This window comes from Globicephala melas, chromosome 2 (genome assembly GCF_963455315.2).
Source record: "Globicephala melas chromosome 2, mGloMel1.2, whole genome shotgun sequence".
In the NCBI taxonomy this organism is placed as follows: Eukaryota; Metazoa; Chordata; class Mammalia; order Artiodactyla; family Delphinidae; genus Globicephala; species Globicephala melas.
Window position 1 is genome coordinate 48,852,621 of NC_083315.2, and position 566,289 is coordinate 49,418,909.

General features: G+C 44.1%; 3 protein-coding genes and 1 non-coding gene across 6 annotated transcripts; 2 read left to right on the plus strand and 2 right to left on the minus strand.

Annotated features, from left to right (window-relative positions):
* The first annotated feature begins 19,406 nt into the window (after positions 1-19,406).
* Positions 19,407-68,785, plus strand: PGPEP1L (pyroglutamyl-peptidase I like). The gene is made up of 5 exons (XM_030873155.2): positions 19,407-19,462; positions 26,592-26,644; positions 56,187-56,309; positions 57,315-57,541; positions 68,007-68,785. The coding sequence occupies exons 1-5, from the start codon at positions 19,429-19,431 to the stop codon at positions 68,245-68,247; spliced, it is 678 nt and encodes a 225-aa protein (XP_030729015.1). The 5' UTR covers positions 19,407-19,428; the 3' UTR covers positions 68,248-68,785.
* A 3,063-nt stretch (positions 68,786-71,848) lies between these two features.
* On the minus strand, positions 71,849-379,798 carry IGF1R (insulin like growth factor 1 receptor). 2 transcript variants are annotated; one of them, XM_060293894.2, is made up of 22 exons: positions 379,761-379,798; positions 378,030-378,152; positions 318,775-319,320; positions 138,268-138,580; positions 134,365-134,513; positions 131,493-131,637; positions 122,195-122,409; positions 120,165-120,291; positions 118,431-118,669; positions 115,866-116,033; positions 115,474-115,678; positions 111,788-112,071; positions 110,350-110,486; positions 109,716-109,875; positions 105,969-106,071; positions 105,359-105,429; positions 101,258-101,487; positions 100,882-100,992; positions 96,765-96,924; positions 93,788-93,917; positions 87,366-87,500; positions 71,849-79,114 (listed from the first exon to the last, which is right to left on the minus strand). In XM_060293894.2, exons 2-22 carry the CDS (start codon positions 378,121-378,123, stop codon positions 78,733-78,735), a joined length of 4,104 nt encoding a protein of 1,367 aa, XP_060149877.1. In that variant the 5' UTR covers positions 378,124-378,152; positions 379,761-379,798; the 3' UTR covers positions 71,849-78,732. The 2 variants fall into 2 exon arrangements, with proteins under 2 accessions (XP_060149877.1, XP_030729011.1); XM_030873151.2 differs by lacking the exon at positions 379,761-379,798 and having other exon boundaries at positions 378,030-378,769.
* LOC115861967 (U6 spliceosomal RNA) lies at positions 225,873-225,979 on the minus strand. The gene has a single exon (XR_004042951.1). It is a non-coding gene; the product is annotated as a U6 spliceosomal RNA (small nuclear RNA).
* Positions 379,799-538,028: 158,230 nt separating the features above from the next.
* SYNM (synemin) lies at positions 538,029-564,970 on the plus strand. Of its 2 annotated transcripts, XM_030873141.2 has the most exons (5): positions 538,029-538,961; positions 546,872-546,996; positions 556,648-556,718; positions 558,663-561,076; positions 561,995-564,970. In XM_030873141.2, the coding sequence occupies exons 1-5, from the start codon at positions 538,161-538,163 to the stop codon at positions 562,331-562,333; spliced, it is 3,750 nt and encodes a 1,249-aa protein (XP_030729001.1). In that variant the 5' UTR covers positions 538,029-538,160; the 3' UTR covers positions 562,334-564,970. The 2 variants fall into 2 exon arrangements, with proteins under 2 accessions (XP_030729001.1, XP_030729000.1); XM_030873140.2 differs by having other exon boundaries at positions 558,663-564,970.
* The last annotated feature ends 1,319 nt before the right edge of the window (positions 564,971-566,289 follow it).

Sequence of the window (566,289 nt, forward strand, 5' to 3'; positions counted from 1 at the left end):
TGCTTGAATTGTGTCCTAAAATTGCTTTCTATACCACACAACACAAAAGAAAACACAGCTCTTTTCTATAATCCTCTGTTTGGAATTTCCCAGAGCTGAGCTACAAATAAGAATGTCATCAGAGGAGCCAGGAGCCAGCTGCTGTCAGGAACCCAGCTAAGGCCAGTCAGCCGGTCACCAGACTAGGGTTTCAAAGGTCAGGAAGACAACACTTCAGTGCCCACTGCCTTCCCACTGCCCAGCCCAAGTCCTGGACGCCTGGTCATTCACTCCATCCTGCCAGGCCACGGCAGAAGCCAGAGGTCAGGACAGCAGCCATCTCTGGCCTGGCCTAGTATAGCAGAGATCCCTGTTTAATACAGACATAATACACCCCTTGATGTCTAGAGATGGGGGTGAACAACGACCATCTATAGGATGGATTCCATTATACGGCAAAGAATCACAACCAACAGACAGGGGACATACAAAATGTCCAGGCCATTAGGAGGACTCACTGCGGACCAGGCCTTCCCAAGAAGAGTGGGACCCCTAGAAAGACATTTCCCAGGGGATGGGCTGACCAGGGGCACTCAACCCCAGGGGTGGCAGGCCAGCTTGAATCACCCCACATCCTAAAACACACAATCTGTAAAATCCTCCCAGCAACCCTTCCTGTAGCCAGGGAACCAACAAAGGTCTTCACCAGCACCTGAAAGGAAATGATTCCTCCATCCAAAGCTCACAGGGCTCTGACCATGTGCCAGCGGCAAGCAGGGCACTAGGACAGAAACATCAGTAAGGGTCCTGCCCTCAGTAGGATTACAGTCTGGTTACAGTGACAGGAAGTAACTGACAAACTTCATGGCCGAGTGGAGTTTTAGAGACCATCTTATCCTTTCCCCCCCCTCCTGATGAAGGAATGGAGACTCACCTAGGGCACAAAAGCACTTAGTGACAGGAGTCCCAGTGCCCAGCCCAGCCCTCTGTCATAACCCCAGTGAGGCCCTGCCCCTCAGGAACTGAGATTCCTCCAAGTTGCCAGGTCCCTGTTCCTCTAAAAGGACACTTCTACACCTTGAACTAGAGAAGATGCAAAATGACTGATGAATATTTGATTTTTTTTTTTTTGAAGTGTTATGTTAACATGAGGTCATCTCTGAGGAGCTAGCTCATGGATTATCACGTTCCTGAGCCTCCATTTCAGTTTGGGGCAGGGGGAAGTGGGGCAGACATCACCCTCATTTTAAGTCCCTTTCTCTGGGGAGTCAGACCACCACCACCAATCACCCCCCAATTGAAATCCCAGCACTACCACTTACTAGCCAGGTGACCTTAGGCAAGTGACTATATCTCTGTGCCTCAGCTTCCTCACCAGTAAAATGGGATAATAATAGTATCTACATTTACTATTTACTATGAGGATCAATTAAGGTAACGCTTAGAAAGGGTTTAGAGCAATACTCGGCAGGCAGAAAAGTGCTCCTAAGGGTTAGTTTACTAAAAGTGTCTTCAAGTCTCCTCCACCAAAAACGCAAGGGAAAAGCCACCTCCCCACACTCATATCACCACCTCAAGCTCAGCCTTCTCCCTCTTCTTGTCCCTGAAACATCAGCTATGCTTGACCCCCTTCAGGGTCATGTGACATGCCGACCCCCTTCCCTGCTGGCCTCTCCCTCTCCCTGACCCTCCTTCTGAGCCCATGCAGTCAGCACCTGCCTAGGCCTCCCTCAGCCCCAGGCCCTGCCCCCATGGGCTTTTTTCTTTTCAGTCTCTCCTCCTTGGGTCTCAACATCAGGTTCTCAGAGCTTCTCCCTCCCTGAGCCTTCGGGCTGTGCCCTCAGCTCCTCCCCACCTCCCATCTCCTAGGAGATGCCCGTGCCACGCCTCCAACTGCTGTGCTCCTCCCACTTGGCAACAGGGGTCCCCAACAGGGCCCCAAAAGGGCCAGCACTGGCCTTTCTAGATTCCTCCTCTGCTCCAGCGTCAGTGTTTCTGACTAACTCTTCAGTGTCTCCAACGGGAAGCTACTGAAACATTCTGAAGTCACCGTGTTTAGACTGCATCATGTATTCCCCCTCCCAGAATCAGTTTCTTTAGTGGCATCACCACTGTCCCAGCCCAAGCTTTGGAGTCATCCGGATTTTCCTCCTTGCTTGCTAGCTTTCCTGTCTATAAAGCTCTGCTTGTATTACCACTGCAAACTGTCTGGCACCTAACTTTTCAAAACTGGAACACTAAACTGACTGCCTAAATGGAGATCATAAAACAGGTAATTCTCACAGACGCTTTCATTTGCTGTGTAAACAGAAGGGAGGGTGCAAAATAAAGGGCCTTCTCTGAGTCTACTCAAAATTTCACAAGGGGCCCAGCAGTCCGCTCTGATGAACACAAGGTCTCATCTAATCCTTATGCGGCAGGTCAAGACCTTATTTTATAGATGAGGGAACTTCAAGGTAAAGGATGAGAGGAGTAACAGAACTGGGTCGTGTCTGACTTTCTTCTTCCTTTCTACTATACTCCAAGCTGAAATGACAGCAACTGATGGTCTGGTGGAACCTAAGATGGTCTTCAGTATCAGGGAAATTAAAAATACATACAGACTCAGAGAGAGAGAGAGAGAGAGAGAGAGAGAGAGAGAATGTGTGTGTGGCCCTGGGGTATGTTTTGAATTATTGAGGGTACCCCTGCCCAGACACACCAATATTGAGGAACCTCATCTAGATACAGAGGCAACTCCCACGGGAATGTCATGTGCCCTTTCCCTACCTTTTAGTGCTAGAACTAAGTGGGGACCGGGACACAGCCTTACCTGAAAGCACAATTCTCAGTTTCATGCTTCCTTGCTCAAAGAAAAAGGATTCCCACGTATGCATGGTTGGCTGAAGCCCTTTTTGGAAATGGGCTATCAAAGCTCAGGCATCGATTCAGCTATGTAAAACTCCCATCCATTAGGATCTAGCACATGTGGAAATGATTAATGTGCAACTGCTGTGTGTCATCTGGGCCATCAGCAACCATGAAAGCCACAGCAAACGCCGACATAAATACAGGAAAATCCTGAAACCGTTTAGGCCAACTACACTTTTCCAGAAGATGAAATTACCATTACTTTTCCCATTAAAACAGTAAAGCTGGGTAGAATAAGCACAGCTCTAAGGCACTAGCTGGGAGGAACTTTCTGACTCATGGTACCACTCGGAGGGGGAGGGGAAGGGAGAAAGCTAAACTGAGCAGCTTTGTGTGCAGACCAGCTAAGTGTTTAAAATATATGAGATATTTCTGTACAGTAAGTCCCGAAGTGGGCAAAGTCTTCTCCGTTTTGCAGGTGAGGAAGGTGATAGCAAAAGAGCAGGTCACTTTTTCTTCTTGCCCAAGTTCTCAAACAATAAACTGGCAACAGCACTCACTATTAACCAACTTTCCAGAAAGGACCACAGAAAAATAAAAAACGAAATAGTACTTCTCCCTCTAAAACTAGAGACAAAACCCTTTCTCAATCTCTAGACCAATGAAAACTTTGACAAGGAATGTAAGTAATTCATACAAGTGACAGTGGCCACCTTCTCTCCTTAACTCCCTCACTTGAAATCGGGAAAAACAACTAAAAGTCACAGTTTTTGAATGCAGGTCACAATAACAAGTAATCCACCGCCGTTGGCTTCTAATAAAAGGCAGAGGAGCCTCTGTAAGATTGAGTTTTTCCTTAGAGATGAGTGGTGGGAGAAAGTGGCCAATCTGCGGTTTGACTGCACGTGGGCGCAGGGCTCTAGCGAGGGTCGGACTGGACATGAGCACCCAGCCAAGGGGCCCTACGTGCCGCGGGTCCCCGGGGGAACAAAGGAAAGATGCAGGAGAGAAAGAGTCACTTCTCGGCATCAAACTCCCCTATGCTTGCTCCCATCCAAATACTCCTTCCTTTGCAGGACTGCTGGAAACTCTTTCGGGGATCTGTTCCACGTGCTTTCAAATTCAGAAGTCTCACGGTTTCGCCCGGTTCTCCGGAGAGGGGGCAGGCATGGGACGCGAGGGAGGAGGCGGGCTCCCGGGCGCGCCCGCAAATCCAGGCTCCCCTGCTGGCCTGCAGGGCCCGGGGCGGCACGCCCGCCGCGCACCAGGCCGGGGGCCAGAACTGGCAGTCCCCGAACAGGGGCAACAGGGGCACCCGCCGTCCCCCGAGCTGCTTTACCGAACCCTCCCCACCGTGCGCTTCCCATTTCACAGACAAGACCACCAAGGCTAAGGGAAGGCAAGGAGTTCGCCAGGCCAGGCCATCGGGTCCCGGCTGCTGGGGGTCCTAGGGACGGCCGGGAGGGCAGTGACGGAGACCCCTCGGGGGTTGCCCCTCCCGGGGGTGGTCTCGCCCCTGACATCCAGGGCCGCCCACTATCTCGTTCCCTGGCGGCAACAGGTGCGCGGCTCGCGGCGCCCTGGCGCCAATTCCGGGGAAAGTTTCCCTGGCCGCGGCGCGCTGTTTACAGTCTCGTTTTGCAGCGCGGGGGCCCGGAGCGTTCAGGCCAGCCCAGCCATTGAAACCCGACACGTGGGGTGGGGCCCGCGCGGCAGACCGCGAGGGAAGCGGGCAGGCTCCGGGCCGGCCTGGCCGCAGCTACCCTTACCTGCTGCCCTGCCCGCGGCCTCCGCCTCCATGCTCCCGCTTTCTGGGCGCCCCGCCCCGCCCCGCCCCCTCTGCCCCGCCCGCTGCCCCGCCCCGCCCCGGCCCCTCCTCCAGGAATGCCCCCGCTCCAGCACCGCGGCTGCCCGGCCTGCGCCCCGATGTTTTCCCTACCCCGCCTCCCCCGCCCCCAGCGCCGGGGCCACCGCCCTGCGGTCGTAGCTAGCGACCCCTGCTCCCTGCAGACAGTTTCCAAAGCGAGCTCATCACTTCCGATGAGTAGTTAGTGAGTAGTTAGTATTTCTCTTACTACTCCTGTTGGAAGAGAAGCCGTTCGCAGCCCCACGCCCTCGCCAGCGCCCCTCGGCCTGGCACCCCACTCTCTACGCCCCTTCCCACTTCCTGTTATTTCTGTTTCTATGGGCAAGAATCGCTTGTATTATCCCTTTTCGAAAACGTATACAGTTGAAAACTAGCTCAAAGACAACGAATGGCCCCCATAACGCAGGGCCCCCAGTAATCTTTTCTGCCCATGTTTTCAGTCTTTTCAGTTTTTTTCCTAACAACTGCAAAGTGCTTTTTCTGATAACTAATACCTTTTTTTAATTAAATGTTCAAGCTTTTACTCACTTGAAGTAGCAAAATTCAATGAGAAGCAATTGTTTCTCTACCATTTCTTTTGGGCCTGTTTGAAGGTGTTTTTTACAGGGGAGAGGGGGAGCAGGGGTAGTTTTAAAATGCCAATGGCCTTGGAACCCAAAGGCCTGTCAGCTGGCACCTACCCTCTTTGGTTGGCAGCTCTGAAGTTTGCCCTTCTGGACCGGCTCCCTCAGAGCTGCATCCTCAGCCCTTCTGACCCTCTGCCCCCAGGATGGGTGTAGAATTCATTTGCCTGCTTTCTCCCTGTACCCCAGCAAACCGTGGCTCAGGGGGGCCTCTCAGCTACTCCCCACCATGCAACCTCACCTTTGAAGCAACCCACCTGAGGAAGACCAGGGCACCCCCAAGCAGAGGAAGAAAAATGGTCCCAGTTTCACTTCCATGGCACATTGCTGCAGTATTTACTGTGTCCGGAGCTGGAGGCTCCCCTTAGAGCTGAAACAGGAGGGAAGGGGGCAGGGCACAGCATTTGAACGAATGACATAGCCCGAGGACATGACATAAACTGATTAAAACCAAATGGGCCCAAGATGGCAGACAGGTCCACTTCCACTAGAACCTGAGGCTCAGTATACGCTCACTGTAACACATCTGCAAGCTAAATGACACATCCACAGGTGCCATGACAGTTCCAAGGCCTACCATAAGGATCAAAAAGTGGGCGATGGCTCAATTTCTGGATATCCCCACCCCTTCCTGAGATAGCTGGAATACTCCTCCCACTCAGCCTATGAAATTACCCACTCCTATAAAAATTGACAATCCAATACCCTGGTGCCTTTCTCACCTTCTGAGATGGCCAACACTCTGCCTATGGAGTGTGTTTCTCTCTAAATAAGTCCACTTCTTACCTATCACTTTGTCTCTCACTGAATTCTTTCCACGATGAGACATTAAGAACCTGAGCTTCATTAAGTCCTGAAGCCAGGGGTGTGATCTCAGTTGGAAGACCGTGGGTTTTGGCCGGTTTGAGTCCCGGCCACGTGGGTTCAAGTTCCAATCTGAGGTGCGTGTTTTCAGAGCCACCCTGAGTCATCTCTTGGAAGTGTGAGATTTCATTTTCTACAGTGATAAAAACACAGAGCTCCTTGGGTGATAGCATTCCAGACACTTAACTCCTCCAAACACCTTATTTTCATTCAACACATATTTGTTAGCTTCCTACTATGTGCCCTATATGGTCTAGATTCTAGGGATTCCGCAGTGAACAAAATGGACAAAACCTTGCCTTCATGGAGGTTACTTTCTGGGCAGAAGTGGGCAGGAGATAAAGAGAACATAATAGTATGTTAAAGAACAGCTAAGGAAAAAAATAAAACAGAGAAATGGGATGGGAGGAGGCTTTTATAATTTTAAATAAAGTGTTAATTGTAAGCCTTGTTGAAAGGATGACATTTGAGGAAAAACATGAAGAAAATGAAGAGGCTAAACATGTGGGAAGGGAAAATGGCCAAGGCTACAGCAAGTACAAATGTCCTGAGGTGGAAGGAAATCTCTTTTTTGGCCCCTGTGCCTTTTTTGAGCCCCTGATAATCGAGGGTGCTACTTAAGCTGTTGGCACATAGGGCTAAAGATTTATTAATCTCTGGTGCAAAACATAATTGTTCAAAGGCCTTGACATATTTTTTTTTTAATTACTCACATGGTACCTGAATACATGTTCCTTTTAAAAACAGAAAGAAACAGCAATAGACTGAAAAGTTCCTTGCTTCTCAGCTGCTTATTCAACTCCTGTCTCAAAGTCAGAACTTAGTCAAATACTTCCTCTTTTCCTTTATAGTTTCTGGGTTTTCTGTCTTGCTTGGGTAGGCTGAAACCACCCCCAAATTAGAAATAAACCCTTCTACTTTTGCTTTCAGTGTTTGTACTGTTTTGGTCTTTAGATTTGGATTTAAATCCAACTAGATGGACTTCCCTGGGGGTCCAGTGATTAAGACTCTGCGTTTCCATTGCAGGGGGTGCGGGCTTGATCCCTGGCTGGGGAACAAAAATCCCACATGCCACACAGCATGGCCAACAAATAAAAATAAATCCAAATAGAATTTATTTATATATACTGCATAATAGATCTCACTATAGCCAATTATCCCCACACCATCAAATGGTCCATTCTTTCCTCCACTAATTTGAGTTACTTCCTTAACCATATTTTAAATCCTTATATACATTATGGCTCTTGTTTTATTGCCCTGTTCCTACAATACCACACTATTTGAATTACGACAGCTTCATAATATATTTGGAAATATAGGAGGACAAACCACCCTCATCAAATATTGGAACAAACAAATTAAGGATATTGAGGTTTCACTGAGATTGTTTCTAGTTTTAAACATTAATTTGCAGAATATTAACATCTTTAAAGTTTTGAGTCCTCCCATCAAAGAACATAGCACACCTTGGTTTAGTCAGGTCTTTTCTTTTTTCTTTTTTTTTAAACATCTTTATTGGAGTGTAATTGCTTTACAATGTTGTGTTAGTTTCTGCTGTATAACAAAGTGAATCAGCTATACGTATACATATATCCCCATATCACCTCCCTCTTGCATCACCCTCCCACCCTCCCTATCCCACTCCTCTAGTGGTCACAAAGCACCGAGCTGATCTCCTTGTGCTATGCAGGTGCCTCCCAGTAGCTATTTTACATTTGGTAGTGTATATTTGTCAATGCTGCTCTCTCACTTCGTCCCAGCTTACCCTTCCCCCTGCCACCATGTCCTCAATTCCGTTTTGTACATCTGCATCTTTATTCCTGTTCTAACCCTAGGTTCATCAGAACCATTTTTTTCAGATTCCATATATATGTGTTAGCATACGGTATTTGTTTTCCTCTTTCTGAATTACTTCACTCTGTATGACAGAGTCTAGGTCCATTCACCTCACTACAAATAACTCAATTTCGTTTCTTTTTATGGCTGAGTAATATTCCACTGCATATATGTGCCATCTCTTCTTTATCCATTCATCTGTCGATGGACATTTAGGTTGTGTCCATGTCCTGGCTATTGTAAATAGAGCTGCAATGAACATTGTGGTACATGCCTCTTTTTGAATTATGGTTTTGTCAGGGTATATGCACAGCAGTAGGATTGCTAGGTCATATGGTAGTTCTATTTTTAGTTTTTTAAGGAACCTCCATACTGTTCTCCATCGTGGCTGTATCAGTTTACGTTCCCACCACAGTGCAAGAGTGTTCCCTTTTCTCCACACCCTCTTCAGCAATTATTGTTTGTAGGTTTTTTTTTTCAGGTGTCCACCTTTTATTTTATTTTATTTTTTTAACATATTTATTGGAGTATAATTGCTTTACCATGGTGTGTTAGTTGCTGCTTTATAGCATAGTGAATCAGCTATACATATACATATATCCCCATATCTCCTCCCACCCTCCCTATCCCACCCCTCTAGGTGGTCACAAAGCACCGAGCTGATCTCCCTGTACCATGCGGCTGCTTCCCACTAGCTATCTATTTTACATTTGGTAGTGTATGTATGTCCATGCCACTCTCTCACTTCGTCCCAGCTTACCCTTCCCACTCCCCATGTCCTCAAGTCCATTCTCTACATCTGCATATTTATTCCTGTCTGCCCCTAGGTTCTTCAGAACAATTTTTTTTTAGATTCCATATATATGTGTTAGCATACAGTATTTGTTTTTCTATTTCTGACTTACTTCACACTGTATGACAGAATCTAGGTCCATCCACCTCACTACAAATAACTCAATTTCGTTTCTTTTTATGGCTGAGTAATATCCCACTGTATATATGTGCCACATCTTTTCTTTCTTTTTTTTTTTTTTTAATGGCTGCATTGGGTCTTTGCTGCTGCTTGCGGGCTTTCTCTAATTGCAGGAACTGGGGGCTACTCTTTGTTGTGGTGCACGGGCTTCTCATTGCAGTGGCTTTTCTTGTTGTGGAGCATGGGCGCTAGGTGTGTGGGCTTCAGTAGCTGTGGCTCATGGGCTCTAGAGCGCAGGCTCAGGAGTTGTGGTGCATGGGCTTAGTTGCTCTGCAGCATGTGGTATCTTCCCGGACCAGGGCTCGAACCTGTGTCCCCTGCATTGGCAGATGGATTCTTAACCATTGTGCCACATCTTCTTTATCAATTCATCTGTTGATGGACACTTTACAGATTTTTCTATGATGGCCACTCTGACCAGTGTGAGGTGATACCTCGTTGTGGTTTTGATTTGCATTTCTCTAATGATTAGTGATGTTGAGCATCCTTTCATCTGTTTGTTGGCAATCTCTATATATTCTTTGGAGAAATGTCTATTTAGGTCTTCCACCCATTTTTGGATTGGGTTGCTTGTTTTTCTGATATTGAGCTCCATGAGCTGCTTGTATATTTTAGAGATTAATCCGTTGTCCATTGTTTCATTTGCAAATATTTTCTCCCACTCTGAGGGTTGTCTTTTCATCTTGTTTATGGTTTCCTTTGCTGTGCAAAAGCTTTGAAGTTTCATTAGGTCCCATTTCTTTCCTTTTGTTTTTATTTCCATTTCTCTAGGAGGTGGGTCAAAAAGGCTCTTGAAGTGATTTATGTCACAGAGTGTTCTGCCTATGTTTTCCTCTAAGAGCTTTATAGTGTCTGGCCTTATATTTAGATCTTTAATCCATTTTGAGTTTATTTTTGTGTATGGTGTTAGGGAGTGTCCTAATTTCATACTTTTACATGTACCTGTCCAGTTTTCCCAAAACCACTTATTGAAGAGGCTATCTTTTCTCCATTGTATATTCTTGCCTCCTTCATCAAAGATAAGGTGACCATACGTGCGTGGGTTTATCTCTGGGCTTTCTATCCTGTTCCATTGATCTATATTTCTGTTTTTGTGCCAGTACCATACTGCCTTGATTACTGTAGTTTTGTAATATAGTCTGAAGTCTGGGAGCCTGATTCCTCCTGCTCCGTTTTTCTTCTCAAGATTGCTTTGGCTCTTCAGGGTCTTTTGTGTTTCCATACAAATTGTGCAATTTTTTGTTCTAGTTCTGTGAAAAATGCTATTGGTAATTTGATAAGGATTGTATTGAATCTGTAGATTGCTTTGGGTAGTATAGTCATTTTCACAATGTTGATTCTTCCAATCCAAGAACATGGTATATCTCTCCATCTGTTTGTATCATCTTTAATTTCTTTCATCAGGGTCTTATAGTTTTCTGCATTCAGGTCTTTTGTCTCCTTAGGTAGGTTTATTCCTAGGTATTTTATTCTTTCTCTTGCAAAGGTAAATGGGAGTGTTCCCTTAATTTATCTTTCAGATTATTCATCATTACTGTATAGGAATGCAAGAGATTTCTGTGCATTAATTTTGTAACCTGAAACTTTACCAAATTCATTGATTAGCTCTAGTAGTTTTCTGGTAGTATCTTTAGGATTCTCTATGTATAGTATCATGTCACCTGCAAACAGTGACAATTTTACTTCTTCTTTTCTGATTTGGATTCTTTTTATTTCTTTTTCTTCTCTGATTGCCATGGCTTAAAACTTTCAAAACTATGTTGAATAATAGTAGTGAGAGTGGGCAACCCTGTCTTGTTCCTGATCTTAATGGAAATGGTTTCAGTTTTTCACCATTGAGAGAGATGTTGACTGTGGGTTTGTCACATATGGCCTTTATTACGTTGAGGTAGGTCCCCTCTAAGCCCACTTTCTGGAGAGTTTTTATCATAAATGGGTGTTGAATTTTGTTGAAAGCTTTTCTGCATCTATTGAGATGATCATATGGTTTTTAACCTTCAATTTATTAATATGGTGCATCACATTGATTGATTTGCATATATTGAAGAATCCTCGCATTCCTGGGATAAACCCCACTTGATCATGGTGTATGATCCTTTTAATGTGCTGTTGGATTCTGTTTGCTAGTATTTTGTTGAGGACTTTTGCATCTATGTTCATCAGTGATATTGGCCTGTAGTTTTCTTTTGTTGTGATATCTTTATCTGGTTTTGGCATCAGGGTGATGGTGGCCTTGTAGAATGAGTTTGGGAGTATTCCTCCCTCTCTATATTTTGGAAGAGTTTGAGAAGGATAGGTGTTAGCTCTTCTCTAAATGTTTGATAGAATTCAACTGTGAAGCCATCTGGTCCTGGGTTTTTATTTGTTGGAAGATTTTTAATCACAGTCTCAATTTCAGTGCTTGTGATTGTTCTGTTTATATTTTCCATTTCTCCCTGGTTCAGTCTTGGAAGGTTGTACTTTTCTAAGAATTTGTCCATTTCTTCCAGGTTGTCCATTTTATTGGCATATAGTTGCCTGTAGTAGTCTCTCATGATCCTCTGTGTCTCTCTAGTGTCAGCTGTTACTTCTCCTTTTTCATTTCTAATTCTGTTGATTTGAGTCTTCTTCCTTTTTTTCTTGATGAGGCTAGCTAATGGTTTAGCAATTTGTTTATCTTCTCAAAGAACCAGCTCTTAGTTTTATTGATCTTTGCTATTGTTTCCTTCATTTATTTTTCATTTATTTCTGATATGATCTTATGATTTCCTTCTTTCTGCTAACTTTGGGTGTTTTTTTATTCTTCTTTCTTCAATTGCTTTACATGTAAGGTTAAGTGGTTTGTTTGTGAGTTTTCTTATTTCTTGAGGTAGGGTTGTATTGCTATAAACTTCCTTCTTAGAAGAGCTTTTGCTGCATCCCATAGGTTTTGGGTCATTGTGTTTTCATTGTCATTTGTTTCTAGGTATTTTTTTATTTCATCTTTGATTTCTTCAGTTCTCTCCTGGTTATTTAGTAGCGTATTGTTTAGCCTCCATGTATTTGTGTTTTTTACAGTTTTTTTTTTTGTAATTGATATCTAGTTGCATAGCGTTGTGGTCAGAAAAGATACCTGATATAATTTAAATATTCTTAAATTTACCGAGGCTTGACCCAAGATATGATCTATCCTGGAGACTGTTCCCTGAGCACTTGAGAAGAAAGTGTATTCTGTTGTTTTTGGATGGAATGTCTTATAAATATCAATTAAGTCCATCTTGCTTAATGTATCATTTAAAGCTTGTGTTTCCTTATTTATTTTCATTTGGATGATCTGTCCATTGGTGAAAGTGGGGTGTTAAAGTCCCCTACTACTTTTGTGTTACTGTCAATTTCCCCTTTTATGGTTGTTAGCATTTGCCTAATGTATTAAGGTGCTCCTATGTGGCGTGCATAAATATTTATAATTGTTATATCTTCTTCTTGGATTGATCCTTTGATCATTATGTAGTGTCCCTCTTTGTCTCTTGTAACAGTCTTTATTATAAAGTCTAGTCTGATATGAGTATTCCTACTCCAGGTTTCTTTTGATTTCCATTTGCATGGAATATCTTTTTCCATCCCCTCACTTTCAGTCTGTATGTGTCCCTAGGTCTGAAGTGGGTCTCTTGTAGACAGCATATATACGGGTCTTGTTTTTGTTCCCATTTACCCAGTCTGTGTCTTTTGGTTGGAGCATTTAATCCATTTACATTTAAGGTAATTATCGATATTTATGTTCCTATTACCATTTTCTTAATTGTTGTGGGTTTGTTTTTGTATGTTTTTTCATCTTTTGTGTTTCCTGCCTAGAGAAGTTCCTTTAGCATTTGTTGTAAAGCTGGTTTGTTGGTGCTGAATTCTCCTAATGTTTGCTTGTCTGTAAAGGTTTTAATTTCTCTGTTGAATCTGAATGAGATCCTTGCTGGGTAGAGTAATCTTGGTTGTAGGTTTTTCCCTTTCATCACTGTATTTATTTATTTATTTATTTAACATCTTTATTGGAGTATAATTGCTTTACAATGGTGTGTTAGTTTCTGCTTTATAACAAAGTGAATCAGCTAGCCTTTCATCACTTTAAATATGCCCTGCCACTCCCTCTGGCTTGTAGAGTTTCTGATGAAAGATCAGCTGTTAACCTTATGGGGATTTCCTTGTATGTTATTTGTTTCTTTTCCCTTGCTGCTTTTCATACCTCTTTCTTCATTTTTAATTTTTTATAGTTTGATTAATGTGTGTCGTGGCGTGTTTCTCCTTGGATTTATCCTGTATGGGACTCTCTGTGCCCTCTGGACTCGATTGACTATTTCCTTTCCCATGTTAGGGAAGTTTTTGACTATAATCTCTTCAAATGTTTTCTCAGACCCTTTCTTTTTGTCTTTTTATTCTGGGACCCCTATAATTCGAATATTGGTACCTTTAATGTTGTCCCAGAGGTCTCTGAGACTGTCCTCAATTCTTTTCATTCTTTTTTCTTTATTCTGTTCTGCAGTAATTATTTCCACTATTTTATCTTCCAGGTCACTTATCCGTTCTTCTGCCTCTGTTATTCTGCTATTGATTCCTTCTAGAGAATTTTTAATTTCGTTTATTGTGTTGTTCATCATTGCTTGTTTGCTCTTTTGTTCCTCTAGATCCTTGTTAAACGTTTCTTTTATTTTCTCCATTCTATTTCCAAGATTTGGGATCATCTTTACTATAATTACTCTGAATTCTTTTTCAGGTAGACTGCCTATTTCCTCTTCATTTGTTTGGTCTGATGGATTTTTACCTTGCTCCTTCATCGGCTGCATATTTCTCTATCTTCTCATTTTAACTTACTTAGTGTGTTTGGGGTCTCCTTTTCACAGGCTTCAAGTTCTTAGTTCTTGTTATTTTTGGTGTCTGACCCCAGTGGGTGAGATTTGTTCAGTGGCTTGTGTAGGCTTCCTGGTAGTGGGGACTGGTGCCTATGTTCTGGTGGGTGGGGCTGGATCTTGTTCTTCTGGTGGGCAAGTCCATGTCTGGTGGTGTGTTTTAGGGTGTCTGTGAACTTAATATGACTTTAGGCAGCTTCTCTGCTAATGGGTGTGGCTGTGTTCTTGTCTTGCTAGTTGTTTGGCAGGGGGTGTCCAGCGCTGGTTCTTGCTGGCCGTTGGGTGGAGCTGGGTCTTAGTGTTGAGACGGAGATTTCTGGGAGAGCTCCCACTGATTGATATTACGTGGGAATGGGAGGTCTCTGGTGTCCAATGTCCTGGACTCAGCTCTCCCACCTCGGAGGCTCAGGTCTGACAGCCAGCCAGAGCAGCAAGAACCCCTTTTAAGTAGAGATGAATTGGAGTCTTTCTTTGATAATAGGTAGTCTTCCCTTGCGGTCTCATCAGTGCAGCTTTTTTTTCACTTTTCCTTCCTGCTTCGTCTAGTTTCATAGGGTGTAACATAGAGGCTTCTTACCTGGCGCTTCAGACCAGAGTTCCTAGTGCAAAATGGCTGCACCTGGCACCTCAGGTCAGCAGATATGTGAGTTACTTTTATCTTTTTTTTTTTTTTGGCCAAAGTTCTACAGTTCTTACAAATGGATCTCATATATTCCTTGCTAGGTTTATTCCTATATATTTCTGGTATTTGCCAGCTATTTTGAATGGCTCTTTCTTTTCTTCAATTAGATTTACCAATCAGTTATTGCTGGTATATAAGAAAACCGTTAGCTTGGGTCAATGCCAGTCTTACATTCAGCCACTTTTATGAGGTCCAGTAATTTCTAAAGTCAATTATCACAGAATTTCTAGGTAGACTATCAGATGGTCTGTAAATCAGTTGTTGGATTTCTAAATCTTGCTCAAACTTACTCAGGCACATGGCACTCATTTTTGACACCAAAATTGCCCTTAACTCTAACAAAGAAAAAATGAAAAATATTGTTTATATATATAAACCGGAAAATAGGGGCTTGGAGCATGTTTTCAGTATGGTCCTCCCTTCATTCCAGGAGGTTAAGTGCTCTGATGCGTCCTCCATCTGGCCTCATTTATCTACACAGGAATTTCCTCAGTGTTAAGAACACAACTGTTCTAGCCATTCCCAAGATATTTGTGAAATTCAAAAGAAAAATACAGTATTTAAACAATAGGGCTAGCAAGCTACTGGATTTCAATAAACAAACCAATTCCTGTAGCTGCAGTTGTTACTTTTCAGTCAAGGAAATGTAGTCCTTAGGAAAAAAAAAAAAAATCAAGACAGCAAAAGTCAAAGGGAAAAATACAAGACAGAAGAAAAATATAGGCAAAACTTTCTCCTATAAAATGTAAGGAAACTATTACCTATGATGTATCACAGCAGACTGTCAGAAATTTTAAAACACTAATTTTTCAAGCTATTAATTCATATTGCGTAGGTGAAGTTATAAAAACTTGTATCTTCTATACCAGTTTCCCATGGAATGCTAAAGATAATCCCAGCATTATTATATGATCTCTCACATAGCAATTCCCTCATTGTTTTAAACCAGTTTTAAATGGTTGTTTCAGAATGTTATAAAAGTCTCAAATTTTTTATATTTAAATAAGTAAATGTCATAAGCATTTGAGAGCGAGGCTTTAGTAGGAAGATGAATATATGGCATGAATAAGGCATGAATATATGGCACCTGAATCCTCCAAAAAAATGAAGTACAGCTTCAGGATCCTTCCTTACCTGGGTGTTGAAGCCTAATCTCGCCTAGGACAACTAGCAATTACACATAGATGGGTGAGAAAAAATATTAATTGATAACTGCTTCAATGAGCTAATTCCACAGTGGTAAAAATCATAAATACTATCATTTTGAACACAAAACTGTCTACCACATTTATTCAGAATGCTCTTCTAATTTAACACCGGGTGAACCTAACAAAAAAAGGAAAGCAATGAGGTTTTTGATGGAACATTCTGAATTACTTAATCCTTGGTTTTATTTTAATTAAAATCTACTCATTTAATTGAAAATTTGTTCATGTATACCACAAGGTCACTTTATCACCAGCTCTATCATGTTCCATACCAGAGAAAAATTATATTCTAGGGCAGGGTTTGTCAAACTACAACCCACAGCCCCAACCCAGCCCACTGCCTATTTTTGTGCAGCCTGTGGACTAGAATAATTTTCACATTTGTAGATAGTTGAAAAAAATTAGAAGAATAATAGTTTATGACACATGGACATTCAAATTTCAGCATCCATAGATAATTATTGGTACACTGGCACGCCTGCTTATTTGCATATTATCTATGGCTGCTGGAAAATCCATATGGCCCACAAAGCTTAAAATATTTACCATCTACTTCTTTACGGAAACTGTGTATCCACCCCTGTTGGACTATTAAGCTGAAAAGGCAAAGTAATAGGAGAGGGCGATTCCCAAAGTCTACCTTAGAAGACTGACATTTTTGGAGAACTGGTTAGTGCTTTGACAAGAGGCAGTTTGGCTAGGAGTTCTGTGTTTTATGGTAGAGTAAGTAGCTGATTTGGAAGCAGTGATGTTTGACAGAGGAGTGTTGCTGTTGTTGTTATTATTATCATTTTAACCACCAGTACTTCTTGCTGATTTATATTCTCCACCTCCCAAGAGGAATTTGACCAGTTTGATTACATCTCATTTATGTGAAGTGTACAAAATATGTTGCAAGAATTGTTTGTGTCAAAGACAATAAACAAACTTTTTAATCCTTCTTCCTTAAGCAGGAAGTCACAACTTGCCAGTAAGCAATTTAAAACAAACCCCACAACGTTATATGTTTGGTTCAAAACAAGAAATATTTTAGGCCTTGGGATACTGTCATCTTGGCAACCCCATTTGTCCTCCCTGGTGAGAACACGTGCATACCGCTGCTTGCTTTCCGGTTCAGTGAGAGAGGGTCACACCTTGCCCTCTTAATCCCAGAGTCAAATATGATTACAAATTTTTCCTCCCAGGAATCTAACTTGTAAGGAAGATCACTGTGCTTTTTGTTAAACAAGACATCTCTCTTTAGTTGCCCTATTCATTCTCAGGCTTACTATATTTCATCGGCCTAAAGATTATGTTTGACATTGGCAATTGTTAGAGACCATTTGTTTTTACAGTGGAAAAAGAAATAAAAGTGCCAATGTCAGACCTCAAAATCCATACTTCTCTGAATTGTTCTCATTTTCGAGAATGAGAATGTGTGTGTGTCTTTCCCTCAAGTGGGGAAAATGTCACTGTGGCTAAGTCGAAATAGTTTATGTCTCTCATTTTCTTTTTCATTAACTGCAAAATTAGAGGAAATTTTAGGACATAATAAGTGAATTATGGGAAAGTGAAAATTCTAGGACACATCCCAGTTGCAGTTAAAATAGGAATGGCTCATGTCAAATCCTGAAAAACATAGAAAAGTAAAAATTGAAGCTTCATTATCAGAAAAGTAGCACTGTTAAAAACGGACAGTCTTAGCAGTTGAGGAGTCTGTTTTGAGGTTTGATAAGTTAACATTAGTAAACTAGTAAGTAACATTAGTAAACAAGTTAGATACTCAGACCGCGTTAGTTATGTTGATATCAGAATTTGACCTTAGCAGCAACCAACTTAACAAATGTGGGCATTTCTAATGATCTAATCGCCTCGTTTATAACTGTGATGAACAAGCAAAGCCCTCTTGATAGAAGGACTAGGTGAGTGACATGAACTAGGGGAGCCATTTACCAGAGGTGGTGGTGGGGAACATCAACCGTGAGAATATGAGAAACCGGTTAATTGCTCTCAAACTTGTAATTTTGTATTGTCTAATCTCAAAATAGGGTGACATGCAAAGCTCTCTATATCCTCTGCAAAACAAGCTGGCCCCATCTTCCCACAGCAGGCACGGGAAGGCCACTGGGGGCAAATGCCTCTTCCCACCTGTTCTCTGCTGTAAATAAGCCTGCAGCCCACACCAGGGGCCAATTAAAAGGAATGGCTGGGGCTTCCCTGGTGGCGCAGTGGTCGAGAGTCCTCCTGCCGATGCAGGGGATACGGGTTCGTGCCCCGGTCCGGGAAGATCCCACATGCCGCGGAGCGGCTGGGCCCGTGAGTCATGGCCGCTAAGCCTGCGCGTCCGGAGCCTGTTCTCCGCAATGGGATAGGCCACAACAGCGAGAAGCCCGCGTACCGCAAAAAAAAAAGGAATGGCTGTTTGTTCAGTGGCCCAGGAAGGCATCAGGTGGACTCTAGTTCCTTGGAAGCAATCCCAATTAAGGTGTGTTGTTTATCAGGGGGCCAATTAAGAAGATGGAATTAAGAAGAGGTCACGCCCTCTATTAAGGAGTAGTCTGAACCTGGGGAAGCAGTATGATGCCGGGGTTGGTGGGGTTCTCCTGGCCGCCCCTGGATGGAGCCTCTCATGGCCATGCCCAGATGGGGAAAGAGAATGATGGTTTTTGTACCTCTTATTAGACAGCTTTTGTAAAAAGTATTTTTAATTTTAAAAAAGGTGTTTGTTTGTTTTAAGTAGTATAGTCTGAAAGGTCAAGATGTCGCATAACTAGCCCCAAATGTTAGCTCTTTTGGTTACTGTGACACAAAAAGGAGGAGGAATGGGCTACAGAGCCAGGTGACATGCGAAAGCATTTAGTGGTGCTTGTAGCTAGCCAAGCGCCCTATTCAGCACTGATGCAGGCAGAATTGGGGACGGTGAGAGCACAGCCAGGGAAGCCCAAGCAGACACCGCTGGCCGAGTGATCCTCTGCCCCCAGGGCTGTGGGAGGTACGGGGACAGTGGGCAGGGGTAAGACTCCACCCAGGAAGCGGTGCTGCGATCATCCCCATTTCGCTGCAAGGAGAAGCGGATGGGGCACAGGTTAACTTGCCTACGGAGCCACAGCTTACAGGCAGCAGGTGCTTTCAACCATCACTTTTAACTATAAGCTTCATCTGTGGTTTTGGTTTCTTTTTCCTTTTTTTTTTTAAACATATTTTGCAAAATCGGTTTCAAGAGCTACCAAATTTCATCAAGCCAAGGTCTAAACAAAACAACTTGTAAGGTCCCCACCATCCTGACTCACTGGGGCTGTACGGGTTTCAGCACCTTTTAACCCCGTCCTATCCCAGTCCCAGGCAAACTGAGACAGTTGGTCGCCAGACTCGTGGCTCACGTTCGAACACACCGACCAACAAAATGACCCCGCCCCCAAGTGGCCAGAAAGACCCTGATGGCGCTCCGACCTTCTACTTTTCTGTTGCCGCAGCCTGTGCGTCCTGAGCTGGCTATTTCTGCTTTCGGAGGGGGGTTGTCTTACACCCTCCCCCCCCCACCCCAGAGTCTTCAGTCTTTCAGGGCCCCCAAAACGCTGCGGGGCGGGGTGGTTGGTCCCCACCCCAGCGGGAGGCCCGCGACCAGCCGGGAGGGGCGCGCGGCGCTCGGAGCGCCCAGGGTCGGGCCTCTGACCCGCGCAGGCGCAGAAGCGCCCTCCCAACTCCGGTTTCATGGATTCCCAGTCCAGCTGCGTGGTGGTGACCGGTAAGACGACTTTTCTGCTTTTCCACTTGCTGCTGCTTTTAACCTGACCATGGAATGCGCACTTGCCTGATCCTGGACATAAAGTTCCCTCATGGGGAAAAAAGAGTGGCAACTGGTGGTTCCAATAATTCCAGATGGAGCTAACTTCCTGCTATGCCCTATTAAAAAAAAAAAAAAAAAAAAACAGGGGACAGAGAGGCTTTTCTGTTTCTGTCCTGTCATTCACTTCAAATAACCCTTGAGTGGCATACACAGTAGGTTCCCACATGTGGCTTAGGCTCAGACCTTGTCCTTCAGCCCATCAGGGGGGAGGCAGAGGCTGGCGCCGTCTGTCCGAGTCTGGGGCCCATGTGGCATCCACTGGGGTACAGCTGCATAGCAAGGAAGGGGGAGCAGGGGACTCAGAAAGAACAGAGCCTAATAAGGCTGAGACAGTCCATCTACAGTGCCCACCCCGACAGGGGCACATAGCTCCCCTACAAAACTAGAGGGCTTTTAGCCACCCAGGGAACTCTAAGCACCCTCTGAGAGCCACCAGTTAGAGACTTTGAACACCAGAAGGTCAACTCAGAAGGAATGGTAGCCACCCACTCCTGCCTTTCACCAGCACATTCAAAATCAACCCCAGACACCCCCAGTCGTTGTCACAGCTGGTCCCTGGAGGGCTTGATTTCTTCACAAAGCTCTTTCTTTTTAGACACATTTGGCATATTTTAAGTTTTTTGAATTGTGTTGGATGAAGGAAACATTGAAGAGAGAAGGGTTCCTGTGTGTGTGGAAAATTGAAAGTTACCTATCTTAATATTTTCAGACTATAATCAAACTCCTGTTAACCTTCTGAGAAAAAGAAAGTTCTTTCGAAAACCTTTTATCTCCCTTGTTCTCATTTGTGTTATTTTGGGTATTAGAGATTGGTTCAGATTACCCTTGAATTCCTAAGGAAACTGTACCCCTGATAAATGTGACACTTGTCACAAATGAAATATGAATATTGAAGCACCAGGGCAAGCCTTAGACTCACATCAACCCCTGCCTCTGTCCTGTCAACTTGTGGTTTGCTGGCAAACTCTGGATTGTTTGATGAAGTACCTGATAATCAGCTGCGATCTGGGAATACTCACTGACTTCCAGAGTGTGGCCTTCCTTTATTAAAAATGCTCTGAGCTGCTAAGGGCAGTCTTTTCGTTTAATTGGTTTTGCTTCACGTGTAAATCTCACTAAGACAATTGGCACGTAGACAGATGGTGGGGGAACAAGGGCTCTGACAAACTGCCTTAAGATCAAGACATTCGGACTGGCACCAAATGATGACAATGGGAGAGTGAGAAAACCTGCCTCCCTCCAGAGGGCCTCTCTTGATTCCAAGAGATTTCTCCAGCCCCTTTTCACAAGTTCCACTCGAGGGCCTGCCAAGTTTAAAGTGTAAGGTTTGACCCTGCAAAACAAGAGCCTCAAACCTTCATTTGCTGAGTTGTTTTGCCTAATTGAAAACAGATAAGAAATGATCTGCATACACTGATCTGAATATGATTCTAAAGCAGCATGTGATTTTTTCTGGTGTCACTGCATTTTTAGTATTCCTACAGTCATCCCAGGAGGTACCTGATTTCTCAGTGATTTTTCCTTAATCTCAGTATTTTCCTTTTTTTTCTTTTTTGCTTGGCAACTCCAGTCTTATTTATTCTGTAAGATTCAGTCAAAGTCAGAAAACACCACTAGCTTCCTGGGACATCGTGTCCCAAACTTTTCTATTCCCTGAGAAAGTTTCACCCTTTGTGAGTCAAACTTGCTAGTGCTCTAGACCCAGAGGTTCCAGAATTTCAGAGGCACAGCCCTCTCCAGAACTGACTTCTGCTCTAAAGACCTGAGGTCCGGGGTTTGGGGTGGAGGTGAGGTTTCAGAGGTAGGTATTTAATTGTAGCTCCTCACCATCTCAGAATCTGATGATTTGAGAAATACATCACGGGAATCAGATAGATGGAACTCAAAACGTCAGCTGGGTTCCAGGTAAAGCTGAGCTGGAGAAAGTCACCTCTAGCTGCAGCCCAGTGCCCACCCTGAAGTGAGCCCACCAGTCACAGGCCCACTTGATAGCGGCTGGCCTCCCCTACAGGGGCCAGGCAGGAACTGTTGAGCTCTGCGCATGGGCCACACTGAAGGAGAGATGAAGCAAGAGGCCCCCAGGGTCCTGGTCCCTCCTCCTAGCCACACCATCCTAAAAGGCTTGTGATGGTTAATTTCATGTGTCAACTTGACTGGGCCACGGAGTGCCCAGATATCTGGTTAAACGTTATATGGATGTGTCTGTGATGGTGTTTTTGGAAGAGCTTAGCATTTGAATCGGTGGGCTCAGTAAAGCAGTGCTCTCTCCAGTGTGACTGGGCCTCATCTAATCCATTAAGGGTCTGAATAGGGTCTGAATAGAATAAAAAAGCAGAGGAGGGTTGAATTCTCTGTCTGAAGGCATGATCCGGCACATTAGTCTTCTCCTGCTCTCAAACTGGTGCTCCTGGGTCTCGGGCCTTCAGCCTTGGACTGGAATTTACTCCACTGGCTTTCCTGGGTCTCCAGCCTGTGGCTCATAATCACATGAGCCAATACCTTATAATAAATCTCTTTCTATATATATGCAGATATATATATATATATATACACACATACATACCAGTACAGACCTCTCAATTTCTGGAGAGAGAAATAGAGGCCTAAAGTACACATGAAATCTCAACATGGAAAAGTAAGGACAGGGCCTCTGACTGATAGGCACGGTGCCCAGGCAGGGGGGTTGGGGCTGAGAAATGGTGGCATCAAATGATCAGAGAGAATCAGGGCAGAGTGAGGGTCTAGCTGGAGCCCATCCCACGCTGCCCAGAGAGACAGTATAAAAGGATTTAGCATTTGTTTAGCATCTACCAGCTTCTGGAAACAATACGTGCTGTACATGGCATTGTTTAATCTGTCCAGAGGTCCCAGGAGGTATGTAACTATAACAACTATGAAGGAGAACGCTGACACTGCTTCCTGTGTTTGAGGCAGTATTGCAAATGCTCCGTTTTATTCATTTAATCTGCACAACAACCCTTTTAGATTATTATAATTAGTGTGCATTTTACAGATGAGAAAATCAAGGCACTGAAGCTAAGTAACTTGCTCAACGTCACCCAGCTGCTAAGTGGTGGGGCTGAGATGCAACAACAGAAGCCTGAACCCAGACACTGAGGTCTCTGACCACTCTTGGCTGCTGTTGCGCCACGGCCTGAGCTTTGGCGGGGTCACTGCATGGTGTGGGTGCCGTAAAAATAAGCAGCTGCAACACTGAGAGGGTGATGGTGTCCTTCTCCCCAGGCAGCAGGAAACATTTCCTAAGCTAGTCTCAGAGGAGGTTTACTGTCCTCCCCAAAGCAAAATTCTGTTTAACTGCGTTTTATTAGAAATCTTCATTGCAATTAAATTACATAATAGTACACAGTGTAAATAAGTGTTCCCAGTTCTAGGAACAAGCCCTTCCGTCCACACACCTCATCCAGAAGCTCCTTCCCAGAGTGAGGCCTCTCCTGGGTCTCACCTTGCCCAGGCTCAGCCCCTCCAACCTCTCTGCCTCCTCCTCCCCCATGAAGTCCTGGGTCACCGCCACCTCCTCCAGGAGACTTCCCTAACCACCTCCACCCATCTTCTCTCCCCGCTCTGTATTCTGATCCTAGTTGTTGTTCAAAGCCTTGCTATTCCAAGTGTGGTCCAAGGGCCAGTAGCATCAGTACCACTGGGGAGCTTGTTAGGAATTCAGAATCTCCAGCATCACCCCAGACCTGCCCAATCAGATTCTACATTTTAATAAGATATACATGTGTATTAGCATTTGAGAAACGCTGGACCAAATCTCACACTTTTTTAAACTTTTAATTTTGAAATAATTATAGATTCACAAGAATTTGCAAAGAAAATGTATAGACTGGTCCTCTGCATCTTTCACCCAGCCTCCTCCAATGTTAACATCTTCAATATCAAAGCTAAGATACTGATATTGGTATAACTCAGTGTGTATGTGTGTGTGTGTGTGTGTGTGCGTGCACATGCATGCATAACTCTATGTGGTATTATCACGTGTGTAGCTTTGTGTAACCACCACCGTCAAGATAAATAACTGTACCAATATCACAAGGCTCCTTCGAACTACCCCTTTATAGCCACACCTACCCTTTTCCCCCAGCTCTAACTCCTGGTAACCATTAATCTGTTCTTCATCTCTATAATTATGTTTATAGATGTAAATTATAATTTACAAATATTATATTGGGTTGGCCAAAAAATCCGTTCAGGTTTTCCCATAAGAGCTTATGGAAAAACTCGAATGAACTTTTTGGCCAGCCCAAGGTAAATGGAATCATGCAGTATGTATCCTTTTGAGATTGGCTTTTTTTCACTCAGCATAATTCCCTTGAGCTTCTTATAAGTTGTTTATACCAATAATTCCTTCACTTTTTTTTTTTTTTTTGTGGTACATGGGCCTCTCACTGTTGTGGCCTCTCCTGTTGCGGAGCACAGGCTCCGGATGCACAGGCTCAGCGGCCATGGCTTACGGGCCCAGCTGCTCCATGGCATGTGGGATCTTCCCGGACGGGGGCACGAACCCGTGTCCCCTGCATCGGCAGGCGGACTCTCAACCACTGCGCCACCAGGGAAGCCCTCCTTCACTTTTAAAGCAATTTTTTAACAGCTTTATTGAGATATAATTCTCATGCTATACAATTCACTCATTTAAAGCATACAGTTCAATGGCTTTTAGTAGTCACAGAGTTATGCGTTTCTCAACACAGTCAATTGAGAATATTTTCATTACCCCCAAAAGAAACTCGACTCCCTAATCCTCATCCCCACTCCCCCACTACATACACACACACACACACACACACACACACACACACACACACACACACACACACACAGAGTCAAGCTCTAGGCAACCACTAATCTACTTTCTGTCTTTATAGGTTGCCACTTCTGGACATTTCACATAAATGGAATCATACAGTTTTGTGACTGGCCTCGTTCACTGAGCATGTTTTCAAGGTTCATCCATGTTGTAACATAACACTTCTTTTTATTGCCAAATAATATGCCATTGTATGGGTAATACCATATTTTGTTTATTCATCAGTTGATGGACACTTGGGTTGTTTCTACTTTTTTCTTTTCACTGCTGAGTAGTATTCTGTGATCTAGATGAACCACAGTTTATTTAACCTTTCACTCATTGAAGGACATTGAGTTGGTTTCTAGCTATGAGCTATTACAAATAAAGCTGCAGTGAACATTTGTGTACAAGTTTCTGCGTGAAAATAAGTTTTCATTTCTCTGGGGTAAATGTCCAGCAGTGCAAGTGCTTGGAAGTCCACTTTCAATTTTAAAAGAAACTGTCAAACCATTTCCCAGAGTGGCAGTACCATTACATTCCCACCAACAATGTATGTGTGACCTAGTTCCTCTTCATCCTTGTCAGCTTTGGGTGTTACCAGTATTTCTATTTTAGCCACCCTGAGAGAAGTGTAGTGACATCTCATTGTGATTTTATGGCTTTTTTTTTAATTAATTAATTTATTTTTGGCTGTGTTGGGTCTTCATTTCTGGCAAGAGCTTTCTCGAGTTGTGGTGAGTGGGGGCCACCCTTCATCACTGTGCGCGGACCTCTCACTATCGCGGCCTCTCGTTGCGGAGCACAGGCTCCAGACGCGCAGGCTCAATAGTTGTGGCTCACAGGCCCAGTTGCTCTGTGGCATGTGGGATCCTCCCAGACCAGGGCTCGAACCCATGTCCCCTGCATTGGCAGGCAGACTCTTAACCACTGCACCACCAGGGAAGCCCTCATTGTGATTTTAATTTGCATTTCCCTGATGGCTAATGATGTTGAAACGTTTTTCATGTGCTTATTTGCCACCTGTATATCCTCTTCAGTGAAATGTTTCTTCATGTCTTTTGCCCGTTTTCTAACTGGACTGTCTTTTTTTTTCTTTTTAATTAATTAATTTTTTATTTTTGGCTGTGTTGGGTCTTCATTGCTGCATGTGGGCTTTCTCTAGTTGTGGCAAGCGGGGGCTACTCTTCGTTGTGGTGCACAGGCTTCTCACTGCAGTGGCTTCTCTTGTTGCGGAGCACAGGCTCTAGGTGCGCGGGCTTCAGAAGTTGTGGCATGCGGGCTCAGTAGTTGTGGCTCGTGGGCTCTAGAGTGCAGGCTTAGTAGTTGTGGTGCATGGGCTTAATTGCTCTGTGACATGTGGGATCTTCCCGGACCAGGGCTCGAACCCGTGTCTCCTGCATTGGCAGGTGGATTCTTAACCACTGCGCCACCAGAAAAGTCCCTAGACCGTCTTTTAAAGTTGAGTTTTGAGAGTTTTCTTATACGATTTACATACAATGCCTTTGTCAGATATGTGATTTACAACTGTCTGCAGAGTATCTTTTCATCCTCTCAGCAGGGTCTTTTGCAGAACAAAAGGTTTTCATTCTGATGAGGTCCACTTTATCAGTTTTTACTTTGATGGATCGCGCACTTGGTGTCAAGTCTATGGACTCTTTGCCTAACACTAGGTCCCAAGATTTTCTCCCTTTTTTTTCCCCAAAAAGTTTTATAAGTTTAGTTTTTACATTTAAGTCCATGATCAATTTTGAATTAATTTTTGTATACAGTGCAGGCTGAGGGATCCATTTTTTTTGCCTATAGGTGTCTGATTTATCCAGCCCCATTTGTTAAAAGGCTGTCCCTCTCCATTGAATTGCTTTTGCACCTTTGTTAACAGACAGCTGGGCATATTCACATGGGTGTGTTTCTGGTCCCTCTACACAGCATGCATTTTAACTGGACATGTGTGCTCACACCTTCTCGAGCCCTCCTACTTGGTGGTGGATCAGCCCCACATTCCTTTAGGGCCCCCCTACAATGCCTCACACAAGAGGACTTGGAAAATGCTTCCAGACGGGCAAGGTTGCAAGCCTCCACAAGAAAGGGGGTGTGTGGAGTCCTTGATGGCCCAGGGAATCACAAGAGGTCCCCAAGGAGGTGCGGGGAGCAGCACAGAAGCAGAGACACCTCGGCCCAAGGCACGGACTGAGGAAACCAGGCTTTCTTTGGTTTCAGGTTTCGGGCCCTTCCGGCAGCACCTGGTGAATTCCAGCTGGGAAGCAGTAAAGGTAAAAACCCTCTAAGCCCAGACCCAGGAGCGCACGACCCAGCTGGTTCCTTCTGTGGTTCTGAGAAAATCCAGCACGTAGGCTCCTTGGTGACCAGATCCACACGGGAGGGGAGAAAACACACACTGGGTGCCCTGGGACACGAGCTAGCTTTTTGTCCTTGGGTTGTGACTCACCTGCCCATAGGGGGCCCATCTGGCTCAGTGGTAAAGAAAACAGGCTGAAGGGACACCCCTGGGAAGGATGGGGAGTGGCCCAGGAAGGCTCTGCTGCCCTGAGAGCTGGGAACCCCTTCTGGCTGTGGAGTGTCAGGAAAGTCACTGCCCCCAGCCGTGGTGTTCTCATTCATGACATGGAAGGATAATAGTGCTGATGTTACAGGGTCGTTCTGAGGAGTAAAAGAGGTATGTGTGTGAAGCAAGTAAGTCTGTAAAAGCAGCTTTTTTAAAGCATAGTGCCTGGCACAGGGTAAGAGCTTAATACATGGTTATAATTATAAACAACATGGCTTCATTTTTAAGAAAGCAGCCAGGAGAGAGCATGTCCTCAGACAGGGCGTGAAGAGGGGTCTCATCCGTAGAACAGAGCTCTCCTCCCTGAAGCAATTGCCCCGCTCCTACCAGTCCCCACGCGGTGTCATTTAGAGGCTCAGAGCACAGCTTCATTGTTAAGAAAGCAGTCAGGAGAGAGCATGTCCTCAGACAGGGCGTGAAGAGGGGTCTCATCCATAGAACAGAGCTCTCCTCCCTGAAGCAATTGCCCCACTCCTACCAGTCCCCACACGGTGTCATTTAGAGGCTCAGAGCACAGCTGGCTACTTATTCACACTTGACCATCAATTTCATGCTTCTGTTGGATCAAGCCAAAGGTAGGATCTTGAGTCTGTTCTCAGAGTTACCCAGTCAAGCTGAAAATGCAGCAAAACCACTTGAATCATGCGTTTGCAGCCACTGTAGCATTCATTTTTTAGCCTGTCCACACAGACGCGGTCAAGGAAACTCTCCACTCTTGAGTTAGAACTTGGGTTTTTTTCAACCAGGAAAAAAACTCAGAGAACCCCAGACTCACTGCCAAGACTCACTGCTGCACACAACATGCCAGAAAGGCAAGGTCAGGGCTTTATGAGTTCCTGGGTGTTTGCAGCCAGTTCCTCGAAAAACAGGACTTTTTCTGCTGAATCCCAAATGGTCCCTGAGTCCTTCTTTTTGTGTCTCAGTTTTCTTATCTGTAAAATGGGAAGGTTGTGATGACTACAGGTATTAACACCCATAAAGCCCTCAGAGCATGGCAGGGCAACTGCTGGTTCTCACAAATTTCATTCTTATTACTAAGAAGCTATTCTACCAGTCAGTTTTCTCAGTTGCAGGCAAATAGAATTGGACTTTGGAGATCCACACAGGAAATGGAATGAGGGAGGGGATTATTTTGTAGACTCAAGATTCACCAATAAAGCTGGAGAATCAGGGCAGCAGGGCAGAAACAGAAGCAGACTGGGGGTTTCCAGGAAGAGGTAGTAGAATGGCAAACTAGGTGCTCTGAGCGGCCCTTCCCCTGTAGATAAACTAGATAAGGTAGAACTTCTGTGCATTGCTGGACACGTAGTAGTAAAGGAAAGCCCATATATGTCATGCCATGCACAGAAATACATCACACATACCCAGGGCTGCAGCCTGAAGGGGTGAGGGTCAGCACCCCCACCCTAACACACAAAAGGCAGGGGGGCACGTGCCATTATCAACATTGTTTTTAGCAAAGGGGATACAATGAAACCAAGGCTCTTACTGTAAGCCAGACCCTTGAAAGGAGATCCTGTGGTCTCTAGCACCCCTGACTCCCAGCAAAGCATATGCAATTTCTCTTGAGGATTTAAAACCTTAGATTTTCCACAAACTAAGATAAACTAAACATTTATTTCCAATCAAAGATCACCAAATATTCAAAGAAACAAACTACCCTCAGTAAGAATGAGCAGAAGCAGATTTAGAACCTCAAAAACTTGAGGTTCTAAATCATTCTGCTAGATATTATCAGAAAGTAACATAATTATATATGGAATGCTTGAAGAAGTAATGATAGAATCACAAAAACTATCAAAAGATTAGGCAAATTGAAAAAGGGAGTAATAGAGCTTATAGAAATTTAAAACACAATTGTTGAAGTGAAGAATTTAACAGATGACTTAAAAGACAGTTTAGAATTATGCTAAGTGAAAGATGCCACTCACCAAAGACCACATATTATATGATTACATTTAGATGACTGTCCAGATGAAGCAAATCTATTGAGACATAAAGTAGATTAGTGGTTGCCTAGGGCAGGTGAGTGGGGGATTGGGGGAAATAGGGAATGACTGTTAATGGGTATGGGTTTTTTTTAGGGTTGATGAAAATGTTCTAAAATTGACTGTGGTGATGGTTGCACAACCCTGTGAATATACTAGAAGGCAATGAATTATAGACTTTAAATGGGTAAATTGTATGGTATGTGAAATACATGTAAATGGCAGTTTAGAAACAGATAAGAAAAATTAATGAACTAGAAGATAGCTCTGATGATATTGTTTAAAGGGCAGCATAAAGAGATGGACAAGGAAATGAAAAAAGAAATTAAGAAATATGGATAATAAAATGAGATATTTGAACATATGTTTATTTGGAGTTCCATAAGGAGAGAATGAATGAAATAAAGCACTAGCCAAAGAGGTAATGGTTGAGACTATTGCAGAATTGGATGAAAGACATAAATCCACAGAGATAAGAAGTATAAAATATACCAAGCAAAAACAAATAAAATCAATACATATACACATCATGGGAAAACTGCAGAAAACCAAAGACAAGGAGATTTGAAAGTAGTCGGGGGAAAAGACAGGTCACCTACAAAAGACAATACAATTAGACTGAGAGTAAATTTTTCAAAAACAACAATAAAAGCTAGAAAACAGTGGAGTAACATCATCAAAATGCTGGAAAAATATTGTCAACCTGAAATTGCATACCCAGCAAAATTATTTTTCAAAACAAGGATGAAATGAAGACATTTTCATTAAAGCAAGCATCAAGAGTTTACTACCAGCAGGCACAACCCTAAAGGAACATGTAAAGGATATCATTCAGAAGGAAGGAAAATTATCCCAGAAAGATGGTGTGAGATGCAAAGAGGAATTGTGAGCCCAAAGGTAAAATCTAAACTAGCATTATTTGTTAACAATGATAATAATAATAAATGGCTAATTGTAAGTTTAAAAATAAAAGATTGAACTAAAATATAGGACAATGAAGGCATAGAAGTTAAGAGGAGTGATTGAAGTTTAAGTCTTCTGAGGCCCTTGTATAGACAGGCATCCTGATATCAAATTCAGACTTTGTTAAATTATATATATTTATATTTATATATAATATATATATTAATTGAAGTATAGTTGATTTACAATGTTGTATTAGTTTCAGGTGTACGGCAAAGTGATTCGATTGTATATATGTATATATATAGCTGAATATATATATATATTCTTTTTCAGATTCTTTTCCATTATAGGTTATTACAAGGTATTGAATATAGTTCCCTTTGCTATATACAGTAGGCCATTGTTGTTTATATATTTTATATATATAGTGATGTGTATCTTAATCCCAAACTCCTAATTTATCCCTCCCCACCTTTCCCCTTTAGTAACTGTAAATTTGTTTTCTATGTCTATGAGTCCATTTCTATTTTATAAATAAGTTCATTTGTATCATTTTTTTAGATTCCACATACAAGTGATATCATATGATATTTGTCTTTCTCTGTCTGACTTACTTCACTTAGTATGATAATCTCTAGGTCCATCCGTGTTGCTGCAAATGGCATTATTTTATTCTTTTTTATGGCTGAGTAATATTCCATGTGTATATGTACCATATCTTCTTTAACCATTGATCTGTTGGTGGACACTTATGTTGTTTCCATGTCTTGGCAATTGTGAATAGTGCTGCTATGAACGTTAGGGTGCATGTATCTTTTTGAATTAGAGTTTTCGTCTCTTCTGGATATAGGCCCAGGAGTGGGATTGCTGGCTTATATGGTAACTCTATTTTTAGTTTTTTAAGAAACCTCTGTACTGTTCTCCATAGTGACTGCACCAATTTATTCCCACCAACAGTGTAAGAAGCTTCCCTTTCTCTACACCCTCCCCAGCATTTATTATTTGTAGACTTTCTGATGATGGCCATTCTGACTGGTGTGAGGTGGTACCTCATTTTAGTTTTGATCTGCATTTCTCTAATAATTAGTGATGTTGAGCATCTTTTCATGTTCCTGTTGGGCATTTGTATGTCTTCTTTGGAGAAATGTCTATTTAGGTCTTCTGCCCATTTTTTGATTGGGTTGTTTGTTTTTTTGATATTGAGCTGTATGAGCTGTTTGTATATTTTGGAAATTAATCCCTGTGGGTTGCATCATTTGCAAATATTTTCCTCTAGTCTGTAGGTTGTCTTTTCATTTTGTTTATGGTTTCCTTTTCTGTGCAAAAGCTTTTAAGTTTAATTAGCCATTTGTTTCTTTTTGCTTTTATTAACATTAGGAGATGGATTCAAAAAATATATTGCTGCAATTTATGTCAGAGAGCAATCTGCCTATGCTTTCCTCTAGGAGTTTTATCGTATCTGGTCTTACAATTTTATAGTGTCTGGTCTTTTATGGTCTTTAATGCATTTTCAGTTTATTTTTTTATATGGTATTAGAGAATGTTCTTTTTTTCTTTTCTTTGTTTTTTCAGCCACACCACACAGGCGGCATGTGGAACTTCCCCAGCCAGAGATCAAACCCACGCCCCCTACAGTGGAAGCATGGAGTCTTAACCCCTGGACCACCAGGGAAGTCCCAGGAGAATGTTTTAATTTCATTATTTTACATGGAGCTGTCAGGTTTTCCCAGCACCACTTATTGAAGAGACTGTCTTTTCTCCATTGTATATTTTTGCCTCCTTTGTTGTAGATTAATTGACCATAAGTGCAGGGGTTTATTTCTGGGCTTTCTATCCTGTTCCATTGATCTATATGTCTGTTTTTGTGCCAGTACCATACAGTTTTGATTAATGTAGCTTTATAGTATAGTGTGAAGTCAGAGAATATGATTCTTCCAGCTCCATTCTTCTTTCTCAAGATTGTCTTGGCTATTCAGGGTCTTTTGTGTTTCCATACAAATTTTTTAAAATTTTTTGGTTCTAGTTCTGTGAAAAATACCATTGGTAATTTGATAGGGATTGCATTGAATCTAGATTGCCTTGGGTAGTATGGTCATTTTAACAATATTGTTTCTTCCAATTCAAGAACATGTTATATCTGTCCATCTGTTTGTGTCATCTTCCATTTCTTTCATCAGTGTCTTATAGTTTTCTGAGTACAGGTTTTGTTTCCTTAGGTAGGTTTATTCCTAGATATTTTATTCTTTTTGATGAAATGGTAAATGGAATTGTTTCCTTAATTTCTCTTTCTGATGTTTCCTTGTTAGTGTATAGAAATGCAACAGATTTCTGTATATTAATTTTGTATCCTGCAACTTTACTGAATTCATTGATGAGCTCTAGTAGTTTTCTGGTGGTATCTTTAGGATTTTCAATGTATAGTCATTGCAAACAGTGAAGTTTCACTTCTTCCTTTCCAGTTTGGATTCCTTTTATTTGTTTTGCTTCTCTGATTGCTGTGGCTGGGAATTCCAAAACAATATTGAATAAAAGTGGGAAAGAGGGACATCCTTATCTTGTTCCTGATCTTAGAGGGAATGCTTTTAGATTTGCACCATTGAGTATGATGTTTGCTGTGGGTTTGTCATGTATGGCCTTTATTATGCTGAGGTATGTTCCCTCTACGCCCACATTCTGGAGAGTTTTATCATAAATGGATGTTGAATTTTATCAAAAACTTTTTCTGCATCTATTGAGATGATCATATGGTTTTTATTCTTCAGTTTGTTAATGTGGTGTATCACATTGATTGATTTGCAGATATTGAAAAAATCCTTCCATCCCTGGGATAAATCCCAATTATATATGTGTGGCAAAATTTCAAGAGTAACTATGAAAGAGTAGAAATAGAGTATATGGTTTCCAAGGGAGCAGGGAAACAAAACAGAATAAGGAAAAAATGAACAAAACTTTAATCAAAGGGACCAAAAAATTACCCCATAGGAAACAAGGTAGATGAATACACTGTTGTTGTCCAGCTGAATACTAGTTATTGTAGCTTGTCCCAATGGCACTGGCTGCTGCATACTCCCAGTGGCATTACTGTTACCCTGGGAAGATGGATGTTTCTTCTATCAGAGAGATTTGCTCCTGATTCAGAGTCAAAGATGAGTGTGCCTGATTGGTTGATCCTGACCTGGCCACAGTGAGACTGACCTTTTCAGCATTTGTGGGGGGAGCCAGGCTCTATCTGCCACCAAGACCCCAATATTAGGGGTTGCCCCAAATCAGAGGAAGGCCAAAGAAATAACAATGTTGCTATGGATATAAAATATTAAGTCAACTCTTCTTAGTTCAACCTATATTTATTCAGTTCCTGATTTGGAAGACAGTCTACTAACACATGAATCTCTTCCTGTTCCTATTCCACCCCAGCCAGGTATACTGCAGTACAATTCTGACACTAACCCCCTGGAGTACACACAAATTTCACAGATTAAGGGCAAAGTTCTCCGCAAGACTGCCCCTGCTTCAGACACCAGCTGCATTTCAGGGGTCCTCAGGTCACCTGTGCTTTGGGAAAATTCAGGAATTTTCATGACCCCCACAGTTTTGATAATTTGCTAGAATGACACACAGAGCTCAGAAAAGCACTAAACTTACAATTTTTTAAAATAAAGGATACATATGGGTTGAATTCTGGATGGGTCCCAAATGCAGAAGTTTCATGCCCTCTCCCCATGGAGTCAGGGTGCATCACCCTTCTGGCACATCAATGCATTCATCAACCAGGAAGCGCCATGGAACCTCCACATGCAGAGTTTTTATTGGAGCTTCATTGTGTAGGCAAGGTTGGTTAAATCACTGGCCATGTGATTGAACTCAGTCTACTTCAGTCTACTTCCCCTCCCTGAAGGTCAGGCAGCTGAAAGTCCCCACCCTCTAGTCATGTGGCTGGCTTTTCTGGTGACCAGATCCCATCCTGCAGCTTTCAAGGGACCACCATGAGGCACCCCAGCAGCATAACAAAGATACTCCTGTTGCTCTGGAAATGCCAAGAATTTTGAAGCTCTCTGCCTGGAACTGGAGACAAAGACCAGATATACTCTTTCTCATATCACAGTTCCCTAGAGGGGTTCCTGTGTAGGGGGAGGAGATGGCTCATGAATAAGATAATTATAACCCAGAGCAGATTCTGAGAAGTGCTACATTATGAGACTCTGAAGAGGAAAAGATTAATTTCATTCTGGAGAACGTATGAAAGAAAGGAACCTAAAGCAAAGTGAGAAAAAGCTGCACCCCTGGGAGGTCACTGGGAAGGCCATCTGGAAGCAGCAGTGAAGGACAGGGTAAAGGCAAGAGGGAATAAATTCTCTAAACCACCATGCGCTGGGTGCTCCAGACACTTCATGCAGAGTGGCTTGCTGAATTCTTCCTACAGTCCAAAGAGGTTGATACTGTTATTCCCATTTTGCAGGTGAGGAAATGTGTGCTCAGAGGTTGGCTATCTGGCCTGGGGACACGTGCCATGAAATGGCCATGCCTAGATTCCAGTCTCAGGTGGTCCTGCTGAGTGAAGTCCAGGTTCAGCCCACTTGCCTCGCTCTTCCCTTGGGGGAAATTAACACTTGGTTCAGAAGAAGAGGACCTCTTCCAGCACAAGAATGGCTTTTAGGGAATTCCCTGGCTGTCCAGTGGTTAAGACTTGGTGCTTTCACTGCCGGGGCCCAGGTTCAATCCCTGGTTGGGAAACAGATCCTGCAAGCCGTGTGGCATGGCCAGAAAAAAAAAAAAAGGAATGGCTTTTAAACTTCTTAGAACGCAAGAAATATCAAGACCCACTACCCAGTGACCCAGGGGTGAACAAAGTGAGGCTATTCACCCAAATGCCTCAGCCCTACATCCACGTCATCATGGCTGGCTTTCTGTCATGAGTTCATCTTTACCGTCTTTGAAGCTCTCCCGCCAGTGCCTGAGACACAGACAAGATGATCTGCTGCTTGGTCTTCTTGCTCACAATGTGACCAGAACAGAAACCTTCTTACCAGCTGTTGAGGAAGCAAACCCAAGCCCAGCTTCGGTGCCCTCTGCCACCCATTTGCCTTCTCCACGGGTCCCTGCTATCCATCAATAGCTTCTTCTTTCTCCTTCTTTCTGGTGTTGTGCTCCAGGGCAGAGGCACTGGCAGTCTCTTTAAAGGCTACTTCACTCTCAGTCCTCAGACCAGGCTCTCTTCCTGCACCATCTATGGTTATTCAGTGACCTCCACTAATGTGTGTGTAGACTCCGCTCAGTGTTAGACCTTCTGATCCTGGTTTGGGACCTCCCTGGGAGTATCCACTGAAAGTGCCAGCATATGGCCAACAGAGCATCCGTCGTAAGGCTAATCATCTAAGTGGGGTATTAAGACAAAGGTCCAAGCTAGTTCAGATATATACATTGGACCCATTATACAGATACAGAAACAGGCTTAGATGGACTAAATAATGCACAAGAGGGCACACAGCTCCCAGAGTCAGTATAAGCAGCACACTGTGGGGACCAGCATCAACATACCCCCATCCCCACAGAGGGCCTGGCCTGAAGCAAGCCTTCCAGTGGCTATGTGTTGACTGGATACGTGAATGATTGTCATTCTTTTCTATCCTCCTGCATCCTCCCACTGGAAGTCAACCTTGTGAATACCAACGTCTCATGAGTGCCTACTCCATGCCAGGCATTGTAAGTGGGGATGTATGAAATGATAGAGAGGGAAAAGAGTGCAGTTCTACACTCAACAGCATTTCACCTCTGAGATTATTTCACCTCTAAATAATAACTTGAATGCATTTTTGTTGTGGTTGCTCTTAAATGGAAGATTGTTTTAAAAGAAGGAAAATACAGAAAAATAATATAAATGCTGAAAGTTCCCAATGAACAAAGGCATCTCCTATAAACTCCCAGAAGGGTGACTTAACGCTGTTTACCAACAGCATGTACCAAAGACTTTAACACTAGGCTGGCCTGTGCTGGGCACCCTGCCCTCCCCAGTCGTAAGCCTCATCCCCCGACTGATGCAATAGCTGAGCATTATCTCCTGGTTTCTGAACACTTTCATTTTGGAGCCAGTACCACCTCATATTCTTTCGAAAGAAATTATGTCCTGAACTCTTTTAGAAGCGCCTGAGCCTGGAAAGGCAGCAAATAAAACAAGCGTTTTGTAAAACACACCCTGGGTCAGTTGGGCTAGGATATTATATAACTGCACTTAAAATAAACCCAGCCTGGGGGGCCAAGAGATCAGAGCTCTTGCCAGATTTGATCAACTTGATATGCAGAATAGCTTCTCTATACTCCAGAGATGAGGTGGCTTTGTGCCTTTCTTACATGTTGCTTTAAAAAAGCATAATAATAAAGAACAAAAGGCAGTGAATCAGAAGAGAAAAAGAAGCACCAAGCTGAAGAATGCTTTAGAATGAAGGATGAGTTGTGCAGACCACACTCAGGGACAGGCAGGTAACTGCTTGCCTTTCCAAGTAGAAGTAAATTGTTTCTTTTGATTCTGCTTTATTTTCTTTCCTAAAATCCCATGATAAAACTTTTTCCAACCTAGGGGAAAACGGACCATACGTATGACAGACAGTTTTGGACATTTTTCAAATCTGGCCCGCAGTGGGGTTTGTTTTGTTTTCTTGATTAATACAGGAAGATCTGGGATAAAAGTCACCAGCATGAGGATACAAGGAGACCCCAACATCTCCCTGTAATGTGCAGGGACCTCACCTGTGATAGCAACCAGCTCAGTGCCAATCATTTCCAGGGCAACCACTTGGATGGGTTGTGTGGAATTTGACCTCGAAGGCTGGATAACCCCAACTCACTTGAACCCTTTTTCATGATTTCTTACACCTTATTTCTTTAATCCGGTGACTGTGTAGTGTGAACCCATCTTATGGGTTGGAAGAGAAGTAGCCATATTACTGTCCCCAGTTCATGCTGGCCCCTGTACAGCCTGAAGTAAGACTGTCCTTGTATCCTCATTTTGAAATGGCACAAGGATATGGAGAATATGTGAGCCCATGATGAAGAGCCTGGCCCTGGGCAGAAGGCTTGCTCCCATAGCAGTGGGAGCCCACACAAGCAGCCTGGCCGCAAGGGCCACCCCCCGAGGATGAAGAGGAAACCCACACCTCGGTGGAGGAAGCCCCTCCCAGTCCGTGCTCATGAGGAGTGTCTGCTGTAGCTTCACAGCCCTCCCTGTAAACCGTGCTTTTATTAAGCACTCAGGCAAATGCATTTAGTCTGCTTATCTGGAGGAAAACCTGACATTTACAGACAAGTGAGTCAAATGTTTACTTCTCATTACACCCTAAATCCATCCCCACATTGACAGGACGACAAATCAGAAAAAGCAGAGTAAGATCTTTTAAAATGACACCAGCACCTTTCCAGTGTCTTACTGGCGGTCCCCCACCCCCACCCCTGCCCCCAGCAAACGTGGAGTCCTCAACTCCCTCCTGGTGCCAAAGTAGAGCAAACTCTCTGACTGGTGTTCTGTGTGTTTGTTTGTTTGTTTGTTTTTTGCGGTACGCGGGCCTCTCACTGTTGTGGCCTCTCCCATTGCGGAGCACAGGCTCTGGACGAGCAGGCTCAGCGGCCATGGCTCACGGGCCCAGCCGCTCCGCGGCATGTGGGATCTTCCCGGACCGGGGCACGAACCCGTGTCCCCTGCATCGGCAGGCAGACTCTCAACCACTGCGCCACCAGGGAAGCCCTGTGTTCGTTTTAAATTATGTTTTTATTTAAAAATACATTGAGATGTACAGAAAAGTTGTGAAGATAGTACAGAGAGTTCCCATATACACACTCCCCCACCACCAGTTTCCCCTATCATTAACATCTTACACATCATACATTAGTATGGTACATTTGTCACAATGAATGAACCAGTATTAATATATTATTATTAACTGAAGTCCATAGTTTATTCCGATTTCCTTAGTTTTCACCCAGCATCCTTTTCCTGTGCCAGGGTCCCCTCCAGGTGGCACATTACACTTAGTCCTCATGTGTCCTTAGGCTCCTCTGATCTTTGACAGTTTCTTAGAGTTTCCTTGTTTTTGGTGGCTTTGACAGTTTTGAGGAGTACTGGTCCAGTATTTTATAGACTGTCCTTCAATTGGGATCTGTCTGATGCTTTTCTCATGATTAGACAAGTAGGCTTGGGGAGGAGGAACAGAGGTCAAGTACCATTCTTATCCCATAATATCAGGGGCACATACTGTTGACGTGACTGATCACCGTTGACGCTGACCTTGATCACCTGGCTGAGGGAGTCCTTCCCAGTTTCTCACTGTAAAGTTGCTTTCTCCCCCTCTTTATACTTCACTCTTTGGAAGGAGATCACTCGGTGCCGCTCACACTCAAGGAGGGAGGAATTATGCCCCCTTGAGGACAGAGTGTCTCCATAAATTGTTTGGGATGCGTCTGCGTGGAAGATTTGGCTCTTCCTGCCTCACCTGTTGATGTATTTATGTAATCATTTCTTTATGTCAGTATGGACTCATGGATAATTTTTTATACTTTGGGTTATGGCTTACTTCCTTATCAAAGTCCATCTTCTCCTGAAACCTTTCCCACCTCCTATACTATCCCTGCTTACTAACACACCTCTTCCAAGGGAAACACAAGATCCCACATTTCATTTTCCACCATTGAAAGTTAGACTAAGGTGGGCACTTTTTTAAATTAACTGCATTCCTTTTATATATAAATCTGCTTGGGACTTCCCTGGTGGCGCAGTGGTTAAGAATCTGCCTGCCAATGCAGGGGAGATGGCTTCAATCCCTGGTCCGGGAAGATCCCACATACCGCGGAGCAACTAAGCCTGTGCACTACAACGACTGAACCTGCACTCTAGAGCCCGCGTGCCACAGCTACTGAGCCCACGTGCTGCAACTCCTGAAGCCCACGTACCTAGAGCCTATGATCCATAACAAGAGAAGCCACTGCAATGAGAAGCCCATGCACCGCAACAAAGAGTAGTCCCCATTCGCCACAACTAGAGAAAGCCCGTGCACAGCAACGAAGACCTGGTGTAGTCAAAAAAAAAAACTGCTTGTACTCCTGTCCTTATCACATCACTTATCATATTTCATTGATGCAAAGAGCCATTTCCTTTTTTTTTTTTTTTTTTTTGTGTGTGTGTTACGCAGGCCTCTCACTGTTGTGGCCTCTCCTGTTGTGGAGCACAGGCTCCGGATGCACAGGCTCAGCGGCCATGGCTCACGGGCCCAGCCACTCCGTGGCATGTGGGATCTTCCCGGACCAGGGCATGAACCCATGCCCCCTGCATCGGCAGGCGGACTCTCAACTGACACTGACACCAGCACCTTTCCAGTGTCTTACTGGCGGTCCCCCACCCCCACCCCTGCCCCCAGCAAACGTGGAGTCCTCAACTCCCTCCTGGTGCCAAAGTAGAGCAAACTCTCTGACTGGTGTCAGAGAGTTTTCCCTGCGCCACCAGGGAAGCCCCACTTCCATTTTTTTAAACATTTTGGCATCCTGAAATCAGACGAATCTTACAGTCAATTCTATCTTACACTTTGTTACAGTTGAGCAGAGCTTTTGCTTTCTTGGTGGTTTATACAATAATGCTTTGCGTTCGCTCTCTGGGCTCAGATTTGATGAAATACATCATGTCTTTTCTGGATTACACACTCTGTCAGCATAGGAAACACTCTGGCCTATTTATCTTGTTCTGTGGAATCCACACCAGAATCTTGAGGGCTTTAGGGTTGTATTTGTGTTGCCATAAATATGATGAAAATATATCCTGCAACACTCACAGTCTAACACCAGAGAAAAGTTCACAAACAAGTGTGACCCTGGAGATCAGGCAGCAGAATGTCAGTTTGAACTGGGATTCAAAGACAACCCTTAGCTTCTCTGGGGAGGGACAGAGCTTTTGGAGAAACAAACAAACAAACAAATGAAAGAGGCTATAAGCAATGGTTTTTCTCATCTTCATCCTCACATCCACATTAGAAGCACGTTTCACATTTTGAAAAAACGTTGGCATTACATTAGGGATGCTACACCTGGGATTCCAAAACCCATGGAGGTCCTGGTGGGCCTGAAGGTTGTGAGCCAATTTGAGACACCATTGATGGGTCCCAGGCCTCTGAACTAACATCTAAGCACAGGTAATCACGCTGCACCCTCGACCAGCCTTGGTAAGGTTGCACTTCTCTGGGATGCTCCTGACTCTCCCAGCTTTTGGTCCCACCCCCCTCACAAGCTGCACCTTCTCTCTGGGCAGGAAGATATGCTGATGCAGTGTTTCCTCTCTCACAGGCATTTGCAAAAATATCTAGACAGGGACTGTTGAACCCAAAGCATCTATGGAGGTGAGATTTCAGGCCCTGGGTTCTCCAGAGATGGGGATGTGGCTGGGGAGCCGTAAGATGCGTTCGGGGTAGCAGTCCTCAGGCAGCATCCTGGCTGGGGTCATCCTCTCTTTTGCCCATTGTAAGATCATTCCTATCCTTTATCCGTCTTGGTAACTATGTTCTAAGAGCTCATGATTTGGAGACAATTACATAGTAAGCAGCCAGTTAATCAAGACGACATAGCCCTAAACATTTTTGTTGTTGTTGTTGTTGTTGTTGTATCTATTTATTTATTTATTTTGGCTGCATTGGGTCTTCATTGCCACACCTGGGCTTTCTCTAGTTGGGGCAAGCGGGGTCTACTCTTCGTTGCAGTGCACGGGCTACTCATTGCGGTAGCTTCTCTTGTTGCGGAGCACAGTCTCTAGCTGCGCAGGCTTCAGTAGTTGTGGCACAAGGGCTCAGTAGTTGTGGCTCATGGGCTTAGTTGCTCCACGGCATGTGGGATCTTCCTGGACCAGAGCTCGAACCCGTGTCCCCTGCATTGGCAGGCGGATTCTTTTTTTTTTTTTTAATTATTTATTTATTTATGGCTGTGTTGGGTCTTCGTTTCTGTGCGAGGGCTTTCTCCAGTTGTGGCAAGCGGGGGCCAGTCTTCATCGCCGTGCACAGGCCTCTCACTATCGCGGCCTCTCTTGTTGCGGAGCACAGGCTCCAGACGTGCAGGCTCAGTAGTTGTGGCTCACGGGCCTAGCTGCTCCGCAGCATGTGGGATCTTCCCAGACCAGGGCTCGAACCTGTGTCCCCTCCATTGGCAGGCAGATTCTCAACCACTGCGCCACCAGGGAAGCCCAACCCTAAACGTTTATGCCAATAATAACAGTGCCTCCAAAATACCCAAAGCAAAAACTAATATAACTGTAAGTCCTATTATTCCACAGTTATAGAGATTTTAATATTCCCCTTTCAATAATGGATAGAACACATAGATGGAAAAATCAGCAAAGATACAGAAGACTTAAACAAACTATCAACCAACTTGACCTAATTGACATTACAGAACTCTCCACCCCAAGCAGAATACAACTCTTAAGTGCATGTAGAACATTTACCAAGATCAACCATATCCTGAGTCATACGACAAGTCTGAATAAATTCAAAAGAATTGAAGATACACAAAGTATGTTCTCTGACTGCAGTGGATTTAAATTAGAAATCAAATACAGAAAGATATCTGAAAAATCTGCATATATTTGGAAATTAAATAATACCCTTCTAAATAAGCAATGGATCAAAGAAAAAATCAGAAGCAATATTATAAAGTCTTGAAATAAGTGAAAGTGAAAACACAGCATATTAAAATTTGTGGCATATTGCTAATGCAGAACTTAGGGGGACATTTGTAGCACTGAATGACAATATTAGAAAAGAAGAAAGGTCCCAAGTCAGTGAACTCAGTTTCTACCTTAAGAAACTGGAAAAAGAGCAAATTAAATCCAAACCAAGGAGAAAAAATGAAATAATAAAGATCAAAGCAGAAATCAGTGAGCTAGAGAACAGAAAGATAATAATGAGAATCAAAGAAACCAAGAGCTGGTTCTTTGAGAAAAATCAATAAAATTGATAAACCTCTAGCCAGAGGATCAAGAAGAGAGAGAGAGAGAGAGAGAGAACATAATTCCTGTTAATTTTTAAATTCATTTACCACTGCCTGGCTTCTAGCCCTGGTTCCACACTCAAGCTACTCCCATCAAAGTCACTAAAGACCTCTTTTTCTTTGCCATTTTACTTGACCTCCCTGGGGTCCTAATAATCTTTATGGTAGACACAGTATTGTTATTGTTCCCATCATACAGGTAAGGAGACTGAGGCCCAAGCTGACCAGATCCTCCTTTCTTCTCCCCTTCTTGGTTCGAAAGGTTGCTGTTAGGATTTAATCAAATAAAATAATAACCTGTAAAGTTTTAGCTCAGCTCGTATCCTTACTAGTTCCTCAAAGATACATCAAATAAACACCAGTTAATCACAAGCTTCCCTTTTCAAGACCATACCCTCTTCCAAACAGCTGATATCCTCAGACCCTGGCCACCGGAAAAGTCTGTACTCACCACTGTCCCTGCCTCTTCCCTAGTTCCTGGTAAAATAACCACATTTAGATTGTTCTGGATTTGCAATACAGAATTTTTGTGGGAATAATTGCCATCCAAAATTCTTCTCTTTAGAAGAAAAGAACTTCTCAAATCCTGAGACTCCTTCAGTAGGCCAGAAGCTCAGACACTGTCACCTTTCAGATTCCCTTGCTGTCGTCTCAAAGACAACTTCTAGATCTTGATGCCACAGAACTCCAGAAGGCTTTTGGATATGGAAAATGGGAGGGACTTCCCTGGTGGCGCAGTGGTTAAGAATCCGCCTGCCAGTGCCCGGGACACAGGTTCAATCCCTGGTCTGGGAAGATCCCACATGCCGTGGAGCAACTAAGCCCGTGCACCACAATTACTGAGCCTGCGCTCTAGAGCCCGTGTACCACAGCTACTGAACACACGTGCTGCAACTACTGAAGCCCATGCACCTAGAGCCCGTGCTCCACAGCAAGAGAAGCCACTGCAGTGAGAAGCCCACACACTGCAACGAAGAGTAGCCCCCGCTCACCACAACTAGAGAAAGCCCGCGCACAGCAACAAAGACCCAATGCAGCCAAAAATAAATAAAATTTAAAAAAAAAAGAACATGGGAGACTGTTAAAATCCCTACCTAGTTATTAACCCTGTCTGAAAGATGGAGATGGCAGCCTGACCTAAGTGATTTACTGTGAATTTAGTCTTTCTTCAGACTGTACTTTTTAGTCAGGTTAAAAAATATTGGTGGAAAAGAGTGACGGGGAATCAACACATATTTTTTAACTGTGGTAAAATACACGTAACATATAACTTAACCATTTTAAACATACAATTCAGTGGCATTTAACACATTCACATTCTTTTTTTTTTTTTTTGAAGAAGGACATCAGCTCAGCTTTCATTTATTTATTTATTTTTGGCTGTGTTGGGTCTTCATTTCTGTGCGAGGGCTTTCTCTAGTTGCGGCAAGTGGGGGCCACTCTTCATTGCGGTGCGCGGGCCTCTCACTGTCGCAGCCTCTCTTGTTGCAGAGCACAGGCTCCAGACGCGCAGGCTAAGTAGTAACACATTCACATTCTTGTGCAACCATCACCACCATTCATCTCCAGAACTTTCCACCATCCCAAACAGAAACTCTGTACCCATTAAACTCTAACTCCCCATTCCCTCCTCCCTGGTAATCACCATTATACTTCCTTTCTCTATGGATTTGACTCTTCTAGCAACCTCATGTAAGTGGAATCATACAATATTTGTCCATCGTGTCTTGCTTATTTCACCATAAATCTTTATTTCTGCCCACATTTGCCACTGAGCCTGGCCACCTTCCCTCCCCCATTACATTCTTCTCTGTATCTGTTGCTTCTCTCTTTTCTGTCCTGGTCTCCAGTTTGTCTCCAGCACCCAGCACAGGCCTAGAACTTGGCAGGGGCAATTAACATTCATGAAGGAATATCACTGTTAATGAAACTACATTCCCGAGGAAGCAAAAAAACATACATCTCACTTTTAACAATGTGCTTTGTTCTGTTTTCCAGTTACTGAGGAGCAATTACATAAGACCTCCAAAGATCACAAAGAAACACAGAAAAATAGATTGTAATTCCCCATCTAAAAAGAACCCCAAGTATAGTGCATGTCCTCTCAGTCTTCACTGTCATGTTCTGGGTTGGGTATCTGTTGCTGGCAATCAAGCCAGCCCAGAACTTAATGGCGTCAAACAACCACCATTTTATTATCCTTCCTGGCTGTGTGGGTCAGCTAGGCTCAGCTGGGCAGCTCTTCTGCTGGTCTTATTTGGGTCTCTCTTGTGGTTGTAGTAGGAAGGAGGCTGGGACAGGATCACGGAGCTTGGCTTGGGTGCTAGGACAGCAGACCTTGCCACAGGAGGTCTCAGCATGGGGTAGCCTAGGGGAGAAGCTGCTAAGCCCTCCTATGGCTTAGGCCCTGAACTGGCTGAATTATGGTGGTAAAATGAGTTCAGGCCAGCTCGGGCACACTGTGGGAGGAGATGACAGCAGGCTGTGAATACCAGAGGCATGCTCCACTGGGGACTGCCTTAGCTCCAGCTGCTATAACAGAATACCATAGACTGGTGGCGTAAACAATAAATATCTATTTTTCACAGTTCTGGAGGCTGAAAGTCTGAGATCAGGGTGCCAACATGGTTGGGTTCTTCATGAGGGCCCACTTCCTGGTTATGACCTCACAGAGTCTTTCCTGGGTGCATGTATGCAGCATGCAGACAGAGTTCTAGTCTCATCATGCCCTTATAAGGATGCTAATCGCATTGTGGTGGCCCCACCTTCATGACCTTATCTAGACCTAATTATCTCCCAAAGGCCCTATCTCTAAATACTATCACGCTGGGAATAAGGGCTTCAACATGAATTTTCGGGGGACACAAACATTCATTCCGTAACTGAAGCCACTGAAATCGAGTAGGACCCTGCTGGGCCCTCTCCAGTACAAAAGCCCCTCCATGTTCCGTGTTTCTTGTTTGTAGAAAAAGGCTTTCATCTCCTAGGCCTTCCCAGAGTTCCAAAGAGCAGATTCAAGCAGTTACTAATTAGGAAAGTGAGGGAATGCAGAAACATAGGAAAAGCAGTCAAGAACAAAAATTAATAATAGCTTAAACAATAGTTCAGCCATAACACAGAGTCCTAGTTCCTCCTCAAAGGGTATACGTAACAATCTGACGCAAATCTTTGTGCTGTTCTGCAGAAACTGAGACTCCCTACCCAGGTGGAGGATGGTGACTACACATTGACCACAAGCCCGTAGACCCAGATTGGTTGGAACCAGAAAGTTAATAATTAAGATTCCTGAAACACCACCCTGTTACCTCACCACCAAGCAATCAGAAGAAATTCATGCCCCCTGCACCCCTCACCCCAAATGTTGCCTTTAAAAATCCTTCCCTGAAAGCCATCAGGGAGTTTGGGTCTTTTTTTTCTTTTTTTGAAGGAATCATATAAAGATCTTGTTTATTTTTTTTAATAAATTTATTTATTTATTTTTGGCTATGATGAGTCTCTGTTGCTGCGCGTGGGCTTTCTCTATTTGTGGCAAGTGGGGGCTACTGTTTGTTGCAGTGTGCGGGCTTCTCATTGTGGTGGCTTCTCTGTTTTTTTACATTTATTTTATTATTGTTGGCTGCATTGGGTCTTCGTTGCTGCGCATGGGCTTTCTCTAGTTGTGGTGGCTTCTCTTGTTGTGGAGCATGGGCTCTGGGCACACGGGCTTCAGTAGTTGTGGCATGAGGGCTCAGTAGTTGTGGCTCATGGGCTCTAGAGTGCAGGCTCAGTAGTTGTGGCACAGGCCTAGTTGCTCCGTGGCATGTGGGATATTCCTGGGCTGAAACCTGTGTGCCCTGCATTGGCAGGCCGATTCTTAACCATTGCACCACAAGGGAAGTCCAAGTTTGGATCTTTTGAGCATGAGCTGCCCATTCTTCTTGCTTGGCCCTGCAGTAAATGCTGTACTTCTCATCACTACAACCTCATGTCAGTAGCAAACTGCCAAGTTCGGTTTGGTAACACCATCTTGGAGATATGTTACCACATATCCACATAACCCTTCTGAAGGGTTATACCAATTCCCCTTTGCAGTAGCAGTGAATGAGAGTACATGTTGCTTCATTACACACCCCAACACTAGGGTGTTATGGTTTCTAAAATCTTTGCCAGTTTGATTAGTACCACAGTGTTAATATAAATCCTATTAAACCAGTACCCTTAAATCAAGACAAAGGTCATTGAAAGGAGTGGAGAGGTATCATTAACTCAATTCCTTTGAATTTCCTGACTGGTCATTTTTTTTTAGGAACTGAAAATAACCTTCATAATAATATATTGTATCTGTATATTTGAACTTTTTTTCCCAAGATTTTTGCAGATGTCAATCAAGTGGTCTGGCTTGACTAGAATTAATGACCAATATAACACACAGGAAAAAATATCTCCCACATTCGATTTTGAAAAATAAACTGAAAATGAAATTAAACACCCCACTCCCTCATTTGGACAACAAAGACTCCTGCTTCTCTATTTAGTACATGCCCCAGAGGGCACTTTTTTTGTCAGTCAAATATTCAAATCTAGGTGATTGGAAAATTTGTTTGATAAAATTCCAGAAGTCTAAGTAGACAGAGTTATTATTATGTTTTGTTTGGGATAATCCTGGAATCCCAGTGAAGAATGCAATCATGTAGGATTTGTGGGACAGATCATTCCATGTCATTCCACAACATCTGGAGCACACCACTCCGGTGGTGCTGGTGCTCCATGGTGGCAAAACTGACAAGAAACGAAAAACTAAGCAAGAGAATGTCAGCAAGTCCTACGGGCCACGAAGATCATAGGGAACAGTGATGTGTTGGATGGTGACTTGGGAACTCCTCTAGCAGATGTGGGCCAGGAAGGCCTCTCTGAGGACGTGACATTTTGACTGGGACCTGAGTGACCAGGACCAGCCTCCCTGGGAAGTGGTCCAGGCGGAGGGAGTAGCCACTGTAAAGGCCATGGGTAGCATCACAGGACCATGGGTATCAGAGCTGGAAGAGGCAGAGAGGAAATTGGAGGCGACAGGCTTGTACCTCGACTTTCCAGACCCAAGTTCCTTTGACTACATGCCTCTGGGTAATTAGAAACCAGACCAGCAGGAGGAATGTTCTTTTGGACTGAGATAATTTTGGTTAATAGTTCCATCTGTAGTTCACTGGGAAAAAGTCAGATGTGCTAAATGGTTGAGGGTGCATTTCCACCCAGTTGCAGAGACAGGGTAAGCTGAACAGACCTGAGGTTGAGGTCCTCTATGGCTCGTAAAGTCTGGGGGGATTGACACTCAGAGAACACTTTATTTTGTAAAACGTCTCCCTTGCAAGAAAGATCATGTGACTAATGATTGCAGTCCTCAGGTACCCAGCCCCTATCAAAAGCATGAACTGCTGATCTTATAGCCTGAACAGTACCTCCCCTCCAACACCCTTGATTTTGCTTGTTATGGATCAGGTAGCTGTTCTGGTTAAGCTTCTGCTCCTGGCTGCATAGAAGACCTGGGGCCTCCTTAGGTCTGGGAGCCACAAGCAGAAGCCTGAATCTGCCCAGGCTCCCAGACGGGGACCCACTGGAGCCGAGAGCACCGTTGACAGACAATGAAAGTGTAGTGTTATCCTTGGGACAAAAACCACTGGAGATCAATTCAGAGATGAATAACATCCAACCGTGTCCCTCTGAAAAGCAAACTCCAGTGGCAATCTCTACCTACCTTCCTTTCTAGCCAGGTCTCTGGACATGGCAGACTCCCTATTGCTATTCCATAGCTAGGCGGGTGATTCCTTTCTGTCTTTTCTCTTCCCCACTCAGTCCTGTCCAGTCCTCTCAGGGCAAATACAGCTGATAAACTTCTAAGCTGAAAGGCAGTATCCCTGATATATAAAGAGCTTCTATAAATGAAAAAAAAAAAAAAAAAAAGTGACTGACCCTAAAGAAAAGTATGCCTAAGATACAGAGAGTCACTTTATAGAGAAAGGAATGCAAATGACTCTTACCCATGTGAAAATATGCCCAAACTTGCTCATAAGAGGAAAGCAAATTAAAGCCATGCTAAGATCAGATTGGCAAAAGTCCAAAAGTTTGACAACTAGTGTGCAAGGCTGTGAGGCTGATGGGCACTGTCATACTTTGCTGGAGGGTGTGCAATGTGGTACAGCCCCAATGGAGAGGAATTTGGCAATCCCAGCAAGATAATATATGTGTTGCTCCAGCAATCCAGAAAATTTCTAGAAGCTCCCCCAAAGATATACTGGCAATAATAAGGAAAGACAGATGCACAAAGGTGGGGAAAGTGTATATAAGAAGGGAGGGGTGCCTAAATATATGTCACATATTTGTTTATGGAAATTAAAAATGAAGGATAAATCATACAGCTAAAAAATAGTTTCTTATGGAGGGGAAAAACAAAGGAACTAGACTTCTTTGAATAAAGCTTGTTCTGTAGATTTAACTGTGGAACCATGTAGCATATTTTACATACTAATAAAGCAACGTTAAAATTTTTAAAAAGGAATCCATAGAAATTACGTGTAAATTGAGTTAATGAGCCTAACAGTGTGTCCAGTTAGTGACACAATCACACAGAGAGGAACTATGATGAGTAGTTTTGAAACCCAGCAATTTACTTTAAGGACAGAAAACCAAATAGAAAACAAAAATATCTCAAACTTTTCAGTCATCATATTGTTAAAAGTGGAGTTAGTATTGTTATTCTGAGACTATTGTGTGTTGAGTGTGGGATAAAGTGAGATGTGCATTGAAGGATATTTAGCATCTCAGCCTCTGAGGCACTGTCAGTAGCTTTCCCTTAAACACTAAGAGCACTCCACATATGTTCAGACACCCTCTGTGGGGACAGTATCCCCATGGAGAGCCACTGCAAGGGCTCTCAGTTTTACAGATGAGACATCAAAGCTCTTAAAAGTCTAAGTCATTTTCCCAAAGTCAAATGCCTGAGGTGGTGCCCAAGGGGCAAATCTGGAATTGAACTGCACCCACTAGACTCCAAACCTGCTCTCCTGACTCCTACAATGAGTTGTGACCTCCAAGGTGACCCTAGTAGTACCATCTCTCCTGCCTGCCCTCTGCCTGCTCTGAGGATGTTTACTTTCCACAGGCATTTCCCACCCATGGTAGGAACAGGGCAGCACAGCGCTTGGACAAAGGAAGGACTTGAAAAATGTTGGAAAAAAATGAATGAATGAATGAATGAAAACAGAGAAAATTGCCTTCTTTTCTGCTTGGAAAAAAAGCTAGTAGGAGAAAATAAAGAAGAAATGATTCTTAAGGAGAGGCCAGGATTCAAGAGCCATTGAGATACCTCTGTGTCAGGGGGTTTCCAAGACCCCCCTCAGACTTCAAGATTCACCTGAATCAGGACTCAGAAAAGCTGTTATACTCACGGTTGCAGTGTACTGCAGCAAAAGGATCCATATTGAAATCACCAAAGGGAAAGGTGCATGGAGCAAAGACCAGGAGAGACCAGGTACAAGCTTCCAAGTGTCCTCTTCCAGTGGAGTTGCATGGATACATGTAACTCTCCCAGCAATGCCATGTGACAGCAGGTGTGAAGTGTTGTCAACCTGGGAAGCTCATCTGAGCTTTGGTGTCCAGGGTTTTTATTGGGGTCAGTCACTTAGGTATGCAGTGCCTGCCTGCCTGCCCTCAGCTACTCAGACTCCAGAGCAAAACAGGCATCCACCATAAATCACACTGTTGGCATAAACTCTCATCAAACTAGCACAATGTGACCCAAGGCCACAGGCATACAAAACTGTTCTAATCAAGCAGAACATCCCAAGGGCTCAGAGCTCTTTCTCCCAGGAGCCAGCCAAGGGCCAGTCCTGAAGACAGGTGTTTCTTGGAAATGTGCAGAGTTTGAGCAGCCACAGACTCCTGGGTTAACCCTTTCCTGCCCAACCTCCTAAGCAGAGGTGAGAGGTGTGCAGGCCCACCCACCCCTTGTCCTCCAATACTTCCTACATCAGCACCTTCTTGAGGATCCAAAATCATTTCCAAAATGGGGTTTGCAAGTTGATCCATTGGAAGACAGGATGAAAATATCAGGATTTCCATTTCTATGGTTTTAAAAGAAAATTGTGATTAAAATCACATAAAATTTACCATCTCAACCATTTTTAGGTGTACATTTCTGTAGTGTTAAGTATATTCACGTTGTTGTGCAGCAGATATTCAGAACTTTTTAGCTTGCAAAACTAAAACTCTGTATCTGTTGAACAACAACTCCCCATTTCCCCCTCCCCCAAACTCCTGATGACTATTATTCTACTTTCTGTCTCTATGAATTTGACCACTTTAGATCCATCATATAGGTGGAATCATACAGTATTTGTCTTTTTGTGACTGGCTTATTTCACTTAGTATAGAATGTCTTCCAGGCTCATCTATATTGTAGCATGTGCCAGAATTTTCTTCCTTTTAAGGCTGAATAATATTTCATTGATTGTATAGATCACATTTTGTTTATTCATCCATCAGTGGACATTTGGGTTGCTTCCATCTCTTGGCTATTGTGAATAATGTTGCAATGAACATGAATGTGCAAATATCTCTTTGAGCTCTTGCTTTCAATTCTTTTGGATATGTACCCAGACATAGGATTGCGAGATCACATGATGATTCTATTTTTAATATTTTGAGGAGTGTCCATACTGTTTTCCATAGCAGCTGCACCATTTTACATTCCCACCAACAGTGCACAAGGGTTGCAGTTTCTCCATATCTTTGCCAACACTTGCTATCTTTTTTTTTTTTCATAGTGGCCATCCTAATGGGTGTGAATCTCTATGTTTTTAGTCTATAAAACTAAATTTCATAGCTGGACCAAAGCTGACCTGGCTTTGTACATCTGCAGGTCCTTGGACAGGCTTGGTTTCCTGAGGGAAGAGGGAACGTGTCACCCTTGGAGCAAGGGACACCATGGTGATAGGCCCTCCATCTTTGAATAATTTTTATTTTATTACAGAGTATTTCAGCCCAGTTAATGGGTTTCAGAATTATATTATCCAGTTTTAATTAAACTAAGCCTCAAATTATGATCAAGGAATCCTTACAAAAATGATCTTCAAAAACCCCACAGATATAACCTGATGCAAACCTGAACAAACATGTGAAAACAGCCAAGTGACCCTTTCCTAACCTCATCTGAGTTCTCTCCCAGACACATTTTGATGTAAAAACAAGAACAATCTAATAAGAAATTGGCCAAAAAAGGGGAAGAATTAAGAAAACCACTGAAAATATATACATCGACTTATTAACAGTGAAGCCCACATGCAGTGTGTATCATGCCTTAAGACATGAAGACATCAGCTAATGATTGTGTGTGTGTGTGTGTGTGTGTGCACGTGCATGCCCACATGCATGTGTGCACACTAAAATCTTTTATCAATAGGGGCATACAATCAGAAATATTTGGAGACAACTGCTCTAGTTAGAGGATTAGGAATTACGGGGTCACTGTTTTTCATACTGGATTTTTCAGGCAAGAGACCCACTAGTTTGGAGGAATAACCAAAAGATATTGGGCGCAGGCTGGGACAGTCATCACATATAGAGAACAGAACTTGGCTTTGTTAAGGAAAGGAGAGTGACCTGGGAACTCTCCCAAGCCTTAAACAGCTGACCCCAATGTTGTGGTAACATCTCCTTTGTGACTACTCCCTGGAACTCCTCCCTTCTTTTAAACTTATCCTCGGTTTTGTCATCTGTAAAATGGTGACATCATCGGGGGGCTGGGGTGAGGTGCTGGGCATAGTGCCTGCACACAGCGAGGATGCTCCAGGGGCAGCTAGTCTGATTACTGGACTCTTTGTTAAGCTTTCAGAGCCAGAAAAATATTACATACAAAAATATTCCATTGTGAAAATGTTATGCCGAGTATGGAAAGAAATAGGAATCTCCCCTAATTCTCCCCTTAAGGGATGACCATTTTCAGTATGTTTCCATTTCCATAAATGGCTGCAGGAAACAGTCTGAGATCCTGATTTTTAAACTTACTTCTTTTCATGGGTTTTCCTATGTCAATAAATTCTTTGTAAAATCATTTTGAATGGCTACATTATGCTCCACTGGTGGCTGTCCTATACTTAGTATGCTAGGCCTCCTGTCACCTCTATAGGCTTCTTCCTGTGCCTGGTGAGCCCCTCCCCAGTTCTGGCCTTAGTTTCTCTCTCCCCGGAGCGCCTCCAGCCTGATGGGGTCGGAGGGAGCCCAGGCCTGGGTCTCAGCACCCGATGGTTCCCAGGTCCCTTCCAGCCCTGCAGGTCAAGAAGAAGTAGCTGTCATTTCCTCTTCCATGGTCAGCCCCCGGACATGCACACACAGGCACTCCTAGACCCTTAGCCAGAGCCTATTACAGAGGCTGCACGCAGGAGTGCCTAGTCCGATGACTGATGGATAAGTGAACGAGAGAAGAATGGAAGGAAGAGGGAAGGAGGGAGAGAGGGAGGGAGGAAGGGCAGAAGGAAGGAAGGAAGGGAGGGAGGGAGGGTGTTTGCACATACCTCCAAGCTCCCACTATTCCTTTCCCTGGAACACTCTTTTAATCCTCCAAGTGCCAGTCAAAGCCCCCTCTGTGCAGCCCTCTTAGGCTGCAACTCCATGTGCACAGCCTTGCTTGACCTTCACAGCAACCCTTGAGAGGGAGGTCCTGTTATTACTATGTTTTGCAGATCAAGAAACTGAGGCTCAGCAAGTTTTAATAATTTGCCCAAACCCACGCAGTAGGGAGAGGAAAAAGCGGGGTCTGGGCTCCTTCCTAATGCCCTAGTCAGGGGTCCTCACCCTCAGGCTTCCGCAGCTGGGGGCGGCCAAACACAGCCCTTGGAACCGGAACCAGGACTCTTGTGATCACGTCCCGTTCCTGGTCTGCGTCTCCTCTGAGAACGTGACCCTCCAGGACACGCCAAGCCCTAGCAGAGGACTGCATTGCAAGCACTTGGGGAGTTTTTCTTGAATGCCTGAGTGAAGAAATGCTTTCCTGTTTCCTGGTACTAGCCCCAGACTCTCATTTGATAAGGGAAGAATTAGATTTTGGAAAAACAGCAACCGCTTTGGAACACCAGTTGGTGCCACAGTCTCGGTGGATTTTTAAAAAAATTCCGAGAGCAACTGGTGTCTTTTCTCCTTCTTTCGGTTCCCTTTGTTAAACTGCCATGTGTTCCTGGTGACCAGATCTCGGATGACATGGAGGCAAGAAGAAGTGGGAGAAAGGCAGAAGGCGGGACTCTCTGATTCCCGAGGACCTTTGTGACTGGTGGGGTTCAGGCTTTTTGCGGGATTATGGGCCTGGCATGGGTACTCAGTTCCCTGCAGAGCCTGGTGGTTCCTGTGGCTAGAACAGTACCCTGGATTCCACTTTGGTAACGGTTATACCAGGCTTTGTCCCTGCCCCCTTGAGCACAAAACACTCTGCAGTTCTAGCTGAGAAAGTGTGCCAGTCTGGAAAGCACAAACCCCTGGCTCGCTCTGGTCTGCACAGAACGGATACTCTCTTTGCTAAAACAACCAACCCTCCTTGGCAGAAAGGGTGGTGGCAGCCAGTGGCCTGCCGACTGCTTTTGCAGAATGTTCTACTCACTGCTTCTGACAGGCCCAAGCTCATCAAATTCTAATAAATATCACTTTCAATAAATCCCTCTTAAACGACTTTCTCAAATTAATATGGATTAATTATAACCATCAATCCTTCATATAAAGTCCCGATTGTGCCAGATGCTGTGCTGGGCACTTTTTGTGAATCATTTAACATTTGTGAAAATCCCTCTGGCTTTTCATTATGTCCATTTCACAGATGAGAAAACTGAGATGCACCAAGCCTAAATAACATGCCCAAGTTTGCCCAGTGAAAGGTGGCAGAGCCAGATCTCAAACCTTTGTCTTTCTGACTCCAAAGCCCATGCCTTTCCCTGCATCACTATAGTTGGGGTCTCGCTTTGTATGTGCACCCTTCTGCCCTGTTCCCTCCTCATTCCAGGCTTAGGCTGCTGATGACCACCAGCTTGGCCTATTTTTTGTAAAATGCTATTGTCTGCCATGGGTCACAGTGTAGATGGCCCAGGACACCAAGTGTGTGTCTGTGAGACAGACAGAGAGAGAGAGAGAGAGAGAGAGAGAGCGGGAGAACACATGCTTGAGGGAGCAGAATGTCCACATAAGTCAGTGCCTGGAGACTCTTTCCATGATTGCAGGTTGGAAGGAGTTCCTCAATATCCCAAATCAGATTCTGACTTCAGTCCCACATTGGCTGTGTCACTTTCAAGAGTTATAATGAGTTGGGTGGATGAACTGGCATGTATCTGAAACTCAACCAGGCCAAATCTCATTACCAACTGGAAGGTCACCTGTATTAGTCAGGTTGGGCTGCTATAACAAAATACCATAGGCTGAGTGGCTTAAACAACACACATGTATTTCTCACAGTTCTGGAGGCTGGGAAGTCCAAGATCAAGGTGCCCGCAGATTTGGTTCCTGGTGAGAACTTTCTTTCTGGCTTGCAGATGACTGCCTTCTGGTTATGTCCTCCCTCACATTGCAGAGATAGAAAGGCTCTGGTCTCTCTTCCTCTTCTTATAAGGGCCCTAATCTCATCATGGGGGCCTCACCCTCATGACCTCATCTAAACCTAATTACCTCCCAAAGACTTCATCTCCAAACACCATCACATTGGGGGTTAGGGTTTCAACATATGAATTTGGAGGGGGGAAGGCATATTTTCAGTCCATAGCTCCCCCTCCCAACACCAGTACAGCTTACCACACATACTGGTGACCTCAGGATGGCTGCAGACTTCCCGTAGCCATCCAGGCAGCTTGGCCAAGGCCCTGGGAGACCTGTAGCCAGTGGAGGTGCAGTTACCCTCCTGTCTGCCTTCTGTCCTCAGTGGTGGATGTCTATTGGCTCCAATTGTTCCTCCCCTTGCTCCAAGTACTCCAGGGGAATCAGCAGGCCCCAGGACTTCCAGCCCCACAGTGTGGGCGACAGTGGTCACCTCTTTCCAGGGGAGGCTGACTGCCCCTTAGCAGAGTCCCTAGAGCTGGTGACAGGGCAGATCTCCCTAGCTGCCAGCTCTCCCTGTAGGGACAACTGGGAGAGAAAGAGGAAGAGGGAGACATTCTAGTTAGGGAGAGAAAATATGCCAGGAAGATACTGGAGAATAATTCCATGGTAATACTTGAACAAGTTCAAGTTTATACTGGTCCACAATCCCTTATCTGCAATTCTGACATCCAAAGATTTCTAAATATTAAAAGTTTTCCTTAATCTATTTGATGGCAAAACATGACCTGAGCTGATGTGAGGCAATGTGTGACATCTGTATTTATTCCACCTAGAGTGCCTATTCCTATTTCCTGCACTGAAATGTCAAGGTGGCTGGTTGTGGAGGGCAGCCCTAGACCAGGAGTTCCACTAGAACCCAACAGTGGAGGGATTCTAATGCCAACCACTAGTCAAGGATGTTTGAGCATCAGATTAGAGGCTTGAAAGGAAACAGCTGATAAGCCGAAGCAGGGCCTTTCAGTCTCCTGGGCATTGTCTTTCAGATAAGTAAAATACACAGAGGTGTCAAGTCCAATGTCAAATGCACTCCATTCCACACCTATAGCTCTATAAAGGCCACAGAGAACTACAGTTTGGCTTCCTTGCACTTTCTACTTTGGCAAGAGTAATGCCATCAACCTTCTGGAAAGCACCGCCTTATAGAGTGTAATGGGTGAAGTGTTCTTATAAAGCGGGGAATCTGGACACAAAAACAAGCATGCACAAACGGGAGGTGATGTGAAGACTGCAGTTATGCTGCCGCAAGCCAAGGACTATTGGGGGCTACCAGAAGCTGGAAGAGGCAAGGTAGGATCCTTCTCCTACCAGGTACAGAGGGAGGATGACCCTGCTGACACCTTGATTTTGGACTTCTGTCCTGCAAGACTGTGAGATGATAAATTCCTGTTCTAAGCTCCCTGTGCCTCTGCAACTCCCTCTGCCCGGCACACTCTTCTCCAGCTTCTTCATCCAACTCACCCCCATCTGTCCCCTAGAACTCCTCTGCATCCCCTCTGTGAGCTACTTCCTAACCTGCAGACTGGGTCAGGCATGCCTTTGGGGTACGTGCACCTTGACAGAAGCAGCTCTGTGGGGCCTTGTGTGTAGGGCAGGAACCATGGCCCCCCTGTTGGCCCCTTGCCACTCCTTGAGGGCAGGGTCCAGGCCCACAGAAGGCCCTGAGAATGGACTGGATGACCCCGATGTTGGCTTTTCAGGAACTCCCCTTGACCCTCCATAAGGAAAGGTGAGTCCACCTGTTTCTTTCTGCAGGAACTCTCCAAGCTGGGTCTGGGGCGTGACATGGAGGTGGAGTTGCGGATTCTTCAACTGCCAGTGGATTACAGAGAGGTGAAGCAGAGGGTCACCAGAATCTGGGAGGATCTTCAACCGCAAGTAAATGACAGCTGGGGAGGCAGCTGGGCTGGGGGACAGAGGGCTGATTATGTGGTGGAGACCCAGAACCTGTGAACCCCAGGACGCTGTTTCTAGGGTTAATGGCTGAAGTGTACCCTGCCCCCTCATCCCACCAGTAAGGGCCCAGATGATTTCATAAGGGTCTATTTGTAAAAGTTTAAGATGAAAGACAGAGTAGATCTTGGAATAAGACTCTGGAGAGAAAGAAGGAGGAAAAGAAATGGAAGCTTTATTCCCAGCCCGGACCCAAAGGTAGTTTCCACCTAACAGAGAGGCCCTTGGGTTAGGTCCCAGCCAGGCCCTTGCAGGGCAGGTGGGTTGTGAGGTGGGCTGAGAGGCAAGGACCTCTTGGACCTAGGAGAGCAGTTTGAGGGCAGCCCCCACTGGGAGACGGGAGAGTGGCCCACCTGGGGAGGCCCATCTTCATCACTCCCAGCCTATCTTACCACAACAGAGTTACTATATAGGAAGCTGGTACAAATATCCCCCAAACACGACGACCAGATAATATTAATAAAACACAGACCACCAAACCATTAAGACAACACCCCAAATATTTTGATAAAACAATCAGCTATTTTTTCAAAGAGGAAAAATAATCAGCTCAAAAAATTCTAACAATATTTTATTAGACTGTTACTAACTTCCTTTATTAAAGAGTTTCATAAAAGAGATGGAAGCCTCCACAGAAAGGCTAAACTTCTCCTGGGACACACTTAGATACCAGCTGGATCCCCCAGGGAAAAAGGGAATACACTACCCTGTAAGAATATTTTAAAATATAAAAGATGCCACATGGGTTTCTATCCAGCTGTTTTTCATTCCAGCACATTCATCAGGGGAAGCAGGCAGGGGATGGGGGTGATGCTGGCACATTTGGGATGTTGAGGTGTCTTGCACCCCAGAGCTCTCCCTCTGTGTGGTCTGGGGGGCAGAGCAGACCTCAGTTTCCCTAATCTCCTGCCGCCACGTGTGTTCACACAGCTCGTTGTGCATGTGGGCATGGACCCCACCGCCAAGGCCATCTTTCTGGAACAGTGCGGCAAGAACTGGGGCTACAGGGATGCCGACATCCGAGGCTTCCACCCTGAGCGTGGCGTGTGCCTTCCAGATGGCCCGGAAGTGATTGCTTCGGGAGTCAGCATGAGGGCCGTCAGCAGGCGCGCGGTGGTCGAGGGCGTGGAGGTGGCCTTTTCCCGAGACGCAGGCAGGTGCGTTTTGTTCCTGGGCACGTAGGGGAGGAGGAAGGGCTGAAGTGGCCTCTGACCAGCCTTTCTCCTGGGATGTACCATCCTGTGCCATCCAGCTGGGTGCTTGGCGGCGGGGAACAGCCCAGTCACCCTGCACACTGGCCCATTGCTCACTCACGCCCAGGCCTGGTTCCGAGTCCCCCTCCCACTCACCGGCCTGGTGGCTGGCAGAGGAGAAGGGGTAGGATGGAGAAGTTGAGAGCCACTAACATTTTATGGATGTTTTATTTTTTTTTATTGCTGGCAAAGTTGTGAATTAACTTCTGGTTTAGCCCAGATGAAGATTAATTTACCTTTTTTCCTCCAGACTCTGACCCCCTAGGAGATAGTTACTCCTCCCTGCAAAGAATGAATGAACAAATTGGTACCAAATTAAGTCCTATGAACCCTGCTCAGGTCCTAGCCTGGCCTCTGAGTGTTCTTTTTCCCTTTGGGTTCGAGCTTTATTCAGTGGCCAAAGAATGGCGAAGTGGGAACTAAGTTCACAGATCAACTTCTCACCTACTTGGTGAGAGAGATTTAATTTTAAAAATAAAGACAAAGGGAGGCAGAGTGAGGCTGATGATGGGGAGGCATATGCGTTAGTCTGCCTGGGAAGGGGCAGGGCTTTTTTGAGGGAGTGAGGTGCCACCCCCTTTTTATCCTTTTTATGGTCCTTAATCGCTGGTCCTGGACACCAGTAGGTGTGTCTTATTAAGCATATTAAGCTAGTTTAGTAAAATCAACATATAATGAGACTCAGGGTCTGTTGGAGGTCAGGTTCCTGGCCATCTTGGTCCCAGCTAGTACCACCTGTTTTTGTTTGTTTGTTTGTAGCTTTCTTTCTTATCTCTGGATCCTTTAACTTAAAGATTTATGTTAACTCCTGCTAAAGGTGGGGGTTGGCAGGTTTTGAGCAAAGACCTGGAGCAGCTCTGGCAATAAAATCCCCCTTTCCTTGTTATTGCTCCTCATTCTTGACGGGCGTTGAAGGGCAAAGGTCTGACTTCTGAACTGCTTCCTGCTGAATATGAGCATAATTTTTGCCTGGATTAGAGGAGCAGAACTGTTCCTGACTAGGCTAAAATAAGTCTGATTTTCGCCAAGCTGCAGTCCCAGTTGCTTGTACCCTTGTGTTAGTATCATCTAAAGTTTGATGGCTTCAAGCTGTTTACTAAGGAAGTTAACAAGGCAGTTAAGGAGGCAAGGCCCAGAGATAAGCAGGAGGATAATAGCAATTAGGCCTGGGTGAGATTTTGTAGAGTGATTTCATGGTATGCGAAGCCTCCCCAGGGAGCTGCTAGTCTGGAGCAGTCCCTATTCCTGCCAGAATGAGTCCTATTGCTCTTTTATCTCAGGGCAGGGTGATATTATGAATGGTTATGCGTAGGTTCTGAGAATTTAGCTGGTCTAGCATGCAATGTTCCCCCAACTGGGCATTATCTAAACAAGGAAGGGCTAGAGCCCACCCCAGAGAAGGGAAGGAGGAGTTGGGGTTGGTCTGATGGGGCAGTTGGTTTATTCTTGGGCCACAAAGGAACAGGTACCCAGGGGGAGCTTACGTTCTGGGGAGTTGAACCACCTCCATAAGTGGCTAGCCCAAGAGGGGGTGCCCTTGCAGTGTGGGGAGAAAGGCCCACCTGCACAGCAGGGGTTACTGAGGGATTCTTCACTAGTGGCTTTTCCATAGGCCTTAGGAGGGCCATATACTAAATGCCAGACAACTGGCATTTTCCCTCTCCAATAAGTACATCTCCCTTCCGGTCCCTGTGTGTATTCATCAGGTTGGTTCAGAGGGCACCAAGAGGTGAGATTTCCACAGGAGTCAATCCCGGGGTACTTAAATTGTGGGATAATGGAAGAAGCATTGATCAGAGTCCAGAGCAGCCCTAAGGTGTTATTGCAAGTTCCTCCCTTTGGTGGGGGCGTTTGATAGGGGCAGTGGCAGCAGGACGATCAGAGCAATGGCACTTTAGAGTGAGTGCTTTGTATTCGTTAGAGGGAATCCAAGCAGGGAAGCTGCGTTAGGGATGGGATATGAACTTCAAGAGGGGTAGGTTTAGCCAAGGTGAGAGTGAGGTTATCATTCTTAGAGGTAAAATGTAATACCTTTAATCCATAGGTGTCACTTGGAGAGTGGGGGTGACAGATCCAGCACTGGGATAGATTTTCTCCACAGGCTATAATTCTCGAGAAATTTACTATTGCATTGAATTCCCATTCTGTGTGGACGGTCGTAAGAGATAGATAGAGCAGAGAAGAAACAATAGACAATAATGGCCACTCATCCTGCTTCCAATGTTAGTATCCCATATGTCCAGCATGTTCAGAGGAGGCGTTTGCCAGAGGGAGGGGGGTTGGCAGAACAGCAGAAGCCAAGCAAGGCAATAGTAATGATGAGGCCAACTAATAAGCCTGTCCACCACATTACTTATCTATCGGTAAGTTAGTCCTTTTCAAAAGTAACTTAAGGTGTGTGACAGGTTCACAGGTGTATTGGGTGCATGGCTCAGTAACTTCTTCCTCAGGTGTAGGTGCCGTCTTCACTCTGGTATGGTGGGCCCATGGAGTTATGCCCTGCAATTGTCAGGCTGAATGAGTGGTCAAGATGAGAAGATAAGGTCCTGTCCACTTGGGGTCTAACTGGTCTTGTGGATTTCCAGCCTTCCAGGTTTTCAAATAAACCCAATTCCCAGGGTACAAAGAATGTAAAACCATGTCAGAAGGGGAAGGCAATTCCTGATTCCCTTAGGCGTGTAAAGCTTTGATGAATTCCCCTCTCTGTAAGGCATATTTCATTTGGTCCATATCCCTAAGGCTGGCTTTGTAGCCAGGTCCTTCAGGAATGGGCCTCCTGTACATGATCTCTTATGGACTTAACCTGAGCTTTCCTTTAGGGGCTAATTGCATTCTCCAAAGTGCTGTGGGGTGAAGGGAGATCCAAGGTTGATGAGTCTCTTGACATAGTTTGGCTAAATTTCTTTTGAGAGACTCATTCGTTCTTTTTACTTTTCCTAAAGATTGTGGTCTCCAAGAAGAGTGTAAGCTCCATTTAATTCCTAGGGCTCTAGAGACTTCCTTAGTAATTTGAGAAACAAAGGCGGGCCCACTGTCGCTTTGAATGGGTTTAGGGAGCCCAAACTGATGGATTACTTTTTTGAGCAGGGCCTTAGAGGTCTCCGAGCTAGTCTTGGTTTGGGTCGGGAATGTCTCCATCCAGCCAGAGGTGTCAGTCAAAACCAGCAAATATATAAAAATTTCCTTGTGCCTGGGGCATTACTGTAAAATCAGTTTACCAGTCGTGACCTGGATGTGTGCCTCTGTACTGGGTGGGGGTCACTCCCTTGACCTTGGTGGGCGGTAAGTGTTGGGGTTATTCTGGAGACAGGGCAAGCTTCAACCACCTGTTTAAGGAGACTTCAGAAGTTGGGATTAGTCATGGATTTGGTGAGCCATTGACACAGGGCCTCCTGCCCATAACGTGTGCTCTGGTGAGCTTCCCGGATGGCTTGGAGTGCAGTAGCTGATGGGAAGAACAGCTGCCCATGATTGTTAACCCTCCATTCCTGATATTCTGGGCTTTTAAAATAGCCCCATCTCAAAGGCTTTTCTCTTTCTTCTGGGGTGTATATGGGAGTGTAAGAGTTAGGATCTGGGGGTACCAGTAGGAGTGACGTTTGAAGTCTGTCCCCACCCTCTGCTGCTTGTTTAGCTGCCATATCTGCTCTGTTATTTCCTCTTATTATTTCTGCTTCTCCCTTTTGATGGCCTCTACAGTGAATACAGGCTATACTCTTTGGCAGGAGTATAGCCTCCAGCAGCCTCATAATTCACCTCCCCCCCAGTTTATAATCTGTTTATTCCCTGAGGTCAGCATTCCCCTCTCCTTCCAGATGGCCCCATGGGCGTGCAGGATTGAACAGGCATATTTAGAGTCAGTGTAGATATTGACAACTTTCCCTTTCCCCAGTTCTAGTGCTCTGATCAGGGTAATTAACTCAGCCCTCTGAGCAGAGCAGCCAGGGGGCAAGGCTTTAGCTTCTACCACTTCAGTGACAGAAACCACTGTGTAGCCTGCCTTTTGTTTTCCATCTTTCATAAAGCAACTCCCACCAGTGGACCATTCCAATCCTGCCTTCTCTCTAGGGAAGCTCTTTAAGTCAGCCCTGCTGGAATAAACCTGTTCCATAACTTCCTCACAATCATGAGTTAATTTTGGACCTGTCTGATGTAGCAAGGAGGCAGGGTTAAGGACATTACAGTGCCTCAGAGTCACAGACAGGTTGTCTAGAAGCATGGCTTGGACTTGCAGGGTTTGACCAGGGGATAACCAGTCTGCCCCCCTTACCTTTATGAGGTGGTGTGGGGTCCAGATGGTCAGGGGCTGTCCAAAAGTTAATTTGTTCGCTTCTTTGAGAAGTAGCAGCTACAGCCTGTAAACATGGGGGCTATCCTTTAGCAGTTTGGTCCAATTGTTTAGAAAAACAGGCTACAACCTGAGTCAGTGGTCCAAGTTTTTGTTTAAGCAAGCCCAGGACAGTTTCTCCTCTCTCATGTACATGTAGATGGAAGGGTAGACTCAGGTAACATGGGGATTCTCATGAGATGGTTTTTGAGTTCTAGGAATGCCCAGTCACAATTGGGGGTCTGCTCAAAACGGTCAAGTTCCTTCCTTTTTAATTGTTCATACTAGAGCTTAGCAATTAAGGCAGAATTGGGGATCCATATATGGCAGAACTCAGGCATTCCCAGGAAACCCTGGAGCTGTTTTCTCGTACTAGGAGTGCCATCTTGCAAATATGTTCTTTCCTCTCAGAAAGTGCTCTGTGCCCCTTTTCTATTATTAAACCCTAAGTGTTCTACCTGCTGGAGGGATATTTGGGCTTTTTCCTTTGAAACTTTATATCCTCTCTCGGCCAGATGATTTAAGGCATTAACTGTGTTATGGTCGAAAAGCTCTTTGGTGGGGTGGTGATTAGAATGTCATCCACATATTGAAGTATAGTACCCTGTTCTTTTTTTAAAAAATTAATTAATTTATTTATATTTTATTTTTGGCTGCGGTGGGTCTTCGTTACTGTGTGTGGACTTTCTCTAGTTGCAGCGAGCAAGGTCTACTCTTCATTGCTGTGCGCGGGCTGCTCATTGCAGTGGCTTCTCTTGTTGTGGAGCATGGGCTCTAGGTGCATGGGCTCAGCACTTGTGGCATGCGGGCTCACACTTGCTCAGCGGCATGTGGGATCTTCCCGGACCAGGGCTCGAACTGGTGTCCCCTGCATTGGCAGGCAGATTCTAAACCACTGTGCCACCAGGGAAGTCCTACTCCCTTGTTCTAACTCAAGGTCACTAAGAGCCTCAGCTAAAACCTTTCGGAAAAGGGTGGGAGAGTTTTTAAATCCCTGGAGCAGAACCATCCAGCAAAAATGTTGTTTTCTCATGCTGCCACCTGCCATTCAAATGCAAAAATGTACTGAGATTACAGGGCTAAGGGCACACAAAAGAAGGTGTCTTTTAAATCTAGCACTGAATACCAAATCCTTTCGCAGTTTAGGGTAGAGAGTAAGGTGTAGGGATTTGGCAACCCTGGGTGAATTTCCTCCATAGCTTCATTTACAGCTTGGAGGTACTGAACTAGCCAGTATCTCTTGGGCTTTTTTTTTTTTTTTACTGGCAGATTAGGAGTGCTGCAAGGAAAATGGCAGGGTCTAAGAAGCCCTTGTTTGAGTAGACTTTCTACTTAATACCTGCTAGGGCTTCTCTGCTTAATGGGTATTGTTTTTTATTTGGGTGATTGTAGGCGGGTCGCAGCTTGACCATGACTGGTGCCCTTCTGGCTCTGCCCACGGTGTCGTGGGCCCATACTGAGGGATTAATCCGAAGAGGGTGGTAGCATGAGTGCTATGGAATGGAAGGGAGTCTTAGGTATTTTGATGTTAAGTTTTGTGTCTCTGAGATAAATTGTTGCTCCCAATTTATATAGTAAATCTCTTCCTATTAGAGGAATTAGGCATTCTGGGACATACAGGAAAGAGTGAGATAACTTTTTTCCTTCCAAACTGCACTCAAGGTGCTCTATAATATTGCGTTCCTGCAGCTTCCCTTTCACTCCCATTATCTTACATTTATCTTTGGTCATTTTGCCTTGTTGGGTGTTCAAGACCCAGTAGGTGGCTCCTGTGTTGACTAAAAAGTCAGCCTTTTTACCACCTATAGTCAGGGTCAGCCAAGGCTTCTTGGGGGTAATTTCCGGGGCACTCCTAGGAGACCCTGGGCCCCTTCGGTCCTCTTCTTTTATGTGTGTGACCAATGAGGGTGGGCCAGGACATGGTGGTCCACTTAGTCTCCTTCTGAGACATTTGGGGCAGTCCCCCTTCCAGTGGCCCTCCTCTATGCAGTTAGCACACTGATTGGCTTTAAGCCCTTCTCTCCACTGTGGGCATGGTCTTCGAAATCCCAGGCGACTCATTGATGTTACAGGGTCCCTTGTGTGTGTGTGTTTGCGGGGGGGTGTCATCCCTTGGAGGTCGATTAACCCTGAATTGCTAAAGCCAGAGAACTGACAGTTTGTTCTGCTCGTTTATCTTCCTTTGTATCGACTTCCAGATCCCGGTTGTTAAACACCCGAAATGCTGATTCCACCAGCCCGGAAGTAGGTGTGGTGGGCCCTGTCTCCAACTTTTGTAATTTTCTCCTAATGTCTGGGGCACTCTGGGAAATAAAATGGTACTTAATAATGACCTGCCCTTCCAATGACACCAGGTTTATGTTTGTATATACTCGGAGGCACTCCCTCAGGTGCTCAAGGAAGGCTGAGGGATTTTCCTTCAGTCCTTGGATGACTCCTTGAACATACTCCAATTTATGAGTTTCTTCCCCGCTAATTGAATGCCCTTCAGAATCAAATTCCTGAAATGTGTGAGGTGCTGCTGACCATTTTCCTCTAGATGGCCCCACCCAGGGTCTGTGTTGGGAACAGCCTGGACTCCAGGCTGGTATACAGCACGCCCCGTGTTATTTTGATTGGTCTTAGAAGCTTCCTCCCTTGCATTAATTATAATCAGTACCTTTTCTTCCCCAGACAATAAGATGTTTAGGAGGGTTTGTGTATCCACTCAAATGAGTATGCAGTATTCCCCAGACTAAATTAAGGACTTCCTCGGGGTCTTCCCTTAAACCCTTGGATCGATCCTTCCAGTTATAGAGATCCAAGAAAGAGAAGGGTACCTAACACAGTGGTCAGTTTGCCCTTTGCATTGGGAACCGCCTGAAGGGGGAATAGCTTATTGATTCCAGAGGGCTGGTACTGAATGCTGCTACAGGTGTGCATTGGACTAGTCCCCAAGGAAGGTGTACTGAGAGTTGGAGGTGAAAGAGTCGGGGAGGGGGACCACCCATTGGGCGGAAGAGGGGGCACCAGGTAGGGAGGTGGTGAATTTGAGGGAGTAGAGAGCATCAGGGATTCAGGAGAGGTAGGGGTAGATGTCAATGACTCAGGAGTCTCAGGTGAACTGTTGGAAGCGAGGGCAGCTACCCTTAGCAGAGGGGGGAAGTCAAGAGGATCCTCAGGCTGAGATTCCAATTCCAGGAAAGAGAAATTTGAACTAGCCTCACATTTTTTCCAGAAGCCCTTTATTTGGCTAAGGGCCATGAAAAATTGGACATAGGAGATCTCATCCCATTTTTTTTTTTTAACGCTGGCAATAGAGGTCAAATTAAAAAATAGTATTAGAATTTAGAGGGTCGTTAGTTGGCCGACTTTCTCCATCTGCCAGTTTATATTGGGGGCATGCGGTGTTACAGCAGAAAATAAGCTGTCTCCCTGTTAGTGGGCGCTACTCAAAGAATTTCCAGTTATGGAGAATGCACCTTGACAGCGTACACTGGGATAGAGGCTTGATTACCCATACTGGGGAGTCCTTATTTAGTCTGTTTCCAACTTCCCAGTGGCCTCTTCTTAGGGTTGGTGGCTATGCAGATCCCACAAGATTGACCCACACCAAGCGGTTTAGGAGCTCTAACTGAAACCTGAACCAATCTTCGCAGGGGCTGGTAGGGGAGACACTGTCCAAGAGGGCCTTAGTTATAAAGTTCCCCCCTTTTATTTTAACGTTTATTTATTTTATTTATTTGGTTGTGTAGGGTCTTAGTTACGGCAGGCAGTCCCCTTAGTTGCGGTTCACCGGCTTCTTAGTTTTGGCTTGTGGCCTGCTTAGTGGTGGCTTGTAAACTCTTAGTTGCAGCATGCATGTGGGATCTAGTTCCCTGAGTAGGGATCAAACCCGGGCCCCCAACGTTGGGAGTACGGAGTCTTAACCACTGCGCCACCAGGGAAGTCCCTATAAAGCCCCTCTTAAGTCAGTGACTAGATGTTCCCAGACCCGCTGTGGGGCTGTAGGAGATATCTTTCAGCAAACAGTCCCCAGAGACAGGGTGAAGGGGGAGTGGGAAATAAGGGTTCTCTAATCAGATAAATTGCTCAGATAAAGAGCCTCTCCGGGAGTCAGGGAGGCTTGTTCACAAAAGGTGTGTCCCTGCTCCGTTACAGGTAATCAGACAGGGAGGCCGAATGCCCATTTGGCACGTGTCCATTTTTCTATACTCTCAGCCACGAGGACCCAAGGACTTTGGACAGTTTGGGGTCCTCTTCTTCCTTCCCCAACTAGACAACGTGATTTTCCTGAAATCTGATGAAAACGAGATTTTTAAAGGGTTCATGTCTCAGAGGAGGGATCCCTAGGGATCTGTGGTAGAGGGTAGTAGGGAGGGACGTACCCAACAGAGACGTATACCTTGCCCCAGGATGGCAAGTTAGGGCAAGAGGAACCAACACAAAAGGTGTGCTCTTGCATTTTTGACTATACCCTAGAGGTGGGAGCGCGGTAGACGTTGGGGCTGTGAACGTTTTACAGTGTGCCTGCTTACACGGACATTTGCTTCTGGTTGGCAGGGTACCCAGTGCTCATCTACGCTGGTGCATGACCAACTTATCCTTTTTGGTGGCAAACGCCATAGTGGCCTTCAAGTGCTCAACCCGTGCCCACAGTTGTGGCATGTATTTCCAAGAGCATTAGGACAAACGAAACCACATAGAACAGAGATTGAAGCTTCACTCATATCAAGAACAGAGACTAGGGCTCACGTCACACACATGAAACAAAGAGATGTTCTTTTTTTTTTTGCGGTACGTGGGCCACTCACTGTCGTGGCCTCTCCCGTTGCAGAGCACAGGCTCCAGACGCGCAGGCTCAGCGGCCACGGCTCACGGGCCCAGCCGCTCTGCGGCATGTGGGATCTTCCCGGACCGGGGCACGAACCCGCGTCCCCTGCATCGGCAGGCGGACTCTCAACCACTGCGCCACCAGGGACCCCCAAAGAGATGTTCTTTACCTGAGGAGCGCTCCACTTGATCCTTGGCTGCTTTTCAATCTCAGGCTTAATTTAGTAGCCCTCACTGGCCCAGCGGTTGAGAACTGGGGCAAACAGCTCAGTTATTTAGCCAGCTTTGTTGGCCCTGGGTCAGTGAGTAACCCTGAGTTAACAGACAGAATGAGCCCCTTGTTGGATGCCAGAATTTGTTACCAAATGAAGTTGTATGGACGCTGCTCAGGCCCTAGCCGAGCCGATGCGCCCTGCCTCAGCGGGAGAGGGTTCTTTTTCCTGCTTGGGTTAAGCCTTATTCAGCAGTCAGAGATTGGAGAAGCAGGGACTAAGTTTACAGGTCAACTTATCACCCACTTGGTGAGAGGGATTTAATTTGAAAGATAGGAGTGAGGCTAATGATGGGGTGGCATAGGCATTAGTCTGCCTGGGAAGGGGCAGGGCTTTTTCAGGGGAGTGGAGTGCCACCCCCTTTTTAATGCTTTTTTGGTCCTTAATGTCCAGCTATGGCAGCCGGTAGATGTGTCATTTAATATGCTAATTTAGAAAAATCAACATATAATGAGACCCAGGGTCTGTTGGAGGTCAGGTTTGCGGCCATCTCTTCCCAGCTAGTTCCATCTAGTTTTTTTTTGTTTCTTATCTTCTTTTTTTTGTTTCTTCCTGTCTCATCTCTGGATCCGTTAACGTAAAGATTTATGTTAACTCCTACTAAAGGTGGAGGTTGCAGGGTTGTGAGCAAAGACCTGGAGCAGCTGTGACAACAAAATGACTCAATGCAGACATGAATGAGAAAGGTTCACGGGGTTGGGGGGAGAACGTTTTGGATTAGTTGGTTGAAAATCTGGTCCCTTCCAGGGTTCAGTCACTTGCTGGACATGAGGCCAAGAGCCGGTCTCTCCATGGCTCATTCCCAGCAGCATGTTCTTTGGCAGAAGAACAAAACCTGGGTCTCCCTGGTGGCAGTCTTCCCTCATGCTTTGCGGATGCTGCATTGCCACTTCTGCTTACATTTCACTGAGGTTAGAGGCTGGTCCAAGGAGTAACTTGGCATTTTGTGTGGTTGTAGGTACGTCTGCGATTACACCTACTACCTGTCTTTGCATCATGGAAATGGATGCGCGGCGCTCGTCCATGTCCCTCCATTATCTCCTTCGCTTCTGGCTAGCCTGCTGGGAAAAGCCCTGCAAGTTATCATCCAGGAAATGCTGGAGGAGACTGAGAAAGCCAGGTCTCAACGCCTGGTTCACAGGAAACTCAGCCTTTGCGATTCCAGACAGGGGGAACCAACTGGGAGACTGCTCCTTTAGAGAAAATTAAATGTTTCAGTCCTGTATGCAGCGTTCAACTGTGCTTTGAGAGGCTTTTAAAAATTTGCTTGTAAAACAGTTTACACAGAGGAAAAAAGTTCTGAATTAGCCCAATGAAATCACAAAGGGTTATTTTATTGTCAGAAGAAAGAACACTCTGAAAGGCAGACATTTCACAAGGGCTTAACTAGCTTCAGTTATGGTTTTCCGGACAATAAAATGAAATGCTAGTAATTTTTTTTCCTCTTAAAAGTCTATGCAGCAGGCCTGTGTGATCCTGCCCAGATTTCTGGGACCCCAGACCTGTTCTGCGAGCCCCGTGTGGTGGGATGACCTGCGACTGGCCGACCATGGGAAACGCAGGTGCAGCTGCTACTCGGGCGCCCCACTCTGGGCCTCCAAGCTTGTGCATCCAGGTGCTGTGGGCAACTTCTGAGCCACTGAGTCTTTAGTGTTTGGTTTTTTCTTTTTTAACTTAATTGAAAAATTATTGTAAAATACACATAACATAAAATTTGCCATTTTAACCATCTTTAAGTGTTCAGTGGCATTATGTACATTCACTTGTGCAACCATCACCACCATTCCATCTCCAGGATTTTCTCATCATCCCAAACGGAAACTCTGTCCCCATTAAACAGTGTCTCCACCCTTCTCCCCAACCCCGGCCCTTGGCGTCTATTATTCTACCCTCCATCTCTGAATTTAACTTCTCTAGGGACCTCATATAAATGGAATCCTTGTCCTTTTGTGACTGGCTTATTTCACTTAGCATAATGTCTTCAGGGTTCATCCATGTTGTGGCATGCATCAGAATTTCCTTCCTTTGAGGCTGAATAATATTCCATTGTATGTAGAGACCACATTTTGTTTATCCATTCATCTTTTTGTTTTGTTTTGTTTTTGTGGTACGCGGGCCTCTCACTGTTGTGGCCTCTCCCATTGCGGAGCACAGGCTCCAGATGCGCAGGCTCAGCGGCCATGGCTCACGGGCCCAGCCGCTCCGCGGCATGTGGGATCTTCCCAGACCGGGGCGCGAACCTGCGTCCCCTGCATCGGCAGGCGGACTCTCAACCACTGCGCCACCAGGGAAGCCCCATTCATCTTTTGATGGACACTGGGTTGCTTTTACCTTTTGGTTATTTTGAATACTACTACTATGAACACTGGTGTGCAAATATCTGTTAGAATCCTGGTGTGTGTGTATATGTGTGTATACTGCTGGATCATAAGGTAATTCTATGTTTACTTTTTTGGAGGAGCTGCTATACTGCTTTCCATGGCAGCTGTATCACTTTACATTCCCCCAGTAGTGTTTGGTCCTAAAGCAAAGGTTAATAGCTGGGTTTAGCTTCTCTGCCATGGTCAGTGTTATCCCTACATTTTAAGAAACAGAACCTCCCCTTTTCATCTTTCATTTTGCCTTTATGACACGGTTCTAAGCTGTTCACAACAAGGTTTTACTTGTCCCGTGTTTTCTGGGGGCAAATTTCCATTGGGAACCCCATTAGCAACACTGTATTTTGGAGAAAGAGCTTGAAGGTGGCTAAGCTCTGGGAAATTTCTTCTTATGTTGGTATGCTCACAGCTATCATTTTCCACTTAATTCCATTAAAAAAAATCGTTACTTAGTACCCAGGTTTATTCACTGTAAGAAAAAGCAGCTGCACCTTAATAACAAAGGAACTGGGCAAAGGAACTCACTTTACCATTAGCCCTCCAGCACACTTGTGCATTTGTAATAGTCTTTACAGGACCCCTTTGCAAATGAAACTGGCTCACTTGCCATAAAAATCAAAGTCCTACTGTATCAGATCAAAGGCAGCAAGTGGGGTGGGATGGTCTGGCCAGCAAGCATAGGTCCTGCTGCACGGCTGTTAATGTGGAGAGCCTTCTGTAGTTGTAGGCAAACACCTGCTACCCAGAGCCCTGGACACCCCCTTATTTTAGCTTCTGTCTCAGGACGGTGGCAAGCAGGCGTCCTCTGGGACCCGGCTCCAGTGTTATTTCAGATTGTAAAATGCGTATGGCTTGGCGCCAAGCAAACTCTTAGATGTCATCCAGTTGGAGGCCCAGAGCTCCCTCTTGATGAACGTCCCTGTCATCTCCCCTCTGTGGCCTCCAAGGTTTTTTAGGGAGAACCCCAGAGGCCCAGTTCACATCCTGGGCTAAGTGGCCTGCCATCCCCCGTTGATACACACTGGGGTCTGTTTAGTTATGGCTGATACGCAGCAGTTCTGAGACAGTTTGAAAGCTGACACAGCTTCAAAAGGCTGAGCCCTCGGTTGGTCATTTAATAGCTGGGGGTCTTGGACATATCTGCGTGTTTGCTCATCTGTAAAACAGAGTAATAAAAAATCCTTCCTTTGCAGAGTTGTTGTGAAGATCTGGTGAGAGAATGGATGTGAAAGTCCATCAGTGATGAGAGGAAACTTTACTGAATGTGGGCTTGTTGCTGGACCTGTGAGGGTAAATATGGAAATAGCCCTGCTGGATTGTGGCCTTAAGCAGTGGCATGGTAGGGAGAGGGTCTAACACTTCTAAAGACCCAGCACCTTCATCCTCAGAAGAAACTGCAGCTCCTCTGGCTGAGGACAGGTGCAGACTGCGCCTCCACAGCCTGGAAGCATGGCATCACCCACCGGGGAAGGTGGGAATCCTGCTGGGCTCCTGTGTCCTCCCCACTAGAGCCCAGACACCCACCCAAGCCTCAGAAATGAGCCTGTTAGTCATTGGTCATCTAGTAAGGGTCCCCCGAGTGCCAGGCACTCCGTGACAATGGTAAGCAAAACCCTGGGGCAATGCCAAGCTTGAGAGTCCCCTCTTTTTTGTTTTTAGATCCAAGTATTTGAGACTCACCAGGTCTTTAGTAAGCATGGCCTTTCATTTACTTCTGCTGCCTACACCTTGCTAATTAGCGCTTTGTCCAGTAGCCTGATTTTATTACTGGAGTATAATTTCCCATGATCAAAGTTTAATGAATGATGAGCTTGTCTTCCTGATGTGTCTCAGGTTTGATTCTAGAACATGTACAGCTTGTTTCCTTAGAACATGTATTCACACTTCCTACCATAACCATTTCCCCTGGCAAAGATAACGATGCCCAGATTGTAGAGTCCCTGGGGCAGGCCAAGTTCGCTGGCTGGAAAGTAACTAACATTTCTGAGCAGCACCAGGGAGCTGCACCCTGTGTGCGTGTCTATGGCCTCACCTGCACCCTCTGAGGAGGTGACCGACAAGGACATGAAAATGTGCAGAAAGTCCTTTGCCCCAGAGTCACCCAGATCAAACCTGCCCTGACTTATGTCGGCAGAAAAGTCTACACATCATTCAAAAATCAAGTACAGATTTCTATATTTTATGTATTCAAATGTTCTTCTGGCTGATTTAATGGAGTGAGAAACAGAATAGCTTCCCTGTTCACCAGCAATTTGCATGCTGAGAAGGTTCAGCTGTCAGAAATAGAGCGAAGCCTTCATGCAGAACACCTCCCAGCGATATGTGTGAACACACATGCCACACGTAGCTCAGCTTCCCTGCTCAGAAGTGTGGTGATTCTTCCAGAAGGGGTGGAGGGTGGGGCAAAATCAGAGACCAAAAATGCATACGGAATTCTTTTATTTAACTTAAACCATGTAGTACTTTAACTACTAGAAAAAAGCAGAGTAAGAGAAACTAAAGTTGCCTTAGCTTCAGCCATTCAAAATAGACAGTTTCTTTTTTTTCCATAAAGAATCCAGAGTATATCGCAGTAACAGGAATAAATTCTTACAACAGAATATACAAAAAAACCTTTTGAAATTTTTTTCATCTACTGATTTTTTATATAAACAGAGGAATTTTTTTAGGAATAATTTATACACAGAAAGTCATTTTATGTAACAAATTGGCCATGTTATTATTACCTTTTTTTTTTTTTACTTTTTTTTAAAAACTTTTTTTTTTATTTAAACAAGAAAACTCAGAAAATGCATTATTTGCGATGCATCCATTCCATCGCGCCTTCTGGTTTGATTTTTTTTTTTTTTTTTTTTTTTGTCCCAGAGGTAGACAAACTCTGGCAAACCTCTCACCTCAACCTCACTGGCTTAGAAAGCAGACAGGTGTTTTTGCCAAGCATCTACTCCACCTGTGGATGTGTCTGTGCAACGCCAAACATCCAAATGAAAAGTTGCAAACAAAACCCAAATTGTTTCTGGATCTTTCTCCCATGTAGAGCAAAACACCCAAATGTTGCCAATGATGGGGATTTTGTGGGGTTGTGTTGACATGGCCAATAACCCATTGGGAGCTAGAGGAAATGGAGTCAAACTTAAAAAAATCTGGTGTGTGTATAGTTTTTATTAAAAAGAATTTGTTTTGTACTGAAAAAAAATCTATGTTCGGTGTTCTGCCTTAAATAAAAATAAATAGGGTCTCTTCCTTATTATAGCAAAGCATTAATCATGATATGAGGCATGTAAGCAAATGGCCTGCGTGCACCAGAATTACCATCTTTTGTGTGATAAGTCTGTATGCTGTGCTCACTGTGAAAACCATTAGCTACGCAACGGAGTCCTTCCATCTCAAGGCATTGTATAACAGTACAACTACCAAACCGACCCAACCAGGTGCCGAAGGTGCCATGGCACCACTGGGCTGCAACACCTCTGCTCTTTCCTTGGCCAGTGAGGTTCTTTCAGTCGGTTAAAGTAGCTACACTCCAAAGGGAAATGACCAGTAAAAGATGATCCCCTGCCCAACCAGAGGGTTCTGGAAGACCAAGATACTGAAGATACAGAACTACTTCTTAAATCATCATCATTCCTTTGTTATAAACTAGGGCACAAAACATGGGGGGAAAGAGGGTGAACTACGGCTTGGGTCAGGGAAAAATCCTTTTTTGGCATATTGTAAAGCTAGCTAGTAAACAGGTGTCCTAAAAAAATGGATCACAAACACACATTTGCACACACAGAGAAAAAAAGTGTCTTTAAATTATTCTCAGCAATTATAAACTACAAACATTTTATAAAATTATTCTATGTTCTTACAAAAATGCAATGAAACATTTAATTAGTTCTTGTAAACCAGATCTTCGTCAACTGACTACCCGTAATCTACTGGACTTAAGAGCCCTATTGAAAACGCTAATGAGTGACTAATTACAACGATGTTTACCAGAAAGATGTGGACACACACAAACATGGACATACAGATGAGTGATCATTATGTTCTTGCAGAAACAAAATAAAACAAAACCCTAAAGTCATGCCCCAGAACTGACACCTGACGGGTGAGATGCAGTTTGCGTTCTTGGAACAATTTGACTGAACTCCGCAGTAACAGTTTCCAAAGTAGGATGTTAGGTTTATCTGTTGAAACCAAATGCCCATGGATGACTGTTGAGCCTTGATGTGGTCTGATACCTTCAGAAACCATCAAGTTCCAAGCACAGCCCACACTTCTTCCAAGCCCTGTACCTTCTGCTCGTGCTTCCTCTCTCCACGTCATTCATGATCCCTGTTAGAATGGTTTCCTGCTGCCTTATCGTTCCACCATCAAGGAGTGTTCATCTGCTTTTTCTCTAAATGACCAACTAGTCATCTAAGCTGCAGGCCAAAAACGAAACCCTCTGGCCTGTCCAAGGTCTGTATCTTCAGCATCTCTGGCAACAGAGGTTCAATCTAAACAACATCCTCTCTTGAAGTTCTCATTGGTACCACCAACTATGTCAGAGTGGAGTAAGAAAGTTTGATTTTCATCACTGGTTCTTAAAGAGTGGATCTCTGGTCCATATCTCCCAATGCTGCTTAGCCCAGGAAATGAAAAGACAGCCAACAAACACAAAAGTACCATTAACAAAAGAACAAACCCCAAACCTTAAATGCATTACTGGGACTGCTGGAATGGGCCAAGGCATACCATGGAGCTTTACTGTCAACTGGAGGGCGCCTGTGTTTTCAAAAGGAGTTGCCTTTGACACTGTCTGGCTGGAGGACCCAACAGTGACAGCTGAGGACCTTGGACCAAGCATCCTAGCCTTCTCACTGATCTAAGTGTGACCTTGCCATAACAGCGGCCTGCATCCCGTGCAGCCACCTGCCAGCAGAGGTGGGCTGCTGAGAAAGAGGTTTTGGTGGAACAAACTGGCCTAGAATTTGGCGTCATACTTGGCTCTTACATCTGTTATCCCAACTGAAACACACCACTTCATGCCAAGCATTTTGCCATTTAGTTCCACAATAACCATTTTTTCTATCATTGAAATGTTGTTCCAAGTCATAAGAAACAGGCTGGAAGGAAAGGCCAGTGTCGGCCATGAACACGGTCTTCTATCTTCCAAGGGGGAAGCACATTCCAACTGTGTCAAAAGTCAGGACATCCTCTAAGGGAGTCCTGGGGTGGTCTGGGTCTCACCCAGCTGAAGTTCAACAACGTCTCCAGAATACACCAGCTCCTGCTGCCTCAGGGAAGGGCTGTGTGTGATCATGTTTTAATGCTCACATCAGTTCAATGATGTGCCTCAGTGGTTCACGTCACTTCAAGCAGTGTGAGCTGCTGTCAGGAGGCTGCATGGAGAATGCCACAACTCAGCTTAAGTTATTTGGAGCATACAAAGGAGGAAACCAAGAAGAGGTGGGAAAATCAGCATAAAATTAGGCTAGAACTGTGGATAGATGATGCCTTGGTATAGTTAAGGTGGGTGGTTTGGTCCAGTAAAATGACTGCACCATCACACAAGCAAAATTTTCTTTTATTTAAGTGTTTCTGAAGCATTTGTTATGATGGGCACTATACTGTTAGTGTTTTCTTTCTACTTAAAAGGAAAACCACTTACATAAAACAAAAAGTGACACCAACAACTCGGACAGTTTAAACAAAACCCTTATAACCAGCTGAATGATCTGTAGAAATCCAGTTGTGGAAACCGGTAGGTATGTGCAAAAGAGAGGAGAGGCCACTATTCCAAGGGGTCACCTACAGTGTGGAAGCGGGAAACCCTGATCAAACATTATTTCTCAATGACCTTAAGATCCCAGGGGACTTGGGAAAGAGGAGGGGTGCTCTAGCAGGAGGGAAGAGCTCCTGAGTGTAACTGCAGTCCTGGGACTGTAAAGGAGCCACCACACTTTGGGAGACGCCCACTGCGTTTCCCAGAAAAAACGCTAGTGCCTGTGAGAGCAGCTGCTGGAGGGGGTGCGCCGTCCACCCCGTGAACTGCGGGATGAGGGGGTGAGGCACAGCCCCAGCGGGGGCACGGCGCCCACCGCTGGCCCCTTCCAGCCCGAAGGTTTGGTACGTCTTTGTTTGCCCCTGGGGAGGAGGTGAGGGTGAGGTTGAGAGAACTGCCCGGAGAGGGAGAAGGGGGCTCTTCTCCGTACATTCCACATGAGACTGGCCGTCAGGTCAGGAACCCGGAGCGGGCTTTTGGCGCCCAAACGGCTGCACGAGGGGCTGAGCCGGCCTAGCCGGAAGCCCAGCACCCACCCTACGGCCACAGGGACAACGGGGGCCCTAAGGAGACACCACCTGACCCCGGCCCCAGCACTGCCTGTCCTCAAGACCTGGAAACCACTGCTGTTCCCTGTCCGCCACCCAATCTGCACCAAGTAGCTGGTTTCCAAGACAACTGGGCCGGGCCCCTCTCCACCTCTTGGGATACCGAGTCAGGAGAACAACAGAAGCGACGCAAAATGAGACGTCGCAGAAAAAGGAGAGCTGTTCGAAATGAGTGGAGAGGTGAGCTAGTGTTGCTTTGACCCCGGAATACAGCCTGGCCTCTCCCTGCGTCACCTGGTGTGTACGGCCTGTGGTGTGGATGAGGTTACCAGTATCAACGGCATATTGTCAGGTGCTGAGAAATGTGAGATGTATTCTTTTTATATATACACATATAAAAAATAAGAGTGAGGTAGATAAATGTTTGGAAAAAAACCCAACAAAAACCCAAAAACTGTCCCGTCTTACACACACACACACACACACACACACACAAAAACCCTTTTCTCAGTATTTAAATTCATAAGGGGGCTTCTCTACAGTGATTGAAACTGGTATCACAAAATAAATTAAAAGAAAACTACATATAATACCTTCTTAATTAATTTTTTCTTTTTTTCATTTTTTTTTTAAGGGAAAAACTATGGGACAGAGGCTAGAGAAAATAGTGGGACTGAAACTACTGACAAGCAAAAAAGCACTACAAACTTTCTTTTTTGTGTTTAATCTCCAGTCACAACTAGCAATCATTATGTTGTAGCTTTGTTCTTACTCATAATTTAAACATTTCCATCCCAGAAGCAACTCTTGTGCTGTCATCACTCTGGTGAGAAGTGCTAAAAACTAAACAAAACAAGACCCCCCGGCCCCGAGGACGCGGCTTCCTGGCCGAGGAACAGCGCGCCTGCGCCAGGGCTCCTGTCCCCTGGAGGGGAGCGCCGGGCTTTGGCCCCGCGGCGCCTGCGCTTTCCCGTGCTGGCAGCGGGCTGGCCGGCACCCCGAGGATACTGCCCCTGCGCCCTACTCCCCGCTGGTGCCAGGGGGTCTCTGGGGAGTCCCTAGCTCTAAGGACAGGGAGGTCGGTCTGGAGGGTGGTGGCGGGAAGCCGCAGACGGGCCCACTGGAGCGCGCTCGGCTGCACCCCTGGCCTCAGCAGCTGTTTTCCATGGGATGGAAGGGTTAAATATCCATTAAAAACAAAATAGTAATCCAAATGCCTAGTGTCTGCAGTTAAAACTGCTGTTGTACCCAAGAATTAAAAAAATAGATATATGTGTGTCACAACCAAAACAAAGGCAAGGGAAAGAGAAGGTGAGACTTTTCGACAATGATGAATATAAACACTGAACAAGGATGTGCGAAATATTTAACCTTTTTTTTCTGACCTGAGTTTGTATCATGTCTTGCACTGTAACAGACTCAAATGCTCTGTGAGAGCAGGCTGGGGAGAGAGGGTCCAGGGCAGGCGCCCGCCTTCTCTCCACCTGCTCCCCTCACCAGCCTCGTGCCCACAGAGCCTATGGGGTAGAATAGAACTAACGGGGCAGGGGGAGTGGGGAGGGGTATGTATTTATAAAAAGGCATCAAACAGTTCATGGCAAATTATGTTATATAAGTATCAATTACTGGGAAAAGAGGAAGAAAGTCACGCACTCTAGTACAAAGCATAAGAAGTTTCTTGGAGTGAGCAGAGAGGGAAGAGGGTAGACCTGAAGGTTTTCATAGATTAAATCCACAAAGATAAAGAACAAAAAAAATAGCAGCTTTTTTTTTTTTTCTGTACAGACGTATAGATGAATATCTGAACCGTAAAAAAGTTATAAAAGTGACATTAAAGACGATGTGTATGCAAATGTTTCATGGTCTAACATAGAACTGTAAGACCCATGAAGAAGTCCTAGTAACAGAGAAAATGTCAACAAAGCTTAGAATGCTTGAATCCATTTACTGCTTTTCTTCGTACTGTTGTTGTGGTATTTGAATTTCTTTCCTTGCAAACTTGCATAAACAGTTGGGCTGAGTCCCTGGATACCCCTTCCCATCTGTGTTCTTGGGGGCCAGGTGGGTAGCTGGGGCGGGGACAGGAGACTGGCACGTGGACGACCTTTACTCAAAGCCTGTCTTCCAGGCTCCCGACAGGACCTGTTTCCTCCAGAATTCCTGGGGGCTAGAAGGTGTGGGTGCAGAAGGGGGAGCGGGGAAGCCATCTTCACTGAGAGGAAGTCTCATTCTGTCCAGTTCCCCCAAATAATAACCTCGTCAAAAGCAATCAGACCTGTGTGAATGTGAGACTTGAAAAGAACACCAGGGGATGATCGGATGGAGAGCATCACCAGCGTGGCTCTTAACGAGTGACTAGCTACCATGCTCGCTCAGGCCTCTGGAAACAAAAGAACAGTGCGGGGACGGTGAGGGAGAAAGTTCGGGGTTTTGGCAGAATTTGGCAGCGTTAACATGGTAACAACCTTGGATGAACGATGGCCCTTTGTAAATTTCGTATGTCCCTAAAAATGTTAAAGATACGGTTAAAAAATCCTGTCTCAACGTGTTTTATAAAGACCTATGGTGACCGGCAGGTGTGTTCAGGGGGGCCATGGAGGGACAGACGTTGCCTCAATCCAATACAAAGGGCGTCGGGCTTGCAGCAAATGTGTTTCCATCATGAAGCAGAAAGAAAGAGAAAGGTGAGAGAGAGGGAGAGAGAGACAGGGAGAGAGAGGAGACTTGATTCTCAAGTGTTCTGTTGCTATTAAGTGTTGTCATTAAGGTTCTTGAAGGCCCATGTCAGTTAAGGGTTTGGGTAGGGAAATAAAAAGCTGCTTGCATATTGAAAAAAGGAACATCCCAAATGTGTTTACTGCAGAGAAGCCGTCTCCCGTGGGCAGCAATGGCAGTTCTGAAGATCCACTGAGGTACAGGAGGCTGTGAATAGATTGTTAAAACTCTCCCCCCCACCCGCCGCCGTGTGCGCACGTTACTGTTTGCACGGATCGGGATCCAGGATCAGCAGGTCGAGGACTGGGGCAGAGGCAAGGCCCGCTCCTTCTTGCGGCCCCCGTTCATGTGCGCATAAGGCTGTCTCTCGTCGAAGCTGGCTCGAAGGACCAGCACACCAGGGCCCGGACCGTTCTCGGCCTTGTGTCCTGAGTGTCTGTCGGGCAGTGGCAGGGAGGACGAGGATGCCGAGGGGTCCAAGGGGACACTCTCCATGTTCTCCGGCTCTAGGTCCAGCTCCTCTGGCTCAGGTGGCTTGTTCTCCTCGCTGTAGTAGAAGGAGACCTCCCGGAAGCTGGGCTCCATCTCGTCCTTGATGCTGCTGATGATTTCCAGGAAGGAAGGCCTCATCTTGGGGTTGTACTGCCAGCACATGCGCATCAGTTCAAACCTGAGGGGAAGATAGACAGAGATGGGCCCAGCCTAGAAGGGGGCCGCGGCCGAGCAGCCCTGTGGCTACTTGCTGTGGCTTCCCCACCTACATGTGTACAGCAAGTGTGCCAAAGCAGTTCTGCTGCCTGTCTGGGCCTCTGGCTTTCTATCTTGATGGCGCAAGTAGCCTCCAGCTTCTCCTGACTTAACGTCCACCAGTGCAGTCACTTCATCCAGACCCAGGACCCTCCACAATACAAAACCCAAACTCTCACTTCCTGAGAAGGACAAATACAGGTTCCACACAAGTCTGCTATTACAGGTATTATTTACATTAAAAACAAACCAGCTTTCTATTTGAAGCATCTCTTGCAGCCACTGATGAAACATTATTTCCAGAATTAGAATGCAAGAAACCTCTGGTTTCTCACTAATAAGGCTGAGCAGTGATCACAGCTTTCCCCACAGTGATCTCGCCTTCAGTTCCACCCATGCTACTTCTACTCTTCCTCCTGGTGGCAGGGGACCACTGGCAGAGAACTGAGGACAGGCAGTGCCAGGCAGCATGGCTGCAAGACAGAAGGGGCGCACGACCCATGTCTGGCGCCAGGGCTCAGGCTGCTCACTGCATGCCCTGGGGTGGCAGAGCCGGCCTGGGAGCCCGGCTGCCCTGAACCCAGTGAGAGGCCCAGGGGGTCCCTGAGCCAGATGCCAACAAGCCAGCAGGGACAGCCTGGTGGCAGAGTCCCTGCACAGGCCTGGGGCAGGCAGAGAGGGCACCTGGGCTGCAGCCCCTGGGAAGCCCTCAGAGTCACGTGGCCACAGGGAGGAACCCGGCGTTGGGCCTGAGCCCCCAGGGCAGGAGGCTGCACCGGAAAAGCAGGGTGCTGCCAGGACAGCCAGGGAAGGCCCAGGCTCTGACGAGGCTCAGAATGGCCGCAGGAGGAGAGGTGCTTCTTATTAACCTGGAATGCAGAGTGGTCCAGCCAAGTAGACCGCTGGCGCACAAAGGAGGTGGCTGAACAAAGGTCCAGGCTGGCCAGAGTGTGGAGAAGGTTCCGAGAAGGGACTGGCCAGCAGTCCTTTCTCAGGAAGACCAAAGTGCCTTCCCTTCCACTTCTGTTCTCGCTAGAAAATTCTATTCTATGTTTTGTTTTAAAACTTCTGGCTAATGAGATCGTTTTCAATAAAAATGGCCAATGGAACTACCCACATCTAGGAAGCTCAAAGCACCCCAAACTGGCTTCTGGCCCCTGTCAGGCTGACACTTGACAGACAGAGCAACTGCCTAAGTCTGGCCCCAGGGAAAGTTCAAGTTCCAAGGAGAGAAAGCCTGTGGGGACAGGAAAACTCCCATGTCGATCCGCCAGCTACCTTGAAAGATGTGGGAAAACGGTGTCGGGTCAAGTCAGAGGGAAGAGGATGTGACCTTGAGGGAGGGTGGGAATGGGAGAGAGGCCTGCTGCCTGCTTTTGTAAATCAAGTTTTATTGGAACAGAAACACTGTTTGTTTACATATGATCTATGGCTGCTTTCAAACCACAACTACGAGTTGAACAGTTGAGATGGTTTGGCCTACAAGCCCGAAATATTTACCGTGTGGGCCTTTACAGAAAAAGCTTGTCACTCCTGCTCTAGCGGAAAAAGAATTAGACAAAACACGAAGACTGACTAGTTCTTTCCCCTCCCAACTGAATCACCTACACTAGGTCACAGCACTAACCACACGGTAGTTAATTAATGCTCTCGGTAGTGTTATGGGTGTAAATGGCTTTGCTCTTCACGAGCCTGGGAAGGTGTGTATCATAATATAGCCCCATTTTATAGATGAGGAAGTGGAAGTACCAAGAGATTAAATAATTTGTCCAAGGTTCCCAAACGAGTGAGGGTGGTGCAGGGATGGAGTTCTCGTGAATGGTGTTTTTACACTTTGAACGCCACCGACCTCGAAAGAGGAATTTTCTCTCAACCTAAACAAGAGAAACCACAGTCCTGCCTGGAGGCTCTCCCTCTCCTGGCCGTCCACCGACAGTCACAGGTGTCGTGCGGGCTTTGCAGATAAACTGGCAGCTTGTCCTTGGGTCACATGGCAAACAAGCCTCCTTCCATAACCGCCCCCGCCCCCCGCAAAGAAAAAAGGGCCATAAATACATGAAATCCCTCTCCATGGCTCGGCTGCAATTTCCTCTCTGGCCGACTGACTTATCCCTGAATAGAAGCACAGCCAGGGCCAAGGACACGTGATGTGCCCTGGCTCCGTGCCCCTTGGCCTGGGGCTGAGAAGGTGCCACCAGCAGGGGAGGCATGTGAGTGACATCAGCACAAACAAACCACGTGACACCACTTTTAAACCATTCCAGAGTCACGGCCCTTCCACTGCTGCCCATAAAAGGAAGTCTTTTTACTCTGTGGGATTCAAGACCTTGTTTACACTATCTCCACAAGAAAACTTTCCAGTAGACTTTAGAAGGATTTATGAGCTGATAAAACTCCTCTTTAAAAAAGCATGTTTTTTACAACTGGTCAGCTCCGGGGAGCTGGAGTCGTCCTTTACTGAATGCCTGCATCAGAGGCGTGCGTGCACGCAGCCTTCACCTGGGGCAGGGGCAGGGGCAGGACCAGACGGAGCTGCTGCCCTGGTGTGACCCCGGAGGCCGGGTGATGGTCCCATCCGGCTCACTGTCCCCTCCCCATCCCCGGCCCTGCTGTGTGCGGGCAGGCTGCAAGCACGGGCCAAGCGGCCTAGGGCAGCCCAGCACCTAAGCGCTGGCACAGCCTCAGTCCAGGTGAGGACTCACGACAGAGAGCCCGCATTCCAGAGAGGACCTGCAGGGCTCATTTGCGCCCGTTCCTCCCCTCCTGGCAGCCCTGAACAGCCAGGACTGTCTTATGACCACTTCTCAGCCAGTAGGGGCAGTGGGACAGGGGCCTGCCTGACCGCTCACCCCAGGCTACTCTGTTTTGGGGCAGAGATCTAAGGCAGGGCCCGTGCACCAGGGAAAAGCCCACTGCAGGCTAACTGGGCATGAGTGCCATTCCTGACTGTTTGGATCCCACGCAAGCACTGGATTCCCACAAAACTGGCCCAGAATTCCCGACAATGTGGGGGCTTTAATCAGCAACGGGGAAAACCATGTTTGAAAACTGCAAAACCACCAAAGTCTACTGAGTTTTTTCAGACTCAGCCGTGAGCTGATGACTCTCTGGGCTAAAAAGTTCAAATTCCTTTCTGAACATTGCACACTGAAGGCCTCCCTGGCAGAGGCTCTTGATGTGTCACACTGTCAAAGTCCCACCCGCAGAGAACATGGTCCATGCTCAGCGCGCACCTCTGCTCCAGCCCGTGTCCCAGCATCAGAGTCCAGTCCTTCCAGTCACCGGACTTGCTGAGGGTGCAGACCACTCCCCACAGTCCCAGCTCTGGGCTGGAGCAGTCAGCACTCACTCAGAGGGGCTCAAGGACATTGGTGGTGTGAGTATGGAGACCTGTGTGCAAGAGAAGGTTAAGGACAAGCTTTGTTGTCAATTTAAAATACGGATCCACCATTGAACCACAAGCCGAATCTGTCTCATGCCACTTGCTGATCGATTCACACTGAATCTCAGGGTTGAGACCCATGGGCCTAGACACTCTGCAGCCTGGACCATGGTACCTTTCCTCTAAAGCTGTGCACCCTGTTCCATTGAGGGGATCAGGACTGTTGGCTACTTGGGAAGAGCCAGTTTCATCTGCTCCCGGGCATCGCCGGGAAATGATGCTGAGCTGAGGTCCACCAGCAGCCACTGCATATCCGCCCCCTGTTACCCTATGGGTGCCATTCACACCTCTGGAACTGAAGCACACGACCTTTCTCCCACATGGCGGCCCACGATGGCTTTCAGGCAACTCCCGAGGGCTCAGTGACTCTCCTCTCCTCTGAGAGAAACAACAGTCCATTCTTTCATTTTTTGTAATAAAATAACCCCTCTCCCAGAACACGTCTTCCTTACCTAAGCTCATCAATAAATTCACAAGGACAATACAGACACTCCTTATAAAACTGACTTGCCTCCTTTCACTTTGTTCTTTTCTTAGAAGGGAAAAAAATTTGCTAAGGGGGTTCTAGATGGCGAGGCAGAAATGCCTCCTGAATCATACACTTAATATGCCAGAGTAACCTCTCCATGTAAATTTCCTTGTCACTCTAGGCTGGGAACAGGAAGTATGCTGCCTTTCCCATGGCAGGGGGGTTGCTTCCCAGGCATATTAAATTAATATTAAAACTCCAGTCACCTGGGTGCAGATCAAGTTCAAGAGTCCCACAAATTTCTCAGAAACAATGTTTATTCAAGTCAACGAGAAAGCTCAAAAACAGTACCTCTCCTCCCACCACCCCCAAACCACACGAACAAAGCTCACACCTGCTTTCTTGGACTGTTTCTACGCTTGCTAAAACACCACCACTTCTAGTGTTAGACTCTCTTCTGGCACCGGACACGCTCAGGCCAATTCAGTGGGCATCACTCCTCAAACTCTGTTACTTATATTTTTGCTCAGAAGGAAGGCTGTTCTTCTAATGGGCTGACAATGAATACAGTGGCTGCACTGTTCAAAGTGGAGGGCAGTCACCTGTGAGGGGGGCAGTCATCAGTAGGGTGTGGTGACTGGCCTCTGACACCCCAGTGGTCCTCATTTCCTGGTGTCCACGCCTCACATAATCTCCTTTCACATCAAATAAGGCTGCCCGTGTAGCCCATATGAGGTTGTGGACACCGTGGAGCGTAACTTCCAGGCCACAAAGAACACTGTGGCTTCTGCTCTGCTGTGGGAGCAATTGCTCTGGGGTAGGGAAGGCAAGCTCTAGGCCCGCGGGCCAAATCTGGCCAGCTGTCTAATTTTGTAAGGCCTATGAGCTAAGGATGGCTTTTATATTTGTAAATCGTTTAAAAAAAATCAAAGAAGAATAATACTTTGTGACAAAATGAAAGCTATGTGAAATTCAAATTTCAGTATCCAGAAATAAAGTTTTCTTGGAGCACGGCCACACTTGTTCCTGTGATGTCTCTGGCTGCTCTTGTACAACAGCAGAGTTGAGTAGCTGCAGTTGAGATCGTAGGGGCCCACAGAGCTGAAAATATTTACTATCTGTCCTTTTGGAGAAAAGGTTTTCTGAGCCCTGCTCTAGAAGAAGCCAGCTGCATGTCACGACGACACTCAAGCAGCATCACAGAGGAACTAAGGCCTCACGTGGCAACTGGTGGCATGAGTTCTGCATCTTGGAAGTGGATCCCAGCCCTGGTCAAGCCTTCAGATGACTGCAGCCCTGGCTGCCAGCCAGACTGTGACCTCAGGAGACCCCCGGGCAGAGCCAGCCAGCTAAGCTGCTCCTGGATCCCTGACCTCCAGAAACTCTGTGAGATAATAAATGCTTATTGTTGTCTTAAACTGTTAGGTTTCGGGTAATGTTATACTGCAATAAAAAAAAGCTGACACAGGTGGAGAGAGGGAGAGTTTCCACCAGGGGCAAGAAAATGCACTAAGTGGCCATGTGCATCTCTTCCATTTTTGGGTCCTGAAGTCTGAAGAGGCTGTACTAGGGAGTCTGTTGGTGAGGGATCCAGGATGCCCACTGCCCCCTTATGCACAGCCCTCTGAGGAGTGGAGCTTCCTGTCATGCGTGGGTGTATCCTGTGCCCCCCGTCCAGGACACATGTACATTTCCTAGTCTGGGCCCATGCTCAGATGATCAGTGGGTACCCCCCCAACACACACACACAAACACACACACACACTCACACACACACACACTCACACTCACACACACAGACTCACACTCTCTCATACACTCACAGACACACACACACACACATGCACACATACACTCTCACACAGACTCACACTCCTACACCCACACAGACACACACACACTCGCACACATACACACACACCCTCATACACACATACACATTCTCATACACACACATACACTCACACAGACACACTCTCACATTCAGACATACACTCTCACTCACACACACTCTCATGCACTCACACACACATACATTCTCACACACTCTCACTCACACACACTCTCACAGACGCTCTCACACTCACACACACACAGACTCACACTCTTATACACTCACACACTCTCACACTCACACATACACACACACTCTGAGGCAAAGATGTTCCCTTTCCTGCAGCATTCTCTGGCCTCTTTCCTAATTCCACGCAAGCTGTCCCTGGGATAGAACAGGCTTTGGCTGAGCAAATGCTCAGAGGCAGCAGTTAAAGAGCAGGATACCCAGCTGCCGTACCCCTGAAAAAGCAGCGCAGTCAGAGTCAGGAGAACAAGTTCCACCCCCACTCCCCACCCCGCCCTCTACCTGGAGCTTAGGGATTCAGTCTTGGAAGCTACACTAAAAATGCTTTAAAAAAACCCCCAAAACCTTGGTTTATTGACAGGACAATGGTTTCTGCTTCCCAGGCTAAGGCAGTCAGATTCTAAGACAGTCCCCAAGATTCCCACCCCTGGTGTAAACGCCCTGTATGATCCCCTCACTTGAGTGGGAGGGACTTGTGAATGTGATGAGATTTCACTCCTCCATTTAGGTTTCTAATAATTGACTCTAAGTTAATCAGAAGGGAGATTATCCTGGGTGGCTGTGACTTAATCAGGTAAAAAAAAAAAAAAAAAAGTCAAAAAGCAGCAGAGAGATTCTCTTGCTGGCCCTGAAGAAGAAAGCTGCTTTGGAGGCTTCCCTGGTGGTGCAGCAGTTGAGAGTCCGCCTGCCGATGCAGGGGACACGGGTTCATGCCCTGGTCCGGAAAGATCCCACATGCCGTGGAGCGGCTGGGCCCGTGAGCCATGGCCGCTGGGCCTGCGCTCCACGATGGGAGAGGCCACAGCAGTGAGAGGCCCGCGTACCGCAAAAAAAAAAAAAGAAAGCTGCTTTGTTGTGAGAAGGCCAATGGAGGGGAAGTGTGGCAAGGGCTGGGAGCTGAGAGCTAGCAAGACCCTGGGACCGCAGTCCTACAGCCACAAGGGGCTGACTCCTGCCAACAACCTGCAGGGGCCTGGGAGAGGGAGCCTCCTGAGCCTCAGATGTTCGCAGCTCGGGCTGACATCTTGATCTCAACCTCATCAGACTGAGCAGAGGAGCCAGCACTCCCATTTCCTGATCCATGGAAACCTTGGGAGACCAAATGAACAGAGCTTTCTTGGCTGTTGGGGCCGATTTCCCTGGTACCCACTCGACGTGGCATCTGACTCACATCTGTAAATCACCCCACCATGACGGGGCCCTGCCCAAGTCAGCGCTCACTCAAGGCTGGTGCACGGGTAGGTGGCAGATCTGGGTAGAGCCTTCCACACAGACATGGAGACAGCCCAACAGCTCCTCTGGGGCCCTTTCCAATGTGAGGCCAAATCTGTCCTGAAAAGCACTTCTGGAAAATTCCTGCATTGGTCTTGAAGTATTAGTGGTAGCCTACCTTCTACCTATTGGGATCCAGAAGAATCTTGAGCCCTGCCTTAATGTGCATGTCGAAAGCAAGTCCACTGCTTTCTGTACCTGTCTGCACCTGACGACCCAACCACAGCACACCTGCACATCCTCACACCTGCACACCCTCACACTTTCAGCAGCTCTGACCTCCACTGACAGAGGGGCTTCTCCTAAGAACACTGAGCAGGGAGGACCACGAGGCATCACGGACTGTTTCCTATTATCTGACAGATCTTAGGAACAGAAAGCTACATGCCAGGGCTGTGCCTGCCGGGAGGCCCCCTGACCGCCTCTAGGTCAGCACAGCCGCTGGAGGAGGCTGCTGAGAGCCTGCCACTCACAGGCCTTTTATGACTTTTGTAAACACTTAACAGGAAAGAAACATGGGGGGACCACAGGTGGTGGCAGCATCCTGGAACCGCCTGCAAAAGGAGGTCTGAGGTCACCCCCACAGGCCTGGAGGAGCCCTGCTGATGGCTGGGGAGCAGCCTGGGACTGTGGCTTAAGAGTAATCAGTGTCATGTTGCTGCATTTTTTAAAAAAAACTCTGCCTGGAGCAGACCAGCAGGGATTGCTTTGGTCAAGTATTTCACAAAGACGTTTGGCCTGAGAAACCACAATGTAAACTGCAAATCCGAACCCCAGGATTAAGGAAGATGGGGAAGGATTAAGGCACTTGCCCAAAGGGACAGGTTCTTTCCATTAGGATAAACCCTCTTCTTAACTGCTCTGGTCATCCCAGCACCCGCCGGGGCCAGAGGGACCCAGCATATACATACAGCATGTCAGGACAGTTGTCCGGCTTGTCCAGAAGGCCGCCCTCCATGACGAAGCGAAGGACTTGCTCATTGGACAGGCCCTGGTATGGCTGCTCGGCCAGCGTGGCGATCTCCCAGAGGACGACCCCGAAGGACCTACAGGGAGAAAAGAAACGTGAGGTGCTCGGAAACGGGTGGACAGAGCCAGCCCTCTCCCTTTGGGCGACTGAGCGCATGTCGGGCAGCGAGCCAGGCCCCGGGCTAAGTGTGGAACATCCATCCTCGTGTCGTTGAGTCAATGCAGCCCTGGTGGCACAGCTCTGCCAGCTGAGGGGAAGGAGTGTTCAGGGCCCTTGTACAGCCAGCGAGCACGTGATCTCCAATGGGAGCCCCAGGCAAGCTGGGTTCAGGGCCCAGCCCCAGACAGGACCCTGCAGGGCAGCGTCTCCCTAATGTGCTTTTATACCACCAGTAATCGAATGCTGGTCCCCAGGCCCGGCTGGGACAGTGATTTAGTGCAAATCCCTGGGACTAAATGCAGCCTGGGACAAGCAAGCTGTTCAACAAGCTCCCCGTTTTAGAAACTTCTACCTAAGTGGTTCTCTACGCAGGAATCCCTGGTTGAGTTTTTAACTCTTAAGGATGCCTGGGCCCCCGACTGATTTCACTGGTCTGGGGTGGGGGCCTGGGCCTTGGGGTGTTGAAAAGCTCAGTGGGGATCTTACAGGTCCAGGAGGGCCCGGGGAGACGAGGGGCTCAGCCTCACAGGTGGGGGACAGAGAAGGGCGGCACTGGCTGGGGTGGGGCTCGCGCACTAGGAAGAATCCTTAGGCCCAGAGTTTAGCCAAGGTGGGGGGAAGCGGGTGGCTGAGGAACCAAGTCAGCAAGGGGAGCAGGGAGCGATTCCGCCTCGCATGCACTTCTGCCTGTAGGTTAGAAGATCCTACTACTGGAAAAGAAACTAAAATAGGTATACACATACACAGAAATTTCAGACTGAGGATGTTAAAAAAGGCAGTGCTGTAATCTGCAAAATAAAGGTGCCTTCCCAGCATACATCAGCGTCTTTCACAAATTCTCCACGGTCTATTTGCCTTTCCATTCGGTTCATTTCCGCAGATTAAAGCCTGCCGCTTGGCCAACCCGAGGGGCTTCCTGGACCTTCCAAAGGCCAGGGGTGTGGGCAAAGCCGCACTGAAAATTCTGGGGCGGCGCTTCCCGCCCAGAGCTCTGCGGATCCTGGCCAAGCCGAGCCAGGAGGGCCGCGGACTTTGTATCAGAATGTTTTACTCGATGCTTCAGCTCCTTTCCATGAACAAAAGGGTTTTGTACAAATTGATGCTGAGAGCAGATGTCAGACATAAATATTTAGAATCTTAGCCCTCAGAGGACAGACCCACCCAAGATCCTTTTGAAACTCAGTGACCAAGAAATAGTCTTGGTATTGCACGAGAGCCCTAGGAAAGTTGAAAGCCTGGAGGCCCAAATGCGGTGTTCGCAGGCCCAGCCAAGGGCAGTGGGCTCCCTCCGTCGACCTGGGCTGGGGGATCTCTGCAGACTGAATTGGCCCGGTCACCTAGGTCTCTGGCTCAGAGGCCATGGCTCCCAACTCCACCTCTGAAATGTGGTACCCAACTGACGGCAGGCCTGGCCTGAGAAATAACCTGAAAATGCGGTTTCTCCCAGCCCCACGTCCCCCTCCTGCCCCACACGTTCCTCGGCTGTGCCAGCTACTGTCAGGCGGCCAGCGCCCACCGAACGGCGCCCATGCTGACCTCTCAGCACCTACCGCCCCACTCCAAGCTCTGGGTTACTGTGGACCCTTGACCTTAATGTGTCTCAACTCTGTCTCGCCACGCTGATATTGCCAAATGTCTCCTAGGAGATGCCATCAACCCTGTGGAGAACCACTGCTAGTGTAACATCACTGAAACGAGAACCACAACTCTAGTATAAAGTCAGAAGCTCATGCGTTTAGCTTCTCTCCTAAGTGAATCAAAGAAATTCTTCAGAAATTAGAAAGTGTTTCCCAACGGGTTTGGGGCAGTCGAGGAAAAAAATATTCACTTTCTTAGAGAATGCCACTTTCCTTTGTAAAGAAGGGGAAAAAAAATCCTTTTCTTCTGTCCTGCTCAGTTCTCGGCGGGGGCTCTGTATCAAAAGACAGATTAACAAGAGAAAGGGTACAGATTTTTTTAATATAAGTTTTACACGACACAGGAGCCTTCATAAGGAAATGAAGACCCAACAAAGTAGTAAAACCTAAGCATTTTTTATATTAGTTTTGATGAAGAGCACAAAGTCATGGAAAAAGGGGGACAGGACAGAAGGATATGAGCAAAGGGTACAGTGAACTGGGGAAACCCAGCAAGACTTGTTAGTTCAGATTCCTCTTGGTGTCTTAGGAAATAAGGATGCTTCTTTCCTCCAGGGCATATAAGGGTCATAAGCCTGCTTCAGGGGAAGGTCAGAGTCCTTCCTGCAAATTCCACTTCTCGACTCCTTCAGCTTAGAAGAGTCCACATGCCAACAACAAACTCCTACAGTATAGCACGGGGAACTATATTCAATAGCACCCTGAGGTCATCCTTCCCACACCTCCTCAGATAACCCCCACAGCTTGCCCGTGCAGGCTCAGACCTGCCCAAAGGTCTGCTCCTCTCCTTTCGTCCCCCCAGCACATCCTCAGTGCAGATGGTCCCCCTTGCCTGGCCTGCAGGACACCTCCTTTTTGGCACCAACATCTCACTCAGAGGAGCTTCACACTCTAGCTAACGTGAACTTCTTAAAACACGGCTCTAAGTCACTCTCCGGCTCAGAAGCCTCTCCTCACAGAAACTGCAGAATTAGTCCCAAACCCCTAACAAAACAGCCAAGGCCTCACTTGAGCTCTCTTCAGCCTAACTCCCTTGAGGAAGTCCCACCATCCTCTACACGAACTAAGCACTTCCCACCACCGTGGTTTCCCCCAGTGTTCCCACCGCCAAGAGCCCACTTCCTCACTGTTCGGAAGGTGAAAGTCCATACTTCAGGGTGCCCCACGACTTCCGCTCTTCGGGGAAGGGGTCTGTGATCCCAGCCTGTCAGGGTCGCTTCCTGTTCTCTATAAGACTTCATCCCTCAGGGACAAGGACCATGTCTGTAGGCACCCTGGTTCTTGCACACGCTGAGCACTGTGCCGGGGCCACGCCAGGTCCTCACGATCACACACATGAAAGAACACAGAAGGTGACAGAGCCGGCTCTCCACAAAGGCTTTCCCTGGAGTGACTCTGGTTTGATGTCAGTGTCACCTGTCTGTGAGGGCCACTTAGTGCTGGCATCCGGGCATCCTTCCCAGGACACGACTAGCTGAGTTCAACCATTTTTCTGCCCCAAGGTATGGAGGCTAAAGCATCTCTAACCAACACCAACGTGCCTCCCTGTCATCAGGAGTTGTCACAGGGGCCATTTAAACATCTACTGAGGGGCTTCCCTGGTGGCGCAGTGGCCTGCCGATGCAGGGGACACGGGTTCATGCCCCGGTCCGGGAAGATCCCACACATGCCGCGGAGCGGCTGGGCCCGTGAGCCATGGCTGCTGAGCCTGCACATCCGGAGCCTGTGCTCTACAACGGGAGAGGCCACAACAGTGAAAGGCCCGCGTACCACAAAAAAACAAAACAAAACAAAACAAAAACATCTACTGAGGTTCTGCAGACATCCCCAAACAGACCTTACCTCACAGATGGAGCAGCTGAAGTCCACAGATACCCCATGGTTTGACCAAGGCCACACAGCCAGAGACGCTGAGAAAGATGCAACACCTGCATGCTTTTCCGAGCAGGTCATTTACAAGGTGGCACTGGCATTTAATGCCTCATGCAAAACCAAGCTTTGAATTTTATGGATTTAATCTTTAAACATTAGATAAATGCCTTTGTGTGAAGTCTTTTCTAATTTCGAGCATTGGGGCTGTTTTCCCAAGTAAGGGACAACTTGGTGTGAGACTCACTTCAATTCCAGTGCTGGTTAAAGTCAGCATTCAATAATTATACCTCCTCATACAAGGACGGGATCTGTCAATGTCCCACCCACCAGCAAATCGAAACCTACAGAGATATCCACATTACCAGCTGATGTGAATTCACCACTGAAGAACCAAATAACTCTAGGAGGGAGCAACCAGCCCTGGATATTTGTGGCCATTTGGAAAGCTTCTCAGTAAGTCAAGAAATGAAGACTGTTGTAGGGTGATTCAGTTGCCCAGGAAGGAAACACACCTTCAAGCCATGGATTTCCCCCTCCCCAGTCCTGTGCCTGGTTCCCTCCATGCCTGGAGGGCACACCTGTGTCTTCTAACCCAAAGGAACCATTTGCAGGGACACAGTGCTACAAGAGAGCTATAGGAGGTACCAGGACAGTGCCCAAGGGCCTGGGAATAATGTCTCCAAGGATATCTCCAAGGATATAGGAATAATGTCTCCAAGGAAAACCTAAAGATGTTCCACCTAGAGAAAAGAGACCATTTCCTTGTGACTCCAAGGCCCGTCTTATCAAAAACAGCAGGTTGTGCAACCGTGCTACAGAGAAGGGCCAGCGGGGTGTCAGCAAGAGGCCGACTTAAGCATACCATGAGAAAGACCTGCAAAACCCAAGGATGTCTTAAGGATTAGGGCTGTCTGTCTTTATGAGAGAGGAATTAGCAGTCCCTGGAAATATGTGAGCAGAAGCTCAAAAACCAGCTGTCAAAGACGCTGTAGATGGGGTGTGGGGACGGGTCCTGACCTCAGAATATCTTCTGATCCTAAAATTCTAGGGTATCTTCTGCAAAGTCAAATACAATTCTTTGTATTTCTTTCTAGACTTTAACTATTTAGGGGTGACTGTTTTGTACCATTGAATATACTCAAAAATGATTTTCATTCCTTCAAGAGGGAGCACTTTAGATCCTGGGGACCTAAGAAGCCTTCCATATTCTCCATTGTCCTAGACTACCCACCTTACCAGTGTTATCCTCAAAGGCTATGTTAAAAAAAAAAACAAAAACTAAAGCACTGTCAAAGCCTGAACATGGAATGGAATGAATATGAAATCCCTACTCTTGTTTATATATATTTTTTCTTACTGGTTCATAATGTCTATGTCATCAAATGGGAGAAAAATGGCAATGAACACCCTTTACTGCTGCTTGTTGCAACTGCTGCTAACCAGAATTTGGTAAACTTAGCCTGTGAGATATTAACAACTCTAGTTTTATCTTCCTGCCCTGCCTCTGTTTTCCCTGGCTCTCGTGGTTTTCTATTTTACTGCACTGTAAGCTGACCTCAAAGTTGTTGGAAGCATGGATCCTAGAATAAACAGATGCGGGTGTGGGCCCAGGCCTGTCCTCTCCCCATCATCTTGATATCTAAAAATGGTGTCGAACACTTTGATTTGACTGTGAAGAGGGAACCATCTTGAATAGGCTGATTGAAAAACAGATCTCACACTTGAGCTCAAGAAGAAATCATGCTTTGCTGGGTCATATTCAAATGCTATTTCCAATTCGCACCTGTCTTCAAAATAGGATCCAAGGCCCTTGATCCCAAGGTTCACGAGGTTAAAAAAAAAATGATGTCGGTCACTATTTAAATAGCTCCTCTATGTGCTCATCCCTACAGCTGGAGTAAACAACTACCATTTCTGTAACCCACCAGCAACGGGATCTCCTGAGAGGACAGCCAAGAAACTAGCTGACGTTCTAGAAGGTAGACGTGCCAGGGCCTTCGCCTGCCAAGAACCTCAATCGTATTTCAGAAACTGACCACCTCTCCACAATGTTGCTGAGGAGCCGCAATAAACAATACTATCAAAAGGCCTCTGCATCCGCAGCTGATGCATCTTCTACCCCAAGATACGTCCATGACTAAGGGAGACATTTTGCTTTCCACACCATCCCTGGGTCAACAACGATAGGTGCCCATTGGAAGAGGACAGACAGCTGATGGAAACAATAGGAAAACACATCAAGACTCATAAGCATTGGGTCTAAAATAAGCAGCATCTGCAATCTGAAGGTTTAATTAGGTGAAGCAACCACCTCCCCAAACACACACATACGCACACATGTGCGCACACACACGTCGCATCTATTTATTGCGAAAGAAAATGAGAGAAGGCAGGTGGGGAAGAAGCAGAAAGAAGTAAAACTTTCTGGCTTGTCCCCATACCCTAGCCCCTGGTGGTGTGTCTCCAGGCCTCCCAACCACTCGGTGAGCAGCTAAGCATTGAAAGAAATGTTGGTCCCACAAATTCTTTGAATCCCACAAGTGCCCACTGACAACAGGAACACGTCAGTGATGAGGGGGTGGCCCCCATCACACTTAGTCAAAGCCGGAAACGGGTAACAATGAACAGAAAACAGGAGGAAAGGAAAGGACTCGTGGGGGCCGGGGGCTGGCGTTACAGGAAAGGTCTCTCGTACCAGACGTCAGAGTGCGTGGTGAAGACTCCATCCTTGAGGGACTCGGGGGACATCCAGCGCACGGGCAGCAGCCCCTTCCCTCCCTTCCGGTAATAGTCGGTCTCATAGATGTCTCTCGTCATCCCAAAATCTGTGAGGAGGAGAGAAGGCATGAGAGTTACCCCATGTGAGTAATGTTGGGGGAGAAGCGAAGAGGCACAGTGACGTCTCAGAGGGTCCTGTGCCCACAGCCAAGTCCAAGGGGAAACCGGCTTTAGGTAGGCCGATATCCATGCTGCCACCTGATGAGGCAGAAACCGTAGGGGAGGACCGATGAGTCACATGACAAGCAAATGCCCAGAAATCTCTGCCTTTAAATATATTTACAATGTGATTCTTTTAAGAAGGTAGTTCCCTCATTGCATTTAAAATGAGAGGCATCTTACAAATTATCAGGACCCATAGTTTATCAGGAAAATATGTACTGAGTAGAGCAAAGGTCATTTGTATGTGGTTTAAAAACATGATCAAATAGCCAGGAGCATGTTGACTTTTATTTACTTAGTAACACTGCCTCATTATCAGAGGAAAGAAAGTAGTTTCACCATCTAATAAGGGGGAAAATATTGAGAGGACCAATTCACGATGAAAAAAGTACACAGTAAGATGCCTAAGAGACGGTATTTACTAGGCCCCTGAAGCTATTACTCAATAATGTTTTTCAACATAATACTCCCACTCATTTTTGAAAATGTCTTCCATTTTCCATGTCTCTAGAAGATGTCACATAATTATGTTTGATGGCAGGCTTGCTTTATAATCCTAAATTATTGCTTCTTTGTCAGATTTTGATTTTCCACTCAATCATGTAAGCTTTTCTTACAGGGACTCTTCCGTTCTCCTTCCCAGGAGAAAGGGCTGCTCTCCTTTTTAAAATGTTCATTTATGTCTCTAACTCTGCCACAAAGAGGTAAGGCTACAAAGCAAACACAGAGAACAAAGTTCCTTGGACGTTAATCAACATAATTTCCTTGTACTATGCTAACGGCCATCGAATTGCCTCTGGTAAAACTGCTTGTCATATTTGTAATCCATGGGACACTGGGCATTAGAAAAACATTTTTGAATCCTAGCGAAGAATAAAAACGAAGTGCTAAAGTTTTATCTCTGAATTATCCAGTGACGTGCAAATAGAGGATCTGCTTTTCCTTGCACAAAAAGGAAAGACAGAAATCCCAGAAAAAAAGCACAGATTATTTCCTCCTTAACCCAAAAGAAAAATTTCAAATTTCAGGAAGAAAAAACACAGTACAAAGAAAACATCACTATAAATATGCCACATGGTTAAACAGCAAATAGAGTCCTTGCTGATTTGGACTTCCAATGGCAAGTGGCACAAAAACAGCTCTCCCGCAGTGAGGGCGAGCAGGGAAGTAAAGGAGAAGGAACTGAGTTAGGCCACAGACACTAACGTCTCCATTTCCGAGGACCTGCCCCACACCCAGCACGTACGTGCCTGGTGCTTTCCTGCACCGAGTCTTTCCCAGCATCTCATGGCTCTCTTACAGCATCATCCCCATTTCAGAGGTCAAGAAATTGGGGCTCACAGAACTTAAAGACACTTGCCGCAAGCCTCACGTCTGTTAGTGGCAGAACCGGGATTTAGTTTAGTTAGTGCCTGCCTGGCTCTGCAGCTGGGGAAGGGGAGCTGGTTGGCATCTCTGTGGGAGCAATCTGGGTCCTCGCTGAGAAGGGAAGGGGAAGGAGCAGGGTACACAGAGGAAGCCCAGGCAGCAGCCATAGGGGCTCTTCCCTGAGAGCCCCAGGGCAAGACAGCCTCAGACTTGCAGGGGTGTCAAATGTGTGGATGCCTCAAAGGGCCAATCCAAGGACACACGGAATAACTGATGGCCAAGGATATTTGCTATACGATATGGCTCCATCCATTACCTCTAGCTCCTACAAAGGAAAGAGAAAGATGCCTATCCCCACTTGGGAAACCATTCTAGAGGGGATACTCATTGCTCACCAAAGGGCCAAAATATTCATTCAAATTCATTGTTAAAAAAACCCCAAAAACACTGCTAAAGGAAGGCGAGCACTTCCAGAACAGACAGTTCAAGAGCTAAACAAAGAGGTTTAAATAGTTTTTGGATGTAAAGTCTTCCCGTAGCTTCTCAGGATAAATATTCAGCATTTTCCTGAAACATCATCATCTCACAGTGGGAAGAGCAGGTGGTTCCCGTGCAGCCCTGATGTTTTATGTGTTTTATCAGGCAGATTCAAGGACCAAAGTAAAAACCAAACCTAAAGTCCAAAGTAAATTCCTAACAAGTGACCACCCCCCTTTTTTGGTGTTACAGTGGGTGGTGGCAACAAGGGGTCTAAGGAGGAGTTTAGTTAGCTAATAAGTAAGGCTTGCAACAAAGATCAAGAGCTCCGAGGTTGACCAGCTCGGGTGTGAACCCCAGAAAGCAGCGGTCTTCCCTCATCCTGTAACCACTTCTGCTCTGTGCACGGGCTTCACCATCGGGGACCTCACCTCTTAGAAAACGCCATGGACCCCCGGTTGTTGTGAGGCAGACAATGTTCCTTGTAAGCTGGAAAACTGGAAGACATACTGGTAGTATGGAGGGCAACTTTTAGGCACAAGTCAAAATCACCTGAGGACACTGTCTCAACCATTTTTGGAAACAATGCTTAGAACTGTTCTGCCAAGAAACGCCTCAAGTGCCAGTAGAGGCAACCTCACGGACCGTGGCCTCAGCTCACCCTTGGCCACTGCCTGGACCACTGCGCCCATGAACTATCAGGATTACAGCCAGGCTGGCTGGGTTTGTGACTATTGACTGGACACAATCACATTATTCCAGAGAGTAAGACTCTGCAGTCACGGGACGCATTGGAAAACCTCTCCACAGGCAGGCTAATGCCCACTTGGTCCCTAAAACATGTGCGAGTTTAGTTCTTGCTCAGATCTGGAAAGCTAAGGACACACCTCCGATTTTGACTGTGAAATCTTCGGCCACCATGCAGTTCCGGGCAGCGAGGTCTCTGTGGACAAACTTATTGGCGTTGAGGTATGCCATGCCATCTGCAATCTCTCCAGCCATCTGGATCATTTTGCTTAGGCTGGGAGGTGCTAGGACTGGATTATTCTGTTGGAGATTAAAAAAAAAAAAATCCACGTGAGAATTTAGGAATTTTTCCCTCCCCGTGTTCTTTCACGGTTTGCAAATCCACCTTTGTTCAATCTGAGCACCACAGGTCATTCTGCTAAGAAACCAGGAGTGGCTCAGAAGGAGGCCATGGCACTTGCCCTCTGACCACATCACAAAGCTGCAGAGAGAAGCACCTATTAGCACAACTTGGGAGGACCAGCATCTTCGATTTTGGGTGGGGCCAACATCATTTAAAGTGAAACCAGCAATTTTTGATATTAAAAATTCTGGATACTCAAATTCCAATTAGTGTATGTGTTCCTTTTATTTCCACAATCCAACTCCATACAGGGAAAAGGAGGGAGAGGACATTACAAAGGCCATGTGGAAATAAGCAAACGGGTTTCTTGAATGGACACTGGATGTGTTATTTCCTACATTAAGTTATTTAATCCTTTTCTCTCCCTTCAACTTTCTTCTAAAGTACAAAACCATCAAGATGAATTTGTTCACCTTACAGAGTGGCATTCCTTGGATTATTATCTTCTGTGGGTGCTGAGGAAAGCAAGCCCTTGACAGTTCATTTAAGTCCAGCAGAAGCTTATTCTGGAGGGGACCAATGTCCAACAGTGACAGGTAACACGGATAAACGTTTCCTCTTTGCAGAGAAGGGCAACATACCGACTTCAGAATTGAGAAGAAATACCCCCAAATAATAAATCCATTTAGAAAAGTTTTACATAAAATGTGTGTCCAAGCCTCTTTATCCTAAAAGAAAGTGTAGAAACCAATCAGCACCCCCAGTTTAGATGCTGACCACCTCTTGTTTGTGTGAGTTCAACAGACTTTACCTCAGTTTCCCTGACTACAGAGCATCTGTCACAACACAGCAAAGCCATCCTGCTCTGACAGGTCCCACACGTCCCCTTCCCAGCTCAAACCCTGCGCCACAGGAAGAACATGCCTGGGCTTTAGGATCAGACAGTCTGGCCTCCTGCCTGGGCTCTTTCACATGGGGTCGAGGCGGGGTCACTGCTGGGAGGATGACCTGGGACCAGGCATGGCAAGTGTCCGCCAGTGCCTGGCCAAGGTCCACACCCAGGGAATGCTGGTTTCGCCCAGTGAGGTGCTAGTTTCTGCCCCAAAGCTGGCTTCTAGGAGCAGTATAACAACTCTCCAAGTACTTGGGGGTTGGTTCCCTCCACTTGAATTCTGAAGCTACTATCAGGACTGTCTGTGGTGATTTAAAATCCTCATTACTGAGTTGCCTGGGGAAGTGATGTGATGACCCAAAGGGTAAGCCAAAACTACTCCCTTCCTTTACAAAGGGGCCTTGCTTAGAGGAACCTTTTTCCCTCAGGACCTAACATTCTCTTTAACCTTTTCAGGGCTTTAGGTATGCACGGTACACCAGGAAATTGGCAGGTAAAATGTTAACTTTATGCTCATAATACTTAAGTTGTGGAATATTAAGTTAGGCGCTTATTAGAAGTGGCGCTTCATAATATTAATATGAAAAACAGAATCAAAAAAAGGAACCTGATTTTAAGTATTGAAGGAGAGGGCTGACATTCTGTCAGTTCATGGTGCTAATACTGCCATTCTTTCAGACGTCTTAGAAAACAGAAATATTTAACTTGCTTAGAACTACTTAAGACGCGTATACACAAGCATCCGCATTTAGTGAGGGAAATGAATGAATCTTCACTGGGGGAAGATGCCAAGTAGAATATAATGAAACCACAGGATAAGCATACGTATTTTTATACTTGACATGGGTTAGAAAGAACAACTTTAAATCTGACAAATCTAAAAGTGAATTTTTTGGGGGGCTTCCCTGGTGGCACAGTGGTTAAGAATCCGCCTGCCAATGCAGGGGACACGGGTTTGAGCCCTGGTCCGGGAGGATCCCACATGCCGCGGAGCAACTAAGCCCGTGCGCCACAACTACTGAGCATGTGCTCTAGAGCCTGTATGCCACAACTCCTGAAGCCCGGGCGCCTAGAGCCTGTGCTCTGCAACAAGAGAAGCCATTGCAATGAGAAGCCCACGCACCGCAACGAAGAGTAGCCCCTGCTCACCGCAACTAGAGAAAGCCTGTGCACAGCAACAAAGACCCAATGCAGCCAAAAATAAATAAATTTTTTTTTAAAGTTAATTTTTCATCTGAAAAGGACTTTAGTAGTCATCTTGCCCAACCCTCTTATTTTACACATAAGGAAACCAAGGCCCAGAGCCTGAAGCAGCCACCTGAGGACGCAGACAGGTAGTGGCAGAGCCAGGACTAGGGCTATGTGTTGCAAATTTTTATTCTGTGCCTGAAACTGGGTACGAAGGAAGTAAGTGCTTCAGACTTTTCAGAGGTGCCTTACATGAATCTGATAAGAAACATACTACCACATCTCCAGTTACCCAGCTGATGAAGCTTTTCTCCTTTGTGCTGGCTTGTGTATTACAAAGTGAGCTGGGAAAAGGCACTAAGATCCAGGGGAGTTGGGGACCCACGCTGGGCAGAGCAGAGGGTGGATGTGTTGCAAACTGCCCTGCTCAGGGCCTCAGTCCACACTGGGCCTCGCAGACCTTGCAGAACCACATGCATCATCTGCTGTGAGTAAAGGAAGCAACGTGTAATAAACAAGTGCTTGGAACAAAAATTAAGGAACTACTACTTGGGAGATGATTAAGTTGCCAATTAAAAGAAGAAAACAAAAGATTAAGCTCAAACAGAGAAAGGCTACAGACATTCAAGAGGGGTCGAGAAAGGGGAGGATCCAAGGCACAAAAGCAGACCCAAAGCTTCCTCAACAGGCAGCAAAGTCAGGGTCCAAGTGAGGACTTGAGACCCACCAAGGCAGCCAAGTGAAAGGCAGATGTTGCTGGTATCACTTCTAAGTGTTTATCTCCCAGTATACTCTTAAAAGTCGTTCCTCCAGGGCTTCCCTGGTGGCGCAGTGGTTGAGGGTCCGCCTGCCAATGCAGGGGACACGGGTTCGTGCCCCGGTCTGGGAAGATCCCACATGCCGTGGAGCAGCTGGGCCTGTGAGCCATGGCCCCTGAGCCTGCGCGTCCGGAGCCTGTGCTCCGCAACGGGAGAGGCCACAACAGTGAGAGGCCTGCGTACCGCAAAAAAAAAAAAAAAAAAAAGTCACTCCTCCAAATGTTACAAAGCTGGGTTCATGGGGAGACACCATGGTAACACAAATTGATATTTTTTCGATACTAAGTAGAAATCACTGTGCAGCTGAGGTGATGATCATTCAGAAGCTCAAGCAAGACACTGATTCCGGATAAAGCCTGAAATGTGGATGCAGGGCTTGAGAAATGGGGCTCCCTCGGCTCAAAGGCTCAGATTGCCCACAGGAGGGGAAGGGGCACACGTCAGGTGGGGGCCTGTGAGTGAGTGGGTGTCTGCGCACAGAGCTGGGAGGGAAACCACCCGGCACAAGAATCAAGTCAACCTGACAGTGAACTCTGACAAGCACGACACTGAGCTACACTGGGTCTGGGATGGACAGGAAACATAATGGGCTAGATGGGGATCCACCAAGAACCAAACAAGAGAAAGCCGGTCCAGGAGAGAAGGCAGTGGAGGAGACAGGCACTCCTGGCTGGGGTGGGGGGCAGGAAAGGCTCCAGGGAGGGAGCAGTGCAGACATGGTCTGTGGGTGGGAGTCAGAGAGAAACGGTGGTAGAGGAGGTGACTGGGGGTGGAGGGAATGATGTAGCAGCAAAAGCACACAGGGGTTTGAGTAATAGGGTACCTGCGGACTGGCAAGTGCCTCTCACAAAAGATCCAGGTATCTCTCTAGTCAGGGAACTCCTTCATATACAGGACCAAGAACCAAGCACGGGGCAAGAAAAGTGAAAGGATTTAAGGACGCAGTATTTTCTGGGGGAAGGTTCTAAAGGAAAGGGAACAGTTAACATGGGATGTCAGTGAAAATCAAAACTGACCTCCATTTCTGGCCTCAGAGACCGGAGATAACTTTTGAGGTCCCCCCGGGTCATCAGTTCCATGATGACCAGCGTCGGCTGGCCCTGGGATACCACGCCCAGCAAGCGCACCTGTGAGGAAGGACAGAGAGAAGGGCTCAGAGGGTGAGGGCTGCCCACGATTGCGGCTCTCCCACCGCTGGGACCGTCTGGCCCAGAGCAGAGCCCATACGATGGGCCACTGGGGCTCACGGGCCAGCCCTGCATCACATCCAGAACCTTCGTGTGCACAGTGTCTAAAGGAACAGTGGGGTGATGGGGGGGATCCCTACAGAAGACAGGGCGAGACAGCAAACCCACAAGTGTGCTCCCCAACACATGGGGGCCCTTCTCTTACCACGTGGTGACAGTTGAACTCCTTCATCACCGAGGCCTCGTTGAGAAACTCAATCCTCTCGCGCATGCTGGCAGCCTCGTTCACCGTCTTAATGGCCACCCTGGTCTCAGGCTCATCCTTGACCACGCCCTTGGCGACACCTTCGTAAACCATCCCGAACGAGCCCTGTCCCAGCTCCCGGCTCATGGTGATCTTCTCCCGGGCGACCTCCCACTCGTCAGGCACGTACACTGGGGAAGAAGAGGCCAGAACTGAAACAACGTGCTTTGGGCAAACTCCAGGTCAAAGAGGGCAAGATGCCACTTCCTAGAACCCACGGAGGAGAACATCAGGAGACAAGGATATGGCTTGTTCTGGAATCTCCCACAGGCTGTGGATTTCAGCAAGGCCACTGTACAGTCAAACACTAAAATTTCAAGTCCTCAAGGAGTTCTAGATAATTCAAAGATACCAACAGCATATAAGAACCAGAAAGTCGTCCAATTTGAGATGTTGCTATAAGTATAAAATTCATGCTGGATTTCAAAAAATAATGTAAATATTTCAGTAACTTTTTTACTGACTGCATATTAAAACATAATATTTTGGATACACTGAGTTAAAGAAAACCTTATCAACATGTATTTCACCTGTTTCTTTTTCCTATTTTATAGGTGGCTACTAGAAAAATTTCAGGTTTCTTATGGGACTGGCCCTATATTTCCATTGGTAGCTCTGCTCTAGTCTGGACAGTTTCTCTGGCCTTGCCAGAGACCCTGGAGGGATGAACGAGGTACGGAAGCAACTGAGCTCTGGCACCGAGGGGCATTCAGTGGTGACCAGCATGGAGGGACAGCTGATGAGAAGGACCTCCCCAGGGCTTAGGCCTGGGGCCTGTGAACTCAGGGACCTCCCACCACTGGGGTGAGGGGCTGGGGGGGTGGGGCTTGGTAATGACTAAGCCTGAATATGATTTCCTGTCCAGCCTATGCTTCTGGTCAGATTCAATTTGGTTTAAGTAAATAAATAAATAATTCTAGGCAGGAGGAAGGAGAAAGAAAGAGGGAAAGGAAGAAGGGAGGAAAGAAAGAAAACAAAACAGAGGATTCATCCTACCACTCTGATGGGCAGGCGAGAACTAAAATAAAATCAACCTGTTCTACAGCTCCATAAGAAATTTCAATTATTATCATATTCTTCTAATGCTGTGTGCTTACATCCTTGCCTGAGAGGGGAACCCTTGGCATGCTCCACTGGTAGGAAAGAGGTGGTCCTGGCTTAGAAATGCAGAAGGACTGAGAACCTGGAATGGCTTCTGTTTGCCTTTAGGCTTTCAGATGTTAACCGTGGGCCTGTAGCTGGATGTAAGAGAAGCAGTGGATTGACAGCTATATTCCGACACCCCCAAGTCCCAGGTATCTACCTTTAAGTGATATCTTAAAGCAAAGATGCCTATAAATTAGGCCCAGGAGATACCACCAATTTACACCTCTAAGGAATTTCCAATATGGACTATGTTAATCAATCTAGAATTTTCTTTCACATACATTTTTGTATTTCATAGTACGTATGTATGTGTTCAGGAATTTCACAAATGGAATTACAACCTCCATATGGCTTAGACAGTTTATAGCCCTGAAGAAGGGGCTGATGCTCACTTAGGAGAGTCAGTATGCAAGACAACCCAGTAGATAAGACTCTTCCTGATACCCCTCAGAAAGTATAAAGAGACACTGTATATATCCATTTATCTCTGAAAATCCAGGCTTGCTTTTAATCAGAATTAACGATGTAACACACCATGAAACATGGAGTTAAAACCAATCACATTCATTCCCTGGGAGGTAGCTGATTCAACCCAATAGCTCTGACTTTAGCCAGCAGTCCTAAGCCCTGCCAGGCAGGAGAGGTTTACGTGCACAATGTTATCAGCGTTTCCCTGGAGGGGATTTTCAGTGTACTCTGGAGAATGGTGACATGCAGATTAGCTTTTGGAGAGAGAAGTTTTTAAAGCATTTTTGAACTGCAATGTCATTTTGTTGCCCCTTGAGGAAACTAGCTATAAGATGCTTGTCAAAAGGCTGAATAAATTAAGTTCAAATAAGGTGACAGTCTTCCTACCTGTTGGCCTCGGTGACAATAAGTTTTGTTTGTTTGTTTTGTTTTTAAAGAATCAAGAAATATTATGAAGGCACTCTGGAAAGACACAAAATTTGAATTCAAATCGCCCTTAGAGTCTGATATGATTGTATTTGTGCTCTCTCTAAACTTCCTGGATCCTTCACAGTCAAAGCTACAAATGCCAATCTTCTTGCTTTATTTCAAAACTGAGCAGATTTTTGCAGTAGCCTTACTCCACACTGATAGAGTGGGAAGTGGACTTGCATTTTCCTTATAAATTCCATTAAGTGTGTAATGACTCCTCACCTTACTTGATTAAAAAAAAACCTATTATTTATTCAAACAATGCATAAAAATCGTCTTGCCTTTTTATTTTAAAGAAAAAGAACCTCTCCACAAGTAACTACTCTTTTAAGTTTGGTGTGTATCCTTCCAGAACATTCTCTGAGCCTTATATGTACACACACACACACATACATACAGACATGTAGGTGTGTGTGTACATATATATGTCTTTTAAAAGTACAACTTTGTGGGCTTCCCTGGTGGCGCGGTGGTTGAGAGTTCGCCTGCCGATGCAGGGGACACGGGTTCGTGCCCCGATCCGGGAGGATCCCACATGCCGCGGAGCGGCTGGGACAGTGAGCCATGGCCGTTGAGCCTGGGCGTCCGGAGCCTGTGCTCCGCAACGGGAGGGACCACAGCGGTGAGAGGCCCGCGTACCACACACACACACACACACAAAAATACAACTTTGTGAGACCTTTATATAAAGAAGAAGAATGTCCTCATTATTCTACACTTGATTCACATTCAGAGGAGTCTGCTTTTGATTGGCTTTATTGTAAACACAATTTGAATTAGAAATTATTAAAGAAATCACATTAATAAAACTTTACACACTTATATAGTGCTTTTAAATTGTTTTCTCATTTGAGGATGAGCAATTAGAATAATCATGACTCTTTATTTCACGTCTCCTGCACACACACTTCCACTTCTGAAGCATGAGCGAGGCAAATGTGTTTTCTAAATACATCCAGCTGATTCCATGCACTTATTTATTCACTTGACAAACCCTGGCCAGCTGCTCCTGTGGGCCAGCTTGCCGGTCTCCCCAGCCCCCAGGACTTCACAGTCCTTCCCCACAGTGACTGCATCACATGTCAGCAAGATGCCAGGGGCTGCCTCATCCTGATTTCTCAACTGCCTAGTTCTGTGACCAGGGTGAGTTTCCCCTCTGAGCCTCGTTACCCCACTGACAGACAGATGAGCATCAGACAACCCATCCTATAGGGATGCAGGGATCAAATGGGATGGCATTTGTGAACGTCTCTAGCAAACTGCCAGTTAGTGGTACCCAGTGACCAATGTCTCACGCTGACTTACTTTGAAAAGTTAGGATTTTGGCAAACTTGGAAGACAAGACAGCAAATAAGGGAAAAAACCTTCCAAGTCAGACCATCTCAGACGTTTAACTAAATGGCTCTCATGAGTTACTACCAGAGGGAATGTGAACAGGCCATGAGGGTAAGAATCGTGAAGACCCCAGTCAGGAGGGAATGAACAGAAAATTTCCAAGATACAAAAATCAGAGAAGCCGTAGTGATCAAAGACAATTATAATGACATGAAACTCAAGCTCAAACTAGTTTAAAAGGACTGTTTTGTCAGCTGCAGCATATCTTCCAACTAGATGTTGACAATTATACAGATTTTTTCATTCTAGCATAAAATTTCAAGCAATTAAATAAATGGATTACTGTGCTGGCCACATTCATCTCTGAAGCCCATTTTTCCTTGGGGCAGCCCAGACAGTCCCAGAATTTTTGACATATTCAGTGAACTGCTCAAAACATTGGTTTAAAAAAAAGTGTTAATGAAGATGGATCTGAGGCCAAAGGTCCCTCAAAATAATGGAAGCCACCTCCCCTGAATTCGTAACACTCCCCAAAGCTCCTGAGCTGGGACCCCAGACAGTGACTGTAGTTTAGAAGCTTACCATCGGCTGCACTGAAGTACTCCGGGTTCACAGAGGCATACAGCACTCCGTTCCCCAGCCTGCTGTTATTTCTGTCAAAAAGGATGAAATTCAGGTTAGAAAATAAAATCCCCACATACTTTTATATATATTTTCATCTTTGTTACTTCAGTTTTATTTGTTCTGATTCATTAAGGACCGGGAAGGGGTAGTGGAGGTACTGTCAGGACAGCTCCACCACACTTGCTAACGCCTCTTTTGGCTTCTTCAACGGCCTCAAATTAGAGCTTTTTAAGAAACATTTGTTTCTTTACTTTGTTGGAAATTACTTTGTTGGCTTATTTGATGTACAGGGTTAAAATACCATGTTTGAAAAAGCTTTGCACAAGCAGCGTTATCTGTGATGGGACAACCAGTGTGGGGATGATCCAGACTCCAAAGAAAAAGTCTTTTTCTGTTGTTGAATCATTAGAAAATATTCTCTTTTTTCTGTACATTTGATTGGAAAATCAGGTTTTCTGATCCATAAGATAATTCCTCAAACTTCTCAAAAAGTTCATCTTAACTTGGGTTCAAATCATCAAACCAGTCAGACACAGAAAGTATCTGAACTTTTCACCAAGTCACTCACCTTTTTCTATGGAAGACGTACAGCATTATAACCAACCCTCCTACTATCAACAGAACGGCAATGGGCAGAGCAATGATCAGATGGATGAAGTTTTCATACGTTGCTGCAGAAACAAATGGGAAACAAGAAAATGTCATGAGGTGAACAAACTGCTCGTGTCCTTTGTTTATATTTAGCTGGAAGTATGGGGAAAAAAATCCTTGAGAATTCCTTTATTGCCTATCATGAACTAGGAGTTCTGAAGGTAAACAGTATTGTACATAAAAGAGAAAAAAAACAAACCCTGAATTATTTGTAAAAAGATTAAATAAGTGCCGATGGAGGAGTAAAGTCATTTTTATTTTCGAAGTACAGTGTATTCTGAAATAATAGTTCAAATGATGGATTCAAGTAAAATAATCTTTGTATACAGTTTGATAACTATTGGTGGAATTGCATACATTTGCTAAAAAAGAGAATAGATTCTTATGTATTATAGTGCTCAAGCTGTACTGACTTTTATCTGTCTTAGGACAGTTCCACAGACAATTAAAAAAACCAAAAAGTAACTGGATGGCACCCCTTGCCAAAGCTGCTCTGAATACGCCCCAAACATCAGAGTCTATAGTTCCAAGCCTGAGATCACAGAGCTCCTGCCTGCTCATCACCATCCGCAGCTCTTACATGACAGATGGCAGGCTGGATGCTGATCTACACACTTGAAAATTCTGTCAGATGCTGGTGATCGGCATGTCCATAGGTAGCATAACAACCAGACAAGTGGACCACACATGCTGCAAGGATGCAGGGAGGAAGGGAGAGGGGAAGGGAGTCGGGGGAAGCTCGCCAAGCACAGAGGATGGTTGGAAATGATACTGGAGAGAAACCAGGGCCAGCTCCTAAGGGGCCTTGTCCAAGCTTAGCACTCTGAACTTCATTCTGCAGATTAAGCGGAACCAGTGAGAGCTCTCCAGCCCCACAGTGAGCTGGTGGGATTTGTGTGGGAGAGATGGCTGTGCCTGAGGATAGCCTGGAAGGGCTGGCAGCGGGGAGGAGACCCTGCCCTGTCTGGGGCAGCGGGTGGGGGGGGTGCCCTGGGCATGTTCTGCATCACCCAGCTCAGACCTCACCAAGGAATCACTGCTCCTTGTCTATGAATGAGAAAGCCTCACAGAGATAAACTGTCCTCCCCAGGGTCACACATGCAGCTGGCTGGCCATGACCTAGGGATTGGAACCCAGGCTTCCGGCGCCTCTGGCTCATATTTTCCCTACGAAGCAAGCGCCCTGGAGGCTCTGAGCTGAGGCGGTGGTCGTGGCTACAGAGGCTGGATTCCAGAGGTATTTCAGAGGCAGAATCAATGAGATGTGGGTTTGAATAAGAAATGGGTGGCAGGAGTGAAGGAAAGGGGAGGGGTGGCTGTGAGGTTCCTGGCTTGGGTGGTGGGTGGATTACGGGGTCACGGACTGAGCTGAGGAACAAAGGATGGAGAGAGATTTTGAAGGTAGCAACTGTGATTCTGGTTTTGTGCACGAGGCGTCTGAATTGCCTGTGGGACACCCACGTATGTGGAAATGAAGTTGGAACTCACTGGGGACCAAGTTACATCTATTGTAGATCACCCATCAATGATTATTCTGCCACTAAACACTACTATTATTATTACTCTGTGAGGACTATTAAAGCTATTTTAATTTTTTAAATTAAAGATATTTTTATCAAATAGCTCTAAAAATGGATACAGGCTCCTGCATTTCCTAATTCTTAAAAATACTTGCAAATTAACAGGGACTTTGGGAAGCTAGTGGAGTTTCTTTTTTGCCCCCGAGGATTATTTCTTCTATCTCTATCACTTATACTACTGGTCAAGTTGTATCCTATTCTTTTTGAGTTTCACATTTCAACGGGGACATGGAAAAAGTGGAACACATCCAGAGAAGAAAAAAATGACCGAATGGCTAGAAAATTGTTCTGTGAGACTGGGCTACAAGAAAAGGCCCCAAACCTGAGATTATTTAGTCTGGAGAAGAAAAGCCTAAGGAGTAATTTAATAGTATTCAAGCACATGAAGGGTTCCTAAAAGGAGAGCAGTTGCCAGAAAGCTTCCAAAGCTTCCATCTCCTCTGAGGATTGAACAGGAGGAAGGGAGACTCAACCACAGCAGGAGAGAATCTTGTCTGACACAAGGAAAAACTGCCCAACGGTAAAGCAGGCACGCAGATTTAATTTCCCCATGGTGTATGCCAACTCCTGCTGGAAAGATGCCATCAGAGCGGCTCTTGGGTTTCCCACTGGCTCCCGGCACTCACAGGGTTAAAAACGCGGGAGCAACGGCAGAGAGGAACCTGTCATCTCTGCAGATAAGCCAAGGTCACTGAACCCCAGAAGCCAATGCTGCTGTTTCAAAGAACACAGCATCACGCTAGACCTCGAAACCTAGGCTCTGTTCCTAAGGGATGGATGTGGAGAGGGGAGGAGAGGAGAAGAGAGAAAACAAGCCACTTCTTTGGGGAGGGCTCTGGGAATATTGTGAAAGTTCCAGCGCTGGAGTGTGTGGCACTAGCCAACTGGAAGAGTAGGTAAAATGGACCACATGGAGAATTCAGACTATTTTAGATGATGGAATTATCTTCTCAAGCATCTGTTTACCCCTCACACAGCGCCAGGCTCATCAAATGCTACCTCAAGGTCTGCAATTCTATCCCCGCACATCCTTCTTTTGGTATCTGTCACTGTGTAGACTTCCAAATACCATGCATGTCTTTGACTAGGCGCTAACCAGGTGGACTGCTGGATTGACTGAATCCTGAATTTAAAAACTCAGACTCCAGACCAGAGTAGCACAGATGTGGACACCAGGAGAAACCAGGGCAGTGGGAATTGCCCACCTGACCCCAAAGTAGCACCACTGAGCAAGGCGGGACTGCTTTTTCTCGCGGAAGCAGTCAGGAATAGTGCTATGCCAGATTTGATCCCATTATCTGAACATGAAATAATCTTAAAAGTTTGGTTTCTAATACAAAATAACAGAAACTCAAAATGTAAATAAGGGATATTTATGTCACCAAACGAAAATACTGAATTTTCTTGGCCAAGCAAGTATAGTGCCCTTGTGCTCATACATTTTACAAAACTCACTTTTAAAATCTAAAATCCTCGCCTAGAATGGCCTTCTAAGAATTCTGTCTTGTCGATGGTTTGAGCATAAACTCACCACATGGCCCAGTCTCTGTGCCAAACAGGGACCACTGTGTGCTTTCAAAGTGTGTTGCTGCTTTAAAAGTGCATCTGTTATTTTACCGCTGAGGAGAGACAGGGGTGATGCCTCAGCCTGGGATGCTGTCACGGCGACTCCTGCCCTGGAGCAGGCTGGAGCAGAAGGCCCCCAGGTTTCTGTCACCCCTTAGGATTCTAAGCCCTGAGTCGGAGCCCCAGTCAGCATCCCTGACGAGGCAGGAGGCAGAATGGTCAATTCAATGCTTTGTAAAATGCTTTGGACATAAACCAAGTTGAGAGCACGGGCCCCTTGCTGTCTCCCTCAAAAGAGGGCCTCAGACCATCTCCCTGCCCATCAGAAGAGGTAGGGACTCCAGGTGTGGCAGCTCCCCAGCCTGAGCTCCTAGATTAAGTGCTGGCAAACGTGTGACTCTTCTGAAAGGTGGCTGACAGAAATCAGAAAACCAGAGAGCCAGGATGACGACCCAGGTTTCCCCAGTCCCAGCACCACCTGCTTTCTGTTTTCCCAGCGACTCCCTCCACAAGCCTTACTTTTGGCCTGGACATAGAAGAACACAGGATCAGTCCACGACCCGTTCCCAGAGAGAGAGGTGGCCTGGATCCGGGCCGTGTAGTTCCCCGGGTTGAGCCGGTTTAGCTTGGCCCCTCCATACTTCCTGTACTCCTGTCTGGACACACATTCCCGCTGATCCTGGAGGAAATAAAACATATGTGTCAATTTCCCACAAACACACTGCCTCGCCTCTCGCCTCCCGCCTCCCACCTAACACTGACCCCAATTTGCAATAAAAGGGAAAACACCCAGGCTTACATTATGGCAGTCCTGCAGTAACTCTAAGCACGCCCGACCTTTAACCAAACCTTCTTTCTTTAACCAAAAAGAGTTCCAGAAGGATTAAGTTATTAAGCCCAATCTCTAGGCTGAAAGATCGTTTTCTGCAAAGAAACAGTTTCTTGAGGGTGAGGATAAGCCAGCTCCTCGCACACTGTGAGAATTCCCCAAAGAGCATAGAGTTGGTAAAAAGACCTGAATCCTCACTGACTTACCTCCTTATTTTACTGTTCAAAGTCTTCAGCTAACCAGCAGGTGCCCTGTGTTGAAGTGTAACACACGCTACACCGGCAACAGAAACGCACCCACACACGGCCGGTGCCCCAGTCTTACCTCGACTTGTGATCCATATTTTATTTCATACATTAAAATCAATCCATTGGGATTCTCAGGTTCTGGCCATTTTAAAAAGATGGAGTTCTCAGGCCTTGGCTCCCAGGTCACTGGCCCAGGAATGTCATCTGCTCCTTCTGCACAACAATTGAAATAGGCGATAAAGTTAGATTCGAGTCCTCAGGGAGGGAGAAAAACACTGGACTAGCCTAAGAACACCCTCCCCAACCCCTCGTGCAGGACTGCGGACAGCGGTCGCAGCAAATCCTCCTGACCTGGCCTTGCACACACAGCAGGGGTTTTGGAACTGGAGCAACCTAATGACCTGTAAGTCTCAAGATGCCACCATACCCTCCCTTCCCCTCAGTCTCCCAACAAAAAAGCCTACTCTCAAGTGCAGGAGGAAAATCTTGGCAAATTGAGTCACTTAGGTCTGCTACTCGGCTTCTATGCGATGCCATCAAACACAAGCATCATCGAAAAGGTGCTGAGTGAGCAGAAGCAGCGGCATCCAGCCTCCAAGCCGGGACCCAGATCCTTCATGCTCTGCATCTGCATGTGGCAGATGCAATTTCTGCGCAGGTGTAAAGGATGGTCCCCGAGCCCGCCTGGGAGGGAGCCGCCAGGAAGCTGGTGCTGAGCGCAAGCTTGCTGCCCTCATCAGCGATTCCTGAAGCTGCCGGGTGAGGCTGGGGTGCCTGTTCTCCTGCTTCTGCTTCTTAAAGCAGTAAGCCAAGTGGTGAGCAATGTCACTGCAAGTTCCAGCTGGGAAACACTGAGAAATCAGCTGGGCTTTCTCTCCTGGGAGGGTGAGGAGACTAAGGCCGGGTAGGCTGGCAGCAGCACGTCGGTGCCAGAACTGCGCCCAGGAGGCCCCGCCCCCAGACTGCAGACACTGTGCTCTGTGCTACCTGCCAGCTCTGCAAGGAGGTGAACCGGGCAGTTCACCCATCCTGAAAGATGGATGTATGGCTGTCTAAGCCACAGGCAGCTTCTAACTTACAAGGGGAAGGTGAAGACCAAACAAGCAGGACAAAAGGCTGCTTGGGAGCGGACCTTGAGGAGCAAAACTCAGTCTGAATCAAGGCAGCTAAATGGGGATTTCACTGAAACTTAAGAACTCAGGAGGGACCTGGCAAGAAAGGGCCATGGGAATGCACAATGCAAACCAAGGAGAAGGAAAAGAGCGGACCCTGCATCGAGCTCCCTGCTCTCGAGTACTTTGTATGGAGAGACCGGGGTGGGAGTGGGGTCACGATGTGTGAACTCCATTCCCTGGGCTGCTGGGCTACCAAGCTGCCTGCAAATGACCACCCGTTCTTTAATAAGCAGGACTGAGACTAAGGGTCATCGCCCTGGGTGTCGGCCTCCGTGTCTACAAATCACAGTCTCCGCTAGGCTGTGAGTCGGGCGTGGGGTGAGCTGGATGACACCGTACCTGCAGGCATGGTTCTTGCAAAGACAAAGTTGGAAGCGCTGCAGCCAAGCTTCTCAGCTTCGTGGTTACAGCTGTGGATATCGATTCGGTACAGAGTAAAAGGCCGGAGGTTGGAGATGACAGTTTTCTCCTTGTTATCCACTCTGCTCTCGAAGAAAGGGTACTCGGTCTCGAGCTCTTCCGGGTCTGTGATGTTGTAGGTATCCACCACCGTGGTGTTCCTGTTCCGGCTGGACATGGTGGTGTTGGCGACCTGCATGACCTCCCTCCGCTTCCGTTCAGGTCTGCAAGGAAGAGAGAGAGAAATGTGGCTTGTGAGTGAGGGCTTCCACCTCTTTTGTCTTTTCTGTGACTCGAGTCAGAGAAAGAAAAGAAAAATCTTCACCTTGGAATAAAAGGAGCTACTCAACCCCCTTGCATAAGAACCAACAAATAATAATACAGGGATTTCCTTCCTCATTATTTATTTTGCTTTCTCTATGCTGCAAACCTCAGCCTCAACGTGCAACCTGCCCCCTGGCTCCCTGAGTGGTTACTCAATGGTATCTAGAGGCAAACTAACACCTCAGCCCCTCCAGTGGGGAGGCTCAGTAGCACCTGGGCTGTTTCCTCAGAGCTGTTACAGTGGACAGGGCCTGGGGAAGGGAGGCCACCCGGACGCTGTCGGGAAGGCAGGGGGCCAGCAGAATGGCACGTCCCGATTCTCTGTAAACAGCCGCACGTCCACACCGTGTGACCAGCAGCTAATGTCATGGCCAGCTTTTCCCACACCCACCGATGGGACAAATTACTCCTGTCAGAAAACCTTGTTTACTCTTCAACATCTGTTGATATTTCAGTCACTTAAACCAAACTTTGTGACTTAAACTATAAAGGCAGGGATCAATGAAAGGCACTTGGCACCAGATACTGACTCCAGAAAGGAACTCATGACCTCAGGCTGCCATCCTACTTCAAGACACATGGACGTGGACGGCGAATAGCGTCATACTCAACCTGACTTGACTGGTTTTAAGCTCTAAATAAACTGTTCTTAGAATGAATTGAAAGAAATAAAAATCGTCTTTGGAGAATTTAGTTGTAAAACAGAAAAGCTTCCTTTATGATTTATTCAGCCGTTCTGTTACCCAGACACTCCTTTTACCCAAATTCTGTGGGAAATTGTGTGGACATCAGATGTACGCCTCAGTAGGAGGCGTGAAAAATCCCAAACGTGAGGTTCTTATCAACTGTGGCCCCTCACCATGGGCAAACTAGGATATTATGTCTGTCCTGTGAAATGAAAGGACAGCAAGTGCGACTAGACTTCAGACAGCGGCCATCAAGACCGCAGGTGGACACACACATTCATCAGGGGAATGTGGTGGAGAGGAAACTTATTTTGAACTCAACAATGCAAACACAAGGCATTCGTGAAATCTGTGTCACCCACAGCTCTGCCTTCCTATCACCTGATCCTGTGTTCTTGGACTGATGAGGAAAACAGGCACTGTCTTGTAACTATCAACAGAAAGCTAGGGGCTCTTCAGTGAAACCTTTCCAAAGCCTGGACTCACAGCCTGAACCTCGGACAGGTCTTTGGGAAAAGACGGCAACGTAGCCGGCAGCCTCTGCTGGAGAATAAACAGATGGCTCCTGCTGGCCTGTCTGGGATGCTCTAAATCCATCCTCTTCTGTGTCCAAAGGAAGTAACACCGGCCAAGCCCCTGCTAGCACGGGGGGCGATGGACTGTGTTGAGAAGCAATGCCATGAAGGGAAAGAGCCCCGGTGTGTGGGGAAGAAGGGCTAAGCCCCAAATCCATAGTTAGTGAATCAGGGTGGTGGAGAAGCCACTGAACCCAGGTTCTAGTTTTAAAACATCTTTGAGCTCTTTTCCATCCTCAAACTTTCTGATTCTCGAGACCACACGTGATATACAGGATATCTGGACCAACACATGAACTGCAGCCATATCAATCACCCGTGAACAGGAGATGTCAACGGCGGGGCAGGTCGGGAGGTTCCATGGTTTTAAGGGCAGGAGAGGAGGGGGCAGAAAGCTGCTAAGTGACCGATAGCTTCATTCTGAAAAGGAAATAGTGCCTCCACTTCCAAAAGGTCTTGATTTCCTGTTTTAATGATTTTTCAAAGTAAGATATCTATCTTTGACTAGTATACAAATATCAGGAAGGTCACGTGACAGAAAATAAAAGTCTCTTTCAAAACCATTTGTTGCTACAACCTAAGAGAGCTTTTAAGGGCAAAGCAACTGCAGGATAAACAGAAGCTCGGGACTGCTGGTGCCCCTCTGGGTCGGGAGCTGGAAGAAGAGTGATCCCCAGGACAACGTACTGACAGTGGGCTGGCAGCTGGGGTGCCATGGGGGTCAGGAAACGGGCTCGTAGGTATAATGCTGGCCTGAATCTTGCTCCTTTGCCCAGATTTCAGGCATGAGGTTGTTTCTAAACTCTGTGCTACAATTTTTCAGGAAGACAAAGGAGCCATCAGTCACCACTCTGTTTCCATCTCCTTCCCCAGACATCACGAGGCTGCCCTGCTAAATGTCCCTCCACTTTTCTTTTCTTTCTTTCTTTCTTTTTTTTTTCTTGTGGTAAAACAAACTTTTAAAGTTAAAAAAAAAAAAACTAACAAAATTTTGTCATTTTAACCACTTTTAGGTGCACATTTCAGTGTCATTAATTACATTCATAATTCTGTGTAACCATCACCACTATTTCCAAAATCTTTCATTACCCCAAACAGAAGTTCTATACGCATTAAGGAATAACACCCTATTTCCCCTCCGCACAGCCCCTGGTAACTTCTAATCTACTTTCTTTTGCCATGAATTTATCTGAATTTATCTGTTCAAGATATGGAATCATACAATATCTCCTTCTGCGTCTGGATGCTTTCACTCAGCATAATGTTTTCAAGGTTCATGCATGTGGTAGCCCATGCTTCAGAATCTCATTCCTTTACAGGGTTGAATAATATTCCATTGGAGGGCAAGACCACATTGGTTCATCCATTCATCTCCTGGTGGACACATGGGATGTTCTCAGCTTTTGGCTATTTGAATAATTCTGCTCTAAACATTTATCTTCCTCCGCTTTTGTCCCCACTAGGCAGAAGCAGAGGCTGGAGCAGCGGAGCAGACAGATGCCCTGGCGTCGGTCGGGCTGCTTGGCATGGAAAGGCTGTCTTTTGCGCAGCTTCACAAACTGCTTGTCAAGGGTGCCAGTGGCTCTCGGTTATGCTTTGAAGTTGGGCCCCTTTCAAAACTGACTCTGAGTCTCTCCCTCTCCCTTCGCTCCGCCTTGGCCAGGCTGGGAGGCCGCAGGGAGGCGTGGGAAGGGCAACCGAGGGCCCAAACCCGGCTCCTCTGCTTGCTGGCGTGTGCTTGGCCAAGTGATTGCCGCTCTCTGCGCCCACGTGCCCCCCACAGGGGCTGGGCGGCCACAGGGCAGCTGCACCTGTCACCTGTCACGCTGACAGCCCCCCACAGCTCAGGCCGTGAGCTCCGGCCCGTTCCATGAGGGCTGAGTGGCTTGGGTAGTAACCCCACTCGCCAAGCTGGCCGCCTACACTGTTGTCCCTCCTCGACGGCCGCTGGGTCTCACCTTTGAGGCTGTTGACCTACACACCACAGGGTGCAGAGAAAGCACCAGGACCTGCCCAAGGACCCTCTCAGAGGACACGGTACCTGGGCACGAAGATGGCGTTGTGCAGGAAATTCTCGAAGACCTTGCGGTACTCGGCCTCCTCCTTCTCGGCCTGCTTCTCGGCTTCGGTTTTGGGGCAAGCGCAGCACGGCCCTTTCTCCCCACCACACACTTCGGTCTTGGGATTCTCCGTCACCTCCTCAACGTCGATGGTGCCATCGGCGTACTTCCTGATGGGGATTTTGTCTGCTTGGAAAAGAATAGCCCAACGAGAGCCAAGTTACACAGGCTGGTGAGGAAAGGAAGAGCCATCAGCACCTGGGCTCACGACCACAGCTGCTTCCCGACAGACAGCTGATGCTGGCCCCGGTGTATGCGGCCTCGGGGTTTGGGAGTCACAGCCACAGGTGTCTCCTGCCCCTCCCACCCTCACCTTTGGAGCAGTAATTGTGCCGGTAAAGGTAGCTGTCCTGGGGCTGGCGCTGCCACCTTACGATGTAGTAGCTCAGGTTGCCGTTGGGCAGGGAAGGAGGGTTCCACTTCACGATCAGCTGAGAGGAGGAGTTTGATGCTGAGAGTACATCCAGGGGGATGGAAGGAACTGGAAAGGGGGACAAAGGACATTTCAGAAAATGGAACGAACCCAAGATCCTGGCTGTCAGATACCCAGAGCAAACCCACAAGAAGCCAAAAGTCTGATCTCCACAGGAAAATGGCGGTGAACACTGAAACACAAAATGAAAACCGAACCTTGTTTTGAAATTGTATTACTTTCCCTTTATAATATCTGTTCTCTGTGATAACAAACATTACTGAGCTGCAGGTGGAAAAGGGTGGTGGGAGCACAGCCAGGGTTGGAATGGATGACTTAAAACCCACAGTTAATGCAAACACTGGACTTTCCTCATTTACTATAGCTGCCATCCTCCAAAACATTTAATGCCAGCAGTTTCAGCAAATGGTAAAACTGACTGACTTGCATTTCATCTGAGATTTTGAATCTCTGATAAAAATGGCAAAAAGCCAAAATGAAAGGGGGAAGTAAAAAGGGTGCTGGGGAGAGAGAGTGTGGGGGGGGGAGGGAGAGGGAGAGGGAGAGGGAGAGGGAGAGGGAGAAGGAGAGGGAGAGGGAGAGGGAGAGGGAGAGGGAGAGGGAGAGGGAGAGGGAGAGGGAGAGGGAGAGGGAGAGGGAGAGAGTGAGTGTATGGGGGGCTTGGAGGAAAAAGTAGTGCAAAGGGCCAGTAAATCTACTGATTGTATAATCATGATTCAATGGAACTATGGAGTCATAACTATGAGAAGCAGTCTAAAAACACCTCGAACACACATAAAGCCCCGATTTCAAGTAACGGACTCTGTTACCAGCAAAAGAACATTGATTTACAGGCAAAGCATAAGAATCTGGTCAATATTTACTTACTATTGCCCCTAAACCCAAACCTGGAGCTGAACTGTGTATAAAGGGCAAATGCATCCAGGGACCACTGAAATCTTATTCTCTTTGGGTTCAGAAAAAAGCATCAATTTTGGTAGATTTTCCAAAGTGCAAAAGACACCTTCGTTGTATGTCACTTAAGCATAATGGCCATGTAAGCTGCTTTTAAAATTTAAAAGCTTAAGGTACAAAATCTTATACACAAGGGTCTGAACACTTGTAAGGAAGGAAACTTTAGGAAAAAGTTAGGACTAATACTAACTTTTTCTCGGAAAACATTTTACTGAATGCTAGGCCACTTTAGTGCTTCCTAGAATAAGTACTTCAGAAACACACAGCTCACCCCTAGATGTTTCAATAACAGTTGTCACAAAAAAGCCTAGGCCATGGACCAAGTCAGTCTCTGTCCCTACCACTTGTGAGGACAGACACCAAAATAGAGCAAACTGACTCAATTTGTACAGTGCTTTGTTTTCCATTTTTGGTGAAAGGAAACAAGTTTCTTAAGAATTGGTCTTAACAAAGAAAGACTTTTATTTTCCCCAAATTAGCTACAATGAATTACTTGCAAATTTTTAGGCTGAACAACTTGTTGTGTTGCCTTTGAGCCTCTGCTACAACATCCCAGGCCTAGAATCAGAAGCCTGTGTCACATTTATTGATATAAACATTGTGCCATCAGTGACATGATAGTAGCCACTTAGAGGATCATAGAGATGGAACAGGGGAGGGGAGGGGAAAGGAGGAGGGGGCAGGAGAACATGAGCAAAAGGATTTCCCCACCAACATTTTTTCCTCACCCTCTTTGCCATTTAAATTCATTTCGTGCCAGTTTATGCGTATTTTACAGCAGCCTATGTATTGTAACAATGGCCTTCATCAAAGAATGTTTATCAGTGCCTTTTAAAATGATGTGCATTTCCCTACGTCTAACCTGGTTTTTATATACTTGGAAAATATACACAAATGTTTGCTCTCCTTAGTTCCAGATTCTGGAGCTGAGAAATGAGTTGGTTTAGAAAACGGAGATCGGGGAGAAGGAGGCACATTTTCATCAGTGAACACTTGGAATGTCCACAACATGGTTCATCTCATGTTTTTCAACTTTTGTCTGCTTTCTTGGAACCCTAGCCACTACAGGACGAAGGTGAGAAACCAGGGAGCCACCTGAGGTAACTGGAACAACAACCAGGGTTTCAGTTCCCAGAGGTCCAACTGTCCAAATAAACAAGAAGGGCAGCCTTAGAGGACCGTATCCAGTCTGGGTCTCCCAATGAAACCAACCCAGCACCCTGGAGGACCTGAGCTCACTGGTCCAGGACAGTCAGAATGATAATGGAAGATGGTACCAAGTCCAGAAGATGGCCTGGAAGAGGCTAGGGAGTGGGAAAGAAATATGATACAGTATTATATATTGACAAGACAGACAAATAAAAGACAGACTGGCCCAGGACAGGGAGAGACAACAGGCACAGCTCAGTGTCAGCCCTCTGACTACATCTTGTCATGAGTGAGGACCCTGAGCTGACGAGGCGTGGGATGGCAGGGATGGTGCGTGAATACCTGAAGCGTTGGTGCGAATGTACAAGATCTCGCTCTTGGCTCCACGGATGTGGTCATTCTCCACCATGGTGAGGGTCACAGCCTTGACGTAAACGGCATACTGTGTCCAGGGCTTCAGTCCATGCAGTAAAATGCCGGGCTCCGCGTCCTTGTTGGGTGGGAGGTCCACATCTACCATGTTCCAGCTGTTGGAGCCACAGGCATCCTGCCCGTCATACTCTGTGACGTTTTTAAAGGGTCTAAAACACAATCGATGAAGCTCAGAGAATGTTTTAGGCCGCTGACATCAAAGCTCTCAGAAACCTCCCCCCAGGGCCTCCCACATCATACTTTCTATAATGGGAATTCTAGATAAAAACGAATCATCAATTAGATCTTTGTAGAAGAATAAAATTAAGCCACCGGACTCCAGGTTTCACAGTTCTGTACACACGATAGAGTCGAACCCTCTGCCTCAGGAAGAGGAAGTTCCATAATTACTGGGATTGGAAATGCTGCTCCTTAAGAATATACGCAAATGCTCTTTCCCTCTCTTCCCCATTTTTTCACCATTAAGAAAAAACAAGAGTAGTCATTTAATGCAAACATCATTATTGATAAAGAATAACTTCTGGAGAAAAATGCCTTTGCTACAGAAAAACAACTTCTCAAATACAGCTTCTAAAATCTAATATGCTCACAAACAATTCTGATTGCTTAAGTATCTGATAACATTCAAATATTTAGTTTCCAGATTATCTCAGACACTAACGTCACTGTCAGGGCACTGGTAGACCGTTAAAGAGGATGATGATTCTGCACAGATGCGGAGTTGGGCAGGGATTCCACGCCTCTCAGATGAAAGGGCCAGACAGACACTGGCTTCTGAAACAGACATTCACACACCCCTCCCTGTCGCTGTGATGGAAGATGAGTGACTCCCACGTGCAGGGACAGTGAATGCCTGATAATCTCGCATCCTGCTTTTCTCATGGCAAGGGCACTCCCAGGGCCCCGGCTCCAGCAAGGGCAAAGGGTACCAGATGCTGCCACTGGTGGCTCTGGTTCCAGCTCCGGGGAAGCCAAGCACCTGGGAAAGGGACCTATGGCATCAAGGTGGGACCTGGGTGAGGAGGGTGACTAAGAGGCCTGGGGGAACCACCTGGATACAGGAGGCACAGGAAGGAAGGGGGAGACCAAGAAGAGCTGCCATCTGGAGGGATGTCCTGGCTGCCCAGGCAGGCAAACGCCCTCTGAAGGCACAAGAAAAGCCCCCAGTAGATTTTGGGAGAAATTCTGAAAGGTTTGAGACATGAAGGTCAGTCTCTCTCCATTCTCCGTCCCTTGTTTGGAGGGCTTATGACCTAGAGCAGAAGGCCACACCTTGGGAGGGGCCACAGATAGAGTGACCAGAATAGATGATGGACCCACCGGGAGGTCACCTCAAGGGGAGCTGAGCATCCTGAGGGGTGTTCCCAGACTATGGATCAGGGGGACCAAGACTGCAATGATATTGCAACCAGACCCTCCAACCCCGTTCATGAACGTCTGGACTGACCTAATTCTCCACAAAACAAGTTTCCCCTTTGGACTTATTTTATTCAAGCACCTCTAATCACCCACTGAAGAAGGAAAGGCCTCAAGCTAACACTGTTTTGTTTGTAGCTGTCACTGGCGGTGATGGATGTCACGTGACAGACAGGAGGGTGGCGAGGATGAAGCCCTGCCAACACGTCACCAAGCACAGACACTCACGCTTCCTTGTAGTAGACGGTGAAGCTGATGAGGTCCCTGTAGTCAGGGGGCCGGTACCGGTGCCAGGTGATGATGATGCGGTTCTTCCACGTGGTGGTGGAGGTGAAGTGCAGGACGTCACTTTCACCTGGGGCAGAGGCACATCCATGAGTGACACCCATCTATGTCCTTTCCCTCCACGTGTCTGAGAGGTCACCTGCCCTGTACTATGGCCCTCTCCCCCAAAGCTGTCTGTACTTGCAAAGCCCCTTTTTGGACTTCTCAGTGGCTTTCTTGTTTCTACTAAGGACCCAAACATTGTGCTACGTGGCCTCCAAGGGGCTCGGTCCTTTGTTTTAGTACACTTGGTGGCTCTGGACGTGAACCTGTGAGTGATTCCTAACCTGAAGAGAAGGACCTCTGGATGGAGCAAGGTGGCCTTGTCTCTGCTCTTCCCTAAGATGCGGGCCACCCAAGGGGCTGGGGAAGGTGAGAGTGGACCTTGATGCTGGGTGGACTCTTCTTAGACATGACGACACCTGTCTTGCAGTTGTGGATATCTGCCCGCTTGTGTCAAATTACCAAAGACAGGTAACAGAACAGCTGTGCCACAGAGGGGAACTTTTCTTAGTCCGCACACGGTATCGACACCTTCCTGTGCAAGGACACAAGAACGCCTTGGCGGCTCCAGCTAGCGCTGACGCGCAGCGGGGAATGGATTGAGCGCTGATCGGACCCATTTCACTTGGAACAGCCTTCTGCGCTCTGTGGGAAGGAAGCCTCTGCTGGTGAGGCATGATGGGGATGCTGCCCCGAGCCCCCTCGTGCTCCCGGACCTGATTCAAACTGTGATGAGAACCCGGGAAGAACTGATGATTGCCTCCCTCGTGGAGACACGAAGCTCTCCTATGAATTGTCCTTCCCCCCGTGTCTGCCCGACTCCCATTGCACCCTCAGCAGGTGAAACAGAGGCTAAAGGCAGTTAAAAACTGAGAAGTCTCTGGGGCAAAACGTGATGGATTGAGATGGGAAAAACGTTGCAGTTCCTGCTAAAGTGTTATTTAGAGAGGAAACATGATTTCATTTTCAAGGGAAAATAAATGGCTACTGCATTCATGACCTGACAGGTCAGACTGGCCCACTCTAAGGAAAACACTTTGACAGCACTCTGTTGCATCCGCTTCTGCTATGGTCTGAACGGGGAATGTGGTGAGGGCTGTGGCGCGGCATGTGAGGGAGAAGGCCCTTCAGCTCTGCGTCTGGTTTCTCGACTCTAAAAACTCTTCCTGAGCAACTCGAGTGTCTACCAGGTAAATCCAGAGCCAGCAAAACGAAGTCCAATGCTGCCGGTTTCGCAGATTCTCTTGCGCCGTGAGCGCACGTGCAAATCACCCTGGATCACGTAGATTACTCTTTTCTAATACCTGTCCCTTATCAAAAGCCGATGGTGGAGAGACTACTTTTATAACTTGATCCAGCCACACAGAACCACACCATTTTTAAAAGCAGTTTTACATACAGGGTTAGGTGAGAAACTCACCGCTCAGAGGCAAAACCTTAAAGCAGAAGTCGCATAACCAGTGTAAGATTATAATTATATTGTTCTAAATTTAAAAAGCAGTATCAATCCAGGGAGGCAGGTTCCCTCCACCTTTCATGTTGTGGTAGGAACCAGGTGGAGGCCAGGTCAGGGACGGGGGCCCCTGGCCTCCCCTCCGCTCCAGAGACGGAGGGCCGGGTTTGCTCCCTCCCGGGGCTGGACAGGACCAGCTCTCCCCTAGAAAATAATCCAACCGTGTGCCTGAGCATAAAAGACACTTAACTCTGTGTATTCTGTAAGCACCTCTTTAAAATCTGAGTGAGAACACATTTACAAATGTTTAGCACACACAAATAGATGCTACGGAAAATTTACAAATATGAATCTGCCCCACTACTGCCTTTGAAGATATCCACGTGTGAGCAAAGTGCTCATTAAGGAGGCCCCATATGAAACAAGGAGGGGGCCACGAACGGAAGCTGCTGTGTAGATAGGAGGAGGGTCCACTCACAGGAGGCTCTCTCTCCGTTGTTCCTGGTGTTTATGTCCCCTTTGCTCTGGCGCCCTTTAGTCCCCGTCACTTCCTCCATGCGGTAAATCTCGGAGACACACAATTTGGGATTGAAAGCAAAGTACATTTTCCCGGCTTTGATGGTCAGGTTGCGGTGGTCCCAGTCCCACAGCTGCTGCAAGTTCTGGTTGTCGAGGACGTAGAAGGAGTAATTCCTAGAAGCACAGAAATCAGCATCAGCACCCTTGCCCTTTGCCACCAGATACCCCATGCTGTGCCTCTTCGCCACAAGGCTCCAGAAAACACTGCCTTTGCGGGTAAGAGATGTAGTTATTAATGGTATCTAAGAAAGAATAGTCACTGTTAACAATAACAACAATATGATTCAAGGACAATATCAAATAGATAAAACACTAATTAATTTGATGACCCCTATTACCAACAATAATGCCTCTCACACTGGAGGATGCTACTGAAATCATTCCCTAGAAATGCCTCTGGTTATTTCTCTGAAGCAGAGTACGTACAATGAGCTTGAAATCAGTCCATGGGAGAACAGATATGCTCTGCTACTCAACCGGAACAGCTTACAAATTTGCTGTAGAAAGTCTGCCATTATCCTTGGGGGTAAATCCCATCCCATCCGTGCTGTCAGCAGCATATGACGGTGTAGAAGAGAGAATGGGACAGGGAGACAGACTCGGGGGTGAACCCACCCTGGGTCAGCTCCCTCCTCCAGATTCATCCCACCCTGAAAAGCCTCAGCCGAAGTCCTCGGGGAAGGTGGGGGAAGATAAATGGCTCCCGATGGGCATTCCCCCAGGCCACCCATCCAGGCAACAGCAACTCAATGTCCAACAAGTTTAGGGTGCACAAAGCTTATTTTCAGAGGGCTGGGCCCCACCCCGGGAGTTTCTCATTAGGAAGTCTGGGTGGGCTGAGAATCTGCATTTTTAACTAGCGCCCAGGTGATGCTGGGACCACACTTGGAGAACCACTGCTCTAACAGACCCTGGGCACCACCGAGGGGCTGGGGGTCCAAAGCCGACCAAGTCAGACATCGGTCCTGCTCCCAGTGGGTGGACGCAGAAGCAGTAGACCCAGCTGCTTCTGAAGGAGAGGTGGGGGGACAGCCAGCATCGGCAACCACTAACACTGGCCACCCAGAGACAAACCCATACCCGGGGAGGCAAGAGAGCAGACAGCTCCGGCTTGGGGTCTGGAGAAAGAGCCTTGCAGGTCCTTTCTGTCTGGGTCCGTTGGTAAACCAGGCAGGCAGGGTCACAGATGTCATCTGAGTCCTCTGTGCTGACAGGTCTGCTCCCCACAGAACTCAGACCCTTCTCCCCCTCCTATCCCCCAGCCTGTTTCCTTCTGGGGCTCACTCAAGCACCTTCTACAAAACTGAGTCTAAGTACTGGTGCCACATTTTGAGTTATGTCTAGGACCCACTCAGGGATCCAACACATAAACAGTAGAGAAGGAAAGGATCCCAACCTTCTTTCCAGAGCCGGGACAGCTCAGACAGAAGCCCAGAGACCTCCTCTGCCCCGGGTGGTGTCCACTGGGCACCTCTGTGCATCCGGTGAGGTTCACTTACACCCGGACCAGGACCTCTACCAGGACTCTACCCGCCGGTCAGTCCACAGCCTGAGTCTCACTCATTGAGAGCAAAGCAAAAGCCATGGTTCCAGTGCTGTGAAGCCCACCTGTACATTTCCCCGGGAATTCATGAGGCATTCAGAGACAGGGGTCCAGGACTATCAATGCCATTTATGAGCTGCACAGCCACAGGCAGGTCACTCAGTGCTTTCTGTAGCTCCGTTTACTCACTTATTGGACAACAAGGGGCACAAACGGTGTCATATGAGCTCCCTGTCGGTTTTAAGGGCCCAGGAGGAGTTACTGAGCTGAGGTGGGATCTGCTCCCCCAGCCTGAAGCCCAGCCCCTCCACGAGCACCAGGTCACGTCGGTGCAGGTGCTGGGGGTGGGGATCCTGCCCACACAGGGGTGCAATGAGCCAATAAGTCCAGAGGCAGCACCTCAGAAACTAAGCCAGGCTCCTCACAAACCCACCTGAGGCCTCGACACATTCACGGCCACCAAACCAGGTGACAAAAACTGGCAAGTCAACAAATCCTTTCCTTTCAGCAAGAGCTCACTCCCCAACATCTGCTGGAAAAGGAATGTAAGACATTGTCCAAAGGAATCTAGACTTGGGCTACGTACCACAAGGCCATGTGTGCAGGAGGGTGGTGGGGCAGGTGGAAGGTGGGGTCCACAGTGCCCCCCCCCACCATCTGCTCCCTCACTGCCAGGCTGCAGGTGATGCTGCTGGGAGAAGGGGTGTCTGCAGAGTTATACAACCGGAGGAGGGGTTCACAGGTGGAGGCAGATGTCTCCTATCATAGGCCATTCTTGCCCTCAGAATACTCCCAGCTCTGAAGGACACTCTGCGGCATCAACACGAACCCCGTGGGTCTGGCTGCTCCCAGGTTCCCAAGTAGGCCACATGGGACAAAATCTCCTTGTTGGTGCAGAAAGCTCTGGGCCGGGAGTAAAGGCCAATTACCCAGGTCAAATTGCTGACTCAACCTAGGACGAAGCTTTTATTTTAGTAAACTAATTTCACTAGCAGAGAACATAACCGCACCGAAAATACCTTCTGAACAAAACATGCTTCTCCCCAGGGGAGGGAGCATGAATTATAAATCAGGAATTTGACAAATGAATGGCAGGCACACTGAAATTCTGTGTATGTGACTAATCACTTTGAAAAGCAAGATTATCTTTTTACAGTAAACATAAACATTTTTTTACAACACTGAGAAGGCCTGGAGCCAGGATACCAATATCAATAAAACCGGGGCGTTATGGAGCTTGTGTAAGCGACAGAAAAATAAAAGTGAAACCCTCAACACAATGATAATCAAGCCATTCACGAGCTGCCTGTCAATACTGCTCTTGTTTGCCCAACCCCAGCTGGAGGCCCGGCTGCCCACACATTCCTTCCACGATCAGGTAAGGATTAAAAGACGGTAAAAGGCAGAAACTTGTCTGCATATCTTCAACACACACATATACACACTTAGATTTTATTGTTCCCTAAAGGAAATGCCTGTTTAAGTCAATTATTCTGTAAATGTGATTTCCTAATTGTTTCTAGGCTGCTGCCTTTACATTCAAAACATATTTAAAAAAATTATCTGTTTATTCTTCTGTCCCTTACACAGGCTCCGTGGTGCCTGGGTTTTATCTATATTGGTATCCTGGCCCCAGCTCTCTTCAAGGTTGCAAAAAATGTTTGTTTCTATGCTTGGGTGGGCCCCATCTGCCAAAATGTAGACCAATGTGGGAGGTTATCTCCTTGAGGACATCTATATATTATCTGCATCAATATTCTAAACGCCCAGCACATACTATACACCTAACTGTTTTATTTATGGCTCCAATCTCAGGGTTGTCCTACTTCTGAGTTGTCAACACCACCAGCTCCCCGCCTGCTCGAATGAAGGGCAGGAAGGATGGGGAAGCAAAGGAAGGCAAAGTGCTGAGGATTCAAGTGGTACTTAGAAGACAGCCCCGGGTCCAGGGCTCGGACCACTGCACGTGGGAATCCAAAGATCGGGGTGGAGCGTCATCTCCACTCTCACTAAGCAATAACTCTAGGCAAGGTATTTCTTTGGTTTCTCCCCACCTGGGACAGATGGGGCTGAGGGTGGGGTCTCCAGAACATGGGGGCAGGAAGGGACATTCCCCCCTTTCCAAACTTTGCTGACAAATTGGAAAAAAAAAAAAATCATTAGTCCCTTTCATTTCTCAGAGAAAAAACTATGGCCTCTTTTGGGCGGTCCCTCAGTGGCATCAGAACCCAGCACATGGGGGGCTTGTCTCTAGCAGTCGAGCCATCTGCAACTGATGCAGGATTTGGTCTTTTCACATATGCTGCCTCCAACCTGTCTGCAACGGATTGCTTTATACCACATCCAGTCTCCCCCAAAGTTCAATATTTACACCAGCCTCGGAGGTTCAGCAAGGGTGGGAATTTATATTCAAGTGGCACTAGGCACCAAACAGATACTCTGAAAACGTTTCCTCTTTGAGGGTTTTAAAAACAGCTTTACTGAGGTATAACTTATCTACCCAAAAAATTCACTCATTATAAGTGTACAGTTCCAGAAGCTTCAGTAAATTCACACAGGTGTCTAACCATCACCACGCTGCATTTTCAGAACATTTCCGTCACGCCGAAGTTCTTCATTCCCGATGGTGGTCAAGCTCCAATTCCATCCCCAGCTCTTCACTGATCTGCTTTCTGCCTCCATAGTTTTGCCTTTTCTACAAAGCACATATTAATGGAATCACAAAATGTATAGCCTTTTGTGTCTGGCTTTTTTCACTTAGCCTAATGTTTTTGAGGTTCACTCATGTTGTTACATTATTGTTGGGCAGTAATTGTGCCACATTTTATTTATCCATTTATCTGCTGATGGACATTTGGATTGTTTCCAGTGGGGTATTTTGGTGGTGGGGGGGGTTGGTATCATGAATAACACTGCTATGAGCAATCACATACAAGTCTCGTGTGGACATGTTTTCATTTCTCTTGGGGAGATACCGGGGTAGAGCCTGGAACTGCTGAGTCACATGTCTGAGTGTATATTTTTTGGAAGTCTGGAAGAAGTGTTAAAGTATAGCCATGTTGCAACCTAATCTTAGAGTTGCAAGAAGGCAGAATAAAGCACAAAGTGTTGCAAAGTCAAGTGGTGGGAACATGAGCAGAGATGCCTAACTGCATCCAAGAATTCCAATTCTTATAACCCACCACCTCCATCTACTCTTATTCTTTTCAGGGCAACAATCCTTGGTGACACCAACAAATGTGAAATTTTAATTCATTTATCTGATGTATCACAAAATACGGTTGTTCAAATAAGGGAATTTTTTCAGAGAACAGAAATATTCTCTTTCTTATTCAAGGGCTTAAAAATTAGCCATTTCATAGGAATCTTGTACATGTGTATTCCAAAATCCATTTCTTTCCAAAATAGCACAACCTTGATCTTTTTTTTTTTTTTTTTGTGGTACGCGGGCCTCTCACTATTGTGGCCTCTCCCGTTGCAGAGCACAGGCTCCAGACGCGCAGGCTCAGCAGCCATGGCTCACGGGCCTAGCCGCTCCACGGCATGTGGGATCTTCCCAGACCGGGACACGAAGCCGTGTCCCGTGCATCGGCAGGTGGACTCTCAACCACTGTACCACCAGGGAAGCCCAACCTTGATCTTCTTAATGTCTAAGGTTATTACTCCAGAAACACATCACCTTACACAGAGTAATGTCCTCAAAGAAGCCTTGGCCATCCGAATTCTTCTGGACAAACTGAAGACTGCCTATGTTGTCCGGCCCCTTTCTCCAGAGACCAGCAGCCCTGCTGTCTGTTCCGATGTGATTTTGCCTATGTCTGTCACCAGCCTGGACATCAAATTCCAGAATCAGCTCACTGTGAGTGAGGACTAAGAGGTCTACTCCAGGTAACGTTCTTGAATTTCATACTCTGGACTTGACTGCGTGGTCTGGGCTACTCAGGAGACATTTGGAGATGGGTCTCAGTTCCAGTTTGGAAAGCTAAGGGTAACACATACAAAGGATCTCTGTACTACAAATTTGTCTGTTCTCCATCAAAACAAAAGGCTACAAAACTTTCTTCCCACTGAACCAAATGGAAGCACTTACTTATATTCTCATTGGTTATGAGAGGTACAAGAAAAATCATACTTTAAGGAACAGTGTGACGAAAATATTTAGGCAAAAAAATCAAAGGGCTTTGGGAATATGCTTCTGAGAAGGAATAAAGGGGTAAAATAGTGGTTTCCAATCTTTGCTGCACATTGAAATTACCTGGGAATCTTTTGAAAAGCAATGGTGCTTGGATCCCACCCCCAAACATTTTGATTGAATTGGGACAGAGTGCAACTTGGGCATCAGGATTTCTTAAAAGCCCCCAGATGATTCTAATGTATAGCAAAGTGTGGGAACCCGTGGGGTAAAAGTCATCTTGGCTTACACCAAAAGCACACTCAAGTGAAATGTTCTACTGACACTCTGGTAACTCAAAAGCCCTGAAAAGGTTCCACTGCCTATCCAAATTATAACCTCCATACCTGGGTGCATAACAGCTTACATAATTCTCATACCACCTACCTCTCCAGTATTATTTGCCAAACAGGTCCCAGGATGCCCCAACTCGTTGCCTTTGCTGCTGCCGCCTGTCCTGAAATGCCTTTCTTTACCCTCTGCTTTTTGCTGTTTCTGGAAACCCTCCAAGGCCCATCACAAAGCCACCTCTTCTCAGAAGCCTGTCTGATCTTCTTCTTCTTTTGTTTTTGTTTTTTTCTTTTTTAATGTTTTTTGATGTGGACCATTTTTAAAGTCTTTATTGAATCTGTTACAATATTGCTTCTGTTTTATGTTTTGGTTTCTTGGCCAGGAGGCATGTGGGATCTTGGCTCCCCGACAAGGGATCGAAGCCGCGCCCCCTGCGTTGGAAGGCAAAGTCTTAACCACTGGACTGCCAGGGAAGTCCCCTGTCTGATCTTCTTAATCAGATACCTGACTCTTTTTCATGCCCATGGCATGTGTCTTTTCTTTCCCTGTAGCACTCTGCAAGTTCTGCTCGGCACTGCTGGCATTTACCTATTTATCATCTACCTTTCTTCTCTTCCTCCCTCTGACTCTTCCCTTTTTTTTCTTTTTTTTTCAGGTTTGAGCAGAAGACTGTCTCTTTTTATAGCTCATTTTGCATTCTTTTAAAAAATTTATTTATTTTTATTGAAGTATAGTTGACGTACAATATTATATAAGTTTCATGTGTACACATAATGATTCACAATTTTTAAAGGTTATATTCCATTTATAGTTATAAAATATCAGCTATGTTCCCTGTGTTGTACAATATATCCTTGTAGCTTATTTATTTTATATGTAATAGTTTGTACCTCTTAATCCCCTACTCCTAAATTGCCCCTCCCTCCTTCCCTCTCCCCACTGGTAATCACTAGTTTGTTCTCTGTATCTGTGTGACTCTTCCCTTCTTACAGGAATGAGGGGAGTAGGCAAAGGGGCTGCACCTAACCCTCTTCCTAAATCTGAGAAATACAGAATTGAGTTGTTGCTACTGGTCACACCTGATACAAAGCCAGTAGGGGTCTTCATCACAAGCAAGGATGACCCATACATTTTTGGTCATGGGTGAGGAAGGCAGCTCAGAGAACACAGCTCCCATCAAGAGAGGCAAGGTTCTCAAGCTCTATCTAAAGAGAGAGCCTCCAAACAATGGCAGGCAGGAATCCAAGGCTAGAAGCCCAGAATCCTCAGAGCTACAAGGGCTACTAACCAGCAGCAGGTTCACCATTGCCCTTCCCTGACATCTAAAGTACTATCAGCAGGGCAGGGGCCTGAAGCTTAGCTGAGCTTGGAAGTGGCCCAAACACCTAAGCAATGACATACATCTATAAGAAGACCCCACTGGGACTTTGGGTTTTACACATGATTCAGGTAATGAGAAATACATCATAAATATTCTTGCAAATAAAAATCACACTTTGGGCTTCCCTGGTGGCGCAGTGGTTGGGAGTCCGCCTGCCGATGCAGGGGACACGGGTTCGTGCCCCGGTTTGGGACGATCCCACATGCCGCGGAGCGGCTGGGCCCGTGAGCTGTGGCCGCTGGGCCTGCGCGTCCGGAGCCTGTGCTCCGCAATGGGAGAGGCCACAACAGTGAGAGGCCCGCATAACGCAAAAAAAAAAAGTAAAAAAAAAAAAAAAAAAATCACACTTTAATTTTCAGCTACACTCAAGTGCCTAATACTTTTAGTTAACACGCAACTGAAAGGTAATCACATCATGTAATAATTCCTAATAAAAATGAATTAAACTCTCCTGTTAGCTTTCCCCTCTATGTATATCACTTGCTCAGCCTGGGAAAAAAAAAAAAGAATGTGTATCCTCAAGCAGCAGGAAAACTTGCAGGTATCAATACGCCAAAGCAAAAGTGCTTACCAACACCAGGGTTTCCAGAAACACAAACCTACTTGGAGGAAAAAAAATAAAAGAACTGTGCTAAAATTCACTTTAAAATTTAATACAACCAACAGTAACACCATCACCTCAGATTGGCAGAGCCTTGGTTTGCCATGTCGGTGACCTGGGACACTTGGGCTGGGCACAGTGGCAGCCTCCTTGGATTTGCCAAAAGAAAGACATTTTTCTAAAGAATCAGTGTTCCCAGCAGGGAGGACAGTGTGCTTTTCAAGGATGGAATGAAGAGCTGCCCTCTCTCTTTAGCTATATCAGATGATGGAATTTTAAGAATTTAAGACTGACCAAGAGTGAGTCTGAGAAAAAGCAGGAAGGCTGTAAGGAAACCCTTATGCGGTAACTTTATCCAGTCGGGGCACATAAATCAGCAAGGACAACCTTTCTCATGACCTTCCCACCTCTTGCTTTCCTAAATTATTTCCCCAAATTCTCTTTAGAAGGAATTAACTCATTAATGGATGTCTCCTTTTATTTCAAAGCATTAGCTTAAAGCCAGGCAAGAGCTGTATTTAAAGGGGGGGCGGGTCGGTGAAGAGAAGCACGTACGCAAAGGAACACCTGGGCTAAGTGCTGGAGAGAAATTGCGCGTGCAGGAAGCACCCGCTTTTATTCCTCCTCTGGTGAAAGGCCTCCGGCTAGTTTAAAACCCTTATCACAAAGCACGTCTCTGCAGAAGGCAAAGATTCTATGAGTAGCACAAATCCTACAAGCTGATCAATAGAAACAATTCTGTGAATCAAGATTTCTTTGTAACAAAATGAACTGTTCACATGCCTCCAAATCTCTGATGTTCTAATACATCTGAAAAGATGGAATGGCTTTTACGTAGTGGACTACAGCACCCTGAGGCAGATAAGGGACCCATAAATGATGATTTCATGGAGAGGTAAGCACTTCAGACCCACTCCCAGTGCTTTTGGCAGAAACAGCCCCTACTGCAGCCCCATCTGCTGCTTTGCTGGCCACAGTCAGACACGTAACCCTGGATGGGTCACAACCCAGTCCTGAGGACGGAGAATTGTGACTACACGAGACCCCATGTGAGCAGGTGGGTCCTCACTCAGGGCGCCCGCACTGCTGTCATTTTCACTTCTTCTTTTTAATGAGAAAGGGCTCTTCCCTTAGAAACACAGAACTTTAAAATGCAGGCTGCTTACTCTGTGGTGGGAGAATGTCAGCTTGTGAAATTTGGAGCACTTACCCCTCTAGTTGCTCCTCTCCTAGGATCTGGCGAAGGTTCTTCAGGAAGGACAAGGAGACCAAGGCATGGGAGTGGCGGATCTTCACGTAGCCCGTCACGACCTCAATGAGTCCCATGAAGTTCTCCAGTTCCGAAGCGATGTTGTCTACGGTAAGGGGGGTCGTGTTACTGAGCATTCACTAAGCGTGAGCGGGGCGGACACACTTGGTTTCTCGCAAACGCGTGTGGAGAGCAATTCAGTGCAGGTCTTGTTTTCATGGTGCCACTGAGGTGCTCGGGCTTCACAGGACCCTTGTCCCTTATCAAAAGTGCGTTTCCCTAAGCTTGGCTTTCAACACCCTCGCCTGGGATGGGGCCCCCAAGGCCAGGGGAGGGGAGTTTCTAGAAGGCTGGGTACTGCAGCTCCCAGGCTGATTAACAGAATGTAATATCATAAACACCAGACTGCCAATTAGCAAATGCGGGCACATCTAGGGAACTTCTTTAATATGCTCTGTCAACAGACAGTGCTGCCTCCAAAGTACAAGGGCATGACTAAATAAACAACATTTCCTCGGTCTCATTAGGAACTGCCTTTGCCACATTTCTAGTTCCTAAGATACAGGGATCTATATTTAAAGCTTCCATCTTACTAAGACTGGAAGAAAATGCACCAAAACGTTAACAATGGTTATCGGCAGGTAATTTTAAAAAATTCATTTCTATGCTTCTACGTTTTCTACAATGCACATTGATAACTCTCACACATATAAAATAGTTGGGAACATCGTTGCTAATAGATGTGTAAAAATGACAAGATGTATAAACTGTATTTCCTTTAATTTTGTAGCCTATTTTTTTCTCATAGTAAATAAAAAACATAAACTTCAACTTATGCCAAAATTATAACACATACTATAATGAATTGGGTGTGGTTCAACTAACAGAATTTTACTGTGTATGATTTGTGAAGGCTTACTTAAGAAAAGGTTCTCTTTTGCTTTCAATTGATAAACTTCAAAGAATAAGTGTACTGTCCTCCAGGGTAACACCCTACATTTATGGACAGCTTGATGGTTTTCCAAGAGAAATGAAGGAGAAATTCAAGTTGTAAAGACTAGCGGTTGCCTGCAGTTGATGTTTCAAGGAAAAGATCATGAATTTTAAATGTGGGGTGGGGGACTTCCCTGGTGGTGCAGTGGTTAAGAATCCACCTGCCAATGCAGGGGACATGGATTCAAGCCCTGGTCCGGGAAGATCCCACGTGCCACAGAGCAACTAAGCCCGTGCACCACAACTACTGAGCCTGCACTCTAGAGCCCGTGAGCCACAACTACTGAGGCTGTGTGCCATGACTACTGAAGCCCATGTGCCTAGAGCCCACACTCCACAACAAGAGAAGCCACTGCAATGAGAAAAGCCTGCGCACCACAACAAAGACCCAACGCAGCCAATAAATAAATAAAATTAAAATAAAATTTAAAAAAATCCTCACGGTCAAAATCTGAAAGATTTATTTTAAAAATAAATAAATAAATAAATGCGGGGCAGGACTCATGCCTTCTAGTAAGGCTGAGGAAGGACCTTTCCAATGAGATGTCTAACCAATTTCCTGTGATGGCTATAAACTGGAAGACACATTTCATCATCATGCACAAATATGTACCATTGCCTTCTCAAATTATACTTCTCCATGGATTTAATTCGTGGATTAAATTTTTATCTTGAGGATAGGAATATAAGAAAAAAAGAAGGGTTAGCCATTTAAAGGATATGTTCTAGGGAATGAGGAAAACTTTTTTAAAAATTAAGAAATCTAGTAAGTGCAAAAAGAATAAAACTGCAGAATACCATGAAAGCAAGAAAATTCTAGCTGTGTGGAAACAAAGTTATCTCTGTTGTAGAGGAGTGAAAGGTGTTGTGAAAATCAAGGGCTATCCAAAAATTCAAAAGAACTAAGCAGAAAACTTGTTGCTGCCATCTCTAAACCGTAAGAATAGAGCTCACGTATTGTACAAATAGTATTAAGGAAAAGTAAATGTGCAGAATAAATAGGACATTTTTGCCCCTCAGACTATAAAAAAAAAGAAAAAAACTTCTTCACAAAAGGATTTAGAAAAAAATTCCTTTCAGCCTCAACTCCTTCTTATATTTCTCCTAGCTTACAAAATTATCAGTACCTTCACCAAGTGGTTCCAGTGGTGGAGAACTTAAGGCACCGTTACTAGAAGCCCTTGTCAATTACAGATCAGAACTGAAAGTATCACCAAATAAGTCAACAGGAAATGCTTCACACAAATGCAATTACCAGGAACGCCAGCCATCTACTGCAAATAATGGGGATCCTGTAGAGGGTGAGATCGAAGCTTTAAATGCATGATGACATACATATACTTTTATCTCTTTTGGTTCTCAGAAATAAATTTGGAGATTGGCCACTTTTGGACTGAATAAAATTTTAAAATGATATCATTAAACTCTTCCCTTGCTCAGTATCTTCAATATATCCAAGTAACCAAGACTCTGGACTTAAAGCTCTGTGGACTTGGCTCCGGCTGGAGACTGCTGAGTCACACCTTTGATCCATCGGTCTCTTCTGGGGTTTGTACGTGTTGGGATGTGTGTATCCTGCGTAAGATGTGACTTAAGAAAGATGAGGGATGACCCTCTGAAGAAACAAATGCTGTGCCAATGGCTGAAAATCAGACGGCCTTTCAATCTGTTTTTTATCTTTAAGGGAAACTCAAAGGAGGGGCATTGAGCATGAGGCTTACGCACCATGTTGTTTTTCTAGGCCCATATTTTAGTTGTGAGTCATGGATGAGTAGGAAAAGCATCAACAAAAGAAAACCAAGAGATCTGGCCCTCTCTTCCAGGGAGATGGAATACTTACTGCCGCGTCGGATATTAATGAGTAGATTGCCCTTGAAGATGGTGCATCCTTGGAGCATCTGAGCAGAAGTGACAGAATCAATGGTCTTTGTCTTTTTCTCTTCCTCACACACTTTGGGACAAGGGCCTTCGCAAGGGATGCAGTACATGCTGTTGAAAATAAACCAACCCAAAACACAGAGAGCTGAGTCTGTCTTCTTGCATTAAAAAAAATCATAAAGATATGCTTTTATTCTAGGTGTCTTTACAGTCCACATTACAAAAAGCAACTGGTGGAAGCATTCAAGTGGTCACACTGTTTCTTATCCCCAAGCCTACCCAGGATAAACCACTCAAATTGCAACCAAAAGGAGAAACTGCCTACAAAGGAAAAGCATGCTGCCTGTTTCCAGACAAAACACATGATACACCCTTGAGGCATGTGTGTATCATAGGCTGGGACTGGTGAGCCAGCTGGTCCCATGTGGGAGAAACAGCTTTGCAGAAAGAAAGCACCTGGGGTTCCCAAGAAGAACAGAACTGTTCTCTGATGTTGTGGCCCCTGCTGGCACACCCTGGAGGAGCCACGGGGAGAGTGGACAGGGACAGCAAAGGGACGGCAGAGTCTCTGCCACTAACGGGAATCTAACTCCTGCAGCCAGCGGTCCAGCAAAGTCCAATGAGGGATTCCAAAAGGCATGTGCTATAGCACAGATCCATTATTTTCTTGCTAAAGCACAACTGAAATAATTTCTTGACAGTGTTTGGCAGAAACTTGTAAATTGATCCAAGCGTTGTTTTCGCTGCATACACAATAAAAACAAGGAACTTCCATTACTTTGTAATAAGCTCCTATTTCACATGCAATCTTGAACATGCCACAAACCACCAACAGTCAGGGACCAGTGAGTGACGCTGGCACTTTTCCTGCTTACCTACCCTTATTTAGGAAACAGTGGACAAAACACTAATCCAGCTGCTGAACCACAGAAAGTTCGGTCAATTTCCAAACAAATAAATGATACAACATTATGGGATGTGTGTGTAATAGGACGGTGAATTGGAGAGCCACTATATTTACATGATGGTTCTTGAATGATCGTTCAAACTTCATGAAGTGAAAAACAGTCAAGGAAACAGTGTAAGTTATAGCTCTTAGCATTAAGTACCCCTACCCCGAACCTTACTGCATATTTAAGGCAAAGATGAAGGGTTTTGTTTAAAAGCTTATAGATAAATAAAATTTTCCTACTGTTTTCTTATTTCATATTGGGAGAACAGGAGGCAAGGTTTCCAAAGGAACTGGGCCAACCATAGCAACGGAGGTTTCTCCCTTCTCTAACATCACACTCAACATGCTCACTTCTAGAGTAGGTAGCAGCTTTTCTTCAGTACTCTTTGTTGGTCTTTTATTGCTTCTAATTTACCTACAAACCAGATAATGCCCCACCTCCCTTTTTAAACACTTTTTATTTTGAAATAATTACAGACACACAGAAAGTTGCAAAAATAGTACAGAAAGGTTCTGCGTACCCTTCACCTGGTTCCCCCAATGGTTGCATCTTACATAATGATAAAGCAATATCAACACCAGGAAACTAACACAGGTACAATGCCTGCATATACTTACATGTCATCTTATCACCTGTGTAATCACCATAACCAGCTAGCCCATCACCACAAACATCTCCCTTGTGCTACCCGTACAGTCACCCTGCCCCCACACTTCTAACTCACGGCAACCACTGATCTATTCTCCATCTCTATTATGTTGTTATTTTGAGAATGTTATATAAATGCAATCATATGGTGTGTGACCTTGTGAGACTGGCTTTTTTCACACAGCATAATGTCCTTGAGATCCATCCATGCTGTGTGTGTTTGAATGGTTTGTTTCTTTATATTGTTGATTGATATTCCATGGTGTGATGGATCACGGTTTGCTTAGCCGTTTACCTATTGTGGAGCATCTGTGCTGTTTCCAGTTTTTGGCTGTTACAAATGAAGCTGCTACAAATAACTGTGTACCTGTTTTTGTGGGAACCTAAGTTTTCATTTCTCTGTGGTAAATGTTCAGGAGTGTAACTTCTGGGTTGCAGGTTAAGTGTATGTTTAGTTCCCCCTGACATTTTATTCAAATAGCAATTTCTGAACCAAACACCTTTCTTAAAATGTCTAGCAATCATCCAGCACTTAAAAAAAAATGTTTTTCTAAGAAAGTGCTCTGATTACATGTTGATAGTTTAAGCGTCCTCAAATCCATTCTGGTATACACAGTATTAAAAAATAAATATTTTAAAGTAAGGGTCAAATAGCCCTTAAAGGCTGAGAGGGGGATTTATTAGTTCTTGACGGCATTTTATTTTAAAGTGTAAAAGGGAGATCTGTAGCTTTGAACAGACTGTAAGCACTGGTAGGAAAAATAACAGCTCAATTCTTTGAAAAATGAATTACAGTAGAAGAAACTGTCACAGTACACAGCACATCCCACTTTGCCCGCTACTCTGGCAGCTGCAGATGACTGAATGCCTCCAGACACCACAGGAAACACACCCGAAAGGCAAAGAAGTTATGACCCAAGGCCATGCACCAGCTGCCTCATCTTGGCCCCCACCCCTGGGGAGGAACTGTGGCTGAGCCTTAACTGGGTTCCAGGCACTGCCCAGGGTACTGGCAAAGCCTTTTTAAGTTCTAGGGCTGCCAATAAAATGTGAGTAAAATGTGGCATACTTATTTTGGGTGGAATATGTATACTCTCCAGTTCACTGGCATCCCTGGCACATTTACCATTTTAAAGTATTTAAAGTAACTTTTACTATAATAACCGTTACAGAAATGATGACAGGTAGAAAGCTCTACACTTCATTTTATGAAATAATGTGAGCTTTACCTTTGATTTGAAGTTAAGCCTATGGAAGGAGCAACATCTCCAAATATTACACCAGAAACAGATTCCCCTTTACCAAGACTTGCTTGATGAGGTTTGCAGAAACAGAAGGCAGCAAACAGAAGGGAAGTTACACGTTATACTCAAAATGAATGTTTCCTTTTCCAATGGTATTTTATATTTGTAGAATAGTTTTATTTTGAAGAACCTCGAAACGTAAGGATCCTCTGGTGCTAATCACGAAGTAGGCATTTAGTCCATTACAACAGAATTACTCTCTCCTAAGAGTTCTCTGCTCTGCTCCAGAGGAGGAAACAGCATCCGCAAATCTCTAGTCTTCTCTTGCTTCCAGGGTTATAGTCCTGTATTTTGTAACAATTCTGGCATTGCTTTTTCAAAAACTTAAAACCAATTCACAGAAGTCCAGTTGGCATGCACGAGAGGGATGCTGTTTGCCGTAAGGAACTTCTTTGCTTCCCAAGAGAAGTCTCAATGTTCAGGAAGCAAAATGAGAGAGACAGAGAAAACTGAGGGACGGTGAAGGGTTCGTGTGTGTGTAGGAGGTGCTGATGGAACAAACTGCTTGCTCTTAGTGGCAGCTAGTTCAGGCAGGACAGGAGACAGTGCTAAGAGACTTTGAGGCCTGCTCACTGCCTTAAGGATGCTGGTGGGCTGGCCGTGTCTTCCTTCCCGCACTCCCAAAGCCTTCACTGGTCTAGTGTTGAGTAGCATCGAGGGTGAGAAAACCTCAACCTACAGTCTCCCCCACCGGCCTGCTGCTGAGGGTGGCAGCCCTGCATGTGCACAGGGGGTCAGTGACCTCCGGGGACCTGAGCCCACAAATCAGGTACTTAATTCCAAACGGCCAGGCAGTAGGCTTTCAAACCAAAAAGACTCCCCATTGCTCTTACAGTCATCATAAACTGAAGTTATACCAGCCCTCTGCGGTGGCCCCCCTCCCTTAACCTCCCCAGGGTCCCACCCGGATGGAGCCACTGGCAGCATCAACCTTTCTGCCCCCCGGGCCCCAACACTGACCTCTGGCTGCCGTTGCGGATGAAGCCCGACGGGCACTCCTGCATGCACTCGCCGTCGTGGATCACGAAGCCCTCGGAATCGCTGCTCTCAGCGTTGGGGATGTTGGCGCAGAAGTCACGGTCCACACAACGCCAGCCCTCGAAGCGGTAGGTGTTGGGCGGGCAGCTGGGCACACAGACACCGGCATAGTAGTAGTGGCGGCAGGCCACGCAGGCCGTGTCGTTGTCGGGCGCGCTGCAGCTGCCCAGGCACTCGGGGTGGCAGCACTCGTGGTTCTCCGTGCACGCCCGCTTCCCGCACGTGCTCGGGCACACTGTGGGTGACAGGCAGGGTGTGAGGCTGGCTGAGAGCCAGATCGCTCCACCTGGCACAATCCAACCCATCAACCACAACGCGATCCCCAAATGGAACGTCACTGGGCATTGGACGTGAATCAACAGTATTACGTATTGAGAATTTCATTAAGGCAGGGAGCAAATACTCTGCGTTTGGAGTCAGGTGAGCAGGGTTTAATATCTAGCCTCTCCTACTTGACTATGTTTGGTCTTGGAGGAGTCCTTACCATCTTTGACCTTGATCCTCTCTTCTCATCTACAGAATGGGGTAATAATACCCATCTTGAAAGGTTACCTGTGGCATGCGTGACACCGTGGAAGCCCTATGTGGACAATACAGTTTATTATTACCTTAGAAGGCATTATATGTGCTACTTAATCTGCATTTTTGCATATGTTCCGTATTGAAATATCTTGAAAAGCCTTAGTGTGCAGAAATGCTCATTTATTTTTGAAATGGTTAAACTAGGATATGCTAAAGATGATACCATTCAGGCTGACAAAATAGCTTTATAAAAGTTTGTGCATGCCTGTATCATATCAAAGGTCTTACCCCAAATAAGCAATGATATCTCAACCTAATATATCACAGAGAAGTCCCCATGTCTGATGGTAATTCTCAAATATAAGAAAGTGGGTGGGTGGGCAGTGTCTCGATCCCAGAGGACCATAGGATATTATAAACTATCTACCCTGACTCCCTCTATGCTAAAGTTAAGTGAAAGCAGTGTCCAAAAACAAGAGATCCACAGTTTTTGTCCCAAATAGATGAGCTGGCATTTATTTCCATAACAATGCTGTAAGGATCACACTCTAGGGGCTGTTCGCCTTACTAGCCAGTAAAGTGTAAGTCAACAAAATATGAAATCTGGTTTGCATTATATGCTTCCTACTTTTTCCTTGAGTTGGAAAACAACAGAAAATTATTTAAATATGTATATTATTGACTCTGACATGCATTATTTAGTGAAGATTCTATTATTTTCTTTATAATAAAAAAAGATGTAAAAATCAGAGATCATAGATAAGAAAATACATAGAATATCTAGTCCGCTTGATCACAATGTCATCTTATCAGTACCTCCATGGAGACCCTCCCAGATCATTTCCTACGCATGTGCATGCACATATAAATATCTATAAAAAAGGATCAAGTCATTTTGAAAGCATTTTTTGGCATAACATACTGTGAATTCGACAATAATTTAACAGCTGCGTTGCATGCCATAACACAGTGCATCGTAAGTTATAATCAGTCTCCTACTATTAGACATTTCATTTATTGCCAACATTTTATTAGTACAATGAGCACTCAATCTTCATGAGAATTCTTAATTATTTCAGTAGAATCAATTTCCAGAGTTAGCCTTGCTGGGTCAAACTGTCCTCTGGGAAGTTGGTACCAATTTACACATCCACTAGCTGCATAGAGGAGTACCTTATTTTACTGCCAAGAGGTGCATTTAAAAACAGGTATCAGAACCTGGACATTCAAATGAATACTATCACCTCAGAAGAAACAGACAAATTCTCATGATACTGTCAGGCTTAAAATAATTTTGCAAGTTTCTTATCTGATCATCATTTTTGGCTGAGACAAATAGGTGGCCTTCCATTATTTATTCTTACCTATTTTGGTAATAAAACCTTGATTTTTAATTGGGCATTTGCCACCCAGTTACATATTATATCTCCCAGCCTCTCTTGTAGCTAGAAGTGACCTAAGTTCTAGGCAGTGAGACGCTAGAAAACTTTTGGGGTGGAACTTCCCAGAAGAGTCCTTAAAGCAGAGGGGGTACATCTTTCCTCCTCATTGCTGGCTGGAATGCAGGTGTAATGCCTGAAGCTCAAGCAGCCATCTTGGGCCATGAGGTGACACATAAAGAACAGTGGAGGGTCTTCCCTGGTGGTGCAGTGGTTAAGAATCTGCCTGCCAATGCAGGGGACGCGGGTTCGAGCCCTGGTCCAGGAAGATCCCACATGCCGTGGAGCAACTAAGCCCGTGCGCCACAACTACTGAGCCCGCGAGCCACAACGACTGAGCCCACGTACCACAACTACTGAAGCCCATGCGCCTAGAGCCCATGCTCTGCAACAAGAGAAGCCACCACAATGAGAAGCCCACGCACCACAACAAAGAGTAGCCCCCACTTGCCGCAACTAGAGAAAGCCTGCACGTAGCAATGAAGACCCAAAGCAGCCATAAATAAATAAATAAATAAAACAACTCATTAAAATCTATTAAAAAAAAAAAAAAAAAGAACAGTGGAGCATGATAAAAGGAACTTGGTCCTTCATGACTGTGTAGCCAGTAGGCTAACCCTGGACTGCTTACCTCTAGATTTCTTTACATGAATAAGAAATAAACTTGTGTCTTGTTTAAGCACCTGCTATTCGTTAGATGCAACTGAATGAATCCCAACTAAGTGTCTTCAGAGCCAACTATAATATAAGCAAAGAAGAAGACTGTTCCTGTTGGTCTATGTCATTTTTGTTTACCAGAACTGCCTCTCAATGACTTCTGTCTGTTTCCACAAACTAATCTACCCAACAGATTACAAGGAGTAAAGATCTCTAGTCACGCCAAAAAGGTACATTGTTGGAGGAGCTCCTAAAATGTTGGGATACATATACAGTCTACCAAGGGGATCATCCTGAAGTTGATAACACCAATTTGAATGTACAAGCTTAGTGTATTTGCAGTAAATGCACGCACACACCACACACACTTTACTCTCAAATCTCACACTTAATCTAATAATCACATAGATTAAATGACTATTTAAGTTCAAATATATCCATTACAGAAGTAACTTCAATGTCCAAGATCTAAAGAAGCAATAAAATTGCAAACCCTTAAGTTCAAGTTTTTAAACTAAAAACAAGAGAACTTAAGTCCGCCTATCCTTCATTTACTCATCCACTTAGCAACTATTTATTGAATGTGCACTGCACCTGTGTGCCAGGCCCTGTTCTTAAGAGATGGACAATACACCAGGTAAGAACAGGAGTGTGTAGTGGTATACAGCCTGCCCAGGGCACCTGGGTTCCCGGGAAGGCTTCACAGAGGCGTGGAGGCTGGAACTGAAAGCTGAAAGCTGAGGAGGATAAGAATAACACAGATGAAATCACATGTAAATATGTGTAAAAGCAACTGAGTTTCTGTGGTGGGAGAACTGGGTGCTCGTGAAGATGGCAGGGGTCCCGTAACAGTTGATGCTGGGAGAGAGGAGGGGGGCAGCTCAAAGAAGCATTGTAGGCCTGTCTGAGGGGTTTAGGCTCTTTGGTGGATAATGGGCACCACAAAGCTTTTGGGCAGGAGAGTGATGTGGTCTAATTTTCATATTTGAAAGGTCATCTGGCAGCAACACAGAGGGTTATGATGACCAGAGGGGGCAGAGCTAAAAGAAGAGGGATGAAGCCAGAGGAGAAATGTTATGCTGTCCCTACAAAGTTCATGTTATATAATACATCTGTGAGGTTCACATAGTTAAAGTGAAACTAGCTGTAGAAACCATGCTCACGGTGTCACAGCACAAACCTGCCGATTGAGCACACACCCCATTCAGAGCACTGAAGTCCCCGGAGCTGCTCATCAGCCATCAGCCACCACCAGGCTTTGTGTTTGGAGGAAGGAAAATTAAGAATCTTACGATCATCATCAGAGACTAACCGGGGACAATATTTACTTGTAAAACCCTTCTTTCCTTGCTTACAATTTAAATAAAATGCTATATAAAATGACGAGTAGCAGACATCAATATTAAAAAGCTATTAATGTAGTATTAAAAACTAAGAGCATTTAAAAGAATAGAAAAATGCCCCTGTGCACTTGCTTAGATTCAAACATAAATGTTGGGCATTTCCAGTAGAAAGAAAAAAAAAAAAAAAACCTGACAAAGTATCTGTAGATATGTTTTGCATTCCATTCCCCATTCCACTGAAACAGCATCTCTGGGCAGTGGTCCATTGCAAACCGCCCCCCCCCACCGCCCCCTCCCGAGGTGCATTACTAGAATTGCACCGTCAGTCAGTTCTTGCAACAAGCAGCACACAGGCTAGGGAATTAGGGTTTTGTTTCAGTAATGGGAGCTACTTCAGAAGGAATTTCAGTTAAGCTTAAATTAGGTAAAATCCTATTCTTTAAAGATGGAACAATTCCTCTTAAAGGGATCACAAATCAAGATCACAAATCTTCTACATCACATGATGCAACTGTACACAAACATGTATCAAATGCTTTTGGGGAATAAAAAAAGGGGTGTGATAGGGAGAGGGAGAGAAAGGTGACTATTTGCTGGAGGACAAACCCCAGGGATGGAAGCCAGTGTTCCCCTGGCTGCAGCACCACCTGAGAGGACTCTGGGAGGGAGGCAGGGGAGCCGGTGGAAGTTCAGGATTAGAGAGTCCTGGAGCCAGCCCCAGAAGCCCGCTGTAAATTTTGCCTCATCTCAATGTATATAAATATTATTAGTGTTCAGGACTATTAAGGGATTTCTTGAAAAGCCCCGGGCAGTGTGTCTCGCCAGCAGACGGATGGCTGCTTCACACGAGAGCCAAAACTTAAAATTTAGTACAGTTACCAAATTTCCAATTACAGAGCTAAGGGAGAAAGGAAGGGAACTTCTTCCCTGGCTTCCATGAATAAGGAGCACACCTAGCATGATGAAAGGCATTTCTACTTTTTAAAAATAAAAGGAAAATGGAAGGTGCTATAAATTAACAAATACACAGCGGGGAAAGCAAATTGATTTTGCCCATGAGATCTTTCTATTCATTGGAATTTTTACAATGACCAACAATAACAAGCGCCTATGTAAACTGTTGGAAAAGCTAACACAGGTCCCACATCTACACTAAAAGGATTCGTTCAGGGTCACAATCCCATAAAAATGAGGCACTGCATTTAAAAGCTCATTTTCTTCATTTTGGGGGACAGCAAAAAAAGTCACATACATCAACCTTTAACTCTCTTCCTCCTTCCCTGAGTCCTTATATTTATTAAATTCTTTCTAGGGATTTTAAAAACCTTTCTTTCTGTACTTGCCAATAAGCCCTTTAACAATCTTTACCTCAGAGAAACTATTTTTAAAAGCATATTTTGGAAGAGAAGATGGAGAACTCATCCTCTTCACAGGGAACAAAAATGGAAAAGGGGCCACTTAGCCATACAACTTCAAAAAACACAAACATTCTATACCAAATAATTTCTTTTTTATTTTTAAACATCTTTATTGGAGTACAATTGCTTTACATTGTTGTGTTAGTTTCTGCTGTATAACAAAGTGAATCAGCTATACGTATACATATATCCCCATATCTCCACCCTCTTGAGTCTCCCTCCCCCCCCCACCCCTCTAGGTGGTCACAAAGCACCAAGCTGACCTCCCTGTGCTATGCGGCTGCTTCCCACTAGCTATGTATTTTACACATCCCAAATAATTTCTAAAGGATAGAACCAGTTCATGGATGTTGAAATAAGGTCAAGTTTCTGAATCAAAATACAGACTGGTATAGGGTCCTCTCAGGTATTTCCGGGTACCCTAAGGGACACACCACTGTTCCATATAAAAAGAGGGTGACTTTCCTAAGAGACAGGCATCACTATGCATTAAGGTGAACTGCTGCTAACTCCAGGAAAGCACACTTTGACTTCCCAAGTACATCAGAGAGACATGTGGTCCAGAGAGATTTTGTGGTTTTCTTGCCCAGCCAGGAGAGAAACTGATTCCATCAGACACTGTGGGGTGTGGGGGAGGAGAGGGGAGGGAAACCCCAGCTGGGTCAACTGAACTCACAGCAGCCCCCCACCCCCCAAGCACAGCCAGAAATCTACCCAAAGCTGTCGGCATTCTCCTCCAGAGAGCACTGAGCCACAGCTAAGGATGAGAAAGGCTCCTTTGACTATTAAATACATCAGCCAGGTCCTAGGCCCAGTTCTGCAGGCTCAGCAGGTGAGACAGCCCAGCCCCTGAGGACGAGCAGTGGGAATGTGAGGGGCAAGCAAAGGGCCAGTAAGGAGGGCTTCCCAGGGGAAGGGAGCACCAGAACCCGGCTTGAAAGGCCAGTAGGAGCTAGCAGGTGCATGGGGGTGATGGCAGGGCTGATGGGGAGCGAGGGTCAGAGAACCAGACTCAGCATGACTGCAGGACCCAGGCTTTGGGACCTGGGTGGGTGGGGGAGATTGGGAGGAAAGATGGGTAGACGGAGGCAGAGAGCCACAAGATAGGAGTTTGGCACATTCTTAAGAGAAAAGAGATGCTGTCTGAGGATTTTAAACAGGGAGTCACATGAGTAGATATGCATTTTAGAAGGCTCGCTCTGGCTGCTAAGTGGAAAAGAGAATGGAACGATGACCCGCAGGGCCACGGTCGCCATCTCTGCGAGCACCGACAGCGGCCCAGACTAAGGGGGCAGCAGCACAGATGGGGAAAAGCAGGCAGATTAATGTGGCGAATTACGTTCCCCCCCCCCCCCAGCAGGGGTAGAGAGAGATTGGTTCTGTTCGGGATGTGCTGTTTTCTGCACACGTCCAGATGGAAATGCCTGGCATGCGGCTGCATGGAGGTAACATCATGGGGCGCGGTCAGCAGACAGATGCAGAGGAGTCCGGGTGGGAGGGACATCTGAGGAGTGCCAACAGGACCCAGGACAGAATCCCCAGGCTACCGCCACCCATGGGGGCCCCGCAGCACCCACTAGAGTCCCTGCTCCTTTCATATACCTCCACTCTTTTAAAATAACCCACACAAGTGGATTTCCATATATTCACCTATGAATTCTGGGTCCCACGTTGCTACCCCTCTCTGCCACCCTCCTTGACAAAGTTCAGGTTTAAGTAATGATAATAATATATTTATGGAATTCTTCTTATAAGCCACACAAACATCAGAGCAAGGACTTAAAGAGGAGGTTGGGCCCCACTGCTTTCTCTTTGATCATCAAATCAAACCAGTGCTGAAAGAGACCCTCGCCTTCAGGGCTGCTTCTGAAGCCTGCAGGCCCTGCTGCTTTTGGAGCTCCACGCTGGTCCTTTCTGCAAAGAAGGTGGGTGAACCACCTTGGTTGGATGTTCCAGTTGGACAGAAAGGGTATCCCATCTCCAGGAGCCATGATGGACTGCAGAGAGGTCAGGGAAAACCCACCTCAGGCCAGGGAGCCCATGGCCTTTCATCCTGTGAAATAATCTTCGCTCTCTCCTGCCTTTTGACCTCATGCACACACATTCCTCCCGACCCATCACTCCAAGCGGAGACACCCATCAAAGGGGCAGACAGGTGAGGAGCAGCAAGGCTTCTCAGGCTCAGGGAGAAGCTACATTTCACCCCAGTGTATTATTCTGTAGTTCTCTAAATACGTCAGCTAGGATGGAAAAGCAAGCTTACACGAAAATGCTTAGACCCATGAAATAAATCGAAAATAAACCTGGCACAACTGTGTGTGAGCTCCACTCACACACATACGTATGAATGTGTATATACATTTATAAAACGTACATATATATAATGAGTAAAGCACAATTTTCTCAAAAAGGAGACAAGAAGAATCTTTCAAGTTTCTTGACATCTTGAGAAACTGCTACTGTAAAACTCCAGAGGACCACTGCCTAGAAATCCCAGGTGGAGTTTCCAACAACTTCAACTGGCTTCTGCCTGGAAAACTATAGCCATTAAGTTGAATTTAGTGGTAACCCTGGTGTCTTAAACATTCAGAAAGGAAAGTTGCATCTGCAACAACATTTCTCTTTTCAAAGTCAAAAGAAACCACCTCCTGTGTAGGAGAAAACATTCTATTAATACCACAGTAGTGGCCAGACTAAGAGACAATGTAATGGTTAGAACCTGAAGATACTTCAGTTTCTCTGTTTGAAGCAGAAAGGGTTAGCGCCAGCAACAGAGTTTGGGGAAGGCACCTGGGGCACACAGAAAGGTCCCAGAACAGAGCTCTCGGTGAGCCTGGAGAGGCTGGTTAGCAAAAGGGGGGCCACGGTTCCTGAACCTATTAATGTAGTGAGCCTGAAAGCGCTCATTTTCTCCCAAGACTAGAGTGTACGGACGAGTTCCTCCTTGTGATCTTTGAAGGTGTTTCCAAGACTCAGTTTTGAGTCAGCTTCCTTCCTAAGAGGAAGGGTCCTGACACAAGAATGTGTCAGCAGATGGACTTTCTGCAATACTGGGTACGGAGAGGGGGCAAGAGTGACATACTTTCCCTCCGCATCACTCGCCTCCCATCACCTGTCTTCTCCAACCTTCACATTCTTTCGAGGGGCTGTGGGGTGGCAGAGACACTTCAGAACTTGCAGGAGCAGAGACCCTCTTGCAAGAAGCTCCCAGGGCCCTTAGATCTGCCCCGGTTCAAATGCAACCAGGACTTCTGCAGCCATGTTCTGCCTTTCGTCGAACCCTGGATCCTCAGAGTTGAAAGGAAGTTAAGAGGTCATCATCCCATGCCTGTCTGAGGTGCTGCTCTTCAAAAACCTAGGTAAGCCTTAAAGCAATGCTGAAGGGAGCTCTTTCTCTTAGAGAAAGTGCTACTGCCGCATGGCACCCATCTTGACCAAGTTCCTCCTTACCCCCACCCAGAATGGTGCTCTCCCCTGGCCTCGTTCAGGTGTCTGATACTCAGGGGAGGTGGATGGTTTCTTGCACATGTCAGACTTCCAACTGCTCAGACTCAAAATTCCAAGACGGTGATCCCTGCCTCCTTCTGAAGGCAATACTCAAGCCACAGCTCATGCAACATATATGAACATCACTGCTCCCTACCTGTCCCCAATCTACCCTAACACTGCAGAAGCAGTCTCCACAGTGTGGAATACGAGGACACTGAGACCAGTGGCGGTCTTCCATGACCAAGGCAGCACACTCAGGGGCTCTCTGTATGACCTTCGAGATAACTCCCACTGTCACACTGAGCTAGCTCATTCAGACCTTCTAATCACCTAACATTCCTGTCCTCCTTTCACAATAACTGCTGGAGTCTCTCCTTGAATGCAATTTGAGTCTAAATACAGGACTCAATCTTATACCTATTGTTTAACTTAATGTTAACAATTATATGGGGTCAGTATCATTATCCTCATTTGTAGATGCCTACATGGAGGCACAGAGATTTAGTAACTGTCCAGGGCTATTAATTGTTCAAGTGAATAACTGTTAAGCTATAAACCTGGGCTTCAAACCCAGCTCTATCTGACTGGGTCACAGGCTCTTCCCCTGCTCTGCTCCATGGTGGCATGATGTTTTAGCCAGGCTCTGCTGCCCAAAAGCAAAGGGCTAGGGAGTTCTTCTCATGCCACTTTTCTCTGTAAGCCTGCATCCATCAGGAAAAAATAACATCCTTTTCTTCTCTCTGAGGTGAACCACTTAGTCTGGAGGAAGGACAAAACTCACAAAACATGCTCTTGAAAAGGGTAAAGCGTCAAGGTGATATTAAGGAGATCGCATGTGCCCACTAAACTTTCTTTATTTATTGAGTTACAGCAAACCGAACCCTCAAGGACATTCTTCCAGCAACGCTGGGCCCTGTCGAGTTTATCAGCAACGGTCACCGCTTAGTTGCAATAGTGAAGCAGCAGCTCGTGTCGTGAAAGACACTTAGGGTGCATTCTGTGGGGCAAAGGCAACTATATATAAGTGACTGTGCTATCAGGAGCCAGAACAGCCAGACCCAGGGAGACTCAATGACCCACAGAACCCTTTTCACCCAAACAAGTCTTACTCATGAGATTAGATAAACCAGAGTTCATTCTCTTCACCAATTCCTATGTCTCAGCAAGACTGCAACCTTGGTCATGAAGGAGAAGAAAAAACAGTTCTGTGCCTTCCCCTTGGTTCGGCACATAAACAAATATAATCTAGGCTCACAGAAATAGCCAAGTTCCAAGTAGATCCCTACTGACTTGTATACAAGGTGCACGACATAAGCTACGACGTTTGGGAAAACGTTTCATACTGGCTACTAAAGGCATCTGTGAAGATTTCATTAATGAGCAAAAGAAATGATCGCCTACAGAAAGTACCCATTGGGTCACTGAAGTCTCCAGGATCTAATAAGCAGTGCTGGGCAGACTATTGAGAAAACAGAAGAAAAAGAGAAAAGGCACCTAGGAAACCAGGAGGAAAGTTATACAGGACACCATTATTAAATTAAAACGTCAATAGCTAATTAGTAAGAGTAAAGAAAGAGCAGCCATCAATGCAAAGACTCAATGCAGGATTACAATTAACACCAAAAACGAAGTGAAAAGCAGAGGGCAGTCCGGGAAACTTCCTTTGGCTAAGCTGCTGGTTTTGGCTACTGTGGGTGTTGTGATTTTTTTCTTCCTTCACAATTTTTATAGCAGCTTTACTGAGATATAACTCATACACAATTTCACCCATTTAAAGTGTACAAATTGAAGGCTTTTAACATATTCACCAAGTTGTGCGAACATCACCCCAAAGAGAAACTGTTTACCCATTAGCCACTTCCCTCACGCCCCTTCCCCTCTCAGCCCCAGGCAATCAGTAATCTACTTTCTGTCTCTACAGATTTGCCTCTTCTGGACACTTCATACAAATCGAATCATACACAACGTGCCCCTTTATACCTGGCTTCTTTCACTTGGCATAACGTTTTCAAGGTTCATCCATGTTGTGGCATGTGTCAGTACTTCATTCCCCTGTATTTTCTTCCATAAATTTAGACTTTCATGTTCCACAAGTGGCCACATTAGCCCTGAAGTCCTTCTATTCACGTGTAGTGACAAAATCACAGGCACATCAGTCAGAAGTTGATGCAAAGGCCCATTTGGACTCCCAAATCTATTCACGGTCTGGATTTATTTTAAAGGAAGAAAGCCTTGAACCCGTCAAACTGACTAAATTGTGTCATCCTCTGGTACTAGGCAAAAAGAGGAAAAGCCACCTAGTCTGTGGAGGAAGGTTCCCCAAGTCGGTGACCCTCCTACCTGCTATGCCTGATGGAGTATGAAATATTCTAATGATCTTAAGCTCTATAGAAAGGCCTGGCAAATGAAGTTGATGCTGCATCACAGAAGGGCCTCCGTAGATGGGGGTGAGGGAAAAGGAAAGGAATAAAGTCAGATATTAAGAGGGGAGGGAGGACTTGACTTCCCACTCCTTTTATGTTTATAAAACAGAATATTCTTTTTAGAAAATCAAACCACCCTAATGTACTTTAAAATCAATGAGTTTCTTTCTTTTAATCTCATATTCAAAGCCTATACAAAATTTTTAGAAATACAGACTTCTAATGGGAGGAAAATCAAAGAAAGAGGGTGGGGGGCACTCTAGGTGTCCAGGCAGGACCTACCCCTGCTCTGGGAGCTGTGCTCGCTTCTCCACGTAGGAGCACACAGAGTGTCTCTCACACAAAACTCACATCCCCTCCTTCACCTTTTTTTGAGTCTTTCTCAAAAAAGAAGAAGAGAGACATCACCGCACAATGGATGATTCTTCTGAAACTCTTCCCCAGTTCTGTGACCACTGGGCATGAGCACATAAGGACAGCAATCACTTACTACTGGCTGTCAAAGATGCTTAAATGGACAGGGTGGAAAAAATATTCTTTTCACACACTTAAAAATTACTCCAAGTTATTTTAAATTTGGAACTGTTTGTATATTCCTTATAAGTTTATAAAACTCACACTGTCCCTTCATGACTAACTGAAGAGGAATTGAGAGAGTATTCTATATTTATAACTTGTCTGCTTGTTCATGCTCACAGCCCTATTTCCACTCTCTGTTACTGTACACAGAGTTATGAGAGGTATTGTGGGCTCCTAAACTTTGCTGATTTCCAAACAAGGCAGGACTGTGTCCCGTAGGGACAAATTGGGGGCTGTTTCGTCCAAGTGGAGACCAAGCTCAGAGGGAGAGGCCTCCAGCTTTGTGGTTTTGGCTGCATCTCTTAAAACCGGTGTTAGGGCCCATTTCTGGGCAATTACACGCCTTGCTGGTGTTGACCAGTATCATTGCTACTGATAGTCTGCCAGTATACCACACACGGCCGTGAGGAGCTCCATGCTATATGGCTGTGGCTACACACTTCCCTTCTGCCTATTTATTTTGGTAGATATTGTTAGTCCAAAAGGTGCAATGCTTCAACAACACATGCAAAAAGCCCCTTTCCACATACATAAATATTTATGTCAACATAACATAATTTAAATGAATCAAATGAAGGCAGCCACTCGCAGGGAAACTATTATTTAGAAACCAGCAATGTTACGGATAAAATTTTGTCGAAAACAACAGAACCATTTACCAGGAGACAGTGATAAAAGAATGAGCTCTCTACAGTGGCGGATTTTTACAGTATGTGCGGAATCTAGATTTGTACATGCACACCTGTACACGGAGATGAACTGTGGTGCAGCCTCTTCATAAGTGTTGAACAAACTCCTCCAAAGCTGCCTCCTTGGGAGGATACACACCTGGCCAATGACCTCACAATTTTGCAAAGCCCCTTCAGAAACCTCTTTAAAAAAAAAAGCTTCTGGAGACCATAGTACTTTCTTTGCTACAGCCTCTATCGGGGTACACCTTCGTAAAAAGAGGAGAAAATGGCCCCGATCGCATTTTTTTCTTTCTTTCTTAATGTCAGAAGGGGAAATAGGTATCTCATCTCAGTTCTGTGGCTGCTAGTAAAGTTGGGTCCCTTGGGTCACCTGGATTCCCGCCCCCCGGCTGCCATTTCCCTGCCATTGCAGTACCTCTTGAATGAACTGTCTCTTAATGTCTTTGGTCCATTTTCTTCTTGGGAGCTTAAGTTTTGACCATATATTTAAATTTGTTTGAGCCCTTAAAGATGTCTATGCTTTTTAAACATAGCATTGTGCCTTGCAAAATTTTTTTAGGTGACTAGAGAGAAAAATGCCTGCCCAGCCCTCCCCCACCTCCTTCTGTAATTAAATCTACCCAAGGAGCATGAATAGCAACCACTACAGATCACAACCTTCGAGTGATTTATTACCCTCCAGCCTCTCTGGTTGTTTTTCCTTTGATCTTGTTACTTCCTGATGGCACACTTTTGGACTTGTAAACATATATTTCAGAGTATATGCTATGCTAGAATGCCACATTATTCTTTTCCGTTATCTAATCTGATTGCTGGCCCCATTTCCTGAAGTTAAATTATTTTTACTACTGTGGAGAAACCACAAAAGATCCACTAGACTTTCAAAGTATAGTAGACTCTGTCATAGGGAGAGAAGGGGGAACAGGGTATCCCAGATAATCGTACATTCTGGTTTACAGAATTACCACACGAACCTTATGAGAATCAGTTTTTGGATAACTGGACCACAGAACACCTACACCCCCAAATTCACGGAACTTACATTTAATCTATTTCAGGATTCCAAAGTGCCTCGGAAAAGCACACAAATGTAAAATGTTGCAATGTCCTTGCAAAGATTACTATTAAATAGAACAAAACAAAACTTGCTGTTCTCACAGAATTCTGTTGGTTTGTATTTATATTTTGTTTAGTTTTTATTTTGTGGGTGGTGGAGGCAGTGGTGGGGCAGCACATTTGATAAATATGTTATGAACCTTGCCAGAGTGCATGTAAAGTGCTAAAATTCCATCTTGACAATCAATCATGTTGGAATCTATCGTTTCCTCCATTTCAACCAAGAAAAACCTGGATTCAATACTTCAGAAAGGGTGACTGAAGGAGTCCAAAGTTTAAGACTCCTCCCCAGTTTTTAAACCCTAAGAGTTGAATTTTTTGGTTTTTGGTCTTTTTTGTAAATAACAGGTAAAACTGAGTTCAACTTAAGTGCCAGCACAGGTATCTCCTGCGTAAAATGCTAGTTGAAAGAGTATTTCAGTATTTCAGCCCACTAGAGTTGGGCTCACAGGTAGGTACCTTCTGCCTCTTCCAATTAATGAAAAAACATCTGAGAGTGAATTTTTATTTGCTCTCTGAACCATTAAATATCTAGTATCAAAGACAACCCTCAGAATGAGAGAAAATATTTGCAAATGAAGCAACTGACAAAGGATTAATCTCCAAAATATACAAGGCAGCTCATGCAGCTCAATATCAAAAAAACAAACAGCCCAATCCAAAAATGGGCAGAAGACCTAAATAGATATTTCTCCAAAGAAGACACACAGATTGCCAACAAACACATGAAAGGATGCTCAACATCACTAATCATTAGAGAAATGCAAATCAAAACTACAATTAGGTATCAGCTCACAGCAGTCAGAATGGTCATCATCAAAAAATCTACAAACAATAAATGCGGGAGAGGGTGTGGAGAAAAGGGAACCCTCTTGCACTGCTGGTGAGAATGTAAATTGATATAGCCACTATGGAGAACAGTATGGAGGTTCCTTAAAAAACTACAAATAGAACCACCATATGACCCAGAAATCCCACTACTGGGCATATACCCTAAGAAAACCATAATTCAAAAAGAGTCATGTGCCACAACGTTCATTGCAGCACTATTTACAGTCGCCAGGACATGGAAGCAACCTAAGTGTCCATCGACAGATGGATGGATAAAGAAGATGTGGCACATATTTACAATGGAATATTACTCAGCCATAAAAAGAAACGAAATTGAGTTATTTGTAGTGAGGTGGATGGACCTAGAGTCTGTCATACAGAGTGAAGTAAGTCAGAAAGAGAAAAACAAATACCGTATGCTAACACATATGTATGGAATCTAAAAAAAAAAAGTTCTGAAGAACCTAGGGGCGGGACAGGAATAAAGATGCAGACGTAGAGAATGGACTTGAGGACACAAGGAGGGGGAAGGGTAAGCTGGACGAAGTGAGAGAGTGGCATGGACTTATATATACTACCAAATGTAAAACAGATAGCTAGTGGGAAGCAGCCGCATAGCACAGGGGGATCAGCTTGGTGCTTTGTGACCATCTAGAGGGGTGGGATGCGGGGGGTGGGAGGGAGACGTAGGAGGGAGGGGATATGGGGATATATGTATACATATTGCTGATTCACTTTGTTGTACAGCAGAAACTAACACAACATTGTAAAGCAATTATACTCCAATAAAGATGTTAAAAAATATATATCTAGTATCATTTCTGATCTTAGGTATTTGTTTTTTTCCAGAGCATTAACCAGATTATAAAGTGAATTGTATTGCTGTAGGCCCAGCCAACATCACTCAGGGCTCTAAGAAAGCTGAAACGTGAAGCAAAATATGACAGAGCTTACTGTGAGCTCTGAAACGCTGTGTGGAAATTTCAGGGCTTTCCCTTCAGACACTGCCACTCATTCGCCCTGAAGTCATGGCAAGCGACCTGACCACCAAGGGCCGGGCTGAAGGAGATGATGTACAGCAAGCCTGGCTTGTGCTGGGAGGTGGGTGGCTCTGTCTCCCCTTCCTGCTTGAGCAACATTTCCCCCATCCCACATCTTCATCTTTTAATTGCCTCCTGAACATTATCTGTTGTATCCTATAGGCTGATTTTCAGGGTTCAAAAGAATCTGCTTTGAAAGATAAAAGAACTTAACACTCAGGGCTAACTTTATTTTAAAAAAACAAGCAGGGCAGCTCTACAATGCAAAACATAAATGAGGCCCAAAACTTGGAAACTACGTCTGAGGATCATTCTTTCATTCTGCCCTTGGCTTGAAGACTGAAGCAATTTGCACAAAACGTCCATAAACATAAAGGGGTCCAACTGCACCAAGCTCCAATGAGTGTGCCTGTGACGCACATGCTTGGCACACCACCGGAGTGTGCAAGGTTTGCCTGTTGTCGGAGGGGTCAGCAGGCAGCAACTTTCAGAACACAGGACTCTGCTTCCCCAAGAAAACTTCTTAACCCTTTCTCTAAATACTGTAAAACCCCAAACTGGCCAAGTCACTTTTAAAAAAAAAGGAAGGATCTCAAGCATAAATCTCTTCTTCCAAAATCTTACCCAAAATCCTGGACTTGAAAAAACTGAAAACAGATCTGAAAATGTTAAAGAGTTATCTGTTATTTCCGTCAGAGGAATAAGCTCTGTAGCAACTTCTTCGAACTTCATGTCAAAACAACCGTTGGCTCCCGAGTTCCCGGTGCATCCTCATCCCCAAACAGAGGGCCTGGCACGCCAGGGTGCGGAAGCCGCGCGGCCCTGGCTGCAAACTGGCGCACGACATCCCTCAGGACGCTTGTGTTTTACTCACAGAGAGAACAAGTGCTGGCAAGTGACAAAAAAAGAACATGTTTTGCAAACAATCGGAGTGACCTGAAACCCAGGGTAAAGACTGAAGTCAGCGTTTGTTCATCGAGGCCTGAGCCAGGCTCTGTGCACTGCTTATTAAGTGGATGGCTTGGAGGAAGGCAAAGACCTCTCAGTTTCCCATTCACCCAGGAGGACCCCTCACTTAAGGCTCACACCCCACTCCCAGTCTGTGCCTCAGGACTTTGTTTTGCTTCCCAACTGAGCTGGGAGCATCTTTGAAAAGAGACGAATGCCCAAAGGAAGGAGTCATCATCGTTTGCTGGAGCTGAAAGCAGCCCAAGAATTTGGAGCACATATCAATGTCTCAGGCTTCATTTGGCTTCAGCCCAAAGAACTGATGCCAGTACCTGGGTCCCAGAACTCCAAACCCAGGGCTCCAGTCTCCCTGTGATGTGATATTCCCCTCCCCCCGCCCCACAACCGAACACACACACTCCGCAGAAAAGAGGAGCATCCCTCAACCTTAAAAGCACAGGATCCCTTGCCATAATCTACCCACAAATCCCCTTCGATACTACCAGAAATGTTGAAGTGGATTTGTTCCTCATTTTCCAGTTCTGAAACTGCCTATTCAGGTACTTTCCTCCTAATTGCACATGTCTCCCACTGCACAAACATACCTCTCCCAGTCTAAGTAAAGCCTATTAAATGTATTTTCACTCCACCCTGCACTCCCCCCACCCCCACCTAAACAAAAACATCTAAACTTTCCCCCAAATCCACTTTCTCTTGCTCCACAGATGGTAAGACCTTATCTTCCTGAATTCCCAACCTCAGCCCACGCCAGAGCCCTGCAGGAGCACAGAAGATAAATTTTGAACCTGTTGCTTCCATCCTCCTGCCAGCTCTACATCACATGCTCATAACTCCTCTCTCCCCAACCCCCATCCTTTGAAATTTCTAAACCCCTGGTAAAGGAAGTGCCTCAGGCTCTTAATAAGCTCAGTCATGCTCGAAATATCCGTTTCACCCACGAGGTACTGTAGACAGCAATTCCAACCGGAGCACACATTCAGGGGGGAAAGACGATCTTTCTTCAAGACTCAGTATTTGGAATTCCTAAAAAGGCCATTCCAAAAATTTTCATTAACATACCTGTGAACTTGCAACAGTCTAGGGGTTGAAAGGACGCCTTCTGCAATAGCCCATATCCACCTACGCCCGCGGTAATGACAGTGGATTAAGAAATCCCCTTCATGTCACTGTGACCACAGAGGGCACACATGCAACTCTCCTCCCCTGGAACTTACAAAACTTAACAGGAAATCTTCCACCACCTACATAGAAAACCCACTGCCAGAAAAGTGAAGTGTAAACACTTCATATTAAATTAGCCAGGTGTTTTTTTAAAAATAACATTATCCCAATCCAATACTTTCAAATCCTGGCTGGCTTTCAAGTCTCACGGCACATATGGGAGCAGAGGTGCAGCGGCCACGTGGCTCTGCCCCTTCCTAAGGGGCATGTTTTGCTTTTTGATTAATACAAACAATCTGCAAATTAGCATACATCTAAAGCAGCCAGGAGAAAGCAGCCAGTGATCCTATTTCCTTTACCTGGGGCTTCTTTCCTATATCTTTATACTGGACAATGATAGACATCAAGAATATAAATCTGCCTAAGATAAATCTTTAACTTGGTCCTAAACTTACTGGAGATATTTTGATACTTGAAAGAAGTATCAATGAAAATGAAGAAACAGAAAGAACAGGAAAAAGTGAGAAAACTTCAATGTGCCTCAGTTTATAGATTAACACATGTCACTACATGTTTGTGAGAGATTCTGTGTATAAAGTCCACCAGCCCTTGAACATTGTCATTTACCCCAATCCCTGCCAGTGGGCAGTTTCCAGGTCTGGGCGCATATCCCCTGATGTGGCCCCAGGACACCCTCGGTTTGCCCTCAAGGTGGAGCAACACGATGGCATGTGGTAGCATTTCTCTGTACATAAATCGTGTCAAAAATATATTACAAAGCAAACAAAACTACCAGCCAAGAAGCTATGCTGACAAAATTTAAAGCAAAAATTTAGCAACAGCCTATGCCCATTCATTGCCAGGTTGGCCACATTTTTAAGGGCCGAAGGCATGTCTGTCTGTCTACCTCCTTTTTCAACACACTGGTTTTAGGGAGAGCCAGTGTTTAAAACTGTGAGATGCAGATTGTGAGATGTTCACCCTGTTTTGGAGACATGGCACGGAGAGCAAGTGGTGTTCAGATTAGAGAAGAACGTGGACGATGGGGTTAGAAGTCAGTTTATATCCCAGCTTTGTCATTTATTGGCTGCTGCATGACAAAGGGAGTTTCCTCAGTATACATCTAAGACAAATAATACCACCTTGTGCGATGGGTGCAAGATTAAATGTGGTAAACCACACAACTGTATTGAGTATTTTTCTTAGTACGTCATAGGTCCTCTGTAAATATTAGCCACAACTATTTGATCCCTAGACTAGATTTTAAGGTCCTAGGGTTCTAGCTCTGGCTCTGCCAACCATCTGCCTGCTCAGCTCATGTGTGCATGGGGTACGAGAGATAAATGGTCTCACGCTGTGACTGACCCACTGGTCTCTATCTAATCTCCTGGAGGTGACTTATGGACTGTGATACACCGGCAAGGGCAGAGAGAGAGACCAAGAGCCATGTCTCTGATCAGTTTCAGATATTAGGGATAACACAAGATTTTGTTTCAGAGGGAGAGTTATGTGGCTAAGAAAGAAAAAGAAAAGAAAACCAAGAGACAGGATTCTAAAATACTTCAAATTTCATCTCTGCTCAAACAAATTAAAATATTATAAATTTCAGATTATCTTATTAGCATTCCAATTTAGTGCTGTTCTTAAATCCGTTTGCTCCAAAATAATCTTCATCCAGCACAAGGTAGATAGTGACTTACCCAAGACAACATTGTTTGAGGGTTCACTGTAGCTTCAGTTACTGTTTTAAAGGGTCCTCAAGATGCAGGTCGGCGAGGGGTGGGTAGGGTGAGGAGGTTTGCTGAGAGCCATGGGCAGATAAAAATTTCTTAAATCTGCCAAGAAGGCTTTCACAAGCATGGAAGTTAAACCTTCAACTTTTATCAAGCGGGGGCTTCCCTGGTGGCGCAGTGGTTGAGAATCCGCCTGCCAATGCAGGGGACACAGGTTTGAGCCCTGGTCTGGGAAGATCCCACATGCCACGGAGCAACTAAGCCCGTGCACCACAACTACTGAGCCTGTGCTCTAGAGCCCGTGCGCCACAACTACTGAGCCCATGTGCCACAACTACAGAAGCCCACGCGCCTACAGCCCATGCTCCACAACGAGAGAAGCCACTGCAATGAGAAGCCCACGCACTGCAACGGAGGGTAGTCCCGCTCTCCGCAACTAGAGAAAGCCCGCGTGCTGCAACAAACACCCAACACAGCCCAAAATAAATAAATTTATAAAAAAAAGGGGCTTCCCTGGTGGCGCAGTGGTTGGGAGTCCGCCTGCCGATGCAGGGGACACGGGTTTGTGCCCCAGTCCGGGAGGATCCTACATGCCGCGGAGTGGCTGGGCCCGTGAGCTATGGCCGCTGAGCCTGCTCGTTCATAGCCTGTGCTCCGCAACGGGAGAGGCCACAACAGTGAGAGGCCCGCATACCGCAAAAAAAAAAAACACCAAAAAACTTTTATCAAGCAGTGAGCTCTGTTTAGACAAGAAAAAGAAATTTTCTATTTTCCAAAAGACTTCATTTGACTCTTCAAAAAGAAAAAAACTCCCAACACAAACTGCTCCTAAAATAACTTAATTTGACTTTACTCCAGGTTAGATGAAGACTCTCGGGGAGTAGCAAAGAGATATATCAATACAAGCTCCTTCCTCTGTGGGAAGGAAAAAACTCCGATCAAGCACTAAAGAAAGAGGTGAGGAAGCATCTCCCTTGTTAATTGCTGGGCTAAGGTGGAGGAGGGAGAGGAAGAGAGAAATAATTTGAGATAGGGCACCACCAAGCATCATCAATGCTCAAATAAACGGGCAGTGCTAAATAATACTATTCAAAAGGGCTCTGCAACTAGTTTCTGCTGTCAGTTATTGAGGTTCCTCAAATTTATGGGTTCTACAGGAACCATTTGGAGGCTTGCTTGAAAGCTGAGTAAAAATATCTGCCGCTGCGATTTTCCAGGTCAAAGGAATCTCTTCCAGGATCTTCAGGCTAGACCTCTGAGTTGCAACTGAGAACATGTGCAGGCTGTTTGAAAAAAAAAAAATCACTGGCTTTGTGCACAGGCATCCCAGGCTGGCTCATCCATGTAGAGGTGGGAAGGACAGCCAGCTGGCCAGAGCACCAGTCAGACTGTCCAGTTCTCACGCCACCTGCACCTCCCTATCTAGAACCCACTGTTCCTACTTCACACAAATAATCCAGGGTGCCAGTGCCACGGGGATATTCCTGCATCCTGACCCCATCACTCCAGGCCACTGTGCTGGAAAGGGGGAAGCCAGGAGTACGACAACCACCTGCTCCTCTCAGATCTCCCTGTTCTGGCCTGTATCAAGGAAGATGCACTCATTCGTACATTCAGTAAGGATTTCTGTGATTTCCTGGTGCAGGTGCTGCCTGGAGTTCTGGGATGCAGCTGGGAGTTTGGGCTCCAGGTTACAGAAAAGCTGCACACGGCTCATTTTAGTTTCGTGCCAAGGTAGGGGTGATTTTACTAAATCATGACAGAGATACACCAAAACACACAGACACACTAAACTGAAACCTTTCACCCTCCTGGACCCTGCTCTAAACACACTGCCTCCTTTCTCTTTCTTGGAAAAGGCAGACCCTTTGGTGACTCTGGGCCTTCATACAGGCTGTTCCTTCTCCCTGCTTCTGCTCTTCCTACTCTCAACCTGCCTCCCCAGCCTGCAGTGCTGGGCCTGGCTGTCTTCACCCCAAAAAGCGTCTCGTGGGTGGGTACCATTCCTGCTGCCCCATCATGTTATGTCACAGCACCCTATTCATCTCCTTCAAAGCACTGACCACATTTATAATCAAAGACTCTTTTTTTTTGGTTAGGGGCTACAGGGAAGCAGAAATGGGGACTTATTGTTTAATGGATACAGAGCTTTAGTTGTGCAAGATGAAAAGAGTTCTGCAGATAGGTACTGGCCATGGGTGCACAACAATGTGAATGTACTTCATGCTGCTGAACTGTACACTTAAAAATGGTTAAGGTGGTAAATTTTGTTATATGTATTTTACCACAGTTCAAAAAACGAGCTTAAGTTTTTGTTTAATGCCACTCTCTCTTTCTTCCACCAGTATACACTGCACCAGGGTGGGAATCCTTTTTTTTTAAATTTAATTTTTATTTTGTATTGGAATATAGTTGATTTAAAATGTTGTGTTAGTTTCGGGGGTACAGCAAAGTGATTCAGTTATACATATATCCATTCTTTTTCAGATTCTTTTCCCATATAGTTTATTACCGAATACTGAGTTCCCTGTGCTATACAGTAGGTCCTTGTTGATTATCTATTTTATATATAGTAGTGTGTATACATTAATCTCAAACTCCCAATTTATCCCTCCCAGCCACCCCCACCCCCAGGGTGGGAATTCTGTTTTTGCATCACTGTGTTCCCAGGGCCATGCCTAGAACCTGGCTCACAGCAGATGCTCAGGGTACACTAGTTGGATGACTCATGACATACTCACACATTTCCTACTCAACTACAAGCTCCCTGAGGGCAGGGATGCCATTCCTTAACTTTATTTGCCTCACAGCTCTTTCCAGAGGGCCTCACACACAGGTAGAGTCAGGTGCTAATTTAAACCTGGACTGTTACTTATGCAAACTTTCCAAAAGCAAAGCCCTTGGATTTTATACACAATATGTGTACTGGGTGGGGTATATGTGTATACATACACAGATTTTATTGTATTTCCTCTCTTGCCTTGGTTGCCAAGAATCCCAGAGGAACCAGATTCCAGGAAGACGAACTGTCCTTCTGGTGTGTTATGGGTAGCTTGCTGACTGAGCCACTCAGGTCTCCCCAGATTTTCTTTTTCTTTAATTGAAATCTGCCCCAAATTCTAATTCTCTTGGGCATTAGACAAAATACAAATTGAAAGCAAATAAGTAACAGAAGAGAGTTTCCTGCAGGGTAAGTACTCTTCTAAGTTTTGATAGTGAATTGTTATTAAATAAATAACAATAATGACAAGAGTAATATGAAAAACTACTCTCCTTGCACCCACCTAAAAAGGGAAAAAAATGACAAAAATCAGAGAAGCCATTTTTTGGTAATGAGGAATAAAATGAACCATAGTCCCCTGGTTTATTTCTCGGCTGGTTTTCCCCTGAGAATGACCAAAGAAATCATCTGCTGTAACACCAAGCCTTCTTTCAGGTCACACTTGCTTCTGGGCAGATTAAAAAATTTTTAATGAAAACAATTCTCTCTCTCTCTCTCAAAGGCTTGATGTAAGTAAAAGCTGAAGGTACCAGGTGGGGAGGGAAGAAATGAATGTTTCTTATCATTACAGTGAGGCAACTTCCATTTATGGGGCACTCACTGCTCAATGTGCTAAGAGCCTGGCATACACTGCTTATTTAATCTCCACAACTTCGAAAGGGACAGCCTGCTACTTCCCTATCCGCGGAAACAGAGCCTGAGGCACGTAGAGAGCAGCTTGCCTAGAGTCACACAGCCTGAAAGAGGCAGAGGTAGAAATTCCAACCCAGGCGACCTGACTGCACGGTCCCTACTTTCTACCAGTATCTACAGCACACCTTCCAGTATAATTCTCATAACCCATTCTCGTAACTCATAGAAAGGAAGCAGCATTATTTCACTGATGAGGAGACTGAGGACCAAAGAGGCTGTGACTTGACAGGGAGCCAATGCTGATAAGCAGAAAAGTACTCAATGCCAGCAGCTCAGCACAAAGACCACACGAAGCTCAGTTTTGTGCCTTAAAGATTTATTTTTTAATTTATTTTTATTTTTTTTTACATCTTTATTGGAGTATAATTGCTTTACAATGGTGTGTTACTTTCTGCTTTATAACAAAGTGAATCAGTTATACATATACATATGTTCCCATATCTCTTCCCTCTTGCGTCTCCCTCCCTCCCACCCTCCCTATCCCACCCCTCCAGGCAGTCACAAACACTGAGCTGATCTCCCTGTGCTATGCGGCTGCTTCCCACTAGCTACCTTACGTTTGGTATATATGTCCATGCCTCTCTCGCACTTTGTCACAGCTTACCCTTCCCCCTCCCCATATCCTCAAGTCCATTCTCTAGTAGGTCTGTGTCTTTATTCTCGTCTTACCCCTAGGTTCTTCATGACATTTTTTTTTCTTAGATTCCATATATATCTGTTAGCATACGGTATCTGTCTTTCTCTTTCTGACTTACTTCACTCTGTATGACAGACTCTAGGTCCATCCAACTCACTACAAATAACTCAATTTTGTTTCTTTTTATGGCTGAGTAATATTCCATTGTATATATGTGCCACATCTTCTCTATCCATTCATCCGATGATGGACACTTAGGTTGCTTCCATGTCCTGGCTATTGTAAATAGAGCTGCAACAAACATTTTGGTACATGACTCTTCTTGAATTATGGTTTTCTCAGGGTATATGCCCAGTAGTGGGATTGCTGGGTCATATGGTAGTTCTATTTGTAGTTTTTTAAGGAACCTCCATACTGTTCTCCACAGTGGCTGTACCAATTCACATTCCCACCAGCAGTACAAGAGTGTTCCCTTTTCTCCACACCCTCTCCAGTATTTATTGTTTCTAGATTTTTTGATGATGGCCATTCTGACTGGTGTGAGATGATATCTCGTTGTAGTTTTGATTTGCATTTCTCTAATGATTAATGATGTTGAGCATTCTTTCATGTGTTTGTTGGCAATCTGTATATCTTCTTTAGGTCTTCTGCCTATTTTTGGATTGGGTTGTTTGTTTTTTTGTTATTGAGCTGCATGAGCTACCTGTAAATTTTGGAGATTAATCCTTTGTCAGTTGCTTCATTTGCAAATATTTTCTCCCATTCTGAGGGTGTTTCCATACAAATTGTGAAATTTTTTGTTCTAGTTCTGTGAAAAATGCCAGTGGTAGTTTGATAGGGATTGCATTGAATCTATAGATTGCTTTGGGTAGTAGTGTCATTTCCACAACGTTGATTCTTCCAATCCAAGAACATGGTATATCTCTCCATCTATTTGTATCATCTTTAATTTCTTTTTGTTTTTTTGCAGTACGCGGGCCTCTCACTGTTGTGGCCTCTCCCGTTGTGAAGCACAGGCTCCGGACGTGCAGGCTCAGCGGCCATGGCTCACAGGCCTAGCCGCTCCGCAGCATGTGGGATCTTCCCGGACCGGGGCACGAACCCGTGTTCCCTGCATCGGCAGGCGGACTCTCAACCACTGCGCCACCAGGGAAGCCCTCATCTTTAATTTCTTTCATCAGTGTCTTATAATTTTCTGCATACAGGTCTTTTGTCTCCTTAGGTAGGTTTATTCCTGGATATTTTATTCTTTTTGTTGCAATGGTAAATGGGAGTGTTTTCTTAATTTCACTTTCAGATTTTTCATCATTAGTGTATAGGAATGCCAGAGATTTCTGTGCATTAATTTTGTATCCTGCTACTTTACCAAATTCACTGATTAGCTCTAGTAGTTTTCTGGTAGCATCTTTAGGATTCTCCATGTATAGTATTATGTCATCTGCAAACAGTGACGCTTTACTTCTTCTTTTCCGATTTGGATTCCTTTTATTTCCTTTTCTTCTCTGATTGCTGTGGCTAAAACTTCCAAAACTATGTTGAATAAGAGTGGTGAGAGTGGGCAACCTTATCTCCTTTCTGATCTTAGTGGAAATGGTTTCAGTTTTTCACCATTGAGGACGATGTTGGCTGTGGGTTTGTCATATATGGCCTTTATTATGTTGAGGAAAGTTCCCTCTATGCCTACTGCCTTAAAGATTTGTCAGAGCCATTTTGGGCCATCCCAAAGGACCAAAAAGCAATGAATTTGACTATCTAAAAAACTGACAACTTTACTGCCGTGCTTAACTTAACTTCAAAATTTTTCTCAGTTATTTCTACTTTACATGCTGTAATTCACACAAATTGATAGAGCACAGAATTAGTACCACTCCAAACACAGTGTTTAGTAACAGTGGCTTTTTAAAAAAGATACACAGAGCTCTTCTTCTGTAAGTTCTTATGGATTAAATATTTGTTTATTTAACACCTGAGTGCACCTGTCTGGAAGACACACTAGGAGCTGTGAGGGCTGATAGAAATGCACAAAGCCTTCTGTAGCCAGGCTCTAAAGATGAGATGTACACACAGATAATAATTTCAAGGTAAACATTCATGTCATAAAAATACACATCAGAAGGACAAGCATACTTCCAGGTGTGAGGACCATGGAATGGAAGGCAGAAGCACCTGAGCAGGAACTCTTAAAGTAGGCAAGGGAGCCTTGGGGTTTCAGGGACTGGGGGTAGGGGCAGGGGCAGGGTTTCTCATATCTGTTGTAATTTTCAACAGAAAATTACAAATTGCCATCTTTACTAATATATAACTTAAAGTTCTTAAAAATGACTTCGGTGCATTTTTGCCTTTATGAAAAATTTCAATTAACAAATCAAATTTGTTTAACACATCACAGGATGAGGCCCAGAAAGAAGCTTCTGTTGCTTTCCCAAGTTAATGCCTATGGATCATCTATTGCTGAAGTTGTTTAGAATAGACTAATTATGCCTTTTATCACCCCCTCCTCTTTCTCTGTCCTGGCACAAGGAAATTTTAAGCTATCTACAATCCCTCCATTAAATTAAAAAATAAACAAACAAACCTCCATTGTGAGAGGCGCCATTGGTGTCTGCCTCCTTGTCTTCCCATCACAAAAGGAGAGGAGGGCTAAAGAACAGGCTCATTGGTCAGTATTTCATGAATTTAAAAAAGTGTAGCAATGCTGCCTGGCCAGACAGAGCAGAAAAACAAAAACCTCAGTCATTTGTTTAAACAAACTCACAAAAACAAAACCACTTCCTCAATATACCCAGTGAATTCTAAAAAGCATCAAACATTTAACATGACTTTTAAAACTTCAAATTTCACAAATTAAAAGCAGGATGATGGGACCAAACCAACGGACATCACCCCTCTTCTCTGCTTATCTGTTTCTGTTTTCATTCAGCTGCCAAAACCATCGACAGCACTTCCTGTCATCCCAACAGGAGAATTTCACGGCTCCTGAAGGTCTGAGACAGACCAGAAAGCTCATGAATATTCTGATTTTCTGGAGCTGATGCAAGGAAATCACGGTAATTGATGATCAGACATAGAGTTACCTACCAAATGTTTGGTCCCCAGAACTACTACTATGAAATAATTCATCAAAAGTTGTATTTCCATTTTCAAAGTTATTAATTACGAGTCTGTTTCCGATTTTTAAGATGAGGTTTACTCTTTCGAGCCTTTCCTTCTCTCACTAAATTGTCTCTATACACTGGATCTCCATTAATAAACTCTTTTGCTTTATTGCATTTTAATGAAGGTTAATAGAAAGCAAACTGAAGAAAACCTTAAATTCCCACGCGAAATGGGAAGAAATGAGTGTGCCGAGAATATTTAAATTAGGATCTGCATTTACTGGATGCCAGGAAATTAAGAGGGTACGTGTGTGTCTGTGGTGGCGGCGGGGGATGGAGGCACCAGCGTCTTCCTGTGGAAGGAATGAGCATCTCACGCCCTTCGGACGTGGTTCCGTACCTGGCAGGAGCGCATGAGTAATTAACTGGGCGCTAACGCAGAACAGTAAGACTTCAGTTTAATTTGAGAACGAATACTCTTCTTCCGCATTAATTTTTCTCTTCTGCAATCACATTTACATCTTTTGTTTTCATTTAAAATTTTCCCCTGCTTGGAAGTACTGTGGCAACGAACCTGGGCGACCTCGGCAAGTTATCTACCCTGCGAGGCTTGTCCCGCAGGAAAGCGGCTTCACTGCTGCCAGAGCTGCAGATCAGAGCACCATCTTCTTAAAACTTTAGGACAGCTGGTTTTCTATGAAAACTCAATTATCCTTAAGAAGAAACTAGGGTTTGTAGTTAAATTCTTCAGAACGATTTACTTTTCCACCGTAACATGGATCACCAACACTGGGCAAACCCCAGCCATCCCCCTTCGTACACGTTCGCGGGGAGGCAATGTGGCTCCGCTTGAGCCAGCGACCCCCACGACTCAAACCATGTTTTCGTGGAGAAACTTGAACCAGCAAGGGGTTTAGATGACGTGATCAGAGATAAATGAGAACCCTTTTATGTGTTTTCAGCTATTGGGATTTAAAAATTAGAAAACATCAACAGGGAGCTGATGAAGTCTTCTAAAATCCCAACGCCACACCGGACCACTCGCTTTTCCATGCACTCTCTGCACGCGGTGTCCGGAAACCACGTGAGGTGGTGGTGGGCGTGGCGGGAGCATAGTCACCTGGTCCAGCCCACCTTCTGGGCCTGGCATGCACTCGCTGAGTCCTGCCTCCGGCCAGCCCCGGCAGAGGCTGGCGCAACTGGCATGCACGGCAGCAGTCTGCACGTCTGCAATAATTTAACTGATTCATTGGGATTTATTCCAACATCCGGATTGGGGTCTAGAAATAACAAATGTTAAGCTATCTCCTTCTGCTCTGAGGCCAAGTTTAAAACATTCAACAAGAAATTGCAAACACAGAAGAATCTTAGTACCAGGTATTCTGAATTCTGTGCAGCCACACCTTTAAAAGACATGCCTTTAGCATCCAAACTAATTCAGAATCATCAGTTCTACTGTCAAAATTCCTACTTGGTGCTGCAAATGTGAGCCTATCCCATTGAGCATCTAAGGTTTAGGATGGGTAAGGTTCTTCTTTCTTTTCCTACTATAACCGTTACATTTCAAACTCCTAAAATTTAATTTGCGAGAAGTTACAAACATCAGTGAGGAGAAATGAGGGCCACAGGAAGCTCCGTGTACCTAGTATGATCTTGTCTGAGTGTGATAATAAAATTACAAACTGGTGTGGATTGCAGGATATGAAAAAACGTAGCCATTCACAGTTCTTTCAAGTAGATGCATGAGCTTTAATAAAATATTACAGTTGAGTATGGATACTTTTTTATTATTTTAAGGCATAAGTAAAAAGAATATAAAAGATCATATAGGTAGGATTAAAATCAAAGAATAAAATAGCCCAATATATTTTTTAGACCCTCTCTTTGAGATTAAAGAGTAATTTTAATCTCTTAGTGATGGAGAACTCAAAATAATGATTTCCTCATACGAATTTGATGTTGGGCCGCTGAAATTTAATTAAATGCGGGGGCTCCTCCAAATTGTTCGCCATGTCAGTCATAGTGTATATTTTAAAAGAAGAAAACAGTATCTGGAGCACCCCTTTCAATTACAGCTTAAAAAGCTCAGAGATAAAAATTCATACTATTAATTAAACTTCTTATGGTGGCGTAAGCCTTCCTAACCCATCCAAAACATTCAGGGCTGTGCTTCAGAGTCAGCCCTCTAATTGTGTCCTCTCTTTGAGTCCTCAAAAGCAACAGACACTTGCAGCCAGGACCAAAATTAATGGGACCTTTTTTTTTGGCAGTTGAGATCTCCTCCCTTCTCCTTCACCTCCTCTGAAGGGAAAGATGGCAACGATGTTTCAAATAACATTCATATTTGAGATTGCTTAGCCTTCTGCATATTTTTCTGCTTCATGTCATTCATAATTACCCTTCCAGAAAAAGGGGAGCTGCTACTGCTATTTAAAAAGTTTTATGTCCCTCATTTTAAAAATACATAACGTCCTCTGAGTAAAATTCCAATTACTAAGTGAAATAGAAATAGAAAAATAGAAAACAGGAATAGAAAACAGAAATAGAAAAATCAACATTTGACAAACACCACAGTAATGGATGTTAAAATTAGTGGGTGAAATAATGAGGAATAGTATGAACAGGATAGTCTCAATTATCTACCCCTAAAAGATGCCTCTTAATTACAAAGGGAGAAATAGTAATGATAACGGAGGAACCTGCAGAGACCACTTTAACCAAGTGATCAAAGTTATCATCGTCAGAAATGATACACGTGCGCATGATGTGTCTCCTAAAAATGTATAACCTGAGTTTAATCAGGAGGAAACACATTCAGATTGAAGGAGATTCTACAAAATAACTGGTCCCTGTATGTATACGTATAGATGATTCACTTTGCTATACAGCAGAAACTAACACAACATTGTAAAGCAACTATACTCCAATAAAAATTGAAAAACAAAAACTGGTCCATGCTCTTCAAATGTGTGAAGAGAGTGAGTGTCTAAGGAAGACTGATGAAAATGTCCCAGATTCAATGAAACTGAAGAGATATGACACATGTGAGGTGGGATCCTCTACTAGATCTAGGACCAGAAAAAGGACATCAGTGGAAAACTGTATAAATCTGAATCCAATCTAGAGGTTCGTGGTACTGCATCAGTGTTAAAAGTCCTGGTTTTGATAACTGACAATATTACAGTCATATAAGATGTTAGTATATGGACAAGTTGGGTGAAGGGTGTTTGGGAACTCTTGGTACTTTTTGTAACTCTTTTGCAAGTCTGAAATTATTTTAAATTTACAAGTTACAAAATGATCTTATTAAAAAGTTCATAATGGAAAAGAAAGCAACTTATAATGTTATCATCAGCTAAACTGAGGGACTCTTGAGCTGTCAGGATACATGCCAATTGATCATTGGTAAACTCCAAAATTTCACAGTGTGTGCTTTCCACTTGAACCGGTTACTAACAACCCCACCCTCCAAGACAGAGTTTCTTAAGTAAGGTAAACACCTAATTTGGAGATAAGGCAAATCTCGACTCCCAGAGAAATACTGTTGCTAGAGGCCGACAAGGCTGGTGGAGAACTGGGCATGCATGTTGCGGGCCCTTTCCATCCTGCCATATTGCAGAACATTTAATTCCTCCAAGTAGGAAGTAAATGGTTGAGGGATGCAAAGAAAAACAATCAAAAAACGGCTGGGAGAAAACTGCGTGACTCTCCTGGATCCTTATAACAACTCTTTGTCTTTTTGTTTTAAATGTAGTGAGAATTTTTCTGATTTGAACATATACTCTGTTCTGTCATCTGCTACAGATGATATAGGCTTCTGCTCTTTTCGTGTTATGCAGAAAAGAGACCAAATTCTTTCAACAGCAAAAATCTCCACTGCATTAGCAGCAATTTCCTAGCATCGTAGTCCTACAGTTTCCTGATCCACCACTATGTGGTAGCGAAGGCAATAGAAAGAGTTTGTTAGGGTTGCACTAAAATCTCACTGGAAAAGCTTGATCTACTTTTTTTTCCCCAGGTACTGGCCTCAAATGAAATGATCTTCATTGGGGAATAATAGAAGATTGAGGCCAAAAATGAATGTGCAAAAGCTATCATTTTTTACTTTGGCGATCCCAGCATTTATGGGGTGTGCAAGAAAAGGTGAGAATTCTGTTGTCAAGAAATGCACGACCCTTTTAAGTACACGAGCCACATCTATGCAAGGTAATTGAAAGGCAGGAGTGAGGTGCACTCCTGCAGGCATACTTATCTGACAGTGAGGGACACGGGGACCCTCCTAAAACACTGTGTCATTAAACATGGTACGAGGGCTGGTCTAGGATCCAACAGTGGGGACAGCATGCCTTTCGAAGATGGTTTTTGATCACTGTGTTAGGCTTCAACGTGGATTAATGTGTCCCAGTCATCTTAATTATTCCAGCAATTGTCACATTGTGAGAGAGACAGAGACAGAGATGGAAGGAAGAAGGGAAGTAAAAGAAGAAAATTATCACGTGAAGGAAAAAACTGCTCACAGACTAACACCTCACCTTTCCGGAACTCAGCTATCCAGCAAATCCACATTTGCAGGATATATAGCCAAGGACCAGAAAGAAGCTACATTGCACTTACTGCCTGTTTACTCTTACACACAATTCTGACGAGTTTGCAAATCTATGTTTGAAGTACTTGCAGCAAAGAGGAAGCTGCCACAAATCACCGGCAGAGGGGCTGATAGACAAAGCTTTCTTGCCTTACTGCAGAAAGTCTATTAAAACAGAAATGGAGACATAAAAATGATAAAACCAGACCATAAGAACACAACAAGCACGAGAAATCGTCAGTATAGCGCAAGCTGCCTCTTACTAGGCCTTGAGGCTATCACTGTATTATGCATAATATTACAGCAACTTCTGCTCACTGATGTCCCCGAGTCAGCCAGAAATAATTAAATCATATTCATAAGCGTGAGAAGCAAAGAAGGACATAATCTACGTTGGAAAGATTTTCAGATTGAGAGTGTACAAAAACTGGTGCCGTAGTCTCAGCTTTGTTCACTGGACGGATATTTACTGAGCACACCGAAGAGACAGCTGTGAGAGAGGCAAGGCCCCTGCTCACATGCAGTTCACCATCTGGTAAGGATCTGAGATACCCAAGACCCCAACTTCTACCAGGAGAGCCAGCACAAGTGTCTGGACTCTTGTACTCAGTACTGAGACCAAAAGAAGCTTTGACTTATTTTCAGATACGAGCAACCAAAATTGGTCTAAGACTATGATCAGACAGGAATCAAACAGTCAATACGTCAAGGACCAGTACCCACGACCAAGTTATACAGCTACGCCTGCACAAAAACATAACAACATGAAAGGCCCATGGAACTACAGTTCCTGAATTTGCCAGCTGTTTCTCCTTGTTGAGGAAAAGAATCCTAACACCTATGCATTCTTATATTTCAGCTGTAATACCCTGTAACTGAACCACTGTGCATGTAATCAGTGCATTTAAGAATGTGACATGGGGCTTCCCTGGTGGCGCAGCAGTTAAGAATCCGCCTGCCAATGCAGGGGACACAGGTTTGAGCCCTGGTCCAGGAAGATCCCACATGCTGCGGAGCAACTAAGCCCGTGCGCCACAACTACTGAGCCTGCGTTCTAGAACCCACGAGCCACAACTGCTGAGCCCGTGTGCCACAAATATTGAAGCTTGCACACCTAGAGCCCGTGCTCCACAACAAGAGAAGCCACCACAATGAGAAGCCTGTGCACCACAACAAAGAGTAGCCCCCATTCGCCGCAACCAGAGAAAAGTCCGCGCACAGCAACGAAGACCCAACGCAGACACAAATAAAAAAATAAAGTAAAATAAATAAATTTATTTAAAAAAAAGAATGTGACGTATGTTTTAAGTAGTGACTCAATTTTTAAAGGAAAAATCCTAGATCTCCTGATATTGTTTGAAAAATTTCCATGATCATCAAAATATAACTTAATCAAAAAACCCAGATACAATAAAATTACTTTTCATCTTATTGCTTTAGAAACCCAAGGGTTTTCTTTCTTTCCCCTCTTGAGAGAAAAGCTTACAAACTGGAAATTTTTGTTTAATGGGCTCTTACTTGGGGGAAAACATGAAACAAAATTTCCTCTAATGTCTGAGGGCAAAGACTGTAGATGCAGTAGAGCATGTGAAAGCATACATTTAAAAACTGGGCAGATCTTGGTTCCAATCCCATCTCTCCCACCTACCAGATGTGTGAACATGGACAATTTATTTTTTCTGGGCCTTCCTTTGCTCATCGGTAAAACAATGTTGGTAGAATCTACCTCATAGGCGGTTGCAAAAAACTAAATGAAATGTGCCTGACCACTGTGCTGTAAGCTCTCTTCGTTATGCAGGTGTGTGCTGAATTTTTACACAGACACCAATATTCATGGGCTTTGCACACTGGAGCTCAAATTGGATGTGTCTGTGTGTTGGACAATTTTTTTCTTTGAGTTTTTACTTTTTCCTTGGAAGAGAAGCTCACCTTCCCGAGGCTGGGCTTCCTAGTAAGCTGAAGTCACTAAGGAACAAAAACAAAATAAAGAGGTAGAGTGAAGGAACAAGTCCACCCTTGAGAGGGGCTTGCTTGCCTCCATTCCTTAAGAAAGGGGTGAGCCACTCTGTGGCCTGTTCGAACACTTTCTAGAAAAGCTGGTCCCAGATGTCAGATGGGGTTTGGAAACAGGAAGTTTCAACATCAACTGGCCTTGGCAAACACTTAGAAATTGTTCAAAATAAAACAATGATGATGGTTTAAGATGGAGTGAGATTTCTCGGTGGCAGGCCCAGAGCTCAGTGCTGTGTTGGTCTGCTGTGCTACTGGGGGGAGAACCAAGGGTCTAGGTGGGGGCCTCGCCCATGTTTATTAGCATCCTGAAAGGCAGTCTGTGCCTCTATACCCCACCATTCTCTGCTCTTTATATCTCCATTAAATGGCTGAGATTGTCCTTGTGTACTTGGGTGGATTGATGTTATTTCTAAAGCATGCAATTCATTTCAAGAGGGGAGAGGGAGGATTAAGTTGGAAATATTTTTCTATTGAGAAGAAAAATTAAATATAAGTGGAAATGTTTTCATGAAAATGTTTTTATATTTCAGTGTTTCCTGGGAGCACTCTGATCTCAATATATCACAGAACTGTGCTCTATTAGAAGGAATGAAGACAAAATGAATTTAAATAAAATTGAAACTGACCAGCCAGGCTTTATTCTCACAACCTGATGAAACAACAAAGCAGGAGGGAAAAAAACACAGATGAGCCAGAAGAAGAAATAAAAATCAACTCCACTAAAAATTTAAACTTAAATGAGAGTTTCAATTTTGTTTCAAAATTTCTAAAATCCAGCTTATTTTCATAGCCACAAAAGTGTTGGAATGTCTAGGAATCAACAGCCACTCCATAGAACCCTGAAGATATTCTCGGTTGTTGTCTCTCAACCAAGAAACCCACTGGTATTCCATTACAGAAGATGACTTGCTTGTTTTATAGTTCTCAGGTCACTAGGAGTATTTAGCACTTGCCAATAATCACCATCAATGGCTCCAGAAAATGTGTGCAATTAGACAGCTGGTCTAATTGACTGTGCTGCATTTAAAAAATTTTGTACGCCCCCTTTATTAACCTGAAATATGACAGGAAAAATGAAATACACAGGTCTTAGTTACCGTTGTGAGAATTAACACATACTTTTTAAGGGGAAAGAATTTTGTCAGTTAATCTTGTGTCTAGAACTGTACTGGCCTTATGGCCACAAACCTCAGCCACATGTGGCTATTTAAATTTAAATTCATTAAAAATTAAATAAAATCTGAAGTTCATCTCTCAGTCCCAGTAGCCACATTTCAGGTGCTCCACTGTCACATGTGGCTGGCGGCTCCCTTATCGGACAGGGCAAATGTAGGACATTTCCATCACCACATAAAGTTCCATAGGACAGCTCTGGTCTAGATCAAAGAACAGATCTGTGAGCTTTGGGTATTTACATTTATTTTCAAAAGTGTACACAAAATGGTTTACCTGAACTTGGGGGTCACTTTGGGGTAGCTCCTTTAAAGCAACACTTTTCCACTTGCACATCAACTGCTTTCCCTAAGCAACGCCAAAGCACGAGCCAAGGAAAACCCAATATATAATCTCTCCTCCACATCATCTCTAGTTTACTTTCAATTGTAAAACCCCTTATTCCCTATCAACAGAACCTCTCACCCAAAACTTGAATAAGGATTCCTGTTGCCTACAGAGAATGGAGGCATTTGCAGGCAAAAGGGTAAATCATTATTTTCAGATGGAAAGACTTTCCCAAGATTTATTTAAATATTAAAACACATAGCAGGTGTTACATATTAGAACACATACCAGGCTTCCCCCTATATGGCCATCATGATACTTCTCTTTATTTAATGTCTACACTCCCTGTCCAACTGTCAGCTTGATATGAGCAGAAAGCAAGTGTTCTGTTTGCTGTTGTAAACCCATTACAAGCACAGTGCCTGGGACAAAACAGATGCTCAGATTTTTGTGGAATGATTGAATGAAACTTAAGAAGAATGGTATTTTGCTGAAGAACAGCAAACATCCTTTTAGAGACTGGATCCAATTCTTTTATATTTGGAGAGCAATCCACCCTTTATTTTCAGATGCAAACTGAAAATAACTCAGCAGACTGACTCATGCAAGTATGCAGGCTACAGTTCAGTATCTTCCATACTCAGCAATGGCTCCTTCCAAAAGGCATAGCACTAAGCATTTTACACGTGCTATCTCATCTGCCCCTCGCTCTGATATTTTCTCAGCCAGGAGGAGGGGGAAATCAAGGCTTAAGGAAATAAAGTGACTTGCCCAAGGTCACAGAGCTGTAGTCATACAGTTGGAAAAGCTCCCCTGGTGACGATTATGGACCAGGCCCATCATAATGCCGGGTTATACTATTCTTGCTTGGGTCAGGAAGGCTACAATGGTCCTGGGCACTCTTTCAAGGAAAGAGCTGGGCATGGCTCTGCATCTTTGTACCCCAAGTTTAGCTGAGCGCTTGCCCTCTGGCATCTCACAAATGTTTGCTGAACAAAACTCAATAGTCCTTAAGGCTCAGGGCTACCCAGCATCGGGGAAGGTGCCTACTAGGGTCACAGCAGTTGGCAGAGCTCAGCACACCCCACCTCCCTCCAAAGGGGCCGGCGGGAAATCACAGTGACCCTGTCCCCTGCCCATTATACAGTGGATTCATGCTTTGGCCACCCATGGCCATCCCATATCAGGGGCCAGCCTGCCACTGCAGTCTAACCAGCTGCCTAACACTGGGAGGAGCTGGTAGCTCCTCAAGTGTTACCATTTTTTCACTACTCAGAACTCCCCATTTATTTTAAAAACATACTTGAACAATGGTTTAGTAAGGACCCACGGGGCCCCAGGTGTTTATCAGACAACTCTGTCTTCAAGGGGCTCAGACTTTCCTGTTTGGCCCAATTTCTTCAGATTAGGGGTTCTAGTCTGACCTGTAAGTATTCATTTTCATAAAAAATCACTATTGACAGAGCAACAGATTTTAAATTTCTACATATGAAAAGCTAATTTTTTGTTTAATAAATATTTATCAAGGGCTGGCCAAGTAGAACACAAAAGGGCGTAAGTATAGTAAAGGGCATCTGTCCTCATGGAGGAAAGGTAGCAAACATTAACAGGTTTTCTAGTAAGTGATTTTGCATAATTCTTAGTTATTCTCTTGGAGGTCCTTTAAAGTTGGTAACATCTCCTTCTACGGCTGATAAAAAACACTTACAATAATGTATACCTCCTGAACGCCTACTAGGAGCAAACTCAGTGCCAAGTACAGTTAATCCTCACGGCTCGCCCAAGGGACAGGTATTACCACCTCTTTTTACAGGAAAGAGGAAAGAAGGGGTCAGAGGGTCAGTCATATGTCCAAGGTGCTGGTGTGTCTGGCTCTATAGCCCAGGGTGCAATTATATGACACTGCCTTTCACCCAGGCTGGGATACGCACAGAAAGTAAAAGATGAACCCGAGCCCATGGAGGACACAGCACGGGACAACGCTGGAGTCCCACAAGTGGTGAGGACTGGGGAGGGCTTCGTGGAGGGGCAGTCTGAAGTTGGTTCTGGAAGATGGAGTGGGTGGGCCTACAGGGGGCATCCAGAACTGGGGAGGGCAGTCAGGAACGGAGACAGGAGCCCCACATACCCAGGAACACTGAGTAGTCTGGAGGCTGACAGACTCTCAGGCGGGTGGGGGGAGGGCAAATGTCAAGGACAAGGCCAAGGCAAGCTAAAGTCAGATCACCAAAAGCTCACGGCCTAGTCATGTGGGAAAGAACAGGGGAACCCGACACTGGGGTGAGGATTAAAGGTGATTGAAAACTGGCCTCAAGCCACTAAGGAGCAGAGCAGCCAGGGCTCTCCTGCTTCCCCCACTTATTTGAACAGGAGAAAGCCGCTTGGCTCCCAGACCGGCCTGCCCTGGCATCCTCCAGCAGGGAAACATGCTTTGGTTATTCAGACGTGACTTACTGGCACATAGAGGCTGTTGGCATGGAAAAATGAACAGGCTGACCTGGCCAAGGAAGAGCAGGTGACGCAGAAACCCAGCGAAAGATGAGCTCAGCATGCCACCCTGAATCAGTAGGAGGCCCACGGGAAGGGCCCCAGAAGAAGGAAGATTTAGCAGAGAGGGCAAGTGGGGTACCTCCGTGGGCCCCTCAGAGAGCCAGACACACTTCCTAAGGTGTTTCCTTTAGTCCTCACGACACTGCATAGGACATCACTCTTTCCTTCTCAGGCAGGGGGATGTGAGGCTCACAGAGGTGAAATGAGTTGCCCCTGATGAGCTCAGAAGGGCCAGGAGCTGGAGGACGGACCATGACAGCACACTTCCTTATACTGCACTGTCTTTCTGTCTTCAAGCAATCACCCTGTTTGTAACTTCACAAGGTGGTGTGATGATGCCACCAAGAACTTCAGGGCCCGGAGGCAGAACTCTGCCCTGTCCCCTCCCTCATCTCATGGTGCCCTAGAACCACTTCTGTCAAATCATGAAGTGAAAGTTGAACCTATCCTAACAATAATACCATGATACACATTAATTAGATCACCTAGGAAAATTATCCTAGTCGGGTAGAGTACAAAGGGACAACTAGAGGAGGAAGAGGAAGAGAGAGAGAGAGAGAGAGAGATTGAGAGAGAGAGAAATCCAAATCAGATGTGGTGGCTAAGTTGAAATAGGACATGTTTCCTGGGGTTTAAGCGGTCTGAAAGCTGCTCTTGCAAATCATGACCAACATGTGCCATTCCTTACATTTAGGAATGTACATTTACATTTGCAGGGTATCTTTCCCCCTTTTCATTACGTATAAGCACCTCAAATGTCCCACTGCTGAAAAAGTACACAGGCTGCAGGGCTGAGATGGGCGGAAGGCTCCATCCGGCCCCCACGGCTGCAGCTCTGCATATGTTCCTGCAATTCCTAGAAACCAAGAAGCGGAGGCCTTCTCTCTCTGTGACTGTGATTCAGAACACGAAGGAGGCCTAACCTCCATTCAGCAAACCAGAACCTCAAAATCATCATTTTTCTGTTGATGGAGCTTCTCACAAAATATCCCAAACAAGCTATCTTTATAGAGAACTTTTCCTTTCTTTTGAAAAGAAGAGCTAAACAAGACTGGATGTCCTCTGCAGCAGCAGCTCCTAAAAAGGGGGGCATTTTTGAACCGAATGCCACATGCTGTATTTTGCCATTTTGCCTGCGTTTCCTGCTGGGAGCTTCTGTAGCGTAACAGAGAAGCCTCAGACATTGGAGCTGCTCCGGGCCACGCAAACTCCACTCCGCATTTTCCAGGCAGCCCTGTCGCAAATAATTCCTGTCCACAACGCCCCTATCACACTGAATACAACCACATTGTGCAGCTTGAAATGGGAAACCTGATTCAGATCACAGAAGAAGGTACAAAAACATTTAGTTCAACACAATGCTGTCTTTTTTTGGGGGGTGGGGGGCACATATCTCAAACCTACGAGTGGGTGAAAGATTCAAGACCCATCTTGGAAGGAAACGCAGAATTGAAACAGCATTCCAAGCGTCCCCAAGCAGCAACAACAACAAAAAACCACCGAGTTCTTCCAGAGCTGCGCCCGTTTCGGCTGCAGTGTTCTTAACCAAAATCAGTCTAACCCAAGCACGCAATTTAAAAAGGAAGCACGATCTCCGTAGAAAATGGTGCATGTTGACAAAGCGTGACTTGTCCCACATGGACAGGAATAAAAGGAAAACAATCCTGATCGCAACGCAGCCTCCTTTAGTCTGCAGACCATTGGGACGAAAAGAAAAAAGCCAGAATGAGGGCAGCGAGGCGCGGGCAATGGAGGACGGGGCCAGGAGGACGTTTGTGCCCTACGAGATTTTGGTAAACAGCAGCCTGTAATGGCCACTGTTAGAGAGAAGGAAAACAGACATGGAGGGAAACGTGTTTACAACTGCAGCGGTGGGCGGGAGGCTGACAGAGGAGGGAGGGAGGGATTCCCCGACTCTGCGCTCAGCCCGCTCGGCTCCGGTGGGGCCCGAGGGCTGGGTAGTGCTTTGCGCCCCCACCCCCCCCGCTTTACTGGGGGGGCCCCACATCTTGTTTATAGAGAAGGTTACTCCTCCTCCGCTCTGGTGATCGCGTCCCCAATACTCTTGCTGCATCCTTGCGGGATGCCCGCTTGACTGACAGCTGCCCCAGCCAGTCGCCGCCCGGGCACCGCGGAAAGGTGGACGTTCCCAACGAGCCGATTGGACAGGAGGGAGGGCGGGTCCTCGTGATTGGCGTGCTACTCGGAGTAGAAAGTAGTAAACAACCTTGGTCCACCGAGGCGGGGAGGGCGCGGGATGCCCGCCGCAGGTCCTCGCCCTGAGCTGGGGCAGCACCGAGACAAAAGGAACCCACAGCGGGAAGACGACCAAGGGTCCCCCAGAAAAGCAAACACGAGTGAGCGTCCTTTAGAGCCCCTGGGCGAGAACTGCTGACTTGCAGTTTCACATCATTTTTGTTCTGTGGAAAACCAAAAAGGTTTTGTTTCTAAATACAATTCTTACTCTCCTTCTTAGGGTTTAAAAACTCTCTAAAAGGAGCGAAAGCCAATTTAGTTGCTCCTCCCTCCTGCCCCCTTTCTCTAAGTTTTACAGTTCTGTCTTTTCATAAGTGGATTTAAACCCTTGTACTAAAAATTGTTTTCTTAACACAACGCGCCCTCATGGCACAAAGGTGAATCAGATACCTTTTTAGACCTTCTCATCGCAAGTTTAGGGACCTGTTATCTCACTCAGAGCTGACTGTGTTTGGAAGCACATATATAAAAAGAAACTGAGATGATGGTATTAAGCTCAGTTGACAAGAAATAAGCAGTTAACTTGCATTTTCCATAAAGGGAGTAGTTCACCCAGGACACGGCATCCCATGGTAACTCCCCATCTGGTTTGACTTGAATCACAATCCACTCCTCGTTCTGACCTCACCATCCTCGTGGGACCCGCAGCTTCCTGCATGGAGGCGCTGCTCCCTCAAGCTAGACAGCTCCTGGGGCTGCCTCCAGGAGTGGCATAATCACCAGAGGTCCCCACACACCAGCTCCGAGAGAGGTTCCAGAGAGGCCCCTCCCTGTACTGATGGAGAAGGGAAACAGGAGGCTGGGCTCAGGAGGGGTCTCCACTACAGTTGTTTGTCTGTTGACTCTACACTCTGATGGTAAGCCATGCTGCCACCCGTGGCCAGACAGCCAGACTGTGCAAGCTTTAAACATAAAGAAAGATACAAAGGACTCCTTGCAGGACGTGACTTAGGGCGAACTGACCACCTGGGGGTCCTCTTCATCACCCCCAGGCCCCACTGTCCGCCAGCCTCTGTTGTCTGCCCGCTCCAATAGCGTCTCGCCTCCAGCTGTCCCGGGGAGCCCCATAATTCACCCCTTGAGTCGCCCCCTTCTGTAAAAAGCCTCCACTGCCTGCGGCATGGAGTTAGTGCCCCTTGGCCCTTCCAGCCTGGCCCCAGCCCCCGGGTCGACAGCCTCCTTCCTTCCAAGCACCGTCCCTCCCTCCAGCCACTCTGTTCCTGTCACTGGCCCCTGTGCTGGCCACACACACCCTTCACTCACTGCCCCTTCTGCTTTCTGTGCTATCCCCTGCCAGCCCGGGAGAGGCCACTGTTCTCCACAACTTCCCCTGCCCCTGCAGACCGCTCCTGTCAGTGTCCCTGACAGCACGTCCAACACCGCATCTGGGCTCTGCTTGCAGCTCTGGCCACCTCATTAGACCCTGAACTTCCTGAGGGCAAAAGTGGTGTCACCTTCTGATGTATGTATCTACTGAGATGCAGGCCCACGATAAGCATGCTCCGGACTTGCCAAACCTCTGAACGCAGTCCTCATCCTCTCCCCGCCCAGAGCTGACTCCTCATGTTCTCTGAACTGGCTCCTTGCAGATACGTACCCCCAGCCCCCACCCCCACCCCCAGGCAGAGGCCCTGACAGCTCTGCCCCTGCCCCTCTAAGTGGTTCCCTGCACACACACAGCTGCTCCTGCTTATGCTGTTTCCTCTGCCAGTTAGGCCCTTTGCTGCCCACCCTACTTGGCAAATTCCTCTTTGCCTAAAAAATTACTTCCTACCTTGGGCAGCAGACCTTTCACAAGCTCCCGCCACCCCATCCCCCAGAGCATCTCAGAGAAAAAGGCCTCCGGATATCTGCTCCTCGCTCCGCCTGGCCAGGACAGGGCATAATGACAGTCCCACAGCTGGCATGGTTTGCTGGAAGAACCAAGAGCTGAAAGGCAAATCCACAAAGTGGTGCCCCGCCCCCAGGTGTCTATAGACCAGTATATTCTGGTCTCCAGACCTGACAGTGCACCCACTTTCAAGCTGGGCTCTGCCACGGGGTCCTTCCCCCTCCCTCTTCCTGAAGGCCTCCTCTGGACTATGGCAGGCTCCTTCTCACCTTTCAGCTCTGGCTCAAATGTCACCGCCACCCCCACCACGCCCACCAGCCGGCCACTATCATGCAGATCTGTTTGGTTTTCGTCATGAGATTTAACTATCATCCTTCTTATCTGATTATCCACTTGCAGGCTTTACAGTCTGTCTTCCTTTTCATCTGTTGTACTCACCACCACATCTCCAGTATACCTAGAGGATGCCTAGTCCAAATGAACTTTGGGCACCGTAAGGGATAGCACAGAACAAATCACTCAGCAACACACATCCAGGCAAAGGGAAGACTAGTTTTCTGGGAGGGTTTGCTTCAGAACCCTCAATCTGACACTCACAGAAACATACAAGGGGGTGGGGGGGACAGGGCTTAGCTCTGTGGCCGCACTTGACCCAAGGAGTCCCAGTCATCCTGAGAATCCCAGGTTCCACAGCTAGAACCTGGGGTTCCTGGTTTGCACCCCATGATGCACATGATACACGTTATATGTATCATCCTTTATATGCTTTTCCCAAACAGACACAGATAAATGGTAGGAAAGGATAAATTATTATTGACAAATTTCGTACTTTCAATAATAAAAATGGAAATTTTTGGTATAGGTAATAACTATGTAGCTCAGAAATGAAAAAATATATATATATAGGAGATACAACACAGAATCTTCCTTCCCATACTTTGCTTTCAGTATGTGGCAAATACAAATATTTTTATTTCTCTCTTTTCACACCAGTAATAACCTTTTGTACACACGGTTCTGCTTATTTTGTTCACTTAATATATGTTGAAGATACCTACTTCAACAGCTAAATTATATTCCACTGTATGGATAAACCCTAATTCAATGGTTCCCAAACTTGTCTGTACATTGGAATCACTTGGGGGGACTTCAAAAAAACATAAAATCTGTGTCCCACCTTCCAGAGATTGATTTAATTGGTCTGGGGTATGACCTGAACTTTGAAATTAAAAAAAAAAGAAAAATCTCCAGGTAATTCTAATCAGCCAACAAGTTTGGGAGCCATTGCCCTTAACCTAATTATCTATTCCATTACTGATGGATATTTGAGTTATTTCCCATCTATTGCTATTTCAAACAATGGTATAATGAATAACTTTGCACAACTGTTACTTTGCATGTGTACAAGTATATCTGTGGGGTAAATGCCCTCCTCAAAGTTGCTGAGTCAAGGGTATATGGATTTATAACTTGAGAGATATTGCCAAATTCCCCTCCACAGATGTGGTACCATTTTGCAGAGCTTCCAGCAGCTTGGGGCTGTTTCCCTGCAGGTTTGCCAACAGAGCGTGTTATCAAACATTTTGAATTTTCTCCAATATGAGAGGTGAAAATATGGTATCTCTGTGTAGTTTTAATTTCCATTTCTTTTATGAGTGAGAGTAAAACATTTTTTTCATATGCTTAATAGTTATGTGTATTTCCTTTTCTGTGAATTATCTGTTCAATATTTCACCCCAAATCCTTTGGAATTGGTAATCTTTTCCTTAACAATTTCCAGGAGCTGTTTTTTTTTCACTAGGAAGATTGGCTCTTTGTCTATGACAGAAGTTGCATATATTTTTCCTAGTTTGGCATTAGTCTTTGTTTATGGTTTCTGGCTATGCAGGACTTTTTTTTTTTTAAATAATTTATTCAATTCTTATGAATGCTTTCTTTTCTGGCTTCTGGATTTTGTGTTGAAACTACAAAGGCCTTACCCACTCCAGGGTTATAAAGGAGTTTCCCTCATGTGTTCTTTTAGGACTTTTATAGTTTTGCTGTTTACATTTTTACCTTGGATCCATTTGGAATTCAACGCAGTGTAGGGTATGATGTATGGACCCAACTTTATTTCTTTTCCAGGTGGTTACCCATGCCCCAATGCCAGTAAGTGAAGAATTCATCTTTATCCCACTGATTTCAGAGGCTGCCTTTATCAAATACTCAATTTCCTTATGTACTTGTATCTATATTTGGACTGTCTATTCTGTTTTATTGGCCTGTTCATGCACCAGTACTTCACAGTTTTAATTATTTAGACTCTATGGACTATTTTAATATCTGATAACACTAAGGCTCCTCATTGCTCTTATACAGTCTTCTTGGCTATCTTGTTTGTTTTCATGATAGCTTTAGAATTAGTCTAACTGGTATTTGGATCACATTAAATTTACAAGTTAACTTGAAAAGAACTGATGTCTTGATAACGTTGATCATTCCTGTTTGATGATATGTCTTTCCATTTATTTGAGTTGTCTTTGTATTTTTTAATAGTGTTAAGTTTTGTTGTTAATTCTTAGGTGTTTTCTCTTACTTTCATTGACAATAGACTCTATTCTTCTATTATTTCTTCTAACAAGTTAGTTGCATATTGTAGGGTTGAATTATGACAAATCTGTTTATGCTGTTTCCAGCAGAGGACATTCTATTCTCTGCCCTTAGAAGAATACAGTGGGATGGAAAATTTCAAAGGCTGAATACTCTTTAACAATAAATAAGGGTTAAGATCCTAATCAAGCATCAAAGTTACACGTTTTGAGTTGGCATCCATAAAACAAGTAAGTCAAATGGTGTGGGGCATATTGCTGGAGAGGCCAAGGCAGGATGCTGGCAGAGAGAAGATGGTATCCTTAAGCTTTGGACCCAACCAATTCAGAGGTTAGGGGAAATACACAGGAAAAAGAATTAAGGACTGATTCTAACAATTATGAGCAGCTGACTTCATACCTTCCTGGGGGCTTGAGGAAGATGGTACTGTCTTGGCTAGGTTGACTATATTAGCAATGCATATGTCTAAACCAGCTAACATCCAAGGAGATTGGCACTTAAGTGTGAACATGTGGGTGATGGCCTGTACTTCCCATGAGGTGATTACTGCAAGGCTCTGCTGGTATAAGTCAAGAAATCGTTTCCTCTCCCATAGCCATAAAGATATGTCCCCTTAAGAATAACCAAACTCTCACTGAAAACATGTATTTTTCAAATCTAGAGACCCCAACTTTAAACATTAGGGCTGTGTGGGCAAAGAGTTGCACAGTGTGGGTCCTCTTCCAGAAGGGACTAGACAGTGATGTCTAGCTGCAGAGTGTCATTCACCCACGGCCTCCAGCTGCTACGTCTTCTAGGGTCACATTCTTTTAGGGCAGCCCCTGGCCAGAAACTGAGCATGGCAGTGGTCCTCCATCCAACAAGGACTCCTCAAACGGGCACTCTTTGCTCTCAGCTCCCCAAGGGCTGGCACAGCCTTTGTCAGATCAGAATCCCTGTCAGATGCACACATGTCCTGCCCCTCCCCCACCATCATCTTCCTCCTCTCTCCCTTTCACAGTGTTCCTCCTTAGTAAACCTTTTGCATTCCTAACATCACCTTGGAGTCTGTGGAGAACCCAACCTGCAACAAAGGTGCTTAGAAAATATTTGGGGGGTAAAGAAAGGGATAAAAATCCCCACATAATGTAGGATGAGACAATTCTGAGACCAGAAGTAGAAAAGCCTCAAATCACATGAGTCAAATGAACATACTTCAAAGGTTACTGTCATTGGATTTTAGACATTCTCCAACCTCCATGGCTATCAGTGAGCATTTACTACAGGCTGGGCAGTTATACTGTTTGTCCATCTAAATTTATCCTCACTTCCATCTGGGCAGCAGGTCTGATCATTTCCATTTTACAGACAGGGAACAGCTGATGCAAATAAGTGGTGGAACCTGGATTCAGATGCAGGCAGGTCTGCTCCGTTCCAAGGCTTTTCCTTCCTGATAGTACACTATCCAGCACTCTTAGTTTATTAGCACAGTCAAGGAGCTGGTGTGATTTGGGGCTGGCAAGGCATCCCCAAGTGCTTCTGCACCTATACTGAGACATTTCCCGGTAAACAATGGTGTGTTGCGCCTTTGTCTCACAAGCTGATATAATAATTGGTAGCCATGTAACATATTCCTGAGTCAAGGCTATACTTCATTTATGCCAAGCCATAAACTGAGCATTCACACATTTGTTTAAACACATCCTGAGAAAGTGTTTCTGTAGTTTCCCTTAATCATAATAATTCACTGAATTGTTAATCTTGGGTGGAGGGGCAAAGGGCTTTATCCAGTGGCTTTCAAACATTTTTTAAGGCAGATCCTTGGTGCATTGGGTCACTGAGTCCATCAGTACCAGCCTCTTCTCCACTGTGTGTTTCCCACACAGAGACCTCTGGGGAGCCCTGGATGCCCCAACCAGAGACTGGACAGTGCCTCTGGTACCAGCACCTTGCAGTAGTGCTAAAGGACAAACCAACATATCAGACCAAAGGCAGCCAACTTGCTAGTGGTGCTACTGGAAACGGATCTTAACTTTTCCTGTCTTTATATTCTTCCCACTGTAGTTTAAGCTATAGGCACAAAAGTAAAGATTAATTACACTCAGCTAAATTACCCTTAAATTCTCTCCTAACTCATGTATTATTTCCAAATTTAGTAAAGCCACACTGTTGTGCCTTCATGTATCCCATGGTACCCTTGATAACTTTATCAGAGCCAGCTAGCAGAAGCACTAAGGAATCAACAGAAGATGTTACAACTGCTAAACAACACAAGATATGAATGGATCCTTGGCAACCGTACAAACCTGCTTTTTATGCATGGCTTATGCAACTGCTGTAATTTTAAATTTTTATAAGCCATTTGAAAGAGCAAACATCGATTTTAAGGTCAATGAATGGAGGGGAGAAAAGTATATATAATCAAAAAAAAGTTTCTTTGGTTGATATCAAAGAAGTTATAGGAAAATGAATATATCTTTTAGAAAAACAAAGACTGAATGAAAACAGCCACTTACAGTAGTCATACGACAATAAGATAGTCAAGGCAACCTAAGGATGCTGTCAGGAACTGAGCCTTCACCAACCCCATACCTCTAACCTTTTACTCTGTAAAGCTGCCAATTCAATTTTATAGTACAGGAGTGTCAGTCAATTAGGGGACACTTAATATTCACTATACCTACTATGAAAGAAGAAAATATCTTAGGAGAGTTTTTAAAAGTACTACTTTGGAACACTTATGGGCAAACAAGAGTTGGAACACTGATCACTGTAATTTCCCCACCTTGATCACTAGGTGAGGCATTCAGAAAATTGACAGAGGCAAGTGATGATTCAGCTGCAGCAGCAGAAGGGAAACAGAACATTGCCAATCAATTACAAATAGGGAACTTCACAGACTCACCTCAACTGACAGCAAAGGCTGCAAATCAGGGGGTCCGGGGTAGGATATACTTAATAGGGAGCGGGGGTGGGAAGAGAAAAGAAGAGGGAATATATGTGAATGGGGGAGAGGAAGCCAGAGGGACTAACTCAATTTCCATACTGCACACACACAAAGCTCCTCCGAGGTTTTCATGCCAGCTTTGATCCTGAATCAGGGTAAAAGAAAAATAAATTCTAAGGCACAATTCACAGGGAAAGTCAGAATGTCTAGTCTGTTAACAGCACACCCTGAATAAAGTATTAGAAGAGTATTTGTTATTCTTTTCCCTACTCTCAGAGTCACTGAGTATCTACTGATATGAGATACAAGAAGAGTTTGCAAAGTTTTGGGCACTTCCCAGATCCTTCCAGGTTTAATTAGGCAAAAATATTCATGGGAACCTCACTTTAAGTGAGGTGATGGATATGGTCACGAGTTTAATTGTGGTGAGCATTTCACAGTGTATATGCATATCAGAAACTCAAGTTGTATGCCTCAGTCAAGGTGGTCAATTTTCATTTGTCAATTATACCTCAGTAAAGCTGGGGTAAAAAAAGCATCGGGCTTCCCCGGTGGCGCAGTGGTTGAGAGTCCACCTGCCGATGCAGGGGACACGGGTTCGTGCCTCGGTCCGGGAAGATCCCACATGCCGCGGAGCGGCTGGGCCCGTGAGCCACTGAGCCTGCGCGTCCGGAGCCTGTGCTCCGCAACGGGAGAGGCCACAAAAGTGAGAGGCCTGCGTACCGCAAAAAAAAAAAAAAAAAAAAGCCTCATAAGAAATCCTTTGGTGGATCAGCATGTGGTATGAGGAAAGGGTCTCCAGGGTGCCTGATGATGTCCTCAAGCTTTTACTTTTACACTTCTCAGCTATCTCAGAGGTCTGGCTGTAGAATTACTAATATTTTAAACAATGCAAATGTAATTATAGTTGAAGCATATTCTCTCACAGAAGGAAGGAAAGATTGGCATTTAGAAGCTTCATTAAACTTTTGGCCTTTTTAAGGCTAAATGAATCTTAGGGAAGAAATAAAAAGTTCCCGTTGATTAATTTAAAAACAGACTTCTTACAATTAACAGATCTACATCTATGAAAAAGGGAGCATTAATCGTAATTTGAATAATCTCTCACTTTCTCTGGATATTTCAACGAAGGTACATCTCTCTACATATAAAATATGGGTGTTCTATATGTAGTTACTCAGCTAAACTTAATTTTCTAATATCAGGGAAATGTCAGTTACCTTTGCACAAACATGACTAGCCCAAGCAACTTATTTACAAATGCAGACATGCCTGCTAGAAGATTAGGAAAAAATATATATAAATGTATTTGTCTGTATGATACCACTCCGGTCCCCAGATACATTTTTTTTTTGGTCAGCACAAGAGTTATAAAAGCATCTTTGGAGTATATTAAAATGTTCAGCACTTAGAATATTCTTTTTCTCATGGTTCTTATCCCAACATAGAAATGGGGATGATTTGTTAAATAGACATAACTAAATTATCATATTCTCTTCATCTTCCAAATTTATTTAGACTTGCTACCCTGTTCTTTCTCTGGAATTTCCTTTGCTTTTCCTTTTGTCAGTAAGCTAAATTACTTCTCCTCCCACATGCATAAAAGCATTAATTTATAAAACACATAGCCATATGTCATATCTCATGTAATTCCATTTTACATTTCACTGCCCCCCAGACTTATCTAACATGAACAAATAGATATTATTTACTGGAGTCAGAATGAGAATTATCTAATGCCACTTACATAGCCATAAATTGATTTTTGATTAATGTTTAAGCAAAAAGCAAACAAGCCCATCTGCTCTGAAAACAAACAAACAAAAGCAGCGCACATAGTTCACAGGAATTTCTTCAGTATTAGTATGTTTCAGCTGCTGGTAAAAATTTGTTTTTTCCATTGCTATTATGAAAATGTACTGCTGACAAGAATGTAATTCTGTATCTAGATGTAGTTTCTCTTCTAGCAACTGTTAATCTGATAGACTTACTTACAGTAAAAGAAAAAAAAACAATCCCACTCTGAAAAAAGCCCAGAAGACCTGTAAGCAGCAGCAAATGTTTTCTGGATTGCTCAGTGACAGCAAAGGGAATCTTCCATGGACTCGTTTTTCTTCTTTAAGGGATGCTCTCTGGTTGGATTAAGAATGAAGAGGCGTCACATGGCACAGTAGCATCCTGGGTGCTGAGCAGGGGGCCACCAGGCATGGACCCCTGGCTTTGTCCCAGCTGATCACTCCGGTCAGGAGAGAGAGACTAAGAAGGCCAGGGATCAACTCGCTAGTGGAGCACAGAGCATCCCTTGTGATAGTCCTACCCGTGGTGATGGCACCCATTCTGAAGAGGAAGGCTTTGCTGTGGATGACGAGGATTCTGATGGGGAACCGAATACCTGCGAGCTGTCAGAAGAGGTGTCCGGCTGTCCACCCGAGGAACAGGCTGCTGATCTTTTTAATGAAGATTGGGACCTGGAGTTGAAGGCAGGTTAAGGGAATCCATAGGGATGCTGACATTCAGGGTTGCCTTTCTCCAGAGGTCAGACCTTGGGTGTGCTGTGCCCCACAAGGAGACATGACCTATAACCCAGCTCCATCCACCTCCACTCATATCCCATTATTCCAAGATCTCCTTTGAAATGGGACAGTTTGAGGGTGCAGAAGACTGAGGGTGCAGCTTTTGCCTGGCAGGTGGGTGAGTGGACCCTCCAGACCCAGGGTAGCATGGGTCTCCTTTCTTTGAGGTGAGATGTCACATCTGAGGAAACATTCCCAGTGATCCCAAGTTGGGCACACAGACTGGTGTTAAATAAGGTCCACTATCCCCAGTTCTGTTGTCATTGTTGTGAATGGGCTCCTCCTTGGAATGTCTGTGTTTATGTCTGTGTCAGGAGAAGTTGTGTTCTTTATAAAGGTAGAAAAAATATTTAAAGAGAAAAGAATGAAGAAAAGCTAGGTATCCACCTGCACAGGGCAAGTGAGTGAGTGCCAAAGAGGAAGACTAACAATATTTTATACTGGCCATCTATTGGGCGCATATGAAATTTCCTTTTAGATGCCACCCAGAAGCGGCAAGACTCTAAACCAACAAGAAAGTAAACAAGAAAAGGCTCCATCCTGTTTATTTCTGTCGTCTCCAGGGCTCCCTCAGTGTCTGGCACACAGTACATCACACCCGGGTCGGGGATGACGGACAGCTCTAATCCACTGAGAGTGAATTTACCTGACCTCTTTACAGAGACAAGAGAACGCACAGCCACATAGGTGGGAATCTCACTAATACCAATGAGTTGACAATATTCTAATTTTCAGGGGGGGAAGAAAAGATGAGATAAAGAAAAAGAAATCTGAGAAAACTGAACAAAACCCCCCAGCCAGTTAGTGGAAATGGAACATATGCTAGTGAGTGAACAAAAGACACACCTTAACAACTACAAGAAGATATGTAACTTTCTAAGTTAGATCTCAGACCGCATAACAAAAAGAAAACTTTAAATCTCACCCACCATGTTACATATATACTGTCATTTGTTAATAAAGACAAAAGAGCACTATTGAGTTTCTACAGAAGTTTCTATAAAAGTTCACTCCCAGACTAAGAGAGATACTGTCAAAGTGAACAAGTCCTGTTATGACTGTATTTCCACTTTGCTTGCACAAATCCTGTTGCACCTCTGGAACAGGGTTTTGTCCTAAGAGTTCATTTCAAAATTGTTCTTTAAAACGTTCCACACATACACGCACTGGCCTGGAGAACAAGGACCTTTGTCTTTCTTTGCCAAAAGACAGTGTTTCTTGAGGGCTGTTTTTGCCTTTGATGGACAGTTCTGATGTTGGCTTCAGAAAAATAAGTGCATGACTGTCCTAAGTGGGAGAGAGAAAAACCTCAGAGATTGTTAACGTATCAATTACATCAACCTTTTCTAATTACAACTCTGCACTTCATTATTCTTCAGGCAAAATGAGTCCCTTAAGTTTAGAGTGCCAGGTAAACAAAGCCTTGCAGTGTCCTTGCTTCAAAAGTTTGTTTTTATAAACATTCCCCCTGTCCCCCAACCCACAGGGCAGCAGCACAATGGTCCTGTTGTTGAGCATGGCCTTGACCTCTACAGGACAATAGGTTGTTTTTCTCTTAGCCCCCTCAGAGCAAAATCCGTTTTAATAAGGAAGTCTCTTCCTTTGCAAAGGAAGTGAAAACCAAAAACTGAACATACGTAATGTAGATTTCTCAGCTTAGACTGTGCAGCGGTGGTGGGTACTCGGCTTGCCAGGAAAGCACATCACCTGCTTCTGCTCCTGTCTAGGGGCAGAGATTAAGGGGTCTGTTCTGGAAGTTTCCAAGGAGGCCATTTTAGGTATCATAACTGGGAACTTTCTAAGCAGGATGCTACTCCTATCTATGGGAAAAACATAACAAAAGCAAAACAAAGCACCCATAAAATCGCTTATTGAAGGCGTCCTAGTAAGGAGTTTATCTGGAAAGAAGATACCAGGAGTCACCTCCTTCCAGGAAGACAGGAAGGGTAACAGTTCTGCTCAGGAAACCACCCATGTAGAAGCAAACATGCTGCAGTGTCGGTGGAGAAACCCCTATTCTAGAACCTTCCAAGGCTGAACTTCTTGTTAGATGTACAAGCACAGCAGAGGAGAACCCCCACGGGCTGAGGAGAAGCACCCTGCAGCAGATGACCAGAATGACATGGGAGGAAACGGACTTCCCCCCTGCCCCCAAGGCCAGGCAGCTTGTCTCTCAAATACTCTTCGCCAAGGCTTCCACGCTTTATCTGGGTCTGTACTGTGAAGGCACTCGATCCGCAGAGGATCAGCCACACACAGGTAGGGTGACCAGTCAAGTATCCCAATGGGGATACGGTAAGACTGAGGAAATAGCTTTCTTGGTAGCCTGTAGAACGCACTAGATAACTTCATTATGATGGCAGTAAGGCTAATTTGCAACACACACACACACTTTTTAAAACAACTTATTGGTAAAACAAGACCTTCAGTACATTTTCTCCCTCTACCTTCTTTTTTTTCTAAAGGTTACTACTTACTTACTTTTCCCCCACTAGTTTAGATAATACCAGAAGAAACAGGACACTATAAAAAGCTTATTTTGCTACCACAGAAAGCAATGTTTTAAGGGCAGTCAGGTTTGATAACAGCACACACTGTTTTTGCAATATCTTTCATCAACACCAGCTTTCACATCATGTGCTTTGGGCTCATTTAACACCCCTCCCCCCAGAATGCCCCCATTCAGGGGTGGGGGTGGGGAATCCCTGACAGCCTGCCGGCCCCAACTGAGCTAGCAATAATGTCCAGGAAGACAGCAAAGACTGGAACGTGTAGTTAAAACTACAAAGGAGAGTGATTTAAGTATAAAGTTAAGCACAAGGGCCACGTCAAAGTTTGGTGGAACAACTAAGCTTTTGGAAGGGACTTGAAAAGAGTTAACTGACAAATAAATAATATGGTAAAAAGTCTGGATTGTAATTTTTTGTTTTAATTATAGATAAAATGACAGCAGGCAAATGATTTTCTTTCCAAAATGAAATGAAGACCCAGGGACCATTTGAGCAGAGACACCCATGCAAGATGGGGGTCCCTGGACCTGTCATTCATGGGGGCAAAGCAGAATCAGGGGGCTGTTATATCTCATCTACCACTAGCATCTCCACCATCCAGGAGAATGATCTTGCCACTAAGTCTAGGAAGAAGGGGAACACAAACACAGAAAGGCCCTCCTTCCTCTACACAAAGCCACCAGAATATCTGAAGTCTCAGTGGCATTTGAATCTAACATTTTCATATCTCACGCATACAGAGCTGAGATACCACTTCCAGCCATCTGAACATCTGAACCATCCAGCTAGAGTCAGTGTGTGTGTTTGGCAGTGGGCTGGGGGTGGGTGGGTAGGTGGTGGGACTTGTAATAAAAGGCAGCAGAGAGTAGCGTCTAAGATATGTCTCTAGGGCCAGATTGACTGGGTTCAAAGCCCAGGTCTGCCATTTACTAGCTGTGCTTCCTTGGTCAATTCACTTACCCCTTCTGTGCCTCAGTTTTCTCACCTCTAAAGTAGGGATAGTAATTCTATGTGAAAACTGAGTCAGTTTGTGCAAAGTGCTTAGAGTAGTACCTAGCATATGTTAAATGTTGAATCAGTGTCAGCTGTTGTTGTAATCTAGGTGTAAGCTCACCTTGCAGGAGGAACGAGAGTCCTGAAGGGCTAACAAGCTACAGCTTGGTTGGCAGTGCTGCTGTGAAACCCAGTGGCCTCTTCACCCTTTAAATGCCCTCTGGTCCTCCCCCTGACCTTGGTGGCCTTGGTAGGAGTTTGGGGTTGAGTGAGCATTGAGACAACAGAAACTCTCCCAGCACAAGCAGGAGCCCATCTCTCCAACAGACACTAAGAAACAAATTCTTGTATTTTTCCAAGGTCCGCTGAGTGGTCAGGAGAAGAAAGCCGAGGGACAGGAGGGCAGAGCTTCAGGCAATGACAAAGGAGCCTGAGCAGCTCCCCCAGGACTGCAGCCAGCCGCCTCTGGCTGGAAGCTGATTTAAGTTGTTCTAAGTCCCATTCTAAAGGGATGCTCTGGGCACTGGGACCTACCGATAAATAGAGATGAGTCAGTCAAGGGTAACACTATGCTCAGATCAGCACACTGCCCAGCCCTTTGACCTTGGGAGTGCTGGGAAGGTCTTGATGGGCAAGAACATGAGAAGGTCGTGTGCTGCAGGAGCACAGGCTCCCAGTGGCCATTCTGGAGCCTTGCCCAGCTGTAGACAGGCTGCCATCTATCTTCTGAACAATAAGTTTGGAATTCAAGAAAGCAAAGTAGGCATCCCTACCATTCCCATCTCCTAAATATTCATACTCCAAGAAGTCGTAGAATTGTCTTAGTTCTTAACATTCCAGACATCGTTTTTAACTGCAAAATCTAGAATGAGGGGCAGAGAATTTTCAGGGTCATGTGTCAGTTTTCATTGCTTTACATACAAGATGTAGAGGGCATTTTAATCTTCTTGTAAGTATAGTTAGTTTGGATACCATCTCTGCTGAGGACTCTATCTTGATCCCACAATTCAAGTTGCTGTACATCAATAACATATTATCATCATTTGGTAGAATTTATGACAAGCTATCTCTCTTATCTCCTTGCCGGATGGCCAGCTTTTGATAATCTGCGGTAAGCAAGGCCAAAGAGCATGGTTAATTGAAATCTAGGTAATCTTAGAAATTCCCTTTAGTCAATAATGTCAACTTCTTGTATTCTAACCTATAGCTTGTATTTCTGATACAGCTTCAAAGAGATATATTTCATTTTATTCACCGACCTTTCAATATTTGGTGAGGACACTAAGAAGCACTGAGATGATCAAATGCAGACAGACGATAAACTAAAGGGTCTGGATAATATCTTTAAATGCTTGTAGAAAAAGAAAAGGCTTAATAAGAAAAATCTAAATTCTTTCCAATAGGCCCAAAACATGCTCTGTAAAATCCTACTAAATGAATGCTGTTTGTAAAGAAACACTAAAAAAACAAAAAACAGTATCAGAAGGACTCTCAAGCCATGGAAACTATTTTGCAAATGCTCTAACGGGTTTGGCAATCCAATGGATCCAAATCAGAATGGCGGTCAAGGCAGTTTGTAGATTCGCAACGGCAGGTGAAGAAGACATTCTTGGGACCCAGTACACTGCTGTCCTTTCAACATTTAAGAGACATTTCCATTCTTTGTAAATCACTTTCAGCCACCCAGAAAGTTACCTGGAGAAAAATATGGTTAGAGAGCCTGTTCAGGGGAAAAGGGACAGCTCAACCTTACAGAAAAATCCCAATGAATACATATAGAAGGAAACAGAAACTTGCCGTTAGAACATCATAGTAATCATTGTTGCAGGTAAGCTCCACCAAGGGATGCCAACATCAGTGAGTGATGAGAAACAGGACATTTGTACAGTCTCCAAGTATCATCCTTCCACCCCCAAGATATTAGGTTACAAAGAGGAAACTCTACAGTGGAGAAACTTGCCCTTGACCATGTCACAGTAGTAAACATACTGACATGACCCTGACATGATGCACTGAGAGGAACACAACCTCACTCCTGTGGTCTTCTTCCCCCACAAGCAGAAACTGAGTCTAATTAGGAGAAAACATGAGAGAAACTCAAGTGGAGGAGCATTCTCTAACATAACTGATCAATAATCTCCAAAAGTATCAAGGTCATGAAAAACAAGGAAAGACAGAGGAACTGTCACAATTGGAGGAGACCACGTAGATATAGTAAACTAACGCAATGAAGGATCCTGGGCCTGAAAAAAAGGACATTCATGGAAAAACTGGTGAAATCCAAATAAAGCCTGTAATTAATAGTATTGTGCCAATGTTCATTTCTTGGTTTTGATAATTGGATTATGGTTATGTAAGATGTTAACGTTAGGGAAAACTGGGTGACATTTCAGGAACTCTCTGTGCTGTTTTTTCAACTTTTTGGTTAGGTCTAAGATTATTACAAAGTTATTAAAAAAAAAAAAAAGAAAAGAAAGAGAGAGACTGTTCAGTTTAGCCCTGGTGAGTGGGGTCATCCTCACTACAAAGGTGCTGGCTTTGGTTCTAGCTCTCCAGATTCTTCTCCCTTAACGGATTTTATAATCTTCAGTACCACTGATATTACATAGTTGAAATTCAAATTCAATAGACTGAAAGAAGAAGGTGAATAAAGAAGTCACACTGACATTGAGGAAAGTGTAATTATTGAGAAAGTACTTCATACCATCCTCACAATTCATTTAACCCCCACCCCTTCATGGGCACATCTCCCTCAACAATACTGCAGTAATTGGGCTAAATTCCAAAGCAAACACTCCTTATTCAGAACTTGGCTGTGTAGAAAATGCAGTCCTGACAAACTTTTAGTAAGTTACTTAAGGATGCAGCGACTTCGTTATACAGAAGTTAGAGGATTTGGAGACCAGTGCTCTTCCCAGACTGCAACTGCGTGGAGTTGCTGCGGGGATGGCTCTGGCTTTCCACTCCTTTCCACTCCCTTACAGACTAAGTCAACTTCACATGTTTCTAGGACGTGTAACTCCCCCCTCCCCACTTCACCCACTTTGACTAGTTGTGCCTAAAATTTAACTAAAATTAACTTAACTGAAGAGGGTCTACCCTGCTTGCCTATGTCAACCTGTGGGGTGAACACAGTCTTAAACAACTATGGAAGCCTACCTCCTAACTGAGAGGAACAATTATTCCTGGAGGAAATCTCCACTTTAAAGCCACAATTAAAATTGCATCCCTCCTCTGCAACTTTCACTGAAAGGGTAAGAATGGAAAAAAGATGAGTGCTTCCACCTTGTTGGTAAGAGTTGGTCAGAGTTAATGGTAGGTAGTCCTACTGTATTCCTTCTCACCAGTTACCTACACAAAAGAACAACAGTTGTATTAGTTGTATCCTCTCAGCAGAGTCCTCAAATCCTGTGTGTGTTGTGTTTTCTCTTGCCCTGGCCACCTAAAAAGCCTGAGTTACTTTTGACAAAAATCACATTGTCTTGGCTCAACATAGCCTATGAGACAGCTCAATACTTTCCTACTTACAAACACAGGCAAGCATTTAGGTGTGTCCCACTGGCGCCCCCCCGAAAACCCCCAACCAAAACTGTTGTAACAGTGACAACAGTCTAAGTGCAAGTAATAGTACGTACCCTAGTATTCTGTGTTTATGTCTGCTAGTTTATGAGTACACCCTAAATGTCCTTTCCCAATTAATACCCTTCCAAGTCCATGGGCAAAAGGTCCCCTTGATCCCCAACGCCTGAGCCAGCTGAACCATCCAGGACTGCTTTGCCTGGCTCATCTAGCAATGCTGTCTTTCAGAGCTGTTATAAGGGTTTGCAAAGTTAAGAATTCTCGGAGATCCCCACCTAACACTAATTGCTCTGTTTTCTGATATTTCTGGTAACCCCCAGAGTTCAGTGTCTTTTCCAGCTCTATTTTTGCCAATAGGGCTGGGGCCTTATTGACCCATGCATCAATTCTGGTGGCTAAATGGTGAATAAGGCAGAAAAAAGCAGAAACAAGCATGAAGCCAAGAGTTTTCATCAGAATCTGATCCTTTAGTGAAATAAACAAAGAAGCACATAGATTGTATTGTTGAAGCTAGAGGGTTTTAATGGCCTCCATTTTCTTAAGGGTATTTCCCCCCTGCCAAACAGATAGATGGTGACTACCATGGCCAGAGGAAGTGACTCTTCCTGATATTTCTATCATGAACATTTTGTGTTTCTGCCGTAAGCGTAAATCCTACTGTGTGCCAGGCATATGGTGATGTTGGAGATACAAAGATAAATCAGAATTAGCTTAAAAGTCTTAAAAACCCTTAAAAAAGCCACAGTCTAGCCAAAGATCAAGCTGTAAACATATAACAACACAAACTGTTACATGCTATGAAGATAGATTGGATTCATTTCCTGGGGGTAGGGGAGAACGGTGGCAGGGCAAAGGGGGTTTTAATTAGGAGATACCATTTAGCAAGTCCTCATAAACCCAGCAGAGTAGACATCTGGCCATAATAAATCAAACCCTGTATTCAGGGTCCATACTATTACTCAACAAGGATAATTCAAGCAATTACCAGATATCATGATCCAAGACATAAGTTCACTTGAGGACCCCGACTATGTGAGCATGAATATTTTTTTGGCTGCCTCCAGCTAGCACGTTTATGAAAAACAGGTTAAGTTACTGGCTCCAAATTACTTTTTAATAAAAAAAGCAAAAAAAAAGCTTAAGCTTTTAAGATTTCTTTTTTAAAAAAACTGGAAAATAATCTCCCTGTCAGGAGCATGCATGATTAATGATTTGTGTGATATAAGCTTGCGTATCTGTGTTTCTATTACATGTACTTCCTAACAGCGTAAAATTGCCCTAAAGACTCTTGTGGAACTGATATGCCCCCTCCTCACTCCCAGCCCATTTTAAAAAATCCTTTGTAATTTCTGGAAAATTTTAGACGACAACTATCAATGGGCCATTCAATAATGGGAACTATTGTCAAGTCATTCATATGAAGTTCTGAAGGTATTACCATCAATAAAGGATCACTCACTTCTACAAAACAGTTGATGCAAATACTGTACTCCAGCTGCTTACTTGCAACAAACATTAGAAAGCTGTCTACTTGTAAATCCATTCTGAGGTTGGACCAAACCAGGTTGACCAGGTCAACAACTAAGATTGAATCAATCAGTCAAGTCCAAGTCCGTATAACACTAAAAACTATGATTTATATCACTTTATAGGACTCATTGATACTACAGGCAAAGGTCTAGAACGGAGAGTATGGTACTCTCCGTTGGCAGCTCCATAAACAGTGGTTCTTAAATTTCCACATGGGGAGCACTGAGGTTGACTATTCAAAACTCTGTTTGACAGATGAGGAAATTGACGTTGATGGCGATCAAATGAGTTAATACAAGAACCTAAGTTTGTTCGTTTGCTTTTCTGGTATGGTCCAACACAACATGTCATTCTACTGAGTTTCAGGAGAGGGTACCAGTAGACACTTCAACCCAAAGTGACTTGTCTTTGACAGTTACGATTTGGAGGGAGGGTCCATAATGTAGTCCCCACCATCTCCTCCTAGTAATGGCTAGCATCATTTAGCCAACCCAAGCCCATCATACTAGGTCAAAATTCAGATCCCAGTCAAGGCCACAAATGAATGCAATCACTATCACAGATACAGACTGTTTAGGATCTGAAGCAATTAAACAGATAACAGTACTATTTGCAATAAGAAACTGGTTTTACAAATCTGTGAGTAATAGGGACCAGATGAATGTGCCAGAAATTCTGTAAGCCCTGGCTCACATTACATCAATTTTTTTTTGCAGACATATAGCAAGTAAACAGAGTTTAGGAAGCCAATTTCCATTTAGCATAACGTAATTAATTGTGTCTTAAAAGAGAGAAGAGAAAGACGCCTAAATCTTCATGAGGCATCCCACCTAACTTAAGTTTGCTTTTCGAGAGAAAACTGTGCACCCACGAAAGGCAATCAAGATTTACATAGCTAATTCATATTCACAGAGACATGTCAACATATATCTGTAAAAGGATTATCCTTAATCTTTCTGCTGCTTGAGTAGGAATAAAATGCCTAGACTGTGGCTCAAAACATCTAGCTTGTGAGGAGGTTAAACATCTCAGTGATAACCTAATAATGTAAAATATAAAAAATTTCCTTCCTGGCCTCTCTCCCTCATTCAGTCATTCATTTAAATATGTAATGAGCTCCCAGAATGTGCCTGTGTCTGCGCCAGGTGCCAGGGACCCATTAGGGTATAAGACATGTGTGATTCCTACACCTCTGAGTGCAACAGGGGCTGTAAGAGTGTATTAAGATGTCTGTCTACCCTCCAGTGCTGTAAAACCTAATCCCTGCCCTCCAGGAGTTTACAATCTCCTTGGGCACACAGAAGCTGTACACAGTGATAAAATTAAACAGACGTAAACCACCAGAGGGTAAAAGCAATGTGAGGTCTGCGAGTTGAGAGGAAAAATTTCCTGCAATACAAAGAAAAGGACCCAGACACACAGGCAAATAGAAGAGGACGCGATGTCGTCAAGACACGGTAGAGGTATGGACAGCACACACCAGTGTAAGTGGGGGGAAGAGGTCATGTGAGCGGGGTGTGGGTTCTAGATCCGGTAACAGTGAGCGACCTTCTGGCCTGAGCAGGATCCATGCAAAAAAGTGTTAAGCTGGCAGGTGGGAAGGCAAGATGGATTCAGACGTGCAGAAAGTGGGTGCAGGAAATTCACTCAGGATGCTAGAAATCCTGGGGTCGGATGAGGGTGGAACAAATGGAAAGGTGAACTTTTAAGTAGAAAGGAAGTGGCAGGATTTGGTGCCTGATGACAGATTTCAAGGTTTTGAGCTGAGGCCAGTACATCACTGGTAGAGTCCAGAAGCCAGGCTGGCTTTGAAGAAGCAAAAGGCATGTGGTGTTTCACAGGCTGAGTGTGAGGTGATGGGAGGCTTTCCCAATGCATGAGTCTGGTGGATATGGGAGACACGGGGCAAAAAAAAAAACAAAACAACTCAGGGGAAAGGCAGGTCCAGGCAGAACGCACCTTGCAGCCGTGTTAGATAAAGCCATGACGGTGATGAGCTCCCGGGGACTCCCACCCAGGCAGAAAGGAGGAAGATAGGAACATTGCTCCAAAAGCTCGGAGGAGGGTCCAGGAGTCAGTAGTGATTCCATATAGGAGTGAGGCTGGAGCTGAGCCCAAAGGGTGGGTCAGCTTTGCTGAAGGGAGGGGAAAGGACATTCCAGGCCAGGATACAGTGGGGACAAGTGAACAAACAAGGCTTCAAAGGACGGGCTACCTGCCCCTGTTGTCTCAGTATTGAAAAACCACCTTTAACATATTTTATGATAGACATCTGATTAGTAAATTAGTTACAACTCTATGGAACTGCCCCTTAATTTCAATTATACTTTGCTTTTCATATTCAGTCATTTTCATAAATAAATTTTTTTCCAATAAAATACAAGGTACACAGAGAAAAGCGAGGGCATCAGATTTCACCAAACCACTGTGGTCCAAACACAGCAGTGGTCAATTCTGGTCCATCCGAGACGATCTGGTCTCTGGCACTGGTGCATTAAAAAAATTTCAAGTCGACGAATACCAACATTAGAGTCACCCACTTTCCAGGTCGTAATTGCTGCATATAAAAAGACGTAGAATCACAGACTGTCCCCAAACAGCAGGAGCTCTCGTGGCCTGCCTCTCCCGGGATCCAAGAACTACAGTGTTCTCCTGCTTCTATTTAGAGCATCATGAATGCTAAATAGAAATGTGAAAAATTATCCCACAAAATGAAGCAAAGTAGACATTACCCCCCCGGTAGACCCACACCCCGGAGCGGTTCACCACTTAATTTTGGCTTGCAAATGCGTTCTTAAACGCGGACTTGCTGTTTGCCATCTGTAACCCCCAAACAGCCTAAATATATATTTGTGTTAACACCTTGATACAGGGGCAAAAGAACTCAAGTTATTTTTTAAGGTAATAGCAGCTACTGCTGTGGAAAAGTCATGGAGCAATTCCATCAAATCAGTGCTACGGTTACTTAGCATCACATAATCTCAGACATGGATAATGCTAGAGATGTGGAGGGAACTGATCTCAGGAACAACAGGGAATCTAGCAAAAATAGTCTTCTCTTACTAAACACATCAAATGTGGTTAAAAAAAATTTCTTTGAGCTGGACTTGCTGGTAAAATGCCTTGTTTGAATACAAGCCTGAATTGTAGATTATTTTCAAATTAATGAAGTTTTTCTACTGGTAAGGACTTATAACAAGAAGGACTTAAAATAACAAGGCGCAGTATCCTAAGAAGCCCTCAGGAACTTGTTTCACTGAATAAGAATAATGTGCAATTAGGCCAACAATTGTAACTAAGTGTTTCTGAGGGCTTGAAAGTAGTTGTTCTCAAGTAGTTCAAATATCATCAAGTTCATATAAAGGACTGTATGGCATTTAACTGAATTGGTCAACTTTGTCATGCACTGTGATATTAAGATGAGCAAATGTACTAAATAGCACATAGTAGGCCTTCCCTAGGTTAAAAAAGAGAACTTCAAAATAGAAAAAAAAATTCTCAGTAAATACATTAGGACAAATATGAATTAAGAAATACTCATTCAGGATTCCTTTGAATAGTAGGTCCTATTCATGCCTGTAAGTGTTTCTTTGCAAATTATAAATTACTTCGCAGAGGAGGTGGGGTACAGAGACCACCCGGCCAGCAGGGGCACAGGAACTGAACATCAATGTGATTAGATGGGTTTCAGAAAGTGTGTGTGCTCTTTCCAAAACGGATCAACTACCCTTGTTCTCCCCAAACGTTTCCAGAGGCCGTTCTGTCTCCCTGTTAGAATCCAACGAGTCAGAAGTACAAGATGTCAGGTACAGGTGAGTCATTTTGCCCGTTCTGTCTCTCAGCCCACCCCGTGGCAGGGACCCAACCCAGGTGCCGTGTCTAACATGACTGGGTGAGAGAGCTCCTTTTGGGATTCTGGTTGAAGTCTGACTCCCTAGGAGTCAAAGGAAAGTTCCCAACAGCCGCTCTTGAGGGTGAAGGAAGGACTGTGAAAATTTTAGGCCAAGCATCTAGAGCGCTGGGAGGAACATGAGAACTCACTCCTTTCTAAGTCAATAAAGAGTCAAACTGGGCAGTCTTGTTCATGCGAGAGGGACCATTCTAAAGGGCACACTTGTGCAGTGTGGAATACTCTGGGCGACGTGTCTCCTGACTGCCTTTCTTTCTCAGATCGTCCCCCGCTCCACACCCGCAACCTCTGCCACCAAATTTTGGAGGCCAATTTACCACCAGTAGGGAAAACTTGATACCTGGCTGATGCATCAGCTTTCAGCAGGAGAGATGGGGATGGGAGGAAAAATTTCTTTTCAAGCCTCCCTCTCCACTGCGGAATGCCACAATGAGAACGTCTTTTTCCTTCTGATTGTTGCTAGTAGTTTAAATGACCACATTTAATCAGCTAAGCTAGTTGGTTTAAAAGGCCATTTACAAAAGGAGGAGTAAATGGCCTTTTAAACCAATTCACACTACCTTCAAGTGCCCAGTTCACCAAGTCAGAGGGTTTCCTCCAACTCTCCTCATAAGCATTAGAATGACACCTAGTCCAGCAGTTTTCCCATAACTGCTTCCTCTTCAGTTCATTAAGGATGTTAATAGCACTTAAATGCAACAAAGCAATCTAGACTAGGGGTCTGAACGGAGTTGTGTACTGAGGTATATATTCAGACACCCACTGCCATATATTCTGCATGTTTTCCAAGAGCTGTTCACTCTCAAACTCCTGAACACAGGTATGAAAATGCCAATGTGAGACTCCACTGTCACGTTCATTTGTTATTTCTTCTTTTTTCTTGGGTGGGTGGGGGGGCGGTGCTTGCAGACTGAACATTTTTAGCCAATCAGCTTCTATAACAGATAATGGTTTATTCTCAGTACTAAATTCAAATCTTAGTAACATAGCAATTGCATTTTAAAATAAACTATCTCCTTGTTCTTTCTTCTAAGGAGAGTGTTTAGTGTGATATAAAGAGAGGGTAATCGTAGGCAGCTGTATGGTCTCCCATTATAAACCCCATAGACACATCACAGTGAGCAAGCTCCGGGCGTGGTTCTCAATGTTTTATTGCCTATTCAGGTGCTCCAGCACTTTCAAGATACCCTTGTCAGCAACAAAATAGAGCACTTCCTTCTATCTTTATCACACAGGTTGCCAGACAACTACACAGAGCTAGGGTGGGGAATGTTACAGTAAACACTTCCCTAAAATGGTTATATGTGTCACTGATAAACAACAGAAAATTTAAAAGAGATACAACTGTACTCCCGGAAACTTAAATCTTCCTCCCACCGAGGCCTAAGAACTTAAGATCTTCATATACCTGGCAGAGAAGAAGGAAAACAAATTCCCCCAAAAGTCTATAGATTTATAGTCTAAATGTCTTCCTCTAGAATGTTTAATACATACACTTAAGCTTTAGTCATTCCGTACACTTTGAAAATACTCCTCGGTGATAAATTACAGTAGCTGCATCTTTCATTGCAGCTCACATAAATATCATTTTGCTTTCAGGAAACCAATTATAGAAGAGTAAATCATTTTTACATTGCTTTCCAAAAATCTTTAAGTTGCAACATGGATAGTACGTAGAATCACAAGAAAAATACTGCTTACCTATTCTATCATTCTTCTACATTTAGCAAGTTAAATCCCTGAAGGAAATGTACAGTTGGGCTGGTTTTAAAAGACTCAGCTAATTTCAGTGAATGTACACAAGTAACGGACGAAAAAAATATTTACTGAACTTCTGCAACATGCAGGTGTCCGGACGTGGGAGAAGGATTGGGGATCTCCATGTTTCCAGGAGTCCATCACTATCACAACGACCAGTGCTTTATGGGCACTTAACACACCGGGCACTGCCAGAAGCACTCTACACACACAGGCCACACCATTTCGTCCCCACAACATCCCTGAGAGGTAGAGATGATCATTCTACTTGAAAGATATGGAAAGTGACGGTGAGGGCCACAAAGGTCACACAGCTGATAACACCAGGGGATCCACCGGGCTCCCAAATCCAGGGAGTTGACTGTTATGACGTCCTCCAGGTTATACCAAGTTTGTGAAGTTAAAGAAAAAAACAGCTCAGTGCATGATCAAGTCTTAGGGGAGGGACTGAAAATTACAACTTAGGGAAAAAAGAGACCTTAGTTAGGGAGTGATGGTCAAGGAAAGAATGTGGGAAGGAAGTCCAGTCACGTGGGAGAAAGCATGAATGGAGGATTGAGGGTGGGAGACATCTTAGCAGGAATTTCCGGAAAGCTGCAAAAAATAAGCCTAGGCATGGAGCAGGGAGAGCTAAGTCTAGCAGTTAGGACTTCACATCAGAGACAATAGGGAGCCTTTATGAATAATTTTGAGTGGGCGAGTGTCTTAACCAAAGCAGTGCTTTAGCTAAAACAGTTTGGCTACTTTACAGGATGGATCAGAGGGGAGGAAAGGCTGATGGTGAGGACTCTAACCAGGAGACCACATTAGGGGAGAGGCAGGGGGACCGAAAGAGGGAGGGAAATGGGGGGCATCTGCCTAAAAGAATGAAGGAGAGGAACAGAGAGGAAAATTCCTTCCAAGTCCTGCCTAATTATGATGAGCCACTTGATACACATGGAAAAGTAAGAAGAGACAGGTGGGTGTGCACACAGGCGGTGAACTTGCTCTTTCCTACCTGGGGAGAAGCAGCGCCACCTGGGTGGCACAGACTACTGTGCTCTCCTGTTACCTCCACTAGTTAGTTCCATCCGAACACAACAAACATATTTTCGGTGAGAAAGACTATTCTCATTTCAGTTTTGTTTGAACCACATCATTCACAAACGACTGAATGATAAAAGATGAGTACAGTCTTCTTGCTTGATTTTAAGATGTCTAGTCTCTGAGAATATGCCTGAAAGTAGTAGTTCAACCAAGCTGCTTTTGTTTTTTTTGTCATGGTTATTATGTTTTTTTAAACCAGGGTGGTCCAAGTGAGAAGCATGTCCTTAGAGAGTTTTAACTATTAGGTCACAAACAGAAAATTGTGGAGGCTGTGCACAATCTCCCATGCTAATGAAACCAAGAGGGTATTGCTCTAAGCTCAGGAAAAGTAATGTTAGCTTAAAGCCCCAGGGGTCTGTCACCTGGAAAGGTGCCACAGGGCTCACAGACCAGCCCTGCTCAGCTCCCAAAGGTCAACTGGAATCAAAGCTGACCCTATCCCAGTTCTCACTCAATAAGAAATGATTTTGGCCATATCGGTAGGGCAAAAACAGAAAATAAGCTTTGAATTAGTCTTGATGCTTTGTGAGATCCTACTATCTTGCTAAGACGGAAGCTCCATGGGAGGGGGAAGGGTAAGCTGGGACGAAGTGAGACAGTGGCATAGACATATATACACTACCAAATGTAAAATAGATAGCTAGTGGGAAGCAGCCGCATAGCACAGGGAGATCAGCTCGGTGCTTTGTGACCACCTAGAGGGGTGGGATACGGAGGGTGGGAGGGAGGGAGATGCAAGAGGGAGGAGATATGGGGGATATACGTATACGTATAGCTGATTCACGTACAGTTAGATTCACAGAAACTAACACACCATTGTAAAGCAATTATACTCCAATAAAAATGTTAAAAAAAAAAAAAAGATGGAAGCTCCATGAACTGCTCAGCCTGGCTTAGTAACTGCTCTGCCTCTGTTCTTTGGAAGTCTGCTGCTGACCGGAGGCACTGGGGCGGGGAGGGGGTCTGAAGCCCTTACTCTCGTGTGATGGGCATTTGAAGTCGCTGCCAGGCACATGATGTCAACTGTTCCAATTGGCTCCTGGTGACATCACTTTGTTATTCAACTTTGTATTTCAGCTTCCCCCTTGTCGGGGACTTCAGGACCTCACCAGGCCAAGTCATTTAGAAGAGAAAGAGAGAGGAAGAAGCATGTCTTATGGAGTCATGAAGTGTCAAACATCCTCTGTTTAACTTCAGTTTATTACAGAACTGGCGAGATGAATGTTTCAACCAGCACAACCACCGTGTTAAGACCTTCCTCCTGGCACAAGGAGGGGGATGGGAAGAGGAGCAAAGCTTGCTGCTGAGCCCTGAATGAGTTAAATCAGATCAACTTAAATAAAAATCCTGACAGTTTGTTTTCAAGCAGGAAAACTGTAAAATGGAAACCACATGCAATCCTGTGCTGGAGCCGCATTTAAATCATTCACACGTCGAAAACTCAGAGAATGTTTCTAATTTAGTCAAACACTACCTCTCTTTCTCCACAATAAGTCATCTTAATTTATTTCACCTAACTCTACTGTTTTTGTGTTAACAATGTGACCACCAGAAGTTGGAACAACTCCTTTCTGATTTGGAAAATAAAGCAGTTTGTTCTGTTTTTTTTCCATCTTCTATACAGTGAGTGATCACACAAGTCCCAAAACAGTACAAAGAGTTCAAGGATCTGGTGCAACATTATTAACTTTTTATGTTCAACTCAAAGCAAAACGCTTCCTTTTAGGATAATGTGTTTTAAAAAAATTAACAGGCTTTACAAACCCAAACCAATGAGAAGCCCAATGACTCACCAGCTTCCAATACCCACAGGTCAAAATGCATTTTAAATTTTAAGTTAGGCTCACTGGGCTCTTGTAAGACAGGAACTCCTATCACTCTAGAACTTGATCACACTGTGCCACATTAACCAAACATACAAAGGCCTCAAGATTAAAACATGCCTATGACCCCAATCTTGTACTTACTTGCTCCCTGCCAGAAACATCACCAAAAGATGCGTGAACACACTCAGGAGAACTTGGCCCTGGCCTGCAGGCCAGGGGTAGGACCAAGCCCCATACTCCATCACTGCCCTGGGTGCAAATCTCAGGAAGGCAGGGCCTCAGGAAGGGTTTCTCTCTCAGGGCCGTCTTTGTTGTGGAACACTCACTATAGAAAACTATTTGAGGATGGCTCAACCGCTTTACAACAGTTCTTGCAGAGATGAAGGGAATTTTCCACCTTTCTGAAGGCCTGACTTTTTTTTTTTTAATCTGTTTTATTGATTTATTTTTGGCTGCGTTGGGTCTTCGTTGCTGCACCCGGGCTTTCTCTAATTGCCGCGAGTGGGAGCTACTCTTCGCTGCGGTGCGCAGCCTTCTCATTGCAGTGACTTCTCTTGTTGTGGAGCATGGGCTCTAGGTGCGCAGGCTTCAGTAGTTGTGGCTCATGGGCTCTAGAACGCGGGCTTCAGTACTTGTGGCACACGGGCTTAGTTGCTCCGCAGCATATGGGATCTTCCCGGACCAGGGCTCGAACCCGTGTCCCCTGCATTGGCAGGTGGCTTCCAGGGAAGCCCTCTCTTTTCTGTGATTGCACTGATCTGCTCTACCCAGACTTTCCCATCAATTACTACTTATCATTTATAGAGTAGTTCAATATTTGCAACATACTCTGCAAATATTTTTAGCACTTCATACACCCTTTGTAGGTTCATGACTACCTGTGGTGGGGAAGGGAACTGAGCTGGTCTGGAGTTGGAATTCAGAAGCCACTGTGAATGTAAACGTGTGTGTGTGTGTGTGTGTGTGTGTGTGTGTGTGTGTGTGTGTGTGTGTGTGTGTGTGTGTGTGTGTGTGTGTGTGTGTGTGTGTGTGTGTGTGTGTGCGCGCGCGCGCACGCGCGCGCATCTCTCCATGTGCTAGGCCAGTAACTAATTCCCTTCCACCCTATGACACTTCAAATCTTGGCCTATTGGTCCCAGGCATCCTATTCCTAAAGCTCCTTGCAGGTATCAAAGCAAGCAAATTTAGTAGTTTGAGACTGAGTTTCATGAATAAATCAGTAGCACTCCCATCCCTAACGAAGGTCAGAGAGCTACAGCTCATTTCTCTGCCTTGGCTTCATCATCTGTGGTAAAGAAGTCATACTAGGTGTCAAAATATTTGAGGCATGTTAGAGTACTATGCACATCTAACACCTACCTTACCCATAACTCAATTAGCTAGCAAGCCACCTTTCCCCTTCCACTCCCTTCCAAAATGGTTACACATCCAAAATCCAGCAAGGAAGGGGCCATGATGACTATGTATTCACGATTCTGTTTTATTCATCTAAATTCATGGTCTACTGAACATTAACTTGCATATACTTTTAGCAAAATTAAATATTTAAGTTCTAAGCCTATAGTAGATCAGAAGCAGCCAATTTTAGGGAGTAAGGCTGGAGGTAGTGATAAAATCAGTTAGAACAAAAGCAACATGAAGAATGCAAAAAAAGGCAACTATACAAAAAGCCAACACAGGATCTCAAAAACCAGGCACTCACAGGCCATTTACATAGTGCGGTGCTTCTCACACCAAAAGTTGTCAAGCACACTCTTGGGGGCTTGAGAGTTCCCCTTAATAGTTTTCATTTGGTTTGTTTTCATTTTGAGTATGATCTATTTTTCTAACTTCTAGTTCCTCTATTTAACCTTCTTAGAATTTAGTGCTGCAATTTTAGCATCAGCATTTACATCAAAAACACACTGGAAGCAGACTGTGTTATTCTAGTTCTTGTACACCAAGAGGAAGAGAAAAGGTGCATTTAATATACGAACACGTGTTTACATACTCATGTGAAGACCAAATTATGTCATGGTGTTGTGTGTGAACTGAGGCTCTTCGATACTTAAAAAGAAAAGCTACCTGAAATGCAAAAGAGAGGCATCCCACAACTGAAAGGTACTCATGCCTCTGAGGTCAGTTATTTATTCACATTCTAAGTGCTGATCTGGTTTCAGGAAAGTATCACCATGTCATGAAACTGATGTTTAGGTTTGAATTTTGGGGTCTTATCTGCATCTAATGTGTACATTTATTTAATTTATAGCTATAAAAAATCCAGAATCATAAGACATTTATGCCTAGTTTAATGATTGTAGTATTTAGGTATCTTTATAGCAGAGCAATTTATAAATGACACTGAGGGGCAGTGAATATCTTTTACCTTTAAAGGGGGTCTCAATTGCCACAGATGAAAAACTCTACTCTGTCCCCCTGGGAACTTCACTTTATTATCTCATCAGAGAATGAAGCTACTTTCACAGTGATGACCTTGCCTACTGAGAAAAGTGAGTTTACGTTCATTATATTCTCTTCAATGCAAGCAATTAAAAATGTCCTTTAGAAATATTTCCTTTAAAAATAATTATTTTATATGTTGCTTAAAAAGGATGACTCACTACCCAGGTAACTCAGTTATTAATTATATAATTAAAACTTTTCTTCATAGTCTTGGAACGTTCTGCTGTTTAGGACGTATTTCTGTGATATGAAGGTACCCATGTACATGTCTTTGGATGAGCAGAGGGTAAAGCTAAATTTATACATATATGGAAATGGCTTCAGCAAGTCTCTAGTTAAACAGGGCCAAACTGAAATATCAGCTTGGGGCATGGAACTCATTGTCTGTAAGGGAGTGTTGATGAGCCTCAGCCACACTCTGAACAGCATAAAAATCAGGGAATTGAATCTCTGGATCAATGGCATTGAGAGAATTTTACAGTAAATACCCAAATACCAACCACATGGATTCTACATTTTATTCTACATGTTTTAATACTTATCCATCCATGTTATTTTTATGATGCTTTTGCAGACATCAGTATATATCCCCCTAATACTTCAAAAGGCATATCATTAAGTAGGGTTTAGTATGGTTTCATTTTTTTAATTTTTAAGGTACATTCACATGCAGTGTAATGCACAAGTGTTAAGTATAAATTTGCTGATTTTTCCCAAATCCATACACCTGTGTAACCCAAACCCTTTTCAAAATTTAGAACATTGCAATCATGCCAGAAAGTTTCCTCATGCCCCTTCCCAGTCATTCCCTACCCCGACTCTCAGATGTAACTACTGTTCTGATTATTTTGCCTCACAGATTAAATTTTTCTATTCTAAAACTTCATATAAATGAAATCATGCAAAGCATAATGCCTCTTTCACTCAGCATGTTTTTGAGATTAATTGATGTTGCCTGTATCAGTGGTTCATTCCTTTTTATTGCTGAGTATTCTCTTGTATGAATATGTCAGTTTGTTTTTTCCATTTTCCTGTTGGTGGACACCTGGGCTGTTTCCACTTTTCTTTTCTTTTTCTTTTCTTTTTTTTTTTTTTGCTGCTATGAATAAAGCTGCTATGAACATTCTTATACCAAAAAAAAAAAAAATTCTCTCAGTGTGGTCTGTGGACCCCTGGGGGTTCTGCAGCCCTTTTGCCCAGGTCTGGGGAGGCGGGGAGCAGGGGGTATGAGATTAACCAATTTTCATTAACACTGCGAAGATATTACTTGCCTTTTTCACTTGCACCGTCTCACGAGTGTACAGTGGACTTTTTCAGCGTGTGATATTGATAGCAGATTGAATGCGGAAACAGATAACAGAACCCAAATGAATTCTATTATGCCAGACATTAAAGAGATTTTCAAACACATCACCTCTCGCCTCCCTACTTTGATGGAGGGGGATAAGGTCCCTCCCCCACAAAAATATGTTTACATGTAATGGGTTTATTATTTTTTAGATGAATTAATAAATATTTTTTACCTATTCAATAAATATTTTTTACCTATTCAATATTACTTTTCCATAGATATAACTCACATAAACAAAAGCTCTTTGGGGTTCTCTCAATATTTAACCAGGTAAAGGAGTCCCAAGACTAAAGAGTTTGAAAACCCTTAGGTCATTTCATCCTTCCTCCAAGGGCAGCAACAGTAGATGATCCCAAATGCTTCCTTCATCCCTGACTGCTGAACCCCACACTCCGATATTCAGCTCCCTCTTAGCTCTTCCCCTGGGTGTCTAAGAGGCATTGCAGACTGAGCAAATGCAAAACAGAGATCCTGCTTCTTCTACACGCTTCCCGAACAGACCTGTTCCTCCCCCACTCCCCTTCCAGCTCAGGAACCAACACCTCCATCCCCTGTTCTATCCAAGCCAAGAAGTCTCTGTTATCTTTATTTTTCTCCCTCCATTCTTCATATTCTATACATTTCACAAATCCCCAGATATTCCTAGATCAATTCACTATCAGTTGCTATCACTCTGATCCCGAGGTGATCAGGGGACGATTTTGCCCCACCCCAGTGACCCCCATCCCCTTCCCAGGCACATCTGGCAACTGATTGTCATAGGGAGGGAGTGCTGGTATCTAGTAGGTATAGACTAGGGATGCTGCTGAACTCGCCACAATGCACAGGACAGCCCCCCTCCCCTAGCCAAGACGTATCTGACCCCAAATGTCACTAATCCCAAGGTTGACACCCAGCTTAGTTCAAGCCACCTGTATCTCTCCACTGGGTTATCCCAACAGCTTCCTCACTGGTCTTACTGCCCCTCCCCAGGCTCTGGTCCATTCTCCACACAACAGCCAGAGTGATTGTTATAAGATATAAATCAGAGCGTGTCTGTTTCTAACCTATCACTGGCTCCCTGCTGCAGGTCAAGTAAGTTGTCACTCTTGCCACAGCCTACGGGCCCCACCTGCTCTGGCTCTTGCCTACCACTCTGGTTCATCTCATAACTCAGTGCTATGGACTGAGTTGCATGCGTGTCCCCCACCCCCATTACTATGTTGATGCCCTAACCCCTGCGTGACTGTATTGGAGTGGCCTTTGAGAAGGTAATCAGGGTTAAAGAGGTCATCAGGGTAAGGGCCTGATACAACAGGATTAGTGTCCTTGTAAGAAACACCAGATCTCCCTCTGCCGTGTGTGAACACAGCGAGTAGGCAGCCATCTACAAGCCAGAAGAGATCCTTCCCCAGGACCCAACCATGCCGGCACCCTGATCTCAGACTTCCAGCCTCCAGAAGTGTGAGAAATAAATGGCTCTAGTTTAAGCCACCTAGGCGCTGGTATTTTGGTATCACGTCCCAAGCTGTTTAACACACCGTTTCCCTCCTCTGACAAGTTCCAGCCTCCTGGGCACCAGTCTGCATCCACTTCACGGCTTTTTCTTCTTGCTCTTCTCCCTTAACGTCCCATGGCTGACCCTAGCAACCACCTTCTCAGAGAGGCTTCCCTGACTCCTCAGCCTAACACAGTACCACCCCAACCCCAACCCAGCAGAAACCGATTCCATCTCATTCACTGCTATATCGGGACAGGACATCGAGTAGATGCTAAGTATCAGTTAAATTGATAAGTAAGTGGATGAACCTGCCTTTGCAGGTTTCAAACTTAAACTGGGCATTTCCAGCCACTCTCTGAGCCCGGCCCACTCCCACCTCCCAAAGAAAGTCATCGTGTTTGTGCCAATCTCAGAGTCCTCTGGGGACCAAGTGGGACAGGAGAGAATAATTAATGGTAATACCTACAGTGAGTAGTTATTCATATTTGTTCACTCCGGGGAGCATCAAGTCTCAGTGTTATGTTAAAGCACAGGCCTGGGGAACAAAAGCACGCAGGCCCAAGGAGAGGCAAAGTTAGTCCCCAGTGTGCACGCAACTTCTCAAGGGCCCAGGCTTGAGCTGCTCCAGAAACCTAAGGCAACTCGTGGAGGCCAAAGAAGGGGAGGACAGATGGGGAGAGACCCGCCAACCAGGATCGATGTCTTTTCTTTCTACCATACTCCACATACACAGGTGCTTCTGAATTACTGGATCTTTGAAAAGGGCGGTCTGCACACAAATGCAGTATGAAGAATGATGATTCTATAAAGGAAAATGTATAATGGAACAGTAAACACACAAATTCCTGATGGCCTGCTATGGGCAAGGTACCAATCAGCTCTTGGAGTTATTGATCGGAATTTCTGGGAGAGTCCTGAGGAGAGCTGGGCGCTCAAATCACAGATGGTCAGGGAAATCAGTGAAAGACCCCTGATTAGGGTCAGGGAAGCTTCAGAGGGAGAAGGGCATGATGAACGCCACAGGAGAGAAAGGCAGATGTTTGAGAGGGGAGATGAAGTGGGCACAGGCAGGAGGGCTGTAATTGTTAGAACATGAATTCCAATCGGAGAGGACTGGGAATGTGGGCTGGGGGGTCAGAAACAGCGTCTCAAGCAATGCCCGTTGTTCAGGAGTGTGGGACACCCCTTTGGAGGAGGGGAGAGCAGCCAGCTTCAGGATGCACACTGAGGGTGAGTGGTGATGCTGCAAACATGTTCTCATTTTCACTAACGTTTAGTTAACAATCAACACAACAGGTCCAGACTTCAGCCAGCGTGGAGGGAGTGTGGGCAATAGTACAAGAAAGCATCAAAAAGTCAGAGGGACTGGAAGGCTCAAAGGGAACAGAGCTGCCTCCCATCAGCCTTACGTAGGGGAAGGTGAACCCCTCTCTCATTCCTGTGACCAAAGCTGGGGATGCTTTGAATTGCACTGCCCCAACACCTGGGATCACGTAACACTCTCTCCTACACATTGAGAGTTGGGGAATGGATGGCACAAGAGGTGAGTCTCCCTCCCTCCCACATCCCCACACACCCAACCTCTTCCAAAAACATCAAATCTTTTCTTCCGTAAATAATTGCAATAGGATGCTGTAGCTTTTCCCAAACAAACAATAGCTGGATTGTGCCCTGTTTGCCATGGGCCCAGCCCAGAGCACACAAAGGCCTGCTTTCACGGCCTGGGCCTCTCTCGGCTGCAGAAGGATGGGTGTGATTCCCCCTCCTCATTTATTCAGTAACTTCACTGCAGTGATTCCTTTACGAAAGGAAGAGGCTGTTACCAGGAGGAAAAGGAACAGCACCCATTAAAGACAATGGCCATTGTTCCCCAGGTTTTCCCTTGCCTTTGGCTTTATCCAGGAAGCTCTCCTTTCACCAGAAGAGAGCTGTTTGCTCTAAAATTCCAATCACACAATTTTATGCTGGTGATTTCTTTTAAACTTTCTATGAAATGTCATCCATGATTTTAAATTGTAATAAGCTGAAACTTTCAAAATGTTCCTGTTTTTATATCTTATATCTTCATACTCTTTCGGAATTAAATAGAATTTAAGTGAGTGCCTATATTTTTGTACTAATTCCTATTCCTGGTTTAAAAAAAAGCATGAACTAAAGAATAAAGCTCATTACTTTATAGGTGCTGCTTGAAAAAGACATCATTTGTGTTTAAAAATATAAAGCATTATGATTCCCTTTCAGAATTTAAGTTTGATTTTCCCCACAGGTACAAGAAAGTGCCTCAGCCAGAATGCCCTTATTTACCAGTTACAATATTTCCACTAAGAAAGCTTAAAAATCATCTTTCTATTTCCAGTAATTCAGAATGGCCACTCTCCCAGTCTGAGCCACTGACATTTGACACAAAGAGGTTTCTTCTCCTCCTGTTTTAATGGTCTTTCTCCTACTCACCTCTTTCACTCTCCCAATTTAGATGAAATGGAGTTTCAAATGGCCAAGATACTAATAAACCCTCTGAAAGCCATCTGGAGAGCTTATACATTTTTGTTTTTCAAACCATGTCAACAAACCATATAAGGCTACAGCAATCAATGCGACATCGGGGCAGAAAAAGGACCTTTAGCTGCATGGTAAAGTGTTCTTCTGAAGGGATTTATCATTCATGCCAGTAACTTAAACTAAAATGTATTTTAATGTTTAATCTTGGTTTCTCGATAGGACCTAGTGAGGCGAGCAGTCCACAATCATGTGCTTCATTTGTTATAAGGCTCAAGTAGGAGATTCCGGTCTATTCAGCATTGCACCGACTTTGCTTATCTCACGATTGACACAACACTTGAGGGATGCTTTCGCATTTGCCTGGGCTTCAGCACTGAAAGTAAAAAACCTCGACTATGCCAGACCAGAGTCTATTACGAACCTTTTCCCATTGGATGGAGCTAGGTTGTCAAAACTCATTGTGATTTTCAACATATGGAGTCATAATGATGGAGCTGGGTTGGGTATCTCCAACCTACTTCACCAGAAGAGGAATTTCTCAGTACTCAGGCTCCGTTACACCTTTTCTCCAGTCTCAGAGCTCAGACATAAGGAATTGATGGGTCCACTCTGCATCCAGTAAATTGCCCTAATCTTCATCCATTTCTCAGCATATGACAATCTCAACATGTTTTATAAGGGTGGGTTTATTGTTACTCACGTATGGTGAGACCAGCAGATTGGGAGACGACTGCCACTGAAAAGACAGTTTGTTACCTGCAGTTCCCAAGAGGAGTGCTGCACCGGGCCGCACAGAGCCACACAGGGAAGCACCAGGTCAGTCAGGAGGCAGAGGGAAACATGAACAAGAGCTTTAATTGTGGCTTCTGCAGGAAGGAATGGGTGAGGCAGGGTAAGCAGGCTTAGGATTGGCTGGAGTTGAATACTGCAGTGGGCTCTGGGGTGTAGGGGCTGTCCCTAGTTGGCTGGTACCTGGCCCTGGGGTGAGGAGGGCAGGTGGATAATGGACCTGAGCGTGAGAGCCCTATACGGGAGCTGGAAGGACGGAGGAGGGCATGGCCTCTGGATTGCTTAGTTTACACATGAAAGGTGTACTCACTTACTGTCTCTAGATATTAACTAGTTCTGGGAGGGACAGTCTCTCCAGAGTGAGCAAGGCCTCAAGATATCAAAGCACCAGAATCACAGTACACAAAAAGGCATGATTAATAGAGAAAGGTAGCACAAGTCAATTAAGTCAAAACTTTCATGGCCCCAGGTAGTACCCTTCGTTCAAGTCAAGAGGATGATGAGAACATCTGAAGAGGACCTCCCAATTCATCAGCACTGCCAGCAAAGCCACTTAAACCACTGCTTTTCAGCTGAAGATTAGAACAGCATAAGAGAAAGGAAGTGGGTCTATGGACTTAAGATAATGGGCTGATGGTCGCTTGCCAACAGTAGTACATTTCATGACACTTGTGAAGGCAGCTCATCTGGAGTCAAGTCCACGGGGATGATCCAGGGCTAAGCCCAAGGACAAGGCCTCAAAGAGGGACCTGGACAACATACATATGAAATTCAAAGATAAAGTTGAGAGCAAGGGCAAATAGATAAAACAGGATATAAAAAGATCAGGTTGGAAAGAGGGTCCAAATCTCATACAACAAAGTTTTAAAAAGTTCTAATGAGGGCTTCCCTGGTGGCGCAGTGGTTGAGAGTCCGCCTGCCGATGCAGGGGACACGGGTTTGTGACCCGGTCTGGGAAGATCCCACATGCCGCGGAGCGGCTGGGCCCGTGAGCCATGGCCGCTGAGCCTGCGCGTCCGGAGCCTGTGCTCCACAACGGGGGAGGCCACAACAGTGAGAGGCCCGCGTACAGCAAAAAAAAAAAAAAAAAAAAGTTCTAATGAAAAATAACAACAATGTAAGCATAATACACTGGTGACGTGGCTAACAGCTGAAAGGGTCAGAGAGTCCAAGGTGCTTTGCTGGCCCATGTCAATAAGTTCCAAAAAGATGACACAGTCTTCAGCTGCATCCCAGGGGCCACGGCATCCAAAATAAGGCTAGTCAACAGTCTGGGTCTGATTTCTATTGGCTACAACCCTCAAAGATGGCATTTTAATTCTCTGGGACATGGTTTAGAGGGTTGTTAAACTAGAATTTATCAAATGGAGTAAAGAACATGTAAAGGAACAGGAAATGTTGAATCTGGAGAAGGAAATATTCAGAGGGTACAGAATAGCTGTCCTCACATATTCAAAAGGGCAACTATCTTGAAGGGATATTTGCCTTATTTTTTATGGTTCGTAAGATACAAATAGAACCAACACAAAGGAACCAGGTTATAAGGAAGTAGGGTTTTGTTTGTTTCTAAAAAGGAAGAATCTTCTAGCATTCTTAAGTTGTCTGAAAATGAAACAAGTTGCCTCATAAGATGAAGAGGTTCTTGGACATGAAGGTGTTCAAGGAGAGACTAGTTATTCCTCTACCAAATACACTGGTGTTCAGTAAACTTTTTCTGTAAAGAGATTTGAAAACTGTGCTGTTTGTGTCATATAGCAAGAAAGCAGCCACAGAGGTAAGCAAAGGAGTATGAATGTGTTCCAATAAAACTTTATTTACAAAAACAGGTATGACGGGCTTGCTTTGGTGGCATGGGCTATTGTTTTTCAAACCTTGAGTCAAACTTAAGAAAATTATTTGGAATCTTTGTTTTACAAGAGAATTGCTCACTTATGAATAAGATATAAAGGGATGGCCATATACATACATAAATGTTCGATAAATATTGCTCTTCTCAAGATTAATTTATCCCAGAAGACTAAAATAAAACATTTTAACTTTTCATTTTTAAATGGCAGAGTGCTGGTTTGGGGATGAGGTGGGGAATCTTATCTAAAATATGTCACACTGTAATTTGGCAATAGTTAGGTTCTAACACACCATATTGATATAATGCAGATACTAAGCAAACAGCATGGCCACTGACCACTAGAAAGCAGAGAGCAGGGCGCTGGTCAGGTTACACAGAGAGGCAAGGAAAAAACTGCCCCCCCCGCCCCCTACGCCTTCCACCATAAAGTTCAACACCCTGGGCCCCATTTTCTAAGGTTGGCCTTCACTCAAACCATAAAACTGACTTTCATGACCTCTCCTGACCTCTTTTTTGCTTAGTGCACCCAAAATCCCCAAAGTGAGGACCAGTTTGGATCCCCCTCAGGATGGAGCACACCTACAGAGCCCATGCCAAGCCCTGTATTAGTCCTGGATGGCCCAGTCTTCTCCCACCTAGACCCCACAGTAGGGGTAGTGGGTTCTCATTACATTAACAAAACACAACACAGGGAACACAATTTTAGCAACAAAGATGGAGGATGGGAAACCCATTGGAACCATTTCCCTCCAAAGCAGTTGAGTCCACTGCAGACACTCCCCGAGGGCTGTGTGGACACGTCTGGCTGTCACAGCAGAGCCCTTATGCAGCACTCTAAGTGGGAAAATGGAACTGACCAACGTTTTCTTTAAGTATTCCTCAAAACCAAATGAGTCTTCTCTGGGGTTGAATCCAGAAACTCTAAGACTATGTGCACAGGATTTATAATCTGGTGTCTACGCAGCAGAGTTATAAAAACACAGAATGGAGAAAAAATGGCAGTTTAAGAGCCTGCTCATTCACTGCCAGTTCACTGCGGTGGTTCGCATCTCTTGGCTGGCAGGCAGGCAGCACTCCCAACGCCCAGAGCCTTGGTGCTGGGCAAGCCTCTTGAGCCGGCAGGACCTGGGAGGCATGGAGCTCACGCTGACAGCTCTTCTCCGGGATCCACCTGAGCATAAGCCAGCACTTCCAGCTCCTGACCCTGAGGTGGCAGAGTCCAATCTCAGCTGCTCTGGAAAAAGACTAATCCAAGTTTACAACAGGAGGTCGGTAAGCCTCCCAGCACCCTGAAGTGCCACTAGCCGTGCCCCGAATCCCTGTGCCACCCTGAGGCTGCCTCCAGTACGTGCCCGGGCAGAGTCAGAGTCAGGGCCCTGTGGAATGTCAAAGGGGCTCAGCCAGAACCTTGGGACATGTGCCCTGCTCAGAGTTTCATTATCCACACCAGATCAACCCTGCAGTCACCTCACCTAGCACCTGGAGGGCCTGGAACATTCAGAATAGGTTCGCATCTAAAAAGCCTCTAATCTTAACTGTCTGATAGGAATCTTTCAAGAACATACTTCCCCTATACCTGCACAGACTATAAGTGAAGTCCATGTCACATTCATCATCATGACTCCAGTACAAAAACCCATAAGGGCCTATAGCGTTCTCAGTGGATGGATAGTAAACTCACCAGCCTTTTAAGTTCCCATGTGTTGTTGGCAACACAGGTATACACAGTAGTCCTGGAGGGCTAAAGAGTCATTCCTATAGCCACTGTTCTTTCATTGCAAAATTGCTGCATTGGTAATATTAAAAATCAAAGTGAAATAATTCTTCATAATCTATCCCACAGCTGGAAACATTTTTGAGGGAGATAAACATATTGATGAGGAAAATGGAAATCTTTCAACTTCAGGTTTCAGAATTAATGAAAGGCTATTTAGTTGTAGTTATCTAATTTGGTGCTAACTGATATCCCAATACCTTATTATTATTTTTAAATTCTTTCTAATATTAATGGCTCTTACACCAACAAATGTGACTTTCCCTTGGGTTGATCTAAGCTCCTCGTGGGGATACCCAACATCACTCTGTCCCATGCCATGCTGTCACAAATGCCTGTCCTGAACAACATGTATTTGGTGTCTTTGCATCACAGCTTATTTACCACACAAAAGTGACACCTCAACCATCAAAAAGGAATGTTCATTGGAGCTGCTCTTAGAGAATTTTCCAATTACAAGACAATATGTATAACAAAAACTTGTAGATCAAACATTCTGACTAAATCTACAAATAATGACTCTGCAAGGAACATTACTATTTTCATACAGCTGCTGTTGTTTCCTCTGAACGTACACTGTGTGAAACATAGAGGCTTTCTTTTGTTTGACAGAAAATCCTAACTGCTGGATGAAAGAAAAAAAAGCCAGGGGACAGTGCATGCATTAATGACTGGTGATGTTGACAAAAGTGACGATGGCTTACACTTCCACGGACAGTGTTCTACTGTGGTCCAGGCACCACTGTAAAGTCCTCACGGTCACTGGTTCACTTTAAACTCACAAACCCTCGAGGGGGCACCACTGTTCATGCCATCTTACAGAGGGGGAAACAGAGGCACGGGTGTCACACCCAGTAAGCAACAGAGCCAGGACGGAACCCCATCTGGCAGCCGTGGATGGCTTTAGCCCCTACCCTTTCTCTAAGCATACATCCACATCTGAAACTATGCCGGGAATCGAAATTTAACAAGCTCCATACAACCCAAATGCCTCAGACGGCACAAAGGAGTACATTTCTTGTACAGGTACATGTTGCATAAGGAAAGTCTCTAGAAAGCTGCCTAGACCATATAGCATTCGGGGAGGCAAAGGGAAGCTCCAAGGGACAAAGAATCCATCACACTATGTGGTTCCTCTGTCAATACATCCAGGACGCAGCCTGTGTTCAACACCCTACTTGGGAGAATCTAAGCTTTATGATTAGTATGTTTTTAGCTGTTAAAAATGTGAAACTACCTCCAACTTATTTGAATCTATAAAAATCCCACCATGCTACAATGAACAAAGCATCGTATTGAGGAGCTGTGAGCCAGGCACAGGGGTATGATCTGCGAGCGCTGGGGATGAGCAAGGGAGCTCTGACTTCAATGCCCACAGAACGCATCACATCAGAACTCACAAAACTTTCAACTTGCATGATATTAACTGTCGTGTCAGGTTTAGGGCCAGCTGTACCCTAAAACACTTACGTCAATATTTTGTGGATGCCTGATGTTGGTAAATACACACCCTTGTCTATCACTTACTAACACCAGAGAATGGACTTTTCCAGGCACAGGACCACTCCTGGCTTTCAGCACATGTTCACAAGAAGGACTATAGGGCAAGAGACATCCTTAGCCTTTCTCCTCTCAATGCTGAAAAAACACTGTGAAAGAATTCCCATAGGAGTTCTGGTAACACCTATTAGAAGGTGTTTATTTAATATATATTCCCACACATGCCAATTATAGAGGGAGGCTCCTATTATTCAACCAGAATTTAAAGAAAAAAATTTTTTTTTAGCTCTTATCAAGAAAAAATGAAGGGAAGGGAGGGGCAGAACTTTCAGCTGGGAGATACTAGCACAGGCGCTGCAAGATGGGCTGGGCCCACGCTGGCCTCACAGTGTCAGCGTGGCACACGGAGCTGAGCCCACTTCAAGGGGGCTTAGCAGATGGACAAGGCATTGCGGTTACATTCTTACTTTCTTAGAGCCTGCACGCCTCTGACAGAAGCATCATTCATTTGCTCCCAGTTCTTCCTCCTGCACCCCGTCTCCCACTTTCTTGCCAGGCTAGCCCCAGACTTTCCAAATATAGGAAGGAAGAGGAGAGGGGATGGGGAGAGAGAGACTGCATTTTGTCCTGAGGTGCTTGTGGACTAGCTGTACGAGTGGAGTGACAACCACAGGAAGGAGGCCTCCTTGGAGAGTTCCCAGAGCCGCTGCTGCACTCAAGGAACAGCTGGTCAGGGGCAGCAGGGAGGCCTTCTTCCCTGGAGCCCAGAAGTGAGGAGCGGGGTTGGTGGGAGGGGGCAGGAAGGGGGCTGACAAGAGGACATGTGACGACTCTTTCTGCATCTTCCTCTGATACATAAGACAGTCCTGGACTGTTGGCCTACTCTTGGGCCTCACCAAAATCACTGTGCCGACCCATCCCAGCCCTCCCCACAACATTCCTAAGTAGCTCACCAAAAGCACCGAAAAGATTAAGACAAAGACAGACTCTAACAGAAACCTGAAACAGGTAAGGAACCAGAGACTGGACGGGAACATGTGTGGGTCCACGTTGATTCTGGCCCTTTGCAGACACACATCTGCACCTGCCTCCTGCCCGGTCCCCTAACAAATTCTGTCTAATACTCACCCTGCAGAAGGGCCGTGGGAAGTGCATGGCTAGTGCTTTCCTAGTTCAAAGGACCAAAAGTGCACTTTGTCTTCCCTAACAAGCTGACAAAACTATTAGAAATGGTTTTGGTCGTACAGCCCACCAATCAGAAAGAAAAGGGTATTTGAGTCCTTCATGTTAGCTAACGAAAAATAATTTATGATAATAACTTATCAGAGCTACTTTAGGATTTTAGAGGTTCTTTTAAGGGCCACAGTTAAAGGTTTTATTCGTTAAGCAAGACAAGAAAAACAAATCCTTCTTCCTGACCCTCCTGGAGTTATCACAGGTCACCACTTACAGGGCAACTAAGAGAGACAAGAGGGGCTGCATTTCAGGGGTGCTGGAGGTGAGGGTGGGCAGATGCAAAGTGCCTTGAATCACTCCCACACACAAAGATACCATATAAACACACCGACACCTTCTGGAAAGGATGAGCACAAAAGCACATTAACATGCAGACTGCCATTTGGAAGACTGGTCTTGTTGCTCTGCCCAATTTTAGGGTCTATGAGTGCCCGCTTTGGGGAAAACAATCCTCGAGGAATATTAGCCCTGTAAAAAATGAGAAACATCCCACCCAAAGTGAGTATCAGCTTTGGAAGGGGGTGGGAACAAGACCTATCCAAATTTCTTTCAACTTTTCACTTGCCTGCCAACTCTGGCAGCAGAAAGTTTAAACAGGAGTATCCTCAAATGCAATTTCCGTGTACCTTAGATACTCCACTAATACCCCAGGATTTTGAATCATGCATCATCTAAATGCAAACCTTAGATATAAAACCACCCCAAAAGAAAATGTCCTTGAATATGGTGATGATTTCAAACTCTGGTGAATAATTATCCTGGATTTCTTATCTGCAAGAATCTCCCATTTTTGTTTATCCTCTCCAGTTCACTGTATCTTCAAACAAATGGATTAGCGAGTATTGTCTGAGTGGCTGTGACTCAGAAAATACTCTTAGCACTCTCCTTCCCAACTCACAGTCACAATACTGTGTGTGCCCAGTCTACCACCCCGTAACCTCCCCTTCAGGGTCTCCCCCTACATTACTTACCCTGCAGTGCAGGCTTCATCCTCCACAGTCTCGAAGCTAAATCAACAAGCTAACTACTACCCTTCTTTTAAGAAGAAAAGGCATGTGTTTATTTCTTCCCTTTCACTTGTGCCTCCTAAATCCTTTGCCTTAGTCCCAAACCAGCCCTTGGGATACTGGCAACATGTAACACCATTCAGAAGAGGAAGATCACCCTGTAAAAATGGCAGGATAATGCCTCAAACAGACATTTCACGGCATTCTAGAACTACAGAGAAAAGATTTTTTTATTCCTCTAAATAAATAATAACATAATAAATATATAAAACAGGCTACTCATTACCTCAGTGTTCGTACATCCCATCCAGCTATTATACATGAGCACTACTTGGTCAACCCATGACTATGGAATATAAATACATTCCTGAGGTCTGTACATTTTTAATTACCTTCAAGTTACTGAATCAGCTTAAGGGAAAAAAGCAGTAGGAAATCACTTTTTCATTGTGTTTCAAGCCAGGTACAATTAAAAAATCATTAGTTCAGTGTCAGCCTAAAGTAGAAACAAACAATTACCAACAGAACATTACATATTACATTTACTTTTCAATTCAAGTAGCGCAATTCCTGTCTGGGAAAACATAAAGAGCTATGTGTAAAAAAACTATAAGATAAACGAACCAAAAATTCTTAGGGGATCTGACTTGCTGAAGACCATGAATATGAGAGACAAAAATATAGCGATATAAACAGAAGTGGCTCAAAAATCTAAAATCATTAAATAAAAATCTTTCCCATTTGGAGTTCATAGCCGAGTATGTGTTTATATGAGTATGTGTTTAATGCTCCATGGACCTGATGAACAGGATTCTAGTACCTCAACCACGAAACACTTGGAACCTGATGCTGACATAAAAGCAAAGCAAAAGTCCTCTGAGCTTCAGCAAAAATCATTTATAAATATTCACAGTTATCTACGTTACCGAGAGACAGATGGACTAAGTCAGAATTCGCAATCCCTGCATACAAGGAGAATACACCAAATGCATAAAATGTAAACATGCATAGATGTCCAAGGCCATTTAAGTTAAGGAAAAATTGGAGCCCCACATAGCAACAGATTCGGAGGCATCAGGTTTCACAATAGTGCCCTGGAATGCCAAGAAAATGATCCACATTAAAGACAGCAAAGTGCTGTTAATGAACAAAAATTAAGAGAAAAATGTAAATATCTTGCACTCTAAGAAGGGAGCTTTGATTACTTGGGAAATCAACTCAAGCAAAAAACTTCTGTTCCAATGATGCCAGACAAATACAATGCATACAGAAGATGTCTGCACGTAGACAAGACCATGGCGATGATGGGATCCATTCTTTCAATGTGAATTTGTCTAGTCTTTCAAGGAGGTAAGTTCAAAGCCTGTATACACTTTGCTCTCCAAAGTTGCTGTTGGTCAAAACATCTGAGACGCTTCTTGAATTTGACAATTCTGGCTTCCTTGACCTCATGGGTGCAATCCTCCACCCTCAAGCCAAACAAAACAAAACCCCAAACATTCCTCAGTCCTGCGTTATCTCCCCTCTTCCATTTTCTACCCATCTTTCAGAAGGAGGAGGCTACAGTCCCTGCCTCTGCTGACAACTTAACCACTGGGCCACCCAGGGTGTGCTCCTTCAACTAAAATGGTTTTGCCGCCAGTGGCACAGTCATCCACTATAATGACTCAATCTCCTAAATAAGGAAATACCCCTTTGGAAGTGTTCTGCTCCCTCTCCTTCTATGGCAGTTCTCTCTTGTTCCTTGTTTTATTTCTTATTGCAATCCTTCTCTATCCCTTCTCCTTCCTTAAGTCCTGAAGTCCTCCAAGGGCCTAGCCTGTGGACTTAAGTGACCTACCACTGTTAGTACTAAGGCTCAGGCCAGAATCACATCTTAGAACCAGCCAGCCATGCCCTGGGTCAGCTTACCCCAAATTTTTTCTAATCAGGACCCCAACTGAACTTCAAAGCCAAAGCCATCACTGTACCCAGAGCTGGCCCATGCAGTGTGCCTTTAATTCAGACCCTCAGGACGTGGACACAGTGACATCATGTTGGCTGCTGGCCAAAAAGAGAAACGGGACAATTAGGACCCAAGACTAGCTGTTTATATCAAGTCCTTAATGCATTCCTTCTCATCCCTTCCTTTGGTATAATTGAAATGAAAGACTTTCCTTTTACAGTTAAAAAAAAAAAAAAAAAGAAACCGAACTCATATCACCCATGCCTAAAACAGCCCAGATGTGGCATTCTAGGCTGGGGAGGGGCATGTGGTGTTAATGGGACACACGACACCCACACAGGAGAGAAACCAGGGCAACCAGGAAAGCGAGTCAGGCATGCAATGGTGAGCTTCCACACTGGTGCTGGGCAATGGGCATTAGGGGTATTGCCAGTTGTGTTTATACAACATCAAAACATGGAGAACTAAAGAAAGACGCTTGGCACATCTGGAGAGTTCGTGACATCAGGCATTAGGTGCCTTAAAGCACCACTAGCAATGGGGAGGGAAGGGTCCTATTTAAAAGCTGGAGCAAAAAAACAGCCTAATCGTCTCTATCTCTGTTCTCAGTGTCCACGTTGGAGAAGGGTGTGCTTAACCTCTCTGGCAGAACAACTTTACAATAGCGTCATCCTTCATATACAGCCATGATGCCTCGGGGTAATTCTCTTCCCCCAACCATGCTCAAGGACACAAATCCGGCATTTCTGATATGGGGAATCATTTTGAGGGTGGTGTGGATGGCCCGTCGGTTTGGGGTTCGCTCTTTGCGCACAGGACAGTCAGCGAGGACACGCCTCATCCAGGCTTAAAGCGCTCTTTGCGAGGACGGCGGCCCTCTGCCGGGGCTCACAGGGGCAGCTGTAACCCAGCCGCCCCTCTCTCTGGTGTTTGTTTTGATAGAGGTTCATTTATGCCCAAGACAATGCCTGCCCTCTTCTCTCTGCTCCCAGCAGGAAGCGGTGGCAGGGAGGGGGGCCAGCATTGTCACACAGCTTCCAATTCACACAACCCTGTGACCACAACAATGAGGCTTCAAGTGCCACAAATAATGAGCTGCCCACTGGGAACAGGAGAGGGGGACAGGGCAAGGGAGCCAGCACGTGCAGACCTGGGGCACCAGGTAATAGGTGGCCCATAATCAGCGCTCCACTCTCAGGGCTGGGCACAGGGACCCCACCTGCCTCCTCTTGGGTGGCTTGGGGACAGAGATGTAACCAACGCCCCCAGGGATGACAAGGCCTTTTTTCCCTTTTCCCAGTTCACTTCTCTTACCATTTCCTCCAACTAAATGAGCAAACACTCAGAAAAAACAAAACAAACGAAAAAAAAATTAACGCACACAACATGCTTAGTGTTCTAAGTTACACACAGTTGCACAAGGGGCAGAAAAGTCTAATTTGAATCGACAAAAAATGAACAATATCCTTTAAAATACAGCCGGGGCTAGATGGCTGGGAGTGAATGAAATGCATTACCCAACCAACTGCTGCTGTAACACAAGCCCTCTCCTCCCCCTCCTGGGCCTCATTCATAAAAAGCCTGCTTTGCCTCAGCAGCTGCAGGAGCCGGACTGGATTTGCGTCCGTGTTTTCCAAGACAGAGGGAAAACAAATGAAACAAAGAGAATCCCTCAGATTCCACCACCGAGTCTGCCTCCTCTAGGGAAGTTTGCGCTGCCTCTCTCGGTCGCCAGGTCTGTTCCCCAAACAGGCGGAGGGCATTCTGCAGAGCTGCTTGTGGGGAGCAGGGCTAATGCTTACACACCCAGTGTGTTATTAAAGAAATTCCCATCTGCTGAGTCACACGCCGTATCTCTCACCACCCTGCTATTTAAAAGATAATAATAAAAAACAAAAATCGAATGTTCTTCCTTGTTGGTAAATGGGGGCTGTCAGTTTATCTAAAGACTGCCGAATTGGGGTAGAGGTGGCAACAAATTTCCAAAAGAGGTGGAATTTTTAAGTTGTCCACTTTTAAACTGATAGCACCATGCTCAAACTTTATACAGCCATGGTAGAAATCTTAGGAGGTTTTGTACAACTTTAATTCTTAATATTACTTTTCAAATTTCCAAACACACCAACAGTTGATATGCTGCATCCTGAAGTCCCCCAAGTCCAACCCTTTGCCATGGCTCCCCTCCCAGCAGAGCATCTTTCACCACTTCCCAGGCCCAGGGAGGCTGGTTCTTACAAAAGAACAAGCCTCGCTCAAGTACACAGTCCCTTAGGAAAGTCAGAAATCACCATGATAGATGGGAGGCTATCAAATTTTTTAGACTCAAAACCCTTCTTCAAAACAAGGCCTGAACACAGAGCATGTTCTAATTTACCAGGAATGTTTTTTTTAAAAAAACATCTTTATTCGAATATAATTGCTTTACAATGGTGTGTTAGTTTCTGCTTTATAACAAAGTGAATCAGCTATACATATACATATATCCCCATATCTCCTCCCTCTTGCGTCTTCCTCCCACCCTCCCTATCCCACCCCTCTAGGTGGTCACAAAGCACCGAGCTGATCTCCCTGTGCTGTGTGGCTGCTTCCCACTAGCTATCTGTTTCACATTTGGTAGTGTATATATATGTCCATGCCACTCTCTTACTTTGTCCCAGTTTACCCTTCCCCCTCCCCGTGTCCTCAAGTCCATTCTCTACGTCTGCGTCTTTATTCCTGTCCTGCCCCTGCCCCTAGGTTCTTCAGAACCATTTTTTTTTTTTAGATTCCATATATATGTGTTAGCATACAGTATTTGTTTTTCAAAAATATGAACGCTTCACGAATTTGCGCATCATCCTTGTTCAGGGGCCATGCTAATCTTCTCTGTATCGTTCCAATTTTAGTATACGTGCTGCCGAAGCAAGCACACCAGGAATGGTTTTAATGCAAGAATTAAATAGGAACAGAGTGCAGGAAGAGGAAACAGGAATAAAACCATTCTTGTTGCCCTAATACCAGAGCTGTCTTCTGGTAAATTGAGATATAAATTCTCTCCAGAGACAAGATGATCAGAGCTATTAACTGGTCCCTTCTCGGCTCTTGCAAAACAGAAGTAGGGTTTCAAAATCTCAAATGGCAAGGGGTGCGGGGGAGTCTGCTACATTTCCAGAAAATCCTAACTTTAACACTACAGTCCCTCTGTAATCCCGCCCTGCTCATCAGGGCTGGGGCCCAGGAGGTCACATTCCTGCGTGCTCCCCGCCACTCCCTCCCCCACCCCCAGACTATAATAGAAGCCCTGAGCGCTCTTGTGCAGTAAACATTCATTGCTACCACATTCTCTCCCCCCACGAAGGCCTCCCCCTCCCACCTTCACCCAGGGATTGACAGCCAAAGAAATGAGAAAATGATGTGGAGATAGCAAATGAATCTTGTAAGATATCTGGTCTGTAATTAAATCACAATAACCTCTTCAAGGCAACAATGTCAAGATAACCAACTGAGAGCAAAATAAACGAGTCTTACAGAAATTACACCAACCTTTATAAAGAGATTACCTAGTGGCTGCTGCCCGGATTCCACAACCATTTTTTTTTAACTAGTCTCAGACCTTCTGACCATAGTGTGAGAGTTCCCATGTGGAAACCTGCAGACCTGTGGTTCTCTATGTATTTTCTGTGACCATGAACATGCTTTACAGGTAAGGGGAATGTACCCATGATCATTTTTTGAGGGGGGCCCATGGAAGAAGGAGATAGATGAGTCATATAATGGATACAGATTTAGTGAGATTTTAATACCTAAATTGTCTCTGGCCCCATCTGCAAACAACTGGTAAACATCAAAATGTTTCTTAACCCCTTGGGTGTGGGCATGGTTACCCAAAGACATGGTAACTTCCCTAAAGGAAAAATAAAATACACCCTACGATGCACATCAATTAATCAAGTTTGGCCCTAACTAAATGTGTGGTATATAGGGCAAGATACCTTATAAGCTCTCTGTCCATCAGCGTCCTCATCTATAGAATGGATATAACAATGAAGCTGACTCTTGCAGGGTTGTCATAAGGGCTGATACAGAATAAGTGCTCAATAAATATTAGTTGCTTTGCTAAGCTGTCACTATGTCACCTCACCCCCCATCTAAACTCTCTGCACCGACTTTCCAACACAGAGAACAAAATCCTTTTTTTTTTTTTTCTGTCCCACGTGATGATCTGGCTGTGCCCACCCTCTACCCCTCCCTCATGGGCTCCAGCCCCACGACTGTCTCTTCCTCTTTCTCTGCTGTCCCATATGCATCCCATATGCATCTGCCAGTCCTGCTGGCGCTTTGGGATTCCAACTGCATCTCCCAACAACCTTCACCATTATCCTGGTCTAAGATGCACATTCTCTGCCCTGGATCATGGCAACTGCCACCTCCTACTGGTCTCTCTGCTTCTGTTCCGGCCCTAGAGTCTACTGGCAACACAGAAGCCAGTGTCACCCCCCTGCTCAGAATCCCGCCATCTCCTGTCCCTGTCAAAGCCAAGGTCCTCACCATGGCCCCCTGCCCTCCAGCCTCCTGGCTTTCCTGCAACCCTTCCTTTAGGTCTCTGCCCAAATGCCACCTCACTAGAGACCCCCTCTGAGTACCCTACAGAAAAGAGCACCCCACCCAGCACAGTCCCCAGGCCGCCCTGATTTAACAAAAGCTCCATGAAGGCAGAGACTCGTCCATGGCTCTGTTCCTGTACCGAGAACAGCACCTGGCACAGGGCAGGTGCCCAGAGAGTGTGGGGTGAATAAACAGCCCTGCTCCCCACATGCACACACCCCAAGATCATCCCCACCTTGGGGACTTTCCACCTATGGTCCCCTGCCACCACGTCCCCATGTCTCCTCCTGGCTGACTCATACTCTCAGGGCAAACGTCCCCTCCTCCGAAAGCCCTTCTCTGAGACCCCAACCCCAACCCCAACCCCACCCCCCACCAGTTATTCATCTATTCTTGCTCACAGAACTCATCACTGTCTGACACTGTGACTTGATTATGGTCTGTTTCTGCCACTAGAACGTTTCCATCACTGGGCCCTCAGTGGCTACAACAGTGCACCCGAGCACCTGGCCTGTGTTTCTGAAGAATGGTGGTGCTTATATTGATGTTCTTTACAAAGGAAATCTGGGAGCGGGGCAGGAGGGCCAGTTCTTCCCCGTGCCACACACTCCGAAAGTTCTCTTTCAATGCAACACCTCTGGAGCCTGCAAACGCCTGCCGGCTGATGGGCTCTGTGGTCGCCCGCAGAAACACTCAGCAGCTAAGAGGTTATTTGTGTGCAAAGGAAAACAAACCTAAGTTACTAAATAACAGCTCAACATCTGTCACCACAGATGAGCAACTCTACGCACAGCCAATGATCCTGCACGGCATGACCTGTCCAAACACCAGGTGTCAGCTCCGCTTCTCCTTGAGCGGGCTTGAGCGCGGTCATCACAGCTGCCTGGGGACACCGCTCAAAACCAGCACCCCGACCCCAGCGCCCAGCCTCCTGGCCTCTGATGCACTCACTGCCTGCGCAGCAGAGACATCAGGTGACTTCCCTGAACAAGAAAAATTGCCCGCAAGGCCGCAGGTGGGACTTTAATGGTGCTGCTGTCATGACCTCGGGGAAACCAGGACCACAAAACGTGACTGTGGGCACTACACACATAGGGCGGGGGGAGAGCTGTGGAAGATGTGGGGGACCCACTCCAACACGAGCACCCCGCAAACGAGGTGGAAGCAAGCTCACCCACCCCAAGAGACCCCGGGCCCCCGGCCTTGAGAGTTAGATGCACCGTCAGAATTCCAATAGGATTCATTAGCGAGAGTGTTCAAACAAACCCAGTGTGAACACACACTCAGCAAACATTGACTGGAGCTTTGGGAACGGAGGCTCTGTCTAGGTGCTTGGGAGACATGGGGAAGAAAAACAAAAAGATAAGATCCTTGCCCTTGTAAAGCTTGTGTGGGTCTAAGGGAGACACAGAGAAATATACCAGAGAAAATATACCAAAGACTTAATTATTAAGTAAGTTAAAATCATATGTTAGAAAATAATAAATGGAGAAATCCAGATTAAGATCACCAATTACCAGTCACGAGACCTCAGCAGCTCAGACTGTGGATGTGGGGTTCAGAGACATCTGAGAAGTTATGCTATTTGCCAGACAAATGTGTTCCCATTGTAATGTAAACTGCAGGACCAAGCTATCCATGTTGCGCTTGTTCCCTGCAGGATTCTCAGCTCAAGAAGAACACCAGGCACAGGTCAGAGGCTCAGCAGCATTTGCTGAAGAAACGAAATGCTCACCACCAAGTTCTCACTTCTGTGACAGAACCTCCCAAAGGTGAGGGAGGGCCTGGGCTTTTACAACAGATCCCAAACAAAACCAAACACACACACACAGAGGCACCTTTACCTCTCCTCCACCCCCATCCTCCCAGGGGGGCACAGGAAGGTCCACTACAACCTGCCAGCACAGTGCCCAACACAACACCTGGGCCCCGCAGTCCACGTCCCCTGCTGGCCACCTCTTCCTGGGCTGGGGTGCTCACGGACCCTGTCCAAGCTGAGCCCTGGGCCGCCTGCAGGGCTACACGGTGGAGCACAATACATCTACGAGGCAGAGATGGATAAGCGTGCAAGCACTGTCCTTCAATACCTCCAGTATTTCAGATATCTAAAAAGCACATTACAAACCTCAGTGGTGATCTAGTTAGCTTGTTTGCAAAAGATAATTTAAATAGGTGTTTCAAATTACTAGGAAGAAAGCATGACCAACACAAAGGCATGTTCCATCTAAAAGCAGCGGTTCTCAGGAAATAGCATTTGTAAAATATGCTTATTAAAGTTAGATCATTTCTTCAAGAAACATAATTCTAACATAATTTGTGTTCTGTTAAATTTTTAACTTACTAATACATGTGGGTATGTTTTTTAAGACCTAAAGTACATGACTATTTAACCGAGCCTGGAGGGCAAAGTTAAAATAACACAGCATACAGGTTAAAGTGAGCTTTCTTAATGGCTCTTTCCTTTCCCACCCTCTTTCATCCCACTTTCAGAAACTTAAGTTAAATAAAAACTTACCTGTTAGCTATTTCCTAGATAACTTACAACTGCTATAAAACATTCAATTCTTTTCCCACTACTTTATTACTTAAGGAGTTGAGGGTTAAATGTTATTAATTTTCACATAATTTAGTGCTTATACATCAGCAGATCCAGATTCTTCTTTAAGCCATTCCACAGTGAGGTTAAGGTCAGGGAAAGATTCATGACTTCTGGTCCAAACTGATAGCAACACTAAGGTATAAACAATCAGGCCATAGCTTAGAAGAGAGCAGAGAAGGTCACAGATTACACGGTGCTGACGTCTGCACAACAAGGTTGAGGACTCAAGCCCAAAATGATGAGGGTCAAGAGGTGAGGGATTCTTGCTTCAGGGAGACACTAGGCACATTTTCCAGTTGAGTTCGCAGTGAATCAAGGTCACTTGGTATTGTGTTTCCCGAACTACTGTAGAGGAAAGGCTCTGAAATGATTCCACTTTGAAGTTCACGACTGATTTCGTTACAACCAAATGACAGCAAACATTGGCACAGCGGTTGCACATAAAAGTGCTTCAGAGGACGTCAGCTAGGAAACGGAACTTTTTACAGACAAATCAGAACGTCACTTATCTAAAGGAGACGGTTTGTTTACTAACTGATTTTCAAGTCCATTTTGTGAATAAAAACTGTAGTTGGCCTATCCTGGAGAACTACTCAGCTGTTAACAGAGCCGTGCGGGACATACAGGCTTCTTCCTCTACCTCTGCTCCTTTCCTTCTTCCACACAATCCACCTGAGGCCCACTGCGGGCAACTGCTCTCCACTGCAGACCGTAGCCTACACACCCACCCATATTTAGGGAAAAACATCTCAGACAGCTGGCACGAAATCAATGTCCACCTGAAAAGTACCTCTGAGAGCCATCTAATAAAGTCCAAAACCATGGCCATGAATACCAAACCGTGGAAGTCTAGACTGGTTTTTCTAAATGAGACAAGGAAAGTACTCCATGTGCAACATCTTGTAAACCCACAGCTGTTGAACAACGTCTTTCAGTCACAGAGCTGAACGCAGAGAAGACAGCCATTTTCACAACAGCGTTTCCTTTCTGGATGGGAATGCATAGGGCACTTGTCATGGCCGTTACGTAAGCACTGAGATCAGGTAACTTACCATCGTGCACCTTGCTTCACCTCAAAACCTAAAACTGTGCACTAAAGTCACCCTCATTTTGTGCCTTTCTGCAAAAGTGAAGCTATTAAAATCTGAGCAAAAGAATAAATACAAATATTTCATAACATTCTACCTTTAAGGGTCCCAAAGATTCAAGGGTGTTCCCTCTTAGAATAGTTTTATCTTCGTTGAAATTAAAGGGTCTTAATATAGTCTTTTTCCTACAGATCTCTGGGTGTAAATTACAGATTGATGTCAATGAAGTGGAAGAAATTTGAGGAAAAGGATGTTTCTTTCATAAAATATTATGCATCAGAGTATACATTCTAAGCTATAAATATTTAGCAAGGGATAATATGACGCATTTACTAATATTTCTGTCAAAATAACAACATCTGAACTGTCACTTTAACAAGCTACCTTCTCCTCATGTTTTAGTATAGAGAAGTGTTGGGATACAATCTCTTTTTAAAGAGAAACATACTGTGATTGCAGCTAAAACTGGGAGTAACCTGAGTCCGTGACTTAAAGGGCAGAACTAAGCCCTATTACTACAGTGATAACAGTAACAGGAGCATTTGATTACGTATGGCTCTCCCTAAGCCCTGAAACATTAGAAGGCCTCCATTTTCATTACAAATGTTTGAAAATGCTTTTAAAACGGATTCATTTATTGACAGTATAAGGTTTTTTTTTTTTTTAAGTACTTGCGTTCCTTTCCTAAAAGGGAGACATTTTGCTGTTTGTTAATTTTCACATCTGTCAGCAACTGACAACTGGATCTGTTGAGCAACCATTTATTCTTTTTGACAAAGAAATTTCATATAAAATTGGAATGGAATTTTATGATCAAGTGCAAGAGAATCTGGAGCAACTTCACAGATGGTAACATCTAACAGTGCACAGACCCCAGAGGTTCTCCTGCAGTGGCCCTGGGGAACAGGCCAGCCTTTGTATTGGTATAGAACAGACAGGCCTGGAGCTTTTCAGGAGGAAAAAAAAAATCAATACAGCAATATACAATGGCAGACAAAGCTACAAGTGTTTACAGAGTTTTAGCACATAGAAACATCCGGTTCAAAAGCTTGTTGAACTCAAATCTGTACTTGGTCTGTCACAAGCAACCCACCACCACCTCTCAAAACATCAACTCTTATTGAACACACAAAAAATTCCGTGTTTAGGCACAGAATATTGGTACAAAATATCCAAAAATGAAAGTGAACTTTTCCAAAAGTAAAACCCAGTAAATTCAAGGAAACATCCAATAATTAAGAGGAATAATAACTGTTTAAAATTTGGGGTTTGGGAATTTGGCCTCCCACCTGTCCCCATCTAGGGATGTAAATAAAAAACATTGAAGTTATAATGTAAAAAATATATATGAAAAGATCTTATAACGTGCGCCAGCCATAATCATCTTAATATGGTAACCCGGGTAATAACTTCCCGCCAGGATTTAGCCTTTGATGGTAATGGTCACACATCGATAGCTTTTACTTTAAAAGCCTCTTTCCAAACAAACAGACATCAAATCAAAAAGCACATTTTAAAATTAGAAAGATTTTGCTAATTTGTCTTCTATATTTCCAAAGATGAATCTCACTCAGAAATCTGGGTGCTCTTATCTCTCAAGATACATGAAAATGCCTCAGAAATGCTTAGTTCACATAATGGTGAGTATGTGTGTGGGTGTCAGTCACTTTCCCTTCTCCTGAGACTAAGCAGCTACCATTTGAAGTCTCCAATTCCACCCCCCCTACATTTACAATATTCTACCAATTAACACTCATTTGGATCAGCAAAGAAACATTGGTGGTGGGGGGGAGGTTTACTGTCAGCCCTTCATACCTTAAAACTGAAAGTCAGGAAGACAATCTGACTCAAGAATTCTACAGGAAGTGAATTTGGGGATTTTTAAGGTAATAGGGAGGACAAAAAAATTTTCCCTGAACTGCCTGGTTGGCCCTTCCAAGGGGGAGAATTATATAAACCCTACCCAGCCTCTTCCACCGAACCCCTTGCCAGGTGAGGAGCTATGCCTACAGTATGTACAGAAGTTATCCGAGCAGATTTCCACTTTGCCAACGTCTCTCCTTCCACCTTCTGCTTCCCCAGCAAACCACACCCCTGAGACCCTTCATTTGTGTTTGTGTAAAATAACAGGCACCTTAAATGTGCTACCTTCCATTTGTGCATCATTGCTGTGCATCAACAAAATACTGACTGTGTACATCATTAACTACGTCACGCATGCCTGTGCATTTTTAACTCATTCTAGCACCACAACTCTGTTTACTAAAATACACTCAGCATTTATTGGTCACACAGCCTTTCATCAACTTACAACTTAAAAATGGGATCAGACAATAGGCGGTCTTTTGTGACTGGCTTCTTTCACTTGGACATTGTCTCCAAGATCCATCCATCCATTTTACTTTTTATCAGGTGGCAAAATAGTTTGTCGATCTATGATATCAATGCTTTAGGTGGGAAAACTGTCCTCTTTCACAGCCCACCAGTCACACGTTACATGGTAGGTGGTCATAGATAAGGACTTTAATGTTTGAACAGATCGCCACTCTTTTTGGCTTCATTCTTATACAAGTAAAATTTAATAAAAAGAAAACTGCTTACTAGGTTTAATAATAAGTTACAAATAAGTTAAAAGTCAATTATTAGAGGAAAAGATACAAAGTAAGTTGGTTGTTGCTTTTTTAAGTCTTTTGAGATATCAGAGTAATATGTGTTGCATTTGCCAAAGGCATAGCGGCCTATAATAAGGGCAACCACACACATAAGGCTTTCCTGGCACCACGAAGATGTGATTTAGGCACTAAAAGAATATATGTTAACATTTATTAGTCAGTAGTTCATTAGGCATTGTTAAGTAATTTCTAATCAAGAACCTATCATCATGGAGCCATCTGAGCAGGCACCAACAGCTATGAAAACTTTAAAGGAAATTTTGGTACAAGCTTCAGTCTCGTGAAGGCTTGCACATGGTTTTGTATGTGACTCTAATTACCTGGCTAGGAGGCATCAAGAATATAAAAAAGGAAATGATCTTTTCTTTATGTTTACCCATATTATTTTCTGCTTTTGTTTTAAGCATTACAAGGTAAATGAACACACATACTTAGGGTGGTAAAAACTCTATAATTTGATTAGCTTGACTATATGATTCAACATGAAGTGAAAGAAAAATAGGTTTTATAAGATGGCAGAAGTTTTATACTTTGTTTTCATGTTGTTAAATACTGTTTCCTCTTTCCTCTGTGAGGGGAAGACTCTGATCAGCCCCTTCTCTGTTTTTCCCTCAGGGCATAAAGAGAGGTCCTACAGAGGGAAAAGACCAGGGAGGCCAGGGGCTTTGCTGAGCCAATCAAAACTGCAAGGCCCAGGGCTCCAGGCTCCCAGGCCAGCATTCCTGCCAGGCCCCTGGACAGTGGCTCCCTGTTCCACCCGCTGCACCACAGCACCTGTGCACGGGGCAAACTGCATTTGAAATAAGCTTCCCCAGATGTGCTTCCATGTGGAAGTTAAGGTTTTCTGTGCAGGTCTGTCACAGCCCTATCGAGGGACAGGCCACCTGGAAAAACAAGGGGGAGAAATGATCCCTGACGGTTCCGTCACATGCTTTGTTTAAACGAAAGAAGTGATGATCTTTCTGGGCAAGGATACGGGTCACTCAGGTGCCCCCTTCACTTTGCACCCCACTTCCCCTGTGCACTCTGACCTGCAGCGTCACAGCACACGCCGCACCCCAACATGCACACTGAGATGACCGAGCAGGATGCCTCCGGTGTTGCCAAGACTCCTCCTCCAGTCACCTGCCCAGCCCTTCTCAAACCCCAGTGGCACAGAGCCTCCTGTTCCTTCACAGAGTACCCTCATGGGGCAAAGTCCCAGAACACAAGCCATGGAAACTCAGCGGCTAATATGCATTTCCTCTGGCTAAGTCACAGATACTAAATGTTGGCAGATGAAGTGTACCCAGAGCAACTCAGGGCTATTTTCAGGGTATGGGCTTTCCTTTTATTTTATTTTTTTTAATTAATTTTTTATTTTTGGCTGTGCTGGGTCTCCGTTTCTGACTGAGGGCTTTCTCCAGTTGCGGCAAGCGGGGGCCACTCTTCATCACGATGCGCGGGACTCTCACTATCGCGGCCTCTCTTGTTGCGGCGCACAAGACGCGCAGGCTCAGTAGCTGTGGCTCACGGGCCCAACTTCTCCGCGGCATGTGGGATCTTCCCAGACCGGGGCACGAACCCGTGTCCCTGCATTGGCAGGCAGGCAGACTCTCAACCACTGCGCCACCAGGGAAGCCCTGGACTTTCCTTTTTCTCTGAGCTCCAGGAGCAAACCCCCACGTACCATTCTCCCTCCAATGGTGCTTCCCCCGGGACTCCCCTCCTCATCAAAGTGGGAAGACCCTCCCAAGGCCACAAAAGAGCCCCTGGGTTACATTATGGGTCTTGGTCACAGGATTTAAGAATGTATCCCTGTACAGCCTGTTGTTTCCCCCCCCATTATTAAACTGTAAGACCATTCAATGAAAAAGCCCCTTCCCCAAAGAAAAAGTTCAATGGCATAAATTTAAAGGTCCACTTCAAGTCACGGTTGCATTTAATTACATTGAAGACATGGCATGTCGCCTTCTTTGTAAGGTATGGAATTTTCACTTTTCAAATGAAAGACAACCCATCCTCCAAGGAGAAGGACTAGACGAGGAGCAGGGAGGTGGTAGGCAGAGGAAGGACGAACCAGAGGCTTCGACCACAGAGACTGAAACCGCGACGTTTGCTTTTCTGAGAAACATACTACAAACATAATGAAAATGATTACAGTATAAATTAAGACTGTGGATTTTTGCCTTAAAAAAAAACGGCTAGCCAGCTGACATCTTTATCGCCCCCGTGGTTCCAAATGGAAAAAGCGTCACAGATGCAATTGTACAGCCTAGAACAACGAGTTCTTGTAAACAGTGTAAAGGTTTTTCTTTTTTCTTTCAAAGATAAAGAAGGCATAACCTAGAAATAATATAACTACACAAAGAAAATATTACACACAAAGAAAGAAGTTGGCAATCATGATCTGAGTTGGATTTAAGGGTTTGCTTGTTTGTCTTTCCATTTTACAGAAAGGTAAATGACCAGAAAAGTCAACTGGGAAAAGTAAGCCATGAGCTCACGTGTTCTCTTCTGTTATGAGCAGGATCTGCCTTCAGAAACTTTAAAAAAAGGGGGGGAGGGGGTTAGAAAAGAAAAAGAAAAAAGCCACTGTAAAACTAGTTTCTAAGTTAAAAGAGAAAATAATATTTAACTGACTCCTGAGCACAAAAATTCTTTAACCACTTTAATCGATTGAAATTGACGCTAGAAGTAACTGCTGAGAAACCACAAGGAGTAAACATGAAGCCCACTGCTTTGCTGAAAACCAGGGAGATGTCAGGCAGAGAGGAAAAAGGAAAAGGACAGAGAAAAATGTGTTTTGCACAAGGATGAACAGAGTTGCTTCTGCACAGCCTCCACACTGAGTGGAATCACCTGATGGTGCCCAGGGGACAACACCACCCCTCACCACCCTCCCGGGGCTGTCAGGGCTCTGCATGGGCACAGCATCCTCAGGGAGTCCCGATCAAGGCCAAGCAGTAAACAGTTTGAGAAATTACACAAAGTGCAAAGTTGACATCATTATTTACATGCAATCAGGAAAAAGATCCCCTGACAGAGGGAGACTTGCATTAGATAAATGCCTTTAAAATCCTTTAATAGAAGAGATGCACATACTATGTAAACAGACACTGGCACCTCTGACTAAAAAGCACCCTGGATAAGTGACTGGGCTCAGAGCACAGGAAGAGAGTTTGTAATGTAGAAGACAGCAGGACAACTCTTCCCTTTGACCTTTCACTAGTCCTAGCTCATGACTCAGAGATGGTGGCTGCCCTGCCCACAAAGGGAGGTGCCTGCATCTCCTCCTCCAACGTTGTCCGTGTCCAAGAGGCTCACTTGAACCCTGGGATGAGGGCAACCGCCGCTTCCATGCAGGTCGCTTTCTAACTTTGGAAGTGGCACAGAATCTGATGCTTTCAGATTAAAATCTATCCATTCAGAGGGCGTATAAAACATCTGCTCCTGCACAAAGCCCCTCAGTCCAGCATCAGCACATGCAGGTCACCCCAGAGTTCTTCACCAACCTACAGCAGTCACTAAACCAGTTACCAAAACTAAAAAAACTGCAGAAGAAAAAGAAAATCCCTAGCCATCACTGGAACATGAGCCAAGGCTCCAGAGGTTAAATACACAAACTGAGGACCCCATTGTCCCTCACAAAGAGGCAACCTCAAGAATCATTCCTGTTGCCCTTCTGCCTCCTTTGCCCTCTTCAAAGAAAAGGTTCTCATGCCACAAACGGCCTCCAGGCACATGTGCAAAATACTTGTAACCCATTCAAGAAGCAGACACATACCCTTTCCAGAAACTACCACCTGATAACGCCAATTTTTTCCTTCTGAGTTGAGGATTCTAAAAGTTTCTGCAGAGTGTTTCCAATGTAGAACTGATTTTAGTTAGAAATACAGCTGGGTTGAGGGTGAGAGGTTGCCTTTTTCAGGCTCAATAAAAATAGGACAGTCGATGCCCATCTTCTACAGGTTCAGCGTTCTAGTAAAGGTGGGGGAGAGGGCTGGGTAACGTTTAACTTGGATGATGAAAGGCAATGTCTCCTTAACCATTTCTACGTGCTCAAGGCCCTACACTGTCTCCTGGATTCAGTCAACCTGACAGTGTCACAATTTTGAGGTGGGTGTTGTAACAGTGTTTGGATTTGTCTGAAGGCATTTATTTGGAGGGCTACAGGGGCGCCTTCCACTCAATCCCCAAATGCAGAAAACTCTGGTTGGCCAGGAGTGGCCCAGATGGTGACTTTCTTCTGCTCTACAGGCCAGACAGATTCAGGCAAGGACAGAAAACGGGTACCACACTGGAGTCTCCTGCCATGCAGTGACTCCTTCCCAGGAACCAGGACAGGAGGCTCTACCTGACTCCCTCCCATCAGGTCTCATGACCGAGGACTCACTGGCACATATGGATCCAGGGCACTCCTGAGGATATTTAAACTGCACTGCAGCCTTCGTGTATGTCATCAACAACCAGAAATAGTGCCATTTTCATCCCGAACACAGGTCCTGCGCAATCCTCAAGTGGGTGAGAGAGGTAAGGAATGCCCACGTCAGGATCAGTTCTCCACGACTGAGGAAAAGGTTAGGATGGCAACAAGCTGGGAGGGTGTTCACATTTCAGAGGCAGCTCTGAACGGCCCAGCTCACAGTCTACCTGCTGGGTCATCTTGTACCATCTTGTACCAGCTGTGCCCAAACCATGCCAAATAAGCCCTATGAGTGAAAAATACATACACGAACCTGGACTTTTTTTCCCAACATGGGCAAAAGGGGATGGGTGATTTCACTGTAACATGCAACCTATAAAGAGGCAGCTTGGAGGTCCCCACACTGTGAGACCTGGGCCCTCTCTTGCAGCTAGCAGCTTTCTTTCAAGTGGGAGATCTGTTCAAAAAGGTCAAGATGTTAGTCTTCCTCCTGGTCGTCATTGTTGTTGTTTTAACTCCCTGCTTAACAATTAGACCACAAAGTAAGGACCATTTGCAACAATGATAATTATTCTGAGTCTCCATTAGATGAGCCAAGGAAACCATGTTACACCTTCAAGTTTCCCTCCCCTTGTTCTGAGTCTCCTGGCCTCACAAGTGTGCCAGCCCTGAATGGCTGGAATGAACAAGACCTGTACTGAGGTCATTTGCTGGGAAATCTAACGCTCAACCATAGACCTCAGCAACTTGCTTTCGACACCTGTGATTAAGGAGACTGTACTTGGCGAAGCTTACAAGTACAGTCTGGGGCAGCCACGGACCACGCATGGAAAGGGCAGGGTGAGAGAGGGCAGGGCCTGCAGGGGAGATGGGCTGGGCACAACTAGAAGGCTGGGCATGGAGAAACCATCCATAATTGGATTAGACAGCCGCCAGCAACCCATGCTTTCATCACATCAGCCCAGTTAGTGTGCTGTGTCTCAGCTAGTGGCCATGCAGGTGTGCTTTGCGTAAGCAAACCCAAAAGATATCCACATTCCAGATTTACAATATGGATACCGTATTGGGCATCCCACATGGTCCGACCTCCTGCCTCTCTTTCCCTTATTGCCTGGGGAGGGAATCATGCCAGAAGGAGCCCCAAGGGGAAAATGACACAGGCTACTGAGTATTAACATTAATAGTATAAAAACAGCAAGCTAGACTGCTTTATGCACTTATCTATTTCAATCCTCAAAATACCTCTAAAGGTGTGTCTATTCCCAATGTACTGATGAGGTCTCCAGACATGCTCCATAAAACCCCTGGGAGATACCTGCTCACAACTGTCAGAATGGCTATTATCAAAAAGACAAGCAATAAAAACTGTTGCTGAGGATGTAAAGAAAAAGGAACCCTTGGGTGCCGTTGGTGGGACTGTAAATTGGTACAGCCACTATGAAAAACAGCATGCAATTTCCTCAAAAAATTAAAAATAGAAAATATGACACAATCCAGCAATTCCATCCCTGGGTATTTTTCCAAAGAAAACAAAAACACTAATTTGAAAAGATACATGCACCTCTATGTTCATTGCAGCATTATTCACAATAGCCAAGACAAGGAAGCAACCTAAGTGCCCACAGATAGATGGATAAAGAAGATGTGGTGTATATATATACAACGCAGTATTACTCAGCCATAGAAAAGAATGAAATCTTGCCATTTGCAACAATATGGATAGACCTAGAGGGTATTATGCTAAGTGAAACAAGTCAAAGAAAGACAAATACCATGTGATTTCACTTATATGTGGACTCTTAAAAAAAATGAAACAAATGTACAAACATAAAACAGAAAGAGTGAGAGAAGAAACAGGTGGCTGTCAGAGGGGAGGGGGTGGGAGGATGAATGAAATAGGTGAGGGAGATTAAGAGGTACAAACTTTCAGTTACAAAATAAATGAGTCACGAGGATAAAATGTACAATGTGGGGAATATAGTCAATAATAATGTAATATCTTTGTATGGTGACAGATGGTAACTAGACTTACCGTGGTGATTATTTTGAAATGTATAGAAATATCAAATTACTGTGTTGTGCGGCAGAAACTAACATAGTATTGTAGGTCAATTATACATCAAAAACAAACAAACTCATAGAAGAAGAGATCAGATTTGTGGTTCCCACAGGCGGGGGTGGGGAGAGGGGCAACTGGATGATGGTGGTCACAAGGTACCAACTTCCCGTTAGAGGATAAATAAGCACTAGGGATGTAATGTACAACATGGTTAATATAACTAACACTGCTGTAAGTTATATATGAAAATTCCTGAGAGTAAATCGTAAGAGTTCTCATGACCAGGAAAAATATTTTTTTCTTTTTCCTTTCATATTATACCTACATGAGATGACGGATGTTCACTAACTTGTGGTAATCATTTCATGATGTCTGTAAGTCAGATCACTATGTTGTATACCTTAAACTTATACAGTGCTTGTATATCAATTATATCTCAATGCAACTGGAAGAAAAACAAAACCCTAGAAGCCACAAATTCTGTTGGATCTCAAAGCCCATGCCCCTAGGACTGATCAACACCACCTCTTATAATTAGTATTTAAACGTAAATTTTGCTACTCCTCCCCAATAAGGACATTGTTTTAAACTCTGGATTACCTAGCACAGAAATCAGTGAGTATTTTCTATGGATGCTATTACTTGATGTTCCCAAATTCAGCACACACACCCTACTTTCACGTGTTATAGTGAAATAGGGAATTGTAGCATCTGAGAGAAAGAAGGATGAAGAAACTCACATGTCAAAAGGAATCTGCAAGTACCTGACTGGGTACATTCAATTCTTGGTACAAACAAGATATACACTGTATTGTTTCTAAAAACATCCTTTATATAAGAAAATTAGATTCAATTCCTTGTAACAAGATGTCATGCTGATGAGTTGGAGGTTAATTACTACAAGACACTAACCAATCAAGACAAATTTCAGTTGCAAACTGAATTGTAACCATAAAATTACGAACTACTAGGAACTGTTCCCATGTTTAACTGCTCGCACCCTTTTAAATGTACACACACACACATACACAATGTATGCGTGTTCATATTCTTTCTAGTTTAATAAGTTGTCCAAAAACTAGGCATGTTATAAACATGCAGTTTTAAATGACAAGTGATTAGAATTATAATAACTCAGGTAAACGATTACCATAAACTAGGACATGTTATCAGGTATGAGTTAGCCTGGCCTAAAGGGCTCAGCAGGATAATCTGTGCTTTGGCCAGCCCCAACCACCGAGGTTCATGCCTCATCCTGTACGAATAGGTTCATACACTATTCTCTCTAGCAGTAAAAGCAAAGGAAAAAAAAAAAAAGGATTCTCAGATATTTTGTATTTACAAATGGGAAAAGATTCCCCTAGGCCTCCTCTGTTTACTGCCATGAGGAGGAGAATGCCAGCTCTCTGCACCATATATCAACTAATCCCAAGGTGGACAAAAACTTATACTTAAAAACTGGACTTAAATGCCATTTCATATGTGACAGACCAATCAGAAACTGTGCATGCACACAGTACCGAAATAACTTCTAATCTTTCCCAGGAAGAAGGAAGGAATTTTACAAAACAAGTTGTTTTAAACATATATAAACTCACTTTATGACAAAAGTGCTTTTTCTGGGAAATAGCATCACTATGCTACACAAAATTTATGAGGTGGTTCCTAATAAAAATAATATATTGAGCATAAACTAACTCCTCTACATTAAATTAAAGTTAAAAGCCATGGTATGGTGATAAGGCAGATGTTAGTACTATCTAGTACAAGAACATGTTTTGAAATAGAAAAATATTCTACTCTATCTTTAAGAAAAGTAAGATTTTATTTTAGCTTAAGGTTTAAAAGAAAAAATATGGAAATCCTTCTAAGATCATAAATAAGGCAAGGAATTCTCCTCTCATCATCCTTATTCAGATACTGCAATAAGACAAGAAAAAGAAATAAAAAGCATACAGACTGGAACGAAAGAAAGAAAACTGTTCCTATTAGCAGATGACATGACTGTCTATGTAGAAAATCCCAAGAAATTCTAAAACAAAGCAAAACAAACAAAACAAAACAAAATCCCAACCCACCTCCTAAAACTATTATGTGAGCTCAGCAAATTGTATTTCAATATACTAGGAATGGAAAAAAAAAAATACTTAGGTACAACTCTAACAAAACATACACAGGAATCGTATGTTGAAAACTATAAACTGCTAATGAAAGAAATCAAATAGAAACTAAAATACATGGGGAGACACACTGTGCTCAAGGAATGAAAGACTCAAATCATACACATGTCAGTTCTCCCCCAAATTGATACACAGGTTTAGTGCAATTCCTGGCAAAATGCCAGCAAGATATTTTAAAATGTAGACATGCTTATTCCAAAATTTATATCAAAGGCAAAGGACTAGAATAGCTAAAACAATTTTGGAAAAGAACAATGAAGTGGAAGGAATCAGTTTACCTGATTCAAAATTTACTATAGAGCTACACCAATCAAAATTGTGTGATACTGGCAGAGGAAGAGACACAGATCAATGGAATAGAATAGGGAACCCAGAAATAAACCCACACAAATACGCATGACTGACTTATGACAAAGGAACAAAAGCAAGTCAGTGGAGGAATGACAGCTTTTTCTACAAATGAGGATGAACTAGATATCCTTTGGGGTGAAAAAAAACTGAACCTAAGTCTCATACCTTATACAAAAATTAACTCAAAATGGGCCATGAACCATTTAAAATATAAAACTATAAATCTTTTAGAAAAAAAATAGAAGAGAATCTTTTGGGGTCTAGCACTAGCCAGAGTTCTTAGACACCAAAATCACAAACCATGAAAGAAAAAATTGATAAATTAGACATCAGCAAAATTTAAAACTTCTGCTTAGCAAAGACCCTACCTATCAAATAGATAAAAAGATATGCTACAGACTTGAAGAAAATATTTACAAACCATAATCCGGCAAAGGACTAGTCTCTGGAGTACAGAAAGAACCCTGAAAACTCAACATTAAAAAACAATCCAGTTAGATAATCAGCAAAACACATGAAGAGACGTTTAACCGAAAAGGATATATGGATTGCAAATACAGGCATGAAAAGGTGGTTCAACATCATTAGCCATCAGGAAAATGCAAATTAAAACCACAATGACAAGGGGGACCTTCAAAATGGCAGATGAGTAAGACATGGAGATCACCCTCCTCCTGAGAAATAGATCAAAAATACTTCTACAAGTGGAACAACTCCTACACAACACCTACTGAACGCTGGCAGAAGACCTCAGACTTCCCAAAAGGCAAGAAAATACCCATGTACCTGGCTGTGTGACTGACAGGGTCTTGGTGCTCCAGCCTGGTGCCAGGCCTGAGCCTCTGAGGTGGGAGAGCCAAGTTCAGGACACTGGACCACCAAAGACCTCCCTGCCCCACATAATATCAATCGGTGAGAGCTCTTCAAGAGATCTCTATCTCAACGCTAAGACCGAGCTCCACCCAATGGTCAGCAAGCTCCAGTGCTGGATGCCCCATGCCAAACATCTAGTAAGACAGGAACACAACCACACCCAAGAGCAGAAAGGCTGCCTAAAATCATACTAAGTTCACAGACACCCCAAAACACGCCACTGGACGTGGACCTCCCTACCAGAAACACAAGATCTAGCTCCACTCACCAGAACACAGACACCAGTCCCCTCCACCAGGAAGCCTACACAAGCCACTGAACCAACCTCACCCACTGGGGGCAGACACCAAAAATAACGTGAACTACGAACCTGAAGCCTGTGAAAAGGAGACCCCACACAGTAAGTTAAACAAAATGAGAAGACAGAGAAATATGCAGCAGATGAAGGAGCAAGGTAAAAACCCACCAGACCAAACAAATGAAGAGGAACTAGGCAGTCTACTGGAAAAAGAGTAATGATAGAAAAGATGATCCAAAATCTTGGAAATAGAATGGAGAAAATACAATAAACGTTTAACAAGGACCTAGAGGAACAAAAAAGCAAACTGTGATGAACAACACAATAAATGAAATCAAAAATTCTCTAAAAGGAATCAATAGCAGAATCACTGAGGCAGAAGAACGGATAAGTGACCTGGATGATAAAATAGTGGAAGTAACTACTGCAGAGCAGAACAAAAAAAAGAATGAAAAGAATTGAGGACAGTCTCAAAGACCTCTGGGACAACATTAAATGCACCAAAATTAGAATTACAGGGGTCCTAGAAGAAGAAGAGAAAAAGAAAGGGACTGAGAAAATATTTGAAGACATTATAGTTGAAAACTTCCCTAACATGGGAAAGGAAAAAGTCAATCAAGCCCAGGAAGCGTAGAGAGTCCCAGGATAAATCCAAAAAGCAACATGCCAAGACACATATTAATCAGACTATCAAAAATTAAATACAAAGAAAAAATATTAAGAGCAGCAAGGGAAAAGCAACAAATAACATACAAGGGAATCCCCATAAGGTTAACAGCTGATCTTTCAGCAGAAACTCTGCAAGCCAGAAGGGAGTGGCAGGACATATTTAAAGTGATGAAAGGGAAAAACCTACAACCAAGATTACTCTACCCAGCAAGGAACTCATTCAGATTTGACAGGGAAATTAAAACCTTTACAGAGAAGCAAAAGCTAAGAGAATTCAGCACCACCAAACCAGCTTTACAACAAATGCTAAAGGAACGTCTCTATGCAGGAAACTAAAGAGAAAGAAAAGACGTACAAAAAACCCCACAAAACAATTAAGAAAATGGTAATAGGGACATGCGTATCGATAATTACCTTAAATGTAAATGGATTAAATGCTCCAACCAAAAGACAGAGACTGGCTGAATGGATACAAAAACAAGACTCGTATATATGCTGTCTACAAGAGACCCACTTCAGACCTAGGGACACATACAGACTGAAAGTGAGGGGATGGAAAAAGATACTCCATGCAAATGGAAACCAAAGGAAAGCTGGAGTAACAATTCTTGTATCAGACAAAATAGACTTTAAAATAAAGACTATTACAAGAGACAAAGAAGGACACTACATAAAGATGAAGGGATCAATCCAAGAAAAAGATATAACAATTGTAAATATTCATGCACCCAACACAGGAGCACCTCAATACATAAGGCAAAGGCTAACAGCCATAGAACGGGAAACTGACAGTTAGAGAATCATAGTCACCCCACTTTCACCAATGGGCAGATCATCCAAAATGAAAATAAATAAGGAAACACAAGCTTTAAATGACACATTAGACAAGATGGATTTAATTGACATTTATAGGACATTCCATCCAAAAACAACAGAATACACTTTCTTCTCAAGTGCTCATGGAACATTCTCCAGAATAGATCATATCTTGGGTCACAAATCAAGGCTTAGTAAATTTAAGAAAACTGAAATCGTCTCAGGTATCTTTCCTGACCACAATGCTATGAGACTAGATATCAATTACAGGAAGAAAATCTGTAAAACATACAAACACACGGAGGCTAAACAATACACTACTAAATAACCAAGAGAGCACCAAAGAAATCAAAGAGGAAATCAAAAAATACCTAGAAACAAATGACAATGGAGACACGACGACCCAAAACCTATGGGAGGCAGGCAAAGCAGTTCTAGGAGGGAAGTTTATAGCAACAGAATCCTACCTCAAGGTACAAGAAAAATCTCCAATAAACAACCTAACCTTACACCTAAAGCAATTAGAGAAAGAAGAACAAAAAACCCTCAAAGTTAGCAGAAGGAAAGAAATCATAAAGATTAGATCAGAAATAAATGAAAAAGAAATGAAGGAAACGATAGCAAAGATCAATAAAACTAAAAGCTGGTCCTTTGAGATAATAAACAAAATTGATAAACCATTAGCCAGACTCATCAAGAAAAAAAGGGAGAAGACTCAAATCAACAGAATTAGAAATGAAAAAGAAGAAACAAATGATACTGCAGAAATACAAAGGATCATGAGAGATTACTACAAGCAACTCTATGCCAGTAAAATGGACAACCTGGAAGAAATGGACAAATTCTTAGAAAAGCTCAACCTCTGAAACTGAACCAGGAAGAAATAGAAAATATAAACAGACCAATCACAAGCACTGAAATTGAAACTCTGATTAAAAATCTTCCAACAAACAAAAGCCCAGGACCAGATGGCTTCACAGGCGAATTCCATCAAACATTTAGAGAAGAGATAACACTTACCCTTCTCAAACTCTTCCAAAATATAGCAGAGGGAGCAACACTCCCAAACTTATTCTACGAGTCCACCATCACCCTGATACCAAAACCAGACAAAGATGTCACAAAGAAAGAAAACTACAGGCCAATATCACTGATAAACATAGATGCAAAAATCCTCAACAAAATACGAGCAAACAGAATCCAACAGCACATTAAAAGGATCATACATCATGATCAAGTGGGGTTTATCCCAGGAATGCAAGGATTCTTCAATATACACAAACCAATCAATGTGAAACACCATATTAACAAACTGAAGGATAAAAACCACATAATAATCTCAACAGATGCAGAAAAAGCTTTTGACAAAATTCAACATCCATTTATGATAAAAAACCTTCCAGAAAGTAGGCATAGAGGGAACCTACCTCAACATAATAAAGGCCATATATGACAAACCCACAGCCAACATGGTTCTCAATGGTGAAAAACTGAAACCATATCCACTAAGATCAGGAAGGAGACAAGGCTGCCCACTCTCAGCACTGTTATTCAACAGAGTTTTGGAAGTTTTAGCCACAGCAATCAGAGAAGAAAAAGAAATAAAAGGAATCCAACTCGGAAAAGAAGAAGTAAAACTGTCACTGTTTGCAGATGACATGATACTATACATAGAGAATCCTAAAGATGTTATCAGAAAACTACTAGAGCTAATTAGTGAATCTGGTAAAGTAACAGGATACAAAATTAATTCACAGAAATCTCTTGCATTCCTATAGATGAAAAATCTGAAAGAGAAACTAAAGAAACACTCCCATTTACCACTGTAACAAAAAAAATAAAATATCTAGGAATAAACCTACCTAAGGAGAAATAAGACCTGTATGCAGAAAACTGTAAGACACTGATGAAAGAAATTAAAGATGATACAAACACATGACATATACCATGTTCTTGGATTGGAAGAATCAACACTGTGAAAATGACTATACTAACCAAAGCAATCTACAGATTCAATGCAATCCCTATCAAACTACCAATGGCATTTTTCACAGAACGAGAACAAAATATCACACAATTTGTACGGAAACACAAGAGACCCCGAATACCCAAAGCAATCTTGTGAAAGAAAAACGGAGCTGGAGGAATCAGGCTCCCTGACTTCAGACTATACTACAAAGCTACAGTAATCAAGACAGTATGGTACTGGCATAAAAAAAGAAACAGAGATCAATGGAACAGGACAGAAAGCCCAGAGATAAACCCATGCACATATGGTCACCTTATATTTGATAAAGGAGGCAAGAATATACAATGGAGAAAAGACAGCCTCTTCAATAAGTGGTCCTGGGAAAACCGGGCAGCTACATGTAAAAGAATGAAATTAGAACCCTTCCCAACACCATACACAAAAATAAACTCAAAATGGATCAAAGACCTAAATGCAAGGCCAGACACTATAAAACTCTTAGAGGAAAACATAGGCAGAACACTCTATGACATACGTCACAGCAAGATCCTTTTTGACGCACATCCTACAGAAATGGAAATAAAAACAAAAATAAAGAAATGGGACCTAATGAAACTTAAAAGCTTTTGCACAGCAAAGGAAACCATAGACAAGAGGAAAAGACAACCCTCAGAATGGGAGAAAATATTTGCCAAGGAAGCAACTGACAAAGGATTAATCTCCAAAATATACAAGCAGCTCATGCAGCTCAATATCAAAAAAACAAACAACCCAATCCAAAAATGGGCAGAATACCTAAACAGACATTTCTCCAAAGAAGATACACAGATTGCCAACAAACACATGAAAGGATGCTTGACATCACTAATCATTAGAGAAATGCAAATCAAAAATACAATGAGGTATCACCTCACACCAGTCTGAATGGCTACCGTCAAAAAATCTACACACACGGGCTTCCCTGGTGGCGCAGTGGTTGAGAGTCCGCCTGCCGATGCAGGGGACACGGGTTCGTGCCTCAGTCCAGGAAGATCCCACATGCCGCGCAGCAGCTGGGCCCGTGAGCCATGGCCGCTGAGCCTGCGTGTTCGGAGCTTGTGCTCCACAACGGGAGAGGCCACAACAGTGAGAGGCCCGTGTACCGCAAAAAAAAAAAAAAAACAAAAAAAATTCTACACACAATAAATGCTGGAGAGGGTGTGGAGAAAAGGGAACCCTCATGCACTGTTGGTGGGAATGTAAATTGATACAGCCACTATGGAGAACAGTATGGAGGTTCCTTAAAAAACTAAAACTAGAACTACCATACGATCCAGTGATCCCACTACTGGGCATATACCCTAAGAAAACCATAATTCAAAAAGAGTCATGTACCACAATGTTCATTGCAGCTCTATTTACAATAGCCAGGACATGGAAGCAACCTAAGTGTCCATCGACAGATGAATGGATAAAGAAGATGTGGTACATATATATAATGGAATATTACTCAGCCATAAAAAGAAACAAAATTGAGTGATCTGTAGTGAAGTAGATGGACCTAGCGTCTGTCATACAGAGAGAAGTAAGTCAGAGGAGAAAAACAAATACCGTATGCTAACACATATATATGGAATCTAAAAAAATATTGGTTCTGAAGAACCTAGGGGCAGGACTGGAATAAAGACGCAGACATAGAGAATGGACTTGAGGACATGGGGAGGGGGAAGGGTAAGCTGGGACGAAGTGAGAGAGTAGCAGTGACATATATACACTACCAAATGTAAAATAGATAGCTAGTGGGAAGAAGCCGCATAGCACAGGGAGATAAGCTTGGTGCTTTGTGACCACCTAGAGGGGTGGGATAGGGAGGGTGGGAGGCAGACGCAAGAGGTAAGGGATATGGGGATATATGTGTACATATAGCTGATTCACTTTGTTATACAGCAGAAACTAAGACAACATTGTAAAGCAATTATACTCCAATAAAGATGTTAAATAAATAAGTAAGTAAATAAATAAGAATAATGACAACACCAAAGGCTCGCAAGGATGTGAAGGACCTGTGTCATTCATATGACTTTGCTGGTGGTTATGTAGAATGGCACAACCATTCCGGAAAACAGTCTGGCAGTTTCTTAAAAAACTAAACATGCCTCTCGTATAAAACCTAGCAATTGCACTCCTGGGCTTTTAACCCAGAGAAATGAAAACACATTCACTCAAAAACATATATATGAATGTTTATAGTAGCTTTTTTAAAAAAAATAGCCCCAAACTGGAAACAAATCCAGATGTCCTTCAAGGGTAAATGGTTAAATTAACAGTGGTACATCCCTGACATGAAATACTAGTCAGCAATAATACGGGACACACAGAAACCTGGATGACTCTATAGAGAATTATGCTAAGTGGGAAAAAAACTAATCCCAAAATGTTACATATTGTATGATTCTACTTAACCTTCTTAAAATGACATTTCAGAGATGGAGGATAGATTAGTTGTAACCAGGGGTTAAAAAGATTACAGAGGTAGGGGCAAGTGGGTGTGGCTATAAAAGGGCAACAGGAGATACCCTTGTGTTGATGAAAATGTTCTGTATATTGACTATGTTAATATTAATGTCAATAGCCCTACTGTGATATTGTAATATAGTTTTACAAAATATTACTATGGGGGGAAACTAGTGTATAGGATTGCTCTGTATTATTTCTTATAACTACATGTGAATCTACAATTATCTCAAAAATTTTTTTTTATTTAATGGAAAAAAATCTTTCAACAACAATACGTTCACTTGCCATCCTGAGGCAGCCTAAGCAGACAAACGGCTTCTTGCAAATCACATAATTTCCCAATATAGGCTGTCCAGATGTAGAACATATCCTGTCCATGTGTTACCACTTCATCAGGAAGTCACAGCTCCAAAGAGGTTAATTTTTAGGTCTTTATTTAGAAATCCCATTTTTAAGCTAAACTGCATTCTTAGCAGAAGGACCACTTCAGTTATAATAGTTTAGGATTATATACTACAAAAATAATAAACTAAGGGAAGAATTCAAAAGTAAGCAATCACAATAATTAGCACAAAAGAATTCCTAAGCCAATTATTGAGCAACTTCCTGAAGGAACAAGACTATTTTAAACTAAAAGAATGCATATCCAAGACATGTTTATTGCAGGGTTATTTGTAATACTAAAAAACTGGAAACAACCTAAATGCCTAATTTGGAGTGATTAAACAAATTGTGTCCATCATTCTAGCATTATGCAATGGTTAAAAATAACAAGGTAGATCCACATGTACTGCCAGTAAATGATAATCAAGGTAAATTATTAAGCTGAAAAAAGGTACAGAACAATGCAAAAGAATGATCCCATTTCAGTCTTCAAAACTATATTAGAATATGTGCCTATAAATAATAATAAGATGTCAATAAATGAGATAGAGTATTTTCAAAGTTATTTGTAATGATTCGGAGGAAAGGGATGATGACTTGGATGGATGAAGGAGGAATGACTTTATGCTACAGACATTTTAAAAATGTATCTTCACCGTAATAAAAAAAAAAGTCAATCGGAATGCAAATTTAGATTTCTATCAATCAACTGTGATTAAAACAACGTGTGTTTTCCACTTAATTCAACTTGGTAAAAAAAAAAAAAGTTACTTCTTTTCATATCATCTCATATATCAGATTCAAGTATTTATCCAAATCTGTCACTGACTTGTTCCTTCTTAAGAAGTGACTAGAACAGGGACTCACAAACTCATGTCTTTCAAGGAACTCTACATATTAATAGGAAAGTTATTTGTTCACACAGATTCGAGAAATGCTGTTTAAAACATAAACAGGGAGGGGATAAGATAATCAGCCTTTTACTTGGCCAGTGTATGAATAGATGCTTAGTGGATTTCGAAGTTTGAGAAACAGTGAACTTGACCCCCTCACCTTTGCAATATCCCAATGTTGTCTATATTATCCATCAAGTAGACAAAGACAGGAAATGGACTCAGTATGACCTCAGCACCTGGCACTATGATAGCACAGGTCATCATATATAAGGAGTATGTGATGTGCATATGCAAATAGGAGTTATAAAATCTGCAAGGTAGTTATAAAATCTCCAAGTAGTTTACATATTTGCCTTACAATCTTGTTTATACTATCATATTTACCAAGACAGAATAAATGTGATACCTCATTATTTCTATTCAAAAATTATTTGATAAACAGTAAAAATAAAGCCAAGTACTACTTTGCAAAAAGTTCAGTCAAATAAATCTAACATAACTGAGAAATTGGGTTCCACAAATGATAAGCAGTGTCTTCCCCAGTTATTTGGTAGTTCCCCTTAAAAAGTAAAAATCTTATAATGGACTTAAATAGGAGCTGAGGTGAGAGGACACTTAATTCTAGCAAAAGTGATCAGACAAGTCCCCTCCACATTCCAACCCCAATTTATTCCTCTTTTTTTGCCAAAAAATTTTAAATTTGTCGCACCTACTGAATATTCCAGATAAACTTTAGAATCACTTGATTAAGCTCCAAACAAAGTGCAGAAGCAGTGGAATTGTTTTTAAATTATAGATCAATCTGGAGAGGAGTGACGTTGGTAATATTCCAGCTTCCCACCTAGGAAAAATGACGTCTCACTATATTTAAATTGTTTTTCTATATTGGTCAGTAAGATTGGGTGGATTTTTCATAAATACGTCCTGCAATTTCTTATTAGAGTTATTCTTTGTCATTTGGATTATATCATTAAAAAGAAATGCAACGTTATTAATTTCAAATATATTGAGCAATTCAATTAAGTTGTCCATCTAAACCTTAAGGGGATCCTTCAGGAGTCAGCCTGCTTGAGTGAACAGTGAAGGATGATTTGTAATTCGCATGTTAATTTCACCTGTAAATAAAAAATTGTAAAACTCTTCAAGGTACTTAAAAGAGTTCTATCAAGTAGGCTACATATTCACCTTACAGTCTTATTTACTGTATTAATTTACAATACTGAGAATTATTAAATTACTAAAGTTAATTATTAAATCAGATAATATATTGCAAAGCACTTAGAATAGTGTCTGACACAGAGATATATTTTTAATAAATATGAATGCCTGTTGTTATTAGAGAAAAATGTCCACCTGGCTCCATTCTTGGCCACTAACTTTGAATAGGTGGCATTAAAGTGTATGAGGTATGTATTTTGAGTAGACCCTGCTGCACCAGCTGTCTGGAGGCTGCCCTCTGGTGCAGGGCTCTCTAGATGACAGCCCCATAAAGCTGCATACAGGTCGCTACAACAGCTAAACATCCCCAAGCCAGAGAACTCCGTGAGTGTTTTAACGATCACAAAAGAACAGGGGACTCCAGCTCCGCCCTCAGACTTGCCCCACCAAGGCCTGGTAGGAAAACTCCACTGCTAGTGAAAGCATCTCTGACCCTTCTTTGCTTGGGTTCCCTCTGGCCATCTTCATCTCTGTTCCACCGGGATATCCTGAGACTGGCAGAGCTACTGGAGGGCTGTGGTCCCAGAGGTGCTGCAGCCCTTGCCTCAGCTCCCCGTGGATGCATCCAACTCCAGGGACAAGCCCAAGCCATGTGCTACTATGTTATCACCGTGTTTGACTCCAGAGAAAGAGACAGTATTGTTTAAACGGTTGGTCTGCATCAGAAACGATTCTGAAATGTGTAGCTCAAGATAAGAAAATTTCACAGTGGCTATCGGAAACTTAAAAAGTAATCAAAACCTCCAAGTAGCCGTGTCACTTGAGTAACTTACTTTAACCTCTCTGTGGTTCAGTTCCCTTATCTGTAAAGTGGGCACAGCAGTACTTACCTAATGAGGTTAAGATTAAATAAACTGATATTTGTAAAGCACTTGGGATGGTACCTAGCACAGAGCAGTGCTCTGTAACTACTTCTTGAACAAATGGAAAAAAAAAAAATTCTACCTTAAACCTTTAGAGAATTTTTTTAAACAAGTCAAAATTTTTAAAAGCTAAATTTTAGAATCAATTGCATTTTTAAGGTCATTACTAAACATGAGGTACTGCATTCACTTGTGTTGGATTATATAACAGACAAAAAAGTTATTCTCTTGGGAATTTCCAGAACCCTGCAGCACAGCCAAAATACACTGACCTTGAATACATTGTTCTTGAACAAAGTGGCTGTACTGAACATGGAATTGATGTTACTAGTTCGTACCTAGCACACAGTGCCTAATGCTCTCATGCTCAATTATCTGACAGTGATGCCAGGATGGAAGAATAATACATAATTTTTAATCTTATTTAAAAGGTATTATGTACTCCCAGAGCACTTACAAGGAACCACTCTTCTGTTCTTCATGGTTTGCTCTCTGTTCATCAGCAGAAAGACAGCTGGTTTGGGAGCTGGTAATGGGTTTTTCCATTGTTTTCAAAAGGCAGAGAACTACTCACATGCTAACTTCCAGAGACACCACAGTGATCAGTCACTGGAAATCACACAGCAAAGGTCACCGTCTGAGATCCGACACATGGCTCCAGTGGCTCCCACTGCAAGGCCACTACCAGGCTGTGGCTCCAGACAGGACAGATGTGAAAGGGAATGCTGTCAGTCAGAAGGGAGCAGCCTCACCTCCTACTTCATCAAAGGGAACAGACTCAGGGGTCAGGGAGGGGACCTGCTCAGTCACTGGGCCAGTCAGAGACCGGCCTTTGCACACCCAGCCCAGGGCCGTCTCCACTCCCTACTCTGTTCCCCTGGAAGGCATCCTTCCTATTGTCAAGGAGCCTGCGGACTAGAGAGAGTCAGAGGCTGAGCCCCTGTGCCCACTGGGCTTCTGCACCATGTGGCAAACTGTAAATCACAGCCCCAGTCCAGGTCTCTGTTTTCTCACCTGTGAAGTGGAGGGGTGGGACCGGATGACTTCCAATAGGCATGTAGGTCATGAATAATGAATAATAAAATGAGGGATTATGAACCAATAAACGAAGTCTATCTATACCTTAGCACCAAGGATTGTGAGAAAGGAGCCAAAGGAGCGAGACACTCTTAATTTTTCAAAGAACAAAACTGTCAATACAGGCAGATTGAACAGACCTTACAAATTCTCCATTCCCCACTAGTTAAGATAACCAGATGTCATGCACCACAGGGGTGACGGAGCCCTTGAGCAGATGCCCCTGCTCTGTGAAGCCTTCAGCAGCCCACAGGCAGAGCTGGTCATGATGCCCCTCTTGTGTTCTCAGAACAGGGGGTATAACTGCCCATTTCTGCTCTCTTTTCCCCCACAGACTTGTCCAGAGCTGCTTTTACTGAGTTCTGCAGTATCCCTATGGAAAATACTCCACCCGGCATGCAGTAGGTGCTCAATAAATGACAATATCCCCCACGCTCACCAAAACCACAATAGCATGCATGGGTCTTTGTACTGTCAGGTTCTCCTCTCCTCTCCTCTCCTTCCCCACTGTCAGTCCTCATGTGGGTCTTACTGTCACAATCTCCATGTGGGATCCTGACAGGGAACTTACCCTACTTTTCTGAAAAACAATGCAGCCGCTCCAAGCTGCTCCTCTCCAAGTCTAGGGTGTGTGTCTGTGGACTCTATGATGCATCTGTGTCCTCCTTAAGCTAAAATGCCATTCTCTCCATGAGCTTTCAGGGTGTGCTTGCGTCACCCTCCCGCCCGCCACAGCATCCCCCGACTCTGGGTGGCCCCTGCAGTGTACATCATTCCTCAGGTGCTCTTCTCATCACTGACATGTGCAGCCTGAGATGCCACAGCCATCTGAACCCTTGAGATCCCTTTCTTGCATAGGCCACTAAAGACTTCCGACGTAGGCCACAAGGCTGGCCCCTTGACCTCCTAAGAGCCTCCCTTGCCCCCTTCACTACCTTCCTCAAACTTCCAAACGCTGAAATTGAATTCAAGGCAAGTTCTTCTCTCTTTGAAAGGTTACAGCTAACAGCTTCTAAACTTCAAACGTGGAAAAGCATGTGGACCTACCCTACCCAGCTCCAGGGTCACGTGAATTAAGAGATGGCCCATTTCAAACAAACCACACTGAGCAGCTCAAAGGAATGTCTCCATCTGTGGCAAGTGCAAAATTCAAACAAAGGCCATGATCAGGAATTGAGTGCGCTTCGCGACCCTGCCCCCCAGGCCCCCTGCCGCCACGGCGACACACGTGGGCTGACACGGTATGTGAGCGCACCCCAGGAAGCAGACCGCAGCCCTTCCAGGCGCCCAGTGATTACAGGGCCAGGCTGAGTGCAGCCACGAGAACCCAGAAACAAAGCCTTCTGTGAAACCAGACACCGCACAAGGTCACAGAAACAGCAAGAGCTTGTCAAGCCCGAAAGCCCTTTGGTGAGGAATTTTCCTAAGCACCTGTGTCCAGCGTCGAAACAACAGCACTCTGGACGCATACCTGAGGTGACAGGAGCACATATCCGGCCACCTCTTGGGAAAGACCATCAAGGTCATGGGCATTTAAGACGTGAGTTCTTTCGGGCTTTTCTGTGGACTAACAGCCAGGCACAGACCAAACAATCAGTTTGAAAACACTCTTGCGACAAGACAGACCCCCATCCTCGCTCACTGACGTGGCCTCAGGTGAGTCGAGAGGCAAGGGCAGATCAGCATCCTGACTAGGTGCCTTGCCGGGTGGCCCCCACATGTGCCTCAGCTACACAGAGCCCCTAACTCAACCCAGGGGGGCCTGAAGGGGCTCCTGAAAGTAACGCTTCTAAAGTCAAGTACTTAGAAGGCAACTCTACTAGTAACTAATATGCCTTTTGTTTTGTTTTTAAAGAAATACAATCTCTCTTGCCCTACCTGCCCTCCCTTCAGGAGTTTAAGGAAAATCACCATAAAGAGAAACCCAAAGTCAGTCAAAAGCTGCTTAAAGGATGTGTAATTACGTGTGATTTAGAGACTCTATGTATGATTAAAGCCAGAAAGAAGGCTGTGTTCTTGGCAAATGCTCAGCAACGTATTCAAGCAAATACTCTTTCAACTCTAGATACACTTCCTCCCATGACACACCTCCCTAATTTGCAAAGATTTGTTCAACAGGCCAGTGGTTCTCCAAGTGCACTCTAGGTCTAGCAGCAGCAGGGTCACCGCAGAACTTGTAAGAGAAGTGCTGGGTCACGAAGCCCTGTGGGGGCGGGGGGGGGGGGGCCCAGCCAGGTGAAACTTCACAAGCCCCCCGGGGGTCCTGTTCCCAGAATCACCACACAGGGAGATGGTCCTTCCCTGGCCACCCCTGCCCAGCTTCAGCTGGGGCTTACGGGCGTCACTCTCACATCTCAGAGGGGGCAGAGGACCTTCCCCAGGGCTTTCCCACAAGCGGGACCTTGGGACAGTCCATAGGTGGCATAACTGTGGTGGTAGCAGTGACGGGACACCAGGCTGAGACATAAGAAGAACACTGTCCAGGGCAGCATCCCTCAGCTTGTTCGCACACAGTACTCACCTGGGATGTCCTCACCACAGCTGACCATCAGGGAAATGCAAAGCAGAACCACAGTGAGATATCACCTCACACCTGCGGGGATGGCTATCATCAAAAAGACAAGAGACAACAAGTGTTGGCGAGGATGTGGAAAAAAGAGAGCCTTTATGTACTATTGGTGGGAATGTAAATTGGTGCAGCCACCATGGAAAATAGTATGGAGCTTCCTGAAAACATTAACAGTGGAACTACCACATGATCCAAGAATCTCACTTCTGGGTATAGACCCAAAGGAAACAAAATCATTATCTCAAAGAAGTGTCTGCACTCCCGTGTTCACGGAAGCATTATTCACAATAGACAAGATATAGAAACAGCCTAACGTCCATCTACAGATGAATGGATAAAGAAAATATGGTGTGTCTATATACACAATGGAATATTTTTCAGCAGCAAAAAGGAAGGAAATCCTGCATTTACGACAACATGGATAAACCTAGAGGTCATTACACCAAGTAAAACAATCTAGACAAAGCTTAGAGAAAGGCAAATACTGCAGGGAATCACTAACATGTGGAAACTGAAAGATAATGTTGAATTAAGAAAAACTTTCACTCTCAAGATAGTAGAATGAGGGTTGTCAAGGGCTGAGGGCATGGCGGAAATGGGGAGTGGCTGGTAACAGGGTTTCAAACTTTCAGTTTTAAGATGAATAAAGTCTGAGGATTTAATGCATAACATGGTGACTATATTGTATAAATGAAATGTGTTAAGCGAGCAGATCATAAGCATTCTTATCAAAAAAAAAGTAACTATGTCAGATGATGGATGTTAATTAACTTGATGTTGGGAATCCTTTCACAATGTATAGGAACATCAAATCATCACCTTGTACACTTTAAAGATCTACAATTTTATTTGCCAACTATACCTCAATAAAACTGGGGGGAAATACCGATGCCCTGTCCCACCGCAAGTGGTAATTCGACTGGTCTCGGGGGAGGGCAGCCTGGCTCTAGATTTAAAAAGCTCCCCAGTGATTACAATGAACAAACAAGTTAGGGCTTCCTGCTGATCCATGACTGATAAAATAGAGACATGGCAGCACATGATACCTGACACAGGGCTGTAGAGGGGCCGTGGCATGAGGGGGACAGTAAACCTGAAGTCTAGCCTAGGACAAGTCAGGTGTCACCTATGCTGAGGGCTCCCAGGGACCTGGCACCGCCAAAGACTTGATGAAAATGCCTCAGATATTATCTACCTGTTTTCCTTATAAGGAATCTGGGGCTAAGGCATGTTAGTAATCACACAGCCCCCAACCCAAGTCAGAACTCACACCCAGGACCATCCGGCAGGCATGTGAGCTCAGCTCCAGGATTCCCTGAGCTACAAAATGAGCAAGTGAGACCCCACCTCCTGCTTTCTGATCTAATATCCAATGACCTGCTCAATTAATTTCTTCTTTTTTAAAAAAAAATTAAGTTATTTTAATTGTGGTAAACTATATATAATATAGAAGTTACCATTTAAACCAGTTCTAAATGCACAGTTCAGTACTGTTAAGTACATTCATATTGTTGAGCAACCATCATCAACATCATCCATTTGCAGAACTCTATTCCTCTCAAACACCTGAAACTCTGTACCCATTAAACACTAACTCCCCATTCCCCCCTTCCCACAGACCCTGGCAGTCACCCTTCTACTTTCTGTCTCTATGAATTTGACTACTCTAGGGACCTCATACAAGTAGAGTCAAACACTATTTTTCTTTTTGCGACTGGCTTACTTCACTCAGCACAATGTCCTCAAGGTTCATCCATATTGTAGCATGTAGTGAAATTTTCCTTTTGAAGGCTGAATAATATTCTACATTTCTTCTTAAAGAAACAATTATCAGTCAAAAAAAACTATACTCTATAGTCAAGCTCTGTATTTTCCATGCCTGAAAACCCAGACATTGCTCTCATGCAACAGACAGTTCTCATGCGATTTGTGGTAAACAAATCCTTCAATCCTTTGTGGGAAAATGTGCATGACATTCTCCAATTTTCAATCTCTGCCTTGTATCTTGGCCCCACATTTGGACCAATGAATCCAACCTGAATCAAGAGGGATCCACGATGGCACTGTGGCCAACGTGACTTAAGACACAACATTCCTAAGCACAGAAGACTTGGAGGGGAAAGAACTAAAATCTGATTTGAAGGGACTGAGGGAGGGCTCATAAAACCTCAGTGAATGGCCCTCCTCTTTTAAGGTCCTCTCTGTTTTGTCATAGTGTTATTATCTAACCCATAGCCTAATTCTTCAGCTATTTCCAAATTGGCCATTGACCAACAATCAACTCCAAAGGAATAAAAATAATTGATTTAAATGGATTATACAATAAAGAAGATTTGCTCAAAACTGAAACATACAGAAACAGGGTGGATTTCTACTCCACCCAGTTTGCTCTGGGCTACTGCTCCATGTTTCAGTGATTCTCCCTGTCCTGCCCCCATCTCCCCACTGGCTTCGTCTTCAAGTTGGCGTCCCTTGTGGTTACAAGATGGCTCCAGCACAACTGCAATGCGCAAGCTTATTCACACTGCTTCCCAGAACCACCAAACCAAAGTCCTGAGTAGTGTTCTAATGAATCAACCCAAATTGTACTGTTAATGGTGGCCAGGAAATGCCTCCCCCTGATTATAATGTGGGCCTGTGTGACAGCCCATCCTTTGGGGATGGGAGGATGCTCTGATCCCCTTATGCCAAGTTTGAGATTAACGTCATCCAAAATGTGTGACTACTACACAGTGCAGATAGGGTCCTCAAAGGAAAACCTGGGTGCTGTGAGCAAAAGGAAATGGTTGCTGGTCCATGTCCCCCAAGGCACCTCACAGCTTAAGCAACACTCCATGGGAACCCTTGTGTCAATATTTCACATACTTCTTAAGAACTTTTTCATTAGAATATTAAGCTATCTAGCATTACAGCTTCCCGCTCTCCCCACTCAGGGAATTGATTCAACCCTTATGAGCAAGTTAAGAGTTCACAGGTACCTTGATCCTCCCTAATTATATGTATGTTTATAAAGCTGAACTTCCAGGCCAAGAGCAGCCACATGTATCTTTTAGAAAATGACAGTCACTTCAAGCCTCAAGTTTTGCACAACCCCCAACATTCTGGATGGGAACGTGTGATTGGGGGTTGGGTTGAGATCTTCTGAAACACCAGCTACTTACCTAGCATGGCAAAAACAATGACACAAAAGTATCTGAGTACTGTAGCCAGGGGAGATGATGATAAAAGTTCCTCTACTGGAAACAATTTTCTGACTTTATCTATACTTGACCTGATCCTAACCAGTATTTATTCAGAAAGAGAGGCACGCAAATGTGAGGCAAGATTCTTTAATTCTGAGCTTAGAACATAAATCCATGTATTTATAATGTAAGGAGCACTTTGAATCAAGGAGTAGCAATGGCTCTAGCCAAAGGGGAAGTAGAATGATTCTAACTATCGGCCTTCAACATCCTCCTCGCTCACAATCCTGAGACCAGCACGCACTGTGTATGATCTTTACTTACCTGCCATGGAAAGAATAACAACAAGTCACGACTGCTGCTACTGGTCCACATTCCCCTTCCCCTTCCCTACCAAAAAAAGGACCTTTTGAAGTCTTCTTCCATTCTAATTCTTCACAAGCCTTGGTGTTCAGAATAGCCTGTTCAATAGTAATTCCACGGAACAGAGCCTACTACTACTCCATGAGGAGTCAAAAAAAGAAAAAAAGAGAAAGAAAAAGCATAGCAAAAATACCAGCCACTTTCAAAAAGTTCCTCTTTTTCCAGAGGCTAGAAAGTATTAATAAATCAACTGTAACAAAATATTTACACATGTAAAACAGCAATTTTTGATACGGTTTATTTCACAAATTTATAAGTCAGAAAACTGATCATCAAACACCTGCTTCATGTTTTCAGAAATTTTCAAATTATTCCACAATTGCCATGGGGTTATATCTTAAAGAAAAAAATTCATGCTTTTAGTTCAACTAAAATTCTATGTTTATTCACAGTCTGGGGGTCTCCGTGGAGAAGCACTCGATGCATGCATGTAAAGAACATGAGCAGCGTGTTCATTTGAGAACTCAGCTGTGCAAACTGGTCTTTCCACACCTAAGCTGCTATGAATACACCACTAGAAGGGAGGACCTTTAAGCGATTCCCATGCTGTTAAAAAATTAAAAGACTTCCTGCCTACTTAAAAAAATTGTAGGCAGAGCAGGAGAAGGAAGGAGGAAGGGCAGGAGGGAAAGTCAGCCTGAACGGGTCCGTAACCTGATCAGCACGCTGCTGGTAAACAAAGAACACCCTGGGCTTTACAATAATTGCCAAAAACCAAACAAACAAGCAAACAATCCAAACCTAACTGTGCCCTTAAATTTTTTCCTCTCCCTTTATCATTGAACGCGTCTCTTGCATAAGTCATTGCTTGTTTGTAGATGAACTTCAGTAAGCAGCCCAAGCCCTGGCCTGAGAGCTATTCTCTCCAGGATGCATTTGGGCCCCACCGGAGTTCACTCTGGGGGCACATTCTGGCCCAGACCAACTGCCTCACCTTCCACTGCACCGTTTTCTTGTCCCTTTTTCTCATCAAATACACATGCACATGTAAGCACACACATCTGCAGGTGGGTCTGCTCCATTTGGGGGAATCTGGGAGCCCCAGGCAACAGCGGTGAGGACAGAGAAAGAGAGGGAAGGATGGGCGAATAGAGGGGTGGAGAATAGGAGGGTAGCATGCAGGGAAAATACTCACGAATCCTACTTAGCCTTGTTCTCCAGACTAAATATCAACTGTCCCGCCACATGTTAGGAAAGCAGAGCAGCAGCAGGGTCTATAGATCAGCCCCTTCCTGATCTCCACGTCAGGGACTTGGACAGAAGGATACACAACGGATGGATGGAGCCGATAGAAACAGCAGGGCCACCATCGTCCCGTTCCACGCCCCCCACCCGCTGCACGCTGAGGGCCCCATTAGATGGAGAGTTGTGCTTCCTTACACAACAGGGGCCCAACTCTCATCAACAACCCCCACTCAAAGCTTCATCAATGGGATGAAGCCAGACGGAGCCATTCTCCAACTTTTCTCCATTCTCTCTCCAAGAGACTGCCATGGGGACTAATAAGACACAACTGGAAACTTCTTATTGACTGGTGGTTTCTAAAGGTTTAGGGGTCAGAAATATAGTTGAGAATCTGATGACTGTAGGCGTCCCTCCAGCCCAGAACAAGGCACATAGACAAACTGCTGACACAATATTTCACAGTTTCATGGACTCCCACACCCTGAACCTACCCCTCCATTCCCTGGTTCAAAGGTCCTCAGGATAAAAATCTGCCCAAACCTCTCTTCCCCTAACTTCTAATTCCAGCAGAAGGACATTTAGTCAGTCTATGGTGACTCACCATCACCTCCAAACTAGGAAGTCCGCCGACGTGGTGGAGACCCCAAATTCCATATCCGAGAGGAGTTACACAGAGCTGGGGTACAGCTGGGAGGGGAAGGGACTTGAGAGACAGCTAATGGCCCACTGGCACCCAGAGAGCCACAGAGGACAGGAAAGACCACAGAAGGGCTAAAACAATGTGCCCTAGGACAGAAGGGGCAAGTACCTCAAATCCCGCTTCAGAGGAACTGTGTCTGGGAAAACCTTTGAGCATGTGCCATGATGTGTAAGTTTAAAAACAAAACAAAACAAAACGGCCATGGTTAATAAGTGTAAAAGCTGTGCTGCTGGTACACTCATCAGAAGGTGGTAGAGACTCATAAGTTCCCAAGCAAAACGAGATACAGAAAATACCCATGTCAGTGCCGGCAGATAAAAGCACCATTAAGCCCCCTTAGTATCCTGGTCTAATTGAACCTTTTCTACAAACGCCAGCAATCAATAAAAAATTATTTCTCGGGGCTTCCCTGGTGGCGCAGTGGTTGAGAGAACGCCTGCCGATGCAGGGGACACGGGTTCGTGCCCCGGTCCGGGAAGATCCCACATGCCGCGGAGCGGCTCGGCCCGTGAGCCATGGCCGCTGAGCCTGCGCGTACAGAGCCTGTGCTCCACAACGGGAGAGGCCACAGCAGTGAGAGGCCTGCGTACCGACAAAAAAAAAAAAAAAAATTTCTCCTTCAATTTGGGCTCCAGTTTTAATTACTAGTAGTGTAACACGCTGAGATTCTGAGAGCATCTGATATGCTGGGACACATTTCTTACCAAGTTTAAAAGAAAGGGATGACGGGAGAGCACCTTCCTACTTTCCCTGCACGCAGGCAGCTCTGCTGCTAGATTGAGGGCTGAGGAGGCTCCTGGGAGTAGGCCTAGGAGTGGAGCTCTAGGAGTTTTTACAGAAAAAGAACAGAAGGGAGCCAGCAGAAAAGGGAGAATATGAGTTAACTTCCATTCATTTTCTGACGCCTTATACTTGTCAAAGCAAAGATGAGTGAGTTTGGCAACGTTTTCAAGGGTTTAAGTGATTTAAACCATATCACACAAAACATATCCCTTCATGGACAAATTAGCCATAAGATGCAGCCTAGAAAGGCAGAGAAATGTTATTTTTTGATGCTGTTTGCTTACAAAGAAAATATTAAGTCTTTCTGTTTAAAAGTTTTCACAAAACAGAGCAAAACATTTATTCACACACTTAAAACTCTTGCTGACTCTTTTGATACATTCTGTGCCAAAAAGAGTTAAAATAAGAGATGAGATAAACTATTTTTTTTTTGCAACAAACATCAAATGGGCTTATATTTCACATTGGCTAAATGTATTAATATGTAAGCTCTGAGCGGCCAGAATGGTGCACTTTTACTTTAAAACCTGATACCTCTTGCACAATGCCACGGTGTAGAAAGGGCATCTGATCAATATTTTCTTTGGAGAGACTACATATCAACTGAAATCAAAGTTGCGGGGGAAAAAAAAATCTCAGTGCAGCTGAAGATATCAGGAGACCTCAGTCCAATTTCCTGGGAAAATGAGCTCATCCAAGGTCCTGAAGGGTGGCCTGTGTGGGAAAAGGACCTGTGGATTTCCAAAGAGTCCACCCCCTCCTCCAGGAGGATGGTTTTCTAACTCTAAGTCTGGCTGTCTCCCCAGCAATATGAATTTTACCTCATTGCTAGAAGAAACACACACCACTGGGCTGCAGGCTGAGGAACTCTTGGAATTCCTGTTATTTAGCAGCATTCTCAGGAAAACATCACCCCCACACAAACACACAAATATTCAAGCAATGCTAAGGATCTGAGCTGGGAGATAAGACAGGCACAGTGATCCCCACCTCTCCCTATCCTAGCAGTACCAGCAGGAAGTATGGCCCTCACCAGCCAGGATGCTGGCTGCCTGGAATGAAACAAGCTGGGTGCAAGTATGAAGTTCTGTTCATGCGCAACATCCCGTGACAACCTATTTTAACTAAGAGCCACACATTTTAATATATTAAGTACCACCATTTCTAAAAACATATCAAGGTAAAACCTACCTATGAGATCATTATACTTGCAAATTATTGAATACCGACAATAAAAAATATTTTCTGGGTTATTCGAAGCAGTCATAACATTAACAAATGTAACATTCATTACATTTTTTATTTTAAAACAGCTTTTAGAGGGGAAAAAGGAACCTCGCTTTTGGTCTCAATTTTTCAAAATTTCATGAAGAGTCAGGAAAAAATACAAGCCACGCCCAACCAGGTAATTACGGTTATGCCTTGTACACTGACATACCCTTTCTTACTTCACAGTGGTAGCAACCTTGACAAAAACACCACTTCCAAACAAAACCACAGCACAGAATTACAGCCTACCTGGAAAAGAAAGATGGAACAGAAAAATCCATGCTCAGAAAAGATATTTCCTCTGAACTATTAAAAATAATACTACTGAGATGGTTCTTCCCCTAGTGCACTTATATTAAGAGATCACATAAAGAATCTAATACAAGCATGTAAAAATGAACTATTTACAACTAATAATCCAGAGAACACAGAACAAATATAGATGGGAAAATTAATGATTCCCATTGACCAATGCAAAACACCTATCTGGGTTTTCCAATAGCTCAAAAGGCATCCTGGGAGGGTAGGGGTCAAGGGCACACCTGGAGGAAGCCCACTCTTACAACATGCAGCCCTGGAATAAAGTGGCTGGCTAGCTGAAATGGAGTCTTTCTACAAATAAAATGATAAATTTCGCACTTGCTTAAGTAACCTCCTGTTGAGTAACTTGAATTAACAAAGTAACTGACTTAGTACAGAACTATGGGTACAAGATGATCATGACAAAACATTTTAAAGTGGTGCTGCTTCTGATGCCTGCAAGAATAAATCAATAGGTTTGCTTCCTACCACCCACAGTAACTGCACCCACTTTGGCAGAGGTTAACATTGTGAAATTTTTAAAAAGAGGACTTAAACAGGGATATAAAGACAGGTCCCTGTAGACCCACAGAGAGTAAAATAATCAAGAAATGAGTTATTCAGTCACCAACTCAACTACTCAGATATATGAAGATATATTAAGAATAACCACCCCCCCCAAAAAAAATGAGAGAGAGAAAACCACACCATCACCTCCACAACTACCACAAAAACCCATTAAAAACCCATTAAAAAGTAATGCACAGCATGGCGACGACCACAGTTAACAACACTGTTCTGCGTATTTGAAAGTTTCTAAGAGAGTAAATCTTCAAAGTTCTCACCATGAGAAAAAAATTCTGTAACTAGGTGAGGTGATGGGTGTTAACCAGACTTATTGTGTGATCACTTTGTAAATATATACAAATAATCAAATTAGTATGCTGTACAACTGAAACTAATATAATGTTACATGTCGATTATACCTTAATAAAAAATGAACTAAGGGCTTCCCCACTTGCCACAACTAGGGAAAGCCCATGTGCAGCAACGAAGACCCAACACAGGCAAAAATAATTAAAAAAAAAAAAAGTAATAAAGGACTGATACATGCTACAACATGGATGAACCTTAAAAATATGATAAGTGAAAGAAGCCAGAAACAAAAGGTCACATAGTGTATGATTCCACTCATATGAAATGTTCAGAGTAGGTAAATACATAGCGACAGATCAGGGGTTGTGAGGGGCCGGTGGGAAGGGGGAACAGAGAGAACTGCTCAATGGGTACAGAGTTTCCTGTTGAACTGATGAAAATGTTCTGGACTAGATAGTTAGAGACGGGGGTTGCAAAACATTGTGATGAACTAAATGTCACTGAATTGTTCACTTTTCAAAGGCTAATTTTATGTAATGTGAATTTTACCTCAATAAAAAAAATAATAAACTTTTTTTAAAAAAAGCAAATGTCCCACCACATACATCAGAAAGGAAGTCTTAAAACAGACTCTCAATGGCTCTGAAAACACAAGGCACCTTAGTGGAGCTGTGGATTCGAAGACAATGTAAAGCATTATCATTGAAACAGTGTTGTTAAAAAATACACTAGAAATTGGTTGAACTGGTTTAGTACTCTCTATTATTCTATTACCTCTAAAAACTCTTCACAATATTTATAAAGTGTACCCTTTCTCTGTGTTGAAAGCCTGTATTTGTAATGAAATCTAATTTCTCTTATTCAGTAAGTCCCCAGCATTCTCCTGTATGTAATTCCTTTGTTGTAAACACTAAACCAACTGTATTACTCATGAAGGTCGATGATTTTAGCAAATGAATAATTTATTTTTACTTTCAAAAGTCCTCTTTTTTCTTGTGATAAAAGTAGTGTAACCAAAAAAAAAAGGGAAGGAAAAGAAAAAAAAAAGCTTATTTGTGAATATTCCTCCCCATTATACACTGTAACATTCTTGGTGACTTTTTCTGATTAATAAGGAGAAAAGTTATATCCCAGTTAAGACAGAAAAGCCCCATGTAATTAAAAGCTCTACCAAGCAATGAAAAGCTGATCCTGTAGTGAGGAGGTGTGGGCTGAAGGAAGACGTGGTGTTAAATATGCAAACTGAGTACCTATTTATTACTAATACAGCAGCAGCAAAAACAAATCAGATGCAATGCCAAGCGTTCTCATTAGCAACAATTATGTTCTCCAGAAGAATAAAAAAGCTGAAACACGTACCCATACCTGGCACATGCACACAGCAAGGACCACTCCCTAAGGGACCCACGAGGGGAAAAAATGCTTTAAAAACAGGACACTCTCTCACTAAAGGCCACTCATGTTAACAGGGTCACACTGGGCAGGACAGTATCACTGCTGGGGAGCACTGCTAGAAGTGTACGGCCATTATTGAAAGTGCACCCATGTTCGTTGCAGCATTATTCACAATAGTCAAGATATCCACATCTAACCTAAATATCCGTTGACAGATGAATGGAAAAGAAAATGTGAGATATCTCTATATCACATATATATATACGTGTGTGTGCATGTACATACATATATATATATACGTGTATATATATATATATACACGTATATATAATATTATTGTCATAAAAATAAAGGAAATCCTGTCATTTGTGATAACATGGATGAACCTGGTAGACATTACGCTGCGTGAAATGAGCCAGACAGAGAAACACAAATACTGCACAATCTCACTTATATGTAGACTCTAGACATTCAAACCCATAGAACCAGACACATCTGCCAAGGGTCGTAGGGTGGGGCAAATGAGGAGATGCTGGTCAAAATGTACAAACCTTCCATTATAAGATGAATAAGTTCTGAGGTTCTGATGCACAGCACGGTGACTATCCTTAATAACACTGTATTGTATACTATCAACACCTGAAATTTGCTAGGAGAGTAGAACTGAAGTGTTCTTACCACCAAAAACAAACAAACAAACAAAAACCCTCACATAACTATGTGAGGTGGTAGATGTGCTAATTACGTTGGTTGTAGTAATCATTTCACAATGTATACATATATTAAATCATAACATTGTATACTCTTAAAAAAAACTAATTGTGGTGATGGCTGTGTAACTCTGAAGGTACTAAAAGCCACTGAATTGTACACTTTAAATGGGTGAACTGTATGGTATGTGAATAGTATCTCCGTAAAGCTGTTACCAGAAAAAGAATCCCCAAAACTTGTATGCCATTTGCAAGCACATGTGGATGACCAGGCAGGTGGTCTCCAAGGGACTCTCCAGCCCAAGCATTCAAAATGAAGGCACAAAAGAGGTTAAATCCACTTAGACCAGTTTTAACAAGCAAGTGTGCACCAGAATTTAAGGTTATAACTTGGATGAGACTAAGACCCAGGGATTTCCAAAGAGAACCTGCATCCTTCCCAGGGTGGGAGGACGCTGTGCATTAACACAGTCACAAGGCCTCACAGACAAGGGAAAGGTGGGGGGGGGGGCACCTGCTCCACATGAGGATGACAATGACACAGTGCTTTGTTGTAAAAACACAAAACAGAAGTCCCAGCCGTGTCAGTTGTACCATGTCAACTGTTGCTAAAAACAAACAAGCAAACAAACTATGGCCCTCAGGATGTCTGCTTGCTTTCAAAGATCATTTGTGACCCCTAATTCACATCTGAAAACACAACACTGAAAATTAACACAACAGGATGGAGAAAGGTTTAAATACAGTGAGAAAAACAAAGTTGGAAAGAAAAGAAATGAAAAGATTTTCCCTAGCTAAACTATATCAGATGAACAGCAGAAAATGTTAATATTAAATAACAAGAGATGGTCAAAGCTGCATTTCTACACATTATGTTGGTTTTCATTTTCTCTCAAATGTCTACTTTTTCTTTTAAATTTAATTTACATATTTGAATGAATATGATCTCCATAGCAGAAAAATTAACTTTTGGAATGTGTGCATTTTTTAAATTCAAAACATTTTTGTAATAGGTGATATAATCACATGGTTCTAATATCAAAATAATACGAAAAGGTACATATTTAGGAGGTAACAATGTTCCTGAGTTTCTTGGATACTCTTCAACATTTCTTTATGCAAATGTAACGGTCACTGTACACATGCAAGAATTATTGTCATCGTCAGACAGGTAAGTGGGATCATTACAAAAGGTGGGGAAACCCACAGTGCAGTCTCTGTATGGAAGTGCCACATGACTCAGACACACTCTAAACAGGGAATAAATGATAGGAAGGCAAGACTGGCTGATAAAACAGGTGAGGAATAAAAGGCTGTGTGGCTAAGACGTAAGTTTTCTCTGTATCTCCCACTAGACCATGAGCACCCTGAAAGCAGGACCAAAGGCGAGTTCATCACTATCATCACCCCACCACCCCATGCCTAGCACAGTGCCTGGCAGTTACAGGTGGCAAATACATGTTTGTTGAAAAGATGCATCCACGATAGCCATCATAGAGGAGTTAGGACTGAATAGGACCTACAGAATACCCCCAGGAGTAAAGGCTTGTCTGGCAGGGGCAAGAGCTCAAGCCCAGGGGTGAGACCATTAGACTACCAGGTGGGAATGCAATTAGAGGGTCCACCTCAAACCTCAGCAGGAAAGGGCAGGGTCCCGCAGAGCTAGAGGCTCACGCGGGCTCTCCTAGCCTAGGACGGGGAGCACATCTAGCCTGTACCCCTGGCTCTGGCCCCTCACCCGGGTAGCCAGCCCTGGACCAGCTATGAAGTCAAATCACGAGGGCATCACCCTTGGCTGGGCCCCTCTCTGTGAACTGTGCGATGACATCACTTCCCTACCTGCTCTGAATGCTACACCTTCCACCCCATCCTCCCATGACTGTAGACCCTTTTCTCTTCCCCAGTTTGGCTCTGGATTGTGTTCCTTCTCCCTCTCTGCCTCTGTGAAATTCACTTGGGACCCAGCAAGACCTGGAAAGCTGTGCGCTGGCAGACTGCAGGGAGTGACAATGGCATGTCTCCCTGAGACCCCAAGCCATCAAAGCCAGTGACAGCCAATAACAGATGTACAAACAACCCAAGCGCTAGGCCTCGCCCTTGCAGCCTTTCCCACAGGAGAACACTCTGGAACTCAGAGCCAGGGGCACCTTCCACATAGAGCTGCAGAATCCCCACTGTAGGGTGGCCACATGGCACCTAGGTCCAGACTCTCCCAAGAGGGTGACTGTCCGTACAGCTCTGTGCTAAACTCATCTCTAGTTCACTCTGCATTTGGCACAAAGAGACTGTTCAGAATATATGTCCCTTTAAAATGTCGAAATAACTTAGACATCAAGAAGCAAATGATACCCGCAAGAAAAGAGCTGAGCAACAGTTCCCTTCCCCTTTCATCACTGAAGTGTTCTTTGTTTGGTCTGTATCAAATGATGGGCAATCAGAAAACAGAATAACTCCTTACATAACACTCTCCAAACCAGGCAGTGCCTTAGAGTTCCCAAAACAGAAGCTCTCTTCTTCCAGAAAAGAAGATATCCTAAAACCTCCTCCATGGCAACAGGGAGCTGGACTAGCCACAGCCCAGGCATCACAAGATGGTGGTAGGCCAGCCTCCTTCCACTGGCGGAGGGCTACCCTGGCAAACACCCATCACAGGAGCCAGCACACACGCGTCTGCGGTGATGTTCCCTCAGCTCAGCTGGAGATGCACGAGGACCCATGGAAATGGTCAGAGTGTTCAAGTCTCCCAGTAAATAATGGCACTTGTATTACAGCTATCGTTATAAAAATCTGTGACACTTCAAGAGACCCTTACGGAGCTATTAAAAAGATTTTGCATTCAGTTTTCGAGGTAACTTAGGCGGAATGCCATCGCTGCAGTAATTACTTTATTTATCACTATGTAAACGGACCTTAATGCTTCATTAAAAAAGACAAAGATGATGGTGCTCTCTTGCAGAAAACAAGTAAAAGTGGCAGCAAAGGCACTGGCCCTGTCTGCAAATACTGGTCAACTTAGATAAGAAGTAAGTCTCAAAGTGCTTTGGGACAGGAAGGCAGATAAATCGTTTGAGGAATAAAAAGCTAGCAACATTCAGTAACCCTGCAATTTGTACTGTGGTTTAACCTCAGCTGGCCAGAGCAGACACCTATTTTATTAGCAGGTTACAGGCACTTTAACTTTGAGACCTGATACACAGAGATATTTTAAACAGAATATGTACCTAAGCGTCTAAAAATGCCTTGAAAATAGTCAACTTTGTCTGACATACTGCCCCAGATGCCTACAAAACTTGAAAATTTTTAAAAATCTTTTAGAAAATTCAGTATGGAAGTGGTTAAGAAACCTGATATACATGCATAGCAACAATTTCCAGGTTCTTACTTGTGTTGGCAATTTTGCAAGGACATGAAGCTATTTCTATAGCACCTCGCTGCAATAATCCGTGTGTTCATCAAATGGACCACACAAGGGGCCCTTCTGTGATGCAAGGGAAGGTCTTTCCCACGTTGGACCAAATCCTGGATGTACTTGGGCACTTCCATTCTAAGATACTGGAAAGGAGGAAAACACACTAATTCCAAAGATAAGACTCATTAAAATGAAGCATACATGGCCTTAACCTAATTCTGCAGTCCTTTCTGGGACACCCCAGTGCTACTTCATATAACTAGCCTGCTAATATAAGCCACAAACACCTATCCTAAGATGCAGATGCTAACACTCCCCAATTTGGGCCGAGCAGGTTAGGTATCTTGCTTCAAGTTTTCCACCTGTGAAGAGAGGAAATTCCACCTTTCTCTCGGAGGGGGGGTGGGGGGGGTGGGGGGGTGGGGCGGGGGGGTGTGTATGTGTGTGTGTACACTTATAGGTGTATAATTGATGTTGATTACTCCATTGGTAGGTTGTCTTACTCTCTGTACTGAGTGATGTGGGGGCAAAGGTGCTGGGGATGAGGGTAAGAAACACAGTCCTTTCCATAAGACAAACATACTGTGCATGTCTCCTTCACAGAAGTATCCTAATTTCAAACAGTTAAATTAAAGCCAATCCTGCCCCACTGATGTATCATCACTCTTAACAGCTGCTTCCCAATGCAGGTGTCATTTTTTTCTATTTCTATCTCACAATACACAGAGCAAATAAATTTCTACTCTGACACATTCTCTATCGGGAAGATGGTGGCCTGAGCAAACAGACTTGATCCTGCCTCCCTGCCAGGTCTTCCTGAAGTAACAAGGACAACTATAAAGCTTGCTGGCATTGCCTGGGGTTGAGGGACTTCTAAGGGGTGGGTAGGGCAGGGAATAGCTCCAGAAGAGAGAGCAGGTGTGATTCTCCACAGTCAGTGTAGCTGAGGGTCCACGTGAAGGGGAGAAGGCTTTGGACCCCGCTGAAACCCCAGGGAAGGTGGCTTCAATGGGAGGTGGCACAGTTCCCAAGCCTTGTGGCCAGGAGACGCTGGGGACAGAGAACGCAGCAGTAGACTATCTGTTCCCTCAGTTCCAGCATCTACCACTTGCTACTTTGCCACCAGCTGCGTGACACAACCTGGGACCTGCATGGCTGCTGAGGGCAGCTGGAAGCAGGCAAAGGGACAAGGGGCTGAGGGAGGGTGAACGAGCTGAACTGCAAGTGCCACTCACGGAAGTAAAACTAATGAAGCAGAGGAAAATTTTAACAAAAAAGTAATGAGAACACATATGGAGACGCGATCGTAGCTTAAAAACTTTCTGAATTGGGGCTTCCCTGGTGGCGCAGTGGTTGAGAATCTGCCTGCCAACGCAGGGGACACGGGTTCGAGCCCTGGTCTGGGAGGATCCCGCATGCCGCGGAGCAACTAGGCCCATGAGCCATAACTACTGAGCCTGTGCGTCTGGAGCGTGTGCTCCGCAACAAGAGAGGCCACGATAGTGAGAGGCCTGCGCACAGTGATGAAGGGTGGCCCCCACTTGCCGCAGCTGGAGAAAGCCCTCGCACAGAAACGAAGACCCAACACAGCCAAAAATAAATAAATAGTAAAAAAAAAAAAAAAAAAAAAAACTTTCTGAATTAAAAAAAAAACAATGAAAAACTTAACAGGAAAGCATAAAGTCTCAGTTAAACAAAATGACTAAATTCTAAAGACCTGCTGTACAACATTGTACCTATAGTCACAATACCGTACTATACACTTCAAAATGTAAGAGGATAAATCTCATGTCAAGTGTTCTTACCATAATAAAATAAAATTTTAAAAATAAAAAATTAAATTAAATGAAGAGAAAATACCTATTGCTCTAGAGTATCAAATTAATGTTCTGGAGGATTAAGGAGAAGAAATGTAGGCATTAAGAAGCAAAGGACAAGAACACAGAATTGGAATTCATGAGTGAAAGGATAAGAGATTTGGAGGACAGACCCATGAGATACAGAGTTATGGGGACAACACGAGTTCAGCAAATGTACATCCAGGTGGACAAAAGATTTAATGCTGGTATGTTACGAGAGTTTTACTTTCAACTGTTAGGCACTGGCAGGATTAAAAATAATGCAACTTTTGGGCTTCCCTGGTGGCACAGTGGTTGAGAGTCCGCCTGCCGATGCAGGGGACACGGGTTCGTGCCCCGGTCCGGGAGGATCCCACATGCTGCAGAGCGGCTGGGCCCGTGAGCCATGGCCGCTGAGCCTGCGTGTCTGGAGCCTGTGCTCCGCAACGGGAGAGGCCACAACAGTGAGAGGCCCGCGTACCGCAAAAAAAACCAACAAATAACAAAACAAAACAAAAAATAATGCAACTTTTAAATTAACAATTCCATAAGAATTGAGAAGAACAAAACAAAGTAAAATAAGAGACAACCACTGAATAAGATGAAAGTAATAAAGCAAAATTTATCAGTTATCACAATAGAGACAAGGCAGAATTTCCCTGTTAAAGGACAAGACTGTCACCTTGGATTTTAAAAGTCCAGCTCTATTTAAAACAAAAACAAAACATGGAACCTGCCCAAAACAAAGTGATAAAAAGTTTAAAAATGAAGAGTTGAACAAAAGTATACAAAGCAAATACAAAGAAAACAAAGGTGGCAATATTAAAATCAAATAAAGAAGAATTCAAGGCCGTAAGTACTAAACTGAACAAAATGGGATATTACATAATGATAAACATGTAATCTGAGGCAAAAATAAGCATTATACATCTTTATGCATCAAACAAAATGGGAGGTGAATACATTAAGCAAAAGCTCTTAGAAATATGACAGCTTAAAAATTATAAAAGACACTTTAACATACCTCTCAATTTGACAGTAAAAACAAACAGAGATTTGGATGCTCTGAATATAATGCAATCAATAAGTTTGATTTACTAAATATAGAAAATGAAAGTTTTGTATTTTATCAAGGATATAATTTTTTTTATGTCCCTGGAACAATTAAAAATTGATCATGTACTTGGACACGAGTAAACTTTAATAAATCCCCTAGATAGATATTTCAGAGCCACATTCATAGATGGTAATAAGATATCAAAAGATACCCCAAAGAAAATTTAGTGACATGCTCCTAAATAATCTCAGAATCAAAGTGCAAGTAAATATTTTAATTATAAACCATCTAGAAAATAACAAAAAGGAGACGGATCTTAAAACCAAAGGTACATAACTAAAGCTGTTGTTAAAGAAAATTTATAGCCTTAAATGCCATTATTTTAAAAGACTAAAAGTAAAATGAGACAGGCATTAAATTTAAGTCAAAAGGAATAGTAAAAGTGAATTAATAAAGATTACATACTGAAATTAAATTAAAAAGTAATATTGAATATAAAATTAATATACCTAGTTCTTTGAAGAGAATAAAATATATAAACCTCTAACAAGCCTGATTAAGGGGGGAAAAGGACAAAAGCAAAAATATGCATTAGCAATAAGGAAGGGGTTATTACCATGAATATCAAAAAAAATTTTAACAATATTATGTACAATTCTGTGCAATAAACTTAAATTTAGGCAAACTAATTTGCTAGCAAGTAGGAAATATCAAGATCCAGAGAAAATGTAAAGAGATGAATAGAACAACTGTAATATATTCTAAAAAATTAAAGAATGTGCTTTAAAAGATTTTGGGATAGGGTTGGGGGAGATACCAAGCCCAGGTGGTTTTCCAGCTGATTTCCCCTTAATATTTAAAAACTAGGTATTTCCTGTATTATGCAAATGCTTTCAGACTTTAGAAAAGGATGAATTCTTCTTAAATCATTTTAAAAACATAATCCTAGGGGCTTCCCTGGTGGCGCAGTGGTTGAGAGTCCGCCTGCGGACACGGGTTCATGCCCCGGTCCGCGAAGATCCCACATGCCGCGGAGCAGCTGGGCCCGTGAGCCATGGCCGCTGGGCCTGCATGTCCGGAGCCTGTGCTCCGCAACGGGAGAGGCCACAGCGGTGAGAGGTCCGCGTTCCACAAAACAAACAAACAAAAAATCCCATAATCCTAATATCAATACCTGACAGAGTGCAAATAAGGAAGAAACTCCAGACCCATCTCAAGACTGCAGTCATAAAAATTAAATAAAGTATTAGCAAATCAAATTTAGCAACATATGAAAGGAATACCACACCATAACAAATCAGGGTTATTCTAGGAATCCAAAGATGATTCAGTATTGGGAAATCTAATCAACGTAATTTATTACACCACAAAATAGAGGCAAAAGCTTACAATTATCGATATATCATGACAAAAAGGCATTTAATAAAATTCATCAACTTCTTTCAATAAAAACTAAAACATGAATGGATATACGCTACTTAAATATGATCAGTTATATTTACCAAAACTTAACAAAGGCATATTCAATGCTTAAAACACTGAATTTTTTTTTTTTTTTTTTGCGGTACGCGGGCCTCTCACTGTTATGGCCTCTCCCGGTGCGGAGCACAGGCTCCGGACGCGCAGGCTCAGCGGCCATGGCTCACGGGCCGAGCCGCTCCATGGCATGTGGGATCTTCCCCGACCGGGGCACGAACCCGTGTACCCTGCATCGGCAGGCGGACTCTCAACCACTGCGCCACCAGGGAAGCCCTGAAATATTTTTATTAAAATCAGGAGCAAGGTAATAATGCCCTTTCCCACAGAAACAAAAGTAGCAGCAAACAAGGATATATATGTATATATAAGTGAATTTACTGTAATCCTGTTTTAGTAGCACAACAAAACACAGAAAAAAAACAAACAAGAAGCAACATGTTGTCCATCAGTATAATATGGCTGATTAAATTACAGTACATGCATATTGGAAATTGCCATCATTTTAATACATGCAATTGACCTAAAGTGACATCCATATTTTAAGAAAAATCAACAAAAATGCTACAGAATACTATTTATAGAATACTCTTTATATTAATAGATGATCCTATTTTTATGAAAACCCAAAATTATACTGTACAAATGTGCATATTTTCATATTCCTAGAGAAAGAACACATTGAGATGTGTTTTATATATATAGATATTATCTTTCATGTGCATCATTTTTAAATTATCTTTATTCTGTTAAAGAAAATTTTAAAGAGACCCCCACTCCCCCGCCAAAATCTGTTTTGATGGCACAAAGCGCCTTCCAGGCACAGACAATTTAGAAAGGAAGGTAGGAAGGGAATACCTTGCAGCAGCTGGCCTCAGATCAACTGTTTGAATCCTGACTTCACGTAGTAGCAAGTTCCTTAGCCTCCCAGAGCCTCTGTTTCCTCATCTGTAAAATGGGGATAGCTTCTCCCACCTGTCTTTGGCTTGTTAAGAGGGTTAACTGTCTAACCTCACCTACGAAGCTCGTCATTACTAGTGTCTTTTTATTAGCTCATTCCTCTCAAAAACGAACAGAAACAAGGAACTAAACTTCCCCCTGTGGGTCTCCAAGGGCTGCCTGGCAGTACCTAAATCCACAGCCTTTGCTGCTTCCAACTATAGCCAAGGTTCTGTTCGGATTTCTTTTCAATGTTACCACTGCTTCCAGTTTGAGTCAAAGGTGACCTGAAAACGTTTGCAGTCCTCAGTCACATTGGGAGTTGGTCACAACCACAACACCAGCCTTGAACTTCTTCACTGCTATTTAAAAAGCAGACACTTCTCTCAAATATTCACAGGCAGACTGCTGGCAGCAGCTAGGGATTTCCTGGAGAAGATCTCTTAAGACTCTCTGGACAATAAGAAAAGGACAAAGGAAGCACTGGTAGAACCCTCTATATACAAATCCCAGATGGAAATGTAGAAAGAAAACATCAGGAAGAGTCACTGCTACTGCTTCCAAGCTGCCTGGATTAATTAGGGATCATTAAAAGCAGAAAAGAGGGCTTCCCTGGTGGCGCAGTGGTTGAGAGTCTGCCTGCCGATGCAGGGGACACAGCTTCGTGCCCCAGTCCGGGAAGATCCCACATGCCGCGGAGCGGCTGGGCCCGTGAGCCATAGCCGCTGAGCCTGCGCGTCCGGAGCCTGTGCTCCGCAACAGGAGAGGCCACAACAGTGAGAGGCCCGCGTACCGCAAAAAAAAAAAAAAAAAAAAAAGCAGAAAAGAAAAAGGGCAATGTTGAGACCTGGTCCCCTCCCTGTCTTGATACTGGTCCCATTCTGTAAGACAGTATTCATTAAGAACAAAATATGGAGAAGGAAAAAGTAACAACAGGGAAGAGAGTTTAATTGGGTGTTAAAATACGTCTAAATTTTTCCAAAAAAGAAAAACTGGGCTTCCCTGGGAAACGAGCTGGCCAAGAGGGTGGGGGGAACACTATAATGTCAAGAAGCAGACACTGTCCTCAAGGAGAAAGGCACAGAAGCTCCTCTCAACAAAGTCACAGCCAAGAGTGAAAACGAGAAACATCTCAGCTTAAACTAAAAGTAGCCTTTCTCTATTACAGAAAGAGCTTACATGCAAGAGAGATCACTCAACTCACATCTTTGTATCTCACATTTTCCAAGATACTTGTTTCATGATCCAAGCAATATCACAAAAAGGAAATAAAACCATCTGTAAGAAACCATGGTTTCACTAACAGGGAATTCCTCACAGTCCCCTTCCAGATGATAAGTTAAAAACTAAATGAAGTAATTCAAAAACTACGTTAATGTAAAATCCTATCAACATTATAAATATACTTAGAAAAAGAAACTCTGCTTTCCTCTAAGAATTTATATCAAAGTTTATCTAATTTTCCAGTCCCAAACATATTCCTCAACTCATCTGAGTAACTTTTATTTATTATGATCATAGGTTTTTCTTTTTGGAGGTTTGATATTGATTGAAATAATACATTTTACTTAAAATATAGTTATGTATCATTTATAACTCAAAGTAAATTTTATATATATATATATATAAAATCACTAGGTTGAGCTATATTATTCACATGTAAATATATTTAGGGGATAAAATTTAAGTATGGTTTCATTCATAAACACTCCATTCCTTAAAAATGGATTTAAAGCAAGACAATTCCACAGACAGCAGGACCCACTGGCTAAAACTGCCCCATGCCCTGAGTTTTCACAGTTGTGTGTCCTGATTTATACAAAATGACCTGGTTTGGGGTTCAGAAAATAGTCATAAATGTCAAAAGTCCACAAATGCCGAAAGAAAAAAAACAACAACTATACTTCGATAAAAAAAGAAAAACAAACACAAAAGTCCACTAGGGAATGTTTAATTCAAAGCTCCGACTTATCGTTGACTAATATTGGGGGCAGGGAGATGTGGAAGAGCCAACGATGAGGCCAGGTGTGTGGGGAGATGTGTAAATGGGTTTGGAGCCACCCCAACTCAGTCCCCAAAGAACTAAGACTGTACACACCTGGGCATGGAAAACCTCCTGAAGGACACAGCCCGATGCTCTGATTCCCATGCAAACAAACACTGACAGCGGGGGGGGGGGGGGGGGGGGGGGTTAAAAATAAATGTATAATATAAACAGTAAAGAGTTTACATTGTGTATGTTGATTATCTAGAATGAGATTGACTTAGGCTGCAGGGGGAAAGAGGTAGGAGGAACCCACGTGAACCACAGCATATACCCAAACAGTGGTGCTAGTCTGTCTTCTCGTGGTTTTCTTATTTGTGGGGTACTTCTCACAAAGTGAACGTCACCATCTCACACACGGGATTTAGGAGCAGGAATCAGAGTTTAAACTGGCAATAGCTTGTCTGGGAAGCAACAGGGCAAGAGCCTTAAGTTCATACCTTTCCTCAGAAACCCTATTTCAGAGGATGTATCCTAAGGAGTTCATTTGAAGTAAAGGACAAAGATTAAGGTATGGCAGTGTTCACTGCAGTTTTATTTATAATCATGAAAAATTATGAAAAACTGGAACCAGTACAAATGGCCAACACTGGGGAATGATTAAATACATTGTGACACCTTCATCCCATGCAATGTTACATCACCATTAAAAAATAAGGCTTAGAATGACTTCATGGCACTGAAAGACTTTAAACTTCCAGGAAATAAACGTGTTACTAGAAGAGGCTTGACTATGGTAAAATATGCTTTAAAAACCTAGAAGAAAATGTACTCAACTGCTCTCAGTGATGAACTTATGGGGCTTGACTTTTCTGGAGTTTTTCCAAATTCTTCAGCTGAGAGACAAACTTTTATCCCTAGATGCTGAGTAGTTTTAAGCAATTTAAAAAAAACAGAACAGGGCTTCCCTGGTGGCGCAGTGGTTGAGAATCTGCCTGCCAATGCAGGGGACACAGGTTCGAGCCGTGGTCTGGGAGGATCCCACATGCCGCGGAGCAACTAGCCCCGTGAGCCACAATTACTGAGCCTGCGCGTCTGGAGCCTGTGCTCTGCAACAGGAGAGGCCGCGATAGTGAGAGGTCGGCGCACCGCGATGAAGAGTGGCCCCCGCTTGCCGCAACTAGAGAAAGCCCTCGCACAGAAATGAAGAGCCAACACAGCCATAAATAAATAAATAAAATTTAAAAATAAAAAAGGGAAAATTCCTTTAAAAAATAAAAAAAAATAAAAAAACAGAACAAAGTAGGAACAAGGTGTGATAGAAAGAATACCATCCTAGGCTCAGAAGACTTAGGTTGTGTTCCCAGCTCCACCCTTAGACAAATCATTAAATACCCGAGTACGGCAGTTTTTATACCTGGAAGATGAGAAGCCGGACTAGATAATATCAGGGTTCCTCTCAGGCAAAGTGCACCTGACCTGAGAGACCATCCACCTTGCCTGAGACCCACAAAACCTCAGGGGACAGTGAGGGCTGCACAACAGGCCAGCCCGGGACCCCAGTACAGGCATGGTCGGGTGCTCCAGAGTCACCTGAGAACCCCTCAGCCTGTCCAGTCCCTGCCTGCACCTTGGACTTGCAACTGCTCCATGTGCTGGAGGAAGGGGTGCCTTAGATCGGAGGTAAAGTAAGAACTTTCTCTGGAGTCAAAGTGGTATCGCTGTATGCAGACAATTCACTCTCACAGCTCTTGTCCCTAATAGGTAAGGAAAGAGAAGAAAGGATGGCCCCTCTTGGATGAAAATCCAGCAAATATCCTTATGCACTAAAAAACAGGAAGAATAAACCACCCAAGTAAAAGCGGTCCTCTCTCCCTCTCCCTCTCTCCCTTTAAGCAGAAAATCAAAAGCCTGAAAATATTTCTTTTAAAAATCTAAATCAAGTGATTTTCCAGGGTCATACGGTGAACATGACAGTGGACTAGCCTATCCAGAAAAATGAGAAGTGTTACACCACACTGTCACCTGCCTAGCCCAGCCTAGTCACAGCCAAATCTAATCTCCTAGGTGAAATAGGGTATGATAGGATTACATAATTAATTTTCCTGTTAGGCATAATTGTTACTGACTTTATGTCATTACAGTGTCAGCTCATCTGATAGATGATTGCTATCACATTCTAATTACAAAAACACACAAACAATTTGTAACCATTCATTATTAAATAATGAGTGAGGCCACAGTTGCTAATGGAAACTTAGAAAAAATGAAAATTAAAGGCAAACTGGACAAGAGGTGCTTAAGAAATTAATAAATTAATCCTGATAAAATTTCTCAGCTGTTTACTAGTTATCAAGCTCTCAGATTACCTGCTAGACATTTTTTCTACAAGCCACACTGTTTAACTTGATTAAATGTCAGAGTGACTCAAATCACTTTATGTCACCAAGAACAAACAGAAATACAAATAAATATTTAAGACAGTTTAAACCGTTACCTCTGCACTTGAAGAGATAGCATTCCCCCTTGGTTACATATAAGGCGAGTACAAAAAACCCAAGTTTTAAAAATAGGTAAATTAGAAGCTATTCATTTAATAAAAGGACTTATTCTGTGGTTCCTGGTGAGTACTAGTATAAGTGTCTAAAGCATTAATAACAAGGAGGGTGTCACAAGGAGGAGAGAGCATCACAAACTGAAGTGTTAATATCTCTTGCCGGTTGCAAAGCAACCTCAAATTGAAACTAAAGCATCTCTGAAATCAACCTCTAGGTCATTAGCTCCCAACGTTGCTTATATTGACCTATAGGTGTTGACCTGTAGGATGTGAGCCAGTTGGGTAGGTGGTATCAGTCCCATCTTACAGATGAAGAAGAGTTTCAGAGAGGTGGTCAATAACCTATTAAATTATACTGCTTCAACATGAATCCTACCTAAACTCAATTTTTTAAACCAACTGGAAGAAAAAAAGAGGCAATGTTATCCTCCAGGAACAACAAATACTTGTTGAATAATGGGTCAACAGGAAGCACTTCACTAATGCACGTTTGGGGCCTCATTGAAAGAAAAGAGATGCATCCAAAGGGCCTTCTTCCCAGCCTGACCCTGCAGCACAGAGCCCCTTAGACACCCCACACGGAAGATGTGCGCATACCCACCCAGCCTAAATGGAACTTAAACAGCATCTCCCTCTGGCTCTTAATTCTAATAACTCCTGGAGTAGCCGCTGTAGCTGCCGAAAATCAGGTCCTAGAGTACAGCAAGGATGGCTCAAGAATAAAAGCAATTAACTAAATGTTTGTAGCGATAGCAAAAGGTTTCAAAACACTCAGAATGCTGAAAAAGGCAATCACTTGTAAGTGAATATTAGGAGTCATAAACAGGATTTGTTTTAGATCCTACAGTTTTCAGATTTTACAATGAAAGTCAATAGAAAAAGACGATTTGCATACACATTTGTATTTTACACATAATCGCTGAGGAATGCACCTAAATGGATAAAGAAAGGACATGCAGAAATATATATGTGAAAGCATACTTTGATCATGTAAGAATCATTCCCTGGTAGCAATAAGCAAATCAAATCAAATCAAAATTAAGCGGGGGGGTATTTTTAGTTTTAGAATTATTCAATAGGCAAACATTTATCTCCTACAAATATATTCCAAACATCTTTGGCCTAACTCATCCCCTCCCTACAACACCGCACAACACCCACACACACCCACACACACATACACACCAGGAGTGAAACATTCTGCTGCTAAAGCAAGTATTATAGGTGATATTTTTCAGAGTCGGTAAGGAGCCATTTTCCCAACAAACTAGTGATACCCACTACCATGGGCTGCAACACAGCTGACCCAAATTTATCATAGCATCATTTCTCTCTTGCTCTGGAGAGATGCAGCAGAACTTATGGACTCCTCCGAAAGTCCCAACCACAGAGTGGCGATCCACCAGTCGATTCATTGTCCAAGGGCCGCAGTTTGGAGTAGCTTTTTTTTAAATCTCAAAATCCCCTTCTAATCACTACCAAGCCCCCACATGCCCTCCAGGACCACACAACACGGTTCTCATGCTCACACACCTCTTCTTATGAGACTGAGTTGTCAGAGGGAATCTAAGATGCAAACTAAGCCATATTCAACTTAGCACCCAAAGTGACATACTCTGATTACAAACTGAGTGGTTAAAGGGTGGCTATAAATGGGAACCAATAGAGCTATAATTCAAAGGGTAAGTTGCTGGAGTCAACAGCTTGAATTTACATTACACCGAATTTATATTATCTCCTGAACATTTGGCATTAGACAGCTAAATAGCTGATAGCTTGAAAAAGTAATCATAGTGATCCATGAACCTGGTGAATTACATATTCATCCATCAAGAGAACTTAGGATCAGGGAATTCCCTTGCGGTCCGGTGGTTAGGACTCAGCACTGTCACTGCTGGGGCCCGGGGTTCAGTCCCTAGTTGGGGAACTAAAATCCTACAGGCCGAGAGGTGCGCGGGGGGTGGGGGGATGGGGAAGAGAGAGCAAGAGAGAGCTTAGGATCAACTCAAGAGATGTAGAATAACACTGCTCCAAACCAGCGTTCAAAGCGTTTCTTCACCAATGCTTATTAGTGAAAAAATCAACACCATTCAAGTGCCCAAAGAGGGTAAGAGAAACAAGTAACGAGACACATCCATGTGGCCCTTTGAATTCCTTACCATATGCACGTAGTGGCCTCAACCCTCTATTAAAAGCAGAACAATCAGAAAGTAAGTTCTTTTTAAAAATGGGAGTATATTTGATCAGCAGACCTTGTGACTTGAATGATGAGAAGGATAAGGAAGCCAAAAGAAGATGACAAACATGTCTAGAAATACCCCTTTCTACAAACTAAGAAAATGCACAAGTTTCCCCTCTACTGGTGTAGGTGATGTTAGAAGGGTGTGGACTGTGGGAGAAACACCCATGCAACAAGGAGTGCCAAGGTGATTTCTTAGAAGTGGCGAGAGGCAACCACCCAAATGATGTGTAAGTTACAGAATAAGGAAATCTATCCAAGGGACATGGACTGGCCTCTTCCACTCGGTCTTCCTGCAAGAGGGGAATGCCATCCAAGATCAACATAGAGGGAGTTCCAGAGCACACTGCTACCTGAGCAGGAGAAAGCACAGCAGTATTTTTTTTTAACTTTTAATACATAATATAAGCACAAGACAAAACTGAAAATAATACAAAAATGTACACTGAGGTGTGTCACTTCCACCCTGTCCCTACCTGGTTTGTTCCCCGCCTGCCCCCAGGTGTCCTCACATTACTCACTTTCTTGGTTTTCCTTCTGGTGTCAGTCTATATAAACACCAGCAAATGCAAAGATATAGTTTTATTTTCCACTCCTTAATTCTACAAAAAAGAAGTAAACCTTGCCTTTTTTCAGTTAATATCCTGGAGATCTATTCACACAGAGAATAGAGTGTCTTTGTGCTTCTTTAAGCTACAGAGTATTCCATTCTGTGCCTATATCTTAGTTTATTAACCAGTCCCTGTTGAAGGACACGTGGATTGTTCCCAGTCTACTACAATCACAAACAATGCTGCAATTTTTATGTGTGCAGGTGTATCATACGACAAATTCCCAGAAGTAGGACTTCCGGCTCAGAGGTTACCTGCATTTACATAACTTTCATAGATACCACCGCCAAACTGTCACAACCGCAATGTGTTAAGTGTTGTTGTTTTTCCAAAGTCTTGACAATAGAGATTGTTGGACTTTTAGATTTTAGAGCAGCTTTAACCTTCAAACAGGAAAGGAAGAGAAAAGAGAAGTTTCTCCGAAGAGGAATTTGAACAGCTTCCAGGATTTTCAGCCTGACATCTCTCACACAGCATCTGCAATTCCTCAAAGACTTTTTTTTTTTTTCTCCTTTATCCTCAGGACACCATAACAGGACCAAAGAGAAGCACAGCCCTCTTGCCCCACCAGGGCCCCCACACAGGCCAGTTTCCAAGTCCCCTCTCATTTCAAGGGAAACGAGAGAGGAGAGAGAAGAGAGAAGAACCCGGGAGGGAGAGACAGCTCTGCCACTGAGGAGCTCCTGACGGGTCACTGCCTCTAGGTCTCTGTGCCTCCCAGCTTCCTCACCTGCAACAGGTGTCAGTGGCAACACACAAACCAAATGGGGGTGCCAGGAGCATCAAATGGGGGTCATGTAGGCAAATGCGTAATGCAGCCAGTGGCCCAATGCATGTATTCCAAAAAAGAGTAACTGGTACCATTTTATAATAAATGCATGGCCATCATTTCATAACACCAAGAATATAAAAAAGTGTAAATTAACGCCAGTAATTGAGGTGAAAGCTCAGTTGAGTAAATCAATACACAGATACTGCTGTTTTACTCCAAGAGTACTTAGCTTTCCTCTCCCTACACTAGTTAATATTACTAGGAAAAGAACTAACCATGAAAATAAATGCAACCATCCCCGAAAGCATTAAGTTCATGCTAACTTTTACTGGGTAAGAATGTCACGACACGGTTGCCATTACCCCCAGGCCTTTGGGTCAGAGCACAAGGCCACCACTCCAGCCCAGCTCCTCGCCAAGGCTACGGGCTCATGGAAAGGAAGTGCCGGGGTCGTGTCCTGCACTAGGTTGTGTCCCTCCTGGGGGACTACGGGCACGGTTCTGAAGCCTCTCCAGGACTCAGCGTCCTCCTCTATGAGCCGGTAATGGCAGCTTCTACTCATAGGGTTCTGCCAGGATGAAATGAGAAAACATACACAAAGTCCACAGTAAATGTCATAATATGGCATGAAACAGGGAACAGTCAGCATTACTGTCACCTCTAAGGGACCATCTGCCCCCTCTCTTATCTGAAACGAATCCCTGCATCTGCACTTTGGAGCCATCCTCAGCCTCCAGATCCTTGCTGGGCTTTCCCCTCTTCTCTCATTGACCACCCCCCTCCCTCTCAGCAGGGTCCCTCCCATGGACTCCAGGCTCTGTTAAAGAAAACAAAGTCCATGGGGAATTCCCTGGCGGTCCAGTGGTTAGGACTCCACACTTCCACTGCAGGCGGCCGGGGTTCGACCCCCCGCCCCCAGTCAAGGAACTAAGATCCCACAAGCCACGTGGCATGGCCAAAAAAAAAAAGTAAAGAAAACAAACTCCATCCTCAAAGTCTCCAGCTGCCATCCCTTCTGCCTCAGGCACGGCCACCCGTCTCTATGTCCTCGCCTCCCACCATCCACTTCCCCCCCAACCACGCCCCTGCATCAGCTCTCAGGTGACATACTCAAAGCCTCCCTGTGGCAAGACCCAGTGGCCCTCTTCCTTTCTCTTCCTCCGTGGTGGCTTTGGGCACTTTTGACCAACCACTCCCTCCTAGAAACCTCTCGCCTGGATCCTTGACACCACACTCCCTTGCCTTCCTCCCTGTGCTTGGACCACTCGGTCTCCTTGACAGGTTCCTGTTCCCCAATCCGGCCCTTGACCGTCGACGTGCCTCCAGGCTCCATCCCTGGCACAGCCTCTTCACCCCAAACCCCCTCCCCGGATGCTGGACTAGGAACTTCCCAACTAAGCTGCCATCCCAGACCCCGCTCTGAGCACCAGTCCACATTCCAAAGGCCTGTCTGACTCGGAGGTGCCTCAGACTCACTGCCTCCAAAGTCAAACTCACACTCGTGATCCTTGCCGCCTGATTGCTCCGGCATCGCCTGGCTCAGGGACAGGCACTGCCACAGCCGCCGTCCAGGCTAGAACCCTGCACACTATCCTTGAGTCCTGTTCACCCACCCGCTCAGCAGAGTCTGGGCCACTTGCCCTCCTAACCTCTCCACAGCTCACCTCTTCTTATCGCTGCCACTAGTCCAAGTTCACTGCACGCTTTGCCTCGGCTCCTCCAATAGCTTCCTAATAGGCCTGCTCTCTAATCTACTCTGCACACGGGGACCAGGGTGATTCTTTATATGACATTCTCAATACTATATCCTCTCTCTCTCACACATGCGCACCCCACATCTGATTTCCCTTCGTGACATGGTGAACACAAAGCCCTCGACCTGGCCTCTGGGACCCTGCCGTGGCCTGGCCCCGTCCCTGCCCCCCTCCATTCCCACCATGGGCCCTGGACACAGGCTTTCCTCTCCCTCTCAGCTTCACAGCACCACAGCTGGCCTTGGTGGCCCTCGTCACAGATGCCATGTTCTACAGTAGCCCTCTCTTATCTGCGGTTTCACTGCCCACAGTTTTGGTCACCCTCAGTCAACCACAGTCCGAAAATATTAAATGGAAAACTCCAGAAATTAACAATTCATAAGTATTAAATTGCATGCTGTTCTGTGCAGCCCAATGAAAAAGCAGGCCCTCCTGCCCCATCCAGCCCGGGACGTGAGTACCCCCCTTTGTCCAGCATATCCGCCCATTAGTCACCTAGTAGCCGTCTCAGTTATCAGATCAATGGTATCACAGGACTTGTGTTCAAGTGACCCTTATTTTACTTAATAACAGCCCCAAAGCCCAAGAGTAGTGATGCTGGCAACTTGGATGTGCCAAAGAGAAGCTGTAAAGTGCTTCCTTTAAGTGAAAATTGAAAGCTCTAGACTTAAAAAAGGGAAAAAAAATCATATGCTGAGGTTGCTAAGATCTATGGTAAGAATGAATCTTCCCTTTATAAAATTGTGAAGAAGGAAAAAAGAAATTTGTGCTAGTTTTGCTGTCACACCTCAAACTGCACAAGTTATGGCCACGGTGTATGGTAAGTGCTTAGTTAAGATGGAAAAGGCACTAAATTTGTACCATAAGATATTTTGAGAGAGAGAGAAAGACCACATTTACATAAATTTTATTACAGTATATTGCTATAATTATTCTACTTTATCATGAATTTTTGTTGTTGATCTCTTACTGTGCCTAATTTATAATTAAATTTTATCACAGGTATATATGTATAGGAAAAAACATAGTACATATAGGGTTCAGTACCACCCACAGTTTCAGGCATCCACTGGGGGTCTTGGGACGTATGTATCCCCCTCAAATAAGGGGGAACTAGTGTATTTGTTTGTGGCTGGTGTGATTAATGCACTTCCCAATAGTCAGTCCACATGGGCAGGCACCAATGTATGCAAATGACTCTTCGTGCCCAATGAGCATCTAATACGTGTTTACATAATGAATGAACCAATGAAAGAAGAGATGAATGACTCACTGGCCTGCCCTCCTCCAAATGACGTGAAAATCCCAATTACCTCAAGGTACATTGTAAGACCTTGATGATACATCTGTGTTGTGGAAACACTGTTTTGTTTGTTTCTAAATCCTATCAGCAGCAAATTATAAAAACAGAAATGCCTTTCCATCTTACCTCCCTTAGGTTTACAACCTTCTAATTTGTACTTTATTTTCAAAAGGCAGACACAGAAGTGCTAGTTACTGGAAGAAGGGGCAATAAAAAAAAAAATCTAAAAATAACCTATTTACCATGAATCATAATTAACATGTGTTTCCTTAAGGGATTCATTATGAGGGCAATTATTATACAGGTGAACTTAATTTTTGTAACAAGTGAAAATAATATTATTTGAAACAATCCCAATGATCACTATGTCTTTTTTTAAAAAATAATAAAATTACATTGAAATTTTGAACTTCAGAAAATCTTACGCTAATCATATATCACAGGAGTTGTGGCTGGGACTGGTTCAGATCAAGCCACATTAGCCTAGAGGTAATGCTACAAAATTATCTTAATCCCTTCAGAAATGTTTACAACATCTCCACAGTATCAGAGCGCACAGATGCCCCATGCGAGGGCCCACTCGTCCCCTCAAGCATCTCACCTCTCAGGCAGACCAAGCTACCCTCCGCTCCTGCCTGCTTTAACAATGACCAGCACTAGTTCTGGCGGGTTTATTTTCAAATGTTACTCAATTCCTCATTTATCCACAAAATGATGTGTTTTAGACCTAACTCCGTGTTGTCCACACTCCAGGTGTGGGCTAATTTTAAATGGATATTTCACAGGATACACAAGCGGGACAGCTGGACACACTCCTCAGGGAGAAGATCTGATCTTTGAAGAGAATGTTTCCCACCCAGACGAGAGTAGGGTGAACCATTTCAGGACCCAGCTCTGGGAGAGAATGCTTACAGCCTTAGCTTTCCAAGGACAGACCGGTTCTTAAAGCACCAAGTTCCTCACCTCACACCGGCTCACCTTCTGCCCCCCACACCTGACTTCTCAGAGGCTTCTGTAAACTAAGCATCTCAACCCTTTCAAACACGCTGGAAGTCTGTCTGAACACAAGTGTATATATATTAATATGTATCCACACGAACATGAACAAATAACAGAAATTTAGATAAATAAATGTATACAACTGTATTACTAACCACATAAAAATCCACATGTAGGAAGAGAATGACAGGACTACGCCTTTAAACCTACTTACTGAAAGCTTTAGACCAAGACCTGATTTTGCTTCTTTATGACGATCCTTCACAGTATCTCCTGGAAAAATCCAACAACTCCGAGAGTCCCTCTAGTCCAAGAAGAACTACTCTACAGAAACTGAGGAAATACAGGACTAGGATGCAGTGATGGACTGGTGTCAGCCAGCAGGTACACAAGTGTGTCTGTTTTCCAACACAGGGTGATGTGACACCTGAAGAACCCTTCGGCGGCCTGGAAAGGACTTGGCAGTTTCTTCTCCATGAGGGGATGCTTTTGGTAAGAGTCTACTGTTTTTTGGCATGACACTCTGGGTACCTGATAAAAGGCCAATATAGAGCCTCCTGTTGCTGAAGAAGGAAATGAGCAAACCAGGCAGAAAGACTGGACAGCAAACCTCATCCAGGAAGGAAGTCTTTTTTTCCTGCTCTCAAAACAGATTTATTTATTTGTTTGTTTATTTATTTACACCTGTGCAATCACACTGATTTATTTCCAAAAGCTTAACTCTAATTCTTTTTAAAATTATTAATTTAATTTTAAAATTTTATACAATTTTTAAAGGTTACTTTCCATTTATAGTTACTACAAAATATTAGCTATATTCCCTGTGTTGTACAATACAACCTTGTAGCCTATCTTACACCTAATAGTTCATACCTCCCACTCCCCAGCCCCTATATTGTCCTTCCCCTCCCACTGGTAACCACTAGTTTGTTGTGTGTATCTGTGAGTCTGCTTCTTTTTGTTATATTTACTAGTTTGTTGCATTTTTTAGATTCCACATATAAGTGATATCATACTGTATTTGTCTTTCTTTCTTTTACCTAACCCTAGAAGAAAGTCACTTCTCTATGTAGTGTCTAAAAGTTTTAGGAAGTGATATGAACAGAGAAGCCAAAAGTTTTTTCAGAGTGCACAGATCCCTGGGTACCCCCAATGCTCAGGAAAACCACAGTGAAGCTCTAGCAAAAGTCCTACAATGGAGGCAGCTTAATGGAAAGCAAAATGGACAGGTCAACACAACAGTTCAGGGTTATTCTAAAATATGGGGTCTAGAAATGTGAAGTCAGACTGGGAACTACAGAGCATATAAAACTTTTTTAAAAACAAAAGTTGAAGCAATATTAAATACCATCCTTTGAATATTTCTACTCAGGAAGGATTTTTTTGGACTACAGATATTCTGAGATGTGCCCACCAGAAAGACTATTCCTGTGGAATACAAAGTGGAGGTTTCCCTAGATAATTAAATTTTACTCAATCTCTTTAAAGAGCCAATTCAGATTCCTAACAGGGAAGTGGGGGAGAGGCACTTGGGGGGGGCCAAGGAGCAGGAAGGAGTAATTCCTAAATCAAACACTTTGTCTAAGCTGTGTGAATTCTAGAATGTTTTCACACATGCAGCCCTAATGGGAGCTCCGCAGCACAGACATTTTAATATCCTCCCCTCTCCTGCCTCCCAAACTCGAGCAACCAAGATCTGCCCTACAGAGACGCAAGCCGCGTATTTACTGTAAATAAAACATTTCCCTCTGTTGTCCTTTTCTCCTCAAAAAGAGAACCCCTCCTTCTCTCAGACACATCGATTTCTTAATGTCACACATAACCAACCACAAAAGCCTTTTCAGCTCTTAGTGTGAGTTGGCAGCAAGGCTATGGTTAATGCTGAAACCCTGGTTTTGATGGGTTGTGCTTCAGGACTGTGTTTTGGCTTTGTTTGGGTTTCTTGTTTATTGTTTTTTTCTTCTCAAAAGCTTCAGATTCTTGACCTGTTAAATGCTTTTTTTAGCCTTCATTTACTCTTGGCCTCATTTATCATCTTCCTAACTGCCGCCCTGACATTCTCTAAAGGAAAAACTGGAAAGAAGAGTTCATAAAACCACACACATCCCACGGTGAATTCATCACCTGCACAAGGTATGTAAATTAGGGCAAAACTACATCGCAAGCCCAACAAACACAGGAATGCTAAGACATTTTCAAACATCAAGAGGACTAACCCAAAGCTTAATAGAACATTGAGCCATAATGCTTTTACTCTCTGAAATACATAATGAAGACAAAATATTTCAAGTAGAACGTGACACTATGTAAGCATGCTCTCAGGTTTGTTCTCTAGGCTTGAGTTCTTCACAGAATTGTTAAACCTCGTCCCCCATAAACGTACATAGCAGAGGGGACAGGACGAATGTCAGATACAGTCACAAGACTCCCATCCTCTCCTTCAGATCAAGTTTCCAGTCACGAGGTTAATATTTTCTTTTAGCAAAGATACCCTTTTTCAGACTATTTTCATAATAATCTCATGCCGGTAGTATAGGTTCAAGAGACAAATTTTTAACAGAGGGTCTGATGAAGCACCAAGCAAATGCCATTTGGTATCAAAAGACATAATGTCTTATCAATTTATAATTTTGTTTTGATGAATACCCCCAGTTACACTTCGACTCTGGAAAAGTCCCAAAGTGCCATTTTGAGGAAAATGATGGAAAAATAATACGTGTGCATAAGATTCGCTGACAGGGCTGTTGACAAACACAAGAGCAGCAGATTCTCTCACACTAGACCTTCACCAGGTCACCCAGATAACACAGCACGTGAGCCTTTATTTCACAAAACCAGGAATGGCCAAGATCAGCCACCACCATTTCCTGGATGTTCTGCATAGTTCCTGAGTCAAGCATTAATCAAGGTCAGTTCTGTCTAAAATGCAGAGTACAGCCCCCAGATGGTACAGCTACAGCATAAAAGCAGCGAGCATGTCGTTTCCACACTCAAAGTTATAACTCATTTTTTTAAAGCAGTATAAGCTCTGAATTTTTAAGTAGGACAAAAGGTCATCTAGATCTGGTTCTTATTTAGTTTTGTTCTGTTTGTGTTTCAGGATATGAGTATACATCCTGGCACTGGAAGGGTGTGAGGGTTCACTTAAGAAGCTTGGGCAACGACACTGCACAACATTCAATCATCTAGAATGTAAACTGCAGTTAATTACACCCACCTAAATGGCCGTTGGGAGGATCAAGTGAGTATGCTGGGCAAACTGTAAAACAGGATTCAAGAGAATGTTGGACATCATGAGGTATTCAAGTACAAGTCCGAATTTCCAGTCATTTTGGTCTTTTATAACCTTAATAGAGAAATTCACCTGAAAATGAAACTGAGGTTTATGAATAGGGAGGTGGGGGATGGGGGTAGGAAGAGGGGATGGATTGTGACTTGGCCTCAAAAAGGCACAACTGCCTAATAATGAACAAGTCAGGACTAAAGTTCTGTGGGGCAATTTTCTAGCTCACATACAATACCTGGAACATAAAGAAAATGACCACACATGTTCATAAATAGCCTCTCTGATATTTATCAGGCCTGAGCCATGTGCCAGGCATGGTCTCCAGCAGCCAGGGTGGGCACTCGGCCACGTCCAGCAGGACATCACCACGGACAGACAGCATCTGAGACAAGGGCCTTGGGCACGGGCACCGGCAACTTGGACAAGCCTAAGTCTGAATAGGATATCCCATCCCACCGGTCATTTTAAAGCTCTTCAACAGCCGGCCCCTCCCCTGGCCTTACAACAGTACCAAACTGAGGAATAAACCATGGTTTACTCAGATGGAGGGTAACTGCTGCCTCCGTCATCGTTTTCTATCGTCAGGCTCCCTGACCAAATTTAGGCATGAACCGGATGGACTGTCATAGGATTTCAGTCCAGACACACGAGCGTGACCCAGCACACAGAAACACCTGAATGACAAGGGCAGCCAGAGGAATTGGAATGACAGCCCTCATCAACAAGACTGGAGGGGCTTCCCTGGTGGCGCAGTGGTTGAGAGTCCGCCTGCCAATTCAGGGGACACGGCTTCGTGCCCCGGTCCGGAAAGATCCCACATGCTGCGGAGCGGCTGGGCCCGTGAGCCATGGCTGCTGAGCCTGCACGTCCGGAGCCTGTGCTCCGCAACGGGAGAGGCCCCAACAGTGAGAGGCCCGCGTACCGCAAAAAACAAAACACACAAACAAGACTGGAGGAGCTCAGATCAGGACCCAGAAACACTTCTGCGCCCACAACAGACATCAAGGGCCTGGGCGGGCCCTTCCCTGTCAGCGCCATACAAATGGCACAAATCCTGAAGGGCTGGCCTGAGACTCTTTGAGAGCCAGAGAGGAGGTTACAGACCTGCCGCCCCTCCCCACCCACACACCCCCGAGACCTCCCCTCCTCTTCTAACTCCATCCCTCTGCTCCACAGTGGATCTCAGGTCAAAGGTGATCAACATGGATCTCAACAGGCTCAGAATGCTGAAAAATACATGATGAAAAAAAGTATTTCTAAAACCTGCTCCTCTTCATCTTAGGATACTGGTGAGGAGGGGAGAGGAAGGAAGGAGGCAAGATCATTTTTTTAATTCTTCTAAAAATGACTTTTTGGGAAAAATTCCAGTTGAAAAACTTAGCCGAGGACCATTTGGAATTTATCTGAACGACCTCATCCTCAGATCTTACCAGATTTCCAGCCATCAACTTACTCTTACCATCCCTCTCAGGCCAGAGAGAGACAGTCATGTTCTCAGCAGAACAGATCCACTCTGGGCTCCTAATCTCAACACTGAATGACACCGAGGAACCAACTGGTCACCAAAGTGTCACCAGCCAAAAACTTCAACACACTGCCCCAGAGAGAAAGCCACCTGACGGTTCCCAAGACACAGATAGCGTAGAACAGCCGAGGGCTCTGCCAATTCTCATTGTTCACCACTGAGTCAGTCACAGGAAAGCAGGAAACAGTTACACATAAGGGAGCACTGCAGGGACCATGTGTGTGGGCAAGAGACTGGGCCATGTAAGTCCCTGAAGGTGAGGTGCCCCTCCCAGAACACCTTGCTCTCCAAAATGCTGTCTTTTAGGGGCTGGCTGGTTCCAGAGAAACGACTGACATTTTAAGTATTGATATATTGTGCTGTTAAGTCCTGGTAATTCATAGATGCTTTTAAAACAGGAAGTCTGTTAGCACTGGGGGGGTGAAGTGATTTGTTTTTCTCTTTTAAAATACCCCCACTACGAAGTGAGAGAGTAGCATTGATATATATACACTACCAAATGTAAAATAGCTAGCTAGTGGGAAGCAGCCACATAGCAAAGGGAGATCAGCTTGGTGCTTTGTGACCACCTAGAGGGGTGGGATAGGGAGGGTGGGAGACGCAAGAGGGAGGGGATATGGGGATATATGTATACATATTGCTGATTCACTTTGTTGTACAGCAGAAACTAAGACAACATTGTAAAGCAATTATACTCCAATAAAGATGTTAAAAAATAAAATAAAATACGCCCACTGATCAGGAAGACATATGCAGCCCCCTCACCACACTTTTAAAAGGAGGGAGCACCTTTAGTCACGTGGTCTGCTATGTTACACGCCAGATTGCCCCGTAAACAGACAGCATCTAGCACTGCCTGCCTAGCACCCTGTCAGACTCAAAGAGAAGAAGAAAGTATGAACCATCTCTCACCAATAGCTGTTTATTCAGTGAGTTACAAAAGAAGCCACTGGGTTTTTATTATCCAAGCTTTTAGGACAGTTCAAGTTCAATACACACAATGTTTCATTCATGCTGTTAAATTGATAATATTAACCTTTCTTGCTGAGACACATTAAAAATTCTGGCTTTTCAGAGCAAATGTAATTAGTTCACATTAGTAACTTCACCAGTAGCAGCGACAGAAGCAAAGGGAACTAACAGGATATGGATTAATGTAATCAAAATATCATCTCCCATCATCTCTACTCTTTAGGCAGCTGGCTACACTTCCTCTGTTGGTTGGATTTTTTTTTCTTTTTAATAAAAACAATAGATCAATGAAATGGATAAATAACTACTTGCAATCCCCCCTCAGGGGAATATTGTACAGGAAACCATTTTGGTGAGTGAGCCCAAAAGTTTTTAATTTGATGTGCCTGTTCAATGCAATTTTGACAACAGAGCAATGGCACCAGGCCCTCCTCCTCCAGGGCAGAGAGCTCTGGGTAGAGTGGGCAGGAGAGTTAGGAGGGAGAAGCTAGAGGCCGTCTGTGCCCCACAATAAGAAGCATCTCATGAAGAAAGAGTATCTGCCTCTAAACTCACTAAGAGAAAGAAACCAAAGTCCTGTTTGCCCTTGGAAGTACCTCCAACCTGTTCACACGCTGAAATGTATTCCTGTAAACCTTGTGCTGCCTATATACAGTGGGTGCGTGTTGTTTCTCGACTTTCTTTCTTCTGATCAGAACATCCACATTTTCCTCGGGGAGATCACCTTGCCCTCTTCCTCCCTGAGGCTCAAGGACCACGTGGCCTGGGCTTGCCCATCAAAGCATCATTTCCCTGGAACACACTGGTAGAGTGCAGGGACCAGGGCCGAGCTCAGCCAACAGAGATGTAAGGAAATGAGTCTGAGCCATTAGAACAGACGACTGGCTCTTGGGCACCAAACCCAAAGCTGGGCGGATGCAGGGTTGAAGCTGCTAACAACCCTCTCACCACCATATGTATCTTAAGAATGGAGACAACGTGGCAAGCAGGCGAGTCGGGGGAGCGGGGGAAGGCAGTGCCCAGGGGCTCTCCTGAAGCTTGATCCATTCCCAAACTTTCCCATTGAGATGAAAATGGCTTTTTTTTTTTTTTTTTTTGCATTAACCAGTTGAAATGGGTTTATCGCCCCTTGGAAATGAAACTACATTTTCATTTCCATACAACACATTTCCCATGAGGTCAAGAAGCCCTCCCTGAATTGGAAGAAGTGGGAAGTGGCCGCTGCAGGAGCCCCTGGCATGAGAGCACTTCCGTAAACAGCACCCCCATCTCCCCCAACCTTGGAAACCACAGTGAACAGAGCCACAGTCCAATCAGCACTGCCACAAGGACATGCCAGCGTCTCACATGTCACCAGAAAGCAGAGACAAGAAGAAAGGATACTGCTACCAATGCATTTTTTTAAATGCAGGAAATTGGGTGTAGAGTTATAGAGTCCTTCCCCCAGGCTGGTTTTCACATTTAGGTTGTACAGATTTTTTTTAAGTCTAACCTATAAATTTGTCTTGGCATAGATGGGAAATGCCAAATTCAGAACAACAACCGTAAAAAGTAAACAATGCAAAAATTGCCCTTAGAAGAAAGTGATTCATGGCCCCCCAGAGTCCTTTAAAATACAAAGGCACCATATGAATTTAGTTCTTGTCCAAACTCAGGGAGGTATTCAAAGGTTACACACAATCAGCCTCCTGGAATCCAAGGGCAGTTAATGTTCAGAATGGTGGTCACCAATTAGTCCAAAACACACATTGATTTATCAAGCTCACACCTCTGTTTAAGTTTTAAGGTGCTTGGTTAGCGCTTGACCAAGTCTGAAGTGACACAGGTCTGGGGTCACTTACTTTACTGCAAAGTTAATGCCACCTTTACAAAGCCTCCATGGATGCAAACTCTGTATGCCATTCTGGGCAGTACCAGGTGAGCCAGAGGATAGAAACACGTGACTTTCTCTCCATGTGTTTCCACTTGAAGGAAAAAAGCATGATGAGAAATATTGAGACTTGATTAAGGCTAACCTACTTTGAAATAAAAAAGGATGCATTTACAGCCAAGTATTTTAAACATTAAAAAAAAAAAGGTTGAATGAAAACGTCATGTCCTGTGACTGTAGGTTAACAGGACAGGAAAATTGCTAAAGGAGAATGAATACCTGTTATTATGCCCAGCCACGAAGCCTGAGTGATCTTTACATTAAGTGATACCATTATGGAAAATACAAAATCTAAAGAAATTACAGTACAGCAAAAACCTCAAATGGAAACAGCAGTATAGTTTACATGAATTGAATGCACACGCTTCCATCGAAGAATGGCAACATGCATGGCCAGCATCCGAGGGTCCCATGAGGCAGGCTAATGTTACCTGCTGCTCGGGAAACTATTGTTATCACCACCATGGTATGTTTGTAAAGGACTTTCACGGTGTGTAATATCAGCCCCATTACGGTCCCACCCGCTAGCAGATCAAATGTACTAAATTATCTGGACATAAGACTTGTAAGAAAGGAAGAGGTGATCAGAGGTAAACCAGATAAACCCCTAGGCGTTGCCTCCCAAAGACCCTTTTCTGGTCATTGTTTAGGGGTCCCTAGCATGGTGATTTTGGAAGCAGAAGTAGCTCACAAGCAGTCCTGTGTTACATCCACATCTTGTTAAGATCTTACTGGGTAGGGTGGAGGGGGTTCCATCCCTTCTCACCTTTATCAGGTAGTTTTGCTCACGCTACTTATACTGAGAATACGCTTAAGGCTTCTGGAGGATTATTCTCTCAAGTGATAGTGCTGGGGGAAAGGCAACAGTAGGGGAGGCCTGGCTCCTCCAAAGGCCTTGGATGAATTTCCCTTCCTGAGATACTGTGGCCTCCTCTGGACCACATGGGGCTTAACCTAAACTTTCTCTGTGGTTCCTCTATCTTTGTTTGAAACCTGACAGGAAGAACCTGGGCCCTTCAAAACAGCCTCCTCCCTTGGAGACTCAGAGCTGCCATTGGACCCAGTCCCCAGGTCACTAGGGGCTGGGGGTTCCTGCTGCTACAGGGGCTCACTGAGCTCTCCTCCAGGGAATATGCCAGGTGCTTGATGATGCACAGACATCCTTCTGTGTATCTGCTGCTCTTTCTTATATAGAATATTTAGAAGATGAAGATTTATCCTGAAAAGTGGGCCCAGGGACTCTCTTCTTCCCACTCCACACACCCCTCCAAAGTCCTGGGATGATTTCCAGAACAGCATCCACTGCTTTCTCTCTCTCTAGCCATGTTGGTGTTTCCAGAAACCTCCTAGACTGGTCCACCTGCTCACACCAAGCACCCCAAACTTAACACGTTGAAACTGTAAACACTCTCCCTCCCTCCCCACCAAATTTCTATCCTGTCTTCCTCTATCCTGGTCAATGGCACCAGCGATCACTCAGTTTCTTCAACTGGTCATGCTTAGGCTCGTTGCTTTTCTTCTGCTGTCCCCATCACCCTCATCCTTCACCAGGTCCTGCTAAATCTTTCTCCAAAGGCCTCTGGCACCCTTTTCTATGCTCGCTCTCCACCCACCGTGTCTACCAGCTTCTCTTCCTCCCTCCCCCAATGACTGTCAGAGAACCTTTACAGAACACAAACCTGCTCTTAGCATTCTCCTGCTTCTCAGCCACCACCTGCCTGTAAAGTCAGGTCCAATCTCCTCAGTCAGGCAGACAAACTGGCCCAGCACAACCTGGTTTCTGCCAGCCTCCCCGCCCCATTCTTTGAGGCAATCTGCCTATCCAATTTATTCCTGTACTGCCTTTATTCACTTCATCCCTCAATCTCTGGTACCTAACAAACTCCTCTGCATCTGCTGAGGCCCTGCTCATGTGTGACCCATCCCTGACCCCTCCACGCCAACCAGCCCCCTCCCAGGCTCCCATGACACTTCACACACAGCCCTGATAAAATCCACGCCACACTGCTGTGTAGTTTATTAACACCTCAGTCTGTGCCACTAGGTGAGTCTCCTCCAGGAGAGCAGCTATGCGCCCTCATCTGCACGTCCCCAGAGCTGAGCTCAGTGCCCGGCAGAGGCAGCAACCAGCCAATGCGTGCTGAACCTCAGTGCTGCACGCATGGTACTGAGAGCTTGGAGGTGAGGACCATGACTGTGAAATACACACAGTCGGTCTAACGCTACCCACTTGGCGGAGTGAAGCTGGTCTCCCCCCCAACCCCTGCCCCCAGTGACAGTAACTCCAGTCAACACATAGAACCAACAGCACAACTGTGTGTAAACATGCTGTCAACTGTCCCTGCCGACCACATTCTCCAGCGGTTTGCCTCACGTCCCAGACCATTGGGTTAATCGCTATTTACGAGTCGCCAACCTGTATTCCTCTAACGAGAGAAGGGACTAATATAGACTCTTTTAATTATTACCCTGGGGTTCAGAAGTGAAAGGGGCAGCACAAAGCTGAAAGGGTGTTCTGTCCACTGAGGTGCCCACAGCACATTCCAGGAAACAGGACATAATTGGTGCCAACTCCCAAGCCTCCTCGAAGAGGCGCCACGACTGGCGGGGTAAGAGGCCAAAGTCCCAGCCACAGGACCAAGGAGCACCAGACACAGTTAAACAAACCAATCTATGGAAGCTATATCAATAGTCATTAATCTTTTGTCATAACCCAATTTGAAAAATTCACTGGGAGAAGGAAGCAAGGGACAAAATAACTGAAGTCATCAGATGAGGGAAAAATTGAACAGTTTTTTAAACGCCATTCATTCCAACAGGTTAATGATTATGCGGATCGATGACCTGCGTCACGAAGAAAAGAGGTAGCAGAGCAACAAGCCCCTAATAAGTATTCTAGGATCAACTAAAATATTCCTTCAGTTGGTATAGACTATAATCTTGAGAAAAGGATTCACACATTCCATGACACCTATTTTTATAGCACACAGCCCAGAGTTAGCCATATCACTTTTAATGGCTTGAGATTCCAGAAGAATTATCACTATGGTAACATTTCAAAATGGCCGTCAAAGTTACCAGGGACTGGTCCACAGGGTTTGGATCACATAGAGCCTTTCAGAACAGACCAAGTTATTTTCAAAATTCGTCTAATGATTTCACACGCCCAACAAAGCTTGGCTAGAACTTAGCTAATGGGGTTATTTGCAAGTGTGAGTTAACAGAAAGAGCACCCAGTACATAATAAGCGCTCATACATTATCTGCTGTCACTCTGAATCAAGCTCCCTTCTAATAAAAAGCCTCCAGTATAAAATAATACACTGGTGGTTACAATGACGTGATAAATTCTTTAGTTTTTTGGTATGTATTAAAGTAGTATGAGGAAAAACAGGAAGGTATAAAAGTCAGTTATTGAAGTAACAAAAATAATGGCAAACTTAAGTTATTTTACAAAGTAGGAAGTGATATAAAGTACATAAGATACAATTGATCACAATATTCAAAAATGCTTGTGGATGGACAACAAAATACACCCTTCCACTAGGAACATACACTCAAATTCTTATAACCCTCCCATCCTTGGGGGTAGCCATTAAGAAATAAGTAATGCTCTTCCCTCCTCATTTTCATAAGAAAACAGAAAGCTGACCTCAAAGGCCAATTCCATGTGTACTAAGTTCAGGATTCTCAACTCGGAGCCAACACACTCAAAATCAGAGCTAGAAAAGACCTTAATCTCAAAATCAAAGCTAGAAAAGACCTTAATCATGTGTTTTTCAAACCCCAAGTTGCCACCCAGTGACAGTTCTCAAAATCAGTTGAATACATCTCTTACCAGCGTTAGAATCGAATAAGAAAATATTATGGTATTTCTTGGGTAGGAAGAGTGAGCACTGTATCAGATAAGAAGTGTTTTGGAAACACTTATCTTAGTTATATCCTTATTTTGTCCTGGGGCTAGGATGTAAATCTACGTCTTACTGTGGGTCTGGTCAAAAAACCTGCAAACCACTGATGGGGTACAATGCCTTTTCCTGTTTCCAAGAGAGGCAAGGTGACCTGCCCAAGGTAATGCCCGAGAAGCAGTGATGCACTCAGACATTAGAATGTGAGGCCACCTGGTTTCCTTAGGTAATCTTGCCTCTTTCATCAATAAAACACTGAGCACAAGCATCCAGTAGGAGGCACTTACAAATAACCATATTTGAGAAATTAAAGGAACCAATGACACAAATTCTGTTTTTACCTAGTCTGTTAAGACCAGACGCCCTTTAAATGGGCCCCTGGGATCCCATAAATTTTTAATTACAAAATCATGGAACTGCAGAAACAGGGTGTTACAAGTGAGAATTGTTCTTTTCAAGGGTTACGCAGGGAATACCTCATCCAAGCCTGCCAAAAGTACACGGCATTGTCAAGGCCATTTACCAAAGAAACACACACACACACAGTCCCAAGGGCATTCCGGACCAAGGTCCCTGCCAGCACCTACTGTTTGGGCTCTTATAGAGGATGAAGGTGAATCCCAGGCTTCTATTCCTGAGAAAGCCCGATTCTCAATAGGAACAGCAAGGAGCTTCCCAGCTACTGTCTCCAGAGAGCTGAGGATTTCACTAAGTCCTCACACAGAGCCTGCTCTCACAGAAGGACAATCAGATGTGAAGAAAAATAAAACAAAACAGCAAAAAAAAAAAAAGGGGGGGGCTTCCCTGGTGGCGCAGTGGTTGAGAGTCCGCCTGCCGATGCAGGGGACACGGGTTTGTGCCCCGGTCCAGGAAGATCCCACATGCCGCGGAGCGGCTGGACCCGTGAGCCATGGCCGCTGAGCCTGCGCGTCTGGAGCCTGTGCTCTGCAGCGGGAGAGGCCACAACAGTGAGAGGCCCGCGTACCACAAAAAAAAAAAAAAAGAAAGAAAAGAGATAAAACAAAACAAAAAACTACCTTAAAAAAAACCACATTACAGTTTTTTTAAGGCAAAGAAGTATAACAAAGAAAATTAAAAAACGGACCATAATCTTATTGTCCAGATAATACCCGCTGACCTTCGAAAAGAATAAAAGCACTAAATGCACATGGTCAGAAAATCCACACAGTGCTAAAAGAGCACAAGGTGAACAGTGGGGGTCACCCAGCATCTCCAGCCTCTTCCCACAGAGTATAAGTGCTTATCACTGTCTGGGAGTCCTTTTGGAAAACTATTTCATGGTTGTACAAGCATTTACCACCATATATGCTCTTTCTAAAGGCAGACCTGAAGGCTCACACTACCTACAATGGTCTGCACCTTTTTACACTTAATTTCTATCGGCATATGAAGATCTAACTTCTAAGAAAACAGCGGTGTGGTGAGAATCTCACTCTTTGGAAATGTATGAACCCAAAGCATTCAATATGCAATATTTCTGTGCCTACTTTGTAATCCTCTCATTCTGTAACACTTCCACCCATGGGAGTAAAAGCATCACGACGGCGTCTGCTGGTATTACACTGAGGAAGGGTCCTGTGCCAGGCCCTGTGCTGAGCCCTGTCCTTTACCCCCTACAGCCTGGGAAGGAAGCCAGCACCCGGCTCACAGAAGAGCCACAGAAAGGGAAGCTCCGGACCAAGGTGTCGGAGCCAGGAGCTAACACAGCCAAGACTCTCAGCTGGATCTGTCTGATTCTACTATCTCCTTCTAGAAGGAGCTTTCTGGACACAGGGTAAAGGTGTTGGCTTCCCCACTAGAGTAAAGGAAGCCACTTAAAAATCTGTTCAGAGAAAAAACTACCAGCCATACCCTGGGGTTTCACCCAGCAGCTGACTTTGGGGGAACAGGCAGGATGGGCTCAACAAGCTGGCACAGGTAAGACTGGGGGCCAACCCTCATCCTTGTTCTGCTGTCCCATGAACAGGGGTCTCGAGGGAAGCCCTGGATGAGGAGACTACCCAGGCTGAAGAAGCCAACCTGACCGTTCCCACCCCCACCAAAGCTGGCCAGCCTTTCCCAGAGTGACAAAAGGACAGGTGATCCAATGGGGAGAAATTCTTGCCGGAAACATCGCTTTTCACTAACATGCCTAGCTTGAATAGCCATGGGTGTGTTTACAGACCCAGGAATGTGCAAAACAAAAATACGCATTTAAAAAGTGAGTTGAAGGGTCATATCCAGGGAGCACAGTGCTAGCTCTGGCTCCTTTTTCCTTTGATGGGAAAGCAGAGGAGGGGGCTTCCCTTGGCCTCAGCGGGGCTGCCTGTAGGAGACCTTTTCCAGCCCAGCAGTTGGGCAGCGGGCATTCCTTTGGGGTGACAGCAGCCGCAGCGGTCTCGGTCTCACCATCGTCCCGCGGCTGCACGCCTGGTGACTAAGTGCACAGGAATTCGCCGGTGCCCAGCCCACCCAGAGGACAGGAGGACAGGCGGGTGGAGGAAGCAGCCCAGGGCCCCTTCCCCAGAGAGAAAACCTGAGCTCTGCCCTCTAGCCGGGGTGCAGCGCAGGAGGGGCAGGACAGTCACTTCTGCAGAGGGTGGGGCCACCTGAGCTCCAGTGACAGCCCTCTGCCCACCCCCCACCACCACCACACACACACATACACGGGGCTCGCAGAGCATCTGGGCTCTGGACTCAGGCCTAACTTTGCTAACGGATCGTAGAGCAGAGTTTCATGGTGCACCTTTATCTCTTTGAGTAAAACTCTGAGTAAATGATGGTTGCCTGAGGGAAGCAGAACTAAACACCGGACAGGCAACAAGTTTGGTTTACCCAATAAATAAAAGAAAACTGAAAAAAAAAAAAAAAAAAGGGCTACGTGGCCAACTCATCATTCAGGAGTCTAATTCATGGTGAAATCGGCAATCCAAGATTTGATTTCAAGAAATCATTTCCTGACACTTCATATTACTCCCTGCATGACTGTTACTTCTTTTTTTAAATAAAAGAATAAAAAGTTTCCTGTAAATCACATCCCTTTAGTCCTTTATCACAACCTGCCCTTGACCAGAGCTAAAGCATCCATTCATTTAAAGATATTTTTACAAGATTAAAGAAGGGTTTTAAAAAGAAAAAAAAAGTCTCCCAGTTACAAATCAGCCAAACAAAGGTACCTGATCACTGATCAGCTCAAAGTTTTGCTCCCTATGTGAAAATAATCCATCAATGTAAAAATAAATCCACCCTAAGTGGAGGGGAGGGGAGGGGAGGGGGGAGTAAAGTCTGAGACACAAGTATTTAAAATTCAGAAACAAGTCATTTCATAATTAAGCATCTGTAATTTGACTATGCTTATGTTACTCTTTCATTTTCATCTTTCCTTTATCTTTAGAGTCATACATTTTCTGACCATGTAAAGAAGGTGGGTTGGGGGGAGGGGGAGGAATAAGAGGGAGGAGGTGGGGAGGCCGCGCTAACAGAACCCTCACCACCTTTACCAGGTGGCTGTGCACCGAAGCCCCTTGGCTAGAGCAGGATATCAAGAATCGGTCAACCGTGGGGCCTAGCCTTCTCCAGCGCAAGACAGGCCAGCCGGTCACTGTTGGGTGTATGTTCACTGGACAGCACATGGCGGCTCCCTGGAAAGTGGCATGGTGTGATGGGAAGAATCACAGGCTATGGAATCAAAGAAAAGCAGGTCTGATTCCAGGTTGGCAGCTTAGCTGCATGAAAACTTACACCTATTATGTCATTCTCTGTGCCTCAGTTTCCTCATCCATAAAAAATGGAGGGGATGGGAATGGCCACATACACCCTACAGGCTTCGACAAAGATTGAAGGAGACCACTCGAGAGGCGCCTGGCACGTAGTAATTGCTCCATGAAGGCTGGCTGCGATCATAAACACAGTCCTTTCTAATTGCCACAGGGATCCAGGAGGCGCAGGGGTCAGTTCACCTGTACAGAGATCTCACGCAGAAGAACTCCCCTCTGAGCTGATCCTGCTAGACCCCAGGGTCCACCACGGTTAGATCAACAGGCTCCTTGGAGGGCCAGCTCATTTCGGGATTTGCAGAAGCATGGTGGGGTTCTAATCTGCAAAACCTCCAAATGTAGGGGGATCGGCTAACAGGTTTTGAAGAGCTTTAACCAGAGATTAGCAAAAATGCCCTTTTGTCAATATTGTTAGATGCCTGGGATTTAGATGTGGATTTTTTTCCTATCCCACAGAAAACACTGAATCACGTAAAGACACTGAACAAGGAGACAATGACCCAGACCTAATAAGATGCTGCAGCTATGTTTCTACCATCAGGTGAATACCTTTCTCTTGGCACTGTTCACAATGTTATCGGTATGGCCTAGGGCACTCACCCACCCTCTCATCAGGCCCAGAGCCCTTGAGAGTGAAAAAGGGAGCAGGGCGGATGATGGCAGGGGAAGGAGGGAGTGTGCCCAGCTGGAGACGGTGGACAGGGGAGTGTTCCAGGTTCTAAAACAGCTTGACCCTCAAGAGCCGTGGGGGTGGCCTTGGCTCAATCTTCCAGACCTTTTTCAAGTCGAAGTTTCCCTCTAATTCACCATGACTTTTCAGGGGGATTAAGCACGGCATGTGAAGCTAGTTCCTACAAAGTCACATGGAACACAAAGTTCTAATTGAACTTCTATATATTCCAGGGCCCATGACTTTTCTTTTGCTCTAATGGCACCACACCCTTGAATAACCAAATCCATAGATACCTGGGCAGGGCTGAAGGATCCTGCTGTGAGGACAAGGGGTGAGACCAGGGGTCTCAGCCTCCTGTTGCCTCCTTTCTCCACTGAAGGAAAAGTTCTCTTCTCACTTCCTAAACCAGAACATGTTCTACAAGGGCAAAGCGCTCTGGAGCCATCACAGCCTGTTCGCTCTAACCCAGGCCCCTTCTCAGCTAGAAAGCCCACCCCCAGTCAAGCATACGTTTAGATACAAGGAAAAATGTCAAGGGTGCATCTACTACAGAGGTCTTAGCTTAATGGAAAAATGAAGCTGTGGGCCCAGGAGAGGTTCACCATGACAGCTGTAACTTAGAGTGAAAATGGCCAGACACGTGAGAGCACATGCTGAGGTCCTTGGAGACGGGATTTCTGAACCAAGTCAGGGGTCAGACTAGATTGTCTCTAAAGCTTTCTTTCCACTGTGAGATCCACACAGACATACTGCAGCTCCCTGAACCGGCTTTTTCATCCTGCACTAGTAGCCCCTGCTTCAGAACTGCCAGTGCCTAGAAGACAACGCACAACAGTCCTTCACTGACCCATCTGGAGAGACGGTCTCTACCTCCCAGGAAGCTCTCATTTCTGGGGCCCACACCAAAAACTTCCTTACCATGGAAATCCAGAAAGTTGAGCCTCCTTAAAAATTAATCTTGTAAGCGCATAGGTTCTTGGTTCACAGGTGATGCGCATGGAATAATCTGGGGTGTGCTGGAGGGTGATGCATAACATGAACAGTTAGTGGTTACCTGCTATAGTTTGCTTTAGTCTATTAGTTCAAAAATTAACTCACTTAGTATAACCTTAAATAAAATAAAATCCTAGAAGAAATGTAAATTTGTTTAATTCTTCACATTTTCTCAAAATATTAATCACTGAGTCAATTAACTGTGGACAGGCCTAAACTGTTCCAAAGCTTTTCAAACCTACTAATTAAATGTGCTCTCACTACCACAATAAAAATTCTGGGAAACCTTGGGCTTCTGAGCATACGACACAGGATGAGAGAATCAAATCCATTCAGTTCCAATCTACTGCTCCACTTAATAAACAAAAAATGTTAACAACATGCATTTTTTAAAAATCTAAGTGGTTTCATAATGTAGATATTGTGAGTCTTCCCACGACGCTAAATGAAGGCTTATGACAAGAGTTTAATGAGCTGTTATCCAATATCTTCCAGGCCTGGGGATTTCTGCTTCTTCCCCTCTGGAACAGAAGATGCTCAGAAAGCAGGGAGTGTCATGATCCGTACTAAATGGAACTGCCCTCCTCAAACATCTTCACTTTTATAGTCTGTAATCCAAGTCACTCTATTAGCAGGCAGGAAAATCCCAGCCAGCTTCAAAATTCCCTCATCTTTCTATTACTTCAAGTGACAACCTTTTCCCACTACTTTATCTTTGCATTAAGTACCAGGAACTGAAAGATGCAATCAATTTCACATTTCTTTCTGCCTATTTACATGACTTATTTGTTTCAGCAGATCCTCATTGCCACAAATCCTTCCTTTGCCCATTCATGTCTGCATACTTAACATAGATTTAATATTTCTCTAGGCCAAAGATCATAGGCTGAGTTTTTCTCTGACTAGAGGACAGAGACAGGAGAGAGGGAGGAGGCTGTCTGCGATCCCTTTGTTGTCACAATTTACAAAGAACAGTTCACAATAAGAAAAGTGATAAAAAGCTTAAATCAGCCCCCCAAACACATCAGATCCAAAGTGGGAAAAAGAGGAGGAACTAAAATGTCCTGAGACTGTTCTGGTTCCAGAGACTGTCAGACACTTTACTGACCTTATGTAATAAAACTTGCTTGGTGGCCCTGGTGGTGGAGCAGGGAATCTAACCCAGACATAGGTCACAAATCCGCACTTCATAAACATCATGACGTGAGTAATGAACCAAAAGTCCACCACCACAGAAACCAACTTGAGTCCTTCAAGGGCAGAAACTGCACCTTCTGGTGGACGTGTTCTGGATTCAACTTAGAATCCTCCCACCCAGCCAAGTGGGACACCAGAATGCTGAGTCCCAGCTCCTGTTCCCACTGCACACTCCAGCCTCGTCCCGCAGGCCTGTCTGACCATCTGGGAAAGGCTGAGCCCTCAGGGAGGGATTCTTTTTTTTTTAATCAGATATAAAGTGGAAACCACCAGCTTCCCATCACCACCCCTGCCTCACCCATCAGTCAGCAAAGGCACCACCTTCTGGGATAAAGCTCAACAAGTCTCTTCTACAAGCTGTCGGCAGGAGTTACACACAAATGATATCTCAGCTGAACAGGCTTGGGGCAGGGCTGCCGGCTGGGACCTCAATCACCACTCAGACTTCTGTTTTTGTGAAATAATACCCTCCACCTTCCATACGGCTTGCAAAGTGCAACCCATTCATGAGTTGAGGGCCGTGTATACAGTGCTAGGCAAACAGTACTGAGCAAGTGGGAACGTTCTGCATGAAAGCCTTCCATTTCACTTGAGGCAAATGCTCTTTCCATGCAAAGCTCCAAATACAGAACTCTCCCCCCTTGGAGCTCTTAGCACTTGCTGCCTCTCCTTCTCTTTAGGCAAAAAATGTGGAGTGCCTCATCACAGGGCATACGCTGTGTGTGTGTCTCTCTCTGCAATGCCACGTTTTTATCTTCTCTCTTAACAAAATACTAAGTTTCTATCATCTCATTGCCTGTCATGGGGCTTGCACACAACAGGCTGACCGAAGGAAACAATGGGAATTTTGCTTTTCTCTCCTTCTACGCTTTCACTGAGATGCTTCGCCAGCCTATGCTCTATCTGCTACCCCTCGGTGAGCTTGTCAGAGACCACTACTCGCAGCCCACTCTCCAAGGACTGCTCTCGGAGCCTGTCCCTAAGGGTAGGGCCCATCCCAAAAGAGGTCAACTGCTTCACACCACGGCGAGTCTAGAACACCTGTTTCCATTCTCCAGCAGTGTTTCCTGAAGGCCAGGGCCAGTGGCTCCATCCCAGGTCCCCAACACCTTACTCTGCAACAGGGAAAGATGAGGAAACCGAGGAGCAGGGAGGGGAAGGGCTGGCATTGGGCCGCTCAGCTACCCGGCAGCAGAGGAGTCTCGTCAGTGCTTTCTGCAATAAACAATGATGCTTGTGTGTTCACAATTTCCATGCAAATTCCATCTGATCGTGAGGCAGGGCGGCCCCCTACTCCTCCTTGCCTTTTGATTACCCACCACCTGTCTCTCCATCCTAGCTTCAGAGATGAGAAGATGCTGACGAGAGGTCTGCATTTATTTTGATAATGGTGGAAGAGTTTGAGACTGGTGGTTGAAGAGTTGGCATATGAAAGTCCACACTTTACACTTTTAAAACTGCACGATGTACACCAGGCTTGTTTACGAAAAGAGAATCTGCACTGGCTCAGGCTAAACCAGTCACCAAAACCACTCACCTTTTATTTACTAGTGGAAAGGGGGTCTGAACACCATCCCGATCACCATTTCCCTCTCACAACCACTTAATCCCTCCTCACACATCTTCAGTGGCTCCTCTCTAAGCTCTGAGGCTTTCCATGTTAGAACAACACTGCCCAACAAGACAGAGTTGCAGTTACCCAAAAAAACAGTATAAACCTTCCCATGGGACCAAGTCAAGTTGAGGGTCTTAAGTCCCCTGACCCCACAGCGTTAGCATGAAATTCAGTGAATCTGTGGCTGCAGCCTAACCATTTCCTCTGCCTGGTAACAGGCAGAAGCAACAGTGGGGCCCAGAGAGCTGTTGTATCTAAAATGTAAAATCAAATTAATCCTGCAAAACAAATTCATCTTAAAATGACAGTCCGTTAAGTTGGCTTTGGCTGTTTTATCAATTGCCTCTCAATAAAATACTGCTTTATTTAAGCAGACCCAGAAGTTCACCCCCGCTCCTAGTCGCCCATCTTGGGCATCCAATGACTTTTCCAAGGATTTTTTTCTTAGCAAACAAGAAATATTTGTTGAGCTAAAGAAGCATTCTTCTGAGAAAATGATACATTCTCAGAATTCTATTCATAAGCAACGATGGTGTCAAGATCCTTCGAGCCTTGACTCCCACAGTGAATGTGAAATGATGGCCACAAAGAGGGGGCGGCTGGGGTCAGAGGGGCAGGAAACCCACTGATCTCAGAAGATGATACCATGTCACCTAGACTGTACCACCTGGACGGTGCACCCAGCCCATGAGTGAAGTTACAAAGAGGGAGCATGAAATGCCCCATCCTGCATCTGGGCTGCTCTGTCTTCCCTCATGAGTGGAGGAGAACACGAGGGACATTTCCTGCAACACTGCTTAAAAACCTGTTCCAAAGCTTCTTTGACACAGTTATGCAAATGCTTCTAAAAGAAGTATCAACGTATTACAAAATAATCCAATCATTTCAAGTCCCCTGAGGAAGGGAACAAAAATACATCCTATAACCTATCTGAGGAACAGTCTAATAAGACCCTAATAACATTGTCGATTTAGCAAAGCATAAGGGGCCATTTGGAGGTCAAGAAATCAGGACAGAAACATCACACTGGGAACCACAGGAATAAAGCTTGCATTTTCTGGACCTAGGAAATCTGACTAGTTTCCATTTGTCTCCATATTACCACTAATACCTTCTGGGGTTAAAATAAATAAATAAATAAATAAATCCTAATTCGAACACTTCGGCTGCCCAGGAAGTGTTTCTAATATCAACCTTCATCTTGCCTTTTTTTGTATTGCAGGCTCTACGCTTCCTAATTTTCTTTTATTTTTTCACCCTTTTTACTACTAAGCCCTACTCCCCGGTCTTGGCAGCTGCTAAAAACCATCCAAGCACTTTGCATCTATCCAGAAACCCAGAACGGCAGCCTCGGTTCATAGATCTGCTGCTAAGGGCAGATGGAGGCGCGTCACAGCTGGGCCCTGCTTCCCAGGGGCCCCGGGCACAGACGGATCAGGGCCCAGGGGCTGCCCAGCCTCAGTCCCTGCACTCAGCGGCCTGCCTGCCTGCACCAGCTCCAGTAACCTCACAGCCTTCACCCGAGTCCCTTCATTAGGATTTGCAAAAACAAATGGGAGGCAGCTACACATGGGTCGGGTCTGTCTGCACCGTCTTAATGCAGAGTCCCCAAACACACTGCCTCTGTTCCCATCCCACGTGGATGCCGTGAAAAATGGCACAAAGAAAGGAAAGAGGACCCGGTGGTTGCTTGTGACCACGGCAGAGAAACAAAAAGCGATTTCTGTCAGATAATGAGCTGAAATAGAAGTTGGGCTTCCGGGAGAGGGCCTGACATTCCTGCACAGCATTTTCCCACCCACCTGATCCCCTTGAACGGAAGGAAGATCTAAGGGAGGACAGAGAGACCCAGTGTTTGTTTCCTGCACTGGGGGTGAGAGGATGGAAATAAAACAAAACAGCCAAAGCAGAAGAGGCTGGGTGGGAGAATAAAGTGGTATGCACGCGCACACGTGCACGCACACACACCAAGTTAGTATTACCCAAAGAAGAGAATAAACAGGCACATGCTTCAGCAGGGAGCAGGCAGTTAGCTACCTTTACCCTGTGAAACCTGCAGTTGTCACAAATAAAAATGTACGTCCTTGTTATCTTTACCCCAAATTGTGCCCACTCTGCTGCTCTCTGCGAAAAACACATTTTAAAAAGATAATATTTAATGTTAGAATCAAACAAGAATCTTGTTGTTGATATTCTTAATTCTTCCCAACACCAAGCCTGCAAGCAGAATAAATTCATATGGTTTGATAACCAAATAAATAGAGTTTACACGTAACTATAGAGGCCCCACTGGCATCCCCATATAGACATATGTACCTCACCGAATGTCCTTTAAAGATATGGCTTATCTGGACAGACACAGCAATTTGAACAATTTGGATTAAACTAGCAAGAACCACTCCTACACTATGCCATGCTATTTATGATAATTGAATTTTTGCAATTTAGAAAAAGCAATAGAGAAAGACCATATAAGACATGGCAGTAAACATACACAGTCAATCCAGTTTAATGCTCAGAATTTTAAATAACCTCAGAATGCAGCTCTTAGGTATTAAGTTCGACTTTTAAAAATAATAGCAGCTGCTACCATTTTCCAAGAACCTACTATGTGCTGTACCCTCTGTCCAGTGCTTTACAAATTCCAAACCTGCTCATTCCTGTTTCAGAGATGGAAGATGGGTCCTGGAAGCCTCACCCTAGCACCTGGGAACACAGAAGGCTAATGTATGGAATCCTCTCAATTCACAGACTGTTCCTTTTTTTAAAATTTTTACTTATTTATTTATTTTATTTTTGGCTGTGTTGGGTCTTCGTTTCTGTGCAAGGGCTTTCTCTAGTTGCGGCGAGCGGGGGCCACCCTTCATGGCGGTGCGTGGGCCTCTCACTATCGCGGCCTCTCCCGTCGTGGAGCACAAGCTCCAGTCGCGCAGGCTCAGTAGTTGTGGCTCACGGGTCCAATTGCTCCACAGCATGTGGGATCTTCCCAGACCAGGGCTCGAACCCGTGTCCCCTGCGTTGGCAGGCAGATTCTCAACCACTGTGCCACCAGGGAAGCCTCACAGACTGTTCTTAAACCTTTGCCATATGATGTCATTTGTCCATACTGGAATGTAGGGTTTTTTTTTTTTAAATCCTATTTTGTACAAAATTATATATTCTTGCAAATCTCAATCTTAAATACCATAATGGTCCACAGGGGAAACCCACACCTTCCAGGTGTGAGGCCACCTAAACATGCCTGAAGACCAGTCAAGTAGAAGGTGGCAGGCACATGATGGTAGCTGCTGCCTCCACAGTGTTGTCAGGGATGCATACGCTGGGAAAACCAGGAGTGAGGTCCTGGCCAGCAACAAGACACCCTGAACACTGCAGAAGAGTGGCCATGCTGACCCTGAAGGAGCACAATCTTCCCTGGACACTCTTCCCTGCCTACACAGGCCCCAGAAGCCCCCATCACTCCCTGACCTGAGATGGCAGCTGTCTCCCCCGAGCTCTAAGAAGTGCTCAGCCCTTGCCTCCTCCTGCAGGGCAGCTCACACAGCTATGAGGGCTCTGCAGGGAGCTATTCCTCCAGAGACTGAGAAGACAGGCCTGTCAGGAACTAGACAAAACCCCAGCTCTCATGACAACGTCCAGCTCACATGTGTTAGCCAGTGGCAGAACCCAGAATGGTCTAGCTTTTGGATTTCCATAAAGCTAGGGGGTTTATGGGGTTCCTTCTTCCACATAAAAGATCTGTACATGTCTTAAGTCCAGATTCCGAAGTTAGGCACAGTGATAAACAGATGCCTATTCTGTATCCTGTGTGTTGCAGACAGAGATTCCATCTCCTGCCCCCAGCGTTCCTGGAACACCTTGGCTGTCTCTTGCTTCCTCCAAGTCAGGGGGGCACTCCATCCCAGGATGGTGTCAGAGACCCCACCTCATGCTGCCTGAGTCCCGGCATCACACCATGTGCTAGAAGGAGGCGTGTTTCCAAGTCATGGCTCCCAGCTCCACTGCGAGCCAAACCTAAGTCCCAAGCCACCCTATGCACTCAAGTTGAGCAACGCAGTCCAGGACAGGATTAGCCACGGGCCCACACGTTCCACGTCATCCCCACTCTAGCAGAGAATGTCACGCTGGCACACACACAAGGAAAGCAAGATAGAAATATTAACGCAACAAAAGAAAGAGGCTTTTTAGGAGTAGGAAGAAACCAGAATGGTCTTACAAGTAGGCTTAACTGATGAGATGGGAAGGGAGTCCAGAATATTTTCCAAACACCTAGAATTGCAAAAATCACCCTAGGAGACTTATTCTGAAAGCTTTTTCATCTCTAAGATGAGATCCCTATTAAAAAACAAACTTCTGAAGGGAGCGCAAGAGAGTGACACCTTAATTAGGTGACACTGAGCCGAGAATGAAGCCTTTCAATGACAAGGCACGGGAACTAAGAGGCGGGGTCAGCTAAGAGGGTCCACGGGACAGAGGGGCACAAAGTGCCTCTCCATCTTGGTAACAGGGTCGCCAGTCAGGGAGAAGAGAATGCTACCTTTATGCGTGACTATAGAAGGCAGAGAAGTGAGGCCCAGGGGCATGTGACCCCCTTCTAAATAAAGAAACCCCCACACTGGGAGCAGCCAACCAGAGCAGGGGCCTTCTAGGGGGAGAGAGACCAGCTCCGAGCTACACACAGGCCGGAGCCCTCTGGACGGTCTGCCCCTTCCTCTCGGATGCTCAGGCCTCCCTCTGCCCCACGCGGACACGCAGGCCCCTACCCTGGTCCACAGTGGCAAGAGACTACACGGTATTTCACAGGGGGAAATCTCCCTCACAAGAAGCTTTAAAAAAGAAAAAGAAGAAGAATTAGCCAGAAGTGTTAGGATGAAATAATGCATGGGGTCTCAGGGCAGAGAAACTGTCTCCCCACCTCATCTCAATGTAGCAGGTGATTTACAAAAACTTAAACAAGCCCCCCACTTTTACCTGGCAGGCCTGACATATCAATCTGTAAGCAAATGAGGAAGGGGTGCAATTCCGCCCCACACACCAATACCACCCTTGTGAGGAGTGTCCGATAAACAAAAACAGAAGAACATGTTTGGGGGGAAAACACGTAGAATTATCTTTTTTACACCACCTGCCTTCATTTGAAGTCCCTGACCCCATCAGTGAGACGGCAGTATAATGTGTTCCTTTTGTCAATAAAGGGAGCCATTTCCTGCCTTGTCACTTGAAGGCTCCGCTCTGCTATTTTTCTGGTTTCTCATCTCGAAGGCAGTAGGAAATGCAACAAGCTCCGGGACAGCTGTTCCCAGTCAATGCCTTTTTAATTGCAGTAAGGCTGCACCACCAGCGAAGCCAACTTCCAACACGGCCAGGCTTGCAGGCTTGGTGGATTGCCTGGCAAAGACCAGGCCTGCTCACAGGCAACATAGTGATCCGAGTGGACCACAAGCTGTTCACCCTGACGGGTTACAAAGTACTTGGAGACTAACTTCAGCAGTAAGTTTTTGGATTTTTTTTTTTTTTTTTTGGTGAGGGGGGTGTAATACCTGAAATCAGGTACCAGAAAGCCCCAACGCAAGCAAACACCACACACAGTTAGGCAACACACTGGGTGGGGAAAGAAGCACAGGTGCCCAGAGAAGGTTCACCCCATTCCCTCCGTGGACGTGGCCGACCTCCAGCGAATAAATGAACAGCACCCCAGGCCAAGCTTCAACTTTCAAGATGGTTCCCACCCTTCTCCATCATCTTTGGCTTTGAATCATTCTGACCGGGGCAGGGGAGAGAAGAGCTCCCACCCATGGTTGACCCTCCCAGCCAGTTATGAGCTGGGGACGGTCTGGGTGACTCCCTGGGAGCAACGACCATGAAAATTACACAGGAAACATCCGCATTTCATAATCCTCGAGGCTTTTGGCTCGCTGAGGACTGTTACTCCACACCCTTCTCTGCGCAAGGGGAAAAATGTATTTTCCTGACAGTCAATCTTTCACAAAGCAGGTGCGTGCTCACCCCTGGGGGGACAGCCACGCTGACCAAGCGTTGGAAGATATGCCCAGAATTTACTCAGCACCACAGACAGGCTTCTCCTCTTCAGGAAGGGCTCACCGGAGTCCACAAAGCCCTGCAGTCCTCCAGCAGTGGGCGGCCAGCTGGTCAGTGGGGGAGAACACCACCGCGGTCAAGGACCTGAAGGCACAAGGCCAGGTGCACAGCCTGCTTCATGGGGTTTCACAGGCTCCTCTACAGGATTTTAGGGACAGGAGCCTCTTGGTCAGCATGCGTGTGGGGAAGGTCACTGGGCCGAGACAGAGAGGCAAGAAGGCTGGGGAGAGGCCGTGTCACCGAACACGGGGAGAGCAGAGGAAGGCAGACTAGGGAAACATTTCAGATGGAAAGGGCTTGGTGTCTGGTTGGAGAAGGAAGCATCCAGATGGTACCCAAGTGTCCGACATGGGAGCTTGGAGAACAAGAACACTACCCACAGGAGTGGAAACAAGGAAAACCCTGGGCTATAAATGAGGAGCCAGAGAAGACCACCAGATGCTGAAACGCCCATGGGGGTCCAGTCATGACAGCAGACGAGGTCGAGAGCTCACACAGAGGTCAGAGCTGGAGATGGTATTTGGAAGCCAGATGCAGATGGGAGGATGCTGAAGCAGTGGGTGAGATATTCTGGGGGAACAGGACAGTGGAGAGAGGGCCCAGGATGTTACTCTGGAAAACAGCTATTAAAGACTGGACGAGGAGCCAGAAAAGAGACAGCTGCACAGGTAGGAGGAGAATCAGTGACGCTGGCAGGCAGGGATGAAGGAGTCAACGGTGTCGCATCTCAGGGGGCACCAGTTACACTGTCATGGAAGGAAAAAGCCATACTCCATTTTTCTAAGGGTCAATCACTTTCTAGGAATGAGTAACTCAAGCCTGCATAAAACCACCCCTCAAAATTGTAAGACAACAGAGAAATACAGAAGCGGGCAGAGAACCCACAGCGTAGTAATTTCCTTAGCGGGGCTGTAGACGAAGTTGCCTGCCACCGCAGTCAGGATCTACAGAGGGAGTTTAAAGGAGAGCGTCAGGTGAAAACTGCCTATCAGCACTGCATAACTGAGTGTTTCTCCGTTATGTCAAAAATGTCACACATATCCCTGACTGGACATATCTCTCCAGATGCTCCCCCTCCGTCTGTAGCCAGCCCTGGGAAGAAAAATAGAATGGGATTCTTCTATGCTTAAATCTTTTAAATTGGCCATCTTAAGACTAATGTGGACCCCAAGGCAGACACTCTGTTTGGACTCAATGCCCTCCACCTGGCTCCTTGAATCGTTCCTAAGCTCTCTGGCTGGAGAGCTGTGGAGCACCACAGCACTGCAGTGCTCAGCCAGAGAGATGATGCGGGCAAGAACCCAGGGCCTTTGACGGCATGATCTAAAGCAGCATTCTCCAAAAGAATTAGAATGCGAACTACATCTGCAATTTCAAATTTTCTAGAAGCCATATTAAAAAGTAAAAAGAAACAGGTGAAATTATAGGAATATATTTTACTTCACCTCAAGCATCATTTTTAACATGTAATCAATATACAAAATATTAAGGAAATATCTTACTTTCTTTCCCCCATACTACACTTTGAAATCCAGTGTGTATTTTACACTTAAAAATATCTCAATTTGGATAGGCCACAGTTCAAGTACTCGACAAGACGTGGGGCTAGTGGCTACTCCACAGGACAGAGCAGGTCAGAAGGGAATCTATGCAAAGGGAAAGAGTTCTGATTCAACTAGAAAATCTCCAAGAAACCTACCAACGCTTGAGTTTTCAGGACAAGCTGAAGGGGAGACAATTTCCCTGAATGCTGTTATTAATTTTAAATAAATACTCCATTGTGAAATCACAGAAAAACATCAGGAGGCCTGAGACACTGGCCTGGGAGAAGGCTGCAGGGTGTGGCCTTGGAGGAGAGGGTGTCTGGCCAGCAGGCCCATCAGCATCAGTTGTAGAAGCACCAAGGCCCCATTTCCATCTCCTGGTCCTTTCTCATGGAGCTCTTCCTCTTTCTCTTTCTAATCTTCCAACAGCCCTATGGGGAAGGCAAGGGGCTATCACATTTTGCAGATAAAGAAACTGAGGGCCAAGCCAAGTTTAAGTTACTTGCTCATTTCTAGTCACGGCTACTAGACTTGGGCCCAGAACTCATGCCTCGCCCCTGCTCCAGGCTTCTTCAACAAGCAGCTGGCCAGAAACAGCCCAAAGTCCATAGTGAGACCTAAATATACCGACTGAATCACTGAACAAGTGCCCACCTAACGACTTTTTATGTAACACCTCCCTTTTGTACAGACCTTACGAGTTTTCAAATCAGTTTTGCACACACACGTGATCACCACTAAGGAATAGTATGGGGCTGCCCAATGGAACATTCTAAACATATCCAACTACAGCCCAGAATGGCTGGCTGGCCCACGGTCACCCGGGCCTCTTATACCACATCCAACATCTTTCCACGACACATGACACCTCCTTTGACGATGGCTTTTTCTTTTAAAATAAAAGTTTTAAATGTCAAGACTACTTGAAAATATTTTTTGTTGTTTTCTCAGAACTAGCAGGTAACCTAATGATAGGATACTATTTTAATCAATCACAAATATGACTTCAGCACAGTATTTCCCCCAACCTTAGCCAAAAGGGATTCTCCAAGTGGCCCAATGGTGTTCTCAGCTCTTCAAGGTCCTGGTTTCAGCCAGTGGGATCCCTCCCTTACCGAACCAGTGTTCACCTACCCGCTGATCCAATGACAGAGGGCAGGAAAGCGTGTGCTCTTCAAAGCAAGCATCCTTTCTCTGCTTCCACCCTGGCTGGCAGGGAACTGAAACAATGTTACCTGTGGGCTCTGGCCTTTGGTCTGTTTATTTTACACGCATCACGGTTTAGGCAAGCCTACCAATTTGGGATTTCTTGGCTCTCCGTGACTAGCTACAGTACATGGGCTCCTTGGGTCTCTAACTGGGCCAACCATTAAACAGCTATTTATAGCTACCACACTGCCTTCCAACCAGTGAGGGGAACCCTCCTGGCCAAGAGACCTAAACATTGCTGAAAGCAAGAAGACAAAGGCCCAGAGTCACATTTCAATACCCAACAACCCGGCGCTCAAGGTATCGATCACAATCAGGCAAGAGTTCAGTTATACTCAAAGGAAAATAAGCACACACAGCAGATGAATAAACGAGAATCTTCCAAATACCACCACCTGACCCCCAAGACCAGTAAACACATTGCAAAGTTCTTTCAATAAGTGATTCACAAGATTTGCACAATTCTTCAAGAAAGAGGTAGAAAAGAAAGGAAGCAGTAGCCTGGGGTGTACAAAGCCTGCAAGGTCGACCTGAACCTGGGACTCCTAGAAACTGGTCCAGGGTTCCCCTGCCCCCACCGCCTTGGGGTGGTGCTCCAAGGATGCTCCATCATAAACCAGGATGCCCAAGCACTGTAACGTCATCATTAAGGACCAAGGACTGGGTGCAGGTCACCACTTTCACAGGATGTGAATTAGCCTTTACCTTTCCTTTATTCCACAATATTCCAGGTGTACTCACGCTAAGGAAGCCCTGCGTTACCAAAAAACATCCTTTCACGCAAAGGATGGAAGAGCTGATACGTATGCAGCCTCTGACTGCCAGGGCTTAGGCACTTTCAAGCACACCAGGTCACCCTTCTCATCAGAAATTCAAAGCAGCAGTTCCTCAAGCCTCTAGCCCAGGAGTGCAGTGACGGTTTCTAGTGTGTGACTGGAATGGTCTGACAGAAGCCGGGATGGCCTGCAGCCAGGCCACAGTCCTGCACTTACCAGTTCCCAGATGCAAAAGGAAGCCCCTCAAGACCCCACATCCTAATTGCAATACAGCCGTACCCACCCGTCGGAACCACGCATTCAGAAGAGGAGGGAGGGCGGGGGAGGGGGGTAGAGAGAAGCAGGAGGGGAGCCACGGTCATATCCTCATCTTACTTTTCTGACAGCGGTTCGTGGTCCAGCAGCGGTAGTTGTACTCGTTGTTGATGGTCGTCTTCTCACACAGCGGCTTCTCCTCCATCGTCCCCGGGCACAGGTCCCCACACTCCTTTGGGGGTTTATTCCCCACGATGTAGTTATTGGACACGGCATCCAGGATTAGGGACCAGTCCACCGTGGAGAGGTAGCAGAGGTCAGCATTCTTCTCGATCCGGATGGCCCCACGGGTAATGTTTCGCAGGTTGTAGAGCCCAATATCCTTGAGGTTGGTCATCTCGAAGATGACCAGGGCGTAGTTGTAGAAGAGCTTCCAGCCACGGATGACTGTGAGGTTGGGGAAGAGGTCACCGAGGCTCTCGAGGCCGGCCACGCGGAACAGCAGCAGGTACTCAGTGATGACCGTGAGCTTGGGGAAGCGGTAGCTGCGGTAGTCCTCAGCCTTGGAAATGAGCAGGATGTGGAGGTAGCCCTCGATCACCGTGCAGTTCTCCAGCCGCTTCAGCTGCTGGTAGTCGTTGCGGATGTCGATGCCTGGCCCACAGACTGCAGGGAGACAAGAGGGGAGGGCGGGACAGGTCTCAGTTACAAGGAAACCACTTTTTAAAAACTATTTCCCAACCCATAACATGACCAGTTTCCAGGAAACCTATATTATTATTAAAGAAATAAGACCCCATTTAGGAGTGGCTGCAGGTGGGCTATCTGGGGAGCTCAGCAGCCAGCCATCCTTGGGGAAGTGCCCAGTCTGGGCCAGATGCTGTGCAACACACTCACTGTCACGGGAGGTGCCATCCCCATCCCACCAATGTGCAAACCACAGCTTAAAGCCCAGGGCCGCACAGGAGCACAGGGGAGGGTCAAGGTTGCAACCCAGGCCTGACTGCACAGCTGCCAGGCTGCACATTCCCCACCCCTGCTGCAGAGCGTCAGTGCCCTGCACCTGAACACAGAGCTCAGGAGCCAAGGGACAACGACTCACTCCTGCAGCCAGCCTCAAGGACACCATGCAGTATACACTGGAGAACAGTCACTGTGACCTAGAAGGTAGGGACCCCAAGAAGCACGCTCCCATGTTTCCTACCACCATTTGACATGGGCAGGTGGCCTTGGGCTCTCCCCAACACTGCATGAGTGTAGACAGAAAGGCTAACTTAGCAGCAAGATAAGAATATGTGATTTATATGAATAAAAGAGGTATCCAATTCCAACTTTAATAAAGTGTTTTCTTAATCAAGAAAGTATGCTTCCTGCAGAAAGGTTAGGTAACAGACAGCAAAAAGATAGTAAAAATCATCAGTAATCCCAACATCCAAAGATACCACTACCTATGCCAATTATCCTTTCTTTATAATTTAAGGTAAAGGAAATCGGACAATAATATGTTTTCAAACATACTTCCTTCATTTCATATGAACATTTTACCAAGTCATTGCCTTACTACATCATTATTTTAAGGAGACAGTAATTCTAGGATATGAATATGCACCGTGAGTTCTTTTCTTTTTAAACCAATCCCCTATTGTTGGATATTTAGGTTATCTCCATATTTTCACATCATAAACAACACTGCAGTGGACATTCTCTGCAGATATTCAAAACTGTTTTCTTAGGACAAATCCCTAGAAGTAGAATTGCTGGGCCAAGGCATCTGCAGATTTTAAAGGCTTTTGATAAAACAGCCTCAATACTGGAAACTTTTTTTTTTAATTCTAAACATACACACAAAGAAAAACCCTTGGTTACTATCCTCTCTTAAAACTTAATAATCCCCAAACCTTCCATTACAGCTTCTCAAAGTGACGTTTTTTGATTGATGTAATTTGTTAATTTGTGAAGCACCCAACATGCATGGCACTGCAGGAGATGCAAAGAAACCTCAGAGGAGGCTCGTGGTGGAGGCGGGAGCTGAGACCTGTGATAAACAACTGTCAGGTGAAGCAGGAGGTGGTTGGTGTGTGCACATTGCAGGCCCACTCTAGATGTGAGTGGAACTAAGCAAGGCAGACAGGAGTAGCCTTGGAGCTTCCTGCAGAGAGATGGTCCTTTGTATCACAGCACCAAGGGGCACTGCACACGCACCAGCTCCTGAGGGACAGGTGGGATTTAAAACTGGGTATAACATTCCAGAGGCCAGAGAAAAGGCAGAACAAGATACATTCAAGCGGCAGCCAATCTGATGGCCAGGGGTGCAGAGGAGAGCAGAAGTGAGTCTAGCACAGCTCAAGTCATAAAGGATCACAGGTGGGGACAGGTACCTTCATCTCAGGAATGAGGCCCCTCTCAAGACTCTTGGGTGAGAGAGAAGGCTAAGCAAGGTGTTGCGGTTTTTTTTGGAGAAGTAATCTGGTGATCGAGTGCAAGACAGAATCAAAGCAGAGTAGATGTGGGAAAAGGGAAGAGAGTCCAGTGGGGCTTACAGCCACAGGCAGAAACTGGACAGAGGCAGTGGGAGAGGGGGAAGTGGGGAGCCCCTGGGCTGAGAAGCAGGCAACGTGTGAGAACCTAGAACTGGAAACTTCATTTGGCCTAATTTCCTCCTTTTACTGATGGGAAAATGAAGCCTCTCAGACAGAGAAGAGCACGGGAGAAACAAGCACTCTGAGAACATCCACAGTCAGGCAAGAGGTTGTGCTGGAAGCTCTGGATGCATCAGTGTGCTTCATTTCCTGCGATGCTCTCAACAGTACCTCACATTATGTAATCCCATCACCAGCTGGAAGGTGAGGAATTCGATTTGAGGAGACAAGTACTTCACATAAGGTCACATACACAACACACCAGCCCCTTCACAGCCAAACTTCACATAGTTCTTGGACAGTCCCATCTCTTAGCATCTTCACCAACCGGTTACCTCCAACCCACTCCAACTACCCTTCTGCCCTGGTCATGATACCAAATAGCTTAGCAAAGCCTCCAATGACATTATCAAAACCAAGGACAGGGATTCTGCCGGCAGCCTTCGTTTGGGCTGCAACTCTTCCCAGAGTCTCCGGCCTGCTGGCCTACTACATCAGATTTTGGATTCACCAAGCCTCCACAATCACAGTCTTGGTGCTCCAGCCGGCTGTCAGGCCTGAGCCTCTGAGGTGGTAGAGCCGAGTTCACCAGAGACCTCCCAGCCCCACGTAATAAAAAACGGTGAAAGCTCTCTCACAGATCTCCATCTTGAAGCGAAGACCCAGTTCCACTCAATGACCAGCAAGCTACAGTGCTGGACACCTTATGCCAAACAACTAGCAAGACAGGAACACAACCCCACACATTAGCAGAGAGGCTGCCTAAAATCATAGTAAGTTCACAGACACCCCAAAACACACCACCGGACGTGGTCCTGCCCACCAGAAAGACAAGATCCAGTCTCATCCACCAGAACACAGGCACCAGTCTCCTCCACCAGGAAGCCTACACAGCCCACTGAACCAACCTTACCCACTGGGAGCAGACACCAAAAATAACGAGAACTATGAACCTGCAGCCTGCAGAAAAGAGACCCCAAACACAGTAAGTTAAGCACAATGAGAAGACAGAAAAACACACAGCAGATGAAGGAGCAAGATAAAAACCGACCAGACCTAACAAATGAAGAGGAAATCAGCAGTCTACCTGAAAAAGAATTCAGAATAATGATAGTAAAGGTGATCCAAAATCTTGGAAATAGAATAGAGAAAATACAAGAAACGTTTAAAAAGGATTAGAAGAACTAAAGAGCAAACAATGATGAACAATATAATAAATGAAATTAAAAATTCTCTAGAAGGAATCAATAGCAGAATAACTGATGCAGAAAAACAGATACGTGACCTGGAAGTTAAAATAGTGGAAATAACTACTGCAGAACAGAATAAAGAAAAAAGAATGAAAAGAACTGAGGACAGTCTCAGAGACCTCTAGGACAACATTAAATGCACCAACATTCGAATTATAGGGGTCCCAAAGAAGAAGAGAAAAAGAAAGGGACTGAGAAAACACTTGAAGAGATTATAGTTGAAAACTTCCCTAATATGGGAAAGGAAATAGTCAATCAAGTCCAGGAAGCACAGAGAGTCCCATACAGAATAAATCCAGGAGAAACACGCCAAGACACATATTAATCGAACTATCAAAAATTAAATACAAAGAAAAAATATTAAAAGCAGCAAGGGAAAAGCAACAAATAACATACAAGGGAATCCCAATAAGGTTAACAGCTGAACTTTCAACAGAAACTCTGCAAGCCAGAAGGCAGTGGCAGGACATATTTAAAGTGATGAAAGGGTAAAACCTACAACCAACATTACTCTACCCAGCAAGGATCTCATTCAGATTCGACAGAGAAATTAAAACCTTTACAGAGAAGCAAAAGCTATGAGAATTCAGCACCACCAAACCAGCTTTACAGAACATCCTAAAGGAAGTTCTCTAGGCAGGAAACACAGGAGAAGGAAAAGACCTACAATAACAAATCCAAAACAATTAAGAATATGGTAACAGGAACATACATATCGATACCTACCTTAAATGTAAATGGATTAAATGCTCCAACCAAAAGACAAAGACTGGCTGAATGGATACAAAAACAAGACCTGTATATATGCTGTCTACAAGACACCCACTTCAGACCTAGGGACACATACAAACTGAAAGTGAGGGGATGGAAAAACATATTCCATGCAAATGGAAATCAAAAGAAAGCTGGAGTAGCAATTCTCATATCAGACAAAATAGACTTTAAAATAAAGACTATTAGAAGAGACAAAGAAGAACACTACATAATGATCAAGGGATCAATCCAAGAAGAAGATATAACAATTGTAAATATTTATGCACCCAACATAGGAGCACCTTAATACTTAAGGCAAATGCTAACAGCCATAAAAGGGGAAATTGACAGTAACACAATCATAGTAGGGGACTTTAACACCCCACTTTCACCAATGGACAGATCATCCAAAATGAAAATAAATAAGGAAACACAAGCTTTAAATGGTACATTAAACAAGATGGATTTAACTGACATTTATAGGACATTCCATCCAAAAACAACAGAATACACTGTCTTCTCAAGTGCTCATGGAACATTCTCCAGAATAGATCATATCTTGGGTCACAAATCAAGCCTTGGTAAATTTAAGAAAATTGAAATCGTATGAAGTATCTTTTCTGACCACAACGCTATGAGACTACATATCAGTAACAGGAAAAAATCTGTAAAAAATACAAACACATGGAGGCTAAACAATACACTACTAAATAACCAAGACATCACTGAAGAAATCAAAGAGGAAATCAAAAAATACCTCGACAAATGACAATGAAAACACAATGACTCAAAACCTATGGGATGCAGCAAAAGTAGTTCTAAGAGGGAAGTTTATAGCAATACAATCCTACCTCAAGAAACAAGAAACATCTCAAATAAACAACCTAACCTTACACCTAAAGCAATTAGAGAAAGAAGAACAAAAAAACCCCAGAGTTAGCAGAAGGAAAGAAATCATAAAGATCAGATCAGAAACAAATGAAAAAGAAATGAAGGAAAGAGTAGCTAAGATCAACAAAACTAAAAGCTGGTTCTTTGAGAAGATAAACAAGATTGATAAACCACTAGCCAGACTCATCAGAAAAAAAGGGAGAAGACTCACATCAATAGAATTAGAAATGAAAAAGGAGAAGTAACAACTGATACTGCACAAATACAAAGGATCATGAGAGACTACTACAAGCAACTCTATGCCAATAAAATGGACAACCTGGAAGAAATGGACAAATTCGTACAAAAGCTCAACCTTCCGAGACTGAAGCAGGAAAAAATAGAAAATATACACAGACCAATCACAAGCACTGAAATTGAAACTGTGATTAAAAATCTTCCAACAAACAAAACCCAGGACCAGATGGCTTCACAGGAGAATTCTATGAAACATTTAGAGGAGAGCTAACCACCTATCCTTCTCAAACTCTTCCAAAATATAGCAGAGGGAGGAACACTCCAAACTCATTCTATGAGGCCACCATCACCCGATACCAAAACCAGACAAAGATGTCACAAAAAAAGAAAACTACAGGCCAATATCACTGATGAGCACAGATGCAAAAACCCTAAACAAAATACTAGCAAACAGAAACCAGCAGCACATTAAAAGGATCATACACCACGATCAAGTGGGGTTAATCCCAGGAATGCAAGGATTCTTCAATATATGCAAATCAATCAATGTGATAAACCATATTAACAAATTGAAGGAGAAAAACTATATGATCATCTCAAGAGATGCGGAAAAAGCTTTCGACAAAATTCAACACCCATTTATGATAAAAACTCTGCAGAAAAGTAGGCATAGAGGGAAACTACCTCAACATAATAAAGGCCATACATGACAAACCCACAGCCAACATGGTTCTCAATGATGAAAAACTGAAACCATTTCCTTTAAGATCAGGAACAAGACAAAGTTGCCCACTCTCACCACCATTATTCAACACAGTTTTGGAAGTTTTAGCTACAGCAAACAGAGAAGAAAAAGAAATAAAAGGAAACCAAATGGAAAAGAAGAAGTAAAACTCACTGTTCGCAGATGACATGATACTATACATACAGAAACCCAAAGATGCTACCAGAAAACTATTAGAGCTAATCAATGAATTTGGTAAAGTAGCAGGATATAAAATTAATGCACAGAAATCTCTTGCATTCCTATACACTAATGATGAAAAATCTGAAAGAGAAATTAAGGAAACACTCCCATTTACCATTGCAACAAAAAGAATAAAATACCTAGGATTAACCTACCTAAGGAGAGAAAAGACCTGTATGCAGAAAATTATGACACTGATGAAATAAATTAAAGATGATACAAACAGATGGAGAGATATACCATGTTCTTGGATTGGAAGAATCAACATTGTGAAAATGACTATACTAACCAAAGCAATCTACAGATTCAATGCAATCCCTATCAAACTACCAATGGCATTTTTCACAGAACTAGAACAAAAAATTGCACAATTTGTATGGAAACACAAAAGACCCCAATAACCAAAGCAATCTTGAGAACGAAAAACGGAGCTGGATGAATCAGGCTCCCTGACTTCAGACTATAATACAAAGCTACAGTAATCAAGACAGTATGGTACTGGCACAAAAACAGAAACAGAGATCAATGGAACAGGATAGAAAGCCCAGAGATAAACCTATGCACATATGGTCACCTTATATTTGATAAAGGAGGCAAGAGTATACAATGGAGAAAAGACAGCCTCTTCAATAAGTGGTGTTGGGAAAACTGGACAGCTACATGTAAAAGAATGAAATTAGAACACTTCCTAACACCATACACAAAAATAAACTCAAAATGGATTAAAGACCTAAATGTAAGGCCAGACACTATAAAACTCTTAGAGGAAAACATAGGCAGAACACTCTATGACACACATCACAGCAAGATCCTTTTTAACCCACCTCCTAGAAAAATGGAAATAAAAACAAAAATAAACAAATGGGACTTAATGAAACTTCAAAGCTTTTGCACAGCAAAGGAAACCATAAACAAGACGAAAAGACAATCTTTAGAATGGGAGAAAATATTTGCAAACGAAGCAACTGACAAAGGATTAATCTCCAAAATATATAGGCAGCTCATGCAGCACAATACCAAAAAAACAAACAACCCAATCCAAAAATGGGCAGAAGATCTAGACATTTCTCCAAAGAAGGTATACAGACTGCCAACAAACACATGAAAGGATGCTCAATATCACTAATCATTAGAGAAATGCAAATCAAATCTACAATGAGGTATCACCTCACACCGGTCAGAATGGCCATCATCAAAAAGTCTACAAACAGGGCTTCCCTGGCACAGTGGTTGAGAGTCCGCCTGCCGATGCAGGGGACATGGGTTCGTGCCCCGGTCCGGGAAGATCCCACATGCCACGGAGCGGCTAGGCCCGTGAGCCACGGCCGCTGAGCCTGCGCGTCCAGAGCCTGTGCTCCGCAGCAGGAGAGGCCACAACAGTGAAAGGCCCGCGTTCTGCAAAAAAAAAAAAAAAAAAAGTCTACAAACAATAAATGCTGAAAGGGTGCGGAGAAAAGGGAACCCTCTTGCACTGTTGGTGGGAATATAAATTGATACCGTCACTATGGAGAACAGTATGGAGGTTCCTTTAAAAACTAAAAATAGAACTACCATACGACCCAGCGATCCCACTACTGGGCATATACCCTGAGAAAACCATAATTCAAAAAGAATCATGTATCACAATGTTCATTGCAGCTCTATTTACAATAGCCAGGACATGGAAGCAACCTAAGGGTCCATCAACAGATGAATGGATAAAGAAGATGGGGCACATATATACAATGGAATATTACTCAGCCATAAAAAGAAACGAAACTGAATTATTTGTAGTCAAGTGGATGGACCTAGAGACTGTCATACAGAGTGAAGTAGTCAGAAAGAGAAAAACAAATACCGTATGCTAACACATATATATGGAATCTAAAAAAAAAAAAATGGTTCTGAAGAACCTATGGGCAGGACAGGAATAAAGAGGCAGGCGTAGAGAATGGACTTGAGGACACGGGAGGGGGAAGGGTAAGATGGGACGAAGGTAGATAGTGGCATGGACATATGTACACTACCAAATGTAAAACAGATAGCTAGTAGGAAGCAGCCGCATAGCACAGGGAGATCTGCTCAGTGCTTTGTGTCCATCTAGAGGGGTGGGATAGCGAGGGTGGAAGGAAGACGCAAGAGGGAGGAGATATGGGGATTTATGTTTATGTATAGCTGATTCACTTTGTGGTACAGCAGAAACTAGCACACCATTGTAAAGCAATTATACTCCGATAATGATGTTAAAAAAAAAGAAAAACAAGGACAGTTCCAGTCCTCATCTTACTTGACCTCTTCAGAGTCTTCTGGCCTCGCCTCCTTCTCTAGGCCTCTCTGATCCCACATACCCACTGTCCACCCTTCCTCTTCAACCTGACCTCTAAAATGTCAGCCTCTGTCATTTCACGTGGGCAACAGGCTTCGTGTGCCGCCCCTACACTGGTTCATTCTCAGTGGCGTGTCATGGTCCCGGAGCTCTGAGCTCTGCAGTTGAAAATCCACCTGCCTACTCCATGGCTCCACTTAGGAATCTAATAACTCATGTCCCCCACCCCCACCTCAGTCCGCCTCCCAAGCTTCCATATTTGGTCACTGACACTCCCATTCCCTGAACTGCTCATATCAAAAACCAAGGAGTCATTCCTGATTCTCCTCTCCCCCCCATACCACATGGTATCCAGTGCAGCCACACATCCTCTTGGGCCTCATGCTTATTGAAATGTCAAACAGAGAAAGGCAAACACTATGTTCTCACTTATATGTGGAATCTAAAAAAGCCAAACCCATAGAAATAGACTAGAATGGTGGTTGCCAGGGGCCAGGGGAGATGTTGGTCCAAGGGTATAAACTCCCCAATAGGACTGGAGGAGCGAATACACAGCTTGGTGACCATAATGAACAATACTGAATTATATACTTGAAAGCTGTTAAGAGAGTAGATCTTAAGCGTTAAAACCACAGATGTGCAGAAATCGTATTTTTGTGAGGGGATGGAGGTGTTAACTGACCTTATGTTGGTGATCATTTTGCCATGTAACTAATCACCACACCATACACCTTAAACTTATGTTTATGTCATATTTTAATGTCAATATCATCTCAGTAAAGCTGAGAAAAACGGTCCTCCTGGCTCCAGCTCCCAAGCCTGTGGGAATCTCAGATGTTCTTTCCACCACAGCTCTTTGACCACGCCATCCACTCCCCCCCCCAGGGCGTGTCCACCCTCCTCAGGACCAAGCCCTGGCCTTTCTACTCACGCTGACCACTCCCACTGCGACATCAGCTCCAGGGGGACAGGAAGTGATTTTCTATTTAGCTCACAATTCTATCTCCGGCGCCTGAAACAGCAGCTGTGCACAGTCCACACATCATTAACACACACGCACAGCAAGTGCCTTTCTCCACATCCACCTGTCTCCGTCCACCGCTCTCACTCTGACCTGAGCCACCGTCATCTCCAGCCTGGACAACAGCGACAGCCCGCTATCCAGCCCGCACCACCCAGGCCTCCTTCTACCTCTTCTCTAGTATGTTCTCACTCAGTGCACTTAGGCCCCCAAGCGCCTTCCTTCATGCCCTGCTGTCTGGGGTCCACCTCCTGTCACATGTCTGCCTCATTCCCATCATGAGGCTCTGCATTCAAATGTCACCTCCTCAGAGCTTTGCCCAAACACCCTAGCTTCACCAGCACTCCCCTACTGCCTCTCCCTCCCTCATTTCTCCATTTCATCGATTTCAGAGCACTTTTCATGTCTGAAAAATGTCAATACCTGAACGGATGTGTTTAGCTGAGCGATCAGTGTCTATTACCCCCACTGAAAGCACAGGCTCTGCCCTGTTTGTTTACTGCTTTTTCTCCCAGGCCTAACGTCGGGCACACGGCAGCTGCAGGAAAGATGTGCTGCCCGACTGGGGCCAAGGAAGCCTTGTATCCTGCTTCCCACTCCTGCTCCCCTTTCCTGAGGTGAAATGGAGAGAACAAGGTCTCCATCAGGTATCTGCCCCCAGAGGACTCTCCAAATCAAGACATACGACCCAGCTTCAGGCCAATGACTCAATGAGAAAGTCTTTTTTTTTCTTTTGTACTATTTATTCCTTCCTATGCCCAGTCTAAACATTCATATTCCTTCCATGCTATTGTAAATTAAGTATATTAGTTTCCTCCTAAATAGTAAACAGAAGTTTTTATAGAGGAGTACCTGGATGCAATCTATTATTGTTGTATTCATATTGATATTCATATATTGATGATACTAGCAAGTGTTAGCATCAATAAATGTTTGCTATCCTCTCCAATAGACCAGAAAATTCAGTACCCAGGGAAAGAGCATAAAGACACAAAACTAAAGTTTGCTTAAGTTTTCTATGGCCACCAAAACAGACACTAGGGAAGAATCCCTTTTACTCTGCCTCCTGGCTCCCCTCCATAGCCAGTATAGACCATTCCATTCACAGAGGCCACACTACAGGGCCAGAACCAACAGCTTCTTCAAACAAAAGAGGTGCCTCCACACTGGACACTTTTTCCCCATTTATAGAAGAAAAGTAGGAAGAAACTACCCACTTATTCCTGAAGAAAAGACAAGCCGAAGCCACAAAGTGCAAGGCAGGACCCGACCGCCAGCCATTTTGGATTCCATCAGTGACACTGTCAGTCTTCGGGGTGTTTTGTGATAGGAACTGAAGAGGGAAAACCCAGTTGGACCATTAATGATAGCACAGTGCTCGGAAGGCACAAGCCACAAACAGGAAAGAGAATACAGGATGCTTCATTTATGCCGCGAAATAATACAAGCTTTGAGGGAGTGAGTATTCCACACAGTGTAGGAAGGAAAGGCATACCCTTGCTACTACTCATTGGTGATTAAAAGGAAATTGTAAAACACCGCTTCTCCCTTTTCAAAGCAACAGAGAGCCAAAGAACTCGCAAACCTTAGAAAAGGCACTGGCATGTGAGATCGCAGGCTGGCCTGTAAAGAAATAATCATCGAAGCTCATGGAATTGAAGGCAAGCAGGAAGCAGAGGGAAAGAGCACAGCTGGAAGGTAAGGATGGGGGCCTGGGCCGGCAAGGGGGTGGGGTAGAAGGCACTTCCCCCCAAAGACCATTTTAAATAGTCTTTCCATTGAAAGAAATACTATTCCCCCCAAATTCCTAGGTATTTTTAAAACATCAAAAAGGCAGAATTTCTGCTCCAGGGACTTGAGTGAATGGCATAAACAAACTACACATCTTTGGAAAATAAATCCCTAAGAACTGCTAATATAAGAAGGGCTAATGAAAAGCATTTATTGAGAAGCCCCCCAAAAGCTGTGTATCTCAGTATTTGGAAGAGCAAATATACAAGAAATTCAATTACAACTCTATCATATGCTCAATATTAAACACAATCTTGGATCCTAGAAAAAGAAAAATGGGGTGACTCAGGTCCAAGCGCTGGAGTGCTATTGCCTGGCTCCTGACCTCAACGGTTCACATCCCTCCCGTCTCTAAGCCTCATTTTCCACACCTGCAAAATGGGCTGTTCATACCTACCACACAGAGGCTGTCACAGAATCAGATAAGGGCTTTTGTGTTCCTATCGACGGTAATAGGCTTGAGGCAATATTACTACATAAATTAAACATTAATAAAAACATTCATCCATAGTGTTGTCCCCATCTAAATATTACTAATATATAAAAAAAGGGGGAAATGAGCAAAACTGTGGGTTAGCCTTCTGACACCAATTCCATTAAAGAATAGCAGAGGTAGTTATCTAATTAAAATGTTCTCCACTTTGATCAACTCTTCTTTAAAAATATGGGACATGGGACAGTCTTCGCTGTACTTGGAAATAAAAGACATCGGGAAGCATAATTAGCATCACTTTCCTGCAGGTCTACAGGCAAATAATGGAAGAAAAACATATTCGTGAACCAGTTGTCATCTCTGGTTCTGGTGGTAAAACACGACATAACAAAACCGATGTCTTGGCCATCGGCCCAGGATAAGCGTTCCTTATTTCCCTTAAAATTAACTCTTTGGAACCAATCACTTAGTACTGCAAAACTCCCTCTAGACGCTATCACTCTATGAAAGCCAAACAGATTCAAGAGATTAGGAGAGGATTCATGTATAGCTGAGTTTTGTGCAAGGAGACATAGCAACCACCTCTCAAGCCAGTGGAAAGTAGAACAGAAGTTTTAATAGTCAATGAACAGGGCTCAGGAACCGCAAAGAAGGGGGCCCATGACACCCCACCTCTGGGGAGATCAGGAAGCCTTCTCAGAGGAAGGGATCCCGGAGGATGACCTGAAAGATGAGCAGGGTCTTGCCAGAAAGGCAGGCAGGGAGCGGGGAAGGGGGGCACATACCTGGAGGTGGCTGGTGGCAGTTCAGGGGAACCCCAGGGGTATAGCCTGTGTGACAGGGAAAGAACAAGGGTAACAGCAGGGCAGATGCTAGAAAGCAGACTGAGACAAGCGCTCAGTAGGTCAATTTCATTTTGCAGGTTGAAGGACAGTCTTCAAAATCGTGAGCATGCATCAGAACCACCTGGAGGGCTTGGTAAAACACAGAACACAGGGGCCTGAGGACTTGCATTTCTAGTAAGTGCCTGGGTGATGCTGATCCTGCTGGCCTGGGTACCACCCTTTGAGAACCACTGCCCCAGAAAATAATACTTTAACCCCCCCCTTACCTGTCACTACCCTCCCTGCCCACTGCATTTGCTATGTGATGCAGGAAAAGCCTGTGCACCTGTAGTTCTTAATGTGATCTTCACCAGAAAATCCCCAAGCATCCCACAGACACAATGTAGGAAGCACAGCAAAGCAGAAGGAAAAGGTGGTGGAGTTGGAGTGTCCCTAGTGCCCCCCAGTCCACCCGTGGCTGTTCAGTCTGCGGCCCCTTCCCTGAGTAAAGGTCTCAGCACACCCTCTATTGTACTCAGGGAAGGCAGGGCATGGGTTTCTTTCTACCAGCTTCTCCTCTGTAGACTACAACTAACCAAAAAGTCAGAGATGGGGCTTCCCTGGTGGCGCAGTGGTTGAGAGTCCACCTGCCGATGCAGGGGACACGGGTTCGTGCCCCCGTCCGGGAAGATCCCACATGCCGCAGAGCGGCTAGGCCCATGAGCCATGGCCGCTGAGCCTGCACATCTGGAGCCTGTGCTCCGCAACGGGAGAGGCCACAACAGTGAGAGGCCCTCGTACCGCAAAAAAAAAAAAAAAAAAATCAGAGATGGGGAAAAAAAGACAATGTTGTGATAACAAACACTACTGATACTCCCAAGTTTGTTAAAGTAGAATTTTCTGTATAAATGTAAACAGACACAATTCATGTTAAGCCTTTTTATCTTTCTGTATCAATGAGGATGTATTTACGTTGTGTATGTACATTTATATTTTACACAGACTGCAGTCCGGCCACCTGACACATTAAGTAACTAAAGGCCATCTTAAGAATGTAAGGGATTGCATTACACAGGTGACTGTGGGGACAGAAATTAAAAATCAAGTGTAATTTTCAATGTGTAGTGAACAAGTTCACTGCCCCAAATAAGAGCCATGTCTACTATACACAACCTAAAAACCCATGCACATATAATATGTAGTCCTGAAGGCTCTGAACTTGAAAACAGAGTGCTACAATGTGGCACAGAACTTACAAAGACAAGTGAGATGTTTACATCCTGCCTGCCAATGAAGAAATGGAAACTTACCGGGAATTAATTCAAAGGCTGTAGGGAACACAAGCCCCAGCGTCCCCATCACATACAGCATCTGGGGCCAGACAGATTGGTAAAGAAGGAAGCTGTATTTGTTTCAACGGAGGCGCACCAACTGTTTTCCTGGGTCTTCATTAAAAACAACTTTGCCTGCTCTGACGGTTACTCCAAATCCCTTTCTGATCTTAAAATATCGAAAGCCCAATATTCTTTCTAAGTCTCTGTATTTCAAAAGCGCCTTTATGAAAGCCTCCCATCCTTTCTACTTATTTCCAGTTCTGACGGCTGGTTGCCTTTTTGATGAAGCAGCACACGGGGACTAGACTCCCTTGGTTATAGCCACCCGCTCAGGCCCCCACGGGCCCTGTGGGAGCCTCACCGCTAACCAGGCACACCACAGTGCAGGTGTGAGAGCGCGTCAGCCTCCGAACCCTGAATCCGTGCAGCCAGTGGATGGCGCTATGGGGCTCACGCCCTGCAGGAGGTATACAGTAGGATCAAAGAGAGGCAAGCAGACCTGCTGCAGCCTGACCTGGAAAATGTGTTTCGTCTGCCTTCTCTTCCCTCTTCCTTATGATTTTGGATTTTCTACTCAGAAACAGGCAAGTCTTCTAAAATAAAAGTCGCCCCTGTGGCCCCCATTCTATCTCACTGGCTTTTGTAGAACACGTATCATTGCACTTAGAATTCACATACTCATTTAAAGTATTTTACTTGGCTCTACGATGCTCCAGTTCCCTTGAGTGACCTGTACTCTTTCAATTAGCCAATTATCTAAACAAGCTGATAATCAGTGCGGAAACCCCACGTATCTGTTCCCCCCTGTACTTTGAGGCGATTCTTCATGGATGTGGTGTTAAAGGTCAGGCCCTTGAATGGCTGAGGCTTTGAATATGATTGGGGGCCTTTGATGGAGGGGAGGGGCACCAGGTCGGTCTTCAGGGACCAGATAACTCTTGGTTCCATCTCCAACCAACCACCACTTGGCCTGAGATTGGTCCTTCACTGCCGTGCCTCGGTTTCCTCCTGATTCAGATGAGGGTACGGGACTAGATGTATTCATTCTTCCAACAAATACTTATAAAACACCTCCCAAGTGCTAACGTGTACTTTCCAGGTTCTGGGAAGTCGGCAGTGAACAAAACCAACACACTCCTGCCTTCACGGAGCAGCCAGTCCTGATGGGCTCTAAAACCACACACTCCGTGCCCCCCAGGGCAGAGCCCAGGGCTCGCCTGCAGTGACCCTCACACAGCCAGCACCGCGGGCTGGATGCACACTCAGACAAACGTTAACACCCCGTGGATGCCCGAGGAGCCAACGCATACCTGCTACAGAGAACCATCACACAAAACATAACAGGACACCCAGCTCAGATGCCCAGAGAGGGAGTTATCCCATTAAAAGCAAGCAAGCGCTCACCGCAAGCTACACACAGCAGGGGCTCCAAGAAAGAAGTGTGGTCCACCTGTTGACTTCAGCAGGGACCACATGGAGCTGGGCCCAGGGCCGGGGAGGGGGCGGGGGGGGGGTGGGCAGGGGCAGCAGAGATCTAAACAGAGGAGAAAGGGGAGGGAGAGGTCTGAGGGAGAGCAGGGGGGCAAAGGGAAGCCTGGAACAGAAGGCACTAAAGCAGCCAAGGGAAACCCCAGCGGGAGCCAGCGTCCCAGCACTCATAAGGCAATGGAAAAGTGCAACCACTGAGGGGTCTGGGCATATCATAAAAATATGGAGTTTGGGAATGGTCATTCTGGCAGTGGTCAGTAACCAAACCAAAGTATAGAGGATTATATGCCCATGTCCATAGCAGCATTGTACCCAACAGCCAAAAGGTGGAAGCAACCCAAGTGTCCATTAACAGATGGATGGATAAATAAAATGTGGTCTGTCCATACAATGAAACAGCATTCAGTCTTAAAAAGAAAGAAAATTCTGACACCTGCTACAACATGGATGAACCCTAAGGGCATGATGCCGAGTGGAAATTAGCCAACCACAAAAGAACAAATACTGTATGATCCCACCACATACACTAGTCAAGTTCAAAGAGGCAGAAAATAGAATGGTGGGGGTAGGGGGGAATGGAGAGTTGTTTAATGAGTACAGTTTCAGCTTTTCAAGATGAAGAAAGTTCTGGAGATTGGTTGTACAACCCTAACATGACTGTACACTTAAAAACAGTTAAGATGGTAAATTCTATGCTATGTGTATTTGTACACATATTTTTTAATATGTGTACACATATTAAATTTTTTAAAAGCACAATTTTTTAAAAGCATAGGGGAGAATTTTCACTGTTTTTATTCTGCCCCTCATGGGTCACACAAGTGTAAATGAACAGCTAAAGGCAGGCCACACAGCCCATCCACCACCCATGACCAAAGAGAACCCAGTGGGAAGAAAAGCAGCTCTGCCACAGATGGGTGGGGCATTTAGAAATAAGCTGCCAGGCCAGGCATAACAGGGGGGGCTGCACCCAGTACAACCAGAGACCTCAGGGCACAAATCAGGGGCCTCATAAGAGTCCTGCACAGACTCTCCATGAAAATGGGCTCTGAGCACACAAGGCAGGTATTAAGTGGTCAGACAGGTGGGCACCTGCAGACACCTCTATACGAAGTGGGAAGAAGCTAAAAAACCCACTTGCAAGGCCCCACCCCTGCCAACTAGACTGTGGCTGACCTCTCCGTCAGATGTGATTCAAGGGCAGAATTCTCACACTAGTTTATCAATTTTCTAACTTTTGCTGTTCCCAGGTCATTTCCTATAGCCAGATACAGCCGTACCTCCACGCAGCTCTTGCCTTGTAAAATGTGGTGAGGTGAGCACGAGAAAATTCCGTCACGCTCCAGCCTGTCCCCTTGCCGCAGCTCCTGCCCTTAAGTCCTCACTCCCACTTTTGCCAAGGCCTTTGTATTTTCTACAGCTTCGGCATTTATTATGCTGCTCTAACACCTCCAGATTCACCTCCTCTCCAAGGGACAGGTATTTCTTCCACTGTGTGCTTATCCAAGCAACTGGAGGCCAATCGCATCCTTGACTCCTTCACTGAGCGATGCTGCAACTTTACCGAGGCCTGGTACGCTCTGCATTCAAAATATCTCTATCCATGCCATGGCTGCCTAGCCAGCAGCCTCCAGGAAGACACTCCCTGCATCCTGCCAGGAGTGGACATCCTAAACCAGTGCCCTCCCAGACCTTGGCTCCCCAAAAGATCAGTTAAATGCCTTTCTCCCAAGCAGTTCAATCCCACTCTGCTCCAGATAACAGCCCAACACCCAAGCCACCATAGTAACATTCCCTCCCTGTACTCTCGTATTATCAACCAAAGGCAGAAACAGAAGAAAAACACTGCTGCAAAGTGAAGCCATGGATCATAAACCATAAACCATCATAAACCACAATGACTTGGAAATTTGGATTTATTATTCCTTCTTGGCCTGAGGACTTTTTAAATTGGTAGACTTCGGGGGCACAAGACTTCATCTACAGTGCCGTGTTAAAATTTCATCATACCCTCGTCAACAAGGTGAAACAATACGAACTACATTTGAATAGCTTCGTAAATGCACAATTCACCCTCCGATGTGCTGACTCATGAATGGCACAAAGAAGGTCTCTAGTGGAAGGCCACGAGGCTCTTTCTGCATGTTTCCACATCTTTATCAATTACTTGAACGATGGCACAGATAAAATGTTTATCAAATTCAAGGATGACAAGTTTCTTGGAGAGATGGCAAATACATTGGATGACAGAGTCATGAGATAAAAAGATCAACAGATTGGAATTGCAATAGAGGAAATAATGTTATTTGGACACTTGGATGCAAAAAAAGAAATGCACAAATGTAGGAGGTGTGAAAAAGACTTAGGAGATTTAACTGGATACAATTTCTGTATGTGACGATGGGGCGTTTTGGCTGCCAAAAAAAAAGTCAGCCAGCCTTAGACTATACTCGGGGAGGCTTTGTAAAGTAAGAGGAGAGGAGAGGTCCCCAAAACTAGGTTTCTGTCTCCACACTTTAGAAGAGAAGAGAGAAAATGGGAGAGGATCCAAGTGACAGCCAGGAGGAAGAGGGACCTGAAATCCATCTCATAGGTAACAGCTGCAGAAAACGAGCATTCGCAGGTCCACAGGAAGGAGGGCTGGCTGGGTTCTATGTGAAGCTGATGGGGAACGGGAACACAGAATGTAGAATCAACACAGGGCAAAGGCTTTGGGTTCCATATAAGAACACACAATAGGATTTATCTGAAGTCAGAATGGGCTGCCTAAAGAGGTGATAAAGATTTCTGTGGACCTGCACATTTCAGAGATTTTATAAGCTTGATTTCACCGACTGCTAGTAACTCTGTGGGGGTGATATCTGCCCTGTTTACAGCCGAGGACACTGACCAACAAATGACCCACCTGGGATCGGTTCGTCACTATAGGGGCCAGAGCTGGGGCTTACATATGGATTCCCTCACATGATTCTGAGCAGAAAATTCCTTTTTAGTGATACTGCAAGGCTGGCAAGGATGCTACTGCCCGGAATCTGAGACCAGAAGAGAGGCCCTTCTACAGCCTGTGCACCTCGAGAGCCATCTGACCAAGCTCAGAGGGTGGACACCTCTGTCAACCCCAAAGCCCCGATCCCTCACATAAGAGCCTTACAGATACCTCAACCCACGTGTAAAGGGATGAAAACCCTGCCTTGGGGGGAAACTGCTATCGTTTCTGACCTCTTATCCCACGGAAAAGCATATACTGCTGCCACAAGTTAATTCCACTGCAGAACGTCAAATTCTTGTTTTTGTTCACAAACCATGGCGAAAAAATAAAGAGAGAAAATACACTTTCGTCGAACTCCGAGAACTCTTCCTGCACAGGCAAAGTTTTCCTTGGAGGACATAGGCGGAGCTCACAGATTCGGAACGCAGGATTTCAACTCCATCAGACAACTGCCACTCATCACCCCCTGTGTTCCCATGAAATCACATACCCACTTTTATCTCAGTTCTCAAACAAATTTCCCTCCACGTATCCGTTGTTCTTTAAAACAATTCTACTCAGAAACGGGTCAAACTTTCCTCTGCAAGTCACAGAGAAGTCGGCCCCCTCAACCTTAGCGCACACAGTCTTTATTTGGTGCTGAAATTCAGATCACACCAAGAAACCCTAATGTTAAGAGAGTTACCACCCAATCAAAAAATCTATATGCTCTTTCACAGCAGTTGAGAAGCTCTTTTTTTTTTCTTTACAAGTTCAGGTTTATAACAATATAATTCTCAAGTTCCTGGAGAACTCTGAGAAACTGAGCGACACTTGCCTTTAAAGCAAACTACTTAGTGAGGTGCAAGGGGCCAAATGCAGCCACAGCATCTGCATCCCTCTCACCCATGCCCTTCAGGTGAGTGGGCTCAGGGGTGCTGGGGACAGGGGAGCACTGCACACTGAGGTCCCAGGGGAAGGGGGGAACGCCACGCTGCCACCACCCCTCACTCCAGGAAAGTGGCAGATATTCACAAAGCCACCCAGCAGCACAGCTGGGAGCCTGGAGCCTCCCAAGGCTCCTTCTCATTGGTTTAGGGGTGACAGGCATGCCCACTTGCTAGGCTGTCACAGAGGATTAAAGAGCCTACCATGGAATGGGTGGACGTGAACAAACGATGCAGTGGGTAACCCCTCGAACAACCCTCCAATTCAGTCTCCCTGCATCCTTACCCAGCCTGTACTGTTAGTTTGCTTAAAAGTCAGCAGCATGGTATAGACAAGAATAATTATGCTTTAAAACAAAAACAAAACCTGGAGACATAAAAGTATGGCAATTAAGTGCAATGGGATTCCTTCGAGTGCTCCTTGGTACTGGATAATGGACATGTTTCTAAATGGAAACCAGAAACGAGACAGGTGCTGCTGGGTTGTCCCACCTTAGGCGCTCTGAGAGAGTCCAAACTTTCTCCCATGTCTCCTCTTTAGGATAATGTACTATGCCGCCTTTAAGAATTCTACCCTGGACAGCAGGGAAACATGGAAAACAGATGACCCTCTCTCAGAGGACAAACAAACCCCTGGGAGGGGGAGTCCTCTGCAGCCGTGTTCCCCGCGTCACACGGCTGGAGGGAGAGCCAGCTGGACAGCAGCCACGCTCAGGGGCTGCACAGAACCAAGCTACGAGTATGGGATTGAAGTGAAGTTGATCTGCAAGGGAGAAAAAAGGCTAGGCCAACGTCTCAAGTCCCCACAGTCGGCAAATCCTGTCTCCCCACGTGCGGGTGGCACCACTCACAGGAAGGGTCAGCATCTGCCCGTGGCCATCCCCACCCCCGTGCCCACTGCATTCTGCTCAGCCCAGACCCAGCCTCTGAGGCTTAACATGCATCCCAGTCACAGCACTGTGGCTGGAGCTGGTAGGCAGCAATTGGGGGGGCAGTAAGAACAGGGTGTTCGCATGGGACCAGGCCTGCTGGTCCACCGGGCCCCAGGGTTAGGGAACACCACTGCGCCTACGTGCTCCAGGGTCAACGCCCTGAGGGAGGAGACACAGGTCAAAGGAACCTGGGCCAAAGCCTGGGCAAAATGTAATGACCCTGAAGACCGAGGATCCAGGGTCCTCCCACTGCTTGAGCACTCCTGCATCCACCAGGCCTCCCTCACCCCGGGTCCCCTGGTGCTCGAGACAAGATGTACTTCTTCCCATCAAAACACACACACACCATCAGGCAGCAGCTCTCGCAGATGTATCAGATAGAAAACAACAAACTTGGTGTAACACATCTTGAGTGCTTTCCACTTTTAAATGCTGGGGCCTGTGGGAAAGATTTCAGATAAAGGCTCTGATTCCTGCAGAAGAGATCTCTATTTTGTTTATATTTCTAGCAGAGCTTGGTTTCTCAAATGCTCCTCGACAGTCCAGGATTCGTGGTCATCCATCTACAGCAAGACTTCCAGGGCATCATGATTAGACAAATGAGAACTAAAACATTTTATCTTATCAGAATAGCAAAAAGTATAAATCTCCTAACACCAAGCATGAGTGAGAACAGGGGCACAGAGGCTCTCCTACTTTTGGTAGGAATGCAAGCATGTAGCCATTTTGGAGGGCAACATCCAGCCAAACATTCAAATGCCTGAAACTCGTTGACCCAGTAACTCCTTTTCCGGGGACCCACCCCTCACATAAGGTGGGGCAGAGAGATAAATGTGAAAGCATTCCCTGGAATCTTATTTATAGAGTCAAAAACCAGGAAACAACCTAAATGTCCATCTTTTAAAGAAACTGCAAGGTCTCCTTACAATGATCAATACAGAGCAATTAAAAAGAACAGAGAGTATCAATATGTTGCTGATTTTTTAAACCCCTTTACAGTAGAGAAGTCCAATAAACACCACCTCAACCAAGCAGTCAAGATTAACATCACTGGGGGGTAGGTCATGTTGATAGTGTGGTTCCCTGGATACACTGACAGAGGGCAATTCACCTCTGGGGTCTCCCCCACTGCCCAAACCCAGGATCCCAGTCTAACCACAGGAGAACCATCAGATGAACCCAAATTGAGGGACACTCTGCATAAAACCTGACCAGTGTTCCTCAAAACTGTCACAGCCACCAAGAACAAGGAACGTCTGAGAAACTGTTACAGACCAGAGGAGGTGACAGACACACAACAACTAAATGAATGAACGTGGGATCCTGCCTGGGATCCTGGGACAGAAAAGGCACACGGGGCAAAAACTGGTGAAATCTTTCAAAAGTGTTGAGTTTCATTAATGAATAGTGATGTGCTAATGCTGGTTCCCCAGTTGTGGCACACACACCATGGCAACGTAGGATGTTACCAGGGGAAGCTGTTAAGGGGTATATATGGACTCTGTACTGTCACAGCAACTTCTGTGTAACCTAAAACTATTCTAACAGAACAGGCTCACTTAAAAAAGAGACAGACAGTGACAGAGAGAGGGAGGATGACACTCATGACAATAGGGATCGTATTTACGTTTTTTGTTGTTGTTGTTAAACTATCGGTATTGCTCTGTGGCTGCTTCCCTCCTCACCTGCCGACAGGTGTATAAACACACAGGAGAGAATGCCTGGAAGAGACATACGGAGTTGTTAGCAGTGGTTACTTCTAGGGGCAGGGGGAGTGGATTCAGAGATACCAGGGAGAGAAGAGAGAAAGCTATCACCTCTACTCTGTGACTCTGGGCTGTTTTAATTTTTACAAGGAGCACACATTCATATATTACATGTACATGCAAAACCATTTTAAAAACAAAGTAGATAGATCTCTCTGCTACAGGAAGCTATCCAAGATACATTACCTTGAAAAACCACAAATTGCACATTTATGTTTTAAAAACGCCCAGGACACGACGTGTTCGCTGCATGTAGTGAGTATCTGTGAAGCTTACCTTTGGGAAGTAGGATGGAAGAAGGAAGAGCCTGAGAAGAGTGGAGACAGGAGAGCTCGGCGTTTTTGCTCCTTACCTTCTGTTTAAGTGTTTTACCAGAAGCACATATTTTTTAATAATCATCATCATCAAAATGACGATAAATCCTCGCAGTTCATTCCGTACTTGCTCCATCTCCTTGGCCCCAAACCACACCCAAAGGAACCGACAAACATTTTGTGATTCTGATCTAGGGCCAGACACGCCCACTCCTCTGCCCACAGCCTAGAGGTTGTGGGAGGTGTTGGGGGAGAGCATAATCAAGGAGCACCCTGGCCGTGGCCCTCAGCCCTCACTCACCCGTAAGCTGGACCGCTGGTAACAGAATCTCTCTGTCCAACAGGGTCCATGAGGATGGACACTGCTCTCCCTGGAGCATCCTGGCAGAGCTAGGAGAACATGGTAACTGATACCCGTTAACAGCAGGAAAGTATGGCAAGACCTTAACCTGCCTTCTGAATCACCTTTAAACTATGCAAGGTCTCCTCCTGAGTAAATAATTTCTAATATTTTAGATTAATACCTTCTGATTAATCAACCTAGGACAGAACACTGGGTCCCCAACTGGAGTATCCAAATACCTACTGCAACTATCCAAAGCTGCTGCTCCTTGAAAGGACTCAAAAGCAAACGAACAGAAAGAACTGTAAGATATCTAGACGGGGGGAATAATGCAATAAAGATGAAAAATTGTTATTCCAAGTTGCTTTTAAGATCAAGTGGCTTAATTTCACTAACATTGATTTTTTTTTTGGAGTGATTTAATTTTGCTAACACTGGCTGAGGTTCTGCTTACTTGACACTGACAACTGGGCAAGGCAAAGTCACACCCACCACACAGAGGAGGGGAGGAGGAAGGAAAGGCCAGGCCATGGAGGAACCGTCCAAATGCAGATGCTGATGCATGGAAGCACGAGGGCTAAAAGGGAGCCTCTGAGATTAATCATGGCTTCTTTTTTAGTACCTGGGTCTCAGAAAGTCTGATATAAACCGGAGCCTTTTCTCCAAAAAACTACAGAGCTTGCATGCAATTTCAAAAAGAGCTCTGAACCTCATCTTCGGGCCTCCTGAGTCACAGATAACTAACCAAGTACTCTTGAGCCTTAAGCATCTATAAACGACTTCACAGATGAATAAACCAAGGTCTAGAGAGATTAGACGACTTTCTCAAAATTCCCCCACTAGCTGGTGGCAGGGTAGAATGAAGCCCTCATCGCATGCTGCCAAGCAGAGATGTTTCTAGAGAACATGCAGCACACCCAGCAGAGGTAAGCCTTGCCCCCCCACCCAAAAAAAGGGTTATAAAGTCATCCCCATATGTGCCAATTCCACACAATGGTACATACGTGAAATAGTAGCGTCATAACACCCCCAGGTAACAATCTGCGTAGTAAGCCAGAGTGAGAGCTCTGCACAGCTGCTCACTATGAACTCAGGCCAGGGCTGGAGTCACAATCCAAACCCTGCACTCTGCTCACGAAACAAGAATCCACGTTTAGATCACCAGAGAACACACTGGCAGCCCAGCCGGCAGCCTCCTCGTCCTCCTCTAAATACCAAGCAGGCACGCAGAGCCCTCAACCAGTGGGACCCTACGCCCTGTCCAGCAGCCCCTGTTTCATGCTGGAACCACAGAGCACATGGTACCTGCTGCGGCTCCACAAGCAAACATCTCCAGGTGAGCCCATTGTGCCGTCCACATCCACATACGCTCAAGTCGCATCACCAAACCAGGGCCAGGGATCATGAGGAACTTTAACTCCAGCTGAGAGATGAGTAGCTTCCATCTTCCCCATGAAGCCAGAGAGAGCAAAGCCAAAATGTGAAGGCAAAATGAGACAGAGTTCTGCAGCTATAACTGTTAAGAGCTTTATTTCTTTGTCCGAATTTAACCATTACACAATGACAGCTTTGGAGCCCAATGGCATCGATGCCAAGTCCTGGCTGCTGCTGCTGCCACCTCTTCCCTGATGACAACACAGCACCTGTCTGGGGGCTGGGTCCCCGGCCTAACCATCTACAACGCACCCCCTATCCTGCTACCACAGCGGTCTTCCTAAAACGCAAATCTGATGGTGCCCATTCTTCTATTTCAAGTCCTTCAAAGGCTCCCTGTGCCTTCCAGATAAAACCCAACCTCCTTAGAATAGCCTCTGAGGGCTGTGATCTGACCATGCCAATACCTCCAGCCTCAGCTCCTGGACTCCCCCTCCAAGGACAATACATGGAGCCACCCTGGGTTCCCAAACTCCAGCACATCAGGTACACAGGTTTCCCAGAAGCTCCTTCTAACAAAACACTCATCTTCTCGACACCAGCCTTCGACACTCACCTTGGTGCCAACTTGACCCTTCCCTCTCTGCTCAGCCGTGGGACACTGGCAGCACTCATCTCCCTAAACCTGTGGGTTCAGGTGCTCACTTGCTACTGGACTATGAGCTCCTGGGCGGCAGAGACTGTATTTATTCTCTGTCTTTCACAAGGGCCCACCCAGCCCAAGTCTAAGGAAGAGCAGGTCTCAGTAAACACCGGGCAAATTAATAACAAGTACAAAATCAGCTGCTAACTGTGGTTCACACACTCTCTCCCCTCTCCTCCTACCCAAACCGTCATGTTTAAGTCCGTGTGTGTCCATAAAAAGTCCAAATACTTCACCAAACTTTGCTAAAACTTTAAAGTGTCCTCAATCAAATCCACAATAAGATAGCACCTCATACCCATTAGGACGGCTACTACCAACCAATAAACAAGTAAGCAAACAAAATAACAAACGTTGGGCTTCCCTGGTGGCGCAGTGGTTGAGAATCCGCCTGCCAATGCAGGGGACACGGGTTCGTGCCCTGGTCCGGGAAGATCCCACATGCCGCAGAGCGGCTGGGCCCATGAGCCATGGCCGCTGAGCCTGTACGTCCGGAGCCTGTGCTCCGCAACGGGAGAGGCCACAGCAGTGAGAGGCCCGCATACCGCAAAAAAAAAAAAAAATGTTGACAAGGATGCTGAGAAACTGGAACCCTTGTGCACTGCTGGTGGGAATATAAAATGATGCAGCCTTTATAGAAGCAGTACTGTGGTTCCTCAAAAATTAATCACGGAATTACCATATGATCCAGCAATTCCAGCTCTGGGTGTACACCCAAAAGAATTGAAAGCAGGGTCTCCAAGAGATATTTATAAACCCATGTTCATAGCAGCATTATTCACAATAGCCCAAAGGTAGAAGCAACCCCAGTATCCATTGAGATGATAAACAAAATATGTCATATACATATAATGGAATATTTTTCTGACTTTAGAAATTCTGATACACGCTACAACGTGAATCAACCTTGAAAACATTTATGCTAAGTGAATAAGCCAGCCACAAAAGGACAGTGTTTGATCCTACTTATATGAGGTTCCTGAGAGCAGTCATGTTCTTAGAGACAGAAAGTAGAATGGTATTTACCAGGGGCTGAGGGGAGGCAGAAATGGGGAGTTAGTGTTCAATGAGTACAGTTTCAGTGTGGGAAGATGAAAAGCTCTGGAGATGGATGGTGGTGATGGTTCCAGAACAATGTGAATATATTTAATGTCAATGAAATGTATGCTTTAAAATGGTTAAGATCATAAATTTTATGTTATGTGTAGGTAATTTTGTGTTTTGTATACAATTAAAATTAGAAAAAAAAGTGCCGTCAATTGCTCCTGACACTGCTCTAAGTAAAGTTCAAACTATTGTGTTGGCCAAAAGGTTCGTTTGGTTTTTTTCGTAAGACGGCTCTAGTAGCACTTAGCTGTCTTTAACTTCATTCAAAACAATTTTGTTAGATTGTATGCGACAGCTGTCATATTAGCGTGCATTTTGAAAAAAGACATCAAAATCGGTGAATTTTTGTGTAGCCGTTTTAATAATGAAGATGGAAGGAAAAAAGCAACATTTTCGGCATATTATGCTTTATTATTTCAAGAAAGGTAAAATCTCAACCAAAATGCAAGAAAAGACTTGTGCAGTGTATGGAGAAGGTGCTGTGACTGATCGAACGTGTCAAAAGTGGTTTGCGAAGTTTCAGGCCAGAGATTTCTCGCTGGACACTGCTCCACAGTCAGGTAGACCAGTTGAAGTGGATAGCGATCAAATCAAGACATTAATTGAGAACCATCAACATTACACCACGCAGGAGATAGCCAATATACTCAAAATATCCAAATCAAGCATTGAAAATCATTTGCACCAGCCTGGTTATGTTAATCGCTTTGATGTTTGGGTTCCACATAAGCGCAAAAAAACCTTCTTAACCGTATTTCCGCATGGGATTCTCTACTTAAATGTAATTGAAATTGTTCCGTTTTTAAAACAAATTGTAACAGGTGACGAAAAGTGGATACTGTACAACAATGTGGAACGGAAGAGATCACGAAGCAAGCGAAATGAACCACCACCAACCACATCAAAGGCCGGTCTTCATCCAAAGAAAGAGATGTTGTGGATATGGTGGGATTGGAAGGGAGTCCTCCATTGTGAGCTCCTTCTGGAAAACCAAATGATTAATTCCAACAAGTACTGCCCCCAATTAGGCCAACTGAAAGCAGCACTCGATGAAAGGCGTCCAGAATTAGTCAACAGAAAATGCAAAAACTTCCGTAAGAATAATGCAAGACTGCATGTTTCTTTGATGACCAGGCAAAAACTGCTACAGTTTGGCTGGGAAGTTCTGATTCATCCGTCATACTCACCAGACATTGCACCTTCAGATTTCCATTTATTTAGGTCTAAAATTCTCTTAATGGAAAAAATTTCAATTCCCTAGAAGACTGTAAAAGGCACCCAGAACAGTTTTTTGCTCAAAAAGATAAAAAGTTTTGGGAAGATGGAATTATGAAATTGCCTGAAAAATGGCAGAAGGTAATGGAACAAAAGGGTGAATACGTTGTTCAATAAAGTTCTTGGTGAAAATGAGAAATGTGTCTTCTATTTTTACTTAAAAACCGAAGGCACTTTTTGGCCAACCCAATAGTTTTAGACACTGGTAGCTGCCCCACCATGCAAAAAGGCTGCAACCCCAAGGTTTGGTGATCAGGCTGCAAGGGGTGCAAGAGAGGGTAGCTGCTGACCACTGGGACCCACTGCCAGCCCTGAACAGATTTGCACACCAGGAGCACGCTGGTCTCTTGCACAGTCTTCTCCCATCTTCCAGTCTTCTGGAGGCACCACCTGGGGGCCCAGCTCTCAAAAGGCATTTTTAGAGAGACTCCGGGCAGACAGTCTGCAAATACAGACACTGTTCGAGCCAGACAAGGCTGCTCCTGGAGGCCCAGGAAAGAGGTTGTGCCTGGCCACTGGGAAGATGCCGAAGGGCAGGCACAGAGCAGGTCAGAGGAGGAGAGGCCCAGGAGGGTATCTGGAAGGAGAGTCCAGCAGGAAGCCAAGCATGGAAAACCCCAGAGGAGCAAGGGTCTGGGTTCTCTTTAATCCCCTGCACTAATCAGCTCAAGGAGGAAGTTGGGGGTCTGTGACCTTTTAAGTTGCAGCCTCAGCAAGGACCCACAGGGCCAATTCCCGGTGGTCTAAAGACCACCATGCACCATTGCTGGGCTCACGTGCCTGCCAGCCAAGTTTCCATTCACTTCCCGGAAATCATGGTGAGGTTAACCATGAATTCAAACACAGCATCATTCTTAAAAGCCAAGAGTTCCTGCTTAAAAGTTAAATGGAATCCTGAAATGCTAGGAGCCAATCAATCTTCAGATTTTCAATCTAGTGAAATTCGATCCTCCAGTATACATCAGGTGGAATGGCAAAGAAACAGATAAACTAAAATAATCTAAAACTGGTTTCTATTTAGCTTTCTAGTACGATTTGGGGCCATAAAACTGACTTTCCTCTTTACGCTTGACCTAAGATATTATTAAAATGAATTTGCAATTTTCAAATTATGTTAACAAATGGCACCCAGTTATCTGCAGAGTGGCAGGGCTAAAATCAAGGCTATGAAAAATCATGCAGGAAAGAAGAGGAAGAAAAAATGTATATGTGGAATGCATACTGTGGGACCTAACTCTTCACAGGGTTTCCCAAACATCTAGAAGCTCGGGGGGGTGGGGGTGGGGGGCACTACATAATTTGCCCCAAATAAGTCACTAAATGGTGGAATGAAAGCCCAGATTTACCAAAGCCCACGCACGCTCTCAGCACACGGAGGGGCTCCTCCAACTGCAATTCTCCTTCTATTTACTAAACGGTAGCATCCCAATGGCCAAACTTGCTCCTATTAAAAAGGAAAATAAAGAAAGCTCCCTGCCCTCATCTGAATAAGCTTTAGTTATGTTTGTAAAAACATTCAGAAAAGGCCATAAAAAGATCTTCACTGAGGACTGTGCTAAGTATTAAGTATTATTCAATAAACCACAGCTTGGAGGCTGCCAGCTGACGTCTAGCTATAACCTGGAAAGAGCTTTGGATGAATACATTGTGTTTCTTTTTTTCCTGTTTCAATTCTTAGGTATCGTTTACATTCATCTGCACCCCTTCTATTAAAAAACATAAAACAAAGGAGCAGAGCTACAGTAAGACACAACCAGATAGGTGGCATATTATGATAAACAAAGATGACAATAAAACATTTTTCCAGCTGTGATAAACATATTTAAGATCTATCACAGAGGTTGTTGGAGCCACAACTGAAAACGATCAAAATTACAAGTTGTTTATAACATAGAATTTATGTCTTTAAAGCTTTCATTTTTTAGGCAGAGGCTGTCTCCCTAGGAGATCATTCCCTTACATTTTTTTCAAATTTGAACTTTTTTTTTTAAACTTTGGTTCTTTGTTTTTTTAATATATAAATTTATTTATTTTTGGCTGTGTTGGGTCTGCATTGCTGCGCATGGCCTTTCTCTAGCTGTGGTGGGTGGGCTTCTCATTGCGGTGGCTTCTCTTGTCACAGAGCGCAGGCTCTAGGTGCGTGGGCTTCAGTAGTTGTGGCACGCAGGCTCAGTAGTTGTGGCTCGCAGGCTCTAAAGCATAAGCCCAGTAGTTGCGGCGCACAGGCTTTGTTGCTCTGCAGCATGTGGGATCTTCCCGGACCAGGGCTCAAACCCGTGTCCCCTGCATTGGCAGGCAGATTCTTAACCAATGCACCACCAGGGAAGTCCTGAACTTTTTTTGTTTTCTTTTAAGTTGTGACCTTTTTTTTTTTTTTTTTGCCGTACACGGGCCTCTCACTGTTGTGGCCTCTCCCGTTGCGGAGCACAGGCTCTGGTCACACAGGCTCAGCGGCCATGGCTCACGGGCCCAGCCGCTCCGCGGCATGTGGGATCTTCCCGGACCGGGGCACAAACCCATGTCCCCTGCATCGGCAGGCGGACTCTCAACCACTGCGCCACCAGGGAAGCCCTTAAGTTGTGACTTTTTTGAGGCTGTCAACACATCCAAAGTGATTTAAGCAACTGGCTAAGGAACGGGCAGCACCGTTTGCAAACGAACAAAGCACTTGGCTCAGCTCAGAGGCTGAGTTGGTAAAGATGCTGCTCGGAGTGGCTTCATCAGCCTCCAGGGCTCTTCTAGGGATCCATACCCACCAGGTGGTCACAACACTTGCCTTTCATTACATCTTGATATTTTGAACAAGGAGTTGAAGTAACAGGTGTCTCAGTGTCCCAGAGATCAAGAAGGAAGAGAGTAAGAGGAATGAGGAATTATGTCCAGATTTCTAAACACCCATGTCTTCGTGCCATTTCTTGGCCTCTAAAACCATTTGGTTTCTACATAGAGGCTTCCCTCCCCTACTTAAAACACACACACACACAACAAAAAACTTTGAACAATAAACCTTACCATCCAACTGTGACTGATGAGATGTGCTTGTGAAATTGGCTTGTCACATGCACTTACATAAGAGGACACCCACTTGATTGCAGTTCATAATATCCCTGACATCTTAAAAACTTCAATAGACAGCAATTTCCTCAACAAACAAAACTACTGTATATGGAACTAAGCTGAGCTAAGACTACCTCATCCTTTAAAAACCGACGGCAATAAACAAGCTGCAACCCAGCTGGTCAGTGCCCAGGGAAGACACATCCCTTTGCAGAATCCAGGGGACTTGCCAGCCACCTCCCTGCCTTGTAAGCAGGAACGGCCCCCAAATCTGGGACAACAGAGGAGATTCAACAGAACTGGATAACATCAGATTGTGAAAGACTTAGACTACTAAACGGAACACTTTACTTTTTGAATCCTAAAGTAAACATCCAGATCACTTGAGGAATCGCTGAGCTGTACCTTTGAAAAGGCACTTTATCTCCCTTTGAAGTCAAACTAGTCAGATCCTCTAAAACCTAGTAATGCCAACCCAATTCCACCTGTCTTAATGAACACCTACTATGTGCCAGGCACTTTGTCAGGCCCTAGGGAAATAAAGAACGTTTTCCCTGCTTTAAAGAACCCCTGTAACAATGACAGGAGAGAAAAATAAACCAATCACCCCAGTACCGTGTAGTGCATACAAGATGCACTGGCAGGGAAAGAGGTCACTGACACAAGAGGTTAATCAACTCTAGGGAGGGAAGGGCTGCCCAAGAGCCCACTTGGAGCAAAATGCACAGCAAGAAAAGTTCAGTATTACCGTCCACTGCATCTGAGACCCCAAAACAAGCCATTAAATATAAATTTTAAAAGCAACCCAGAGAAAGATATTAGTTTCTATGTCCCTAAGGAAAATGTAAAAATGTAGACAAGTTCTTCAATTAAACCTCTAACATTTCTGAATCAACTATTTAAAGAAAAAGACTCCTCTTATATTTGATACTTTTCCCCACAAAAAAATAATCCAAGAGCACAGACATGCTTTTTCAATGTTAAGGTTGGTCCCCTTGGGCCCTAAATGGAACACCAGCTCGCCCAGCAGAATACCTTCAGCAAACATTTCTCCTAGAATATTCCCAGCCCTTCCTGGAGAACAACTCAGATCACCTTTGTAAATGCAAGATCCCTGGTATCAACTGGAGACGGAAGTTACTCAAAATCATGTCAAACCAGATCACCACTGAATACTCTGTGTGACCAGATGGCAATGGCAGGCCGCTTGCATGTTTCCAGGGTGCAGGTTGCTCACATATCCACCCTGTCGTTCATTCATCAATCCTGCCCCCACCAGATGATCCTGTGACTGAGAGCATCCTCAAGGGCAGCCAACTCCTTCCTAATCACTCTCCACCCTACATGGAGAATCACCCAGCTCAAAAGAAACAGTATAAAGGCTCCATCAAAATTCCAGATCGATTTTACATGACCCAACAGAAATCACAGCATTTATCCTCCCTCACCTCACCCATGCTGAATAATGACAATCTCCTTGTGGTCACGTGTACCAGATAATAATCAAGATGCCACCAGAGAAATCCTAAATTCAAGGATCTTGGCTTGATACAGGTCTAAATCAGAGACACGAGCCGAATTTTCAAATTAAACTGAGCCAGACTTACAAAGGACAAGATTCTCCACTGAGATGAAGGGCATGTCACAGCACCTGTAAGAATAGGTCCGAGGCTGGAGCATGAGCCCAAGAGGATCCAGGCCGTCCCTCACATAGAACATCACCTAGGTTGATGGTGTCCCAACTCTGCTCCCACCTCTGCAGCCAGGAACCACAGGAGGTTATCCAAGCCACCCTCTGGAGTTCCCCAACTACCCAGCAAATTACAATGCTACATCAACCTGGAGGTTTATCCAGGGGCTAGCTACCCCGTGGGATGAACCCAAATATGCAAGCATCTTCCTCTCCATAAAGCCTGCAAGGTCAATGCAACTCCACTGCACAGATTACAATCAATGAAAACCTCCCTTCTAACAACAGCAACAGCCGATGGTGGATGCAAAGCAAGAATTAAACAAGCAGATGTGTGTCATGTACCAGGTGGACAGACGTGTGTAAGAAATAGAGTGCAGAGAAAGGAGACAGAGTGCTTGGCCTCAAGCAGCTCCTGATCTTTGCTCCTGATAAGCAAGGTAGATGTGTAAAGAGACAAAATCCTAACATAAGCAAAATACTAAGAAAGCTTAAAGGAAGTAATTAATTCTGGTTCTTTGGGGGAGGGAAGGAGCCCCAAAACAAAGAAAGCACTGGCAGGTCTAACCAAGAATAAAGGAGAAAAGTAACTAAAAATAGAAATGAGAAAACACATACTGAAGAAATAACACCAGAAAGAATATTCTACAGACAACTAAGCTGTAATTTTTGAATGTGATTAGACTGATTTGTTGGAAATCTTTAACCTACCAAAATTGATTTTTAAAAAAAACTGGAAATCTGGAACAGACCAATAGCCATGGAAGAATTTTTTTAAGTTGTCACAGAACAATCCATTTTTTAAAGCATCAGCCTCCAAACTGTTTAACAAGTGAGCCCTTTCAAGCCTTCAAAGGACACTGTATTGCCACTATATCAACTGTTGCAGAGAAGGTAAAAAGGTAATCACTGGTAGTTCACTTTACAAAGCTAGCATAATCCTGATAGCAAAACCAGGAAAAGACAGCATACAAAGAGAACCATAGAGTTATCTCACTTAAATATAGAGATGAAAAAATTTTAATGCAATGTAAGCAAACCAAATTATGAATCTAAACAGTCACCCACCACAACCAAAAACAGTCTATGCCAGGAATTTGAGGAATGACTACCAGGTAATCTATTCCCACATCACCTTAATGGGTATAACAACAACAATATCTCAATCTAAATGGATACCAAAACAACATCTGATGACAGTCAACACCCATCCCTAATTAGTCACCCACGAAAACTAGACAGGTAATTCTTCAACATGATGAAAACCTCTCTTAAACCAAAAGATATCATACATATTGAGGAATACCAGGAACATTAGCATTAATATAAGCCAAAAAGGGCCAACATCCCCATAAACAGCATTTAATACTATTTAGATGAACCAGCCAATGCAATAAGACCCTGCAGCCAGTGAATGCTGCTTGATTGACCCACCCCCCACCCCACCCCCACAGCAGGCCCACTAACCACCTCCCACCTTCTAGCCAGTGGTGGCCATTGAGGAAGCGACAGTTGGCTACGCAGGACTTGCTGGCAAGTCATTCTGCCCTTTTGCCCTTTGCCTTTATACCTTCCTCTTCCTGCCTGCCTGAAACACAGATGTGATGCTTGGAGGCACAGGGGCCATCTTGTGACGTGAGGACCAAAGACACAGTGATGGATGGAGAAACAGAAGCCTGGACTGTGGTCCTCCATGCCCTCTTTGAGCACACTGCAGTGGCCACAGACTGCTTCCCTCTAGACTTCTTAAACTGGAAAAAAAGCAGTCCTGACTGCTTAAGCCTTTATCAGGCAGATTTCCTGTTATTTGCAGCCATTTATCTTCCTAAATGATACATACCTGAAACAAAGTACTGAAAAAACTGGAGACAAAGTTATCCTTATTGGTCATCAGCGACTCTCTGTATAGAAAAATCAGGAGAATCAACTGAAAGAAACTATAACAAGAGCAATCAATGAATTGGGTAAATACAAGATAAATATACAAAATTCCATAGCTTTCCTCACACAAAAGCAATAATCAGTTAAAAGATATAAAGGGGAATAAAGATTCCTTCCACAATAGCAACAAAAGAGTGTTAATTACCTAGGAATAACCCAAAGGGAAAAGTATAAACCTCTATGACTTTCTATGATTTCTTAATAGATAAATAAAAGTTGAATAAAGAGAGCCATGAAATGTCCTTGACTGAGAAGTCCGAATATCTGGTAATGTTATCTTCTCCTTAATTGATTTATTAACAATCACAACCAAAATCCAATGGATTTTTTCTTTTACAGGAGGGTGATGGAGAAGATGACCTGCAAAACAAAACAACACACACACACACACGCAAAACTTCAGGTGGAAGAATGCTTCTCCAAAAATATTTCACTGAGTAGAGATTCTTCCTAGAAGATATTAATATATATAATGAAGCTACCATGTGTGAGACAGTACGATTTTACCACAAACAGCACACAGATCAGAGGGAAAAGATAGTTTTTAAATAGATCCTATAATACAAAATATATTAGATAATCCAGGGAAGGTAAAAAGAAAACATCACCATGTTCAGAAAACTGAATAATCAACGGGGGAGGTATCTCAATTTACTGAAATACAAAATAAATCCTCGAAGCATTAAAGAACTAAAAGAAAAAGATGAAACAAACTAAAACAGTGAGATTAAATTTTTTAAATGCTAAAACTGCAAGGCTCAATTTAGCATTCAATACTGGTGAAGAACATGGGTGACAGGTACTGTTGCTGGGAGCTTAAATTAGGAGTTTTCTGGAAAGCAATTTGGCAGTATTTATCTAGGATCAAAAGTATGCACACTTAAAGAAGTCCTAATATTCCATACTTTCAACTTTTAGGAGTCTAACCCAAAGAACTAATAAGAGTAGCACATGAACAATAGTACACATGATTTTATCACAGTATTTTTAATGGCAAAAATTGTAAAATGCTTAAATTTATCAATTATACAATTATAATTTTAATTATTTAACTAAAGACCATATTCCAGATGATAAAAATATAATGCAAGAGACAAAAATTCACAATGTGATGATAAGCGGGGAAAATGAGGATAAAAATCTGTGTAGACTGAACACCCATTTTGTTTTTAAAATATACAGGTACACACATAAGTTGAGGGGGAATAAAAGACCTTAGGAAATAACAACAAACTATTAACAATGTTTACCTCTACACTGATTGACTACAGATGATTTTTATTTTCCTTTTTTCCCAATGATAGTTTCTGATTTTCCCCTAATAACCATTTATTACTATTATAATTGGAAAAAAGCAATAAATGTAATAATTGTAGCATAGGTGGCAGGCATATTTGCCCCTAATTAAAGGTTCATTGTTCATCACAGTGGCACATTATCTTTAAACAGGTCAAATATGTGAAATGGTTGTACTGCCATATGCACATGTGATTGTTGAATCAATTCTCACAGCTATTATGAACCCTCTCGACTGCAGGGCTCATCTACAAGAGGCAATGGGCTCTATCGGGAGTGCAGTAAGTGGAAGAGGGCAGGAAGCTTTGCTTTGGTTGTGATCTTAGAACTCTCTGGTCTCCGTTTCTTTGCATTTCATAAAACCCACCACGTGCCAAGTACCATGGACCCAACAGTGAACACAATTCTTGCATTCATGGAGCCTTCAGTTTCTCTTTCCAAAATTTTAGGTTAAAGCAATCATGATCACTGTTTTGTCCTTTTGGCATGTGTAATTATGATTTGATAACAAATTCTGTCTCAATACAAGAATTAGATTCTGTAGTAATTATTTTAAAGCACGACTAAAATCCACTCTCCCCCAAAAGCTGAAAATTTATCATTACTTTTAAACATACAGGTTTGCTATAGATAGCATTAACGTTTTGACCATTCAGAGACCACCACCAACTCATTCTGCCAATTAAACTTGTCTATGGCCCCCAAGACAGCATTCACTAGACAAGAGAAACATGGTTCCACAGTTGTACAAATATTTTTTAGAGAAACTGCAATGACAATGGGAAGTTCACTGGATGAGGAGAAAAGGGAGCTCTCTAGATTTCCAGAGAGAAGAACATGCTGGCCTCAAACACGCAAAATTCAAAACTAATTAGCAGAGCCCGACACAGAGGGGTTGCTTATTAGGTATTTGCACATCAACTGTTTCACAGAATGAACAGCAATTTTAAAAAGCAGTTGCTTCATCTGCTAATTCAGAGCACCCTGCTCCCAAGAGCTCTCTCTACCACCATTTTTTTTTTTTTTTTTTTTTTTGCGGTACACGGGCCTCTCACTGTTGTGGCCTCTCCCGTTGCGGAGCACAGGCTCCGGACGTGCAAGCTCAGCGGCCATGGCTCACGGGCCCAGCCGCTCCGCGGCATGTGGTATCTTCCCAGACCGGGGCACGAACCCGCGTCCCCTGCATCGGCAGGCGGACTCTCAACCACTGCGCCACCAGGGAAGCCCTGGAAAGATTTATTCATCAGCCAGAGGTGAGGCAGGTAGGCAGGTGTCTAACCGTAACCTCGTGTGGGAGAATCCAGCAGTTACCACCTATTTTGTTATAAACGCGGTGTTTCCAAAGATGATGTGTAAGGCTACGGAGAGTCAAAGGTCTTTGTGCTTTAAAAAAACAAAATCACTAAAAACTAAAAGTTATACCCAGGGATTGAGTACTTTTTTCCCCAATTTTTATTGTTAAGAGAGCCCCCAAAAACTAGAGATGAGAGCTGTTATTCCCCCACTGGATGAGCAGTTGAAGAAAGACAAAACAGAAAGACACCTCTCCTGTTTATGACCTCTAGGAAGAGTCCCCCAGAAGATGGGCTGTTCCACCAATATATCAATTAACCAGATTGTGTAAAACCACCTGCCCTCCAAACAGATGCTACCATAACCCCAGAGAAGGCAGGCAACAGCACTTTAACATGCTCCTAGATGAAAACACAGCCCAGCATCTGCACAGAACAGGTACTGAGCTACACAATGGGAGCTGGACATTAGGAATTCTACCCAGAAACATTTTCATTAATCTTCATGAAAGCCCAGATCAAGTATCAGTAGATATCTGCTTCAACTTTTTAGGCCCCTGGATTTGGGGGTGGCGGGGGGAAACCATTCACCACAGATGAAATGATTCTGGGCCAGAATTAGTTAACACAATGAGAACTACTTCAGTGGCTAAGATATCTTCCCTTAAAGCCGAAAAGGTTCTTCTGTTTCTCAAAATGTTGACTTTTATCACAAATTACATCAGAACTTTCAAATAGAAGGAATAAAATTTGTAGCACGGAAGCATTTGAACTTGAGACACTTTTGCTGATCCGCACTTTTATTTAATGAAAAGTGTTGGTGGGAAAAAAAATGTGAAGCCTGACATTCCATCATTTTGTTGATTACTTTGGATCTTTCTCCCTTGTTGCAGGAATTATAAATATTCCCACTTCTTTTATATTCACAAAGTGTAATTTGTACCTGAACAAGTCTTTCAAAAATAAACATTAACATTATAAGGGAAACAAGTGGCATTGTTGCAAATGTCTGTGTGCCCTAGAGAACTCACTATTGCTTGGGTTATATTCACACATACACCATAAAGCTAAGAAAGAACCTAAAATTTCGCCTGTGCACTTCTGTGCTGATTAAACTGAAGTTCTTTTAACTTATCACCTTCATACTGCCTGTCCAAACAAAAAGATCTCAAGAATTCCTTTGAAATAGCCCAAACAAGAGCCTAAACTTGTGAAGCTATTTTTCAGAGCTCAATAGTACAACAACAGGAAGTAGAACTTCTGGGATGGAGATTTTGCTATTTATTTTTTCTTTCAATGGCTGCTTTTAAACGAGAGAGAGAAAAAAAATGTCTACAGACATTACAAATCCTGGAAGCTATGAATCAGGAAGTGGGAAATGGTTGATGCTGAAATGGCCAGCCTGAAAACCCTGGCTCTTTCATGTCCTTAAGTCTCCAGGGCCAGGAATTTCAGAAATCTCAGGCATTTTGCATTATTTTCTGAATCTTAAAAGAGTTGAGACTTGAGAGAGAAAGGCCAGGGAAAATTAACCAGTGAGTAAGCCCCTAACCTCTGGCTTCATGCCCCTACCACCACACATACCTTGCCCCCATAATTAAAGGTTCAGTGGGGACTTACTGTCTACAAATGGGGTTTTGTTTAAGATGTTGCTCAAGAAAAGGGGGTGAAAGGTCCTGGGGGGCATAGACAGAGCCGGCCCCATGCTTCAGCCTCCTTGTTCCCTCCCAGTGTGGAACCTGCAAGAGACTCAGGACCCTAAATATTTCACATCTCAAAACACACTACAATTGATGGATATTGATGCTCACTTTTGTTTTCGGGAAAGACTCTACCTGATAGATTCTACTAAATCTAAGTAAAATTCAAAGGCCCACACAACAAAACTGCGTGAATGCTTTCAGCCACGCCGATTTGAGGGGGACATCGCTCCCTCACCTGTTTCAAATGGAGCTCGAGCAACAGTGCAGGGCTCGCTCCTCTGCAAAGACACCCAACAGACGTCTGCATAGGAGTTTATCATGCTGATCGAGGGCAAAGAGCGCACCATCATCCTCCTTCCAAAAGTAATGACAGCTCAATCAGAAATGCCTTCCCATTCCAAAGCCCTCACAGTCCAAACACCAGAAAGCTACCACGGCCTGGAAAATATTCCCAATTATTTTCTATAGGGATCAGACATACCACCTCCACTAGCAGGTTGTATGCGATGACATGTATAAAAAAATGTTGATCTGGGGTGGAAAGCAAAGGAAAAAAGAATGGAAATGAAGTCATTTCTACTTATTCCTATCAGATGTGATAATTTGGGAGGCCTTTGTCTGGCATCACAATAAATCTGCCATAATCAAATACAGGCAAATACACCGGAATGTACAATGCGATGGCATGCTCGCATACAGGAGGGACTGGCCTCCTCCATCTCCCCAAAAAAGGTCTGGGTTATTTCACAAAGACCAGTGGCCTCCAGTGTGTTTCTTTAACTTACACGAATAAGAGAACCAGTCTTTTTTTTTTTTTTGCGGTACGCGGGCCTCTCACTGTTGTGGCCTCTCCCGTTGCGGAGCACAGGCTCCGGACGCACAGGCTCAGTGGCCATGGCTCACGGGCCCAGCCGCTCCGCAGCATGTGGGATCCTCCCGGACCAGGGCACAAACCCACGTCCCCTGCATCAGCAGACGGACTCTCAACCGCTGTGCCACCAGGGAGGCCCTTTTTAATTTTTTTTAAAAGAAGATGTTGGGGGTAGGAGTTCATTAATTAATTTATTTATTTTTGCTGTGTTGGGTCTTCGTTTCTGTGCAAGGGCTTTCTCTAGTTGGGGCAAGCGGGGGCCACTCTTCATCGCAGTGCGCGGGCCTCTCACTATCGCGGCCTCTCATTGCGGAGCACAAGCTCCAGACGCACAGGCTCAGTAGCTGTGGCTCACGGAACTAGCTGGTCCGCGGCTTGTGGGATCCTCCCAGACCAGGGCTCGAACCCATGTCCCCTTCACTGGCAGGCAGATTCTCAACCACTGCGCCACCAGGGAAGCCCGAGAACCAGTCTTTAATGAACTATTTTTGCCCTCGAGACTCACCCACATCCCTCAACGTGGCTGGCCTCTGAGGACCCCCAAAACCATTCCCAATCTGCCTCCAGCCTCATCCTCCACTACCACCTCCACAAACCCTCCTCTCCAGCCTTTTCTTCAAGCCCCACCGCACGCTGTTAAGGTCCTAACCTCAGCTCACCCCATGCCTAGTGAAATCCTGGTCCTCCAAGCACCTCTTCCAGGGAGCCTCAGGATCTCCCCCTCAATTTCCACCACCCTTTCCCACTCTGCTCACCCTGTTCTCATTCATTGCAGTGCCCAGGCCTCTCCTAGCAGCTGTGTACGCCGGATCTTCTCAGCAGCACAGTAAGCTCTTTTTAAGGCTGGAGCTGCATCTGTGACACCTTCCTACCACTGGCAGGTCCCTGAACAACCAGACACTCCAATTTGTCTCTCTTCAACTCCTACAAAACCAGATTCTCTCTATCGAGCTCAGCTCAACATCCCTTAGGCCCCTGATTGACCTGTTTGCCTCCTCAGCTCTGCAGTAAAAGCATCTCCAAACCCTTCCACTCTGCTGCTCACTGTAGCCACATCCAAGTGACGCCCTCAGCCCCTGCTCTCACAGGCGCCCAGGGTGGGCCTGGCATCAGAGAGAAAGACCCACTGCCCCTCCAGGAGCCAGATCACCCTCCAGGCCCCACGCAGCTTGGTCAGCCTCTGGGACCACGCTCAGGACTCGAAGGTGGGCCACCAAGCCAGCTGCACGGCCCAGCGCAGGCAGCCTTCGGCTTCCACACCTACCTGGCAGGGCTGCTGAGAGGACAGAGGGAAGGTGGGTGTGAGCTCTTCGGCCACTGCCCTCGTGGGAGTCGGGGCCTGAATTCCCAGGGCCGAGAAAAGGCTGATCTCTGTGGTCCTGCTGCTGTCCTGCTCCCACCCCTCTGCCCATACATCTAACCCTGGACCTTTCTCTGTCCTTTCATCCATAAGAATCCACAGCTGCCACGCACACATGACCCTCAGGGCAACTTTCTGATCGAGACAAGAAAAAGGTGGCAAATCGGCCTTCAAGTAGGAGTCCAGGGCGGCAAGAAAAGGATCATAAATTCCCCACAAGTAACTGGCACACGCTCACTGAACATTCAAACGGGTGGTCAGGGTGGAGTTCGGGACAGGGGAGAAAACCTCACATGGGCTTCTATCCCCTTCACTTAAGCACGCCCCATTTTCAGGCAGCGGAGGATCCAAGAAGCATGGTAAACGTCTCCTGCAGGTTTCAGATCAGCAAATTAAAGGGGCTAACCGAGTCCTAAGGAAGCCCAACCCGCAGGCAGCAACCCGCACGCAGGGGATCCTCCTAGCAGAAGTCTTAAGACGGTCTCATCCGTCTCTAAACTGCTCACAGGATTAACGGGAAGGTAATGGGAAGGCTTGATCGATACTGATTTCACCGTCATGGGAGTGACTCATCCTTAAATCCTACCCAGCTTAAAACTCAGCTGTGAACAGAAACAAAACAACATAATAGCAATGTCAGATTGAAAATAGCAAGTATGACTTGTAAACAGTTCATGCTTATAAACAATTAACAGTCACCTCCCCAGTCATCCAGCCTTCTGGATGTGCTGAGAGGAAGTACCGCTCAGACTCCCAAGTGGGCCAGAGGCAGGACTGTCCTCAGCACAGCCCGCATCAACCCCTCCCCACCATGCTGGAGTCAGGTTTACAAAATAGACCCTGAGGAAGTTAAGATGAGTGCCTCTGAACTGCATTCCATGCATTTGAAAGATGAGTGCTCACCAAGGAACCCAGCTTTCAAAAACTCAAAGTTAAGCTGTCCTGGAGTACAATTCCCCCCAGGAGCTACTGCAGAGTTTAAAGGCAGCAACTTCTTTGTCCAAAAATGGCAGAAATGGGGTCATGTGAGATTTCCCAATAACTGTATTCCTCTCAAGAAGCATTCACTTTAAGAGAAGCAATCAGGTGCCCAGAAGACAAACTATACATTTTAAGCATTTGGCCGGAGCATCAGAAGGCAAATGTGCTTAGTGCCATCTTGAAAGTATATACTTTTAGGTACTGAATTTCACTTAGTTTTTCAAACCTAACCTGTAACCAACTCTCAAAACTGGCCAAGAACAAATATATATATGTATTATATTATAATAATATAATGTTATATATTATTCCATCATTATGGGATGCATGTTTGTGTCCCCTGAAAATTCATATGCTGAAGCCCTAACCCCAGTGGGATGGTATTAGGATGTGGGGCCTTGAGGGTCATTAGGTTTAACGAGGTCATGAGGGTGGGGCCCCTTGGTGGGATGAGTGTCCTTAAAAGAAGAAACCAGAGCATGCGCTCTCTCCCTCCCTCTCTCTCCACCACATGAAGATACCACGTGAAGACGGCCATCTGCAAACCAGTAAGTAGGCCCTCATCAGACACTCGATCTGCCAGCACCTTGATGTTGGACTTCCAGCCTCCAAAACCGTGGGAAATAAAATGTCTGTTGTTTAACCCCCCAGTCTATGATAATTTGTCATAAAAGCCTGAGCCAATGCAGACATCCCTCCAGCTCCATAAGAGCACATCACCAACTTGGGAAAGGGGTGCACCACCCTCTTGTCACGTGACAATACCTCCTGCCCAGGGGAAGACAAGAGTGGTCCCTCGGGCTTGCTTCCAAGATGCAGGGAAAATACCAGTCCAACTTCCAAACCTGGCTAAGCTGCCAGCAGTGAGATTCCTCCCACAGGGCCCACACCTAGAGACTGCTCAACTGAGCAGGGTGGAGAAAAGTCCTTTCACCGCCAAACAGGCTTGCCTACCTCCCGGTCTTGTTGGAATCCAGCAGGTCCAGGCCTGAGCCCTGACTCCTGGTTAAACTAGAGGGTGACAACTTAGGACAAAGAACCAGGCCCAGAGAGCATCTGCTGGAATGGTGGGCAGGCGGGCCTGGCCTTGGACATGCAGCACATGCCCTGTGCCCTCAAGCAACACACCCCTTGGGGCCTCCATTTTCTCTTCTGTACAGGAAGGCACTGGCTCTTTTCTGCTTCGGAGATGCTCCCATTCTTGCTTGCAGAGGTCAAGCCCTTTCCTTCAGGGCTCCCTATGCCGTGGGGGAGACAGTGTGCAGGAAGAAATTGAGTTGTCAAAGCAAATGAAAAACTTCCAGTCTAATCAGTGAGGAAACCAAATATCTAAACAAATCTCTCATCTGGAAAAATAAGAAAATGAAAAAGCAATTACACGTCACATGGCTGATTAGTAATAAATTTCATTTGTGAGTCGATGGCATGAGAGTCTGACTCCTGACTTGCTTTCCCTGAAAGGAAAACATGATCTGTGACACTCTCTCATTATGGAAAACGAACCCATCCCTGGTGACTCAGCTCAAATCTACATTTGCTGGTGAGGCCTCCCTTGACCTCACACACCCTCCACTGTGCTCCCATGGCACCTGTGACACCCTTGGCTTGCCTTCTCCACCGTGGCCACCACGGGCAGGGGTTGGCCTTCTTCAGTCTGTCTCCCCCACTCTCCCACATGGCATATACTCATAGTTGAACCAATCAAGAAATAAGATTTTTTGAAATTTTGGTAAAATAAACACAACATAAAATGGCGCAGTGGTTGAGAGTGTGCCTGCCAATGCAGGGGACACGGGTTCGTGCCCCGGTCCAGGAGGATCCCACATGCCGCGGAGCGGCTGGGCCCGTGAGCCATGGCCGCTGAGCCTGCAAGTCCAGAGCCTGTGCTCCGCAACAGGAGAGGCCACAGCAGTGAGAGGCCCGCGTACCGCAAAAAATAAAAAATAAAATTAAAAAAAAGTACCACTTTATCCATATTTAAGTGCACAGTTCAGTGTCATTAAACACATTCACACTGTTGCACAACCATCGCCACCATCCATCCACAAAACACTTTCCATCTTGAGAAACTGAACCTCCAAACCCATCAGACACTAACTCCCCATCCTCCCCCCTCCCCCAGCCCCTGGTACCCACCATTCTACTTTCTGTCACTATAAATGTGACAGCTCTAGGTACCTCATATAAGTGGAATCATATGGTATTTGTTTATTTGTGTCTGGCTTATTTCACTTAACATGATGTCCTCAAGGTTCATCCCTGTTGCAGCATGTGTCAGAACCTCTTTCCTTTTTAAGGCTGCATAATATGTCATTGCTTGTATGGGTCACATTTTGTTTAACCATTCATCCATTGATGGACACTTGGGTTGCTTCCACCTTTTGGCTATTGCAAACAATTATTTGCTGCTATGAACATAGGTGTGCAAAATATCTCTGACTCCCTGCTGTCAATTCTTTTGGGTATATACTAACATAGGACTGCTGGATCAGACTGCAATTCTATGTTTAATTTTTCAAGGGACCACCACACTTTTCCACAGTGACTGCATAATTTACTTTCCCACCAGCAATGCACAAGGGCTACAATTTCTTCACATCCTTGCCAACAGTTGTTGTTTTCAATTTTTTGATAATTGCCATCCTCATGGGTGTGAACTGGTATCTCTTCGTCATTTTGATCTGCATTTCCCTAATGACTAGTGATGTGGAGCATCTTTTCATGTGCTTATTGGCCTCAAGAAATAAGTTTTAAACCAAAGGAATTAACTCCTCCCCCTAAGAAAAGCACCATCTCTTACTGTGAGTTGTTTCATCAAGTTCGTTGAGTAAGTGGTTTGGATTCAAGACACATGTCTCTTAGAAACACCACCAAAGGTTATGGCCCCCTAGTGAGACCACCCAACCCCACCTAACAAGCTCTTGAAGCAGGACTAAACCTGGATCCCCATTCTGATAAGCAGAGACCCCGTTCAACCCAAGAGAGCAGAGTAAGAGGGCAATTCCTTCTCTCTGTCCTAGGGAAGCTCTCCAGTAAAGCATTTACTAACCAGGCACCATTTCTGTGGCTGGCTTCCCACCCCCTCGCTGAGACCTTCTCTGGCAGCCGGGGACCCAGGCTCTGGGACTCCCATTCCTGCAAACAGCCCTTGACCTACAAGGGCCACAGGTTCTCAATTTTTCCACACTCTCAATTTTAAATATTTTAATTAGTTTTTCTGGATAAGTAGATTCATGTGTTTCAGATCCTGTGTCCTAAATTTGGGCAGGGGCTATGACTCCCACCCTCATTTCTCATGCAGATCTGCTTCTTCCCCAGAAGGCTGCCTGACCCCTAATTACCTGAGCTATTCCTGAGGAAGGAAGAGAGTGCAGGGCTGTACACGCCTCACACTATTGTGGGAATGACTCATTTCTGTCCTGTAGTGCTGACACCTGGGCTTTCTTGGGATTCAAATAACTGCCTCTCCAGGAGGAGAATGTTTCACACCCTTCCCCGGAGGCAGAAGGGATAACAGGAAGAGAGAGGAACAGAAGGGAGGGAAGTGTCTTCCATCCCCAAAGACGAAGGCTGGACCAAGCACTCGTGAAACTCCTCTAAGTAAAATGAAGCTCAAGTCTTAATGTAAAGGTCAGAGAAGGCAAATGATGCTAAAAGCAGTACATCAGCATCCATACACACCAGGAGGGTACCAATTATTCTTTAAGGAAATAGACAACTTTTCATGTGTATTTCCTCCATCCTTAGCAAAAATAAGAAGAGCTAACCCCTAGTGCAAATGACAGGAATGTCATACATTCAAAGGAATGTATGCGTATTTGCTCATGAAATACTTAGTCTTGTCCTCTGAAATGGGTACCATTATCAACTCCCATTTTACAGATGAGAAAACCGGGGCAGAGAAGGAAAACAAGGTGTCCCAGGAACAGCCCATCAGTAGACTTCTCATTTTGAGAGACTCCAGGCTCTAACTCAAATCTCTAAAGGGAATCTGGACCATCAAACATGACCGGGGAGAAAAGCAGTCTGTGGCACAGCAGAAGGCCTGCTTTCCAACTGAGGAAAACGGACACTCTGAGACGCTTAGGCTCTGCTTGCTCCAACAGGTGAAAAGAGATTTAAAATTCAGAATTCACTATGCTGATAGCAGGAAAGTAGCACCAGAGTCCCCAGGCCCTTCAGGAAGCCTCTGAAACTGGCGTGTTTTTAAGGTTATTTGTCCAGTGAAAACAGCTGCAGAACAGGCAGCAGGAATCTTCCAGCACCAAGCCCCAGCTAAGGACCAGCAACTGCTTCTCAGGAGAACTACAACGTGCCTGGTTGAGTTAAAAGCATAAATCAATACGCGTTAAAAAGCACCAGTAGCAAAGCCCAGACCTGGACACAGAGCTGGCATCCCCTTTCAAACAAATCATTCCTCACTGCTCCGGGTGGTGCGGTGAGGCCTGGAAACGGCCCTGCGAGGTCTGCCAGCACTGCAGGGGGCCAGGCCCTACCCACCCCAATCGCAGCAGGCCAAGGCCACGGCCAGCCGGGCCCATGACCTAGCTCAGAGGGGAACCAGGGTCATCACTCGACTGCGTTCCCTTGGAAAGCTGGAAAGCAGCATATGGCAATGAACGCACAAGCTCACCTGAAGAGGTTTCACTTTTATTTTTAGAGGAGAGGAGTAAGTCTGGAGTCCGTGTTGGCTCCCCCAGTTTCAGCTTGGTCCTCACCCTTACCAGGTACCCCTGATGCCCCCAACAAAGATGAGGTGTATGTGTGTGTGCACTTCTAAAGTCCAGGGCAGCTGTTTCTGAAGGGCTCTGCTGTGTGAGCCGCCTCCTCCTGGGCCTCCCTCACCTACACCTTCACCGGTTCATGCCAGGGACCCCATCAAGAGGCCAGAGAGGCCTCCCTTGCACACTGTCTCCCAGGGAACACGCTGACGCTCAAAAGGCTGAGTCCCCTCACAGAGCGCTTGGCTGTCCTGCCCTCCCCACCTCCACGGGCCCTGCCCCACCAGGAACCTTGCCCCTGGGACCCTGAGAGCCAATACATTCAAGGAGCACTGAAGTCAGACGTCCCCCTACAGCCTCTCGTGCTCTTCAGCAGCTCGACGTCCCCACCCCTGCAGCCCACACACTTCATGAGTTCAAAACTTCACTGTAGATATAGGAAAGGAGGTCAATCCTCCAGTGGTTAGCATGTGGGGAAGGCCGGAGCCTGGAGCCCTGGGGAAAGGCCGGCAAGGCCACCACAGCATGTGGAGAAAAGACAGACAAAAACATGCATCTGTTGGATGCTTTCTACAAGCTGGTTCTGCTGAGCACCTGAGATACAGTATTGCTAATCCTCCCATCATCCCAAACTACAGATGGGGACACTGAGGCCTGGAACTCCTGCTCCAATACCTGCCTACACCTGAGAAAGGGAGGTAGAGGGGTACGTGCGGGGACGGGGGCTTCAAAGGCAGGCAGCGCTGCGCATAGGCAGCCCCACGACAAGGACAGATGAAAGGCAGGCACTGTGCTGGCTTGTCCTGGTGGGTTCACATCCACTCTGTTCAACATTCGCATGGAGATTTTACAAAACTCTCTAACAATCTATGCTTGAAATTAATGTGCCAGGTTCAAATGATTATGTTTACATTTTCTATAAGAAATATCCCGTCTTACGAGTCTCCTCAGGGGTATGACGCTTTTAACGATAATCTCTTAGGTGTTAATTATGTTCAGGAGTCCTCATCACACCATCCTAGACAAGTAAACTTCCGGGGGAGGGGTGGTGTGCAGGGAGCAGGCTTCACCTCCAATGGCCCTACGATGAGGCCGTCAAAGGCCTTATCCAGACCCCTAAAGAAGAGGGAGCACTTAAGTGACAGAGGTCTTTAAGATTAGCTACTGTCCCTGCCAGGATCCACTGCAAACGTCTACTGGCCTCACCAAGAAAACAATGCAAGAAACAGAAGCAAATGTCTGCTCACAGTGATGCTGCTGCTTCCAACTAGACCTTCCTAAGAACTCCATCTCTCTCTACATTGTCTCAGGATCTGAGGACTAGAAAAGCCATAAGAAACAGCCTAGAGGGTCCCTGTCATTCAGAGGGAAGAGTGTGAGTGGTCAGCAGCTGTGGAGGAGGCAGTGCCCACCGGACCCCCTGAGGCTCCCCCCTGCTCCCCTGCATCAGGCCAAGCCAGGCACACCACACAGCAGAGCCCAGCCCGACTGCTTGCCTCCAATCAGGAGCCCAGCTCCACATAGTTTGAAGCCTGCCACGGACAAAATTGGTGCTGATGAGTGATTCATTAAACCCTACCTGTAGGGAACTTCTGGAACAAGGCTTCCCTCCAGAGGGATGAGGCAGCCTTGACACAGGGCTAGAATCACAAGTGACCTTTCCAGGGGTTCTAAGATTTTTATTCACCTCAGTGTACAAAAAGCCTGATGAAACAATGATTTTAAAGATTGCTTTCAAGTTCTATGTAGTAGTAACTGGCCTGATAAAATGTTTCACCTGGCAGAGTGATCATGACAAGATGAAAATAAATTCGTTGTAAATAGTGTTGTAAAGAGTGCTTCAAAGTGAATGGGGGAGTGGGGAGAGGGACGGAGTTTGTCCCTTTAAGAAGTCTTCTGTTTCTTGAGGTCTTCCTATGTGCCAGGCACTGGGCCGCGTCCTGGGAATTCAAGGATGACCAAGGTACCATTCCCTTCCCCGACCAGTGGGATAAAACAATTTGGGGGTGATGCACTAATAGGGGTATAAGGAGAGAGCTGTGAGGCCAACCAGCATGCAGGATCAAGGCCACCAGAGAGGGGGAACTGTAGCTAATTCTGAAAAGAGTTTGCCAGAGGGCAAATTGGTAATATAGTTGTTCCAAGCAGAGAGGCTCCCACCTGCCAAGGCAGAGAGACTTGAATGGGTACAGCCTGTTTCAGAAACAGCCTGAGCTGCTGTTCAAAATGTCTTAGATGATGGCAGGCTGCAGTCCTGTATCAGACAGCCAAACCAATGACTTCCAAATTAAGAATAATAAAAAGCAATCACGGAGAGACCAGTCTAAAACTTTCAAAATATAAAACTGAAGAACTACCTATACACTAACTTAGTGTAGCCTCAACTAAGGAAGTGAGAAAGTGGATTCTGAAAATACCCAAGAAGTATGAAGCCAAATATAGAAAAATGTCTAACAAAATACAACCAATGTGAGACCCAACGCCAGCAATAACAGTGTTTGTTACTATTCTCTATTAGGATTTCTGGCTGGTAAACACCTGAACTACATAAAAACTGCCCAAGGGCACACATTTAAGAATAATAATTAAAGTTTTACCACATATTTTAAGTAGAACAATGGGAAGTAAATCTTCCTTATTTTTAAAAATGAATCAATAGGTTTTTTAAATCTCTAACCTCAAAAGAAGTATTTTAGAAGTTGTCATTTTCTAAAGTCCTGTAAAAACATCTTAAATCCCAAATTGTAAAAGGCACACTAGATATAACAACTTTGCCAAGGTTGCTTACATCACTTAGGAAGACCCTAATTCTCTCATGCTAGCTCACTGTTGCAGTAGAACAATCTTAATTCAAAACCATATCCCAACGGTTCCTACAGAAGCCTGCAGTCTCCACATTTTCCTGCAAACCGGATTCCCAGGAACCAAGCCAAACAGCAAAATCTAAGAAGGGCAGTGGGGTAATTGCTATCTTCATCCATAGGGCACTGTTAATTCAGGACCCAAGAGGCTACATTTCCTTTCTGGCCACTAGATGGCGCCTATGCGTTAGTGAGGTGGGCAAAGTGCACACTGGACACTTCTTGGGCACCAGCAAAAATTGACAAATGAAAGAATTAAGAGAGAAAGCATAATAAGCAGATCTCTGAAATGGATGCTGCACTGCAGGCACTGGCCACTGTTTACTGAAAAAAGGTAAAATCACACAACTGTGTTTAAGAAGCAAATTGCAATCCTGTTAATAAGCACCTTAGCAAAATAAAGCTTTATTACAGAACATTTATTGAGCACCTACTATGTGCCAGGCTCTGACAATGGCAGTCAAATATCAAGTGCGTCCTATGTTTCTAGCACTACCCAAATAACATCTCTGTTCATGGATGTCATGTCATGAGCAGTAGCAAGCTAAAGTCTGAGGGCTCAGTATATGCCAGCCTCTGTTCTAAGCACTTGACATATGTATCAGTTCACTTCGTTTTTATGAATAAATGTCTGGAATAGGTTCTATTAAAATTATAATATTACAGGGCTTCCCTGGTGGCGCAGTGGTTGAGAATCTGCCTGCCAGTGCAGGGGACACGGGTTTGATCCCTGGTCCGGGAGGATCCCACATACCGTGGAGCAACTGGGCTTGTGTGCCACAACTACTGAGCCTGTGCTCTAGAGCGTGCGAGCCACAACTACTGAAGCCCATGTGCCTAGAGCCCGTGCTCCGCCACAAGAGAAGCCACCACAGTGAGAAGCCCGCACGCAGCAACGAAGACCCAACGCAGCCAAAAATAAATTAATTAATTAATTTAAAAATAAACTATAGTATTGCAGATGAGGGAACTGAGGCACAGGAAGATTAAACAATTTGCTTGAGACCTTAGCTATTGAGCAGCTGAGATTCAAACCCAAGCCCTTTGGCTGCCCTGCTCTCTACAGTCTCATAAAATGACAACAGCTCAGGTACCAGACAAAACAAATCACTGTTTACCGGCACAGCAGGGGGTATGACATCAAAAGGAATAAGGGGGAAGTCAGGTCTATAGAAATGAAGATAATCAAGAAAAGCTTCAGGAAGGAGAAGGAATCTGAGTTAGAAATTAAAGGATGGCATCTCAGATGTACTATAACCACAGGAAGGTATTTGAGGGACAGGAATTAACTGACTTAGTGTCCCATCTTTAGACAGTTACAGTATTGTCCCTATTTCACAGATCTGAAACCTAGAGATTTTTTTAAATGAAAAAATATTCCTCTTCCTCCAATTTTTCTGACCTTAATTTTCTAAATATATTAGAAGATGGTTTTATTTTGTTGTTTAATGAGAAAAGGAGAAAACTCTCCCCCAATTATTTCAAGTCTCTACATTTCTGTTGAGACTCAGAAAAGTTAACTTGTTCAGGGCCTGGGAACTAATTGGCAGCGAAGGAGAAACTAGAACCAGGTGACCTTGCTGTGCTCTAGAGTAGCACTTTCCACTATTCAGTTTGGAGGGGGGAGGGGACAGGGAGCAGTAAAGAGGAAAAACATGCCAAGCCATGAACACAGCAGGAGCAAAACCATGGAGACAGGAATGGGCTTACTTACCGCACAGCTAGAGCCCATTGCTGGAGAGTGCTGGGAATTCACACGGGATCCCTACAGCACAGTCTCAGTAGGACGGATTACAGCCCTAGATGGGGGCCCTTGGACCTGATTCCTGGACCATGATGCGGCACATGCTGAGTATCTGGGGCTGGCAAGTCCATCAAAGCAGAGGGAGGGCACAGGAGTCAGAGTGCCCGGCCCAGAGGCCAACCAAGCATCTCCTCTAAGAGTCCATGCAGGTCTGGACTGGACCAGGGTGGAGCCAGAAATGCACAAATCTGAACAATTTCAAGTGACTCAGTGAGGTAGAAAGGAAACATTCAATGAATGAGTCTCCCCAGAAAAGGGCTGATGAACTGAAATTTAACTAGGAATTCCATCCTGATCCAACATTTGTTGTTGAAATTCTTACTGAGGTAATGTTAGACAGAAAATCCCAAATATATCGCTCGACAAAGTAAAGCAGCAATACAAAAGAATTTCCTGTGATTAAACTATACCATGCTGTGACCTCACATGTGCCATGAACTCATTATCCACAGATATCAGACAACAGAACTACAGAAGCTGAACAGCAGATCTTCCTCTGTCGCTGGTCTCTTTGTTCGTTTGTTTTCATGACAATGTGTTCCTCTTTCAAATTCGGAGTCTGTGAGCTATTGGTAGGTATTACCCCACTACTGTGAGACCCCAGAAAATTAGGTGGGGAGAATAAACACAGGATGACACTGATAATCTGAGCACAACTGCTGAGGGTTTTGCAACCTAAATATAATTAATAGCTGATGACTTAAAACTATTGCCAGCTGACAGAGGAAGGTAGATCATGGACCTCTCACCTGGGCTTTCTTTCTATGCTTACTACTTTTCTCCAGGAGGTTATTAAAGGTCACTAGTATGCTTCCAATTTCAGAAAAATTGTTATAAACTCATCTCTCCCTAATCATCATCAGACTTTTCTCCCTTAAAGTGTTATTAACTAAAATTTGCCTAACTCAAATTGGTACTGTCTCACGTACTTAGTCTAACATGTATTTCCAATAATCAATTTTATAGAGACAAACCACTGACTGTATTTTATATGAGAGGATAAGCTGAAAGTAGGCATCCAAAACATCTAAGGAAAATTTTAAAGTTCTGCTCTATAAAACATTTATGCTTTAAGACTGTCAACATATATTTGTTCTCTCACGTCAAGAGTAATTTAGAAAGCAGCATGCATACACCTGAATTACCAACCTGACAAATAATTCCGAAGCCAGTTTAAAGAAAGCTCGTGATAGGTTTAAAAAAAAAAAAAAAGTAGCCATACAAAAGTATACAAAACAGCAACAATAATGTACTTGAAACTGTCAGAACTCAGATGAATGGATGGAAATACACACACACAATTCTGAACAAGTGGCATTTTTTATCATATAACTATTACTAAAGTAGATGCTTGTCTTGTTAAGGGAACTAAGAGGCTAAAGAGTGATATAAAAAATAAACTTTCAAACCTCCCTCCCCCAAGAACTTTCTGGACTAGGAATAGAATACTTCCTCAAGAATAGAATAGAATACTTCCTCTTTAAAATATAAATGCTTAAATTAAAAAACAAATTTTTAAGGCTTCCAGACTATCACAATGTGAACAATTTAAAGCAGGTATAGCTATCTCTGCAGCATTTGGTGGTACCTGTCTTATGCATGCATTTTCCCTATGTGGCTAGCCTCCAATCTATTTCAAATAAGAAACCATCAGCAATCATACATGGGACACTCATCTCCATGGACGCATCCCCAGCAACTGGCCAAGTAGCCATCACCAGTACTAACCAAGGAGAGGACCAATATGAGAATAAAGGCAGTCCCTGCATCCCTACCTACCTTTCCCCATCACAAATAGTAGCAACAATACACGGTAAAAGTTATTGCAATCATAGGCATTCATCCCTCATCATAAAAGAAACTTTCTGCTGTGTTCCAGTAAAATCTGAATAGCAACCTATAAGTTTAAAAATTCTTCTAGTCCAGGGCAGAAAAAAGAAAGAAAAATGAAAGCCTCATTTACTAGTTTGTTTTAGTGTTTTAAACAAACATAGCAAGTAACTTCTGTGTTTTGACTCATATATTTAAAATCATATGTAGAATAGTTTATGATATCAGAACAAATTTTTAAACTTAAAGAATTGAGTCCAATAAGTACTCAACATGTATTTATTGAGGAAAAGAGGAAAGAGAAAAAACCATTGAATTCAAATAAAGAAATATCAATATTCCCTTCAGATTTTGAAATTAATCAATTTCATAAGCCCTAAGTGAAGCTGGCATAAGTGGAAAAAGTAGAGAAGTCTTCTAAACATATTATTTGGGATTTTACAACATGAGTAAAACTGATGATTTAAAAATGGGAAAAAAAATAGAAAACAATTTAGTCTTCAATCTTCAAAAGTCTCAAAATCAAAGACACTGTTAATATTTTGAGTCGAATATAACCAAAACAATTTATCAAAAGAAACGAACTTCACCATGCCCAGGGAATGTGCATCTATTGAGATAACAACCTAACTTGTTTTTAAAGATCTTCTGTTTACCAACCGTTTTACACAAAATGTATGCCCCTTCCTCAGAAGAAATCAGTTCTTTCCAGATCCTTGGGGGTTGGTATAAGGGTGGTACTTATTTCAAAGTTTTAATCTTTCCAAATACTGAAAATCCTCCCCAAATGTCAACAAGTCTCAATGTGCAAAAACATTGGGACTGTTGTTCCCCACTCCACCCACCCACCCCACCCCCCTGCCACCTTAGTTTAAGCCAAATCATTTCTTTACAAATAACTGGAGAAGTTCCTCTTGATAATCGGATGCCAAACACCATTTTCAAGGAGAAGTCAGAGTGCTTCATTCATAATTCAACTTGTCTTTAAAGTGTTCAGAATTTTCCTTTGGAACATCTCAGACAGAGAAATCAAGAAACTATATCCCAAGCACGTGTGCAACTATTATATATTTAGTACAATTGAGAGGCATGCATCTCTTGGACTCAGATAGCACCTGTCATAAGTTGGCTAAGAACAGCAGTTCAAAGCAAGTTGGCCTGTGGGCACAAATACCTCTTCTATGAACTAGGGTTGATTTTTAAGTGAGTTTTGAAAACAAATCGAAAAAAATCACAACCCAGAGAGAAACATGGCTTGGACATTTTACAATTAAAAAACATTTCAAGATTTAATTGCCTCCTCAATCTCTTTCTTAGCCCCTCACACTTTTAAAAGCAGTCAAGTATTTTAAATTAAATAAGGCCTTACAATTATGAAAGTTCTCTAAAGATTTCCAGAAAGCTAACTAAGCAATGTGTAAATCCAAAAAATGTAAACCAAGTAAGTCCCATCTTCCTTACAACTCAAAACGTGCTGTGAAACATTCATGTACACACCTGTAACTCCTACTAAAGTTCTGGCAAATGGTAACTACGACACTGTCCATTTTTAATCACAATTGTCATAACCAATGTTATAAACAAGGCAGTGCAGCTGATCGAGATGGGTGACTGTCTCATGGATGCCACAGCCTGCCAGCAACAATGCAATAGGAGGGAAGGTATTAATAAGGCAAGCGGTGCTGCACAGGCCTTCAGAATATCAACAACAGTGATTTGCTTCCTGTCTTAAGTCTACAGAAATGTTTTTAAAGGGCCTTTAAAATGTTATTTGAGAACTGTGTACCCTGTGCTGAGTCTGAAAAAGATCTGAATTTTCCAGAAACTTTGTTTCATGCACGATTATACAAAAATGCCCCAAGGACAAAAGTGAAGTTCTCTTTCTGTGCAGGCTCGGGCATCACTTAACAAAGGATCCAGCTTCCATACAGCAGGTGCTCAATAAGTGCTGGCTGGATTCAGTTGCTTCTTACAGCTCATTCTTACAAAACAAATGAAACCAGATTTAAAAGGAAGCTACTGTCCCTGGAGGGCTCTCCTTGGCAAAACTCTAAGGCAACAAGTGAAAACGATACAGTTGATATTCATTACTGCCCTGATCTTGCAACAATAAGAAGAACAGGAAACATTTTTATTAGTAAACTGAGCCTCAGATGAAGACCAAAAACAAATATAAACAACAATTGAATTTACGGTCTTTTTCTATTAAAAGGCCAAGGTAAATCTGGATAAAGACAGAACAGTTTGAAAACAAAAATGCCTTTGCTATGTTTTTTAATCTTTTGTTCAATAAGAAATTTTAATTAAAAAATAAAATAATCACTGTATACCTGAAAAAGCTGCTGTATCCTACAAAGATTCTCTTTCCTGCTCAGATTCTGGAGCTATTTAAGAAATAAAACAAGCAACAAAGAAGAAAAAGAAAGCCCACTGCATTAAAATGAACAGTTCTTCCTCAGTTTTTACTACCAGGTTGGTTAATATGGGATATCAAAAAAAGACAGTGGAAATTCTTTATCATCTTAAACATTACATTCTTTCTTGTTCGAAAACATATGTAAGAAAACTGGAATAGAAAATGCCATCCAGACTCGGCTCCTAAACTCTCATCTTGGAAAGACCAACATCGTTTCAGATTCAGTTAAGGATTTTACTGTCACAAATCGGACCTTCACTACTAGCACTTGCGTTTTTTTAACCCAACCCCTTAATCCTTAATGTGAGCTATGTCTAACCAAGATTCTTTTTTCCTGTCTGTCTTTTTCTCCTATGGCACTGAATCTCTGCTCTTAGAGCTTCAGCGATCAGTTTGTAGTTCATGGATCTGAAAAACTCCATAAATTAAAAAAAGAGAGACATCAACCTGCTGGACAAATTTACTTAATAATTTTAATCTAGATTCTATGTTCAGAGTAACACAACGCATTCTTTTCAACCTTAGCATATTTCTTTAAAAAAAAATCCCATATTACATTTGGGATATAATTCACATAGCATAAAAATCACTCATTTAAAGTGTACAATTCAATGGTTTTTAGTATTTTCAGAAGGTTGTGCAACCATCGCCACAAACTAATTTTAGAATATTTTCATCACCCCAAAAAGAAACCCTGCATCCATTAGCAGCCACTCCCCACCCCCTCCTCCCCCAGCCCTATGCAACCACTAATCTACTTTCTGTCTCCATGGATTTGTTAATTCTGGACTTCATATAAATGGAATCATATAATACGTGGTCTTTTGTGACTGACTTCTTTTACTTAGCATGTTTTTAATGTTCTTCCAGTCAACCTTAGCATATTTCTTAACGTTGGACTTTTCTAATCCTTCTGACAAATCAAATATATACCCTTTTAAACTTCCAACCCACGCCCCACCCCTCCGCAAAAGTACCGTTTACTTGCTATTTCCCTCTAGAGAGGCTAAACTATAATTTGCTATTTAGGTTCTTTCCAAACTTCTTATTCTGGATTCTTCTCCTGGTAATAAAACAGCAACTTCTTTTAACACCAACCTTTCACATACCTACATTTCCCTGACAATAAGATATGACTGTGCCTAGGGCAGAAAGATGACACATCTTTTTAATGAGATGGCCACAATACATTTAAAGTGCACATTGACTTTTTTAATATAAAAAAGCATCATATTATTTGGCTATCACTCCTAACTCCCAAACCTCCCTTCTTCAGATGCACTGTTCACAGTACATTGATAAAAAATTCTGTATGACTTCATCTGCTTCGAAACTTCTTGATTTTCTAAGTTAAAGATTTAAAAAATCATCCCTACTGCTATCACACTCTGAGAGAAAACACTAATCCCTAAACAGGCCAACACAATATTAATCAACAGCACCCCAGTCTTTATTATATTATACTAGACAGCCAAAAGAATGTTGGTCTCTGATAGGACTCAGTGGTTTATTTCTATCAGAAGTAAGCATTCCAGCACCTTTTGGACTAAGGACTGAACACACGCTGACACTGAGCATATCATTTACTCCTGAAAACTTCCAAGCTGTAGGTAGGGAGGGGCAGGTAGTGAGTTTGAACTTCAACAAACCATAATGAGGATTGGGGTGCTTTCTGGCCATCCATCAAGTTTCCAGAAACCAACCATTTTCAAGGGACCCTTGAGCAAAGCTTTGGCATCTAGAACTATAAAAGTATGCTAAAATGCCCCTACCCCTCCTGTTTTCTCAGGGGAAAAAACCACCTTTCGCCAAGATATTTTTCACGAAGAACTCCAAACATGATATCCTATTTTTTTACTTTTTTTTTTTGATATCCTATTTTAAAATGCCGGAGTCCTGCATGGGAGAAGCAAGGCCATTCCTGCTGTTGTGAACTTCAGAACTTACTAACATTAAACAATAAAACTAGAAACACGACACAGTTCAACCACATGCTGTAGTAAAATGGATTAACTCTCCTGTGTCTCCTAAGCTATATTTAGCTTTTAAAGGCTAGAAACCCTCCTCTGTCCCCCCAAACACCATCTGCGAGCCTTAGAAGGGAGCCGAAAGCCCTTCGTCCCATCCAGCCAGAGGAAAGTTTAGAAAACAAAGAACAGGAGAGTTCAGACTTGTAGAAGGTCCGGACTCAATCAGAGTCTTACTCCATGAAGTAAACACGCTAATTCTATAAAAATCTGCTCTTACTCCATCATGGACTCATTTCTTACAAAACGTTTAAGAAGGGTTTGTTTACAGGAACAGCCTTTCCGAACTGCCCCTACGATGGGGACAGACAGCCCCCGCTGCCTCCCGATTCCCCCCCTCACTCTTCGAGGCTCCGTCGTGATTTTTCAAAGTTAATTGGCACCACCTGCATACCCTCGGCAAGCATTACTCACCAACACGCCCTCGTCGTTCCTAGCCCCAGTTCTGTGGCTGCATTTAAACTTTAATCGTGTTCAAGTTACCCTGCCATCGCGAATGTATCAGTAAGCCTCACTTTAATGTTTTGAGAAGAACAGGACTCTCTCCTTTCCTCCCTCCACACACCGCGGGGCCCTAAGTTCTCACTCCCTCCCTCCCCGCACTTCCCTACCCCTACCCGACACTACCAAAACAAAAGCTATCAGATTGCAGGCGACAGCGTGTGGAGCGATATTGCTTATTAACTATGTACAAAGGAAGTGCGGGGCAGCGGGGGAGGGAATGCAACAAAACTCTGGCCACGAAACCCAGCCCAAGGTTGCGCGCTAGCAAAACAAAACACCCTCCTCCGCACCCCCGCCGCCGCAGATCCTGGCGCCCCTTAAACGACGACGCACGACACCTCTCGCCAGGGCCCGGCGTCTCGGTGTCCCGGAGCGGCCGTGTGGCTGCAGCTACAGCCCCGCGTTGCGAGCACGTGTATGGAAATGCAAGTCGGCTCCGACCACACACCCACTCCCGCACACTCGGATGCTGCCCTACCACCCCTAGCACTGCCAGGAGGAGGAGAGCGTCCACCCGCCGGTAGAAACTGGGAGAAGCTCCCAGCACCCTCTGAACTGGGGGTCCGGACGCGCTCCCCGGAACAGCCCAACTGACGCAGGGCCCCCGACCTCGCACTTTTCCAGGGGCTTCGTGGAGGCGTGGGGGGCCTAGGCGGGAACGCTCCCCGCACCCCCAAGCAGCACTGAGCAGCCCCGGGAAGCCGGGGACTAGCGACCCACCGCGGGTCCGGCGAAAGCGACATGAAAGGCCAGGAACCCAAAGAGCCCAAGGGACAAAGCGCGTTGGGCCACAGAAGGCCGCGCTGGAATGTTTGGAAACCCATCCTGGGGCTGCGAAGCCTCTCCGCCAGGCACCTCCTCCAGGGCACCTTGCATCCCCAAAGGCCAGCAGGCTGCCCGCTCCCGCCACCGGTCACCGAGTTTGCCCCAGCCGCGAGGTGGCCGCGCGAGCTGTCACCGCCGCCTGCGCGGTGCGCGGCCCCGCGCACCGGGAGGGGCGCGTGGTGCGGGAAGCCGGGCGCGAACTTCCCTGCTGGAGCCCGCGGGCCGCCCGGGAGTGAGCGCTGCGGAGACAGCCGACCCCCGGGGCAGGGCTCTAGGGACAGCGAAAGAGAAAGCCACCGAGGCCCTTCCCACGTGGGGATGCGCTGAGCTGGGGCCCGCGGGGCTCCAAACTAACGAGCCTGGGCCCCGGGGCCCCTCCGGCCTTCCGGCCGAGCCCCTCGGCTCCCCGCCCCGCGGCTCCCGAGATCGGGAGCCCAACAGCTGCGACGGTGGCAACTCGTGTTTCGCAAACAGGGCGCAGCCCCTCAGAGGAAAAGTTCCCGCAGTGGCCGCGGGCGGCGGGCACATACTCACTTTCTCCACTCGTCGGCCAGAGCGAGAGCGCGGCGGAGAAAAATAGGAGCCCCCACAGCGAGGTCGGGGACCCTCCTCCGGAGCCAGACTTCATTCCTTTTATTTGGGACGAAATTCCCCTTTCTCAAAAAAAAAGGGGGGTGGGAAGGAAAAGAAAAAGTCTCAAACTCAGTCTTCGCCCCCCCCTCCAAAAACAAGGGCGAAGGCAACAATATTCCAAAGGCGGCGCCGGCCGGGGGTCCGCGGGGCTGCGCGGACGGGGCGGGCGGCGGCGCTGGGCGGCCCCTCAGCGCCGGCAGCCGCGGCCGAGGACTCGGCGGAGTCGGGAACCCGATGCGCGCCGGGGCGGGCTGTCGGCGTCGTCGGCCTCCATTTTCAAACCCAAAGAGACAGGAGGGAGGAAAAACTGCAAAGAAAGGGGGCAAAGCCCAAATCCGTCTCGGCGAGGAAGGACAAAACCGGCCCCAGACAGAGGAGGAGGCTGTCCGACGCCCGAGCCTCCGCGGCGGGAGGGCGCGACGCAGTTCGCAAGATTGCCCCGAAGTCCGGGTCGCGGGCGAGGCCGACCGGGGGCAGAAATACGGAGTAAAAATGAATGAGCGGCTCCCCCTCCTCCTCCTCCTCCGGGCTCCGCTCGCCGCCGCCTCCTCCCTCAGCTCCGCCGCCGCCGCCGCCGCGAGCTCCTTCCCAAATCCAGGACACACACAAAGCGGCGGGCCGACCGCGCCGCGCTCAGCACTCCCGCCGCGCCGCCCGGGCTCCGCGCCGCCGCCGCCCGGCCCGCGCCGGCCCCCGCCCGCCGCCGCCGCCGCCGCCGCCGCCGCCGGCTCCGCGCGGGGGCCCCGGCTCGCTGAAGGTCAAAGCCGAGGCGCGCGGCGCGCCGTGGAGCTCCCCTCGCGCGGGAGGGGCGTGGAGGGCCCGGGGAGCGGGGCCGAGGGTCTGCAACCTCCAGGCACGGGCGCGCCGGGGGCAGGCTCGCTGGCGGCGTCCCTCTCTCTCGCTCGCCTCTCGAGTTCGCCTGGTGCGCTCGCTCCTCCTCGGGTTTTTTTCCTTTTTTTTTTTTTTTTTTTTCCGCTCAGCAGAGTTAATGCTGGTAAACAAGAGCCTCAGCCTCGCCGCGCCGCTGCCGCCGCCGCTGCCACACACTGGGGGCTCGCGCGCGCGCGCTCTCGGGGCCGCGCACACTCGCCCGCGCGCACACCCGCCCGCGCGCACACTGGAGCGGCCACAGCCGCAGCCGCGGCGCGCGGAGGGCCCGGCCCAGGCCGGCGCGCGCCAAGAGCCGGAGCCTGGGATCTCAGGGCAGTGCGGAGCGGAGCCCGAGCGTGGGATGCGAAGCTGCGAAGCACCGCCCCCGCCCCCTGCCCGCGCGGGCACACGCGCGCGCGCCCACACGCTCTCGCCCCCACCCGCACTGCGCCGGCCACCCTGCACGCGCCCTCCCCTCCCGCAAGACTCCAAAAACAATGCCCCAGGCGCCTGTCCGGGCACAGCGGAGGAGCTAGCAGGGGAGGGGAGGAGGGGCGGGGGTGGGGGGTGGGGGCGGGCGGGGAGTGCGGGGCCCGAGAGGTTCATTGAAAACAACAACAGCAAGGCTGGAAAACGCGTTTCCCCAGTTCTTGAAAAGCTTCATTGTTTCTTGCAGCTGTTGCAAAAGAAATAAATAAGTGCGTGCATGCGGCATTTTTTCGCAGCCTGCTGGAAAGCTCGAACGTAGCGGGAGGGGCATACCTGGGAGAAAGGAGACCCCCAGGCTACTAAGTGGGCACATTCGCGCAAGGTTGGGGCAGCCACGGCGTCGCCATCGGGGAGCCCACAGTTCCAGGGCTCGCGGGCAGCTAGGGCGAAGGGCGCGGCTCCCGTGGCTCGGCCCCGGGAGCAATGGGAGACGGCCCGCTGGGGCCCGGAGCCGGGGAAGGGGAGCCCAGACAGGCTGCCCCGCGTGCCCAGCGCGCGTCCCCGCGGCGGCCGCCAGGGGGCGCGGCAGGAGCCAGGGAGGGCTGGCCCGCGGAGTGTCGCCTCCCTCCCTCCGGGAGAGGAAATATGGGGGCCCGGACTGGGGGCCGGCCGGGTTGGGTAGCGCTGGCCCGGCCTCCGAGACCCGCGGCGGGTCCAGAGAGATCCTCGCGGATTCGCGCTTCTCCTGGCTCCACCACGTGGACAGCTGAGGGGAGCGGCCAGGGCGCGTGCACGGTGCGGGGCTCCGGGGGCCCCGAGGCTAGGGGGCGTGTCCGAGGGGTTCCCCGAGGAAGGGGTGGGGGGACCGGGGCCGAGACGTGTCTCCCGGTTGGGTTCGCGACAGGCGAACACGCCTCACACAAGCACAATGAGTGGTCACTGCGGAAACCCACCCGCACCTGCCTCGGGTCCTCCCGGGCACGTCTCTCTTGCCTCTTTCGCTCTGTAAGTGACTAGAAACTTCCAGTCCAGTCTCCTCTGTGGTTTTCTTGAATGTGCCCAAGGAGAGGTTTCCCCAAAGAGAGACTTGCCCTAGGACTGACATCTAATGAATAACGCTGCGGAGACCAGGTCCTCAAAGCGGGAAACAGCCCCGCAATGGCTAGAGAGAGGAGTTTGAAATACGTGGACTTTTAAAAATAGTGATTGGACCACGTGTCGCCTTTAATGTGGTCCGGTTTCATGACTCAGGCTAATTGCTGTCAATAATAAGTAAAAAGAAGATGGCTAACAAAGAGTTGTGAATGTCGAGATTGAGTAGAAGTGTTAGTCTCATAAACAATCAGGCTGTCTGGTAAGAGGGGATCTGTTCCAAAGGAAAGTAGTTTTCTTTTTTTTACTCTAATTGTAAAAGGTTTCCGCGTTACATTATGCATCCCATCGTTCGTAAATAATTTTTTAAATTAAGAGCTGAAAACAAGTCAAAAGCTATTATAATGGAAACCTAGCCCTTTTCCCCCTATATTTATTCCCTAGATCATTTTTCCCCTTGGAAATTTTTAGCTCAATTCAGTAAGTCAGTTGGATAGAAGGGAAATAAATCTTTTTTTACTTAAGAAAGTCATTCATATGGGATTGTTTTGTTTAACTGAAATGCAGCTGAATTTTTAAATAAAATGTTCCAGTTTTAGATATTCCTGGACATTAGCAAAGAAAGAAATATATTTGAATCTTTAAAAAGAAATTTAAATTTAGCATGTATCATTTTAAAAGTAGGCACTACCATATGAATAATTAAAATTTGGTCTACTAATTTTTAAATATTTCTTCAGACAATTCCCTATATGAGGTTGGTTTCAATGCCTACAGATCCACTCTGCAATTAAATGTAAAAGAATATCAATATTATATTTTCATTATATTTAATATTCAGAGTTTTGTAATACATACTTGTAAATTAAGACAAAAGTTTAGAGCTGATTTTTTAAAAGAATGATGCTAATATAAGATCTTTAAATACTACACAATATATATTTTAGTATTAGTAAATTCATTCAGTTGTCCCTGAGAACATAAGGGGGTATATGGAATAAAGAGAAATGCATACAGTTATTTAAATTGTAGGGGTTTTTATTTAACCAAAATGAGCTTTCATTTGTGATTTTTTTAAATGTTTTTTTTTCCTAAAGTGCTAGGACGTCAATAAGGTTAAATTATTTTAGACAGTGAAGTTAAATGTTTTTTATCATATAGCTTAATATTTAGAAAAAAAATCAAAATTTAGGTTGCCTTTCAGCTCTACCTTGATTACGCAAAGAAGGTGATTTGCATTTTCTTCAATTATTACATTCTACATACCAAAGTCAAGCTTATTTTTTCAACCTTAGAAATAAAATCAGGTAGTAAAACATTAATTGGAGTATTTGCTTTACAACTGCACTGCCAATGCATCACACATTTTGTTTTATGCAATTTTCCCCAGGTATCTTATAAATTTCCCTTACTTTGGAACTGAAACTGGTTGGTCATTTTCACTTTATAAAAACTGTTTACTTGAAAAGAGTTATATCTCAAATTACTGTGCTAAATGTACCAGATCCCCCCCGCCAAATGTAATATATACCAAGTGAAAAATATGAGAAACAGCACAAATGACAGTTGACAAGTAATACAATATATTGTGATATATTCCCAGAAAGGAATGTCATTCAACAGCGAGTGAATAAACTACAGCCACATACAACATGAGCAGATCTTTGAAACAATATGTTAAGTAAAGAAATGTAAGTTCCGAAAAACTATACACATAATACCATTCTGATAAAGCTCTTAAAAGCAGGGAAAACAAAAACTATGAGGCAAATTTTAAAGCAAGACCATCAAATACATGATAAAATATTTTTGTTTTGTTTTGTTTTGCTTTTGTTTTTGTCTTAGCAAGAGGATTCATAAAGAGCACAAAATCCAGACCTTGGTTACTTCAGGGAGGAAGTGGGGAGAACCCCAAAGGCACATGCAATGTTCTTGGAAATATGTTCATCCTCAGATGGGGTGGTAGATTTACAGATTTCCATTTTATAATTATGCTTTATAACTAACACATATGTTACACATATTTTTGCATGTATAAAATATTAAAGTAGATAAGAAAGAAAAATATGGGAGAAATTCATGAAAGAGATCATCCCAGCTTTCCAATATGATTCTTCTAGATTCCAAGCTGTTTGTATAAACAAATCAGAAGCATTAAAGAACCACTAAAATTGTATAGTTAATCAAGGTCTTACCCTTAAGGATATATTTCAAGGAATATGTACCCATAGCCTATCAATGCAATTCAAGACAAAAACAAATCATGAAACAAACAATGTCAAAGAATTCACTCCATAGGTAATCAGGTTCATTAAGAGTGCATTCTGTAAATTGTCTGGCAGTTTCCTATAAGGTTAAGTAAACATACACCTAACTCATGATCCAGCAATTCTACCCCTAGCTATTTAACCAAAAGAAATGAAAATATATCCACAAAGAGACCTGTATGGGAATGTTGATAGTTGCTTTATTCATAATAGTAAAAAACTGGAAACAACCGAAATGTACCTCAAAAGGGAAAAGGACAAACAAATCGTGATATAGCCATTCAACACACTACTGCTTACCAATAAAAAGGAACAAACTATTAATACATACAAAAACATAGATAAGCCTCAAAAGCATGGTAGTGTGTGTATTCATCAAAAACACATTGAACTGTACATTTAAGATGGATGCACTTCATTGTGTGTAATCATATCTGAATTTTAAGTTTTAAAGAGTGCATTATGTAATTTAGAAATTTTGCAGCTGTTCTAAAAAAGCTTAGCAAAATGCTTTCCATTTTTGCTATTATGTGAGTTAGTAGAGCTCATTTCCAACCTCCATGCCCACAGCTGTCTCTACAAATCAATACACTTTCAGAGATACATCTGCCTAAGTTCTCCTGCGAAGGGCTTTAGCTGGAGAAGCCACCAAGGGGGTCTCCACAAAGCAATCCGGGGGCAGGAAAGAGACAAGGGATCTCTAGATGGTTCCAGTCTCTGCACAGCCACAGCGAGGTGAGTCCCAGTCTCCTTGAGATCTGTTTACACTCAGCTTGAAAAGAGTTTTCTATTTTAGATGTGCACGGATAGCCAGCTCACGGGGCTGCAAGTGCTACATTCCTCCCTAATACTTTAAAAGCAAAGTGGAGTTTTCAGAAACCTCCACATTGGACAGGGACAGTGGGACATCTTTTTGTGACTACTTCCAGAACCATGTTCCGGTGTAACATCAGTAAGGGAAGTTCCTGGAAAACCCAGGCCTGGGCCAGGAGTGACAGGCACCCTCATGCTCGCCATGGATCCAAGGTGGAAGCTGGAAGTCTTCTGTTGCTGCACAGCCTTCCACAAACTGTCACTAGCCTGAGGGTGAGGCATATTCAACTCTCCTCGCAGTAATTTGTGGGAAAGTAAGCAATACCAGGAGCGCTGTACTAGCTCCATCTTTTTCACTTGTCTGTTTCACTTGGGTCTCTGAGATGGCTGTGCCATCTTTACTCTTCCATGTAGTTAACTTTCAATCTTAAGGATCCTTGGCTGGTAGAAAGCACAAAAGATGCTTCTTCATCTTTGAAATGCATCTTAGAAGTACCTGAAAAGTGGGGTTAAATCAAAATTTCTCTTCACTCTGATTAATGCCACCAGCTCTGAGATGTTTTATCAGCAACATGCCAAAAGGTGACAAGCGGCTCTGCCCCACTCTGCAAAGCTGTGTGACTCTGTGAAGGTAGCTTTACCTGTTTTCTCCTCTGTGAAATGATCATATTGGAGTAGACCTTTCTGCTTCTTAAAATACCATGATTTCTTTCTTCGGTTTTTAATTGAGAGTGGTACCTTGGTATCCCATACTACAGCTCCTACCTTTAATTTATTTTTCAAGTAATTAATAGCCTGTAAATCAATGCACAGGCAACAGAAGCCAGACTCAAGGAATAATTGTTTCCTAACTTGTTTTATTAATGCAGATTTTTCACACATTAGGGTTTCTTAGAGCAGAACACTTTTTTCCCAGCAGTTCTTAATTCCCATATGTATTCCAAGAATGTAAGTATGGAAAGACAAGCAAAAATATCACCACAGCAGGGGCTACGCCAAGTGGCCACGGGTGACCCACAAAAGGGATAATCTCCTCATTGATCACTGAGAATGTTCCCGCAAAGTGTTCTCTTCTGGATACTAAGTTCTAGTGGAGCCTTATTCTATAGAATATATTGGTACATTTCTTCAGCAAAAAAAAAATCCATGTGTCAGGCTCCTTAATAGTGCCAAACTCTGTTGCTGGCCTCATGGACACACTACAAATAAGTGAGATCTTAAAGTTATGTAGATGTCTGCTGCTCTGCAGTGTGGAGACCACACGTGGAGAATCAGGTTGTTTATACATTTGTCCGTGGAGGACCATTGATCAACAAGAGAACTCCATACTGACACAGGGGCAAGAATGGGAAAGGGATGCTTCCTGTATCCCTTGGGGAATGATTAAGACATACAGACATGAAGTCTTATGTGACTTCTGTTTTCATATGCCTGGAAAATGACTATAAGACTTGAACCAGGTAATTCCAATGGGCAGAGCTAGCCCAATGGGAAGGAAAGCAGATATCAGTTACTTTTAAGAATGTTTCTTCTTTTCCAGTAGAAACAAATAAGTAGTATTATCTTTCAGGCTCTGCTTGCAGCACTGCCTGGTGTGGGAAAGAGCTCATCATCGTAGGCATGCAGAGACTGGATCCACACCTGCTGGGGAAATCATCCAAAGAAGCACTGGATTGACTGAGAGGCCGGCAGGGTAACATCTGAGGTCCCTTCCAATTCCATGATAACTGGATATTTGGAGTCTACTTCTGGGCTTGGATAGCTGTGTGTGATGGCCACTGAAGGAGCCTGCCTTTGCTTTAAACGAATAGTGAACAGCTTCAAAGTTGAAGATGTATTAGTTTAATAGGATATTGCATGTATCATATTATAGAAACTCTGATGAAATAGCTTCTGAAAGAAGTCCAAGGCCCAGTTCCAATAGGCTGAAAAGTCAAGTTAGAAGGTCAGGGATTGCTTTCAAACCAACCATATTGTGGGAGATGGTTGAAGCAAGTGGGAGTCAGGTGGAGGTTAAGATAACTGGTGTGCTTGTGTGTCCAACAATAGGCTACATGGGGTGGGTACTGGGAGCCCTGACTTGTAGAGCTTGCCAATTTTCCTTGTGTAAATATTTCACCATGGCTAATTTAAGCAACCAATGTGAGGTCACTAAGCACAGAGTTCTGAAAAGATATGCAACTGGCTTTTGCGAGACCCTATGAGCCCGCTTCAGTACATCATTGGGTTAAGTTATCTGAGAACCTTGTATTACCTTTGTAACAAATTAAATATGTATTCAGTAGGAAATTTATGAGCAACTCAGTACAAAAAAGGCAATAGCTATAAATAGGCAATTCACAGAAGAAACCAGAACAGCCAATAAGCATGAAAATATACTCAGCAACCTGGTTGGCAAAATTAAGAATTAGACTGTACCAGCTGTTCACAGGGATGAATGGCGGAATTGAATTCTTAGTCACTGCTACTGGGAAGACGAATTAGTACATCCACTTTGGAGAGCACTTGACAATATCCATAAGGCACCTACCGCAAAACCCAACGATGCCACTCAGAGAGAGTATACCCTAAAAATTGTTGACATACGCACCGGAAGACACATACAAGAGTGTTCATTGGAACATTATCTTCAACAGTAAAAAAACTTTCCCTAATTGTCCCTCAGGGGAAGGATGAAAAATGGTACATTAGACTTACAATAGGATACTATACAGAGGTCAAAATAAATGAACTAGATATAAGTGATCAACATAGATGAATTTAACAACCAATATCGTGTGAAGGAGCAATTTGCAAAAGTTAAATAACCACATGCTACTGCTTATGTAACTATTAACACAAAAACAATAGCATATCTTGTTAATGGAAATGTACATATGTAGCCTAAGTATAAAATATGCATGGAAATGATAAACAACAACTTCAGACATTATCTCTGGGAATGAGGAGAGAGGAAAGGGATAGAGAGTAATTTTAACTACGTTGGTAATTATATTTCTTGAAAAGACAAAAGAGATCTGAGGCAAACGGGGCAAAATGTTAGTATCCGTTAAGCCAAGATAATAGGTACATCATGTGTGTCTATTCAATTATTTTCTGAACTTTTCTTTACACTTGAACTATTTTATAATTTTCATTTGCCTTTTCTTAAATACACTTTTAATTTTAGAACAGTTTAAATTTACAGAATTTTTTGCAAAGAGTACAGAGGTCTCCTGTATACCCCAAACCCAATTTCTTCTATTATTAACATCTTGTATTATTATTGTACATTTGTCACAAGTAATGAACAAATACTGATATATCATTTTTAACTAAAGTTCATACTTTATTTAGGTTTCCCCAGTTTTCCCCTAATGTCTGTTTCCTGTTCCGGGATCCCAGCTAGGATCCCACATCACAAGGGATGTTATGTCTCCTTGGACTTCTCTTGGCTGTGAGAGCTTCTCAGACCTTCCTTGTTTCTGATGACCTTGACAGCTTTGAAAAGTACTGGTCAGGTATTTCGTAGACTGTCCCTCAACTGGAATTTGGTGTTTTTCTCATGATCAGACTGGGATAATGCATTTTGGGGAGGAAGATCACAAAGATGAAGTGGCATTCTTGTCACATCATATCAAGGATGCATACAGTCATCCTAACATCACTGTTGTTGTTGACCTTGATCACTTGGTTGAGGGAGAATTTATCAATTTTCTCCACTGTTACTCTTCCCCCCCCCCCACTCTTTCCATACTCTCCTTTTTGAAAACAAGTCACTATGCTTAAGGAGTGGGAAGTTATGCTCCCCCTCCTTCATGGTGGAGTTTCTTCATAAATTATTTGGAGTTCTTCTGCATGGGAGATTTGTCTATTCTCCTCATTTCTTTCTTTCTTTAGTCATTATTTGTATCAGTATGAACGCATGTATATTTATTTCATATTTTGGGTTATAATCCAATACAACTTTATTTTGTTTTGCTCAGTTTTTTTCCAGCTTTGGCTATTGGGAGTTCTTTCGGTTGGCTCCCGGGTCGCTTTGACATACCCCCATCATTGCATTTTTTTGGTTCTTGGAGGGTTTTCTTCAGCTCCTTTTTATTTTCTGGCATTTCAAGATACTCCAGTGTCATCTTCTGTATCTCCTCCCTAGTCCTGGAAGCAATCATTTCTCCAAGAGATCTGGTTCCTTCTGGAGAATTCTATTAGAAACCAAAATCTGGGTACTGGGTGTGCTTGCTGCTACTGAGGTGTCTTTTCTTCCAGGCCCCCTCAGCTGACAGAATAAGGAAATATGTTGTGTGTATACTGACTTGTGTCTTTACACATATCTGTGTCTAGATTAAACTAAACATGAAATAATATTAGAGTCTCATACTGAGTCTCCAACTCTAATCCATTAGCACATGGGTCATTCTGACCTCCTCCCCTTGCTGCCACTCCAATAGTGAGAAACCTGGCTCTCACCATCTGCCATCCATTTATTTATTGCTCCATTTATAATTTTTTAAAGAAGAAAAGCTGTAGGGAAATGCTTCAACTTATTACAGCATCCAGAGCAAAGGTACAGATTAATTACAGAGCAGACATCTGAAGGAGAAGATATATCCATTCAGAGCACAGATCTCCCTTTTGGTGCCTTGTACCCTTCCGGGGGCAATCTTGGAAACATGGACAAAATGTCCTTTCAAAACGAGTCCCACACAAAAAGGATGAAGACCACCAAAGCACACCTGGAGGGATTCTTGATGATTGGGCAAGAGGGAGAGTCATGGGATGGGAGCTAAAGAGAAAAACAAGATTGGAAACATTCATTCCCAAAAGCAGTTCTTACCTTCTTTTGAATAACGGATTCCTTTGAGACCTGTGAGGGCCAAGGACCCTCAACCCAGGAAAACATTTACATAGCTCAAGCAGCGTGAAAACATTGTCCCATGGTGGGGAAATCTCACCTCTGAGCCCATACTTGCACCTCAAGTTAAGAAAACCTTATGTGTATGATATGAATGTCAAGTTTATTTGCCTGTTTGTCAGTAGGGAGGGGTGAGCAGGTGGGCTCAGTGTGGATGCTGCATTGTTTTAGCCCGGCTGTTTTCAGAATGGGCAAAGCTCCTGCCTTCCAGGTGTGGGCCCAGGATCTGTGACTTTTATGGTAAACTCCCATTTATAGCAAGTAGCAAATGACATTGGATTTCTATTTATGGAAATAAACATTTTTTTCTTTTAAAATAAATCTAAATTTTATTTTTAATAAAATCATTTTAAAGAAACATATGAAGTGACATTTGGGACAATAGGGAACTAGAGTTTTGGAAACAGGTACAGAGAGACAATATCTTGAGTATAATGAAAAGTGTACATGCTTTGAAGCCATAAGGGTTTGGGTTCAAATCCCCTCTTTGCCAGGTGCCAGGGGTGTGATCTCAGGTAGGTGAGACTTTCCCCATCTGTAAAATGGCAAGAATAAAATTTGGCACATCCACCAGTGTTTCTCCAAGTATGTTTTCTGTGCCACCCCCCATCAGGATCAGCTAAAATTCTTGTAAAATGGAACTTTCCAGGCTGCCACCCAGAACTTTTATTATCAGATAGAATCCCAGGGGGCAAAGCCTAGAATTCTGCATTTTAACAACGGCCCCCCAATGATTTCTATGATGTCTGCAGGCTGTGGAGAGGATGAAATAAGCTGAAATAGGTAAAGTACTTGGCACACAGGAGCAGGAAAGACATTGTTGTTCTGGACTGCCTACCATATGAACATCACCTCCCAATGGATCCTAAGGGCCCTGCTTAGGCTTGTCATGGATGGCTGTGCAGGTTGTACACTGCACAAGTCTAGCGATTGGCACCCTGGATATTTGTGGTATATAAACTCTATGTTCATGCATGACCTTCTCAGAATCTCAGCTGATCTAGACCCTTCTGGTTCTTTTTTTGAGCCTGGTTCTCCCAGCCTTCCTTATAATTCTCAGCTATGCAGCAGCCTTCCAATGAATTCCTTCACTGATCAGGGGGCCTAGAACCGGATTTTGCTGTTTGCGATCAAGAAACATGACAGGGTGAGTGACCAGTGACTGCTCTGTTCCCTTCTATCAAGTATTTCTCAGTGATGTTCCTGGGATTTGTGGGGTGCTGTAGAGCCCCTCTCTGGCTGAGTTCAGTCAGTAAATATATGACCAGTTCCTCATCCAAACTCTGTTTTCTGCTTCAAGCTGTTTTATAGGTTGGATTTTGGCTCAATAGTTCTTTTGGAAAGAATAATTCCACTACTTAAAAGAAAAAGTTTGAAAATCACTGCCTGTTACCAGATACCCCCGAAGAGACTGTGCCGTGTGGATGGCAATGAGGCGGAGAGTGAGGGCGGGGGAGGGAGGAGCCTCAGGTTGATGAAGGCGGAGGCCGAGCCTGGGGTCTGTAGGGCTCCCTAGAGGCGAAGCAGCCAAGGCCCTCGTTTCAGAAGTAAATACTGCTGCTAGGTAAAATCCCATTACCAGAGTAGGAAACTTTTGAGGCCCCTCAAAGGCCGCCCTACCCTGCCCATGGGAAAATTGACCATGTCCAAGAAGAAAAGGGGGTGTGGATGTGACTGGATGACCTTGTCAGTCAGAAGCCTCCTGACCTCAGGAGGAGGGAATAGGTGAGAACTTCTGAAGAATCTCCAAAGACCACAGCCAAGAAAGGCACCAAAGTCATCACTGAGGGACCAAGGGAGAAGGACACAGGGCACTTTCTTTTGGTCTGAGTATACCAGCCTATGGGAGTGAGAGTGAAGAAACATAGAGGGGTCTGGACATTTTCCATGGGAACCAGAACTCCCTCCTCTCCTCCTGGATCTGCAGCACTTGGAGTGCAGAGACGTTTCCTTGCTCTCCAAAATTTGACGTTTGCAATAGAGACATTAAATTTTCATTAGACATTTCCTCTTGGTTCATGACTATGACAACAGAAAAATGTATACAACAACAACAGCAAAAAAGATGATATGTTGAATATTCTTATAAATATCATCCCTTTCACTTGCTGATCATGGATCCACTGCCACTGGGCTGCTGCTTCTGCTTGCTTCTTGCTTTTCAATGGGCCACAGATGAGGCAGTGGGGCTGTTCATCCCACTTTTGTTGTTCTGCACCAGACTCTTCTCTTGATTTACTGATTTATTCTCTTTTATCACCATACCCCACTCCTATCCCCGTCCTTAGCCATTTTTATTATCTTAAAGGTAGGCAGGAAATTTTACATTTTGTATATAATTGAAAAGCTGGGTTATAGTGGAAGGCACACAATATAAAATTACAGGGGTGGCTGGGGCAGGGGGGTCATGTGATAAAAGCTGTGGACATTCTCCCTGCAATAATCTACCTTCATTTGAGCATACAATTTTGCAATTTCTGGGCTTCAAGGATCCCTAAGGCCCTCTGTGGGCATTCTCTGAACTGCAAGTTCATTTACCTCTGTGATATAAGAAAATTGTGAGAATTAGGAAAGTATTTGAAATGCAGATACTTTTAAATGGACTGTATCTTTTATTCTTTTCAAAATTATAAAAATAAGTTTTATTGGGTAAGAAATTGCAATGAAATAAATTTTACATTAATGAACAGATAATGACCATTTGTAATTAGTGTAACATACACATTTCTTGTATAGAAGTAGATTCTTCTAAAAGAGGAGGAAGAGGACTTACCTTTGTTGAGTGCTTACTCGGGGCCAGCATTGCACCTGATGTACCATCTCCCTTTCCTGAACCCACAGAGGTGGTCATTACCATGGCCACTTTCACAGATGGGGAAACTGAAGTGCGAGGAGAGGGTAAGAGGTGTTCCCAAAGTGGTAATATTATAGTGTTAGAAGTTCTGTCTTAAACAGACACAGAGAACACTTTTTTATATACTACTTACAAAATGAATTTATTTAGCAAAGGAGAATTAACATTTTTCCATGGATGGACTTGAATTCTGCCTCATTACAATAACATTTTAAATTAGTAGAATTAGGGTTTCCTGTGCCATTTCTGATTACACCACTGGGTTCCTTTGTCTCATGTGATTGGGTTTTCATTTGGAAAGGAGTTAAAAAACAAAAACAAAGCAACTCCCCCAAAACTTGTATTTCTACAATAGGTCATACCTTAAAGAGAGAACTTCCCCCTGAGCACTACTCAGTCCAGAGCCTCACATCTCTCAGGAACAAGCCACCCTGGGTCCCAGAGGTGAAATCAGCTGTTCACCTCCATACCCTCACACCCTTCTTACCATCGCACATTGCAAAGGATTTGCAGGCAGAGTTTGTGTCACTCCTTTCATCAGTGTTACTCAGGGATGTATGTGCGCATATGAAGCATTCAGTAAATTATCTGCTAAACTGTGTTAAATTCCTACTTTTTAAATTGGGGAAATTTTTAATGCAGAAAAATAAGGAGAAGAGTTTTGAAGAGACGCATTACCCACGAGCCAGGATTTGCAGCAAATGATAACATTTTCTCACTTTTGTTTGAGATCTTTGTTTGCTTAAAATAAATAAAACTTACAAATGTTTTTTTCTGGTTTCATTCTCTTCCTGCCTACTTCAGAGAAAGCGATGATCATTACTTTGGTATGTATCTTTCCGATCTATACTTTTACACTTTTACTACATGTAATCCTTAGTATTATTTTACATGATTTAAAACATTTTACTTATTCTTCAGCTTGCTTTTTAAACTTAATATATGTTTTCAAGATCTATTCATGTTGGCGCATGTAGATCTAGTTTATTTGCCTTAGTTATTATGTGACATCCCATGATTTGTATACACCATGTTTTCCTTATTCATTCCCAGGTGAGAGGCATTTAGGGGTCCCCTGCCCAGCTCTTCACTCACAAACAATGCTGTAATGAACATCTGTATTACAACTCAGGTTACATTTTGTACAAATTACTTAATACACCATTGGCAAATAGGGGAAGGGTATTGGTAGAACATGGAGGTCATGCTGGCTTATATGCGATTTTTCCCAACATGTTACTGTTTCAAAGCACTTAAAAGAGAAAGTCTTAACAATGAATACAGACCTGAGCTGAAAAACTACAGAAATATCTTCCTTCAGAGCAGACAGTGACAGGAGTGCAGATGAAGAAATCAGAAGCATTGCCCCCTGTATTAAAAAAAATAGAATAGAAGGCTATCCCCAGAGCCATATTTTAAATTTTTATGAAAATGCCCTCTGCGCAGGCCATCTACACTTACCTGTCCAGAAAGGAAGGAGCCTGGAAGGACAGACATCTAGGACTCCAGGGGTGAATGTCAGCAGTGGATTAACTGTACTGTATTTTTGTCATGATTTTTAAAAATTTTGTTTTTGTTAGTTCTTGCATGACAAATTCCACAGGTTTTGAGTGGTCTTCCCCAACCCTGTTTTCCTCATAAAACTTGCTATTTTTAGTGGAGGAATTTGTACTTATTTCCTTAAGCACATGTATATACCTAGCAGTGGAATTGTTGGGTCACAGGAGATGTACATTTTCAACTATTCTAGATTTTTCCCAAATTACTCTTTAGAGTGGCTTCACCAATTTACACTCCTATCAGGAGAGGAGAGTCCTGATTTCCCTGCTTCCATGCTGTTACCTGATGTTGTTAAACTTTACTTTTAGCAATATCATGGGTATAAAATGCTTTCTTATGGTTGTTTTAATTTGCATTTCCCCAGTTGCTAGTGAAGCCGAGCATATTTTTATACACTTATTGGCCATTCCATTTTCCTCTCCTGGGTATTACCAGCTCAACACTTTGTCAATTTTTAAGCTGAATTGTTTGTCTTCTTCTTATTAGCTTATAGGAATTCTTTATGCATTCTAGATATGAATCCTTTGCCTATTAAATTGCTACTTTTATGTTCCCCTCCCAATGTCCCCACTCTCTGTATAAGTCTATTTTTTAAATGTCTGCTCCACCATAAAAACACTGAATTTTTTTTTTCTGAAGTACATCCTAGGTAACTGTGGTTTTAGATTATGCAGTTAGGTTGTACAACTAGAAAATTTGAAATTCAGATGTTTGTAAAGATTCTTGTTCTCCTCTCCATATGTTATCCATTCTCCTATTTCTAGAACCTTCTCTATGTACATAAGAGTTTTCAAAGCAGACAAAAAGAGGTAACCCCTGTCCTGAAAACTGTGGACCAGATTTATTTCATTTGCCAGGTTAATTAGAAAAGATTTTTGTGGAAAAAATTCAGGAAGGTTAAACGTCATATTTGAATTGGATCCTTTCTAGATGTCTTAAGCCCGTGAGAAAACAATATACTTTATTAAATTCCTCGATTCTCATTGTTAAACTATTCAAGCCATAAGCAATCAATCATGCTTTTCTGACAAGTTACCTAAGAAAAATTTCCTTAAACAGAATTGCATTTCTGACTAAATTTAAAAAGTGACATTCTGACTTTTTTTTAAATTAGGTACCTAACTCCAAAAAAAAAAAAAAAAAAAAAACTTGGAGTTTGCCTGGAACTGAAAATTTAGTGTGTGGAAATGTGAGGAAAAGACCTAAGTGTTGGCAAAAGATTGCAATAAAGTAAATGATGTGGTTTTCTCAGGGGTGATTTTGCAACTTGAAACATTCCAAAAAGAGTTAGTGATCACAAAGTTTCTTTTAGCTTCTAGCCTTGAAATACTTGGCATACATAGAGCTCTTAGGGATATTTGGATAAATTAAATTTATATTGACATTTTCTAAAGCTGGCATAGGTTTCTAGCTGGTGTGGGCACGTGTCAAACCCAGAACATTTTGAGGCATTCAATTTTACAACCAATAGATATCAACATCAAACTGTCCCTTCCTGCACTATATTCCTAAAATCTGAATCACATTGAGATTTAAAATATGTTGTTTTTTCCTGATAAAAAAGCAGCAGATTCCTCAAAAATTAATCACAGAATTACCATATGAGCCAGCAACTCCACTGTTAAAGCAGGGGATTGAACAAATATTTGTACGCCAGCATTATTCACAATAGCCAGAAAGTGGAAACAATCCAAGTGTCCATCAACAGATGAATGGATAAACAAAATGTGGTATATCCTTGCAACAGAATATTATTTAGCCTTCAAAAGGAAGGAAATTCTGACACATGATACAACATGAATGAACCTTGAAAACATTACGCTAAGTGAAATAAACCAGATACAAAAGGAAATTCACAGAGACAGAAAATAGATTATAGGTTATCAGAGGCTGGGAAGAAAGGAGAAGGAGGAGTTTCTGTTTGGAGAAGATGAAAAATTTTGGGAAATAGTGGTGATAATTAACTAACATGTGGATGTAATTAATGTCACTAAACTGTACATTTAAAAATAGTTAAAATGGCAAAAGTTATGTTATGTATATTTTACCATAATAAAAGAAAGTTTTAAAAGGCAATTTCTTCAAGACCCTCCCCCAATAAAGCAACAATTACTTATTAAAGAAAGGTTGGAAAACCTATAAAGTAAAATAAAATTAAAACCACCTGTTATCTCAGCATGCAGTGATAATGAACGTGAAAATAGGCTGTGCACTTTTTTTTCTGGTCATAGGTATATGTATGCAGATACATACCCAGGATCACCCAGTACCGGAGCAGGTTTTTCCCACTGAATGTTGTAACAATCAATAGAATCCATTCTTATCCGTGAACCTTAACTTATTTAAACCAATCAACTATTGTTGGATATGTAAAGTGTTTTCAATACTTTCTCAATTTTAAATAATTTTGTAGTGGACATCCTTGTCATACCTTTTATGAACATTTCATTATTGCCTTAGGATAAATTCTTCAAAGCAAAATTACTGGGTCAAAGAATGAATTTTTTTTTAAATCTCCTAATGTACATGTACTATTAATTTGCCTTGCAGGAAGTTTTGTGATTTACATTTTCATAGCTGAGTGTGAGATTTTATTGCATCTTCACCAACAGTGAGTGTCTCATTTTATAAAAGTCTCTTCGAAATTAATAAGAATAAATTCCATAGGAATGATGGAATTCCAAAAATATTGGGCTAGTGATAGTACTGGTACAGAAAAGAAAAAAGGTAACTTTTATAGGTTAAAAAAAGGGATGGAAGAAATCAATAGAGATCTGGTACATTAGAATGATTAGCCATTCTCTGCCACTCTTATCTGGATGGAGACACCCTTAGGGCTCTCCCTGGGAAGTTACATCTGGTGTTGCCTACCCACCGTCCAAGACCCCTCCAGCCACACCTAGGAACTCAGTTTCCAGCTCCTTTACCTATGCTCCTGCCTTTCCTTTGGCCGTGAAATGTTCTTCCTCACCCATTTCCTCAAGTACAGACCCATTCATTCTTTGAGCTCCATCTCTACACAACCTCTGAGGGCCAGAGGTGGAGCAGTCTGGAACACGAGGAAGAAGAAACGCCAACGGTGCAAATGCAACTCACAAATGGACAGGAAGAGGTGAGGTCCTTCTAAAGTAGGATTGCCCACGCCACAGAATTCCATCTGAAACAAGTGGTGGTGGAGTGGGGTGGTGAGGATTCTGGGGTCTGGGTAGGAGGCGAGCTGGCAGTAAAGGGGGAGTGGGCTGCTGGTTAGCATTTTGTGCCTTCTCTCAGTGAGTGTGCCTTCTCTCTTAGGAGTGCGGGCTGCGAGGCAGGACAGGATGGGCAGACAGCCCTATTGCCTGGAACATGGTAACTTTAGACTGAGTGCTCAATTCTTGAACTATACTCAGATTTTAAAATACAAGAAATATTGTCTTCAGGTATTAATAAAGCAGTAACTTGGGTTTGTGTAGCACCTTAGTCTTTACATATGTTATCTAGTTTTAAAAAGTTTGTTTTGAGCCTCAGAACTAACGTGTGAAATTGGTAGTGCATGCATTGTCATCCTTTTCACTCCGTTTTATATGTGCAGACTCTGAGGTTCCAGGAAAGCTGGACAAAATACCAGTTCACACCAAGGATTTCTGGCCCCAGGTCCTGAGCATTCTCCAAGACAGCCCAAGCTGCTCTTCCAAAAATGTGGCTGCTGTGTCAGACCTGTGACTTTTCTGATTTGAAAGTGTCGTGGCAAAGGGCAAAGTGGAGAAAGAACTAACTGCGGAGAGGGTTTCCATTCAAACAACCCTTCTGAAAAGAACGTAAGAAAGGACTTCATTTTCCCTTTCTGCAAGTAAGGGGTTAAAATGCACAGAGATGCTGTATGGCAATGTTGTAGGTGCTCTAAGAATGAAAGGTGTGAATGGTATTTGTTATTAAAAATACCATTTATCCTAAACAATTTGTTATTAAAAATATAAAAATATTTAAAATGTATTTTTATAACACGAACACAACATTAATAAGAGAGTGGAAGAATGGTGATGTTTTTGATTGAAATATTTTTGCTTTACTTTTTAAACAAAATATCACAAAGGTATTTAACTAAATATCATGCTAATTGATACCAGAAATAACAATATAGACACTGGCTCATTATAAACATCGATAAGTCAAAAGAGATTTGGTTTCAGATTGTTTGAATAACCCATAACTCTTCTTTCAGCAATTTTTGGTAAAGGAAAAAGCTCCCCAGGAAATGAATGAGAGAAGTGGAAAAGATCCCTGATCCGAAATAATTTTCTTTTGCTTTGTTCCCCCAAATGGGGTAAATGTACTTCTGATTTCAGTAGTGGTCTTGCTAAGGTGTGATCTGAGAAATGCATAACAAAAAGCACATGATTTCTGTATGAGTCGGGGTTTAAGAATACAACCTTTTCTATATTTCAGCTTAAGATTTTAATTTTATTAATAACACAATTTTTAAACAATATCCACATCATTTGATTAAATCTTCAATTATTTATATTATTTTATGCCTTTTTCTGATTTTTTTCCATATGTTAATAGATTTTACACTGCCTTTATCCATAGTTTTATACATTTTTATACACTTTTATGCTCTGTTTTTTTCGCTTTTGTTTTTTACTCATTTTTCAATGTACCTGCAATCACCTTAACATTTTTCTGTTTCTTGGAAAGGAGTAATTTTCAAACTTTCTTTAGCAGAATAATTATTTTATCAAACAAAATCCTGTATGTTTTAGTGGGATACCCACTTAGTCCAGAACTAACCACCATGATAGTTCATTTCAACATTTACAATTTCCCTTCCCTATACAATTAAATTGTTTTCAGTATTTGAAAATTTAAACTATGCTATTATAAGTTTCTTTGTACATGACTTTTTAAAAAAATAATTTTACTTGGATAAATTCTGAGAGGCAAATTTTTCTGAGTGGAACATTTTTTTGTTTGTTTGTGATATGCATTGTCAGATTTCTTTCCAGAAGGAGCAAACCAAATTTTACTGTCATCCACAAACAAGAGTTCTCTGTTTCCCCAAAGCCTGGCTAGCAATGAGTTTTGTCATTCACTTTACTTAATTTAATTTAGTGGGTGTGAAATGATGACACATTGATTCAATTTGAATTTCTTTAAATTTTAGAAAAAGTGGTTGGTTCATCAGATGTTGATTTCCTATTGGTATTTTATTTCATTTAAACCATCCATTTTCTTCTAACATTTGTCTCTTGAGCACTGGTGCTTGGTTCTATCCTAATAAATTTTTCATCTATTTTAGATAATAAGCATTTGCCAACCACTTATTTCAAATATTTTATTATCTATAGAATATTTTTAGAAATTGAATTCTATCAATCTACTTTCTCTGTTGCTTGAATCATCACAATTATTTTCATACATAGTTCTATTCTGTTTCCTCCTAGTTTTCTTGTTGTTATTATCATTATTAATTTACCATTTACTCCATTCACTATTTATTATGAAGGCTAGGTCTAAGTTAATTTTTTCTTCATTTTGATTTCTAATTATCCCCAAAGCAACCATTAAATAATCATTACCTCTCCATTTGTTTTGTTAATATTTATAATTTACCAAGTTCTTATATATAAGCCTGCTCCTGCATTCTCTCTTGTGTTTAAATTTGTTTCTGTTTTTAAACCAAAACCATAATGATTTTTATTTTCTAATTTATACTATTGTGGGCTTTCTAACATTTTTCAATAAGCATGCATTTTATTTTATTTGTTTTTGGTATTTTATAATGAGGACAAATCTTTTAAAATTGTATTTATCAATCGTGCATATTTATTTTTGAGACAAAGCATTGGAATAGTTTTTGTCATATTTTGGTAAGTATTTTTATAGGTTTCATTGAAAGTAAATCGGATCTAAAAATTAACATGTAGGAGAATATATTCTTTTTTATATTCAGTCACCCAACAGAGCAGTTTTTTTCCTTCACATCTTTTAAAAATTAGCATTTTCTAGTTTTGTTTGTACACCTTGAGTGACGGTGATTCTGGAATATTACATATTTTTGCTAGTATTGTGAATGGGACTGCCTCAAACCAATTACCGGTTAGTTGCTGGTTTTTACTAGAAATGCTTTGGAGATTTGTGGAGTTCGTCTTTATCGGGACACTTTCATGAACTCTTTTTAATTCTAATACTTTTAGTTGGAATCCTTCGTTTCTTCAGGTTCAACTTAAAATTCTGTTTTTCATTTTATAATATTGATTCTTTAGTGCATTTTTGAAGCATTGTTAGGATAACAAGAATCTCCAAAGATATGCTAAATAATTTTAATAAAAAACATCTTTGTTTTTGCCTGTTTTTAAATAGAATGCTTCAAAAATTTCTCTTCTACAGACTGGTAGGTTTTAGAAATATGGTTTATTAAAGAAGTATTTTCTGATTTCTATTCTTAAGATTTTACCAAAAAGAGCATTGAATTTTATCAAATATTTTAATCTTTTATTAAGGCCATATGAATTTTGTTCCTGAAGTTACTTAAATTGTGTATTTTATTCATAACTTTATTTGTACAAAACTGGACATATTATTATGATAAACCTTACCTGTTCATGCTAAAAATATTTTAAAAATAGGGTCATATTCTATTTACAGATATTTTCACATTTGTAAGAACTTCGTCTAAAGAGAGATTTCCCTTGTAGTGTTAACCAGGTTTAAGAACAGGATCTTTTTTTTTTTCTGCTAGAATAAGCTAAAGAAATATTGAATCTAATTTTTTTTTATGAATTGTTCTTCGTTTTATTTGAAAATTTGAAAAAATTTCCAGTTAACTCATTGTGTCATTGTAGCAAGGAAAGCAGTTTCTTGGCTAATGGTCTTCATTTCTTCGCTAGCAATTGGTCTGTTCACATTCTCAGCCTCTTATTGTATCATTTAAAATTCTGTAACTTTGGTAAAATCATCTATTTTACTTTAGTGTCCAAATGCATCACCATTATAAATGGGCAACATATTCCCAAATGATTTTTAGTCTCTTTTAATTGTTTTTTAAATGTTTCTGGTTTAACTTTTTTTCCTTGTTGAATTTACTAGTGAATTAAAACAATTTTTTTTCTCTTCAAAGTGAGAAATCTCTGCTGTAGTATTTCAGAGAATATTTCTTATCACATTTGCTTACTTCTGCATGTATTTTTCCCCTAGAGGTATTTGCTTGGTTCTTCTTCTAGAAGTATATTTCTAGTTTTTGAAATTTTGCTTTTCTTATTAATAAAGACCTTTAAAGAAGTGAGTTTTCTCTAAACATATCTTATCTTTCAGTTCAAGGATCTGATGGGTACTACCTTTGTTTTCCATATTTTACAATGATTTGTTATTGTATTTCAAACTTATTCCCTGACCAGGTGATAGTTAAAATCTTTCTTTCATTGGTATTGTCATTTTTAAAAATTTAAAATAAAATATTAACATTTTAGGTATTTTTCCTTTATTGAAATTTCCTGTTAATTTTTTTGCTGTGGAAGTTCTCCATATTCTGTGTTTGCCCTTTAAATTCACACCATAAAATTGCTCATTCAGTTATTCAGTTATTAATTGTAGTTTTGCAAATTCTTATTTCCTTTTCCCCCTACTTTGTCTATTGTTATGACGAGATAAAGATTTCTGCTACAATTTTTATTTCAACTTCATCTTGTAATTCTGTTTCTTTCATGTTGTTTGTTGCAATGTGTTTTAGTTCATATAAAGTTTAATACCTTTTGTTCTCATTGATTATTTTGCCTTATAATAAACTCACTTTTATTGCTTCATTCTGTTTGCTTTGTATTCTGCTCTGATATAATATGTTTGATATTTTCTGACTCAACCAATTATTTTTACTCTTTCCACATCTACTTGTCTTTATCTTTTATGTAGAATATTCTTGGATTTTTTTTTCCTTAAATACAACCTAAAGTTTTTTTTTAATAGGGAAATGTAAACCATTGGCATATCCTCTTATAATCGTTATACTTAAAACCATTGTGACCATATTTTATTTTTCTTACTATCTATTATTTGGCTATATTTCTTTTTTTGTCTCTTCACTTTGGAAACAGTCATATTTAAGCTTCTTTTATGTCACTCAATTCTAAAAAGAAAACAAATATTTTTATATGGTAGTAACTGTTGAGAAAAATCTGACACTTAGAATTTTTTCACTCTCCTCTTTTCCTTTTTCCATTCCTCATAGCTTATATCTGACAGAAATCATTTTTTAAATTTTTTTGTACTTTTCTCTCATTGACACTGATTGTTTATTGCCATGACGCTGGAAGTGCTATTTGAAGATGAGGTGTATGGTTAGGGAGTTTATGAACGGTTTTCTGCTATCAAATCTAGTAGATAATCTGTAAGAATTTCCTTTTTTATTTTTCTTTTCTTTTTAGGAACATTCTAGATAGTTTTCCACTGCCTTTGGGAAGGTTACCGTCTCTACAACTGCTACATTTGATCTCATCCTAATCTAAAGCACTTTTTCAAAGCAGAAAATCACCACTCTTAATTACATTTTAAATAAGAACATGAATAGAATAGTGGCTTGTGTTCATCTCACACTTAACACTGAGACAACATGGTTGCATTCTCTGTCCTGGGAAGTTTAGAGTTAGTAGCCTTTCTGTGCTTGTCAGACTCCGTGGGCCCTTTCCTGCTAGGAGAAGCATGGACTTTAGAATTCAAACTACATCTCTGCCACTGACTGCAGGCTCTTCTAAAAACTGAGACTCTGGAAGAGTTGCTGAGGGTAGTCAAAGGGCCAACCTCTGGTGATGGTTCCATTATCCCAGAGCTCCGTTCATTTATTTATACATCGATTGAACTAATTCTTTCTTTATATATAGCTTGTCTATTATGTAACTGCCCCATACAGCGGAGATTCTTTTTTGGAATGAGATGTGGAATACTTTAAATACCTATGAAATCAAGTGTACACTCAACACTGTTTCAGCTTCCAGTCTCAGCTGTTTAATCAGTTCTGGGAATTCTGTTCTCTCACAGTTGAAATGATGGTCTGGGGCACAAATTGTTTCCTTAGGAGTAATAGCATCAGCAATGGCTCACATTTACTAACCTTTTGCCACGAGCAGCCTCACTGTCAGTTTTGGAAAACCATACTTTCAACTCCGAGTCCCATGCATTTTTTTCATTCATAATATTCCTGGAGGGTTTAATCTTTATTATTTTCCAGTTTATCCTTTGTTTTAACGATTCAATATTCTGTAATGCTGTCTGTCCACTCCACCCCCACTGCTCAGCTCCTAGTCTGTTCTAGATTATTCTGTTGAAAGCAATCACAATTTTTCTGTTTTTAAAACCCCAACCAGATTCAGTAGTCATTCTCTCCCATCCTTCTTCATCTGAGAATGAAGGTCAGCTATATCCTGACTGTGATTCTCGTCATCGTTCTTTACTGGAGAGACAGAGGCTTTAATGGTTTTCCTGCTATTAACCTAGTGCATTGAATAAGGTTTTCACATACCTTTAAAGTGTTTACTCTCTTCCTTTTTACATAGCTCCTAAGAAGGTTCGTCTCTTTCTCTCTCAAGCTTTTATACACTCACTTAAGAGTTTCTAGATTCCTGATGTTTTAATTGGTGTCTCAATGGTCTTAACAGAAAGGAGTTACCTGACAGAACACTTTATCATCTACTCCATCATCCACTCAGAACATTGTTCTTCCCATATGACTGACTTCACCAGTGGAACCCGGGGAAAATGCAAACTACCTTGTCCATTACTGTAAGTGACCTTGATCGCAAAACATAACTAAATGTTCTCAACTGTTGGAAAGGGAGACAAACGAGAACACATTTCATTCTTTGAATCCTGTGAGCTCAGAGTTAAAAAGCTCTCTTAGACATCTTTTGATTTCTTGAAGTTTGACCTTTCATTACTAATCATTTAAATATAATTCTGCTTCTCAGCAACCTCCTTCCATCTGGGTATGTAATTCCCTCTCTTACAGAGCTTCTTAGAATTTGTCAATACAGTTATATTTTCTTGCGAGAAAAACAAGCCCTCTGAATAACAACAACAACAAAATCTTTCTTAAACAGAGACGGGGAGTGCTTTCACCACCACTACCACCTGTCTGTTGCCCAGATCTTTCACTTGTTCATCCCTGTGTTTCTTAATCTTCTTCCCAGGAGTTCATCTTGTGAGTAAATCAAAACAACACATGCCCAGGGAGGAGTGGTTCCCACCACTGTGTGTCATTGTGAAAAAGAGCGGCATCCACCGCTGCCCATACAACAAAAGTGCCCACAAATCTGAGTACTATCTTTGTGCGTTTTTCTTTAAAAAGCCTGGGATAAACATGCCAGGGATGGCAAAGAGAGTAAGGGCTTCTCTCATTCTTGTGCACAGAAAGGAAGCCGGCCCCTTCAGGAGAGCTGTAATTGAAAATTTGCAGTTGACACACAAAACACCGCTTTAGCTTGCACTGGAAACAGGAAGCTGGATGCCACGGCTAAATATTGCTAGCATTCCTATTTGTATCCCTGCAGTAAATAGTGTTATTACTGTAAAGCTGAGCAAGCATGACATTTCTGACTGCCTCTCCTTTTCAACGGAGAATCTATAAATAGTGCCTGTGTAGCATTTAAACATTTCAAAGCATCACGTTTTTGTTCATACAAATGTGTGATCGGAGCCATTCATGCCCATAAATATTTTTCCTCACAATCTGAGCTCAAAACAGCCACAAGCCGCTCCCATCACCCACAGACTATGGGACACTTTGTAAAATGTTGACCATTCCCAGGGGGAAAACATGGTTACCAGCTGAGGAGCCAGGCATGTACAAGGTACCATTTCAACACCTCCCTCCACACCTTCCTGAAGACTCAGCAAAAAGAAATCAGTATTTCCCAAAGTGAACAACCTTTTACCAAAACATGTTTTTTGAAAAAGGGTTTTTTTAATAAATAAGTTTGGGAAGCACCACAAATTATTGCCCTCCTCTTGGAGGTTCATGAACATCCAACATTTATTCCGCAAATATTTATTGAGCGTGTACCAAGGCCCAGGATTATTCAGGGACTAGACATTAAACAGGGAACAAATCAGACGGAGTCCCAAACCTTCAGGAAAACTTGTAATTTGGTCTTAAATGAACACATCATACTGTTTTCCCATAGCTGCTGTGACCACAAGCTTGGTGGCTAAAACAACAGAAATGTACTCTCTTGCAGTTCTGGAGGTCAAAAGCCTGAGATCAGTACCTCTGGGTCACGATCAAGGTGTCCAGAGGCCATGTTCCCTCTGGAGGCTCTAAAGGAGAATCTGTCCCTATCTCTTCCTGCTGCTGCTGGCATTCGTTGTCTCCTGCCTGTATCTCCCACTCTCTGCCTCTCTACTCACAGTGCCTTCCATCCGTGTCAAATCTCCTTCAGCTCCCACTTCTAAGGGCTCTTGTGATTGCATTTAGGGCCCACCTGGATGATCTATTGCCTCAAAATCCTTAATTTAATCACATCTGCAAAACTCTTTTACTGTGCAAGTTTCCAGAGATTAAGACTGTACATCTTTGGGGACCATTATTCAGCCTATTACATGGAGAAATGGCTCTAGGATGTCCTGTGGTAGCAACTGCTTTTCTGCTTTCATCTTGGACCCTCTATTTGAGAAATGCCAGCCTCACCCAGAGAATCCTGGCTGTCTTTTCCCACTGTGGAATATGTTGGTCCACGGGCTGTCTGCTTTCATAGGAGGGGAGAGCTGTCCTGGTGGGTTCCCTTTGAGCATTTTCCTCCCTGTTGGGTTCAATAAACTCTCCGTAGCTGACCTTGACTACATAGCAGGTTTGTTATAAGAAGAAAAGACAGAGGACAGGACTCCCTGGACACGGAAGGCTGGGTGGTCACAGCCCTTCCTGGGCAGGGTTCTCACCTTTCCTTTGCCTCTGGCTCATCACAGCTCCCAGACCTTTCCCCCTATTCTCTTAGAAAAGACCACAGGATGGAGGCATTTTCACAAGGAATTTTCTTAAAAATTACAAGAAAACAAAAGGGACGCAGACAAGGGACACAAAAAGAGTTAGCTCACCAGCCCTGGTTCTTGGTTGGTCGACACCTGCCTCTGCCGCAGCTCCTTGCTGTCTCCTGTGATTTCCAGCAGGTAGCCTCCTTGCTCCTCTTACTACAAGCCAAACCTCAACTTCATTTTTCCTATTTCAAGCTTCTGACACTCTCTATCACCTTCCTATTGAGTTCCAGGTTCTGGAAAGAACAAATCTCATTTACTATGTGTTCAGTCATCCAACTAAAACGTGATAGGCACTTACTGTATGCCAGGCAGGCACAGTGTCTCCCAGTTTCATGCCAGGTCCCTTGGATCTGGCTCCCAGACCTTCGTACAGAAAGAAAGAAACACTGAGATAGGTCTGAGGGCAGAGCTTGAACTAAAGGAAGAGTTTATGGAACACCTATCCCCTCCAAGTGTCGCCAGCAGGAGAGCTCATCTGATGATGTAAATGGGATCAAGATCAGTACAGGTTTAAAAAATAAGGTTTTGGACAATCCTTGTAGAGTAGAAAGTTTCTCTAGTGTTCATCAAAAAATTATTAAGAGAGAAGGAAAGGCTCCTGGGGACGCTATGGAAGCTTCAAGGAGACTTCCATGAGAAGTAAAGTGTGGCATCCTAGCTCAGTCAGATGGTGAGGGGAGGGCAAGACCAGTGATTGACAGGGCTGTGCACCACTAGGATGCTGTAAAGCAAGAAAATCTGAAATCCGAGTGTTCCAGTGACAAGTAGCAAAGGGCAGCGACCCTTCAAGCATAGCTGATGTAAAGTTCTGGGCCCAGGAACTCCTCCTTGATGGGGGGGCTTATAATTTATAAAATTGGTAATATTATGTAATTGGTATCATTATATCATTGAAATTATTTTCTATGATATATAATTGATAATATATTGATTATAAATGTCACTGATAATATTGATATAATATTGATAATTTGTAATGTTGGTAAGGGGGTCTAGGCACCATCCTAGCTGCTGAGTTACAGCAATGGACACGTGGTCTCCTGCCTTCATGAAGCTGACATGCTAATGTGACGAGACCAATAATAAGCATATAAACAAATAATCTGGCACTTTCTCTCTCCTTCTCCAGCCCAGTAAATCCTCACCCTGGACACCCCTAAGTCAGGAGGAGTACCACAAAACTGGCAGCCAGGGTTGTGTGGAGAACAGAAGACGGGGTAGAACAGGGAGTAAGCATGTCGTTAGATCAAAACCATCTTCGACTGCACGGCGATTTGCCAGCTACAAGGCACTTCCACTTGGCCCAGCTCATGGAATCCTCCCACCGACCCCAAAAGAAAACTATCCTCCCATGTGTTATCCCCATTGCAGAGATAAAGGCTCGAGACCCAAGCTTGCTCAAGGTTACGCAGAGTCTGTACTCTCTTAATTTGGTGCTGCCCCACTGCACTCACCCAGAATGAAAGAGCCGGTACGATCCCAGTGGGGTTAAAAAGCTCAGCCACAGGAACCAAATGCCAGCATAAAAAAAAAGCTACTTCTGCACAGAATTCCTTTCCTCGATGCTCACTTTGCTGGGGCAGGAGACGGGGATCACATCTTGCAGACTCTGTGCTCTGTCCACCTTGTACAAACTTCAGAGTAGGTGTGGGTAAAATAGGAGCTCGGACCATCGCCACCTGAATTGATTCTGACTCTGAAGGAGGCAGGAGAAACCCATAGCCACTCTCGGACTGGAGGGTAGGGATTTTTACATATATTTCTCAAGCTGTCTTGGGCAGTCACACTAGTGGGTAGGGAACATACAACTTCTGTTGACACAGCTGTAGACAATCCTCCTTGAAATGGAGCCCTTGGTCATTGTTTACAGGGCCATGGTCAATAGTGTATTTAAAAAAATTTTTTTTGAGTTTATAGGATATAATGACAGATAATAACAAAGCTACTGCACTTTCACCTCCATCAACCAATCAATCACAAAAGAGTCACCAATAATAATCAAATAAAATTATTTCAGGGCACTTTCTCTACAGTGGGGTGATCATTGCTACTTTTTCACGTTATCAGATTACATGGTGGGTTGATAGCACCTGCTCCTTCCCGGCCTCTGGCTAGCAGGGGCAATTTTAAGGGGGCATTAGGGAATTCAAGCATGCACCCAGTGGAGACCTCCCTCCAACAGACAGGAGTGTGTGCCTGGACATCCCCCGTCCCTCTCCCAACGCCCAGGACAGATGCCTGGTGCTCCATGCGAGCCACCTATGCTCCAGCTTAACGTAGAATGAAGCCTTCGCCTCGGCCAAGTTCAGGAAAGGTCTTGGTAGCCACTGTTTCAGGAAGGCTGGGAGCAGAGGTCAGGGTCCCAGGACTTGGGAAGGACATTCAAGCTGAGGATTGACGGCTATTACCAGGGACCAGGCTGGAAGACTTGCTAGGGAACTGCCGTTCCATAAGAAGCAAATAATCTGTTTGCTTTGTAATGAATGTGAGACACCAGCAGAGCTATCCTGACGAATGATAAATGTCTCTCCTCTCTCTTTCTGTGCCCTATCTTTCTTCTCCATTGACTTTCTTTTTAACAATTTATTATTTTTGTAAAGGGATACCTACTCACAGTAAAATATTCGAACGATGTAAAGTACAAAGGAAAAAACCCGAAGAGCTCAAAATCTAACCACCTAAGAGATGACTACTGTTAACCTTTTTGTGGCAATCTGTGTGTGTGTGTGTGTGTCTGTGTAATTTCTAGTGCTTCTATCAGAGTACAACCCACTTGGGGTAAAATGCTCAAATCATCAGTTTACAGCAAGTTTAATGTCCCTCTGTCACCAGCACCCAGCTGGTGCCCCTTCCAGCCAAAGTTTCAACACTTTGGGTTCAAACTTTTATTAAACACCCATGATCCTAGACACAAACCTTGTGACAACCATGTCTTCCTAAACTGGAATTGCAAAAATAGCCCACACACTACTATTTAATCACCACCCCTGTCTGTACGAACTCCTCTACAAACTGCCAAGGGCCAGCGTGCTCCTGAGTCCTGGCCCACAGCCCGGCTGCCTGCTGGAACCACCTGGACAGCTTTATAACTGCCGATGCTGGGCTCCTGCTCCAGCAAGGTCGATTTAATTGGTCCAGGTGAGGAATCAAGGTGTGTGTGTGTGTGTGTGTATGTGTACATGAAATATATAATCTCCCCAGGTGATCGTAATATGCCACCAAGGGGGGCGACCTCTGGTATAGGACCATTTTCTGCCACACAAATGCACTGCAAGTAGAACTCTGTCCCAACCCACCTGACCCCACAATGATCTTCGTGAGACCAGGCAGAGTGCCATGCACTCATCACCAAAAAGAAAACTGGGGCTCAAAGAGGTGGTGGTCTGTGCCCAGACTGCACGATGGTGGTGGGAGGTGCTCATGCTGGTCTTCTCAGCCTTGGGCTAGGTCATGGGCACTGGCCAAGTTCTCATGGAGCAGAGGGGGCACAGCCCTGAGGAAGGGCTCCCCCTGTCCCCTTCACCCAAATCATCTGCAGTGGGGCAGTGGGGTGGGGCTCAGCTGGCAGGTCATGTCCAGGGGGCCAACATCTTAGGATTCACAGGTAGGAAACCAAGCAGGCACAGAAGTATGCTTGCACATCTGCAGACTCACTCTGGAAGGAAAGGAAGGAGGCAGGGAGGGGAAACTGCCTTCCTCTGGGGAATAGGCACAGGTGGAGAGGACCCAGCTACCTGTATTACCTACTTAAAATTTTTTTATTATTAAAAAGTTTCAAATATACAGAAAAGTAGAGAGAATGGAATATATTACCTTTTTAATAATTAAGGTTTTAAAATGAAGACATTAAAAAAAAGGCACTTGAAGGATATTTCTAAACCATTAGCAGTTGAAATTAAGGGTGACGTTTCCATTAATTTCACGTCCCCTGAATTTTAGTTGTCCCGTGTAGCGTTTGAAGAATAAAAGCTTAGTGAGGGCAGGGATTTTTGTCCCTTTAAGCTCACTGCCTCTCCTCCAGTGCCTAGAACAGGGCTTGGCACACAATGGACAACAGCTGAATCTGTTGGTGAAGGAGTAAGTGTGTGAACTGAGCGCGCGTGGCTTTTGGATTTGGGGGGAAACAGTTATAAATGGTTATATAAAAAATAGATGCAAGGAGAACAGTGTCCTTTTTTGTTCTGCCAGCAGGTGCTAAGCCAGGGATGAGATGGCAGTCTTCGTTCTCTGGGGTCATGTCTAATTTTTTCCATGATGTAAAATTGAAGAGCATATGAGTCAAAGTAAGGAAACTGTAAGAACACTTGAAGGATAGGATATAAACCCAGAAAACTCAACGTACATCTCAACCACTGAATCTGTTAATTTATAAACGATGCAAGCTTGAGAAAAATGGGCAGATTATTCATGACGGAAAAGAAAAACTCAGGTGCCAAGAAGCAGGGCCTGGGTCCTATGAGTTCGTATATTCTCCCAGTGTGGGGAAGGTGGGAGTAAGAGTGGCTCGTTGGTCTCCCGGGGCCATGACCTCATTCATAACCACTCTTGTTTTCTCTCCTGGTTGTCACCCACAGTAGTGACAGAGGGGGACCTTGCTGTCCAGCAGAGTAGAAAAAGTTGGCCATGGGAATGTGAATGGGAGACACAGTTGACCTCGGCCCCAGACACTTGACCCAGAGTGTTCTTGTCCTGGAGGGATGAGCTAAGATGGATTTCAGATGAACTGCAAGGGCCCGCGTTACTGGAAGGAATCATTTTTGCAGCCTTCCAAGGTACTCTAAATTCACCTGACTTTCTTCATTCTATTCACATATGCAGTCCTGATTTGCAGAATTCATCCTTGAAAAGCTTCTGCTAATATTCAAGAACCTAGGGAGATGGTGTCCTATGCTCCCTAAGGATATAAACATACCCAAGTCCATCCTTGCAGGTGGGCATTGAGGCAACGGTTACGTCTCTCCCTTCTGGATGAGGAAAAGGTCTGGACCTGGGCCAGAAGGACATGCTTGGTATCACTCAGGTGGCCCCAGAGTTCCAGAACCCCTTGCTTTGGGCTTCTGTGCAACCAGATCAGCCACCACCTGGCAACTTCCAAGTGGGTGTGAATCCAGCCACACTCTCAGGAAGTCTTTGCAGATCAAATGATCCTAGGCATCCTCTGAGTTCCCATCCCACATTTATAAAAGTCACTGCCAAGCTGTAAGATGTATTCTCCCTTCTCAGACAGCCTTGGACTTAACTGAGAATAAGAACAAAAATAACAATAACTAACATTTATAAGACGTTTACATATTTCAAAGAGACTTCAGATAAAATGTCTCACAATAGTTCTGTGACGAAGACATTATAATAATTATAATAATAATGATCATTCTTGTCCATTTTCTAAATGAACAGACTGCAGTTGGAAATTTACCTGAGTTGTTCAAAGCTGCAGAGGGGCTGGGACTCAAACCAAGGCCTCCTGCTTCTAGAGGTGATCATGCTTATGTCACCCAGGCAGTTGGAGAAATCCATTCCTATCCAATATCTTATCTACTCCTATATATAAAAAGATCTCACTAAGAGACCTGGGCAGGAATCAGGAGGAAGGTTAAATCAAGGTTACTTGGGAGAGTTGTGTTTCCTCATCCACAAAATTAAGAGATTAGACCAGATGATCTTTGGGTCCCCCTACGTCCTGACACTTTTTTTTTTCTTTTTGGCCGCGCCGTGCGATCCTAGTTCCCCCACCAGTGATCGAACCCGCGGCCCTTACAGTGGAAGCGTAGAGTCTTAACCACTGGAGTGCCAGGGAAGTCCCGTGACATATTTTTTACTCTCTCAAAGGCCACAGCCAAGGGGGCAGGTCCCTAGCTAGGCACCAGGCTCTTCTGCCCAGGTAGACCCCAGTGAAGGCAAAGAAGAAAATAAGACAATGTTCAAAAATAAAATAAAATGCAAGGACAAAAGGTTTCAGTGGTGACTTTTCCATGCGGAATTACCATTAGGTACCAAAGAGACAGTTGGTTTTCCACTCAGCAAACATTTATTGGGAGGCTGCCATTTGCTGGCATAGTTCTAAAAGCTAGAAACACAAAGACGATGGCTGGGCAACCTCTGTCTTCTGGTCAAAGGAAAGACTAGCAATTAGGAGCGAATCTGGTGAGGGCAGCGAGAGAAGGGTGGGTCATCTTCCTGGTGGGGGTAGTGGGGATGGGGGTGGGGGAGGCTCTAGAGGAGGAGAGGTTTACACAGGGCCTTGTAGTGGGGGATCAGAGATATGCCCCCCATGGTTCCCAAACTATCTCCACCACCTCACTTGACTTTCTCTCAGTGGTGATGAGAAAATCCTTCATCCATTACTGTGTGAGAAGCTCTAGACAGTTCCCTCAATTGCAGGAGGAGGCAATGCTTTCTTCTAGTGACAAATGAATGAGGAAGAAGGACTCTCCTCCTGAGACACTTTGCACCTCAAAGGGGGTCCTTTCCCACCCCCAAGAAGCTCACTCACCTACTCAATAGTTGAAGTACCTACTGAAAACTCACATGGGAGGTGCCCTGGTGAGAGAAACAGAGGCTGGGATGCCCACTAACTTTCTTGCCCTGCCTGGGGTCCCTAGAAGATGGAATTATTGCTGCCTGCAGCCTCTGAGTCTTTGCTGCTCCTTACACGTCATGTATAAATTGCCATTTCTGTGTTCTCAAGCCTCTCCCAAACTTCCAAACACTGTAGAAACTTTCTGTTTCTGTTTGGACCATGATGCGATGTTTCCATAAATTGTGACCCTGTATAACAGCAGCAAGCATGTGTACAGCACTTAGACCTAAGCTACTGGTCCTCTCCAGTCCCGGCCACGCAGAACCACCTGCCGCTGGACATCAGGCTCTCCTCTAACACAGGTGCTTTCACATCCCCCCTCTAAGCTCACGTGTGAAGAGAGGCATCCCTTGGAATCAGCAGCCAATGTGACTATATACACCCCGAATCTGTATTTCACAGATGCTCTTGACTCCCTCTGCACCCCTTTCCAGCAAGGCTGCTCACACAGTTGCACTGAAAATGGGGATTGTTGCTTCCCTGAGATATCTCCATCATTTCCCAGACTCTTCTCCCAGGTTTGTCTTTCCCTTTTCAGCTCCAGGTTTTAGCCATGATGTCCCTCTTGTCTGGAAGGACACTCTTCACCCCTCGTTCCCTCTGCTGCCTTCTCCCAGTTCCACACTACTCAGGACGCCCACCCTATGTGGACTCAGGTCCTGCTCTCAGTTGTATCTGTGCACCAGCTCATCTTCCCCACGTAGGCTGAAGGTGCCATGAGGATGGGTACCACTTTCCTCATATTTTTTCCCTGAAGATCACCTGCCACATGCCCTTGCATGTTCCAGATGTGCCATAGATCAGCACATATTGAACTGGAATCTGGAGAAAGAACAGGACAAGACATGGTCTCTCTCACACTTGGAGCAAATGCATGAAATACATTCAATATTTTCTCTGTGAATCCGGTGGAGATAGTGTAACCAGCAGTTCTACTACCCTGTATGGCAGGTGACACTTAACTTTGTCATAGGCTTTCTTAACAAACACTTATAAGGCACCACCTGCATGCAAGGCCCTGGGAGGTAGGGTGGGGAAATAACACAAGTAAACCCCCATTTTAAATATTTAGCTGATGCCTGAGAAAGTAAAAGAATTGTTAGGGTGCGTTTATTTGAAAACTTTGGAAAACACTTAAGGGGTGTTTCTAATTTTCAAAAGAATTGCTTTTTTAAAAAAATGTTTAACGTTCTTCAGAGGGAAAGACTTTGGAAAGTATATCCTTTGCTGCTGTCCAAAGAAAATGAGTTCTGTTCTTTGTCTGATGGCATTTCCTAGTATTTACATTGAGAAAAGTGGAAAAGTTTAACTCCTAACCATTGTCATTACTTTCAAATGTTGATGTCAAAATATACAATTGTTTCTGCCATTAGGGATAGAAACAGTTTAACAGGTATACTGAGGTATGTTATGAACAAAATGCTAAATTAAGGTGTTTAGCACAGAGTTATGAAATGTTAACATGGTATTACTATTATACTTTAAATGCATTTATTGAAATATAATTTATATACTGCAAAATTCACCCATTTGAAGTATATGATTTGATGGTGTTAGCGTATTCATAGAGTTGTGCAACCATCTCCCACGATCTAATTTTAGAACATTTTCATCAACCGCATTAGCAGTCACTCCGCACTCTCGCCACCCCAGCCCTAGGCAAACACAAATCTATTTTCTGTCTTTATAGATTTGCTTATTCTCAACACTTTATATAAATGGAATCATATCATATATGAGTTCTTTTGTGAACAATTTCTTTCACTAATGCTTTCAAGGTTTACCCATGTTGTAGCATATATCTTTCCTTTTCATGGACGAATAATAATCACATTTTATTTACACCACATTTTATTTATCCATTCAAGAGTTGATGCACACCTGGGTTGTTTCCACTTTTTGGCTCTTATGAATAATGCCACTATGAACATTCACGCATAAACTTTTGTGTGGGTGTATATGTCATTTCTCTTGGGTAGATACCTAGGAGTGGAATTGCTAGGTCATAAGGTAATTTTATGTTTAACATTTTGAGGAACTGCCAAACTATTTTGCAAAGTGGCTGCACAATTTTACATTCCCAGCAGCACTGTATCAGGATCCCAATTTCTCCACAGCCTGACTGACACTTACTACTGTCTGTCTTTTTTATTATAGCCATCCAGGAGGCTATGAAGTGGTATCTCATTTGTATTTTCCTGATGGCTAATTATGTTGGTCATATTTTCATGCACTTATTGACCATTGTGTGTCTTCATTGGAGAAATGTCTATTCAAATCCTTTGCCCATTTTCAAATGGAATTGTCTCTTTGTTATTGAGTTATAAGAACTCTTTATGTATTCTGGATTCCAGTCCCTTATCAAACAGGATTTCCAAATATTTTCTCCCCTTCTATTAGTTGTCTTTTAACTTTCTTAACAACATAGTATTTTAAATAAAGGGAAAAGTAAGACAGAAACAATTGAAATTATCTAGACCTGTCTGTAATTTCTGTATGACTCACTTGCTGTTTCAAAATGATTTCTGTCTGTTGGCTTTCTGTTCTAATTCAAAAGTTATGAAGGCGAAGGTTTTTGTAAGGAAACAAAAATGTAAATGAAAGGACTAATTTGTGTGCTTTCCCAGAGTTTTTATTGAGGTTTTCCTTGGCCACTTTATTTCCCACTGCAAAATGTAGCCAAGTTCCTGTTACAATTGTTTCTAAGGAAATATTTTTGTAGTTTAAGAAGAAATTAAATAATGCATTATGTGTTTACTATAGAAACAGTGTGGAAGCTTCAAATTTGTAGGATTTCAGGCTGTCAGTATAAGTCAGGAAAGGGCTTCAATGGAGAGAATATGAGACTAAAAGCGACCAGCAGAAAGCAGACCAGAGGCCAGGAGAGAGCACCAGAGGCCCCCTACAGGGGAACCCAAAAGACCACATTCTTTGGGAAGTGACCACCCATAGAAGCCAGCCAGCAGCCTTGAGGATGGTATCCTTGATGGTACAGTATTTGCGTGTGTGTGTGTGTGTGTGTGTGTACACATGTATGTGTGCATGAGCAAAGAAAGATAGAGACAGAGAGAGATAGAGAGAGGAGGGGAAGGAGGGGGAGGGGAAGGCATTATTTCCCATTCAAAATTTTTTGTCTTTAAAATCTCTTCAATGAGCCCCGTCTTTGTAAATATACCTGTATGCCCAATTCTTTCCAGCTCAAGGAATATAGGGGACCGCTTGTTCTCAGAATTGTACTTAGCATTTTCTTTTTAAGGAGGCCTCCGCTCTGCCCTCCTACTTAAAGCTCTCTCCTGCACATGTGTGCACATTGTATGCACCCAAGGTACTCAGTTACTCACAAAACGTCCTGATCCCTCTGGAAATTAAATTCCATTCCAGTTTTTTGAACTTCACATATTTAGTTCATGACATAGGGGCCCTTGAAATGTTAAATCCAAAACTTGGTGTGGATTATCATTAAAAACTTGGGACTTGGTCTGAAACCCCACTCCTCTGAGCAGCAAGAGGAAAACACGGTTGCAAAGCCTGCAGCATGTCCATCCTCGGCTATAAATAAGAAGGGCTCGTTTTGCAGTAGTCCGGCTTCTAGGCACAAAATATCTGCCAGCATGTACGCTGTCTGTATTTATGCAGATCACGGACCCATGCCCTTCTCTTTGTTTCCTGTTGGTAAATGCCTTTATTTGCCCATAAATATCTTTCATCTCCATGACATGGACATAATCTCTGTACTCTTCCCAGTGTGTATGAAAAGGGAAGAAGGGAAAAGCCTACTAGGTTGCCCTGTGTTCTCTTCACTACAACAGTGATACAAAATGTACTTCGTAAGCATTAGTTGTGTGCCTACCATGTTTTCCACACATCGTCTCTAGAAGATCGGCGTTTTTTCAGCCCTCAAAGTGGTTAAGTAATTTGCCTGAAGTCACATGTTCTGATCTAGGATTTGAATCCAGTAGATCCTGATTTGGGAGCCCGGTGGCTTTGGATTTTAAATTAAAAATATACAATTTAGGGGAAGCAGATGGTTTGTCTTCATCATCCAAACCCAAAGTATTCTTTCCCAGGAATGGGTTTGCAGAATCACATCGACAGTGAAGTGGGGCCATATGGCCTGGGCTTGAATCCTGGCTCTACTTCTTGCTGGTGCTGTGATCTCAGGCAACAATTTGACCTCACTGTTGTCATCTGTAAAACACCTATCTACCTAAAAAGGTGTCATCAGGATCCAAGAATATAACCTATGCAATGGTAAACCCTCAGTTAATATTAGCCGCTATGACTAAGATCTGTATATTCAACCAGAGTTGGAATGCTGAGTGAAAGGAATGCTTTTCTCTGAGTAGAATTAATAAATCAATTTGAAAGCATTAGAGCTCCCTGCCCCCCACCTTTAATGCAATGGGTGGACTTTCCCAGGAGTCCGGTATAGAATTAGTTTGTTCAACAAATACTATTAGAACCCTACTGCGGTGCCAAGTTCTGAGCTGGGTGCCAGGGATAATACAGTGAACAAAACAGACACACTCCCCCATTCTTCATACTGCAGAGCTCACAGTCTGGTGGAAAAGACACCAATTATACAATCAGACCCATGGTGAGTAAGAGCAGGCTCCTCTGGACAACACAACAGAGGCAACTGCTTCTTCACAAAGTCAACTCTTGTCTCAGGTTTTTTAAAATCTAAAATTTACCTGGAAGCATACTTTTTTCTTTTACCCAAGAAATTGTCAACCTTGTTGACAAACTCTGCTTAATGTTAGTTCCGATTACAAATGGCAAATTTAATTCAATGTTTTTCACACATCAGATATTTAAGTAGTTTTTAAAAAGAAATATCTCACAATGCCAACTGGAATCTTTTCTGGAGCAAGATGTCAACTTAATGAGAGTTTAGAATGTAGCGGTGGGTGGAAGATGTTAGGATTCTTTAAAATGTTGGTTTGGTTTTTACAGGGCTATTACAGAGTCCAGAGGGCCTAACTTTTCCTTTGGATGCCATTAAATTCCTAGAAGGCATCCTGGAGCATTTCTCTGTACGTGTGTGCTCCACCTGTCCTTCATGATCTGCCCTTAGAGGGCTCAGGACAGTGGCTTTCGGTCCATGTGAGTCATAGATTCTGCTCCAGGATGCTCTTTGGGGGTGAGGGATGCTAAGAAGGTGGAACTGATCAAACTGGGTATGGCAGAGGGACCCTTCCTCAAAGCAAGGTGGCTCAGGACAGGTCTGACATCCCCGTGGCAGGGTCCCACGCGTGGAAGACGGGTGTAGGTTTGGTGAGAGGGAAGATGTGGGACAGGAGGCCACTAGCTGTGTGATTGCAGTGCCAGAGGCTTCAAACTGCAGGGCCACCTCTAATGTCTTGCCAGCAGCTAAGGCTTCAGCAACCTTCCAACTAACACAGAACAATGCAGAAGAAACAAAGAATAAACCACTTACAGTTTAACCTCTGGAGAGAGAAGACAGCTTCCTGCCCAGGACTGTACTTTTTTTTAGGACCTAGAGGAGTTTGCAGAGTGAGAGCGATGTGCAGTGCCATTCTTTCCCTGGGTCCCTCTGCGACGCATTCTACGGGGACTTCGGGGCTTGCTCTTGGTAAGTGAAACAGTCCCAAGCGTCATGGCAAAGATGCTGAAGGTGTGTAATCCAGTTCCACATAGAATTCGACATAACGAAAGGAAATATGGTATTATCCCTATTACCTTTAAATAGCTCCCTCTTCAACACTCCCTTTTAAATCTGCACACAGACTCTCACGCGCAGGCGCAGTCCTACACGCATCTCTCTGAAAGTGGCAGAAGCCAAATGCTTTGAGTTCTCCAGGATTTGAGCTTTGTCTCTCCAGCCCTCAAATATATACATGACTCTTCACATCCACTTCAACTGCATAACTCCTTCTTTACCCAGATATTGTCCTGATGATAAACATCTTGCGGTCCTCACCATCCGCCACTACCTTAGCCTTATGTAATCCACTGGCACACGGGCTTTCTCAGTGTGTCTGTTTGGTGCCTGTTTGTATCATTTTGATTTTAGGTCCATCTGGTACTGACTGTATCTTTTCTGTACACAATGCATTCAGTTACTGTTAAACAATAATAGTTATTTAATAACAGCAACGTGTGCTTCTCAGGGAGACCGGACTAATTTAAGGGCAGGTGAGCTGGAGGGAGGAGGGTTGCAATATCCCTCCATGAGCTTTGGGTTTCTTCCAGGCACCAGTTATCTATTTCTTCCCCAGGGGTACTGATCCTGGAGTTCAGGAAGAAAATAAAATGCCCTCAGGGTCCCTTTGGAAAGTAGAGATTTGTCCTTGAAGTGCCAGGAAAGACAGTGCTTCCTTAGTGCTGAGTCCTGGTTGGCAGCCCCTCAGGTTGATGATAAGAACCCCACCTGCATGGGAAAAGAATAGGGAGGACATCTTGAGGTGACTTTCCTTTTCATTCCTCCTATATCAAGTTGGCATCTCCATGGCTCAAGATATGAAAGATTAACTTTTCCTTTATTTCCCCTATCACAGGAAGGGAGAGAGGCACCTACTTGTGGAAAATTGGCTGAGGGTGGGTTTTCAAGGATCCCTTGTAGGTATGCCACCGAGGGGTGGCTTGAAGATAAGGTGCGGGATTTACCCTCCCAGAACTTTTATTAGCTCCTTCAAAACCATCCCCAAATTGAGAGACCTTCTAATTGCTCCTCAGAGTGAGGTCCAGGACCAGTAGCATCAGTTTCTCCTGGGAGTTTATTAGATCTACAGAATCACAGAACTCTGGACCAGAAATATCATTTTAACAAGATCCCCAGAAATTTGTATGCTCTGAGTCAGTGGTTCTCTCCTGTGGCTGCATGGCAGCATCATCTGGGAGCTTTTCAAAAGGACCCAAGCCTCTGGCCCCCCTCTAGCAGCTCTGTGTAGTTTAGGAAACATTGATTCAGACAAGAAGGGGCTCTGGAGCCTGAGTTATATCTCCCTTAGCCTCTTAGTGGATGTGTGAATTCGGGACAGCTCTATGCTGGCTTCTTTGTGAAACTGGGGCCATAATTGTAGCTATCTCATAAGATTATCCTGAGGATTAAAAGAGATGGTGTTTGTAAGCTCTGAAGCACAAGTCCTCAGTAAACAATGCCTGTTGTTATCAAAACAGGATTTAAGACAAGTCTCCTGGAGCTCTCTTCCCACCAGAGTGCTGGCCTAAACCCCTTTCTTAGTGATGCTGCAGAGCAAGTTTTAGGTGACCCACTTTGCCTGGAGATTTCTTTGAGCTTATCAGCCACTCTAAGTCGGCACATTCTATTGTTCTTCCTTAGTAAGTTCAATGAATTCTCATTGCCCTGCGATTGATGCGGGAGGAGGGGGGCCCGGGAAACACCGCTTAAAATAAATCCACTTAAAACAGAAACCAAATTATTTTACCAAATAATGGGAGAAGCAAGTTTAATTGGAACTTAATACTAAAGACATAAACTACAATTTAACCAAACTTAATCGTTTAGGTAATAATCACATGCAGATTTTCAGAACAAAGCATAACTCAACTGTCATTTTTAGTGGTAGGAGCTCTGCCAAAATTGTTCTAGAATGATAGGTTAATGTGATTTTTTAAAAAATCAGGGCTGACCTTTTTCTTCCTTTCCTTTTTTTCTTTGGCAATTCATACTTACTTTGTAGACAATTTGTTTGTCCTTGTATTGTTAGATATTCTCAGCATTGTCACCATCAGAGAGAGACTGACCTAAACAATATTAATGTGATAGGTGTGAGTTGGTCTTACTCTTATACCTGGAAGGATGTTCAATTGAAGAAAAATATTGTAATATTCAGTAGTCAGTCTTCCATACTGTGATCACTTTTACTTCTCTATGCAACCTTGTAGTTGTTAGTCCTTGGATAGAAATTTTCAGATCAAAGGACCCTTAGTATCTGAATCTGTTTTTTTTTTAATACACAAATTTGCTAATTCCTTTAAAATGACATTGCATTTCTCAGGAACTTCATCTTAACCCTCTTCTTTGGAAGAATTCATTTATATTTTCTAAGAATGTTAGCTCTGAAAGTAACCTTGGAAATCATGTGTTTCAATTTCCTTATTTTCCAAAAGGAGAAACTAAGACTTGGGGATGAGGGGGTTGACTTTCTGAGACCACTGAATTGACATGAGCAGAAGCCAGTGTTTTGTTTCACACAGACTGACTGTTTTAATTAGGTCTCTGAAGCCCAGGATGATGGATGTTTGTGTTTCCCGTGTCACCAAAATGCCTAGCCCTAAAATGCACAAAATCTTACTGGAAATAATTCCTCCCCGCCCCCGCTTCTTTTCTTTTACAATTTTGTGGATATTAAGAGTGGAAAGCAGAGCTAGGAAATAAAATACAAATTTCAATTGTCCAGCCGTTTTCTCATGAAGCCCAGGGAGACTGGCAGGGAGAGTGGGGGAGGGGCAGGAATAGGGTCTCCAAGTCAGAACACCTTTAAGGAGGGTGCTGATGACGAGGGGGGCCCGAAGGACTCCAAGTCTGGAGCAGGCAGTCTGTGAGCAGGGGCTGACCTTCCAGCCTGGATCTAGTGCTGGACTGAAGGTCCATGCCAGATCCAGCTGGCTCCCACGGTGAGCTCCTCTGCTCTTCGTCTGACCCGGGTGTCTCCACACCTGCCACCCATAGGTGTGGATGGGGAAGCAAGGGAGAGAGAAGAGAGTCTTTTTTTTTTTTTTTTTTTGGCGGTACGCGGGCCTCTCACTGCTGTGGCCTCTCCCGTTGCGGAGCACAAGCTCCGGACGCGCAGGCTCAGCGGCCATGGCTCACGGACCCAGCCGCTCCGCGGCACGCGGGATCTTCCCGGACCGGGGCACGAACCCGCGTCCCCTGCATCGGCAGGCGGACTCCCAACCACCGCGCCACCAGGGAAGCTCTTGAAGAGAGTCTTTTTAACCAATGGGGAAAATGAGTGACCAACACTGCCCCCCAATAGGATGTGCGTATGTTGACCTCCAAATTTCTGATGGAGCCACGGGACCCACAAATATGTAGAGAGGTGACAGAGCCTGGAGACCAGTGAACATCTTCAAACCTCACATGCAGGGAGTGCTGAGTCTGAATCACCAACAGAGTAGAGCATGAGCCTCCCCCCACCTCATTTTAAATGACGTCAAGAAGGGTTTTTTTTTTTTTTAACAGTTTTTCTCCAAAAAACTATTATTGCAGGCAAAACAAAGAAAGGAAAGCTTCAAAATTATTTTTCATAATTCCAAAGTCCCCTTGGAATTATGAAGTTGCTTGAGGATCCTAATTCAACCCGGCTTTATTGGGAGACAAAGGGCTAAGTATCCCTATCAAGGAGTGAACTGTGCCTTCTCTAAACAGATAAGAGCATTAACATTTCTTGCATCAACTTGTCCACAGGATCTTGGCAACTCTTGGCAACTCTCTCCTTCAGTAGCTCATCTCCGACAACAGCAAAAAGCAGTCATGTTTCCTAGGCTTCATCTCTGACAAGGAAGAGGAGGTGGCATCCTCCCTGGAGAGACCTGTTGAATTAGTGGCTATGGAGATGCGTGGGCTAAACAGGCTTGAAGGGGAAAAGATAAAGGGAAGCAGGCATGCCTTCTGGGAGATAAAAGCAGGGGAAAGGAGGAAAGAACATGAGTAAATGAGAGTGAAAACCAATCCAGAGCCAAGAGTTGGACAGGTTCTGGCATAGAAAGAGTTGTATTAGGAGAACTATTCAGTGTGTTAATGGCCAAAGTATTTGACTTTAGAAACAGCAAGAGTTATTTCTTTCTAGAGAAGTTGTTAACAGCTTCCCCTGTGAGACCATCTGGTTTGGAGAATCCCAACATAGTTATAAAGCGTAGCAAGGAGGAACTAAGGGCTTTACAACTAAGGGAGCTCAGAGCTCTTCCAAACAATTGTTTTCTTGGAACTTTTCACAGCGTGGGACACAAAGGGCTACTTAAGTTGGGCATAGAGGTGTACAACTATTTGTGGACCATGATGGATAAGGGCACAAAGCTGGTAGGCAAGCTTCCTACACATGCAACATGCCAAGAACAGAGAACACAGGCTGTGCGAGGGGGAGCTTTTCTTTCAGTCCCATCTATAAACAAAAAAGCCTGCTGTGGAGAGAGGAAAGTCCATAGAAGGAAAAAATGTTTTAGATAATGTGTGCTTTCTGAAGCTTGATAGTTTTATATGTGGTAACAAGATGAGAACTTTGTTCTGGGGTATCTGAAAGGGTCTGTCTGCGCATCTAATGGGACCAGGAGGAGCGTGGCATCACCTGCGGCTTCTGAGTGTTTAGAAGCTTTTTGGAGTTCAGGTCTGTCAGACTTGTTTTGTTCCAAAAGTTAAAGGCCTATGGAACCCCATCAAGGGTGTCCTTAGGATGAGTGAAAGTTGCAGGGCATGCGGGAATATTATGTATTTTCCCAGCACATATGTCTTACTAATATTTTTATTCTGAGAGGCAATACATTGTTTTAATTCAGGTTAGAAGGCACAATCCTAAAACAACAAAACTTTTTAAGAAATTACATCTTTTATTTTGAAATAATTGTAGATTCATATGCAGTTGTAAGAAGTAAGACAGAGAAATTCCATGTACTCTTCTCAGTTTCCCCCATGGTAGTATCTTGCAAAATTATAGTACAACATCACAACCAAGATATTGATCTCAATACAATCCACAGGTTTGTTCAGATTTCCCCAGTTTTACTTGAACTCCTTTTTTTGTGTGTGTTTTTTGTTTTATACAATTGTATCACTTTTGTAGGTTCAAATATCCACCACTTCCGTCAAGATACAGGAATTTTCCATCACTGAAAGGATCCCTCCATTGCCCTGTTATAGGCACACCCACTTCTCTCCCTCCCTCTCCCTCCTCCTTAACCCCTGACAACTGCCCATCTGTCTTCCGTTTCTATAATTTCCATTTCTGTAATTTTGTCATTTCAAAAATATTATAGAAATGGAATCATATAGAATACAAACTTTAGGGATTGGCTTTTCCACGCAGCATAATTCCCTTGAGATCTATCCAAGTTGTTGCCTGCATCAATAGCTCCTCCCTTTTTACTTCTGAGTGATAGTCCATGCTGTAGATATACTGCAGTTGGTTTAACCATTCACTCTAAAAGGATACAATTTTTCAGAGTGAAATATGCTAAATTTTAAAAGTCAAATGTATTTTTGAAATTCCTCTTATACAAAACTTTAAAACTTGAATGTAAAAGAAAACATTGCTTTTAAGCTGTGTGTGTGTGTGTGTGTGTGTGTGTGTGTGTGTGTGTGTGTGTTTTCTCAGATTTTATGTTTGGAGGAAGTTTTTCTTAATCATGGCAGAGTAGTACTATTCCTGATCATAACCTGAAACTAATATCAAACATCATATGAAAAAGAGATTGTGACAAATGAGAATTGTGCAGTATTCACATGAGTACTTAAAATGAATTTTTTTAACCTTTTCTTATATTTTATAAAAACTCTTGATTTGGGGTGTTTATTTCCTGTTAGTACATAGGATATCCTAACCCCATTTTTAGTCATCCTGTGCAGTGTGTCCATCCGGCTTCCAACGGATTTTTTAAATTCTTTTGTTAAATAAGTATCCTAAAAAGAATGTAGACTTTAAAATAAATGAACGCCTCTTTTATAAGCAATGTAGACTTTTTCAGCTTGATTACAGATAGGATAAATGAACTATCAAATAATTTCTTGTTTTAACAGGGGAAACACCCTCTCTTTTCATTGAAAATAACTTTAAATCATCAATAGTCATTTAAATAATATTATCCTACCTCGAGCCTCGAGTTTTTCTATTATTTTGAAATAATATTGTTATGCATTTTTGGCAAATTGCAAACATATTCTTTGCCTATAAGTACTAGATCTAAAAGAAAGCCATGAATATAACAAATAATTCTGATATTAAATTCCCCTTACTATTTCTGGAAAGAATTTTTTAAAATTCAGGTCATTTTATATACAAATATTTATATAACACTTTGGTAACTTTATTATGCTTATGAGGTTAATTTTAATTTTTTTTAAGCTTTCAAACTTGACTCCAAGAATTTTCATAATGTGAAGCGTGATATACATCCAAGTCGTCTTTATGTCTTCTAAAACTAAAATCACTAACAATTCTACCACTTCTTCATTAGTAAAAAATGGTTGATTTCTCTCTTTTTATTATTTATTTATTTATTTGCGGTACGCGGACCTCTCACTGTTGTGGCCTCTCCCGTTGTGGAGCACAGGCTCCGGACGCGCAGGCTCAGCGGCCATGGCCCACGGGCCCAGCCGCTCAGCGGCATGTGGGATCTTCCCGGACCGGAGCACGAACCGGTGTCCCCCACATCGGCAGGCGGACTCTCAACCACTGCGCCACCAGGGAAACCCTCTCTTTTTATTTTTTTAAGCAGAAAGTGTGGGGAGTTAAGTTTTAGAGGCTGTGTCCACTCTTTTCCAGGAGTCAATTAGAGCTTCCTGTTGAGAAAAGAGGCAACAGAAACACTTATCCAAAGCAGCCTTTGGAAAGCACTGCTTTTTGTCACATGTCTGAGCTATCAGGATACAAGCAAGGTCCATCCTACCAGAGGAAAAAACAAAATCAAAGCAAAACATAAACACACCGCAATCAAACACAGAAACAACAATTGAGGGCTTCTCCTTTATGTTTCCCCAAGGGTTTCATTTGAATTTGCCAATCTAAGCAGCTCAGAGTCTTTGAGAGAGTTTGATTAAGTGTTTGAATATGGGTACTTTCTTGATCTAGATGTAAAATATCAGTTCATCTGCCACACAGAACATAATTCTTTGACTTTTGGAAAACACACCTGAACCTTCCTGTGTCCACTTGTGTGGAGTTGTGAGCAATCACACACGCCAGGGTGTCACACTCTGTTTTAAAAACAAAGTTTTTTAAAAAGTTTAAAATTTGAAGGCTACATTAAATTCAGTGTTAAAAACAAATGTTTCAAATGTCTTTCCTTTTCAAGAAAAAAAATGTTTGTCTATTCATAGATATAAAAAAATATAACCCAAACCAGGTTACTTCTAGGAAACAGATCTGGGTGGAGGAACACTTTGATTTTTCTCATTTTCTGCTCGTTTAGATCGTTTGCATCTTTATAAAAAAAAATTAGTATGTTATGTTGTGTAACAAAATCCTTTTCTTCACGTGTTTATTTTCAGTTTCTGTACCTATCTACTTCTGAGAAAACTTCAAGAAAAAAACATCAAAGCATTAAAACTACAGGACACAGATAACCTGAAGGAAACAGAAAGTAGAGATGTTCAGTGCTGATTATAGTCAAATAGGCAATGACTTTGGCTCAAAGCTCCCTGGAGACTCCAGGATAACAGAAAAAAAAAAGAGTTCTTGTCCATGCTGTGGGGCTAAAAAGTGGTGTTTTTTTTTTTAAGAGAGCTTACAAATTAATCCACTTCTGTAAAAAATTTTCCTAGCACTAAACTCAAGCAGGAATTGATCACATAGATCCTTGTGAAAGGGTGAATGGCCCAGAGAACTACATTTTCAAGTAGCATTTGACGAGAGAGATATTCTGTTCAAATAGATCATTCTCAGAATCACCCTCTAGGAAAACCTCTAAATGGTAGTTGAATAAAGGCATTTCTGAGACTCTGTAATCCTGATGATAAGAACACACACACAAAAAGGTACTACTCTATATTTTAAAAAGTGCAAGTTACTATTGTTTGATACGGTAGCATTTACACATTTTAAACCTAGAGGGAGATGCCGTCTGCTTTCCATCAGATTTCTAGCATAGCAGCCCCTTGTCCCAGGTATGGATGGGGCATAGCTGTATTTTTTGTTTTTTTCATTAAAGCATGGAGAAGAGAAAGGGATGGAAATGATAAAAATTAAAAGAGAAAAAAAAATCCCCACGATCATTATTTGGGAAAAAAAGAGAGTAAAAAGTATAAAACACTCCAATCACTGGAACCTGAGTGTCTCTTTTCCATTGTTTTCTCATTTTCATTTTTAATCATTATAATCATAGAGTACATGCAATTTTGTATTCCTTTTCCGAGTGTACCTTTTATCAGGAGTATTTTCCACATTGTTGGACAGTCCTTTTACATATCACAAATATCTTCTTGCATTTTTCATACAGGTAATTTTTGCCTTAAAACTGTAGAATGACAGGACATTTTGATGGCTCTTAATACATATAGATATTGACAGATTGATTTTCAAGAAGGATAATTTTCAAGATTACATATACTGATTTCATATTTTTACATGCTCGTTTTGGAAACGAGCCTCACCCTAATTGTTTTAAACTGAAGTTCTTTGTTTATTAGAGAGTCAAGCAAGAATACAATGTTTGAACAAACATTTCTATATTTCCAACTAAAAATATTTCTTTTCCTAGTCATAGAAAATATAGAAATAGAAAATATTGCCCATTTTATCTGTTGGGGGTTTTTGGTGTTGCTGTTATCAATTTGCCTAAGCTCATTATATAATAAAGATATTAACACATGCTTGGTCACATGCCACAAATGTTTCCCCCCTTTTATTTGTTTATTTTGAAACATGCCCAAGTTTGTATCTCAAGGCAGCTTCCCTCCATCGTAAAACACTCTCTACTTTCCAGCTGGTGAATGCTCAGAAAATGCAAGCTGATTTTTATGTTAGGCTAAGCAAAACGTAATTAGGAAGATAAATTTGCTGCCACCTCTAACATACACACAAAAATCATATGCCACTTATAAATCGATGTCAACTCCAAATGGCTTTTGGATTTCCTAGAGAGACACAGTATAAGAAATGGTTCTGAAGACCGAATATGGGGTGATTCAGTCTTCTTTTCTGTGAAATGATAAAGTCATATTGTAGTCTTAGGAGAAAATTACAAATGGGAAAACAATTTGAAAATGTTAAAAGATGTCATATGTAATGCAATGATAACAATAATGATAGTACCAAACAATAAATATAACAATTAAGGTAATTAAGGTAAAAAAGAGGATCACTTTATTTTTGCCACCTCTTCCTAGTTGTGCATACTTGTGGAAATTGAACCCACAGGATCTGAAGGGGGTCACACACTCCATTTGACTCAATGCCATAGCTATGATTTAAGTTCAATTACAGCCAGGACAATTGATACACATGCAGATGAATTTGATTTCCCCTCAGAATGTTCTTTTTTCAGATAAAAATATTAGTTTTAGGAATGAGGTAAAAAGTAAAAGAGAAAAATAAAAAAGGCCCATAGTTCCATCACTTAGAAATAACATCTGTTAATTTTATTCCTTTTTTTCCCCTTCTTTAGAGTGTATATTGAAGTTTATTTCCTAAATACATGGGGTGGTAAATCTATGAAATTTGGTTTTGCAGTAAGGAAAATGACAAAACTATGCATTTTATGTGTTTGGTGGAGGATAATTCCCACTTGTAGTAACTTTCCATAGGTGTGTAACTTTAAAAGGCATGACTTGCTTGTAAAATATTATCGAAAATTTGGGCTGTCCTTTGGTGGCATTTAAGTCCTCTTAAAAGCAAAACAAAATGAAATAAATAAAACGAAACCCAAGAGAGTTAAGGCAAAAAGAAATCTTCTAAGAAGCAGAAAAGTAGAAGCCACCACACCCCCAAATAAGTTTTCTCTCTGCACACACATGGAGCTGGCACTTGTGTGTGACACACGGCTGCTGAGAACAGGACAGTTCTGCCGAGATGGGCAGGGCTCAGCTCTTGGTGAGGAGTTCTGAAGGAGGCAGGACCTTCTTCCTGGGCATGCTGGGCTGCCCGCTTTATCCTTACGAATATATTCACTTCTGGTTTCTTGGGCAAGTTATAATCTCTTAAGTTACTTCACAGGTTTCTCCCACAGACATTTATTGTCAGCCATCAGGTTTTGGGGGAAGAACTGGGGCTGCGGAGACTAAAGGTTTGTCTCCTGCCTTCCAGGAAGCCCCACTTGCTCCAGGGAGCCGGGCAGCAAAACCAGTGGCTGTCAATGGGGTGAATGCTGTCCTTCCGTGACACCATCTCCCTTTTCCCCCAGTAAAGTCAGAGTCTGCTCACTCTTCAACACTCACCTTTTAATAAAGTTTGTTTGAGAGAAATAAATCATGGAAATTATCATAAAGCAAGATGGTAAAGAAAAAAAATAGTATCATTAGAGTCATTGATTTATAATACTTTACTTACGATTCTTATATTAGTTTCTTTCCTACATCATAGATGTTTAAGGATCTCATCATTTTTGTCTCTTATCAAAGTTGAATATGTAATTCAATCTTTGATATGAAATAAAATAGCAGCTAACATATTTCTGAGCATTTACTATGTATTAGATACTTTGCCTGTACTATCTCATTTAATTATTTTATCCTTAAAAACTTCTGATCTCATTTTTAGTTTTTTCTAAATAAAGAGTTAAATAGTACTGTCTAGTGATGTTGCAAGTTCACAAAGCGTGTAGGTAGCTGAACTTGAAACTGAGCTCTGTTTCTATAGTTTGACAGCCCCTCACTGGTGGGGACTTGGGTAGAAAAAATCTTTACAGAAGAAAAAAGGAAATATTTTTATTTCATTAAAACGAAATAAAAGAAAATTTCAAAAAATGACAAAAGTCTTGTTTTGTCACGTGGGAAGCTGCAGGATTTTTTCATGTAATTATTTTAGATATGGAGATTTCTCTTAATGGCACAATGATTACATATCCGTGAAAAAAATCATTCTCCCCTTTTTGGGCAATGTCACTTATTTGTCATAAGTGACAAATAAGCAATTAGTCGAAGTCAGGAGGGAAAGTTTACTGTGTCAGAGAATAATCATAGTTAGCTCTGGGTGTCTGTAGTTCTTAATGACACACTAGATATCGTGCAGTAATAAATGCTTTTTTTGAAAAATGGAGCCAAGAGTATGGAAACTAGCTATTAATTTGGTATGGCATGGTTTAGCTAATGTGACTTGTTATTCCATTAATATTTTGTCATTAGCTGCCAGGCAAAAGTACAAGAATTATGAAATGCTACCCTGTAAGTTCCTTCTGAAGAAGAGAGAGGGAATTCTCTCTAGTCCTCTACTGCTCATGAAAGCTCTTAAGAATACATACATATATATATATATATATATAATGAACAAAAAGGGAAGTCAATTTATAATTTAAAGAGAATGAAGAAATATAACAATAAGCAATTCAGTTTTTTTTAAAAGGCTAAAAATATTTTTTCCAGTGAAGGTTAAAGGATTTTTTAATGCACCTCTCCATGACTATAGGCTATTTTAACTCTTTTCAAACACCTAAATTTAGAAAAATTCCATACAGGCTTGATTTGTCTCTGTTACACAGACTTCGTTGCTATGACAGCAACATGATACAATTATTTATTGCCATGACAATCTGCTGTAGGTTTTAAAAATACATTATCTATTTTTATTAGTGTTGTCAATTGTGCTGGGAAGGGATACCACCACTTCACATAATCGAGAAAGCCTGTAATGCAGGGAACAAGTGGAAATCATTTTGCTGGAGAGGCAGAGCCCAGAACAAGCCAAATTCCTTGGAATCCTCAGTGACACGCATATCCTCCACTAACAACAGCATCCTGGCCAGCTGTGTGTCTGCAGCGAGCATTTTGGCAGGGGATGTGGGCTCCATTTATGCTTTCCATGTGGCTTCTGATTTGCCACGTTGGGTCAACATCAGATAGGACCGGAAGCACAGAGAGCTTTGCACGCGTAAGGAATATGCATCTATTGTACCTTTTCAGGAAGAGAGATCTGTGTGTGCTTCGTGACCAGACTGACGGTGATCTTCCTGTCCTGAGAAGGTACCTGGGGTTGTTTGCGGGTGGATGGGTGGGACTGTTACCCAACCCTCACAGTGCCAAAATGGTGCTCAGTGGTGCCCGGCTCTTAGCCCGCTTCCCTCTTTCCTCTTCTCTCTTGGGCTCCCCCACCTGCCAGTCCTATAGAAAAATAATAGAAATAATACTACTTTTGGTGCTCAGTGAGTGTTTTATCCAAGAATTATGGTATTATTTGCATTTGAATCCATAACTGGATCATCAACAACCAACCAGCTAGTTAAGGCATCCTGGAAAATTAGTTTTGGTTGCTGGTTCTAAAATATAAAGTTTTCCTTCTAAATTGATAAGAAAACGTCAATCGCCTCCATACAGTTGGAACGCTGGTTAAACATGTAAGATGTGTTCTGTGTGACACAAAGTCTTTTAGCTTTCTATGATCATTTATTGTCATGATAATTCATGCAAGTGATCCTACTATCATTCCCATTTCTTAAACGAGAACATTGAGGCTGCCCTGAGAGGGAAATTGTCCAGAGTCATCCAGCTAGTACATGGTGGGGTCTGCCTGATGCCTTGTGCTCTTAAGGAGATGGTCACAAGGAGGAAATGTTACTGACAAAAATATGGTTATGGGCTGGAGCTATGCCCTTGGAAGTACTCTTTCAGGATGCATCATGAGACAGGGGTCTGTCCAGGTGGAGATGAGGGCTGGCCCCTACTCCTTGGACCGCCTCCCCCATATTGAAATGTCAAGGGTGGGGTTATAATATGTTGGCTACAGACTGCCATTGCACAGTGTGTGTGTGTGTGTGTGTGTGTGTGTGTGCACGCACGCGTGTGCTCAGTGAGTGTTTTATCCAAAAGACTAGTATGGTATTCATATAGTATAACAAATAATCTATCGCCAATCCAATCAGCTTGTTCTAGGAATTTGTCTTTTGCTGCTGTTTATAAAAACTAAACTTATTCATACAAATCAATAAGGAAAATACAACCCTTTGCCCTGGTAGAGATGGAGAGGTGATCCCCTCTCCCCAAAACTGTGTGCGTGCGCACACACACACACACACACACATTGTTGATGTGAACATATATTTAAAAATTCAAACACATTAGTTATCAAACAGGCAAGTTAAAATAATGCAGAAAAATTGTTTTGTCTTTAAGTGTATTGCTTTAGTGATCATATCAAACACTGGTAAGGCTATCAGGGGTTTGAATTATTTGAAGCCTTCTAGAAAACATTTTTAAACTATTTATTAAAAGCTTTTAAAAACATGAATACCTTCTGTTCCAGAAATTCCACTTTTAGGATGTATCCTGAGTATAGGAAAAGATTTCTCAAAGTTGTATACAAATGTCAGCAAACACTGAATTAAGTTATGGCACAGTTATTATTGTCTACCATGTAGATATTTAAAATTTTGTTTAGAGTATATTTAATGTTATTAAATACCATTTATGATGCACATGAGAAAAGCATTTTACAAATCAGACTGATGACAGTCATGAACATGATAATCATCATATATGCTTAGGAAATAGACTGAATGGACCACCACACAGATACTCACAGTATGCTATTTCTGAGAGGTGGGGTTATAGTACTTTTTATTTTAAGATTTGTACTTTTCTGTTTTTTCTAAATTTCCTTCAGTGATATAACTTACCTTTGTGGATGTCAATCTGACTGTGATAAACCTGCAGGCATATTACAGAAATCAGTGGTAAATAGGAAGAACCATCAGCTTATATTTACTTGTCTCATGTCAGGTAAAAATACAATAACTGTGAAATATTTGTGTTTCTGCAATAGTTTTTAATGAGGGAGATGGGAAGCTTAGGTGTGGTTGGATGTGTCTGTCAATGACCCCAATCCTGGCTGGAGTTTACGAGTAATGATGGGTAAGCAAACTCAGAGCTGAACAGAAGTGTCGGGTCAAATTTGTGTTATTGTATTTATTTATTTATTATTTTTTTATTTTTTTGTGGTACGCGGGCCTCTCACTGTTGTGGTCTCTCCCGTTGCGGAGCACAGGCTCCGGACGCGCGGGCTCAGTGCCATGGCTCACGGGCCCAGCCGCTCCGTGGCATGTGGGATCTTTCCGGACTGGGGCACGAACCCGCGTCCCCTGCATCGGCAGGCGGACTCTCAACCATTGTGCCACCAGGGAAGCCCTGTATTTATTTTTAATTTGAAAAAGGAATGCTTTTAAAACCCTTTCTGGTTGACATTGGGTGAGGAGGTTAATAGGGGCTTCCTTGTTTTCACGCATTCATGCATACATTGTATCCATACTATGCTTTACACCGGGACAAGACTGAAATATATATTCCATTGTTAGCATTTTCAACAAAAGGATGCTTTTTCATCCCGAAAATAATTCTATGTTCTAGCTCACAAGTTGCTAATAAACATCAAAAGATGGAACAGTATTGGAAGAAATCAAGCCTTCTCTTCATGTAAAATTACTAAAGAATAAACTGGCAGTGGATTCTATGAATTGAAATAAGAGGATTATTATTTCTGGGAAATTATTCCTAAGAACTCTCAATTTTAACTTAAAAAATTGAGCAATAGTACAGGCAAAATTACCATATCCTTGTTCTAGAGAAGAAAAATTTAATTTAAACAAAAATATGATTTTCATTAAAATGTTCTAAGGTATAAATATACAGAATTATGTTTTTTTCCAAGATTTTCTGTCAATATCTTGAGTTGGTGTAAGTTACATATTTTAAAATATCAAAACCCTGGCAAAACACTGTGATGATGGTGGTGGTGGTGGTGATGATGGATGCCTATTATTTGCAAAAAAAGGTTAGAGGTTTAAAAGCACTTTCAAACCGACATGTCTCCCTTCCCCCCATCAATCCTCAGAACCACCCGGGGAAGTGTTCCTCATCCCATTTTAGTGAGTGGTCCCATCATTAACACACTACTGGGACCACCCCGGGCTCCTGAGAGCCCTTTAGGTTTCTGAATAAGTCCCTCTGATGTATCTAATTTTCATACATTAGGGTATTTCAGGAAGATTTAGAGCCAAAGTTATAAAATCATAGATTTAGTATATGAGGGAGAAAATACTTATGTTTTTGAGAAGACCCAAAAGAACTATTGTTTCTTTTAAAGTAACAAAATAAGGAAAGTTTCTTGCAGTGTAACACATTACAGATATGAAATTAAATTTTGTGATGAACTGTCCTTTGAAAAATGGGAAGAGCTGATACCTAGAAACATGTCAAGACAATACTTTACCAGCTTCACAATTTAGGCCACCCACTGAAACTGGGAAACTGGTATACAAAGCATCAGAGACTCTGACTGATGGACCAATACACTACTTAATATTGATAAAGAGAGAAGACATATTTACATATTCATTCATTAAGTCATTCTACAAATATTTATTGAGGATTTACTATGTGCCAAGCACTGTTCTGAGCACAGGGAAACAGGGACTATAATTGAGAACAATACCAGAAGTGGTCCCTGTCCTTGTGGAACTTAAGCTCAGGTCTGGGGGAAGGTATATATATCAATCGAATTTTCACCATAAGGAATGTATAATGGCAAACCATAGTCTGAACTGTTAAACAAAAGTATGAGGTGTCTTTAGAGCATTAGTAGGGTAACCCCACCTGGTTAGGGGGTTCAGGAGGGATCCAGATTTTGTAGTCCTGATACTGTAGAAGAAAGGGTTGTCTTTATGGAAAAAAGCACAAAATTATAAATATAAAATTAAGTTTAATAGAGAATATTAATTTTGAATGAGAAAAGAAACGGTGAACATTTTTAAAGCTGCAAATACCACAACGTAAGATCTCCCTCCCCCCCCAAAACCCATAATATTTTTTATTAACTTCCTGACATAGCTCTGTAACATCTTTTGTCTGCATACTTTTTAATCACAGTTTCATATGGTAACAGTTTTGTGATATATTTTCTATATAGACTATAGAAATTTACTTAGTCATTACTCTAATTGTTGGATGATGAAAATGTGTTCCCCCCCCGCCCCCCGTACGCGGGCCTCTCACTGCTGCGTCCTCTCCCGTTGCGGAGCACAGGCTCTGGACGCGCAGGCTCAGCGGCCATGGCTCACGGGCCCAGCCGCTCCGCGGCATGTGGGATCTTCCCAGACCGGGGCACGGACCCGCGTCCCCTGCATCGGCAGGCGGACTCCCAACCACTGCGCCACCAGGGAAGCCCGAAAATGTATTTTTTATTCTTGATTGTTGTGAAATGTTTCCTTCAGCCTTACAACTCATTTTTGGTAGTGTCACGTGCCTTGTAAAGATTGAGGTAAATTTGGGGAAAGCGCCATAAGCTCCATCAAGTTTTATGTATAACTTGTAAGATCTGGGAGAATTTTCCACAGACTGGTTCTAGTGCATTTCAGACCTTCTGTGCATTTGAGACCTTGCTGCTCTTGCACTACCCACAGACTTTTGGTGCAAGGTGCTGTAGGACACGCTCCTTCCGGTCTCTGCCTGCCAGGTAAATCAACAGAGTGGGAGGCGGACATATCCCTGGAAGCCCTTCCTCTACGAGAACACCTGGCGAAATGACTGATAACCAACTATACATGTATGTCCCACTAAACCCAAACTAAAAGTCTTTCCCCACTCAGGTTCCCCATGTTCATTCCAGCGCCAGCAGGAGGGAAAGTGTGAGGGAGGTAGATTTGGAATGGAGAGAGACGGGGATCTGATCCATGTGTGGTTTAACTCTTGGTTTGTAAATTTTACAAAACTACATGACCACAGGACCACACTGTAGGTCCCCCCTTTCCTCAGGGTCTTGGAAGGAGCTCCTGTAAGTGACAGCTCCTGAAACTAAGGCTTTGGGGTACCTCCTTTGGATTCTGTGAGGGAAATGATTTGGGGGCTGAGGTTTGACACTGGAATGATTCCTGTTGCCTGGGTTGGGGTGGGGCATGGGGAGGCAGGAGCTCATGTGCTTAAGGTGGGTCCTGGTGTTCCTCAAGCCCACCCAGCCACATCCTTCCCAGAGACCCCTCAGGGTTTCAAACTGTGTCTTGAATAGCTCAGGGAGCGCTGTTTGGTATAGCGCATCTCTACAGAAGAATATGCTTGAGGAACGTGTTTGAAACCTCCTGTTTCCTCCCTCTCTTCCTCCCTCCCTCCTTCCTTAATATTGCCCAATTATCTCTTTTTTCCCCTTGTTTAAATCAGGATCCAAACAGTGTCCACACACTGTGTTAGGTGCATATGTCTCCTAGACTCTTTTAATCTATATGTCCCATTTCTCTCTGTTGTTTTTAATTGCTACTTTTTTGTTGAAGAAACTGGGATTTGTCTGTAGAGTTTCTCACATTCTGGATTTTGCTGATTGCATCCAGGTTGTTTTAGTATGGTCTCCTGTCCCCTGTATTTTCCATAAACTAGTGGTTAGATCTAAAGGCTTAATTAGATTTGGGCTCAATATTTTGGCAAGAACAACATTGAAGAGGTGGTGCTGTGTACTTCCTGTCACATCACTTCAAGGGGCTCCTTACAACCTGTTATCTCTTTTTGATACTAGGATTGATCAGTGTGGCCAGGTGCTAATCCATGATTACAAAGTTCCCCATCAGCATTTCTCCTAGTGGATATAGTAGCCACTCATTGCCTAGGTCCATTAATTCACTAGGGAATACAAAGTGGTGATAGTTCCATCGTTCCTTCTGTATTTATTAGCTAGAATACACTTGTGAAAAAGTTAGCATTACAGACTATTTAGTAGCTTTGAAATAAATTTTATAAAAGACAGAAAAAGTTAAAAGAAAGACAGTATAAATACATGATCCTTTGCCTTTATTTAGCATATTTTAGAGTCATGAGTTGGTGTCTAGCAAAATCCAATAGTAATTAACTATTTTTAAAAATATTATCATGGACTCATTGATTTTGAGCTTATTTGGCATGTTTCCTTTCATTGCAGCTTTATTCTTCTAATTGCTCAAAATTTCCCAACTTTGGCCAGTGAGAACCTTTTCAAGATGGTTCCTGAGTTCTTTTCATGTGCCCCTCATGGACTTTGATAGCTTCCCTGCTCCCTGGTACAAGTATGGTTCTTCCTGTGCCTTTCCTGCTCCCAACCTGGGATTGGCCAATTCTCCAAAGATTTCTGTTTCCTTTTAGTTGGCAATGGTATTTAGAGACCAAAATATATATGAGTGCTGGGTGACACTGACACTGATTTTTTTTTCAAGGATTCAGGCTTTTTTTTTTTTTTAGAACATTCCAGATTGTAAATTTATCTGTTTCCTTGTGATGTCATTGAACTTGTGTTTTCTATGACCTGGAAGTTAAGTCTAGATGTTTGATCATATTCAGCTTAGCTTTTTGTTGTTTATTTTTGTTATTTTTTGGCAAGAATGTCTTGAGCATTTCCTTTTTTCAAACTGCATCATACCAGAGGCAGGGAAAATGTCAGTTTGTTCTCCTCTAAGTGTTGTTAAGCTTGATCATTCATTTAAGATGGTCACCTCCAGAACTCTCACTATGAAGATATCTTTTTTCCTTTGAAATAAGTAAGTAACCTGCAGAGTGTTGCTTTGACATCATGCAAATATCCAGTTCCCTAAAATTTTTTCCTCTAATGGTTTTACCACCACTGAAGACCTTGCCTGAATCAATTGCTACACAAGAGTTTGCACAATGGCGATTTAAAAATTTTACACCTCTATGTTTACTAGCTGACCCTTTTGTTTAAGGAAGAGCTGCTTCCTTTTTCTCATACTCATTGACTTCTATTATTCACTCATATGTGTTCACTCAATATGTTACAATCAACCATGGTCATTATTATTCTCATGCAAAATTGTCCTAAATTTGGCCAGCAGGAACTCATTCAAACTTCTCTTGTGTCCTTTTGACATGACTGCATTAGTCTTTGAGTATTGCAAGAGATCTAGAATCAGCTATTTCTCTTAGGAACCCAGGTTCCTTTTAGTGAGAAATGTTATTTAGAGACCACAGTTTGAGAGCTAAGGGTGCTCTTCCTACTGGCTTGCCATTGCTTCCAGGCCCTTTCAGTGGACAGAGTTGGAAACACATTTTTTTCTCTAACTAGTAGGAATAAGGATACTTTATTTTCTCCTTTTTCAGTTTTCTGTGCTTTCTAAAATTCTAAAAAAAAAATGTATTTTATGGTGGTAAAATATATACAACATAAAACTTACCATTTTAACATTTTATTTTAAGTTCAGTGGCATTAAGTGGTGATGCAACCATCACCACCATACAGTCAAAACTATGTGTTTTAAAGTCCCCTTATGGAATTTTTGTCTTTAGATGCTTATGCCACCACACAACATTCAGTTATACAAGTCATTTCCACTCGTTTTTCAATTTTGTGAGGCTGATTTTCACCATTTTGATTTAACTTTGTTTTGAATTATGTAAAGTAAACATATGATCCAAAATCATAACCATATGCCAAGGTACATTCATAATCATGCTTCGACCCTCTTTATTCCCTTTTTCCACAGGAAACCGTTTTAATTGCTTTTGCTTTATCCTCCTATTGTTTCTTCTTGAAATCGAATGCAATTATATATATATATGTGTGTGTGTGTGTGTGTATATATATATATATATATATATCCCCTAAACCCTTAAACACTGTTCTCCACCTTGATTTTTTCACTTAACAGTAAATCCTAACGTTTACCCTATATGCCTATATTGCAGTCTCCCTCATTCTTCTTTACTACTGCATAGTACTTAGAATCCCCTGTGTACCACAGGTTATTCAACTAGTTCCCGTCAGTGGACATTTATGTTGTTTCTGGAGCCATTTTAAGTCCTGCTCTAAATCCAACAGGACAACGTGGTAGAATAGCAGGATGCCAATAGCTAGAATGAGAGGGACAAAATGGTGGTGGGGGGGGCCAGGTGGGCAGTGGTTGCCAAAGAATATGCGTTGCCTACCTATTGGGATCTTCAGTGGAGGTTCCCAACGTAGGGAATCTTCAAAGAGCCCTGGAAAGTGCCCATGAAAAAGTTAGCTCAAAACATCCAGCCAAGTAAAGACTTTCTTGTCCCCTTACTTCTCTCTCCACCTTCTTTAGACAATGTGGGAGGGAAGACGGGAAGAGATGGAGCAGAATTGGACCACGTCTCCTTTATGTGTCTTCCAGGCCTTCCCTGGGTGACCCTGTGACTGACCATCCAAACTGGGATACTTAATTGGTATCATATTATAAAAATAGTTCTATTCAAAAACTATTTTTGAAATATGATTATTACTCTAAAACAAAATTATACATGTACATATATATATTAAAGAAAAATATAAAAACTCATTTATGTTGATTATCTGAAATTTTAAGAAATAAGCAGAATAACTACTCTTGGTGCATATTAACATCTTATCAGTTTCTCAGCTTTGTTCTAATAGCATATTTTTTCAATATGGTCCTTTTTTCCCCGTAAAACTGACTGAAACCATCCTCAAAGACGCATTTTATTATGCATTTATTATAACAATAAATTTGAAATTGGCACCATCTTCAATTGAGCTTTCTCTATAGATCGTATTAATTTTATTGATAAAATACCCTCTTTACAGGAGCCAAGGTACCTGGCAACCACAGAGCAAACAGTGTTAAATGGAGTATTCTATTTTTTCAGGATTTGAAATGTGCAAATATTTTAGCCAAAGTATTTTCACAGGTATTATAATTTTGCATTCATTCAGAGAATCTTTCTTTGATAACCATTTGTGCAAGACAAAAATAATCAAATAAATTATCTCTATGATTCTCTTTTACTGTCTCACCAAGCTTAAGTGCTGCAAAATTTTAGATCTTTTCAATTATATTCCTTTCTGTTATCAAACATAATATTAAACATCTACTTAAAAATAGAAGCCCTTCCCCGAATCATATAAACCATTTAGTTTAATATGTTCAGTTCTTCCTTGTTTTTTAAAAATTGAAATAAAATTCACTGTTTTAAAGTGTACAATTCAGTGATATTTACTACATTTACAATGTTGTGCAACCACCATCTCTATCCAGTTCTAAAACATTTCCATCACCTCAAAAAGAGACCTTGTGCCAATTAAGCAGTCATTCCCCATACCCCACTCTCCCCAGCTCCCCACAGCCATTTAACTACGTTCTATCTCTATGGATTTACCTGTTCTGGATATTTCATACAATATGTGACCATTGTTTCTAGGTTCTTTCACTTAGCATAATGTCATCAAGGTTCATCCACCTTATAGCATGTATCAGTACTTCATTCCCTTCTCACGGCTGAATAATATTCCATTGTATAGGTATACTGCATTTTGTTTATCCATTCAGCTGTTGATAGACATTTGGGTTATTTACACCTTTTAGCTATTGTGAATAGTGTTGCTATGAACATTTCTGTGCAAGTGTTTGTTTGAACACCTGTTTTCAATTCTTTTGTGTATTTACCAAGGAGTAGAATTTCTGGGTCATCTGGTAATTCTATATTTAATTTTTTAAGGAACTGCCGAACTATTTTCCACTGCGGCTGCACTATTTTACATTGCTACCTCCAATGTACAAAGGTTCTGATTTCTCCACATCTTCACCAACGCTCATTGTTTTCTATTTATTTGTTACTATGATAGCCATCCTAGTAGGTATGAAGTGGCGTCTCATTGTGCCTCCCTTGCTTTTGTGAAGAAAAAGTGTAATATCTTCCTGCTTTAAGCATTGTTTTCAATCATTGCAATTCACTAAAAAGCTTCAAAAACTGATTTTTTTGTTGTTGTTGTTGCTTCATTCCTGGAATACTTGGTTGAATATTTCCAACTGACTTGTTAGAATCATTTGTTTGGAAAAAAGTGTAACCAAAAATGCAACCAACATTTAGATGACTCATCTTTGGGAAAGTTTAATTCCATTACAGAATATTTTTGTTGATTTATAAAATATTTTTAAAGGCTTTAGCATGTCTGAAATTTTATTCATGACTAACTGCCAAAAGAAAGCAAAAGCCTAAATAAGTACTGCCATGTTGACGTACGTGTTTGTATTCAACATCATCTCAGTTCCAAAAATTTTGTAGTCAACTTCTAATAGCTAGCTAGCTAGCTAGATAAATAGATAACCAACACTTCCATTTTGAAAATAAAATGTGTCAGCTTGTTTAGACGTGATGACAAATTACCTGTGCCTTACAATCAATTCCAAATACATTTCTGCTCCAGAAAATTCCTAATTTAGAGATAACAGTGTTTTAACCACAGTTCTATGCTCCACCAAAATTTGTAATCCTATTATCACTGTAAAAAAGAAATAATTTCATCTTCAATGTTGAACTTCTGATTTAGATCTATAAAAGTGTTTCATTGTTGACAGAGTGAACCTCCAAAAACTGGACTTTGATATGCTAACCAAATGTTGCATAACTATAAACAATAGTCCTGTTTCTTTATATTTTAATTTAAAAAGTACCTTGCAGATTGTTGCATATCAGTACATAAAAAGCTGTCTCATTTTTTGTAAGTGGTTGCAAGTATCGCGCTAAATGGATGTACCAAAATTTATTAAACCAGTTTATTTTAATGGGTATTTAACTTTGTACTAGAATTTTGTAATCATAGAAAAATTTTGCAATGAATAACACTTAATAAAGTATTATTTCCTATAGAGCCTATCTATAAGGGAAATATTTATCAATGTAATTTCTGTACCAAAAATATATATATTACATTTTAAGTGATATTTATTGTTTAAATAGAGATTGTACATCTATCATCTCCAAATAGCAATGTTCCAGTGTGCCTCTTCCTCACATGATTACCACCACAGTGTGTTAGCAATCTTTTTGATTTTACTAATAAAATCTTTACCAATAAAAAAAAAAAACTAGACTTTGATTCCATGCATTGGATGAAAATATTAAATTATCATTAGAGTTAACTGGTTTTCTGTTTGAAGCATCTGATGTCACTGATATAAATCAGGCATCACTTGACTGCAAAAATTCTTCTGCTGCCAAAGGAGCCAATGCATTAACGGCCATGGTTTTACTTTTCACATGTGCACAAGAAAATGTGGGATCAAAAATAAGCAAAATTAATCTATAAGAAAGACATTTGATCTAAATAAAAATCATGCTTCACAGAGTGATCTATAAAACTCTTTCTGCAGCTGCATGCATTAAACATAATAGATGTTCGTGCTCTTCTGGCAGATTGGTGTCTCTTGGTTTTCATGTGGTCGATAATATTGCTGCAGCTCCCCTGGTGGATTGGCAAACGTCAACAAATATTTTCGCAAGTTATATATTCATCTAATTCCTTAAGGAATGAAAATTCAGTACTTAACATGTCATTAAACACACATTTACATTGTTTTGGGGGTCACTGATGCTAAAATGGTTTATTGCAAATAAAAAGCATTACCAATTAATAATAGTTGTTGATTTATACCATATAATAAGTAACAAAACCACCACAGCAAAAACTTTCAAATTACTCTTTAAATGCTCTCTAGCAGGATCACAACTTCTATTTTCTGCACATATTTCTTCTCTCACACCTAACCTATGATTTCCCACATTATGCTGACTCTGCCAGGGAAGCCTGGCAGCTTTGTGACTTACCCCAGACCATGGTAGAGCTGGCTGGTAGGCCAAGTGGCTGGTCGGCCCAGCTGCATTGATTATTTTCCCATTTCAAATAGTTAATGGAAGGAGCTGGCTGTTCCCAAATGCTTGTGTGTGAGCACACTGTTCTATTAGCTACCACCCTTCATGCTGTCCCTGAAAGGGAGGTGTTAGTTATGTTGAGTCTGGAAGGGTTGGGAAAAGAGAGTTTCATTAAACTTTTAGTTTTCACATTATGTTGAAGTGAGAGCTCTACTCATTGTGCAAGAGTCTTGCATGCTTCTAGTAGAGATGTTAAAAGAACTAAAAAGGACCAATAGAGATCTACCAATGTCACTTACTTTCATGCAAATATTAATAATAATTCTTTATTAAAAATGGGAAATCTGGGAGAGATACTAACAAGGACAAGATGTCAGGACAACAGACATAAGCTGGGACTGTTCTAGGCAATCCTTGACATGTGACCACTCTGTCTTCAGCTGCCTGAAGGGGAGAAGTCTGGGCTTTGAATGACAATTAAAATGTTGACTATGTCTGGGCATGGATGCTTTTGATCTATAACTTAAACCTTGCTTAAGAGTGAGCAGGAAGGTATGGGGCCAGCCACTGGGCATAAGAAGCGTTCCTCAGAGAAAACCATGCAGGGCAAACTTACCCACCTGTGATGCAATTCCAATGAGCAATCAAAAGGAACTTCCTTCAGGAGGGATTTCTGAAACTGACCACCACCCATATGACACAGGAGAGAACATGGGATCAGAATGACTATAATTTATTTTAAATAGAACCTCTAATTGATATGCCCCCTTCTCCCAGTTTTTCATTTTGCTGGGTAAGAGTACTAGGCTGATGTTTATTTTATTGCTACATTTTTAATTGCCTTACCCTTATTGTGTTCAAACTTAAGGAAAGTGTCATCTCTGCAAGTTGGTGTGGGATTGTAATGATGTGGGATTTTTTTTTTAAGGAGGCTTATTTTCTTAACATCATGCAACAAACTGTTATTGAGTGACTATTCTTCAAAGGAGGGCATTTAAAACCTTGGAAGGCTACTCATTTATTCCAGTGATGATGATAAAAATGCAAACAATGATAGCTAATATATATCAAGAACTTACTATGTGCCAACCTGTGTTCTGGGTGCCTTCTCTGGGTTATCTCATTTAATCCTCACAACGAACTTGTAAGGCAGCTGCTAGTATTACTTTACGGATGAGGAAACTGAGGGCTGGAAAGGATATTAAAGTTAAAACTTTCAAACACATAGATAGTAAAGATGTGTCGAATTCTTCTTGGTGATTAAGGCACTCAGCTGAGATTCCGAGTCCTGTCTGTTTGGTTTTAAAGCCTGGGCTGGTTACACTGCCCCATCCTGGCTCCCAAAAAGGCTCGGGGAGAAAACAAGAGATGGGAAACAGAGACAAACACAAGGCAGAATAGAATAAAGTGCTAAACAGAGCACTAAAGGTCCCAAATATTCGGCACAGATATGGAAACATTAGAATATGGCACATGGCTACTTGGAAATGTGTGCAGTGGCTGCCCATCCCCTTGGTGGAATATTCTGGCAAGAACTTTGGTTTGTGTTTCATCTCAGAGGTGGCTGCCTGACTGTGATTACACGACGGTTCATTGACCTGGGCTCTGAGCAGTCCTTTTCGATTCCAGGATGAAAAGAGCCATTTGAAGGGAACTTTCATGCACTCCTGGGTTCGCCAGCCCATCAAGTCTGAGGGCAGATCTGCAAAGGTTCCCTCTGTGCCCAGAGAAGCCATAGCCAGTTCTGTGCATTCCACCTATGCCTCTATTCCTCCTTCTGCAGGGCTGTGTTTAGTCTGCGATTCCTATCCTCTCAACTAAGATTGTTTAGAAATACTATTGCTTCTACCAATTGTTCACACTTCATCATTGAAAAAAATGGTTAACAAGCAAGTTTAAATATCTCAATATTTATTTGATTTTAAAACTACCAAAAAGCCTACTGGTTTTCTTTTAAAAATACAAGTTTAGCAATCATTTGTTTCCAGAGCTTCGGCATTTCTCTGAGGGACAGAATAAAATATACTGCGTGAGCCAAGTCGTCGTAGAATAATGATAGTACATTTTAAATTATACAATGTCTAAATTATCAAATAAATATCCAGTCAAAAACACAGTTGGTTAAAGTTAAAACGTGATGACTTTAAGACAGTTTCATGAATAAATTATATTGATTCATTTCTACACAATAAGTTAAGTGAACCCTTCAAAATACATAACTTTTTAAGAACAGTAAAGTTTCAAGGAAATGTATATCCTGACCTGGAAAAGTAGAGTATTGTGTGATACAGGACAAGGAAGAAACCCTTTCAGCAAACCATTGGGATATTCCATTTGAATTAAAATAATTAGCAAACACAAAATTTTGGAACCAGTTGCCACAGCAACCGCCTCCAAGGCGGAGCCCCGACCCCCCATCCCTGTGTGCATGCGCCTAAGGGTTGGTGCCCCTCTCCCAGAGCAGAACTTCTGACTCCCATCTCAGGCGAAGCTCCCTTCGCCGCTCCTTGCACTTGGGAGAGGTTTGTGCTTTGCCAAGACAGCTGAGGTAGGTCAATTTTAATTTGTTGGGAAAGAACTATATCTCACCCTGATAGTTGATGTGTCCTGAGTGCTTAATATGTACATTTTACAAGCACGATTTCATCCAGACTTCACACATTCCTATGAGGAATGTGTTGTTAGGTAGGATAACTGGGCTGAGAGATTAAGTGACTCGCCAAAGTAACACAGATAAGAAAGGGAATTTCATGAAAGATTTTGTGAGACTCTGGCCTAAGCAGTCCTGCTTCTGGGCTCTGGGGTTCAATTAGTAACAGTAACAACTCATTGAATCCTCAGCCAGCCCTGTGGATTCCATATCCTTATCAGCCCCATTGAATAGATAAGGTTGTTGAGGCACAGGGGACTTAGGGAACAGGGCCAACCTTGCACAGTTGCTAAGTGTTAAATCTGGGATTGGACCACAATTACCTTGGCCCCACAAAACATACCCTCAACCGCCACACCATACTACCTCCAGGTGACTGACTTCCCTTCTTCTGTACCATTTTGGGCCAGCTTTGGGAGCATCAGGGCATTGTGCCAATGCTGTGCCATCAGCATTGTGGCACAGACTTCCATTCTCTAACAGGCACTTCATCATCAGCAACAGGGTGGTTACCTCAAGCTGCTGCAGCTGCCTTTGCTGGCCAAGAGAGCCAGGGCAAGGGCCTGCAGGTACAGGCAGGTCAACAGTCTGGTCTCACCAAGCTTCAGGACAGAGGAGGAAGAGGACTTGGTAGCATCTAAGTTAGGTACACACATGGCAAATGAAGGACTGAGCCATTAGGAGTAAAGGAAAAAAACTGGAAAAACAATATTTTAAATGCTCATTTGGAGATATGAAATGTCTTTCCATTTTACAAAGTATATTTGCTAAATGTATTAGGAACTTTGGGTTGTAAGTGACAGAGATCCAACTCAAAATAGGTTAAACATCAAAAGGGGATTTCACCCAACTACAAAGCCCCAGAGTGTTACTGACTCTTAGCTCAGCTTCATCCCAGGGCACAGATGATAACTTCAGATCCCTCTGCCTCCCCATCCCCATTCTCCTTCCCTATGCCATGGTCCATTCTCTCCTACTCTAGACAGGCCCCCTTCTAAGGACAGGTAAGATGGCCCAGCTTAATTGCTCCAGGAGAAAGCACATCTCTTTTCAAATTAATGTTCATCCATTTCCCAAATGGCACTCACTTTGCCCTTGTTTGGGTCATGTATTGATCCTAGACCAATCACTGTGTCCAGAGGAAGTGGTCTATGATTGGCCAAGACTGGGTCACGTGCTACTCCTGACCAATCACCATATCTGCTCTGGGTCATATGCCCATCATTTTGGAGGGAGATGAGAGTCCCTTGATTGACATACAGCAGGACCGTATAGATGAGGGAGGGATGTTCCCTGAAGAAAGGGGAGCTGGGCCGGCACAATGACCACGACACTTAGGGCTTCCAATTGCAAGAATTTATTAAGGAAGTTATTACTGATGCAGCTACCGGTGTCTGGGGGAAAGTCAATGCAGAAAAGTAACAAAAACTTCAAGAAGAGTTTGTAAATACTCTCAAGGAGCACATAGGAAAATTTGTCTAAGACTTAGACTCTAAGGTAAAGACATTTCAAGAGTGTTAGGAATTTTAAAACAAATCCTAAAAGGGAAAGAGTAAAAGCTTGTCTTGCTGGTCTTTGCAGGTGAAATGAGGTACAGACTAGATGGAAAAATCAGAAGTCTCTCACTGGCTCTGGGGGTGGCGTGAGGGTGGGTCTCCAGGGCCGGTCCACCCTACAGGCTTCTGCCCGATGCCTCGGCCCCACCGCAGGCCCACAGGGTCACAGCCAAGCCCACCTGTGCCTCTGGGGCCGAGTTAAGGACTTCTGCTTCCAGAGCTTTCCTCTGCCTCTCACAAGCATTAAATTCACATCTTTTCATCCCCATTTTCCAAAAAAGGCAGCAGACTCTCCTCCCCCACAAAGCAAATAGAAAACAGCACATTCTAGGAAGGCCCTCCCTGACCAACGTTTGCGCCCATGTCATTACTAAATATTCCCGCTTCCAACGGCTGCTCACCTCTCCTTAATGACTGCTCTATTTCAGCAGCCGGCCCTCCATAAATCCTTCCGGGCGTTCTACTCTAAACAGGCCTCTTCTCACGCTGAGGCCAGCCTCCTTGCCAGCCGTGTAAACACTCCCCAGCTCCCGGGGGACGCTCTGACGTGCCCAGCCCGGCCTGGGCATTTACGATCAGATCATGGCAGCCAGCGACGGGGGTGGGGGGTGGGGGGCTGGTGGGGGGGGGGCTGCCTCCTGCCCAGGGCTTAGAGACGAGCAGCTCCAAATGGGAAGAGTGCCCCAGGCAGGCTTGTAATGAGGCATTTATGGTGTGGAGCCGGCCCCAGGCAAAACTGGGCAAAAGGTGTGGCCCGAGACATTTCTGAGGTATTAATGTATGTTTCCTTCTCTGTGTTTTTCCCTCCTCCACCTCATTTCCAAGCAAGTAGTCAGGCCTTTTGTAAGTCTTTACCTCAGGGATTTTTGCTCCACTGAAAGCTCAAAGCATGTGTGTCTGGGGTAGGAGGATCTGGTCATGAAACCCTCCCAGCTCACTGGACGGGTTTTGCTGGAGGTCTTTACGCAGGAGCAGGAGAAAGGGCAAGGCTCTTGGGGGTCTCAGAAAGCTGGATCTCCTCCACTAAGGTTTCCAGACTGGACAATGCTACTGAAACTGAAAGGCCCCCTGCAGAGATGTCACAGCTTGAGTGATGCCATCATTATGATGGACAGGAGTGTAGTGGGCCTCCCGTCATGCCCCTGGGGCCCTGTGGGCCTCTCTGATCTTTGTGAGGCAACAGGAGGGAGCTTCAATTCTGAGTTGGGTGAAATGTCCCCTCAATTCCACCAGCTGGGGGGTCAGAACTGTATTTAAGTTTATTAAAAGATGTTGGCAGAATTACAACTCCTCCAAAGATGTCCCCATTCTAATCCTTGGAACCTGTGAATATTCTGTTTTACTTGCAAAAGATAATTAAGGTTGCAGATGGAACTAAAATTGCTGATCATCTGACCTCGAGATAGGGAGTCTATTCTGGAGGATCTCAGCGGGCTCAATGTAATCGTAAGTGTCCTTAAAAATGGAAGACGCCTTCAGAAAAAGAGAATCCTAAAAAGATCTGAAGATGTTATGTATTGCTGGCTCTGAAGAAGGAAGGGAACCACAAGCCAAGGAATGCAGGTGGCCTCTAGGAGCTGGAGAAGGCAAAGATAGTATTCTCTCCTAGAGTCTCCAGAAGGAATGCAGCCCTGCCAACACTTCAATCTTTGCCCAGTGACATCCAGTTGGATTTCTAACCTAGAGAGTTGTAGGAGAATGAAGCTATTGTTTTAAGTCACTAAGTTTATAGTGACTTGTTACAGCAGCCATAGAAAACTAATACAAAAGATAATAAGCGGAATTGATATTTATTACACGCTGGCGCTCTGACTTGGCCCCCTCTTGCAGGTTCTCCCCTCCCTTGCTATGATTCCTCAGGACTGGCCAGGTTGCTCACGTCTCTCTCAGGAGCCCCACCAAAATTCAGTTCCATGTATTTCCATTCCATAAACATTCTCTGTGTGCCAATTATGTGCAGAATGCCACAAGAGTGCACTGGGGATGGAAACCGGGTTACGATATGGCCACTGCCCTTGGGAATGGTGAGCTAGAAGGAGAGATAGGCGCACATGGGACTGGTTCAGGCATGGGGCAGGCTGTGGCAAGTATGGTTCCAGAAGTATGAACCAAGTGCTATGAGTATAGGGGAAAGAATGAGATAAATATCAGTGGAAAGAATCTGAATTACTCAGCTCATTTGAAGAAAAAGCCAAAGGCAGGATTGAACTCAAGCAGGGATGAGAGCTAGCTGGCATCCATACCTTAGTTACCTATACCTTGCTCATGGCAGACATCACTAATCAATCACTAATTGCTTTTTTTTTTTTTTCTTTCTGCAGAGAACAGATTTTGTCTTGGAATTTTTCTCAATTTAGTGCAATAGCAGTTGAATGGATTTGGCACTCATGGTGAAACTTATTTGCCACATCTGTGGTTAGGGTATTTATCACACTGAGATGGTGTCAGGCAAATAATATAGAAAAGAAATGTTTGAACTTCAGTCACTCCTTTCCTCTTTATTGTTGCATGGAGATGCCCCACTTGGGTTACCTGTACTCTCTATCCATCCTTAGTCATCCAAGATTGTCTGGTATCTGGGGTTTCTACCCCTAAAACACTTCTGGCTTGTATTGCAATCCCTCAGAGCAAGGACAATCAGGAATGTTCCTCCCGGGGCAATAATGAAAGAATTCGATGACTCTTTCTGGACCTCATGTCCCAAGCTAGAGGTGACAGAGATTGGCGTGAGGTATAAGCAAGAAGGTTCAGGAACTAAATATTCAAAAATGAGCTTCCAAAACTGAGGTCCTTTCTACCCACATGTGCCCTGGGGTACCAGGGGGAAAATGACCCAGCATCCTAAAAATTCCACAAAGGTGGAATGAGCAGTGGTGAGGTGGACCATGGATGCTAGCACAGCCCTGCCTGCACTACCTATCTTTAATATTTTAATTGTAAAGTAATACCTTCTCACTTTTTAAAAATCTAAGCAGTAGAAGGCTGTGAAATTCAAAGTGAAAATTTCCTTTTCCCCTACTTCATTCCAACTCCCCAAAGGTAATCTTGAAGTTTTGGGGTTTTTTTAATCCTTCTAGAAAAATTGAATGCACAGAATGTATATGTGAATATGTTTGTGGTTAAGTGCCTTTCCCCGCTGTGAACATAAGTGGAGTCATGATCACGCTGAGCCCACTGTTCTGCAATATCTTCATCTTCACTCACTAATCTTTCCAGGAGGGCACATTTGGGGCGGGGGCCAGCCTGGCTCTGGAAACAGGCCTCCTGGGATGAAATCCTGGCTGAGCACTTCCCCTTGAGTGCCTCTGGGCAAGTTCCTTAACTTCCCTGTGTCCCTGCTACAAATGGAGAGACACCACCAGAAATACTACTGAAAATACATTTTCCTTTACAAGGTTATTATTTGGAGCCAATATAATATGGTATATTTGTTCATATAATAATTTTTAAAACTCTGTGATATCCAGTACATGTCACTATCTCAGTTTGGTGCAGGTTCAAAAGAGATGCCAGGCACTGGGGTTATATGGCTCCTCTTGAGGGTCGCACACTTTCCCAGTTCTCCCTCCCGGGGCTGGATTACTGACCCACCATGGCTACTGTCTCCAGTGCCCCAGGAAAATCCCCCTTATTGGTAAACTCATTGGCTGCTGTCACCCCCCAAGACCCAGCTCAAAGAGCTCCCCTCTCCTAAGCATCACCACTCCTCCCCTCCCAAGAGAGCTGGTTGTCCCTTCGGTTGGGCACGGCTGGTCCATCAACACACCTCTATTATGTCACTGATCACCCATGTCATGACCCTTTTCCTATATGTCTGCCTCCTCTACTAGACTAGGAATGCCTAGAAAGCAGGGACTCTGGCTCATTTATCTTGATGACCCGAGTGAAAATGTTTGGTGTCTAGAACAGAGGGCACAAATTTCTAGGAGAGTCGAATGGATGAGTGAGTGAATGAATGGATGAGTGAGTGAATGAATGAATGAGTGACTGACTGACGGACTGAATAGATATCTCAGATTTAACGTGTCCAAAATAGAATTCTTTTTTTTTTTAAAATAAATTTATTTATTTTTGGCTGCGTTGGGTCTTCGTTGCTGTGCATGGGTTTTCTCTAGTTGCAGCGAGCGGGGGCTTCTCTTTGTTGTGGTGTGCGGGCTTCTCATTGCGGTGGCTTCTCTTGTTTCGGAGCATGGGCTCTAGGAGCACGGACTTCAGTAGTTGCAGCACGTGGGCTCAGTAGTTGTGGCACACGGGCTCTAGAGCACAGGCTCTGTAAGTGTGGCACACAGGCTTAGTTGCTCCGCGACATGTGGGATCTTCGCGGACCAGGGCTCGAACCCGTGTCCCCTGCATTGGCAGGTGGATTCTTAACTACTGAGCCACCAGGGAAGCCCCAAAATAGAACTCTTGATTCCCCACACCTGCTCCTTCTACCCTCCTCCCCACCCTGGTAAACAGCACAGCCATCTATCCAGTTGTCCAAGTAAAGAACTTTGGGGTCAGGTTTGATTCCCCTCTTTCATCACCCTCTCCACATTGCACCCACCATTGCATCCTGGGGCTCTCACTCCATAGTATGTCCCCAGTCACGCTTCTTCCTGCCACCTGCCTCACCACCGTCCAATTCAGAGCCACCACAGTCTCTAGCCTCCATTATGCAATACCTCCCTAACCTGTCTCCCTGCTTCCTGTCTGCCCTGCTCCCAGTCCCACCTTCACTCACCTGCTAGAGTGACTTTCCTGCACAGCAAAGGGCATCTTGCTACTAGCCTGCTTCATGCCCTCCCTCCCCCCAGTGACTTTCTGTGGCTCTTACAATAGAATCCAAATGTTTTGCCATGGGCTACAGGTGAGCTAATCCAGATCCTGACCAGCGGTCACCCCATCACATACCACTCTTCACCGAGATCACACTCCTGCAGACCCCCAGCCTCCTCGAAGTGCCTTCAGCATGACAAGCTATGTCCTCTCTTACACCCTCTCTCTGGAATTCTCCTGACCTCAGCTGCTCCCTTCTCTTCATCTGGAGCTCGGTGTAAATTCACCTCCTCTAAAAGGCCTCCCTGATGCCATTCTAAGAAGACCCTCCCCAGGCACTCACCAGCACATCACCCTGTTTTATTTACTTCACTTACTACTTTGAAATTATCCAGAAGGTCAGCCCCAGAAAGTAGAGACTTTCCCTGTCCTGTTCAGTGCTGAATCTCCTGTGCCTAGTGCAGGGCCTGGCACAGAGTAGGTGCTCAAAAAATATTTGTGGGATAAAGGAATCCATGGTAACATGTTTGGGCCACATTTCTGGAGAGGTTGTGCACTGATTTCAATGAGCTGCAATCCCAGTGATGCTTGCTAGAAGGAACGTTGAATTTGAAGAATATTTGATATGATGGTTTTTAAAGCTTATGGTTTCTGCAGTGCTTAATATCACTTTTCCTATCTTTGCAAGTGACAGAAAGATTGGAGGAGGTTAAAACAGTGGAGAAGCCTCTTTAAAGGATGGAAACATGTTAGAGCCACAGTCCCATCCAAAAGCCACTTTGAATCCTTAATGCTTCGAGACAATCAAGGGAGCAAAAAGTGCCTACATAATTCTCATTTCTAAATCAGCAGTCTTAGGCTTCAAAGCATTGATGGTGTTAACAACTAATTAAGAAATCTTGACATTACTCAAGATAGATAAAAGTGAAATGGTATCTGAGAGGCTTTAGATATCTATATCAAGCTGAAAGTCAAGGACTAAGAAAAAACGTTCCTGATTAACAGTCTTCCCAAGGAAAACCAGGGGACATTCAAACTGATGTGTCCTCAAACCATTTCAGTAGGGTTGCACTGCCACTAAAAATAACAATCATCTGTCTACTTTTAAGTGTGGAATTATTCACAGCCAAAAATATGGTCATAGTATCAAGGGAGGCCAGGGCACCCCTTGGGATTGTAAATTGCTGAACTGCACTTGAAAAACTTTATCCAGGGAGCAGTGTCTGGGTTTAGTGTCTCAGTACTGTTAAGACACTCTTTGTGAGAAAACCAGGGGATGGGCCTGAGGTGGTATGTTCTATAAAGTATGCTCTCAATACCATCTTATCTGGTATTTGGAACATAACCAAAAATCTGAGTTCTGTCTAGATAACTGCCAAAACATCCAGTTGAAAATAGTAAAATACAATATCTATTAAGCTGATTATTAAACCCCAGCAAGCTCAGAGGTTTCCTACCATTTTCTGCCCTAGAATACTTGAAGAATAGCCCTTATCCCTGACTCTAACAGTGGCCCTTATGGGGGAGGGTTGGAGGAGGAAGGGAGCATAATCCTTGAGGGGGTGTAGACTGCAAAGCCTCATAATTCTTGTATCCTCTCCGGGGGGATCATGGCCTCCCCCGCCTTTGCCCTTTGACTCCCCACCAGGGAATCACTTCATGTATCATTTTATTGAACTTATATTTTTAAAAGGGGATCTGACAGAAAGCAAATCCGTGATTCCCTAGAGCTAGGGGTGGAAGGGAATTGACTATAAATGGGCATGGGGGAACTTCCTGGTACAGTGGAAGTCTTCCCAAACTAAATAATGGTTGCACAGCTATGTAAATTTACTAAAACTCATCCAACTGTACACTTAAAATGGATGAATTTTATTGTATATGAATTACACTGGAACAGCACTGCTAAAGAAATGGATCAAGCCAGACTGTGTGTGCAGATATAATGATTGGGACAATGTATCCAAACCAAGCTTGCCTTCGTCACCCAGCTTCTCTAGCACTTCCTGTCATCTCAGGGAATAGTGTCACATCCGTCCACGTTCCTGGGTGTTTGCCATCTTTAGCCACTTCTCTTTTACCGCCTCCACCTGACCAGTTCTACCCCTCTAATCTTTTGAATCTGTTCACTTCTCCCCATCCCTGATGCCACTGCCTGTCGTAGTTTCTCCTGAAAGGCTGTCATCACCTCTTAATGACGCCCTGCCCTCACCTCCCAGTGCATTTCCTTCCCCCTCTACCTCAAGGATGAAATTCCTTCATTGGCTCCCCACGGTCCTCAGGATAACACTCCAGCTCCTCAGCAGGGCACAGTTTACAAGATCTCCCACAACCTACATTGGTTTATTTCTCCAGCCCGATCTCTTGGCAAACCAAACTCTAAACCGAATTGACCTACTTATCTTTATCTATTCCCTTGAAACAATATAAGCTTTCCTTCCCTCCTTTGGTCACAAAGCCTTCTCTCCACCCACAATTACTGCTCTGGCAGAGACAGCTGGTTGCTTCCCAATAGCTCCTTTTCTTCCTTACTGACAACCTGACTTTACCAGGGCATATTGCCAGATACAGTTAAAGACCTCATTCCCTAGCCTCCCTTGCAGCTATGTGGAACAATGTGATAAATTTTGATCAGTGAGGAAAGTATGGCATATCAAGAGGCCTCCTTAAAATGAGAAGGCCTTCCTTCTTTCTACCTTTATGCTGCCTGGAATGAAGCTGTCACAGCTGGAGCTCCTGCAGCCATCTTGGGCCAAGAGATCAACAAAATAGAAGGACCCTGGGTTAAGAACACCATTGAGCCTCCATATCACCTTTGGACTTTGTTTATGTGTGAGAGAAACTAACTTCTACCTGTTTCAGCCACTAATTTTTTTTTGATCTTGGTTATTTGTAGACAAATAAGATCTTATATAAAAAATGCTTTCAAGTGCCATCTTAACTGACTGACCCACTTTTCTGTCCATTGACCTCTTGTTTTTCCTCTAACACTCAGCAGAGGTGCCGCCTACTCTAGGAAGCCATCCTGACCTTCCAAAGGCAGGTCAGATGCCCCTGCTCAGGCTTCCATAGCCCCTGGCACTGCTTCCCATCATGGCACTGTTATAGATCAAATCTGTTCACATTTTACCCTCATCACCAGATTCCTGAAGGAGCACTAGGTCTGGCACTGTAGGTTCTCAGTGTGCTTGCTGGATGAGAAAATATTTAACACCCAAGTGATTAACCCACAAGGAACAATCATGCTGCAACTTTGAAAGGGAGCCAAGTGAGCAGTTATTTCAGTTTTATATCAACATCACCTCTCTGGACATATCTGTAAATGACAGGTCTGGATATATTATGTACATCAATAATTGTCACAAAAACAATCAAAACTTCACCTCCAATATTAAGAAACATGAGCTGTGCCTTTGAATTTGTAAAAGCTTAGACAAATCAAAATCTTTCTATCAGAGTACCTAAGGACATGCTAAAAAAAAGTTACTGACCCAGAAGGAAAATACCGAGATGAAAAGAAAAAATATGTGACTGCTCTCTGACAATAACTTGAGAAAACAGAGAATACATGTTCAGACACAATATTGATTTAAAATAGATTCCTATCTAGTTAAGGATTCCACCTACCTGAAGACACATTAGGCACACAAATCTCAGTATTCCTGATTGGATTTTAAAACCAGACTTGTGGTTTCATAATCCAACTAGCTTTGGGGACCAAAGTGGAAATTAAAGATCTTAAAGGCCAAGTGAATCTAAGATGGAGGTGGGAAAAGAATTATAAAATAAGGGCAACTATGAAATAAAACTGAAGGCTGAATCAGAGTCAGGTTGGAGAGCGGGAAAAAAAGAAATTGTGAAAAAGACAAATTCTGAGAAATAAAATCACCAGCTCAAAACTCATTCTGTGTATACTCCAGCAGTTAAGAAGCCTTGGACGTCACAGTGCTGCTCACAGCAGCAGTGATCTCATTTGGAAGTGACTGTTTTGATACTGACTTGCAGTTGGATTTCGTGGGAAAGAAGTTTTTCTTCCTTACAGAATTTCAGCATCCATGTCAAAAGCCTGAGTGCATGCCTCACGTGTGAGCTGACGCTGTGATATTTTAATGCACCTAAACTCCATTGAACATCCCGGAAGGCATCGCGGCAGGGAACTGAACCCCAGGGAGGCTATTAGCAATTTAGCATCTCATTTCATATGGGAATGTGAATGCCATGTGCTCATGTACCAACAGTGGTGTTCGGGGCCACAGTGGATTCCATATTTCTAATTATCCACCCTGATTATTTGACTGCTTCCTCCCACCCCCCCCCACTCCTGGCCCTTTTCCCTTCTATGGCTCTCCAAGCAGCAGGGAGTCTCTAGGAGGGCTTGGTAAAAGCAGGTGCAAAGGTGTGACTTGCAGCCCTGTTTGCTGAAAATACAGGGGAAGCTCTTTAGGCATGAATATCACCCATTTAGGGGCCCAAAGGGGGCAATGTTAAGCCTCAGATTGAAGTTTCAAAGATCCATTCGTTCTATGGATATCTGCCCTGGATGGAGAGGGGGCGGGAGCCCCGGTAGGAGTAACTTACCTAACACTGGCCCTGTCCCCAACAATTGAAAATGTCGGTTTTAAAAAGCAGGAGAGAGACTGAGGGAGCCAATTCAGGATATGTATTTCACAAAAGCTCTAAAGCGGCATCTCAAATCCTCCTGGTTCTTGGGCTGTGACTATTAGGCTCATAAACAACCATGAAGTCCAATGCACTTTACCTATTTGGAGTAATTAGGAGAAAATGCTTCGGAATCAGAGAAAAGCGTGAGGTTTAAGTGCCTATATTAAAAAATAACAAACAACGACAACATTTCCTACACACTAGGGTGGTGAAAAAGTTATTTTGCATTAGATGTCAGAGGTATTGGGTTTGAGGACTAGCTCACCTGCTAAATAGCACAGTGGCCTTGACCATTAATAATAATGGCAATAACATGACACATACGCAAGCCTGATGTGAATCATGGGGCTTTCATACATTATGTATAGTTTTCATGATACTGCAGCAAAACAGACATTGGTACCATTTCACAGATTAGGAAACTGAGAGAAATTTAAGATTCCACTGCTAACCAGTGGTGGAGCTGGGGTTTGGATGTATCCAGATAGTAACACCTGCTTACAGGAATGCTGGCCTTCCCAGCTCTCCACACAAATCTATCTGCCTTGCTGACCTTCGTTTCTCACCTGTTAGGTGAGGTTTGGGCCTGTCTCCGTGGTCACCTCCTGCTGTAAAATGCTTGATTTCCAAATTCCTGGAGTGAGCCACCTTTGGTTACTAATTTGAGGCGCTCATGTGTTTCATCATGCACAAGGATGGATGTTATGATTTCTAATGAACAGGAACGTTTGTAAATGCGTGCTTCTACAATCCCAGAGCATTCTTGAGAGGAGGTTGGTCTTCCTGACATCTTGTTCACACTATTAATTTGTTTGGTAAACGTTTTTTAATGGAGGAAAAAATGTAACTTGCAGCCCCACCCCCGTCTATAACAGTGGTTTGACAGCATGGGCAAAACTTGGTAATGTGCAGTAATGCACATTCCCGGGGCCCCTCCACACCTACTGAGTATAACTCTGGGGGTGGGGCTCAGCACTCTGAGTTTAACACACACACACACACACACACACACACACACCGCCCCCTCGAGGGCCTTCTGAGGCGCACTCAAAAAAGTTTGAGGACCACTGGTCTTGGATCACTGATTTTCCACTTGAGTTAGTGAGCGGTTCCTAGATGTTGGTTTGGAGGCAGGGCAGGCACGCGGGACATACATTAGTTTAATAGTCAAATACCATTTTCAAATAATAGTGCTTTTCTGGGTTCCATCCGTTAAGCAGAGGAGGACTGGAAAGAAAGGGAAATTTGAGTAGACTAGGGAAGGCGGAGGGTGGGGCTTGCGCAGCGAGGGGACGGTGGGAGGAGGAGGAAGCTGCCGGGCCTCACAATCCATCTGGTTGGAAACGTAGTGCAGTGCCCCGAGCCGCAGGAGCCAGAGCCAATTACAAGTTTATATAAGAGACCAAGTCTCTCCCGCCTCCACGGCTCCGCCCCGCCCTCCCCGCCCCAGTCGGCGTTGGGATGGGGGAGGAATCGCTCTGAAATACAGGATTGATCTAGGATGGAGGGTGTCTTTTCTGGGTTGACAACTCGGGCCTATTCCCTGCGTGAGAAACTTCTTGGGTCCAGCTTTTGTGCTCGGAAAACCTCAGATGCCCCGCAGACCTTCCTGTGAATCCGGGGAGGCCGGGGAGTCCGGGTCGGGGCCTGCCCCCACCTCGGGCCTGAGCTGAAAGAGGAGGTGTCTGGGTGGCAGGGTTCACGCGGCGTCCCCACGGCGCGGTGCGAACTCGCTGGCGTTTATGTAACTGCTGCCCTTCGCGGAGGACCGTGTGATACACTGAGTCACGGAGGACGGGAGAGGGGGCGGGCCGGCCTCTCCCGTCCACGTGACCCGTCAGATGACTTGTTCTGAGTCGGCACGGGCTCATTTACCGTAATAAGGCTGAAGGCTTCTAATCAGCATCCAACGTTAGTCATCCCCGAGTGACATTAGATATGAGCAACAGCTCAATACTAGGACATGACCGCGTGGATGGCGATGGACTGGAGTAAATGCTGCTCCGGTCGCCTCTGATTTTTGCTGCAACCGGAGGAGTTTATGCTGAGTCAAGGAAACCTACTGCGAAAATGCCAGGGGAGACAAGTCACTCTTCTAGACAGATTCTTAGATTCTTCTGCACTAGGAGCAGGGAGTCCGGGAGAAACTGTTTATAGGGTGGCTGGCAGGCAGCAGACCACGCAAGCTCCGCTTCAGGTTTGTGGGTTTGTTTTAGAGGTTGAGGGACCCCTCCCGGTTTAAAGGATACAACTATCACGTGGATTATCCCTCGCAGCTTCTGCAGTCTAGCGTGTGGCTCTGGGACCAGCCTCGCCCTCACCTAGGCCTCCAGAACCGGAATCTGCATTTGAAAGAAAATCCAGCGTAGGCGCCCGAGGAGCACGTGAATACGGAGAACACAGGTGTCCTGGCTCTGAGTGAAGAGCATGGTAAACACTGCAGCGTCCTACACGCTTAGCGTTGGGGGTCGGGGGATGCAGAGTCACGGTCTTTGACCTTTAGTTGATGCAATGGAGACATATCAAAAGCCTAAATTCTATCCAGGACTGTGAAACAATCAGCTTCTGTTGATAAAGGAAAACAAAACTAAACTAACCTAAAATCTAGAGCCGACCCAGTGTGAAAACAGGACTGAATCTGGCATTCCTGGTTATACTGTGACCTTGCCCTTGATTGCAAGCACACTCCAGCTTATGCACAACTTACTTGTGAGAAAGGAAGGAAGGAAAGAAGAAAGGAGACAAGGTGTTTTAACAGTTAGAAGGGAAAAAAAAAACAAAACTTGTTGCTTTCACTGGCAACAGTTAACTCCATAAGCAATTTCCTCACTTAAAAACAAACGAAGTTGGGTGGTAGGCTTTGGAAAGGAGGAGCAGAGGGTTCGGATGAGTGGGAACCTGGCTTTATTTACCTGTAGGGCCTTGTTAAGACACATTTGCCTTGAGATAAAAGGTTTTCTTTTGGGACAATCCCAAAATAACTTTGCTTCATTCAATTAAGCAAGGCCTAATGAAAGAGAATTCCAGCTTAGAGATATGCATCATCTCACCAGGTGAATTGTAAATACATTCTGACCAGCTTTAAGAGGCAAGCTCTTGAAAATTTAATCTATTTTAAAAATGCATATCCTTGCCACAAATCGCTTTGAAGAAGATCCTGTGCTGATTGCATGCTGAGATAATTATTCTGTATCACCACTTAGGGAACAAGATTTTTTGATAAAGACTACAGTGTCAGCCTTTGTTAATGACTTGGGAGGGGAAGGAGAGAATCAGATACAGCTGGGACTGTTTTTTTTTTTTTTTTTCTCCTGCCTCCTTTTCATGAACTCCTTCCCTTCAGACTCAGGCTGTGGGAAGCTGGGAGTCTTGGTTTGTGAACTTTGAACCCCCTGTCCCCACATGAAGGTGAGAATAGTAGTGAAACCAAAGTCTTCACCCTCTTGAATCTGAGCAGCGCCCTACTAGAGCAGCAGTCACCATCCCTCCTCAAGGGATAGCTCTGATGTGCACCCCTGAGGGCCTAGCTCTCCATCTCCAGAGAGAGAGCTGAGGAACCCCACCAGCGAATGAGCCTATGCTCGTGTGTTGACGGGTGCTGATGAGGGGAGAGCCCTAGCCCATACCTGTTTCGGATAACATGGCAGTATAGGGCCCACACATAGAGGTGTGCTGCCCCTCCCCACATCCTGTGCAGGCAGGCATGGCTCATCTCTCACAGTACAGTCCCATGGAGCCTGAATGTGACCTCAGAATCTTTCTTAGCACAACATTACTAATCCTTTCATATTATCATTATTTACATAACTTAATAATAGTTTTTAGGAACCTATTATATGCCTGGCAGTGATCTGAAAAGGGAGGGAAGGAAGGATGAAGATAAGTAGATAGACACAGACAATGAGCAAAATCAATGCTATAAAATAAATGAAACAGGGCAATGGTTAGTGATTGTTTAGTGGTTGGAAAGTGTAACTTTACATATTTAAAGAGGGTTTCTTTGAGGAGATAGCATGAGAGTTAGTTATACCAAGAGCAGGGGATGGGGGGGAAAGACCCTGAAGCATGAATAACATGGCATGGTCCAGGACCAAGTCTGGAGGAGGATGAATCCAATGAACTGCCCTGGAAGCAGTGTCCTTGGCATTTGCAGTGTTGCCTGCTTATGATCCAAATCCTTGGTGATGAGGTGAAGTGTGAGTTTGACTCACAGGCGTGTAGATCAGGGTTCTGTATCCCCATTGGCCATTCATCTTCAACTGGGCAGCATTTCTGGTGAAATTACAATTGGATGGCATTTCCTGGACAACTTTAGTTTTAGTAGTAAGTGTGCAAAGAAGGAATATAATATCACGGCTGAGAGAGTGGCTGTCCCATTAGAAGCTTCGGGGTCAGATCCCAGCTCTTCTTACTGGTGCTCTGACTGTAGGCAAATTATTTCACATTCTGTACATCTCAGTTTTCCCAAGGAGATAAATGGAGATGACACTGTCCATCTCATAGGGGTGAAGACAACTCCCTGAGTGGCTAACTCACCAAAGAATTGATTCAAAAATTTAGCAATTTACCACAGCCCAGCACTGAAAAATATTTCTCCTGGATATTTTAAATAAAAATGAATATTCTTCAAAAATATATAACCTTATTATATGTTCAACATACATTCAAAATATTTAGGAATATAGTCAAAAACATATGTAGCCCATTAATATATCCTTCATGAATATTACTAATTTAATCAAATAGAGTGGGGAGTATTAGAAAATAATCCCCTCCTCTATATGACTAAATTACTTTCAGCAATAATCACAAAATCAAATGAATAGCAAAATGGCCAGCAAAGAAATGCAGACACTGAAAATTTCCTTGTATTCAATATTTGTTTACATAATCTTGCCAGCAAAAAAGAATAAAAATAAAGTAGATATTTTGCAAAAAGGAAGAATCTGATTGTCCATTAGTTTTTATATCTATTTGAGATTAAACTTTGATCCTTTGGTTACAGTCTCATATAATATTATTTTATGTAAATAATTGTTCTGTAACTAATAAGTGAATTTTAATAAAACCATAATGTCTGTAAAAGGTACAACTTAGGCAACTACCATATGGTAACACTGTTGTAACCATTTAATTTTCTTGATTTGTTCTTTCGTTTAAAACAAACAAAAATTAGAAATGAAGAATACATTTCAGTGTCAAATTCAGTAAAATATTTCACGTCTGAACTAAAATTTGCACTCACCAAACGAAAATATTACACCTTGCTTCTCACTTTCATTGTTTTAAATTTTAAAACACAAAAACTTCAATAGAATTGAAGTACTGCAAGTTCTGTTCCTGTCTTTATAATCAGTGTGCTATCTGTGTTTATTTTGAATCTACGGTTTAAAGGTAGGTATTTGTAGTAGCACAGGGCTGGAAACACCAACTGAGCCATTTGGAGCTGTTACAGTGAAAAATTTATCTCAAAACGAAGCCCTGCAGCTGGGTTCACCTGTGGGGGACTGGCTGTAATTGGCAATTCTCTGAATTAACTTCCACATAGAATACAATGTTTACTAAAGGATAAGTAGTAAGAATGTGTTCATTTGAAGCTTACACATATATCACTTAAACTCAATAGTCATCCCTGATTGTTTAGCACTTAGACCAAAAAAAAATTGTTTTTTTGGAGTGGGGGATGTATTTTATCATTGACATTATTTAGAACTGCCAGGGTATGGCATAGTAAAGAGATTAATTTTTAGTTGGTATTATTATCGCTTTTAAATTCTCTATAGATGTACCCCTCCCAGCACCTTGCCCTCAGTAAACCACTGCATTTAATAACAAGTGACACAATTACTCTTTTTAATTGTGATACCTGTCAACAGGTATCAGAGGGTCCTCTGAGGCAGTAGGTGTCTGATGTAACCAGGAAGACTTCCTTGAAGAAGGATCTTTTTTTAAAAAAATTATTGAATATAATTCACATACCATAAAATTCACCCTTTAAAGTGTACATTTCAGTGGTTTAGTATTTTCACAGAGTTTTGTAACCATCACCTCTAATTTCAGAACAATTTCATCAAGCCTAAAAGAAACCCTGTGGCCATAAGCAGTCACCCTCTGTCCCCCACTCCCCCAGCCCCTGGCAGCCACAGATCTGCTTTGTGTGATCCGCTCTTGAGCTGAGACCTGATGGATAAGTAGAAGCCAACTTGTTGAGCAGTTAGGGGAAGAGGATTTCTGGACGACAACAGTATGGACAGCATCCAGCAGAGGGACAATGCACAGTCAAGGAATTAATGAGGGACCTGTGTTGTCAGAGTACAGAATACAAGGGTGAGTGGCTGGAGCCAGAGTGTGCCAGGCTGGTCATGCAGCCCACTCGAAGATCTTGGCTTCTCCCCTAGTGCCGAGGGACCCGCAGGTCTGACACAGAACCTTCCATCCAATACATGCCCCCAAAATGTTGAGTGAGCAAACAAGTAAATTTGGCTCTCATACCCTTTTAAAACATCATAAAGGATTGCTTTATTTTAAGTATTTATAACATAAAGCCAGACATACAAGAGACATATATATGTGTATTCCCACAGTCATGGTGTAATCTTACTGTTTGTAGAAATCTGGTTTGGGCTTTTATACTAAGCAAATAGCTGAACTAAACTTGGAAATCAGCTGTAACTTATCTTCTCAGGAAACAGTAACTCCAGACTTGGTGGACTTTCTTATTGACGTTTGACAGAATGGAGGATGGAACTCAGACTAAAGATTTGGGCTAGCTGGAGATCAGAGCAAGTTCTTTCTCATTAGAATTTCTTCCTATTACCTAAAAAAAAAATTGATTTTATTTGAAATTTAATACATCTACTTGGTTTCCCTGGGAAGGTTTTGAACACATGTCATTTGAGGGGCCACACCCAGACTAAAAGGCTCAGTCCTCCCACCTCTGACTACTCTATTCTACTCCATGTCCCCCATAAGCACTTTTACTAGTTTCCCGGGTAATCTTCAAATGTTGTTTATGCAAATACATGTCAATACGGATAGGCAATCTTATTTACCCCCCCCACCCCCCCCTCCCCATTCTTTCAGGAAAGGTAGCATACTGTTCTAAAACTCGCTTTCTCCACTTACTATGTTATGGAGCATTTTCCATTTTAGAATATAAAGAGCCCCTTGATTTTTTTAAACAGCTGCATGATTGTCCCTGGTTTATTTAACCACTTTCCTATTGATGGACACCTGAGATATTTCTAATTTTTCCCCCTTACAAATGATGTTACCATGATGAATCTTGTTCATGCATAATTTTGCACATGTAGTGAAATTTCCAGAGGTGGGATTGCTGGGTAAAATTAGTGCATTAGTCATTTTGATAGATTTTGAGCACCAGATTGCCCTCCAGGAGATTTGAACCATTTTGCATTTCCACCAGATATGTTTGCCCACAGCCTCACCAGTAAAGTGTGTTCTCAAACTTTTGGGTTTTCCCAGCTAATGGGTGAAAAGCGGTATCAGTGTAATTTTAATTTGCCTTTCCTTCATAAAACATTTTTCATAAATTTAAGATCCATTTTTGTTTGTTTTGGTGAACTCTCTTCAAATCCTTTGCCCATTTTCTATTAGATTATTCATTTTTTCATAATTCTCAATTTCTAAGAACTCTGTATATTAGGGAGGTATGAGTTGCAAATATTTTTTCCCATTTGTCTTTTGTCTTTGCTATGCTACTTTTCCTTTCTAAAAAGTTTTTGTTTTATATAATAATTTTTTTAATGATTTTGGTTCTTTAAATCATAAGCAAGCTCTTTCTACTCCATGTTTCCATAGAAATTTGTTCATGTTTTCTTCTTATGCTTTTGTGATCTCATTTTCACATTTAAATTTTGATGCATTTGGAGCATATCCTCATGTACAATTTGAAGTATGGATCCAGCTCTATCTCTTTTGGATGTTTATCCATTTGTCCTAAGACCATTTATTAAAATGGTACCATTTACCTCCACTGAAATGAGATACCCCTATTATCAGAAGTGAACTGCCTGTATGTGTCTGAATCTATTTCTTTCTTTCTTTTGTTTTTTTTGCGGTACGCGGGCCTCTCACTGTTGTGGCCTCTCCCGTTGCGGAGCACAGGCTCCGGACGCGCAGGCTCAGCGGCCATGGCTCACGGGCCCAGCCGCTCTGCGGCACGTGGGATCTTCCCGGACGGGGGCACGAACCCGTGTCCCCTGCATCGGCAGGTGGACTCTCAACCACTGCGCCACCAGGGAAGCCCCTCTGGATCTATTTGTATTATTCTGCTGGTATGTCTGACTATTTGGCCATTTCCATACTATATTAATTATTGAGGCTTTGCAATATGTTTTATCTGGAGGACTAGTTCTCTCACTGCACTTCTTTTTGACAGTTTTCCTATCCATTCTTGCTAGTTATTTTTCCCACATAAATGTTAGAACCAGCTTGTCTAATAGCAGGATGAAGAAGTAGCTATCTTTTTCAGGCTTCTATTAAATTCTACTGTTTTTTCTTGATTCATTCACCCCTTAGTTGCAGCTCTCTGCACACTGGGGCTCTCCATCTGCTCTGGTGAGCCTTTTTTCCTGACCAAATCCATTTCTTAAGCCAGGTCTACACGAGGTCCCCCCTCATCGTCTTCCTTCACCAGTTTACCATATTCAGGGATATCGGGTATCTGCAAAGCCTGGAGACATAGACACTGTTCTTGCTGTGCTCCCAGCATCCCCTTTGTCACCCTCTCAGCTTTGAGAGAGGATGATGGCCTCTGCTTTGCCACTCTGTAGTGTGGGTTGATTACACTGAGCACAGAAGATGGCGAATGACCTGGGCAGTGTGTTTTAAGGACCAACCCAGCATAAAGACAGCATCCAAAGGATGTTGGATCTGAGGCCCAAGGCAGAGAGGAAATAGCAAGTTGATCAACAGCATCTGTCCCTCCATCAGTCACTTTGGGGAAAGTAGTTAACACAGTAGCCTTCCACTAGGAAGGCTTGGGAACTTCCCTCTGTTAGGGAATCAGACCCAGGGAAAGAAAATAAAAAAGAGGGAGTCTCCTGCTCGGCTTTCACTAGAAGTCATGTGCTTCACATTTTCTGCCTGCTAGACGCACCCCACCCCCCAGCCCCATGAATCAGGAGAACAGAGCACAGATGCTCCTGAGAAGCTGGCATTGTGAATTCCAGGGCCCCCTCTAAATCACCAGGAAAACCACGACAAAGACATTTCCTCTTTCCTTACCAGAGTGAAGTTGATACACAAACTGAACATGATTAGAAAACCTTAAATGGAGAAGTCTGTGAAAAGAGAATTATTATGAGATCCTTTTGATGACAGAAATCTTTTATGGCTGTGTTCTTTCAACAGCTACTCTTCTTTTTCTCTTTTTAGATACCCACTTGGGTCTCTAGACAAGGTGACACCCCAGGGATAGAGCTTGATCACAGACTGTCTTTGGGTTTTCTTTGGCTTGTCAGTCCATAGTCACTGCCTGGACAAGCACATTTTCATAAGCCCTTGCAGGCAAGATCTGGTTAGCTTACCTCTCCATCCCCCCAACTAGCACAGTGCTCAGGGCTTAGCAAGTCCTTCCTTTGATTGATCTATAGATGACAACTCATTTTAGGCAGGCATTTTCTCGAATTAGGAGGAATCTCATCAGTAATCCCATTTAAGAGAGTCCATGTGGTCTGTTAGTTGCTGACTTAGTTCAGAAACTTCTGCTACAGACATGTCCTGAGCCTGCAGCTATAAATTAGCTCATGCTCTGGCATATTCTCCACCATCTGTGACGTCACCTCCACCTGATGGCTTTGCCGTCTCCATAGAGATCTTGCCCCACCTCTCCTCCTCCCCTTAAATCCTGTTGTCAGAATTGTCTGATGCTTAAGTCCTTCCTGGGAGCAGTCGTCTCAGAGAGCTTGGGCCGTCTGCCAAAGCCTGCCCCACCTAACAGGACAGCGGTGCACAGGACCCAGGAACATGGGACAGGTGCCTGGCTCCCACCTATGGAGACCTGTTGGTCTATTTCAGTGAACACATCATAATCATCACTTGTAATATTAGTTTTCTGAAGTTCACATGGTTTCAAAGTTCTACCAGCTTGGTGTTCGCAGGTAGCTCTTCCTGTCCAGGAAATGGGGATGTAAGAGGGCTGAGCAGGGCAGCCACACGGCTCTCTTTTGCCTTTTGCAGGCGAGAGGATAAAACAGTTGACATCTGTTTAGGGCGTGGGAATCCCACGATACTGGAAGCCTCTGATAAAGTAAACCAAAACATTTCATTAAAATTCATTTCCTTTTCTCACATCTTACTGAAAACAGAAAAATATTTCAACCTTGGCATAGCCACTGAATTATTCATCTAAAAATTAAAAACAAAAACCAAAACTTTGATCCAACACAGACTGGATCCCCCCCTGCCCTTTGTTCCTTGTCACCCTTCCTTTAAAATGAGGCAGGGGTCCTTGTTCTTCACTGTGGCCAGTGCCAAGGGGAGCATATCCTCTCTCATCCTCTCATGGGGGCAGTGCCTGAATGCCAAACGTGCCTCCCAGGTACCCAGCACCACATCTTGCCGTGAACCCTGGACCTGCAGAACTTAGGGGATGGGGGCATGGAGAGCCCAGGCTGGGGCATGCCAGGGAGGTGCAGGCATTAGCCAGAGGAGAAAGCCTCTCATGGCTCCCCAAAGCAGGGGTGAGGCCAGAAAGAAGGCCCTGGACGTGCCCAGAGTTCCACTGTGAGCTTACAACTCCTGGACCGTCCTCCTGTGCGGCCTGTGCCCCCCACTCTCCCTGGGGTTTGATGCTGAGAGAGTGATAGAGACCTGGGATGCTCTCTCCCATGCCCACACTCAGCAGTGTAGGAAGTGGGCAGTTGGGACTGATGGCTGTCCTCTGGATGCCCTCTCTTGGGTTATCCATTTGGGACTTCTCTTCCATTTCAAGGTTGCCTTAGATGCTCATTTTAACCAGATGGCACTTGCCTCACAGCTTGGGGGAGGAGACCCTTGACTGCGTTTGCCCGGGTGGGCCTTTGGGATGGCCGCCCACTCCAGGCCTGGCTGTTCCGTCAGGTTGTGACCCTTCCTCAGAACGTTGGCAGCACCCTTCAGACCCCACCTTCCACTGTGCCCTCTGGTAAGCCTTGGCTCTATGGCAGCCATATTTTTGGAACTCCAAATCAAAACACATAGGTATGAGAATTCTTAGGTTGTTCGGGGAAGTGAATCGTTGAAATCAAGGCTGCCCTGGGAAGCTGGGGCATGTGGCAGTTGCCCCTCTGCTTGGATGGCCTGGGAGCTTCCCAGTGATGGGACTTCCTTTTTGGAGATGGTCAGGCTAGTTGTGTGCCTTTTCATTTCACTTGTTTCCTAAGTGTCTCCCTCATGAAATTCACCGATTTCTGTTGTCAGAAATTACTTTGTGCTTTCTATCCTGTTCCATTGATCTCTGTTTCTGTTTTTGTGCCAGTACCATACAGTCTTGATTACTGTAGCTTTGTAGTATAGTCTTAAGTCAGGGAACCTGATTCCTCCAGCTCCGTTTTTCGTTCTCAAGATTGCTTTGGCTATTCGGGATCTTTTGTGTTTCCATACAAATTGTGAAATTTTTTGTTCTAGTTCTGTGAAAAATGCCAGTGGTAGTTTGATAGAGATTGCATTGAATCTGTAGATTGCTTTGGGTAGTAGAGTCATTTTCACAATGTTGATTCTTCCAATCCAAGAACATGGTATATCTCTCCATCTATTTGTATCATCTTTAATTTCTTTCATCAGTGTCTTATAATTTTCTGCGTATAGGTCTTTTGTGTCCTTAGGTAGGTTTATTCCTAGATATTTTATTCTTTCTGTCGCAATGGTAAATGGGAGTGTTTTTTAATTTCACTTTCAGATTTTTCATCATTAGTGTATAAGAATGCCAGAGGTTTCTGTGCATTAATTTTGTATCCTGCTACTTTACCCACACACATATGGTCACCTTATCTTTGATAAAGGAGGCAGGAATGTACAGTGGAGAAAGGACAGCCTCTTCAATAAGTGGTGCTGGGAAAACTGGACAGGTACATGTAAAAGTATAAGATTAGATCACTCCCTAATACCATACACAAAAATAAGCTCAAAATGGATTAAAGACCTAAATGTAAGGCCAGAAACTATCAAACTCTTAGAGGAAAACATAGGCAGAACACTCTATGACATAAATCACAGCAAGATCCTTTTTGACCCACCTCCTAGAGAAATGGAAATAAAAACAAAACTAAACAAATGGAACCTAATGAAACTTCAAAGCTTTTGCTCAGCAAAGGAAACCATAAACAAGACCAAAAGACAACCCTCAAAATGGGAGAAAATATTTGCAAATGAAGCAACTGACAAAGGATTAATCTCCAAAATTTATAAGCAGCTCATGCAGCTCAATAACAAAAAAACAAACAACCCAATCCCCAAATGGGCAGAAGACCTAAATAGACATTTCTCCAAAGAAGATATACAAACTGCCAACAAACACACGAAAGAATGCTCAACATCATTAATCATTAGAGAAATGCAAATCAAAACTACAATGAGATATCATCTCACACCAGTCAGAATGGTCATCATAAAAAAATCTAGAAACAATAAATGCTGGAGAGGGTGTGGAGAAAAGGGAACACTCTTGTACTGCTGGTGGGAATGTGAATTGGTACAGCCACTGTGGAGAACAGTATGGAGGTTCCTTAAAAAACTACAAATAGAACTACCATATGACCCAGCAATCCCACTACTGGGCATATACCCTGAGAAAACCATAATTCAAAAAGAGTCATGTACCAAAATGTTCATTGCAGCTCTACTTACAATAGCCCGGAGATGGAAACAACCTAAGTGTCCATCATCAGATGAATGGATAAAGAAGATGTGGCACATATATACATACAATGGAATATTACTCAGCCATAAAAAGAAACGAAATTGAGCTATTTGTAATGAGGTGGATAGACCTAGAGTCTGTCATACAGAGTGAAGTAAGTCAGAAAGAGAAAGACAAATACCATATGCTAACACATATATATGGAATCTAAGAAAAAAATATGTCATGAAGAACCTAGGGGTAAGACAGGAATAAAGACACAGACCTGCTAGAGAATGGACTTGAGGATTGGGGAGGGGGAAGGGTAAGCTGTGACAAAGCGAGAGAGTGGCATGGACATATATACACTACCAAATGTAAGGTAGATAGCTAGTGGGAAGCAGCCGCATAGCACAGGGAGATCAGCTCGATGCTTTGTGACCACCTAGAGGGGTGGGATGGGGAGGGTGGGAGGGAGGGAGACTCAAGAGGGAAGAGATATGGGAACATATGTATATGTATAACTGATTCACTTTGTTATAAAGCAGAAACTAACACACCATTGTAAAGCAATTATACTCCAATAAAGATGTAAAAAGTAAATAAATAAATAAATGTTTGATAGAAAAAAAAAAAGAAATTACTTTGTAAATAGCAATTGAGACTTCTCACATTGATGGCCCGGATATCTTGGAAGTTCTCGCTTAACTGGGTGGCACAAAAAGCTACATCCACACATCCTAGAGAGGAAGACTGAGAAACCACTCCTTGCTCTGTTTCTGGCAAACATCCTGCCCCCACAAAGAAAATGGTCTGCCTAATTATTCAGTGTGACCGTCAATATAAATCAGATTATCTGGAAGATACTCAACACTGTTTCATTTTGTTGCACAAATAAAGCCTAAGGGGAGGTGAGAGTTTACTCTCTGGCTGTAGAAGTTTTCGTGAGAGGAAGATTCTTAACGTGCATGTGTGGTCCTTGAATACTGAGATCAACACCAGCTGTGTTGGCAGCAATGCCTGAAGGGTTTCAGGGACAGAGACCTGGAGCAGCAGTGGGAGAGCAGATGGGAAGATTGGGGGTTGGTGGGGTGGGGCTGGAATGGGTAAGGCTGAGGGCTGGGACCAGCTAAGGAGCCCTCGCCTAGAAGGTTGGAACAAGGCTTGGCTCAAGACCTGATGGTGAGCTAGAGCCAGAGCAGGTGTATTCGTTTCCTCAGGCTACCATAACAAGTACCCGAAGACTGGCGGGTTTAAGCAGCAGAAAATTATTGTCTCATGGTTCTGGAAGCTAGAAGACCAAGATCAAAATGTCAACAGGGTTGGTTCCTTCTGAGGGCTAAGAGGGAGAATCTGTCCAGGCCTCTCCCCCAGCTCCTGGGAGTTTGCTGGCAGTCTTCGGCATACCTCAGCTTGTAGACATACCCCTATTTCTGCCTTCATGTTCGCATGGTGTTTTCCCTGTGTGCATGTCTGTGTCCAAATTTCTCCTTTTCATAAGGGTACCAGTCTTTAGGAGCCCATCCTACTCACTATGACCTCCTTTTAGCTAATTACATCTGCAACGACCCTAATTCCAAATAAAGTCATATTCACAGGTACTGGGGTTAGGACCCCAACATACGAATTTGGAGAGAATGCAATTCAACCTGTAACACCAGGGGCAGAGGATGAGGGAAGCCTGGATGTAGCCTGGGCAGTCAGGCATGAATGGGACATAAGGTGGGAGGTCCCAGGCTGCAATAAGAAACCTGGGGTCCTCAGGGCCTGAAGGATCAAGAAGACAAGAGGGAGTGTTTAGATGGATGAATACAGGGGCCATCCTAGGTGAGTTAGCCTCAGTCCTGGAGGTAGCTGAGTTCCCACATACTCTCTGATGGATGGCACCCAGTTCCTCTGATGATACACTCATGGCGACAGTGGTGAGGCCAGTGTGCCTGGTAGTAGGACTGAGATTACAAACTGCCTGTCACTCCATGGTCCTGCCTAAGGACTTTGTCTCTGGTTGCCATTGCATCTTTTTTTGTTTTTTTAAGTTACGCGGGCCTCTCACTGTTGTAGCCTCTCCCGTTGCGGAGCACAGGCTCCGGACGCGCAGGCTCAGCAGCCATGGCTCACGGGCCTAGCCGCTCCGCGGCACGTGGGATCTTCCCAGACCGGGGCAGGAACCCATGTCCCCTGCATTGGCAGGTGGACTCTCAACCACTGTGCCACCAGGGAAGCCCAACCATTGCATCTTTTAAACCAGGGGGTTCTGCCCATTCCCTGAGAACTTAGCAGCCATGTAAAATGAACCTTGCCCAGGTTGTTAGTGAATGTGACAGAAACTATTAGTTGTCCCTCAATATTCATTCTCCTTTTCTCCCATAGTAATAAACCTCTGATTTTTAGCCAGTCATATGAGTCTCTGGAATAAAAACTACACTTCCCAGCTTCCCTTGCAGCTTTGTGACCATGTGACTAAGTTTTGACCAATGGGAAATAAGCAGAAACTTCTGGGAAATTTATGCTTTGGGGAACCTTCTGCTTCAAGGAATCTTCTTTTCCTTTCCCCTCCTCTTCCCCCAGCTCTCTACTATTGAACATTTAGTATGAACCAGGCACTCTTCTAAGCATTTTGCATATATCGACTCCTTTGTTTCTCACAGCCCTATCATGTGAGCTCTTTCTCCATCATCTGGCCACATGCAGAGGATTCTGAGGCTTTAGGGAATGGCAGGACCACAAGATGGAAGGAACCCGTGTCCCTGACTCCTTGAATACATTTCTTAAATAGGTTTATTTAACAAATACTTACTAGAGCCTACAATACACTGGACCCACATGGAGGAAAGATGCCTGAAAATCAGGAACACTTAGACTGGAGCATTAAATAACCAGGGGAAACAGCTTTTATTGTGTTAAGACATTAACACTGGGGGGCACTTTCCTGTCACTGCAGCTAGAATTGACCCTAAGTTAGTCCTCAAGACCGTTGTGGACCAGATTGGCCATACTAACCCTAAACAGCCCACAACGTTTCTTCTGCATGAGAAAGAAACAAACCCCACTTTGTGCACTTTCTGTGATTTCTGTAACTTCCATAATTCCTATTTGTTAATTGGAATTTTCTGCTAAACACATGTGAATCTAATCTTATAACAGAGCATGACGATTGCCTGGTCCTCTAGATGCCTTCCTACCTTTGCTTTTTGCCCCTGTTTTATTTCAGTGTGTATCTGCCTTTGACCCTTGGGGTTTCTGACAATTTTAGTTTTGCCAGCTTTGACCCTCAGAGCCTCCAAAATGCCCCTCACTCCAAGGATGTACTTTGATGCCTCCAGCCCAGGTTATTTCGGGTAACCAGTCCTTCTGCCTAGAAAGGCTGGGTACCTTGACTTGCAAAAATCCACACTAACCTGACAGATGATTCAGCAAGAGGGTGATGACTTACATTCAGCATCTATGACAGCAGCCTTTCCTCTTGTGATCTTCTCAGTAGAAAATTAAAAACCTCGATCTCTGCAATTTCTTAGAACTCCACCTGGCCCATTTGAACTAAAAAACAAATGAACTAATCTCAGAATGACTCTTTCATGGAGTCTTCAACACTCCATATGGTTAAAAGGTGGTCTTTCTAGTGTACTATGAGTGGAACAATTGGTATGAAGCAGGGTATTCCTTACATCCAGGCCTTAAAAATCTCACTTTTTCTTTAGTTTCTTGGGAGTGTGGAAAGGACCTTGGAGCTAGCAGCTTCGACTGAGCTCTTCAGTGGTGTTACAACCCCCAGTTAGCACTAATGCCACAGAAACAACTGTTAACCATCTAACAGATTCTGGACGGTTGCCATGATTAGACCTCAATTCTTGGGAAATCTTGCCTGGCCCATATGTGGAAATAAATGCTCATAACTCTAGAAATCACCCAGGAACAGGACATCATGGAAATCTGGAAGGGTTAAGGGTGTCCCTTCATCCTCTAAATCAGCCAATAGTTGGAGAGTTGGGAAAAAAAACAAGCTGCAAATCAAACAGATCTGAGTTCGAATCTCAGATCTGCCATCTACTAGCTTTGTGAGTTTTTCCAAGTTGTATTATTCCCCCAATGCTCAGTTTTCCCTATCTTATGAGGACTAGATGTATTGAATGTAAAGCCTCTGTAAATGTAATTATTTTTGAAAGTGATGGAAGTGCTCTTGCCTTGCAGAGCTCTCTCTTGATGCTGGGGGTTCTTCATTTTCCTTCATTCTCGTTCCCCCTCTGAAACTATGGGCCTCAGAATCCCAGCCCTGCCACTTAACAAAGGATGTAACTTGTCCACATAACTGAACCTCTTTGCACAGTTTCCTCATCTTTAAAATGGGGATAGTAACAGTCCCAACTCCATAGCACTGTTGTGAGGACTGAATTAGTTAAAGTAAGTGAAGCACATAGAGCAGAGCTGAACACATGAGAGTACCAGGTAAGTTATCAGTCTCATGGGGGGGATTGCTTGCCAGCTCATCGTATCTCCCCTTTTGGACTGAAAGCTCCTTGTGGCTTGAAACCTTCTCTCTTTACCTGCTTCAAACTCCCGTTGGCTGTTAAACTTTATCTGTGGGATGCTCAGCCCCTTCCCAAGGACTCACTGGCTGGGAAAGGGTAAGATGTGACCAGTGCCCAGGCTAGTGAACCTTTGGCCACAAACTCAGCCCCTGAGCCTCAGGTCCCATCTCTAAAGTGGACGGAGCCCTGTGGCATTGGTCCAGTTCATTACCAGAAAGAAATCTTACTGTGAGAGTCTAGAGGGGGTGCAGGATCTATTTTTTAAATGGTCTTTTTTTTTTTTTTTGAGTTTGCTATTAGTCCAGAGTTTGCCTCAGATGTGTGTCCATGGGTCCATCCTCTCTGGTCACGCTCCCTCATTTTCCTCCTGCAACATCCTCTCCCCACCCCTTCTCCGTTAACCCTGACACCGCACTATCCCTCTCCCACAAAAACTTCCCAGCTCGAGGCCGGTCAGATCCATCAGGTTTTCCTCCTACAGAAACTGGAGGGAGGTGGCTTCAGACACCTGAGGGTGGAAACCCACCCAGACACAAACCTTTCTTATTTTAGCTTCAGTGTGAGTATGTAACACAGGTCTCCAGCTCGTCTTCTATCCTATCTCCCAGGAAAAGGGTGCTGGGAGGAAACCATCCTGCCTGGAGTGTGAATAATGCTGCTGTCAGGGCTTCCCTGGTGGCGCAGTGGTTGAGAGTCCGCCTGCCGATGCAGGGGACACGGGTTCGTGCCCCGGTCCGGGAAGATCCCACGTGCCGTGGAGCGGCTGGGCACGTGAGCCATGGCCGCTGTGCCTGCGCGTCCGGAGCCTGTGCTCCGCAACGGGAGAGGCCACAACAGTGAGAGGCCCGCGTACCGCAAAAAAAAAAAAATAAATAATAATAATAATAATGCTGTCAGAGTATCAGGTAATCTACATGACATGCAACCACATGACGTAAGGCACTCATCGCTGCGCCCAGAGCCTGGCTGGCACTCTGTGAATGTTCGGTCTCATCCTTGCTCCAGACCCCTACCCAGTTGACTCTGGGGGAAGACCACTCTGGTATCTGGCTCACAGACCACAAACAGGTGCTCCTCTCCATCCCCCAGAGTGGTAGGATGCCCACCACTGGCTGCCCCAAGGAGTGTGAGCAAGACCAGGCATGGCTGTCCCAGAGGAAGTGCCCAGTGTTGAACCAGAAGGCTGGAGAGGGGTGATGAGTTCCTTCTGCCCTGCTTGGGGTTTCCTCTGTGCAGGTGGGGCCATCTCAGGGGTCTGCATCCACCACCACCTAGTTTCCCACCTCTCACAGCATCAGGAGCTGGAATTTCCCTCCTCATTTCCTAGTGTGAGGACCCACCAGCCAGTCCTGCGTCAGGACCCTGGACATTTAGGTGGGTTTTCCCATTATGTGCATTCTGCTTTCAAAGAAGGAAACATGGCCAGGTCTCCACAGTGTTTTTTCAACATGACGGTTAAACATATTCTTTCTCACAATCTCAGATACACACCTGGAGCCACATCATCTCAGGTTTGGTCACTTCGAGAACTACTTGATAAGTAATTATAAGTCAACACCCCGACGTAACCGATAGCTAACCAGCCATCAGATGTCACTGAGGAGACCTGATTTATCCTTTTCATTTGCACTGGGAGAGCAAAGGAACAAGGAGTTAGGAAAAACCGCCAGAAACAGCCACGACACATATCATTAAATAAAACTGTGACAGGCCTTGATTACAAGGGCTGCCAGCCTCCCTGAACAGGCCCACACCCGCCCTTGCATTAACCCCGGGCGGCTGAAAGCAGCTTGTCCAGCCGAGGTGCTGGGGATTTTGTCAGCACCGCCGCCGTAATTAACAAGGCAGGGCCACCTACGCTGAACCTTTCTCTCTGACTTCATTCTTCAGCAGTGCTAGAGTGTAAATAAACTTGTTTACCAAGATCAGAATGGGGGTGGTAATGAAGTCTTATTTGTGTCACCACAATGACAAGTCTTTGTGCACAGTGGAACTCAGGAGAGCGGAGAAAATAACCAGAGAAATTGTGTTTCTGTTCTACGGTTGCCATACAGATGTCTTGGACCAAAGTTACTGCAGTCAGTATTCTCTTTTTCTTTTGATTGTGTCTCCGTAGTAGAGGAAAACCTTGTTACTGTGTCTAATGTGGTAAACAAAATTATACCGTGTGCAGCAAGAAGAGAAGTGAGACAAGAAGCACTGATGAATGTCCCAACGGGTGTGACCTTAGTGGCCAGTGTGTGGTTTTTTATGACATGAAGGCATGAATACAAGGAGCCTAATTATTGCTTTCAATTGACAAAGTGTGGTGAATTGGAGAATGTTGCAGGACAACTCTGGCTGTGTCTCAAAGCAGCTTCAGAAGTAAATATAGAAATTCTTGTGTATACGGAGTTACATAAAAAATCATTTAAAAAAGCAAGGCCAGTTTTTCATACCTTATTGAGTGGATCTGGTAGATGATGAATTTTGTTTGCTTTTGTTGTTCTGTAGCAGTGATCCACAAACTCCAGCCCATGGGCCAAGTCTGACCCACTGCTGGTTTTTATAAATAAAGTTTTATTGGGAAAAACTACATTCATTTGTTTATGTGTTGTCTGTGGCTGCTTTCATGATAAAAGAGCAGAGTCGAGTAGTTACAACAGAGACCGTACAGCCCGCAAAGCCTAAAATATTTGTGATTTGGCCCTTTATAGAAAAAGATCACTGACCTTTGTTCTTTTGGAAACTGTTATTTCAGAGAAGGTCCACAGGCTGTTGGCGAGGTGGTGGCCAGATGGAGAGGGGAAAGAAAAAGTCACATATGGGAAGAAAGAAACAGAAAGAGTATATGCAGGGGAAATTGGGGCCCTCGGTTAAGATCTGGGTTCCAATGTGAACAGGGAGAGGAGAAGGTTCTGTGGGTTGTGGTTCCATCTTTTAATAAGCAGTCTATGCAGAGTATAAATCTAAATGCAACAGCTTGGGTACAAAGAGAAGTTACCATGTAGGTTTTTATAGAGGCAGTAAACATTTTATCAAGTTATGAGATCTCTGACTCCCAAATAAATTTCATCAATATCAGAACTACAGTAGAGCCAAACATTTCTTTGGAAGCTCAAAAACGGGAGGGAAGGATCCTAACTTCCTCTTGCCCATTGTTGGGGGGTATTTAAAGCAGTTGCGTTCTCTCATTGTTAGGACTTTGTATGAAGGTCATCACCACATTTGTTGCTGCAAATTGAGAGAAAAGAAACATGGAGCATTTTTCTCATGCTGGAGGGACCTCTTGCCCAATAGGGTTCATTATATTAGGCCAGTGCCTACCTGTTTAATAATTTTGTTTGTATACTCAGAAGCCAAGTGGGTTGTAAGGCAAGTACTGGCCATGGCTTTTACTGGAGATGGGGATCTTTGAATCCCAGCGGTGGAGAGGTGTGGGATCGCTCTGGGTAGACGCTAAGTAATGTGACTATTAATACAGTAAGAACACGTTAGTAGACAGCCCAACGTCTGGGCCTTCTTAGACAAAATATGACTTCTAGTTCAGAAAGTCCTAGTAAAACTATAACTGCTGCTTTCCTTTCTTGTTCTCTTGGTGAGAAAGACAAAGCCCTGTCTGGCAGTAACCACGTGCTCAGCAAGAGCAACACGACAACAGAAATAGTAGCTAACACTTGGGGCACAGAGAGGGTAAGTAACTTGCCCAGGGTCACACAGCTAGAAAGTGGGGGAGCCTGGCAGTCTGGCTCCAAAGTCCATGCTTTAAAAAAATGTTTCAAAGGACTTCAGGTACATAGAATTGGATTAATTATAATCTTTGTATGATACACTCTCTCATGCATAGCCTCTCTTTTACTTATTTAACTAATGAAGTTACAAATCACTGAATACACACACGTATGTATGGTCTTAGTTTGGGCTCCCACGGAAGCAGACCCTGAGGGGATTTGGGTGCAGGTGGTTTATTTGGAAGGTGTGGGGAAATCAGCAGGAGAGTGGGGGAGTGAAGCAGGAAAAGAGGCAGCAGAGAAAGGGTATGTTCTTAAGCAGCAGCACAAAAGGCAGCTGGATCTTACCCTTGGGGGCAAACTGGAAAACACACAGCTCAGAATCGCCCAATGCACCCGAGGGGTACAAGAGTGGGGGCATTTACACCCCAACCCCCGTCAATTGATAGTTTACAGATGCTGAGGAATGGGGAAAAGGCTTTGAGGACAGAAATGCACATCCTGGTAGTTGGTAGGAATCTGGGGCACATGAAAAAGCAGGGTCCAAAGCAGTGTTTCTCAATCTTTTTTTTTTTTTTAATTATTACCACTCTAAGGAGACTTTTATTTTTGTTTTTTGTTTTTGAGGTACACGGGCCTCTCACTGTTGTGGCCTCTCCCGTTGCAGAGCACAGGCTCCAGACGGGCAGGCTCAGCGGCCATGGCTCACGGGCCTAGCTGCTCTGCGGCATGTGGGATCTTCCCGGACCCGGTCACGAACCCGTGTCCCCTGCATCGGCAGGCGGACTCTCAACCACTGCACCACCAGGGAAGCCCTAAGCAGACTTTTAAAGCAATTTTTCCTAATTGCCCCTGCCCCATCAAGTTTTAATACTGCAAATATATTATCTATTTATGTAATGTTGTCCTTTGGAGGGGGGTGTTGCAAACCATTAAAATATGCAAGACTTTTTTTTGTCCCCTGTGTTAGTCAGTGTTCTCTAAAGAAACAGAACCAACAAGGTGTGTGTGTGTGAGACTTCATTCAAAAGTATATAAATATATATATTTATAAAATAAGGAATTAGCCCCTGTGATTATGGAGGATGACGAGCCCCAAGATCTGCCGTCGACACGCTGGAGGCCCAGGAGACCCAGGATGGCGTAGTTCCAGTCCTAAGGCCAGCAGGCTTGAGACGCAAAGAAAGCTGATGCTCAGTTGAAATCCCAAGGAAGGAGAGAAGTGACTTCTGAACTCAGGATAGTCTGGCAGGAGGGAAAGTCAGCCGTTTTGTTCTATTCAGGCCTTCAGCTGATGGAATAGCGCCCACCCACATTAGGAAGGGCAATCTGCCTTGCTCAGTCTACCAATTCAAATGTTTATCTCACCCAGAAACACCTCACAGACACATTCAGAAAATGCTTGACCAAATGTCTGGAGAGCCAGTGGCCCAGTCAAGTTGAAACAAAATTAACCATCACCTCCACCACCACTTGCCCTGTACCAGTTTCCTCCCAATTGGGGGCGCTATTGCCCACGTTGAAGACACATGGTACAAGTGACCTGGACAAGGTACAGACAGCATCTGGTACGTGTATAACTCAGGCACACACTGTCCTGCTCTGGTCTCTGTCCCTGCTCTTTGGGGTGACCCATCATGGTGCTGGAGTGGTGGGCAAGTCCATGGGAACAGAGAGAGGAGTATGTCACATCACTTCATCATTCTAGGCTAAGGAATCCCCGGGGAGGAGAGAAAGAGACAGGAGAGGGTAGGACAGATTTGAAGCAAATGATGAAATTTGATAATCCATCACAGCAGAAATGAAGCTCTGGTTTTCATTATTTTCTGGGATTCTTTTGCAGTTTCGATTTCCCCAAAAGGAGCCCCGGCACAAAGCAATTAGGCCCTGCCTTGGTATTTCGCTGCTATTGAAATCAGATCCTAGAGAGGATGTGAACATCCTTCTCAGAGGCTGAGTCCCACCACAATCTCGCACCAATGTCAAGCTAACTCTCATGTTCCCGAGTTGAAAAGCAGTTGAACAGATGGTGGCTGACACCTTTTTCAGGAATCCTGGAAACCCACCAGTCTACCCACTGAGGTATGAAAAAAAAAAAAAAAGGGCGGTGAGGGGGGTATCCAAAAATGTGGTGAAGAGAGAAAATGACTGGAGTGGGATGAGCCCAGGAGAAGACCATGCTGCATGGGGTGATGGAGGAGGCGCACCCTCCACCAACAGCCAGGAGCTGGGTAGCAGGGCAGGGCACTGGCTTTCTCCAAGGTGGGACGTGAGGCAACCAGGAGGCTGAGAACAACCTGACCAAGCCTGTCCACTGGGGACACTCCTTCCCCTGAACATTCCAAAGACGAGTTAGAGTAAAAGCATTCCAAATTTTTATGATTGCCTTAAAATAACAGAATTTCTCCCAGATTCTAAATGGAACCTTAAGTTGTGAAAACTAGATGGTAGAAAATGTGAAGAGAAGAAAAGGAAAAGCAGTGCAGTGTGACACCTACTTTTTTCTTGAGAGAGCACAGCACACTACAAACTTGTGTCTAGACTTTATCCCTGAAAGGCAAGCAAGGAAAATGTCTGCTGTTTCGTTGATAGGATAAGAAAAAGAAATTTAAGCAAAGACTGTCTTTGGGAGGGGGAGGAAAAGAGCAGCTTTAACATGAAGTAATACCTTGGTAAGGTGTATGTGCCTGTTATTTTACCAAATTATTTCAAATTTTTTTAAAAAGAGGGGCAGTGATTGTTGGACATAATCCAAGACACGATGCCAAATTCTTTCCCCTTTTATTAAACTTGAGATGTAATATCTATGTGACATTTGTCCTGGTAGCGCACTCATCTTTCAGCCTCAGTGACAGCTTTGTGGCTGACCACATAAAACTTACTAGAAATTAAACTAACCTAGCAGAGTTGCTTTGATTTTTCAGTTCCTACACCTTTAAGGCATTATAGAAACCCTCATAGGAATGGGAGAGAATCCTAGAATATCAATCCATGATGTATCATTGTTTGAGGACTAGAGTGTTAAAGAACATCAAGCCAGGGCGTCCCTGGTGGTGCAGTGGTTGAGAGTCCGCCTGCTGATGCAGGGGACACGGGTTCGTGCCCCGGTCCAGGAAGATCCCACACGCCGCGGAGTGGCTGGACCCGTGAGCCATGGCCACTGAGCCTGCGCGTCCGGAGCCTGTGCTCCGCAACGGGAGAGACCACAACAAGTGAGAGGCCCGCGTACCGGGGAAAAAAAAAAAAAAAAAAAAGAACATCAAGCCAGATCACTCCCTTCACTTTACAGAAGTAGAAGCTGCATCTGGATGGGTTGAGCAATTTACTGAAGGTTACCAGCAGGTCAGCAACAAACAGGTGGGGAGAACCCAGAGTTCTTGCCTCAGGGCAAGCCTACTTACTCCTCCTAACACAAAATGAGGGAACTACACATAGGTTCACTGAAAAGCCCACTAAATGGGAACCTAAGACCACTGCTTGACATGTTAGAAACTGTGAGGTGGGAAATTTACTCGTCACCACAAGAAGGGGAAATAGCTTGACAGTGGCAGCACAGAGGTTAGCTTTCCATCTGACTAGTAAAAAACTGTCCAGTGGAGTCATCAGAAGGATACTGGGAAATCCCCATGCCGAAACCTTCAAAAAACACACCTGTTTTCAGATGCCTGAAGATCAAGAATAAACATTTTCTTTCATTTCACAACTTAAAAAGGGGCTTTCTATGCAAATGGAGGTGACATGTTCGTCCCCAGTAAAGTCAAATTGTAGCATTGCAGGCACACTGGAAAGCAAGGTTAAATGTGCTGGCCTAGAGCTCCTGTAGCAAAGGAAAGAGCTGGAGTTGGGAAGACCAAACATCAGTGAAAACAGACCAGTTCTTGGAGCAGGTTTTGATAGAGCCATAGGACCCCTGGGTTTGCAGAACCCAAATTCAAAAAGGGATACACAAGATGATCTTTTGGGACCATAGAAAGGAAATATTAGACTTTTTGCTTTTTATTTTTTATGTAAAAATGGAGGAAGAAATTACCTTTAATGAGTATCTAATATGTGGATAACATTACTCCTCTCTTTTGGTCAAACATCCCCAGTGTGTAAGGTACCAGGAATCCTGAGGGATAAGAGGAAGTCTCATCCTAATACATTGCAGTCTAAGTACCAGATTAAGTGGCTTGTATGATAGTATCTAGTTTTACATAAACTAGCTCTAACAAAATGGACAAGTGGAATCTTTGGATGTGTTAATGATGAGCTATTTGGACTAATGCTCCTACTTTCATTTTCACATCTAAAAATGCTAGTTAAAATAGATTTTTAAAAATCTTCTTAAAATATCAAGGAATTGGCAGCATAGTTAGGGATTACAAGGTAATTGAAAATTGATGGAAAACTGAAACCCTGAAAACCCTTTTTCTTAAGGAATTCACTGATCTAGGCACATTAAGCATTAGATTTTACAACCTCTTAGGGCAAGATGTACAGAAATCAAGCCATAATAAACCTCCTCCAAATAAACTGGGACTCCAAAAGGATACTCTCTCAAGTTATGGGTGATCTGGAAGTGACCCAACTCTTGCATGGATTTGCAGTTCAAAGTAACATCATTTGGGAGGATCAAAACGCTGCTGTGAATTTCATTTGAAAGAATCTCAGACTGTAGTGCTTTGAGGTGTACGCAGCAGAAACAAATGCAAATCCTCCTGTAAAAAATGCTCCTTCCTTCTAGATTTCTAGTTATTCCTACAAATAATTTTTAATGACAAAAAGCAGCACATAACTAAGAATAATCAAGTACATAAGAAAATAAGTGCTGTGAATGAGAACAATAAGAAACAACATAAAATAGAAACATCTCAAGACTATATGTATTGGAACTGAAAGTATGCTTCTGTGTTTAAAGACAATCTACAGAAACTAGCACAACATTGTGAAGCAAGTATAGCCCAGTTAAAAAAAAGATTAAGGACAATCTAAAATATATATACAGGGAATGAGAAACTGTAAAAGTGACATAGAGGACTTGGGAGAAAAACCAAATAAGATTTCTACAGATAAAAAGTTCAAGAATTGAAATGAAGAACTCAGTGGATGCACACAAAAACAGACTAGACATAGCCGGGAAAAGAATCTAATGAAATGGATGATGTATTAGAGGACAATTTCCAGGATGCAGTACAAAAAGGCAAAAAGATGAATACAGAATAGAGGTTACAAGATATGGAAGATAACATGAGAAGGTCTCACAGCCATTTCAGCAGAGTCCTTGAAGGGGAGAACAGAGAGAATGATCTGAGGAAGTATTTGAAGAGATAATGGCTGAGAATTCAACACTGAATCACTCCATAATGAATTCAGTTTTAAGTAGCATAAATAAAAAGAGATGCAAATGTAGATATATCACAGTGAAACAGCAACACATGAAAAATAAGTAGAAAATTATAAAAAGAGCCAGAGTAAAAAGATATACTGCCTTGGAAAGAGTGACAGACTTATAGCTAACTTATCAGTTCTAACAATGGAAGTCATGAGGCAGTTGAATATCTTCAACAGGATGAACAAAAATGGCTACCAGTCTAGGATTCCATACTCAGAGACAATATCTTTCAAGGGCAAAATAAACATACTTTCAGAAACAAACAAACACAGTGACTTTACCACCAGTAGATTCTCATTAAAAGAAATTCTAAAGGCAGAAAGAAATTGATCCCAGAATGAAGAGGAAGAAGGAATGAAGAGCCAAGAAAGTTAGAAAATATGTGGCTAGTTCTAAGCAAACATTGACTGTATAAAATAATAATAGTGTCTTGTGAAGTTTAAAAAAGAGACAGAGATTAAGGGAAAATTGTAGTGGTGGTAGCTGTTTACTTGCTCTGAATCTCTACATAACATCGGACAATGTTTATAACAGAACTGGTGACAAGATATCCCCAAAACCCTAAAATAGAAGTGGGTGTGGAAAAACCACCAATAATTCCAAGATCTTCATGGTATTGGAGTGTGTGTGGGAAGAAGAAAAAGGAAGCAACAGAGTAGCATTTGAAATACCTAAGAACAGCAGAATCCCAACTGGAATGTACAGAAAACCTTGGAAAGCCAACTGAGAACAGCATTTGAAACTGAGAGGGGCCAGTACTAGGTGAGTATGAGGCTCATGAACTCTAAAAACTGTCTCTCTAGGGCTTCCTTCCAGACCCAACACTGGAGGGAAAGTACTGCAAAGTCAAATTAAAATTAAGCCACATAGAGGCAATACAGATGAAGAAAACAGAAAGCCCAGACCAAAATAAGAGAGGGGACCAGAGACAGGAAATCTCAGAAAGTAAGCCATCTGATTTTTCACATCACACAGAAACAACGAAAGAGGGAGCTTTATGATGTTAGAAAAAATTCCTGAACCCCACGTCTTAGCTTGGACTAATATAAGAAAAGAATAGAAGTTTATTTCTCACAGTTCTGGAGGCTGGAAGACTGAGGTCAGAGTGCCAGCATGTTTGAGTTCTGCTCAGAGCCCTCCTCCAGGCTTCAGACTGCTTGATGTATCTTCAGGTGGTGGAAGGGTGAGAGAGATTTCTGAGGTCTCTTTATAAGAGCACTAATCCCATTCATGGGGGCTGAGCCCTTATGACCTAATTATCTACCACAGACCACACCTCCTGATACTATCACACTGGGGTTTAGAACTTCAACATATAAATTTGAGGGGCAAAAATATGCAGTATGTTACACCCTGCTTTATTCTCAAAGTCAGGAAAATGAATTTCACCTAAAAATTAACAGTTAGAAAAAGCAATATGATCATATTTGACAAAGTTAGAATTTTTAAAAAAAGGAACAAAGACATTAAAAACATAAAAAGCCATGCCCACAAAATAGATAAAAATGTAATTTCCTATTTCACATGAAGCTAAAAAAAATTAAGAAAATGATAAAAAGTCATGAAAATACATCAGAATGATAAAAACTTAGACATGAAGTGACAGAAATAGGTAAGAAATAATTAGAAATAAAAGGCGAAAAATCATTTCAGAAATGAGGACTAAACTAGAAGGAACACAAGGAAAAATAAACAAGTAATGCCTTAAGACAAACATAAGGTGAAAAAAAGTTTTTAAATAAAAAAGAAACAAAGAAAGGGATAAAAAAATTGGGGAGAAAGTGACAAATGTTAAATATAACAAAGAAGACTAAACATATGGATAATAGAAGATCTGAAGAAGCAAGCCATATAAGGGAACAAAACAAATATTAAAGACTATAATCCAAGAAAACTTGTCTAAAATTAGAAAAAAAAATGAAAAATTACATGTCAAAAGAGGATACCATGTACCTATGAATATCAACCAAATGTTACTTTCACCTAGAGACATTCTACTGTAATTACTGGACTTTAAAGAAAAGATTAGAAAATTATTTTGAGCATCAGTAAAGAGAGAATGGAATTTTTAAGAAAAGAATACTAGATTACCATCAGACTTTTTGACAGCAGCACATCATGCCAGAAAAATGACATGTGTTTGTGAAAACACCCAGGATTTGATATCCAGCAAAACTGAATTTCAAATATAAAAACAGTTATCAATGTGCAAGATCTCAGTGAATATCGTTCCCATGAGAATTTTATGAGAAATTTACTAAAGAATAAGCTTCAGACAACCAAAATAACCCTTATGGATGTGAGGGCAGATGGTGAGGATTAAATTTATAGTAACCTGTAGAACTAAGACTGAGTGATGGCTTAGAGGGGGTGAGTATAGGCTGTAATGTCATGGGCTCTGACAATATGTACTACAACTACTAAAAAATGGAGATAAGATGGAAAGGGCATATGCAAAAGGATTTATTTTAATGTTTTAAATAATCATATTAGTAATTTATTAGTATTTTTATTTCAAGTCTATTGTTAGTATAATTAGGATAAGACAAATGACCAATTATGGGAAATTATAAATATATCATCTTTCATATTCTTGAGAATCAGGATTCATGGGGTAGAAGAGAGGAGCTAAGGGTGTAATAGAGAAGTTACATAAAATTTTGTTTTGAATTAGATTAGAAGTATCAATATTGATTCATGTGATATTTTATCTTTAAATATATATTTGTACATTTGTGTACAGAACATGAAAAGAATGATATAAATCAGATTTAGAAAACCTCAGAAGTGTGTGTGTGTGTGTGTGTGTGTGTGTTTAGCTCCACTGAAAAGAAAACGGTGACCAACCTAGAGCAACGAGTATTCCCAGTGCTGAGATTGTGGTTTTAAAGTTCTATTTCTTACTAAAAGGAAGCAGGACTTCTTGAAGAAATGCCTGAATCCAGGTCTGGTGCAGAAAATTCGCAAGGTGAACCTGGAACATCTTGTCATATCAGGTCATAATGAAGCTTTTAAAGACTCCTAGTCTCATGTCAAAAGGACTCAGGAACGAACCTGAAGAGGCTCCCACTGGGACAATTTGAGCTGTAGTAAAAATAATGTTTAAATTCATGAGTTCATAATAATATTGAGGGGAAAAAAAAGAACTGGTCTCCCTCAGAGGATGATTGGAAACTAATTTATAATCTTGAAAACTGCTGAATAAAGATTCCAGGATTTTCCTGTCTTTCCCATATGAACTGTACCTCAGGGTAACAAGATAGTAGATGGAGAAGTGTCTTCTTATAATAGTATTACAACTAATAAAAAACAAGAAAAAAAAAGATAGGATATCACCATTTTGCAACCCCCAACAAATTAATAGGTTTAGCATTAAACATCAATGATTGCTAACATCAAGAAGGGTGACAGCTGGACACTATGTACCTCTATAGTCTTGCCAAACTCTAACTAGAGTCTTGCAAAAGGGGTCAAACCCAAATCTGATCCAACCACTTGATTTTCAGAGAAAGGGCAGAGAAAGATGTTGAACCATGAGGATGTGATTTAAAAAAAAATACTCCTGTGGGAAGCTAAACTACTCATCACACAGCCCAGGTTCTTCAAGGCATGAACTGTAAGGAAAAGAAAAAGATGGAAAAGAACTTTTAGATTGAAAAAAAAATCCAAAAAACTTAATGGGCAATGCAATGCTCTAGTGTCTAGGGATGCATATTTGGGTGATAAAACTACTTTTAAAAGAAATGCAAGAAAATTGTAAGTACAGAAATGAAGGTAGTGACCATGTAAGTGGTGAGGAGAGTGTTTTAATTGGGAAGAAGCATACAAAGGTGCTTCTGGGTGGCCAGCAAAATTTTACTTCTGACCTGAATGGTCTTTTTCTTAAAATGTTCATTAAGCTATACATTTGATTCATGTGGCTTTCTGTCTCCCAAGTTTTATTTTACAGTAAGAAGATTATTTAAAAATAGATTGAATACATGATAATAATGTTACATAAGGTTGGGAGAAGGGAAGTGGAGATAAAGTGGTCTAAGGTCCTTGCATTGTCTGGGAAGAGGGTAAAGGTGGTGATTATCTTTACACTTAAGTATACATATTGTAATTCTTAGAGTAACAGATAAAATAATAGAAATAGAATGTAGAACTTTGAATGTAGTGGGAGGAAAAAATGGAATGATGAAATTAATCCAGAGATTGGTTCAAGATGGCGGAGTAGAAAGATGTGCGCTCACTGCCTTTTGTGAGAGCACCAGAATCACAACTAACTGCTGAATAATCATTGACAGAAAGACACTGGAACTCACCAAAAAATATATCCCATATACAAAGACAAAGGAGAAGCCGTGATGAGATGGTAGGAGAGGCACAATCACACGAAAATCAAATCCCATAACTGCTGGGTGGGTGACTCACAAACTGGAGAACAATTATACCACAGAAGTACACCCACTGGAGTGAAGGTTCTGAGCCCCACATCAGGCTTCCCAATCTGGGGGTTCGGCAACAGGAGGAGGAATTCCCAGAGAATCAGACTTTGAAGGCTGGCAGGATTTGATTGCAGGACTTCGACAGGACTGGGGGAAACAGAGACTCCACTCTGTAGTGTGCACATCAGGACCCAGAGGGAAGGAGTAGTGACCCCACAGGAGACTGAACCAGACCTACCTCCTAGTGTTGGAGGGTCTCCTGCAGAGGCAGGGGGTGGCTGTGGCTCACTGCGGGGACAAAAACACTGGCAGCAGAAGTTCTGGGAAGTACTCCTTGGCATGAGCCCTCTGGGAGCCCGCCATTAGCCCCAACAAAGAGCCTGTAGCCTCCAGTGCTGGGTCACCTCAGGCCAAACAACCTCACCCAGCCTCACCCATAAGCAGACAAGCAGATTAAAGTTTTAATGAGCGCTTCCCACCGGAGCAACACCCAGCTCTACCCACCACCAGTCCCTTCCATCAGGAAGTTTGCACAAGCCTCTTAGATAGCCTCATCCACCAGACAGCAGACAGCAGAAGCAAGAAGAACTACAATCCTGCAGCCTGTGGAACAAAAACCACATTCACAGATACACAAAATGAAAAGGCAGAGGACTATGTACCAGATGAAGGAATAAGATAAAACCCCAGAAAAACAACTAAATGAAGTGGAGATAGGCAACATTCCAAAAAAAGAAAAACTTTCAGTAATCAAGAATCAAGAATAATGATAGTGAAGATGATCCAGGACCTCAGAAAAGAATGGAAGAAAAGACTGAGAAGATGCAAGAAATGTTTAACAAAGACCTAGAAGAATTAAAGAAGAAACACATAGAAGAATTAAAGAACAAACAAACAGAGATGAATAATACAATAACTAAAATGAAAAATACACTAGAAGGAATCAATAGCAGAATAACTGAGGCAGAAAAACGGATAAGTGACCTGGAAGACAGATTGGTGGAATTCACTGCCACGGAACAGAATAAAGAAAAAAAAATGAAAAGAAGTTAAGACAGCCTAAGGGACCTCTGGGACAACATTAAATGCACCAACATTCGCATTATAGGGGTCCCAGAAGGAGAAGAGAGAGAGAAGGGACCCAAGAAAATATTTGAAGAGGTTATAGTTGAAAACTTCCCTAACATGGGAGAGGAAATAGCCACCCAAGTCCAGGAAGCTCAGAGAGTCCCAGGCAGGATAAACCCAAGGAGAAACACGCCAAGATACATAGTAATCAAAATGACAAAAATTAAAGACAAAAGTTATTAAAAGCAACAAGGGAAAAATGACAAATAACATACAAGGGAACTCCCATAAGGTTAACAGCTGATTTCTCAGCAGAAACTCTACAAGCCAGAAGGGAGTGGCATGATATACTTAAAGTATAGATGCAAAAGTCCTCAGCAAAATAGTAGCAAACAGAATCCAACAACACATTAAAAGGATCATACACCACGATCAAGTGGGATTTACCACAGGGATGAAAGGATTCTTCAATATACGCAAATCAATCAATGTGATACACCATATTAACAAACTGTAGAATAAAAACCATATGACCGGAACTTCCCTGGTGGTCCAGTGGTAAAGAATCCGCCTTCCAATGCAGGGGACGTGGGTTCGATCCCTGGTCAGGGAACTAGGATTCCACATGCTGCAAGGCAACTAAGCCCACGCACCACAACTACTCAGCTCACGCGCCTCAACTAGAGAGTCCACGTGCTGCAACTAAGACCTGACGCAGACAAAAATAAATTAAATAAATAAATTAATTAATTAATTAAAAAAAAAAACCGTATGACCATCTCAATACATGCAGAAAAGCTTCTGACAAAATTCAATATCCATTTATGATAAAAACCCTCCAGAAAGTGGGCATAGAGGGAGACTACTTCAACATAATAACAGCCATATATGACAAACCCACAGCAAACATCTTTCTCAATGGTGAAAAACTGAAAGCATTTCCTCTAAGATCAGAAACAAGACAAGGATATCCACTGTCGCCACCATTATTCAACATAGTTTTGGAAGTCCTAGCCACAGCAATCAGAGAAGAAAAAGAAATAAAAGGAATACAAATTGGAAAAGAAGAAGTAAAACTGTCACTGTTTGCAGATGACACGATACTATACATAGATAACCATAAAGATGCCACCAGAAAACTACTAGAGCTAATCAATGAATTTGGTAAAGTTGCAGGATACAAAATTAATGCACAGAAATCTCTTGCATTCCTATACACTAACAACAAAAGATCAGAAAGAAATTATGGAAACAATCCTATTCACCATTGCAACAAAAAAGAATAAAATACTTAGGGTTAAACATACCTTATGAGGTAAAAGACCTGTACTCAGAAAACTATAAGACATTGATGAGAGAAATCAAAGATGAGACAGATGGAGAGATATACCATGTTCTTGGACTGGAAGAATCAAGATTGTGAAAATGACTATACTACCCAAAGCTATCTACAGATTCAATGCAATCCCTATCAAATTACCAATGGCATTTTTTAAAACACTTTAAAAAATATTTATTTTTAATTTATTTTTGGCTGTGTTGGGTCTTTGTTGCTGTGCGTGGGCTTTCTCTAGTTGTGATGAGTTGGGGCTACTCTTCGTTGCGGTGTTCAGGCTTCTTATTGTGGTGGCTTCTCTTGTTCCAGAGCATGGGCTCTAGGCGTGCAGGCTTCAGGAGTTGTGGCATGCAGGCTCAGTAGTTGTGGCGCACAGGCTTAGTTGCTCCACAGCATGTGGGATCTTCCAGGACCAGGGCTCGAACCCGTGTCCCCTGCATTGGCAGGCAGATGCTTAACCACTGCACCACCAGGGGAGTCCCTCCAATGGCATTTTTACAGAACTAGAACAAAAAAAATCTTAAAATGTGTATGGAGACACAAAAGACCCCAAATAGCCAAAGCAATCTTGAGGGAAATAAATGGAGCTGGAGGAATCAGACTCCCTGACTACAGACTATACTACAAACTTTCAGTAATCAAGACAACATGATACTGGCACAAAAACAGAAATACAGATCAATGGAACAGGATAGAAAGCCCAGAGATAAACCCATGCACCTATGGTCAACTAATCTATGACAAAAGAGGCAAGGATATACAATGGAGAAAAGACAGTCTCTTCAATAAGTGGTGCTGGGAAAACTGGACAGCTACATGTAAAAGAATGAAATTAGAATACTCCCTAACACCATCCACAAAAATAAACTCAAAATGGATTAAGACTTAAATGTAAGACTGGACACTATAAAACTCTTAGAGGAAAATGTAGGAAGAATACTCTTTGACATAAATCACAGCAAGGTCTTTTTTGACCCACCTCCTACAGTAATGGAAATAAAAACAAAAATAAATAAATGGCACCTAGTGAAACAAAAACTTTTCCACAGCAAAGGAAACTATAGACAAGATGAAAAGAAAACCCTCAGAATGGGAGAAAATATTTGCAAACGAATCAATGGGAAAATGATTAATCTCCAAAATATATAAACAGCTCATGCAGCTCAAACAACCCCATCCAAATGTCTATTTAGGTCTTGGGCAGAAGACCTAAATAGACATTTCTCCAAAGAAGACATACAGATGAAGAGGCACATGAAAAGCTGCTCAACATCACTAATTATTAGAGAAATGCAAATCAAAACTACAATGAGGTATCACCTCACACCAGTTAGAATGGGCATCATCAGAAAATCTACAAACAACAAATGCTGGAGAGGATGTGGAGAAAAGGGAACCCTCTTGTACTGTTAGTGGGAATGTAAATTGATACAGTCACTATGGAGAACAGTATGGAAGTTCCTTAAAAACTAAAAATAGAATTACCATATGACCCAGCAATCCCACTACTGGGCATATACCCAGAGAAAACCATAATTCAAAAAGACACATGCACCCCAATGTTCATTGCAGCACTATTTACAATAGCCAGGTCATGGAAGCAACCTAAATGCCCATCGACAGATGAATGGATAAAGAAGATGTGGTGCATATATACAATGGAATATTACTCAGCCATAAAAAGGAATGAAATAGGGTCATTTGTAGAGATGTGGATGGACCTAGAGACTGTCATACAGAGTGAAGTAAGTCAGAAAGAGAAAAACAAATATTGTATATTAACGCATATATGTGGAATCTAGAACAATGGTACAGATGAATTGGTTTGCAAGGCAGAAATAGAGGCACAGATGTAGAGAACAAACATATGGACACCAAGGGGGGAAAGCGGGGTGGGGTGGTTGTGGGATGAATTGGGAGATTGGGATTGACATATATACACTAATATGTATAAAATAGATAACTAATAAGAACCTGCTGTATAAAATATAAAATAAAATAAAATTCAAAAAAAATTAATCTAAAAGAAGGCAGGAAAGGAGAGGAAAGGAGGCATGCAATAGATGTGTTATCTGTGTCCCCTCAAAAGATATGTTGAAGTCCTAACTCCTGCTACCTGTGAATATGACGTTATTTGGAAATAAGATCTTTGCAGACATAATTAAGATGGGGTAATGCTGAAGTGGCATGGGTCCTAATCCAAGATGACTGGTGTCTTATAAGAGGAAAAAAGACCCAGACACAGAGATAACAAGGCTGTGTGACAACAGAGGCAGAGACTGGAATGATGCAGCCACAAGCCAAGAAATGCCAAGGCTCAACAGCCGCCACCAGAAGTTAGGAAGAGTCAAGGAAGGATTCTTCCTGAAAGCTCAGAGAGAGTGTGGTCCTGGCCAACACCTTGATCTTGGACTTCTGGCCTCTAGAAATGTGAAACAATACATTTCTATTGTTTTAAGTCAACCAGTTTGTGATACTTTGATATGTAGTGTGATGGTTAATTTTATATGTCAACTTGACTGGGCCATGGGATGACCAGATATTTGATCAAACATTATTCTGAGTGTTTCTGTGAGGGTGATTCTGGGTGAGATTTACATTTGAATAAGTAGATTAAGTAGAGCAGATTGCCCTCTCCAATGTGGGTGGGACTCGTCCAATCTGCTGAAGGTCTGAATAGAATAAAGAGCTGGGTAAGAAAATTCTTTCTCTTTGCCTGTCTTTGAGCTGGGACATTGGTCTTCTCCTGCTTTTGGACTTGGACTCAGACTGAAACTTATACCATCAGCTCTCCTGGGTCTCCAAGCCTCTGACTGAAGATCTTAGACTCTCAGTCTCCATAACTGCATGAGCCAATTCATTATAGTAAATATAAATACAAACATATTCTTTTGGTTCTTTTTCTGTGGAGAACCCAGACTAATGCTGACAGCCCTAGGAAACTAATACAAGAGAGAACTATTAGAAATCACAAAATAAGTTGCTAAATTTAACACAAATACATCATAAAATATAAATGGTTCAATGGTTCAGTTAACTGAAAAAGATAGACTGATTTTTTCCCATATTTCAACTTATTCTTTTTTTAAGAAAAACATTGAAAACAAAAGTTCACAAAAATTGAAAATGAAAGGTTGGAGCAATGACAAAAAAAAGCTGATGTGGCCATATTAATAGCGATAATATATGCTTTAAGGCCATGAGTCTTAGCAGAGATAAGATGATCACTTTACAGTGATAACAGACTAAATACATCAGAAAGATACAATAATTTAAAATGTGTATGAGCCTAGTATTACATCCTCAAAATATGAAGAGTAAAAATTGACACATTTTATAGAGAAAGAGACAAACCCTCAAATCAATGTGGGGAATTTTTAGCAAAATGAATAAGCAGGTTAAAAAGATTCCTGGAATATATTAAAAGGTTATACTATATACTATATTTAGCATATACTATAATAATGCAAGTATGAGCAAATTAAACAAATTTGCAGAACTGATCTCTCTCCTACCCTTAGTATGATCTCTTAGTCATAATGCAAGTTAAAAATAATGATGAGATAATGAGATCAGAAAAGATGTTCAAACAATGTTATAAATTCCAAGAATAGTCTTTTAAACAGGGGTTTATATCCACTGTCCTTCAAGATGAACATCACCCTAAGTGTGCATTGCTCCTGGAGGCACTTGCTAATGGTAAAATAAAGTCACTGTGATTTGTTTGACACTTGAAAACTTACATTCACTTTTCAGAAAATGGTGCTGGAACAACTGAATATCTACATTATGGGGAGGGGAAAGAACCCTGAGCCCTGCCCCAAAAAATGAATGTCAGACGGATCTTAGACCTAAATGTATAAGCTAGACCTGGAAAGTGTGAAACTATAAAACATAGGAGACTATCCTCGTGACTTAGAAGTAGGATAGATTTCCTAAATAGGACACAGAAGACAATCCACGAAATAAAATCATTAATAAATTGAATTTTATCAAAATTTAAAACTGCCCATCAAAAGGCACCATTAAGGAAATGAAGAGGCAAACTGTAGAGTGAGATAAAATATTTGCAGTACATTCTAACGAAGAACAGATCCAAAATATATGAAGAACACCTGTAAGTCAATAAGAAAAAAAACAACCAATTTTTCTTTCTTTTCCCTTTTTAAAAAAATTTTTATTGGAGTATAATTGATTTTCAATGTTGTGTTAGTTTCTGCTGTACAGCAAAGTGAATCAGTTATACAAATACATATATCCACCCTTTTTTAGATTCTATTCCCATATAGGTTATTCAGAGTATTGAGTAGAGTTCCTTGTGCTATACAGTAAGTTCTTATTAGTTATCTATTTTATGTATAGTAGTGTGTTTATGTCAATCCCAATCTTCCAATTTATCCCACCCCCCCTTTCCCCCTTGTTAACCATAAGTTTGTTTTCTACATATGTGACTCTATTTCTGTTTTGAGAATAGGTTTATTCATACCACTTTTTTTTAGATTCCATATATAAGCAATATTATATGATATTTGTCTTTCTCTGTCTTACTTCACTCAGTATGACAATCTCTAGGTGCATCCATGTTGCTGCAAATGGCTGAGTAATATTCCATTGTTTTATATATATATATATATATATATATATATATATATACACACACACACACACACACACACACATACACACACACACACCACATCTTCTTTATCTATTCCTCCATCTATGGATTTTTAGGTTGCTTCCATGTCCTGGCTATTGTAAATAGTACTGCAATGAACATTGGGGTACATGTATCTTTTCAAATTATGGTTTTCTCCAGATTTATGCCCAGGAGTGGGATTGCTGGATCATATAGTAGCTCTATTTTTAGTTTTTTAAGGAACCTTCATACTGTTCACCATAGTGGCTATACCAGTTTACATTCCCACCAACAGTGTAGGAAGGCTCCCTTTTCTGCACATCCTCTCTAGCATATACTGTTTGTAGATTTTTTTATGATGGCCATTCTGACCAGTGTGAGGTGATACCTCATTGTAGTTTTGTTTTGCATTTCTCTCATAACTAGTGATGTTGAGCATCTTTTCATGTGCCTCTTGGCCATCTCTACGAAAAAGACAATGAATTTTTAAAAATGGGCAAAATATGTGAACAAGTACTTCACAAAAGAAGATATGCAAATGATCAATAAATATATGTGCCATATTACTCATCAGGGAAATGCAAGTTAAAACACAATGTGATATCAATAGACACCAACCAGAGTGATTAAAATTTAAAAGACCAACGTCAAGTGTTAGCAGGGATCAGGGCAACTGAACTCATCCATTTCTGGTGGGAGTATAAACAGGAAAGTTGTTTGGTGGTTTCTAATAAAATTAAACATACACCTACTCGATGAAACTTATTAAAGAACTTTTATAGCAACATTATAATTTCCCTGAACTGAAAACCAAATGTCCACCAGTAGAAGAACAGATAAACAAATATTGATTTATTAATATATTTGTACATTGTAATAATACTACACAGCAATGACAAAGGATGAAGTATTGATATATGCAACAACTGGAATTTATCTCAAAAACACTGAGCAAAAGAAGGTAGACACAGAAGATGTATGATTCCTTTTATATAGGGTTCAAGAACAGGCAAAACTAATCCATGGTAGTAAACGTCAGAACAGCAGTTACTGCTGCAGGTTTTTTGACAAGAAAGGGGAACAATGGAGCTTTCCGAGGCTCAGGAGATGTTTTGCATCTTGATCTGGGTCACGGTTACACTGGTAGATACATAGGTAAAAATTCATTGTGCTGTATATGTAAGACTTGTGTGCTTTAGTGGATGTAAACAAACAAAATCTAGAACACAAAGATACACTCTACAACTTTCCCAGCAATCTTTAATAAAATTATCTATCCAAACTTTAAAATATTTCATTAGGTGTAATAATAAATGTTTAGAAGACTCTTCTAAGGTTTTTTGGTGCAGAAGTCCAAAACTCACATGCCACTTATGAATATTTGCTCTTCTTCTCACATAAAAATAGCAGAAATAATACAAAGAAAAATAAAGACAAGCTAAAATACATTCATTTGTCAGCAAACACTGCTGGAAGTCATAGAGCATATTGCTGGAGATTTTAAAGTACAAGTATTTAAAAGTACACAATATGGGATACTTGCTGTACAGTTGGATGAAAGTACTGTGGTTTTATACATGTATCAGTTCATGGTGTTTGCTAAATTTTGTTTTAACGTTGAAAAGATAAGGAATTGAGTTATTTGGAAACTATTAAAGGAAAGGTGTAGCAGAGAAGACATATTCTCAATAGTATTATGACTTTATTAAAGATGATGTTTTGTGGGAAAACGGTACAGATGTAACTGCAGGAGGGATGGTTGCATTGATTGCAATTTTTAAATAAAAGTTCCAGGGTCAGGTTTCAGAGCTAGCTCTGCAAATGAAGACCATTCATTGCATCACCCACAGGCAAAGCATTGCATGAGAGAAGTGAAAGGCAAAGATACACCAAGTGATTCAAGGTGCCATCAGTGTGTTTAATTTTATGAAAAGGAGTTTAAATGTAGTCAAATTTTTATACAAAGGTATAATGCCAGGTGGTGACCTTAAGAAACAGGTGTTGTCTTTTTTTAACAAAAAGAAAAATACTCCAGCTTTTCTGACCTTTTCTGGGATGACAAGCGGCTTTCAATAATATAGGTACATAGCAGGCATAATTGAAGAAAGAAATGGATTTCATCCGTAACTTCAAGGAAAAGTGCCACTTGGAACAATGAATTAGAAATTAACTGCTTGTTGAAAGAAACATTCTGCAAAGAGATCATTTTGAAACAGATGTTTTAAAATGTTTCCAACATGCTGTGATTTCGATTTTGTTGCAAAAAAAATTATACGTGTGGTCACAACAAATTCCTCTAGATATGTACTTTAAAATCTAGAAACAAAATGAAATATTTAATTGGGTTTTGTGCCCAATTATTAAAATATAAAACTGCATTATAGTTTAATGGGTATAGAATTTCAATTTTGCAAAATGAAAAATTCAGGAGATTGGTTGCAAAACATGTAAATGTACTTAATGCTACTGTACCGTACACCTAACAGTGGTTAAGGTGGTGAATTTTAGATTTTGTATATTTCATCACCGTTAAAACAATATAAGGGGACTTACCTGGTGGTCCAGTGGTTAGGAATCTACCTTCCAATGCAGGAGATGCGGGTTCGATCCCTGGTCAGGGAACTAAGATCCCACATGCCACGGGGCAATTAAGTCCGCACGCCACAGCTACTGAGCCCATGCACTCTGGAATCTGCCTCTCACAACTAGAGAGAAGCCTGCATGCCGCAACAAAGAGCCCGCATGCTGTAACTGAGACCCGATGCAGCCTAAATAAATAAATAAGAATATAACCAAACCCATGACAATGTAAAATACACAACATTCAGCATTCGAACAAGATTAATATATATATATATATATATATATATATATAACTGCAATACCTTCCAATTCCATTTCAAGAATAACTGATTAACATCAAAGGAGATATGGAATTACTAACCACATTTCATTTAAAATGTTTAAACCAATTGATGGGTGGGGCCGAAAAACGGAAATAATGATTCACTAACTGCTAACTATGGCCAATGCTGTCTGTCTGCTGCTTGGAACCAGGCATCTTTTAAAATTATCTTGTACAACTCAACCATTATTAAAACCAAGTATTCAAGTAAACTAAATTTAGAACCAGGCTTTCATTTTACAGAGTGGGAAACCAATAAAACAAATAACGAAATATTTTCAATCACATTGCTCTGAAATATTAATAATTAATCTAATATTTTGTTGATAAAAGATTTTTAGTTTTGCTAATAAAATGAAAATTAACTTAAAACAACTTTATTTCATCTGTTGCTCATCCTTTTAAAAGTCTATTTCATGATGGTTTATTGTAGGCATAGTTATAATCATATTGGTAGAACGATATTCGTTGGAATGAACAAGCACAGACATGTAGATATTGGAGATGCAGCCTCAAAATATTTTCTTGATGGGAGTGCTCAGTCAAAACACTTCAAGCCCCTCACCTGGTTCAATCACCTACTATGCTTAGCTTTCTCCTCTGCATCCGTCCAAGAGTGTGGCCAGCTGACTCTTAAATGAATCAGGTGCCAGGGAATGGCTGCATCCCAATGGCCCAGGTGACCTTGGAAAGTGTTGGAAATTTCTGTCTTACACCAAATCAAAATCTGCTGCCCTGGAGCTTCTGCTCATTTGTCCTTAGGGCACACAGCACATGCTGGCTCTTGCTTGGCCGGACTGCCCTTCCACGGGCAGCCTTTACCCTCAGACTTGTCTTCTTAGAGTGGATTCTTGCTCATTTTGGATCGTCCAACATCCCACCCCATTCCTAACAGCACCGACTCTCTTGTAGGGTGTTCCCTGGGTGGGCTTTCTCTGGGAGGGGGTGGCCAGTGCCCAAAGGTTGGGCCTCTCTGTCCAGCCTGAGATCAGCTAGGGAGCGTGCAAATGACTTTGGATCCTGAGGAAGGGACACAAAGATGTGGGATTGTTGGAGCATATATCTAACTCCAGGGATCCTTCCAAAGGTCTTGTGTGACTTACCATGACACCAACACATACAATCACAGCTCTCGATTCCCCAGCTGTCCCAAGCCATCCCCATCTCAGTAAATGGCATCTCATTGGGCCAGAAACCTAGGTGTTATTCTTGACTTCTCTCTTTCCTTCAAACATGAATCTGTCAGTACTGTCAGCTCAGCCTCCAAAGAAAGTCTTGAGTCTGGTCACTTCTTACTTCCTGCTGTAATAGCTCCCTCACCCCCATCATCTGTTGCTGGGATCCCTACAGTAGTCTCTTAACTGGGCTTTTTCCTTGGGCCTCTATGATCCATTCTCCACACAGAAGTCAGAGTGATCCTTCCAACGTGTAAACCAGATCGCGTCAGCCCCCTGTTCAAATCCTGCCAGTGGCTTGCCATTTCACTCAAAATCCACAATCCTAACCTCTCCTGCTCCATCAGGCCAGCAATAGCCACCCCAGCCTCTGCACTCCTGCTGCGATGCTCTTCCCCCTGCTTTGCTGCCTCCTCCCCCTCTTCACTCAGACGTTCCTCTGAGGGCTCCACTGGAAAGGACTTCCCTGTCCCCCATCTAAAGTGGAACACATGCTCTACACATCCCCGTGCCCTCCTTTACCCTTTGTTTTTGGCTGCCCTGGGTCTTTGTTGCTGTGCGTGGGCTTTCTCTAGTTGCGGCAAGTGGGGTCTACTCTTCGCTGCGGTGCTCAGGCTTCTCATTGCGGTGGCTTCTCTTGTTGTGTGCAGAGCATGGGTTCTAGGCACGTGGGCTTCAGTAGTTGTGGCACGCAGGCTCAGTAGTTGTGGCTCGCGGGCTCTAGAGCGCAGGCTTGGTAGTTGTGGCGCACAGGCTTAGTTGCCCCACAGCAGGTGGGATCTTCCAGGACCAGGGCTCGAATCCATGTTCCCTGCATTGGCAGGTGGATTCTTAACCACTGTGCCACCAGGGAAGTCCCCTCCTTTACCGTTTTCATGAGCTCTCCTCACTTGTCACGTTTATTGCTCATTTCTCCCATAAGAATGTAGGCCTGAAAGAGGAGGGACAGTGCCTCGCACAATGCTCTATCCACAGCGCTTGCACGATGCTTGGAATGTAGTAGGCACTCAGTAAGCATTTGAGGAATGAAAGAATTGGGGATTCCTGCTGCCTGGAGCCCGTTTGGTCCCCGTCCATTTCTCAAGCCTGGTCCCTCCACCTGCACAAGTTTTTGGAGCTCTGAGAGCATTCTAGTGAACGTCTTTCTGGCTGAAGTTCCTGTCTGGCATTCACTCCCGGGAGCCCTAATTCATACACCCCTTAAAAGCAAATGCCCTCGTTTCTTTCTGGTGTTCTTCATAGGCCTCATCCTGCTCTTGAGATGGGAGGTCAACAGGAGCGGGTCCAGTGAAGGTCCACCACACCCTGTCCTTGGCGGAGGTGTGGGGGGATTCGGGTGGAGGAAGCAGAGAGCAGGGGTCCTGCTGGCTTTAACCATGTCCCCTCCAGCTCAAACACCACCTCGTCAGGCCCGCTAGCGTCGCCTCTCACCCGGACCCCCCAAACATACACAAAAGAACCTCCTACCCAGTTTCATCTGTGACCCTCTCTGAATCATACTCCACACTGCAGCCAGACAGGTGCCCCTAAAAGGTGAGCCGCCCACCACCTGAAAGCCTTCCCCGGCCTCAGGTAGCTCCCAGCCTCCCAGCCTCCTCCCACAGCCCGTGCACCATCAGGTCAGCGCTCTGACCTCCTCTTGGTTCTCAGACTCTGGGCTCCCTCCAGCCTCTATACCTTTGCATGGTCTGTTCCCTCTGGCCTGCCCTCTTTGCTCTTAACCAAGTTATGGGATTAGTGCAGCAGGTGCTGTCAGTGCCGCTGAGTCGAGTCCCAAGGCTTTGGAGAAAGGGTCCCTATGGGCTGACAGCTCCCTCCCTCCAGTGCCCACCTCTGTCTGCCTGAAGGTCCCCTCTGGCTGCTTTCAGATTCAGCCGGCTCCGCATGCAGGTTGGAAGTGCTGGAGAGTCAACACCCCTACGAATACCGTTCAGTCAATGAGGTACAGGAGCTGGAGATAAACCCCCAGCCACATCACTTGGTCTTGGGGCGCTGGTGCTCTACACCATCTCTCAGAGCGTCCCCAGGCACACTGAGCTCAACCACCCACAGGCAGCAGTAGCCCACTGATTTGTCCTTTACTGGTTTCCTGCCCTGACCCACTCCCTCTCTACATTCCCCCCAGATGAACAACTTGCACCCAAACGCTGTCTCAGGATCAGCTTGTAGGGGAGTCCAGGTGAAGACAGATCTCCCCGTTCCAGGCATCACACTCTGGGCACCTCACCTTCACAGCGCCACGCATAACTTGATACATAGTATGCTTTATGATGGCTCTACGAAGTCTGTCTCCTGGTAGATTCTAAACTCACTGAGGCAGTCTGTTCTCCTCCTCAAGGAATTCCCAGGCCCCAGCACCCTGCCTGGCACCTAGTTAATGCCCAATGACTACTTGGTAAGGGAACATATGGATTACTTGGGATGGGACTAAATCTGGTCTTGTTTTCTTCCTCTCTGTGTGATTTGGAGCAATGACAGCAGAACCTCTTGAAGCCCCAGTTCCCTCTGTGTAAAAATGAAGCTAATAATGTTGGCAAGCCAGAGAATCAGGAGAGACAATGGGAGGAGGGTGAACACTTTCCAGAGATACAGACACCTGTTCAGGTGGGTTTTACCTGCTTCTTGTTCTTGTGGTGGACATGACATTGAAGTGTTCCTGGACTGACACCTCTGATTGACATCAAGGGCAATTTCGCTCCTCTGAATGGGGTCCAGAGCCTTCACTCCAATGATGGGGACAGTACAGGATGGGGAGTGGGGATAAGGCCCAGAGGGGGAGTGTGGGGGCTGGGAGACCCACTCCAGGCAGAAGGTGGGAAGCCTGCCCACTTTCCAATCCTGTTCCCGGGTGCCCGAAACATCCGGGCCTCAGTGGCCTCACCCTTGGCTCAGGACACATTCAATGGCAGGAAAGCAGTATGTTGTACTTATCCCGTGAACATTCTCAAGCTTGACTGTTCGAGAAGTGACCAAAGGTCCGTGACATCTAGTAATTTTCCAATTCGCTCAGGCACCAGTTTGAATTACATCAGATTGGTGCAAGGAACAAATCATCACGCATCTTGTGACCAACCTAGTCAACAGCCCGGCATCCACCCTGTGGATTGTAATGTTTTATTTATAGTTGTGTGCCTGGTGACTCTCATTAAGGGTCTGCAAGGATCTTTATTGCAGTTAGTTCAGTAGGACTTTACTGCATTTTTACATTAACTTATATATCATTATATTATAATAGTATATATGTACACATATATACTTTTACATATATTTGTATATATTTATATTGTAATAGCATTTTATTATGTATTATATTTATATTACTATATATTATATTTTTAAAGCATTTTGCTACAGTAGGACACTAAAGACCTTCCAACACAATCCCTATGATATCAAGGTTTTACTCTATCACTAAGAATTACCTAGCCTGACTTGAAACTGGAGGATCCTGGGTGCTCTTGGGTCCTCTGTGTAACTGGAAACAGTTCTAATTACCCCTCCCCTGCCTGTTTGACTTATGAGTGTCCTTTATGTCATAAATGTTCACTATTAATGTGTTTTCCCTATCATGTTTCTGATTGATGGTGCTACATAGTAGGCAGGGTTGAGTGGACATCTATTGTTCTTGCCTGTCAGCATCTCTACCCTCTTTTAATAAAGAGAACCATGATTTTTTCTTTTAAGGACCCAAGTTTACTTGGGTCTGACCAATGAGGGCCAAGAAAAGTCAGTGAGAGAACCAACCTGAGAATAAAGCCAACATGGAGGAAACTAGAGCTGAGTTATGGATAAGGCTAAATCCAGATAATATTGAACTCCTGGACCAAGCCATGCCTGAAGCTGAAACTTTCCATTATCAGTTTCATAAGCCAATTATATCTCTGTTTTGCTTAAACCAGTTTGGGTTGGGTTTCTGTCTTTGCAGAAACAGAGAGTCCTGATCAGTACATAGAGCCAGTACACAGATCCATCTCTAGCCTGTGCTTAGAAGGGCCCCACGAGGCTTTGGGAATTTAGGCAGAGGGCAATCAGGAGACCCAAAGGTGGCTGCTGTCCACTGGTACTTATATCTATCCATGTAATCAGCATTATGTCACTGTCTTCCATAGTCACCCCAAAGATACAAGGATAATCTCAAGTTATTCATATTGATTCAGTTATAACTCCCCTTCCCATAAAGATTTTTCAGCTCACCACACAAACAGTCGTTTATAATTTCTTCCTTCTCCCTAGGCTGCCTATAATCAAAAGGGTACATACTTTGGAGTCAGACAGATTCTGGCCCTGCCACATACTAGATGTGTGACTTTGGGTAATTTACTAAACCCACCTGTACATGTAATAATTTTATCTACATCTTAGGTTTTCCATGGGATTCAAGTGCATATGTAGAGTTCCTTAAATGGCAGATAGCTGAACCTCAAAAAGAGGTAGCTGATTATATTACTCACCGAACATTTATTGAGCCCTTTCTGGGTGCCAGACCCTGGCTAAGGATTTTACAGGCATCATTTCATTTGATCCTGCCAACAAACCTGGGAGGTGTGCCCTATTCTGTTCCCTAAGTCCTGCATATGAAGAATCATTAAATCCTCACAACAGCTGGAGCACAGGAGTAAAGGAGCATGGTCAAGCCTGCATAGCTCTGTTCCCCAAGTCCATTTTAGGTGGCTGGGTGCCACTGCCCCTCCAAACAGGGCAGCCCCTTTGATGACAGTGGGTACCTGCCTCAAGGCATAGTCAGGGAGCAGAACCCAGACAACAGAATGGAACCAAATCAAGATGTTGGGGAGAATGAAGTGCAGAGTGAGGAGCAGAGTGAGGGCTCAGAGGACACCACACTCTGGTTTGCCAGCACATCTGGGAAGGACAAGGCAACAGCCATGGCTGCCATATTCCTCATCCAGAGAAGGACTCTGGTTCCTGGGATGGGGACCTGGGCTCTGGAATGTCGGGGCAAACCCAGACAGTGCTGATTCTCATGGAATATGGGAACCAATAAAACAATGACTGGAAAGCAATGATCTGAAAGATATTCTTGCTGTAATTTTTCCACAGAAATATATTATGTAGCAAGCTAAGTAAATTCTTGGAAACCTGGAAACCCCCCAAAACTGGTAGAAGCAACTTTTTTTTTTCTTTTTTTACTATTTCATGAGAAAGAGAGAGATAGAGAAAAACCACATTTCTTGGATTTAACTTTGTTCACACAAACTTTGTTTTTTTTAAAAGAAAAACTGGCACCGGTTAACCTAAACATGAAACTGGCACGCCAGTAACTCTTTAAAAAGTTGCCTATAATTGTGTGGCTTGGAAAATTAATTTCTTTCCGGATGAAGAAACCCGAAACAGGTCTTCTAAGTGAAAATTATTGGCAGCCCTCCACCTCCATCCTCACGAGGCAGATGGAACAATGGGCAGGGGCGCGGGGAGCGTGTGGGGACGCTCAGCCAAACAAAAGGGCTGCCTGCAACTTGCCTAAAATAGAAAATAAAAGCTAGTACAGCTTCCCGCCTGGCAGGCCCCTCTTTGGAGTGCTCTGTGGAGTAGCAGGTACCTCACGGGATGCCTCCCTGAAGAAGTACAGCGCCCCCGAACCAGTTAAAGCCGAAGCTCCTGCCCCCTGGCTCCCCTGACCTCGGGTTTCCTTCCCACCCGGGGGAGCAGGTTCACCCTCCAGAGTCACCTCCACACGCTCGTGGCTTTTGTTTTGCTCTGCTGAGGAAATTCAAATCACGTTAATGTTCTGGTTCTTTTTACAGAACTTTGGAGAATGATACGTATTACAAGAGCTTTATTTGGAGGACGCACTGGAGAGGTAAGGTGCCCTTCATTGTGGGACAGCCTTGGCTTTGAAGTGTGAAGGACAGGGGTTCAAATCCCAGCTTTGCCACTTGCTGTCCGCGTGACCTTAGCCTCTCAGAACTCCGTGTAAAATGGCGAGAGTCAGTCCTAGCTTGCGGGTACGGTGTGAAGGTCAGCAACGGGGGTCAGCAAGTGCCGGCCTGCGCGTGCTTAGTACTTAGGGACCTCTGCTTCCGTCCTGCTCCGGCCGAGAGAAGGCAGGTGGCTCCCTCCACCTCCCCAGCTCACCTGAGAGGCTGGCAAAGGGAGGCAGGAGGAGGGAAGGAGGAGGTGGGGGTGGGAGGAAAGAAAGGAACTCGTACTAATCCTCACCTAGTACCTTATTAACGTCCCTAAAGGAATTTGCATTCCCACCGCCCGGCTAATCGTAAACCTGAAGCCCGCATGCCCTCGTGCACTCGCAAAGGGTTCACATGAAATCCACACGGCAAAGTCACACCCTTAAACTGAAGCCGATTTTCCGATTCTGAAAGCTTGACTGTCGCATTAAAAAAAAGGCTTTGTTTTCTTCTTCTCTCGCTCTTCCTCCGTCCTCGCCCGCCCTCTCCTCCTCCCGCTCCCTGTCACCCCCACCTCCCCCACGCCGTCGCCCCCGGCGCGCACACAAAAGAAGACCCCGAGACCGAGGTACCGGAACCTGCGGGTTTGTTTACGACTTCGGGCATCTCCGCGAGGCGCTGCCCGGCGCCGCCACCTACCGGCGGGAGTCGGCACTGCTCCCGGGCGCGGGCCAAAAACTGCCGGCCGATGACCCAACGCCGCAGGCATCTGAGGATAACCTTTCCCCTTTCTTTCCAAGACCAAATAAGGGGGCGCTTCCCTCTGCGTGCCGGGCCTGTGGCGGTTTGGCCAAGGGGCGTGGAAAGGAGGATCCGGGAACGAGGCTGACAGTCCGCAAAACACCGACCACATTGTTCCCGTGGCGGCCGGCCTCCTCCCTCCTCCGGGCGGGCACGGCCCGTGCCCAGGCAGGGCGCTCCCTGCAGCCGCGGGCGCGGGGAGCCGGGTGGGCGGGTGGCCAGGGCCGCCATCCGAGGTACACCCAGCCCCATCGGCAGCACCGCCAAGCCGCTCCCCCAACCCTAAGAAGTGTAGGGCCGGGTGCCCCGGGCCCCGCCCCCTTGCCACACTCCCTGCAGACCCTCCCGGCCAGCGCGGCCGCGGAGCGGGCGGGTCCCTGGGCCCGGCGGGGCACGGGGCGCAGACCGAGGGGAGCCAGACCCGGCTGCCAGGCCTCGGAACCCTGGCATCACCCCCGAGGGAGGGACTCACTGGTGGTTGACAGTGTTTGGTAACCACAGAAACCAAGATTTGACCTATATTTTTGAATATGGCCTCAACTCTAGTTTTCCTTCTAGAAATCAAAGGGAGTCTGACCTGACTTGCTGTTAATTTTCCTCCTGCTTTGTATTCCAGAATGCCACCCAGAAGGTTGGGCAAGTCGGGAGACCTCACTGGCTGGTTTGCTGGTGACTCGTGAGGGTGACTGTGCTCCAGGCCAGGAGTCAGTGGCTGCCCCTCTCACTGCCTCCTACCAAACCCAGGTCCCTGCCCAGCGATGGTGGGGACATTTCTGGAGGGCAATTGGATGATGTTTATCAGGATTTTAAATCTGTTTACTATTTCATCCATTTCTAAGTTCTATCCTAGGTAGGTAATGGGGAATATGTATTCAGATGATGGCCACAGCGCTGCTATGATGGCAACAACAATTGGCCTTAATTGAGCATTTACTACGTGCTGGAAACTGTTATAAATGTTTGACAAATATCTACTCACAACATTCCTCTGCAGTGGGTATTCTTAGTACCCCTATTTTATAGAAGAGGAACCTGCAGTCAGAGGATAGGTTCCCACTCAAGATCACCCAGCTGGTAGTGGAAGAGCCAGGATGTAAGCTTGGATTGTGGGGCTCCTGAGTCTGTGCTCTTGTCTGCAACACTAAATGTTTATCAATGGGGATTTGATTAATTTAGAGTATAGCCATATGATGGAATACTCTCCAGCAACTTAAATAGTGATGTAGATTGGGAATAATTGGCATGGAAAAATGTCCATGACATATTGTTGAGTGAAAACAGCTGGTTACACAACAGCATGCAGTGTAGCAGCATAGCAGGATCACACAGCTGTGCAGAAGAGCGCTCGTGGCAGTGCTAACTGTGGTCACCTGTGGCTGGTGGGGTTGCAGGTGGCTCATTTCACAGGTATGTTTTCTGTATGTTGCTGAACCCTTTCTGGAAATGAATGTATGTTATTTTCCAATAAAAAAGCTATTTTACTTTTGAAAAAAACAAATGGATAAAGGAAATAACATTTCTTGATACACACACACATGAGACCATGGTCATGGCTGTTCTCAAGTCCAGAAAGCCTTTCCTGATCCCTAAAATTGGACGTTACAACTCCCCAAACTCCTTACAAGTGAGAACTTGTGTCCAGACAGATATTCAGCTACGTGAGCACATACCTATGTCACCAACTAAACTGTAAATTCAGGAAGGGTGGTGCAGATTGTTCAACTTTGTCAGTATGTCTCTTAGTATCTTGCACAGCAGTTTACCCATTGTGGGGTTTGAATAGTTATCAATAGATTGGTATGAACTCATGATGATGGAGGAACAATCCACAGAAGAATTAATGGCATGATTAGTTGTTAGATATCTGCTGCTTGACACAGAGAAGTTACTCCATAAATGTTTGCTAGGTGAATGGGCCCAAGGCTGCTCTGCCCCAAGCAGCGTTTCCCCTTGAGAAATCAAAATGAGAGCTGCTTCCTCCTTCGGGGACCTCTGTGTACCAGGTGATTAGCCATCTATATCTGGCAGACCCCTCGGGAGGAACTGACTCTGGTTCACTTAGCAGGAAAGGGAAGCTCTTGGAATTGATGGAAAGGCAGGGGAAGGAGGCTTGGAAGTTGGGCAGGAACAAAGGAAGTCAGGTAGAAGGAAGACCTGGCCTAGGTCATGCCAGGGGTCCCTGGGCACTGCCACCCTCCCCCGCCAAGTAGACACCCCTGCTATGGCCAGAGGCCACTGCAGGAAGTGGATTCTGTCTTAGATCACCTGCCCGAGATTCAAAGCCTCACATGGGGTCAGCTGGCTCGGCCTAGGTGATGTGCCTAGCGGTGGGCTGGTAAATTTTTAACAATCTGCTCTCCGGTGAGGAAAGCTCTGATCTGTGGCAATCTGCTGACCTCTATGGTGTCAAAATTCCCACCATGACCAATTTTTATCTAACAACCATTTAACACCCAGCTCAAAAGACTCCTGAGAATTTAAGAATCTCGGCTCTGGTGGGTTGGTGAATCTTACTCAGCACATCCTTGCATGTGCCCTGCTGACTGAGTTTCCCATGGTGGGGAACCCCCTGGAAAGGAAGGAGGTGAGATGCCATGCAGCCCAAAAGAAAATGGCACGTATCCATAGCCCAGAGCAATACAAGGCGCTAACCAATCCATAGGTTAATATGCTGTCCCTTCTATGGTCAAGAGCAGCTTTTAGAGTAATACCCAAAGGAGGGCGAATGATGGAACTTAAGAAGGTGGCGGGGGAGGATGTTTGGAGGCAGAGATGGGTGGTGGTAGAGATATTTAGATCTGTTCCCTTCAGATCTCAGAGAGTGCCCCTGTTGTGCTTGTGATGGCAGCTCTCCAAGAACAAAGACACAGCCCTGAATTATCCAATAAGTAGTCATGAAGCAGTGAAGCCTTCTCCAGGAGGGATTTACCCCTTTACCAAGTCTCAAGTCCAAAGGGCAAGAATAATTACAATAATGGCTACTATGGTGGACAGAGAGTATCCTACGGGTGCCAGGCACTGTGCTGAACCTAGTCTTTTGTCTAGGTAGGTTTTCTAAGGATAGATCATTAATAAACAATCCTACCAGACTTTGATCTCTTGTCCTCAAGATTTCCTGAGCAGTCAGTCTACTGGCTCCCCTTTATGGCAAGGGACTCATGTCAAGCATTCCATGTGGTCCCTTGGAAGACCCTCTCTCGATGGAAGGAAGGAGGAAGCAGCTCCACTCCTCCCCTCTTGGGTGGGGGTGTCCGTACTTTTAGCTCAGTCTTCTCCAAAGAGATGTTCTTTACAAATCTTCTCTAATATCCAACAACTCAATCCTTCTAAACTCTCAAGTGGGCCCTGGTTTTGAGACTCATGTGTCTGGTTTTGTGCTCACCACTTAGGAATGCAGCCTCTATGGGCCTCCGTGCCTCAGTTGGAAGTTCCAATTTAGCATCCTGTAAGAACTTACCAACTGAGTGATAATTACTGGGGTCTTGGCCTGATGATAATTTGCTAAATTGTACACTTGGAATTTTGGCATCTTTCTCTATGTGAGTTTATAAAAACACAGACCAAAAGCATTTAAAATCTTATATATTCATTGCCACAGGAGAGGTGGAAGGCACTAGTGGAAAGGGATTGATTCTTGGACAGAGTGCAATAAATGTCAATGCTAGTTTCAGTGATGATCTGGGATCTTAAAGGATTAGCTAAGTTCTTGCATGGTGGTGGGGGGTGGGTGGGTGCTGCTGTGAGTCTGGGAGTGGATCCCAAGGGCAGGGAACTGTGACATTGGCTTGTGGAGGTAAGATGAAACAAAGCATCCTTTGACCACCTCCTATCCTGTCTTGCAGCCTAGCCATGTTCAGTCACGTGTTCCACACTGACTCCTCTGAAGTCTTTCCACCAGAGTGGTAACAACTGTTGAACAGGCCCCCTTGTGAGGCTGTGCTTCCCCACCCTCCACCTCTGCTTCTGTCTCGCAGGATCCTGGAGGGGAAGGCCAGTCATCAACCATTAGCCATGACCTGTGCGTTTCTTCTAATAATAGCCTCTCCACTCTTGAAACCCAGTCTGCATCAGTCAGTTTGGGACAGGTCCTGCTGTGGTAACAAACAACCCCCAAATTTCAGAGGCACAAAACAAAAACAATTTATTTCTCAATCATGCTCATGCCCATTGTTAGGGGTCTGGGGGCTCTGCCCTGCATCAATCAGCCTCACTCCAGGACACAGGTTGACAGAGGAACTGTTAGCTGGAATGTTTCCAGCTGCATGGCAGAGGGAAAGAGCTTGGCCAGTGGTTTACTGGCTCTTAAAGCTTCTGCCTGGAAGTGACACACATCATTTTCACTCACATTTTATTGGCCAAAACAAGTCACATAGCTAACTTCATGTCACAGGGCAAGTCACATGGCCAACTCCAATCCTATCATCGCCTAGAAAAAGAACTGGAAATATTTGATGGACAGCACTAAACACTACCCCAGAGCCCTTCTCTGAGCCCTGTCAATTGCATTTGGAGGACAGCCATTGGGGCAAGGAGGGATGGGACAGAGCCCAGAAATGGGTTAAATATTTGGGGTCAAAAAGAAAGGGCCAAGGAAAAAGTTATGCCTGCACGAAGGTGATGGCAGCAGACCCTGCAGGTTGCTGAGAGGAGAAGTCTAAGAGCAATAGCTTGGGTAAGTTGGTGGGAATGGAAGAATGAGCATGAATCCAGGAAGGATAAGAGATGAATGAGGACATTCTCATTATCAAACTCTTAGCTTTTCTGGATTCCCAACAATGGGGCTTTCATTGTTGGTTTAGTGGATTCAGCTTGGAACCTCAAGGCAGATCTTCTGTTTGCTGAGAACTTGATAAACCTCCTGCACACGGGGAGGAAATATTGGCTTTTCTGCGTCACTCCCTGCACTGCCCTCTCCATCCCTTGCAGACCTGCCGGAGCCCTAGTGGGGCTTCCACCTCCTTTTCCCTTAGAAACAAGTCCTAATGCATCATTGAGGTACCTGTAAAGATCCCTTTATTTAAAAAATATTATAAAATTTCCAAATACTCAAAAGTAGAGAGACTAGCATAGAACCCCCTACAAACATTCTGAAAGACATTTCCTGCAGTTGCTCTGTTATTGTAACAGGATCACCACGCTAAACCCCACAGAAATCTGGGCTCATCCAATCTGCACAGTAAGCTATATTATTTGTCCCATTTTACAGATGAGAAAGTTGAGACTCAGAGATTTGGTCAAGGACGCACAGTCAGTGAGGACAGAGCTGATGCCACACACCCCTGTGGCAGGGCTGCTGGAGCTGCTGGAGCCTCAGGGGTGAACAGAGCTTAAATAGAGGCCATGGCGGGGAAGGAGATATATCTTTCTTAGCAAAGGGCAAGGTGCTATGTGAGCTTGGCTCCCCTGCCAGCCTGCTTTGCTCTGAGCTGGATTCTCAATTATCAGGGGCTAGAAGAGGAGGCAAAATATGAGAAATCAGAAGGGTCCTTATTCCCCAAGGAGGCATCACCATGATATAGAATAGTGTGGGCCCTTGGACAATCATTCAGCTATTTACTCTTTTGCTCATTCATCTAGGAGATATTTACTGAGCACTTACTCTGTGCCAGATCTGGGAGCACAAAGATGAGCGAGTCAGCCTGGAATCTTGCCTCACAGAGGAGAATCCTCCCTCTCTAGCTGGTTGACTAAATGATCTCAAATGACATAATTGGAGCCTCAGTTTCCTCACCTGTGAAATGGGGCATACTAACAGTTTCTACAGAGTGAAACTGTGTGAAGGTTAAGGAGCTCATGCACATGGATGACTGGGACCAATTAGCTTCTTCCATGCCCATGGGCAGGGGTAACTTTCAAAGTATTGGATAACCTGAAAGGCACAGGCACCAACAAGTCAGAGGGGACATCTGACTGATAGAACTGGGTTAGCCACTGGACTGCTGTGTTTTCATTTTTCAATGTTTTGGGAGCCCCAGTAGCTGGTTCCCATGACCTACTGAAGGACAGTTGACCAGAGTTGGCTGTCCTCTTGACCCCTGCTGGCTCAGGCCCATCTCTGTGCTCTTAGTCACCAGGGGCTGGCAAGCACATGTGGATGGACCCCATGCCTAACTCCCACGTCCCTTGCCCCCCAGTACATCCATTCTTGTAAATGCAGGGCCAAGAATATTTGGAGAGTAACAAAAGAATATAGAAGTAACCAGATCCTCATCTTGTGCTTAAAGCCCATGTTGTTTGCTGCAGTGGGTGCTGGAAGAGATGGGAGAATACCTGGCTCCTTTCTCCTTGGGGATTATGAGCCCTTGCCATGCCTTCAAGTTCCCACAGAAGAAAGAGTCAGTCCCAGTGTATCTGCTGGAAGGATGGAGGTGTAACCAAAAGCTTCCCCCAGCTGCTGCTAGGAACCCACCTGAAATAAATTAATTTGTTCCGCACTAGTTACAGACATGTTACAAAGCTTCTTCTCTTAAAGTGGCAGCAAATGTCTTTTAATATTAATGAGTATGACTCTGGTAAAAAATGTCTCTAGAAAGGTTGTTTTGTTCTTTCAGAATGTTAGGCTCTCCACATTTCACTACCCAGTGAAGACCCCCTGCTCTCCCTCTTCTACATGATTAAAAACCAATTTGTTCCCATGTTTGTGTGGGACTATGTGTTTAGACCACATGCAAGAAATCAGACAAAGGTTGGAATTGGAATTGAGGTCGGATTGGGGAGATAAAAAATCTGCCACCTCTGTTTGGAGAAACCTACATGGAAAGACAAATTGCAGTGAGAAACACTGACAGTCGTGTGAAGTATTAATGCATCATCGTGAAGTATTTTAAATCATGTTTCTCAAAAGCATTTTTCCCATTCTGTTACCAGAAAATGGAGACATTCACGTACGGGAGAGTATGGAGTAGTGCAGAGGGGTAAACCTTCTCTCCTCCTAAGAAGCTCACCGAAATGCTAATGAGTTATGTGACACGTGACTCTCTGAAGATGCTATTATTACACCTACATTACAGATAAGAGACTGAATCATCAAAAAAAAAAAAAAAATTTCAGTGATCTGCCTGGTGTCAACTTGGAAGTCGCCAGTAACAGTTTTGAAGGATCCCCCTGCTTTACTGCAGCTGATGTGAAATCACAGTCGCCACAGACCAAGGGTAACAGACAAGAGGTGTGGGTGGGCTGGTGGCTTCCTCAACTCTCGGATATCTTTCTCCATCGTGAGGGAGAGGGAAGACCTCCCACACCTGCTCCCCCAAGACTACACACACCTGCTGTTGGCTGACCATTGATTGGGGGGTGGGGGCGACATGGACAGATTCCAAAGGAACAAATGGATGTCACGCAGCATTGCTCCAGGACTGCAACAGGGACCACTTCCTCAAAGTTGCCTCAAAAGCCTACGCCTTCCAAATATTGGCCCTGGGAAGCTCGTGGAGCCGGTGGGGATACAGGGCCTGTTTGCACTGCCACCTCTCCAGTTCAGCCCCCATGTTGAGGCCAGGAGCCTGGAGGAGCTGCTTCTCCCAATACTGCTGAGTCTTTGCATCGACATTGCTCATGTTGGTTTGAGCTCAGACCAAGACAGGGACCACAGTCTGTGCAACTTTGAGACAGTGGTGGAGCCTGAAAATATTGCCATTTCAAAAATGGGAGTGATTTTATGTTTGCAGGAGGTGGAGGCCTAAGTGGATCTTTGGGAAGGTGTTACCTAGGTTCTGGAAAAGCCATTTAAACAAGCACTCAAACATTTAGTGATGCAAATGTTTGAACATCTGCCCCATGCAAGAGCAGGATCTTGAAAACAAGAGATGCAAACCACAGACTGCACCCAACTTTCTAATATGATGTGTTTGCCCTGCACAGTGTTTTAAAAAGAAACAAGTTCACATTTTAAAAGCTGAATCTCCTATTTAAAAAAACAACTCTGAAAATCTAGCATCACTGCCCCTGCATTTGCAGGTGGCCCCAGCTGTCCCTTTGGATGGGGCATGACTTCTTCCGGGCTCCTCTCCCCCCACAGTACCCATGTTACCCATGGCCCCCCAGCACAGAAGCTGAACATCAGTTGTCACTTGTCACTGCATTTGCATCATTGTTTTTATTACAACAGACTCAAGTTTTTCTAGGTACCTGGGCACCTATCAAATGTGAAAAAAAAGAGCTAACACATTGATATCACTGCTGGCTCCCTGGAGACATTTGGATTTGCATATAGAAGGTTGCCTCTCCTGGAGGCCTGATGCCAGCAAGGTTCCCTTTGGGTAATATTTTTCCTAAGGGAAGATCTAGGTCACCTGTGGCATCCAACTATTGTTTGTTTGTTTTTTTAAGAAAAATTAATATTAAAGCTAATATTTATTGAGCACTTACTCTGTGCCTGGCAATTTCCAAAGCTCTTTACATGAATGAACTTATATAATTCTCTCAAGAATATTCAGTAAATACAATTATTACTATTTTATAGATGAAGAAACAGAGGCATAAAGAGCTTGAGCAACTTGCCCCATGTCTCTCAGCAACAACATAGCAGAGCCAGGATTCAAATGCAAGCCAGTGGGTCCCAGGGGCGGTGCAGTAACAACTGTGCTACCCTGCCTGTGTGTCCACTGTGCTACCTTGCCTGTGTGTGCTCTGCTTGTCTTCCCCAGAGAGGTTTTTACAAGTTTATCTGTCAGGGTTGGCTGGACCATGCCACAGTAGGAACCCTCAAATCTCAGTAGCCTAAAGCAACAAAGGTTTATTTCTAGCTTATGATACATGATTATTGAGGGTCAGCTGATGTGTCACAGTCATCCTAGACAGACAGAGCTGACCCGTCTGGAACACTGTCAGTTGCCATGGCAGAGGGGAAAAAGCACAGCAATTGTGCCTCCGCTCATAAAGGCCGCCTCTAGGAAATGGACTTTATCACTCCTGTTCACATTTCATTGGCCAAAGCAAACCCATCTCTAAGGGGCCTGGGGAGTGCAACTCTCGTGCAGAGAGAGGAACTGGTGGACTCCTCAATCTGCGGGGGAGACATCCATGAGCCTCTGTGGGGCCCCAGAGGACAAAGTTTAGCACAGAGTTAGGAAGGGGGCTTTTCTAGTCCTACTTCTGCTCCTGCCCCTTGGGTGGGATTGATGGCTTTGGGAACCCTGGGAGGCCCACCTATCAGGACTATTGGCATGGAAAGGAGCACACTCCTCTCAGGACCTTTGCAAATGCTGTTCCCTCTGCCTGGATCTGTCTCCCCCCCCACCCCCCCACCCCCAAGACCTACCCAGTTCCTACTGATCCTCCGTATCTCAACAAGAAGTTCAGTTCCACTGGGAAGCCTCTCTCACACCTGCGGCTGGATTAGGCCCTCCTGTTATTCTCCTTCACGACACCCTGTGGTTTTACTTTTCAGCACTTCTTATCGTTGTGTGTTGATTTGTGTGTTAATGTGATTTGTGCTCGTCTTCCCTAAAAGCCTGGAATCTTCCTGAGGGCTGGTTCCAAGTCTGTCTCTCTCACCTTTGTACACACCCCCACCCCTCCCCGCCCAGTGCCTGGCACAGGACTGGGTGCATCCTTGAGTCTCTCCTTAATACCAACTGAATGCATGACTGGGACACACACTGGGATGACTATAGCTGGTCAACGGGGCTGTGAGCCAACAGGAGGTTCCCCTTTGAGAACTAATTGAGGGGGAATTTCCAGGGGTCCTGAGGTCCTGTAGTTGAAGTGGAGTCAAGACAGGAAGGAGTCCATGGAAGGGGGAGCACTGTCATTTTAGGGGTCCCCCAGAAGCAGAACCTGAGCCAAGGATCAGAAGTGAGTAGCACATGTGAGAGGTGATCCCTGGGATCCTGGTAGCAGGGTAGGGAAGTGAGGCAAGGATGGGGAGGGGCCAGTGCATTGTCAAGTTGCCACTGTGGAGAGCTCTGGGAGTGGTGAAACACAGCACTGAGTTAGCCCATCTGGGGGGTGGGGAGCTGGGGTATTGATACACCAACTGCAGTTGATCATTGGTGAGAGCTGCTCCCAGGGCCTGCTGAATGGACAGCAAAGCTGGCTCTTGCAGCAGAAGAAAACCTCAGACAGAAATGCAGGTGCCAGCAGTTGGGAGGAACAGGGTATATGGGCAGGTCATAGGCGGCATCCTCTTCACTAAGAAAGAGCTAATTCACCTTGTTCTCCCTGTGGCATCTTCCATAATGGTGAGAGATCTGACTCCAATGTCCTCAAAACCTTTTTCAGGTTTTCTGGCCTTCTAGGAGTGGGCTAGGAAGTCCTTGCCATAGACTCAGGCTAGCCGTGTACAGAATTTGTTTATGGCTTGGCTATAACTCTACTACCCTTTCATCCATCATTCACCATTTCATTGAATAGGCCCTCAAACATTTATTGGGTCTCTTCTGTCTGGCAGGCACTGAGCTAGAGGCTGGGGTACAAAATCTGACAAAATACAGTTTCTGCTCTGCCGTACTTTATAAAGCACTATTCCAGTATTTGGAGAGGTGCTAATGCCAAACAAGATACTGTGTTAAATAAGTTTGGAAAGCTTTACAAAGTATCAACTATTCTTAGATAATCGCAAAGCACATTGACATACTAAAGGCTTTGAGAAGGACTGCAGAAAGGAAATCTGTTTAAGTATTTTGCCCAGGATTTTCCAAACTTATTTGACATTGGAACTCTTTTATACCAAATTGTCTGTATGAACAATGTCTAATTTCTATTCCAAGGAACTAAAATTCTGTGAACACGCTTTGAGAAAGCTATTGGATTTTCATCCAATCCATTGAAGCCTCAATAGAAAAAAAAGAAAAAGGCTGAGGAAGGGAGAATTCACTCTCACAGTCTTCTAGCTGAGGCATCGATCTTCTGCCTTTGAACTTGGACTTGGACTGGAACTTACACCATCAGTTCTCTTGGGCTTCCAGCTTGCTGACCTCAGATCTTGGGACTTCTCAGCTTCCATATTGTGGAGAAATTTATTATAAGGAATTGCCAATATACACACACACGTATTTATATATATATAATTATATAAATACATTCCATACTGGTTCTGTTTCTCTGGAGAACTCTGACAAATATAGATTGTGGTACAGATTTTTGGTAGGATGGTCCACAGGGTCTCATAGTTTATAGACTGCTTTGTGAATGAATAGCTATGACAGAAATCTCAAGTCCTTCACATTAATTTCCTGCTCTGGGATAGAGCTACCATCTCCCTCCTTGTTGAGTTGGAGTTCTTTGTTCTGGGAAACATGTAAATGGTACATTCACTAAGAACATTATTTATAAATTCTAATGGGAAAAAGTGCAAATAGTGGAAACACTGATGCAGTAATTACACTCAGTTTTCAGGGTAATTTTATTGCAAATTTTTCCTTAAATTATGTTTCTTGACTTTGTCCATGATCATTATGAGTTAAACACTTACAGGAAATCAGCATACGGCTCTTTAATGAATCAAAAGTACATGACCAAGAAATGTGCAGGTTGTTGTTTATTTTGAGATCAAAGGGAGAAAAACTAAGCTCAGAGATACTTGTTTCCTGGAAAAATCAGACCTGTGTTGGGGGATGAAAATCTTCTTAGCAGTTTTCTCCTGACTGTCCTATTTTTTTTGCGGCACGTGAGCCTTTCACTGCTGTGGCATCTCCCGCTGCAGAGCACAGGCTCCGGACACGCAGCCTCAGCGGCCATGGTTCACGGGCCCAGCCGCCCCGCGGCACGTGGGATCCTCCCGGACCGGGGCACGAACCCGTGTCCCCTGCATCGACAGGCGGACTCTCAACCACTGCGCCACCAGGAAAGCCCTGATTGTCCTATTTATTCCCACCACTAATCTGAATCTGTAAGAGAGGGTTTAAATATTGCCCTCCTGGCTATTTACTACACAGTCAATTACGTACTTTTAATTAGGAGATTTCCAGAGAGCGTCATTCCATTTTACCCTTGCAGCCAAACAACGGAGGGTGTGGCCTTTCCACAAAGAATGACTTTCTGTAATTCAGGTCCAAGAGAAGACACAGAGACAGGAAGAAACTAAGGGGACGTGCCTCTCTGACTTGAGGGAAAGCCAGGCTTAAAAGGTGATGAGAATTTCTTCCTAGAACTTTACAAAGATGTATGCTAACTACATAATACAGTGTGAGGCCAAAGCCTGGCAGAATACCTGGTGGCATCATGGATGCCTCCTACTTCACCTTCCGAAAAGAGTTCTGCAGAAACCTGGTGGCTGAATTACTGTCATGTGGACAATACCCCATCTAGTGGTTAACAGGATAATTGCAAAAAATAGCTTCACAAATCCCATGACAAACTATTCCAAAACTGGGCATCAGCCTAAGTTACCCATGCCAGTGGTTCTCAGACTTTGCTACACATTAAAATTCACCCAAGGAGCCTGTAAAAGTCTGACGCACAGGCTACACCCCACACCAATTAGAATCTCTGGGAGTGGGGCCCAGGCATCAACATTCTTAAATTTCCCAGATGATTCCAATGAGAACAGTGATCCTTGAGACTGAAAGAATGCATTAAAAAGTAGGAAAACATCCTGCAGTAATTTCGCATTACACATTTCATTTAAAATATTTCATATATACAGGTTTCTTTTTTCTTTCTTTTTCTCTAAAATTGGATTATTTTAAGAAATGGGATCAACATGCAGAATTCCAGAGAGGTTACAAACACAGACATGAATTAGAGGCTTGGGTTCCAATGCCAGCTCCACCATACACCTGCTGTGTGACCTTTTGGTGCTACATCAATAAACCAGGATGGATGGGGGCACAGCCTCACTGGTCCTCATGTTTCCATGAGTAAATACATGCGAATCACTTACAACTGATCCTACTGCATAATAAATTTTATTTAAATGTATGTTATTAAGAGTCTATGACATTACTTTACAACTTGCTTTTTCAACTTAAATACGTTCTAGACATTCCATATAATCCATGCAATAGATCTAACTTATTCTTCAATAACTGCAAGAGGCCACCTGTGAACATACATACTTTGAAGTTTAACATCCACCAAATGGATCTGCTGGGTTCAAGAGATATATTTGAAATTTTAACTGATGCTGCCATTCAGCTTGCTTTACCAAAAGGAAGTAAGTCACCGTCCTACAAGCATTGTATAGGATAATCTGTTTCCTCTATGCCTTCATAAGCACTAAATGTGCTTTTGAAGCCTTTAAATTCTTACCAGTATGAATGGTGATATGATATAAGCTGTAAGTTCCCTGTCTAAGAGAGAGTCTGGAGAGCTTTTCGAGGTTTTGTTGGCCATTTTTATTTCCTCTTCTTTGTGTTGCCAGTCGTACCATTTGCTCATGTTTCCACTGGGTTGAACTTTTTAAAAAAATCAGTTGCAGGAGCTCCTTGTATATTAGGGACATTCACTTATCAGTCAAGAAAGTTGCAAATACTTTCTCCAGTTTGTTTTTGCATTTTAACTTTTTATTCTCAAACTTATCAGTCTTTTCCTTTATGGATTCTAGATTCCCTGTATTGCATAAGTACGTCTCTCCTCCCCAGTCTTGAGGCTATGCAAATTTCCTCCTAAACTGATTCTATTATTTTTCGTTTTATGTTTTTTTGTTTGTTTCAAGTTTTAATCCATTCATAATGATTTTATTCATGGTTGAGATTTTTTTTTCAGATCAATAACCAATTATACCAATAACATTCATTAAATAAACCACCTTCTCTGTATGGAGCAAAAATGCTCTTCATTATGTAGTAGATTTGAATATATACCCAGATCTTTTTGACTTTTTGGTCTTCTGACCTGTGAGCTTATACGTGAGCCAAACCATACAGTTTTTAAACGTTATTACATTTGCGTTTTGGAAAGTAATATCTGGTAAGGTAATCCTACCTTAATATTCTTTTTTGAAATTAAAGTTTTTTGTTGTCAATTCTAAAATATTTAGAATTTTAAAAATATAAGTGCTAAAATGCTTTTGTTTAGCTCTAGAACAACACCATTGATATTCTGATTAGAATTAGCTTAAGGTAAATTTTCTTTGAAAATCACTGACACTTTAATGATGATTAACTCTTCTCATCCAAGGACATGGTGTGCCTCGCCATTTTTCAAATATTGTACTTATGTCTTTAACAAAATGTTATGGCTTTCTTCAGGGAGGTCTCATAGTTTTCTGGTAAATTTTTTATAATAAAATTATACCCATAAAGCACTTAGCCCAAACATCCAGCATATAGTAATTATTTAAAATGTTATTTTTATAATTATCTTTACTTATTCTCATTAAATAATCATAGAAAAGACAAGGCTTAAAAAACTCCTTACTGATGGACTCAAATGGATACTCAATCTCTCTAAAAGTGTCAGTTCTCTCCAAAACTGATCTACATACTCAATGCAATCTCAACAAAAATTCCAGATTTCATGTGTGTGCATGTATAGGTCTATGTGTGTGTGTAAATTCACAAGTCAATTGTAAAATTTATACAGCAATATAATGTGCCAAAAATAACCAAGCTAAACTTGAAGAAAAAGAACAAAATAGAGGATTACACTATAACATTATCAAGCCTTTTTATAAAGCTCAATCATTTAGACAATGTGGCATTGGAGTCAGATTAGACAAATGATCAATGAAACAGAATAGAGAGTCTAGAAGTGTACACACATACTCCATTTGTGACAAGAGTGACACATTTGTCATCAGAGCAATGGGAAAGGATGACCTTTTCAATAAATAGTGCTGGGTCAATTGGAAATCAGTATGGGCAAAATTTATGTTGATCTTTATAAGCAGTCTACACAAAAAATCAATTAGAGATGGATTGTGGATCTAAATGTGAAAGGTAAAACAACAGAGTATATAAAAGATATATAGGAGAGTATCTTCATGATCTTGGGATGGGCAAAGATTTCTTATACAGGACACAAAAACACAAAACCTAAAGTAAAAAATTGATAAATTCACCTATATTTAGATTAAGAACTTCTGTTCATCAAAGGACACTGTTGGTTCAAAATAGGAAACTCAATCAGTGTAATATACCATATTAATAGAATCAAAAATAAAACAACATGATCATCTCAATAGATGCAGAGAAAACACTTGAAACAATCCAATACCTTTCATAATAAAAATACTCAACAAATTTGGAAAAGAAGGGAACTGCCTCAATCTGTTAAAGGGCATCTATGAAAACCCTACAGCTAACATTATGCTTAATGTAGAAGACCTAATGATGAAATGCTATGATCAGGAACAAGCCAAGAATGTCTACTCTCACCACTTCTATTCAACATTGTTCTGGAGGTTCTAGCCAAGGAAATTAGGAAGATAGTAAAATAAAAATGTACCCAGATTGGAAAGGAAGAAGTAAAACTATCTTTTTTGCAGATGACATGGTCTTGTATATAGAAAATCTTAAGGAATCTATACCAAAGAAACTTCCTAGAGATAATAAATGAGTTTAGCAAGGCCACAGGATATAAGATCAACATATATAATTCAGTGTATTTCTATATACTAGCAATGACTAATCTAGAAGTGAAATTAAGAAAACAATTCCATTTACAATAGCATCACAGGGAATAACATACTTGGGATTAAATTTAACAGAAGAGATGCAAGATTTGCATACTGAAAACTATGAAATGTCACTGAAAGAAACTAAAGAAGACTTAAATAAATGGAAAGACATCCCATGTTCATGGATTGAAATACTTAATATTGTTAAGATGGCAATACTCCTTAAATTGATCAACAAATTCAACACAATCCCTATCAAAATCCTAGCTGCTTTTTTTTGCAGCAATTGATAAGCTGATCAAAAATTTGATATAGAAATGCAAGGGACACAGACCAGCCTGAACAATCTTGAAAAAAAAGGACAAAGTTGGAAGATGCACACTTCCTAATTTTAAAACTTACTACAAAACTACAGCAATTAAGACAATGTGGTACTCCATAAGGATAGCCATATAGATCAACGAAATAGAATTGAATCCAGAAATAAATCCTTACCTTTTTTTGGTCAATTGATTTTGACAAGGATTCCAAAACAATTCAGTGGAAGAAATAATAGTTTTTTCAACAAATAGTGAGGGGACAACTGAGTATCCACATGCAAAAGAATGAAACTGGATACCTGCCTCACACTATACCCCCCCCAAATCACTCAAAATGGATCATAGACCAAAGCTAAAACTATAAAACTCTTAGGAGAAAAACATAGGTGCACACATTTATGACCTTGGATTAGGCAATGTTTTCCTAGATATGACACCAAAACACAAGCAACCAAAGAAAAAAAACAGATAAATTAGACTTCACCAAAATTGTAAAAATTTGTGCTTCAAAGGATGCTATCAAGAAAGTGAGAAGACAACCTACAGAATGGGAGAAAATATTTGCAAATCATACATGAGATAAGGGACTTGTATCCAGAATATGTAAATAACTCTTACCACTCAACAATGAAAAAACAACTCAGCAAAGGATTTGAATAAACATTCCTTAAAGAAGATATGCAAATGGCCAATAAGCACATGAAAAGATGCTAAACATCATTAGTCATTAGGAAAATGCAAATCAAAACCACAAGGAGCTACCACTTCACATCCTCTAAAGACATAGCCAAAAAGACAGACAATAAGCAAGAGTTGACAAGGATGTGGAGAAATTGGAACCCTTGTATGTTGCTAATGAGAATGTAAAATGGTGAAACTGTTTTTGAGAAGTTTGGCCATTCCTCAAAAAGTTAAGCATCCAGTTACCATATAATTCAGCAATTCCACTCCTACCTTTAAATTCCAGAGAAATGAAAACATTTGTTCACACAAAAACTTGTACGTGAATGTTCATAGCAGCATTACTTGTAAGAGTCAACAAGTGGAAACAACTCAAATGTCCATCAGCTGATTAATTGATAAGGAAAATTTGTTACATCCATACAAAGGAATAGTTAGTATTCAGCCACAGAAAGGAATGAAGTATTGATACATGCTACAACATAGATGAACCTTGAAAACGTTTTGCAAAGAGATAGAATTCAGACACAAAAGAACACATATTGTATGATTCTATTTCTACAAAGTGTTTGGAATAGGCAAATCTACAGAGACAAAAAGTAGATTAGTGGTTGCTAAGAATAGGAGGAGAGAATGCAAAGTGACAGCTAGTGGGCATGGGGTTTCTTTTTGGGCTGATGAAAATGTTCTGGAATTAGATAGTGGATGTAAAACCTTGTGAATATACTAACAATAGCTGAATTGTATACTTTAAGTAGGTATATTTTATGGAACGTGAATTATATCTCAATTTTTAAAAAGACACCATTAAGAAAAAGAAGAGGCAAGACTCAGAGTGGGAGAAGAGATTTGCAATACATAACCAGAGAGGTATAACCACAGATACAAGAGAGGACTTGTGTCTGGAATATGTAAAAAAAGAATCAATGAGCAAAAGACACACAACCCTACAGAAAAATGGGCAGATGATGTGAACAGACATGTCACAAAAGAGTAGCTAATATGCAAAAATGCTCAACCTCATCAGTAATCAGGACAATGTAAAACCCTAACATTACTCTCAGTCCTAACCCTAAACCCTAACTCATTATAATGGCTACAATTTAAAATACTGAAAATCTCCCAGAACATTACATTTTTCATAATCACCAAAGAGAACCACAGCTCTGACTTCTAACCCCATAGCTCATTTTGTTTGTTTTTGATTGTATATTCTTTGGAGTCTGGCTTCTTTCACTCAACCTTATGTTTGTGAACGTAATTCATGCTGCTGCAGATAGCAACAGGTCACTGGTTTTGGTTGCTGTGTTGTATTACATTGTATGAATAGATCACAATTTACTTACTCATTATTTCTGTTGCTGGGCATTTGGGTTGCTTCCAGTTCTTGGCTGTTGTGTTGAATGAAGGAAGTCAGATACATTAGAATCTGTATTGTGTGATTCCATTATTATGGCTACAGCAGTCTATGGCTTTAAAGGGGGAAGGGAGTGCCTAGGAGGGGAGATGAGGGAGGCTCTGTGTGCTGGCTGTCTTCTATTTCTTAATCTTGATACTGAAACGGGGTGTGTTCACTTTGTGATAGTGTGAGGATTGTGCTCTTCCACATTTCAACTAAAATCTACTCCAGAAACTCAAAACTTACTTAGAACCAAACTGAGCAATATATTTCTTTTGCTATCCACAGCTACTAAAGCCACTTTATGAAGGCAGGCAAGCTGGAGGCAGACAGAGGCCAGCCCCAGGGGCATATGTCTTGGGTATTTATAGGCTTGAGTTTTCCTGCTAGGCTGCCATGCCTTTTGGTTTAGTTCCTGGACATCCTATGTTTCTTTGGTTCACCAGCTATGTACAGTACTTCTTTGGATCGTCACCCCGTCCTCAGAGTTGGTGGTGGTGGCTTTTCCACCCTTGACTATAAGTACTCGGAGTGATAGTATGAATGGCAGTAGAATCCAGTCATTCTTTTATTGACTTCCTTTACTGTAAGAAAAGTAAATTATTAGCAGTGATGGACAATTGAATGAAATGATTTAATTGCTCTCAATTCTGTTATATGATATAAACAAAGACCTCTGTTCCATTGTAAATTGTTGGATAAATCCGAATGAAAAGCCACGTGCTAGTATTATTTCAATGGTCCCTAAAGAATGGCATTGGTGGAGCATCTCAGAAGAACTAGTAGCTTTACACATGGATTTTCTTCTGTCTGCATCTTCACTTGGCTTTCTATAGCAGGAATGTTAGTTACACATAATGTATTTTCATTTATTAGAATATGTCTTTTTAAAGCAGTGAGCTGGAAATCTGACACATGTACTGACTTTTATCTCATTGTCATATAAGTGTGTTTCTAAATTCAATGCCTTTCAGAAGAGAAGATAGCTGCCTGAAAACTGATATTTAGTTGATTTAATGATATCAACTAACTTGGTATTTCATAAGACAAAAACTCTAATTCGAAAAGATACATGCACCTGAATGCTCATAACAGCACTATTTACAATAGTCAAGACATGGAAGAAACCTAAGTGTCCATCAACAGATGAATGGATAAAGAAGATGTGGTGTGTGTGTGTGTATATATATATATATATATATATATATATATATATACACACACACATATACATATATACATATATGTGTGTATATATATATGTATACACACACAATGGAATATTACTCAGCCATAAAAAAGAATGAAATATTGCCACTTGCAGCAACATGGATGGACCTAGAGATTATCATACTGAGTGAAGTCAGAGAAAGACAAATATGTATGATATCACTTATATGTGGAATCTAAAATATAATACAAATGAATCTATTTACAAAACAGAAACAGACTCACAGACATAGAAAACAAACTTATGGTTACCAAAGGGGAAAGAGGGAGGGATAAATTAGGAGTATAGGATTAACAGTTACACATCATTATGTATAAAACTGATAAACAACAAGGATTTATTGTATAGCACAGGGAACTATATTCAATATCTTGTAATAACCTATAATGGAAAAGATTCTGAAAAATATTTATATAAAACTGAATTGCATTGCTGTACACCTAAAACGAACACAATATTGTAAATCAACTTCAATTTTTAAACATTGGTATTTCATAATACAACCAAGATTCACTTATCTCTAGTGGGAGTGTACATTTAAAAAAATTATCCTATAATTTTTTTTTTTTTTTTATCCTATAATATTTTTAATCCCCAAATGACTCCAGGTCCTGGAAGCCACCTTGTATCTCTGCCTGCCAGATCGTCTTCCCCACTTCTGTCTGTTCTGATCCCTCCCCACCAATAGGCTCCCTCCCTCCCCACCCCACCCCCATCATGACACCAAGAAGATGACTCCCAGTACATCCTGTCAGGCTGGCAGTGCCGACCGTGGGAATTGGAAGCCATCTTGGACTGCCTTTGCCCAGTGGCCAAGCATCTGGGATGGTCAGACCCCTAGCTTAGCAACATGAGCTCTTTCTTGCCCTTCTAGAAAATTCCCCATGTGTCTGAGTAACTGGACCTTTTGCTTACGTCTCCACATCTCAGTTTTTCAGACCTTTTCACTCCTGGGATTTGAGAGAGGCTGGAATGGCGAATACTGGTAAGCTTGCTCCTTTCCCTTTACACAAGGCCAACCTCACACTTGATTATCACACTTTGTTTTGCTGAATTCAGACAGAACCTCATGAAGAGGGCTGTCCATGATGGATTAGCACAATGTCTGCCAAAATTGGGGAAAAGAAAAAAAATGGGGATCAATAAGGCACGAAGTAGATAGACGTTTATCATCACTGGAGGGGCCAGTTTGCAACCACAGCCCTGAGTTGAGCTGTGCCCGTCTCCTGGGCTCCCTAATCCTCTGGCATAATGCCACAGGTTCAGCTCTTAATCTACAAACTCAGGTGTGCAGGAAGGGTAACTTCCTCAATTTTCTATAAAGTCATCTGCGCCTTTTTCATGGTAGATATGCAATCTCATCCATCTGGAGAGGTCCTCGGGTCTTTCTAGCATTGCACTTGTATTTCAGGGGGCTTGCGTGGTACCTAGGTGTTGGGGGTAAGGTATTTCATGTGGTGAGGTGAGCCTGGGTGAAAGAAGCCATGGAGAGAGACCCTTTCAGGGAGCTTGGTAAGATACCTTTCCTTTTGTCTGCTCTTCTGTCACAGGCTGACCCAGGACATGCTTTCTTTCTCTCTCTCTTCTTCCTGCCATCCTTAGACATACAGGAAACATACAGGACTGTCTGTGAGCGTTTCTGTCTAGATTCACTGCATGGTCATATTTTTCTTCTGGAATCTTGTCACTTTCCCAGACCAGTCCTCCGTCCTTCTGGATGCCCCAACCTCCCTGGCAGAGCCCAAGAGATTAGAGCACAGAAGCCCTTCTTTGGGAACCACCACCCTACTCCTGGTTTCTCAGCAACTCTTCTAATACACTAAATGTGGGATACCTTTTCTAGTCTGAGGGCTGAGGGTGGAAGGCAAAACCTTGTGTTCTTCCTCCTGGAGAGTTCTTCCTCCTGGAGAGTTCTGCCAGATCTCCTGCTTACACCATGGTTTATTCTGTAACCCCTGAGACCATTAGAAAAGCTAAGGCCAACACCTGAATCTTTGCTTTTCCTCACTTTCTGCGGAGTCGTCCCTTCCCTGAGCACCATGGAAAGCCTAGAGGATGGAATGGGGAAGGGGAGTTTGGCTGTTACTGCGAATATTATCCACTCCCTTCCCGCGGATCTGCCTTGAGTCTTTGTGCCTCACGGCCAATCAAACCCCAGATAATGACCGGGTCTCTACCTGACCCCACAGTCATGTCTGCCTGGGCCTCCTAACATTGTGCCCTGCTTTACAAAGTTCAGCATGACTTACTTCTGCATCTGTGTTATCTTGGGTTATCTTTGCTCCAAGGCCCTCCACTAACTTGCCAAGTGGAGACTTGACTCCCTTTGGATCTGCTGCCCATCACTGAGATCCCTGTGCCAAGCCTCAAGAGGGTCCCAGTGGAAAAGCATATTTAGGAACCAAGATATTGCCTAGTACTTATTACCCAGTGAATCACTCTGACCCATCCTATCACACTGAGCAAGTTGTTAAAAACTCCATGGCTTGGTCATCTTGCTGCAAAATGTCAATGACATCTTCTTCCTCCCTTCCTGACAGGCACATTGTGAGAATAAGTAAAATACTGTGCTACCATCACCAGTACAACAACAGTTTATTGAACACAAGACGCTTTCACATCTATTATCACATCTATCCTGAAAAGTTAATCGTCATGTTGTGTGCAAATATAAGGGGGAGAAATTGCTCTTTAATACACTAAAAAATACCCAAGTTCCTTTATCTTTCAGAATTCCATTCCCTAGTATTTCCATTTTGATAGGCTTTTCCGTCATTCATTTCCCAAACACGTCTTTATTCCGTTAACAAAGGAAAAATTCATATAGAGGAGCAAAAATGTGTTCAGCTGCAAGTGGTCTACGATTTTGAAAGGGATGTGTTGATGGGAGGAAGAAATCTGCTTGGGTGATCTTCGTGAAGCAGCAAGATTTGCTTGATCCATAGTAGGTTTGCAGCCCAGTCAAAGCACCGCTGGGGTCTTAAGTCCCCTGAAAGATTTGACCAACAGGCTGAGCATCCCATCAGCTTCTCCCTCTGGCTCTCATCTCTTATTTTTGGTCCAACCTTCAGCTTTATTTGGTAGCAATACCGAAAGGTCCAAAAATTCCCATCCAGTTAAGACCATTTAGATCTCTTTGATCCAAAAGGCAATTAATAAGTTCAAGATGGGGTTTCTCTAATTCCCAATATTACCCAAATAAGAAAATACTGCAATGATATTCTGTTTGGTGAAGCAGATGCTTTCAGAGGAACACACTTTTATTCTGCCAGGGTCATCTCCCACCCATCTATGCCTCTTTTCCTCATTTCATTTTCCCATTTACTTGCATCCTTTCAATAAATCTATTTTGATGATCTCCTCCAGGAGGTACCAAATCTACAGATACATGAATGAGTAAAACAGACCTCTCTATGTGCTTTATCAGAGTCAGGCATTCTCCTTTCCCTCTTGGCCACGTTTTACACTCTTCCCAAACTCATTACTGCACCCAGATTTCTGAGGTCATTAGCTATTTGTTTTTGTCTGGGGTCTACCTAGGCTCATGCCCATGGCCAGAGGAGACACAATCCTCCTTTATGAACCTTCCACGCTCTTAATTTCCTTCCCATCCCCCTGTTTATCATGGGACCATGGTCTCATTTTAAACAGAAAATCACTTCCTGTCATTTGTTGTCCTCGCAAAAGTCTTTTCTTAACCCAGGCTGATGTGGCAGCTCCACTGCCCACTGTCCCTCTGTCCAACCTTTAGCTACTTCTCTGGAGGTGACTTAGCACACTGCAGGCTCCCTTCTTGTCGCCGGCTGCCCCCACCCCCCCACCCCTCCCCGCCCTGGGATTTCTCTGGGCCCTTAGCTGCCTGGGAATATATGTGCCAGTGTCACCACTGTTCATGACACATTTCTCAAGATGAAGCTGGAGCGAAACCAAGCAAGCCTGTACCTCATTGTTATTCACCATTGAAGAGATGCAAATGTTGTGAAGAACCTTTGCATTATTCCAATCACCTAATTTATCTGTATTTCCACCTTCATTTGTGAAATAAAAGGTTCAGTGAAGCAAAATCAAGAAAGCTTTGGGAACGCTTACAAACACAAATAAAATAAATAGTTACCCCAAAATATATTTTGACACATTTTGTATTCTCTCTTTATGGATTCTTGCTGTGGGTGGGAGGGGGAAGATTGACAATTGCTATAAATCAGGCTTTCCCTGAAAGTGATAAATATATTTCAGGGACTTTGGGCTTATAGGATTTTAGAGCCAGAAGTGGCCTGTATTAGTTATCTATGTCTGTGTCACAGAGGATCTCAAATCAACAAATATTTATTATCTCACATTATGGAGGGTCAGGCATTAGGGAGTGGCTTAGCTGGGTGGTCCTGGCTCAGGGTCTCTCATGAGGTCCAGTCAAGCTGCAATCATCTCAAGGATGACTTCCAAGCTCACCCACATGGCTGTTTCTTGAAGGCTGTTGGCCTGAGACTTGAGTTCCTCATTGCCTCGGCTTCTCCAAAGGGCTGCATAGGACGTGGCATCAGCCTTCCCCCAGAGTGAGTGATCCAAAGGAAAGAGAGAGTGACAAAGAAGGAAGCTGCAGTGTCTTTTATAATCCAAACTCAAGTGTCATGCCCACTCTCCCAGGTAGTGTGAGGGAGGGAATGACAGGAGGTGGGGTCATTGGGGCCACCTTGGAGGCCGGCTGCCACAGGACCCCAGAGATAACACAGTGTGATCCTCTCAGTTACAGCCAAGGAAGCTGCAGCCCGGAGAGGTGAGGTGAGCTGGCCAAGATCAAACCAAGACTTGTACGTGGGCTTTCCATATTTTAGGACATTTCAATTTAGCAGCTACTTATTTTACTTACTAGGTGCTTACCAAAAGCAAGACCAGGCCAGGCAGCGTGGAGATTCCAAGGTGAAGAATACAACTGGGGTCCCTGCTCAGGAGATCACAGGTGTGGTGAAGAGCAGGGTACCCTGAAAGAGATTTCCCAGCACATTTCCTCGGAGACTTACAACTGATGGCCACAAGAGTTTCAAGAGAAGTCCCGACTCCCACAGGCACCGTGTGGGAGGCGTGCGGATATAGGGACATTTGAGTTGGGCCTTGGAGTAGATCTTTGACAACATGATGAATAGGGGACTTAGGCTGAGAGTCCCTGATATGACCCTACTACCTTCAAATCTAACTCTTTGAGGTTCAGACACAGCGGTATTAGTCAAAGGTTTGCCTCTGAATCACTTCTTGGCTACTGACGATTAAACTTTGGGGCTGTCCGGAAGGAGGACTGTGGCAGTTTTTCTGAGAGCTCCACTTGCCTTAGCTGCCACTGCTGTTTTTACTGGTGGAGCTGATACTTTGTAATCAAGAAATAAAGCAGCTTCTTCTTCTTTTCCCCCGTCCATGCCCCTCCTCTGGCTCTTCGCCGCCGCCTCACATGCCGACTGCCTTAAAGCAGCTTCTTGACTAACTGTGTCATCAAAACAACCCCCAAATTCAGTGGGAAAAAAATGAAGTACAGTTGGTAAGTTGATGTCTGCTCGTTTTGGAGAATCGTCCTTGCCCACTGATTTACCCGCCTGTGAGTTGATCTCGGCAATTAACTATTGAGGAGGTGGTAAGAGGTGAGAAAGGGTGGCCTAGGGTTGAGGGCTGCATTTCCCAGACATGGGCCAGGAACCTTCAGGAAGGTGGGTGCAGAGGGATGATCAGCAGAGGTCAGTTACAGTATGTGTCCATCGCACTTAGAAAACCCACATGTTGATGAATGCCAGGCCAGTGTTTTGATTAAAATTGTAGATGACATCATTTAGATGAGGAATTTTGACGTTATTAGTTAAGACTCATTAATGAGTCATAATATTAAATTTGTACATCCAAATTGGCATTTAATAAAAGATTAAAATATTGAGGGGATAAGTAATAATTTGTAGTACTTTTGTTTCTGTGCCTTGGACATATGTTCAGTGTAAACTATACTTCCTTTTCATTGTGGCCACTACCAAAACAGTTTGAAAGCCACTGATGGATAACAATTTTGCCCCATATGAGAGGAGAGAAAGGCAGCCAAATCCAACCAATCACACTGGATCCTCTGCTAAAACCCAACAGTGTTCACCATAGGGACCATACCATGGGGAAAGGGGACATGATTTTAGGTAGAAGTGGAGGAAAGAATGGAAAATCTTACTAGTTACATGTTTTTTTTAAAACTATTTGAGAAACACAGCAAACATTTCAAAAGGGTGATATACTTGTTTGGTATAAAGGTCTTTTTAAAAAAGACCATTTATTGCTTGGTATAAAGGTCTTTTTTTAAAAAAGATCAACTTTATTGAGGGGTACTTGACATTCAATAAGATTCACTAATTTTAAGTGTATGGTTCAAGGAATTTTGACAAATGTATATAGTCATGTTACCACCCCCAAAGTCAAGATATGGAATAGTTGTACTATCCCCAACAAGTTCACTTATTTCCCTGTTTTCAGTCTAATCCCCTCCCAACATCGCAGCCTCTGGGGTGCAACAAGAAAACAAGGTGTTTGGAGCAGAAGCACAAGGGAGAGGAGGTCGATATGTCTTACTGGTCTACATGTGGTAGTGCCCTGGAGGCCACAGGAGGTCAAGGACTAGGGTTTACTCTGAGTGAAATGGGAAGATGTGGGAATGTTTTCAGCAGTGGAGTGATCTGACTTGGGCTTTAAAAAGACTATGGAGAAACTACATGTATACTAGGGTTGAACAAATAAGTGAATATACTGTAGAGAATGAGACCCAGGCTTCTCACTGTCAGAGAAAGAAGTTACAGATAAGCAAAGGGAGAAGGGAGGCTAGAATGAACCTTGTGGATGGGATTTGGAGGCATTCATATGCACCCATGTTTGTGTGTAGATAGAAAAATAAATACAGATATGTGTGTATACAGGGGTTATGTGTGTATGTATGTGTGTATGTGGCCATCTTAACAATATGAAATCTTCCAATCCATGAACACGGGATGTCTTTCCATTTACTAAGGTCTTCCTTAACTTGTTTCAATAATATTTTGTAGTTTTTAGGGTGCAAGTCTTACCCTTCTTTCATTAACTTTAGTCCTAGGTATTTTATTCTTTTTGATGCCATTGTAAATGGAGTTGTTTTCTTAACTTCATTTTTCGATTGGGTAGGAGAAGTTCCCAGTATGCTGTCATATGTGACTGCTAAGACTTTCCTCCTTGATGAATTAAGACAGGATACAGGCAGAAGGGGATGCACTACTGTACAACGGTGTGGACTTTGGAGGAAACAGCAATTAGAAAAACTGTGGAATCAGATGACTGTTTGCTAAGTGCCCCTGATTCTTTAAGAAAGGAAATGTTGGTCTCAGCCTTACTGGTCAGCAATATAAAGCAAAGTGTCAGGGTCAGAGAAGCTACTTGATTGTTCTCCAAGGCAGAGAGGACAGAAGTCCAGGCACAGTACTTTCTAAGGGTAAGAGAGGCAGCACTTCTGAGAAGGCTGAGTTCTCACACCAGGCAAGTCTCCTATGTCAAACTCAGGTCCCTGTTGGGGAAGGAGTAGGACTCAGAGACTAGGGACAGGGTATCTGGGTACTGTATGTGAGAACCTTGGACTTCCAGATTCCCCTGGGCCTGCAGAAGTGACCTTCTCCCCCTGTTGGAATACAGAGCCCCCTCCTGCCTCCTGCAAGAAGACCTTGTGGAGGCCACAAATAGGGCAGGTACCTTCCAGGATGATGCTTGCCTTTAGGGGTTGACCACCACCCCCAGACCTATATTTAGGTTGAAACCTCAGCAAACCAAGTGGGGAAGTGCTGGGTCTGCACAGGATGGACAGAAGTTACACACTGAAAGTGCTACAGAGCTTGGCTACCAGCAGTGGCTGGAACAGCAGGCCTGCGCGAGTTCTGAGGGGGCTGGGTCAGGGAGTCTGTCTGGTGTGGGGTCACTCTACTGTGACAGAGCCCTGGGTGACTGTGGGTATGCTGCTGGGCCAGCTCACATTAAATGACATAGAGATACCAGAACTTCTGTGGCAAACCATGGAGGAATGGAACAAAAGATTCAAAAGTGGGCATTAGACAGAAACCCACCCGGCTGGCCATGTTCCTTGGGAGGCTGTGCGGACACGCCATCTACCAACTTGATAAGGCACCCACAGGTGAGGGGACGAGGCATTGTTGAGAAGCTCCAGGGTGGCTTCTTCTGCAGGAGGAGGGGGTGGTGGTAGATGGGGGCCTCTCTGGAGGGTTAAGGCAGCCGTGGTTCTCAAACTTTAATGGGCATTAAACTCAAATAGAGGGCTTGTCAAAAGCCAGAGTTTTCGATTTAGCAGGTTTGGGTTTACGGCTGGGGAATGTACATTTCTAAAAAGTTCCTAGGTCATGCTGTTGGCACTAGTTCGAGCACCCCGATACACTGGTGAGAACCACTGGATACGGGCCTAGCAGAGGGCAGGTGGCAGCCTGTAGGCATCAGGAGCAAGATGAGTATAACTACTGTGATTAGCAGCTACCCTGGAATGGTAACCCGGGGTAAGAGAGATGACCTAAGGGATCTACAGAGATGACTCGCAGAACATGGTGCTGTTGGGGAAAGACAAATGAGGCTGCTGACGAAAACATCGTGAATACATACGTAATCATGGTAGGTCATTGACTGATTACCAGACCTGAGTCAGTTCTCAGATCCCATTGACAGAAGGCAGGACCTGACCACCTCCATGAAGAGTAAGTACAGATGTGATCTCCAGGGCCTTCCCCAAAGGGAGGACAACCATTTACACTGGGGTAAAGGGAATAGCCATTTCTTTCCAAAGCAGTTGCGTACCCATGACCAGGTTCAAATTAACACTGATGCTCAGGGACGCAAAGCATCCTCCTGACTCTCCTGTAAAAGTAGGGACATATCAGGGTCATGTCCTAAACAGAGCCCTGGCCCAAGACACAGTGGGTTCAGAAGAACAATCTGGGACTGACATATTTGAGGGTAATTGGCATATGGTTGGTATTCAAAGCCACGAGATTGGAGCAGCCAAGTATACACAGTGAAGAGAAGTCTTGCTGAGTGACTGGTGATTAGCAGAGAGAAGAGGCAACACACATTTGAGGCACACAGAGGAAAGACAGCATCCTCCCAAAGCCTCCTGTACTCCCCAGACTCCGAGTCAATGAGGAAGGGGCTGTGTCCCCTTCTGCTCTTTGTCCCTAAGGCCCAGCCCTGCCCCTGGCACAGAGGAGGGACTCAGTAACTGGTTTTGAATTATCCCACCATGGCCACCACTGATGAACTCCATGGAAAATGTGTTCAGGGCAGTAACAGCAAACATGATGTTCTTTGATGGAAGATTCTTCTTTTTTTAGTTCTTAAGATGAAATGTGAATCTTGTTCTGTTCCTGTTGGGAAGATTAACCAGGGGATGTCTCTTTACCACTTGGGGCCCTTCCCAAGTTCATTTGTAATGTACTGTATATGTCATGACTTTACAAATTAGGAGAGGGAGGTTGTGCAGGTTAAGTTACTGCGCATTTTTTTTCATATGACAAATGCTATTTTTTTTAACATCTTTATTGGAGTATAATTGCTTTACAATGGTGTGTTAGTTTCTGCTTTATAACAAAGTGAATCAGTTATACATATACATATGTTCCCATATCTCTTCCCTCTTGAGTCTCCCTCCCACCCTCCCTATGCCACCCCTCTAGGTGGTCACAAAGCACCTAGCTGATCTCCCTGTGCTATGTGGCTACTTCCCACTAGCTATCTATTTTACGTTTGGTAGCGTATATATGTCCATGCCACTCTCTCACTTTCTCACAGCTTACCCTTCCCCCTCCCCGTATCCTCAAGTCCATTCTCTAGTAGGTCTGTGTCTTTATTCCTGTCTTACCCCTAGGTTCTTCATGACATTTTTTTTTTCTTAAATTCCATATATATGTGTTAGCATACAGTATTTGTCTTTCTCTTTCTGACTTACTTCACTCTGTATGACAGACTCTAGGTCCATCCACCTCACTACAAATAACTCAATTTCGTTTCTTTTTATGGCTGAGTAATATTCCATTGTATATATGTGCCACATCTTCTTTATCCATCTGTTAATGGACACTTAGGTCGCTTCCATGTCCTGGCTACAAATGCTATTTTTGCACCTTTAAAACAGGTAGCCTCTACCCCAACAAACACCTGTTGTGCTCCTATGAAACAGTGATAAACAAATGGTCTGCCCTCTCGAAATAGCCAGAAGAGCCGTGACAACATGGCGAATGCTCTGGGCTCTAAGCAAGAGTGGCTGGATTCAGTTTTTCAAATGAGGTAGGGCATAAAGATGCTGTGTCCTGAAGGCCTTATATTCTCTTCTTTTTTAGTTCTTGTAGTGAAGGAGGGGTTATCCTCACTCTACCAACAAGGAACCTGGGTGTGGAAGGTTCAAGGACTAGTCCAGGCCTGCCCTCCTGCTCGCTAGCCCCACTCTCCTGGGGACCCCACTGAGCTGCCTGTCATCTGCATTGGTCCCCTGGGTCCTGAGCATCTCCTCCAGCTTTCCTGAGCCTCCATGTGATTCCTGGGCTTCGGAACTTCACCTATGAGGACAACCAACATTTCCTGGGTGCTGTGCCCCAGGCACTGCACGACGAGCTTCACACAGTACAATGGGCAGTGTGGGGAGTGGGTGAGACCAGGGCCCAAATCCTGCCACTTGTTACTTGCCTGGCCTTGGCCAAGCTGACCACACTGCACCTCCTTTTCCTCATCACTGAAATAGAGCTGCTAGTACCTACTTCCTAGGTGGCTGTGCTGATGATGTGAGTTAATCTATGTAAAGAGCTCAGAACAGTGCCTGGCACACACTGAGGGCCCTGCAAGGACTAGCTCTGGTTGTCCACCCCAGGGGTTCTCTGTGCACTATTTTTTTTTTTTGCGGCATGCGGGCCTCTCACTGTTGTGGCCTCTCCCGTTGCAGAGCACAGGCTCTGGACACGCAGGCTCAGCTGCCATGGCTCACGGGCCCAGCCGTTCCGCGGCATGTGGGATCTTCCCAGACTGGGGCATGAACCCGTGTCCCCTGCGTTGGCAGGCGGACTCTCAACCACTGCGCCACCAGGGAAGCCCCTCGGGAAGCCCCTCTGTGTGCTATTTTGTCTTCATTGTTACATGGGTAAGGCAGACGGGTTGTTGTGCCCACGGCCATGCTGCTGGTAGGTGCCAGGGCACAAAGCAGCTCTGTTCACTCTGTGCCAGCCTGCCCAGCTTGGACCTTCCAGTCAGCCCCCTGCATTTCCCTTCCTCCACTTGCTTCATCTGCTGCCTGGTCAAACCTACTGGGCGGCAGATGTGCCTCCCAGGTCACAAACTTGGGTGTGTAGGGAATCACGGTAGATTTGTTTTTTTCTATATCTCCACCTATTTAGGGCCCCAAGTTCCACCACGGTGATGGAAACTCAATCTCTATCAGTTTAAGGTTCTAAGCTTCCTTGGGGCTGCACTAGAAGACTTACACAGAGCCAAGGCTCTGTGGGGCTGGGGACCTACCTGGACCTTATGTCACCTCTCTGTGCTGGCATCCACTAGCCTTCCACTCCACTCCATAGAGCCCGTGGTCTTCATCCACATAGGCAGAGGCTGGGACAGTGGGCCCCTATGGACAGTCGAGTGGGTTCTCCACTGTACAAACGTACCTGAATGAGTGAAATTGAAATCCAGCCTGTGCTGTTCTTGCTAAGCTGTGGATGTAGGTACAGGGCTGCTTCCTACCAACACCCACAGTCTAGGCCATGTACCTACGGCTCCTTCATCTAGCTTTTTCTAATTTGCACAGAGGCATTTGAGAGCTGGCTGTGGCCCTGCTGGCGTCACCTCATCCCTGTCTGAATGGCTCCCTTAGGTCCTCTGTCGCTTCTGAGTGGTGCTTGGGCTCCTGGCCTCGCTCATGCTGGGGGTGGTCACCTCAGAAATGCCCTCCTGGCCTAGGCTGCAGCTCTTTCCCTCAGGCCTGCTAACTCCCCAAGGGTGCACTGGGGAAGCCAGCACAAGGCCACTGCTTCTGGAGCCACAACGTAGCTGGGATTTTGTTGTCTCCTTGGGGCTCTGCTCAGGAAGGAGCACAAAGCTCCCCTTTCTAGAACCTCTCCAGGAACTACTGTGCTTTCATCACTCCCCTTCATCACTCTCCCCATCTCCTATCTAAGGGAAACCTTTTTTATCTCTGTGGAAACCCAACTCTCCTCAGCTTCCTGCTCTGCCGTCCCACAGGATTTCCTCCCTAACATTTTGTCTAGACAGAAGTCCTCTCCAAGCCATCAAAACCTGCATTTTTATAAGATCAAAGTCAGGAATACCTATCTGGCCTGGCTTTCTGCCTGCCTCCACTTACACAATGGATGGGGGTTGGAGGGAGGGGGAATGAACTATTTGGGGGGAAATCCATTCATTATTCCCTCCCCCACCCCGAATTGTTCCACCACGCTGGGGGGCCCGTGGGCCACTGGCCACTCGGCTCCAGGTTCTCCAAGTAGAGAAAAGACCAACCATTCCCATTTCCCCAGCCTAGCCCAGGGGCTGATGAAAAAGACTGATCCCTCCAGCCCTGCGCAGCACTCCTGCTTCTGGGTCTTCCGGTGAAACTGCCTGGGCGCCGGCTCTCGCCCATCCGCAGTGCCTCTTGCGCAGGGTGGAGGAAGGGATTCTTTTTTTTTTAACATCTTTATTGGAGTATAATTGCTTTACAATGGTGTGTTAGTTTCTGCTTTATAACAAAGTGAATCAGTTATACATATACATATGTTCCCACATCTCTTCCCTCTTGCGTCTCGCTCCCTCCCACCCTCCCTATCCCACCCCTCCAGGCGGTCACAAAGCACCGAGCTGATATCTCTGTGCTATGCGGCTGCTTCCCACTAGCTATCTACCTTATGTTTGGTAGTGTATATATGTCCATGCCTCTCTCTCGCTTTGTCACAGCTCACCCTTCCCCCTCCCCATGTCCTCAAGTCCGTTCTCCAGTAGGTCTGTGTCTTTATTCCTGTCTTACCTCTAGGTTCTTCACATTTTTTTCCCTTAAATTCCATATATATGTGTTAGGATTCTTGCTTGAAGCGGCCCTTGGAGGCTTTTCTGGGCTCGCCATCCTCAGGCAGCGCCCCCTGCCGGGAGGTTGGGGAAAATTCTCGCTCTCCTTCAGGGCTCGCGGCTCACAGCCGCAGAGAACTCCTCATCCCACCACGCTTCATTTGCACAGCTGACGACAAGCATCTATTAGTCTACTGAAATCAGTAAGCGGGGCTAAAATGTAAAGTTCTTCTCGCCAATTCTCTGATATTCCTGAGTTCTGTTTTTATTGCAAATTGGTAACAGGTGAGGTAGATAGTCCTGGAGGTGTTTAACCTGTCAGAGAGGGCTGTGGTTAAAAGAAAAATCTAAACCATTGTTTCACTGTAGTGGGGAGTAATTTCTTCTATATTGGGCCAATTCTAGAAAAAATATTTATGGGCAATTTTAAAACTTCAAAGTAAAAGTGATTTTATTTAATCACACACACACACATATATACATATACTTACAGCTTAGATTACCCACTATATTGAATAGAAGAATGCCAATATGTCAATAATAAAACGAGGGCTGCAGGACTTTTTTTTTGGCCTTAAGCTATTAATATAGAAGTGTATTTGTTAATATGGTAGCGACGTCGGGGCAATTTTACATTTTTATCAAAAAGAATAATAAAATATACAATACTTATAATAAATTCCATATAGCAAATTGATTCCTGCAGAATGCTTTCAGTGATTTTTGCAGAACTCTGGTGTCTCTCATCAATCTGTGATTGTAATTGACAAACGAGTGTAGCATGACATGAATGTTGGTTGATATTTTTGTTTACCTCAACAAGAAGGACAAAGGTGAAATAACTAAGAAACTTCATTCTCAACAGGAAGCAACTTCTTTGCTAACTCGGATAATAGTTTTTAAACACTAGAAAGATATTTCCTCAAATTTTTGTGCTATTCAAAATTCAGTAGCTACAGACACAACACACTAAGTTTCATCTGCATTATTAACATGTTCTCCATGACTTCTTTAAGTCTAGACAATCAACAGAATAATAAATCAAGTTGACAGTTAACAAGCCATTTACTGATTTCTGCAGTCTGAATACTCAAGCTACCAACACAAAGTCAGTGAACGCGGAGTTGGGTAGAGACACTCAGTAGCACGGGTTATATAGCATTTCCATCCTGCAGGGATATTAGACATCCATAACTTCAAGAACAGATAATAGTAAAATGCAGTAAAATAACTAGGAAGTGATATAAGTATTTATTTCCTTTGTTTTTGTATAATTAATGGTAAACATACATAATTTAATTTTTAATGGTAGCTGGCTGTTATTTCTAACAATAGCTTTTAACAACTGGCTCACAAAATTCCTGATAATTTAACAATTGGCTCTCACAAGCCATTGGGATCTGGCCCGAGCACACCACTGCCAGGCCCCAGTGACTACTGGGTTCCACAGTGACAGGCACTGGCAGGAGATGGGATAGCAGCAAGAAGGAAGTGTTGGATTTTCCTTCTGCTCTGTCCTGGGATGCATTCTGCAGCTCCTGTTCCTCCAGGCTCAGCCAACACTGTTCTTTCCTCTGCCTCTAGGGGGTTAATGGCTTCTTGGCTTCTTGCTCTTGCTGGTTCCTAATGCTTCCCCATCACATCCACCCCTTTGTAAGTATGTACTTTCATTACACCCCATTAATCATTCCCTTCCCTTTGAGTGTGCCTCTGTTTCCTGGCTGGACCCTTTCTGCTCAAGTCTGCTTCTGGGGTCACAACTTCTAATACTTCTATTCCTAAATATAGGAACTGTGTGTCCTTGGGCAAGTGGCTCAACTTCTCTGAGCTACAGTTTTGTGAGAATTAAGTATGATGCAGTATGGCATGATTTTGAAAGACGAACCAGTGGTACTTAATTTTTTCCTCCTGCTATTTCCTGGTGCCCTACAACTCTTTTCCAAACTGGGCAGCTATACTCTGTAGCAGATGTTTCTCAGGACAGGATTTAAAGCATAAGTAGGCGGAAAAGCATAAATTCCAAAATCCAAGACCTTGAAGGGTATCGGGGCAAAGAAAACCTAATGAATGGGAGCAAAGCATCCTGCTGGGAGATCCACTGGTCCCTGAGAAGGCCCTCCTACCCTGCCAAGCTGGAAGAGGTGGGACAGCAGAACCCCTGGTAACGTGGGGAGCTGAAGAATTGAGAACAGATGGCTGCAGGCTGAGTCCAGGCAACCGTGAGCCGCTCTACAGTACCCGATGGATGCCCCAGTGCGGTCCGAGAGACGTTCGTACCGATGGGACTTCCATACAGGTCTGGGTGCTGACATCACAGAAGCTGTGTGGCCTGATAAGCAACGGCCAGGTGACCATGTGCACCTGGGTGAATGGGAGAAGGACAGTAACGGGGAGTCTTCCTCGGCATTCTTTCTGCGAGTCCTGCCCGCCGTTATCCGACAGCCGGCGACGAGGACTCACGACCGCCCACGCCTTGGGCTGGACAGCCGCGCGGCGCCACTGTCATTCCGGCAGGGGACGCTGTCCGGCCACAGTGGCCGCGCCGGGCCGCGCTCTGATTGGCTGGAGGCCGTGGCCCGCGCCCATTCCCGCCCTCCAGGCCTGTTAAGTGCCGCCTCTCGCCAGCTCCCGCCCCAGTCTGCGGGCCTCCGGAGTAGCGGTGCGGCGGGAGCGGCACAGCAGAGGGGACAAGACCAGGGTAGGAGGGAACTGGCCGGCTGGGAGAGACCCGTACACCATCAAGATGCTGTCCTGGCGGCTGCAAACGGGCTCCGAGAAGGCCGAGCTGCAGGAGCTCAACGCCCGACTGTACGACTACGTGGGCCGGGTACGGGAGCTGGAGCGCGAAAACCTGCTCCTGGAGGAGGAGCTGCGTGGCCGGCATGGGTACGAGGGCCTGTGGGCCGAGGCGCAAGCCAGCTTCGCCAAGGAGGCGCGCAGCCTGCGGCAGCAGCTAGACGAACTGAGCTGGGCCACAGCGCTGGCCGAGGGCGAGCGCGACGCGCTGCGGCGCGAGCTGCGGGACCTGCAGCTGCTGGGCGGGGAGGCATGCGCAGCCCGTGGCCGCCTGAACGCCGAGCTGGACGCGCAGCGGCGGGAGCTGCAGGAGGAGTTGGGCGCGCGCGCCGCCCTCGAGGCGTTGCTGGGCCGGCTTCAGGCCGAGCGCCGCGGCCTAGACGAGGCCCACGAACGCGACGTGCGGGAGCTGCGCGCGCGCGCCGCCGGCCTGACCCTGCGCTACCGCGCCCGCGCCCCCGCGCCCCCGCCGCGCATGCGGGAGGTCCACAACGGCTACGCGCTGCTTGTGGCCGAGTCGTGGCGGGAGACCGTGCAGCTGTACGAGGACGAGGTGCGCGAGCTGGAGGAGGCTCTGCGGCGCGGCCAGGATAGCCGGCGCGAGGCCGAGGAGGAGACGCGGCTGTGCGCGCAGGAGGCGGAGGCTCTGCGGCGTGAGGTGCTCGAGTTGGAGCAGCTGCGGGCGCTGCTGGAGGATGAGCTGCTGCGGGTGCGCGAGGCGTACGAGCTGCAGGCAGAGGAGCGGCAGGTCAGTGCGCTGGGAAGCCCCCAGCCCAGGCCCGCGCGCCCTGCGGGTGGGGGCCGCGGGGGAGCGGTGGGGCTCCCCGGACCACGGCTCGTTCATGCCAGGCGCGACGTCGCCCACGTGCGGGGCCGGCCCAGAGAGTGCCGGTGGGGACCCAGGCACCGAAGGGACCGCCCTGCTATGCAGTGGGGCCTCAGGGTCCCGGCATCTCGCCACCCCTGGCCCTTCGACTCAGTGGGCGCGTGCCAAGTGGCAGGTCCCGCTGGATAGACCCGTCCGTGCCCTCCTATTTGGTTGTCAATTTCTTTGGCCCTTGGCATGACTGGGTGCATCCTGACAAATGACCCCGTCAAGCTCTAGGTTCTCTTTCAGTTTCCTGTGCTTTGAAGACCGAGTTCACTTAAAAGTCAACCAAGAAGCCCCAGAAGTGACTTCCAGAGGTGACAGCTTCTTCCTTCTCAGACAAGTCTCAGTGTTGGGAGGTTTCTAGGCAATGGCCAAGTGTTTATCGTGAGCCGTTCAGAATGGCAGCCCCGCTGGCACTAGGGCTCGCTCCCCTGGGGAAAACTTAACTTGTTTTACAAATCGGTTTTTATTTTGCCAGGTTGATTTCCCAGTTGGAAGCAGCTGGTGGTGGCTCCCTGGGCCACTGCCTCATTTGTTCTTAGGAGGGGCAGTAATCTTAATGCAGAAAAGAGCATTAAGATCAGAGGTGTTTTTCTCACAGTACAAGCTGATGTCCGATCTCTGGGTTGTGTAAAAGCTGTGGTAACGCAGGTCCCTATGGCAGGATGTTATTACAAGTACAGGTAATATAAACAGTTCCTATTTCAGAGAAGCAGAGCTCAGACTTCTGACACTGACACGGTGACACCTGTGGCTGGATTTATTGTCTGTACACCTAGCCCAGTCCCAGGGTTAGCCCTGGTCCTGCCCAGTCTGGACCAGAATTGGAAGTATTCCCAAATCCTCAAACTGTCATCTTAGGATGACAGTTTAAGACAACATCCACACAAATTCAGAAATATTTTAAAGGGAACAGTTTGTAGCTTCAAGTTAAAAATTTGTGTTGGAGTGATGATTTTGTGCCTTTTTATAAAATTAGAAGTAAAGGAAACATGGCAGTCGTGGCATAGAGGCTTGTGGTGACCTCACAGGCATCCACAAATAATCAGCAGTTAGTTATCTGTTGACTACCCCTGGTCCTTAGCACTGTACTGGGGCTTCACTCTTCAAAGAACTAGAGTCTGGATGGGAAATCATATAAAGCAATACAGTACAAAGTTGTTTGGAATTTAATCTTTTGGATCTTAGGTTTTGTTTGGTCTCTGCCTCATAATTTTCAAAAGCCTTCTGCTGGGGTTGTAGGTGGGACAAGGGCAGGGGCCGGTGAAGTATGTGCTGATTTCCGGAGCTTACTCTAGACTCCAGAGCGCTTCCCTTTGCAACGATGGTGGCCAGGGATGCCAGTTCCATGGGGCCTCATGCTCTGTGTTGAGTGAAAGTTAAAGAGTGTCTTTAATGTAAGCTTTCACAGAGCTTTTAACCAAAGAGAAGCGCCTGCCAAACTCACTGGCCACTGAACCCCTTTGTAGGGAACCCCTGCTACCACCTCAAGGGTCCCTGCTGTGCAAGCAGGTTTGGAAAAGGCTTCTTTGAGGCGTGTTTTGTGGGCTAAATCCCCACCATTCGTTTGCAGTCATAGCTCACTTGGCTCATTTTGGACCTGGAAGCTCTGGTTTCAGTGTTCTTTTTTAGCAGCAGAACCCTTTCCCCCCCAGTTAACTCTTAAGTGCACTGCCAGATATGAAACAGATAAAAGCAGAGTTCCTCTGATTCCAGGACAGGTGGGGACCTGAAGTGCCATTCAAAATCACCTTATTTGACACAGGGACTCCAGGGCCTTTCCCTGGGGTCACACCTGCCCCAGAACTAGGATCCCACCCTCCTGTCCAGTGATATCTCCCCTATTGGAATTTGCTTCTTTCCCCTAAAAGTAAAGAGTAAGGAAAATGTCTATAAGGACTTGGATATTTTTCAGTTCCAATTTGTAGCTGTTTCATTATACTGAATGTTTCCTTATCCATAGCCTGAATCTTTCACCAGTTATCTTAAAGCAACCATATTTCAAGTTGCATTCCAAAAGACTCACTACCAAGCGTTAGTATTTTTTTTTAAGAAGTGTAAAAATGCTAGCTATTTTCTTAAAGAATAAATATTGATGATTTAACCCCAAGCCTCTGATGTTTTCAAATTCTATAGAAGCTTAGCCTGGGGAGACTGAAAATATCATAAAACCTGATTTAACTAATTTACTGTAATAAAAGTTTCATTACTAAGAGTTAGCCTTTATCAAGAGCTTTTTGTGTGGCAGGTACCAGAGGTACCAAGCCCATCACATGTGTATTCACTCTCAGTCCTCACATCAGTCTTAGGAGGTGGGTACTAATATTTACCCCATCTTACAGATGATGAAACTGAGGTCCATAGGTCACCTAGTTAGTAAGTAGCTAAGCCTGGGTTTGATTCATGCTGCATTGCCTGAGCAACTAACCACTGGGCAACATCCCCTCTCTTCTATCTGTTCTATTAAAGATGAACTTCAAACCAGTATTCAGTTTGCTTTCATAGAACAATGATCAGTGTTCTTCCTAAGGGATAGCACAGAGGTGCCTGTTAATCTACAGTCCTAAAATGCTTTCAGACCCAGCTGGCTGTTGTCAGAATACTTTTAGTGTTAAGTCTTTCATTTACTTTTTTTTTTTGCGGTATGCGGGCCTCTCCCTGTTGTGGCCTCTCCTGCCGCGGAGCACAGGCTCCGGACACGCAGACTCAGCGGCCACGGCTCACGGGCCCAGCTGCTCTGCGGCATAAGGGATCTTCCTGGACCGGGGCACGAACCCATGTCCCCTGCATCGGCAGGCGGACTCTCAACCACTGCGCCACCAGGGAAGCCCTCATTTACTTTTTAACGTGTGCCATATGGTTTTAATGGGAACCCCTCTCCCTCATCTGGAGGCGGGAGCACCCACATAGTGCCCAGCCTCTGGGCTGGCACTGCAGCTTGAGGGGGAAAGATGCTCACTGGGACTCTCTTTCTGGGAAAACTGGGCCTTCCCAGATGGCCTACATGCCTTAGACCTCTCTGGGAGGCCCCTCACCTCAGATTTGCCAGAGAAGAGTTTGCTGAACTGACATCCAAGTTCCCAGCATTTTATATGTAGTTCAGATCACTTGAAGCCTAATTAATATACCCTGTCTCCCAGTCTGCAGAAATGGGCTTCAGATAAAACTGTAAGACGTTTGTGATTTACACCAGCCTTAGCCCATAAATGTTGAGATTTTGGCTTGTGAAAGTGCACTCTTAGCCTCGAGGCTGCCTGTGGCCAGCTTCCACGCTCCCAAGACATGACTGAATGAGAACTTTCTTTCGACTGGAATGGAGCTGGTTTAGCTGCCCTACCTGGGTCTGAATTGTGGCTCTGCCACTGTTTGTGTCTCCGTTTCCCCACCTGTGAACTAGGGGTAATGAAAATGGCCCACAGGGTGCATCCCCATTCAGTTCATTCATTGAGTACTTGGTGTGCCAAGTTTGCCTCTTAAGTGCTGGGGGTACAGCAGGGAGCATAATGGAAACAAAACAGAAAGTCCTTGACTGCACAGGTCTGGAGGTGGAAACAGTTCAGTGTTCAGGAGCGGGCGTGGCTGGGGCGAGGGGGCGAAGATGGCCTCTACAGGACCTGGGCTTCGGCTCTGAGCACGTAGGAAGTCGCTGGAGGGCTCTGCGCAGAAGCGGGTGGTGACTCGAGTCTTCATGGGATCTCCCTGGCTGCTGTGATACACATAGACTGTGTGGGGCACCTGTTGGGAGTAGGGAGACCTCTTTAGGAGACACTTGCCACCGTCAAGGCAGTAGGTGCTGGAGGCTTGGGCCAGGGACAGCAGCGAAGGGCAGAGGCAGGAATCTACCCTGAAGTTGAAGCCCACGGGGTTTGTGGATGGATTGGATGTGGTGGGAGAGAGGGAGAAATCAAGTCCGCTCCAGGGCCTGGGCCCTGAGCAGCTGGAGGAAGGGGTTTGGTGCAGGAAGGCAGGCTTGGGTGGGAGAGCAGATTTCAGTTTGAAATGCCTCTGAGATACCCACCTGGTCTTGTAACATAAAATGATGGGTCTGGAGTTCACGGTGTTGTATGGGCCAGAGCTATAAACACTTAGTTAGCATCCAGTCAATGCTTGTTATTAACACATCTAGTTTTTGCATCTAAATGAGGTTATCACAGAATTTAAATTCCCTCGAGCTCTCTAATGTTCAGGATTCTCAGTGCATGACGGTGACACTTGCAAGCTCTTCCTGTTGTGTCTGCGTGACTTGCTCAGCAAGGAGCTGCTCAAGTTTGGTTAAGAGAAAGTGAATTCTTTGGACAATGAGGGCAGCAGGCTTTCCCTGGTGTAGCCTACATTTCATCATCAGTTGTGATGCTGCCCAAATGTTCTCTAAATAGCAACTAGAAAGGTGACCTTTCTCCCCAGCTCTAACGTTTGGCAAAACTGCTCCCGCTTGGGTTAGAATTAGCTGCTGTGTCTCAGGCTCCAGTGCCTTGGCTTGGCCCACGGTTTGAAAACTTCTGGAGAAGTGGAGGCCTAGTCTGAAGCTTTATTCAACCAGCAGGATCGGTTACAATTTCTGTGAAGACTGTTGGGAGCCAATAATTCTTACATTCCTGCTTCCAGAAGTCAACGAATTTTCCTTTGACCGTTTAGGAAGAGTTGACTCACGTGGGAATGTGGTTGGAACTGCACTTATTTTAACTTAAACAGTTTGATTTTCCTCCTCTTATTTTGCGAGGTGCAGAAATGTTCTGCACCCCCAGGAGGGAGAGAATCTTCGTGTTACCTCCTTGGCATGGCTGGGAGATCTTGACCTGCTTAGGAGGCTTGTAGTTAGAGAACTGAATGGGTTTGATTTTTTTTTTCTGAGCATTTTAACAGCAATCCAACTTTTTTGTGAAGAAGGCATGACTACACATTGTCAACTTTTAATATTTAGGTAGAATTTCCTGTAGTAGGAAGGAGTCATATGTTTACAGAACATTTTATACTGTAACCTTGTACCTGAGTTTATACTCCCTCTAAAATGGGGGAACATAGGCTTTTAACACTGAGACTTAACTATAGAATGTGTGAATGTTATGACTAGATTCTGCCAACTGTCACTTAAATCAAGACTGGCCAATGGTCTGCTTTGATGAACCTCTTTATCTATTTACAATGCCAGTTTTGGAGGGTGTTTACACTTACCCACCCTGGGATACTAGCTAGCGGTTTTTAAATTTACTCCTTTGCTTTAAAAGCTAAGTGGCTTCAGTTTTTGTTTTTAGCATACTTTATATAGACAAAAATAACCTAACAACAATTATTAGCTTAGATATATAGAACTGCTATGAGAAGCAGAATTATTTACATGCTGATCATTCATGCATCTTTTTAGATGGTAAAGCCAGTGTGGGATCTTAGTTACAGTCATTCCTTAGTTTCATAAACATTACCTATTTACTTTGGGCCGCCAGCATATTGCCAGGTGCCTTTGGTGGAGGGATTACATGAGAAATGAAAATAGATTCCTTCTCCCGTTGTCTTATAATTTTTAAATTCCACAAAGATGAATGTCTAAAAATGTATCCTGTTAATTGTATTCAGAAATAATGCTACGTTCCATTGCAAACCAAAAGTTAAAGTATATGGACTTATTCAAAGTTTAAATATTTGTTCAGTTAATTATTCCCCAGCATAACTATAAAATGTTTTATAAAACTGTAATGCAGAGTAGGGAAAAACTGTAAAATGGTACAAATGAAACCATTGTGTTTATTAAATATATTGTCGATTGAAAATAGTACATTTTGGGGACTTCCCTGGTGGCGCGGTGGTTAAGAATCTGCCTGCCAATGCAGGGGACATGGGTTCAATCCCTGGTCTGGTAAGATCCCACATTGCCACAGAGCAACTAGGCCCGTGTGCCACAACTACTGAGGCTGTGCTCTAGAGCCTGTGAGCCATAACTGATGAGCCCTTGTGCCACAACTACTAAAGCCTGCATGCCTAGAGCCCGTGTTCTGCAACAAGAGAAGCCACCGCAATGAGAAGCATGCCCACCACGACGAAAGAGTAGTCCCCGCTCACTGCAACTAGAGAAAGCCCGTGTGCAGCAACAAAGACCCAACGCAGTCAAAAATAAATAAATAAATAAATAAAAACATTTATTAAAAAAAAAACAGTACATTTTGAGGAGGGTAATATTATATTGATCATTTCATTTTAAATCTAGTTCACCGGTTGCGTGCTGTGTGACTTGCATGTGAAGGGCATTTTTCTAGAGGCAGGGGCTGGGGGGGATGCATGAGGCAGTGATAGACTGTGCCTTGCAGTGTCTCCCAGCCAGGGCGGGGGACATGGACAGATGCAATTAACCAGGAGGGAGTGGAATTGCTATGGGGGCGATGTGAACACGTGCCCAGGGAGCACTTATTAAACTACACGAGAACAGTCATAAAAGTTTATATCCAGGTCTGACCTTTGACATTTATGCCCAGAATATATTCTTGTCACATTAACATAACTTTTCTTCCCAGATGATTTTAAAGTGGCTTTTCTAGGTGAAACAAAGAACTCTGTATCATGAGTATGGGGGAAATTCTGTTTCAGATCTGAGTAACTTCTGTTTTAAATATAGTAAAACCCCTGCTTTCTAGCCTTATTTATTTATTTTAAACTTCTCTTTATTTTTTTATTTTAAACAGATTTATTTATTATTTATTTATTTTTTAAATTTATTTTTGGCTGCGTTGGGTCTTAGTTGCGGCATGTGGGATCTTCGTTGAGGCACGCGGGATCTTTCGTTGGGGCATGCGGGCTTATCTCTAGTTGTGGTGTGCGTATTTTCTCTCTATAGTTGTGGCATGCAGACTCCAGGGCATGTGGGCTCTGTAGTTGTGGTATGCGGGTTCCAGAGTGCGTGGCCTCTGTGGTTTGTGGCATGAAAGCTCTCTAGTTGAGACTCACGAGCTCAGTAGTTGTGGTGCATGGGCTTATTAGTTGCCCCATGGCATGTGGGATCTTAGTTCCCTGACCAGGGATAGAACACGCATCCCCTGCATTGTAAGGTGGATTCTTTACCTCTGGACCACCAGAGAAGTCCCTAGTCTTGGCTTATTTTAAATAGCATCTTACTTCACTAGTGTCATGTATTGACTTCCCTAAGCTGACTGATGTCTGAGCTGTAGAGATGCTTTACAAGCATTCATTATTATTAGGGAGAATGAACAGAGAAGCCTGTGTCCTAGCCACATCTTCCTTATGTGCTGATTAAAAAAAAAAAGAAACCTTCCAGGTGGGAGAAATATAGTATTTAAAAATCATCCTTGGGACTTCCCTGGTGGTGCAGTGGTTAAGAATATGCCTGCCAATGCAGGGGACACGGGTTCGAGCCCTGGTCTGGGAAGATTCCACATGCCACGGAGCAACTAGGCCCGTGTGCCACAACTACTGAGCCTGAGCTCTAGAGCCTGCGAGCCACAACTACTGAGCCCACGTGCCACAACTACTGAACCCCACGCACCGAGAGCCCTTGCTCCGTGACAAGAGAAGCCACCACAATGAGAAGCTCACGCACGGCAACGAAGAGCAGCCCCCGCTCACCGCAACTAGAGAAAGCCTGCATGCAGCAACAAAGACCCAACACAGCCAAAAATTAAAAAAATTATTTAAAAAATAAATAAAAATCATCCTTGTGATGACTGCATTTTTAATAAACTTGGAGGTTTTTCATCTCTTTTTGTGTCCTGAGCTCTTGGTACCTTAAGTTCAACCCAGCAAAGCTCCAGTCCTCTGATCCCAAAACCTTCTGTTCTCCTTAGAGAGAGATCGCCTGCCTGGAGGATGAGAAGGCAGCCCTTACCTTGGCCATGGCTGACCGGCTACGGGACTATCAGGAGCTCGTGCAGGTGAAGACTGGCCTCAGTCTGGAGGTGGCAACCTATAGGTAAGGATGCTGCGCTGAGTCCACCAAGCTGGAGCTGGCAGTGTGAAAGTCCCTGCAGCCTCCGTGGAGTGGCTGTGGCTTTGTGTTACTGAGCACTTACTGCCTGCCAGACGCAGTGCTAAGTCCTTCGCAGCTGCTCACTGCCCATAGTCACCCTCTGGTGGTGGACACCACACATCCCTTTTGCAGGTGAGGGAAGGGGCCTGGAAGCAGGGGTCCAGGCTGCTGAGGGCCTGTGCCTTACCCACCGAGCATGGCAGCCCTTGGCGGAGCCCCTGGCTGAATTGAGGGATGGTCCTAGGGCCAAGCTGGTGGGGGCCTTGCTGGGTCACTGCTCTGGGAACTATGCAGCCTGAGTCCTGCAGAAGGGATGCTGGTCAGGGCATGGGGGCAGGGGAGAGGAGGCACTTGCCAGCCTGTCTTTCCCAAGATCCATCTCCACAATCTTCTTGGAAATCTCATGGGGTGAACAATTGCAAAATTAAATTGGTAGGGTATTGAAACAAATGCCGAGTGAGATAAGCTGAGCTTTACTAATAAGGAAAACTTCAAAACAATCGGGCTTTATTTGGGGGAAGGAAGCATTAGAATTTTTTTCACTTGCAAGTGGCAGAAGTCCTTCTCAGACTGGCTCAAGTCAAAAAAGGCATTTATTACTCATATAACTGAAAAAGTCCTTAGTTTTGGGTGTGGTAGGTTCATCCGGTGCCCGGATGGGGTTGTTGGCGGGCTGTCCCTACCTGCTCTGGGCCCCTCCTTCCTTGCTCTGCCCCCACAGTGGCAGGAGGGGCCCCAAGCAGCTCCAGGCTTTTGTCCTTGCAACCTCCAATCCTGTGGTCAGAGGAGGGGGCTCTTTCCCACCATCCTAGTAGGACTCCTGGACCTGCTCTGGCTCTGCTGGGTCATGTGCCCATCCTTGGCTGGGGGAACAAAGTGCCTGAAAGGGGTTAGCTTCCCATGAGTCACATGGACTGAGATTCAGGCGGGAGGTACCCCAAACCAGGCATCGTTCTAGAGCAGATGCTGGGTCAGCCTAGAAAACCCGCATCTGTGCCCCTGTTAGGCGACACCTGGTGTCAGGTGAGGTCTTTTCTCTACAGAGGCAGTTGGATCTTCCTGTTTCCTTTTTTGTAAAAGTTCTCTGGGTCGGAGTCAGGAGACTTTGGTTTTATGCCTCATCTCTCTGGGATTTTGAGCCCTTTCCTTCCTCGCTTTGTCCTGCCCCCAGTTCTCTGTCATGCAAAGTCAGAGGGCACAGGTGGGCATCTTGCCTGAGAGGCCGGGGCCTTACCTCTCTGGTAGGTGTTCACAACCCTACCAGCTTAGCTTTCCTCAAGGCTTAGCTTTTTCTAGCTTTTCTCTTGGTTGCGAGCCTTTTTCACTCATGTCAGCAGGGACAGAGTTTACTCCTGTCTGTGGCCGGGCATTTCTTTAACCCTTTTAGGGATTGACTTGGCCGTCGCCTAGGAGATTAGGAAGCATCAGTCCTTTTTGGGAAGTGAGTGATTGATTTCACTGTGTGCCTTCCTGAAGTCCAAGTTTGCGTGGGGAAAATGCGGAGCCCAGCCCAGGGGCCTGCATATGCCCGGTGCTGCCCAGCTCCAGACACCAGCCTCTGTGGTTAGAACTGCTGCCGCCCCCCTGCCCTCCAGTGCTTAGGATTGAGTCTGGGAGATGCCCGCAGGTCTAAAAGACAAAGAGGCGGTAGAATATGACCTGTTTCTTTGTATCAGCCAAAAGCCTAGCATTTTTTATCACTGATAAGTGTCCTGAAGGTAAACCCTTGTCACGTCTTACGTGATTCTTTCAGTACTTTGTGCTGCTGCCCAAATTCTGAGGCCAGGTATGAAAATTCCTCTTCACAAGTGCCCATTTGATCTTTACAAACCTCGACCTTCCATCTCTGGGAAGTTGACCTTCTTCCCACACCCTGCCTCTCTGAGGGCGGCAGGGACAGTCAGCTCCGTGGGGACCACGTTCCAGGGTCCTGTGCAGTGTGACTGCTCACCAGCCCTGTCCAGAGGTGGCCAGTGCTGCAGCAGGCATTGCTTCGCCCGCCGTGGCTGAGGTTGTGTTTCCCCGAAGTTTCGGGCCACTCCTCTAGCACTGCTCAGACAGACATGTGAGATGTGTGAGCCACTGCTCACACACCGCACATGGAAGAGAAGGGCTGTGGCTCTGGAAAGCTGAAAGCACATCGCAGCACGGCTGGACTCTGGGGGCTGTGCTGAGGCCAGGTCTCAAGTATCATGAGTCCTTCCAAACCCAGATATTTAGTCCTTTCCGGTAACCTTAAAGAAGAAACGTTAAGGTAATAATAAAATGGTGCAACTCATAATTTATAGGGATAGACTTACAGTTTATACATAAATATATAATTTAACAAAATAATAAAATTAAAACAAAGCAAACCTCAGAGTCTAGGACTGGTGGATTTCACCAAACCTAAGTGGGCCAGTTGGTGGCCAGGGAGACCGTGGCGCCTGACCTGGCAGGTGAATGTGAGAATGAGCCCTTTGCTCCCACATTGCAGGTGATGATGGGCAGAAGCTGTGGGGCTGGACTGGCGCTGAGGATGCTGAGAGAAGGGGGAAGTGTGGGAGAAGACAGGCTGGCACAGTTGTGCTCGCTCTTGTCTGCCTGTCTCCAGTGGTGTCATGTGGGGCTGGAGATGCTTATCTGCCTGATATGTCATCTCGAGGTTTTTCCTGGCGTGTGAGTGCTTGTTATACGAGGGGCTGAGGGATGAAAGGGGAGATTCTCGGAAACAGGACAGGGCGTGGTTCTCAGCTGCATCTGCACGTGGGCATCACCGGGAGAAGCTGATGAGGCATCGGCTCCTGGACCCAGTTTAGATATTCCCATTAGATTGGCACAGGGTGGGCCCAGGCATGGTAGTGCTAAAGCTCCGAGGATGATTGTCAGATGCATCCAGGGAAGAGAAACACTGGTCCAGGGCCTTGCTCACAGGGGCCTGCAGACCCATAGTGTCGGCATCACTAGGCATCTCAAACTTGTGGGAAACCTTGGGCCCACCCCAGACCTGCTGATCAAAGTTGCCTTGTCACAAGATCCCAGGTGATTTGTGTGCACACTACTGTTTGCAGAGCAGCCCACAGGCATCCAGAAAGCTCTAAGCCTGTCTCACAGCACCTAGAGGACAAGACAGAGGATAGGCAGGCTGAGTGGGGTGCTGGTGCTGTGGGGGGCTGATGGAGTGTGCAGAGCAGGCTTCCTGGAAGAGGCAGTGCCAAGTCTTGCAGGAAGGGCAGCCAGGAAGAGACCATGTGGGAAGGGCTTTCCAGGCAGAGGGGGCAGCCCAAGGGAGGATCTGGGGACTGACCTGGCGTGGCATCTGTGGCAATGCCGAGGATTCGGGCGTCCCTGGGTAGCTTGGTTTTGGGGGCTGTCATTGAGGGCCATGTATGTTGGGTGGCTGAGAGACACACCCGTGAAGCCGTGGTTTGTGAGCTGGGTGGGGTCTGTGCTCTCAGGCTGCTCTGGAGATGCTCGGCATGCAGGGTGTGGTGCCTGCTCAGAGGGGCTCAGAAGCGTGCAGCCGTGTGCTGAGGATCGTGTGCTGTGGATAAGGCTGCGCGGACCGAGGCAGCCTCCTACACCATAGGAGACAAGGCTTGTCCCCCAAGACACACAAGTGCAGGTTTTCTGGAATCAGAAGGGAGTTGTGAGAATCAGAGAAGTTTTCTAGAGGGAGATGAGATTGATCTGGGTCTTGAAGGATGGCAGAGATTTGAACAGACATAGAAGGGGGGGAGGTGGGAAGTGGGGGGTGGCATGGGAGGAGGGAGGGAGAAGTATGGTTAGGTGAAAAGTCAAACAAGATGTTAAAATAACAGTATCCAGGGAAATACTGTACATGGTTTGCTGCCAATGAACAGAGTTTGATAAAGATGGTTTAGGAGAAGGAATGGAGAGCTTCAGGCCGAGGTAATTAAGAGAGATTTTCAAGGGATGTGGGATTTGAGTTGGGCCTTGAAGGGGCAGGGAAAGTGGGGAATAGGAATTGGACTGGCAGAAAGGTGTCAGAAAGGAGCTCCAGGTGCCCAAGTCAGGATAAAAATAAGTGGAGGAAGGAGAATGCAAGATGAATCAGCAGAGGCCTGGAAGGAGGCAGATTGCAGGGGCCTCCATTGCCAGGCCACTGAGATGGGGCGGTCCCAGGGCCAAAGCCGAGGAGAGGGGAGCCAGCTGCTGCAGGTGGAGTGCAGGAGGGTCTGGGCCTGGAGTGGAATGGGTATGTGTGTCTGTGGGTGGGGGCAGAGGCCTCGGGAGGTGCATGTGGTGGTCGGAGATTCGGGACCTGACATAGGTAGGTACCCGAGGGAGCCTCTGCTCAGGGCTGGTGGGGGCAGTGATGGAGGGGCCGGGAGCAGGAGGTTTCTGGGTAGGAACGTGGGCAGATGTGCTGCTGGGCACACACTCTTGTAAACTAGATCACCCTACAGTGAGCCCTTTCCACAAAGCAGGTGGAGAGGGCTCAGTGGGCTTATTCAGACTTAGTGTATAATCTGAAGATGGTGAAACTGACAGTATTCAGAACCCACCATGTCCCAAACCCCTCCACTGCTGACATAAAGATCAGGCCCCAAAGCTATCGATTGAGAACTTGCAGAAACACAGTTAAAAAATAAATAGAGCACTCCTGCCCCCATCCCCCACCCCCCAAAAAAGAGAACAGAACACAATCATCAGGAGTAAGCTGTTAGAAAATATACTGGAAAAAAAAAGATAGTCAAAATTGAAACAAAAAAATGCAAAAATAACCCAGGAATAAACTGAGTCCAGAAACCACAAAACTGAGGGTAAGAAGGGGCCCATCCTGGATTTCTTATCTGGGGGACAGATGACGAAATCTCCATCAAAATTTAAAAAGAGGCTTTTTTTTTTATGTTTTGGGGGTGGAGAATATAACAATTCTGAGTTTTACCTGGAAAAATGGAAAGCAGGGCCAAAGGATTTCTCAGACAGAAAACACTAAAGGGAGTCTTGCCTGGCCAGATACGAAAATGTAGTGCAAAAGTTTCCTGCCTGGGGACTTTATGGCAAAGTCCTTTTAAAAGGTTAGTTTCTTTGTATGTCTGTGCTGGGGGAGGACGTGCAGAGCCCCCCTTCCCTCTTTCTGATGGCAGTGGGCAGACGTGGCGGGTTTTAACTGAGAATATTCAGTCTCTAGGTTTAGACTGCTAATGAAGCAGTACAGATAACGCTTAACATTGCTAATTTCATCATTTTAATGATGTTTCTGGTTGCTCCATTGTTTTTAAGATCACCTGTACCTTTTTATGTGTCTCTTCAAAGGAGAACATTTCTTGGGAAGTTCTCAAGTTATTGGAGAAATACATTTTTTAAAAATTAATTAATTTATTTTTGGCTGCATTGGGTCTTTGTTGCTGCGCGCAGGCTTTCTCTAGTTGCGGCAGGTGGGGGCTACTCTTCGTTGCAGTGCGCGGGCTTCTCATTGCAGTGGCTTCTCTTGTTTTGAAGCACGGGCTCTAGGCGTGTGGGCTTCAGTAGTTGTGGCTCGCAGGCTGTAGAGCGCAGGCTCAGTAGTTGTGGCGCACGGGCTTAGTTGCTCCGCGGCATGTGGGATCTTCCCGGACCAGGGCTGGAACCCGTGTCCCCTGCATTGGCAGGTGGATTCTTAACCACTGCACCAGCAGGGAAGTCCCCATTTTGTTTTTTTTAAAGTTGAATCCTATTTTTGGGAAAACCTATAGAAATATGTTAACACTGAGACTTACCTGGTTATTAGGTGAAAAATTTGAAGTTAATAAAATCTTGTAGTTTTAAGGATAGAAAATTAGGATCAACGGATACATTTGGTTGTTAGCCTTACCCACATCATTGCGTAAATGAATTAGCCCTCAGTTAACCATGACTTTAGGTAATCCAGAATCTCTTCCCTTCTTGAACTGCTTTGGTTAATGGAAAATCACCTTTCTTCTGAGGTCAATAGATGATGATGTAGGTGATGATGATGATGGCTGATATTTATCGAGCACATATTCTGTAACAGCCATTGTTGCAAGAACTTTCCAATCACTTTATTAATTACCACCGCAAACCTGTGAGTGCTCCCTGTTTCAGAAATGGGGAAACTGAGCCACAGAGGGTTTGAGCGGCTTGCCCAAGGTCATAGGACTAGGAAGTGGCAGGATTTGAATCCAGGCAACCTGATTCTGGAGGTTTCTCTGTTAACCACTCCCTGTGCTTCCTCTTTCTGCTTTATTAGTAATCTTATTCTTTATGTCAGTCTTTTTTTTTCTGTCTCTGGAATTGACAAATGGGCTTTCCTTATGTGATTTTATCCTGAGCACAGAGGAAATGACCAGAGGCTGCCTGGCACCACTGCCTCCTTGTTGTCTTTCATACGCCTGTGCTTAGGACAGACCCTTTCCAAACCAGATGGTGATGCTGGTCCTGTGGATGGACTTCTGCCCCTCTCTCCTTCCTTCCCACTCCAGTCCCCAGTCTAGAGTGACAGGCGGTCGGTCCCCTGTCCTCTCTGGAGCTGGGGCCCAGAGAAGCTCCTTCTCCCAGCCCCTCCCCCTTTTCCTCCAAGAGCCTGCGTTTTGCCAGGAAGCACCACGTGAAACATCTCTCCACCCAGGACCAGGCAGACTCCCCCACTGGCGTTGCTTCTGGAAACATCCTCCGACTCTGCCTCCTCCCTGGCGCTTGTCCCTGTTTCTGGTGGGCGTGCAGGGCGGCCGCCTTGTGCCCACTGTGTGGAGCCGCAGCAGATGTGCCCTGAGCTGCTGTCAGGATGATCTATCCCAGACGGGAGCCCCGCTGCTGGCTGGCCCGTGGGTGGTCTGTTAGGGCCTGGCACCCAGCCAGGGGCCACATTAGAGCTCCCTTCCAACCTGTGGGCTTGTCTCGGCAGCCTTAATGAGGCCAGGGACCTGGTTTTCCAGCACATGTCTGCTTGTTTTCCTGCTTTTCGAGAGGCTGCCAACCCGTGGGCCTGTGTTAGATGTTCACTTATAGCCCGTGATTCAGGCGGTTGGCATTTCTCACTGGCACGGTGGGTCCCAGGCAGTTCTCTTCTACCGCTCCCCAAATCCCCAGAGACTGCTTGACCTGCTCCTTCAAGTTGTACGAGTCTGTTCCTTAAAAACCTTCCTTTGAGAGCTTTTGAGGGAATTGACCCTTTTTGGCCTTGCCCCAGGCGCTTTGTTTATGCCTCTGCCACCTAGTCTTGTGAGCTGTGCTGGTGGAGACGGGTTGTCGTGTGTCATTGCGGGGGTGGGGGTGGAGGGTTCGTAAAGGCATGGATTCAGGGACCAGTGTCCCAGCATGCCTGTGAGGCCCTTTGCTGAGCGCCCAGGTCGAGAAGGTGGCTCCTGCCTGTTGGATCAGCCGTTGGGAGGAGGAGTCACTGTGGACCTGAGTGCTTCCCTAGTGGGAGCTGCTGCTCTTCCCTGTAGGGACATTTCGATTGAAATCATCAAGAGATGTTGGATCTGCTTTCATTAATATGGTCTGGAGGGTCTGTCTGCAGGATTTGTTCTAAAATGTATGTGAAATGGCACCATCTCTGGCCCCGCAGGGAGGCCCAGGCAGCCTGCAGGGCGGCTGAGTGCCCAGGCCTGGGCTCCCTTTCTCTCGCTGAGGAGTGCAGGCCTGCACTCCAGTCTGCTCACCTGTAGGGCCAGGATGCCCATCGTCAGCCCAGTGTGGGGTTGCCAGGAGGACTTGGTAAGATAGAGGGGAGGGTTAGAGCCTGCTTGGTGCTCAGTCTTAGGGTTGGTGAAGGCCTGGGGCACAGGAGCATTAGTGCTGTGTCACCCCTCGGGGTCTGGTGCCCCCTCCTGACTCAGGGTCCTGAACTCGGTAAAAGTTTGGTGGTGGTTTGGATTTTCCCTGAAAGAGAAGCAAAACCATTCCCCTTTGAGGGGAGAGGGAAGAAATTTTTCCCCCAAGGGGATCTTCTTTATCCTGACCCCCCACCCCCACCCCGCCGCCACCTCCCCAGTCATCAGTTCTCTGCTGACCTGGATGCCCTGCAAGCACTTTCTGTCCTGCCTTGGGCAGCTAGCATGGGAGCCCTGTGGTACCTGAGCCTTCCTCCCAAGCAGGCAGAGAGAAGATCTGAAATAGGACTTGGCTTCTCAGTAGCCCGCCGTGGACCCTTAGCTGTAGGATGCTACCTTTCCTGCTACTGTCATCCTGGGGCACAGACCCTCACAGGCTGACTTTTACCTTGAACGTGTTCCTTTTATTCTACACAGACCTCGGGATTTTCTCGGCAGTGGAAGCTATTTGTGTTCCTGGAACCGAACATGCTTGGTCATGAGGGTGTGGGATTAATGGGCTGGTGTCCTGTTTCCTGGCTCTCGCCTGGCATGGAGGGCAGGGCTCTGGACGCGGCCCCTCGGCTTCCTGCGTCCACACATGCACACTGCAGTCGCAGCTTCCAGGAGAACCCTCCTGTGCACACCTGGACTGGAATCCCTCTCATCCTTGTCTTTGCTTTTTCCTCAGGGGGGCCTCCTTGCTCTCTTCCACCTGCCCACAGGCTTCTCGCATTTGTGGGAATCACTGCATTTGAATCAGTGGAAATAGAACTTGGCCCTGGTCTGCCTGATCCGAGAGTCCTCACCGGCTCCGGCGTCCCTTCCCTCTTTGGCTGCCTGGCTCTCAGTGGTCAGATCAGCATTTCCAAGTGGACCCCGCTTCTGCTTGCCCTTTGCCATATGCAGTATATTTCTTGGAACTGACGTTAGTGACCTCACACATTGCCCTAGCAACTGAACAACTGGTGTGCCCGCAGCAGCCCATGTCCTAGGGTCTCCAAGCGATGGACATCCCGCACTGACCCACTGCGGTGTGCTGGGGCTATGGGGCCTGACCTCTGCTCTCTCCTCAGGGCTCTGAGTCATAGACGTGAATAACAACTTAATGAAGACTCTAGAGTTTTACACTTTGGGAGCTAGACATGGCCAAAGAAACCACCTAGTCCAGTTCATTTTGCCATTTTATCAGAGGAGATAACTAGATGCCGCCTGGAATGAGACCCCTGGGGGCCATGGTGGTGGAGGGGGGTGGTCTGCAGCTCTTCCTTCTCCTCTTACGCCTGCCCTTTCCATCTCTCCTCTTTTTTCATCTCTAAGATGTCCCCATGGAACCCAGTATGAAAACTGCAGATGCAGTCTGGCTGCCTTATTTACAAACAAATGTCAGTCCTTATTCTGCCCTTAGTCAGCCCCTGACCTGTGACTCCAGAGAGACCCCAGTGGGGTAGTAGTAATTGTTTTGGGTCCCTGTAGCCCAGGGTGACCTGCCAGGCATGGGCCCTTCCTTGCTTCCCAGGGAAGCCAGACCCCCAACCTCCCTTCCTGGGCCCACATCCCTCTGTCTCTTCCTCCTCCATGCCCTGGGTTTGGAAGGGTTTTCTAGAAGGCCTTGGCTCTCCAGTCCTTCTGAAGCCCTGGCCCCCTCATTTTGTTCATTTAGCTGAGAGACGCTTTCTCCAGCCAGGTCTGCTGGGGTGGGCTTGCATCGCAGTAGTGCAGCATCTGCAGACACATGACACTGTGACAGTGTATCACTGACCAGATCGACAGCTAACAGAGGCACTTCTTGTCTTTTATTTCCTAATGAGTTTTTTTAAAATAATTTTTACAGAGCCTTACTGGAAGGAGAAAGTAATCCGGAGATACAGATCTTGATTGAGCGCATTGAAAATGTACCACAAGGTAAATATAAGGAAAGCTTATCATTTAACGTTAAGATGCTGTCTATCTGAGCAGGTTCATTCCATGGATAAAGAGTAAAGCATCATTTATCTGGAAGAGTTGGGGTTAGATAAGAGTTTTCAGATACCTGTCATTTGTCCCTCTCAAGTATCAAATAGATTTTATTTAATGGGCCATAGTTTCAATAATAATGCAAATGAAATTGTGTGGGAAAGGGCTTCATTAACTCATTTGTTCATCTAGCCAGTGTTTGAGGGTGCTTCCTACCCAGGGTGGTGAGGGAGGAGAGGGCTGATGGAAAGCTGGAAAGTGTGAAGGGTGAGAGGTGGACATGGATTTATTCATCACACCCTGTGGAGGGAACACCCTTTACAGACCAAAGACTTACAGCCTTAACCCAAACCTAGGGAGGTATTACTTTGTACAGCAGGCAATCAACACTGGAACTCGTGACCCCACCGGCGGGAGAGGTGGGAAGGATTACACTGTTTCCACCAGCCTAGGTTTGCGTGGGCAGTTCAGGGTGGTGTGAGCGGCAGTGTCGCCTAGTGCCCTGAAGTCAGCCTCTGTTCGGGCCAAAAGCTGCAGCACAAAGCCTGTATTTCCTGTAGCTGAACTGACATTAGAGAGTTAATGTTCATCAGAAAGACCCGGAGAACCTGTAGGATAACTTTTTTTTTTAAAGTTTTCTCAGTCCTGTAAAACCTTAAAAAGCTTTCTGGCTAAGCAAGGGCGGATTACATTATGTGCAGTATGTTCTGTATACACCTTGCTCTGTGTAGTTTCAGGCTCCATGAGTGTTGCCATGCTCAAAATCATGGTACATAGGGATTACATGTGTGTACTGGTTAGTGCTGTCAGGAGAATGTGATTATAACAGTCAATCTGGATAGGTGGTAGTTTAAAAAAAAAATAACACTCCCCATCTTTATTTTCAAAAACAACATTCCTATTAGACACTTCACAGATTGACAGGTCACTGCGTTCAGAATAATTTTGGTTCCAGTCATCTGTGACTGGAAGGGATTTGGTCTTAGTGTCCAGCAAGTTTGCTTTTGAATTTGAGAGTAAGGTTGGTTGGCTGCCATGGGGGAGACCCAGGGGGCGAGAAGCCAGCTCAGCAGATGGGTGTGGGTGGGCACAAAGGGGTGCCTGCAGGGTGGATGATGCTCCTGGCCCGGCCACATTCCTGCCACCAGCTGCCACCCCTAAGAGCAGGTACCCAGGGTGGCATGTCTGCGGATGGTCCAGAGCAAAGCAGGAAGCCCGCCTCCCAATCCCAGGACCGTGACATTAAGACAGATTGTAGTATTGGTGGTTGGTTGGCTTCCTGCTTTGGCACCTTTTCAAATGAAATGTTTGTATTAAAAAAAAAAAAAGTATAAAAATAGAAGAAATCAGGAATTTAAAAAAAAAGTCAAATTCTTCAATATTTGTTGGCCCAACATGGAAATCAATGAAAAATAAGAGCATAGTAAAAGGTGGAGGGGTTATGCCATTCAGTGTTTAGTATTTATGTACTCTGTAGTAATTATGAAGCTCTTCTCTGCTAATCAGTAAAATAAAGTTATCTCAACAAAGTGAAATGAAGGATTCTAAATTGTGAAATTTCTGCCACATAAATAGCGCCCCTAACGTCTCTGGCACATGTGCCATGCTTTACGATCACACGTTTGATATATTTAAGATGCATGAATATTTTAAGATCAGTAATTGGAGAAAAGTGTTGTGTGGAAGCATTCGTAGGGCTATATTTTATTGTCATAGGTTTCTTTAAACTACCAGAAAAAAATAATTTGGGGGTTGAAAATATCTCATTTATAATGACCCTCCTGTGGTAATAGTGTATGTTATGATGGGATGGGATTTGATCTGTGGTGATGCTTTTCAGATGAAAAAAGGTAATGATGACTGTCATTTTAATGCACTGTTCAATTCCTACAGAATTCAGAAACAAGCCCTATCAATTTACCACCTCAGTATTACAGAGGGAAAACGAAAGAAATCTGTTTCCAAGGCAGAAAGCACATTCGGCGAGCTTCAGTCACAGCCTGGTGCCACGTTCTCAGACGGCTGTTAGAAGCGCTGCCAGAAGAGACTTCCTGGGCTCCAGATACTCTTCCTTTGTCACTGCCCGGCAGGAGAACTCTTATGAAAAAACTGCCAGCAGTCAAACCAACTTCAGACATTTCTCTCCAACCCCTGGTCTTTTAAGAAATACTGAAGCTCAAGTCAAAACATTCCCTGATAGACCAAGAACCGAAGGTATAAAGGGTCCCCCCACTAGTTTAGCCAAAGAGTCCGCCGTTGCCCAAGAGTCCTACCAAGAACGCCGGGACAATGTGGTGGCAGGTGCTCCCGAGCGCACTTGGTCGAATGAGAGGACCGTCATTTTGGGAAAGAAAATGGAAGCTAAAGCCACAAGGGAGCAGGAGAGAAACAGACCGGGAACCATCCAAACAAAGCGAGAAGAGAAAATGTTTGATTCTAAAGAGAAGGCTTCAGAGGAGAGAAACTTAAGGTGGGAAGAACTTACAAAGTTAGATAAAGAAGCAAGACAGAGAGAAAGCCAGCAAATGAAGGAAAAGGCAAAAGAGGAGTCACTGAAGGAGAAAAGCGTGAGGGAGAGAGAGATACCGATCAGTCTAGAAGTATCCCAGGACAGCACAGCAGAGGCGGCCCCCCAAGGTCTCCAGACACCCCTAAAGAAGGATGCTGGTGATGGAACACGTAGAGGGGTGGAAACGAGAGAGGCGGGGCTCGGGCTGGGCACCAGTGACACTGCAGGCTCTCTGAAAGGTAATTCCACGACCGAAACCATAGCTGAGAACATCGTTTCCAGTATCCTGAAGCAGTTTACCCACTCTCCCGAGACAGAAGCATCTGCTGATTCTTTTCCAGACACAAAAGTCACTTACGTGGACAGGAAAGAGCTTCCCGGTGACAGGAAAACAAAGACTGAGATAGTCGTGGAGTCAAAACTGACTGAAGAGGTCGACATTTCAGATGAAGCTGGCCTGGACTACCTGTTAAGCAAGGATGCTAAGGAGGTGAAGCTGAAAGGAAAATCAGCTGAGCATTTGATCGGAGATATAATCAGTCTTGGTCTGAAGGGGAGAGAGGGGAGAGCAAAGGTCGTCAACGTGGAGATCATCGAAGAGCCCGTGAGCTATGTCAGTGGTGAGAAGGCGGATGAGTTTTCTACACCATTCGAAGTGGAGGAGGTCGATGACGTGTCTCCGGGCTCCAAGGGGCTTGTTGTTGAGGAGGAAGTTTACGGAGAAACAGATATCACGTGCTCAGGGAATGAAGGTCAAAAGACCAGGCAGCCCCAAGAGAACATAACTCACTTTGAAGAAGTGACGGAGGCAGGTGACTTGGAGGGAGAGCAGAGTTATTTGGTGTCGACTCCGGACGAATACCCTGGTGGCCATGAGAGAGATGAAGGCCCTGTGTATGGGCAGATCCACATCGAAGAGGAATCCACCATCAGGTACTCCTGGCAAGATGAAATTGTGCCAGGGTCTCGGAGAAGAATGGAGAGGGACGATGCATTGGGAGAGAAGGTTGTGAAGCCACTGGATGTTCCAGAAGCATCTCTGGAGGGGGACATGGGTTCTACTCACTGGAAAGGACAAGCGAGAAGTGGTGAATTTCATGCTGAACCCATAGTCATTGAAAAGGAAATTAAAATACCACATGAATTCCACACATCCATTAAGGGAGGCTTCAAGGAGCCCAGGCACCAGCTGGTGGAAGTGATTGAGCAACTGGAGGAGAGCCTTCCGGAGCGCATGAAGGAAGAGCTGTCCACCTTCACCAGAGAGGGTCAGGGCGGGGCCAGGGGTGGTTCCGTTGATGTAAAGAAAGTCCAGACCGCGGGTGGCGGGGCTGTGACCTTAGTGGCCGAAGTCAACCTCTCGCAGACGGTGGATGCCGATCAGTTAGACCTGGAGGAGCTGAGCAGGGATGAAGCGGGGGAGATCGAGAAGGCCGTGGAGTCGGTGGTACGAGACGGCCTGGCTAGGCGGCACAGCCCGGCCCCTGGCAGCCCAGATGGGGAGGCCAGAATGGAGGCGCCGGCTGCTAGCCGCGGCTTCAAGCGCTGGGCCACCCAGGAGCTGTACAGCCCCTCTGGTGAGGAGGCCGACGCCGGCCGGGCCTCTTCCCGCACGGAGCTGGTCACTTCCCAGGGCCCCGTGTTGGCCACCGTGGAAGTCACCAGCCCAAGGGGCTTTGCCCAGTCACACGTGCTGGAGGACGTCAGTCAGTCTGTGAGGCACGTTCAAATAGTGCCCCCTGGAACTTGGAGGGCTGAGCAAGTCTCACCTGAAGGATCCGCCGCCCAGGTGGTGGAGGTAAGTGGGGAAGGTGACCTGAGTTGGGCGGCAAGCTCGGCGGAAGCCAGCTTGTCCGCAAGGCATCTTACGTCGGGTCCCGATCAAAGTCAATTGTCCAAAGAAGTCTTCTTCCCAGGGCCTGACTCTCCCTGTCCGGGGGCAGGGGACTCAGAAGAGCCTGGCCTGGCAGAGGTTTCCACAGATCCTGACAGATCGGGGAGGCACAGCCCATTTGGCTCCCAACAATTTCATTCTAAGAGGGAAATTACTTTTCAGGCTCCCGCTTCTGAGGCAGGGAAGGTTGGTGATTATTTTTCAGAAGAGTCAGTGGGTACCCAGACTTCTGTGAAGCACCTTCAGTTAGGCCTCAGGGAGGGGTTCAGTGAGCAGATCCAGCTCACAGCCCCCCTTTCAGACAGAATGGAGTTGGGTGTCAGAGAAGCTTCTGTGCACACGGAAGTGTGGTCAGGGAATGGCACATCCATCAGGCACATCAAGACCGTGCCTCAGAGGCATCAAGGCACCGAGCAGATAGTTCCCCCACCCTTGAAATTTAGTGACTCAGAAAGCAAAGCCCACAGAGAGGACTTGGCAGATGTGACCCAGGCCACCCATAGTTACGCTGTGGGTAGGAAAATCCTGATGACTGAAAAGAGCACCTTCCAAAGGGCCGTTTCTGAATTGCCTCAGGAGGCTAGTTCAGTAGACACCTCAGGGGCGGAAGCGACATCAGATGTGAGCAGATCCTTTAGGCATATCCAGCTGGGTCCTGCAGAAACCAACACCTCTGCCCACGTTGTCTTCCACGGACCCATTTCCAAAACATTTGCACTTGCTGGTTCGGTGGACTCCCCTGAGGTAGGCGAGGTCGAAGACAGTGGCAGAACACTAAGGCATGTTGCCCTGGGGCCCAAAGAAACTTCGTTTACCTTTCAGATGGACGTGAGTAACGTAGAGACGACCCCCCGCTGGACCCGAGAGGCCACAGTCCTCTTCCCCGCAGGGACAGAAGCAGAAGCTTATAGTGTGTCTGACCGTGATGCTTGGAGAGATGCCAGCAGTAGGAATGACCTGGCAGCTGGCGTGAGCTTTCAGGGCTCTGCGGGGGACAAACACCAGGCCCCCGGGGAAAAGGGCAAGGAGCAGGCCGAGTTTGATAAGATGGTGCAGCTGCAGAGGATGGTAGACCAAAGGTCGGTGATTTCGGATGAAAAGAAGGTTGCCCTCCTCTATCTGGACAATCAGGAGGAGGAGAATGAGGGACACTGGTTTTGATAAACATATTTTGTTTTAAATGCCATCTTATTGGGTAACATACCGACACACAAAGGCCTTTACTTCCTTTAGGGGAGGGAGGCTCACTCTTTATTAAAACCTCCCCCCTTTTTTACTTTCTTTAAAGAGTGCTCCAGGCAATGTCAATTTACTTGATAATCTGTAAAGATTTCAAACTAATTCATGCCTTAAAAGGCTTTGGAATTTTATTGAGTTGGAACTTTGACAAAAATATTTTTTATCTTTTTAGTCTTAAAAGTTCCTTGTTCTGGAGTTTTCTTTCTACTCTACCATTCTTGCACCAGGTCACAGAAATGCCTCACATCTGTTTGAAACTATATCTAGGTAAGATGCCTAAATGGTAATGAGATTAAAGTAATATATTTAAGAGTAAATCTTATTTGCATGTGCTAACATTAAATAGTAAACTAACATTTTAAGGGAAAAATGAATACATTTTTCTCTTTCCAAAGTCTTTTCAAAAAGAAATCATAGGAAATAAGCAGATTTTAAAAAAAGCTAAATGATTTCATCTTAGGAAAAAGTTATTTGTCATAGAGTTAAATTCATTTAAAAACTTGAATGAATTGCTTTCTATGTGCAGAAATTTAAATAATATAGTATTTTATTTATGGAGAGGACAGCTCCAGCCTCCTGCAGTATATCAGATCAACACACTAGCTATGTTTGCATAAGTTCCTGGAACACTCTGCACTGCGTCCAGGCAGGGACAGGGGCTGGGGGGATGATTATTGGGAATGGCTTACAGTACCAATTTTTTGCAATACTAGGTGGTTTAGTGCACAGTCTAAATATTCTTTTTTGTTATAACCTAAGTTCTGGAGTAGCCAGCTCTTACCAAGGTATACTTGAGCTTTTCTGCACTTTAGCCTCTAAACATTTAATTTTACTGGTGGGAGGTAGACCCTGAAGACAGTAAAAAGAACGTTGATGCGCAGACTGTAGCTGGACTTGTGGGATGGTCATGCACAGTAAAGTTGAAAGCCCAGGTGGGCTGTGCCTCCCAAAGAAGCCCTTTCCAACCCACTGATGATGGGCTGGAGGCCTTTCTGAGCGCAAAGAGTTAGAGATGGAAAAACGGCAATCAACCTCATGGAGGTTTTTGCACTTTTGACAGAAATCATGACAGTGGCGGTGTTTTGTCCAGGGGAAACAAATAATACATTAAACAGAATAAGGTGTTTTGGGGAGGGAACTGGATGCCTCTCCCGCCGCCCAGCCCTGAAGCACCCAGGAAGGGCCCTGGAGGAAGGCAGAGGCCCTACTCTTCTGGGCCACAGAGTGTGGCCCTGTAGATATACACCACTGGGTTTAAGATACTAGAATGGGTGTGTTCTGTTGGATTTATTTTATTTTACATACAGGTATTGTTTTTAAAGCTTCCTTCTTTAAAGGTGTAGCCTCACATAAAGATAGTATCTCTAGGAGCACAGTATTGTAATCCAAACTAGTTTCTTTCACTTAATGTTGTCGAAACTGTACTGCCCCTAACTTTGTCATCCTCAGGTAGGACATGATGATGGGGGCCGGTAATGGAATTTGAGGGTCTTCCCTCTAGGTTTTACTGATGGCCCTCAGACCTCCACAACGCATATCTCCTCAGCTGCCAGGAATGGCTACAACAAGTAGTTTAGGGAGAGTGCGTTTTCCTAATCAAGAAGTGGAGGATCAATGCAGCACAGCTTTCAGGGTGATCTATTTTTAAAACACCGTGAAGCGGGTATAGAAAGAAAGCTGATTTGAATTGCAAGTGTAAACCTTTGTTATCTGCCAAATGCACTAGTGATTGTCAGAAACTGGTATGGTGGTGACGGCTTTGCCAATGAAGACTTCTTGTTTCTAATAAAAAGATGAGTTGATTTTATGTTAGTTGTAATTGGTAATGATTTGTATAAGTTATTTATTGGTGAGAATTCGGTCAAGGTGACAGCCTACTGTTTGATGGCAAGACAGACTGATGATGGCGGGAGTCTGTTATGTGTGTCTAAGTAGGCTTAGTTTAATGTCACTCTCCTAGCTTGTGACCTTGGAAATGAGGGCTAATGTGAGTAGGTTTATTAAAGTCATGATTGACCTCCATTGGAAAATAAATGTCTTAGATCTTAATTTTTATTTCCATGTTGGAATGCATATCTTTAAGAAGTATCCTGACAAGAGTATTTACCAATATGGAGTCATGAGCTGTTGTTGGTTACTAAGTCTCTGGAACACCCAGGAGCAGGGTGTGCCCTTGACCCTGTGACAGGTCATGCCACAGCTCCATGTCCTTTAAAACCAGTCACTCTGGAGACAATAGTAGTCAACTGTGTGGTGGGACAGGGTAAGGACACAACCAGTCTTTTCACATTTATTTTTGTGTAGACAAAACGGTATTAATGGAATGTTTTTCACCTTCCCACTGGCTGTTTTGATATTGTTTGTTTAAAATGTATATTTAGAATGGAATCATCTGAAAAGCTGATCTTGCTAACCACCTATGAAGGGATATGTCATAAGAATGTATAAAAATAAAAATCTAAGAAAAAATCCCACATTGTTCCTAAAGAGAATGAATGTTTTCCAGTAGGTTTTTTTGTGGTTTTTATTTAAATTCTAATTAAAGCATATATGTGTTTATGTGCATGTTTTTTTATGGTGGCACAGAATCACTGGGGAGAATGTATGTGAAAAGTCCCAGTTCTTTAATTCCTCACCTGAATTAGAACTCGATATTGTTAGCACAGAACTAGAAAGCATGGCAGACAGAGCATAAACCACTGGCTTGTATTTAAATAGACTGGACAGTTTGTGGTAAGAATGACATCCTGGAAGGCTAGTGACAGTAGTGTGACCAACCATCCCGTTTGGCCTTGAATGGAGGGGTCTCCTGGAACATGGGACTTTCAGTGCTAAAATGAGAACAGTCCTGAGCACACCATGATGGTTCATTACTAACCTTAAGTGCAAACCGGAATGGCTAATCATGCCCATCTCTTAGGAGCTTGAAAAAAGTGCGCTAGTTTGAGACAAAGGAGTAGATACTCTTACCTGTTTGTAGCGTTGTACAAAAACAAAATAAACCAAAACATGAATAGCTAGACTCTTCCTTTCATTTTGAAGTTAAAACATTTAATAGATGGGAGACATTTGATGGAACATTCCTAAATTCATTCTTTCTCAGGGTGGTGGCTAAATGTTTTAAAAAGTGTTTTAGTTTCTGTGATTCCAAAATACTATCCTACAAGAAATAGAGGAAGAAGTAACATCATAATTTATATTTTGTTTTTTCAAAAATCTAGCGTGGGCTCTTAGTCTGCTCAGGCTGCTATAACGGAATACCACAGGCTGGAGGCTTAAACAATGGACACTTATTTCTCACAGGTCTGGTAGCTCAAAATCCAAGACCAAGGTGCTGGTGGATTAATTCTTGGTGGGGGTCCTCTCCTGGTTTGCAGATGGCTGCCTTCATGCTGTGCCCTCACATGGTAGAAAGATCATTTCTCTTGTGTCTCTTCTTATAAGGGCACTAATCCCATTTGTGGGGCTTCACCTTCATGTACTAATTACTTCCCAGAGGCCCCAGCTTAAATACTTTCACATTGGGCTTTAGGGCTTCAGCATAGGAATTTCTGAGGTGCACAAACATTTTTGAGGCAGACTCCGTGTGATACCGTATTTAAAATGCTTTTCCACCATCCACATCAAAACCCATGTCTTCAACTAGATAGAATACTTGGTGAGTAGTGATATCTCACGCCTTCTTTGAATGGTGCCTTCATCCCACAGGCCTATCTGGGATGGGTATGAGCAGGGGTGGCCTGTATAGTCAGCTGTCACACTGTCGAGGACAAAGGACCCAGCCTCCCTCCACGCTGCCATGAAACTTTGGTTTATTTCCCCCATCAGTTCTCAAGGTGGCCAGCACAAATGGACCCAGAGTGGTTTTGGCTTTCCTA

Excerpts from the sequence above, each read along its gene's own strand:
- PGPEP1L (XM_030873155.2), top strand. The coding sequence starts at position 19,429 with ATGGATTCCCAGTCCAGCTGCGTGGTGGTGACCG. Across the intron at positions 26,645-56,186 it reads CCAGCTGGGAAGCAGTAAAG|GAACTCTCCAAGCTGGGTCT; the intron begins GTAAAAACCCTC and ends TTCTTTCTGCAG. Across the intron at positions 57,542-68,006 it reads TTTTCCCGAGACGCAGGCAG|GTACGTCTGCGATTACACCT; the intron begins GTGCGTTTTGTT and ends GTGTGGTTGTAG.
- IGF1R (XM_060293894.2), bottom strand. The coding sequence starts at position 378,123 with ATGAAGTCTGGCTCCGGAGGAGGGTCCCCGACCTCGCTGTGGGGGCTC. Across the intron at positions 120,292-122,194 it reads CAACGGAGAGAGAGCCTCCT|GTGAAAGTGACGTCCTGCAC; the intron begins GTGAGTGGACCC and ends CCTCTGCCCCAG. Across the intron at positions 87,501-93,787 it reads ACCACGCACTCTGACGTCTG|GTCCTTCGGGGTCGTCCTCT; the intron begins GTACGAGAGACC and ends TTCTCCCTGTAG.
- SYNM (XM_030873140.2), top strand. The coding sequence starts at position 538,161 with ATGCTGTCCTGGCGGCTGCAAACGGGCTCCGAGAAGGCCGAGCTGCAG. Across the intron at positions 546,997-556,647 it reads CTGGAGGTGGCAACCTATAG|AGCCTTACTGGAAGGAGAAA; the intron begins GTAAGGATGCTG and ends TAATTTTTACAG. Across the intron at positions 556,719-558,662 it reads CATTGAAAATGTACCACAAG|AATTCAGAAACAAGCCCTAT; the intron begins GTAAATATAAGG and ends CAATTCCTACAG.